Source organism: Mastigoproctus giganteus, chromosome 1 (genome assembly GCF_048544385.1).
Source record: "Mastigoproctus giganteus isolate SK-2022 chromosome 1, ASM4854438v1, whole genome shotgun sequence".
In the NCBI taxonomy this organism is placed as follows: domain Eukaryota; kingdom Metazoa; phylum Arthropoda; class Arachnida; order Uropygi; family Thelyphonidae; genus Mastigoproctus; species Mastigoproctus giganteus.
Genome location: NC_143575.1, coordinates 103,298,057 through 103,794,563, shown reverse-complemented (window position 1 = coordinate 103,794,563; position 496,507 = coordinate 103,298,057). Strand labels below are relative to the sequence as shown.

At 37.5% G+C, this 496,507-nt stretch overlaps 2 protein-coding genes across 7 annotated transcripts; both read right to left on the bottom strand.

The window, feature by feature from the left end:
- Positions 1–13,450: 13,450 nt before the first annotated feature.
- Idi (Isopentenyl-diphosphate delta isomerase) lies at positions 13,451–103,799 on the bottom strand. Of its 5 annotated transcripts, XM_090381605.1 has the most exons (7): positions 88,463–88,571; positions 72,585–72,715; positions 66,019–66,233; positions 48,937–49,029; positions 39,146–39,276; positions 27,162–27,345; positions 13,451–13,643 (listed from the first exon to the last, which is right to left on the bottom strand). In XM_090381605.1, the coding sequence occupies exons 3-7, from the start codon at positions 66,218–66,220 to the stop codon at positions 13,504–13,506; spliced, it is 750 nt and encodes a 249-aa protein (XP_090237731.1). In that variant the 5' UTR covers positions 66,221–66,233; positions 72,585–72,715; positions 88,463–88,571; the 3' UTR covers positions 13,451–13,503. The 5 variants fall into 5 exon arrangements, with proteins under 5 accessions (XP_090237731.1, XP_090237740.1, XP_090237744.1 ...); XM_090381614.1 differs by lacking the exons at positions 72,585–72,715; positions 88,463–88,571 and adding an exon at positions 103,689–103,799; XM_090381618.1 differs by lacking the exon at positions 72,585–72,715 and having other exon boundaries at positions 88,463–88,566.
- A 27,016-nt stretch (positions 103,800–130,815) lies between these two features.
- On the bottom strand, positions 130,816–451,789 carry LOC150091068 (polypeptide N-acetylgalactosaminyltransferase 13-like). Of its 2 annotated transcripts, XM_090381577.1 has the most exons (15): positions 451,606–451,789; positions 419,438–419,505; positions 305,344–305,497; positions 240,104–240,532; positions 205,005–205,173; positions 193,097–193,263; positions 175,211–175,266; positions 165,113–165,264; positions 164,251–164,421; positions 163,830–163,947; positions 158,441–158,621; positions 141,919–142,058; positions 135,464–135,562; positions 133,377–133,511; positions 130,816–131,999 (listed from the first exon to the last, which is right to left on the bottom strand). In XM_090381577.1, the coding sequence occupies exons 4-15, from the start codon at positions 240,330–240,332 to the stop codon at positions 131,853–131,855; spliced, it is 1,764 nt and encodes a 587-aa protein (XP_090237703.1). In that variant the 5' UTR covers positions 240,333–240,532; positions 305,344–305,497; positions 419,438–419,505; positions 451,606–451,789; the 3' UTR covers positions 130,816–131,852. The 2 variants fall into 2 exon arrangements, with proteins under 2 accessions (XP_090237703.1, XP_090237710.1); XM_090381584.1 differs by lacking the exons at positions 305,344–305,497; positions 419,438–419,505; positions 451,606–451,789 and adding an exon at positions 294,436–294,502.
- Positions 451,790–496,507: the final 44,718 nt, after the last annotated feature.

Below are 496,507 nucleotides of genomic sequence, written 5' to 3'. Positions count from 1 at the left end.
TATTACCTAGGTATTATACGCAAATGGGTACATAACTATAGTTTCTGCAACGATTTACAAGTTTTATACCTCTATATTCGTAATCAGAATCAGTAACCCGTAACTACACACACTGCAAGGTAGACGATCTCCCCACCCCGCTTTTCCGGCCCATCTGTGATTCCCAGAATTTTATTTTCCGAGTGGAGTCTGGGAGATTCCTGTGTGCAGTTACGGGTTAAACTTGTCTGAGCATGCACTCACTTGTTTGCAGTCCACTCAACCACACAGCTTATATAAGTGACGCATCCCTTATGCGGTCACAGTACTCCTGTAAAAACCGTTGTGTGTTAGTTTTCTTTTAGTATGGCAACTAGAAAGTGTATAAATAGTCCCGACATATGTGGTTGTTTTGTTCCTGTAAAGCAGAGGCGAAATATTACCGATTTTGTAAAAGAATCGTATTATGCATACTTTGACATAAAACTAGGCAATCAGGATAAATCGTGGGCACCGCATAAAGAATGCCGTACATGTGTCGAACATCTTAGAAAATGGAGTCAAGGAAAAAAAAAAGGTGTGCTTGCCATTTGCTATTCCTATGGTGTGGCGCGAGCCAGTAAGCCATGCCGAATGTTACTTTTGTGTATGTGACGTTAAAGGTTACAATTCAAAAAATAAAAAGGACATCAAATATCCAGATCTACAGTCAACCATAAGACCGGTTCCACATGGACCTGATCTGCCTGTAAAACCTCCACCAGAAACTTTGGAGTCCACATCTTCTTCCACCGAAGCAGAAGATAAAGAGGTTAGTGAAGAGGAATGTTATCAACCAGAAAATATTTTAACGCCACAGCAATTCACGCAAGTCAAATTGAACGATTTTATAAGGGACTTAGGTCTTCCAAAGTATGCTGCTGAAAATCTGGCGTCCAGACTTCAAGCGAAGAACTTACTTACTCCAGGTACAGAAATCGTGAAAGGGAGTTTATACAGTATTTTTCACAAGGTCCTCTCGTATATTGCAGTGATATCGCTAGTTTAATAAGTGCCTTAGGAGCTCCATCATATGTTCCTAGCGAATGGAGCCTATTTATAGACTCTTCTAAGATTAGTTTAAAAGGTGTTCTCTTGTATAATGGAGATAAGTACACATCTGTGCCAGTTGCTCATTCAGTCTACTTAAAAGAAGCTTATGACAATCTAAAGTTGCTTCTGGAGAAAATTAAATATCAAGATTACGAATGGCAACTATGTGGAGACTTATGTTTGTTGTTGGGGCAACAGGGTGGGTACACTAAAATGCCATGCTTTATTTGTGAATGGGATAGCAGAGCTAAAGCGCTGTATTGGACAAAGAAGCAGTGGCCTCGGAGGCACAATCTTACACCAGGGTCAAAAAATATTGTGCACGAAAGTTTGGTGAAGCCAGATAAAATACTTTTACTTCCACTGCATATCAAGTTATAGACCTGTCATATCATTATAGACCTGTGAGCTTAACTTCTGTTCCAGGAAAATTAATGGAGGCACTGGTTAAAGACGCACTGCAGGATCATTTAGACAAGACTTCAGTTATAGCTCAGACACAGCATGGTTTTGTTAAGGGGAAGTCTTGCCTGACCAACTTGATTGGATACTATGATGCAGTCACAAAAGAACTGGATGCAGGGAATAACTTTGATATTATATACTTGGATCTTAGAAAGGCTTTTGATACTGTTGCACATGGAAGACTGCTACACAAATTGGAGCAGTGTGACATTGGAGGCAAATTGCTGCTATGGATAAAGGGGTGGTTGAGGGGGAGAAGACAGAGAGTGGTAATCAATGGACACTGCTCATCGTGGACTGATGTTATTAGTGGAGTCCCTCAGGGCTCAGTGTTGGGTCCATTATTGTTTTCTGTATTTATTAATGATATTGATGATGGTATATCGGGATTAATGTCCAAGTTTGCAGACGATACAAAGGTTGGCAGGGTTGTCAAGGACACTACTGACACTATGCTGCTGCAACAGGATCTGGAAAGGTTGAGCAGATGGGCTGAGAGGTGGCAAATGAAGTTTAACATTGACAAATGTAAAGTACTACACATGGGAAACAGCAACCCCAGAGCAACGTATCAACTCTGTGGTACAACACTGACAGTGGTAGAGAATGAAAGGGACTTGGGGGTGGTTGTGCAGGCAGATATGAAGTTCTCTGAGCAGTGCAGACGGGCTGCAAGAGTAGCTCATGGAGTATTGTCAATGATATACAGGAATTTTTCTAGCAGGGATAAGGAGGTGATTATTCCATTGTATAAGGCGATGGTCAGGCCACACCTAGAGTACTGTATACAGGTCTGGAGGCCTCATTTCAAGAAGGATGTAGAGCTGCTGGAACGAGTACAGAGAAGGGCAACAAGATTAGTGAATGGAACAAAGGGGTGCTCTTACGAAGAAAGGCTTAAGTTTTGCAAATTACAGTGTCTGGAGACTAGGCACCAGCGAGGTGATCTGATAGAGGTGTATAAAGCCTTGAATGGTTTAAGCATGCTCAATGCTGATGGGATTCTTCCTCTAGCTCAGAATAATCACCTGAGAGGGCATAAATTCAAATTGAGGAAAGACAGATGTAGGATAGACGTGCGGAAATTTGTCTTTAGCCAGCGGGTGGTTGGTTGGTGGAACAGACTTCCATCCCTTGTGGTGGAGGTTGATAGCCTAAATAAGTTTAAGGCTCAGCTGGACAGGTATTTTGAACGAACAGAGGGGTGAAGTGGAAGTGGTTTTTTTTTTTTTTTTTTTTTTTGGCTGATGCTGCATAAGCTTGCTTTCTTGCATCAAATGCCTCTACTAATGCTAATGCTACTTCTGGAGAAAATTAAATATCAAGATTACGAATGGCAACTATGTGGAGACTTATGTTTGTTGTTGGGGCAACAGGGTGGGTACACTAAAATGCCATGCTTTATTTGTGAATGGGATAGCAGAGCTAAAGCGCTGTATTGGACAAAGAAGCAGTGGCCTCGGAGGCACAATCTTACACCAGGGTCAAAAAATATTGTGCACGAAAGTTTGGTGAAGCCAGATAAAATACTTTTACTTCCACTGCATATCAAGTTAAGCATAATGAATTTGTTAAAGCATTGAATAAGGATGGCAACTGCTTTAAGTACCTTTGCAGTAAATTTCCCGGTTTATCTGATGCAAAACTTAAGGAGGGTATCTTCATTGGTCCCCAAATTAGAAAATTGGTTTTAGACACACTTTGAAACTACTATGACTGATGTTGAAAGGGTAGCCTGGATTGCTTTTAAAAGTGTAATGGAAAACTTTCTAGGAAATCATAAATCACAGGATTATGAGAAAATTGTTCAAAATATGCTCGAAAAGCTTCGCAATTTAGGTTGCAATATGAGCATCAAAATTCACTTTATGCATGCCCATCGTGATTTTTTCCCCCAAAAAATCTTGCACAGATGAGCGAAGAACAAGGGGAGAGAGATTCCATCAGGACATAAAGGAAATGGAGCAGAGGTACCAGGGAAGGTGGAATACAAGCATGATGGCCAACTACTGCTGGTGTTTAAAAAGAGAGAAACCGAGCACTGTACATAAAAGAAAAACGATTAAACGTTCTTTTCAAACAAAGAGACAAAGGTCTGATTAATGAAAGTTTCAGAATTTTGATTTATACTTGTTAGTATTTACCGTATTTTTTGATATATGAAAATGTAATCCTATCAATTTTCATTACTAAATACAATAAAGTTATACTTTCGTAAAAAACAATACTTTTTTATTTCTTAAATTGTGATGTATCTGGATGTGATAGAAAAAAAATCTAAGTCTATTTGAAATCACAGCAACATATTTAGGCAGTAGGGCCTATTGAAATTCAAACCCCAAACTTAAATTTGCAAACTGGCGTTATTTCCAATTTTCTCTACCCTTCATGAATTTATTTCAGCTAAAAAAAAAAAATATAGTTTCATATTTGTAAGAGTGTACTCTTACAATTCCTTCCTCCCAGGTATTTCTGTTTTCATTTGTGCATTTAGTGCACAATTTCCATCAGCATTTTATTAGACGAACCTTATTTTTATCTTTTCTCTAAATTTAACGATGTAATTTGTGGTAAACTTTATGCTAACAAAAGCAAGGCACATGTACATTTTTTTAGTTTTTTCACTTCGGAAACCTCTAGTCATTTCCTTTTTTTGTGCTTCAATATTTCATACATAGGCAGAGATTTTATTTTAATTTCCTCCAATTTTGCATTGCTGTTTTAAAGTGCTTTTAAGTTATGCAAATTGCAGCGTCTGGAGACTAGGCACTTGCAAGATGTGATTGAGGTGTTAAGACTGAATGGTTGGGTAAGGTCAATGCCGATGGAACCTTTTGCTCAGATACACACATTAAGAGTATAAATTCATATTGAGAAAGTATGGTTGCAGGTTTCATTTTCTGTAATTAATAGAAGTGAAAAGTAAATAATTTATTAAACTGTTACAAGTTAATTCATTTAAAGTTAGTTTTAACTTGCCTAGTACAGTTAGTTCTGCTATAAATGCATGTTGCAGCAGAACTGACTGTACTGCACTAAGCAAACTGCACAATTATTGTCTACATGAACTGCACCTAACGATAGCTCAGAGTTGTGTTGATGGATAACACGCTCCTATGCCATTTTAGAGGTTATATCAGTTTGTATGCCTTTTGTGTTTTTCTCTTAATTCTAACCTGTCTTTGTTAAGGTTAAATTTTATTTAAAGTTGCAATTAAGCTATTTTTGTAAGTTTAGAAAGGCACTACTTCAGATCTGCTGTTGTCTTTGGTATTAGCTACTTGCTTCTAGTGGGTTTAACTTGCTAGGATATTTACTGTACTCAGTGCCATGACCTGCTCGCTAACTTAATGTTTTCACGATTGGCTCCTAAATGCCATTCTTATAACCACTGCAATTAGCATGGTAGATAAATCTAAAATGTTAAAATAAGTTACCTGTTCATGTCTTGCATATATAAAGTAAATTACCTCTAGTAGCATCTTTTTAGCTACCATTATCCATTAGTATAAGATACTGTGGTAGAAATGGCCCGAAGGAGGAAACACATGACTACCTGTGCTAGGACAGGGCAACCACTACTGATTCAGTCAAGGCAAACGGCAATTGGTAAGTGTGCTCTCAAAAACAGACTGTTCACCAATCTGCCATTGACAACATCTAGACTGCATAGTTGGATGAAAACAGGCTAGCTGCAGTAGTTTCGTGGTTGTTTTTATAGACATTACCGGCCCTCCTCACCCCGAGATCCTACCTTGGCATTGTTTTGAATGAACTTTTGCTGAAAATAGTGACTGTGTATCCAGATGGCACTGAACTCTTTCAAAAATACAGTGCTGTGTCACAAGGCCCACATTGTGCAGAGGTGTTTGAGGATTATGTCCAAGCATTATTTGTGCTCCCCTGATATCAGTCTCCTTGAACCTGTGTGGCATGCTATGGGTGCCAAACCCCCAGGAGGTCCATCTGGTCCAACAATTTCAGCAGTCTTGTCAATTTGATGCCATGAGAGGTGCAAGACAGACTACTAGGTGGGTTGTCATAATGTTATGGCTTGTTGTAAGTATATACCTGAATTTTTTGTAATGTACTTCATTCCCTTGTAATGAATGGGTCTGGTGTACTGGGGTCCATGGTTAAGAAAAATACATACATACAATGATAACCCAGTTTAATATAATATATATAATAAGTAGCAGTAGCTTTCGAGAGAGACTGTCTCGAAAGCTACAGCTACTTATTATATTATATTAAACTGGGTTATCATTGTATGTATATATTTTTCTTACTTTATTCCCTTTTGGATTTTAATATAAATTGAAATGAAACGTTATTTCAAGCTTTGTGATTTAATAAATTAAGCAAATATCAACACATTCCTCAGATATATAATAACATTAAAAAAAAAATAATAATAATTCCCAAAAAGCAACTACTTTTATATTCATCTGCCATATTTTCCATACATTCCTTCAATCAGTGCATGGAATTTTAATGAAATTTGCGACCACTCAACATACTTTCTAAAATTTCATGAAAAATCAGTCCATTGGGAATGGAGTTGAACTTGCTGTTCATAGTCATCTATTTCACAACAAATATCCTAGTTTGGTTCATCCACTGCAGTTTCCAGAGACAGAATTCTCAGTTAAATCTTAGCCAGCTGCTATTGGGAATTAGCTTCTTATTCCCAATATTAATATTAAGTTGTTTAATTTCACTATCCTTATTAAATATGAAAATAACATATCTCACTTAAATGTTAAGCATAATATTTAGTTTAATTTTGATCTAAAACAATATAATTGCAATCATTTGTCATCAATCTTAGTAGATTATTGGAAGGAAAGGTTACATGCAGTCTATAAGATTAACAATTTTTTTTTTAATATGGTGGCATGACTGACCTCACCCCCTTTACAGGAGATATTAAGGACATGCTTGGACCAAGCATACAAGTCTAGGATCACTGAACTGAGTTAATTAAACATGATCAATTTATTATAAATTTCTTTGGATCCATAACATGGTCTCAAGTTGCATTTAAATTCACTTGTGGTTGGTTGTGTTTATATCTGTGGTTATTTACATAATTTTTTTGTTTTGAATGAAAGCTAGGTGGCTGATCATTTCAATAGTCAAGTCTTACCAAAGAAGCATACTTCAAAAATGTTACAACCAGGCAACAATTAATAGACATGAAAGAAATTTTATCTAGAGAATTAAAACATGCAAATATCACCCAGCAGTTTAAGCTAGTGATAGAAAAACTCTGAAGTAAGAATCCAAACATAACCTCCACAGTAGAATAGACTAGAAAGTTTACAATTAAATGAAACTTGAAACCTTGTTATGGAGCATTTCATTAACCCAGTTCTATAGCCCAAGAACTTCCTCTATATCACTTGTATGGGGGATATGATTGACCAAACATCTGTCAGTAATAAGTGGCACCCAAGTCTTAGCTTCAGAGGTATAATTCATTAGTATTAGCAAATGATCCAAGGAAGCAAGCATAAACCTAATATTAATTTGTCTTATTAATTCTTCTTAAAGTTATTCAAACTATCCACTTTCACAACAGATGGAAGTTTTTCCCCAACAATCAGTTACCCTCTGGCTGAAAGTAAATGTTGTCTCGTGTTGACTGAGCAAGAGAAATGATATGGTCTTAGATCTTTCAAGTGCTTAGTCTCCATACTCTGCAATTTGCAGAACAGATATGCCTTGGTAAGAGCATCCCATTCCAAGAGATCTACATACTTCTTAAAATTAGGCTTTCTGACCATTGCCTTATACAATAGGATAAGGAGGTGATTGCTGTATATCATTTGACAAGACCCCCCCCCCTCCCCAATGGGCTGTCCTGGCAACTTGTCTGCACTTCATATCTGAGTGCAGCACTTGCATGTAAAAACCTGTCGCCAATCTGTCTAATTTACTCAGGTCTTGTTGGAATAAGAAACCTAGACATTTTAAGTCTTCATAAATAATGAAAACAGTAAAGTGGCCATTAAACCATCCTTTTATCCATAGCAGTAGCTAATAAAATTTTAGGGTAAAAATGCCTCAAACTATGAAATTGTTAGTGCAATTAAAAAATAACATAGCAAATGTTCACGCAGAAGAGTATCAAAAGATATATTGAATAAAATTATTTTCTGCATTTAGTTCATTTTTTACTACGTCATGAGTAGCTAATCAGATTGATTAGAAAGGATTATCCATGCTGTGCATCTCTGGTGCAGAAGTCATGCTTAAAGATATGTAATTACTCATTTCGGCATTTGTAAATAGGAGAGACGGTTTGCAGCTCTTCTGAATCCATGGTTGACAGTTTTTTTTTTTTTTTTTTTTATGTATTTTTATGTAAATATTTTTCAAAAATATTGAGGTTGCCAGACTAAATAAGTACAATGGCATTATATCATCTGCATCTAGTGTCTCACAACTTTCTTTCTAATGTCAATGTAAGCAAAGAAGACTGTTTTTCTTCATATTCTTGGCTAAATGCTTCTTTCAGCCTTGATTATACCGTGAAAATTTTCAATTTTAAATAATTCTTGTATAGAACCTAAATCCTGGCTATTGAAAGAATTTCCAGAAACATTACTTTTATTAAGATAAATCGAATCACATGGAAAAGTGTATTTTCTGTAAAAGTAACAGTGTGTGATGATTAATTAGTTTCATACCTTTAACCAAATTGTCACTCCCTGTTAAGTTTCTTGTACTTTCAAAATTCATGGCTTTGCATTCTAATAAAGGCAAACGGTGTTTATTTTAGACAGGAATATGCCCTTAAATAAGAAATTCAGTGGGATTACAAAGCATAATTTAATGAAACTAATAGAACAGAATTGTATGCTGTGTTTCCTGAAGTGAATGAATTTATTCAGTAGAACCAAGAAATATTTCTTGAAAGGGAACCAATAACAGCAATTTCACTATTGAAAACTCTTAGTAGTGCATCTAATAAGGCCAAGAAGTTGAATAACTTTAGGAACAGTGGTGCTTAGCTAAATGGAGAAGTAAACTCATATTTGAGCAGTCCATTCATTACTTTCACACTGTCATTTAGGAATGTTGTTCAGGTTAATAGCCACACTATATGTAGCTGTTCCCTTTGATCAATTACTTGTTGATGTCTATGTTATGCAGGATTTTTCATTACCAGGATAAGCAATTACTCTCCTGTGATGTCCAGTATTATTGTCACATACTGCAATTCTTGCATTTTCCTTCCCACAAGTTATTAAAGTTCTTGAGAAAGAATGAGGTGCTTTGTTCACAACACCCCCACCTCTTTATGTATAGAATATTTGGTTCTGATGTGTATATACTTATTTGCTAGCTGCTAAATTGTTACTAGTTTATTCCTGAAACAGGACACTAGCTCCCCTGATAATATGCTCTTTTAATAATTGGCCTTTTGTGTTGAACTTTTCTTATGAGGGTTTCTGTATATTGTTTTGACTTGGCTACTTAGCCAAGTCAAGAAGAATCCTATTAGTTACATGCAGTGTAATGCTCAATTGTTAGCATTATTCTTGTGTGTTACACTACTTTATATTATCTTCCATTATGCCTGTTATTAGTTTTACTTCTAAAATGACTAATTATTATATATGAGAGGAATGATGGTAACTCCAAGGCCTATGAACTGATCACAATCCCAATCTGAATTCAAGACTGGATTTGTCAAGTGAAATCAGCAAAAAGTTGTCATTTCATATGGAATTAAGCTGGAGTGCTACTACTTTATATGGTGTAACAGCCAAAAAAAAAAAAATCCCTAGTTACCCTGAGAGAGAGAAAAAAGTAGAAGGGAATTACCAAGAAAGAGAAGAATGATGATATCCAGCTCAGGACCTGGGGTATGCCAAGCCCATACTCACCAGATGTGAGCTCCTGGGGTTATCTAGTGCTTTTTGAACCTATCATGAATGAACATTTGTGTAGAGTCAAAGATCAAGAAACAATGGTTCACTACCTAGGAAGGATATCCAAAAGGAGCTTATGCAGCTTCTAGCCAGTGCTATAAAGCAGCAAATTTTAACACATACTATTCAATTATTCTGGACTACACACCTGATGTTAGTCATATTGAGCAAATGACAATTGTTGTATGTTTTGTTGATGTAATCAAACCATCAGATGTCTGAACCTGAAGTTATCATAAGAGAACATTTCTTGGGAATGTTCTCTTATGATGTAGGTGCCTTTATAGCAGAAACTCTTCTTGAACAGATTGAGCAAACGGGATTGTCAAGGTTATCATAATAGGAGTAACATGAAAGGCAAGGAAAGATGGTGTACAAAAAGAGTCCTGGACATAAACCCATGTGCCTTTTTTTTTTGTGTGTGTGTGTCCTGCAATGCACACTCTTTAAGCTTGGTAGTCAATGTTGTCTGGAAGCAACTAGTTTCTTCATTTTGGTTCAACAGATCTATAATTATTTCTCTGCATTGGCAAATTCTAACTAGCCAGATATCAGACATAACTGTTAAGCCATTGAGTGAAACAAGATGGCAGAGTCAGATTGAAGCATTATATATATGATGCTTTAATAGAGGTATTTGATGATACAAACTTAACAGGTTCATCTAGAAATACACCCCAAATTGAAGCTAAGTAATTTGGTCCAATTGGTGAGTTCAAGTTTGTGGTATCCCTTGTTACAACATCCTTTTTGAAGTCAATCTTACAAGCAAGCTACTTTCAAGACAGTTTCAAGTGACTATGAATTACCTTGTGGACTGCAGATATGATGAGGGTTTTCAACAAGTTTTGATAGATGCTACCAAACTCACTACTTTGAAGTCAGTATACCAACTTGTTTATGTTCTTAAATACATGAAATTAGTTCATAACCAGATCATACACAAAGGGGGGAATGTCTTATGACTATTTGTATCTTAACTGTCAAACTAAACTCATTCAAAAATATAAAAGCCAAAAGTGAATTTGAAAACAAATTCACTTTGGGTCACAGAACAGAAACACTGCTGTTCTGCTAGTGTACTTATGTAAGCTAAATGTCTGCTTAATACTTCACCCAACCTTCTGAACTGTAGATTGTTAATGTCCTACAACTCATTGCAATAGTTAATACATACCAGACATCTTTATATGACAGGATTAGTAACTAAAATATGAAGTGATCACCATTCCATAGCAAGTTTCTCTGATGTGAGTAAACTTTAGTGCTCAGATATTAAATTATACTAATGTGTTTGTTTCTTTCCTTTGCATTTAGAAGTGAAGCAACCTCCTCTCAAGCAGAAGTCACTATATGAAGGACCTGCAGACTGTTCTTTCTATCTGTATATTTTCACCATTAAACAAGCATTTGTGTTATTTGAACTTCCTTTGTTAACAACACTCCCATTCTTGTACCATCCTAGATTTTCTTAAGCTTGACAAGTCAACCAAAATATTACTCAATTGCAGTTAATACAGTAATTCATTAAAACCTTAATGTTGTTTTCAAGAATAATTTAAAAATACCTTCATACATTTGAAGAAATTGCTTTCATGTGGTTAATCACACTTATTGAATCCTTGCTGAAATAAACTGGTGACTTTGATATGTTACGCTAAGGAGAAAAACACTTGGCAATTCTAAATTATGCAGTACAGGAACGCGATCCAATTTCTTTCCCCCCTACTAAATTTTTAACAGCAAGGATTTGTATTATTTTTACAAAACAACCTTCAATTACTCACATTAAATAGACTTTCCCCACCCCTGATAATAGTAACTTTTGAATTTCTGCAGTGTCCTATATTTATTAGTTTTCAACTTTAAGCCCACCTTACTTAGTAATAAATATCCAAACTTTATCAACCTGTGGTAAAAAAAAAAATTACTCTTCCAGGACAAATAATGGACTGTAACTCAGATTTCATAAGAAATATTGGTAAAGCCAAATGATGCTAGGAGACAGCCTAGTGAACTTAGTAACAGGCATCTCACAGATACCAACCTATAAACAACATTCTAAATGGATCTAACCAACTGTTTACAGAGAATTTCTGTTGCACCATTCCTTAGATACTTTCATCAATATCATTTATGACAATTTAGAGATAGGAGGAAGCATACTATTTAATGCCATAGAGCAATTCAAGATAATCCTTTACCCATTCCAAGGGATCTTCCTGGAGTCTAAAGCCACTCTCACCCACATTGTTACCTTTATAATTGCATATGTCAATGAGAGCAGCTTTAGATTCTGCAAAAGTGCAAACAGAAACAATCTAATTCACTTCACTGGAGAACAAAAAAAAAAGCCTCTAGAGAGAGAGATTAGAATCCTGAACAAGATGAGATCTTCCAGGGAGTAAAAGGTGTCAAATCTATAAAAGCTGGATTCACAGTATGTCAGGAGCTCACCATATAGGATCTAAGATGGAACACTTTGTCCCAAAATAAAGTTAGAGAACCTCATAGTACAACTACCACCTTTTAGGAGACCAATTATAGAAAATTTCTAGATCAGAATGATTTTTTTTTTTTTACAAGAACATACCTGCATAGCAATCATTATCTCAGGATTCATATATAATAAGTAAATGAACCTCATGTTGCAAATATCTCAGTAGTACAAAATAACAGAAATTTCTAATGTTAGGTGAAATGAAACAGCTAAATAGCACTATGCTATAGTACTCACCTTTCTAAAACACACACAAAAGGATCTAATTAATCAACTACCTATGCAAGATAGTAAATAATAAGTTAATTTGGTTTCCAGGAAAACAATAACAATATTCTTTGATATTGAGAATGCCTGTGGGATGTTCCTCAGTTACTTCTAGAATAGATGAATATGAAGTTGGTAAATGGACTCAAAATAACAATTTACAATACGTATCCACTTCTCCAAAGAAAATCAATAACACTGGGATGCAGAACAATGCCTCCAAGTTTGACATTATGCACACTACAGTGGAAAACATCTGGCAAGCTAACAATAAATAAGATTGCTTTTTTTCAGAGTTACTATCATCAACCACCCTCTATTTCAGGAATGGAGAAGGTCATACTAGCATACTTATTATAGGAATTGTATTATCTATACTGACTTGCAAAATCAGTTTAATACCTCTAACCAAGTATCATATCAAATTCAGCAGAAATAAGGTTAGATAAAGTGCTCCAGACATACAGTAATCAGCAAACTAACAACCCACTCACTCTGCCAGTAGAGAAAACTTTAATTAGAGACTGCAACATCCCTCCTCAATCATTTAAGCACTTATTCTTAGAATACAGATTCTCACACATCAGGAGATAGGAAATACAAGTTAAGTCTATTTATACTTAAAAGTAACAAACCATTATAACAGCTCACAAATGTTGCTAATTATTTGAGAATTATGTTAAGTAAGTTAATTTTTCACACAACAAAATTAATGTTCATTATTAAGCTTTTTATTACCTAAATACAATAATATGCTGACCAGTACAAATTCTCACACATTCAGATCAGAAACTGTCATCTGAAAACAGCAAAATCTTTGGCCCATTTTGAACACACAGGGAAATTTACAAGAATAACAATTTTATAGCATGTACTGTCATGCACAATTTTTATAGTTACTTCTTTAACATACAACTTTCCTATAATAGCAGAAAAACTCTTATTTCATTAAATGCCAATAAAGGAAGTTCCATGAGTGAGTAAGCTTTTTTTGCACACAAAGACTGTTCACCCGGATCTACAAGTTTTTCTTTGTGGCAATTACAAAATTGTGAAAAATTTTATTACAAATATTTATTTTATAAAACAAAACTTTCTAGTCCATTCAAAAATTTACAGAAAATAGACATGATTATATTTAATAACTCTCTTTTATAATACAAGCTATTAAAACTGTAAATAATTTTTACAATTTCATATACAGCCATCTTAAAATATCTATCCTCAAAACAGAGCTAGAAAAATTAATTTTTTTCATTAACCTCCAAGGTGATGAATTATTTTATGGTCTTTTAAGGGTTCAACATTTTGCAAATTTTCCCACCATTTAAACAGGAAAGAGTCTACTATCAACTGAAACCAAGGTGTGATACAATGTCCTCTTCCTTGAAGATTTTCTGAAATAAATTTGTAACAACATTTAAGAGGTTTCATCAAGCTGTGCAAACTTAAACAGAAAGAAGGTTACACTAAAGATGCATTTAAATGGATAAGCTATTTATTCAGGCTATAGCTCATTGTGTAACATAAACTAAAAATAAATAAATTTTCTGTTTATACTCCGGGATGCCCAAACGGGCAGAGCAGTTCACACGATAGATTGAATACAAGAAACAGCAGTCACGGGCTTGAACACCGATCACTCAAGGCACGTGTACTTATGCACACACGCGCCTGACCACTAGGCTACGGCAGCCTCTGGGAACTACATGGGAATATTCAGTTGGAAAGCAATTGAGACTACAATAATAACAATTCATTATCCTAGTGTGGAACAGTCACACATCTAACAAGAAAAAATTAACACATGGAAGATTAGAACTCCTGCAGAGACCACTCTAAGGTAATAATTTGTAATAAAATTAATGGCTAGAATATCTCTGGAAGTTAATTAAAACAGAATTGGTAACAGCTCTAACTGCACGAGAACTTTTTATTATTATTATTATTTAAAATCAAGAAGTTTTCTAACACATAAAACCAATAAAGAATTCATTCAGTGACCAGTCAAAGAAAAATTTTGCAGTTTAAACAAAAATTTTCTACATTTTTATTTTATTTAACTGTTTTTTTTTGGTTTGGTAGTTGTTGGCGCATCGGCTTCTGTGGCCATAGTGCACCTCCCAAGGTTTTTGCAGTACTTTGATCCAAGCCCGAGGCGGGAATCGAACCCACGACCTTTGGGTTGCCAGGCAGGCACTTTACCCACCTGGCTAGCCCGGTCGGCCTTTATTTAACTAGTCTGATTGTAGTGGGCTATATTTATTAATATATTATTTAGCTCATATTTTGGAAGAAACAAATGCTGCACACAGTAGAGTCAAAAAGTTTGTGGACTGCATCCTTTCATGGTTATTTCAGAAGACTGAAACTTTTCTTCACTGCTGTAGTAAAGGTTGCCAAGTTATGTTTCAATTACTGCATTGAAATAGTTTGACAATAATATGTATATAATATGATACCCTGCAGTGAGAGGGCTATACATACCTGTGAGTTCTAATTCAAAAATAATGGACTAATATTAACTGTTGGTGAAAATATAAAAAACTAACTTTCTATTCATCATTTTGCCCAGAAACATAGTCTGAGCAACCATGTCTGTTTCAAGTTATTTTGCAATAGTGTAAGAATTGTACTCATTCACTACAAAAAATATTTGTTACTTTCCATCTAGCTTGAGAAATCTTAAATTCATTCATTCATTACTGTTTATGAAAACATGATTATTCTTGTTTCAATGATTTATATTCACTGAAACTAGATATTTCTGGATGAACTCTTCAATCACAAACTATGATAATGCAAGACATTAGTTTAAAATACTTTTCATGTACTATGAAAACAACAGGACCAGGTAGTTTTTATTGAACAGCCAAATAAACTCCATGAAAACATACCTAAGATAGCTTGAGTGTTTCATTTATTTTAATAATATGCCACTTGAGGATGTGAGAGTAGGACAAAAAAATATTTTGAAAACAGACTGTACTCAGTAACAAAAATTCATTCTAAAGAGGTTGTTTACATTAGTACAAAGGCCATGTACAACTGAGACCAAAAATAGAAAGCACTATTTTTGTTCTACACCAGACTATTCAAGAATAATATATATATTTATTTAATCTAATAAGTGGCTTGAAAGGATTAGAAACAAAAATCATGGGGGGGGGGGGGTGTGATTAATTTATTACATACATGATATTTTTTTAAATACTATGAAGTTAGGGATCAAGTGCTTCCTGCAGGTTGTCTTCATTTAAACAATATTAAAAATGACAACGTACTGCTGTGCAAGAATGTCTATCTAACACTGATACTAGAAAGAGATATCTGATGTAAGGGAGCAAAAGATTTGAACAAATCTTTTTTTAAATTTAAATGTGAATTTCTGCAATCATCCATTTTAAATTTTTGTGCCATCTGAGAAAGATTAAAGATGACAGATCTTTATTTAACTCTTTTAAACCCTAATACAATTCATAGTAAGAATATCATTTTGTGTCCCCACCAACTAATATGGTTACCCTTTCAAACAAAACTATTGTGTTGTTTAAGAATTTTTGGCATAAAACCTACTAACAAGTTCCTGTATATCACTGCTCAGAGAACTTCATATTAGACGACACAATTATCCCCAAGTCTTTTTCCTTATCAAACAGCGTAGATGTCTTCTTTAAAATGTACTGTTTGATACACACTAGTGTAGTACATCACACCTTCCTACTGAGTTTCCTTATTGTAATTACAGTATATGGAAAAGGAAGACTGAAAAGGCTCAATACAGATGTCTTTTTCTTTAGAAATTAGGTGCGGGGGAAAAAAAATTAATATAAACGAAGAATGATTTTATATGCTCCACTTTAAAGAAACCAAAATTAGAAATAATGCAAGAAAGACAAATGGAACTCCCATTAGCAGCATCACAGAAAGAGACTGATGGTTCAGAAAGTTTCATAACAAGTGACTTTCACGTTATAAAAAAACCTATTGAGTATTAACAGCAAGACATTACTGCTGCTCAAAAATTTACTGAAGATTTAAGGTCATGTATCAAAAAAGAAAAATCAATTGGAGAATAATATAGAGGAATTCAAAGAAGAGAACATAAATTCTATGTTTTTACCCCTTAATATAACAGCCCATGGATCAAAGGGTTCTAGAATGTCTGATAAGGCAACATAAAAAAAACACTAGTGAAGTTTTTAAATCAAAACAATAATATAGGGCTTAATAAAATCATTTACAATATAACACTTGGAATGAAATTCCATGCAAGTTCAACATTTACTAAAATTTTTGGTCTGAAGTTGGGAACACTAATAAAGTCCTGAAGGATATAGATTATAATTGATTTCAGGCAAATTGAAGGTTCCAAAGATTTAAACAAAATTTTTAACCAATCTGTTAGAAAATAAAATTATTGCTCTAAATATGAAGAAAAGATTGAATTATATCTCAAGTCCAAAAAATGCTTTACATTATGTTGAATCAGACCACCGTTCAATGTAATAGAAGTGAAGGGAGTTATTTTTATTTATTTTTTTTTGAAACAGATGAAAATTATTTTATGATTCACTGTTTTAGCTGACCAACTACTGGTCCTGATTACAGCAGATAAAAAGGCTTCTACTGTACTTTGGTGCTATCCAAATGCAGTACCTTTTGCACTAATAAATTTTAAACCTCAACTGATAATTTCCAATTATCAGTTGAGGTTTATTAACCACCTTTGATGACCGAAAGTTGAAATTCCTACATTTAAAAACAATAAGAGATCCAACCCCTGTGGTATCATTAGTAGTCCATGAAGAACAGTGGTCATTTATTAAAGACAGTAATGAGGTTTTCACAAGGTTGTTTCTAATCATGATTGCCTTTATAATTCACACTCCTACCAAGATAAACTTGATTTATTAATTTTCCCTTCTATAATTACCCTAAAATCTGAAACATTTGTTTAGTAAACTTCTAGCACTAGAATGCACAATGTGAGTAAACTATTACAATATTTCTAGTCTAAAGCTGAAGTTACTGATCTAAAGGACATTTTAATTATAGCAGAGCATATATAATGAAAAACCTCTGGAGGTCAAAGTACAACAGGTACTATAACCTTTAGCACACTGACAAATATAAAATCATGTTTTCTTGTAGTAAAATCTTAATGAAAACAGGATATGTAGAATAGCCATGCAATGTCTGGAAATGGTTCCCTATGCTGGTCACGTTGTTGCCCAAACTAGCCCTGAGATGTCTTGCCAATATAGCTAGCATCATGCACTGAACATTAAATTTTATATAATATCCATCACCAGAGTGGATGTTTTTTTTTAATCTGCATGTGAGCTATCTAAGGGATCATCTAGGCAACAGTGAATGTGTGACACCATACAGACACCTACCTACTCTGCACTATTATTGATTGTGAGAAATATCATCAGAGCACCATGTTACCCACATCAATGGCAAGCAAGCACAAGAAAAAGAGGGAGAATAAATAATATTTTGTATATGGAAATAATGATGTGACTCCCATGCATTTAAGATGCTGCCACTGCAAGAAAATATGGTTGGAAAAGACTATGCTCATTGTTAAAAGCTACTTATGTCACCACATGATCTTTAATTGTACAAGGATATTATTTTGAAAAAAATTAAAAGATTTAGAAGTATCAGTGCTCTAGAGGTTATACAGTAAAACTTCATTTATTTGAATTGACCAAAATTCTTAAGAAAGTGAATAGAAACATAAAATTTATAAAGATACTATATGTAATACACTAGCAATTATTTGTCTATAGGATTTCAGAAGTTGCCAGATCCAGATCGCATTTTAAATAATCTGTACTAAAATCCGATATCATTGGTTAGGGGAGTGGTAATGACTTGAAGGGGGCTTAGAGGGGAACAGGTATCCTGTGTGTTATCAGACACAGCCTAAAACACTGATGGATCCAATATCTCTCTATTACAGAAGATTTAGGAGAAGTCCAGTTGGCCTGCCTCCTTAAAATCCACTCATGCACATCTTCTCGATGGTAAGCCCTGTTACGTCACTTAGGTGGCAACGAACATGTAGAGTGGTTCTCTTCAAGATGCCTGGTCAGCGTGAAGAGGAAAAGATCAAACCCTCCAGCATATGAAAGCACGACGAAACAAATGGCCCTCAGCAGCTTTCACTCTCCCTCTTACGGCAGCGAGAGGATCAGAGTGGAAGCAGAGGGTGCTAAGAATCTCTGGGTATGACCAGGCTGCCATGCACGGAAACTGAACTTGGCCTGTTATAACGTAAGAACATTCATCGGTGAAGACAGGATATTAGAGCTGGAAAAGGAATTAGAAAATGTGAATTGGAATATCATCGGTTTGGCTGAAACAACAAGAAGAAATGAATCACTTATAAGTTTATCAAGTGGAAATCTGCTGTACACCAATGGAAACAGTGAAAGGAGTGAAGGTGCAGTTAGGTTTCTGGTCCATAAAGATTTTAAAAACAACATTTTGGAATTCAAAAGTACATCACCAAGAGTGTCAAGACTAATACTCAAGATTTCTAAGAGATACAAGCTAAAGATTATAATGATTTATGCACCAACATCGAGCCATGATGATGAAGAGGTTGAAGAAATGTACACTGAAATTGAGAGTCTTCTAGATGAGCAGAAAACCCACTACACTAATATTATGGGAGACTTCAATGCTAAGGTTGGAAAGAGACAAAACAGCGCAGAAAGGGGAACTATAGGAAATTTTGGAATTGGTGAAAGACTTGTGGAATTTGCAGAATCTCAACGACTGTCAGTAACTTTTTTCAAGAAAAGGGTGAACAGAAAGTGAACACGGAAGAGTCCAAATGGATTAACTACTAATGAAATCTACTTCATCCTCACCAACAGAAGTTATATTGTGAATGATGTTACCGTCCTGAATAAGGTAAATGTTGGAAGTGATCACAGAATGGTAAGATGTACACTTGATATAGATGTAGGAAAGGAAAAAACTGACTCGAGTAAATAATACAAAGGTCTTTTGAGATAACAAAAGAGGAGAAAAAGCAGTATGTACTGGAACTTAAGAACAAGTATGAACTTCTGCAGACTGCTGAGGACCAAGATATCGATGAGGAATATTACAACTTTTTGAAAGTGATAGAGCCCAAGAAACCTAGAGGGAAAAAGAAATCCAAAGAAGAAAAAATTAGTCAAGAAACACTTGTCATGATGAACCGAAGACGACAAATGAAAAGCAAGAAAAACACTGACAGGGAGAAAATTGAGTATACTGAGTTATGCAAAGCCATTAGAGAGAGACTCAGAGAGGACATAAGAAGATTTAGCACAAGAAAAGTAGAACAAGCATTAAGGGAAAACAAAGGATTTAAATCAGCAGCCATGAGCAGTAATACAGAAAAACAAATGATACTGAAACTGAAGAATAGCGATGGTGTACTTATAAACAGCATAAGACTACTACAGAGAATTATACAAGGAGCAGGGGAATGATGCCAGCAGTGGGGAAGATGGATTACAAAGTAGCAACACATACGACATACCCAATATTCTTCCTGATGAGGTAGAACATGCATTGAAGAATCAGAAAGCCCCGGGGGAAGATGAAGTTACTGTAGAGTTGTTAAAATTGGGAGGAAGAGACATAACACAAACTGGCAAGGCTCTTCACAAAGTGCATTCAAAAAGGTGTGACGCCTAAGCAGTGGAATAATGCAATCATAGTTTTGCTGCATAAGAAAGGAGATAAATTGGAAATTATAGACCAATTAGCTTGTTATCCCACATCGGTCATTACTAACAGATTAGAAAGAATACTTGATGAGAATCAACCGAAAGAGCAAGCTTGCTTTAGGACAGGATTCTCAACTATGGATCACCTTCATGTAATATCACAGCTAATGGAGAAAGCATATGAATAAAAACACCATTATGCCTGGCATTTGACCCCATACAGCATAAGGCAATGTTTCAGGCACTGGAAAGACAAGGCATTGATACCCCATATATTATGATTTTGAAGAAAATATATGAGAGTGCTACCTCCTTTATTAGACTAGACAAAGACAGTACGAAATTTAAAATTGAGAAAGGAGATCGACAAGGAGACAATATCTCCGAAGCTGTTTACTGCTGCCCTTGAGGAAGCTTTCAGAAGATTAGACTGGTCGCAGAAAGGAGTCAATGTGAACGGAGAGTACCTAAACCATTTACAATTTGCAGATGACATTGTGGTCATAAGCCATGATTCCAAAGAATTAGAGGAAAATCTTAATCAGTTATGCACAGCTAGTAAGGATTTTGGACTAAAGATAAATATGGCTAAAACAAAAGTAATGATGAACAAGTATGCCACAGAAAGGGAAATAATGATTGAAGGAGCAGTAATTGAAAAGGTGGAGTCATATACTTATCTGGAACAAGTTATTAGCTGTAATAATGATAAATGGCTGGAAGTCAAGAGAAGAATAAATTTTGGATGAAGAGCAATATCCCAGTTTGTCTGAAACGTAAAATAATGAACCAATGTATACTCCCCAACATGACTTATGGAAGAGAAGCTGAGAACTAGTATCGGTAACGGTATCAAATCCACGTGTTACAAATTGCAGCTCCGTTGAACGAGAGGTTTTTAACCGTATTTAGCCGATATATTAACCAATTGTTATATCAATTTATTATCTATAAGTAGCTATAGACCTAGTCAGGATACTTAGTTTATTCTAAACTGAGACAGTGAGATTTGGAAGTTAATCAATACTTAAGAGTCCATAGAAGTACCAGTCGTAATTACCGCCATTGTAACACGATAAAGCATATCCGGAATTCGATAGCATTAGCTTTGTATAGTATAGTGCATAATATAAATGTGGCGTTATAACTGTGTTAGGATACAAGTTTAAGGTTTTAATTCTGTTCTGAAATTGTAATTTTATTGACATTAAATCGAAATCATGACTCAAACCAGAGCAGCAAAGCAAAAGGCTCAAGCTAATGGGAGTGCTGTGGCTCAGGGGAGAACTGAGGGGGCAGTTGCCCTCTGAATCACAGCCTTTTAAGATGCACTGTTTGCTTGATGTTTGCGGAGCAATCAGGTACGGGACATGATACTGCCATGGGGGATGTCTTTGTGTGTGCACGATGCAAGGAAATTAGGCGACAAATCAGTGTTGTTATGGGCCTATAAGAGACCTTGAAGGACAGGGTGGATGCCCTCGAAGGAAATAAATTGAGGGGCCCATCAACGCCAGAGCTTGCACTTGGTCATCTTGCAACACAGAGGCAGCCCCCAAGGCAGAATGCGCTGGTCCCACAGGAACTAGTAGTTGTTGGTGACTCTATTGTCAGGGAAACGGGAAACATGCTTTGTAAAAAGGATAGGTGGAACAGGACCAGGGTATGTCTGCCAGGGGCGAAGGTTGATGACGTTGTAGAGCGGATATCATCTTTTACGGGCACAAAAGGTGATATAGTTGTACACGTTGGCACTAATGATATTAAGAGTAAGAGACCAGCGGAATTACTTAACAAGTACAGGTCACTGTTGAAAAAAAGCCGTGAAGTAGGGTTGAATTTGAAAGTGTCTGCAATTCTGCCCAGACACGATAGGAGGGAGTATATGATGAGAGCCTTGTCGATCAATTCGGCCCTGGAAAGATTGTGCAAGGCTCAAGGGGTAGAATTTTTTTCAGCCTGGACTGTACTTGTTAACAGGAGAGATTGCTTCTACAGGGATGGGATACACTTAAATAGAAAGGGTGCAAGAATATTTGCTGATGCTATCGAGGCAGTGTTAGGTGGGTCGGAAAACTGCTAGCTTGGGGGGAGACAAAGACAAATAGATTAACAGTAGCCACTGGCAGAGGTGAAAGAGATTCTTGCATTGCTTCTATTGGAATGAGCAGAAGCCTGAAAAACAATATGCGGGATATTTCAGAGACTGCTGGAAGTCATTGCGGTACAAGTAAACACATGGGTTGTGTTAGGGTAGCTAAGAATAGAAACAGGTGCATGTATTCTTGCGTGTACACCAATGCTAGGAGTTTAGTAAATAAATTTGATGAATTTGAGGTTTTGCTCAAAACATCAAAGGCAGATATTGTTGGGATATCAGAGACGTGGTGTCACACAGATATAAGGAATGCAGAACTGGAATTTGGGGAGTACAACGTCTACAGAAAGGATAGACAGGATAGGAAGGGAGGAGGGGTTATGCTATTAGTTAAAAAACACATAAAATCCAAGGAAGTGAAGCCAGTCGACATCGATGGACAGGGCAGTGTCGAGTCAGTTTGGTGTGACATAAGCATGGGTAAATCAAAATTGAGAGTAGGTGTAGGGAATCAAACACTCTTTTGTAATAGCATACTAAACACTGGCCTGTACAGGCCAAGTGTCATTCATGAGAATTTTTTTATTATTTTTTTACACTTTTCTTGAATATTTTCATGACTAGTGCATGGAAAATACTAAGTGAAAGAATCCTTAGAAAGTTATGAGGATGCACCTTAACTCCCAGAATTATTCATATATGGATGAAGATCAGGCCTTCACTGGTACTTTTCTAATACTGAAAAAGAAATACTCTTCTGAAAAGAATTTCCTACAGTGCAAGGGAGAACAGATGCAGAAAATTATGTACTGCAATCTATACACATGAATGAGAGACATTGGCTGGAGTTTCAAAATAGTGTTATTATTACTGATTAGCTGCAGCTCAATTGCCACATTATGCCATCTCTCTTAATGGCAATGGAGCCAACACCTATCCATGTTCTCTGGCTTAAACTGTTGACAGGTTTCATAAGTCATTAATAGTTGCCTATTAAGCTTTGGATGAATGATAATATTATCCTTTGTCTTTAAATAGTCAACTTGGATGTATATGCAATATAGCATCCCTGGAAGGAGTCCAAGTTTTTTTTTTTTTTTTTTCTGTCCCATTCTGCAGCTCTCTCACATACTCCATATAACCTGAGACAGAATTACTCTCTTTGAAACCTTTGTTCAAATAAAACTTGGATGATGATGATGTAAATAACATATCATAAACTTTTCAGAGGATAAGACGTGTGTTGATTTTTGGCACTGAGCTTGGAGAGGTGAACAGATGGCTGCTGAAAAGGGATAAGTAGTTTTGATGTTTTTAATGTACTACATTGTGTTCTACAAAGATATTAAATATGCTTAGTAGTGCTCATTAGCTTATTTTATTAAATTTAACTAGTGATTTTTGTAAGTTACGGTGTTGGTGCCAATATTGTTGCACCATTGTTGTAGTATACTAGATAGATACGAAATAGTGTAATACGTAGCACTGTATTAGGAATCTGTTAACTTAGTATAGTATTATTAAATTGTATTTAAATAGAAATAATGATCCAGAATAGTGGGAGTGCTGTGGCTCGGGGAGAGAAATGAAGGGATCAGTCTCAAAAAATGTGTGAAATATGAAATGTTTGCGGACATGATATAGCCAAGGAGGATGTCTTTGTGTGTAGGCATTCTGATGGGCCCATCAAGCTCTCAGCTGCCCAAATCAATGTCAGAGCTCACTCCTGTGCATTAGGCAACATGGTGGCAATTCCCAAGGCAGAATGCACTGGTCCCATTGGAACTAGTTATTGTTAGTGACTCTACTGTCAGGGAAACGGAGAATATATTATGCAAAAAAGGATAGGTGGAACACGACCAGGGTATGTTTGCCATGTGCAAAAGTTGATGACGTAGAGCTGATATCTTTTAAAGGCACAAAATGTGATATTATTATACATGTTGGCACATTAAGAGTAAGAGATCTGCAGATTTATTTAACAAGTACAGGTCAATGTTGAAAAAAAGTTGAGAGTTAAGGTTGAATTTGAAAGTGTCTGTAATTCTGCCCAGACACGATAGGAAGGAGTATATGATGACAGCCTTGACAATCAATTTGGCCTGAAGAGATTGTGCAAAGCTCATGGGGAAGAATTTTTCTCAGTACGGTCTGTGCTTGTTAACAGGAAAATTTGCTTCTACAGGGATAGGGTGCAAAAATATTTGCTGATGCTACCGAGAGTGTTAGAGGGTCGGAAAACTGCTAACTTGGGGGGATTAACAGTGGCCGTAGGGAGAAGTGAAAGTGATTCTTGCACTGCTTCTATTAGAATGAGCAGCAGCATGGAAAGCAAGGTGCTCGGAGTCATTATGGAACAAGTAAATACATGGGTTGTAGTAGCGTAACTAAGAGTAAGAACAGGTGCATGTAGACCAGTGCTAGAAGTATAGTAAATAAATTTGAAGTGCTGGTCCAAACATCAAAGGCAGATATTGTAGGGTTATCAGAGACATGGTGTCACACAGATATAAGCAGTGCAGAATTGGAATTTGGGGAGTACAATGTGTACAGAAAGGACAGGAAGGGAGGAGGGTTATGCTGTTAGTTAAGAAACTAACAATGAGAATAGGTGTGTATTATAGGCTTAATGACTCTGATGAGTATAAAGTGCAGAGAAATAGGGTGGGCCAGTAAATAAGAATGTCTTATAATGGGGGATTTTAACTTTCCAGATATTGACTGGAACTTATGGGTTGGTCACTTTGTGAATGGGGATACATTTGCACACCTCCAGTCCATGGAAGCTCTTATAATTCACTCGCACACTAGCAAGACTTTTGTGGATTTACTGGATGACTTTTCTACAGCAATATGTTCGAGAGGCAATCAGAGGGAGTAAGACTCTCAATCTGATTATCAGCAGTGATTATTCACGCATTAAGTGCCTCCGTAGCCAGGTGGGAAGGAGTAGCAGTGCATAGCATAAGCTTCTTGATTAGACTGGGGTTCGAGCCCATCACCACCAAATACGAAGGATGTGGAAAGGTCAGGGAATGACCACCGCATATCCCGGAGCAATATGGCCTTAGTTGCTAATGCTCCTAAAAACCAAATAACAACATATTCACCCATTAAGAATTTTCAGATAAATTAATGATGCTCGTGGCAGATAAGAAAAATGCATGGGATGCATATAAATTATCAGGTGACATAAGCCAGCCAGTAATCAAGTCACACAGGAGGTTAAGCTGGCAAAGGATGCAAAGAAAAACAGCAAAGAGTTCTTTACTTACGAATCGGATTGATCCACTTAACACAGATGATTCGACTATTGATGATCCTGCTCAGATAGCTGATAAACTGAATATGCATTTTGCATCTACATTCACAGATGAAGAGTTATTCAAGGAGGGAAATGCCAGAAGTTTATCAACCTCTAACTGAGAGCAAAGTGGAGGAGAAATGTTAAAGTTAAACATAAGGAAGGCACCTGGGGTGGATGGGATCTATCCAGTTATAGGAAGTAAGCAAACCCTTAGCCATAATTATAAGAGCTTCCATGGACTGGAGGTGTGCAAATGTATCCCCATTCACAAAGATGATCCAAACAGTGACAAGTAACTATAGAATGTTAATTTAACTTATGTTCTGGGAAAATAATGGAATCACCAGTTAAAGAAGCATCACAGAATCATCTACACAAGACTGTACTAATAGTTAGGACACAGCATGGGTTTGTTAAGGGGAGGTCTTGTCTGACCAATTTGATTGGATACTATGATGTGGTCACAAAGGAACTGGATGCAAAGAATAATTTTGATATCATATACTTGGATTTGAGGAAAGCTTTTGATACTGTTGTGCATGAAAGACTGCTGTATAAATTGGAGCAGTATGCCATTAAGGGCAAGTTGCTACAATGGATAAAGGGATGGTTGAGTGGGAGACAGCAGAGAGTGGTAATAAATGGACACTGCTCTTTGTGGAGTTCCCCAGGGTTTAGTGTTGTGCCCATTGTCGTTTTGTGTATTCATAAATGATATTGATGAAGGTATATCAGGCATAATGCCCAAGTTTGCAGATGATACAAATGTTGGTAGGGTTGTTAATGACAGTAAAGACAGTATGCTACTGCAACAGGATCTAGATAAGTTGGGCAAATAGGCTGATAAGTGGCAACTGAAATTTAACATTAACAAATGCAAAGTACTTTTACTGTACCCATACTGCATACGGGTAGCAGTAACCCAAGAGAAATGTACCAGCTATGGGATACTACACTCAGGGAAGTGGACAGTGAAAAAGACCTGGAGTTAATTGTGCAGTCAGATATAAAGTTTGCTGAGCAGTGCTCATGGGCTGCCAGAGCAGGTAATGGAGTCTTGCGAATGATATATAGGAATTTTGCTAGCAGGTGATTATCCAACTGTACAAGGCAATGACCAGGCCACACCTTGAGTACTGTACAGATCTGGAGGCCTCATTTTAGGAAGGATGTAGAGCTGCTAGAACAAGTACAAAGAAGGGCAACGAGATTGGTGAGGGAAACAAAGGGGTGCTTTTACCAAGAAAAGTTAAGTTCTGCAAATTGCAGTGCCTGGAGACTAGGCACCTGCGACATGATCTGATTGAGGTGTATAAGGCCTTGAACGGGTTGAAAAACCTCAATGCTAATGAGATTCTTCCTCTTGCTTAGATTAAGAACCTGAGGGGGTATAGATTCAAATTGAGGAAAGATGGTTGTAGAATAGATGTGCGGAAATTTGCCTTTAGCCAGCAGATAGCAGACTTCCATCTCTTGTTGTGAAACTGATAGCTTATAGGAATTTAAGGTTGAGCTAGAAGATCATTTGGAGTGAATAGATGGGTGAAGTGGGAGGTTTTTTTTTTTTTTTTTGGATGATGAAAACACTATAGACTATTTGCACCTCTGAACACAGGAATTTTAAGCACATTTTGCACAAAATGAAGTGCATCATATAGAATAAAAAGAATTCATAAATTTTGGATGTGAAAGCAGGCCAAATATATATATATCAAAAAGAACTAAAATTTTATTTATTGCTATAACATTAAATTTCACTCTTTCTTACCTAAAAATCCCTTTAAGTCTTTTTGAGCAATGTAACAATAATCTTTAACTTCATTTGGGTTGGGATTGAGAGTTACATCTTTTTGTATAATAAGAGCATAATCGATTTCTCGTTCACCCCATATTCCATTGGAAGGAGCTGTATATAATATTCTAGTCATGTAATGAAATTCTTCAAGAGGCAACTGTTAGCAAGAAAAACAATATACAGATAAAGTAGAAGTGGACAGAACAAATATTTATCATTACATCATTAAAATAATAATTTTTACAAAGGTGGCCCCTCCTCCACCCGAGGGACGTTCAATAAATTATCTACCTACATATGAAAGAAATAAGATGGAGGCAAAAATCTGTTTAATTTTTCAATATAACTCCCTTGAACTGCAATACACTTCATCCATTTTGTTGGCAATAAGAAAATAACAGACAAATAAAATTCTTGAAAATAAGATCCTGTCCATCAAAGAATGAAGAAACAGCAGACTTCAGTTCATTATCTTCAGCAAAACATGTCCAAGTACATTTTCTTGAGGTGTTGAAACAGGAAACAGTCAGTCACTGGGGGACAGATCCAGACTGTAAGGTGGAGGGGAAAGCAACAGCATGTGACCTGTGCACTGTCTTGAAGAGGCAGCACACATCTGGAAAGTTTTCCATTATGACATCCCTTAGGTTGTACAGTAGGGATGCATGACTCCCCAGTGATTGTTTGTGTTCCAAGTGGTGAATGTACAAAATTCCATCAGCATCCCAAAAAATGGTGGCCATAATCTAGCCAGTTGAAGGTTGTCTGAAATTTTTTGGGTGCTTCTATTACACTGATTCTTGCTTGGTCTCAGGATCCCAGTGATGAACCCATGTTTCATCACTGCAACAATTCTGGAGATAAAAGTTTCAGGATCCCTTCCATAAAGCTCACCATACTTGCAATTGCTTTTGCACAGGGGTCAGAAATCTGCAGATCCATCTTGTAATGACCTTAGTCATCGCCAAAAGTTCATGAAGGATAGTTATAACTGTTCCCTCAGATGTCATATTCCCTAGAGATTTGTCATTCAGCACAAGAGTTTCCACAGCTTGGCACATTTCTGGACTGGTCGCCGTCACAGAGCTTCCTAGATGCAGATCATCTTCGATGGAATCTCTACCCCACTTGAATTGTTTTAACCAGAATTTCACCTGGCAGTGAAGGTGCACTGCTGCCATAAACAGCCACCATTCTTTCATGAATGGCCTTTGACCTTCTTTGGCGAGAAATTTTATGACTGAACGATGCTCCAATTTCAGCAAATCCATACTTTGATACAGGTGTCTTCGTTCTTTATGTTACAACAGCACAACCTTAAAACACAGTGGGTTAAAAATTAGTGTGATTTAAGTTGAGGTATGTAGGAACATGATAAATCATGAATAATTGAAATATAACAATGGGAAATACCTTATGTAGATAATTTATTGAATGTCCCTCATACCACACAATTAATTATTTCATGTTTTTATTTCTAACAAGATGGCATCACAGAATGAAAAAATTCTCTGAGCACTGTACTGCAAACTATGGCTTAGCCTGTTTGAGATTGAAAAAAAAAAATGAAGTTTTTTTTTTTTTCAATCTCAAACTTCATTTACATGACTTTAGGTCATGTAAACACACTTGATAAAAGTGCAAATTACTCACAGTATCTTCTGTTAGATAAAAGTTATTTGTGTAGAATGCTTTAATTAATTGCCTAGAGAAATTTTTAAGAAATAAATAAGCAGCTTTTGTGAATTTTTTGCAAATGTATAAGGTACAAGCAATTTCCATTACGTTAGTCACATTGCAATTGTAGAAAATGGTGAGATTAACAAATTATAAATGACCTAAAGAAGAGTTAAGTCTCTGACTGTTTTATATACAAATCTCCAAAGCACTGTACTACAAACTATGATTGTATACAGCAATTTTTTTTTTTTTAAAGTAGAAACATTCTTGTGTACTTGGAACAAAAGATTTAAAAATTTTGTTGCCAGGATATTTATCTTGCATAAAATTTATGATTATCTCAGCTGTCATACATTTTGGAATACATGTTATTTGGTTTTTTTAGGAGCATTAGCAACTAAGACCATATTGCTCCGGGAATATGCAGTGGTCATTCCCTGACCTTTCCGCATCCTCCACAATTGGTGGCTCACGGACTCGAACCCCGGTCTAATCAAGAAGCATGCGCTATGCACTGCTGCTCCTGCCCACTTGGCTACGGAGGTGCCTTTGGAATACATCTTTTCATTATACCATATGCATGGGAAAATCACTCCTGATTAAAATCATCAACTTTCACTTCCCCAGTCTTTACTAGATGCAACAGATTGGAAATTAAATTAAATACTGATGAATTTCTTTAGAAACCTAAGCAGTAATAGATATGAATAAATATCATTCAATACAAAAAGAATTGGCATAGAGCCTCTATATATATATTTTTTGTGTTGTTGTTGTTATGGGAGTTTAATGGCACATAAGCTGCTATGGCTATAATGCACCATTTTTTTTTTTGTGTGTGTTAAGGAAAAGCATTTAATATATTACACACATTAGTTTTTAAAAAAATTGCTGATTTTTTATTATTATAAATAACCTTAGCACTCAAGTTATAACACAGCTAATTCTATATGGTTTCAAAGAAATTGTTAAATGTTTGTAGGGTTATCCTGTCCTTTCAGAAATGGACACGATATGGCTATTAGTTCAAAATATGAGAGACCGTTATGAAAGGCTATCATAACTTTTAAACTAAGAAAAGAGATATACAGACTATGAAACAAAACTAATAGAATAATATATTGCATTGAAGGTTTTCAATGGTCATAATATTCACAAAAGAACAAACATTGCACTATTTTGAAAAAGTTAAGCCATTAGTTTAAAAGATGAGAATTGTTATGACAGTGTCTTCAAAACTAATACAATAATATACTGCATCTGTTTGCATAGGCACCTTGTTTTTCCCTTAACAATTTATACTGCCATAGCTAAGATATCCTTTCTAAAAGACACTGATTTTAATTAAATATATTTATCAATACATAGAACTTTTTTTTTTAGTGTCACTGAACTCAACAGTCTTGAGATGGTGAAAGTCAAACATTTCAACATGCATGCCATCAGAGGCATCCAAAATATTCTGTATTCATCACTGGAATGTCCCATAACTTCAGCCAGAAAATTTCTTCACTGATGCTGTTAAAATTTCTTGCTTTAGCTTTTCAACTGTGTGGACTATTTCTATAAACAGTATTAATTGGATTGAGTCTAGAGAGTGCAGTGGCAAATACCATTCATGTGAATTGTGCAGGAAATCAAATAGGCACAATTCAATCATGAACAGGGACTGACAAATTTTTTTTCAGATATAGGTGCCAGGTTTGAAGAAAAAATTCCTTCCAAACACAGCTAGTATGCAAAAGTTTGAGCATGGAAACAGCATATGGCATCTCTTCCTTGTGTTGGGTAGACTATCATTCCATGATTGAGGATGTCTTAAAATAAAAAACTCTAACACTAAAGATATTAGACTTCAATTTCCCCAATATGGATTCTGACAGTCAATCCACTGGTGGTATACTGGCTTATGTTACCTAAATTCAATGGAAAAGTTTGATGAAACACAAGCAGCTCCTCTTTACATTTCTAAGGCTTTGATTATGCTAAACAAGCTCCCATCTCATGGACAGCTGACTGTTTTTTTTCGGTTGCATATACAATTTCTTTCTGACCACTCGTTGTGTATAATGGTTGTCTTCTAATTTTTAATGTACAACTTGTATACATCAAGTTGCATGACTATTATGGAGGCGAAATTGAAAAATATTTAATGCTGGTGTTCCACAGAGTTCAGTTCTTTCTTCCACTGTTTTCCTCTTCTATATTAATGACCTTCTTACACTGACTGAAAAACCTATTCATAGTTTTGCTGATGATATCACATTGCATTCCACCTTCCAGTTTGAGAAACCTTGCCCTGAACAAACAGCTTAAGCTTGAATAAAAAAAAAAAAAAAAGGTAAAGTGCAGCCATTATCAACCCACTGCAGGATGGAAGCCTCCTCAACAATTCATGCTGAGGGTTGTTGTTTGTTTGTTATTTGGTTTTTAGGAGCATTAGCAACTAAGGCCATATTGCTCCAGGAATATGCGGTAGTCATTCCCTTGACCTTTCCGCATCCTCCGTATTTGGTGGTGACGGGCTCGAACCCCGGTCTAATCAAGAAGCGTGTGCTACGCACTGCTGCTCCTTCCTACCTGGCTACGGAGGCGCCCTCATGCTGAGGGAAATGGACCATAACCTGCCACGCTGGTCCAGTGCGGGGGTTGGCAGATCGACCGCATTCAGCAGTCAAGGGCTTGAACCCGCTCTACTCAAAGAGCGTGTGCTACTACACTCCTGCTCCTGACCACTCGGCTATAATGGACAAAAACAACTAAGTTAATTTCAATTCTTCTAAAACTCCACCCTGACTTATATCTTGCAAAAAAGAAAAAGAATATTGTCCTTGTGCTTATCTTTGATGGCTCTCAGATCTCTTGACACTGACCTCTAATCTCTGTTGGCATAAGCATATCACAAATATTGCTTCCTCTGCATATATAAAAAAATCTGGGTTTTCTCTTTCACTCTCAGTTTTATGTTTCTTCTAAACAACTACTAAGTCAGTATAACTCTCAAATCCATCCTAACATGGAATATTTTTCCCGCATACGGAGTAGTGCACCCAAAACTTCTCTCAGGTTGGTTGGTTTGGGTTTTATCGGCACATTAGCAACTATGGCTATAATGAACAAAACCCAGGTCATATAAAAGATAACAGTTAAAATGTCAGTTACCTAACAAATTAGGTCACTAAGTCAAAATGCAAAAAAAAAAAGTACATAAGGATAAATTTTAAATAAGAGTGAAAATGTTTAATGATTTTAAATTACTAAAAACTGCTAACAGACGGTCACTGTTAGATAAAATCTGACTGAGTGTAAAAGGCTCTGATTACTTGGTAAAAATGACTAAAAGCAATAAAATACAAAACACTGTCATATCTATAATGTGGACACTTGGACAGAATATGTCACACATAGGGGAGTCATCTGTCCTCAAGAGGGATGACTGTTCTATGTGGGGGTGAGCAATAAAACTTCCACTCTTACAGTTCCTGTGCAGATTAGACTGCCAGTGTTTGATTATAGGCATTAACTGCTACAGCTTGTTCATGACCTGTCCATGCAAAAATTATTGCCACTGGGAGAGTAACCTATTGCATATTACTTTCCTGTAGTCTAGGTAGGGGACTAACAAGTTATAGTTGTTCTGGGGTTGCGGTGACAATGCAGTGTCAGCCAGTTCATTAGCCTTCATTCCAATGTGCCTTTGGGAACAAACAAAAATGTATATCAAAGGAATATAACATCTGCTGGATGGAGTCATGAATGGATGAGGATATCTCATCCCCAACAAAGCCGATAGTATACTTAGAGTCTCTATACAACATAACCTTTGATTACAGAGCAATAAAAAGTACTGAAGCCTATAACAGCTACAAGGTGATGTGTAATAGAGCCACAGAAAAGGTTCGACAGGCAAAGGCAGTTTATAAGAAATCACTAGCAAACAGAGCAAAGAGGGGGGGGGATAAAGAATTCTTCACATATATAAATGCCAAGAAGAGCAGGACAAACCAGATCGGACCTTTACGTAAGGGAAAGGGGATAGTATTAAATACACCAGCTGCCGTTGTAGATGAACTCAACAGTTATTTTGCATCGATATTTACAAATGAAAAGCCTTTTGTGGCAATGGGAAATTGTGGGAGCGAAGTTAAAAAATATGTAATTAATGATATTGAAATTTTGCAAGATTATTTAATGAAAAAACTTTCGAGCCTACAGACCAGTAAGGCTCCTGGAGTTGATGGAATATACCCTATAATCTTAAGAGAGGCGGCAAGCGAGTGCATTGAACCACTGAGGCTAATTATGCGAGCATCACTAGACTCTGGGGAGATTCCCTTGGATTGGAAAAGTGCAAATGTATCTCCCATACATAAGGGTGGCTCTAAAAGTCAAGTTGGAAATTATCGACCTGTCAGTCTGACTTCAGTAGTAGGGAAAATCATGGAGGCAATGATCAAGGGTGGAATTCAGGATCATTTGGATCGAACTGAAATTCTCAAGGATACTCAGCATGGTTTTGTAAAGGGAAAATCATGTTTAACAAATCTGGTTCGCTATTTCGAAAGGGTCACTCACAAGCTGGATTTAGGGAATAATTTCGACATTGTTTATTTAGATTTCAGCAAAGCTTTTGACTCAGTCCCACATGAGCGGTTGCTTTATGAGCTGGAACAGGTTGGAATCACTGGGAAAATCCTTAGATGGATAGAAGGATGGCTTCAGGGCAGGAGGCAGGCAGAGGGTTGTGATAAATGGCTATTCCTCAGATTGGGTTGATGTAAGAAGTGGGGTTCCCCAAGGATCAGTATTAGGGCCACTGTTGTTTTTAATTTTCATAAAGGACATTGATGAAGGGATACAGGGCATGATGTCTAAATTTGCAGATGATGTTAAAATTGGTAGAGTAGTTAATGATCACTGTCAAGCTGAGCTTCTTCAGAGAGACATAGATAGACTTCAGGAATGGTCAGAAAAATGGCAGCTGTGCTTTAATCCAACAAAGTGTAAGGTATTACACCTGGGAAACAGTAATCCCAAAATAACTTATTCACTTGGTGAAGTTCAACTAAACCCAGTACTGGAGGAAAGGGACTTGGGTGTTACTATACGGTCAGACATGAAATTCTCTGAGCATTGTAAACAGGTTGCAAGGAAAGCCCATGGTGTCCTATCGATGATCTATCGAACTTTTGCAAGTAGAGATAGGAACGTGATAATCCCATTATATAAGGCTTATGTTAGACCACACTTGGAATACTGTGTTCAAGTATGGAGACTGCACCTCAAGAAAGACATCGAGCTTCTTGAAAGGGTGCAAAGAAAGGTAACTCGCCTGGTGAGATCGGCAAAAGGGCGTCCTTATGAAGAAAGACTTCGAATATGTGGGTTGCAGAGTTTGGAAACTAGACACCTTAGAGGAGATTTGATTGAGGTGTTTAAGGCTCTGAGAGGCATCAGTAAAATGAATGAGGACAAAATTTTCAAGATTATAAATGATGCTAGAACTAGGGGACATAAATTCAAGTTACGGGGGGGGGGGGAATCTTTAGATTGGACTGCAGGAAGTTTTATTTTAGCCAGCGAGTTATAAATTACTGGAATAAGTTGCCTTCATGGGTGGTAGAGGCCGACAGTTTGGGGAAATTCAAAGGTCATCTGGATAGTACTTTCGGGTAAGGGAAGCGCATAGGATGATAGGTTTAATTTCCTTTTTATTTATTTTTTATTTTATTTATTAATTATTATTATTATTATTTTTTTTTTTGTGTTTATCATTGTTTTGTTCGGAATTTTTTTTTGGCTGGTGCAGCATAAGCCATAGGCTTTCTTGCACCATGCGGCCGTTACTAATACTAATACTAATTGTGGGGCTTAATCACATCCAAGGGTAATATTCTGTAGCATAAAGAGTTTATGTTGCATTCATCAGGAATCTTCTCAGATATAGTATTATCTACGAAGATGACATCAAACCACAAATGACTGACCTCAAGCCATCAGTGAGGACAGGTAAGAAGTCAGAGTATTCAGCTTGCTCAGCAGTATAGAACTGTTAGTAGACAGAATCTGGAGGAGTGGACTTTCACAGGTTTTAATAGAGAAGTTGTATAATAGCATTCAAGAATGCAAGGTAGATGAGACTGCTGTGATCACTGTCACATTATCATGGACAATGTTCAATTCTCTTGGTAAATTTTGGATATGAATACCAAAAGGGATGATTGGCAGTCTTGAGGCTGATATATAGAGGTTTTCCCAACATGGATCAAAAACAATGTCCATGTGGGGTGGTCTAGCAGGGATTTTAGTTTAAACGTGTACTGTAATGACAATTGCTTTTGTCAAAGAAAGGGCAATTCAGTTGCTTTAACATATACACTCTGGATAGGAGATGTTCAGGACACTCCAACAGCAATACAAATGACTTGATGGTGGACTGGGTCAAGCCACCAGATTATGCTATTTCTAGCCAATGCACGCACACACACAGTAGTGGTTCAGCAGTAGGAGGTACTGATATCAGAGTGGCAACTGACCATGTTTTTTTAATTGGTATTTGTGAGCTCAATAAATAGCTTGCAATGGGAGTGAATGATTCTCCTGGTGGAATAGTCACATCAGTTTGCATTCCAATATAATGCTTCCCTGCAACTTTTTTAGCATATGCTGACCTATTGCTGCTTATTGGCTTCATTGTTTTCCTGATAGGATATGTTCAGCTCTGCCTTGAGCCTTTGAATATTTTTCCTCCTTCCACTGCTGGCATGCCCTTGAGTACACAGGGTGTTCTACTTGGCAGTTAATGCATACAGGTTTTGTAGCTGATCATCCCATAATTTTACAGTCCTTAATATCATATCTAGAACACACACAAGGGTACGATGACAGGCCACTTGCGACAGTGTATTTTTGACAGTTGAAGCATCATAAGAGCTTCAGTATGTGTAGCTTTATCAGGCAGTGCAGGTACCATGCTGTGATGGAACTAGGAGTCAATAGAGAGTACAAAGTAACAATGAAGTTTCTAGTAGATACTGGATTCCCATTCATATGCACAAATATTCTCTTTACAGCTATCAACTCCTTAGGTTCAGAACAGATTTCTTCTACTGATACTTTTAGCATTAGTAGAGGCATATGATGCAAGAAAGCAAGCTTATAACAGCATCAGGCAAGAGGAATAATCCCATCAGCATTGAGCCTAGTCTCCAGATGCTGCAATTTGCAGAACTTTAAAAAAAAAAATTCTTGTTTATACTCCTGCACGACCACCAAGTCAGTGGAGTTTACAATAAATCAATCATTACAAATGTTAATTGTATTTAGCAGTCAGGGCTTGAACCTCGGTCCACTCAAAGAGCATGTGCTACCGCACTCGCACTCTTGACCACTCGGCTACGAGATTTTCTTCATAAGAGCACCCCTTTTTACCCTCAACAATCTTGCTGCCTTTCTCTGTACTCGTTCTAGCAACTCTACATCCTTCCTAAAATGAAGCTTCCAGACCTGTAGGCAGTACTCAAGGTGTAGCCTGACCATTGACTTATACAAGGGGATAATCACCTCCTTATCCCTGCTAGCAAAATTCCCGTATATCATTGACAAGCAGCATACTGTTATTAACAATCCTGCCAACCTTTGTATCATCTGCAAACTTTGACATTAGCTTGATATACCTTTGTCAATATCATTGATAAATATACAAAACAACGAGCCCAACACCGAACGCTGGGAAACACCACTAATAACATTAGTCGAAGAAGAGTAGTGTCCATTGATTACCACTCTGTCTTCTCCCACTCAACCATCCTTTTATCCATTGCAGGAATTTGCCCTTAATGCCATACTGCTCCAATTTGTACAGTAGTCTTCCATGTGCAACAGTATCAAAAGCTTTCCTAAAATCCAAGTATACGACATCAAAATTATTCTTTCCATCCAGTTCCTTTGTGACCACATCATAGTATCCAATCAAATTGGTCAGACAAGACTTCTTAACAAACCCATGCTGTGTCTGTCTGAATTATTACTGCAGTCTTGTCTAGATGATTCTGCAATGCTTTTTTATTTACCCTGGAACAGAAGTTACACTAGCAGGTCTGTAATTACTCATGTAACCCTTTGATCCCTTTTGTGAATTGGAGATATATTTACACATTTCCAGTCAGTGGGGACTTCCCCTGAGTCCACGGATGCCCTCATAATTATAGCTAAGGGTTTGCTTAGTTTCCTTGTCACCTCCTTTAATATAACTGGATAGATCCCATGAATTTCACAGTCCTTTATATCATATCATGAACACACAAGGGTTCTATGACAGGCCATTTGCAACAGTCTGTATTTTTGTCACTTGAAACATTGTATGGGCTTCAGTATGTATAGCTTTATCAGGCAGTGCAGGTACCATGTTGTGATGGAATTAGGAGACAATTGCAAGTTCAAAGTAACAATGAAGTTTCTAGTGGGTACTGGATTCCTATTCATATGCACGAATATTCTTTTTTTTTTTTTTTTGATTTGGTAGTTGTTGGCGCATCGGCTTCTGTGGCCATATTGCACCTCCCAAGGTTTTTGCAGTACTTTGATCCAAGCCCGAGGCGGGAATCGAACCCGCGACCTTTGGGTTGCCGGGTAGGTACTTTACCCACTCGGCTACGAATATTCTCTTTACAGCTATCAGCTCCTTAGGTTCAGAACAGATTTCTTCCTCTGATACTTCCAGAATATACCATTCAGAGATCATGCTACAATATGAATTTAGTGTTTTATGAAGGGACAACTGTAATCGATATTCCCCTGGAAATAGTGGCTTGAAACTGTTCTGAATACTTATGTTTGGTTTCAATGAAAAGGTCACCAAAATGTAGCCAATCTACCAATTTAGGAGCGCTTGCCAAAACTTTCTAACCCCCCTGTATAAAGAAGGTGACATTTCTGTTATGGACTTTTTGCTAGTGGAGTGGATTATCACGAAGCATGGTATAGGTCCTGATACCCCCTCTGCTCTGAGTCTTTTTGTTGCTGCTGTGGTAGCATCATTGTTCTCAGGTAGGGCCCATGTTGGGGTCCCAGAAGAAAAGTTAACATTATCAAGATTCACGACTTATTTTTATTTTGGTTCCCCACTCACCACAGAGTTTAAATGGGAAGACCACTACCTAGCAAGCCATTAATCACCTCGGGAGTGGGGTGGCATAGACTCCATACCTGCACCACCAGCAGCTTGAATTCAGGCTGGTGGTGGTGCAGGGCAGTGCCATGCCCCTACTCTCATAGGATATGGTCTGAGAGACTGTTGAACCAACTAGCCGAATGACCCTAGTCAAGCCACCCCAGGACTACCTATTTTGTCAAAGTAGTGTGCCGAAGCTGAACCTCTCAACCATGCAGGATTCCTATGGTGGAAGCTTGGAACTTCGACTGTGGGCACTGGATACCAGTGATGCTAATCTGAAGGACTAGAAACATCACTGGAAGGTCCCATCACCATGTACAGGTGCCCATATCAAGTGGCCTCTCTTAAGCTTCTATATCCATTCAGTATTATGGTTAATTAATAATCCATCTCTAACAAATTTTTTTTCATTCTGTCTCTACCGCACATCTTTTCTATATATATTTCCATGGGCACTGTTCTTCTGAATTAGCACCTACAATTCCTTCCCTCTCTTTCTTCCAAACCAGTAAGCAACCATTTACTGTTCAACTTCAAACTAACAGAACCAACATTTCTTCTCCCTCATTTATCCCTCCAACTTCTGTTTTTTGGAACAATCTTCCTTCACATGTTATTTACTGAAAATTACAATCTACAGAAATTCAAAGTCTACAAATTGTCAACAAATATCATTTGTCTTTTCAACCTTCAACCCATATACAGTACTAAGTAGTCTAGGTTCTATTAACTTTGTGTTTTGGGAGGAAAAAATAAAAATAAATAAATAAAATAAAAATTAATTTCCCCCTCAAGTGGCAATAACCAACCCAATACTTTCAAAAACTTTTTTTTTTTTTTTTTTAAGTAAATGTAAGGAGAACACTGCACTTAAAAAAGAAAATCAACATTTCACACAAAATTATAAATGTGTAGCATTATTAACTTTTAACTGTAAGCTCCTACAAACAGTGACTGCACTGCAATGTTTTGTCTATTCATCAAGAGTATACCTGTGTGCAAACATGCCTATATCCAAAAAAATAATGCTTTAATACATGTCACAGTAATAGCACATAGTCATAGAGGAGACTTCACATTCTTCATAAATGAAAAATTATACCTGAGATGCAGGAATTCCAAGTTCAATTCCTAGTCGTCTTTGAGCAGCTCTCCTTACACCAACAGCATCTTTTTCCTCTAATTCATTGGAAATATATAAAGGATGGCTACAGCATGTATTAGTATAATAACCTATAAAATTGAGGGGAAGAGGGAGGTAAAATGATTGTACTGATTAACTAAATACTAAAATTGTTCCATAACAAATTAGAAAACACATCTAAGTTTAAACAAATATTCAGAAAAGCAAAAATTATCCTGATTTAATTTTACAAGGTATGGTCCATTGTAAGGTGTCATAAACAAGTAAAAAATGTTTATAATGGTTCATCGGCTTTAATGCTTTTGTTTTTAAAGACCATCTCTTATGGCACATATAAATCCACATTTTCATTTTATCTAATATTTAGAGCTTTGCTAGAGTCCAAGTAAGTATATTTCATCTTTTCTGGTCTACTTTCCACATCAAATATACTCTGACAAAAGTTTTCCCCCATGTTTCATGGGAAGAAATTACAATAGCAAGCCTTCAGAATCTCCAATGTGATCATTGAAGAGCATGCTGGTATAAAATTAATGTAATCAGAAACATTACACTGTTGTAAAACTTTTTCAAATTAAATAGTCATATGTTTCAGGCAATTCATTTTGTCTTTTAGTGGTCAACAGTAATATACCACATACAAATTTACATAATGAAAAGAAAAAAAAAAACAAGTGCCATGTTTTTTTTTTATATATGCCTCCAGTCTGGGAGACTGATAACAAGAGAATAATGTCTGCACTATATCATTTCTCAAGGATCCAAGAAACTTGTCACAATATCCAACAGAAAAGTTTAATACAGGCAGTACTGCTATAACACCGTATGTGTTCCTAAATATTTCATGTTGTGGCATTTCGCACATTAAAAATAACAGAGCTTATGGGAAAAATAGGAATAGGGGCAGAGCACTCAAAAAAACATGCCGTAAGGAAAACACTTAAAGTTAGAAACCCAATAAAATTGCTAACACAGGTTTAAACATCTTAAATTTCTAATAAATAAATAAATATTACAGTAAATATAGCACTGTAATATATACATACTAATTAATATTTCTATTCACAGACTTTTTTTTTTTTTTGGGTAAAAAAGATAAGTAATCAATAACGAAGAACACGGCAAGCACATATTGCACAAGTGGGATAGATATGCAGTAATAATTTCAAGCATTAAAAATAGGAATGAAGAGAAGATTCTGAAAATTTATTTATGTTTTTTATATGATTGAAGATTTTGTGGAAGGGGAAACACGTTTCACCATAATAAAGTAAAAACCCACAGAATTCCAGATATCTGTATTATCACAAATGCAATAAGATCAAGTTTACTACCCGTTTATAATTAGGTTGCACTAACAGAAAAGTCCAATAAACCAGGGCCTGAAAATAGTTTTTATTGTTTTATGGTAGTGACCTCCAGAAATGTACTCCTCTGCTCATGAAAACATGAGTTGGCCTACTATATCTTGTGAATACAACGAATGACAACAGTGTGTCTCCAACCAATACAACTACAATAAATAGGAAATATAGCTCTCACACATTTTTTAAGCTTCATAAACTTGTATTTATGTATTGTTGCACAGGTCGCTATGCTCAGCTTGGTGCCGGGTTTTGTGTTCACCTGATGTTACTTGCAGACAAAATCGGGCACGAGCCAATGCGAAAATCATGTTATACCTGCATCGTCCCGTAATATATCAGTCGCATTGCCAAAATGCGCATTATAGCAGAACCGACTGTAGTGGCAAATGCAAAGAAGCTTTCTAAGATTCATCAAAAAAAAAAAAATCCCAAATCAACTGTCCATCCTGTCTCACAGTTTAGTCTAGTTCACCCTTTAATTTATTCAACAACTCCAAATGGCAGTTTGTTTCAACAAGCACCTACCTGCTGACAAGGCAAATTTCTGAACATTAATCCTGCAACCGTTTCTCAATTTGAATCTATCTATATATCTATTTATATATATATATATATCCCCGCAAGTGTGTAGTCTGAGCAAGAGGAAAGATTCCATTCAGAGTTTTACACACCTCAATCAGATCTCCTCACTGGTGCCTAGTCTCCAGATAGTGCAATTTGTCAACTGAAGCCTCTTCTGGTAAGAGCACCCTTTTGTCCCCTTTACTAATCTTGTTTTTCTCTTCTCTCACCCAATCCAACAGATCCACATCCATCCTAAAATGAGCCAATCGATACGTGGCTTAAGCACTGCCTTATATAAGGAAATGATCACTACCCTATTCCTGTATATCAGTGACAAAACCACATGAGCTATTCTGGCATAAGTTCTTCCTGCTGCGGAAAGGTGCAAATCGCAGGCACATCCAAATAAGTGTTCATATTCACTGCCTGCACTGCTCAGAGAACTTCACATCTCACTGTACGTATCTTTTTTATTCTCCACTACCCTGAGTGTGGTACCACAAAGTTGGTATGTTAGTTAACCTGGGATTACTGCTACCCACATACCTTGCATCTGTCAATGCTAAAAACTTCAATTGATTGCCACTTTTCATCCCATCTGCCTAATTTTTCTAGATTTCGTTGCAGTGGCATACCCTGATTACTATTATTAACCACTCTGCAAACTTAAACATTAAGACTGATATGCCTTCATCAATATCGTTAATAAATATAGAAAGCAACAATGGGCCCAGCAATGAACCCCAGGGAACTTCACTAACAATACTGGTTCAAAAAGAGAAGTGCCTATTGATAACCACTCAACTGTCCCTCCAATTTGTACAACAGTATTTTACATGTAACAGTATCAAAATATATGATGTCAAAGTTAATTTTTACATCTAGTTCCTTTGTTGCTGTATCAGGGTTTCCAATCAGATTGGTCAGACAAGATTTCCACTTAACAAATCTATGCTCTATCTGCAGTATAACTGCAATTCTAGATAGTCCTGAATTACTTCTTTTACCAGCAACTCCATTATTTTCCCTGGAACAGAAGTAAAGCTAATAGGTCTGTAAAGGGTGACATGACCCCATGTTACCCTTTGACTCCCCCTTTGCGAATTACGATATACTCACACACATGCAATCCTGCCATCTAATTATGAACTAATTATGGGGGCAGTCGGGACTGCCCTTGAATTGAAGAATTCAGGGGTAGTTTCTTCCAAGAAAGACTGAGGTGGGGTTTTTTTGGCATAAGCAAAGTAAATACTGACAGCATCTTTACTCTTTCTCAGATGGCACAACATAAAATTAAAAATTCTAAACAGTTCTGTGGAAATTTCATTCATGCCTTCTAGTGTGTGAAAGTGGGTAGCTTAAATAAATTTAAGCATTAGACATATTACTAGAAGGGCTGGGAAAAAAAAAAAAAAAAAAAAAACATGGCTTATGCTGTACAAGCTTTGCATCCTTGAATAATTTTCTTAATATTACTAGTTATTAAATGAAATTGAAGTCACATAGTAACAGGAAATCAAAGAAACATGGTCACGTTGTGGGAATTCCTGGCCTGGAAAGTGCTTATCAAGCAAATTGCACACAGCCAGAGTCGAATCCAGAGGCATGTCACCTTGCTGGAAAAAGACATTAGCTTGAAGTTTTTCCCGGTGTGGGAAGGTGCAAATCCCAGGCACCTTCGATTGTACATCCAAGTAGGTGTTCATATTCACAGTCTTTTCGTGAACAATGAAAGGGCCAATTACGTGATCATGTTGAAATTCACACAAAACATCTATCTTTTCGCTACTTTGTTCCAACTCCCGCATAACGGTTTTCTGAGCCCAAAATTCAAACATTATGCCTCTATTCACTATTCCCACAATGTGAACACATTGGAAAATACAATTAGGAAAATTTTTGTTGCTATCCGTATGGTGAAGCACATTCAAAACGCTTTGGTTTATCTTCAGGTTTCAAGGCCTGCACAGTTGCACTTTGTACATACAATGAACTTTAAAGATTTATGCAGGAATGTGCAGTTGACCTTGGTATCTGAAGTTCCCTGGAGGCAGTTCTGATTGATTTGGATGTGCTTCTAGCAAACATTCCCCATGCCTGTTCCACATTTTCAGTACTTGTGCCGGAATATTCATACCCTCTTTTGTGATCAACATTTCCCATTTCCATAAATTTTCGATGCTAGTATGAGATGGTGGCTGTTGTTCATACTTTGATTCTTCGAGTTTGTCTCAATGAGACCATGCTACAAACTGAGCCTTCTGTTGAAGAGGTGCCATTTACACTTACTCTACTCTTGCATGACTCAAGCGGCACTTATAACATGGTAAAAACTTTGAGTTCTGTTCAAGGCAGTAAAATTTTTTTTTTTTTTTTAATTTGCATTTCTTTTTGGGACACCCTGTATTGTTATTTAAACATAAATAATATGATGACAGATTTAATTACTGTCATTTATTACCAATAAAAAAGTGATTTCAAATTTCAGTAAGGGAATGGTCAGATCTCCCTGTTTGACTGAACTGCTCTGTTCACTGAGAGTATAACATTTTGAATTCAAAGACAAATGGAGAGAAATGGGGGGGGGGGCATATATCCAATTGTCTAGTTACATTATATATTTCATGCCACTTCAAACTGAAAAATAATACACACAGTACACAAAGCAAACATATCATTTCTGTATTTTATAACACACAGAAAATCTTGTGCATGTGCCTTCTTAAACACTGCATCATTTTTCTTTGGCACCTTACCAAAGGATACTGTGAAATCATATTTAGTTTCACACACACAAAAAAAAACCGAACTGTTTTAAAAACTGCAACCTGCCACTTTAATTTCTGCAAAATATTTTCAGTTTTTATTAATATTCTACAAGCAGAATTCAACATTCCATAATTTCTTAATGGACTGCAATGCTTATTGAATGTAATTTTATTATTTTTTGATAAAAAAATATAAGAAATTCTGCTTTTTACTTGTTTTCCATTTACAAGAAAAAAATATCAATTCTGATAATTAAAAAAAAATAAACAAAATTTGAGGGTCCAACTGTTAGTCTCTTCTATTTTCCAGTTAAAAAAAAAAAAAAGTGCATAAGCATTTATTTCTTATTACTGTATGTGTTAGCTTTCAAAAAATTAAAACAAATATATATATATATATATATATATATTAAATGGTCACATTCATACCATTTTTTGAATTTGATTACAGACTGCTTATATGATTCACATATTGTTCTTTTGCAAAAGCGTAAAAGGATAACCTTTTCTATGTAAAAATATTTGGCTAATACATATTAAAGGCCATTTTTACCCCAAGAGATATAAACAATGTTATTTTGAATGTTTAATACAATGCTTGGCATAGCTATCCTTTTATTGGGCCACCCAGTTCGGGCACTCACTTGTTAGAATTTACTTTTATATATCTAAAAAAGCTAGTTTGTGGTAGCTACAACATAAATGCACTCTGAAAAACATACAGTCAGTTTTTTTTGTCAGTTTCAATTGTTATACCAGGCACAAAGAGTCTTTTGTTATAATCTATTTTTTGTGTAAATTTTTAATGGATTCAAGCTGATGTCTTTTTGTAGTTTGTCTTTAAATTAATTTAAAGTTTAATATATAAACAAACTTCATCTAGCATTTACAAAGTGTAAATGGAGAGAATTAAGCTTTGAAAGTAAACTGAAAATTATGCAAGGGGTGTGACAGGGTAGAAAAAAGTAAAACAGGTATTACTGCACGACACTGGAACAGTAATAAAAAAACAGAAAATGGATTCACAGCGCAAAACATGAGGAACTTGCAACAGAACTCCAAGTGATACTAACAAAAATGTGCATCTAATTTACAAATATCAAGTCCAATTTTGCAAGAAAAGAATAATTATCTAGCTTAGCAACTTAAAATACAGCAGTGGCTGGCTCCAAAGATTTAAAGACAGGAATAACTTAATTTTTCAATGTTTACAGCAAGTCTAGATCAAATGAGTTTTGTCAGTTCACTCTTTAAAAATATGAGGCAGAGGATATTTGGCTGTTATTCTGGTATTTTATGTTGGATTACAGTTGGTATGTTATTCTGGATTGCTGCTACCCACATGCAGTACCTTGCAATTGTCAACGTTAAAGTTCAACTGCCACGTCTCAGCCCACTTGCCTAATTTTTCTAGATCTTGCTGTAATAACATACCCTGCCAAGATATTAAGCCTAATATGCTTTCAATACTGTTAATGTTATTAATAATGATAAAAATTACTGAATATGATTGATGGAACAAACTTCCATCTGTCGTTGTAGAAGTTGATAGCTTAAATAGATTCAAGGCAGAACTTGACAAACAGGCCGCCATAGCCTAGTGGTCAGGTGCACGGGTGCATAAGTACACGTGCCTTGAGTGACCGGGGTTCAAGCCCGTGACTGCTGAATACGGTGCCGTTTCTTGTATTCTGTGTATCTTGTAAACTCCTCTGACCTTTCGGTCGTCCCGGAGTATAAACAAAAAATTTTTATTTATTTGGAGCGAGGGGATAGGTGAAATAAGGGTTTTTTTTTTTTTTTTTTTTTTTTTTTGGCAGATGCTATATAAGCTTGCTTTCTTGCATCATGTGCCCTTGCTAATGCTAAAATGTACTAGCACTTTTTTACCACATGTATATCACCTTCTCTAATCCAAAGTATAAACATTTACAATAAACTTTTCCATTGACTTTGTGATGTACTACTGGGCATCACTGGCTTGGTGTTCATAACACACTGTCTCTGCACTCATTCGTCACTGGTCTTTTATAACGGTGACTGACAAGGAAAGAAGTAGCCTTTACTAAATTTTAAAAAGGGAAAGGCAAATGTTTTGGCTCATATTTTTAGACTATCAGTGAATGCAAATTAGTTTCTAACTCATACACTTATTTCTTTGAAATAAAAATAATAAATCTTTAATGATATTAGATTTTAATGAATTTTTAAGTTCTTTTATTAATCTTTATTGATTAATAAATTGAGGAAGGGTATCATCCCGAGGCCATATTATATAAATTGAATTGGAAATTAAAAAACCAAAAGAATAAAGTTTGCTCTCTTTTTTAATGGCTAACTGAACAATTATAATAAAACTACTCTCAGGTGTTTATTAGGGCTAGTATATGTAAATGAAAATAAAAAAAAATTCAAATGTAGGAACTCCATAGCGAGGCAGATAAGGGGGCAAATTGAGTCAGAAAGATCAATTCTGTCATAAAACACAAGGGTGGCAACTATATCTCTTGCAAAGGATAATATTTTTTCAGCATGAACAAAAAAAAACACTACCTTACTAAGCATTAGACTTAGTGGTGTTGTTCATACTTGATCCAGCATATTTCCTGCTAACACAACAATTAATGAATGTTTTAATAAAAAAACACCTCTCTTTGAAGGCAGGTTTAGTTCCAACTGAGCAGTAGGGCTAAAAACCACATGGGAACCAAGGATTAAAACAATACAGACATGTCAGATGGGGCAATATCCTATAAGAAGAACCACAAATGATCAAGCAATTCAAATTTATTTAGTTTGCTGGAATTAAAGTTAACCCTCAGAATTAAATGGAACAGACATAGACTTTTTTTCCATTGCTTCAGTCTTGATGTTTACAATCCTAATAGTAGTAGTAATCAAGACATGTGATGCAAGAAAGCAAGCTTATATAGCATCAGCCAACACACCCATTCCCTCTAAACATTTGTCCAGTTCCTCCTGGAATTTATTTAAGCAGTCAACTTCCACAATGACAGATGGAAGTTTGTTTGGCAATCAACTACCCACTGGCTAAAGGCAAATTTCTGCACAAATATTCTACAACTGTCTTTCCTTAATTTGAAATTATGCCCCTCAGGTTCGTAATCTGAGCAAGAGAAAGAATCCCATCAGAATTGAGACTGCTCAACCCATTCAAGGCCTTATGAACCTCATCAGATCACCTCACAGGTGCCTAGTCTCCATATGCTGCAATTTGCAGAACTTAAACCTTTCTTCATAAGACCACCATTTCGTTGCCCTTCTCTGTACTTTCTCAAGTAACTCTACATCCTTCCTAAAATGAGGCCTCCAGACCTGTATGTACTCAAGGCATGGCCTAACTATTGCCTTATACAAAGGAATAAACACCACCTTTTCCCTACTAGCAAAATTCCTCTATACTTTGTATATATCACTGACAATACCCCATGACCTGTTCTGGCAGCCTGTCTGCACTGATCAGAAAATTCTGTCTGACTGCACAATTACTCCCAAGTCTTTTTCATTTTCTACCATGCAGCTGGTACATTTCTTTGGGGTTACTTCAACCCAAATGCAGTACTTCGCATTTGTCAATGTTAAACTTCAGTTGCCACTTCTCAGCCCATCCACCCAAATGTTTTAGATTCTGATGCAGTGGCATACAGTCATTAATGACCCTGCAAACCTTTGTATCATCTGCAAACTTCGATGTTAAGCTTGATATACCTTCATCAATATCATTGATGAAGGTATATAGACCCAAAACAAAACCCTAGAGGATTCCACCAATAACATTAGTCCACTAAGAGCAGCATCCATTGAGTACCACTCTGTCTTCTCCCACTCAACCATCCTTTTATCCATTGTAGCAACTTACCTTTAATACGATACTGCTCCAATTTGTACGGTAGTCTTCCATGTGCAACAGTGTCAAAAACTTTCCTGAAACCCGAGTATATGATATCAAAATTATTTTTTGCATCCAGTTCCTTTGTAACCACATCATAATATCCAATCAAGTTTGTCAGACACGACTTTCCCTTAACAAACCCGTGCAGTGTCTGAATTATTATTGCAGTCTTGTCTAGATGATCCTGCAATGCATCTTTAACCAGTGACTCCATTATTTTTCCCGGAACAGAAGTTAAACTAACAGATCCATAATTACTCGTATCGCCCCTTGTGAACTGAGGATACATTTGCACATCTCTAGTCCATGGGGACATCCCCTGAGTCCAAGGATGCTCTCATAATTATGGCTAAGGGTTTGCTTACTTCCTTTACTGCCTCCTTTAATATAACTGGATAGATCCCATCCACCCCAAGTACCTTTCTTATGTTTAACTTCAACAGTTTCTTTTCCACTTTGCTCTCAGTTATTACGAAATCATTAAGCACCCTGTTACATTTTGATAAACTTCTGGCATTTCCCTCCCTTAATAATTCATTCAGATATCAGCTATCTGAGCAGAATAAAATTTTTCCTTTGCTACTAAATCACTCACTGAGCAAATTCTTACCTTCTTTAACCTGCTATTGGCTCACTAAGAATGAGCGAGGGATAAATCTTCACAACTGAGTAAATGGTAAGAGTCACAGTGTTGTTTTACTATGTATGTTGGTACATATTGTAATATTTAAAGCCTGTTTCACAAAATTATATTTCTGTCATAAATTTCAACATGAACTACTGTTTTAGATTTAATTTATGATAATTACAATATTTAGCCATATTGTACTGATAGGCACAAAGTCTTCAAAGCAGCCTTTGTGCTGTGAAACCTACAATACAATAATAACTGTGGGACGGCTGTTAGTTTTTGGTACCATATTAAGACTTTTTAATCTTTAAAACTGTAAACATTAGCCTGTTGTTCATTACTACTATAAAGAAGTTAAGAAAGTTTTAAGTTCAAATAGTGGTATAAGAGGCGAACAAATTCATCTGAAAAGCAATAAATAAGAGTTTAAAAGAAAAAAAACCTGAATTTTTTCTTAAGCTATCACAGAAAGCCTTAATCTAATATTTACAATTTATAATTACCTGGAAATGTAATCTTGCTATCTGATCTTTGCTGTAACAACAGTTCTCCTTTCATGTTGAATAAAAATACACTAAAGGCTCGATGCAGAAGACCTACAAGAGTATAAATATTAATAAAATGCAAAGCCTACTAATAATTTGTTGGGATGCAAATTAAATGAAATTATTTTCTTAGAGGTTTAAGAAACCAACTATTACTAAATAAAAATTATATTATGCTAAATATATAACCTTCACATCCAGGGCAATGACAGTAATATCATAATATGAGTTGTTTTTAAATTTGTTTGATGAAGAATTCAATTCTTTACCAGAAACACAGAACTAATGACCATATGAAGTTTCCATATATATGTTCAGTGTTCACCATGTATCATTTGAAATTTGATCTTAGTGAAGTTCATTTATAAATGAAATAATTTCCTTTTTCTGAAGTAAAGAAAAAAAATAATTATTTTATTTTTTATAAATTTTTATTTTATAAAAAATAAAAATAAAAAAAATAAAATAATAAATAAAAAAATAATAAAAAATAATTATATGTAAATATTTTTTATTCATATTTTACATCCAGAGCATCTAACAAAACTGTTTTGAGATGGAGCCTATATCACCAGAAAAAAATATTTGCATGAAACTATTTTCAAGTGCATTTTTTAACTGAACCAAATTCTAAAAGTCATATATAAAAAAAAAATTAAAATAAACAAACACTGGAAGGATGAGAAAATGATATATATTTACCCCAAAAAGGATTCAAAGATCATTATGTAATTAAATAACCTAATGCTGGTTTTTCTTGATTTATATATTCAGTACATAAAAAAAATCGTTATTATTCAGGTTGTAATAGCTTCCTATTATTATTCCCTCTTGTTAGTATAGTTTGCTTCATTTATTACTTCCATATGTTAGTATAATACACCACATGGTTCTCACATAACTGCATTTGTCTGTCATCATCTTCACCACATGTCATGCATTTTGAACAAAAAGGAGAGAGTAAAAACTTACAGAAACAAGCACATAGGATTACTCTCCTTATATAAGAAATTAATGATGAATTTGCTCTTTGCTCTAATGCATAATGACAAAATCTGAACGTAAAAACAGTAAATTTATCTCTACAACTCTTTTAGTGAAGACCTCAGAAAATCTCAGGTGCTAGTTAGCAATGAGATCAAAATCTAAAAAGATTCCTCCTAGCACCTAGTATTTTAAATAATTGCCTCCTCCAACTATAGTGCTATCTTGTGGCAGCAAGGCTGAACAATAGATTCTGTTTTATGATCATGGTAGTCTAAATTGTGGAAAGAACTGGAAAGGCTGAATGTATGTCTAGATCAGTGTTTCTCAACCTTTTTTTTTTTTAATTATCGCTCCCCCTAAAGGGCTTTTTTACACAATTTCTTTCCCTAATCACCCACCATGAAATTTTAAACAAGAAAATACTTTATATTCAATGGGTCTGATGCTTCTTAGCTAAAAGTTCTAATGTTCAGTATGTTAGTAAGTTTAATTCTAATGTCTCTTCCTAAACATATATCAATTCTGTATCTTTCCTTTGTAAATATATTATTTACTGAACTAAAACCACTTTCAACCATATAAAATGTTGGAAAACAAAGAAGTACTTTGGCCATTTCAGACCACATTGTTGGATAAAGAAGTTTAGTTGTTTTTTATCCCCACAACTCGGCCATTCCACCTTTTTCGAATTTATATTTGCATTCTTTGTTAGATTTTAATTCAATGAGTTCTTCTTGAGTTTCTTAACTAACAGACCTGGCATCGCATGCAATTGGATCTAACAACCATGACTTCATTAAATAGAAAATAAATCTGAAAATTTATTTTTCATTTCACCTTTTAAAGAACACAAATGATCTGAATAATTCTTAAGATCATTCTCGGTGAGAGATTCATTGATTTAAGCTAACTCTTGCATACCATGCAATTGTTTTCTCATTAAATTGCTTTCAAATATTTCCAGTTTTTCAGTTTAATATGCTTATGCAGTCTATCACTGTAATTAATTTCCCATTAAATTGAAGTAATACTTCATTAAGTTCTCGAAAAAGTCAAACCATATATATATATATATATATATATATGGTTTGACATATATCTGTGTCCCCTCTGCTTTCTAAAAAACTAATTGTCGTGTCAAAAAGGTTTACAAATCTTGTTAGACAGTTTCTAACAAGATTTGTAAACAGAAGTTAGATGGCTTTAGAAACCCATCTAATTTCTGTATGTAAAAGAAGCCTCACATAGTGTTCTTCATTACCAACACAAAATTTTCTGAAAAGGTGATCATATTTGCTATGTAACTTCATTTTATTGATGGTTTTAAATAACTATACCGAAAGACTGATAAAGAACTGAACTAATATTTTTTTGCAACCAGATGATGTTGGTGCACGATGCCATGTATTGCAAGAACTTTGGGACATGTTTCCTTTAGGTGGGTCATAACACTTTTATATCTTCCAACCACGGAAGTGGCATCATCAGTTTTACAGGATACCAAATGTTCCAATAATACTTCTTTTTCTTCAAACCATGTTTTTGCAACAGCAAAAATGGATGCTCCAGTACAGTCAGTTTCTAAAATTTTAAAAACATCTCTTCTTGCAATTTACAATCATCATCAAAATAACGAACATATGCCATTATAAGAAACTCATTGTCAGTAACTGCACATTCATCAATCTGAATTGAAAATTCTCATTTTTAGTTTATCAATTAGCTGCTCTTCATTGTTAATCGACATCTCATCGATTCATCTTTGAATTCAACCATTGCTCGATGGCAATGCTTTTAAAATACTGGAAGGATTTTGATGCATCACTGCTGTTAGTCTCTAATGTGGGTCGTATAACAGTTGCACTAACTATATAAGCACTACCAGTTTTTACAATGATTTCTGCAATTTTATAAGATGCAATCATTCCACTGTACTTTGTTTGTGTGTTTTTCTTAAATAAGGAAGTAACAGTGTTACACTGCTCAAAATTCTGTTTTAAATTTTTAAAAATCAGGGAGTACAATGTGTACAGAAAGGATATAAGGAGAGGAGGGGGTGATACTGTTAACTACGAAACAAAATCTAAGGAAGTGCATCCAGTTGACACAGATGGACACTGCAATGTTGAGTCAGTTTGGTGAACTGACTCAAACTGGGAAAACCTAGTTGAGAGAAGGAGCGTGTTATAGGCCTAATGACTTTGATGAGTATAATGAAAAACTGTACAGGTAAATAGAGCAGGCCAGTAAATAAGATTATATTAACTTGTGGGTTGGTCACTCACACACTAGTAAGACTTGTGGATTTATTGGATGATCGTTTTATACAGCAGCATGTTCCAGAGGCAACCACAGGGAGTAGTAATCTTGATCTGATTATCAGCAGCGATTCTTCATGCATTAAGAATCTGCAGATAAAGGAACCACTAGGTGGCAGTGATCACATTGTACTGATGTGGGATATACTTAAAGATGTAACTACCATCAGGGATAAAGGGAAGGGTTTTTGCTTTCGTAAAGATGATTAGTGGTCTCAGAGATTTTTTAAAATTTCATACAGTGGGACCGACTGATGATGTTCCAACAACAAATTCTAAATGGGAAACATTCAAGGAATTAACCTTGGAAGCTACTAGGCCATGGTGGGGAACCTTTTTACATCAGAAGGCCAAATTTTATTTAACCAAGATACTATTAGGCCACATGCTGAGAATTAAATATATACAAAATTTTTTTATTTTTATAGGCATATTTACAATTTTAATTACAGCCTTTTATTGTATGAGGAATTTAAAGAAAAAAAATAGTGAAGACACTTATTTGTTTAGCAAAAATGATAATAAAAGCTAAAAATGGACGAATTTAGACAACAAACCATTTAACGACTTTGTGACTGCTTAATGCCAGATAATAATCTGATATTTGGTTCCAACATCATTTGAGCGTAGTTTTAATTGGTCCTTCAAGTGAATATCCATCATCTGAGAACTCAAGCTTGTTTTAATTTGTGTCATATATGAAAATGTTGATTCACAACAGCAGGTTGTGCCAAAACACGATCGCATTCAATGAGCATGTTGACGTAGATGTGGGTATTCAACAGCATTTTTCCATATTTAAAATAGACTTCAAAATATTATCTTCTGAGATCTCAATTAATTACATCTGTAAGTCATCATGTCTCCAAAGCACCTGCTCTGGAGACATCAATCAGGTGTGGTTGAAAAGCTAGTTTCAGTGTGAGATCATGTTTCTCAAAACCAGCAAATGTTTCATTGTGATTAGCACTGGCAAAGGCACATGATGCAAGAAAGCAAGCTTATATAGTATCAGCCAAAAAACACCCTTATTTCACCCATCTGCTCACTCCAAATGTTTGTCAAGTTCTGCCTTGAATCTATTTAAGCTATCAACTTCTACAACGGCAGATGGCAGTTTGTTCCAGCAATTAACCACCCACTGGCTAAAGGCAAACTTCTGCACATCTATCCTACAACCGTCTTTCCTCAATTTGAATTTATGCCCTCTCAGGCAATTATTCTGAGCAAGAGGAAGAATCCCCGTTCCTTCAATCCGAGAGCCTAGAACAGCTGTGTATTCTCTCATGTTGCATTTCCTTAATGATTTGTTTGTATCCTGTTCATTAATTACTTTTACCAGTTCAGGAAAGTGTTCGGCTGAAAGTTCCGATCAGTTAAGCAAGGTTTTGAAAAAGGTCAGCTTTTTCCAAAATGCCTGTATTTTAAGCAACATATAATATTTAGGTTTGGTTTTAACTTGCAAAAAAATATTCAGTTCATTTTGCTTTGACATTATATCACACAAAAATGCAATATCTCTGCAGAATTCCACTTTTTACAATTCACACTGTTGATTAAGTTCCTCGAAAAAGCTTGTGATTTGTTTTCACAAAGATAAAAGTTTGACAAGTATTTGTCCTTGGGACAACCAGCACACTTCAGAATGATATGGCAGATCCACGCTGAATGTTTCATCATTAAGCTGAAGCATTTTGTGAAATTGGCGACGTCCTGATGTATTTGCTTGAATGTAGTTTACAATACCTGTTCAGGGAAGAATACCTGATGGGATTCTTCCTCTTGCTCAGAATAATCACCTGAGGGGGCATAAATTCAAATTGAAGAAAGACGGTTGTAGGATAGATGTGCGGAAGTTTGCCTTTAGCCAGAGGGTGGTTGATTGCTGGAACGAACTTCCATCTGTTGTTGTAGAAGTTGATAGCTTAAATAGATTCAAGGCAGAACTTGACAAACTTTTGGAGTGAGGGAATGGGTGAAATAAGGGTTTTTTTTTTTTTTTTTTTGGCTGATACTATATAAGCTTGCTTTCTTGCAACATGTGCCCTTGCTAATGCTATTACCTATAACTTTATTTAATGTGCCACTTAAAACAGTAGATTTGGCACACAGATTCTGCTAATGAAGAATACAGTGAAGGGAAATCAAAGTATCTGGATGTGGAAATTCTTTGTGTAGTAACACAACAAATCCTTCATGTTTTCCTCTCGTGGAAGGTGTGCCATCTGTACATACACTTACTAAATTACATAAATTCAGTTTTGCTTCATGGCATTTTTCTTTGAAGATGGTAAAGTTGTCAATTCCACTTGTCCTGGCAGTAAGGGTCCCCAAAGTCAGTAAGCCCTCGTGACAATGAAAATCCACAGTTATAAGTAATGCGAATAAAAAATAACACCTGCACTGAGTCAGTAATGTCAGTGGATTTATCCAAGGCGATCAAATAATAAATGGCTTTGCTTTGGCATATTGCATGAAGTTGTTCTGTTATATTATGGGATAATTCATGTTGCCGATCAGTTATGGTCCTCCTCAAAAGAGGCAGTTGTTGTAGTTGTTTGTACTTATTAACCTTAGCTGAATCTAAACATCCCACAACTTCAATAATGCATTCTTTTATGATTTCCACATTGCTAAATGGATTACCTCTTCTTTCAAGTATATATGCTACTTTATGTGTCAACTTCAGTGATGTTAGTCCCTTGTCCTAACGTAGTTTTGAATACTTGTTGCTGCTTTCCATCTTTCATTTTCTTAAGTACAGACTTTCGAGGTTCTCCTTCTAATTTAGCATATTTGTTGTTCTTATGAGTTGCATAATGCTGATATGCACTGCATTTCTTCACTGTTGCTAATATGGCATCGCAGAACAAATACAACATTTTATCATTCATTGAAATAACACAATACCGCATTTCCCATTTTTCATTGAATACTCTTTTCTTCCTTTAATGCTGTTTTCTTATTTTTTGACATAATCGGGTTAACAGTAAAAATTAAAAATGAAATACACAGATTGATTGAAGATTCAATTTTAAATGAAGCAAGCACTGAAAACCGATGGCACTGGGGAGAATGACCAGGAATGTCAACCGATAGTGATAGCAGTCAGTGAGATGAGTCATCACTGATAAGAAAGGCACCGTTCCCAAATGAAGTTCAATTTCAAGTGGAACTGATGCCATATCATCTATATGGAAAACAATAATACTCTGTAAAGTTTAGAGAATTAGAATAAATGCTTTATTTTGTATTTATTTTAATATATAATTCATTATTATTTTCCTTAACTAGAAATGGCAATGCCTACATTTTCTTTAACATGTTACAGTTCTTTCTTAAGAAGCTCTCAGGCCTGTGAACCAAATCACTGGGCGGTTGCCAGTTCACCAATTACTGAGTTTCCACTGACAGGCCTCTCGCTAACTACACAGTTATTGATACAAATAATTTTACCTCTTAACTTTGTTTTGTCCTCTCTTAATCTATCCAATATTTTTATGCCTTTTATGTTTCTGTTGCTAATGTAAGGCATAAATGTAAACTAATTTATATAAGGGAAATAACAATATACAGGCAGTTTTTGCTTTACGAGTTCCCAAGTTTATTTTTTCTTTCAAGTATCAACAAAATTGAAAATATGAACATTAATTGCAAAAAAATGAATGTCAAACATTCATAAATACTGCATTTCAAACCATGCACATAGCTATAAAAATACAGTGCACCCTGCTTTATGATATTAATCCATTCCAGAGGCACCATCCTATCGTGAAAATATCGTCATGTGAACCCAATAACACATTTTTTTTTTTTTTTTTCGGTAATTTGTTCCAAGACCTCGGAAGTTGAAATGGAAATTGTATTAGTTACCAATTCAAATCATTAAAACGCACTAAACTTTCATCATTATCCATTATAAGAATCAATTTTGAACGCCTTTGTGATATTTTCTAAAACACATTTCTGGAGTTCACTACCAGAAAACAATAAAAAGCAATTTGCACTTTCGGGTTTATTGGGCTTTTCTGTTAGCGCAATATATTATAAATGGGTAGTAAACGCGATCTTACTGCATTTGCGATAATCCCGATAACTGGAATTCTGTGGGTTTTTATGTTACAGTATTATGATGAAATGAGTTCCCCTTCACTGAAAGCATCAATCATATACAAAACAATATGATTAAAGAGGCCTGTGCACTCCGGATTCATTATTATCAAAACTAAAATTACTGTAACACAGAGTGAAAATGGATACAAAAATAGATTGTGACAAGTTTAATAATAGGAAATATACATATATTAGATTAGATACATACAAACAAAAAGCTTTCGGTTGTTTTGTCCACCTTCCGCAGTTAAACTGACAGTTAAGAATGGAGCATGAAGGCGTGTACTGCCAATCTTGTACGTGAAGTGCGTGATTAATTGTTGGAGCCTGTGGCTGTGATGCATGCGGATGTTGACAGCGTTTGTCAATAGGCAGGATTGCTGTTTCGATGATAGGGTGCACTTGACATCCAATGTTCCTGTTGACTGAGGTACTGGAGCATTTGATGTTCTATGACTCCAACCAGGCGCGTCATCGATAGTAGCAGGACTTATCCACAATCACGACATTGTGGTGTGGGTCAATGTTGTGGTGGATTGCCCAAACGTGTTCGGCAATAGCTGTGTGCTCCACATCCACTAAGCGGATTGCTCTTTTGTGTTCGAAAAGGCGTTTTTCAAGCCGTCTCCCAGTTTCCCCTATGTAGCAGCTAATGCAGTCACGGCAAGAGATGCAGTAGACCAATCCTCTTTGTGTTTTTACTTTAGAGATGAGGGATCGTAATTTTCTGTCTGGGAGTTGTAAGCATTTTATCCCATGTGATTTTAAGACTCTACAAATCTGTTGTGATAGGGTTGGGTAGTATAGGATAAAGGCGTTTGCGGCTGAGTCATTACCTTGGATGTTTCTGTTGGTCGCTACATGGCCATGTGTCTGTAGGTCACACCTGTCAAGGGTATTGATGGGATAGCAACACCTTGACTTTAGCAATTTCGGTGGGCCTCTCATTTACAGAGTTAGAGGGTGTCCAGGCACGAGTTAGCAAGGTTCGTGCAGTGGCAAGAAGGTGGCTACGTGTGTGTGCTGACCGGAAGTTGGCCAGCACATATTGGTTTATGATGGACAGTTGTCTTCAATGTGCCTTCGCGCCGGACAAGGGTGTCTAAGTATGGTATGGCGTTGTCCGACTCTAGCTCGATGGTGAATTTTAATCACGCACTTCACATACAAGACTGGCAGTACATGCCCTCATGCTCCATTCTTAACTGTCAGTTTAACTGAGGAAGGTTGACAAAACAACCGAAAGCTTTTTGTTTGTATGTATCTAATCTAATATATGTATATTTCCTATTATTAAACTTGTCACAATCTATTTTTGTATTCGTTTTCGCTCTGTGTTACAGTAATTTTAGTTTTGATATACAAAACAAATAAATTTTCAGAATCTTCTTCTTCGTAAACTTATTACTCCATGCGAATCGTGTTAGTTGCAAACTCCCTTGCGTGTATCATGTTAGTTGCAATTTGTGCATGCCATTAAAAAATGCTTATGCATGCTATCATGAAATTTATAAAGAAAAGAGAAGATCTCGGAGAAGAAAAATGTATGGGACGCATATAAATTGTCAGGAGACACAGAAGCCTATGGTAAGTATAAGATAGTCCGTAATCAAATCGCAAAGGGAAATTAGGGAAGCAAAGGCAGAATACAAGAAATCTTTGGCAAACAATGCAAAGAAAAACAGTAACATTGGTCCACTTAACTTCAACAAGTCGATTGTTCACAAACCTGTTCAGGTAGTTGACAAACTGAATGAGTATTCTGCATCTACATTTACACATGAAAAGGTCTGTAGGGAAGTGAAGACTAGAAGCTTATCAAACTCTAGCAGGAAGCAAAATGATTTGGAATAACTGAGAGTAAAGTGGAGGAGAAACTGTTCAAGTTAAACATAAGAAAGGTACCTGGGGTGGATGGATCTATCCAGTTATATTAAAGGAGGCAGTAAAGGAAGTAAGCAAACCTTTGGCCATAATTATGAGAGCATCCTTAGACTCAAGGAATGTCCCCATAGACTGGAGATGTGTAAATGCATCCTCAATTCACAAAGGGGAATAATCTAAGGGTGATACGAGTAATTATGGACTTGTTAGTTTAACTTCTGTTCCGGGAAAAATAATGGAGTCACTGGTTAAAGATGCATTGCAGGATCATCTAGACAAGACTGCAGTAATAATTCAGACACTGCATGGGCTTGTTAAGGGAAAGTCTTGTCTGACAAATTTGATTGGATACTATGATGTGGTTACAAAGGAACTGGATGCAAAAAATAATTTTGATACCATATATTTGGATTTCAGGAAAGCTTTTGACACTGTTGTGCATGGAAGACTACTGTACAAATTTGAGCAGCATTGTATTACCAGTAGTATAAGGATTAGTTGTTACAATGGATAAAAGGATGGTTGAGTGGGAGAAGACAGAGCAGTAATCAATGGATGCTGCTCTTAGTGGACTAATGTTATTGGTGGAGTCCCCTAGGGTTAAGTTTTGGGTCCAGTGTTGTTTTGTATGTTTATCAATGATACTGATGAAGGTATAGTGTTAATGTAAGTTTGCAGATTATATGAAGGTTGGCAGGGTTGTTAATGATAGTGCACTACTGCAACAGGATCTGTAAAATTTGAGCAGATGGGCTGAGAGGTGGCAAATGAAGTTTAACATTGACAAAAGGTTACCCATATGGAAATAATTCCATATGGGTAGCAGTTACCCCAGAGAAACGTATCAACTGGGTGGTACTGCACTCAGGGTAGTGGAGAATGAAAAGGACTTGGGGATAACTGTGCAGACAAGCTGCAAAAATAGCTCATGGTGTCTTGTCAATGATATACAAGAATTTTGCTAGCAGGGATAAGCAGGGTGATTATCCCCTTGTATAAGGCAATGGTCAAGCCCCACCTTGAGTACTGTATACAAGTCTGGAGGGCTCGTTTTAGTAAGGATGAGGAGCTACTGGATCAAGTACAGAGAAGGGCAATGGAGATTGGTGTTATCAAGAAAGGCAAAGTGGTTGTGCAAATCGAAGCTTCTGGAGACTAGGCACCTACCTGTGAGGTGTATAAGGCCTTGAACAGTTTGAGCAAGCTCAATGCTAATGGGATTCTACTTCTTGCTCAAATTACTCACCTGAGGAGACAAATTCAAATTGAGGAAAGACAATTATAGAATAGATGTTTAGAAATTCGTCTTTATCCAGTGGGTGGTTGATAATTGAACAAACTTCCATTTGTTGTAGTGGAGGTCAACAACTTAAACAGGTTCAAGGCAGAACTAGAATTTGAATTCAATGGATGGGTGAAATGGGAGAGGTTTTTTTTTTTTTTGGTTAATGCTATATAAGCTTGCTGTCTTGGATCATATGCTAATGCTAATATTCGACATGTTTACCAACTTTATCAGGATGTTTCATTTTTAAGTGATCTAAAAGTCTGGATGGTTTCATAGCCTGATCTGAAAAAGAACTATTACATATAAGACACATAGCCTGCCTTGAGTCAAATGGGCTTTCAATAAAACCACTAGTTAGATATTTATCCAGATACTGGCAACGTTTTTTTTCTTTTCAGCACTTGACATGATTGATGATGGGTTAAATAATAAAATATAAACTATTTTTATTTAATTCTCATAGCCCATGCAACTCACAAAAGCACTTGGGATCAAAAATAAACAACTTCCACAAGGAAACAATAAATCAATACTAACTGTTGCCTAGAAATTAGAAACAATAGAATGAAACATTTCCTCATCCCATCTATTGACCAATGAAAGAAAAGAATAAATAAACAAACCACGTCCACCATGCTGCCAAGGTCTCAGCTGTCGGAAAGGTGCAAACCCCCAAGGATTGTGGAGACATTACCTCTGAAAGCACTTAGGCATTTAATGCCTACGAAAAGCAAAGATGGTTAAATTAAATCATCCCCACTATCTTATTTTTATCAAAATTTCTCACTCACTCCTAATATAATATGTATGTATGTTAAAAATCAATTGTCTCAGGGGAAAAGAAAACTCAATGAGAGAAATTAAATTTTAAGGAATAAGATGTCATCAGGTAGGGTTGAACTTAGGAGGGCCACAAGCCATTGTAATACCCATGCTTTTTTTGCCCCATTGAGAATTACTGGTCCAGATAATTAAGAATTAAAGAACTGTCTTACATCCATAACAATGCCCAGCACTCTTTCTACTGCATTAATTAGTTGTATGTAAGCAGCTGCTTTGGACCAAAATGACTTTAAACTTAGCCACAAATTAGTGTTTCTGGTGTCATAATATTAGAAACCTCTCCCCATAGGCGCCTGTATAAAACTAACAAACAAATTTACAGGTCTGCCGAAGCATTGCTGAAAGTCTGCATTTCTTCGCTTCTGACTTTTTTCAAAAGTATCTTTACTGAATATTCATTCCAATATATTGGCAATCTCAAAATCAAGGAGAGATTACTTTCTTCTTCGCAACTGCAAATCTATTTCTCTTACCAGCTGCTTAAATCAAATCCCAGAAAAAATGAAACAGCATCAACCACCTTGGTATTTTGAGTCTCAAAATCTGATCATTGATAATCAACTTGGCTTACAAAAAATTGAGCCCTTGATCTCATGGTCAAAGCTGAATCAAACAACCGAAAAGGGATTATTCAAAATTAACAGCTTGACATCGTATGCCTTGACATAAAAGCTTTCTTGGATACCACATAGCATTGTGGTATCTTGAGAGATCTCAATTCCCTTGATCAGAGGGGCCACTTACATTTCACCCAAAACTTCCTCCAGCACTGCTCCTTTTAAGTGCACTATTAGCAAGCTCTCTCACAAATCTATATACAATGAAAGGACAGAATTCACGGGATACCTGATTCCTGGGCAACCAGGTATCCTGTGAAAATAATGGAGTCACTGGTTAAAGAAGCACTGCAGGATCATCTAGACATCTAGATCTAGTTCAGACACAGCTTGGGTTTATTAAGGGGAAGTCTTGTCTGATCAATCTGATTGGATACTATGATGTGGTCATGAAGGAACTGGATGCAAAAAATAATTCTGATATCATATACAGTCGAATTTGGTTATAACGATCACAACTGTAATGGGCAAAAAGCTATAATAATTTACATGTATTCCTATACAATTGCTCACTTTTATAATGAGCATACTACATGGATATAACATACAAATTTTGGTAACTAGGCAAACATTCTTAATTGCTCGGGTAGTCAAAAAAACCCAATTCTTGGAATACACAAAAATGAAAAGGGCGACTTAGCTTTTATGACCACTCACATCGCATCGGATTAGTGGTCAGTTTATGACCTTGTTCTTTCAGGGACAGGGGCTATACAATAGTGCACTGCCGCTTGTCGCATTAACCTATATACAGATCGTTTTGTATTCACTGAACCATAAATTTAATTCGGGACTTAAGTATTTTGTCAATAGGATGTAAGAACTTTGTATGCAGATCACTTTACTGTCATTTTAAATAAAATCAGTTAGAAACAAACTCATCCTTCAGAAACGTGTCTCTCGATTCACGAAAAAGTTGAAATTATTCGTGAGTTAGAACATGGTGCAAAAAATGTTGAAGTGTGTAAAAAGTTTCTTTGTCCTCTTCAACAGTAATGACATTGTGGAAGAATAAACATGTTTACATTATCAACACTGGAAAAGAACATAACCGATAAAAAAAAAAAAAAAAATTAGAAAATGCAAGGTTACAAATGCTGTGCAACATTGCACTACAAAAGAAATGCTGTATTTTCAAGAGGTTTGATCTTGAAGGCACAAGCGTAAAAATTTTCTAAACAACTTGGACGTGACGATTTTGTATGTAAAAATGGTTGGCTGGATCGATTAAAAAACAGAATACAAGCATATTAATAAAAATCTTTTTATTAATCTTTTTATTAAGTTACTGAGAATTAAAAAAAATATATAGGAGAGATTTAACTCATCACTGATACAGAAGTAACGGTTATAACAAGGAAATTTTGTCAGTCCCTTGATGCTCGTTATAACCAAGTTCAACTGTACTTAGATTTTAGAAAAGATTTTGGTACTGTTGCACATGGAAGACTACTGTACAAATTGGAGCAGTATGGCATTAAGGGCAAATTGCCACCGTGATTAAAGGGATGGTTTTGTGGGAGAAGACAGAGAGTGGTAATCAATGGACACTGCTCTTTGTGGAATAATGTATTAGTGGTGCTCTCCAGGAGTCCGTGTTGGGCCTATTGTTATTTTCTGTATTTACCAATGATATTATGAAGGTATATCCGGCTTAATGGCAAAGTTTTCAGATGATAAAAAGGTTGGTAGGGTTGTTCATGACAGTAAGGAGGGTACACTACTGTAAAAGTTGAGCAGAGGGGCTGAGAGGTGGCAACTGAAGTTCAACATTGCATTTATCAATGGGTAGCAGTAATAACATACAAACTGTGCAGTACTACACTCAGTGTAGTGGAGAAAGAAAAAGATCTGAGGGTAATTGTGCAGTCAGATATGAAGTTTTCTGAGCATTGTAAACATGCTGCAAGAGTAGCTCATGGGGTTTTGTCAATGATATATAGGAATTTTGCTAGCAGGGATAAGGTGATGATTATTCCCTTGCATGAGACAATGGTCAGGCCACACCTTGAGTACTGCATACATCTCTGTAGGACTCATTTTAGGAAAAATGAGAAGCTGCTGGAATGAGTACAGAGGAGGGCATGAGATTAGTGAGTGGAACAAAGGGTTGATGTTACCAAGAAAAGCTTAAACTTTGCAAATTGCGGTCTGGAGACTAGGCACCTGTGAGGTGATCTGATTGAGGTATAAGGCATCGAATGGTTTGAACAAGCTGAACATTGAAGGGATTCTTCCTCTTGCTCAGATTTCACACCTGAAGGGGCATAAATTCAAATTGAGAAAAGACAGTTGTAGAATGGATGTGCAGAAATTTGCCTTTAGCCAGCAAGTGGTTGATTGCTGGAACACACTTCCATCTGTCATTGTGAAAGTTGATAGCTCAAATAAATTCAAGGCCGAACTAAACAAAACTTTTGGAGTGAATGGATGGGTTAAACCGGACAGTTATTTTTTTTTCCCTGCCGATACTATATAAGCTTGCTTTCTTGCATCATATGCCTCTACTAATGCTAATCTTTGGAATACTTTCCAAAAAAAATTAACATCCTTCAAGTCATTTATAATGTGGAACAAAGATCATTATACCTTGCTTCACCTTTACAGAACTTTAATCATATCTTGCACTGACTACAGCAGCCCAATGTATGATTCTGCAGAAGAGCATGCTAATGAATCTTGTCCCTATCCAGCCTTCAATAATCCTACAAAAGTGCTTACAAAACATTTCCCATACAAAGTCTTTATATTGAGGCACAAGAACCTTTACTCAGTATCAAGAGAAAGATGTTACTACTAAACTATTCAGCTAAAATTCAAAGCCTGCCTACCACCTCATTTGGCTGATACTTAACCTAGCATATAACCTTGGCAAAGTTCTCTGTGGTCTTCTTCCAGCCTTCACGTGACAATTATTTCCTAAACTGGAGAAAATATTGTCCAATGGCAAAAAACAATAACTTCATATTGCTCACATATAAAAGCATCTGCATTTTGCAAAAAAAATTATATGACTGGATCAATGACTGATAAAGGAGCAGGTACAGCAATCATCTTTCCTCATACAACTGTCTCTGTATTACTTCCCATTTTATACAGCACTCATACTGCTGAATCATATGCCATCAAACTTGTGCTATAAAATATATATCATCTGTCTATCCAAAAGTATATAATACATATATGGACTCTCGAAATGCATCAGCATAATACCAACCCATTATTTAATGACAACATGAGTTAAGTTGATGCATATCCAGAAACACCAGCAAATATCAGATATGAATATGTGGATCACATTGGTAACGTAATATTGGCCTTCAGAAGAATATCTGCAACCTCCTTATTAGCATTAGCATGCGATGCAAGAAAGCAAGCTTATGCAGCATCAAAAAACCTCCCATTTCACCCCACCATTTGTTCCAAATGCCTATCCAGCTCAGCCTTAAATTTATTTAGACTATCAATTTCCAAAACAAAAGATGGAAGTCTGTTCCACCAATCAACTACCCACTGGCTAAAGGCAAATTTCCACACATCTATTCTACAACTGTCTTTCCTCAATTTGAATCTCTGCCCCCTCAGGTTCTTAATCTGAGCAAGAGGAAGAATCCCATCAGCATGCTCAACTCATTCAAGAAAGAATCCCATCAGCTTGCTCAACTCATTCAAGGCCTTATACACCTCAATCAGATCACCTCACAAGTGCCTACTCTCCAGGCACTGCAATTTTCAGAACTTAAGCTTTCTTCGTAAGAGCACCCCTTTGTTCCCCTCACCAATCTTGTTGCCCTTCTTTGTACTCGTTCTAGCAACTCTACATCCTTCCTAAAATGAGGCCTCCAGACCTGTACACAGTACTCTAGGTGTGGCCTGACCACTGCCTTGTATAATAGGATAATCACCTGCCTGTCCCTGCTAGCAAAATTCCTATATATCATTGACAAGACCCCATGACCAGTGTAATTAATTCTATTCTGTTAGTGTTGCTATAAATTTCACAGTAAATTTAAGAATTGTTATAATGCCTGTTATGTAGTTAACTTACCATCAATCATATGCAATTAACTTATCCATCCAGCCCAGTCTTGTCACATTATTGGGTACCATTTCCTGACTACAAATCCAATGTACAAATTCATATGGACACATCTATGGTAAGCTTAAAGACATAATAAACTCTTTCAAATTAAGTCTGGACCATAATTATGGGACCCAACTTCTGTGTGAACAGGCAGAAGGAACTAATCCCAGCCCAAATTAGTCACTCAACTCACTCATCTTTTTCTTCTTACAGGAAATGTTCCACCACGGTGTACAAACTGCTGCTCTCACCACTCACAATGAAGTATATACTTGTTGAATATAAATTGTACAACAATTCCTGACAAGTCTCATACAGTTTCCTCCCATATCTAAAGAAACCTCTGACACCACGATATCGTAGGTCAGCATTTTGCAAACTTTTTTTAGTGACAGAACATTTGCAGTATATTTATGGAAACATATTCTTTTGTGGCTTTTTGATTTTTGAAATAAAAAATGGTCATGTCAAAATTATGTTAACACTTATAGGGAAAAAACATTCATTGTAATCAACATTAACTGAAATCAACATTTATTATTAATAGGCAAGACCATGGGTTTGCCAAGCCCACACTCACCAGATGTGAGCCCCTAGCAGTTAACCCAAAATTCATTTCAATTGTGTAAGCTAACATATTATTTACTTGAAATGACGAGCAATGCATAGAAGGTTAATAAATTAACATGCATTTTGAAAATGGCTGTCACACAAAAATAACTGTATAGAATTTCAAAATTGGATTTTGATATTTTCATAGTAATTGCCATACAATGTAGATCTTCATCCAGCTTAGCATAATGGATTAAAATTTTTTAATCCATAATTACATAATGGATTAAAATTTTTTTTCTAAATAATCAAAGAAAAATTTAAGTATTTCTTCAGTACATAAAAGCAACATACCTTTGTTTATGTTTTCCATCAGATGACATTCTTTTTTAGTCCTGCCATCTAATGGACGATCCAGTTCATCAACAGTTATACACATTTCATCTAACAGCTTTACTTGTAGAGGATCCAACTCTGCAATATTTTCTTTAATACTAGTATTTTGTTCACTGCTGTTATGAAATGCTCTTCGACAAACTCTTGTATTTTGGGCCATACTATTTAAAATCCTAAAAGAGAACAAAGTATATAATAGATATCATAATACCCTTCTCACTTAGTTAAATTTTGTAAAAAAAAAAACACCCTTTTCAACAAATTTAAATTAGCTAAATGATTGTGATTTGTAAAATAACATGATTACTACTGAAAATAAATGAAGCCCAACATTCAGAAGATATAGAAGTAAGTTAATTACATAACAGGCATTATAACAATTCTTGAATTCACTGTGAATTTTATAGAAACACTAACAGAATAGAATAAATTACAGTATATAAGGAGGTTACAGATATTCTTCTGAAGGTCAATATTACATTACCATTCAGAAGCCTAAACAAACACTGCTGAAACTTATCCTTTGCTCCTACCAGTGTGCAAAACATATATCAGATTTAAATTTTGCATATACCTTCAATATTGATAGACCTGAGCATACCTCTCCAAGATAAAAGAAACATTGTTTCCAACCTACATGGATTGTTCAATAAAAAATTATTTTTTTTTTAACAACACACTTTATTAATCATCCATATTTTGATGGTCCTTTCCATTTGATGAAATGTACTTACTTTGTTTCTTCCATTTTTTGACATGTTAGAGAACAGCCTCCAATGTCTTCACAACTTCTACTGGAAACATTTTCCTCACAGCCCATCTTTAACTTCAGAAATAAAAAAATAATTACAGTGTGCATGTTCAAAGCTTGTAGGGTGGATGAGGAACACATTTGACAATTTTATAACGTATGAAAAATGTGAGGTCTCACACTGTAGTGACGTAGCATCTGCCCACCTGCATGCAGTTATGGTCATTTGCGATGAATGCAATCCTGCAAAAGTGTGCAGTACAGTTCTATACTAAGATCCTGTAACAGTTGTATGACATGGCACAGAACGCTGGTAAACCATTTCTTGAATGTCAAAAAATTAATAAATAAAGGTAACCATAACTTTCCTGCAGAAGCCACAACTTTTGCTATTTTGGCATTGGTGATTACATAGTCTTCTAAACAGCATTTGTTGCTTACTCTCTGAGTCAAAATGATGAGGCCATGTTTCATCTGCCATTATCACCTTGTGCAGAACCTCACCACCTTCAATAAACTTCAGTTGCAGCTCCTGACAAACCTCCATGCAAACTTGCTGTTGCTCAGGTGTGAGCAAGTTTGGAACTCAGCGTGCACAAACACTTTGTATGCATATGATCACGGAGAATACCATGCGTACTTCCTACTGATACTTTCAACATCACTGCCAATTGGCTTACTGTTTTATGACATCTTCTCTCAAGATTAGAGCAGCAGTGGTTGGAGCTCCAAGACCACCAATTTCTGTGATTGAACCACATCCATCTTTAAACATTTTAAACCACCTGCGAGCTATGCTATATGGAAGAGTAGATTCACCATAAGCATCTTTTAACAATTCACATACTTCAGCTGGTGTTTCCTTGAAATGAAAACAAAATTTGAGAGCAGCATACTGTTTCCTGACATGTAACATCTATTGTTACATGGACGAAAATGAACAGGCATGAACTTCACAAATATCCAAGGGCACACCATGCACACAAGTCAATAGTAGTAGTGGCATGTGTATGAGCTTATGCAGCATCAGCCAAAAAATAAAAAAAAAAAAAAAAATCACACCATTCCCTCCAAATGCCTTTCCAGTTCCTCCTTAAATTTATTTAACCTATCAATTTCCACAACGACAGATGGAAGTCTGTTCCAGCAATTAACTACCCGCTGGGGTGGTTAATTGCTGGAACAAACTTCTGGAACAAAATTGGAGTCCTGTTGCAGTAGCACACTGCCATTACTGTCATTAACAATCCTGCCAAGCTTTGTATCATCTGCAAACTTCAACACTAATCCTGATATATACCTTCATCAATATCATTGATAAATATACAAACCAACAGAGGACCCAACACCGAACCCTGTAGGACTAATAACATTAGTCTGCGAAGAGCAGCACCCATTAATTACCACCCTCTGTCTTCTCCCACTCAACTATCCTTTTATCCATTGTAGCAACTTACCTTTAATACCATTCTGCTCCAATTTGTACAATAGTCTTCCATGCGCAGTGTCAAAAGCTTTCCTGAAATCCAAATATATGATATCAAAATTATTTTTTGCATCCAGTTCCTTTGTAACCACATCATAATATCCTATCAAATTTGTCAGACAAGACTTTCCCTTAACAAACCCATGCTGTGTCTGAATTATTGCTGCAGTTTTGTCTAGATGATCCTGCAATGCATCTTTAACCGGTGACTCCATTATTTTACCCGGAACAGAAGTTAAACTAACTGGTCTGTAATTACTCGTGTCACCCTTCAATCCCCCTTTGTGAATTGGGGATATATTTGCACATCTCCAGTTCGTGGGGACCTCCCCTGAGTCCAAGGATGCTCTCATAATTATGGCTAAGGGTTTGCTTAGTTGCTTTGCCACCTCCTTTAATATAACTGGATAGATCCCATCCACCCCAGGTGCCTTTCTTATGTTTAACTTCAACAATTTCTCCTTCACTTTGCTCTCAGTTATTACAAAATCATTAAGCACCTTTCTACAATTTGATAACCTTCTGCCATTTTCAATTGCCTAGTTGCTATGTGATACAGCTTGGTTTGGTCTTAAATTCCGTGGCTCTGCTAGAAAGAGCAAGCAGTACAGTTGTTCACTAAAAATTGTTATCATTCTTTATTGAACAGCCCTCGTATAATATAATACAAACTGTTAACTAACATAATTATACAACTTAATTTATCAAGTCAACCCATTAGTAATATTTTTTCCTCCTCTTTTCCAATATTTTTTGAAAAATAAAGGAAACTATCTTGACTTTGGGGTACAAAACTTAAGGGAAAAAAAAGACCAAGGTTAATTTTACAGTCTGCCGTGAGTTCTCTCAGCAATGCAGTCTATTAGAACAGATTATAGGGTTCTTCTAATGATATAAATGAACTTTGCCATCATGGAAAAAGAAGTGATTATCCCACTGTATAAGGTAATGGTTAGGCTACATCTGAAATACTGCATACAGGTCTGGGAACCTCATTTTACAAAGGACATAGACCTGTTGAAAAAGGTGTAGATAAGATTAGTTGGAAGCATAAAACAATATTCTTAATAGGAAAGACTGGGATTCAGTAAATTATTGTCTCTGAAACTAGGCACTTCTGGGAGTCCAATTAAAGTGTATTAGGGACGGCATTGCCATAAATTGAAAAAAAAAAAAAAAAAAAAAAAAGATGATTGCAGAAGTTTGCATTCAGCCAAGTCAAACTGAACAGACATACTCTTGATCGATCACCAAGCATCACACTGTGCACCCAAGTCAGCACAATTACTATGTGATGTAGCTTGGTCTGGTTTTAAATTCCATAGCTCAGTTAGAAATATCAAGCAGTACAGTTGTTCATGAAAAATTAATGATCATTTTTTATTAAAGAAGCCCTCATATAATACAAAATCTCAATAAATTTTTTTAAAACCCTTCTATTGATCTCCACTACTGGCTTTGCAATTGTAAGCCATTTTACTAACTCCACCACTTCACGAGTAAAATTTATGCAAATATGTGCTCTGATATTCCACATCCTTTATTTTTCTTCTTGGAAACTTAAATAATTTTTTCTCAACTGAACATGAGGTAAACTCTTTATTAACCAGGGTCTCTACAGACTGAGAAAGTCAGATGACAAAGAAATATATGTAATCCATTACTGATGTTGTTTGTTCACATTGTAATATTCCTAAGGACATAAGACCTTTGAATTTCTCAGAAACCATAGCCTCTACCTTTACTACAGTATGATTTATTTAAACATTTTATAGTAGTTTTTATTTTTGCCCATCTGTTAAAATGGAAGGGCTGTTCTTTCAATTGGACAAAAACTTCACCTCCTCAATAAACATGAAAAAACGCTGAGGTGTCAACGTTGATGAACTTTTCGTCTACAGGGAACAACAAGGAGATGGCAATCTCACTGACACATTGACGCTTCAAAGTTTACATAATACCATTCACAAGAACAGAAAAAGTGAACTTTGTTCTTTTCCTGTTTTTCTTTTGTTTTGCAGATTATACAAGCAAATTTAATTCCAATCCACCCCAAATATTTATGAGGCTACTGAATAACATTTTCAAACTAAACATACACTACCAGCCACTTAAATACCAGATTCAGTGGGAATTAGTTAAATTAAATTTAGTCAGTGAAAATTTAATTTAGTCAGGGAATTAGTCAGTGAAAACAAATAGTTCCTGCCCTCCACAGATGGGGCTATACTCGTACTCGTTCTAAAAAGGATTTCGAGTTGCTAGAACGAGTACAGAGAAGAGGAACAAAGGGGTACACTCATGATGAAAGGCTTAAGTTATGCAAGCTGCAGCATCTGGAGACTAGGCACCTGTGAGGTGATCTGATTGAGGTGTATAAGGTCTTGAATGGTTTGAGCAGTCTCAATGCTGACAGGATACTTCCACTTGCTTAGACTAAGAGCCTGAGGGGGCATAGATTCAAATTGAGAAAAGACAGTTGTAGAATAGATGTACGGAAGTTTACCTTTAGCCAGCAGGTAGTTGATTGCTGGAACATACTTCCATCCGTTGTATGGAAGTTGATAGCTTAAATAAATTTAAGGCTGAACTAGATAAACATTAGGAGTGACCGGATGGGCAAAATGGGAAGGTTTTTTTTTTTTTTTTTTGGCTGATGTTGTATAAGCTTGCCTTGCATCATATGCTATACATATCAGCATTCAAGTATTATCAATAGTTCAAAGAAAAAAGTTTCATGTCTTACCAAAAAAGATGTACATATTGGCATTTAAGGGGCTGATTGTATATGAAATATGTGCAGCTGTGAAAGGAAATTTAAAGTCCCCACAGAAAATAACTTCGCATTAGGCAAGTCTGTTTTTGCAAATCTTAGGTATTCTTAAAATCAGGAGTATCATTTTCTGCTCAAATCTCAACACAAAATACTATACCCGTACCTAAAGTGATAACTTAATCTCATTTGAGCAGTTTACAATAACTATCAGCTCATCTCACATTGATTGCCTCCGTTCTATCACACAGACAGTTTCCACTACACGTTTTTTTTTTTTTTATATATATAGATATTTCCATGAGCAATAATCACTAAAAGTGGTATAGATTTTTTTTTTTTTTTTCCAAACTTATTTAGAAAGCGTGCCAAACACCATTCATTCATAGTTCAACTGCAAAATCACTACACTAATTTCTTTACTTTCATTCTTTGAAATAAATTTCCAAATCATCTTCACAATTTTGACCTGAAATTGCTTCGTCATGGATTTTACATCATGACAATGCTCCCACACATTATTATTATTAGCCATATGGTGCAAGGAAGACTAAGGCTTATGCTGCACCAGCCAAAAAAAAATTCCTGAATTACCCTGTGAGAGAGAGAAGTAGAAAGGAATCACCAAGAAAGAGAAGAATGATGATTTCCAGCTCAGGACCCTGGGTGTACCAAGCCCATATTCACCAGATGTGAGCCCCTGGGGTTCCGCCACTGTACTGAAAGAGTTTTTAACTTCAAAATCGATCACAATGTTGCAGTACCCTCTGTATTTTCCTGATTTGTCTCCTTGTGACGTCTTTTTATTTTCTTGAAAAAAAGGAGCCATGAAAGGAATGCATTTTCAGTCAGTTTCTGAAATTCAGGGTAATGTAATGCGGGTATTAAAACAGATACCGGAAATGTTATGATCAATGGAACCTATGCTGGAATGCGTGTGTACAGTCTGAAGGGGACTGCTTTGAAGGAAATGGCCTCACATCTGTATAATTTTCAAAATAAAATTTTTAATTGAATTATTCTTGAAACTTTATTGTCACAACTCGTGTGTGTATATATATATATAAAGATGAGATTTTTGCTCTTCACCTTTCAACATATCCGTTTCTTTCTAAAATTAGGCTTTTAGACCTGTATACAGTACTTTAAGTGCATTCTAAACCACTGTTTAATTGTAAAAATGCAATCATTTCCTACTGGCAAAATTCCTATACAACCCCAGGGTCCTGAGCTGGATAGCATGATTCCCTTCTACTTCTCTCTCTCTCAGGGTAACTCAAATTTTTTTTTTTTTTTTTTGGCTGGTGTAGCAAAAGCCTAGGGCTTCGTTGCACCATATGGCTAATGATAATAATAATATGAATTGACGGAATCATCTAAGCTGTTATAGTATCCTTCACACGTTAAAAATAACACCAAAAGAAATGAGGAAAAAAAGACTAAGAAAATATATATTTTTTTTACATTTTACCAAATATGACTGCACAATATTTCATAAATCTTGTTTAGTGTACCTTTAACTTCGTCTTTTGGCTGCAAATTCTAGCTCATAATGATGTTCTTCGAAAACTAGGATTTTTCCTGTATTCCGTTCCGTTTATTAGCTCGTCACCGATTCGAGAAAATCGGTCAAGGAACATTTACCCTACAAAATTAAACAATTAATAATGAGAATAAAATACACTCACTTGATATACTTCATTGCGTTACACATCTTGCGCACTCCTGTGCTAATAACACAATACTACCGAACAGCTTTCATGAGTTTGTCGTATGTCAAGAAGTAACATGCAGCGCCACCCCAGACAGCAAATCATTTTATTACAAGAAGTGGTTTCAGATAAGCTCCGCCTTAGTTGCCTTTTTTTTTTTAGGTTATTTACTGTAACACTGGTATAATTCTAAATACAGTACACATTCACATCACGAAGCAGTGTTTTTCAAATCATGTGCACGCCATGTTATATTCAACTGATTACATTTACTCACTATTTCCATTTAGAATGGAAATAGGGACAATCGTTCACAAAGAAAATAGTATGACGATAACATTCCGAGGAAAAATCTTTATCATTAATGAAACTAAGGGTCGACTACTGCAGCAAAACATGATGTTAGATAATCTATTCGAAAAATGAACAATGTTATTTCTGTTTGCAAGCAGTAGTATTGAAAGACGGCACCACGACAAATAACGGTTCCCACTCACCTTTAAATGAAAAAATTAACACCAGGGGCTCACATCTGGTGAGTATGGGCTTAGCAGACCCAGGATCCTGGACTGGATATCATCTTTCTTCTCTTTCTTGGTGACTCCTTTCTACTTCTGACACACACACACTCTCTCAGGGTAACTCCGAAATTTTTTTTTTGGCTAGTGCAGCATAAGCCTCAGGCTTCCTTGCACCATTATGACTACTAATAATAAAAATGTCGTTAGATTTTGGGAAGCGGCTGCTGACAGCATGGATTAACTAGGATGCACTGTGGCAGCTATTTTAGGCCGCTTTTGATCTGATATGAAGCAGCGGACTGGCCCGGGCCAATAACGTTTGTAGTGTAATACCGCTGAAAATAAGGAAACGAAAACTATAGCCACTCTGCACCTGATGTGCAATAACGAATCTTTAGCAAGTATTCACATCATACTCCAAATTCCGTTCAGTGTGTGCTGGGTTACAAAACAGCAAGTGATAATATAATCGCATGATACTGGTAGGTGCAAGGGTGAAGCATCTGTTAAACCAAACTAACACTTTGAAAACCGAAGAAAGTTATCAAAATCACTTTCGTTTTTTAAGATGAATTTTTTTATATATTAGAAAGTATATTAGTTAAAGTTATGGCAAACGACACAAGAAAGCAAGATTTTATAGCATCAGCCAAAAAATATTATACACTTCTCCCATCCATACCCTCCAAGAATTTGTCCAGTTCTTCCTTGAATATATTAGAATCAACCATCCGCTGGCTGAAGGCAAACTGCTGCACATCTCTACTGTAAACATTATTACTCAACTTAAATTTATGCACCCTCATGTGCACAATCTCAGCAAAAGGAAGAATGCCATAGGCATTCAGCTTAGTCAATCCATTAAAGGCCTTAATCGTTTCAATAAGATCACCCTGCAGGTGTCTAGTCTCCAAAGGCTGAAATTTACGGAACTGAAGCCTTTCTAGGCAAGAGTAGCCTTGATGAAGATAACACAAGGCTACTCTTTCTAGGTAAGAGTAGCCTTGTGTTATCTTCATCAATCTGATTGCTCTTCACTGCACCCGTTATAGCAGATCTACATCCTTCCTAAAGTGAGGTCTCCAAACCTATATACAATACTCAAGATGCATCCTTACCATGGCCTTGTACAAAGGAATAATCACTTCCCTATGCCTGCTAGCAAAGTTTCTCTATAATATTGACAAAACCCCATGTGCTGTTCTGGTGGCATGTCTGCACTGTTCAGAGAATTTTATATCTGAATGATTTGTTGTTGTTGTTCTTTGGTTTTTAGGAGCATTAGCAACTAAGGCCATATTGCTCCGGGGATATGTGGTGGTCATTCCCTGACCTTTCCGCATCCTCCATATTTGGTGGTCACGGGCTCGAATCCCGGTCTAATCAAGAAGCGTGTGCTACACACTGCTGCTCTGCCCACCTGGCTACGGAGAGGCCCATATCTGAATGAACAATTACTCTAGTTCTTTTTCATTTTCCACTGTCTGCGCGGTAGCACAGTGGTATCGTCACCGTCCTCCCCACACTGGTTGAAAAAGGCCCGGGTTTCGAATCCTGTCGATGACGCGAGGAACTTTAATGGGCTTTTTTCACTCCATGACTGAGTTAGTTGGTCTCAGGCGTAGATAGCAAGGTTTTTTCCCGGTTTTTTCGTCCAGCAAAACAGGCAAATCGACCATAGAACACACGCAATTTATAGACACAAATACGGGTTAATGTATTCAATTACCGGGAACCCTAAAATAATAATTTAATTTTTTTTGTACCCATCCACTCCGCAGCAAATGCAACTGTGTGAAGACAATAAAAGTTACACTACGCAACAGCAGGAGCCTTCATTCACAGTATCGCAGCATCAAAACTTTGAGACAGAAAGTCACCGGGACTAGACTTGCTAGAACTGGAAATTGTGAAAAAGGTGGCGGAGTACAATCCAGAGCTTCTCCTTAATCTCTTTAAACCATTGCCTCCAGGGTGGATGGTTCCCAACAGGCTAGAAAATGGCGAACATCAGGCTAATTTTGAAAAATTCCAGCAAACCCCATGATCAACCAGATTCCTATAGACCCATCACTCTCCTGTCAGTAATAAGCAAGTTGTTTGAGCATCTTCTAAGACAAAGAATAGAAACAGATTACAACAATGCCAACTTACTAACCTCAAATCAATATGGATTCAGAAAGGGTCGATCCATTGTTGATGCCCTGGAGAACATGATTGCAGCTGCAAAGAGCACGGACAGAAAATATTTCTTAGCCATCTCAGTAGACTTTGCTCAGGCGTTTGACGCACTCTTGTGGGCAAGCGTCTTCGGCAGACTGCGTACAGCAAATCTCCCTGGCAACCTGTACCAAAGCATAAAAAATTATCTATCACAGCAGAGCATAACCGTCAGGACACCAGTATAACAAAGTTATGCGCCAAATCTAGAGATGATGTCCCTAGGGCTCTGTCCTGGGCCCCCTACTATGGAACATCGTACTTGATGAGTTCATGAACACAGACCTGCAGAATGTCCAATCTCAAGCATATGCAGACGACTTAGTCCTTACCCTTGCCGCTGATACTAGATCCCAAATGGAAGCTGCAGCAAATAGGGCACTCGGCACTTTACAGGGCTGGGCCTGGCACAACCACCTGGAAATCTCACCAGTAAAGACAAATTCCATCCTGCTTAAAGGCTCTCTGAACGTAGTGAGGCCACCACAAATCAAAATCCAAAGGGGAAATATCTACATACCAAGATTCGAAAATATACTGCACTCGTGACAAGAATCGTACGTCGGGACTGGAGATTGAAGCGATGCGCGCTCACCATCTTCTATATGGCTATGTTCACCCCCATAATCACCTATGCATCCGGTATCTGGTTATCAAAGGCCACCACAGCAGTTAACAAGAGGAAGCTTGACTCGAATCAGTGCGACAACCTGCTCACCATCACCCGGACCTGCTGCATAGTCAGAACACATGCCTTTGAAGTGCTGGCCTGTGTGCTGCCTCTAGATTTAGAAATAGTCAAATGTGGTTTGCTTTATATGCTTTCCAAAGGTAAAGCCATCTCCTCTCTGGATTTTACCACTGACCCCTCAAATAACACCAAGGCCGAGAAGAAGCGCCTCAACTGCATACTTGCAGCAGGTCTGGCAGTCTAGATGGGCACAGTCTACAAAAGGAGAAGTCACCAGAAAATTCACTCCTACAACAGTATACCCGAAATCCCTCGCATTGTTTTCCCCTGGCCTATACGTCACCTTTTTGTTAACTGGCCATGAATCTATCAGAGGAAAGCTCACTGTACTCGGGATCAACGAAAACCCACAATGCCTCCGTGGTTCACTAGAAAGTTGGGACCACCTGATGTACGAGTGCGAAATATATGAAGATTTGAGATGCCTCCTCCTGAGTAGGATACATTACCTTCCTAAAAACCAAGAACAGCATATCCTCGAAAAAGAAGACTATATTGCCTTTACGTGCTACGCACAAGACTTATTCGCACGACGGAAGAACCTACCATGGATATAGTCACTATCCGGATCATAATCAAAACCAAGAGAAGACAACCACCTATATTTTGGGAATCAATGCAGTGGCCTACCAGCAAATGAGACTATACCAGCACTAAATCTGAGAAGATCCAGTATAGGACAACCACAGCTGCATTCCTATTTATATCCCTACTGATTTAGAAAAAGATCACCAGATAGGACTTTAACTACCAAACTGGACATCAAGACCGGAGCTGAATGGGAAGAGCAAGAAGATTGTGCCAAATGGCGATCACGCTTGTGCTCTTGCACGGCACCTTTTCTCCACTCCCATCCCCTATTTTCGCCTGAGGGATGTATTCCATTGTACCTGGGGGGATGCCTTCTTCTTCTTCTTAATCGCCCATATTTCTACCTGTCTCTCCCTTTTCTTGACTCTAAACCCCACCCGCTCTAACTCTCTCTTTTTTTTTTTATATTGGTCTCTGTCAGGAAGCTTAGGCGACCCTGCAGAGACTAGTCAGAGAATAATGGGTAGCCTGGCTACCTCCTAGCGGTGTGTGTGGGCAACGTGGGATTCCACTAAGGGTCCTGCGGCCAAATTCCAGGACACCCAATAGAACCCAACACAAATCTAAGTATTCAACACAACACTTTTCTGTCATTTCATGTTCTCTATTTCTTCACAGTGTATATATGGCGCAGATGTGGGAAACCACAAGCGGCACCTGGCCCTAATACATAGTTGATAAGTTACGCTGGGATTACTGCTACCCAAATGCGTTACCTTTCCTTTGTCAATGTTAAACTTCAACTGCAATTTCTCAGCTCATTCACACAATTATCCTATAGACCTTGTTGCAGTAGCTAACAATGATTACTATCGTTAACCATCCTGCAAACAGACATTAAGCCTGATATACCTTCACCAATATCATTAATAAATATTGAAAACAACAATGGGCCCAGCAATGAACCCTGGGGTAGTCCCCAAAGAGCAGTGCCAATGATAACCCCACTCTGTCTTCTTTCATTTAAACATCACTTGATCCATAGCAGTAACTTGCCCTCAATGTCACATTGCTCTAGTTTATACGGCGTTATTATGTGCAAGAATATCAAAAGCCTTACTGAATTCAAAGTTTCCATTTTTTGTAACTGGATATCAAGTATTCTTCTTGACTGCTCATTATGGGTGATAGTAGATGGCTCTCTGTCTTCTAACTTCTCTAATTCTGGTGTTCCCCAAGGTTCAGTTCCCTCTCATATATTTATTGAACTTCTTCCATTGAACGGAAATCCTATCCATAGTTTTGCTTATGATAGCATATTGTATTCCACATTACAATTTGAGAAATCTTGCCCTTCACAAACGGCTTCAACTTTTCGAATATCCACTACCAATTCCTTAAATGCTGATCTCCAGGTAATTCTCCAGTGGGGCAAAGATAACTTAGTTGTTTAAATCCTTCTGAAACCTGTGTTATATCTAACAAAAGAATGCTTATATATTGCTTCTTCTGCTCTAAAAAACGGCGTTTTCTCTTTCGCTCTCGGCGTTTCGTTTCTTTCAAACTGCTCTTCTCTCTGTAAATTGTAAATCCGCCCTACCATGGAATATTGTTCCCACATCTGGGGCGGTGCCCTAAACCCTCTCTCTCGGGCTTACAGATTCCATTAGAAAGATTTTAGTTAAGTTAATTAATGACTCATCCCTAACAGAGTCTCTCCACTTTCTGTCTCATAGATGTTCTGTTTCTGCTGCATCCCTTTTCTACAGATACTCCCATGAGCACTGTTCTTCTGAATTGGCTTCCATAATTCCCGCTTTTTTTTCCAAAGCAGTCCGAAACTTGCCCAACCATACAACATCCTTTTACATTTCAACTTCAAACTCACAGAACCAACGATGATTACTCTTCCTCATTTATTCATTCAAATTCCGTTCTCTGGAACAACCTTCCTTCATCCGTATTTCCTGATAAATAAAATCTACAGAATTTAAAGTTTAATGTAAACAATTATCTTCTTTCATCTTCTCACCCATCAAGCAATGCACGGAACTAAGTATTATAGGTACTAAATCGCTCATGTTTGGGGTTTTCATTAAAAAAAAAAAAAAGAATACCACAGATCTGTTTCTGCCCCTTTTCTTGGTAATCGGCTGTTGTATAAGGGAGAAAAAGAAATGGAATTATGGAGTGTAAAAAAAGTAACAAAACAACAGTTCTCAATCAGTTTTTAAAAGAGCTACGGTAGAATGATTGAGAAAAAGTTAAGTGATCTATTGCGACCAAGTGAACTAACTACTAATATCAAAATTTTCCTTGGTTATACTAGTGCTCTGTTGAAAAATAATGGAGTCATTTCGTGAACTGTATTTGGTCTGAGAGCACTAACTTTATGGAGGTCCTTAATGTAACAGCACAGATTTGTCTTTAGAAGAAAATGGCATGGTTTCAAAAGCAGGCAAAAGAGGTAGACGGAATGAAGAACAGAGTTTAGAAAGAGCTCCACTGGCAATTTATACAGAGATTAACTGATTTACTGCTGGACAATTCTGAAACAAAGAGGAATTTAATATGTGCATTTCCAGCCCATAAGCAATATAATTCAGAAATATAGCAGCAATACATATTAAAGAAATTTGATAACACGGATTCCACTGTTATTGTTTGGATTTATTTATAAATGAACCAAGTTGCGATGTGCTTTAATTTTGACCGAATAGTAACTGTGCACATGATAGATGTAATCGCACGAATAAGGCCTGGGCAGACGGGAATATGTTACTAACTAAATTATGCAAACACGGACCAATTGAACTAATTGATCGATGATTTATACAACAGAAGTCACCCGAAAATTATAAGTAGTTAAAATGAAAGCATTTAACAAAAGTGAAACTCTAGGAATCTATTTTTCTATTATACGGTCCCACCGTATAGAATTTAAATAATGTCTCAGACCACCATAGTCACCTTTACGAAAGCAAAAAACCTTTCACTTTACCCCTGATGGTAGTTACCTCTTTCAGTAAATCCCACTTCAGCACACTGTGATCACTGCCACCTAGTGGTTTATTTATCTGGAGAGTATTAATGTATGAAGAATCACTACTGATAATCAGATCAAGAGTTTTACTCCTTCTCGTCGCCTCCCGAACATGTTCCCAGAGAAAACAATCATCCAATAAATCCACAAAAGCCTTGCTATTATGCGAGTGACCAATCCACATATTCCAGTCAATATCTGGGAAATTAAAATCTCCCATTAAAAAACACTCTGATTTATTGGCCCACTATTTCTCCTCTGTACAGTTGTTTATTATACTCATCAGAGTCTGAGGGCCTATAACACACTCCTATTCTCAATTTTGCTTTTCCAGTGCTTATGTCACCAGACTGACTCGGCACTGCACCGTCCACCCATGTCGACCGGCTGTACTTCCTCGAATTTTATGTGTTTCTTAACTAATAGCATAACGCATCCTTCCTGTACACATTGTACTCCCCAAATTCAATTGCTGCATTCCTCATATCCGTGTGATACTACGTCTCTGATATCCCAACAGTATCTGCCTTTGATGTTTTGACCACCTCAAATTCATCAAATTTATTTACCAAACTACAAACATTGGTGTACACGCAATTATACATACACGTGTTCCTATTCTTAGCTACCCTAACACAGCCCATGTATTCCGCAATGTCTCTGAAATCCACTGCATCTTGCCTTGTTTTCCAGGCTGCTGCTCATTCCAATAGAGGTAGTGCAAGAATCGCTTTCGCCTCTGCCTGTGGCTACTGTTAATCTGTTAGTCCGTGTATTCTCCCAAGCTAGCAGTTTTTCGACCCACCTAACACTGCCTCGATAGCATCAGCAAATATTCTTGCACTCTTTCTATTTAAGTGTATCCCATCTCTGTAGAAGCAGTCTCTCCCGTTAACAAGCACAGACCAGGAAAGAAAAATTATATCCCTTGAGCCTTGCACAATCTCTCCAGGGCCGAATTGATCGACAAGGCTCTCATCATATACTCCCTCCTATCGTGTTTGGGCAGAATTGCAGACACTTTCAAATTCAACCCTAACTCACAGCTTTTTTTCAACATTGACCTGTACTTGTTAAGTAATTCCGCCGGTCTCCTACTCTTAATATATGATTAGTGCTAACGTATACAGCTTGCTATGTTTCCCAATGTTTCGATTGCAATATGAATATTTCTCACCACACCACTTAAGATCAACAATAACGCACGAAAGGTTAACAAATTTGAGTCTGATTAGTATTGAAAACGATGGTTCCAGTTTCAATATTTTAGCATTGGTAGAGGCATATGATACAAGAAAGCAAGCTTATATAGCATTAGAGAAAACAAAACTTCCCATTCCACCAATCTATTCACTACACATGTTTGGCTAGTTCTGCCTTAATTTCTCAAATTGTCAACGATTTTTCAATAAGAAAATCAAGAAGAATACACATTATTTAGTTATTTACTGATATTATTGTATTGTTCATTATATGATTTATATGTATAACTGTATTACATTTGTTATTAATTATCATTATAGGATAATGATATGTGCCACATTCCCTAGGAAGGCCCTTCTAATTCGTACAAACGCCAACAAATTGACACTGCTGCTGCTGTACCCCCCCAACCCTCACACACATAAAATATTCAACCAAAAAAGAATCGAGAGCCACAAATTTCTGGCTAGTAAAGCTTAAAGAACTCATCACTCCAATTCTTTGATTGTAAAGTGTGAACTACATTTGAATTTTGTGGATTAGTCTGCAACACTGCCCACATACACCTCAGTTTGGTGATTTGGCAAGAGATTAAAAACCACCACACTGAGGTGGTTTGGAATCTCTTACCACAACTGACGAATACTTTAATAGAAATATACATTCGGCAAACCGTATCAAATGTTATGTCAATATGTAACTAAAATCTATGCATAAAATATCTTGAAATCGAATTAACGTCTACCATCAAATATTTGCTGTCTACAACACGTATGCACTGAAATATTTTCGTTCATTTATGAAATAACACGGTGAAGGGCTGCTATCTTTATCATTTATTGCCAATTATAAATAGATAATATATCATCTAGGAATGACTAATAAATTGTAACTTTTTGTTTTCACAAAAGAAATACAAATTCCGTGGAAAAGTTTCTTTGATTATTGTGTAATTTAGTAATAATCGAGAAAAATAAACAGAATAAGAAATAAATGTTTGATTTTTCCTTTAAGTATGGATTGTCCAATAAATAACTTCCACGTAGATCTTCTGACTACATTTCTAGCCAAGCAACCCAAGCTCCGTTATCATCTGTAATGTACCTGAACGCCGTCTTCAAGTAAGCGAAGTTAGAGTCTATGGATGGGACTCGGTAGGTAGTGCCTTCAGCGGCAGCGCGCTTACTGATTGAAAACGACCTGGGTTCAAATCCCAATGGACGAGTTTCCAGAGGTTTTTTCTTTCAGTACCAAGTTAGTCGATCTTGGGCAGAGTCCTGTGAGGGGGGCGTTTCTTCCCCTCACCAAACAAAATTGACCGATGTACACACACACAAATACAGACCCGAACACCCTTCTCTCACCCTCCCTACAAAAATGTTAGATTTAACTCAGGAACATTTTTTACAGAAAACTACTTTTCAGGAAAATCGAAATATTTCGATCTCTGAAGAGTAGATTAGCCTCATTGTACACTTGTTTCTCATTCAGCAGAGAGTGAATAAGAAAGGTTTTGTTATTCACTCTCTACTGAATGTCAAGAAAATGCATTTAAAATTCATGCTTAATTGAAAAAGAATGAAATGATTTTTTGTAAGCAACGACTTAAAATTAGATTAGCAGAATTCAATTTAATGGGCAAAATAAAACGTCACAATCGACATAGTTTTAGTAGAAATATTATGCCGGCTATCAGTACTTTTCGGCATGATTTGTTTTCATTTGCTTTTATTTATGGGAGGTTTCGGTGAATGAGTTCATGTTCTCCTCAACGTTCTAAAATCACAAGGTTACATATTCTTGACTAATTCATTAGGACCAGTACTATACTAAAAAATTTGGAAATATGTACCGAATGAATTAAATTATAAGGAATACAAAAAAAAATTAGATTTCATAATTTCACCATTACCTTCAGATGGAGATCCCTCAAGACAGTTTTTTAGAGACACTTAAATTCAGCTGTGAGGAGTAAGTTGCTCCATCTGTTCCCAGATCGAATTTTTATCGAATATTCACACACAGCAAACTGATAATTAAATTTTCTACTTAGAGCTGTTTGAAGCGCATTCTAGTGGTCATATTGAGTCCTCAACGTGACAATGAGAAATGTAGAAAAAAAATCAGTTAAATATCATCCCTATCATGCAGAAAGGTCGCTGTTGTCTTGGGAAGAAAGGAAAAAGGTTTGGCTGAAGGACGGTGACTATCCGTACAAAACTTAATATGCGGATAATACCGAAGCACCTTGATATGTCTCATCGCTGTTCAAAGGAGCTACCCTACAACCCTTGCCGTGTTAAGCCTTTGGTAACAGCTTTCAGCTCTATTTTTAATCAAAAGATATCTGAGAAATCGAGAGATTTTTCAAATATCTTCGGATTATTATTCTGAGGTTGGTATTTTCGAAGCTAAATTGCTACCCTATACATAAAAGCAACCTCACAATTTATGTGAACAATGCAACACCCTCCTACGAGAGAGCTGTGTTTCTAGTCTCTCCTTTTTTCATTTAAAACAGCCTGCTCAATTCAACACGGAAAATACGTCAGTGACAGCACCATTTCTAGCCCCGGTAAGGGATATATGAATTATGTTTTCTGACATTAATGGGAACTATCGGAACACCAAATTTCACTTCAGTCTGGCTATTAGATGGCACTCCAGACAACTCTGAATAAGAATACAGTACTTTATAAACGTATACGTAGGAATATACTGTGTTTGTGTTATTATGCTACTATGTAAAAGATGTTTAGACTTTTGCTAAGTATTTTTCTAAGTATTTAAACGGCAAACTGTATATAACCACACTACTAGCGTTTTGGCTGCCAAGAGTTTTACCTAAATAATAAATGGGCTTTCCATTGCCAAACTTTCAGTAGCACAGAACGCAAAAATACCGTACTCTGTGCAGACAGAAACGCTGATAAAATGGGATAGTTTTCGGTGCTTTTTTAAATTCTGGTCGCGACGTGACACGATCAAAACTGTGCCTATACCGTGCTATAAGTCCTAGTACCTTTGGTGCTTGGGCTTGTCTTAAAGCAGCATAGTAAAATCCTTAAATAGGCTACAATCGACCCATTTATTTACCTCAATTTTCAACAAAACCCAAACTTATCACCTGGTTCAACATAATTACATTATCACACACTTCACAGTACAGGGTAGACTACCTCGGCATCATATCCAAGAGAAATCCTACTAGAATCCTGCTTTTATGAAAATATACATTTCAAGTACTTTACTTTAGATAACCCATAAACTATGCGCCTGGAAAGAATCTTGTGTATGTCCAATTTCAATTAAAAAAGATAAAAATATCAACTTTCAACACCATTACTAGCTACCTTCCACGAAAGTGAAATTCGAAAGTGAAGCGAGCTTCCACGAAAGTGAAATTCAGCATAATTACGATATGGAGAACTGAAAGGTGTCCTGATTTTCACGAAGCCAATATATATTAATAGCTCATTACTCAAGAAGTTGAATTCAAAATCTTTCGGTGATAATGCAGCTAAAAACACAAGGTCGGAATTTTCCTCATTGAGTACGGTTTTTTCACCAGTGCCGACCGTTAGTGACGTCATACCTAGAAGGCTATTTCACAGTACTGATCTCGCCTTTGTGTTGGTAACAACTGAGTAATAAACACAACTTCTACACGTCATGAAAATTCGTGACTCAAATCTGTAGATAGTCCAAAAGTAATGAACTTCCTTTAGTAATCGAAAAAAAGCTAACGAATCAGGGTACAATGGCAAAAATAATTATGAACGCATTAAGCAGAATTAAATATGACAAACAGGATGAATAATGAAAATTTTATGGACATCTGAAGAGGAACTCGACTGAATAATGAATGAAAGGTTTTTTTTTTTTTGCTTGATTTTATTAGAAGATTATGTGTGGAGTTTTTACTTTATAGCGGAATTCCGCTTTCTTGCACAACAAAGTACAGTCCTGACTTGAATATACTTTGGGATTTCTAGTTACAAAACAACAATTACCCAATTTAAATAAAATTTATTTTCACACTGAATTCGAACAGAATCAGTAAACTGCTAATATGTTGAGTTCTGGTTATAAGTCAGAAATGTGAAGTAGACTAAGCGAGGGATACTTGGTAATCATACAAGCTCTCTATACTATCAGTGTTTCCTATTTCACAAAAAAAAAATGAAAAAAAGTTCATTGAGTGCATGTTAAAAAATAATGAGGTAGTGGAATCAAAGTTGGGTTATGCTCGTTTAATTATCTCTCGTTGTTCCATAATCATGTTATGTTGTTTAACGGGAAAGAATAAGAATCCATTTTTAAAGAGCAACGAAAAGTAATCGATGTTTGGAATGAAAACGCTTTTTTAAATATTTTACAAAAATTAAATTTCGTTTCAGTGTGATTTATTCAAGATGTTTGATGACCAATCATCTAATCAAATTGCTTCTGTTAGTTAAACTTATAATCGAAAGAACAGACACAAACAGGTAAACACTGTCGAACACACTCCCATAAGGGAACGAACATTAAAATAACTTAAGTTGTAAGAAAACGGAAATTTATATACATGTGATACAAGCAGCTGTTGTTTTTTTGTTGTTTTGGTTTTTAGGAGCATTAGCAACTAAGGCCATATTGCTCAGGGAAATGCGGTGGTCATTCCTTGACCTTTCCGCATCCTCTGTATTTGATGGTGACGGGCTCGAACCCCGGTCTAATCAAGAAGCGTGTGCTACGCACTGCTGCTCCTTCCCACCTGGCTACGGAGGCGCCGTACAAGCAGCACATAGTGTGATATTTTCTAACCTTGAAATGTACCCAACGAGTTATAACACAGGGCTCCACACGCAGCAGAGATGCAATAGGTAGAGGAGTACTGCAAATTCGGGAAGCTTTAGATTAATTATGGCTAAATGATGCAAGACTCTTTTTCCGCATCACTCAAAAAATCCAATCTCCAGTTATTCACTGGAAAGACGTCATTATCCAATTCAGCTTTTAATTTTACCGCCTTGGCTACCTGGAAAGGTAATTTATCCAGTAATCTACTACATGTTGTCCAATAGCAAACCATGTAACTTCAGCCTTCTGTTCTTCCCTAAAGTTCAAGGCAGTTGTTAAGGAAACAAGGGGATCCATTAGAGAATCTTGCTGTGAGGGTGAGGACAGAATTATTAGTTTCGTTACTACCCTCAAGACAACCCAGAAAGGGTCATTTAAATATTGCGCCAATTCTAACCGATAACATTAACCCTTAAAAATCGAGAATTTTTCAAAAGCGAGCACACAACGAACTTCAAATGAGGTTAATGATTAATTAACTCCGGACTGAATTTTACACAGGTTGCAAGTAGATGATGAATTAATCACAAGTAAAATTCACTGACATGAACAGGAAAGTCTTATTTGTATAAAATGCTCTTGCTTCATTCTGAAAACATACTATCACGATACATTACAAGCTATTTCAAATTACAGCTCCACTGATTTTTTTTCTATCGGGATCTCATTATATTCTTATCGTATAATTAAATAAGCTCTAGTTAGAGCTGTTCGGAGCATCATTTAATGACCAGATTGAGCTGTAATTATTTCTCTTCGTCATGTTGTGGAATCTTTGTGCACAAAGGTTCCACAACATGACGAAGAGAAATGTAGAAAAATTCATTTCATATATTTCTCCACCCCCTATGGGAGGAAAGGGAAAAAAAGATATTGCAGAAACACGCTGCCTATCAATACAAAACATGAAAACAGAAGCTTCCGTAACACCATCCATATGTCTGATCGCTGTTCAAGGGAGCTGACACCAATGCTACTCTAATCTCAGTAGGTTCCTGACTGTGGAATAATGGATTCTGAGGTGGCTAAATCGTAACATGGGAAAGTCATTTACCACCTCTAGAAGTAACCTTCGAGGAAACCTGGGACTCTGCCTCCTGGCAATTAATATTGATCAAAATGAATATATCCGTTCTCTCAAAGTCATCACCAAAGACATTGTTTGTTTGTTTTTTTATGGCGCAAAAACGACAAGGTTTTATTGCGTCTTCACAAATATACGTAATTGGTGATAGGCGATCACCAATCAACAGACTCGACGCCATAGCTAAACTACAATATAGCCACCCAGGAACAGGATAACCTATCTAGACCGGATGTCCCTTTCTAAAACTATAGGAATATTCCTCACTCTTACTGTTACCGATTGTACAAGGAAAAAGACTACCAGACCGAGACTGTGCAACGTGTGTACACTCTCTTACCAAACAACTATCAGATTGATATTGGGCACAAGAAAGATTATAAGTATTAACTCATGTGACTCTTAGACTGTTTAATGTATTTTTAACATTCATTTATGTTATATTTTCTAATACTGTCCTGGTGTATTAGAAAGAAACCCTGTGGCTTCGCAGGCCAATTTAAAAAAAAAAAAAAACACTGTATTAATGTTTGGCAGCAGCTCTACCCATGCACTATGCAAAATCTCGAGATTTCTGAAATGTTTCCGGATTGCATGAAAACCTTTCGGAAAGTTTTTCAGAGATTGGTATTTTCGAAGCTACATTGCTACCATATGCGTAAAAATAATCTCACAATGTATCTCTCCTAAGATTAAAACGCTAATAAAACGGGGTAGTTTTCGATTCTTTCCTCAATCACAGTTACAATAAAATAAGGGGGGGGGGGAGAATTTAAACAGCTTCAACATGACCTCTTCTTTCTCTCAGCGAAGTCATAGTCTGTCAGAAAATTGAGCAATAGTTACATTTTGTAGCTGCAGTAGATATTCTCCCAGGTATCTCTTTTCAGACATAACTGGCACTCCTGTCCAAGTTACTAAAGACATCTTTTTACGCAGTCAAAGATGCCACTGCTGACTTACACCACTAATTAGACAATCAATGACCTCTCTCTCTTACGAACTCCCTCCACTGTGTCACAGATGCTAAGTTTCTGTTTGCCTTTTCTATAAATACTTGCGTTGACACTGTTCTTCTGAATTGGCATCTGTAATTCTCCCACTCTCTTCCCAACCTGTATGAAAACGTGACACAAGCAGTTAGCTTGTGGCATCTGCTTTGTACCTATAGCACGGTATAGAACCTGTGCCGTGCTATAGGTTCAAATACACTTTCGTGTTTGGGCTTTTCTAAAAACAACCTCGATAAACCAATAAATAGGCTTCAATTGACCCATTTATTTACACCAAATCTTTCACATAACCCACATCCGTTTTAACATAATTACATTATCACAAAGTTTATAGTACAATAGTCAACTATCTTGGCGTCATATAGATATTGGATATTTTGTGGCCGTAATTCTCATGTAATAACTAAATCCTACTAGAAAATATACACTTTAAGTACTTCAGATAACCAAATAAACTATGCGCTGTTACCTGGAAAGACTTGTTCAGGTCCTGTTTCAATTAAAGCAGGTAAAAATGTAAACATTCAACGCCATTACTCGCACCCTGCGGAGCTTCCACGAAAGTGAAATTCAGCCTAATCAGGATATGGAGAGCTCAAAGGTGTCCCTGATTTTTATGAAGCCAATATATCTCGTATTAATAGCTCATTAATGAGGAGGCTGGATTCAGAATATTTCGGCCATAATATAGCTAAAAAGACAAGGTCGAAATTATGTCTTGATATTTTCCTCATTGAGTACGTTTTCTGTTCATCACTGCCAACTGACATTGACGTCATATGTAAAAGGTACTGTATTTCACAATACTTATCTCGTATTTCTAACAGTAACACCCAGTGACAAACGTTACTCAAGTAAATACGTAACGAAAAAGATAGTCCAGAAGTAATGAATTATTTCCTTTAGTAATTGAAAGAAAGCAATGACGAAAATAATTATGAAAATTATGAATAATTATTAATGAGAAACTGTTTGGAGAATAACAATTTTTTGAACAATGAAAACTGACTAATTAAAGATTTCCTTTGCTTGATCCCAAATAATCCACGATTATTTTTGGGATCATTTTACATTTTGCATCCTCAACCAAGTACAGTCCTGACTTGAATAAACTTTGGGATTTCTTATCATTAAAGAACAATTTAAATAAAAAATATTTTCACATCGAATTCGAACAGAATCAGTAAACTGTTGATATGTTGACTTCTAGGTATTAATTGGAAATGTGAAGTAGACCAAGGGAGGGGCACCTTGGTCTACTTTGTACGAGCTGTCCGTTATGTTATCAATGTTTTTAGTTCATAAAAAAACTGGAAAAAAAGTTTGAGTGCATGTTGAAAAAATAATGAGGTCCTGAAATTCAAAGTTAGGCGCGTTTAATCACCTCTCATTATTCGATAATCACGATGAGTTTTATGGAAAAAAAGAAGCAATTTTTAAAGAGCAGCAACGACAGGTAATCGGAAAACACAAGGAAGGAAACGCTTTTTTAAATATTGTTCAAAAATTGAACTTCGTTTCAGTATGATTTATTTAGGATCTTTGGTGACCAATCATCCAATCAAACTGCTTCTGTCAGTTAAACTGATAAGCGAAAGAACATACAGGTAAGCACTGTCGAACACATCCCCATAAGTGAAAGTATATTTACCCAAGTTGTGTAGCACAATTTTAAACATGTGATACAAGAGGCATATAGTGTGATATTATCTAAGCTTGTAACTGTTACCCAACGAGTTATCGCTCAGAGTTCCACAGGCAGCAGAGATGCAATAGATAGTGTAGTAATTATCGTAGGGTACAAGGGTGTTGCATATTCGGGAAGTTGACCTTTGCTTTGTATTAATCATGGCTAAATGATGCAAAAAACACTTTTTCTCCATCCGTCAAAAAGTCCAATCTCCAATTACTCATCGGAAAGACGTTACTATCCAATTCCTCTTAATTTTACCACATTGGCTACCTCGTAATGAAATTCCAGTAATCTACTACATGTTACCCAAGGGTAAGACAATAGAATTAAGTTTCGTTGCTACCCATAAGCCACCTTTCCTCAGGACAACCCAGAAAGGTTTATTTGAATATTGCACCAATTCAGTTAAGGATTATTACTACATTTTACGTAGGTTGCAAGTAGATGATGAATTAATCAAGTAAAATTCACTGACACAAACGGGAAAGTCTTATTTGTATAAAATACTCTTGCTTCATTCTGAAAACTTACTATCACGATAAATTAGGAGCTGTTTTAATTAAATTGTAGCCAAGGGGTGTTTCCCAAAATAGCTCAATGTCATTGTACTCTTATTACAATTTGCAATGTTGTTTTTTATTGATAACGAAAACATTGACTGTTTCTTATAATTATATGCATTATGGATTTTCATAACGCAAAAGTTTGCTACTGGTTTAAGAAACTTCACAGTTATTACCCGTTTAATAACTCTTCAAATAATATTTTAAATTGTGAACAGTCCAGCAATATTTCTCTAAGAACCTCAGTTCGCAGTTCTCTAATAGAAGTGGCGAATATGTTAATAATAGTATCACTGAAGAAAAATTAATGGCGTATCTAAAAATCTAATAAGAGAGTGAGATCCAATAAATAAATTAATTAACAGCAATAAATGGAAGGTATACATACGAAAGAATACATACCCTGTTACCTAAGGGCTGCATCATAATCAGAAAGGGAAGGTACTGTAGTTCCAAAGCCTAACTTGACATTAAAACATTACATTGTGAACTTTGATGAACTAGTATCTAGTTCATCAAAAACAATGTCCATAGAAATATTGAGCAGAAACTGAACATCTTTGTGAAGGAAATGGATGAATCTGGAGAACTTGCTGATTAAGCTAGCTCTACTCTCTTTTGGACATGGAAGTTTTAACATGCGATTCAAAATAGCGAAAGAAAAAAAATCTAATTGTTTGATGCACAGGACGCAGCATTTGTTTTATGCTTTTTTGCGACGAAAGGGTTTTTTTGGGATGCGGAATACATCTCTTTTTGGGGCTGAGCCGATATATTTGAGTAATTTTAGTTTTTCAATTAAAGTAGGCTTGGCAAAGACCAAATAGAATGAAGGGTCTGTTATCTGCAAAATATCTGAGATTTCCAGTTGATGGACGGATATTGATATAAAAGATGAGTTATCAGATGAAAGAGGAGCATGATTTGTATATATTCCAGTATTAGTTGAAACCAGGGACAGGTAAGAACTGAGAATAGGTCAGTTTTTCAAAATTATTACTTCATTAAATGTATACTATATGTGCTTACTAAAGTGTAATGAAGTGCATAGGGCTATTTCGAAGATTACCGCAGTTCATCGCAAAGTAGGCGGCCGAGAAAAACTAATTATCAAAAAATTTGACATCAGCAATAGGAGGACCGCTTGCATTGGAACACATAACGCGAACTTTGAAATAGGAGACCATTTTCCCTCCAACTATTTTTTTACTGACTGCTCACTGAAAGAAATGAGCCAGTTCATATACCATTTTTGACAATTAGAGAGCTGAATGAGTTGCGATTCTTAATATTTCAATCAATTAAAATTAATGCGGGTCATGGTAGATGGCTCCGCTGTATTCTAACTTCTCGACTAATGCTGATGTCCACCAAGGTTCAATTGTTTCTCCTACTCTTTACCTCATATACTGATGACCTTCTTCTACTGATCGGAAATCCTATCCATAGTTTTATTCTGTTTCGCTGACACTCTGATTTGCAGGATTATACTATATATCTCTATTGGCGATTACCCTTACTCCTTTCCTTTCTCTTGGCGTAAGCACATTACAAATGTTGCTTCCTCTGCATCTAAAAAATTGGGTTTTCTCTTTCGCTCTCGGCGTTTAGTTTCTTCCAAATAGCTCTTCACTATGTACAAATTGCAAATCCGCCCTACCATGGAATATTGTTCTCACATCTGGGGAGGTGCTCCGAAACCTCTCTCAGGCTTCTAGATTTCGTTCAAAAGTTGGCAGTTAAGTTAATTAATGGTTCATCCCTAACAGTCTCTGTCTCATAGACGTTCTGTTTCTGCTGTATGCCTTTTCTACAGATACTTCCATGGGCACCCTTCTTCTGAATTGGCTTCTATAATCCCGCTTTCTCTTCCAAAGCAGTCCGAACACGTGCCCAACCATTCGACATCCTTTTACTCTCCAACTTCAAACTCACAGAACCAACTTTTTTCTATTCCTCGTTCATTCATTCGACTTCCGTTCCTTGGAACAACTTTCCTTCAGCCGTATTTCCTGAAAATTAAAATCAACAGAATTTCATGTTTAATTTTAATACAAAACAAAGATCTTTCATTTTCTCACCCTTCAAGCCAGTCACGGTACTAAGTACCAGAGGTTCTAATACTTCTCGTGTTCGGGGGTTCTCTTTTAAAAAAAAAGAAGAAAAAGATAAAATTTCGATACCACAGATCTGTTCCTACCCCTTTTCTTAAGAATCGTCTGTTGTAGAAGTGGGAAAAATGGAATTAGGAGTGTAAAAATAAATAGTTCTCAAGCAGTTTTTAAAAGCGCTACGGTAAAAAATAAGTGATGCTATTATGACAGTGAACTACTGATATCAAAAAAAATTTCCCCGATTCTACTAGCGTTCTGTTGAAAAACTAATGGAGGCAATGTGTTTGGTCTGAGAGGACTGTCTGCATAACGTTCCTTAAAACGCCAGCAGGCCAGATTTGTCTTTAGATGAACATGAAATAGTTTAAACAGCAGGTAAAAGAGGTGGACGGAATTATGAACAAAACTTCGAAAGAGCTCCACTAGCAATTTAGACCGAGATTAAATAATTTACTGCCTGGACGATTCTGAAACGAACTGGAATTTAATATATCCATTTCAAGCCCATAAGCAACAGAATTCAGAAAAATAACAGCAATATAAATTAAAGAAATTTGATACTGTTATTATTGTTTGGATTTATTTCTAAATGAAGCCAGTTGCGATGTACTTTATTTCTGACAGAACACTAACAGTGCACATGATACATATGAATAAGGCCTCTGCAGTACAGAATATGTTATTAAATTATGCAAACACAAACCAATTGAATTAACCAATCGATGAGTAATACAATAAAAGTCAACCGAAAATTACAAATAATTGAAATTGAGCATTTAACAAAAGTGAAACTCCAGGAATCTATTTTTATGCCTACAAATCATACGTTTCGCAGGTGTTTTGACCTGCTTATCTTCAGATTTTGTCCCCTCAAAAAATATCAAGCTAACAGAGTTTTGTCAAGCTACTAACTGAGGTCCAATTAACTAGTGTGTCTAGTTCAGTGTCACGTAAACTTTTTTCTGGTCCTCTTTTGAACCTCAGCTTTACTGTTGGAACCCCAAATAAAAATATCGTTTTGTTCTATCGTTGTCAATAATAAACACTGTGATCGATAAACAGTTTACCTTCTCGCGGACCACTCTTATAGTACGATATTGGAGTACTTAGTGGGACTCTTGATTGTTACAAATAGACGTATTCACCATTTGGACCAGGAATCCCAATTTCGTGTGAAAAGTCACTCATAAAGCCAAATGGAAAAAGAAGAACGAAACAGACTGCCAGGACATTGATTCTTGCACTGTCATCTAACATTTCGAAATATGAAATTTGTTGACAGACAGAAGAGGTCAAGTAGAAGCTGCTTGAATTCTATCCTGTTCTGTTGCTACTGCAAAACCACAGTATTGGAAGGAAATTTGTCCCAAAACTACCTGTCTCCTTTTGCGGAAGTGCTATTCTTTACATTTTAAGACTGCCAGAGAGCAGTGGCGCAACTCTCATACCGCCGAAGGTTCGGACGGTTGATTTGGTATGTTTATTGAAGAGCACGGGGAAGGTTCGTAAATCTCGCAGAGAAGTCCAGAATTTGTAGTTTTCCTACTATCAGAGGACCCTCTAAGACAACATGATCGGATTCTGAACGATCATGGCGGATCTAGAGTTAAGGCGGCTAGAATGGAGGAAAAATAAAACAGAAACCTAATTTGGTTCGTGTCTGCTTACTAAAAATTTTATTTTTTATTTATGGTAGAGGGCTACGAATTAAACTAACCCATACGCTATGTATATAAAGTGCTTAGCATCATAATACACAGCCATTTCTGAATAAACAGAAAATTTTTTAAGGTGGCATCGTTTTAGGTTATATCTCATATTGTGAATACCTTCACAACGAGTTGCCATGATATTGCACTACTTCGAATAAGTAACGCTTCACCTAAGGAGAAGACTAGTGTTACTTATTCTCAGATAGGTACCACCACCCACTGGGGTGGTGGTACCTATCTGAGAATAAGTAACACTAGTCTTCTCCTTAGGTGAAGCGTTACTTATTCGAAGTAGTGCAATATCATGGCAACTCGTTGTGAAGGTATTCACAATATGAGATATAACCTAAAACGATGCCACCTTAAAAAATTTTCTGTTTATTCAGAAATGGCTGTGTATTATGATGCTAAGCACTTTATATACATAGTCTAAATTTGTTCGCAGCTTGAGGCTCTAGCCCTAAATGCGCCTTAGACTAACCCATACGCTAATTTTTATTTATTTATATTTTGTCATACACAACTGCATAATCGTTATTTTAAAATTCGATCAGCCATTCCGGAGTTCACACTCGGAGACATGTTTATAAGACGTATTTTACTTATTTTAGACACAAGATTACCTCTGAGAAAAGGAAAATCCACCGATTAAACTCCTACTAATAAATAGATTTGTGAAAAAAAGGTTCAGAATAATTTCTCGCCTAAACATATACGGAATCGCTGACCTTACAATGTACGAAATAACAGCACAGGGGCAGGACGTCCCGAGGGTTACAGGGGTGCACTGCACCAGTGCGCCAAATTTCAAGGGGCATCTGAAACTTACATACACAATGAAGAAATTTTGAAAACATGTTACTGCACTTTTGTGGATGTGTGTATAGTGCTTGTGTACTCTAAATTTTACTATATAAATTAACCGTTCAATACTCGCGCGAGGTCCAGATGGCCAATAGCTTTTTTTTTTAAATGGCAGTATTTTCTTGGTAAAAAAAAATCCAGAAACACTGTTCTCGGTACCTTTCTAGAAAATTTTGCAGAATTTTTTTTAGCATTCCCCATAAAATTTACGTTTTCTTTTCTGCATCAACATATTTGGAGTATCTTGAAATGGGAACTTCAAACAATGACACTTAAAGCTATTTCTGAAATGCGACAGGAATGTAGAATTGATGTCGTTAAAGTTCCTAAATTGAATCTTGATAATATATATATATGATACTGTATATAATATCTATACATATATTTCAAGTGATAATGATTTTAAAAATGTAGCTAAATCATTAATAACAAAAATCAAATATTATACATTTATTTGTTCTCTTGTAAGATAGAAAAATAGTCATAAACTCTGTTCAGAGATGCATTTTTCCCATTCTGTGTTATGCCTCCGAAATCTGGTCTGGTGCTCCTCACAAGCTACCGTTAAGAAATTCCTTGCCCTAGAGTATCGGGTTCTTAGATGGCTGAACAGTAAACTTGGTTTTCCCCATACAATATCCAGGCAACAGCTTTATAAAAACTTAAAAACAAAGCCTCTGCAACAGATGATCAACGAGTCTGGAGTCATGCTTCTTGCAGAGTTAAGTACCTCTGCAACCGATTCGCCAAACTTAGCCAACATAATAGCTTCCACCAACAGAGAAAATTCAAGAAACCAACAACAATTCAAATCCAAACTCTCCAGACTAAAACAAATGGACAGGATGTTCCCCAATGCATCCCTTCGCCTCATAAATTATCACAACATTGATTGTAAGAGGTTGCTCAACTCTGAAGCCTACAGGAGTCTCATTTCCAATCAAATGATGAGAAATAAAAACAGCTGCCTGCACTCCCAGTAACTGCATCCGAGAGCCAAATGTGATGTTCTGCAATATATATTTTTGATCATTATAATTCATATTCGTTGTTAATGTATATATAGAATATGCTATGTATTTGTTTTTATATTTCTCTCCTTTTTACTGAATTTATGCTCCGCCTAGTGTTACGCGAATTAAGTGAGTGTTATGAAGAATATAGAACAGATGCTGGTTTTAAAAATATGTTAAATAAAGCAACAGCTATTGCTAATAAAATAGACTGCGAAACTCGTAGATTTACAGAGGTCTCAATTATACGACCATGTAAAAAGAAAATGTTTATGAAACTATAAATTAGCGTGAATCATCATACTAGATATAACAATATTACACAGATTCCAACATCTGAAGGTTTATAATATCTACTGTAACCTGCCTACAGTCCTTATTATAGAAAATATTTCACGCTTGGAATGACAACGAAGATCAATCAGACCATTTTTCTGGACATGGAATCTGCTTTCGATTCAGTCCAAATCATACTTCTTGCCTTACTTGAAAGATTCTATAGGATATTCAGAAATATAATCGATCTTCAATAATCTGCTATCCTAGGAGAAATGCCCCACTTCACAGGTAATGACATTTCAGTCTGTAAACGCGTGGAGCTAGGGATCCCACAAGGTGGTTCTGTCCGAGCCTTGCTATTTACAGCAATATTCGTTCCACTTACGAACCAAGTTCAGCGTTTCTATCATATGCGGATGATATTGTTCGCTACATGCCATGCCAACACCTTGTCAGTGATTCGGAAGCAAGACAAACCTCCTCTGAAACTGTAAACAGCTACCTGAATTCATTCTGTAAGTTATGTCAAATTTTTAGGCCTGTCAATTAATCTAGAGAAATCAATCTATCTTATCTTTACTACAGGTCGGATTACTTCTGCTGATATTGCATCTTCTCTACTTCCGGAATTGGCAGGAAATGTTCTGACTCCCACAGACAGTATTAAATTTCTAGGAGTAACCTTTGATGCGAAACTCACTTTTAAATAGCAAATCCAAGCTCAGTATTTCAAAGACCTGAGAGCCTTCTGGGGAATGAAAATAGATCTGTGCAAACGTCACAATAAACAAATAATCAGGGAATACCTCGCAACTTACTGCAGTAGCGTGCTCTCCTATGCCGTGGAAGTTGAGTCATGCTGCAGCATCCACTACCCTCAGGAAACTATGGGCCTCGAATTCTGGGTGCAGACGTAGGCCAACTTGTGATCTCACCAGATCTGAACTCGGCTGCAACCTACATCCCCATACGGCCCATGTGCTAAAAAGAAAGGCAGTCCTTCAGCTGTGCTCATCTAAGCATGATCACATGAACATCTGGGACACGGTTGGTTGGAGTTTGCCAGGAAGACACCTCCGCAGTACTCCCGCCTTGTGCTCAAGGCTCCAAAATTTCAAGAGATATTTCTCTGGACGCTCAACATCAACCTGTGGTCTACTGACAAGGCGTATCGGGATGACATTTTTTTCAAGGCTCCAAAATTTCAAGAGATATTTCCCAAATGTGACTCTGGACGCTCAACATCAACCTGTGGTCTACTGACAAGGCATATCGGGATGACATTTTTTTCCTTTATAAAATAAAGATGATATCTTTATTATCTTGTTGGTGAAACAAGATAATAAAGAACCACATATCAATACGCATGAATGGCAGTGTGGTCAATAAAGACCAGACATACTTTGATCTTGGTCTGAAACGGGACGAAAACATTAACTTCACACCACATTTCGGAAATGTAAAGAAGAAAACTTTGACAGGGGTTGGAAGGTATCAGGAATCCCGACCTTGTTAAGCAAAGATTTTAAGATGCGTCATCCCCATCTCTCTCTCCGTTTTAGTCTTTTTCCCCGGACGCAACCATCTATTATTTACTACTGTATTCTTCTTCGTTATACGATTTATATGTACAAACATAATACTTTTATATGTATAACCTTTGTTTCTTTTCTAATTTATACTTTTTATTAGTTGTGATTATGTAAATTTCGTTGTCAATAATTATAACTGTATTGCTTTTGTTATTAATTATCATTATATGAATAAAATTACAACAGCAAAAAAAAAAAATATATATATATATATATTGGGGGGGGTGCCAAATTGCGAATGACACTCGGGTGTCACATACCGTAGGAACAACCCAGCTAATTCGTAGAGACTTCAACAAATAGATACAGGACGGGGAGGGTACAGGAGCAGTCTGTACCTTCTCCCTAGATATTAAATAATTAAACAAAAGAGAATAGAGCCACAAATTTCGGGCTAGTAAAGCTTACAGAATTAAAAAAGCTGAGGAAATCATCACCCCAAGTCTTTGATTGTGAAGTGTGAACTAAATTTTAATTTCGCGGATTAGTCTGCAACACTGCCCAAATAAATCTATATCTGGTGATTTGGAATTCCTTGTCACAACTGTTGAATACTTTAATAGAAATATACATTCGGTAAACATATCAAATGTTATGTCAATATGAAACTAAAATTAATGTCCACCATTAAATATTTGCTATCTGCAACACGTACGCACTGAAATATTTTTGTCCATTTCTGTCATAAGGGCTGCTATCTTTATCATTTATTGGAAATTTATAGTAATAATAAATAAATGTTTGATTTTTTTCTTTTAAATAATTAACTTTCACTTAGCAAGCCTAACTACCTTCAGAGCCGAACAACGCAAACTCCGTTATCATCCATTATGTACAAGTAAGCGAAGTTAGAAACAACAAGCATGGGGCTCGGTAGCGTAGTGCCTTCGGCGGCAGCGCGCTTGCTGATTGAAAACAACCTGGGTTCAAATCCCACTGGACGAGTTTCCAAAAGTTTTTTCTTTCAGTACCAAGTTAGTCGATCTTGGGCCGAGTCCTGTGAGGGGGGGTTTTTCCCCCCTCACCAACCAAAATCGGCCGATGTACACACAAAAATACAGACCCGAACACCCCCACTTCCTTGCTGCCTGTAGAGGACAGTTATTTTCTCCACTAGCTTTTTGTATTTCTTTTAGCGAGGTCACTAAAATTCACCAAACAAAGTGGACAAGCTGGTTGCTTTTCGAAGAAAATCAAAATTGGTCGAAATATTTCGACCAATTTTGATTTTCAAAATCAAAAGAAAATCAAAATTGGTCGAAATATTTCGACCAATTTTGATTTTCTTCGGAAAGCAACCAGCTTGTCCACTTTGTTTGGTGAACACTGGATTCTCATTCAGTAGTGAGTGAATAACAAGGTTTCTTATCCACCCTATACTGAATACTAAACTTGAGTGCATTTAATTAATTTACACTTAAATAAATAAGAATGAAATAATTTTCTATAAGCAACCACTTAAAATTAGCAGAACTGAATTGAATGGTGGAAATAACAATTCTGAGGTCTACTAAAACTATGATGATTATCATTATAGTTTTAGTAGAAATATGTCTACTATCAGTACTTTCTTAAATCGTATGGTTGCACATTCATGACAGATTCCTTATGACCAGTACTATACCACAACAAAATCATGAATATATACTAAATGAATTAAATTATAGGGAATACAGAAAAGAAATGAGATGGTGGCTTAATGATATTAGCAGATCCCTCAAGACGGTTGTCTAGATTCACTAAAATTCTTCTGTGAGGAGCAGGTGGCTCCATCTATTGCCAGATCGAATTACTTGAGAAGTTTAAAAATAATTGTTGTAGGTGGCGTTGGATAGCAATTTGTATTAGATATTCACTTACAGAAAATGTACACCTAAATTATCTCACTTAGAGATGTTTGGAGCGCCATCTAGAATGGTCAGATTAATCAAGCGAAATTTGTTACACAAAGAGTCCACAAAATGACGAAGAAAAACGTAGGAAAAAGCAGTTCATATTCCCCCCCCATTATGGGGAGAATATGAACTGGAATATGATTCCCCCCATTATGGGGGGAATATGAACTGAAAAGGAGATTATCATGGGAAGAAAGATGCTGAAACATTGACTGTTAATACAAAACATTAATTTACGAATAGAGAAGCACCTTCCATAACAACATCCATACTGTGATATGTCTGATCGCTGTTCAAGAGTGCTGAGACCAACCCTACCCTATCTCAGTAGGTTCCTCACTGTGGAATAGTGAGTTGGCTAAACCGTTACCCGGGAAAGCCACTTGCCACCTCTAGAAGTAATGTGCTCGGTCTTCTGGCAATTGATATATTAGATCAAAATAAATATATCCATCCTCTCAAATTCATCACCAAAAAGATTGTTTGTTTGTTTTTCTTTTATAGCGCAAAAATGACATTATACTGCGTAAATCACAAATAGACACAATTGATGATACTCTATCACAAATTGCTAACACCAATAGTCTATCACCAATTAATTACCAACAAACCTGATTTTTTTTTTTTTTTTTTTGATTTGGTAGTTGTTGGCGCATAGGCTTCTGTGGCCATATTGCACCTCCCAAGGTTTTTGCAGTACTTTGATCCAAGCCCGAGGCGGGAATCGAACCCGCGACCTTTGGGTTGCCGGGCAGGTACTTTACCCACTCGGCTAGCCCGGTCGGCACCAACAAACCTCGACACCATAGCTAAACAACAATGCAGCCACCCCGGAATAGGATAAAATCTATAGACTGGATGTTCCCATCTTACACTGTACGAATATTCCTCACTCTGAATATTGACTGTGACGGATTAAATAAGGAAAAGGGCTACCAGACTGAGATTGTGCACCATGTATACACTATCTTGCGAAACAACTATTAGATTGATATTGGGCACAAGAAAGGTTCTACCTATTACCTTATGTATTTTTAAGATTCGTTTATGTAATATTGTCAATTACTATGTCTATAGAACTAAGAACATTTCTTTAATGTTACACTCCTGGTGTATCAGAAAGAAACCCTGTAGATGGCACTCAACACAATTCTGAATAGATATTCTTTATAACTAAAGACCCTGTAAACGTTTTGTGTATATGTTGTTAATGCCACTGAGTAAAGAAGTTTATACTTTTCTATGTATTAAATGCCAAACTGTATATAACCACACTACTAGCATTCTGGCTGCTAGGAATTTTACATAAATAATAAATGAGCTTTCCGTTGCCAAACTGTCAGCAGCACAGAAGCCCAAAAATACTCGTTGCTCCTGAAACGCTGATAAAATGGGATAGTTCTCGATGCTTTCCTCAAGTGTAGTTGCAACATAATAGGGAGAAATTTAAACAGCTTCAACACGATCTCTTCTGTTTCTCAGCGAAGTCACAGTGTCAGAAAATTGTGAAATAATTACCTTTTGTAGCTGCACTGGATATTCTCACGTATCTCTCATCACTTTCCAGACATAATTGGCACTCCTGTCCAAGTTACCTAAGACATCTCTTTGGATCCCAATGCTCATTTGAACCACTAATTAGACAATGACTTCTATCTTACGAACTCCCTACACTGTGTCACCGAAGCTCATTTTCTCAGTTGCGTAGCTTTCTATAAATACTTCAGTGGACACTTCTGAATTGCCATTTGTAATTCTTATACTCTCTTCCAAAACTGTATGAACACGTGATACAAGCAGTTAGCTTGTGGCACGTACTTTGTACCTACAGCACGGTATAGAACCTAGACCGTGCTATAGGTTCTAAGACTTTCGTGTTTGGGCTTTTCTAAAAACAACCTCGATAAACCAATAAATAGGCTTCAATTGACCCATTTATTTACACCAATTCTTCCACACAACCCACATCGGTTTCAACATAATTACATTATTACAAACTTTACAGTACAACAGTCGACTGCCTTGGCGTCATGTATCGATATTGGAGATTTGGTAGCCATAATTCTCATGCAATAACTAAATCCTACTGGACTATTGCTTTTATGAAAATATACGTTTTTAATTACTTTACATAACCAATAAAATATGGGCTGTTTATAAAAATATCAACTTTCAACACCATTACTAGCTACCTGCTGAGCTCCCACGAAAGCGAAATTCAGCATAATTACGGTAGGGAGAACTGAAAGGTGTCCCTGATTTTTATGAAGCCAATATATATTAATAGCTGATTACTCAAGAAGTTGGATTCAGAATCTTTCGGCCATAATATAGCTAAAATTACAAGGTCGTAATTATGACCTGAAATTTCCTTCATTGAGTACGTTTTATGTTCATCAGTGCCAATTGACTAACGTCATACCTAGAAGGCTATTTCATAATACTGATCTCGCTGTACTTTTTAACAGTAACAAACTCGATTTCAGTACAAACATTACTCCACAAAATTATTACTCACGCATGAAAATTCATGACGCAAAACTGAAGATAGTCCAGCAGTAACGCACTTCCTTTAGTAATCGAAACCTAACGAATAAGAGTGCAATGGTGAAAATAATTAAAAATGCATTAAGCAGAATTAAATGACAAAAAACAGTGTGGAGAATAATAAATTTTCGAACATCTGAAGAGGAATTTGACTGAACTATGAAAACTGACTAATGAAAGATTTCCTTTGCTTGATTTTATTTCGCGATTATGTTTGGGATTATCACTTTACAGTGGAATTCCACTTGCATCTTCAACCAAGTGCAGTTCTGACTTGAATAAATGTTGGGATTTCTTGTTATAAAAGACCAATTACCCAACTCAAAGTTAAGTAGGCGCGTTTAATTACCTCTCGTTATTCGATAATCACGTTGAGTTTTATTGAAAAGAGTAAGAAGCTGTTTTTAAAGAGCAGCAAGAAAAAGGTAATCGGAAAAAGCAAGGCGATGTTTGGAATGAAAACGCTTTTTTTAAATATCTTTCAAAAACGTAACTTCGTTTCTGTGTGATTTATTTGGGATGTTTGATGGCCAATCAAACTGCTTCTGTCAGTTAAACTTGTAAGCGAAAGAACAAACAGGCAAACACTATCGAACACCTCCCATAAACATGCGAAATCCCCCCCCCCATAAACTTTTAAACATGTGATACAAGAGGCATATTGTGTGATATTTTCTAACCTTGTAACTGAACCACACAGGACTCCACAGAGAGTAATTATCTTAGAGAAGGTTACAACATATTCGGGGAGTTGACCTCTGACTTTTATTAATCATGATGCAAGAAACACTGTTTCTGCATCCGTTAAAAAATTCAAATCTCGAATTACTCATCGGAAAGACGTGATTATCTAATTCTGCTTTTAATTTTACCGCCTTGACTACCATTTATTCCAGTAATCTACTACATGTTGCCCAATTGTAAACTTCATGTAATTTCGGCCTTCTATTCTTCCTTAAAGTTTGAGGCAGTTGTTATTATTAAGAAGATAGGGGGATCTGTTCGACAATCATGCTGTGAAGGGGTGGACAGGACAGTGCCACATTACATGCCGCATTATTTGAATATTGCGGCAACTGAGTCAGTTCTACCTGAAAACATTAACATTGGTCGTTAAAAATCAAGAATTTTTCAAAAGGGAGCACAATGAACAATAAGGATTATTACTGCATTTTATGTGGCTTGTAATTCGATCATGAAGTAATCACAAGTAAAATCCACTGACAAAATAGGCAAATATTTGTATAAACCCTCATACTATCAGGATACATAACGAGCTATTTCAAATTACAGCAAAGAGGTGGTTTCTGAAAATAACTCAACTGGTTTTCTCTATCGGGATGTCGCTTATAATTGATAAGCGAATTAATCGAAATTAATTGATAGTAATAAAGGGAAGGTACACATAACAAAGAATACATACCCTGTTACACGGGCAGCGTCGTAATCAGGAAACAGTCACTTGGTGAGGGCAGGCACTGAAGTTCCGAAGCCTAACTTCACATTAAACATTACATTGTGATCTTTGATGAACCATTATCTGGATTGAACACTCCATTAAACATAAGATATGAAACACGTTTAATCAACTGGTGCCTAAATTAGACAACTCAAAATGGAGACTTCTCGATATGCAATTAAATAAATATTCATCTTCAAATGATAATTAATTTTTCACGCACTTAAAATTCGTACTTACAGCCGCTTCTACACACTTAGATGGAAGACGAATTAACTCCCCCTATCGAAAGAAGTTTTCATTAAGAGAACACGAATTTAATATTTTAATTTAAATAAAATAAGTAAAACATAATGGGAAATGTAAAAAGCCAGTTAAGCAAGTTACCGATAAAACTGAGAATTTTTTGCCTAGTTCATGATGCGAGTGTTCGGACTGGTTTCGGTTCGGTTGGGTTGTTTTTAATTTCCACCGTCATTTAAAGTCACGTAGTATCTATCGATATATGAAGTCTGTAAATTGTGTGTACTCTGACTGCTTTGCAGAACATGAGTTTCCCGGATGAAAAAACAAAACAAAACAACCTTTTAACCTTCGCATGAGATCGAATAACTCCCGTCAAGGAACTGTAACTCAGTCCTACACATACGATGTGAGAGGAATCTTGTAGTTTGAGTTTGAGAGGACTGATGTGGGATTTACTTAAAGATGTAACTACCATCAGGGGTAAGGGGAAGGGTTTTGCTTTCGTAAGGTGACTACAGTGGTCTCAGAGACTTTTTATATTTTATACACTGGGATCAACTGATGATGTTACCAACGGTGAATTCTAAATGGGAAGCCTTCAGGGACTTAATCTTGAAGTGTACTAGGCTTAGGGACTTAAGGAATACTGTTCAAGGTTTAGGTCTAAATGGATGTCAGATGAATTAATGAGACTCGTGGCAGAAAAGAAAAATGCATGGGATGCATATAAATTATCAGGTGACACAGAAGCCTAAGGCAGATAGAAGCTAGTCTGTAATCAAGTCACGAAGGAGGTTAAGAAGGCGTAGGCAGATTACGAGAAATCTTTGGAAAAGGATGAAAGGAAATACAGCAAAGAATTCTTTACTTATGTAAACTCTAGAAGGATGAATCAGATTGGTCTACTTAACATGGATGGTTTGATTATTGATGGCCATGCTCAGGTAGTTGATAAACTGAATGAGCTTTTAGCATCTACATTCACACACGAGGAGTTATTCAAGGAGCAGAATGCCAAAAGTTTGTCAAACTCTAATAGAGATCTAAATGATTATGAAATAACTGAGAACAAAGTGGAGGAGGAATTGTTGAAGACGCCTTGGGTGGATGGGATCTATCCAGTTATACTGAAGGAGGCAGCGAGGGAAGTAGGCAAACCCTTAGCCATAATTATGAAAGCTTTCTTGGACACAGGAGGAGGTCTCCATGGACTGGAGATATGTAAATGTGTCCGCAGTTCACAAAGGGGGATCACGGGTAATTACAGACCTGTTAGTCTAAATTCTGTTCCAGGAAAAATAATGGAGTCACTGGTAAAGAAGCGATGCAGGATCATCAAGACGAGACTACAGTAAGTTCAGACATACCTTGGGTTTGTTAAGGGGAAGTCTTGTCTGTCAAATTTGACTGGATACTATGAGTTGGTCTAAAAGGAACTGGATGCAAAGAATAATTCTGATATTATATACTTGGATTTTAGGAAGGCTTTTGTACAAATTGGAGCAGTATGGCATTAAGGACAAGTTGCTACAATGGATAAAAGGATGGTTGAATGGGAGAAGACAGAGATTGGTTATCAATGGACACTGCTCTTCAAGGACTAATGTTATTAGTGAAGTCCCCCAGGATTCAGGGTTGGGCCGATCGCTGTTTTCGGTATTTATCAATGATATTGAAGAAGTTATATCAGGGATAATGTCTAAGTTTGCAGACGATACGAAGGTTGGCAGGATTGATAATGACCATAATGATAGTATGCTACTGTAACAGGATCTGTAAAAGTTGAGCAGATGGACTGGTAGTCCGACTGACCCGTGTTCAGGCGCGTGACTGCTAAATACGGTGGTGTTTCTAGTATTCTGTCTGTTTAGTGTACTCCTCTGACCGTTTGGTCGTCCCGGTGTATAAACAGAAAATTTATTTTATTTATTTATAAAGTTTAACATTGACAAATGCAAAGTACAGTACTGCATACTAGCAGCAGTAACCCCTGAGTAACGTATCAACTGGGTGGTACTACACTCAGGGTAGTGGAGAATGAAAAAGACCTGAGCTAATTGCGCAGTGAGATATGAAGTTTTCTGAGCATTGCAAAAAGGCTGCAAGAGTAGCTCATGGTGTCTTATCAATGATATACAAATATATATCAACTTAATTTGCGATGCGATGTACTTTTTTCTTCAAAATGTGCTGCGAGCTACCATCCCAAGAATTTCATTGCATATGGTTAAAAAAGGTAATCAACACATATTAAAATATGTTGTTTATAAATATTAAAATAAAACATAATTCAGTATTTTAAAATTCATACGTATTTAAATTTTTAACTAATGTGAAGTTTGTATCTTAATGTCATCTGCCAAGCTTTCAAAATCGGGGATATACTGTGATAATGCCAACCGTAAGAGTAGAGCGGTTCTTTGTTTGTTTCAAATACGAAAAGGCCGATTCACATAGATATGTGGAACCAAATGAGGAATTTAAAAGTTCAATTCATTTTTTTACATTTGGGTACTTTTCTCGGCAGACATATTTCCAAACGTCTTTTTCTGATGATCTGGCTTTTAGGAAGATATCGTTTCACAATGTTTCATTTTCAAGTAATATTTTCTTCCTGTGAAAAATATCAGAGATTTTTCTGCAAATTGTTTTATATTTAACCCGACATTAAATGGATTAGAAATATATTGAACAATGTCTTCAATTGTTTTAAAATCACTGACTCTGGTTTCAAAATCATCCATAACTCAATTTCAGAAACATTTCTCACTATTAAATTCAAAAACAGGATATTTTTGCAAAGGACCTTGCGTATTTGCATAATGATCAAATTCTTTTTCTTTGAGATCCTTAGCCATTGCTAAAAATTCATATTTATATGCAGAAATACTACTAATCATGTCACCTACATTTTTATTTTTTCCCTCTAACTCCAAATTCAGTCACTTAATTACTGGTAAAATCTGCCAAAATAACACAACCAACACATTTTTAAATTAATTCAGCAAATTTCGAAATCTCTTTAGAAACGTACTTCGACATCTGTGTGTAATGTCAGATCTGATTCATTTTCATCGAGTTGCATTTTAAAAAGCCTCCTTTGAAGAGATTGTCCTCTGATGGAATTCACGATTTTGAAAGCTATGTCCATAACACTTTTAGTATTTAATCTTTTGCTGGCTAACACTTGTTGGTGGATGATACAGTGGTAACTCAAAAAATCTGAGAATTTATCATCCTTTTGGCACAATGCGGTGAATCCGTTAAGATGCCCCGTCATTGCTTTAGCTCCACCTGTTGTTATTGATACGCGCTTAAATAGCGATATTTTAATTTTTTTCAATAAAACTTTGAATGCGTTAAATACAGGGTGTTTCAAAAATGTTGGTCAATAGTTTAAAGGTGAAAAGTACAAACTAAAATAAGTAAAAAAGTCCCGGTGAACATCCGGCAGCAAATGAACCGGTTTCAGGATAATGCACTTTTTCTATTAAGATCCGCCACTGACTATGAGAGCACTAGTTTAGAAAAAAAGCTGTGAATCCTTTGCTAAAGGTGTTTTTATTAACATAAGATAGCATATTTTTAAATTTCGGTTTCAAAAACACAGGATTTTACAGATGTTACATGTTACAGGATGCTCTTTCTAACACCCTTTCCTCAACATCAGGTGTTATGCTTCTGGGCCTACCTGCTCATACTCCATGTGTGAAGCACCCATGTTCTCTAAGGCGTTGATGTACCCTGATAAATGTGCGCCCGTTGGGCTGCCTTCGGCGGGGAAATGCTTCTTGGTACAAACGTGCAGCCTCGAAGTGCACTGCCGTTTGCTTTACCATACATGAAGTGCATGTCCGCATACTCTTCGTTGCTGTAACCTCTTTCCACGTTAACTATCCTTTGACAAGTACTATAATGATGTGCAAAACTTAAGGCCCAGTCAGGTTTTCACCTGTAGCTTCTCATAGGAGTGGTCTGGATATGGGAAAAGCATACCAAAGGAACCTCGTGAGGTACAGAAATGACGAAGGAAACAACAGAAACAAAACGGTATAGAGAGACTTTATTCAAAAACGGAAACATATCACTGGCTGCCATGATACAGATGCATCAGTGCCAAAGATGGAACAAAGGGAAGAGGTGGTCCTCAGTAGGAGATATGGTCACCCCTAATGTTGATACAAGCTTTGCACAGCTTGTCCATACTTAGAACAATGTTGTAGTAGTAGTAGTAGTGGCATGTGATGCAAGAAAGCAAGTGTATGATGCTTATGCAGCATCAGCCAAAAAAAAAAAAAAAAAAAATCACACCATTCCCTCCAAATGCCTGTCTAGTTCCTCCTTAAATTTATTCAACCTATCAACTTCCACGACGACAGATGGAAGTTTGTTTCAGCAATTAACCACCCGCTGGCTAAAGGGAAATTTCCGCAAATCTATTCTACATCTGTCCTTTCTTAATTTGAATTTATGCCCCCCTTAGGTTCGTAATCTGAACAAGTGGAAGGATCCCATCAGAATCCAGCGTGCTCAACCCATTCAAGGCCTTATATACCTCAAGTACACGCTCAAGCAAATCTACATCCTTCCTAAAATGAAGCCTCCAGACCTGTACGCAGTACTCAAGGCGTGGCCTGACCATTGCCTTATACAGAGGGACAATCGCCTCATTTTCCCTGCTAGCAAAATTCCTTTATATCATTGACAAAACCCCATGACCTGCCCTGGCAGCCTGTCTGCATTGCTCAGAAAACTTCATATCTGACTGCACAATTACTCCCAGTTCTTTTTCATTTTCTACCACCTTAAGTGTAGTACCACACAGTTGGTACGTTTCTCTGGGGTTACTTCTACCCATATGCAGCACTTTGCATTTGTCAAGGTTAAACTTCAGTTGCCACTTCTTAGCTCATCTGCCCAAATTATCTAGATCCTGTTGCAGTAGCACACTACCATTACTGTCATTAACAACCCTCCCAACCTTTGTATCATCTGCAAACTTCGACATACCTTCATCAATATCATTGATAAATATACAAAACAAACAGTGGACCCAACAACGAACCCTGTGGGACTCCACTAATAACATTAGTCCACAAAGAGCAGCACCCATTGATTACCACCCTCTGTCTTCTCCCACTTAACCATCCTTTTATCCATTGTAGCAACTTACCCTTAATACCATTCTGCTCCAATTTGTACAATAGTCTTCCATGCGCAACAGTGTCAAAAGCTTTCCTGAAATCCAAATATATGATATCAAAATTATTTTTTGCATCCAGTTCCTTTGAAACCACATCATAATAACCAATGAAATTTGTCAGACAAGACTTTCCCTTAACAAACCCATGCTGCGTCTGAATTATTGCTGCAGTCTTGTCTAGATGATCCTGCAATGCATCTTTAACCAGTGACTCCATTATTTTACCCGGAGCAGAAGTTAAACTAACTGGTCTGTAATTACTCGTGTAATTACAGACCAGTAATTACACGAGATTTGTGAATTGGGGATACATTTGCAAATCTCCAGTCCGTGGGAACCTCCCCTGAGTCCAAGGATGTTCTCATAATTATGGCTAAGGGTTTGCTTAGTTCCTTTGCTGCCTCCTTTAATATAACTGGATAGATCCCATCCACCCCAGGTGCTTTTCTTATGTTTAACTTCAACAATTTCTCCTCCACTTATCAAAGTTGTTGATAAGTTCTTTCCGTAGCATAGTCCATTCCTCTGTCAGTGCCATCTTCAGCTGGTGAACATTTTGTGGTGGGTGTGTACGTGCCGCTACGCGTCTCGCCAGAGCGTCCCACATGTGTTCAATGAGATTTAGATCGTTGAAACAGGCAGGCCAATCCATACGAACAATGTGCTCACTTTCCAAAAGCATATCACAGCTGCAGTGCGATGGGGTGTGGCGTTATCATCCATAAACTTGAACTCGGCGTCAATGGCACATGGGGAAGGATTACCTCAGTACAGTAGCGTGCAATCGTTACAGTACCGCCTTCCAGTATCTGAAGTTGTGTACGTCCATTCAAGATAACGCCTCCCTAGAGGAGAACGCCTCGACCGCCATATCGATCCCTTTCAGTGATGTTTGCGGAGTGATACGTGTGCCAACTTCTCGCCAGATTAACTGACGTCCAGAATCGCTGCTGAGACTGAATCTACTCTCATCAATAAAGAGTACCTTAAGTAAAAATTTTGTGGTTGTAACTTTTAGAAATAGTGTTGGTCCTTAAGTTTTGCCCACCAGTGTAGAAATGTGCAATATCTCGAAAACGATTCACTTAAGGACCCATGTTTACTAGGCTTTTTTTGAATATTGTAGTCTGTACAGTTTACCTTTAAATTATTGACCATCACTTTTGAAACACCCTGTACATTTAAAATTCGACGTGGTCGATTGAAATAAAAGCCGCGATCGACTTGTTGGTCACCCTTGATATACAGGAATTCTGCTAGAAGCGATAAGAGGATAATTTTCCTCGTTTATAAGGCAATGGTCAGGCCACTCCTTGAGTACTGTATACAGGTCTGGAGGCCTCATTTTAGGAAAGATATAGAGTTGCTGGAACGACTACAGAGAAGGGCCGTGGGATTGGTGAGTGGCACAAAGGTCCAAGAAAGGGTTAAGTTCTGCAAATTGCAGCTTCTGGAGACTAGGCACCTGCGAATTGATATAATTGAAGTGTATAAGACATTGAATGCTTTGAGCAAGCTCAATGTTGATGGGATTAGTATATTATTTGATTGATTACATTAGCCCTTATGTGTGTCTGTAAATTGCATGTGTTCTCTGATCGATTTTTCTGTTTTTCTGGACGAAAAAAAACCCCAGTATCTGGGGAAAAAAACCTTGCTATCTACGCCTGAGACCGACTAACTAGCCACGGAGTGAAAAGAAGCCCATTAAAGTTCCTCCCGTCATCGACGGGATTCGAAGCCGGGCCTTTTCCACTCTGTGTGGGGGAGGACGGACGATACCACTGTGCTACTCGCACAGACAATGTTGATGGGATTCTTCGTCGTGCTCAGATTACTCACATGAGGGGGCATAAATGCAAATTGAGGAAAGACAATTGTAGAATAAATGTGCGGAAATTCGCCTCCATGTTAACTATTCTGTTTCCTTTTGGAAACAGAATAGTTAACATGGAGGTGTAAACACTGGATTAAAAATAGCGAAAGAAAAAAATCTAATTGTTTGATGCACAGGAAGCAGCATTTGTTTTATGCTTGTGTGCGACGGAAGGGTAAAAGTTTAAGGTATTGGGTTGTTGTTTAGAAATCTGTGTTTTTTGAGGTGTGTAGCTGCAAACTCTTTGTTTGATTGTAGGATATTTGACATTTATCGGATACATCTTTTTTAGAGCGTAGCGGAGATATTTGAGCAATTTTATTTGTTCAAGGCACAGTAAGGCTTAACAAAGATTAAATAGAATGAAGGGACTGTTATTTGAAAATTATCTGAGTTTTCCAGTTGATGGAATGATATTGATATAAAAAATGAGCTATCAGATGAAGGAGCAGAACCTGTAGATATTCCAGTATTAATTGAAAACAGGGACGGATTAAGGTAATAAGAAGACTGAGAATGGGTTAGTTATTTCAAAGTTATTATTTAATTAAAATGTATACTATGTGCGTGTTAGCGTACTGTAAAGTGTGGAATGAAGTGCACAGGGCTGTTTCGAATTTATCCATCGTTCATCACAAAGTAGTAGGCTGCCGAGAAAAACTAATAAACTATTTCTCAAAAAAAACTGAGGTCCGCTTGCATTGGAACACGTAACGCGATCATATAACTTTGAAATACAAGACCACTTTCCCTCAAACTATTTTACTAACAGCTCACTGAAAGAAAGTAGCCAGTTTATATCCCCTATTGACAATTAGAGAACTGAACGAGTTGTGATTCTTGCTATCTTAAGTCGCTTTAATTAAAGTTGCTGTCTTAGAATGAGTGTCTCCAAACTTTTCGTATGGACAAAATAAAAAGTGGGTGACTTAAGTCAAGAGTTTTTTATGTAGACACGGTCCTACGAAAAGTCTGGAGAAGATAGCTATCTACGAAATTCGCAAATATTTTTGGCTTTCAGTCCTGGAATTCATTACAAATGTTCACACCTGCAGATCTAACACAGTTTCAGCATACTTTTCTCAAGAACTAGACATTCTCATGTCGATATTTGCAATATGATGAAACAGTGGAAGTCCACAGACGACAATGAGCCGAAACTACGTCCATCAGAACTTTAATGAATCTGCACGTGTTTCCACGACACTTAAGAGCTGCATGTTGCTAAAGTTCACGGAAGAGGTGTAGCCCACTAGCTTTCAAGATTCGCCACACGCTCACAGTCTCATGAACGTATTTGGGCACAGAGGATGCCTGGAAATCACTTAATTCCCGAGTGTATTGTCCCATCTGTGAAGTTAGAGGAGTTATCCTGGTCTGAAAGTGTTTTCGATGGTACGGATTGCCACTGGTCGCAATACGTGGAGCAACGGATGCGGTGTCCCACACTGATTATGTGGACAATTCTGTGTCCACAGCATCCTGGCAGTCTTATGCAGCGATCCTTACATCTTTCAACATGATAGCGTTCCTCATCACAGAGCAAAGACTATAAATGGCTGGTGGTTTTACGAGCATAATATTGAAACATTTCAGTGGTCCCGACCTCAACCCAAATGACCCCCTTTGGGATAAACTTGCAACTTGCACACAGAGTAAGGACAAGGTGAAAACGGCCGTCTGCGTTTATGGACTTGGAGTTCGTGAATCTTTAAATGAAAAGTGGAGCACAATCCACTGGATATGTACTAGTAATTAACATAAAGTTTTCTCGAAATTTTTTTAGACCTAGTTCACTATTTTCATGACATTTGACGGTCTTATCAAATTTAATACAATAAATCCAAATATGACGTAAGATTAAGCTTATAAACTCTAGAAAATGTACACCACTTGGGATATAAAATCTATTATTTATTTATACACTTAACAGGATAAGAAAACGTTTACAAAGTGAAATCGTTATACAAAAATAAAATTATTTAACATTTTTAAATTCACAATAACAGACAACTGCCCAACAAATTATTTAAAAGAATTTTAATCATTCAATATTTAAAAAAATTTAAAGCCAGAAGATACATCCTGGTCAAAAAAAGTATATTTAAACATTAAATTCGATACTGACTAAATGATTTCATTTAGTCAGTTCGAATCGGTTTGCCTTTGTTTCTAATAACAGTGAGGCGTGGCATAAGTTCTATAAAGTGTTTTTGTGCATTTTGTTCTAATTGTAACCATTCTTCGAGCAGAATATCGCGTAGCTGCGACAAAGTTGAAGGAGGTGGGCCTCGTTGCCAAATAGTTATTTTATTATTATTATAGTTGTTGTAGGGTTTTTTTTTTAGGAGCATCAACGACTAAGGCCTTATTACTCCGTGTACATTGTTTGTAAATTGTGTGTGTGTTCTGAAGTCGATTTTCTGTTTGCTGGACGCAAAACACAAGTTTCCAGGTGAAAAACCATTCTACTCTCGCCTGAGACCCACTAATTCAGCCACGCTGTGAAAAATGCCCATAAATTTTCCTCACGTCATCGACAGGACTCCAATCGGGTCTTTTCCACCCGGTGTGGGGTGGTAGACGGTGATCCTACCAACTGTGCTACCCACGAGGGCCGGAATAATTCTCTCCAGCATAGTCAACACATTCTAATCAGGTGAATGCAGGAGATAGGGTAGGGAAGATGAAAATCCATGTCATGTACTCGAACCATTCTTGCACGATTTTTGCCCGACGAGCTCATGCATCGATAAAGCGACCATAACCTTCGGGATAAAAGTGTAACATTGCATGATGCAGTAGATCTGATACAAAATTGAGGTACTCCCTCGATAACATTCAATTCGACTTTCACCGGTATCAACGGGCAACAAAATAAGCCATTCCCCATACCATGATACCATCTATAGATGCTTGTGTTGAATTAACAAAGCAAGGAGGGCGTGAGGTTCTTGCCACACTCTCTCCTACCATCAGCACAAAACAAAGTGTATCGTGATTCGCCTGACCACATGACTTTCTTCCATTATTTTTCTTTCCACAACGTTTTCGGGGCCACTGCAAGCGGAATTTTCTGTTTTTCTCTGAAACAAGTGGCTTCCGAATAGATAGGCAACTGCTAATAACAATTTTTTTTCAATTCCTTGCGCATGCTGCGGATTGAAATAGGGCACTGCTGGGCTACTCTGAATTCAGATGTTATTTGCTGCACACTGAATGTCCTATTTTTCTGTACAATCTTCCTTAGAGTACGACGGCTTCTCTCTTGAGTATTGTTTTACTGCGACATCAGATGTGGAAGAACCGCTTTCTTTCCAGTCATTAAAAACTTTTGAGACGGATGCTTTTGAGAAACCAGTTATGTCTTTCGTTTCTTCAGTCGACACTCCTGCTAAAAGTGAACTCAAGATAAGAACTTCTTCAGAGTCTGATAGATTACGTGTTTTCCCAATTCTGGCTTTAGATTACTTTAGTGAAACAGCCTTGTGCGGTCTTTATACTCAACGAGGTCAACGTCATCTTGCTACGTCAAGTTTTCTTTGCATTTCTTCTGTATGTGACCATCTTGATACAAAGGTTGCTATTTTTTTTTGGCCAGTATTTATGATTTTTTAATACAATTACAACTGAAATGCAATTCAAAATAAAAATAAAAGTCATTACCCGCCGCATTATCACCATTCATTTCTAAGTGGTAGAGAATGCATCTGATTAGGTTCTCTTTTTTGAGTAGAATGCAGTGAAAATGTTTGAAAGATTGGGACAGCTGGGATGGCCAGAAACCCAAACGTGTCAAAAATGTAATGTCCACATCAGCAGACAAGGGAGGTGTCTAACTGGTAAGTTCAATGTCTGCAAATGTTACAATATCTCAGGTGACCGCTAATCGAACATAACAATAAAATGGCACAGGGAATTTCTGGGCAGATATTTCGAGCTCTAGTTACTTTAGGCTTCAAGAAAAGGGTGCTATGCTAAAGGGACCGAAGTGTGTTCCCGCTTCCACAATAGACGTGGTGCACGCAAGAAATTTAGCATATCTGTGTAAAGTGTCTGTTGTTTTAACCCTGTCCGTCCTGCATACATTTTCATGAAATTTCATATTTGGCTCTTTTAGAACGATTTGTGGGTCCTGCTAAATCTCATTAAAATCAGACCAATATAATTCGGCAGTTATTATTTAGTTTTCCATACATATCACACAAGTTATCCATCGTATGTTGTAGCCGAAGCACTAGATATTGTGTTTGCTGTCATGCGCTGGCTAAAGGATTAATGGACAAAGTGGCGGGCACATAGAAACGAAATATTCTTGGTTCGCGCATAAAACTCGTTGCTTTTTGCTGGTTTTCTTTCTTTTTTTTGCTATAAATCATGAATTATACTTGCCAACGGGCCTGAAATGTAGGGCACTGCATACATTAACGAACTTTTTCTTTTATATAGGTGAGCTGATATTGTCTTGAAACTGATTCTCTACGTGTTCACATCTGGAATGTGGAACACGCTCCCAATTCTTAATTTTAGGGACAAAAACCGCTGTCATAGAGACCGAATGATAGTCTATGAGGAGGTACATTACACTTTCAGAATTAAACTCTCGATAGAAATATGTAAAAAAAAAAAAAAAAACAAGTTGAGGCAGTCGAACTAGTATAACCTAACTTCATCAGGAAGTCTTACTAAACTGAGTGGAACAAAATGGAGATGTTTATTATACTTTACCTTTTCCCTATTGCAAGAGATAGCAGCAGGAGTTGATTTACTAGTGAGTGACGTCATATACCCAGAAAACTATACTGATTAATAACAACGTAATCGTATTTTTCTTGTGTGCATTAGAATAAGGCAGAAGAGTACGTGTATGTATCTGTTTTATGAAACAAAAAACCTAAACGTATTCGTAGTATGATGTTTAGAAGAAAATCTTTGGTTATCTCCTCCCGATCCACTCTACAGAATTAACATTACAAATATTTCCTGGCCCAAGTGCAATATCGTTATCAATTAATAATCTTTTACCGCGCTGACAACAGAAGCTAATGATACTGTTATATTTTACAGCTGGTCATATTGTATGAATAAATAAATAAATAAATTAGTGACTGTATATTGAAAAGTTTTTCAGTCACTAAGGATATAGAATTTCCTCATTCATTTTAAATGGTCGTCATAAAATGTTATGAATTTGAAGGTACACGACATGTAAATAATTCTCCTAAGGCTGAACAACTTGCACTACAGGTTCATATTATCATTACTGCATTTCAGATATCTATACATCGATAAACTTTGGTGGGACAATGAACTCTCTTCTACTCGGAAAAAGACAGAAGAAATTTTTATCATATACGGTGTACTTGGCCTCAAGGAGAAATTAACAGATTACACGATAAATACAGAACCCTCAAAATAAAATATGCATAATTGATTTATCAAAGTAAATTGCAATCCTGGCATAATTTGGTACCTCTGGGAATCATAATCTGTACCTCTGGGAATCATAATCTGTACCTCTGGGAATCATAATTCTTGGGGTGTCATAATCTTAGGGGACATTTTTAACTCGATTACCTCCAACAGTTTGGAAACTCTTGCACTAACAGACTACATAAATACCATCTTGGATCAACTGCTGCTCAATAACGATTTTTCTCTTGACACTTCATACCATCTATTTAAAATATGTTCGGTTTTATAGATGGTACTTCATACCATCTATAAAACCGAAAAACCCTCCTTTGAAAGCAACAAGTCCATTCATCGCTGAGGAACTTCGATTCTAAATAAAATTCTATCAAAGAAATGTCCTGGCAATGACCTGACTGAAAATATATCTATCAATCATTTTTGTGACCTAAGATCTAAAGTCTTATATTGTTCAACAAATGTTTAACAAATGTATCGTTCCCCAAACCACGGAAACATACGATTCTTTAAGGTCTTTCAAAAACCTGGAAAACCTCTGCCAGATTCTACCACCCCACAGTTTTGCTCCCTCACCTTGGCAAAGTATTAGACTAATAGCTACTAAAATTACCACACTGCAGGGAGCTACGAACTCTACATCCTCTCTTTAATATGGTTTTGTGCATAGGCTTTGATGCAAATACGCTTTAATAGAATTTCACACTTTATTGATAGCCCCACTTCCAAGTACTGTCTGGCGATCTTTTTCGACCTAAAGAGCGCTTTTGACACCTTATCATGGGAGAGAACCCTCAGTCGACTCTGTTACAATTATTGACTTCTTTAGCTTTAATTGGATTTAACTATTCCTAACAAGAATGTTAGGAATTACTTTGCTTATCGCTCTGTCATTGTCATCACTAAAAGCCAGTTAATTCACAGATCTGCACCAAGGATCAATTTGGGGTCCTTGGTTAGGAACCTCGTTCCTGATATAGGCTGCTTAGGACGACTGATTTTCAAAATGTGCAAAACATCGCATATGCTGATGACCATTTCATTTCGGTTGATGAAAATTCAAGATCTCATTTAGAACTGTACACAACAAAGTACTTCTTGAACTATCGTCTCGATCCTCTAATAATAAACTGAATTTATCCCCAAGCAAATGCAGGATAATGTTTTTTAAACAGAAATTAGACTACGGCAGCCCACCGGTTGTAAATCTAGACTGAAGTACCAAATTTTCATGAGTCATTATCGACGGTCGCTTTCATTCACATCCACAAAATCTGTCAATTACAAATTACCAGACAAGACTGTGAATTGAATATCCAAACCCTACATTTATTTTATAAAGCTGTAGTAATCCCAATCCTAAAGCTGCAATGATCTGAGCTTTTGGTTAAGACGTACTGCATTTAAAACTACACGAACTATAATTTCCATTATTAAAGGCATATGATGCAATAAAGCAAGCTTATACAGAAACAGCCAAAATAACATTCCACATCATCTATCCATTCGCTTCAAAAATTGGTCAACTCCCACAACTACAGATGGAAGTTTGTTCCGGCAATCAACCACTCGTTGGATAAATAAATCAAAATTTCTTTTTTTGTACACCATTTGTAAACCATTTGTACACCTTGGAAACTGGATAGTGCATGCGTCGGACTGCCAACAAACGACACAATACAATGGGCCTGAGAGGTACCCCAGCCTTGTGCACTTTAGGCAGACCATAAAATCTAGGCAAATGACAGCCCGACGCACCCAACCTCTAGGAAATCTCCTCGGATATTTTTTCCGCCTTGCACCAACTCTGGACTAATCTATTAACTCGTTGTGCCAACCCACCCAAAGGGTTCCTACGAATGATCTTATACGTAGACCTATCATTTAATAAACTAAGGGCCTTTCCTGATAATCATCTTTGTTCAACACTACTGTGGATCTACCCTTGTCCGCACTTAGTACCACAATACTATCATCTTGTTTTAATTCCCCTAAAGCTCTTCTTTGTGCAGCTGTTAAATTGGAAGAGGCTTTGCGCGCTGAACCTAACACGCGCAACGTTCTAACCCGGATCTCATTAGCTGTGACCTCAGGTAGATTGGCTACAGCCCTCTCTATACCCATTGCTATATCCGCTTTGGGAAGCGTACAATTTATGGCAGCAACGAAATTAAGATTTTATTTGTAAGGGGACCAGAGAAACGATAGGAGCTTTAAGATTTTTTTTCGGGGTATGTCGTCGAGCAAAACAAGCAAATCGACCAGAGAAGATACGCAATTTACAGACACAATACACATGGGTATATGCAATGACTTACCAGGTGACCCTAATGTAATAGTTCGATTTTTTTGAACACCAATAAACGTTTGTACATTACTCCTTCACAATTTAAATTCCTGTAAGAAACAATGCGACAAGAGAGTTCTACTAAAAGTTAATTATGCGTCATCCCCTCCTTCCAACTTATCAGGATAGTCGGCTGTTTTGATGACGATCGTTTAAATTTCATATCTCGATACTAATATTCTTTCGCGATGATAAGATAACCTTATTTTTTTTTCTCTCCGGCTTTAAAACACATTTTTACAATCATTGTCTGGTAATTATTCATTGTTCAATATATTAAAATATGAACAGGCCAACAGCAATTTAGTTAGCAACCTCAGTCGAGTATTTTTCAACAGCAAAGTATCTAATATGAAAATCGTAAAGGCAACTGGGTGTCTAGCGGGAGTGTAGAAAACCATAATGTAATTAAAAAGAAACTCTGAATTAAGCAAATTCGAAATGACGAAGTAATAAATAAACAGTATACGTTAGGGAGAAGGAATATGTACTTGGGTCATCAGTATATTATTTGCTGATTGTGTTAACAACCATTAAGCAATAATTATTTAGGTAGAGGTAGAGGAAGAAGCCATAGTCTGAGTATGACATTAAAACTCACCAAATTATGATTGAAGAATTATGAATTATTTAAATTACGTACCAAAATAAGCTTAAAATAACTTACCTTCAAAATGGACATTGCTTCAAATGCAATTAAATTCTTAATTAATAATATTCTTCTTCCAACGAATTATTTTTTCAAGCACTCATAAATCGCACTGAAAACTGCTCTAACACACTGCAGATGCTAGAGGAATTACGCCCCCTGCCCAAAGAAGTTTTCATTAAGTGAACACGAGTTTAATATATTAATTTAAATGTCTCTAAAGATCTAAACGATCTTTTTAATTTTCGTCATGAGTTCATGTGGGCAATAAGAACTTTAGCAAGAGACTATAAGAAATGCTACAGGAAACACATGCGGCAGAAGGCTGGCCCAGAGAACAGAAATAAATGATAATGAAAAGTGTTAGCTGGGTGAATTTGAAATTTAACTATGGATTATGGTTAGTTGACGCACTTTATGGGATTTTTTTGGATTGGTTTTGATTTTGTGCTTAGCAACTAAGGCCACGAGGGATCAGCATATCCTGTCCGTAAATTATGTGCATTCTATGGTCAATATATACATCTATTGGTTTAAAAACTCCAATTTTCTTCAAGACCGATTAAGTCGGCCACATCTGGGACAAAAATCCTAATCAAAATTCCCGACGTCTAGATAGAATTAGAATGTAGTCTTTTTTCACACAATGTGAGAGTACACAGGTTGTCACTAGTGTAACTAACCGCCAGGGTTATGTTAGGTAAAGGTCTGTTGAACTAGAAAATGGAATAATTATACTGTCATCTACAGAATTATGGAGAGTTTCAGTGGACGGAAGGAGGTCGGTGTTTTGTGTTTGAGCCAAAGCAGCCATTTCCAAAATTGTCATATAGAATGGAATTTGCGAAATTATGCATCCAAATGCAACGGACATCGTGCTGTCCAAAAGTTGAGCAGGTTACGATTGGGAACGAGGAAGAAAGTAATAGTTTCCGTAATATATTCATGGCAATTCATGTCATGGTTATAAGCTTGGAAACGTCTCCCTCTGTGAATAATTGATAGATATATTTGAGTTGCTCTATTTGAATATCCTCAAATTATAAATGTAGTTGTCGGTAAAATTAAACTACATTGTTATTTACTAAGAGCTTCAAAGGGAGGTTTGTCTAAATAAAACAAAAATCCATTTGCTATTTCCGAAATACGAGAATTGGCAACATTACCGTGGAAATATATATGGGCAGGTGATTTCACAGGATCGCTGCTTATATTCGTTAAATGGTGAAGTGGTAGGAAACATTTTACTCTCAGCAGGATCAGTGTAGCCTCTCTCTTGATTTATTGGCGCTGTTCATATATTTCACAATTCCTCCGCGGGGCGTCAACTGGTAGATATACAGTTGCAGTACGTATCGGCAAAAAGAACATTAATTTATTTCCGAAATTTTCTTCATTTCATTAACCAAGTAGAAATGAGCTACAACATCAGCATTTCCCACGAGTGCAGCCAGCCAACTGCTTTTAGTATTTAAATGGAGTGGAGATGAAGTTGTGTATTCAAACGGGATCTTTACTGATCAAGAAAATTAAAGAGTTGAATAAAGCGCAAGGGAAACTGCAGTTTACTTACACAATCAAGTGAAATATTCCACCGGTCCAAGGAACTACTCTTAAACCACTAAACGATGGGAAATAAGGAAACAATTTAGCGGAATGCCAAACAAAAAAACGAATGGTAGCATTGATGGAAATTGTGGCCATTTCTTCGCTTCACCGCTTCCATTTCGTAGTGGTACAATACACATTATCAAGGGAATACAGTATAGTGATTCTAGTTGGATATTAAGGTAGCTCCCATAAGAAAAACACCAATACTTAGGTCACAAGCAGATCAATTACAAAACTCTCGAAATGCATTTTTGTTGGTAAGCTAGGTGTATATATTGGTCTAGATGTTGACGACAGGATTTTGAACCAAAGTTGTTGTTTTTTTACACATTATGGAAGCTTCCCTGGAGTAAACATCAAGCTTGCTTTCCACGAAGACGAAGTTAGTTTGGAAAGAAGGATGAAAGATTTTAATTTTAGTTATAAAGAGTTTACTAACGTAAAGAGTGAGTTTAATTCCAAACTTTTTGAAATAAATATTTGCATAGTGTGGTTTCCCATTATGAAAAAATTAACCCTGCTCTATAGGCATAAACTATTTATATTTGTACATAATTACATCAGTAATAACCAGAGAGCGGAACCATTCCCGGTTCCTGTGGATAAGGATGGATCCCGCTTCAAGAATTATAGGTCCTACATATACTTTTGCGTTGGAGTCCCCTTCTTCAAGCTTGTTGTCGGGTGCCTGTGAACCTTGTTGAGCTACTAATAATAACTGAACAAAATTGTGATTATGATTACTTAAGAAAAAACAAAATAAGAGTTGAAAGGAAAAACGCAACAGCCCATATACTCCATACCTCATATTAAAAGCTATGTGACAAAACAAATATAATAGGATTAAATCCAAAAATACAAATAAAAACACTACAAAAGAACATTTTTATTTTCTAATTGAGAACAACTTCAACATTTATTAGCATTATCTGATTTATAACTGGGTCTGCTTTGTTAGTGAGGTATTCTGGCAAGAGTCACATAACTTTTCCTCGATGAAGATTGTATGTTCGTTACTTGGCAATGCAATTATATGAATGCATTGCACTGATAGACTGTTCGGGAGGTTACATAAAATATTCGTGGGTAACACAGTTGGTAGGATGGGCGCCCACCCCCACATCGGGTGGAAAAGACCTGAGTTCTAGTCCTCAAGAAAAAAAATTATGGGTATTTTTCACAAAGCGGCAGAGTTAATCGGTCTCAGGCGAGAATTGCGTGATTTTTTCTCCCGAAACTTGGGTTTTTCGTCCAATAAACAGAAAGTCGACCTCAGAACACATGCAATTTACAGATAATAATATGGTCTTAGTCGCTGATGATCCTTAAACCTTACTATAACAACAACATAAAATATTGTATAGTAAATCGCTAAAAAATATCTATACTAAAAAGAGTTACAGTTACCTAAATTATCTTTTTTCTTTGCATTAACTTACTCCTAGGTCTTTGGATAAGACTTCATTCAATTCGGTTCATTTTGCTTTCCTAACTAAACTGAAATTATCTAATGCAAAGTTATGGACAAAATAAATATCTCAGACCAGAGAGCATGTATATTACTTGATACATGATTTACTCTCGCAAGTGAATTTTCGTTAACTGCCAACGAGAAGGGACGTGGTGTTATTAAGATGTGCAATTAAACGGCGAAAGTTTCCGAGACGTGTAAATTATTCAACGGTACCTGACGGACCAGTCGACGTTACGAATACGTCACTCCCGAAATAGCTATCGTAATTATTTATTCAGATGTTACGCCGGAAATAAGCGTGTTCGTTAACGCTACAGGGAAGACGATAAATTGGCTTTAATATCGTGCTGCAGTAACCACGAAGGCATTCATCTGTCACAAGGCATCCATCTTCAGCAGTGTTGTTGCTCAAGCTCCAAAAATTTATAATTCACGTCGATTGCTGTTGTGAAACTACGTTGCTTGGTTATCTCTCTCTGTAATGCACCTGTTGGTCTCATAAAATAAGTTCCCGGATCGGATTTCATGGCATGAGTCGGCCAAATAAGTCTGAACGGAATGCCACATTTCCCTGAGTGGAGAATGGCTCAGAAAGTGTGCGTCGAATTTTACTGCGCACCACTAGACTTTCGCGGTTTGTAATTATAGAAGTTTGATTTTTTTCCCCCTGCGGAATTTTTTCAAATAACAAAGATTTAAAAGAATGGCATCTGGAAAAACAAGATGTCGAACGTCAAGTTATGATGTTCATTTTTGGCAACGTAAGGAAGTACTACCAGGTTAAACGTTAGAGCGAATTCATATGAAAAAACTTCTACAGCCCTATTAATTTGGATTAGGAGAACATTCTGCAAAATAGCGAATTTTAAGAATCAGAAATTATTAAACAATATTGCCTCCTAACGAAACCATGAAAGTTCATTTTTAATTCCTTGAACCCCTTGAAACATTATGGCCTCTCCGGTTTTGCAACCTCTCAACCAAGATTGCCAGGCAGCTGAAGACTGTAGCTGTGGGCACAAATGTCTCCATTCGCGCATCTCTTAGAGCCGCTTTATCCCTCAGATGCACAATTTGGTCCACTGAGTGGTAGTTATCAATTTAAATTAAACGTTTTGCGAGCAGTGAGTAAAGTTGTTGTTGTAGTGGAGTTTTAGGAGCATTAGCGACTAAGGCCATATTGCTTCGTGTATACTGTCTGCAAATTGTATGTTCTGTGGTCGATTTTCTGTTTGCTGGATCCGAGTTTCCGAGAGAAAAACCATGCTAGCCTCGCTGAGACCGACTAACTCACCTAAGCTGTGCAAAAGGCCGATAAAAATTTCTCCCGTTATTAACGAAACTCGAAGTCGCGTCTTTTCCACCCGGTATGTGGAAGGCGGCGCTCCACCAACTGTGCTACCCAGGAGGGCAGTAGATAAAGAACCAGCTGGGATACGTTTCAACGGAAGATTCTAAGCAGCGAATAATGACCAAATAGTAAAGAGTGCAACTCATATCCAGATTTTACCAGCATAGAAGATGGCACGATGGATGAGTTTAAAGATCTACTTAAGTAAAGTGGATTTATAAAGCACATGAAACAGATTCTTCTTTTCTGTCCATCTTAAGCTGCAGAATATATCATGAACGCTGTGTAGGTAATTACCAAACATCAGGTTCCAGTCGAAGCATGCCTTTAGGTCAATGTGGGCTCCTACACTTGCATCAAGGGTTCAATCTGAAAGAGCTGGAGTTTTATGAAAAGTTATTAATACCTTAGTTTGCAGTGAATAAGGTGTGAGAGATAGAGATTTTGTAGAATTAGGAGTTGAAAATCGTCTGTAGGCCTGTGATGAAAATTTTCAAATCACTGTCACAGCAAAATTTAAAAACTCGCTAGCTATATTAACATTAGCATTAGTTGAGGCATATGATTCAAGAAAGCAAGCTTATACAGCATCAGCCAGAAAAAAAAAATCTTCCAATTTCACACATCCGGTCACTCCAAATGTTTTTCTAGTTCAGCCAGAAATTTATTTAAGCTATCAACTTTCACAACAACAGATGGAAGTTTGTTCCAGCATTCAACTACCGGCTGGCTAAAGACAAACATCCGCACATCTGTTCTACAACTGTCTTTCCTGAATTTGAATCTATGACCCTTCTCAAGTTCTTACTTTGAGCAAGCAGAAGAATCCCAAAAGCATTGAGCCTGCTCAAACCATTCAAGGCCTTACAATCGGATCAACTCGCAGGTAGCTAGTCTCCAGATGCTGCAACTTGCAGAATTTAAGCCTCTCTTTGTAAGAGCACCCTTTGTTCCACTCATCAATCTTGCTGCCCTTTTCTGTACTCGTTCTAGCAACTCTACATTCTTCCAAAAATGAGGATTTCAGACCTGTATGCAGTACTCAAGGTGTGGCCTTGAGTACAACTTGCGATTAATCCCATACCGCTTCAATTTGTCCAGCAGTCTTCCATGTGCAATAGTATCAAAAGATTTCCTGAAATTCAAGTATATGATATCAAAATTATTTTTGCATCCAGTTCCTTTGTGAACACATTGTAGTATCCAATTAAATCGGTCAGACAAGGTCTCCCCCTGGGCGCCTCCGTAGCCAGGTCGGCAGGAGCAGCAGTGTGTAGCACACGCTTCTTGATTAGACCGGGGTTCGAGCCCGTGATCACCAAATATGGAGGATGCGGAAAGGTCAGGGAATGGTCACTCCATATCCCCCGAGCAATATGGCGTTAGTTGCTAATGCTCCTAAAAAAAAAAAAATAAAAATAAAAACACCGGGGTTCGATTCCGTCACCACCAAATACGGGGATGCGGAAAGATCAGGGAATGATCACCGCATATTCCCGGAGCAATATGGCCTTAGTTGCTAATGCTCCTAAAAACCAAATAACAAACAACAAACAAACCAGACAAGAACACCTCGACCGCTATATCCATCCCTTTCAGTGATGTTTGCGGGGTGATACCGTGTGCCAACCTCTCGCCAGATTAGTTGACGTCCAGAATCGCTGCTGAGACTGAATCTACTCTCACCAGTAAAGAATACCTTAAGTAAAAATTTTGTGGTTGTAAGCTTTAGAAGTGTATTACTGCAGTCTTGTCTAGGTGATCCTGAAACGATTCTTTAACCAGTGACTCCATTATTTTCCCCGGTTAAACTAACAGTCACCTTTTGAACACCTTTTGTGAATTAGGGATACATTTGCATATATCCAGTCCGTGGGCACTTCGACTGTCCAAGGATGCTCTTATAATTATAGCTAAGGGTTTGCTTACTTCCTTTGCCCCCGCCTTTAATATAACTGGATAGATCAGATCCATTCCAGGTAACTTTTCATGTTTACAGAATTCCTCATGTGTGAATGTAGACGCAAAAATACTAATTCATTTTGTCAGCTATCTGACAAGATCATCAACAGTCGAACCACCAACATCAAGTGGACCAATCTGATTCATCCCCTTCCGTCTAGAATTTGCATAAGCAAAGAAGTCTTTGCTCTTTTTATTTGTATCCTTTGCCAAGGATTTCTCGTAATTAGCCTTCGCTTTCCTAACTCCCTTTGTAACTTGATTACTGACCAGCTTATATCTGCCATAGACTTCTCTGTCACCTGATAATTTATATGCATCCCATGCATTTTTCTATTCTGCCACGAGCCTCATTAGTTCATGTGACATCCATTTAGGTCTAAATCTTGAACAGCATTTCTCAGTTGGTATGAAAAGTCTGGTAGCTTCCAGAGTTATTTCCTAGAAAGCATCCCACTTAGTATTCGCTGTTTTTAACATCATCAATTGATCCCACTGTGCAGAATTTAAAAACTCTTCGAGACCACTATAGTCACCTTTACGAAAGCAAAAACTCTTGATGGTAGTTACATCTTTAGTTAAATCCCACATCTGTACACTGTGATCACTCGCATCTAGTGGTTCCTTTATCTGCAAATTCTTAATGTATCAATAATCACTGCTGATAATCAGATGAAGAGTATTACCCCTCTGGTTGCCCCTCGAACATGTGTAGAAAACAATCCTCCAATAAATCCAGAAAGGTCTTGCTAGCGTGCGAGTGACCAAACCACAAGTTCTAGTCAATATCTGGAAGTTAAAATCCCCGATTACAAGACATTCTAATTTCCCGGCCCACTCTATTTCTCTGCGCAGTTGTTCGTTCTACTCAAAGTCATTACACATTCCTACTCTCATTTTCCCTTTCCCAGTGTTTATGTCACAACAACAGCACTGGAGAAAATTTGTTAATTCCTAAAGAATTTGGGTGTGTTATTTTTCTTAGAGAAATATAAACTTGTATTAATATACCGCACTTTTAGAATAAGTCGCTGAGCGTGTCATGGTAATGTACGTGGCTGAAAAATACACACGCATACAAAATTCCAAGAAAAGATTACATCTCTTGTTGCCATAGAGCGATTGTACAGCAGTATAAACTGCAGTTTTATTTATTGATTATATTTTCCTTCATTACAACGACAAAGTTGCATATGCAGTACTTAAGACACAAATTATGGGCTGCCCGATACGCAAAGGTTGCAGTGAAGGTCATTAAATATTATCTTAATGCTGAATCGTGCATACATTTTCCTGGTTCTCATAAACAATATTCGTATAATTTCCTTAATAGCAGGATGAAAAGCGCAGTTTTACCAAGTTTTTCGCTATTAATTAAGAATGCTTTGATTGTTAACAATAAATTTATACAATTTCAACTGAAAGCAAACTTATTTTACGAAGGAAAAATATCATAATATTATAATGAAAATAATAACTGGGTAACGATTTTCATATCTTATTTTCCTTCCTCGTCATTGCTTTTGAACATACGTTATCATGCGTAAATGACACAGGGACGTCACAAACTTTTTTGAATTCGTGCTTCATATCTAAAGTGTTAAAATGAGTTTCCTGTTTCCCCTCCCCTTTAAGGGTTTAGAAATATAGTACATCAAATTATAATTCAGTACATACGAAATACAGTACACCAAATTATAAATTTAAGTGTCCATAAAGTCCTTGATACTTGATGGAAAAAAGTGACAATTTCTTAATTCATTTATTATTGAAATTTGGTACTATTAATATTCATACACGTGCGAATTCTTGTAAAAATGTTTATTTGATATACTGTGCATATTAATATAAATATTAGTTAAGAGAAAAAGGAAGAATTATCTGTATGATGTCCTGTAGAACACTTGTGCTGATACTCTCTGTTGTTGAATTAACTATGCAAATAATCTAATAATCGACATGAATTCCTCTCACTTGTAGATAAAATCAATGATCTAATGCACCAAGGAATCGGAGGCTCGCAGATCTCAAACTCGACCCCAAAATACATCAAATCACCAACTCAAATCTTTGAGTAAGAGAAGACAATAAGTCCACACTTTATGGATTTATTGTCTTCTCTCACTCAAAGATTTCGGTTGGTGATTCGATGTATTTTGGGGTCGGATTTGTGGTCCGCGGGCCACCGATTCCAGGTTACATTCGATCAATGATTTTGTCTACGAGTGTGCGGAATTCATGTAAATTAATTGCATGGTTAATTCAACAACGAAGAGTATCAAGTGTCCTACAGGACATCATAGAGGTAATTCCTCCTTTTCTTAGCTAATTGATATATAAAGTAGAACGTACTGAGCCATTGCAGCTCTGACATCTATTAATTACATATATAAATATTGTTTTTTTTTTAAGTAATTGCTAATAATACTTCATCACTGAAGATTGCATCAAATATTAATCGTGGTTGCTTATCAAATTGGCATAATCCACGTGAAAAGCATCAACAAAGGTTTAGTAACCTTGAAATCTTTACAAATGAAATACACCCTTTTAAAAAAAATCATGAAAGACATCATGTACAATGCGCCAATGATAGATATTGATTTCAAAACCCTAGTCATCTCAATGTTTAAAAGATTAAGCTTAATTAGAATTTTAAAAATGTGCACACGACTATATCGTATTTTCTAGTATATTCTAGTAACTGCAGACTTAGTTTCGATGAAACAAAACTACACTATTTACAGACACAGAGATCTGTTTTATCTAACACTCAGAAAGTACACGTTACGTGGAAAGAGACCTTGGCAGAGAACACTGAAAAATTCACGTCATCACCTACCCCTCCAGTAGCAAAATAAACTTCAACCCTTGCCGTTAGAATAAACTGGGAAGCGCTCACTTTTGTATTATTCACAGAAACAATACAAAACTATGCGCTTTTAAAGATCCCTGAAGTAACCGTGCTGTAAATACCAAAGAATTTTATCTTCATTAAGGATGTGTTGAAATTAATGAACGAAATGCAACAGAAACTATTTAGAAGTAAATCAACAGGAAAAATGCTGAAATGGGAAAGATCAAAGGTATCTAGTCAGCCAGGCATTGGAAATCGCTTTATGCGATTCTTTTCCATAACTATGGAGTAATAAAATCTTAAAAAACACGAACATTATCCTATTAAAAATCTAACAGAGCCCCAAGCTTACAGGAATCAAAGTTATGTTCGACGTAAGAGGATCATCAAGTTTCATAATGGAACAAAACAATAAGGAAGAAACCGGCATGTGAATGCACGAGGAAGAAGGAACTAAATAAAAATCCAGCTTAACAGCAGAAAATCTATAAATTGTTGTAGGCCAAGGACAGTCACGAATGCCTTTAGAAATACAGTAGGAAGAATAGATTGATAGCGTTTGTTTATTTAGTATTTATACCCAAGAGACTAAAGATATGGGGTGTCTATATTGGATCTGTAAATTGCGTGTAATCTATGGCTGATTTTCCTGTTTGCTGGATAAAAACCTAACTTTCCGAAGGTGGGGGGTGGGGTGAACCCTGGCTCGAAACCGATCAGATTCTTCACCAGTTACTCGGGTTCTTGGAACGAAATATGAAAGATAAATTCTTCACAATTTCCTGAGGTTCAAATTTTGGCCTCTTCCACAATGTGGTTAGCAGCAGTAACCACCATACTAGCACAGAAGAAAAAAATTGATATCATAGTATGAGGATTACATTCAGCCATTAAAAAAAGTAAATAAATAAAAATCGTATGGGAGACGAACACATAAGTCAGAATAGTTTGCAACTAGTAATTTGAAGAACTTTATCGTTATTCAGTATCATATTTAACAGGCACGTGAGCTCGACTGGCTGGCACTACTTTGCCAGCCAGTCTATTATCTTCCCGTCAGTGTAAGCTAAAAGTAATATTAAGTTAATTAAGCAGTGTATAGGTAGAATAGTGAAGTCATAATTACTGGCGGGAGGATATTTAAAAACTACCAAAATGTTTTAATAATAACCTTTATATAGAAATTTATTCCCCTTTCGAGGAATCGAGCAGCATCAACACCTTTCGATCGGAAATAAACCGACGAATTAATCGACGTCTGATGATACTGAAATAAATACTTTATTTACGAATGAGTTCTATTTAAGTATGGCAGTTCAATTTCTATTCTATACTAGGCTCTTTCAACTTTATTAAAAATATTGAAAGATATGGGCATTATTTAGGTCGAATTTCAGTCTTACTTTGCTCACTGGTGAAAGAGCAATCTTTCTAGCGTGTCTGGTTCTCTCCAGAAAGCTGAATATGGTTTGGGACAAAGACATGACACGATTGGGCGGATGGCTAGGCATTGACGGATTTTGATGGCTAGACATTGAGGGATTTTTCTACCGTTTACGCTTTCTTTTCTGAGTAGGTTAATGTAAATTTATAACTTCTGATAACAAAGTCATCATGGTTTTTTTTTAAATTAAAAGTCAAAACATTATGGACTATATATGAAGACCACCACTGTAAACGATTGAAAATAAAATACACAGAAACTACAAACGTTGCTGTAATAGAATTTTTTTTAATATTTTTTTTATTACTTCGGAGAAAGCTAATGATTGTACAAACACTTTTCATATAAAAGGTTGGCACAGTTTTATGCAAGATTTCTATCACCTTTTTCCCCTCTTTATAAAATGTAAGCAACGTGAAAGCACTATGATCCGAAAAAACAATAAATAATTTACTCTTCCATTGCAAATATCATAATTGAGAAAACGTATGGATAGTTTACAGAAAGAAAAAGTAAAAAAAAAAAAAAAAAGACAACAACAACAAAATCTGTTAATTGGAGTTTACAGCAATGCAAACATCTCGTAATAATATATTCGCCCAACGACTGTTATTAAATAATCAACGATGTCTTTGATAACAAAACATAATGTCAAATCTCTTAATATCAACCTCAGAGTTACATACGCCAAAACAGACAACAACGGAGCCAACAGTGGAATGTTACATATTTCGCGTGTGACATCGCGAAGGGAGTCACTTAATAACATCGCGAGAATTAAAATTTTGCCTTATTACACGGGCATGCCCCTGATGTACTAGGAATACATTGTTAGAGCTCCTGACAGTTTATAAAAGGCACTAGAAGCAGGAATGTTGTTCTAGAAGGACTCCAACTAGATGTCCATCTGTAATCAAAAATTTCCCTAAAATTCCGCTCAGGCATTGTCGTTTTATTCGGAGAATAGGAAGAACTGTTCAGCAATTCTTTTCTCCATTTTAATTCCAACATAACCAATAAATCTGAGTTTATTTCATACGTGTGTCACTAGATGGCGCTATCGTAGGACTTCTATGTTTAGGAATCTCGGCAATTGTTCGATTGACTTGCTGGTAAAGCGATTTTATTTTTTGTGATTTTTAAAATGTTTCTCCCTGGAACAAAAACGAATAACGACAGATAAAAACCTTGAAAACACCTTCCACACTGTGTTGACAAAGAGATTCTTCATCACTGTAGGGAATGGCTGAGGAAATAAAATAAAATATCTCTCGAAATGTAGAGTGGCGCAGCATTCTATCTTTGTTAGTGACAACAAGCTCCCATTTTATGGAAAAATAAACGGACGTTCACAATGTAAAAATCGACTTTCCACTCATCGTCAGAATGGACATTTAATAAAAACATTTCTTGGTTATTACTTGCAGTTTTACTTGCTAATAACTGTCGTGTTTATGTCTGAATCACGGCATAAATTACGATAAGGCTTAACAAGTGTGGAGCTCTTCGAGAAATCCTCGGTGGTTGGAGTAAATATCTCAAAGTTTTCGTGTTTATCACTTTCGTTTCGCATTTCTCCATCTCTCTTTCAACACTTTCGTGCTATACCAGCGCTGAACAGTCCTGAAATTAATTTCAGCTCCAAGTTGAAGTGGAAAAGTCATTTCGCCATTGTGATTTAAGAGACCTGCCACTTAAACTTTCCCTTCATAATCCATCTCTGAGATATCCTTCCATCGCAGTCCCGTAGCACAGGAAGAGTTTGATCTCGTTCATCCGGTTTGTCGAGGCACTTGCCGGTGCTTGCATGCTTGATGATTTTGTCCTATTAAAAATAGAAAAACAACAGAACTTTAAAAATTGATCTACCTGCTAGAAATAAATGATAACAAAATTAAAAATGCACTGATATTTATTTAATTTCAAGGGCTAACAGATATCAGTGTTTCGATAGCTCACTTAAAGCTGTTTTGTTGAAGGATTAACTCTGTCCGCCACTATGATCTTGAAAGAGTGGAATATCTTCACCCATGTAGTGATTTTCATAGATGTGGGTGACGAGTATCTTCTTGGAGTGGTCGGGGAGGGGGGGGAGCGATGATTCGTACAGAATTAAATTTAATCCTGAAGATTCTAGGCAACAGTGGAATAAAGATAAGCAATAAGCAAGAGAATATTTTCATAATAAACCATTAATGGAACAACTGTATAAAAGTAAAGGATTGGCTTTATTCCTTTTGAGACTTTCAGTTAAAACAAAACAGCATAAATCCTATTATGCGAAAATGTTTTGTTTGTAGAACTTTAATTTACTGTAGCTACTGCCTTGATAAACCACTATTTCTTACTGTTCGTATGAAGTTAGTGTTCGTTTTTTTTGCGAAAAATGGGTTTGGGTTTAGTCGGAGTTTCAATTGGAATTTATCCTTTTTTGTGAATTCCTTTTATGAGGCTGTCACAGATACCTGGGAGTCTAAAATGCTGATGGAACTGATATTCGGGTGACACTCAAGTCAAATCGACCTAATTTCGGGGAAGTCTAGTTGGCCCGTGAGAGCCAAATCCTCTGCTTGCACCTCCACGATGGTGGGACTGTTAGTAATCCTGAGTATAACCCATGTGCAAATTTGAAATACGGCCCCTAGCATACTGGAGATGACCACTCAGGAACCAATGTAAGCAGGGGTCGAGGAGCGGCGCCCACACCACACGGAGGAATGCCGCCCTTCTGTGTTACCAGGCAACGCTAGGCGGTAGATGATTCTCATAAACCGGTGCAATACTACCACTTTGCTTATTGGAGGCTTGAAGTGGTGGAATCCATGTTTAGTCTCTAGAGCAAAGCTCTATCAACCCCCCCCCCCCATCTTTTCCATCATGCAATATGATTAATGTCTTTTGAGGTTATGATGGATGTCATGGCAAGATCCAATCTTCCTGACATTTCAAGGATGCAGCTCTCGAAATGTAATGTAGAAATGGGTTGCATACATACAACATTATAATTTATGCTTATAAAACTAATACTGCACAAAGCATGATGTAGTAATTAAAAATCATAAATCAAAGTGTTTTTTAACTGGAAAAGTATAAGTATTCTCTAACACAGATTTTAATGCGTGTTTATTTTCTAAAGTTAACTTGTTTACCATTTAAATTAATGGTGACTGAATCAAAATATAGAAACAGAAGCAATTCTTACATCTGCGTTGTAGACCCATAGTTGATTCCCTCCCATGCCATGACACCTAACAAGCTTCACGGGTCCTCTGGGAGACGAGACATCCAGACAGTTGTCATCAGACATGATCTGACGCCTTTTGGTGTAAGCAAAAACCTAAAAGGAAAAACCATTTACGGCTGTGGCTACAGAATATCCATTAGAAATATGTAGAAAATTTTATAAAGCGTTACAGTAGAATCCTGGTTATCTGAATAACTTGGGCCCAAGCGTATTTCAGATAATAAATATTAAATGCACTCTACACGAGCATTTTATTTCAGTAAGCGGTACTTTTTTCACTTTTATTAGGCAGATATTGGTTAAGTTGACCACACAAAAGGAAATAATCGTTGACACTATTGAGATAGAAACACGTATAATCTGTTATACCTACAACATTCGGTTTTATAGGTAAAACATATCATATGGATAACGTTTCAGGTTAGAAATATAAAGTAATGTTTACTGATTCAACATTTGTTCGAAATAGAGAATACTTTATAACGCACAACGGTAAAGTATATCAAAGCAGGGCGTAATTGGTGACAAAATCTGTACGTTGATAAGTCTCTGGAGGGAAACGTTTAGCATTGGTAAGCTTCTTGGGGTGGAGAATTGCAATTCTTTCCCATGGCATCTCAGGCTTATTCTAAAAGTTTCCGTATTAAGGAACTGACGGTTCACGCACTTCTCTGGATATCTTTGGTTTTCCTAAATTCATTAACCAATTTATTTTTATGGACAATAACATTCTTCCCCATATGAGAAGTATGTTATTGTCCTTAAAAAATAAACTGAGGATCAACTGCACCCCAAAACAGCCACACAAAGACTATTTCATCCTCATATCGTAGAGCAGTCACAGTTCCTAAGAAGGGGCTGCAGCCATTAACAGTGCTGCCTTTCTACCACCAAAACTGTCCTTTCCTTTTATATTGGAGGATAGATGTCACACACAATAACATCACTCCAGAAGTAACACCGTCGAGAATCGCTATTCAGTTCACATTTTGACTAACCAGAGAACATCAAAATATAAATCCGTTGTTCACAGTCGCAGCTGCGCATTCAATACTTCATGAATAAACGAACTTTCCTTACGATTAGGTGAGAGGAAAGGAATCTGCAGATTTTCTTGCACAGAATTCCCTTGTTTAGGCTTGCTAGAAAACTTTCATACAGTAATATCTGGGACCGACGAGAACTCAAATGCAAGCTGGTCGTAAAGACATTTTTCTATTGCGTTTAGCTGTCGAGGGCAGATATTTGCCCTCGATGGAAGTTGTTGCCAGAGAACGACCTTCACTTATCCTGCTGTATCTGCAACTATTTCCAGAGCCCTGAGATGACACTTTCAGTAACTGAAAAACCTGACGATCTCCACATCCGATTGGCCATTTCCACTCTCCCAATGGCTCTCCAATACTGGTAGTCATCTACATGGTATCTGTTTGCCACTTTGTAGAGTCCTATAAACCTATCAGAGACATTCTTTTCGCCTAACAGGAATAAAAGTGAAAAATATAATTTAAGCCTACAATGGGGGAAATTTGCACGTTGCAGGCTTCTTATGCATTTCCATTAAATTTTGCCCCAAACAGTGATTATTGAAGCTACAAAAGGTGCAGCTTCCTTAACCCTTTTACGTAAGTAGAGTTCATTCTGTCGACAGAAAATAAAATAGTTATCAACAGTTCTTTGCAGAACGGGGTTGTTTTTCGACGTTTTCAGAAAACCACCATTAATTCGGTTCCAGTGGATTATTTGAATGCAGAAATTACTATCTTTCCTTACAGGATATCCAATATCAATGACGAAAGAGTATTTAGTGGTTCAATTCTCAACACCGACTTTTAATTATCAAATTTATTTACTAATGGGACCTCTTCTGCACTTGGAATGGTTTTATTCATGCTCTCCAACAAGGAACACCCCCTCATGTGACACAATTTTGAATACCTGAAGATTTTATTTCTTGGAAAATCAATTCTTACTTTATATTGTACGGTTTCACAAAAAAAAATTTAAATAAACGACGAAATGCAAGAATTATGAAAACCACTCACCTGGTTTCCACCCATTCCGTGACAATGATTTACGGCAACGTTTTCTCCGTTCTTGCGTCCATACGTGTCGAGACACTTAGAGGCCACCTCATTTTTTATCTGCAACGAAGAAAGGTTGGTCGAATCACTACTCAAACGCTAGCGTGTGAATATTAATGCGAATAATTTTATACGGAATATGAAACTTTGCTGGGGCACTTGAATCAATCTCTTTTGATAGAAAATTCATGCGACTGGATTCACGTTGCATGCTGTGGACAAGCACGACCATGGACAGTTTAATATATAAGCATAAATACAACGGAAAAGTTCACCATAATACTATCAACATCACGACTCACCTATTACTTTTTTCCCCTCTCTTCTTAAATAATAAGTACTTCAATGCTTATTATTTAAGAAAAGAGAGGAAAAAACCAACTCAAGTTGAAAGAACGATATATGCCATTGCTTCTTTTGAATCAAAAACTAACCTTTATATTTAATATGTATAAATTTTAATTAGATTTAATAGAAGGTAGCGTAGTGTAGAAGGTAGCGTCCAGGATTCCAAAACTGATTTAATTTTCTATGATATTATGAAACGACCCGAAGGTTCTCTCTCTTTAAGTACAGGCCTGCTCACAATGTGATCCTCCACTACGCTACTGAGGAGCACGAATGAACCGTGAAGTTAAAAAAAGGGAGGTTGAGGTTTACATCAGGTCATACCATGCAATGCGACCAGATATGACCCGAATTCTGAAATCCAGAAAGAAAAACCCCTTACACGTTATGCGGGGCATACCAAGCATATCAAACAGCGACTAAGTGAGGCCCTCAAGTGTTGCATCTTCTATAGGTTAAGGGTTATATGTTATAAGTTAAGAGTTATAACATAATAAATATTCAAATATATTCACTGATGATCATATCCACATACTTTAATATATTAGTAAACCGCACGGATTAAAATAAGGTGAATTTCCCTAAAAATTAAGAAAATTTTTAGATTACAAAAATACAACTGACTTGTCTTCATATTTATATTTCGCCAAGAGGCTGAAATGGCTTTGCTTAAGAGAATTAAGAAGGTAGTACACAGTTATGAAGCATGCTCGGATGCACTCAGTTAATGATCAGAAGAGCTGAACCATTAATACGCAGCAGTTGCCAGCTGTAACAAGCTTTCAAATGAACTTTAATGCACATTTTAATTCCACTTGTTTGGGGTTTAATTCGTGTAATCCAAGAATATTTTGGTAATGCAAAGTTATAATTCTAATTTCAAATGCACTGTCTGAATATGAATATTATCCTGCGTATTATTCAACATCATCCGATAACATCAGACTGTTTTTTCATAATTTATATAATATTAAAAACAAAGTCAGTTAATGGGAAGTCGCTTTTGCAGCTTAATTTATAACTACTGAATGCGCCTGTTGCTCTTGCTTCATAACTATTATTAATCAAACAAATGACTGCTAATTCGATTTTAGTTGTATTTTGTAATCTGTCGAGCTATAACCTGATTAACTGTAGTAATCTGCCACTGCTTGAACCAGTCTTATATTGCATTAGTTCCACTTTATTAGCTTTCATCAAACCGGCAACTTCTGTGAGGCCTAATTGTAAATGTTCCATTGTAACTGCACTTCCTAACCACCAGATCAATTACTTCACGTCATTAGCCTTATAGTGTCCGCTTCCGAAGATTTAGAGTATCTCAGGCTGCTAACTCGAGAGGAGGGTCATATGAAGGATGTGACGATGCCTCGCTTATGCGGCTTCTCCTAAACACATTTCTTTCCCCAGACGCTGCGTGTTACAGTATTACGGCATCGCATCTCTGTACCCATCTAATGACGACCTCGCTTCTCTAGTTGGCTTCGATCTCATCTCCCAGCCCGGTCCCACAGCAGCCCAAAGGAGGCTAATCATCTTGTTTATCCTGTAATCAGCGGCGAGTCCAAAATGTGCTATCAGCGGATCTGTTCTTTTTTGCCAGACATTTGTTTACTCAAGTATTGTAGTCATTGCCTAACTGACCAGATCCACTTTTAGGTTTCTATTCAAACTTTTTTATTATATCACCTGTAAACTCTACTGTAGTTTCTTTACTCAGATTGGATATTCTTCCTCTATTTAAATTAGATTACTGCATTGTTTGTTGATTAACTTCCAAAGGATACAAAACAATGAAGCCTCATCGACTTAGTTGCTGTGACACACACAAACTAAAATATCTAATGTACGAGTTAAATAAATAAATGGTTTTTGCCTTTCTTTTCAGAGCGCCAAATTTGGTGTAGAACTGGGGTTGTTGATTGGTGTCGTTATTAGCGTTGCTGAGTGCTTAAATTGATTCATATGAAGTCTCTGAAATGACAACGGTACATCTGCGAAGTTATCTGGCCCTCGATTTGAGTCGCAATTATTTTAGTAATATCACAAAGTGATTCGTGATGCTGGGTCCAAATTTACGTACTACGGTATTTGAAATGTCACCTAATGACATTTCAAATACTGAGTGTATCACTGAAATGCTAAATGGGTGTTATCCAAATAGTGTGCATTAACAATAAATCGTTTACAATGCATCAAAATTTAATAGGCCTAGTTTTCTAAATATTACTTTGTGTAAGCTAAAGGTCCAAAAGGAGGCTGGCAATACCTGTGCAGGGTAGTAGAGCGGTTGCAGTCAGCAAAAAAAAAAAAAAAAAAACTGTTACAGCTGTAGTTACCAAAGAAACACCTCTGAACGCACAACTCGTTGTAATTTGTCCAGAATTGGGTATCGAAGCCAACGCAACAACCAAACTGGTTTCACTCTTGTCAGGTAAAAAACAAAAAGAGAAGTTAAAATGTGCACAGAAACACCAACGCGATAGAGGAGGGCTGGAAACAGGTTATGTGGTCTGGGGAATTCTAGTTCCTGATGTTTCATGCTGATAGGGGACAGCAGGAGTCCATGAACCTATCTTATCACCAGCCTGCATTGTTGACCCAATAATCAAGAATGTAGGCTGCTGGTAGCGGTGTAATAGTGTGGGAAATGTTTTCGTGGTGTTCATTGGGCCTCTTGCTTGAGCAATACTTGGATGCGACAAGTTATCTGGAAATTGTTTCTGACCATGCGCATTTCCTATATGGGTGCAATGTATCCATCTGCAAATGGATTCTTTCAAAGGATAATGCACTATATCACAAGGAATGTGATGGAACGAGCTGTAAAGATCTGGGTTTGAATATTCCAATGACACGTAAAAACATCACACAAGGAGATACTGGTTTGGATTCCACAGACGTTCTGGGTGCAAGTGTGGCTGTGTACTGTATCTGTAGATTGCGTGACAGTTGATTGATTTGTGTGCTTGTTGGGTGAAAGAAAAGGTTGCAGTGTAGAGTGGTAGAGTTTCAGTGGTAGAGACGCATATTTGTGAGTGCACAGCAGCGTAAAAATCAGGTAATCAGGTCATGCGATGTGTATGCAAAGAACTGTGCAACATACGAAGGAAATGCCCGGATGTGCGCAGCCCTCTGGAGTGTAGATTCTGTAAGCAGGAGTATCTCTAGGTGAACATTTTTTTTCCCTCATGTAAGTTTTTTACAGGAATAAAATCCGGGAAAATCAACAATTTTAAAGCGGTGCAATCTATTCAAGGGCAATTGCTAGTCTACTGTGCTCCTGCCACCACCGGGTCAGAAATGCCACATCATTAACACAATGTAAAGAGTGAATGATCTTGTTCAGATAAATCGTGTTTTATGGAGCATGAGACACTGAAACTAGTGAATATTAGCGTTGCTACTGCGTACCATAATGCAAGACTGGAAGGTCTTGTGCAACGTGGATGTTCAAAACCTTACAGGCGACCAGAAAAATCTGCATTGGTCTCTGTTTGCAACATCATATGAAGGGTGAGAAGCTGCTTCTCGTCAATTTTTTTTTTTTTTCTAAAGACCAATTATGGTGCTATAGTTTCTAGCTGAAAACAAAGATTGGTTTTCATTAGAAACATTTCTTTGTTTCCGGAGTGCACTGATGTTGCGTAACTTTGCTTTATGCTTTCCTCCCACACACAACTAGGCTACACTCGGAGATTTCATTGCGTAAAGCCCAATCATCTTCACTACAGCTGAGATCATTCGCTGTGCGATTATCATACATTTTGCTTATTACATAAAGCTCTGAAGGGCACGCACTTTCAAACTGACGATAATAAAACTACAGTAACGAGATAGTTTAAGAGTTGCTTGGAAATTAATGAAAGGAAATTGGATGTATTTGAGCAAAGCTAGGACAATGTCTAAACATCTAAGGTGACATTTAGTCAAGTAGCATTTCAATAAGCTCACTACGTCCATCTGAGACCAAAGAACCCCACAATGGATGAGGTCCATTAAAATTTCCTAATAGAAAGATAGGAGACGTATTTGAAAATAAGATTTTCCAGTTCCTGAATTGTACATGGATGGTTCGGCGGACCATCAAGACCATTGTCAATGAGATACCAATTACTATACGTGTGGCAAGCTTCTAATGATGTTTGCAATGGAATGCGCCTGGAGGGACTCGTGAGTACAGCTACTCCTCCATGGGGGCTGTTAATATCAGATCGATCTTTTCTGAAGATAGTATAGTTTTTGACTGAAACGGAGATTTTTGATGTTAAATTCGTTTCTTGTAAGCATATGGCAGCAGGATTGTAACTGTGAATTAATTCATAGATATCATTAATATTGCTTTGAAAACCTCTGCAATTCCATTGTATAGTTTGTTCCATTATTTAGTTTTGTGAGCAGAAAATGAGTCTGTTTTTTGTGAGTGGCTTGTTTATATCTGTCTAATTTTGATTTTCATTTTCTTGAAAAAGTAGGGCGTCCTGAGTCATTGCTTTCTTCCATATCCTTATCGGCATGTACTTCAAGCATATCTTCTTGGTTGGTTGCATCTTCTTATCCATGTTTGATAGGTGAGATTGCTTCACCTCAATTTGATTTTTGTATATTCTCCGCTGGTTGACAATGGGGAAGTCTCTGGGATGGAATTGTCAGTGGTGTATTATTGCTTTGGTTCACTACGTTTGGTGGAGATGGATGCTAAACCGAGAGGACTGATCGAGCCCAGTCTGAGATCGATGTGTTTGGAGGGATGGACACTTCTGTCTGACATTATTGGTGACTATAAGTAGCAGAAGCATAAGTGCATCTTAGCATATTTAATTTTAACTGATTCCTTGCTTCTTGGTATGAAACTTTATTTTCAACTTTATATTTTTGAATTTTCTTCCCCAGCTTCCAGAGATCACAATCTTTGGAGTATGCCGGATGGTTGCTTTTACAATTAGAACCCTGCGGAGCTGGTACCTTCCATTCTGCTTGTGTATGAGTTTTACACCCACAGTTTGCACATGTTGCATCTCCACGGCATGCTGTCTGCGAATGGCAAAATTTCTGGCATTTAAAACATCTTAGAGGGTTCGGGATACATGACCTAACGCGGCAGTTTAAATAACCTGCTTTGACTGAAGCTGGTAGGTTTGGAGAACTGAATGTTAAAATTATACTGCATACCGACTTTTGGGATCATGATTCTTTTTTCTTGAGTAATTTTTTGATCTTTAAGTTTCTGAACTATTTCATCTTCAAGAACGTTCAATAAATCTCATTCAGTGGTCACTCCCTTGGAAGAACTGAGTGTGGTATGTGGTATGATTTGAACTGGGATTCCACTCAAGGATGTGAGCCGTAATAATAGTTCAGTGTCGTGAATTTCTGGTCTCTATTAGTAAATTTCCAGATTGGCGGCGTTTCACCATTTTTGGTGAACCTGGAGCAATTTCCAGGCATCTCTGAATGAAGGGTGAGGGCTTGCCCACAGGTTGTGTTGATAGAGAATGTATTATTCTCTATCAACACAACCCAGGTTATATTTTACCGCAGGTAACCTGGGGTAAAATATAACCTGGGATATATTCTTGTTGTTACTTGAAGGATATATTCTTGTTCCTTGAGGGATATATTCTTGTTGGAACTTTCTGTCCCAAGAAGAATATATCCCTCAAGGAACCATTTATGGGCTATTTTCACTAAGCGGCAAAATTAGTTGGTTTCAGGATAAAGGCAGCATGGTTTGCCCCTACGGAAACTCAAATTTTTCGTCCAACAATGGGCTCATGCATTCTGAGTGTAGGGGCAACCATCCTCCCCCTCCATATACTGAAAGCAGATCCATACATGTAAAACTGAAATTAATATTTAGTATGAAGAGAAGAACTCTCTTTCCGATTATATTAATTATTAGCATTTAAACTGCATTATTTGAGATTGGCAGTTCCGAAGTGCTGGAAAGAAGTGAATGTGGGATTCTGTCATTAGTGCTTAAATTTCGTGGAAGGGTGCATTGGCAAAGGGCTGATTATGTCGGGTTTAGTATAGAAAAATTAAAATATGTTAAGGGGTTGACTTACCTCACCGAGATGATAATAATCCAAAGGCATCTGGGACTCGGGGTAGATGGTTTCTAAATACCACCGGAAAGATTTACAGTTCAGATCGTGGCGTAGCTTTTTCCGTTCTGTTATGTCTCCTGGATCTACCTTTTTCGCAACTAGAAGGCACAAAAGTCTCAGTGTCTAAACAAGTTTCGATAAGACGACTGATTGTATTCACTTCTATGAAAAGCAAGGGTAAATTAATAACTAGGAAACATATATTAATTTTATTACTGCAGAATATACGTAATTAATATTATAAAACGAATAAACACTCAATTACCATTAAAATATTACTACACCTTTTCCCCATAATGGCGAAAAATTAACGGTACCAACATAAAGAAAGATGAGTTGACCCACCCATGATGGTATTCTACATGCTATCGTGTGCAATGTTTGTCAACTGTACTAGTCGTACTCTATTCATCACTGGTACAAAGCATGGAAAACCTCCTGATTTAATGGAGTTTAAAATGGATCACCACCGTTCTTGGCAGGAAGGCAGCTGCCCCCCTCCCCCTCTCTTTTGAAACAGTGGGCCTATTGAGCTGTTTTTTTTGAAACTGGTAACAAGACAGCAGTCAAGGGCCAATGAACATACTAACTTGGAAATACAACTCCGGACAGCTCAGACTTTATACTTAAAACCATTGCGTCATTTCCTATGTGGACAAGCATAAAAGGCAGGTATACAAGTATGACTACAAACTTGAAGACTTCCATTTCCAGAACTAACAGCGTTAAGTACTTTAGGGTTATCTTAGAATTTAATGGGTCATTCCATAAATATATAACTGCAACATTACTAACTCAGCATACTGAATGACAGAGTTTATCAAAAGACATAGGTCCAAATTTACGCACAAAACACTAGTCGTACTCTATTCATCACTGGTAAAACCCATTCTGTCAAAAATCCACATTTATTCACTCTTGTGGAAGATGTCATAAGACTGAAAGGAGACTCATCTAATATCCATCTTACAAGAATAAGATTAAATAGCACACCGATGATTATGCAAACATAAGCGATGCTTTCAAATTCAATTCCTTCTACAACAGAAGAAAATACAACGACTTATATTTTCTTTACAAACTTATTAAAGCCAAGCCGGATTGTCAGGGCCTTCTTGAAGCTACGAATTTTAATGCCTGTCATTCTGGTACCCGATTTTACTCAAAGTTTCGTCCAGTTATACAGAAAGCTAATTATGGACGACAGAGTCCCTTAAGTTTCATGATGTGGGGAACGAACTCCAGGCAGATTGCTTTAAATCCAGGATTTGCTCTCCTAACACCATGATAATCCGCGTCTAGCATTTGTTGAGGTAATAAATGGCTTGTGAACAGCTGCAAGACCATTATAATCCATATCATGGAGTGTCCTTCGTATTATACTAGTGCTGACATCAGTCCCAGTACTCTCACGGAAGGTTTGTATGACTTGAGACAATGGCAAATTACAATTTGGTGCACAGTTCTTCGCACAGTCCTTCAAAAGAACCCAAAAGTCATCGTGGGTAGCACAGTTGGTAGAATCGCTCTCCTCTCCACACCGAGTGGACACCGTGGACAAGACCAGAGTTCAAATCGATGCCGCGAGGAATTATTATGGGTCTTTTTGCAACGTGGCCGAGTTAGTCGGTCTCAGGCAAGGCAAGCATGGTTTTTCCTTCTCCTTCTAGAAACATTGATATCTTGCCCAGTAAACAGCAGATCGACACAAAACATACTCAGTTTGTACAGACATAATATACATTGTCTACCATTAACATCCGGATACCACCTCCATGGATGGGGAAACAGGTCCTATGCAGGCAACACGTCATAGAACCTGCTATAAAGAAGCACACTGGGTTTCGAACAGACAATTGCAAAAGTGGGCACGCAAGATGACACGTTCAACAGATTTAACAGACTTCCGATGTGGAACGATAGTAGGAAGTTCCGCTAGGTGGCGAAGGTCAGTGAGTTACTGAATTATGTGCTCCTAAAAATACTCAAATACCTAAGTTAACCTGAAAGGATCATAAATGAACTGCATATTAACAGAGAGCTTATGAGAAGTGGAATCTGGATATAGTGTCTACTAATGGAATCCTGAACAGGTAATATGTCTAATCTTGATTTTAAGCATTCATACTTCGGGTAATAGTTGAAAGGAACGGTTGGTTTATAGCTATTCAGTGCAGCGGAACATAGCAATATTCTGCTTAAGGCAATACGGCACTTAAGCTCTGAACAAGGTCAAGCGGTGACAAAGTTAGGGATTAAAACCTCCCCCATTTCCACCTGCATATTTCATAGGCTAGTCATCGAACGATAGAAGTGCCCTATCTTGTACTAAAGACTACCTGCCTCGAAATTACTGAAATTCCAGCCCCCATTTGCATTTCAGAATGACAGATTTCAGCGCATCAGCCGTGCCGCTTACTTGCTGCATATGTCTGACCAATGATGACTTCATAATTAAATGCGTTACTTGTCACAAAAACTATTGCAATAAGCCTGATTGTACTTCTGTAGATATTAAGAGATTAAACAAAACTAGAAAACGCAAGTTTGAATGTAACGCCTGTAGGCAACAAACAGGGAAAAATAATGAAGAATTACCCAATGAAGTCATTTGTGAAGATTCTTGCACAGAACAGATTAATGACCTTGAACAAGCAACAAGAGAAATCCTCTCGCAGACTGACCTTGGAAATGGCATCTTGGGCCATCCTGAAGGATCAATTTTTGAAACCTTGGGATGCGATATTTGCCCGGAAGACTGCGAGCACTCTGAAGGGGGTTTCGCTAGAAAGAGGAGCAATCATAGCCCGGATGAAAGGCAGGAAGAGAACCGTAAAGAATATGTCTCGCTTACGGAATTAAAGGATATCCTTGCAGACTGCATCAGCCCCTTTTCGATGCAGGCTGTGGAATACGCTGAAAACCTCGCGAGCAATTTCATCCCTGTACATAAAATGCTACAGGAACTGCAGGAAGAGAATTTTCTTCTCAAAGAACAAAACAGTAAAATATTGCACACCCTTAAACGACTGGAGGAAAAGCTAGGATGCTTTGAATCCGTCCTCGTTGCACAAGGTGGCTCAACGGCTCCCGTAACCGACGAAACTTGCTATGCGAGGCAGAGCTACCCAAAGAAAAGTAGAAGTGATATGCATGGATTGTACAGGAGGACAGAAAGCATTGAAAATCACAAACAGAAGACAAGAAAAGAATTGAATTCGGAGGAAAACAAATCAGAAAGAATTGCAAAACTACAAGACAGCCAAATAATATGTGAATCTCAAGCCCAGCCGCGAACTGTCTGTTTGCAGCAGGACCTCGCAAGCAATAGCACCAAACCCAGTGAAACTTTAGGGGCAGCACAAGGAAATGGCTCCACACATTCCACTAGGAAAAGTCGAAACCAAAATAAAGAAGCCTCAGAAATATTAGGACAACAGGAATCAACTGAAATGATTGGAGCATGCATGTATTCCAAGAGTACGAACTCCAGAGTTACATCTTCCCCCTCAAATCATGTTCCTGCAAACCCACTCACTTATGCGCACATCACTATGCTACCTAAAAAGCATAACACTTTTGAGGGTAGAAAAACCCGCCCATCCCAAAATTTCATGCCTACTCTCGCCGAGGACAGCCGACGACGTAATCCAGTTCACAGAGAAAGTATTAGCGTGTCTTCCTGTAACACACCTGAAACAAACAAACGGTTTTCTGAAATGTACAACATTACTTCCGTTGCAACCAGAGAGCAAATTTTTGTATCAAGGCTGGGACCCACAACACAGCCCAGAAACATTAAAGCCATGTGTGAGGGCGAACATGGGATAACTGTGGAAGTAAAGCAGGTGAAAACACGACACCCAGCTTACTCCTCCTTTATAATCTCTTGTCCACCAGATAAAGCAACTCGCCTACAAGACGTAAGCGCCTGGCCAGTAGGTACCTTAGTCAAGCCCTACAGAGACAGATGGGCCAGACCACTGGTTAAAAATGATGCAAGGAATCGGGCTCAATAGCAATCAAGAAAACTACCCCCAGCTGGGAATGCAGAACATCACATCCACCTGTTTGTACAAAACGTGAGGAGCATCTCAAATAAGCTCCACACCCTACAAACGATGATGATGTACGAGGACCTGGATTTCATTTGCCTAATCGAAACCTGGTTGGGAAATGGAAAACAGTTAGATCGGCTAACTGCGGCAGCAAACTGCAAATGTGTGGGAACCGGAAGAACAGATAGGCGAGGAGGGGGAGTTATAATTTGCTACCAAAATAAATACCAGCCTATAAGAGAACGAAAAACCAATTCAAATAATTTTGAAGGGATTTGCGTTACCTTTTCAAAGGAGCACGTGAAAATACAGTTATGCATCATATACCTCCCACCTGAGCACTCAAAGGAGACAAGAAACGAACTCTATGCTTGGCTTGCTGCAAATCTAAAGCCATCAGTCGACACAATAATAGCGGGAGATTTTAATTTGCCTTTTCCGAAACACAGGGAGGCCAAGAAAGAGCTGGATGCGACATTGGGTGCATTGCACTTAACGCAGCTTCCGACACCAGTGACAAGGGGAATGCAGCAACTTGACCTGTTGTATCATAGTTCCTTAGACATAAGGCTAGCGCAAAACTGCATAAAATTTAAGTCGGACCACAATCCCATTGAAATAGAAGCAGCACTGAAGATACACAAATACATGCAGGGTAACCACACGAACTGGGAAAAGCAAAGTAAGTATCTTTTCTCCGTGAAGTATATTAAATCAGAGGTCATTCTCAGTCACCTGACTAGTTACAACTGGAATGACATGCAAGAAAAGCCAGTAGACGAAGCTTTAGAAATGATCACTAAAAAGCTATACCAAACAGCATTGGAAGGAGCAGCAAAAGAAATCAAAATATCTGAGAGAACAAAAGAATGGTTTAACCCACAACTGAAAGCAAGTTTCCTCAGGAAGCAAAAACTGTATAGAAAATGGCAAAGAACGGGTCATCCTGCCGATCACATTCGTTATAAGAAAGAAAGAGCACATTTCATCAAAGCAAAAAAACAGGCACACTGCAGTGTTGTTCATAATAAACTAAAAAGAGCAAAAAGAATTACTAGCAATAGAAATAGCACAGAGAATATGACCGAATGCATTTTCAAGGAATGGGCTAATAACACTTTTAGTAACCTGCATGGACTGAATCAAATTGAGAACACTGATAATGGTAACAAAATTTTTGAATTCCTGAAAGATTTAAACAAGCGAAACCATTCGGCAATAGAGGAACCAACAAGACCTCCTTTGAGTGAAATACAAATCACCAAAGAGAGCGTAATGAAAGCAATCAACGATCTGCCCAATAAGGCCACTGTTGGACCAGACAAATTTCCAATGTTCATCCTTAAGATAAGTAGCCCATTTATAATAGATCTATTACTGCACATCTATCAGGAAATCATTAGGTCAGGAGCTTTCCCGCAAGCCTGGAAAAATTACATTGTAACCCCAATACCAAAGATTAAACACCCAAAATTGGCTAAGGATTACAGACCAATTTCTGTCAGCTGCACCCTACAGAAGGTATTCGAAAAAGCACTGCTTCCCACCATCAATCAACACTGCTTCAGCCATAGACCACCGCATTTGCACTCAGTTATTTCGGGTAGATCAACAATAACAAACTTACTGGAAACCCTTTTTCGCGTGCAGAGAGCACTAAATGAGAAGGAGCAAATTGATATTATTTTTTTGGATATCTCCGCAGCCTACGACAACGTCTCAATTCCAGCGCTCATTGCGATTTTAAAGAATTATTTTAATGTAAGAGGAAATTTGTTAACTATAATAACCAGCCTGCTAGAACATAGAAAACTTATTGTTAAGCACCAAAAGCTACAATCTTGCTTTACCATCTCGCGAGGAGTGCCACAAGGGGGAGTTCTTTCGGCTACTCTCTTCGCGGCCGCCCTGGAGCCGTTTCTTGCACGGTACTACAATTTTATAACATATGCTGACGATGTAAAATTCTTCATCACTTCCAAAGACCATGAATCAGCAGAAGGTATTTGTCAGATGGCAAATAGCACAATCAGAGAATTTGAGAGCTACCTGGATTGCATCGGGCTCCGTATTAATGCGCAGAAGTCTGCCCAAATGACCATAACTTGCAAGCAGAATAAAAATGACATCTCGATCTCTGTGAACGGGTCTAATGTGGTAAAAGTGCACTCTCACCTGGACCTGGGTCTTAAGTGGGATGACAGACTCACCTTTGCTCAACACTTCGCCCATATGAAGACAAAAATATTCGCCGCTTTATGGGCTACTAGACAGGAACTGGTAGGAATTAGGGATCCTCAGCTAGCGACCAAGTACATTTTAAGGTGTGTCCTGCCAATTGCAATGTATGCCTCGCAAATCTGGTCATCAGCTCCAGATTTACATTATAAGTCCGTCCTTGGGATCGAGTACTGGTTCTTGCGATGGCTTAACAGAATTGCTGGCCACCCTTTTACTATCTCAAGGGCCATTCTCTACTCAAACCTTAACATCACACCCTGGATGCAGCGGACAATTAACAGGAACATACACACTCTCGCACAAATGCTCACAGGCAGAGTGGATGCTCCAGTCCTGGATAATATTCTAGTCAAACCGCGTATCACTGCTAGACGTTGCGGGGAAGTAAATAATCCACTGCGTCCAGTCCTGAACAATCTTAGTAGCCTGCAAAGATTCTTCCCATCAAATGCAGCGAGAATATTTAACTCACTACACATAGATGCCGAAAAACTGTGTGAGGATGCAACATACCGGAAAGAGATCTTCCAGGATTCGTACAGACTTACCAAAATATGAATCGGCTGCAAAGTACCAAAGAATTTAGAGTAAAAGAGAAACTTTCTGCTTTAAGAACAATAATAATTTGTTGACTGTAAAAATATACCTTCTGTAACAGTTATGTTAATATGTAATTTATAGATGGAATTATTAGTGAATTGTAAATATATCAGTTGTATAATGTATGTACAGAATCATCAATGTGTAAATACTATATATATTAAACATAAAATGTGTATATAATATTTCGGGACGAGACTACGTGTTCAGTATATGTAACCCACTGCACGTAGTATCTCGTACCCTGATTTGTACTTAGCACCCTCCTGGCACTTTGCCGTCCCGGGGTGGTTTCCTTATGGAAATAAACGGATAATAATAATAATAATAATAATAATAAGCAAGCGTTCTGTACGAGACATCGCAGTCACTCTGGGGATCCCTAGGTCAACGGTTTGGGAGTCATATGTAAATGGCAGAGGAATAAGACTGAATCTGCCAAAAAAACGGCCTGGTGAACCCTGAAAACTAACAGAACGGGACAAGACAATTCTGTGAAGAACTGCGCACCAAATCGTAATTTGCCATTGTCTCAAGTCACACAAACCTTCTGTGAGAGTATTGGGACTGATGTCAGCACTAGTGCAATACGAAGGACACTCCATGATATAGGTTATAATGGTCGTGCAGCTGTTCACAAGCCATCGATCACCTCAAGAAATGCTAGACGCCGATTATCATGGTGTTAGAAGCGTGAATCTTGGATTGTAGAGCAGTGGAAAAGAGTTCTGTGGAACGACGAGTCGAGATTCTCACTCTACTAGTCTGATGGCCGTTCCTGGGTGTGGCGAATGCCATGGGAACAATTTCTTCCTGATTGTATCCTTCCACAATGCAGTTTGGTGTCGTGGTATGGGGCTACCTTCATGGTTTGGATTGGGCGCATTAGTCGTTATCGACAAAACCATAAATGCTGTGCAATACCAGGACAACCTGGACAATTATGCACTTCCAACATTATGGCAATACTTCGGAGAAGGCCATACGTGTATCAATAAGACAATGCGCCATACCATACCATACTGCTCGGGTCGTAACAGAGTAGTTTAAGGATATAGGTGTGGAAAAGTTGGATTGGACAGCCCAGTGTTCTGATCTGAACCCTATCGAGCATCTCTGAGATGTATTGGGTTGTCGGGTACGTGCCCGTCGAGATCACCCAAAGAACAAGGCCGAACTGGTGGCTGCGTTAAAGGCCGAGTGGCGGAACATATCACCTAACATTTATAAAAAGCTGGTTGAGAGTATGCCGTGAAGATTGAAGGCTTTCATAAAATCAAAAGGTTTCAGCACAAAATATTAAATGACACAATAAAAACTCTTTTTTTGTCTAAAGGCAGGTGTCCGGATATTAATGGTGGGGCAGTGTATATGGCCTAAGTCACTAATACACCTAAATATACAACAAACAAACAAAAAAAACGGAAACCTAAAGTGCATTACAAGTGACATGAATGCCTAAACATATTGTACTGTTACACTAAACATATTGTACATATTGTAAACATATACTGTTAATATTTTAATTATCATTATATTAAACTAGTTCTAAATTCCATATGCTGTTGTTGTCGTTGCATCAGGGGTTTTAGGAGCATTAGCGATTAATGCCATTTTTCTCCGTGTATATTGTCTCTAAACTCCGTTTATTTTATGGTCGATTTTTCTGTTTCCTGGATGAGAAAACCATGCTACTCTCGCCAGAGACAGACTAACTCAGTCACGTTGTGAAAAAGGCCCATAAACATTTCTGCACGTTACCGATGGGACTGAAACTCAGGTCTTTTCCACCCAGTGTGGGGAGGATGGAGATTATACCAAATGTACTACTCATGAGGGTCATATTTCAATAATTTAAGAGAGAGAGAGAGAGAGAGAGAGAGAGAGAGAGAGAGAGAGAGAGAGAGAGAGAGAGAGAAAGATTATTATCGCAACCTAAGAAAAGAAAAAGATGGTTAGAGAACTTAATGTTGCAACCGACCTGGCACGGCACGCACGAAGATCAGGGGTTAACACTGCCAAGACATTCAGAGCGAAGTAAACTTAAAAAAAAAAACAGTCCAACTAATAGTGACAAATGGGCCTGGAGTACTGGGGTCCATATTTTAACAAATAGATATTTATTTAAAGTATACCCAGTATAAAATAAAATAAAATAAAATATTTCAGTAGCTTTCGGAACTCGTGTCCCTTCGTCAACTGACAAATTTGAATACATTACAAGCAAAGTGTGGCACGTTACTCATTCGTCATTGTTGTAGCACGGACGTGTGCTGCCTTGCGCCAGTGATCATCCATCAATAAAACGGTTGTCTCCAGGATTGGATGTATACGCATGCCTTTCTGGCGATTTAATGCCTTAGGGTTGTTCATTATGTTTAGTGACTCTAGCCATAGGCGGTGGCGAAAGTGTCGCGCGTGGTCCACTATCTCAAAGTCGCGCTTGGGGTCAAGATCGTGGTTGGTAGCCCAAAAATGTTCTGCAAGCGCGGACTGGTCAGTTTCGGCAAGCCGGATTGCTCTGTCGTGTTCCGTGAGGCGATCCTGGAGACGTCTCGATGTCTCACCTACGTAGCAACTGTTACAGGCCCTACAGGTGATACGGTACACTACATTGCTGCGTAAGACAGGTGTGACAGGGGTCTTCACACTGGAGACAAGTGAACGTAGGTTCCTACCTGGTAATTGTACACATTTGATGTTGTAACTTCTCAGGATCTTCGAGATACGTCCTGACACTCCTGGATAGTACGGAATGTAGGCGGATGATATGCCGACTTGCTTCGGAGGTCTTGGGTTGGAAGTAAGTTCTTGTGCCTGTAACAAGCATCTGTTTAGTACATGGGATGGATAACCGCATCTGGTTAGGTCCGCCTTCACACGGGAGATCTCGTTACGTCTAATTGTGTCGGTGCTGGAATGGCTCCAGGCCCTGGAGAACAGGGTGCGGGCAGTGCTATTGAGATGGCTTGGAGCGTGGCCGGACCCGTAGTTGGTGAATTGACCGCACCACATGGGTTTGCGGTATACTGAGGTCTCTAGATGTGGGCCTACGCGATGCACTAGCACGTCCAGAAACGGGAGCGAACCGTCCACCTCTGATTCTACGGTAAACTTGATGAAATTGGATAGAGAGTTGAGGTATTCTAGTAGTACGGTTTCAGAACCACGTGGTATTATGGTAAAAATATCGTCGACATATCTACACCACGTTGTAATAGGTGTAGGTGGGTTCTGGTGTATCTGCTTCTCCAGATCTTCCATGGCGATGTTAGCTACTACGGAACTGACAGGGGCACCCATAGCAGTGCCATGTACTTGTTTGTAGAGTGAGTCTTCAAAGGTGAAGATGCTGCTAGAGAGGCATAGGTTGAGGGCGGTACAGATGTCATCAGTGGATAGTGACGTCCTGGATTGGAGGCTTAAGTCGCTCTCGAGGAGCCTTCTGGCGCAGTGCACGGCCTGTTGGACGGGAATCGAGGTGAATAAAGAAACCACGTCAAATGATGCCATGACAGAGTTATCAGGGATTGAAATGTCCTTAATGGTGTTAATGAATTCACTGCTGTTTTTAACTGTGTGAGACGTATTACCTATAAGAGGCGAGAGGAGGCTCGCGATGTGTTTGGACAGTTCATACGTTGGGGCACTGCAGCAAGACACTATAGGTCTGAGAGGAATACCCGGTTTATGGATCTTTGGTAATCCGTAGAATTGCGGTAGTTGGCAGCCAGTAGCACGCAGAAGATGGTGAGTCGCGGTCGGGATCTTCTTATCTTTAAGCCATGCGTGGACAAGTTTATTAACATTTGCTTCCAGACGTTTCAAGACTTTAACGGGAGGATCAGGTAGAGGTTCATATACGTTAGGATCGAGTAATAGGGCCAAGGCTTTCTCTCGGTAGGCTGATCGGTCCAGCACAACAGTCCGGCGCCCTTTATCCGCAGGAAGTACAACGATGGAGTTGTCTTTTCTTATAGATGACAGGGCGGCATGTTGGCGGTGGTTGAGGTTTGAGCACGTTTTTCGAGTGTTGCGGAGGACTGCGGCAGTCTTGAATCGGATCTCGTTGGCAGTTTCTTCGGGAAGGTTGGTAATACTGGCTTCTATACCCATAGCGAGCTGTGTGATGGGAGGTTTCGATGGTGGATTTATGGATATCCCATCTCCACCGTGAAATCAGGAACGCTGACTACAACAAGTCCAGACTGTTACAACATCTACAAGGTAAGGTCTCGCCTATTGTATTTACAAACCTTATACATACCATCTGCCATCGGGCTAGTCAGACCTCGGATACCTACCGTTTACGCCAACAGCGCAAGTTCATAAACTTGAGCATAGAAACTAACTCCTTAAAGACGGACACTCGTTCAGACGACACGACTTCTTTCGTCTTGAATCTAAGTAACAAACAACTGTCCAACGAGCAGCTGAGTGTTTTATCAAACGGTATGAAATTCGCCGTTATACCATCGAAACCTCCCATCACACAGCTCGCTATGGGTATAGAAGCCAGTATTACCAACCTTCCCGAAGAAACTGCCAACGAGATCCGATTCAAGACTGCCGCAGTCCTCCGCAACACTCGAAAAACGTGCTCAAACCTCAACCACCGCCAACATGCCGCCCTGTCATCTATAAGAAAAGACAACTCCATCGTTGTACTTCCTGCGGATAAAGGGCGCCGGACTGTTGTGCTGGACCGATCAGCCTACCGAGAGAAAGCCTTGGCCCTATTACTCGATCCTAACGTATATGAACCTCTACCTGATCCTCCCGTTAAAGTCTTGAAACGTCTGGAAGCAAATGTTAATAAACTTGTCCACGCATGGCTTAAAGATAAGAAGATCCCGACCGCGACTCACCATCTTCTGCGTGCTACTGGCTGCCAACTACCGCAATTCTACGGATTACCAAAGATCCATAAACCGGGTATTCCTCTCAGACCTATAGTGTCTTGCTGCAGTGCCCCAACGTATGAACTGTCCAAACACATCGCGAGCCTCCTCTCGCCTCTTATAGGTAATACGTCTCACACAGTTAAAAACAGCAGTGAATTCATTAACACCATTAAGGACATTTCAATCCCTGATAACTCTGTCATGGCATCATTTGACGTGGTTTCTTTATTCACCTCGATTCCCGTCCAACAGGCCGTGCACTGCGCCAGAAGGCTCCTCGAGAGCGACTTAAGCCTCCAATCCAGGACGTCACTATCCACTGATGACATCTGTACCGCCCTCAACCTATGCCTCTCTAGCAGCATCTTCACCTTTGAAGACTCACTCTACAAACAAGTACATGGCACTGCTATGGGTGCCCCTGTCAGTTCCGTAGTAGCTAACATCGCCATGGAAGATCTGGAGAAGCAGATACACCAGAACCCACCTACACCTATTACAACGTGGTGTAGATATGTCGACGATATTTTTACCATAATACCACGTGGTTCTGAAACCGTACTACTAGAATACCTCAACTCTCTATCCAATTTCATCAAGTTTACCGTAGAATCAGAGGTGGACGGTTCGCTCCCGTTTCTGGACGTGCTAGTGCATCGCGTAGGCCCACATCTAGAGACCTCAGTATACCGCAAACCCATGTGGTGCGGTCAATTCACCAACTACGGGTCCGGCCACGCTCCAAGCCATCTCAATAGCACTGCCCGCACCCTGTTCTCCAGGGCCTGGAGCCATTCCAGCACCGACACAATTAGACGTAACGAGATCTCCCGTGTGAAGGCGGACCTAACCAGATGCGGTTATCCATCCCATGTACTAAACAGATGCTTGTTACAGGCACAAGAACTTACTTCCAACCCAAGACCTCCGAAGCAAGTCGGCATATCATCCGCCTACATTCCGTACTATCCAGGAGTGTCAGGACGTATCTCGAAGATCCTGAGAAGTTACAACATCAAATGTGTACAATTACCAGGTAGGAACCTACGTCCACTTGTCTCCAGTGTGAAGACCCCTGTCACACCTGTCTTACGCAGCAATGTAGTGTACCGTATCACCTGTAGGGCCTGTAACAGTTGCTACGTAGGTGAGACATCGAGACGTCTCCAGGATCGCCTCACGGAACACGACAGAGAAATCCGGCTTGCCGAAACTGACCAGTCCGCGCTTGCAGAACATTTTTGGGCTACAAACCACGATCTTGACCCCAAGCGCGACTTTGAGATAGTGGACCACGCGCGACACTTTCGCCACCGCCTATGGCTAGAGTCACTAAACATAATGAACAACCCTAAGGCATTAAATCGCCAGAAAGGCATGCGTATACATCCAATCCTGGAGACAACCGTTTTATTGATGGATGATCACTGGCGCAAGGCAGCACACGTCCGTGCTACAACAATGACGAATGAGTAACGTGCCACACTTTGCTTGTAATGTATTCAAATTTGTCAGTTGACGAAGGGACACGAGTTCCGAAAGCTACTGAAATATTTTATTTTATTTTATTTTATACTGGGTATACTTTAAATAAATATCTAGTCCAACTAATGTCATTTCATGGAAAGCACCTTCTTTCTATAACTTTTATCACATGCGAATTTGTTAAGATTAGCATTACATTTGTAGACCTGGGAGAGCATCTGAAAAGGGAGCAATCGATCTGTCACGAAAAGTCTCGAATTCCAGGAGGCCAGTCTAGGAGTAGTCCGCAAGGCAGAGATAGGGATTCTCCAGCATATGGAATACTCGGAGATAAGTCCCGCAACCATTTCACTGTGATGATCACCCTCCAGGAATCAATATGCTTGGAGAGACGGAGAACCCCCCATTGCATTTGTTAATGCTGTTGCTCTAGCTTGTGGCTGCAGATTGGATTTCCAATTGGCCCGTTTCAGTAGCTAATATTCAGACGAAAAGCAATGAACGGCGTTTTGGTGGTTTGGGTGACTAAGGCCGGGAATTCCGATGAGTAAAGTAATGGTGGGTAGATAATCGTTCTGATTATTTTTTGGGTTCTTTAATGTGCAACAGATTTTGTTTTGTTATCCAACAAAGAATCGAAGCCCGTGAGGCGAGTTTATCCAGCTGCGTATTAAAACGGAGTTTAGGGTCAAGCATTAGACCTAAATCAGAATGTAAAGTAACAACAGGGATTTGGGTGCTACCAAAAGTGGGAGCAATCACAGAGGGATTGGTCTTCAGAGAAAATATCGTTATCTTGTTCTTTCCCGGATTGATCGTCAGGCCAAAGTGCTGCAGAAAGGATGCGATTTCCAAAAGACTATTATTAATCTGGTTAGTGGTCGTGATGAGATTGGGACTCGGCCCGATTCGGGTAAGAATCTTAAGGTCATCTGCGTAGGAGATGATTTTTTGGTTATTCCGCACCAGTGGGGCAATAATTGCTGTGAACAACAATTCAGACAGGATATCCCCCCCCCCTGTGGTACTCCAACGGTAACAGTCCTCCAATAGCCTCTTCCTCCAGTATCAAGTCGCAACCACCTCTTGCTAAGGAGAACAGATAGAAAGCACAGCATGTCTTACTTGATGCTATAGTATGTATGGTTGCAAAAGCCACAAAAGAGAAGAGACATTCACAGCATCAAACGCATTCTCAATATCTATGTAAGTTATGACAAGTTCGTAATTGCTCTCGAACGCTGCTAGTATGGCATTTGTAGTTGAATCCGAAGAGGCTTATCTGCAAGTATTTCTTTGGTGAGGACTGGTAGCAGGATTTTTTCCAATAGTTAATTTTTATAACTATTTCCAATAGTTAATTTTTTCCAATAGTTAATTTAGCAGAATTTTTTCTAATTAATTAGCGATGGGTTACGGATCTTGGGTATAGGCCTGACAGTATAGCTGTTCCACTCAATTGGAAAGGAGCGGGTCTTCAGGATGTCGTTATAATGAGGCACTTAACGATGAATTGGGGAACATTATTAGCTCGTGCAACAGCAGTAGGAGTCAATGAGTAATCTCGTAATGTGGTCCATCCATTAGTTAGGATTACCAAGGATTTGGTTGCTAAGGCATCTATGACGATAGGGAATTTTTCCCATATGAAACTGAGCATTGAAGAAATTAGCAATCGCTGATGATTTTTGCCTGTTGAAATGGGCCTGTGCTTTTGAGTGCGAAATTCGATCACCATTTAATATTCCTCATGTAGACTAATATTTATAAGCCTCAATTTCTGAATATTTGACAAATGCAGTTCTTTACTATTCCTGTATTTCATTTGCATGTTACATTGCGACAAACATATTGAATGTTTATCTAGATGATATAATTGCCCTGTATAAATAAACAAATTTTAAAAAAAGAAAGAAATGTGCTGCACATTATCAAAAGTACTCGGACACTAAAAAGAAATTACAAGACTTTGAAATTCATATTTTAAAACGATGTTAAATCTGTTTGTCTGTAACACATCAGGAATCTTCGTAGTACACTGCCATTTTACACTCATTGAAGGTAAAATTTCTTTATTCCTTCAACGAAATATTTTTAAATGTGTAAGTGATGCTCTCCTAAGTGAACGGCTCCTCACATGACTTTCCAAATTCATCCAAGGATAGTTCTAATATACTATGATCGGTGGTCTGAGAGGGCCAGTCCATCACTGTCAGATTATTCTTCAACCAAGCCGTCACACATTGAGCTTTCTCAGGAGTGGTATTGGGGGTACTGTCCTGTTGTAAAATATAAGGTCCTCCTCTATAAAACTGCATATGTAAATAAAGCGCCCGGGTTTCTACGAACGCCTATTGAATCTTCTGCCGGGAATCACTTTAGTTATCATTTGAATTTTGTATTAATAGCTGGTTTGTAGTTGTTGGAAGAACGGTTATCGATGATGTTATAATATCGCATTTTCTGAAAGGCACTATTCACAAATCCATCAGTTCAACTTCGCTGGGCGACGATGAGATTTGCACTATCAAGGCTGTTGTTGCTGTGGTTCACAATTGGGTACGTCATACATTAGCTGGTCATAATCTGCTTTAGGATCATTAGGATTTGCAGATTGTCTAGAACATTCTCGAACGGATTGTAAAGAGTTCTCCAAGTGGTACCACGTCCAAGTTCTTTTTCCCAATAAAAAAAAAATTCTTATATTAAAAGTGGTCATTGTAAAGTATAGTTCTTTACTCCTTCAAGCATGATCTCGTTATACCAATCGCTCTGATTAACTTTTGGGAAGAAAGGTTCAGGTTCGTGGGTGGTATTCTGTCCATGAAACTACCGTTAAGTTCTGCTTAATAGTGTTTACTATTAAGCATCTCTTGTATGTTCCCGGACTCAAACTATTGGAGATCTTTTGTAGATATTTAACTTCGGCGAGGACAAGCTGTGATATGTAATCTCGATATTTACTATGTTCAGCTTCACTGTGTTCATTTCTGTTTGTGTTATGTCAATTCTAATCGTTTCCTCGCTCGCCTTCTGAAGCTCCATTTACACCTCTGTTTCACGGCAAAGCCCTTTACAAAATTCATATTACCAAAGGTTTGCGTAAAATTATGCGCTTATTCGTTAGCATTCCGATACTTTTGATAACCTAGTGTATACACAGCGATTATTTTGGCATAAAAAGCTACTCACCTGGATTTATGGCATAGAAAAAGTCTTTCCATTCGTCCAACCAAACCTCCGCTAATCTGGCATTATTGTGATTCACAATTTTACTTGTTCCTCCTGGAAAAGTGTACGGGGTGGATTTTCGAAATACGTGGCCTACGTGGGAACAGGGGACAATTTCTAACGTTCCGCCGCACATCCATATCTGTAATAAGTAAATACCATCGTTGAATTCACATTTCACAGGTCTCCAAATAGATCATTATTCATTTAGGCTTAAAACCTAAATTTTTCATATTAAAATATATTCTTTGAATACTTAGTTTCATTATAAAGTGAACATCCATCATATTAACAAAAATGCAGAAATAACTGGACATCCATTTCTCATTAGACAACGATTTAATTTTCTTTTATTAATGAAGGAAATCACTTGAATTATTAGAAACAGCATTTGCATCTGGCACGTATAGAAATGGCTTAGGTTCGAATTTCGCCAAGATGATAAAAAAAATTATGGGCTGCTTTCACACCATAGCGACATTTAATTCTGTCTTATCATGTGACCAGACATCCCAGTTTTCTAAAATTTTAAAATTTAATGATTTATCTAGCACTTTTCTGTGCTCTCCATTCACACGAATTTATTTTCAATCTCACACTAGATGTTAGAAATGCGACCTCATAAAGGCATCCGTATTTCTGTGCATAATGTAATACAGTCGGCAGCTGAGAGATTGTGTTGTGATATACAGGGTGTCCGACAAGTCTGGAACCAAAGGGATTTATTAGATTCCTTTCATGATGTCTAGCATTAAACTTTTCCGCCACTTCCCTCTGGGTCCATCCCTGACTACCACCAAGAAGGATCCTTTCATCCAGTGTTAATGCCATTTTTGGCCTATGAAGAAAAACATATTTTTACCATTGGTTCCAGACTTTTCGGACACCCTGTAGAAGTGACAAGGGAAAATAATGTGATAATTTGGGAACAAGGCAGTAAGCCTAGTTCCCAAATTAGAAGATCTGACATAGACTGGGTGGCCACTTCATTAGGTACATCTATTCTTTTCACGAAATGGAGCGTTTCTTCGGCAACGCCAGCCATGACATTTTCGCACCATACGACATAAAGCAGGTGAGTAGATACGTAGGGATACTGTATGTGCACAATTCTTTGCGAGAATGGGCAAGAAGAAATAGCAGTCGGTATCTAACGTGCCGGTATGTATATTCCAGCAACTGAAACTCTGTTGGGATTTTGACATACGACTGTGTCTATTGTGTATCAAGACTGTACCAATAACCAAACAACAACCAACCAACCAACGGCGATCCTGTTGTCGGAAACAGCTCGCTCATGAAGGAGACCAACGGAGGTTGACAAGACTTATGCAGAGTAATACAGGGTGTTTCAGTTAAACGTTTCAGAACTTCTAAGAGGGGTAGGGTACATCCTGACAACTCGAAATCATATAGCAATGTGGGGTCGGAAATGCTTTCCTGAAGCGGTGTTGTACTTTTTCTTTATGGTGCTTCTTTTCAGAAGCACCATAAAGAAAAGAGACCGTAAGTGAGAAATCGTTTTAATAATACATGAAAAGAAGCAAAAGGTACATGGATTAAAGTAAGTGTTCGAAGTTTCTTCCACGGGCTACAATGCGCGCCTCACATCTCCGACGCATGGACATCCGAACATTCTGGAATACTCCAGGCGAATTTCGAATTTCTTCGGCAGCTACTGCGATTCTTGCAACCAGCTCCTCAGCATTGTCAACAGGGGTGTCATAAACTAGCGATTTCATATGACCCCAGAAATAAAAATCAAGACATGATAGGTCGGGTGACCGAGCAGGCCAACGCACGGGACCACCACGTCCGATCCACTGTTGACCAAATGTGACATCCAGGTAGTTACGAACATCTCCGCTATAATGGGCAGGGGCTCCATCGTGTTGGAACCACATTGTCTGTTGCGTCGATGCAGAAATCTGTTCATCTCTCAAAAGTTGTGGCAATACTTGCTGCAGAAAGATCAAGTAGATAGGTCCGGTTAGACGACACGGTAACAGGTAAGGTCCGATGAGGTGATCTCCCATAATACCGGCCCATACATTGACCGAAAATCGAATCTGTGCTGCACGACGTCGTATTGCATGCGGGGTTCTCGACCGCCCAGATATGGTCGTTATGCGTGTTGAAAATTCCTTCCCTTGTGAAGGAATTTTCACGGTCATATGAAATCGCTAGTTTATGACACCCCGTTGACAATGCTGAGGAGCTGGTTGCAAGAATCGCAGTAGCTGCCGAAGAAATTCGCCTGGAGTATTCCAGAATGTTCGGATGTCCATGCGTCGGAGATGTGAGGCATGCATTGTAGCCCGTGGAAGAAACTTCGAACACTTACTTTAATCCATGTACCTTTTGCTTCTTTTCATGTATTATTAAAACGATTTCTCACTTACGGTCTCTTTTCTTTATGGTGCTTCTGTGTACAACACCGCTTCAGGAAAGCATTTCCGACCCCACATTGCTATATAATTTCGAGTTGTCAGGATGTACCCTACCCTTCTTAGAAGTTCTGAAACGTTTAACTGAAACACCCTGTAGAAAGGCTAAATTAGGTCGAATCGCAACCAGTTAAACAGTCGTAACCAAAGAGGCATTTCAGAAAGCGCAACTCGTCGTACCTTGTCAAGGATGGCGGTATCGCAGCCGGCAACCGAACCGGATTCAACTCCTTCACAGGCGGCTCAGAATCACACCAACACTAACCACTGGAGGACTGAAAAAACGTTGATTGGTCTGATAGATCCTGGTTACTTTTGTTGTTGCTGTGGGATTTTTAGGCACATCAACAACTTAGGCCATATTGTCCCTATATCTTGATGCGATTCGAACTCAGGTCTCTCCCACCGGATGTGGGAAAGGTGGTGATTATACCAACTGTACTACTACCCACAAGAGCTGTTCCTGTTGTTTCACACTGATGGCAGAATCAGAATACAGCGAAAAGAGCATTATTCCATGAATCCATCCTTCCAGGTGTCAACAATGCAGGCTGCTGGTGGTAGTGGTGAAATAGTATGGGGTGTGTTTACACAGTGCACGTTGAACCTCTTGATATTTGTATGCCACAAATTATTTGTAAATCGTGAATTCAGCTTACTGTCCACAGTCATTAGATGTCAATTCAGATCCTATGGGATGAGGTGGAAATAGCCTATGGAATGAGGTGGAAATAGCTTTAACCTCACCTATGGAATGAGGTGGAAATATTTTTGGGATTAGAGATCCGCAACCATCCAATTTGTAAAAACTATGGGAAGCAACTGAGGGAATACAGACAAGCATTACTGTGGCACGCTTTCGTCATGTCGTTAAGATCATGTCGCCACGAAATCAGAATGTTCTGATTTCGTGGTATCACGTAGGTATACCTAAGAAAGTGGCCACTCAGTGTATAACAAGATGATGATGCATTCAAAAACTCGCTGGTTAAGTTTATACCAAGCGATCGACTGAGTATTAAAATTTTTCAAATTTTGTATTTTTTTTCTTGAAGAAAAAATTACAAAAGTTTTTGAATCACCATTAAATCAAGCGTTCTGCCATGCTATGTATAGTGTGGTTGGCATATTCTAAAAACAATTACAGCACTAAAATTCATTATTCTAAAATTTGCATAATAGAGGTAAAAATATTAACCGAACAAAGCCTTTTTCCACTCATTGTGGAAGAACGTAATCGCTGTGCTATTCGCGAGGGAATTATTGATGAAAATGAACAGAGTAGTAAAAGGATTCCTTTTCAGGGTCCCACTCAGCATTCGAGGTTGCACCTTCCGGAGCAACACTCCTAGCCTTGGTGTACACATTGAATGAAGCTTTTAAATAACTATGGGCAAAGAGACAAAACGGCTCATAATTTATTTCAGAACTCAATGCCTCTTTGAGTTACTCAATTCTAGTTAGATTCTCAAACTTTGATGCCGCTGCTGTAGCAATTTCATTTCGTGACTGTCATGAATGATGTAGTTCGGTTGACATCGAGTTTATTTACTAAATATATCTTTGCATGGCAGATTAACTAGTGGAGGTGGCAAAAGATTAATATTTATTCTGTGGAATTTACGCCAAAATACGTTCCTTTTTCATCCAAATGGTGGATGATATATGGGGTGAAAGAATTTATAGAGTGAAGAAGTGCCGCTCAATGAACACTACAATGATAAGAAAATGTTGCACCCCCATACATGTTTCTTGCAGAATTAACTTTACAAAGTAATTGAGAAGACACTCTTATTGTAATTTAAAGTTGTAGTACTTTTTCAAGAAATTTTCTAATGGACAATTTTAGCAGATGGTAATAAAAAAAATTCATTGGCCTAAACACTCGTACAAATGCTGCTAGCTCATTACTGCTCATGTGTATAAGTGTAGTAATGGCTGATGATGGATGATTTCTCTTTAGTACATACATTTCCTATGTTTAAAAGAAGTGAATTACCATAACAAAGTTATAATGCATTAGAATTAACATTAAAATAGCATAATGATGCGAGGGAAACTTATTCTGTATTTTACAAAATAAGAAATAATAAAAAATATATATAAACTCACATTATTTAAATCGCCAAAAGGTGCCCATCCAATTCCTCCTTGAATTTGGCAGACTCTCCACCTCATCCACCCATGTAAGCAACTTACTTCAACGTTCTATAATACGCTGCCCGAAGATAAACTTCATAAAGTCTAAGCTACTGTACGTATGCTTGAGGGGGCCTAATTTTTCAAGAAGAATCGTGTTAAATATTTTATGGAGTTTCCAAAAAGGCTAACTGTCTCATAAGCCAAGAAGTGTTCAAAGAACAAATGAGATGCAATAGCAATAACTCTTTTAGTTTTGGAGACAATCCTTCGGGAGGTAGTTAACATTCCACTGGAAATTTTGAAGGCAGATGTCGAGAACACACTGCCTCATCTTGATTGCTTATTTGATTCAATAAATGATTAAAAATTTACCACTGTGTTGTTTAACCAAATTAAAAACTTTGTGTGTCCCCGGTGGTAAAATTTCGAAGTAATTTTTATAGTTTAAAATCTTATATACCAGTATACTGATTAAATCTAAAAATTGCTTTTCGATATAATGTATAGTTTTGAAATTATTAATACTTAAAAGTGGGAAAGGATTTTATAAAGACTACATATTTTTTGGTTTAGAAATATGAACTTTTTTAAAAGCTAAAAGATAAACTGTACTCAACAAGTGAATTAAATTCCTCAAGCGGCATGGTACCATTTTAATTAAGTTATTAAATTCAGCTGAAGTAAATTGGATGTTAGATATACAAAGAAACGATGTTAATTAATCTACAATTGGACTTCAAAAGATAAATACTAAAACTTACCCTGAAAGACAGTTCTAAGTTTTCTCCTCCCCAGATGTCCATTCCTTCGTCATATTTACCGATCTTTTCAAAGTAATCTCGATGAATAGCAAACAACCCGCCAGCCATTGTCGGAGTTCTGCGAAATGATGAAAATCAAGATTACCACTGAAGCCCACTGAACAATAATTCTGCTCATGTGTGATCAGTGAAAACATTTTATTTTACTTATTTGGCTGACGATACATTACGGATACCGCTTATAGAAACAGTCAGCTAAAAATGATTCATTCACTATTTTTCATTCTTCAACAGTTAAAACAAAACGAATTACAGCTTTGAATGAACTAAGAAAATAAAAAAGAAAACGGACACATGGAAAACAGGGATCCCTTTATATAAAGAAATTTACGTTCAAAGCACAGTTCCTTAATTACTTTACCTGACAGGCAGAGTTCGATCTCCATTCCTTCTGTCGACTTCCCGCTGTGGTACACGGTACCAGCGAAAGTTCATCTTCCAGTTGAAGCCACCCCACGTCATATCCGATGCTGCCACATATTCAAAGTTATTGTCGCTAATCACATCAATGATGGGGCACACTACCCTAGTCCTATAAAATGAGAAAGGCAGGTTAAATTACATCTTTTAACGTTTTGTTTTCAAAATATGTTAATATATTTTTTGCAGGGGAAAAGGCAATCAAAGAATGATATCACTGTCTCTAGATTGAGTTTTTCTAACATCGTGTGAATGTGATACATACTTTTTGAACAACATCAAACAGACTGACCGTGTTAGTCAGTCAGTTTGATGGTTAGTATCAAAAATCGATATCAAAAAACCGACTCAGTCAGTCAGTTTGATGTTTAACAATTTCACACCGACTGAGTGGGCCATTGCTTGAAGACGACTTCAACACTGCTGTTTAGGTATGGTGGCCATAATTTTAAGCGAATATAGGATCTGAAGAACATTTCCAGCAGATTTATAAGTCAACAATACATTTGGCAGGTTGAGAGTTTATGAAGAGACTCAGGCCTTGCAGGGATGCATCAGAAGTCCATCTTTGTGTAGCAGCTGGAGGCAATGAAAGCAATCCCCTCTTCATTGCTTCGCGGCCTGATGTTTGACGGATTGGTAAGCGAACATCAATAACAGAATTTCAGAAGTGAGTGGAATTATTTTTAAATTCAAAGTTGGCAATTTTTTTTTCATTTTGTTATTGTAGTGTTTTCTGTTATTAATACGTGTACCCACGCAATATTCTTAACAATTTGAATATGACATATCAGTTTACTTGCCTATCTTCTGCTATCCGCGTTAACAAGGGTTCAAGCCATCCGATGGTGCATTCACAGTGGGCATCTAGAAAAGTTATCACACGGCCTGTGGACTGTGCTGCTCCCAGGAGCCGCGCCCTGATAAGACCGGATCGTATACCAGTCCTCAGCACCTGAAAATAAACATAAATTTCATTCGGCAGCTAGCCTCAGGAAGAATACTGGCATGGAATAAAATTATACAGGATACTATCTAATATTTGTATCTCTGTCGCTCTCCCTCCTCATTTAGGTGTTGAAACTTGCACTTGTTCCGTAAGTCAGATATTAGTATTAATTTTTGGAAACTCAAAGAAGCAAAGCTTATACAGTGCAAGTTAAAGCTAAAAATACCCACTCCATTTTTCCAAACCTTCTTTAAGCGCGAGAGCACAGGAATACACGCGTTTGAGCGATTCAAGCCCACGTGTCTACTAAGTACGGTGATGTTCTTGTGTTTCTTTATTTTATTTTGCCATCCAAGAGTATAAACAGTAAATTTAGTCATTCAAACCACTACTACAACACTAGGTGGAAATTATTCCAACAGTTACTCTCTGTATGGACTTCCAGACGTTGTCTGAAAAGTACTAAACTTGCCATTAGAATTTAGCTTAGCTTCCAGATACATTTTACACAACACCAGTCATTCTTGGTAAGAATATCCTTTTGTACTTCGAAATAATTTTGTTGCACTTGTCTTGGACTTTTAAAACAGCTCCTGTATGCAGTATTCCAGACGTGACCTACTATTGCCTAATACAACGGGATATTCACTTCTTTGCACCTACTGAAAAAATTCCTCCATGTCATTGAGCCCCCACAGCTTGTGTTGGCAGCTTGTTTACAAAGCCAAAAGACTTCCTAAAATTCGCAGTTAATTAAATTGACACTAATTTTCAATAAATGTCGATTGTCTGATTAAACAAATCTTTGAAAATATCAAAAAGAACCCCTAATAGATTTTGATTTCTCAGGTAGAAATACAGGATGGCCAGACTGAAATGTAATAACTTTGAATCATTATAACTCTTTGTATACGAAGATAAAAATCTTGAACTGTGCACATATCATATTAAGTTTCTCACCATAAGTTATTTTGTAACTCAGAGTAAATTTAGACCATTTCCCCTAAGAATAGGGGAAATATATGTTACGAATGGATCATTGTGTGGAAAAGGGAGGATATGTAGTTAGTTATATGTGTAGCTTAAATGACACTGAGTGTATTTTAACATGTATTTAATGAAGTGTTATCACATCGATCTACACTTAAAATATTGGTAACGTTTCAAGGTTCTACTGAACCCAGTATTCATACCTCTGAGTGAAAAAAAAAGAGGAATTACATAAACTTCGATACAGTAGTAGAAGTACTTTTATATAAGATATTGTTATAATAGCAGAGGCGAAAAAATAAGGAGGTAATTAAATTAAAATTGTTAATAACAAATTAGTGAAAGTCTAAGCGAGTTACGTTATATTATGAAGGGAGAAGAGAAAAACAAACAAACAAAACCCTTTATCTAAGACCACCTTTATCTTGATTAGTCTGGAAATCCAGGTAAAATATGGCAAGAAAAGAGCTCAAACATATCTAGAATGTATTAATGGAATAAAGGATTAAGACCAGAAAATTTGCAGAGTAGTATCATGAAGCAAGTAGAATAAAAAAGCCAATTAGTAATGCGAATGTCCAGAGGGAAATTCATGCGCATTTCGCAAGATCACAAACTTAACATTCTATATCTTTTTCTCTCTTCTTGTCGCGAGCAAATGGTAATGAAGGTCATGAAAACTTTACATGTCCCATTTCATGAAATTAGGAGAGGCTGGAAACAATTTTTGAATTTTACAAAGCATGCAATTACTCCACATCTGATGATCACTGGAAAGCAGATGTTTGGTCATGATTTAATTCTGATCTTTGTTTCTTTTTAAAGAGTAATTATCTTTAACACCTACAACAGGAAACTGCTAGGACGAACACATTTCAAAGACTGCTCTGAAGGAAGAAGTGGAGTAACTGTATTCCTCATCACCAGGTGAGATTATTCTTAAAAATAACTGATTAACAGGGCAATTAGGGTTTTTTCCCCTAATATGCCTAATTGTTCAACGGCGCAGAACTCAAGTTAACTTACGAGCACATATAAGTAGCAGTGCGACAGCTTTTGAGTTTTTATGTTCGGACAGTCCTTGAGGGTTTATTCGTGATACTAATCGCTTTCTCTTGTTTAATTGTATGACCAAAAAAGAACAGGTCAGCATTTGAAGACCATGCGTTGCAAAATATATATAATGCAATTATAATCTATAAAGGTCGCCCTCGTGAATATAATAAACGACCTCTCCACACCGGGTGGTAAAAACTGAGTTCGAAACCCGTCAGTGAGCAATTTTTGTGGGCCTTTTTCACAACGTGGCTGAGTTGGTTGTTCTCAGGCTGGGCGGCATGGTTTTTGATCCCGAAAACCCGGGAACAAAACGTCCACCAGACAGCAAATTGACCACAGACAGAATATACGCAATTTACAGACATTATACACAGCCCAATACAACTAATGTTAGTTGTAGTAATGGCAAATGATGAAAGAAAGCAAGCTTATATAGCATCGGCCAAAAAAAAAAAAAAAAAACCTACAGAGTCCACCCATCGTAACTCTAAAAGGATTTGACTAGTTCTTCCTTGAATTTATTCAACCCATCCACTTTCACAAAAACACAGATGGAAGCCTGTTCCAACAATCAACCACCCGACGGCTAAAGTCAAACTTCCGAACATCTATCCTGCAACTATTCTTCCTCAATTTGAGTTTATGCCCTCCGCATATGTGTAGTCTCAGCAAATGGAAGAATACCATTAACATTCCGTTTACCCAATTCATTCAAGGCTTTAAACACCTCATCGGATCCCCCTGCACGTGCCTTGTCTCGAGACGCTGCAATTTGCAGACCTAAATCTTTCAAGGTAAGAACACCCATTTCTTCCATTCACCAATCTGGTTGCCCTTCTCTGCACCCGCTTCAGCAGATCTACATCCTTCTTAAAGTCAGGCCTCCAGACCTGTATACAGTATTCAAGATGCGGCCTAACCATGGCCTTATACAAAGGAATAATCACTTCCTTATCCCTGCTAACAAAATTTCTGTATATCATTGACAAAACCCCATGAGCTGACCTGCATGTCTACACTGCTCAAAAGCTGCCATGCCTGACTGCAAAATTATCCCCAGATCTTTTTTCATTCTTTGCTAGCCTGAGTGTAGTACCACACAGCTGACCAGTTAATCTGGGGTTCCTACTACCCATATGCAGTACCTTGCATTTGTCAATGTTAAGGAACTTGTTGCAGATCTTTAACATTAGCTCACCTGATGACTGTCATTAACCACCTTGCCAACTTTTGTATCATCTGCAAAATTAGACGTTAAGCCTGATATACCTACATTAATTTCACTGATAAATACACTGGTGGGCAAAACTCAAGGACCAACACTGTTTCTAAAGGTTAGAACCACAAAATCTTTACTTAAGGTACTCTTTACTGATGACAGTAGATTCAGTCTCAGCAGCGATTCTGGGTGTCAGCTAATCTGGCAGCGCCTCCGTAGCCAGGTGGGCAGGAGCAGCAGTGCGTGGCACACACTTCTTGATTAGACCGGGGTTCGAGCCCGTGACCACCAAATACGGAGGATGCGGAAAAGTCAGGGAATGATGGCGAGAGGTTGGCACACGGTATTACCCCGCAAACATCAGTGAAAGGGATCGATATGGCGGTCGAGGTGTTCTCGTCTGGGGAGGCGTTACCTTGGATGTACGTACACAACTCCAGATACTGGAAGGCGGTACTATAACCGGTGCATGCCATTGTACTTAGGTAATCCTTTCCCATGTTCGTCTATTCCGAGGTGGCATTGGCCCCGAGTTTGTGTTTATGGATGATAATGCCACACCCCATCACACTGCAGCTGATATGCTTTTGGAAAGTGAGGGCATTGTTCGTATGGATTGGCCTGCCCGTTTCCCTGGATCTAAATTCCATTGAACACATATGGGACGGTCTGGGGAGACGGCTAGCGTCACTTCCACACCCACCAGAAAATGTTCACCAGTTGAAGATGGCGCTGACAGAGGAATGGACGATGTTACCGCAAGAATTTATCACCAACATTGTTCTAAGTATGGACAGGCGGTGCAAAGCCTGCATCGACATTAGGGGGTGGCCATATCGCCTACTGAGGACCACCTCTTCCCTTTGTTCTCTCTTTAGCAGTGATGCATCTGTATCATGGCAGCCAGTGCTATGTTGCCATTTTTGAATAAGGTCCTTCTGTACCGTTTTGTTTCCATTGTTCTCTGGGTGTTTTTTCCTTCATTATTTCTGCATACCATATAAAAGCATACCAAAGGAACCTCTCACGAGGTTCCTTTGGTATGCTTTTCCCATATCCAGGCCACTCCTATGAGAAGCTACAGGTGAAAACCTGACAAAAGTGGTCCTTAAATTTTGCACACCAGTGTGTTGAAAACAACAATGGACCCAGCACTCAACCCTGGTGAACTCCACTAATAACATTAATCCGGGAAGATCAGTGTCCATTGATAACCATTCTGTCTTTTTCCACTTAACCATTCCTTTATCCAAATCAGTAACTTACCCTAATTCCACACTGTTCTAGTCGTTGTGCGGACCTGACAAGAAAGCCTGAGAGAATTCCATTAGCCCTGGATGACAGGCCACTGATGATAGACGACCACTTCGAAGCCACAAGCCTTCACGCCCTATTGGCGATCTGGGTCAGCTCCCTTGTCTGGTCCACTATTACTCCCCTTCCCCGGTGGGGGAGGGAGACTGCTTGCCATCTCCTTAACCTCCATCACCCTTCTCTTCTTTGTGGTGGGGCATGGGCATGCCCCACTGCAAGCTGGAGCTACCTTCCCTATCGGCTCCTCCTCCGACTATATCCCCCCAATCTTCAGCCTCCCTTCCCCCACTCTAACTATACGCAAGCGACAGTCCCACACAATCCAAATTTAACCATCAAAATAAATTTCGCCCAAAACTCTCGGCTTCTCATTCTAGCGCCTTCACCACGCGAACTAAAATCTAACGAAATTAGGTGGCAGGACCTGCCAGAGTAAATAATTATAATACTGGTGTACCTGGTCTGCCTCCACGGGGCAAAAGTGGGGCAACGTTGGGCCTCAGTAGGGGTCCAGCGGCTAAATGACCAGATGAACAACGATACATGACACTACACATGTACAATATCCATACACTTTTAAATCTCTGGCATTTCCAGCAAACTGGCACACTCATCACAATGTAAACAACGCGGAGATGGGGGAAACCCCTGGTGCCGTATGACCCTAAATATTACTATTTATTTTTATTATTTTTCCTGTTTATAGTCCGGGACGACCAAACGGTCAGAGGAGTTCACAAGATATTCAGCAGTCACGGGCTTGAACCCCGGTCACTCACGGCACGTGTACTTATGCACCTGCGCGCCTGACCACTAGGCTACACTTTACTGTTCTAGTTTGTACAGCAGTCTTTTATGTACAACAGTATCAAAGGCCTTCCAGGTTTTCAAGTAAATGATCAAAATTATTTTTTGCATATAGTTCCTTGGTCACTGCATCTTAATAGCCTGTCAGATTGGTTAGACAAGATCGTCCATTGAGAAATCCATGCTGTGATGGCAGTATAACCGTATGCCTGTCCAAATGGTCCTGTATTACATCTTTACCCAGTGATTCCATTATTTTCCCTGGAAAAAACATGGGTAATTACAGACCTGAGCTGACAGGTCTGTAATTACCCATGTCACTTTTCGATCCTCCTTTATGAATTCGAGGTATATTTGCACGCATCTAGTCCGTGGGAACCCCACTGAATCTAAGGAGGTTCTATCAATTATATCTAAGAGTTTACTTGCCTCGTTTGCTGCCTCCTGTAATATAACTGGATAGATTCCATCCATTCCAGGCGCATTTCTAATGTTCATCTTCAACAATTTCTCCTCCAATTTTCCTTTCAGTTATTAAAAAAAAAGTCATTTAGTTCCTCGTTAGAGTTTGATAAACTTCTGGCATCCCCTTCCCTAAATAAATACTCGTGTGTAGATGCAAAATACCTATTCAACTTGTCCGCAACCTCAGTAGGATCATCAACAGTTAATCCATAGACATCAATTGGCCCAATGTGATTCAACCCCTTCCTTCTACTGTTAATTGTAGGCAAAATTAGACGTTAAGCTTTTACTATTTTTCTTTCCATTTTTTTCCAGAGAAGTCTCATAATCTGCCATAGCTTGCCTAATCGCCTTTATGACTTGATTACCGACTAATTTGTATCTAGCACAGGCTTCTCTATCACCTGCAAATTTATATGCATCCCATGCAATTTTCTTCTCTGCCTCAATAGTTCTTCTTCTCAGTAGTTCATGTGACATCCATTTAAGTCCGGGCTTTGAACAGTATTTCTTCTTTGGTACGAAAAGCCTAGTAGCTTCTTTGATTACTTCCCATTTAGAATTTGCTGTTCGTAACATCATCAGTTGGTCCCACTGCACAGTATTCAAAAACTGTCTGAGACCCCTGTAGCTACCCTTACGAAAGCAAAAGCATTTCCATTTACCCTTAGCGGTAATTATGTCTTTAATTAAATTCCACATTAGTACACCGTGATCGCTGACACCCAGCGGATCTTTTACCTGCAAATTCTTAATGCATGAAGGATCACTGCAGATAACCAAATCGAGAATATGTTTCCTCTTGTTGCCTCTCTAACATGCTGCTGTAGAAAACAGTCATCCAAGAATTTCACAAAAGTCTTGCTAGCAGGGGCTGGCCGCCCCGAGGGTGCAAAGGGTAGCAGAGTATGTTTTGTATCAAACGGCACCAGGGGTTCCCCCATCAAGGGGCACCCGAAAACCTGAAACTTACATACACATATGAAAAAAAAAAAAAATTAAATGGGGGGGGGGGGTGGGTCAAATTGCGAATAGCACACGAGCGCCACATACCCTAGAAACGTCCCTGCTTGCTAGTGTGTGAGTGACCAACCCACAAATTCCAGTCAACATCGCCAACGTTAGTTAACCCCCCTCTATTACGAGACATTGTGATTTTCTGGGCTACTCTATTTCCTTGTATAGCTCTTTGGTATAATCTTCACAGTCAATTAGACCTACAACACACTCCTACTCTCAATTCTGTTTTCCCAGTGCTTATATCACACCATACTGACTCAACATTGCACTTGTCATCTATGTCAACTCGATGAATTGCCTTAGATTTATTATGCTTCTTAACTAAGAGCATAACCCTCTCCATCTCTTCTATCCTGTCTATCCTTCTTGTATCATTTTACTCCCAATATTCAAATTCAGCATCACTTATGTCTTGGGTGACATCACGTCTCAGCTATTCCCACAATGATGACTTAATCAGTACAGTACTTCACATTTATTTGCAATGCTCTTAGCATTAGTGTAAATGCAGGTATTCAGGCACATGTTCGTACTCTCAGTTACCCTAACACAACCGATGTATTTACTTGTTCCAAGGTTACCAACTGCAGGGTCTGAAGTTCCAGACACCTTGCTTTCCAGGTTGCTGAATGTACAAATAGTATCAATGCAAGAATCATTTCCACCTCTGCCCCAAGCTAGCAGTTTTTCGATCCACCTATCACTGCCTCGATAGAATCGGCAATATTCTTGCACCCCTCTATTCAACTGTATTCCATACCTGTAAAAATAGTCTCTCACGTTAACAAGCGCAGATGAGATGCGTTAACGAGATGAGAAAAATCCTAGAATTCGACCTGTCAATGATGCAAGTTATTTGTTGATGGCCTTTTTTCAAAACTTGGCTGTATTAGTTGTTCTCAGGCTGGCCAGCTTGGTTTTTTCTCCCGGAAACTTGGGTTTTTCGTCCAGCAGACAGCAAACAGAATACACACAATTTACAGACATTAAATACGCGCAATATGGCTTAAATTGCTGATGCGCCCAAAACTACAACAACCAACCATGATAGAGACCCGTTCAAAACGGTAAATAAATAGCGTTGCCACAGCAACAATCATAAACGAATTCGAGTCTTCCACCACCTAAATACCCAAATAACAAGCACACGTAGGCACATTCTGTTGCACAAAGCATTTAAGTGGAGTGAAAATAAGAAAAAAAAACTGAAGAGATTTCATCAACTTTTCTCTTCTTATCTCCTTTGAGTGCGCGATTGCTATCATCCCTAGAAGTGCTGGTCCATTAATCAACGATGTAGCACGTTTAAAAAAAACAAGAACATCGCTAGGTAATCTAATGGTAACAAAACACACGCCCATTAATCATTATTATGTGGTTCGTATGGGACAAAAGTTTTGACGGTCTTGTTTGTCAACGCTTACCATAAATCGCCCTCTTCTGAAAAGTCTCGTTCTCGAGCAAAGTGGCTCGCGCTTTTTAAATGAATAAATTAATAAATAAATTTTCGTTTTTATACTTTGTAAGGCCGACCCTAGAAAGAGTTTACAAGTTCTTCGCGACTGTTTTATGAAACATAATAGAAAATTCGTATTGGAAGTAAAAGAATGTACGTACTAGTTAATTTTAATATTTTTGTTTTCTGATTTAACCCTCCTGAGCTGAAATGAAAATAGTCCAGCGAGCACCAAAGCTCGTACCACAATTGGAAAAACAAAAAAAACTGAAATTTTCTTCCTAAAGGTATTTTTTTTTTGCTTTTAAAGTATGCAAAAATTCCGGTAAATGCCCAATAAGATGTTCCACCAGCTATAGTAACTATTACTCAATTGCAGGACTTAATAAATCATACATTCTTTCGTTGTTCTTCCTTTCATGCTGACTTCATTATTAAATTTGGAGCGTAGGTTTCAAGTTCCAGCTGAAATAAGATTTCTATAGATTTTCTCCTGATAGAACCTGTTCAGATGAATCTTTACGTCCCTTAAAATTCTGAGTATTTTAATTGTTGTTTGTTGTTTCTGGGTTTTAGGAGAATCGGCAACTAAGGCAATATTTCTAAGGGGAAGAAAAACCCGAGTTTCCAGGAGAAAAAAAACATGCTATCCTCGCCTGAGACGGACTAACTTAGCCACGTTGTGAAAAAGTCCATAACAGCTCCACCCATCATCGATGGGACCTGAACTCGGGTCTTTCCACCCAGAGTGGAGGACAGCGATAGTAAAGCACTGTAGTATAAATAATGGCTCCAGGAGCTCAGAAATTCTCACGTGGATTACTGAGCATAATTTCCACCTGGGCTTCTTTGCAACATCATCAACAACGTGCACCACCGCTGTGTGCCCCGTATTTCAGTAGGAGGGCGGACCATACTCTGTACTAACCAAAATTTGACATTCCTTCTACGAGCTCACCAGTTTGTCATTTTCAAATGATCTATGCATGGGTGCTCCTTTATAAACCGGAGGAATTCTTAAAAGCCTCTTCAATCAGGATTATAGTCAGTCGATCTCAAACGGAACGACTAGAGTTTTATTCCTGGAATTATTCCGTGATAAAACTCTTTTTTAGCCCATAACATGTAAATCGGCCTGTGAAAGTACTTCTATAGATATAGCGCAACAAACCGCATGAATTGAGGTAATACAGGAATTGGTGGACCTGAGTAGCAGAGGCACCAAAGTTTCTCAAGAAGAAGAAGAATAGGTGTCATTTTACCATTGTCATTAATAAAATTAATGGTCATATTATGTTTACAGACCAATATCACTCATTAAACATAATATGCTTGTGAAAATGCAATCGAATATTTGGATTGAAGTACCACAAAGAGTTGTGAAGTAGAGGCATATATGTTTTCAAATAGATTTGTAAATTCTATGTCAAAATGCGAATTTTTGATGAAATTTCGAGTTACAGTAAGAAACTTAGTACAAGAGATATACGTTTTTTTTTAATATGTATATACATTCTTTGCGCTAATTTAAAATAACCTAACCATTTACTTATATGAGGTTCAGAGTTATTTGACTCTTTTAATGAGGATCGCCTCATTAAAATTAAATAAAATTGTATTACCTTTACTGGAACATCCAACCTAGCGATATACTGCTCCAACTGGCGACCGAGATATTCTAGAGAGAAAGAACAGGATAATTAGGTACATTCCTAGACGCGCGCTTTACACATTTCATAAATTATTAATGTTTAACTGTGTGTGTGTGAGAGAGAGAGAGAGAAAGTTGCTTTCTCTATCTACATAACTTACAAGTTACGTAGGTAGAGAAAGCAACTTAGAAACACGGAACATATTTGAGATTTTTAAGATTTTACTGGAGTTCATAAATCCTTACATTTAATTACAGAAGTTCCAATTGAGTTTCACGAGAAGTCTAGCCTAATAGAATAATTGGATACTGTGTGGAACACGAGATATGTTGAAAAATCGACAGCAGGGCAAAATCTTCAAACAGCATTGGAAAATTAGGTTATTAAGATACACAACTAGAATGCTGGTCTGAAGAATTATTATTAAAACAACATCTGTCCTCCAAAAAAGACTACTGGTTTTGAAATTTAGACCGGGGTATTTGTTTTAGAAGAAAACAAACATTTAATGAGCAGAAACATTTAAGCGCAAAAAGATTCATGGTATTTCATTTTGATTAAAGTTTCACAAACATTTAAAAGTCGTGTGTAAAAGTGAAGCTGTCAAGCATTATGTCTTAGCTATGTATTATGAACCCAGAACATGTCAACAACCTAGAACGTGTCAGGTTGTTGTTTTTTCGCCAAAGTGATTAAGGCTATGAGATGCCGGGATATTGTGACTGTAAACTGCGCATATTCTACTATCAGTTTTCTCGGTTCCGTGTGGTCTCCACTATGCTATAAAAAGCCCTTAAAATGTCTTCCTCAATGGGATTCAAACCTAGGACTTTTCCACACGAAACACAAGGTAAGAAGACAGCAGTCGAATGTTGCAGGGTTTTAGGTGCATCAGCAACGTATACTGTATTACACCGTATGCGTGCCTCTAAATTCCGTGTGATCGATTTGCTGTTTCCTGTACGAAAAACCCGAGTTTCCCGGAAGAAAACAACCATGCTACTACCCTCGCTTGAGATAGACTAACAGCCATGTTGTGAATACCCATTAAAATTCCTCGCCTCATCGAAGGGATTCACGCTCTGGTCTTTATATAATAATAATAATAATATTCTTTAATAAATTAATGGTATACATTTGTGATTCCATGCAGAGATAACCAGAGGAATCTTAGAAAAACATTAACTATAGCAATCTTAATTAAAACACACAAGACTACAAATTAAGCATAGCATAAAATGACATCAGCATACTAGGACCGGCACTTGCACACCTGTCCTTTACATACAGCAATATAGTCAAAGATGTCATCTCGATATGATTTATCAATACACCATGGGTCAATGTCTATGTTGAGCGAGGTGAGCCCAAAGTCGCATAGTGACATAGTGTTTTGTGAAAGGCGCCACTGGTGGTTTTCCACATCTGTGCCATAGTACTTTGTGAAGAAGTACAGAATTTCTGTAAAAGCCAGAAAAAGTGTAATGTCTGGTTTGTGTCAGGGCAGTGTTATGTTCTGTTGTTATGTCACTGGCTTCATCGCCGCAGTGCCATTAATGGGACCCCGCGCTGCCCGCCACCACCACTAGGAGTTGAGGCAGGCTGCCGATAATACTCTGGCTGCCCTCTGCCACGGTCGCCTGAGCTTCCTGACAGAGATCAAGTTAAAGAAAAAGAAAATGAAGGAGATAGCTAAAGACAGGAAAGTTAAAGTGGGAAGGAAGAAGAAAGACGTGGAAAATGACGTTCTCCAGATGAGGAAAGTGTCTCTTGAAACTTTGTAACCTCTGGAGCCTTGAACACAAAGGGGGAGTAATGCGAAGGTGTCTCGTCTTCCTGGCAAACGCCAACCAATCGTGTTCCAGATGCTCAAGTAATCATGCTTCGATGAACACAGATGAAGGAATTTTGTTATTTTCCTCACATGGGCTCCGTGGACTGTGAGCATGTATTGCAGGTTGGAGCATAGCGCAGATTTGGATGTCGTGTAGATCTCGTGAGACCACAAGTTGGCCCATTTCAGCACCTAGAATTCTAGAACCCATAGTTTCTTGAAGCTGGTGGGAGGTGGGGCAGACTAAATTTCACGGCATAGGAGAGCACGCTAGAGAAGCACGTTTCGAGGTATTTTCTGATTATTTGTTTATTGTGAGTTCTGCACAGATCTAATTTTATTGCCCATAAGGCTCGCAAGCCTTATGGGCAATAAATGAGGTTCGCATCAAGGATTACTCCTAGGAGTTTTACACTTCCAGTAGGAGCCAGAACCTTTCCTGCTAATTCCAGAAGTAATGTAATACAGTGGGACACTGTATGGCACCATAAATACTGTACATGTATACAACGTCATTTCTATCTAGTTTTGAAAAAACATTGCAAAAACACTCTAAACATGAGCAGAAAGGATTCTTACAGTCTATGGTTCTGTAAATCATAGGTTTTCAAACCAGTTCCGCGGAACACTAGGGTTTCTTCAGAGGTTTTACGAAACTTTTACTGAGAGGGAGATGTTTTTATTATCTGTAAATTTGTATTTTTTTTAATGTAACAGCGGTAGAAAATTCAGAAAGAATTTTGCGATGATGGTTTTTCAGATACATTAACAATATTTCAAAGTGGTTCTCGCGTTTCACCAAGGGGACCCAAGGTCTACACTGTATTCCCGAAGTGCACAGAAGAAGTGAACTAGTAGTATCTCCAGGAAAGAGTAAAACTATATCCTTACATATATATATATATATATATATATATACATATATATATATATATATATATATATATATATATATATATAGATATATATATATTGTATTAAATGAATACTTAGCATATGATAATAGCATTAACTTTCACATGGTCAAATCCACACGGTTAACTTTTAATTTTAGCTCAAATATATAAAATGGTGTTACCTAAAACGTAAATTAAATGGTGCAATCAAATAATGATTTACAAGCTTCAACACTATTCTACGACATGCCTCATTATTAGATTTCTGGTAAACTGAGCCGAAAAACAAAATAATTAATCTAGAGTCACCTAGATGGCGCCACTTTAGAAAGCATGCGCTGTATTGCGAAGTGAGTTTGGCCACAATGATCTATCGTAATTATGGAACTTAAAACTTTCCTAAACGCACAAACAAATATGTGTCGCTTAGTGTTATGTCTCTGACATTATTTCAACTTCTCTCATGTTTCATAAAATGGACTGAACCAAAAAAAAAAACAAAAAAAAAACACGATTCTGTTAAAGATTCGTAGTCTTCGCTAATGCATTGTGGGTGATTTACTTTTGTCATCGGTTAGTATAATCACCACCAATAGTTTTACTAATTCAGTATTAATTATTCCTAGTGTTAATTATTCTTGGTGTTATTTTTAATTATCCCTTCCTTTGTCATCGTAATCTGCTATATACGTGATTTAAATTACTCTCTTTCCCACGTCACACATTTCCCACTCTTACAATTAATTTAATTTATTTAAATATTAAATATCTTTAAATAACCAATTTTTCTATTTTCCTTGCTCAGAATGAAAGTACGAACAGAATAGAGAATTTAATTTTTAATCCATAAAATGACGGAAAAGTGATTCCTTTTGAGAATTATTTCCCAAACTCTTATTATTATCAGTTATTAACACTCAGTTAAACATAAAAAACTAAAAAACAGCTCAGTTATTAACAATGAAGTTAGAAGAACTAGTGACAATAAAATTCATATATTATAGGTAGTAAAAAAAAGAGAAAAAATCAACTGTCACTAAATAAGGCACTATACTCGCTTGAACGCCTTCTAATTTATAGATAAAAATCAAAACGTTTAATTATTTAACTTACTAGGGAAACTCTAGTAAATTTTTATAAATTATTGATAGTTCAAGTGTACCCTTTACTTCTCAGTTCCTCTAACAGATGGCGGCACAAATACCACCAAATTTAAATTGGGTAGCAATGCAATATTCGTTTCAAATAATAAGTATACAGTATACGAAATAAAAAATATATATTAGTACAAAAATTACAAGCAAAACTGAAAGTATTTCGCGCTTTAAAATTTGTTCAAAAAATAGACAATTATTCACAGGTCATTCCTTCAAATACTCGTATACATTGGGAAAATACACTGCCCTACCATTAATATCCGGACACCTGCCTTTAGACAAAGAAAGAGCTTTTATTGTGTCATTTAATATTTTGTGCTGAAACCTTTTGCTTTTATGACGACCTTCAATCATCGCGGCATACTCTCAACCAGCTTTTTATAAATGTCAGGTGAGATGTTCCTCCACTCGGCCTTTAATGCAGCCACCAGTTCGGGCTTGTTCTTTGGGCGATCTCGACGTGCACGTACCCGACGATCCAATGCATCCCAAAGAAGCGCGATAGGGTTCAGTTCAGCATTCTGGGCTGGTCAATCCAACTTTTCCACATCCATGTCCTTAAATCATTCTGGTAGTATCCGAGCATGGCGCGTTGTCTTGCTGGCGAAGTATTGTCATAATGTTGGAAGTGCATAATTGTCCAGGCTGCCCTGGTATTGCACAGCATTCATGGTTTTGTCAATAACGACTAATGGGCCCAAGCCAAACCATATAAAGGAACCCCATATCATGACACTGCCTCCACCAAACTTCATTGTTGGAAGGATACAATCAGGAAGGAACTGTTCCCCTGGCATTCGCCACACTCAGGAACGGCCATCGGAATGGTAGAGTGCGAACCTCAACTCGTCTGTCCATAGGACTTTTTTTCACTGCTCTACAGTCCAGGATTCGTCCTGCTTACACCATGTTAATCGGCGTATAGCATTTGTTGAGGTGATCAGTTCTATTGAACTGCTGAAATAATTCTGTTGAACGTGTTATCTTACATTCGCACTGTTACATTTGTCTGTTCGAAGCCCAGTGTGCATATTTATGGCAGGTTCTGTGACGTGTTGCATGCATAGGACCTGTTTCCCCATCCATGGAGGGGTGCCGGATATTAATGGTAGGGCAGTGTAGATTCGACCTTTTTGATCTAGACTAGTCACGTGGCATAGTGTTTTGTGGAAGGCGCCACCAGTCCCGTACCAAGGATGGTGCCAGCAGATAATCCTACCCATAATGGGTTAGCGTGAGCTTTGCGAATCCCGCACTCCGAGGGGTGCCAGCAATCCCACACCTGGGATAGTGCCAACAATCTCACACCTGGGATAGTGCCAACAATCCTACACCTGGGATGGTGCTAGCAGTATATTCTATCTCAAATGGGTTTGCTTGAGTTCAGTGTTATGTCAAAGGTTTTGGAATTTTTCTGCTCAAGTTTGATTTGGTCCCAAGGGCGTATTGTTCTGTGGGGGGGGTTTATAATGTGTATATATATATATTATTATTTATATTAATTTATTCCCCTATTTAAACAACTCCCCTTTATAATATCTCCCCACTTGCGCATCTGACTTTACTTCTCAGAAAATTCTAAGTTCATAGGGGAGAAACTCTTATATATGTTTAATTCCCATTGGTTAGGCTTGTGTCCAGTACAACAAATAACTACACAAATGTTATACAAAAAAAAACAAGTTTATTTTATGCATATTTACAGTTAAATCAAAACAAATCTCATTAAGAATAAAATTTCACTGTTTCAACACCAAGGTACTTACAACATATACAGTCTCTTCCTATCTAACAGGCTCCTTTACAGACTTGACTTTTTTTTTTTTTATCTCACCTTTCTGATTATGCATACACAGGTTAAATAGTTACACTCTTTATATGCTCACCTTATTTCTGCTCCTATTACAACACAATCAAATCATACCTCATAGGTGTCATTAACATTTTTTAATCATTAAAGTTAAACATATCATTGATCATATTATTTTTATGTATCATCATAACTACCAATTTATTCTTTAATTCCCTATTCCTCTTTCTTATATATTTCTTTAACCATTATCAGTTACAGAACTTGATTACCAAAATACAATATTACATTCAAACACACCTTTAAGGGTTGGCAATATACATAAATTTTATCTCCACACATTTAGTATTTCTATTTTTTTACTACAATTCCTTCCGTTAACTTTCTCATCTACATTACTATTCTCCTTATTCCAAATTACTGCGTAAACCAACCATAATTGCCTTAGAGTAGAATTTACTCCTATTTGGTTCACCCATATAATCTTATCTTTATCATTAAATTCCCCAATTATCGCACTACAGTCCTTTCTCTAGCTTTTAACTTACAGTATTCTCAAATTAACTTTCACTTACTTAATTTCTGTGATCAGGTGTCTTCATAAGGGCCTTCTATCCTATCCTTATCCAGAGCTGCTATCTTCTGCTATCCAGGGCAACATCTTACAGCTTCCAGGGCATCATCATATGCCATCACAACTGCTACTCCGCTTTCAGGATATTATCGCCTTCCTCGGTGGACTGGGTGTTCTAAGGGAATCTTCTTCTCTCATTCTCACTGTTTGCAGAACTTCCTTTTACTACCCCTTTCCAGTTCATCTCCTAATTTCTCACTCACTACATTACTGATAACCCCACTTCGACTTTTCTTTGTCGGCTATTTCTTCATCATCTTTCAAGCAACTCCTCACCGACTCACCCTTTCACTAGCACCGCTCAAAAAATTCTCCTCTCCCCTTCTCTTCCTTTTCCACTCTCTCTTCCCGTGTCCATATCCATCCACAATTTTCTCCCCGGAGTTTTCGATGCCTTCCCGGTGTTTTCTTCCAATCACTCTTTCTTTTCCATTTTCTTTTCTTTTCATTTGTTGGAAGGCCTAGTTCAGCCTACCCCATAGCACTAGCACGTGATTCTCTACCCCTTTCTTTACAACCTGTTGACATCCGTCGGCCGAATACTTCAAAACAACTCTTCCTGTCTCATAACAGCTTGTCTCTATAGCACTCAAAAAAAACCACAAATTGTGACACTGGAGACATAGCGTCTATTTTTAGAAACAAGTGTGTGTTGTACAGAATACGTTTCCGGTGTGTGTCCACTCATAAACCTTAAGTTGTTTTTGTAGCGCCGGACCCCCTGCTGGGTTTGTCATAGTATCCTCCATCTGTTCCCTGGTTTAACGGAAGTAAAGCTAATGGCTCTGTTTTCGTTCCCGCTACTCTTTTAATTTTTATACCTCTTACCAGAATAATTCTTATTTCTGAAACTGCATATATTACCCATTTATCCTATTAATGGCAAGAATCAAAAGAAAACTAACTTTCAAAGTCTTAATAAAAAATATTTTATTTTTGTAAGATTTTCAAATCTTACAGTTCGATGTCGTGCTGAGTTCTGCCATTCTGGCTCTTCTTAGGGCAAAAACTTCCTGTGCATAGATTACAAGCGCTTTGTACGAACTTTCCTCTAGTAGGAGAGAGGAGTCATTGTATCGTGGAATGCTCTGTATTTCTGTGAGGAACTTAACCCTGTTGTTTTCGTAGGCGGGACACTCATACATGAGGTGCCCCAGGACTCCTCTTTGCCTCAGTGGCATCGGGTGTCTCTCTATATGCCCATAGCTCTCAACTTTTGTCGAAAGGGGACCATGTCCCGTGATTAAGAAGGCTACCTGCAGCCCAGGCGAGTACCAGTGAGGAGGCTTTGGGTGGTTTACACTGATTGTTAGTATGAATCGTCAGGTGATTTCTCCTTTCAGTGAAGTTCCCCATGACTGTTGCCATAATTCCAGTAGGTGTTGGGTGATGCGCCTTTTCTCTTGTTTCACGTCGTTTGTTAGACCTAGCTGTAAATTTAGTAGGCTTGTTTGTATTCCTTTCTTTAACCAGTAGAAAAAGCCTCTTTTGACAACCTCAAGGTACAATGGTTGATATCCAGTGAGCACCTGCAGTGCAAGGGCGCTGCCAGTGCGTCACTCCCTGCAGATTGATAAGAGCATAAACCTTTGTGTTGCGTTTAGCTTTTGCATGTTTCTCTCCAGCGTGGCTTGTTTAACCCAAAATGGATGCTCCATAACAGACGACTGGGACATAGATGACTTTATAGATAAATCTCAATTAGCCCTGCTAACCCGTCTTATCATGGCAGCATACCTCTGTATCTTTGTTGATAAATACTTGAGATGGAATTGAAATGTGAGTCCCGAGTCAATACAGATGCCTAGGTACTTTACTTCTGTGTATAGATGGATGGGGTGAAATTTAGTTTAATCGTTGGTGGTCTTCGTATTTGCAGTCTCTTCTTTAGAAGGAATGATTTGGTTTTTTCTTCTGAAATCGTCAGGTTTACATGGGCTGCCCAGTTTTGTAGTTTTTCTAATGCTCTGTTAGCTATTGTTTCCAGCGCCACTCTGGTTTATCGCACGTATAAGCAACATCAAGTCGTCCGCTAAAGCCAGAGGTTCAGCCACTCCCAGGTCCATCCCCAGGAAATCATCAAATACTATGGACCAGAGAAGAGGGCCAAGAAAAGGGCAGTAGTCACACTGCAAATAGAATTGTTAAAAAATTCGCTGTTCGGGTAGAACACACCACACATACAATTAACATAAAAAAATGGAGGAATGTATGTTAAGCGCCAAAGAAACTAACGTTATGAGGCATCAGTATATTGTGTATTTTGTAAACTGAGTGTATTTTGTGATTGATTGAATTTGCATCCCAAGGTGCCTATTATATGAAACATTCGTCTTCGGCGACACTGTTCCCAATAAAATATTCGTGAAAAAGATTTTGTTCTGTTAATTTTGTGGAGCAGTGTAGATAATTCTCATTCTCTCAGTTGGTGCGAATAAGAATTAAAAATATTAATACACGGTCAATTCAGAACCATGTACGACTATACTCATGTGCTCACAACTCTGCTACATCAGACCTATCAAACGATTTAATTTCTTCAGATTTCTACAAATCAACAATCCACTTATGATTTTCATATTTTGCATTCGATGATTTTGAAAATTTCTTTTTTTGCTAAGGACTTTGTGTCAGGATCACACTAGAAACACTGCTTCATCTCTGGTTACTATTTTCTTCAGCGCTTTCCGAAGATGAGAACAAGTGTCAAGCTTTCTCTTTTGTGTTATTCTTCTAAATGTGTGACACAGCATTTGCAGACACTTTTTTCAATTTTTAAGTTTCTCTCATAATGAGTTCGTTTATTGATTCCAGAATACAAACAATTTACAGACAATATAATGACGCCTCGTGGCCTTTGGCGCTTAACACACACACACATGCTGTTCTTTTTTAACCCCTGAAGTTATTTAAGATATTAAACAGAATCCATATTGGTCCAAACGTTTGAAGTCAATTCATTGAGTACTACGACTGTAGAAGCAGCAAAGGGTGGTTTACAGAAAAAGAGTTTCCCTAATTCGTTAAAAATAACATATCGCACATGTAAAATAAGTTTGCAGACCAATAAAAAACAATCATTACCAAGACTAATCAAATTAGCGAGGGAATTCATTTCATTATTTTAAAAAAACAGATATTTCAGATCATTCCACTAAAATCATTTCGATTCTAATTTGACTAATATATTCTCCTTCTTACCAGAAATAGCCTATGCAAATAATAATGGTACTTTTTTGAGGTCTTTTCAATTTCTTCGTAAAAGACTTCTGATAATGAGGTTTAAATGGAGTTTTAATGCGTGGAAATTTCTTGAAGTGCACAAACACATAACAGTCGCAAAGAAAACAAACAAACAAACAAAAAAATAATCACCTACAGACACTGGATGATGGCAAAAAAAAAATTCAAACAGTAATGGATTGCTCTTTCCAGCAAAATTAGTTATTAGATAATGTACACCTAGTTATCTGAAAATGGCCACTTGCAGTAATGTTGTCTATATTTATTGAATGTATATCAGCTTAAAAATATTGCATTTTGAGCTGCTAGACACATTTGTTTCTCTATCGGGGTATGAATATCTGTCTTTGCTTTATATATTATATAAATACTCGCGTCCAAAGTATTTCTCCTCAAACACTTCACCTCCACTCACACCAACACAACTTCACTTTATCCTTACAGCAGTTTCATGGACCTCCATATATCAATTTCCAGTTTTCTCCGAAACACTTTTTTCTATATTAATTTTTATCAATCTACCTTTGTTCGCAAGTTTAAGAGAAAACGTGAAAACCTTTCTTATATTAACATACAGAAAAGAACCAGCATTTATATCTTTATTTTTGTAAAACGTCCTAGGACGATTTATTTTTATATACAAGAAAATAAGAATCATTGATAATCTAAAAACACCGCTGTAGAAAGTACTTTTATTGGATTTCTATTTAGAATTTCCATCTTCTTAAGATGGAAATTCTTAACTGGTAAGAAAAGTTTCTTCAACGGTTAGATGCCTAGGCTATCTTTCGCACCTACGAATCCAACCCAATTGTGTCTGTGTGTGGAAACGATAGTTTCCAACCATGCACAAATATCCACTTCGCACTTCATTGAGGGGGATATTGCTTCAAAGAGATGGACGATCATGCATTATGTCCAATAGTATGCGTCCATTTAAACTCAGTACAAATTACTGACATAATTATTTAAAATTTTGTGGAAAAAATTGGAATTACTGGTAAGATCCTTCCTTCCATCAGGGGTCAGATAAAAGATAGGAGACAGAGGGTAGTCATGAATAGACATTCTTTAGGGTGGTCTAACATATCAAGAGTCCCTCAGGGATTTCTGTTTGGGAGCTTCCTGTGCATAATCTTTCTTAATGACATGGAGTACTGGAGTTGCCAAAGTCTGCTAATGACTTATAGGTAGAAAGAGTGGTTAACCAGTATATACAGGCCATGCTGCTTCAGAATAACTTCGTTAGCTTTGTCAAAGGGACACATATATTAATTCTCAGGGAGTAACACAAGGTTGGATCTATAACGTTTATCTTCCAGCAGCGTATTGTACACCGCTGATTGTTGTTGTTGTTGTAAGGTTTTAGGCGCATCAACAACTTAGACCATACTGCGCCGTATAATATCTGTGGTCTGGACGATAAACCATGCTACCTTCTCCTGAGACCGACTGACTCAGCCACGTTATGAAAAAGGCCCATAAAAATTCCTCACATCATTGACGGGATTCGAACTCAAGGCTTTTTCATCCGGTGTGGGAGGACGGCTATTATATTAACTGTGCTACCTATGAGGGCGTACATCTCTGGAATAAATTACGTGCAAGAGTGTCCGAAGCGTTGGAGTCCAAAGTGGAATCTGATGGCAACGTTTTGTGGATAGTTAACATATGAATGCTTGCTTTTATTTGAAAGGATGTAGAGGAAGTAAAAAGATTTAAAAGGATGTAAAAAAAAGCTGATACTAAAATTGACTTCCCTACGTTGTAATCCGATTCTGCTGTTCTTATAAAGTTCCAAAATTATTTTGCTCTATGTTTAGATTACTAAACATAGAGCAAAGAAACTTAAGAAATTTAAGAAACTTACTTTGAAATTATATTTCAAAGTAAGTTTCTTAAATCACATCGAACATTCACCTGATTGAAAGAACTGCGCTAGCGTTCTCCGCTTCTTAAGAGATTGTTACCTTGCTGTTGCAAGATAACATCACCGAGGAAGTAGAGGAAGGAAAGAAACGTACGATGTTTAGACTCTGTTAAGAATAAACAGATTCTTAAAACTTTAGACAGTGAAGTGCTTTTTAATTGAAGTATTTGGATCACAGCAAATCTGTATAACATATTCAAATATTATGTTAAGAGTAACATATTTTTCTTTCTTTGGTAACTGTATCGTCAGCAAAAAATCGCATTTGCATTTCCCCTAGCCACTTTTTAAAACTGTAATGGTGAAAAGGATTGAGTTCAGTATATAGACATATCATTTTAACAAGCGCAGCAGCTAGTAAACTGTTTCCTGAAGGCGCCCTAATACTTTTAACTTGTACCATCTGAATCAGCCGAAATAAGATATCGATGAGGTAATAAAAACAAAATAATGATGCAGAGTTCTAAGCGATTATTCACAATACACAAGCCTGCACAATTGCAGGCTTATGTACTGTGAATGTGTAATGTTTTATCTTTCTCCAAAATAATATTTTGGAGAAAGATAAAAGGCGCATAACGTTAACATGTTATGTTCACTTTTCAGGTTTAATAAACTGATGTTTTATTCAATGTGCCTTCTTTTTTTTTTACTTTTATTTCGCGGAGTTATTTCTAAAGCTCATTACTGTAATGGGATATATGGTAATCTGAACACGAGTTCTGGAAATTGTATCAACAACTAAGACGAATCGGAACCTTAAAATATAGAGATTGTGTGATCTGTCAATAAATATTTTTATGGTTGCAATAACAGGTTGCGATAAAAAGCGCTATTGTTCAATTCTATAATTCAAGTATATGAACATGCTAATGTGGCTTGAGACGAACTATGCTTTGCGTTTATTTTAAAGCTGGGAGGGGCCATGATCAATCGATAAGGGGTTGAATATTACTGCTGAAATTGTGCTTTAAACAAGCAGACCCATTGCAAGATTCATTGAGAAACTTGTTTATCGGAATACAAAAAGATGACTGCAGGTAATTCTTTAAACAACTGCGGCATTCTTCACTCGCTACCATCTTTGTTTTTTTTTCCGGTTTGTAATTTAATCAGTAATGTGATGTTCCGAGGCAGACAGAGACGTAATTTTCGGGTTGTATGAATCTCTAGAGCATCACTCGAAGCCTCAGCAAACCGTGCTCAACAATACCTTCAGGACTGGGCGGATCTATGTATGCCCTTAATTTCCCAAAAAAAAGTCAAAATCCATACTTTTAAAAGGCATCCTGCAGACCACAAGAACCCCCCTCTCCAAATCAAATTGCCAGGAAAATTATCAAACTTCTCACAGAAATTAAGCATCCTGGCATTGTCCTGGACTCTAAATTTAATTTTCATCCCCATCTAGCCTCTTTGCATACTAAAGTAAGAAATTATATCTCTAATATCTCAGATTAGGAGTGATTCAGGCCTAAATCATTGTTCCCTGCTAGCAATAACTAGGGCCTGCCTCACAGTAAATACTCCAGCCCTCCAGATCCTTGCTGGAGTTCTTCCCCTGGACCTGGAGGTTATCCGTAGAGGAGATCAGTTACGTCTATCCCGCGGCATCTTCACACCACTATCAGCAGTGCAGATACTATTAAGCAAGAAAAGCAGATTATCTCTAACAAACTGAACTAAATCTGGCAAACACGATGGCCCGACTCCAACAACGCCCATCAAAAAAAAAAAAAAAAAAAAAAAAGAAAAAACGTTTATTCCAGAAATAACAATTATCTACCCCAAACTTCCAATACGGTTCTCCCCCGGACTATATACGACCTTCCTATTAACAGGGCATGATCTCATCAACCAAAAATTAATACCTCTGGGCATTATCGCAGATTCCTACTGCCATTGTGGTCATCTGACCACAATGGCAGTAGGGATTGTCTAGTCTACATTGAGGCAGATGTAGACTAGACTTGCATCGTCTAGTCTACATCTGCCTCCGCTAAGAGTCGTAACCGACTAATCACAGATATACTCGACTTTCCACAAGACAGAGAGCACCTTTTCATAACAGACCAACTGCACTACTAAGCTTTTAATATTTTACTAACTTCGTTCAGCAGCTTTTCACCCGCAGAAGAACAACAATGGCCATAGAAAACCACACTCCTGTTGACCGTAACTAATGTCTCCCTCTGCGCCTTTCCCTCAACCTGAGGATCAAACTGAGCATCCTCGCCTAAAGGTTTTGCTAACTGAACCTGGACATGTCTTAAACCCAAGATGACTCCACCGATTGTGACTCTGCTGTTATTCCTAACCGGAATTAACAGCATCCCTGCTAGGACATTATTCGGCACGCATCAGCGGGCAAAACAGGCTAGCCCAGTCACTCAACTGGACAAGATTCTTCAATGACATCTCCTAACCCTGGAATTTCTGTCCCCATTAGAAGCTGGTCCTACTGACTGTGGGCATTCTGGGGTGAGTGGGTACATGTTCGATCGCAAACTTGACATTGTCTTGGGACGATATGCATATCCTGCTAGTAAAGGATAGGCTAATGTGCTAACCTCTTTGTCCAACCTGCTAACCTAGTTGGTACAGTTCCCAAGACCAATGCTAAATTCCGTGTACGATCATCATTTTGTTTGTGTTGAAGTATTTCTCTGGACTGACCTTCATACCAGACTTGACTTTCTTCTACGTCCACCTACATGGAATGCTAACTCTGGAACATCCAGGGTAGAATTCCCTTGCTGTTCCAGTTACATGGCTGGATAGGATTTCACCTGACTACGCTACCCCAAGTCTCCCTTGAGTGGGACGCTGGTAACCCAGTCCTCGGATCGGGTAGGATCCATTGGTTTCAGAGCTAATAGGGGACCACACCCAGCATTTTCGCTAGGTGGCTTTTTTTCCCTTTCCCTGGGGTTACTCCCTTTTCTCCTGATGGAGCCAATGTTCCGCTGACAACTACGGGGGTGTTTTCATATACATCCCCTCCCTCACTATTACTTTCAATCTTACCCCCTTTTTTGCGTATATCCTGTACTCCCCAGCACACAACCTTTTTTTTTTTTTTTTTAATTTGGTCTCCTTTCAGGAAGCTTAGCCTATTATTCTCTGGCAGGCACCAGCCAGAAAATAATAGGCAGCCTGGCTTAACTCCTAGCGGTGTGTACGGACAACGTGGGGTCCCATTAGGGACCTGCGGCCAAAAGACGGAGCACAACAACAGAACCCAACATAAGAAAGTGTTTTCTGTGGCATTCACTAACCTATAAATGAACATTTTCTGTTCATTTATAGGTTAGATCTTTGGAATGCGTTTATTATCTTCTTTCTGCCAATTTATTCACACTGAATCGATTTTTTTCGAAAAGTTCCCCACTGCTTGCACATCTTTGCTTTAAGTAAATTATTTATAATCTCATTAACCTGCATATCTTTATGCTTTATTTCCCACTGTCTCTTCAAAACCGTACGACGGTGGAAAGGGGAGGGCTTTCTTGCGGTCTCTTCTTTATTCCTCCATCTTTCTTGTTCGTCTATCTCTACAAACGCAGTTGCCCATTTTTTATTTACCACGGGATAGTAAAAATTCCAGTTAGATTCGTAATGACGATATGAGGAACTTATCGATGATTTATTTTTTTCAATGGAATTAGCTTTTGGTTTGGGGGTGGGGAGATGATTTGCGCAGTTTTAGCATCTTATTTTTATTTTCTGGGTAATTCCTTCTGTTCTTCTGAACATCACCGCACTGAGTTCTCCGATTTAAGTTTAAACATGTATCATTAAAGCTTTTTAAAATCACTCACACTTCACCATGAAGTTTTGTACTTCAAATGATTTCATAATTTGTTGATTCTTAAACTGTATAAATTTGTAAATGATACGAGGGTCATTTTTGAATTATTATCGTTAAAATAAAAGAAATGCTGTATTTTTATATGACATTAAATTGTGAAGCGAACTTATTTAATGAGTTTTGGAAATGGGCTCAGACAAGCTGGGTTGAAAATTACTATTCTTAAAGCGTTTTACTGTCCCTCTGAAATATTCCATTACACTTCTCCTCAAATAAAATGGATTTTGGAAGCACGGAATTTTATTTTTCGGTGGGAGTTCTAGCATCTACTACCTCTGTCGTACACAGCGTCTCTCTCGTGCGGGCACAAACCCAAAAAATTTACACACAGCAGATTTTTATATTCAATATTCTACTCTCAAGTCCACCTACTTAAACATCTAAACTTCCACGTTTGCTCTCAAAAGGCGCTGTTTCTCGCTTTAATCCGGTACTTTCTTTTTTTTTTTGTAAGCGATTTTATAAATTCCTACTCTTAAATTTCTACAAGTCCACTTACAGTCCATATAGTGTTTTTACTGCAATGACGGGTCGTGGATTTCTTTCCAGTGATAGTTCTCACTCTTGTGTTTTCAGTCCAGCAAACAGAAAATCGACCTCAGAACACAGGCAATTTACAGACAATATACACGAACCACATGGCCTTAGTCGCTGATGCTCCTAAAATCCTACAACAACGATGATATACTGTAGAAACCCAGTGTTATCTGTGATATACTAGAGATTTTACCTCTGAGGCTTTACTAAAATAAAAAGAAATAAATATTAATATGTTATTATGTAAATATTAACAAGAATTCGAGAAGATATGGACCAAAGAAACGTGTGTTATAAAAGTACATTTTCACACTGTGAGTTTCCGATACGAAGCTAATACGCTTGCAGTAAGTCTATAAACTGAGTGTGTCCATTTGTTGGTTTGCTTGATGAAAAACCCCAGTTTCGGGAAAGAAAAGCCCCCTCTGTTTTCACCCAAGGCCATAATATGAAAAAGCCATTAAAATGATACATCCTCTGATGGGATTCGAACCCAGGCCTTTTTCACGAGGCATGGAAGGAAGGCATATCATCCTAAGAAGAAGCGTATCACCCCTTAAGAAGCGCATCAACCCGACTGTACTGTCTTGTAACAACCGACAAACATGGAGGAGGATCAACAATGGTTTGGGCAGCAATATCTAGGTATTATTTAGGTTCTATCATCACCCTGAACGGGTGAATTACTGCCACTGATTACCTTGATATTCTGAGTGGCCAGATTCATTCCATGGTGCAAACATTGTTTCCCACAAATGATGCCATGTTTCAAGAAGATAATGCTCCAACACACACAGCTAGGATGTGTCCAGTCTTGGTTTGAGGAATATGAAACTGAGGATAAGCATCTCCTATGGACTGGAAAATTACGAGACTTATAAGTTATTGAGCCACTATAGGTATATTTGGAGAGGTCAGTGAGAAGCGGATTTCCTCCACATTCATCACTCAAGAAGCTTGAAACGTTCCTCCATGAAGAATGTTCCAATATTCGTCGTAAGACTGTTCAAGATTTATTTGAATCCATTCCGTAGAATAATACAAAGAAAAGGGTTGCCCAACAGCATATTGCTGCAGACTTCTATCTCTAATCACTGGCGTTTTCATTATTTTGTCAACCCCTATATATTGAGTCCGTAATTAATATTAATAAGGCCAAATGATGCGAGGAAGCAAATTTTTTTTGCACCATCACATAAAAATAAATAATAATAATAATTAAAATAAATCATCAAACTCGGACGATGTGCAGTTTTCCGGGATAAAAAATTAGTTTCCGGCATTAAAAGAAACATGCGCCCCTCGCCTGAGACCGACTAACTCAGCCGTGTTATGTATATAACAATGAACCATAATTACATTGTTATGCATATAACAATGAATCATAATTACAGTCGTGTTATGTAAATAACAATGAATCATTATTACCAAATGGAGAAATTTGTTCGATTTGCTTGGAATAATGTCTTTTTCCATTTCCTCTAAACGTTGAACTCTACATTTTTACTGAATATATATGTATTCAGTAAAAATGTATTTCGATAAGTGAATAAGCTTGCTAGGTTATAGAGTTTGATTACATTGTATTCATACTCTCATCTACCATTTTGAACACATAATGGTCCCGTTAACAAATGGCGCTGTTCACAAGGAGAGAAAGTTCAGCGAACTTTCTCTGAAGAAATTCCACCATGAAGAAATTTTTTTATATGTCTGTTATCATCCTCTCTTATTTGGGAGAGAGGTGAGAAAATGAAAGTGATTTAAGAGAAGCGCAAAGCTAAGTAAAATTAAATCGAAGAAGACAAATTATTTATAATGAAAGTACAGTGGTAACTGAAAAAAAAAACCTGTGAAGAATGCCGTATTCTTTTATGTAAATTATGAGACAGAATTTTCTAACTTTGAACGGATGCTGCAAATGGATGAGGGGGTTTGTCTTACCTCTCTCGCTGGCGTCATCCACCAATATCACTTCCTCTAGCAGTTCCCGAGGGGACATTTTAATAACACTATGAACGGTCCTTAGGAGGGTCGACCAGGCTTCGTTGTGGAAAACGATAACAATACTGGTGGAAGGCAGGAATTCCGGATAAACCTTCCTCTTGCAGCTGAAAATAGAATAGAGAAAAGGGGGTTAGCGCTGGTGTACGCCGCTAAAAACCGTTTTCCGTGAATTTCGTTCTCCGACCTGACAGTGAAATTACCTAACGTAATACTGGAACTTTGGAGTTGAACGTGTTGTTGGGAAGGAAGGGAGAGACAGTGCACGTGGTTTATAACACCGGCAGGGTATTTATTTAGGAAAATCGATAGAGAACTGCGCCAGGAGATTTCCTATGAGGGCTGTACGAAGAACTACGTCTTTATTAGCCCTTGTGGTGGTTCCTCGCTTTATATTACCAACTCGTGCTCTGGAAACAGCCCGTGGTTAAATAATCGGGGAATAAAGACCTGTAAGTGTGCCTGGGGTGGATCCCAGGCGCGCTCGCCTTGCAAGCTTGGCTAGCAAATTCCGCTTGCCACTCTAAATATAGAGTTCTGCCAAGAAGATTTGAATTTTCTTCGGACTTATGCCGCAGTGGAAGACGTGGTCGTTTATCGAAAGCACAATTCAGGTGTCTTAAAAATCACAGTTAATGGGCGTTCCTTAAATGGGTTTAGGGGATTCGTTTTATTAAAGTACTAATATTCTCTTTAAGTCCTTTCCCGCAAATAAAACACACCTCCGTGTCTCATTGCTTATGTTTGAAAACATGAAACATCTCTCATCCCCCGCAATCTACACACAAAAAAATGTAAAGAACTTAAGACAACTTAATTTGTATGGATCCATCTAAAGACTCCATCAGGTCTATTTCTCAACCAATCTGATTCAAAAGACAATACTGTTGAAAATGCAGTGTTGCTGTTAGATAAATATCCACGTTACTGTGTTCTGCAGCAATTACTCGCCGATTGCTTCTATTGTACTGTACAAAATGCAAGCTGTTATTCTGAATATAATTCCACGTGTTCTGCCGTTGATATATTCACAGAGACTGTAATGAGTATTCTATTGTTTCATCATTCTCATTTGTGCTATCCCATTGTTTCTGCTCGCTGATGTTGACATTTCATTATTGTTACAGCATTTGTGCAGCTTCCTTTTGCTACCAGTGCCAGTGGTCCATTGTTGCGTGATCCATGTTACAGCGATCAATAGTGATGCTGAACTGTACCACGAAACTAATGTCACCAGTTCATCGCTAATTTACGAGTCTGTCTCCAAGAAACCACTTCTAAATATAATAAAAAAGTATTTAGGAGAGATAATGCATTCCACAATGTAGAAGGCTGTTTGAAAAGTAAGATAAGGAAACTTAAATTTCCCCAATAATGAAACATCGAATGAATAATGGTACATTTTCCTTTTGCTACAGGGTGTTTATCACCTTTCTTGAAGTTAAGTGACTAAACCAAAATATGGCTGCCATAACTGAAAGGTTGAAACATGAAGAAAAGCATGTGGTCCTCGCGGTTAGTACATTGATAATAATTACCGCCTTCCAAGGTGTGGAAAACGCCTGGATTCCAAACCCTCTAGATGTGAGGAACTTTTATTGGATTTTCATCATCAACTTCTGGCTGTGCAACCACTGAACAAGGCAGAACAACGTTGTTATTGTATTAGGAACATCAGCGACTAAGGCCATATTGCTCCGATTACATTGTCTGTAAATTACGCTGGACGAAAAACCCGAGTTTCCAGCAGGAAAAACCATGCAACATTGGCCTGAGACCGACTAACTCGGCCACGTTGTGAAAAAAGGCCCATAAAAATTCCTCCCGTCATCAATGGGATTCGAACTCAGGTCTTTTCCACTAGGTCTGGGGAGGACGGCGATTCTACCAACTGTGCTATCCACAAGGGCAAGGCATAACAAAATGACCCAACATTGCCGTTGTCGTACTAGAGTTTTAGGAGTATCAGTGACTAAGGCCATATTGCTCTGTGTACATTGTCTGTAAATTGCGTTTGTCTGAAGTCGATTTTCTGTTTGCTGGACAAAAAAACTGAGTTTCCGGGAGAAAAATCATGCTGCCCTCGCCTAAGACTGACTAACAGCCACATTGTTAAAAAGGCCCATACGAATTCCTCCCATCATCGACGGGACTCGAACTCAGGTGTTTTCCTTCAGGGGTGAGGAGGAAAGCGATCCTACCAACTGTGCTTGATACCCACAAGGGTGTAACGCTGCCATTTACATATGATAGTGAGTCCACCTTTACGGATGGAGCCGCTTGTCCATCCGCCACAGCCTGCGCGGGTAGCACAGTGGGATTCTCACTGTCCTCCCCAAACCAGGTGGAAACGGCCCTGGTTCGAATCCCGTCGATGACGCGAGAAACTTTAATGGGCTTGTTTTACTCTGTGGCTGAGTAAGTCGGTTTCAGGCAGACAGCAAGGTTTTTTCTCCTGAACCTCGGGGTTCTTCGTCCAGCAAAGCAGGCAAATCAACCAGAGAACACACGCAATCTACCTACACAATACACATGGGTAGATGAAGTAACTTTCCGGGTGACCCTAATATAACAGTTTGGTTTTGTCTATCGGTCACACAGTTTCTCATTTTGCTCCTTGGGCTCTCATCTGTTCGGCTATTTGGTAAAGTGTCTAGCACTGAACCGATTATTAAGATGAAATTTTGAGATCTTTTTGAATGGAAATGTCTGCAAATCTTACAAGAGCAGCAAGGCTTCACCCATGACACAATACAACAAATTCTTCGCGTCAATGAGGGGATTAGAAGTCTTGTCTTTTCCTCCCAGTATACAGAGGATGGTGATTATACCAACTGTGCTAGCCACCAGAGCCCAAATGCTTTTATTTAATTGGGACTCTTGTCTGCATACCATCTACAAACGCTTGCAATAAAACACATGCACGATATTCAAATCGTGCGTCTTCAATTTAGTAGAAAGAATCTTTCCGAAGGAAAGTTTCTCTCTGCTAAACTAAAGAATACTGAAACATAACGGTTAATATTTTAAATGGAAAAGGGTTACTGCAATTGCGACTATCTTCAGCAAATGAAACAGTTATATTTTTGCAAGAACTGGCTAGTTTTTGGCTTCTACTGCTAATAGTAATTCTAGATCAAAAACCAGCAGAATTGGGGTAGACCGTTCTTCCTAAGCGGAGACCTTGCTTCGTAGACTTTCATTTGTTCAGCCCACTCAAGAGCGCTCTACGGAAGTAACAGTTTGAATTTGTGATGGCTTGAAGAGAACAGTTCCTACTCGTTCCTACTTTCTCTCCCAATGTCCTAACTCAACTGCTGTTAAGAAATATAAGTTGAAAAGTAATGGAGGTTTGTAGAAAAATAAGTTCGCAGTAATTTTAAATATAGTTAATTATTACTGTGTTGCTGCTATGGGAAAATTTAGAATTGCAGTCATATGAAGTGAGTAAAGATAATATTATCAAAAAGGATTATATCAAATGGATAGAAAATCACACAACACAGAGGATACAGGAAAGTCTAAAGCTTTATGGCTAGCGACAGGACTGATTATAATTTGTATGCAGTTCATTAAGAATGTATATACCTGAAAGTAATATTTTATACGTAGCAATTAGTTAAATACTCATAGAAGATTTGATTGAACAAGCCAGTAGTATTATGCTGATTTCCATTAAGAAAAGAATGATCACCAGTAGTTGGAAATATTATTAGAATAGCGTTGTTAAATTCAAATCATCAGCTTAACTTGTGGACCAATAAATATGTCATCTTTCACTTTTGCGATTTGGAAACATGGACTGTATATACTTGAAGGTGCCACTTTGCGGATCCAATGAGTTATAAATTGCTTGACCAGTCCCAGCTTGATATACAGTGGCAAAACAAGAACTTGCTTCTTTAAACCAAAGGACTGTTTACAACACTGTGTGCACCAGGTTGCAACTCAATGGTAGACCAGTGAGTTGCAGACCATTCTCTTCTCCTGTAATGCTGTCACATATGTAGAGAGGGGAAAAAAAGAGAACTTAGCGAAAGGGCTTACAAATCCAGGAGCCCCAGCATCTTGAAGTCATTCCAAACGTCCTATGTACACTGGTTATACTTGATCTTCTTTAACTCACGATGCAAGCCCTCGTGGGTAGCACAGTTGATAAGATCGCCGTCCTCCCCTACACCGGGTGGAAAAGACGGAGTTCGAGTCCCGTCGATGATGGGAGATGTTTTTATAGGCCTTTTTCACAACGTGGCAGAGTTAGTCGGTCTCAGGCAAGGGTAGCATGGTTTTTTCTCCCGGAAACTCCTGTTTTTCGTCCCGCATGCAGAAAATCGACCTCAGAACACACGCAATTTACAGACAGTATACAGGGAGCAATATGACCTTAGTCGCTAATGCTCCTAAACTCTACTCCAACAACAACACATGCTGCATAATTCCTGTAGTCTTTTCTTTACATTTTCTGTGATGCTACCTCTTCTGGACTGCGACTAATACCGATTTCTTCGTAAAGACGAATCAGATAAAAAGAATAAGACACAAAAGGTCGTGCAGTAGTGTAAAAACTTGCACAAGTAGGACACTTTTTATACAGCCCTTTTCTTTTTATGTGGAAGTCTTTTAGCTGAGATACAGTAGATTTTTACTTTTAAACACAATGTCAGGAGATCTGCATTGGATTTGGTTAGACCGAAGTCCGTCACTAATTTATCCAATCCTACTAATTAAAGAAATATGCCGCTTTATTTGAATAGGCTTCTGAAGCGTAATCCCAATTATGCTGTTCACTAGATTCATTACCAAGTTCTGAAGACCCTTCTCTGGAAGGTGGATCGAAAATTGGGTTATTGCTATATAAAACCTGAAGTTAATTGAACTAGCGATCGATCAGGTGCCATCGACGTAAGATACAACGCAAAGGCTGCATCCTGTATCATTTTAAGAAAACGGTTCAAAGAATTTATACAAATGCACTGCCTCTTTGTAAAACTAATTCTTTTCTACTGGAATACATACATGATACTCGTAAAATAGCTGTTATTTTGTATGATTTACATTTTTACAAAGGCGCGAGGCTCCACGTGGCTGTTCCTTTGCACGTACACGAATCTGAATCTTCTGTGGCATAGAACTGTGATTATTATTTTATTTATTTTTTCTGTAGAGAATTGATTATTTTGCATTAAAATACGTGATCTGACTTCCGGGGTGGAGAGAGAGAGAGAGAGAGAGAGAGAGAGAGAATGTGCTTAAGGTTAGAGAGCCACGAATTAATACCAACATATTTACAATTTATTACATATACACCTAATTCTGTTTTTGCACGAACTTTTTTTACACGAATTTGATTTAACACGAATTCAAAATAAATATTTCATTCTCCTTTTACACGAGTCATTTTGATTTAACACGATTTCTATGAATTATTTTTTTTGCCTAAATTGTAAGAATTTTTTTTTTTTATTTGTGGCATATTAGTATCATTTCTATATTACACGCACCAATAGATTGGATAACAGCTAGTGTATGCGTTTTGAAACGCGTGCTTTTGCTTACCAATGTGTACGTCTAGGTATCTATGAATCATCAACGTTTTTATTGAATTTGGTGCACATCTACGGTATTCCTGCATTGTGAAAGAATCTTTAGTGAAATTTGTGCACATATAAATTTATTAATTTTGCCGATAGTCAATAAATTGTAAGTTTACAAATTTTTCATACCTTTTTTTATTAATTATAACTGAGATATTTTTCGGTAGCCCTTATATAATGTCGAATAATTCGCCTATTACCAAAATGAAAAGGAAAACGATTTCTTTGGAACTTAAAATTCAAATTTTAGATCGTCTTGCAACTGGACAAGTGGCTACGTCTGTAGGAAAGCATTTTGGTGTACATGAAGCTACCGTAAGAACTATTAAGAAAAATGAAGCTGCAATTAGGAAGTCGGTATGTTCTGGAACAAAAGTAAGTGTTAATTCATCATCATATACAAGAGATATTGTCAAGGAAAAAATGGAAAAGGCCCTGGTAATATGGATAGAAGATCAGTCACAAAAAAGAGTACCAGTAGATGGAAATGGCATCAAGCAAACAGCACTAAGAATTTACAGACAGATTAAAGAAAAGGAGCCAAGCACTTCATCTCAGTTAAACAGAAAGTATGAATTTTCTGCGAGTACAGGTTGGATGACAGGGTTTCTTAAAAGGAATGCTCTTCATAATATAAAAATTAAAGGTGAAACTGCATCTGCAGATGAATCGGCTGCTAAAGTATTCCCGCAGGAACTTGCAAAAATTATTGAAGATGGAGGATACACTCCTGATCAATGGTTTGATCAGGAGTGTATCCTCTTGATCAAACTGGTTTGATCAGGAGGATACACTCCTGTATCCTCCTGATCAAATGAAACTGGTTTCTTCTGGAAACGAATGCCGAATAGAACGTATGTAGCCAAATCGCAGAAAACTGCTGGTGGTTTTAAGGTAGCTAAGGATCGTGAGACCTTATTATTTTCCTCCAACGCTTCAGGAGATCGTATGTTGAAACCACTGCTGGTAAATCGAGCCCTAAACCCACGTTCAATGAAAGGTGTAGATATCAATAAACTGCCTGTTCACTGGATGGCAAACAAGAAGGCCTAGGTGACCACTACTATTTTTACAGAATGGTTCAACAAATGTTTCGTCCCAGAAGTCAGACGTTATATGAATTTGAAAGGTCTCGAATTTATAGTTCTTCTGATTCTTGACAATGCACCTGGCCATCCTGTCTTGGAACACCCAAACGTACAAATTTTATTTCTGCCACCTAATACTACATCTTTGATACAACCGCTAGACCAAGGTATAATTGCGACAATTAAAACATACTACGTAAAACGAACATTCCAACACGTTTTGGACAAACTGAATGATGAAACACTAACAGTCATTGATGTGTGGAAGAAATTCTCAATTATGGATTGTATCAATCAAGTTGGATTAGCGTTAAACTGAATTAAAACCAGCAACTTTAAATGCGTGTTGGAAAGCGGTTTGGCCACAATGTGTAAAAAGCAAAAATCCCATCATCCCTAATAAGACCGAATTTTCTAACATCATTACAATGGCACACAAAATTGGTGGAGAAGGATTCAATGATCTATCGTTTGAAGATATTGATGAATTGTTAACCGACAAAGCCCTAAGCGAAGATGAAATATTAGAGGTTGTCCTTGGGACTCCTTATCCCACAGAACCTAGTGATAATGAAGAAAATGATCCTGTTCTAAATGCAGATTTAATAAAAGAAGGTCTGGAACTGGCCAGAAAATTAGGTAATCATTTTGTCAAACATGACCCTAATGAGGAACGCGCTGGGAAGTTTCAACGTGAACTGAAGTTGTTGACAGCCTCTTACAGAGAATTATATAACGGCCTAACCAAAACACGAACACAACGATTAATAACTGAATTCGTTCATAAAACCGGTGAAACATCAGCACCAGAGGAGACTCGTGCTGATTTTGCTCAAGAGATCACAGAAAGAATTTCATTAATAGAGGAAGAAGACGATGTCCACAACATTTCTAGTGATGGCAGTGATATTCCAGTCATACGCAAACATATGCGCCGTTTATTATCAGAAAGTGAAAATGAATAAAATCTTGTTATGTGTAAAACAGATTTTTTTTGTTCATGAAGAATTTTTTTTCATTTCATATGCATACAAATTTATTTTAATACATTTTAATTACATATTATTACATGTGTATTTTGTTGAAATAAAATAATAAGCTTAAAACGAATATTTTTATGTGTTTTTTTTAAATTATTTTTACTGATTTTTTTAGATCCGGAACCAATCTTCTTTTCTTCCATAAATACAATGTCTTTTTTTACACGAATTTTTTTTACACGTATTTTTCAGGAACGTATCTATCGTGTAAAAACAGAATTAGGTGTATATGTTTATAAAGTATAGGGGGTGATCGAAAAATCTCTCAAATACTACTAGACATACAATATTCAATTTATTGGCAAACAATTTAAATAATATTTACAAATACTAAATGCATAATAGTTTCGTGGACTTAAGGAAGTAATTTATACGCTTACCGCCTTCTTTACACTTTTCTGTGCAGTGTAATAAAGTACCACTGTAAACTTTTACAAGAAGGAGAAAATGCCAGACTTTCATACGTCATACTAATATAAATGCAGATTATGGTTAGTTGTTAAGCCAGTTTTTTTAAATCTTTTATCATTTAAGAATTTCTTTAAGGACTCATCAATTAGTTATTGTTCTTTTGTTATCGCTTCTTAATAGTGCCTCACCATTTCTAAATCTCTGAGTGTAGCGATTATGAATTTATATTCGCATATTAATGTCATGTAATTATTTAAACGTTTTCAAAATGAAACTAAATTTAAAAAATTATTGATCGTAAAAAAAATATATTGTCGTTCGTTCAAGATGTTTGATAAGCCTTCAAAGTAATCAATTTTAATAATCAAAGAGATTTGTAATCAAAGAGATTCTCAACAAAAATTCGTCAGACCATGACACAGCCAACGTTGATGTTTTAACCCTTCCTGCACCAAGAATCCAATGATTCGTGTTATTTTCGCTGTACACAGGTCCTACTGTCAGCAGGGTACACAAGGCAGTGTTAGGGTAGGCAGAGGTAGAAAGATTACCCGCTTTCCGGTAATCAGCGCCAATGCGATGTTATTGGCTTAAACGAAACATGTAAGTTAATTCGAAACGCCATAGTAAAAACGTATCGGAATTTCTTACCACTGTTTGACATCGGCTTTGGTATCCAGTAAGCTTTTCCCAGTTTAAGCTTGATGGATACCGATGCCGATCGTTAATTTTTAACCATGGATATTGATGTCTTGATTTCAAAGATTTACATAAGACGCTCGGTATGGGATAAAGGGGGCAAATAGCACTGAAAGAGGAATACTGTACTGCAGAAAAATGTTGACAGGAAAAAAAATATATTTGTTATCTTAAAGTAACAGTCTTTCTTCCTCCAGTAGTGATGGCTGCTTATGCAAAAGGTAATTCATGTTTTATTGGTCGACGTTCAGCCTTTTTCAAAATAGAATTAAAAGTATCTAATTTCATTTAATATATAATTAAAACTCTCTCTTCATGTCTTTCTTCATTCACTTAAAAAATATCCACGAGGTTTAATTGCTCCTCTAAAGAATCGGAACTTGAAGACACGCATTCCTCTTAATTCACACACATAAACGCATTTTACAACTTTAGTCTCTTTCTAATAAATGCCAGTTCGGGTGCCGACAATACGTAGGGCTGGTCAACCTGCTGTTACGTTTGTATCCTTATTCATATAACCAAATAGGTAATTGGTTTGATGGTCTGCTGACAATGTTCCTGGAACTAAACGAATTGCTGTTTGTCTTTGAGGTTAGTCATTGTGTGCTTGTGCGCATATACCCCAACAGAAAACGGATTCGACCCATTTTGATGCTGGAATTAGAAACCGGCAACTCATGTTTCTCTGTGGCTAGAACCATCCTATTGGCCTAAATCATTATCACACTAAGGACATCACTACTTTTCTAGAATATTGACAATCATGCTACTTAGCAAAATAAAGTGTTCCAAGTTGTTTAGCCACCATGGTGAAAAACGTTTTTTGAGTGGCAAGTAAATTGAACTTTGGTTGTGCGTTTGAACAACTTCGATTAATGTTGTGTCCGTGCGTTTAATGACGCGTGAAGAGAACATTAACATTGATTGATTAAGTGCAGTGTAGCAATACCCTATAATAAATTAATGACATGTCATTTCAAAATTTCTTAAGGCTCTTGTGACCCTGAAAGCCTAGGGGCTCCTGTAACCCCCCATAAAATTAAATAAATAAATGGTAGAACTGCTGTAGCTCTATTGAACACAAGGACAATTTTCTGATTCTTTAAATCGCGGTATGGTGAGTGAATGAATGATGCGAGATCGAAATCTAGTTTCAGCCATAATGTTATCGTGGCACAATATGGCAACTTCCATATTAACTGTGGAAAGAAGATATATATCTGAAAACTGAGCAAAAACAAAGGAGAAAAAACTTATTTATTCTAGAAGGCATCTTTACCAATTGATATCATTCTGCTCTCTAAATATCTCCGTACTGCATAGAAAGCAGGGTCATCGTGCGTTTTATTTCTTCCAACTGGTTATCGATTCCTTCTACTTAAATTGAAATATTGCCATTTCTTTTGATGGCCCTCGACTTTTCGTTTGATATTCTCTCTCTCTCTCTCCCACTATGTTTCAAGTCTCCTAGTTATTTGATTCTGCCCGTGTTTTATTTACAGAAAAACACTCCCTTCCTTTTGGAATCCTGCCACTTGTCACGGATGACGTACCCAGGCACGTTCCATCGATTTTCGTTTATTCAGCTACAAAAAAAAAATCTATGTTTTGTATATCAAAGCATCTTCCATTTATTACTTCTTTCTACTTTAAAGCTAGAATCGTTTTCGATTGGAAGAATGGTTACTGATGCTTTTCAATCGAGCAAAATTAATTTCTTTCATTTTTATTTCGGTCAGCTGTTGTTTTTTTTTTTATGAAATCCATAATACATCTGGACCTTAGATCTAACTAAATTAGCCAGTATTTAATTCACTTAAAAAGAAATGGTTCAAAGAATGCTGCCATTTGTTAATATACTATGCTAGATATTCTATAAATAAGCCCCTGTGTCATGACCAGTGCATATAAATATACGAAACTGTTTTATAATTTGCACACGGACAAAGATTGCAATGAACTTCAGACAAGCAACACTAATACAGAATGAATTACTTTAAATTTGTATCACGTTAACTATTTACAAATAAGTGTTCTTCCAAAAAGTTCCACGTTGATTGCTGTCATGGCAACACTGTTTACAATTTGCTAAGGGCTTAAAGTGGCTATATATTGAAAAATAGTTCAGTCCTTGTAACTTTCATGACTTTGCCTTGGCGTATTATAGTCTTCGTCTCTGATGAGCCAATAAAAAGGAAACAACCAACCTCGTAGCTTTGATTAATGGGCTTTAATCAGGAACTAACCAATATATAATAGAAGACATTATTGTTCGGCTAGGTCATCAGCCTCCCTCTTGTTTTTGTACGGAACTCATACTGTGATGAAAGTCACTAAGAGTTGCCTCGGTATTGTAGCTGCACTTCGAATAAAAAGCACTACTTCATGAAAGAAGAGCATTTTTAATAAGTGATGGTGGAGCAATTTGGTCCCATTACCCATAAGACTCCGTAAAATATTTGAAAAGCAAGTGAAAAGATATATTATAGAATGCTTTTAAAATAAACAGTAATATACTTCTCCCATGGAGCATTCCTTTTATTGTTGGCGAAATACCGAGCACACTCGTGGTTGGTTGATTCACAAATGAGATCGATGAATTTCAGTGCAATCTTAGCTTGCTCACAGGTACATAAAAAATTGAGATTATTACCTTACTTGTACAATATTTTACAGACAACTCGTACAGCTGAGTCTCTTGTCCTAAAGAGGTATACCTCTTAAATTAAGTAAATTAATTTACTTATTTTATTAATTAAAATTAGTGAAGCAAATTAAAATTATCTTTTCATCAGAAACTCCTATTTCTGATTCAGAGATTATCAACACTGAGATTCTTCTTTCACGAGAACTGCAAGTATCAATTATCATAAAAGGAGAATTAAAATGGTACAAAAGCCTAATTAATAATATATACAGATTATATGTAAGAGAGGTATAAACAAGTGAAAACAAAGAGCGCACAACTCTTTGAACACACGTTAAATTATTCAGGATTTTAACTGAATCTTACCCTTCCGATCTGACATCTGGTAAGGTCCTATTTAAGGCTATTCGATCACTAGCTAAAAGATTAAATTGGTTTAACTTAAACTTTTCTTTCTTCAGCGGCTCTTCTTCTGGAAGTATAATTACAGGTCGTCCCATCTCACCAGGCCAATTAGGAGGATTACTGGAGATCACTAAAAGAACACATAAGTCGAAGAATATCATTATGATATACATGAAAGAGTTATACATTCTCAAGTGAAATATTTCATGAAAAGGTTGAGAAATAATAGGCGGCTCAAGGTTACTGCATACTCACTCCACATTGTGACTATGGAGTGGGTAGGCCTAGTGAAAGACCTTGAGATGCCTACTGCTTATCTTCTTACTATTACCAATCACAATAATATAATCATCACAACAATTATTCGAATTGATTCTTGAGATTTCTACTTCTACTTCTTCTGCTGTAAAGGAAAGATTAAAACTAAATTCAGGAGGATAACAAAAGGCGTCTCAAGGTCACACACTCCTTACTAAGGAGTGGGAAGACAAGTTTTTGGTAAATTAAGTAAAGTTACTTTTTTTCGGGTTTTCGAAAGCCTCGTGGTTTTCGTTTGATATTTATCAATTACAAAATACAAATGTTGTTCAAACTCATCTTTTAGTTTTGGATATTATAGTACAGTGTAGGGTCCATACGATTATGTGCATTGGATGGATTACGTGGTAGATTTGTCTCAATAATGAAATGCAACGTTTTATTTAGGGCGTTTACTAAATTACGTTAGGTGGAGCAGGTTAGAACGTGACAACGTTTTCCCCTTGAGCACACAGTTATGATATATAAAAGGAGAGGAGGCTGTGTCCATAAACGCAACAAACCCTCATTAATAGAGGTACCATTTAACATGAAGAAGCCGGTTAACGAGTGGCTTTCACGAAGTCGAACATTTCCATAACATTTAATTTACTTACCATGAAGTTTCTGCATTGAGTAATATTAAGTGCATTCTTTCTCCGTATTACAGAGTGATGGCCTATATCGATTTAATTCAAAGAAGCGTTCCTTCTGGAAGGATTTCTTTATTAACACCGCTCCGGTCCTCAAAAATATTAACTGGTCAATCTAACTTCCTAACAAACTTAGAGAAAGGCCGAAAATTCAGTTTTCTTCTCCTTTGTATCATTCTTGCAGTATTTTATTTTACTCAGTCGGGCATTCCTAACTCAATTTCAAAAAGATGAAATTTGCACAAGTTTTTCTAGGAGTACAGCATTAAGATGACTCACTTCTTAAGAAAAAAAGAAAGAAGATCGCCATAGTCAGAGGTACGAGTATAGTTCTGTTTCAAGAAAAAAACAGGCTTAACTTTTAAAAGTTAAGCCACGCAGAAATATAAGTTGTGATTTGCATATTATGAAGTCCCATTTGATCAATGCCAAGGCGCAAGTCATGAGACGCTAGTGTTTCGCTCTGGTAAATCCGCGTGTTCCAAGGCCAGTTAATCTGTATGTGGAAAATACAAACGTTGGACAACATATTATCACATTAGTCCTTTGGAAGAAACAGTTAACAGAATCAGATTCGCACAAACATATCCTTCAGGGGCTGTTTCAAAAGTCCACAAACTTTGACTCTACACCTCGAACAGTTATAATACATTCTTTCGTGTGTTTTGTGATATATCGTACGTCTCTGTGAATAAATATATAATAACAAATAATAAGACTAAATCATTTTTGGTGTTTCGTAAAATTTTCAGAAATTCTGCGAGAAATACTTCTCTATTGTAATTCTTCTCTCTATGTCTCTATCAATAAACAGGCTGTCACTTTTTTTTAATAAAAAGCTTGAAATATTTATTGAATTTGCACGAAGTTAGTCAGGGTGTTCAGTTAAACTCTCACGGTGGATTTGATCTCTTCTAAGAGTAGTATACGGTAAATATAAAGCCTGCCAAAATCTTTACTTCGCTTGTTACAGCTTTAGTTCATTTGTTTGGGCGTATTTAGGAATACAGGAGCCTGAAATTTAAGGTATTATTCAAAGGGCCGTAATTGGTAGATAAATTGCGGGGTGAAGTCTGAAAGCTGTTCAGGATCTCTAGCAACAATGAAGTATTTAATATCATCGGAATAAAATCTTGGAATATGTGATAAAGTTACTGGAGACAAAAAGTAAGATTTCTAAGTTCGCTGAAAAACGGATAGGATGCCATCCTGAAGCAATTAAATCCTCGCTCCAAGAAGAACATATCACATTGTCGATTACTGTTTGTAATGCAGAGACATTTGTAGTATTGAAAAATTGCTTTCAGTGGGTTTAAGAAGTTTCTTGAATTGTCAAAGTGGACGACCGCAATAGCGCTGAGGCTTATATGAATAAGTTGTAGTAGACAGCACGAATACCAAGAAAGATAACATCTGTATGTTTATTGCAGACACTGCTTCGTGGATCCTGATTAGTGTTTCAAGTAGGTTTTGTTGACTTAATGAATATAGCCAATGTGTATTTGAACGTAGAGTTTTCAACACGGCAAATAAAATCTACAAGGGCGTTCTTAGAAGACCGACCTGGAGAAAAACCATACTGGTTGGACGCAAGATCTTTTTCAAGGAAAAGAGAGTTCAACCTTAGGGCAACTAGGCGTTCCAATAATTTCCCCAAATTGGCCAGCAGTGCAATTGGCCGATAAGATCTAGACTCGTCCTGGTGATTGTTGGGCTTTTTAATCAAGCTCAGAAGAGCAGTTTTCCAGAGTTCCGGAAAGTGTCCTTCCTACAAGAATTTAACACATGATAAACTGCAGGGTGAACACTTTCAGAAGCCCTGGAAAACTGCTCTTCTGAGATTGATTAAAATCAGGGGGGGTCAGGCTCTCGAATTGAGACAGCGCGAGCACTATTGGGACTAGCCCACCTTCCTGTGGTGTGGACGAGTACCCAGAATCATCTTTTCAGGTGACTGATGCTTCTGGGTAGCCAACAGGCCAGAACATAACAGAATGCACACAAACCTACGTCATTCATATTCATATATCTGACCCATTTGTAGTGATACTCTTCTTCACAGAGATACGAGGCGGATGTGAACTGACGTTAAAGGAGCCGCACTTTACAAAAACACATGTCCACATGCCTCAATACTTTTCTTTCTGTTGAAGACGTCGCTTAGAATCTCGTCCTACACTGTAAGATGGGATTCTAACGGAAAGAATGGGACTGCCACTTCCCCTTTCAGCGGGGCTGAATTAGCCGATCTCAGGTAGAGGAAGTGCGGTTCTAGAGATAAGCATTCCGTGCCCCCCCCCCCCCCCACAACATGTGCGTCTGCCAGTGAACACACACTTCTACAGAAACAATATACTTATAGTCCCCAATCTAGGAAGCTTGTTGTCCTGCAGTGCACAAGAAAAGGCTGATGAAGAAAAAGAGGCAAACAGTTTTGTAACGATAAGGTACGTATTTTTGAGATTGTTCTAACAAAATTGTTATTTTATAACAAAGAAGATTCATAATGATTCGCACCGATTACAACAGTGTAAGTTTAAAGGTTTATGGAATTGCATTAAACTTTACTTTAACGTTAAAATCTAGTGTTTAAGCCCATTGTTAACTTTTGCAATTACTGCCTATAATAGCAATTGCAAATAAAATAATAATAACAAAAAGGGTAAAACAGCAATAGCAGAAATCAGAGATAGCTATGGAGTAATATCATTCTCGGAGCATGCTTTCATATGAGACAGAAAAATAAACAATATATAACACAACCAGTTTGAGGGATCGGCTTAATGGGCGGGTGCCCAAGGTATCATGATCCAAAAGGCTAATTGAGGCTATAATATTTGAAGTCCACCACTGAATTCAATTGGTTTTCGACTAGTTTTATTAAGTGATATCATAATATCTTGAAAAATGAATATTGCTGCTGTATTTTTATAAAATAAATCATGGTAAGTTGATTCCTAAAGTGTACGTGCATTTTTCAGTAATTTATTTTGCAACTAATAGTTGTTTACTTATTATATCAGAGAATGTTTGAGGCACAGGCGGCAGATACATGAAGTACTACAATGAGAGGGAGCCGAGAAAGTTTTCAGCTGAATGAAGAGATAACACCTAGAAAAGGGGGAACTGTAAAGATGTCCTTTCTTCGGGGGAAAAAGGAAGAAAAGTTGGACTGAACCAGTATATTGTGACAAGACTTGTGAAAAAAAAAATGACAGAAGGCTGATATACATTGAAGGAATCAAGAAAACGAAAGAGGTGCACAGTGACAAAACACAGGATTTGGAGTTGGAAAAGTCGCTGAGATCGGAGTTATTGTGAACAGAACTGAAAGCGAAAGAATAGAAGAGATGGCTGACGTGACAGCGAGTAGTAGAACTAAGATTCAGACACCGTTGATGGCTGCCGTGCCTGTCGATCACGAACACATGGGTTGGGAACGTCTGATCTGAATAGAAGGGATGGTATAGAAAGTGGACACTAGCAATGCGGAATAAAGAATCTTTTATGAGTTGGAAGTTAAATAAACGAGTCAGAAACGAAACTTTGTCATCATTTTAAAGAACTCGTGAAGTGAAACAGCGACGCTTACCTGAAGCATCAGTAAACTACAATTCCAGAATAATTTTACCACAAGTGCAGCAAATGAAAGCGTATATGAGTCGCTGTAAAGAAGAATAAGTCTATCCAGTCGTGATCATTTCGATAATGGAGAAGACAAAATAATTAAGTCATTTTAACATTTCAGATTCATTATAACGTTTGATAACATAATTTTTATTAATTAAAGTGATTTTAAGATGTAGAAATGTTGTTGCTCATATGCGGTATACTTTAAAAAAACTCCAAGGAGTATTACAGACATAAAAACAGGTTTAAAAAAATAGTATTAATAACTACCACACCACCACTAAATTTTATATCTAATTCCCTTTTTTGTGGTGGATATTGCATTCTTAAATTTATGGGAGAGAATTTCGCTGTGTGCATAAATAATTATAAGCAGGCGTTCTTTTATCGTTTTTATTACAAGGACTACAATCTGTTTATATTAAGGCAAAACGAAGTGTACAGAAAAAAGGTAGGAATTACAGAACACTTTATTACGCTGCATTCTTACATTACTACCCTCACGAAAACAATTTAAATAAGATGTTGCCATCCAAAGTTATTTTGAATTTCTATCATTTTACAGCAGAACAGAAGGAAGATAGCATTCATGTGACAAACTCGTGTAGGCAAGTCAGAGAAGGGGAAAGATCAATAAGGAGTGTCCTGTTTGGGGACGAACTGTGCACCGGACCACAGTAAGCTGCTTCTTAATGGTAAATCAATACAGGAAACAGCTGGAAAGAGAAGAAACTCGTCAGGAATCTAAAAAGGCTGCAAATAGTTTTAGAGTAATAAATAAGTGCCGTCCTTTCTATCTTCTATCAGCAGTTTTACAGTGAGGATAAAATTCAATGTAATCTCGCGAAATTTTCTTATATGACTCAGTCCTATTAAAATGATGTCCTAGAACGTACTTTGACTATTATAATGGTTGAAATATGGAGTCTTACTCACTGACGCAGAAATGAAGTCAGTAAGACTAGTTTAGGAACGTTTTCAATGTTATTTAAATTGAGTTTGTTATATTATATATAAAAATGGCTGTGGAGTTTTCTACAGTAAAAATAATAAAAAGGAAACAAGACCATTAAGATAATTTAATTGCATCATCGTATTTCAGTGGTGACATCAACGTTCTTTATGTTTAAATATCATTTTTTTACATTCTTATTGATCAAAAAATAAATCTAACAAGTTAATTTTTAAATTTATTTATTTTTTAATTAATATATGTTGATACATATTTTTAAATTTATATATATATATTTTATATTGACAAAAAAGAAAAAAGCTTAACACACTATCATGGGACATATTAATACATTATTCCATTTGTTGTGTGAGGAGATCCTTTATTTTTCTCAGCGCCAAGCTGACTGAACATTGCACTGTCCACCCATGTCAACTGGATGCACTGCCTTAGACTTTGTGATTCCTAACTAACAGCATAATCCCTCCTCCCTTCCTATCCTCTCTGTTCTTTCTGTGAACACTGTATTCCCCACATTCAAATCCTGCGTTAGTTACCCTAACACAGCCCATGTATTTAGTTGTTCCATGATGATTCCCACCAATCCCTGAAATCCCCAGCAACTTGCTTTCCAGGCTGCTGCATATTCCAATAGAGGAATCACTTCTATTGGAATGAACCATTTCAATGAACGTTTGTTTGATCTAAATGTCCACTGTTGTTGGACTCCTAGGCGCATCGGCGACCAGACTCCCTCCACCTGAGATCGGATAACTATAGCCTCGCTTGAAGAGGACTTTAGAAGTTCCTCCAGTGATCGACGGGAATCGAACCCAGACCTATCCAAACGAATGACAACTGTCGAAACCGTTATTCTGTTACGAGGACAAGGGCAATTTTGAATCGGACCAGTACGTTGCTCAGCGTCTTTATTACAAGTACAAAATGGGAAGTACGCATACTCTAGTTCTTTATAAAATCGGTGAACTGGTGCAGTCAATGTTTATATTATATATGCATTTGGTAATTTTGTTTATTTCATATTTGTCTGCTAACCAGTTATGGTGGAGTTATTCAATAGATATGTACAAGCGCCACAACAAATTGTTCCAGAGCATTTCAAACACAGCTAGTTTAAGATAACTAAAAGGTGAAGCTCTTTTACAGCTAAATACTAAGTTGCACAGTTAATTTAGCCAATAAGAGAATCGCCTCCTTAGTATTCAGCATGAAGAAATGAAAACAGCTAGCTGTACCCAATAAACTGTGGTTGGACTGTTGTAAAAGTAATTAAATCGAAGGTGTCACCACAAGTTTATTAATGGTTCAAGTGTCCCGAACCATGATAATATTAAAAGAATGTATTACCCTTTTTAACCATTGAAACATTTTATTCGCGTTGGCTTTATATACGAGGCATTTCACAGAGTGTACGTTTAATCACCTACGCATAATTTATTTGTATCAATTTTGTGCTCTAAATATTCCCATATTGATGTAAGTTGTATAAAAAGCTGATCTGCAATTTTAAAATACATTTTTTGAGACACTTCAGAAAGCCATTTATTATCTAAGTGAGATTTGATATCGCGGAAATTTCTTATATATTAAAAACTTTCCAATGGATCCGGCTTTGTTACAATGCTGACTGTGATAATCTATATTTTAGGAATCAATACCGTGCTTTTGTTGCACTCCTGATTGGTAACATTAACGTAGCAAAATAAGGATACAAAAGGAGATTATCGTCTGGAAATGTTGCTGGATATTTCAGTTAAAGTCAAGTGGTGATTCAAAATAAGTATAATGAATTGGGCAGTGCTACTCCCTAATAATTAGGTAGCTTGATTTCAAGAGATGGTCTTTGTAGAAATCCAGCAACTGAGCACGAATTTTGTTACGTGACTTCGTGTCGCTAGCTGAAAGCAGATGCAAGGAAGATGAAACGCTGGAAACACGTGGATGAATGAATACGAGGACCATCGTATTTCAACTGTAACTTATTACCTGGCACGTTCATCGATTGATTTTTCTTATGGTGTACTGGACATACATTTGTAGATGTTTGGCTAAGTATATAAAATTCCCAAGTTCACAGCATCTGTTCCATACATAAAATAACCTGAACGAGCACATAAAACACGCCATGTTGCTTTCTACTCTGATACATAAATAGCAGCGTTTGTTTCTTACTTTGCGGTACTAAGCTGGAAGCGATTACCCTCTGGTTGATGATTGCATTGGGAAGTTATTAGCTGTTATAGAGCAATAACATCGTTACTTTTATAAGCATGTGCTTTACCTGTTGCAGATTTACTGAAGTCCTGCTGAAATAAACGATTTCTGAATTTATAGGCATCGTTTCCATCATGCCTTCAATTATTTCAGAAAACTATTATGGAAAGAATCAACAAAGAATTATTGAGTTAATGGCACCCAGAAAGTTTACTTTTGTATATTGTGTTGTACAGTACATATATAAAATAGAAATATTCATATTATTCTTATTATAAAGTTAGACAATGATTTAGAAAAAAAGGGGAAAAAAACCGTAATGATTCAGCAGTCTTAAAATACGAGGCGCTACCATAAAGTAATGAGATTAATTTTACTTTGCGTCTTCCACAAGGACTGGGTGTGTCGCTTTATAGAGACATGTGACATGTTTCATCGTGCATTAATAATATGCAAAGCTGCTATAATTAAACTATGTCGCTCTGGGATCCTGTAAGCGGAAATACCGAATCGTACAGAGCTGAAATTTCAAGTGAACAACGTCCACTCAAAGAGGAAATGAAAGATAGGAAAAAATATAATAATAAATAAAATAAAATAGTTCCAAAAAGTGACACTAAGGTGATAATTGCGCTGTATGTTGTAAGAGCATAAATTAAAAACTGGCCGGTTACATGGCCATGAAACGACATAAAGTCAACGTGACTTTGTCTGCTAATAACTACATGGTGAGTTCTAACTAGGTTCTCCATGTGGAGGATATAGTTTCTGTTAAGTACGTAGCAGAAGTGTTTCTGTGTAGCTGTCCGTTTATAAGTTATTCTGCTTTAAATGGAAGCATGTTTCAACACGATCAAAAACGACAACTGTTGGAAGTTTGTCAACAATATTTGTTCTGTTTTGAATGCAAAAAGGATGCATTTCTAAATATTATCATGACTGGAGATGAATCCTGGATTCATTCGCTGTGATCCCGAAAACAAGAAACGGTTCAAAGCATTTCGTCATGAAATATCTACGTGTCCAAAAAAAAGTGCAAGCATCAGTCTGCCTGCAAAAATGACTTTGGCTTTTGTTCGGGTCTCTAGAGGTGTCTTCCACTCCCAATTTTTTAGAAATACGGATCGCGTTCAATTCAGTCCGGTTTACTAAGACAGTGGAGAAGATGGAAAGAGAGAGAGAGAAAAGCTTGGCACTACAGCAATGTTGTTTAAACACCGCAACACGCGACTTCACTGCAATACTGGCAAGTCGTTGGGAACTGAAGTTGTTTTACATCCTTCCTATGAATCACATTTCGTCCACAGTAGAGAGATGTCACCAATTAAAAATATTAAAGCAGCCGCGAGGAAATGGTTGGCTTCTCAGCCGAAGGAATTTTGCTTGGAGGAGGAAAGGGATCTGGGAGTTACAATACGGGCAGATATGAAGTTTTCTGAACAGTGTAAACAGGCAGCCAGAAAAGCCCATGGAGTTCTATCGATGATTCATCGCTGTAGAGATAGGCGGATGTATATCATAATGCCAATGCATATAAAACAATTCAGGCGATAGGCCCTTTGCCGGTATTTGGACATTTAAGCACTCTCAGTTTTGGGGGAGGAATGAGAGAGAATTTTTTTATTTTTGGGATTTATTAAGTAACATAATACATGGCATAATATATGTCCCTACAGGCTGTGCAGTGTAATATAGTGTACTCTCATACTGAAACAGAAAAGACCCCATCCATAAGTTTCTTGTGTAATAGCACCACGAAGTTTCTATTTGGTGATTATATCAGCCACTGTTGATCTAGGGTATTGCAGTTTACAGCAATGGCACGAACAGGTTGTTTGCTAATGTGGCATCCAACGAGACTCCCAGTCAGTCGGGCTCAAAGACTCAACTATTTTTTATATCTTGACGAAAATTTCAATACAACGAATTATTTAAAATCCACATAATCACATCTGTTTATACTGCGGCTCAACCATAAGGTCAAAGAAGTTTACAATTAATTATTTTGACAATGGATACAAATTCTTTAAAGCGTATTTAGTAGTCACGCGAGTTGAAACTATGGTCCATCCAAACGCTTGTGCATTACTGAAATCTTGCGCTTGATCACTCGGTAACGTCGAGCCTTGTATCTATATATTCAATTAATTTAAGTTACAAATCACACTAGGGGAGTGCTTTTAACTTGTCAACAACAATACTACAATAAAGAAAGGCCATACATTACGCGAGACGAGATTGAAGAGAGGCAGGTGGGTTTTCAGCTCTTCCGGTATAGAAATTGTGTAGGCGTCCCTGAATTGGATTCCGATCCCTATGGGGAAAGGCAGGCCTGGTAACTATATGCCTCAGGGCCAGTGCTGTCTCTGTACGTCCCTGTACACATTGAGATCAGGCAACACATTTAACATACAATCAACCATTCTGAAGAATTAAATTTTCGTTAAAGAAATAGACAGAATAATTTCGATTGTATATGACTTTTTACTAAAGGAGGCCCATGAATTGTAAGTCAATGCTCTACAAGTTAATTTTTTGACAGAAAAGCAGATAATATAATTCGATCGCATCTTATTCACAAGTGACATCTTTTCTTATTCATCTTGCGACATATTTCTCTTTCTACGTTGAAAAACTAAAGGAAAAACTCAACGAAAGGAAAAGATATTTCATCAGGGATGTTAAATTGAATGTGACGGACGTTCTGAGCGACGTTTCATAAGAAAAGTTCAAGAAATGTTTTGAACAGAGGCAGCATCATTAGTCAAAGTTCGTTAACTTCGTAAGGAAACTACTTGGAAGAAGATTCACCGACTCGTATGTAGGCCTATAATCAATATGAGAAGAATTTCTGTTCGTACTCCATTCTAATAGTTCAAATACAATTTTGTTTGAATTAAAATAGCTGTTGTACTTTCAAACCTGAATGTAACTGGGCTCTTCTAACATTCGTGTCCATCACTATTTCGCGAAAGAGATAAGAAAGGAAAACAGTGGTGACAGCGACACAATTCATAAAATAAACGGCTTATGATTAAATTGTTCTTCCTTTCTGAAAACTGCAAAGTTCTTTAGTATCTTCCGAACACCTTTGACCTTATGGTCGTCCAGAACCACAAACCGAAAATTTATACATTTATTTAATACCATAATAATTCACCAAACGTGTATCGGTGGAATTGAAATGATATTATTGGAACTGGATCAAGGAATCATTATAAATAAGTCTGTTTAATTTTTCTAGTCATCAGTTCGCGCACACTGTTAATAAATAAAAATAATTTTTTTGTTATTTAGTCTTGCGTTTTTCACTGGTGTTTTTCCAGCGGAAAGGACTTGGTGTAATCAGAAACCAAACGCATGATTGCTTTACTGCTATACATGTTTATCTGTAAAATTTCTGAGCGAGAGCTTTCAGGTAAGATGACGTATTCGTTCTGAAGAGCCCCTGATATAAGAGTTGAAGACATCGTTAAGTACGTGATGTAAACCGTGGCATATTACCTCAAAGTGAAGCAGCTAACAGAACGCTGTCACCACTTCCTCAATCTTGCGCTAACATTATTTCCAATACAAAACTGCTGAATTTTAAAGGAAGTAATCTCGAGATCGTACATCACGGTTGCATATTGGTTCTACCGAGATACTCGTGCTCCACTTTTAACGAAGGAAAACGATGAATAACCAAACTTTTCCTACTTGTAATGATGAGAGAGTCTAGTTGCGTGTGCAGCACTCCGATGATATATGATAATGGTTGACGAGATTAATGGAAGCATTCCCCTCCATCGATACACTTCACTTTAAGAAGATATATACCGCTAAGTTATCCTCCGTTGACATATCAAAACGTTTCAGTGGTTCGATGAATGCTCTCAAGAAATAAGATAAAAATAATAAAGAATATTTTCTGAACACACTAAGAGGGAAAATAATGATTCGTTAGTTAAGAAAGTTTTTGCAAAGAGTTTTAATTCTTCGCTGAAATACTTGTTATTGCAAAAAAGTCGGAAATTCGGAGTTTTACCAACGCGAATTTGGTAAGACTCCAATATACATATATATATATCTACACTGGCGTTCAGAGAAAGTGCATCACCCCTTAAAATTGTGATTGTCGTCCGAATAACGTACGTATGTGGCAATATTTCTTACAGATTGCATCAGATAAGATTGAAACGCGTAGGTGATGACGTAATATTGCATCAGCTTTACTTTCAGCTATATAACCACGCTCTGCAAGAGTTGCAGTCATTCCTTGCTTGTGTTAGCAATGCAAATCACGTGTAGTTGACTCCAAGAAGTAAGAGTGCTATTGTTGCTCTGGAAGGATGGACGGATTCGTGAGGAAGGACGTTCTCCCCGTCATACTGCTTATAGAGTGTCTTGTAATCAGTCGACAGTGAGTAGATTTCTTTCCAAACTCAAGAGTACTGGTTCTGCTGATAGGAAAAAATGAACCGGACGTCGCAAACGAGTCTTTACGCCAAAACAGGAGCGCGTTTTGAAGCGCTTATGCCTTAAAAACCGTAAACCTTCTTAGTCTGAGCTGAAAAGAGAATGGTAAGAACATACAGGAGTGGTAGCAAGTGCAGTAACAGTCAGAAGACCTCTTCAAAAATGGACTTGTAGCCCGTCATCCTAAGAAGGAGCCCCTTCTCACACAAAAAATGAAAAAGGCCCGATTAATTTGGTGTAAGGAGCATGTCAAATGGATCCCCGTAAAGATACGGTGGAAGTCAGTTATTTTCTCGGATGAGACCTGCATGGCTCTGATGGAAGACAAACGATTCGCCGTAGACGTGTGTAAAGTATACCATCCAGAGTGTACGAAATTCCCTACCAGCTAAATGATATGGGGGTGCATTTAGTATCGCAGAGTAGGTCACCTGCAGTTTATAAAAGGTTCCGTAAATGCCAATGGACACCTGGCTATATTGGAAGGCAAATTGCTGCCAACCGTTAGGGACCATTTTCAACCTGCCAAGTAACTGCATCTTTCAGGACGACTCTGCTCCTTGTCATCTGGCGAAAAGTGTAAGTAGGCACTTCTGTAGTTACTTTAGCTTCATTTCTGCATTAGTAACAGTAAAGTTCGACAATAAAGTGTTTACATTTGGTAGAGGTGAAAAAATGGTTGGAAGAACGGAGGTCCATTACAACTGTTAGCTGGCCAGGAAATAGCTCGGATCTGAATCCTATAGAGAACTGTTGGCATCGTGTGGAATCTGCAGTTGCCAGAAAGAAACCAAAGACCCTTCGTGAACTTCAGGAAGCCATAATTCGTGTTTGGGAACCACGAACTATCAGTTGATTATCTTCAGAAATTGATCTTGTCAATGCCTCGATGGAGTGCTGCTGTCATCAGGGCCGGAGGCAGTTCAATTAAATATTGGTTTGCACCTGGTAAACTTTTCATTTTGTTTTCCATTTAAAATGATAAAGTGAAGAAAATTGAGCGCTTTTGATAACATTTCAGCCACAGTTGTCGTGTTTACCAAAACTGTGTTTACAAAAGGTTGCAAATGCTCATTTTGGAATATTTTGAGAGCACCTGTCAAATATTACTTAGTTTTGCCTTAACTATTAATAAATATCTTTTGTTTATATTTCTGCTAGTCATTAATGTAACATACCATCGCGAAAAAAGGTTAGAAATGTGAAAATCCTAGGTGATGCACTTTCTTTGAACACCAGTGTATATACTGTATATATATTTTTTAAAAGTACAGTTAATTACTAGATTGTCAAGAATAACAAAGAGAGATAAAGGAAAATAAAATTAGGAAAGAAAAACATGCATTAGTGGCTGCATAACATAACCGACAACATGTTGTCTGAAACACTGAATTAAAATAAGTCAGCAGAATGGATAATTCCCGCAAGAAGCTAATATAACGAAAACAAGAACATGAGTAAAGCACCATTAAAGAAAACAGAAGGGGGCTCGGGCTTAATTGAGAGGAAGAGTGCTGTGGACGGAATTATGTTCGTAATAATTTGGAAATACTTTAAGTAGAAAGCGAATATAGTAAATTTACGTGCCAATTATAAACAAATTTCTAAAGTTCTACATCAATAGTTAATTCACTTTGCCCATTTTTAAACACGGACAGGGGTGGAAAGTATCTTCTGTCTCCTAAAGGTTGTGTGGGTAACATATTCACTATATTTGGAATAGAGTGAATATGGAATACAGATAACATTAGCATTAGTAGAGGCATACGATGCAAGAAAGCAAGCTTATGCAGCAACAGCCAAAAAAAAAAAGAAACCTCCCATTTCACCCCTCCATTCGTTCCAAATGCCTGTCCAGCTGAGTCTTAATTTTATTTAGGCTATCAACTTCCACAACAAAAGATGGAAGTCCGTTCCACCATTCAACTACCCGATGGCTAAAGACAAATTTTCACACATCTATTCTACAACTATCTTTCCTCAATTTGAAACTGTGCCCCCTCAGGTTCTTAGTCTGAGCAAGAGGAAGAATCCCATCAGCATTCAGCTTGCTCAATCCATTCAAGGCCTTATACATCTCAATCAGATCACCTCGCAGGTGCCTACTCTCCAGGCGCTGTAATTTGCAAAACTTAAGCCTTTCTTCGTAAGTGCACCCCTTTGTTCCCCTCACCAATCATGTTGCCCTTCTTTGTAATCGTTTTAGCAACTTTACATCCTTCCTAAAATGAGGCCTCCAGACCTGTACCAGTACTCAAGGTGTTGCCTGACCATTTCCTCGTATAACGGAATAATCACCTCCCTGTCCCTGCTAGCAAAATTCCTATATATCATTGACAAGACTCCATGACCTGCCCTGGCAGCCCATCTGCATCTGCACTGCTTAGCGAACTTCATATTTGACTGCACTATTACCCCCCAGGTCTTTTTCACTTTACACTTCCATGAATGTAGTACCACACAGTTGGTACATTTCTCTTCGGTTATTGCTACCCATGTGCAGTACTTTGCATTTGTCAATGTTAAACTTCAGTTGCCACGTCACAGCCCATTTTCCAAACTCTAGATCCAGTTGGAGTAGCATACTGTTTTTACTGTCATTAACAACCCTGCCAACCTTTGTATCATCTGCAAACTTGGACATTAAACCTGATATACATTCATCAATATCATTGATAAATATACAAAACAACGATGGGCCCAACACCGGACCCTGGGGAACTCCACTAATAATATTTGTCCACGAAGAGCAGTGTCCATTGATTACCACTCTCTGTCGTCTCCCACTCAACCATCCCTTTATCCATTGTAGCAACCTACCCTTAATGCCATACTTCTCCAATTTGTACAGCAGTCTTCCATGTGCAACAGTATCAAAAGCTTTCCTGAAATCCAAGATGCAATCCAAGATCCTGAAATCCAATGATATCAAAATTATTTTTGGCATCCAGTTCCTTAGTGACCACATCATAGTATCCAATCACATTGGTTGCGTTTCATTTCAGGCGCGTTTGATTTTTTTATTAAATTAATTAAAATTTCGTGTTCTGTTTTAATAGCAGTAAAAAGTAAATAATGAATTAATTTTCTGTCAGATTATTATTAATTAATTAACTTATAATGTATAAAAGTAACTGCTTTCACTTCACTGCACATACCTCAACATAAAATTTACTGAATATTTTGTAAAGTACTTTTAGTTATTTTCTTCTGGAATTTAATAAAAACTGGAACTCAATGTTTCGCGCTCTACGATTAAATAAATCAAACACACAGCAACCGTACCTCAGATCGTAGTATTCTGTTAACAATTTCTTAATGTATTTTTGCTTTGCATTTCTTTATTCATTCGGGCAGTCCAGTAGTCGAATTTTGTGTATTAATTCATGATTTACAAATTTAGTAAACTGATAACAAACTCCTCGACAAGCTCCATATGCGAGAATCGAACATCCGCCATATAGCCCAATCATTCCACCAGAACATGACATGGCAACAAACGATATTCTTCGGCTACAATATCTACTGAAAGATCACTGAATTATAACCACCTACCTAATACTTCGTAGGTCCTCCTTTTGCCCTCAGTACAGCAGCTATCCGACATGGCATTGATTCAACAAGATGTCGGAAGCGTTCGGGAGGTATGGTCAACCAAGCTGTATGTAATGCGGTCAGCAATGCAGGTATGGAGGTGATTGGTGTATCTAGACGCTTGATATGCCTTTCCATAGTGTCCCATAAGTGCGTGCTCTATGTGATCGATATCGGGGGAAGTTTGGAGGCCAATCGATATAATGGAAGTCAGAACTACGTTCCTCAAACCATTCCTGCACAAATGCCCGATGGCTCGGCGCACTGTCATCTTGGAAGACACCATCAATGTCACTCAGTGTATACTGTATAATATACGGAAAACTTATATGATATGTATGGAAAAAAATAATAAATAATAATTTCCAGTTATTCATTTGACCGATCTTAATGAAATTCGGTATAGCTACACGAATCTTTCTAAAAGAGCTAAATATAAAGTTTCACGAAATTCCGTCCATTGACAGTCGTTATTACTTGAGGACGCAGGGGGGGGGGGGGACATGATGAAGACAAGAGATGCTTAACTATACGAAAAAGCGCCGAAAACCTGGTAAACTTCGAATATATCAGGTTTGTCATTTAACTCTTAATTGTGATGAAAGAGCAAGTAGCAGTGGGTAACGTTTGCGTGTCCGACTCTTAACTTGTTCAGTATAAGTTTTTGTTCTCCTTATCTCATACTAGAGCTCTGTTGTTGTAAAGTTGGTTTTATCGGCATAAGTTCGTTACTCGCTTGTTGCTGTTATATTCGTTGCCATTATTTCATACCACTATTCAGAATTTGAATTTTGTTGTCTTGGTATGGTGATAGCTTCACAGCTGTATTAATTGGACCCATCGCCTCTTGCATTTTACCCTGCTTGTGCACTCCCATCGATTCTTGAATGTCTTGGTATCCCACAGAATCTTACTAGTTTTGCTAGAATGCTTTGTGTCTTCCATAGAGTTGGACGAATGTTCCTAGAACCATGTCTTAAAGGAAGCATTGCGTCTGTAAAGATTATGCTATTGGGTATGTTCGTAGTCATATATGATTCAGAGCTAGTTGTACTGCATCGAGTTCGGTAGTACAGATACGACCCACAGTTGAGTACTTGTGTTGTGACAGTATTCGGGAACTCGACTCTTATTTCAACTTTCGTTTCTGTTTTGGAATCGTTTGTGCATATTGGGGTGAAACTGCGATATTGCATCTCTTATTCTGGTAACTATGGTACAGGCTTCATAATCCTAAAATCCACTAAATAAATAAATAAATAAATTTTCATTTATTGCAACTACAGCAAGCCCATCACAGCACTAGGCTAGGGGCATAGAAGTACAAGAAGAAGAATTCTGGTAACTATTGCTAAGGAATACTTGTTCCCCTTATATAAGAGAAGGTCACACGTTGTTTGAAAAAATACTCCAAGGTGAACGTGAAACTTTAAGTGATGTTGCTAATCTTAATGATCGTATGATCAAATATATTAAGTGTGCTCATTGTTAGTTCAGTGATATCTGGATGTATCCTGTACAGTATATGTTTTCCAACCTTTGTTCATATAAAATTGTCCTTACTAGGTTGTTTGATATTGATCTTATTTTCGAAGACTAGCATAACATCAAGTTCTGTCTCCACAATTGCAATAGTTGGTTCGTATATAGACTTTGGACAGGTGATGTGAGATATGTTCCTAAAGCTATATGCAAATGCCTAATGCTAGAGTTTCGTTAACAGTTGGTTGAGAAAATTATATGGTGTTACTGCTGAAGAAAAGAAAATACAATAAATTGCTTGACAGTTTCATAATTATTGTGCGTATAATTTTCTCTACCGAAAACAAAGCTTTAATTTTATTACTGTTCGTATGAACATCAATTTGAACAATTTGAAAATAAGCCCATTTAACCGAGATCCCATAATCAGTTTTATGACGTATTTCATTTGCAAAGGTGGACTGCATCCACTTCTGCAATTCTTTATGTAGGACGAAATACAGAAGCATAAAGAATGCACATTGTGAACAAGGAAAACGTATTTATTTTACACTAGATAGTGTTATAAGTACGTTGGGCAAGCTAAGCCATACTACTGGTTTAAAAAATTCCCTCATTGCTAAGAAATATAAAAGAGCAAGACCTAAACGGCAATAATTAAAGAAAGAGACCAAAAAGTTTACGATGGCAGTCCTAAAACCGTGTGTTGCTTATAAAGTAGTTTTGCTAACCATCTGTTGTCACCAAGAACATTTCGAAAAAGAATTATGTTAGAAAAGGTAAAATCTAATAACAGTTTTTTGAAAGACCTTAATATAGTAAGAAACAGTTGTACTAACATGCAAGAAAACTTCGAGGAAGTTTGCTTTGTCGTATTTTACTTGATCGTTATAACTTTCTTTTATTCTACAAGACGTTGGTTCATGCTGTAAACCTTTGATATTTGATTCGGCTGTGAGAAACATTTTAAAATGTGTTGGTGAACAAGCAACTATATTTTGGAGTTTAAGATTATGGTGTGTTTAAGGAAAAAAGAGTAGTATTATCTCTTTGCTATTTCACCGAAACGAATTCGGCCAAGGATTATTTGTGTGTGCCCCATTCCCAGGTACCTTTGTTCTGTTATGGCTCGATTCAAATCATATTTAATGTGCTTTGTGTGGATCAGGGAGGGATCTTACGGTATCCTGAGCAGCGTCTGTATTTTGATCAGTTCTCTTGAAACAAATGGACTCTTAGATAAAAAGAATCTCCCTCTCTTTCCTTAAGAACTAGTGTTTAGTTCGATACGGACCAACTCATTTACAGTTAAATGTTTGGAGGCCTTTTGTGGGCAGCACAGTTGATATAATCACAACTATTAAAAGCTGGAGTGGAGTACGAAAATCTCGCACCACTCTTGAGTAATTTTAAAATGATCCCCGGTTTTGAGAATAATTCTCCGTTAATTTTATTTATTTATTTGTTTATTTTATAATATATCGGAACCTCTTGAGTTTTCACACACATCTGCATAATTACACATAAATTCAGACAAGTTCATCTATTTAAAACTGCATTGCGAAAAGGAATTGTACAGCGAATAATTAGGACAACTGAGATGAACAGTGGTTGAATCAACCGATAATTGGAATTCTGTAGAAGTATAAATAGTAGTTATAAACTTCTCAATTCATTTATCTAATTATTAGCATAATTATTGAGTGTTTGCAACAACACAATAACAAGACCATGATGATCAAAAAATGATTGGTCGCATTAAAGAATAACACACTCCAGTTATAAAACCTATACCTTCAAATTAATTGCTGCTTTATATTGTGTTTTTAGACTATGATATCCAACCTTCCTTCTGCATAGAAATTTGGATACATCCAGATTCTCATAAGGGAACTAATCCTTGTTGAAAAATCACTGTACAATGTACTACCTTTCTTTACTTTGATCATTTCTAAACTAAAGGAGAAATCCATTAACTGCTATCACTTATGATATATCTGATTAATGATCGCAATACATATTCCATTAAATTTCAATAGACAAGGAAATGGAAAAGTTTGGAGAAACTTGACAGTTGCCTAGGTCTATCTAGCATTACCAAGGCTTTCGATCGAGTTCGGGAAGAAAGCCTTCTATGCAAGTTTCCATATAGCTTTATCTTCTGGCAAAATAGAGTACCTTACTCAATCCCAATCAAGCAAAATCTCCACTAAACTCGTAGCATATGAGAAGTACTCTGTCACAGGAATGGAAATGCTATTAATAGCTTTGGTTGACGATAGTATATCACTACCTTTCACTCTGAAAAATCCTGCAATACAGAAACGACTGCAAATACCCGAGTAAATCTTCCGTGGGTTCGTTACTGTTCATCTTTAGGTTATTTTATAGGGGAGGATGAGAACAAATTGAGTTCTTTGAAACTAAATCATAAAACCAACACTCAAAAAAAGAAAAAAGAATCTGCTAAACCTATGTCCATTCTGACTAATATAGCCAAATTTCTAAACAAGAAATCCGAGTGTTGATTAACTAACTTTTAGTCATTTCTGGCTGGAATATATTAACATAAAATTTAGTTAACATTAACATAAACGTTTGAGCATGCTGACATCGAAAGTGATGTCAGCATGCTCAAAATTAGCTGCAGAAATTAATGTAAATCTCAGTAATCCAATTTCTAGCAAAATATTCAGTAAGAGTTACATAAAGCTGAAATTTTCGACAAAGCCACTGTTTCCAAATCACTCGTTACTGATGGTAATCTAGAAAAAGGATGCAATGATGTAAGGAACACAAAACCTGGATACTTGATAATGGAAAAATGCCATATTTTCAGACGAATCATCTTTCACAATTTTTCTAACATCAGGGAGGATTTACGTTTGGTGAATACAAAAGGAGGAGCATCATTGTGACTGTCTTGTGACATCTATCAAATATGCAGGAGATTCAACAATGGTTTGGGTATCAATAACTTAGTATTCTTTAGGTCCTATCATCACCCTGAACTGGCGAATTATTGCCGCGATTAACTTGATATTCTGAGTGACAGGTTCATCCCATGGCGCATTCATTGTTTTCCACAAACGATGCCATATTTCAAGATGATAATGCTCCAATAGTCACATCCAGATGTGTCGAATATGGGCGTGTGAGAAGCATGAAATTGAAGATAAGCATCTCTCATTGCCTGCAAAACCGCCAGACTTAAACGCCACTGAGCCACCGTGGGCATATTTGGAGAGGAGAGTGAGAAGCATATTTCTTCCACCTCAAGACGCATGAAACGTTCCTCCATGAAGAATGGTCCAATAATACCACTAATTTGTAACTCCTGTAATATTTTGTTGCAGAATATATTGTTTTTCACCAATTTCCTTATATTCCATCAACTGCTTATATGGCCTCCCTCAGAAATCACATCAGGTCTATGTGTGAATGTTTCTTCTGAGCAGCTGTCAACTGTGCCAGATTATATTCGTCTTACCTATGGTATGCTGTCTCCACATCTGTAGAGTTATACCTTTCTTCTTATAGACCATATACCTTTCTAAAACTCCTCTGATGTGTCCAGGAGAGGGTAGATTACGAAATGACTGCTCGATCCCTTCATAACTCAGTTCAAAAGTTAAAAGTTTAAATTTATCCAGTTATGATTTATGTCGCGTACGATTTACAAAGGTATTTTGCAAGCAATCTACACCTCAAATATACTGTCAGATCTGCAGTAAGATTTTAACAAACGATGGAATCAAAACCAATATGATTAATTTTTAAATTTTTCTAATGCAAAAACTTGATGAGGCGACAGTTTTATTGTGGTGCCAGGCTGGGGGACAGACAAACATTTTTAAGCACGGAATTGCAGGATAATCGTCGCTTTCTTCAGGCGCTTGTATGACAGAAGCAATTACCTTTCCAATGCATCTCTGTCCTCTCGGTTCTTAACAGAATAAAAGGAAACAAATTAAATATCGGAGATTTCTTTCTTTCTTCCTGTGGGAGACAAAAGAATTCCCTATTAGCTCCAGCAAACTCTTGGCGGCTCAGCATTATTTGCTTCCTGTCCGACACGCTAATTGGACGAAAAACAATCAGCTCTTGTCGTAACAATCGACTTTCTTACTCTCCCTTCTCTGCAACTTCTTGAGTTATTGGGAAAGTTCTGAAGTCTTCGAACTCAATTTATCTTAATACCAATTCAGAATTCCCTTCCTGTTTTCTACTGTCTTTTCTTCTTTTAGACAGAAGAATTTGAACTTTGATTTTCGACAAGAGCAGGGTAGAAAGTACAACAGAGGAGGGTTCCTACAATCATCGGATGGCTTTATTCCAATAATAAAAATTCCTGTTTCATACATTTTAATTTTATAATAGGTTATCATTATTGTTTAGAATAATGATAATCACATAATAATTTACGCTTTTTATAACTGTTATTAAGAATAAGCATTTATTCAAGTTAAATCTTGTTGAATCTTTTTCCCCATACTAACAATATACTTTTTTTTGTTTTTTATTACTGAATATGTTATAAATCAAACGATCACTGGCATGTTTATAAAAATAATTCAGTTTATTAGCACAATATAAAAGATATACCGGTGTCCAAAAATTGAATTTTTGGGAAGAAGTCGATGTGGGAGTGTAAAGAATGTACCTTGACACTCATGTTGCAGCGAAATTCTTGAAGTGTGCAACATATTTTCTACTATATTCTTGTAGTCGGGTTTCTTATTCTTCCCTAAGAAATTCTCAACAACAGATCTGAAGCTAATCCATTTTTTTGTTTACTTTTATTCATGGTATCCTCAAAAATCTGGGTCACTCATCGTTTTGCAAATTTGAGGTCCAACAAAACTATCTTGTGTTAGATCCTCTTCGGTGATCGATGGGAATTCAGTACAAAGTCAGTTGAAGCAGGGACCTTCCTGAGGTAAAATTTCACAAACTGTTTCATCAAACCCATTCGATCTGCAAGGGTGGGTCAAATGGCCAAGCTGTCTCCTTTCCCGACTGTCCTACTCACACAAAAAGCAAGGTATTTTTGTTTAGCTAAATTGTCCAAGTAACACACCTATCACTTTAAATTCAGCACAACCCAACCAGCGATGTTCACATTTAATATTTGCCAACAATTTCTTCAAGTTCTCATATGTTTCTTTCAAATGCACAGAGCGAGCTACAGAAGATGATAAATATTTATTTCTATTGTGGAACAACACACATTGAGACTCCTCTTTGATGATTCAATAAGAAGTCTCCATTGTGTAGGATTGTTACTAATTCATATATAGTTCATTAAGTCATTTATAATCGTAATACTGCAAAAAAAACATAGAATCACCCTGAGAACACAATGGTCCAGTGAGAAAAAAGCAGAAAAGTAAGATTTTCATATTTCCGATGTCACAAATAAATTCGACAATGCAGTTTATCTCGTGCTGCCTTGTTGCCGGAAACTTCTTCAAACTTTTCCCATAAACTTTTCGAAGTATTTCTAGAATATTCTATTTCGATATAAAAAGAAGTTTGCGAGCGAGGTCAGTGGGCATTCAAATTGAACAAGTGCAGGAGGAAGAGAAAAATAAATACTACACAATATTTTTTTGTTATCAGTACTGCATATCGAGAAGTACTCTGTATAAAAAATGTGATATGTATTTAATGCACTCTAAAAAATATTGGTTTCTTAAAAATTCGATCTCTGCTTCTCTTTCACCTCTTCATATACACTCGTGGATTGTTCTGCCCATTGCTTTGCACAAAAGAAATGGGCCCTCTGTTATGTAGTTATCTATCAATTTTTGAGGGATACCAAATTATAAGTAAACATTGCTTCTATTGGAACATGCAGCAGCTCGGTAAGCAAGGTGCTGGGAATTTCAAGGCCTGCTGTGAGTCATTATAGAACAAAGAAATACATAGGACGCATGAGGGAATATGGCTAGGTTTTAGATAGTCCGAATTTTGGGCGAGCAATAATTTGGAATGGTTAAAATTTTGACGTGTACGGCATACGCTTACGTACAGATAGAGTGGGGGGAACTGAAGAGTGGGGGAGAAGGGCAGAAGTATAGGGCCAATAGGGAAGGCGACCCCAGGTTTCAGTGGGCATCCCATGCCCCCACCAGAGGAGAAAATGGGGATGGCGAGGAGGGGAGGAGACAGGGAGTCCATCCTCTCCCCCCTGCCAGGGACAGTGGGTTTAAAGATGAAGGGTGCCCTCTTCAGATCGCCATATGGCGTTTAGTTTTTCACTCCAGTTTCACTCATATCAAGTTGGGTCGCTCATGGGGCAAGCCCCGTCCTTGTTTTCCATTTTTCTTGCTTCAGGAATTTTCACTGAGGTTATTCTGTCTTGTACGTAGTAGTTTATGGTGGTGCTCAGTCAGTCGCGATGTATGGCGATTAACAGTTTTCTCCTAGCGAAAGGTCCTGCGCATACTGGAAAAGTTCTTTGTATTCCTCCTCGGTGTCAATGAACTGGGATTCCAATCCTTTTGGGAGGTATTGTATCTTCGTTATGGGGATACATCTGAGGTCTTCGTATTGTGGGCAGTCATAAATCACATGATTTCAGTTTTCGACCTCCCCACATGTACAATTGGGGTCATCAGTCAGGCCGAAACCGGAAAGCTTTTCATTGAAGGGTCCGTGTCCTGTTAGTAGAAAAGGCAGATGCAACCTCGGGAGGTACCAGACCGGTTGCTTGAGGTATTTTGTTGAGGTCTGGGAAAAATTTGCGAGTGATCTCCCCTTTTGTCGTTTCTGTCCATCTTTGTTGCCACTCCCTAAGCAAGTAGGCCTGCAATCGGGCTTTTTCTGTTTTTAAACTACTCGCTGGGTCGATTGTGAATTCCTGGTGGGTGGCGGCTACCCCCTTGGTATGCAGAAAGTCTAGGCCTATTTGTTTGTTATTTGGTTTTTAGGAGCATTAGCAACTAAGGCCATATTGCTCCGGGAATATGCGGTGGTCATTCCCTGACCTTTCCGCATCCTCCGTATTTGGTGGGCACGGGCTCGAACCCCGGTCTAATCAAGAAAGTGTGCTACGCACTGCTGTTCCTGCCCACCTGGCTACGGAGGCGCCAATATGTAGGCCTGCTTTTACAGCTTCTAGGTACAGGGGGAGCGCACCAGCAAGCACCTGCAGCGCATGTGTGCTCACTGTACTGCATGCTCGTGTGTTTGTTAGTAGGATGATCCTTTGCGTCATATCCAGGATTCTTTTGTTGCCTACAAGTATCGTTTTGTTATATCATACTGCAGCTGCATAAGTTATTGCTGGGATGAAGGTAGACCTGTAATATAACATTAGATTTCGTTTTTCTAATCCCAAGTCTTTCCTTGTGGTCCTGGCCACCAGTTCTGACTATCGTCTTATTTTTGTCCTTATGTATTTTAGATGGGGTTGGATGGGTAAGTTATTGTCTATAATAAATCCTAAGGACTTCATTTGGTTGGTAAGTTTGATGGTCACTCCATCTATTTTGATTTGTGGTGGACGTCGTATGGAGGGTTCCTTTAAGTAGGATATATACGGTTTTAGTCGGTGAGATTTGTAGCTGGTTTCTTGTAGCCCAGTGCTGCAATTTCTGTAATGCTTGGTTGGCGATGCATTCCAGTTGGGCTCTGGAGTCCGCCTCAATAGTAAGGATGAGGTCGTCCGCAAAGCCCTGGGTCTCGACCAGCCCCAGGTCCAGCTTCAGGAACTCGTCGAGGACCATATTCCATAGGAGATTCCCCAAAACTGACCCCCACGGACAGCCCTTGTGTACAGTTCTTGTAATTTTCTGGTAGTTTGCGTTCATTTCCACTTTCTGGGATGATAAGTAGTCTTCCATTACCTTATATAGGTTGATGGGGACTGCAGCTTCCCTCAGTCTGCCCAGGACGCTCGGCCACCAAAGTGAGTCGATGCCCGGCAAAGTCAATCGAAATGACTAATAGGTATTTTTTCCTGCCTGCATTCTTGTGCTTTTCTAAGCAGGTTTCCAAGTGCGTCCACCGTGGAGAATCCCGGCTTAAAGCCAAACTGGTTCCTAGCCGCCAGGTCCGCCCTCTCATAGTGGCTTTGAATCCGCTTGTGCAGCAATCTCTCATATAATTTGCTGGCCACTGACAGCAGCGCGATGGGTCTATATGATTCCGGGCATTCTGTTTTTTCAGTAGGGTTTTTGAGTATCAGTTTTGTATTTGCGATTTTACACGCCGCGGAGAATTTTCCTGTTTCGCGTAGCTCTTATACTAACAAGAGATGCTGCAGGGTTGGAGTCTTATGGTCCGGCGAATACGGTAATTAATAACACTCACGCTTTAAAATTTGTTTACATGAAATTAGGAATTGCATTAATTTCTAATAAATTAATGTATTATTTAATTTAATTTTATGAACAAATTTAATTAACTATAAATTAATTTTATCATACTGTGGGAGGTTGGTTGGTTGGTTGTTTGGGTCCTAATGGAGCATCAACAACTAGGGCTATAATGCGCCAAAACCACATTCCATACAAGATAACAGTAAAAATTGTAGTGACGGAATTGTTTAGGTCACTATGTCAATATGTATAAAAATATAAATATGTACGAGGTAAACTGATATAAAGATACATTTAAATACAAGCAAAAAGGTTTACTGGTTTTAAAAACCTAAAAACAGCTAACACATTGTCGTTGTCAGATAAAATCTGGCTGAGTTTATAAGGCTCAGTCAGATGGCTAAAAGCGTTAAAATACGTAAAACGTTGTTGTCTATATCGTGGACATTCGGTTAAAATATGACGAATGGTTAAAAAGGTGTCACAATCCTCACATATAACTAACTAGAAGCTTCATACCAGACATTTGACGTGTTTACCCTATTTCCCCGACCTGGTACTCTCCTGGACTTCATACCACTTACCTGCTGACAGGGCATGGCTCCTTCAGGAAGAAGCTACACGATATTGGAATCTCGGACATAGCGCAGTGTAGATGCGGACAAGAAGAAACTTGGGAGCACCTGCTCTATGTGGCCTGCTGTTTACCAAACTACGCTCCATCCTTAGAAATCAGGAGGACATAGTGCTGCAGGAAGAAGAAAACTACAAGGCTTTCACGCTTTTCGCTCAAAATCTCTTCGCGAGGCAAAGAGCACTTCCACCACCCTGAAACAAATTTCAGACTTTGGACCACCGATGGACAGATTGTATTATTTTACAGCAACTGAAAGACACCTGAGTCCTAACTGGATGCGACCAAACACTGGGACCTAGATGTAGTTGGCATGTCACGTGCAGGTGACGCATCCTGGCCTCTGCCGAGACTAAGTCCACCACCTGGAGAGTCAAAGTGAACGACTTAGATTACAGCCTTGCTGCCAACTAGCCAAATGGCGACCCAGATCCGACACCTTTCCGGGCCTGCTTTATCTCCTTTTCCCGGCGGGGGGGACACCCCTGTCTCCTCCTCTCCCTCCAAAACCCACTTTCCCTCTGGTGTGGCATGGGCATGCCCACTGAACATTTGGGGGCTACCTTCTCTATCGGTCCCTTTCTTCTTTTTCTACCCTCCAGCCTTCCTTCTCCCCACCCAAATCTGTCTACCTTCACAGCGCACAGCCCCACATGTCAAAATTGTAACTACACCAAAATTGCTTGCCCGACCCTTTTCGGCCAAAAATAAAACTCATCCAGCGTACAATCCATTCTCGCTCTTAAGGCAAAGCTCTATGAACAAACAAAGCACCAACAGCGATTAAAGCAATGCCTTTTTTTTTTTTTTTTATAGGTCCTAGCCATTGAAATCTGAGGAAAGTAGGTGGCAGGACCTGCCAGAGTACTGATTCCTTACTGGTAACACCTGGCTAGCCTCCACGTGGCGCGGTATGAGCAACGTCGGGTCCCATCAGGGGCCCGATGGCCAATAAGCCAGATGAACAATGGGCACAACAGATCCACACACTTTAAATCTCTGGCTTGACAGGGTACTGTCACTCGATACAGAGAACACCGCGGAGATGGGAGAAATCCCAGGGGCCGCAAGATCCTCAACATATCAAATATCAAATCAAATCAAAATCCTCACATATAGGAGAGTCATCTGCCCTCAGCAAGAATGCAAGCGTAAGATGACTATGTCCTATGCGGAGGCGAGCTAGAACAACTTCCTCTCTACGGTTCCTGCGCAGGTTCGACTGCCAAGATTGCTGCCATTGGGAGAGTAATGTAGAGTGTATTAGCTGCCTGTAGTCTGTATAAGGGTCTAACAGGCTGGGGTGATCTGGCTGCAGCGTCAGCCGATTCATTACCCTTCATCCCAATGTGGCTTGGGATCCAGCAGAAATGGATGTCAAAGGAATGCTAAAAAAGAGAATGTCATACCGTGGGAGCATAAACAAGTCTGAACGTGTGCATCCAGAGAAATACTCCATACATACTCATTTAATTCCAAATGAAATTCAGCAAAATTGTATGATCGAGTTTGTCGATCGATTTAACTTCTGCCATCACTGCCCTTTACTTTCTCATTGACAACAACAAAAAAAAAGCGTGATTACATAAATACATTCCTAGGAACGGTTAGAGTTCATCTACTTTATCAAAGCTTTTCCTTTCCAATAGTGTCCAGATTCTTGGGAAAATTAATATCGATCAACAAAAGGGTTTGGAGGTGTGCAGAGGATTGCATTACCTCTACATGATGACCACAGACAGAAAAAAAAAATATATATAAATAAAATCGCTCCCTCTAAAGCCACCAGAAAAGGACGAGAGAATAAACTGCATCGTGGTTAATTCCTTGGAGGTACAAGCGCCGTCCCCTGCTGAAACCGACTGAAAGAAACCATGCAATATCTCGATTGGTTTCAGAACGCATGGTAAAAGGAAAAGGAAAGTGTAATAGTAGATGCTCACGATCAATACAGAAAGAATATTAAAGCAAAATGGAGGCGAAAAGTTTGCTAAGCTAAAGTCTGATGAAGCAGTAGATCTTGTTCCTTAAGTGTTGCACTAACTATGCATGAGTATTATACATACAGCAGCATGGAAAGGACAATATGTGATATATATCCTCCACTATGTTTGGAAAGCAACTTATTTTCGTATAGACACCTGATGGTATCAATATATTCCACGCACAATAAACACAGTGACAGCACCAACAGTATTAAGAAAAGATTCTGTTGGAATCTCCCGATAAAAATGAATAAAATAAAGTGCAGCCATTATCAACCCACTGCAGGATGGAAGCCTCCTCAACAATTCATGCTGCGATACCGATCGTTTAATGTACAAGACAGCGATACAGAAATATATGAAGTTCAACATGCAGTGTAAGTAGGAAGCCATGGTGTTATATAAAGATTATCCCAAAAGAATTGCGCAAAAGCGGTTAATTTAAAACGAATTTATTTTATAACGCAGTTTACATTAACCCCTTAGGATTCCTTCACGCCTTATGACTGTCTTCCAACGTTCAGGTAATTTTTGAATTTGTTGGCAAGAGAAGCCTCGGCACAAACATCCAATGCGGGAATTCTGTTTCAATCACAGTAATGTTGAGGTTAAACTTCAAATTGTTATCGTGATAAATGTCAGTCGCACAGGGGTACAGAGTGAGGAGCACGTGCACAGTGTGCATTTGGGATAATCCTCGTATCTAAGATTTATCAGAATTTTGCAATCCTTTACTTTGCAAAACGAGCTCCTTCTCTTTTACAAGGAACTCATTAAGACAGAACGTTTAAAGACGGAAATCTTTGTCCAATGCGTTCTAAAAACTCTTCACCTTCTTGTTGGTAACGTGCGAACAACTGCGTTGCAATTTCTTTACCTTCGCTTGTTCATCTGGGAGAAAATGTGGGACCCATCGGGTGGCAACCTTTCGTTTTTGGAACACCTCAGTGAACAGATAATTTTGGTATTCTAGATTCGTTGGCTATTTCTTTACTGATCATACCTGTCTTCGTTCAAAATAGTGGAAATAATGACTGTCGATGTGTTGTCCGTAGATTTTCTCGGTCTACCTCAGCGTTTCTTATCTTGAACACTGATCTAACCTTGGCGAAACCATTGAGACTATTGCTAAACCGTGCTGCGATCTTCTGTCCACTTGCCACACATTTCCGCAACGATTCATAAATTTGTGTCGGGGTTCGCGCACGTAAAGTTTCGATTTTGATAAATGACCTTTGATCTGATGAAACTGTAATCTGACCCGAAGCAGTATCAACATCCATTTTTAAAAATCTCGACACAAACATCCATTGCAGCAACTCTGTTTCAATCACAGTAATGTAAAAGTTAATTATTATCCCGATAAATGCCAGTCGCACAGGGTCGTATGGGGTGAGGAGCACGTGCGCGGTGTACATTATTTCTGGGATAACCCTCGTATCTATGATTTATTAGAATTTTGAAAGTCTCTACGTGAAGAATGAGCTGATTCTCTTTACAAGTAGCTCATTATCTCTTTCTATAAGATGATGATGCGACCACACTTAGAATACGATATCTGAGTCTAAAGTCTATCTAAAGAACTTCTGAAGAAAGTGCAAAGTAGGGCACATTGGTAAAGAGAACCAAGCATCATCCCTATGAAGAACAGTTTAAAAGATGTAATCTTATAAATAAAGTAATCTATGTAAAATTCGGAATTATTAAGAAAGCAATCGGCCACTCGTGTCAACGATTGCACTGTCTTTAAGAATTCATGCAATACAGGGTCGCATTTCTCTTTTTATATCCAAGATGATTCTACTTGCAGGGCAATCTTGTCCTTTAAAATTTGCCCTTTGCAACGAGTTGCCTGGCATTGCACTACTTTCAAACAGATGTCTTCTCCAAAAAAACATTTGTAATCTCATCTGTTTAAAAGTGGTGCAATACCGGGACAACTCGTTACAAAGGCATCTTTCTGTGTCTTTTTAGCGAGTTATTCAAGACATGAAAGAGTATTCACCTGTTTTTGCTGGCTGCAAGTAGCATAAACAGATGAAAGGACAAGATGATTCTACAAACAACTTAAATTTCTCTGAGGCCATGAAGCTTTACCTATACGAGTATTATAACTTTGAATTGCTCTGTTTTAGTGCTATATCTTATTCAGTAAACTTTGTAACTTAAAGCAAACTGCTCTTGCAAATTATAGATATACAGCTGGTCACATACAGCCCCTGCGTGAGCTGGTAACCTGTTTTATGTCACTTTACAAAAAAACACACAAAATAATAAAGGCTGCTTCATTGTAATAATTATTCCTCAACGAGAGCATTTAATGTTTCTTATTCTCTATTACGAAAGTATAATTTTTTTCTGCAGCACATCCATTAATATGTAGACAACATCGTTGTTAATCTGTTTACTATCATTTGTGCACATCTAACAAATTGAACTGTCATTTACACTTCAACCAATAGTACCATCTTTTAGTTCAATATGAATTTATAGATGTAAAGAAGTCCAGCTGTTAGTGCTCAATATTCATTTAAATGAACTTTCCAAAGTTGTTCTACAACTAGGCACAACTCTCTCAAAATCCAGCATCTCCCAGTTTACTGTAATGTTTCACTTGTTTTATCAACTTTCTAATTATTTCACACCTTTTAATAAATTAAGCATACTTCCCAAATTAGAACGAGGGCTAATGAGATGTGTGCGTTCTTATGACTTTTGTGTCTATAATTCAGACGAAATTTAGAGTTTATGTGAAGGGTTTCAGTTACTCTTCCAGAGGTGTTTTTCTTTCGATCCCCTAAATGGAAACAAAAGGATTGCGACTAATATTTTAAGCGCCACTTGTTTAGAACTCGCGAGTATTGCGATCTCGAAGTTATAAACTGAATTCTACCTCTTGAAAAATGTGGACAGTAAACAAACAAGCTCGCCTGACTGCATCTACAACAGGCCATGGAATTGTACAAAGCTACGAGGATCTTATTTCAGATGTGCATCTCATTCACGCCTTATAGTTATCGATGAACGTTGGAACGGATTATTTTATCAGAAAATTCCCATTTTCTCTGAAGGAGTTAGCTTAGCCAAGCAATTGCAAGGCTTGGTATTGAGCGAGTCTGTATGACATTTATTCAAAAATCACAAGAAGCCACGCAGTGGGGGTGAATTAACATATTAGCACCACTTACTCTACACAATTATTTACATTTATTATATGTACATATAACTGTTAAAGATCATCTTAAGAGTTTAACAAACTTATATCTTATGGTCCCACGTATTCATACCAGTAGGATCCAACATCAATAAGATCCAGTATCAATAACTTCGAAATCCCAACACATTTCTTTTAATAAATTCTTTTCTTTTTTCTTTCCCAGTTGTTAATAACAATCTACAATCGACCAGCAAATAATTGATACTCGTAGATTTTTTCCGTTCTATAAATTACCAAGATCATTATCCATCATTACTTGTTATAATCAAAAATGTCATTATAATAGGTAAATGAACTATCGGATATACTCGCTATAAATGAAATACAGATGTTGGACCTTTAACGGAAAACTCCTACACTTGGACCACAACTGGGCCCACTATGCAACCCTCAAGAGTATATTTATCCCTATGGGGTGTATACAGTCCATGATCGTTTTGCCTGTTGTAGAACAAAAAAAAAAAACCCAAGTTTCTGGGAGAAGCATGGAACTCCTTCCTGTGACTGGCTGACCCGAACAATGCAGATCGCATAAAGTTAACACACACAACTTCTTCTACATATTCCACTCTTCGATGGAAGTATCCCACAATTTTAACCAGCGACGGGAATAGAGTCCATGGTGTGCGAGAGCAGCAAAGCTACCCACTCTGTACACCTCCCTCCTGAGGGCTTAAACATCGATATATACAGAGCAAAGAAACTTAGAGATATGCGTTAATATTCAAGAATGTTAGATATTCAATGTGGACTCCTGTTCACTGCTAACTGCTTCATTTTCCATTCATTAATAAGGAAGAAACTTCCATTAAAAAATAACTAACAGCTATTGAAAACAATTATCTGTTATCAAATTATTTTCGTTTTCTAATAAAATAAATTAAACTGCACTACAAAACCAGTGACTAATAAAAAGAAACTACTCGTAGTTAACGCCTAATCCGACTAGGGCTGCCTGAAGAAATATTTATTTACATGAGGGTATAATTAACAAAAAAGTGAACTGATCATAAGAATCCAGCATCAGGATAACAAGGTTTCTGGCATCAGTATTGGTAAAATAAAGGTATATTTACATAAAATGGAAGGATAATATACACAGAAGAAAAAAATAATGTAGTGATATAGGTTTTCTGGAAAAGAAAATACTCTATATGGTAATAGCAGTGGCCTATGTAAATGTTTCAGTAGGCTGTGGTGCAGGCACTTCTTATCATGATTCAACCAATTTTAATCAGCAGAGAGAAAGAGAGAGAGAGATATGTTATGGTAGGGTTTTAGGAGCATCAGGAGAAGAATGTGGTGCTAAATGGTACAGCAGGCGTTGTAGCTGAGTCCAGGTCACAGACGGGTGCAAAGAAATTGAACAGATAGTTGGGCAGAAAGGAAAAATGCATCCATGTGACAACCGCTTGCAAACAACATATTAAAAGGGTAATTCATGAACACAGCCAACGTACTCGAAAGTGAATCGGACGATGGCTGTTTCTGTTTGGATATTACTTGTAAAATTGGTTAATCAGAGCAGCGAGGGTGCTCCATCACCAGGAAGGGAGCTTCGATTATTGTTGTTATTGTAAGGTTTTAGGCATATCAGAAACTTTAGCTTTATTGCGTCAAAATGCATCTGTAAATTGCGTGTGGTCTGTGATCGATTGCTATTTGTTAGACGAAAACCCGAGTTTCTGGGAGAAAAAACCATGCTACCTTCGCCTAACACCAACTAACTCAGCGACGTTGTTAAAAAGACTCATAAAAATTCTTCACGTCATTGACGGGATTTGACGATGATGATTATACCAACTGTGCTACTGTGGAGGATGGTGATTATACCAACTGTGCTACCCACGAGGGCCAAGGTAGCTTCGACTGATGAAAGCTTTGAGAAGTCCGCTAACAGTTTAAGGAAAATAATCCGAAATTTGAAGATATTTTCACAGCTGATGATATCTGAAACAGTCTGAATGAAAGTTGAGCGTCGAACTGAGAAGGCCTGTTATTATTTTCGATTCCTGGAATCTAATAATCATAAAATCACTATCATCATATATAAATCGCCTTCTGACATTAAAAATTCTGGGTAAACTATTTATTCGCATCCGCACCTTACCATTTATGATAATGGTTAAAGAAAAGGATGCGTCCCTTTGAGGCTGGTCTATTTTAGTTGCTTTCAATTTCAGACACGCTGCAAGCGTATGGTATTGACATTAGAAATTATTTAACGGCATTTTCGCTTCACCTCAGCGTATCGGAAATTCACGGAATCATCTCATCAGCTTCAAATCGGTTCCGTGCGCGTCAAAAGAAAGCGTCTTTGTGCAAGTCTGATGTTGTTAAAATTTAAATTTCTAATTCAGGATAGTGAAATATTATTTGTATGCCAGTTTCAGCTTCCACTTTATGTTCATTGATTTACAGTTTTAGTCTCCCTATTTAGATAACGGGGTGCTTTGTAATAATAAAAAAAAGATACGTTCTTTATTGTGTTGTCATACGGCACAGCAAATTTGGGTTTCTCCTTCTATAATGATCAGTTATAGAAGCTGTTTTTTTTTATTCTTGCGCCAAAACAATTAAGGTTATGGGAATACAGTGTATTGTAAACTGAACACATTCTATGGCCGGTTTGGCTTCAGGAGAAGAAACCGTAAAACCCTCGCCCTCGAGACCGACTAATATCAAAATGGTGATAAAAAAAAAAAAACCTTTAAAATATGCAAAAATAAAGTAAATATTTAAGAAATGAAAAGAAAGGTCTTTCTTATGTACATAGAATCAGAACAAGACCAAATATGATCCCCCATCTTGACATAATCGACCACTGAGATTATAAGACCTACCCACTCATTGAGAACTGTTGCATTTGGCCACTCTAAAGAATTTTTAATTCGTTTCTGCAATTTTAAGAGTGCAATAGTCGTCAGTATTTAATGTTCAAAGGAGCAGAAAGTAAGCTTAGTTTTATTTAGAACTTCCTGTTCTGATTACACCACTTTTCAACTGGTTATTTTCATTCTACAAATATTTGTTTCATTTTTTATTCTTAAAACACGTTTTTAAATTATATTTTTGCTTTTACAACATCAGGAAATGGGGCAATTTCTTCGATATAAACGACCGTGATTTGCATATCACATTATCTACGTTCCGTTACACGCAAATGGCGGTTATTAACATAATATTCTCTTTCAACTAAAATTAATCTTTATTTTCACATTAAACCCATACAATATAAAACATTAAATGATATTTTAGTGGTGTTCCCAACCATACCTTGTTTAATAGTATTATCACGTTCATCATAAACTATTGTGTGCGAGGAGAACCTTCTCTTCTAAATTTGAGAGTTATTTATCGTATAGTGCAATAACAACTCATGCTTAGATATAAAAACTTTGCAGAACAATTTAAAAATATAAATAAATAACAAAGCAATTTCTTAAACGAAGAGCTGTTGAATAATTCATGAATATATTGGGAAAATTAACTATCATTCTAATATCTACTGCTAAAATGAAATAGTTAATCTCTGTCACACTCATTCCCACCCTCCCATTAGAGAGTTTGTTAAAAAATACTGTATTAAATCTTACCTGGGGTTTTCCAACGTCTGAGGTCTCCTGCTGGTGACGCAGTGTATTTGGACGGGACTTCAGCTTCGGGTGTCACTTGGACAGTGTTCCTTAACCGTTGAACACCATGACAAGAGGATCCGTTGCTTATACAATCGGTATAATACATCAGTACCCCGACACCTGCCATAAACCAAACGAATGACGTAACAAGAACAATTTTACAGGTGTGCAGTCGTAATCTAAGCATGCCGGAAGGCGCTTTTAAGTCTGCTTATTCTACGAAGACCTCAGACTCATTGTATGTTCTAGTCCTGAATATCGGAACAGCTGCTGGAATGGAGAAGCGAATTAAATTCAGGAGTGTAGTCATCTTGAGTGCAAGCTTCTCTGACAGTGGATGAAGTGAAGCGAGATTGCAGTGAAGGGTCTTCTGAGACCGTACATCACCTACGATAAAGAAATAGCTGAGCATCAGTAAAATCAACTATTTTAACAAAGTGCGACAACAGGACAGTTGGAGTTTTACAGTCAACTGACCTCCTTAATATAATAAAAGTGCAATAGATCTTTTGATCACACAGATTTTAAGAAATTCTCCTCTTTCCCTGCCCCCTCACGCCACCACAGAAAAAAATGCAGGTTAAATGTAGCTCCCAGTAGTTGTACATTACCATCACAATTACCCCCAGACACTAACTAATTAATCTCTCTTGTAATTCACAGGCACGAGTCTCATTAATATACATTAACTTGTCACTGCCGTCAGTCTGGCCAGATTAGAAGATCCAGCTTTGTTCTGCTACTCAAAAATCAATCTGCTAAGTACGGTGCTGTATACAGTCACTGTAGTGTGTATAGCATAAAACATGTTCGGCAGGACGAGGACAAGTAATGTACCACGTATAACAGCTGCTTACAATTTCCAATCGGCTAGGCTTCGAGGACAGATGCAACGGGAGCACAGTGGGCGTTTCGCGAACTAGTGAGTAACATTTGATACAAGTCAAGGGGAGATCTGATGACATGCTTGAGGAAAAGAGCGAAGAAGAAACTATACTTTTTTTCCCTTCCAGTTTTTGAATATCTGAAAAGGAACTCGAAGTACACATTCTTCCAGCTGACATGCAGATTTATATAGAAACCTTCTGTTAGTCAGGAACAATTTCACATTTATAAAATACTCCGATGATGACCTATAAATATTAAGATTCTCATTGATAGCTGTGCGATATGGTCTTCCCTTTTCTTAAAAAGTTATGCTACTTCCTTCATCATATATGTCACTTTATTTATTTTTTAAATTTTATCTGCGATGACTTTCGCATCCCATCATTAAATGTGGATGAAAAAAAACTTGACCCATAGAAGCTTTAAAGTTTAGAATGATCATAATGACAGCCCTTCTTTCTTTCTCTTCGCTCTTGCATTTTCCATCGCTGTCGATGGTGGAATCTTGAAAAAATACCAGGAATATGAAAAATACCCTGGAAATAATACTGATCAACCGGTCAAAGATGCTTAAACATTAATAATATGACAATTATCTCAGACACTCATTAATCAGTCACTTGTAATTCTCAGGCATTGCTACTCGTATTTCCCAATGGCCAATTTTACATAGCTAGTACTACTGCCTGGATCAACAAATAATAAATTCTCTCTTTATACTCAGAGATGGCCACACAGAGCCAAAAGAGTTTAAGAGTCAGCGACTAAAGAATATTATATATTTCGTGGAATTCGGTGGATTCAAAAATGTGTAACGAACACTATACACTAGAGTCGTGCTATCTGCATTCTTTCCTGTAAAAGGAAAGAATGCAGATAGCACGACCTTTCATGTAATCCTGTAAAAAGCCTGTCCATGTTTTTAGACAAAAATAAGTGAAAAATTAAAGCATTATTTAACAGAAAACTCTGGTAAAAATTCATAGGCGTTACTACACTGATTAATGAAAGAAACAGCTAAAACATTTCGTTAAAATGCACCTAAATAGAAACTTTAAAACAGTGTCATAATGCCTTAGCTGCCTATATAGAGCAATAATCCAAATCACTGAATTATTTAGACATTCCTGCATTCCCGTAATATTTAGCTCTTATATATATATAAGACTCTATTTTTAAGAAAACGGTTTGCTCAAAGTGAGGTATATAAAAATATTGGCTAAATGGCAGTTATGCCAAAACTCTTTTTATCTGAATCCGATATATAAGTATATATCGACCAAAAAGAAGTAGTTAAAGCTTCACAGAAACGAAACTGCCGATACTGCGTACATCCATTTCATACTTTGTTCCTTTAGCTTTGTGAAAATGCTGACTCTCCTGGAAGGAAGCGAGTTCTATTACTCTCCTCCACCCACAGTCCCCAGCGAGCACTATATTACAGTAGGACTCTTCAACAGGCCACAGACCAATAAGCACCTCTCGATCAGTGGCCCCGAAGTCATGACAGCAGAATGACTTTGATACATGGAAGCAATATTTTGTTCCAGATTGACTGACGACTGCTAGAAGTTCATTTCATCCCCGGAAGTACAACTACATATACCCGGGGGCTCTCTTCTCCCACGTGTTCAGCATCGGTTACTGTAACCGTTTATCTTTCTTCAGAAATGTTTTGGAAGACGACCAAGAAGGTCATTATTTGTATGATTTGATTTATATAGTCCTTGATTTCTCGAAGGCGATCGATTTCTAGGAAATTTCCCGTTCTGTGTGGGTGCACGAACGGAGGGTGCATCAAGCAGTCGCTTGCCAAGGAAATAATATCAACGAATTTAAAAAATATATATTTTCTTCGCCAAGTATATACTTGTGAAGGTCTATTGCGCCAATTCAACACACTCGGCAATTTTAGAAAAGAAAGGTTGAATTATTTACATCAGCGTAAAGAAACCCAGGTCGTGATGCGTCCTTGTATTTCGTTTTTAAATTACATATGTTCTAATAGTCGATTTACCTGTTTTTTCGAAGAAAAAGGCAGGGTGCAAATCTCTAAGATGTCTTTCATAACGGTATAGTGGCTACACCGCTTGTCTCCATTTTGAAAGGACTATGTTTGATTGTAATCGCAAGACCTAAGTATTTCATTCCTGTCGATGACAGCAACAACCTCTAAAGGGCTTTTCAAGCAGCATGTTACAAGGAATTGGAATCAGTTGACACCAAGATGAATTAGCGATCAAAGAAGACGATTACCAAATCTTTAGATGGAGGAGAAGATAATAAAATAATTAATCATAAATAACAAACCAACTCACTTCATTAAATGTAAACTACTCTGATTAGTGGTCGCAATGCAGAATAAATAAAACATTTTAACATCTGACCATATGGCCGTGAAGGGCAATTTATGGAATCTTTGCACACCAAAATTGCAATAAAGATTATATCTCTCTCTCTTTCTCTCTAAAATTTAATAATTCGATTTCCAATTTAACTGTGAATAATTAAGTGAGAAATCAATGAAATTCGATGATACAGTCCCAATTAGAGGCAGGTCAAGCACTATTATTTTGACTTTGTAAAATGGCAAAAACCAGCAGGGCTCGAATTGGAAATATACTTTATTGAAATACAGTACAAGAATGGCGTGACTCTCCGTTCCAACCAAACCCAGTTTGTGCACTGGGAAAAGTTACATTTTCACGCTCTGTTCCAACCTAGTTCGTACACTGGGAAAGGTTAAATTTGCACCTCATTTTCGGTATTATGTGGATCGCCAGTGTCTCGATTACGCTTGATAGAGTGCAAATTCTGTTAGGGTGCGTGCATACGATGGATCTAAATTCAGAAATAAGGACTCCAAACCAATTTCACAATGGAAAAGCTCCAAATCAGAAAAAAAATCAACTATATACTGGCTAACCAAGTGAAAACAAGCGAAAGAAACAAAGCACTAAAGCAAGTCGCAAAGAAAACGAATTCAGAAAAAAAAAACAAAAACAAAAATCTTTGAAGAAGCAGTGCCGTTAAAAACACGCGGCAGCAGAGAGTGGAAGAATTTTGTTACATAATACTTTTTGAATAAATTCGAAGTATTATGTAACAAAAAAGCATTTCCTTGTACAGAGAATCAACTTGTTTCGAGAATTCTCAAGTATTTGTATAAAATCACTAGACAGGGTAGTTCGTTTTGAGTTTTAAAATGCATCTGTCCGCCGAAAACCAACAAAAAAAGAGAAAGAAACTTGAATATCGATGTTTCTTAGATGTAAGCATGTTAGAGTTGTTTCACTTGTGCAGTCTCCGGAGTATATGCAGGATTTTCTGAATGGTCTGGAACCAATAAGAATTTCTCAATCAGATGACTGCGAGCAGTGACAGCTGACTGACTCTGATGCATTTCGGCCAATTTTTTTACCTCCTTGATAGACGACTCTTCGCAGCTTAGTCTGATTCTCTGACACAGGCTTCTTGGAGTTTGTATATCACGGAAATAGACCGATTTTATTTTTTCCCTGGATAGCCCCATTTCTTTCCTCTTTACAGACAAGCAGATGTCGTTGAAGGAATCGACTTGGAACGAAGAATTATCCCGGTGTCTTCCTTTCTGGTTGTCCCGATATTTGTCAGGCTGCTACTGACAGTTCTTGTTATAAGGCGTGTTCATTTCTAAATGTGCGGGGTATCACTGAGGACCGAGGCAGCGAGAAGAGAAGGCTCAGTTTGAGAACTACTGGAGGAGACCAGAAGCACAGAATGAATGAATGAATGAATGAATGGAGACTTTTAAAGGTAAAAAAAAAAGATGTACCTCCTTGCCCACACACTAGAAGAGAAAAACAGAGAGAAATATGGTAGAAGTCGAGAAGTCAGACAGAAAAGAAAATGACAGCTAAGGTGAGCAGAGGACGAAACGAAGAATACCAGTTAAGTTTACTTACTGGTATTCTTGGTTTTGAAGAATTCTTCTTCGTTTCGAAAAAAAAAAAAAAATGGTTGCGCACAAAAAGAAAAAGATAGATGAATTATTTATATTGGTATAATTATCACAACAATTTGGAGAATGAAAATAAACAGTAGCCCAATTACAAAACTATAAGAAATATTGAAATCAGCATGTTTTTCAAAAATATTCGGATAATTATAATTTCTCTTGAACAGGAAATTCGTCTTTACCATCTTTTCCCAACCGTTTTTCCATTCTGTGCACTAATAATTTGAAACAGAAAGATAACACAAGCCAATAATTTTAACTAATAAAACAATTTACTTAGTAGCTTTCAAAATTGGACAACCACTACGTCAATGTGTGTTTTAAACTGTACCGTTCTGAAGTACAAGCACATTATTTCAGTGCGTGATGTTCAAAAGGAACCAAATTACGTAAGCGATGAAACCCATGAACAAGTTCCATCCACTCATTGAGATAACAAAATAGGCATTTTACATTGCTCTGACTATCATCTAGTTTCTGAGTTATAGAGAGGAATTGAGGTCTTAGTGATGAACTAAAATTGAAGCCTTTGGTTCATTCTTAGTTGGCAAGTCTTACCAGATTAACCCGTCACGGTGTTAAGAAAATCCCATAAGAATTCCTCCGGTCGAGAGGGAATTCAAACCTAGGCTTTTATTTACACGATGTGGGAAAAGGGCAATTATAATCACTGCGCTAACTGCAAAGACAGCACCTCTTATATTCGGTGAAAATTATGCGTTATAGATATAAAAGTACATGACGTTTCCAGAAATGAATGCAAACATATCGATGTAATTTTTATGTTACGATGTTATTGTATTTGCTTCGAGAATTCTTGGTTATTTCTTCAATATAATATTTATAAATGAAAAATAAATATATATCGAACAATAAACATAAACCACAGGTTCTTATATCACGGTTTCTTAATGTAGTTTGGCTACAAGAAGTTCTGGGATATAAAACGGTCAACCAACAACAACAACAAAGGCGCTGCACAAGAAATGAAGTAAATGCCAAGGAGGATACAAAAGCCACGCCTTCACTCCTGAAAGAAAGCAGTCTGAATAATTTGGATAGTCGCAAGATAAAAGAAACAGACTGTTATATATCAGATTGCAATTTTTACTCTTTCCAAAAGTGTTCTAATATTTAAATGATTTAAGTTTGATTCTTAAAAAATAACTCAGATACTTAAGAATGAACTCAGTTACTAGAATATAACAATTTTCTGATATTTAATCAGAAAACTGTTCTTTATAGTAGCTGAGTTCAATGTATATAGTGCTTTAAAGAGGATAACAAACACTACAGTCGATAAAATGTTTATTTAAGTGATAGATACTTTATTATTTATGTTTTTTCCAGTAGGCATTAACTGCAATGTTGCTTTTCGAATCACGTATCCGATCCGTCAAGAACCCTGGCGATTTAAACAGACCGTATGCACGAGATGAGAATAATACCATTAATAAGAGTAGAGAGTGCGATTAAAGTGTTAGTCAGTGAGAAAGGTTTTTTCAGATGAGTCAGTGGTCGGAAGAATCTGACAGTGCTTAAGTAAATGAACCCAGCTGTGTTGTCGTCTACGATAAATACTAGAGCTATGTGTTAAGTACATAAGTTTAAGTACTCTTTCCACATCGGTTGAACAACTATCAAGGATAATGTATTCTAGTCAGAAAGAGACCTTTTACTTTAATTAAGAAACGGAATTCGGAACTTTTTAGATGTGAGCGAAGGTAAGAAAAAGCTTCTGCTGTAAGAAAGAAACAGTAAAAAGTAATTAACGAAATTAAAGTAAGTTTAAAATGCATCCTTATTAAAACAAACTACCGACAGCTTCGATTATAAGAACGGCTGTAAGTTGAATAGTAATCCAAGTGTTCTTTGGCTTTAGTTAAAGCGAAAGCATTTACGATAATCATAACTCGTATGTCACTTTATAGCTGGGATGCTAGAAACTAGTTTCTAAAACTTTAGGATGGATCAGCATTCATAATGAAGACTAAAGAGCAAGCAGGGATTTTCGCTATGAGTGTCCAGAAATATTTAAAGGGCGTTTAGAACAAGACAGAAAATTACGCTATAAATTGCATGAATTTAGTCGATTTGTTTCAAAAAGGATCTACCCTCAAACTGTGGCGCTGTCACCACGAGTTGCACTATAAATAAATGACGTTTTTGTTTTGAGAAATTTCTTATAATATCCATCGAGAAAAAGGCCATAAGAAAATATATGCTGTCTATAAAGTGCGTGTATTCTATGTTCAGCAGACTTGCACAGTGGCCTCGTGGGGCAGCACAGTTGGTATAATCATAGTCCTTCCCCACACTCGGTGGAAAAGCCTCAGCTTGAATCTTGTCAATGAAGAGAGGAATTTTTATGGGTTTTTCACGTGTCTGAGTTGGTCATCTCAGGCGAGAACAGCATGAACGAAAAACCGGAAACTCGGTTTTTCGTTCATCAAACAGCAAATTTACCAAAGAACGCACGTAATTTACAAACATTATATATATGGTGCAATATGGCCTAAGTTGCTAATGTGCTTAAACCCAACAACAACAGTGCTCCACAATGAGATGAAAAACCTGAGTTTCTCGGAATTAAGCCTTGCAAACCTTAACGTATAACAACCAATTTGGACACGATGGGCTTCTTCTACGATGTGGAAAAAGAAAAGCATATAAAAGTTTGTCCCGTCCTGATCAAAGTTCAAAGTATTTTTTGTAGTTTACTGGCGGTTTCCAGGGTGTCCCCTATGTCCGCCGTTCGTTAAGCTTAATTGTGTGCCAGCAGAATCGTTTTTTTAGTTCATCTAATTAAAATTTAAGTTTAAAGTTAAGTTTAAAGTTGAAGTTTAGATCAAATCGTTTGAATGTGTTTTAGTTAATTTAAGTTAATGTTTAGTGTTTCTCAATTTTGGCCGTCGAAGGGACTCGAATCCAAGCCTTTTCAGCACAGTGTGAGGCAGCAGCTATACGAAGGCTGCCAAGCAGAAAATGCTTCATATTCGGGAATCCTCCATCATCAGAAGCTTTTCAGTCATTTCAATTTATACAACAGTTCTGCAGGTTTTGAACTTTGGACCTCAGCAACGACTTCTAACACGAAATGGGCCAATGTCAAATCCAATCTCAATTACAACGATTGAAATTGGCATCTGCTTTATCAATGAGAAGGAAGGCCCTCTTTTATTAATGAAAGAACAAAATTCCAATAGGATCTACTTCCAATCTGATATCTGGAAATCGTGGTCTTGGAGAACTGTAACTTTGGTTTAGATCCTTTCTAATGCTCGTCAGTAACACGAACAGACTTCCCTCTCTGACGGATTCCTTTCGAATAAAATGCTTGACATCCTCAGTAAAATAGATGCTGCCTTGCACAAGTTTGTGAAAGACAAAAGGTACAGAAAACAAGTCCTTCTATCCCTCACAAATAACCAACATTGGGTGTATTAGTGCACCAAGATTGGTCCAATAACCAAATAACATCCAGACGACGGTCAATGATTACGATTTCTTAGATTTTTTTAAAAGGGATTTCGCCTACCACTTTTCAAACACGTAACCAGAGCAGAAACTCGAAAAGGAAGCATCTCCGGCATCATTGACACTATTAGGATCCTACTTATTATATCAACATGACTGCGTTGCTGCTTAGAGAACTCATATTACTTGGGTTTTAACATAAATGTAAAACGGGTAGGAATATTGCGAGATCGAGCACGTACATTGCCACAAAATATACAAGGCACATTGCTAACTATCGCTTTGGTATAATGGCCACGGTATAAAATATATACATTGAAGTTTTCAACTTCTCTTTCTGGTAGTCGTATAGAGTATAAAAGGAAATTAATTATTGCTATTATTATTTAATCTCTCTCTCTGGAACAGCAGGAACACGCTAGGAAATTCAACAACATTGCAAACAGAAAAGAAACATTGTAAAACAAACATTGTAAACAGAAAAGAGAAAGAGAGGGAAAATACAAAAAAAGAAAAGAAAAACGACTTGATCTCATCTCACATCGTTTAACAGCTGAAAGGAATTTTTTAATGAAATATTACCTGACTGAGAAAAATAATAACTGCGAATTTCAATTTCACAACCTATAATTTACTAAACTAAAGATTTAGTCATATCAGATTAAATGAGTGGACACTTTAATAAATGCACCAACCCTTTTCATGAAATGGAAATCTCCTTCAGCAACATCATCGCGTGTTCAATTCCACCACGTACTTGATATACAATGGCTGACAAAAAAAACTGTGAATTTTGCGAATAATGTGTTTTGCGCTGCATTATGGGTTGCAGAAATGTTTGGTGTGCATTTGTTAGATGGAATACATATCCCTGTGAATGAAATCCAATAAAAAGCCTCCACCTGATATACCTAATTGCCATTAATATCTTCTCAAAGAGTAAATGCGTAATTAATGGAAATATGAGAAACCATACAAATTGCAATCATGACAACCAAACAAACATTTTATTGCAATTACGTGTACAAACTGAAATGACAAGTTAATGTGATAGTATTATGTACTGTAAATCACCAAAATAAGTCTCAATATTTTGTTGTTCCTCCTCGAGCTGCAATACACTCTTTCAAAGATCTGGCATAGAGTTAATCAACTTCTGGATATACGGTTGCCCAATTTCGTGGTACCACACCCTTACAATGCTCTCCTGTAGCTAAATCTTCCTTGTTCGTTTCTTCTGAGCAATTTTAGACGAAATTATGTACCAGCAATTTTCAGTAGGGTTCAAATTTAGACTGTTGCCGGGCCAGTCCAACACTGTAATGCCAGCATTTCTGAGGTATGACTGCACCTTAAGGGAGAAAACGTTGGTGTATGTTTTAAGCCTTGTGCGACAAGAAGACAAACTCATCATTAAATAGCATAAAACTTGCTGTGTGGCAAGGTGCTGAGTCCTGTTGAAAAAAGCAGTTTTGGAAGTCTGTGTGGTGATCCCTAATAACCGGTTTCAGGCGCCCCTCTAAGATAGCAGTGTAGGTGTCTGCATTCGCCGTTCCGTTAATAAACTTAATTCGCCCAACTCCTTTGCTTGTTATTCATCCCCAGACCATCTGACCGGCGGGTAACTTTGCAATCGGTGTTATGCAGTCAGGATGGTGTGCCTCCGATTTTCGATTCGTCAGAAAAGATGACGGTGTCCCATTGCTCTTTTGTCCACGAAACATGCGTTTTAGCCCAAGCAAGTCGCTTCTTCCTCATTTGTTGGGTCAACAAAGACTTTGCAATTACTGTCTGATGCAATACTTTGCAATTTCTGTCTGATGCAGTACCTTTACTTTGCTACAAACAAAATGACTGTAATCAAATAATACCTTATACGTTTCACTACAAACGTTACTTTTTTTTAAGATGATGCAGTTTTTTTGTCAGCCACTATAAATCAGGTATATATACTGTATGTGGGCAATTCAGTATGGGTGAGAAGAAAGAATTAAATGGCTTTGGACGTCGCATGGTAGTTTGTGAATTACGCACCGGTATGAGTATCTCGTAAATTGCAACTCTGCTGGGATTTCCACATACGACCGACTGTGTATCAGTGCATCAATATTGGCCCAATAACCAAATAAAGCTCAGGAAAGGCAAACCTGAGTTCGGAAACAGTTCGTTGTTGCAAGAGGCTGATGTTATTACCTATACCCTACTGCGCTTTGTGTACACGGGTAGATTTGCATGTTCTGCGTGTTGACAAACTCGAATCAAAACATGGGGGGGGGATTCCTACTCTCGCGAGAGATCAGCTAAATACAGCCCAGCTTGAAATATTTAGAAATTCTACCATTCTACTATAGGACTCGAACCCAGATCTCTCTAAACAAGTGACAACTGGGAAAATCACTATACTAATTTCCGAGGACTTTCGAGAGGACAAAGGAAGCTGATAAGACTTGTGTAATATTATACAGAGGTTAAAATCAGCGAAATAACCCAGTAATAAGTAAACAAAGGTATTTCAGAAGGCACAACTCGTCGAATCTTGTAGCGGCCAAGATATAGCAGCCAACAACCGAAATGGTTCCACTCCTTTCAGCAAAGAAAAAAAAAAAAAAAAAAAGAAGAGAAAATACGGTTACAGTGGGCCCGGAAAACGAACACTAGAAAGTGTCGGTTTGTAAAAATATTGTTTAATCTGACGAATCTCGATTCTTTCTTATAGAAGGACCGGAATATGGCGAAAAACAGCATGAATCCATGGATCCTTCCAGCTGTCAACAATGGAAGCTGGTAGTGGCGGTGTAATTCTGTGAAGAATGCTTTCGTGGTGGACATTGAGCCCTTTGATACCAGTGGCGCAACATTTAAATGCCACTGATTATTGGTAAATTGTTTCAGACTAGGCTGTAGTGTATCAATCTCCCAATTCCTTCTTCCAACAACATAATGCGCCATGTCGCAAGGCCAAAAAATTGCACTTTACTAGTTCTACAACCATGAGAGTGAAATCAGCCTATTACGGTTCCCCCTTCCCCGCCGGCCACCATATCTCAATCCAAATGGGTACCCGTGGGATGAAGTGGAATCAGTGCTTTAGAGAGATAGATCCAACACCCATTCAATTTACAGTTGTGGGAAAAAAATCTGAGACGACATGGACCAGTATATCAGTGGCACGCTTTCAACGCCTCATTGAGTCCATGCAACGACGAATCTAGAATGTTCTGAGAGTAAACCATTCACCGAATATTACTACGACCCATATTCCAACATCTGTAATTTAAATGTATAAATTTTCTGGTGTATAAAATGGAGTTTTATATGGGATAAAGAATATAAAAACTTCTCTGTATTTGGCTTTCACTAATGTGATACCTTAACTACCATTTTTCTGACCAAATGAATAATTTATTTGTCTTGGTGAAGTAGCATACTCCATAATTACGGTTGTTAACTCCGCATCACTAACAAACTTAGATATTACGTTTAAGTTTGAAATACCCTTCATTGATGTTGTTAATAAATATCAGAATTCTTCTATTAGAAACGGGAAAAAAATATATATATATATGAACAGTCAATGCATTATTTCTAATATCTGTTCAAGCAGAAAAGTGAAATGGGAATACATTTAATACGTTTTCTAATTGAATGGACTGGATTTCACCAGCTCTTCTTTCTTTCCATGTTTTTCGACATGCATAGTTAACATATTTTGAATTTCAGCGGGTTCCACATCTCATTATTATCCGCAATTTCCAATATAAAGTAAAAGGGCCACTACTAGTACTCAGAACAGAATAATCAGTACATTCACGTTATTACGAAAAAATTGTACCGTGGTGAAGAATCTTGTCGATAGTCAGCATTACCTTTAAAGAAAAACGTGGAAATCCTTTAAAAATAAAATGAGAAAAAAAAGAGAGTTTTTTTGTGTGTATGCATACCATAGTAACATTTCTTTTCATAGACAGTAGTTCAGTGATTCTTAGCTAGTGTTTGTCATTTTATCAACAAGGAAGTTAGTCATCTAATTTAAAATATTTTAGACTGAGTCATTTAGCAGTTCGTCAAGACGATTCCAGTTCCAAAGAGAACCATTGAGTTAAAGCTCTTTTAGTAAATCTAACGCCCACATCCAATTAGAGTCTATTGTCCACAAGAGGGCCATTCTAGTCATAAAAATGCCAATTTCTCTACGAAGTTCCAAAAATACTTTGTCAGACTACTTTTCCACGACTTAACTGCTTCTTATCAAGTTGATAGATCGGGCCTTAGAAGCCCTTCGATTTCAGCTAAAAACGTTTAATCTACGAATTATTTAACCGCTGGGACCATGCGAAGTTTGTACTTGCTATCAACCAACTGGTAACGTTCAAGATCAAAAGGTTTTCCTGTAGAAACATTAGCGGCGCCAGACTCTCTGTACAGACAGCCTTCCAGTATTTTCTGATCGACTGATTTGTTTGAGAGTACTTTTCTTGCCCTCATTGCAAACAATTTTGAGCCATTACAGTTTAACTACACTCGAAAACGAGCCATCGTTCTTACATCGGACTCTTCCAACTGGCTTTATAATAGCTCGTGTTTAGAGTACACTGAAGAATCGCTGTATTATTTGCTAACCTGAAAAATTCTCCATCATTAAAAGACGATAAATAAAGCCACCTAGGTGTAAAACAATCCATCTTATTATATTTGATAACTGCTTGCCAATCCTGCATTTATAAACTACCTTAACTCTTTCCACCAACTCTTTTGACCTGAGTAACAAAACAAAAATAACACAGAAACTGTCAAAGTATATATTCCACCAGTGAGTTATTTAAACGAAAAGTTCTGCCTGTATTTGTAGGTTTGTATTCACCATAGATTTCTTATTTCATAGAATGGTTTTTTTTTTGAACCAATCATTTAAGAGCGTGTGTCTGTTATACAAACTAATGGCCTTTATCCAACATGAGTGATGGGAAAGTTTACCGAAAGATTCCTTTCTTGTCAAGTTGGCACTTCGTTTATATTTTGAGAACTTATCGGTATTTATACATCACTTTTGTCAACAGCAGTACTGATAACGCGCAGACTCGCATCAAGCATTCATAAAAAGAAAAAAAAAATTCCTTTCATGAATATTTGATATGATAAATAGCCGACCGACAGATGCTTCCTTCCTAAAATAGTAACAAGAAATGAAAAAGAATTGGTTTTCAACGTATGAGTGGATTTCGCAGTAAACGTGTGGGGAACTAGACACTGTAAGATGTAACTGGGATTAAAAGTGGAACCTCTACAAATTCTTGTGAAGAAAATTAAGTGTAAGAAACTCGTTTAAGAACTATAGAGCAAAATTGGGTATGTATGTACGTGTTATATCGTACAAACGAAGTGTTGCTCGAACAGACCATGAAAAACCGAATTCAAGAGTTTATAAATGATAAGAATAAACTGACAGTTTATTTTAGCAGCTAAAAGAACAAAGTTTAGCTTTAGCTAGCATCCTCATCGTAAAGAACTCAGATTTCTGAGTTCTTTACGATGAGCATTTCTAGAGTAATCAGACTTTCCACACTTTTTTTTAATTTATCCACTTATTCTATTTAAATGCTTTATTGGATAAAAATTACGATAATGAATATTAAAAATCCTATTCGCGTTTTAGTAGCGGTGGCATCAGTGCTTCCATTACAATATGACCTTGGAGACAAAATTTGGTCTCTCTCTATCTCTATCTTAGTTAGTTGAATGATAATGGTACAAAAGGATTAGTAATGAGAAGCTGTATGCGCTAGAAATAAAGACTAGAATAGTTATCTTTTTTATACTTTGAATTTTCAGTTTTTGCTATGACGTCAAAACTTCTTACATCCCTGCACGTAATGAATATGCACGCACACAAAACCCGTCCACCATTCTGATAAAACATTTTATATCGCTTATGGAAAGCATCTTAAAATGTTATCTTTTACGGCTCAACGTTTGGGTGCACGCTGCCTACAAAGCTTTTCTCACAGACTTCAGAGAATTCAAATTAAATTCATTAAATTGTTAAGTTTTCGAAATCTCTTGGCCCTTCAATACTGTTTTGTATTGATTCTCTGTAATTCTCAGCGTTCTCGCCATTATCTAGGGTCTCCGTGCCCTGTGGGTGAGAAATCTGCAAATAAATAAATAAAGATGAGAGATTCTAATTAGGCTCGTTTGGGTTTCTTCTCCCCACCCTTTACAGATATACTACAGTTCATAGCATGCTGTCCTTCCAGTGATATCAAAATGTAACCTTATTTATGAACATCCACCTGTTTGAAAAACTCAGGGGGTTCAGTTCGTGTAAAGCTCGAACCCAATTAGGCGGCACTGGAAAATGTACCATTAAGAGTACATTTTCAAGTGCCTCCGAATGATGAGCTGGCGTACTATATGGCACACGAACAACCTAGAGAAAATTGTCTCGAGTTCTTTCTGGAACTCTTTAACATTATGTCACGAACAACACTTTCTATGTACGGCCCATGCTTACATCCGCTGGGCGTGACGAAAGGCCCTCGCGGGTACCACAGTGAATATAACCACCACCATACCCCCCCACAATGAATGGTAAGCGCCCGGGTTCGATTCCCGTTGAATTTTTATTTATTTTTTTTTTTCCATAGGTGGCATTTTATCGGTCTTAGGCAAGGGTGGTATGGCTTCCCCCCCCCCCTCTGGAAATGGGAGTTTCGTCCAACCAACAGGCAAATTGGCCACAGAATACACACAATACAAGCACCATGGTTTTAGTCGTTAAGAAGCGTTAGTATAATGTGTCTGCAAATCGCGCTTAACATGAACATACTTTAGTGACGCAGCTCGCTTCTCAAAAAGGGGAAGGCTTGTGTTTTTTGCAGTACCCCACAAATCCGCGTTGAGTACTCTGTGAAGTATGCACAATATTGCAAGGCCAGTCAGTGTGGGTTATGTGTGAGTAGTGTGGTGTTGTTTGACTGGCCTCTTAGTTACTGGGAGAGTCGATCACCATGGAAGGAGCCTTTCATCATCCGTCCACCAGCATGAGGAGCCGGGCCAGGAAAGTTTAAAGAACGCCTGATGGGCTCTCTCCCCACTTGCAAAGCGAGAGAGAACGGAGCGAGTTGGACATGAAAGATAAGAAAAGGGGAAGGAAGCGGTGTTATGCAGAGCGGAAAGCTACTTCCAACAGAGAGCCAAACGGCCAGGTGATCCCACGCCTGTCAGTTGGCCAGCATCAGCAGAACCCTTTGTAAGGACCCGTCCTTACATTAATTAATAAAAATGGTTAAATATTATGAGAATTTAACTGTAATACAAATAGTGGTTTTCTGGTAAAAACAACATGGATTAAGAAACACTGGAATTCAAAAATACCTTCCAGTCACTCTCTGTTTAGTAGTAGCTTGTTTGTATGGAAGTTCTTTGACGAGTCAGTGAAAGTAATATACCATGACAAATCCCCCATTAAGACAGAGGCAGATGCACCATAGTAAGGGCCAAGAGTGCTTAAGCTGACCCTCTTAAAGATTTCACGGTGAAACGCTATTAGAGGTAGGCGACGTCACCAGGTGTGCGCGCGTGAGGTCACGGGAGGAGCTGTGACGCTTCTCAGTTGACCTGAACTTCCGCTTCTCTTTCTGGATTGTTCTGGTATGTTCGAGGTTCACGGAAGTTGGGGCACACAGAGTAAAGAAGACCCGCCCACGGAAGAGGAGAGGAGACAAATGAGAACACAGGAAAAAGGATGTGCAGATCTCCTATTGGCCAGGAAGAAAGGAGAGGGAATTTTGAGAGGGAGATTCTGAAGAAGTTTGGAGCATTCTGGAAAAGTTTTCGTGAGATTCGGAAGAAGTTTTCGGGGGAGTCTGAAGAAGTTCACGGAGCGGTCTGGAGAATGAATTTGAAGAAGTTGGAGAACGATACTAAGCAGAGCAGTAGTCTAATTTGGGTGATAGCTGCAGACCTGAGGTAGATGGAAGCAGTGATAGAAATTCTGCATATCCCGACAGCCAGTAGGAATGTTCACCTGTAAACATGGAAGCCGTAGTGAGGAAGAAGGAAGAATCACACCCTGAGAATTATATAGGCGAAGCCAGTCGAATGAGTGGTCGAACCATTGACCTACTCGAAACCCCTCTATCCACGGAAGAAGAAATGCTGACCGGTAAAGAGTATGCGACACTGATTGATTCCAGCCGTGCAGTACCCGGTAGGGAAGCACCATAATCACCGAGTTCCCCAAAAGAGCGCCCCCGCATTCCAGTACCTGAATGACCGATATGAAAGGAAGCCGAGCAGCGAGGGAAGTTCCAGGCCTAACACGTAAGTGCTAGAGAGTTTACCAACATAGGTGTACTTAATTTATTAAGGAGAGGACTTTAAGATAACTAGACATATATGGTTAAGGAGGGAGGTTTAAGTAATGAATATATGAATAAAAGTGTTAGGTATTTAAGACGGACGTAGCCTATAATCTGAAGTGAAGCTCCTCATATTAATGCTTGCTGGAAGGAGAGGGTATAATAGATAACTAAGAATTGTTTAAAGTTGGGAAAGGTTTTTATAATATGTATGAAATTGAAGGTTGAAATTTCAATTTATTATGAGTTGATTTGTGGAGAGTATTTCTGATTTTGAGTAGGGGCTAATTAATAAGTGACATATATATAAAGGTATAGAGGGTTAACTGTTCAGAAGGGTAATGTTAAATTGAATTGATTAATAATTCCTGTTGACCTGATTGCAGAAAGGGTGTCTGATTGAATAAATGCAATTTTCTTACAAATTGAGACACGAACTCTGAAAGTTTTTGTGAGCCAGTTCATTGGCTGGTAGTTGGTTTATTATACAGACTGTTCAGAAGAAGAGTGGGAAGAATCTATGTAAAGTGTATGACACGACCTATTGAAGTCCCTGTAAAGAACATGAAGAGACATTATGTCATAATGAATAATAATGTGTATTAGAATAGGATATCAGATGATGAAACAATTGAGTTTGAACAAGATATTTACACATATAAAGGTTAATGAATTAACAAGTCACCAGCCAAATATAGTTTGACCAAATACTATTGCTAATTTCTGTATGATATGTTAATAAACATTGTTTTATTTTACATTCATGTGTTGGAGTCTGTCATTCCGAAACTCAGCCAATCCTGTGGAGAAATACTTAAAATAATTAAGGTCCCCTACGAGTCAGGTAATCTTCTGAGAACAAACAAGTCAGATGCTAAGTGGGAGGATTGGACTACGGGGATATACATATAAAAAAAGGGGATAAATTATAATCATTAAAATATAAAGAAAATTAGGGCAACCAAGAAGAACAGTAATACCACAACCCCCCACAATAAACAAGAGCCACCCCCACAATTGGCGAGCGTAAGCCAGGATAATTCTGCACAACGGAAGGCTGAGTTCAGAACGACAGGAAAATATATATACATGTATATATACATGCAATCCAGTTGCTGAAACTGATAGAAAAAATTCAGCTGGCGAGCCAGAAAGCGTAAGTTAGAATTATATATGTATTACTGAGTTGATTATTGTTGAATGAATTTTAGATGGAACAGGTAAATAACGGTGGATTTTAGAGACAAGTATTGATTTAGCGTTGAACTGGGAATTATTATTTATGTACAATTGAATTAATTCGTGAGACCGGACAGGGAAACTTCAAGGATAGATAAGTAAAACTTAATAAGTTTTATAATTATTGGGTGTTGAAATTTTACTAATTGATTATTGATCAAGCAGGTAAATGTTAATGGTAAATTGAATTAGATTATCTAATATAGTTAAAGAATTGTAGAAAGATTAATCGGCAGACATATTAATTAGTTAAAGTTGATAGCTAGAGATTAATAAGAAAAAAAAATAAATAAATAAAATAAAAATGCCAAGAAAGGGTAGGAAATGCGGCGAGGACTGCGAAAATTTTGGGGGCCACAGTGACGAACAGGAAGGCCAAGAAAAACCAGAGGTGAGAATGGTAAGCGGGGTAGCAAAGGGGTCAGGACAAATCAAATACAGCAAGTATTTGAAACCATTTAAGGGGGAATCAGGTGAAAGAGTGGAAAAATTTATTAATAAATTAAAGCTAATTAAGGATAAGGAAGAGTTAAGCGATATGGATGTCATAACTATAGGGGAATTTAAATTAGAAGGACAGGCATTAGAAAAATACAGGCAGGCTACAGTGGCAGAAGAAATAGTAACGCTGCACAGATTCACTGAGACATTAAGAAAATTATTTGGGAAAAAGAATGACTTGTTAACAAGCGTGGGAAAATTGGGAGGATACACGCAAACCACTCGCGAAACAGTAAGCGAATTCCACCAGCGCCTCCTAAATTTAAAACTAAACACAGAAACATCAGAATCGGAGAAACAGGCATTCGAAAAAATACTAACTGGGCAGTTCATCACAGGGCTCAGGCACAATTTTAAAAAAGAAGTACTAAGAAAAAACCCAGAAACATTAACAGACGCATACAACCTCTCATTAGAGGAGGAAAGACTTGAAAACTTTAGTAGAAATACGGGGGAAAAGGAGATAAACGCGATAACCGACAAAAAACTAGCAGAAACAGGGAAAGAATCGAGGGAGTGGGGAAGCGAAATAGAAGGGTTAGCTAAACATTTAAATAGCATCGAAAGAAAGATGGAGTGGATGATGGAAAGGCTCTCTTTAAGCAATGATGCTAGAGAAAATCAGCAACAAACGGAAGTGAAACAAAGATTGGGTACAGTTTCACGAACAAACGAGGGGGGAGACAAGGACGGCGGTCGAAAATGGTGTTATAAGTGCCAGAACTCAGACCATTGGACCCGCTACTGCAAAGTGAAACAGGGTGCTAAAGAAAGCTGGGAAAGGGAAGAGTATTGGGAACGAGACAGGTACCCACACGTAAAAAAACCCCAGAAACATGGACAAGCACAGGGAGGAAAGGCATTGCGCAAAACAAGGGGGGTATCGGAATGAACGAGAGCGCATTAACAATGCCGTAGTCAAGAGACATGGATCTTTTAGACATGCCCGCTGCGGGAGGCCATCATTACACTTAAACACCGCCAAAGGAAAGGCCATATCTTTAGGTGCGGTAAGTGCTAATGGCAGTAGAAACGACCTATTATATGTGAGAGGCAGCTTAGGAGGGGTACCAGGTAAGTTTCTGGTAGACACAGGAGCCTCGAGGTCTATTTTAATGTGGGACTACCTCATTAAATACTGCAAAAGGCCGAATAAGGGAGATATAAGATGTTGCCGCGATTTTCTTCTGGAGGAGGTAGGTGCTGAAGAAATTCACACTGATTATATTGTCAGAGACAAGGTAAGAATACAGGGATGTGATAACTTGGTGGCCCATTCATATTTTGTGGCAAACAGAATAAACAGTCGTCGACACGACGCAATACTAGGCACGGACCTCCTAAGGAAATTAAGAGCCAAGATAGATGTGAGAAATGGCCGCATTACCTTCGGCAGTAATACCCAGGCGAGTCCAAAGGTAGACAGGAGGCGAAAGGCAGGCGTCAGAGCCCAGTATGAGCCAGAGAAAGGGGAAACTCCAAAGGAAGCTAGTGGGGAAGAATTAGAAGGGTGTAAGGCAAGCACAGATAATAAAGTTCTGGTTACACAAAACAAATGGGAATTAAATAAGAACACCAAAACAAATAGGAATAATGAGGGAAGGTGCCAAGAGAAGGGGAGGGTGTTACACGTAGGAATTTTGGAAACGAGAGAAAGGGTCGGTTTACATTCGGGAGAGAAAACACATGAAGGGGGAGAGAATGGCTGTGATGAGAAGGATCGCAAATTAAATGGAGCAACAGAAATTAAAGGCATCGAAGGATTAGGGAATTACAGAACTGAAGCTTCCAGTGAGGAGAAGGCACACAAACTGAAGGAAATAAACAGGATGCAGCAAATGTATCTAGGAGCAGTATTCGACGAAAATATGGGATGGGAGTAGTTAATGAAGCTTAATATAAGTTTAAGTAATGTCTGGTATATAAGTGTAATTAGAAAATATAGAAAGGCAATTAGAGGAGATTGGCTGTCGATTAAGTGGATCTGGGATAAAGGTCATATCCGTCTGAGGACAGAAAAGAAAAAAATTTATATATGGAATATAAATTTTTTTAGGGGAAGAGGAATGCTATGTAAGGACCCGTCCTTACATTAATTAATAAAAATGGTTAAATATTATGAGAATTTAACTGTAATACAAATAGTGGTTTTCTGGTAAAAACAACATGGATTAAGAAACACTGGAATTCAAAAATACCTTCCAGTCACTCTCTGTTTAGTAGTAGCTTGTTTGTATGGAAGTTCTTTGACGAGTCAGTGAAAGTAATATACCATGACAAATCCCCCATTAAGACAGAGGCAGATGCACCATAGTAAGGGCCAAGAGTGCTTAAGCTGACCCTCTTAAAGATTTCACGGTGAAACGCTATTAGAGGTAGGCGACGTCACCAGGTGTGCGCGCGTGAGGTCACGGGAGGAGCTGTGACGCTTCTCAGTTGACCTGAACTTCCGCTTCTCTTTCTGGATTGTTCTGGTATGTTCGAGGTTCACGGAAGTTGGGGCACACAGAGTAAAGAAGACCCGCCCACGGAAGAGGAGAGGAGATAAATGAGAACACAGGAAAAAGGATGTGCAGATCTCCTATTGGCCAGGAAGAAAGGAGAGGGAATTTTGAGAGGGAGATTCTGAAGAAGTTTGGAGCATTCTGGAAAAGTTTTCGTGAGATTCGGAAGAAGTTTTCGGGGGAGTCTGAAGAAGTTCACGGAGTGGTCTGGAGAATGAATTGAAGAAGTTGGAGAACGATACTAAGCAGAGCAGTAGTCTAATTTGGGTGATAGCTGCAGACCTGAGGTAGATGGAAGCAGTGATAGAAATTCTGCATATCCCGACAGCCAGTAGGAATGTTCACCTGTAAACATGGAAGCCGTAGTGAGGAAGAAGGAAGAATCACACCCTGAGAATTATATAGGCGAAGCCAGTCGAATGAGTGGTCGAACCATTGACCTACTCGAAACCCCTCTATCCACGGAAGAAGAAATGCTGACCGGTAAAGAGTATGCGACACTGATTGATTCCAGCCGTGCAGTACCCGGTAGGGAAGCACCATAATCACCGAGTTCCTCAAAAGAGCGCCCCCGCATTCCAGTACCTGAATGACTGATATGAAAGGAAGCCGAGCAGAGAGGGAAGTTCCAGGCCTAACACGTAAGTGCTAGAGAGTTTACCAACATAGGTGTACTTAATTTATTAAGGAGAGGACTTTAAGATAACTAGACATATATGGTTAAGGAGGGAGGTTTAAGTGATGAATATATGAATAAAAGTGTTAGGTATTTAAGACGGACGTAGCCTATAATCTGAAGTGAAGCTCCTCATATTAATGCTTGCTGGAAGGAGAGGGTATAATAGATAACTAAGAATTGTTTAAAGTTGGGAAAGGTTTTTATAATATGTATGAAATTGAAGGTTGAAATTTCAATTTATTATGAGTTGATTTGTGGAGAGTATTTCTGATTTTGAGTAGGGGCTAATTAATAAGTGACATATATATAAAGGTATAGAGGGTTAACTGTTCAGAAGGGTAATGTTAAATTGAATTGATTAATAATTCCTGTTGACCTGATTGCAGAAAGGGTGTCTGATTGAATAAATGCAATTTTCTTACAAATTGAGACACGAACTCTGAAAGTTTTTGTGAGCCAGTTCATTGGCTGGTAGTTGGTTTATTATACAGACTGTTCAGAAGAAGAGTGGGAAGAATCTATGTAAAGTGTATGACACGACCTATTGAAGTCCCTGTAAAGAACATGAAGAGACATCATGTCATAATGAATAATAATGTGTATTAGAATAGGATATCAGATGATGAAACAATTGAGTTTGAACAAGATATTTACACATATAAAGGTTAATGAATTAACAAGTCACCAGCCAAATATAGTTTGACCAAATACTATTGCTAATTTCTGTATGATATGTTAATAAACATTGTTTTATTTTACATTCATGTGTTGGAGTCTGTCATTCCGAAACTCAGCCAATCCTGTGGAGAAATACTTAAAATAATTAAGGTCCCCTACGAGTCAGGTAATCTTCTGAGAACAAACAAGTCAGATGCTAAGTGGGAGGATTGGACTACGGGGATATACATATAAAAAAGGGGATAAATTATAATCATTAAAATATAAAGAAAATTAGGGCAACCAAGAAGAACAGTAATACCACAACCCCCCACAATAAACAAGAACCACCCCCACACTTTCAATGAGGACACATCGAGGGTGGTTAAAATCCAGCTTGGAGAGTGGCCAAGGCTAGCAAAAGAGCCCGAAAGCATCTAATCCCAAACCGATGGAGAGGCAGAGTCAGCAAAGCTTCTCAAAAGTGCAACACTGAATTATGGAGTTGCATTTGAGAGTATTTCAGCCATAATATATTTTGCCATTCCTCTTTGATTTCCCATGAATCGCCTACTACGCATTTGTAATATTATCACAAATAATATTATCACTAAAGCTTAGAAATGTTTTGTGATAATATCACGATGAACGCTTATTGTTCATCATAATATGCCACTTATTAATTTTGTTTTCGCAACGTTTAACTGTAATCCATATCCAGAAAGATTATTCTGTTTTCCAGATATACATTATCTGAGTACTGTAGAAGATTTCTTATTCAACGTAATCGAGACCGGTACTTGTCTGTCAATCGAAAAAGTGTTCAAGCTGGAAAATCATAAAAAAAAAAAGTATACACACGCGAGAATTTAAAATTTACTTAAGAATTTAATATTTATTTAAAACATATTTATTAATTTGCTTAAAATGGGTAATTTTCATCTTAAAAAAAAGACAATGTCACCATTTGCAGCATACTCCCCCTAGTTCACAGAAATCACATTGTTGATTGCTGAATCAGGCTGTTCTTCAATATAATGGACCCTCGTTGGTAGCACCGTTGGTAGAATCGCTGTCCTCCCCAAACCGTGAGGAAAAGACCCGAGTTCGAGTCCCAAACAATACGTGGGGAATTTTTATGGGACTTTTTCACAACAGGGCTCAGTTAGCCGGTATCAGAAGAAGATATCATGGTTTTTTATTCCGAAAATTCGGGTTTGAGTAGCAAATATGGAAAATCATATTTCGTACTCGTAAATCACATTCACAGAATAGAAGAGCAAAGCTGCCAGTATGGACATAGGCATGCTCATACTTTTGCATTAGGTTGTTTGGATTTTGAGCTGATGCAGGTAAGGCTATGTAGATCACTATACACATGTCTGTAAATTTCTTTATTCTACAATCGATTTGACTATTTCAGGGGAAACAAAATACAGACAGAAGTTAGGGAAGGGGAGTAGAGACGAAACCATTGCCCGAGACCTGCCAATTAGGCCACCGTTTGAACAAATCCCATAAAAGTGCCTGTCAGCCAGATCGGAAGTATTTTAACCGTCGTTCGGTGAATTTTACATAGGATTGGAAAAAGTAGTTACTCTATTCCCTGCGCTACCCACGAAGAAGATACGTCTGGAAGATCAGTAATAAACCTGAAGGTGGAATACGATATTAGTATTCAAACTCTTCAACCAGTGACCCTCTTACTGTTTTCCGAAAGAATAATGGAAGATATTTACGGCCTGTTTCCTGTATATCGTTATGGCCATAAAGCAATCTTTTCATGCATTTTATTTCATCTATTTCTAATCTGGACCAAACATCTGGAAATAATAAAAGAACAGAGAGGCATGAAACAGCTTCCCTCACAATCCTTATCGTGACCGCAAAAGGGCATCCGACCATGTCATCTTTGATTGCATTCTACCGAAGCAATAAAAACCACAAGAAGTAATATCGCCAATGGTACTGTACGTGAGAGCACAATAAGAAAGAGCTCTGTTTGGGAATAGTAAATTTCCATATCTCAATAATAAGAGTACCCTGGAAGGAAAAAAAAAAAGCCTCCCTGTCTTCTTCATTTCCCCAGAAGTCCACTGTCGTAATCTATTCTTTTACTCCCAGAACAGATGTTTTACTCCGTATATGTATTAAAGTGCAGCTCCTTTCCAATCAGCCCAAGGAGAAGCGTCACAATGTCCTTTAAGGGTTCTTGTTCCATTACAAATGAACATGCTATTGATTTATCGATTCCTGGAATGCGTTTCATTCAAACCGAAACACATAAGATTTAATATGTAATGCAAATAACACTCCCCAGCTGCATTGTGAAAAGAAACTTTTCTTAAAAGATAATAAGATACCTCTGTGAACTTATTCTTAGAGCGCGCAACTGACGAGATTGAATAATTTCCAGAACCCCGATTTCAATCAATTCCGTCAATTAACTTATAGGCCTAGCACTATTTTGCATACATACCAAAAAACAGTTATAGAAACCAAAACGGTAAGGATATCTGAACAAATGGAAAATGGTCCAGAGTAAAAATCGATTATTTAAACTATTTTAACAGTGCACACACTTTGATGACAGCTAATCGCCATCTTTATGGTCCAATCCGTTATTTCATTTTATCAAAAGCATTACATATAAACCGTTCATTCAACTAATAAAGAAAACGCTTAGACAATGACAAAGTGTAAAGCTTTTCGCCACAATTTATTAGTCTACAGTAGGCTTATCCAAAGCTACAAGAATAAGAAATATTAATAGTGAAAGAGTATTGTATATTCGGGTGTTCTTAAATAAGCAGAAAAGATCCACAGGAGATGATGAAAAATATGAACATTTTAGGCATAAATAAAACAATAATAAATAATTTTAAGAATACAGAAGCTGTTTATTTTTAAAATGATGCCCACTATAAACTGTTCGACAAAATTAACAGAACAAAATGTTTTCATGACTATTTTAATAATGTGAACAATGTCATCGAAGGTGAATATTTGACATAACAGGCATCCTGGCATGCAAATTCCGAGTATCCAATAAAATTGATCTGCCACCTTATAGAGCCACGCATCGTGCATATTATTCATGCCTATAAAAACAAGGGGCGCTACCACATCACTTCATTCCCAATTTTGCTTGCTCAGTGGGATAGCCACATCTCCAGTACTCAGGATGGCAAGTCATTGTCGTTTAGATGATTCTTTGAGATGGTAGGCCATTAGGCGACTTGAAGCTGGGCTGAGGTGATGCGTTGACCTAATATTAACAGTTTACAGTTATGTTCTCTGATGAGTCCCGTTTTAGCCTAACAACAGATACTAGACTTTATTTCATCTGGAAACAACGAGTAATGCGGTACCATGCCTTCAACATCAGAGAAAGGGACACTTACGGCGGAGGCGGTGTTCTCGTGTGGCACAGAATAATGATCAACGGCTGCACCCCTCCTCATGTTTTTGATAGGGGCACCGTAACTACGCGGTGGTACCTAGAACAGATCCTCGAACCAGACGTGCAAATTTTTAGGGGTGCGGATGGCCCAGATTTTCTTTTCATGCACGGCAATGCCACTGCATTATAGAGCTGAAGCGGTGGAGGAATATCTAGAAATTAAAGATATCCAACGACTAACGTGTCCAGCACGACCACAAGATTTAAATTCGATCGAACATGTGTGGGATGCCATTGGACGTTGATTTGTACGCCGACAGCCAACCCCTCGGTCACTTGATGAGCTAAAGTCTGCTCTGGTGGAAGAATGGGATTTGTTGCCGCAGAATCTTATTGACACCTTCATATTGAGCATGGTTCACCGCTGTCAGGCCTTTTTAGCCGTTGGAAGGGATCATATTCCCTATAATGTCTCTTATACCTGTCCGAAGTTTCTCGCTGTCTCCTAATCTCATCGTTATTCCGTTAAACCACCACCATACCAAATTTTGTCCCGCTTCATCGCAAGCTGCACGAGTTACACCACGTTTTCTACGCGTTCTGTTAATTTTGTCGAGCAGTTTATGATAAATTAAGTGATGCTGATTTTCATTTCCCTTAACTGCCCTCTTAACTAGACAAACAATTAGGTTATATACTAAATATTATATTATTTATACACACAAAAATGCAATGGGTAACCTATAAACAACTGCAGACGATCTTAAAAAGTTTTAATTTCCATAAACTGAATTTCCTAGGGAATTCCTGACGTTACAGGAAGTAAACTTCCCATTTTGCAAACCGACTGCACATGGAAGAGTGAGGATTTGGATAATCTCTTGTGGTTTAGAGATTCTCGAGCGGCCTTGATGATAAGGATAATTGGGATTAGGATTTTTATGCTTGGTTTTGCAATATAATGGTGTTGTGGAGATGGCAGCAAGTGAGAATTATGTGACAGGGAGATTGCCTTTTAGGGTTCATTTATTTAAATAGGGAATTGAAGCATGGCTAATTTCTTCAGATTATTGTTGGAGAGTTGGTTGATATGTGTTTCACAGATCCTTCTTCTGCATAGGTTACAATGAATTATTCTACATCAAGTCATAGGACAGCTTGTTATATTCAACTCGCAATGTGTGGGAATACATTCTTAGAATGTATTCCCACACATCTGAGAGGAGAGACAGTATTTTAGACGAAAGGAAAGTCATGTAGGCCGACCTTCATTAAGAAAGCCAGAGAGGGTTGATGAACCTCGGAAATCTTGCTGCGAAATCCAAGGAAGAGTATGTGCAAACTTTCAAAATAGATAAGGATGTCTTACAGCACCGTAAGAAAGATTTATCGAAGTGATTTCTCTGGAAATCCTTACAAAATTAGCTTCACCAGTCATTAACTCCAAATACGAAAGAAAGGAGTGTCCAGTTTTCCACGGAATTCAGTGCACTCTTAGAGCATGAACCTGACATCATAAACAAATTTGGTTTTCTAACGAAGCGCACTTTCATTTGTGTGAATAAGTAAAATGCAATATTTTGGGTTCTGGAGAATCCACACGTTATTATTATTGACAATCTATTACATGCACAAAGGATCACTTTTCGGGTGAACTCTCTACATTTGGAACTTTTGGGCCAGTGTTCGTCAATGGATACTTCACAAATGACTTCAACATCAACGTTATAGGGACAATTTTGTGTCTTTTCTGTATGGCTATGACATTGACGTGGATGCCAACCGGCTTCAACAGGTTGGTGCGAGGCCCCATACTGCAGGAGTTTTCCAGGAGTTCTTGGATGAAAGTTTTGACTAAATAATAGTTTCTAACCTCTACTTTTATACTGATGGTTTGTATGATGTAAGGCAAAGGAGTAGTGCGGACTACACCCAATCCTTTGGGGTTAACTCCTAGGGTTTATCTCAACAACAACATGTTTCAGAAGAATCCACGAATCATTTCTGCTCAGAAGAAAGCAATTGAAGATGAATTTTTGTACTGTGTCGGAGGAAACGTTGGGCCATGAATTTAAAAGCCCCGAAATAAAAAAATTTAAAAAACAAACAAACTATTTCATAATTGACTATTACTAATTCCCCAAAGGAACCAAATCTCATGCCAATATCCAAATATCGATGTTTTTTTTCGATACTGAACTAAACCATGGCAGCATAATAACAGTCCTTGTTATTTCATACTCTGAAAGGAATGAAAACTCGAAATTATTTAAGGATATCGAGCTTAACTGATTTCGTTAATGATTTTGAGGGACGTCCCAAAGCAAGTAATTTTTGAATAAAGAACAATTTTATTTTTTTCTATTGTCTGTCTGGAATTACAGCAGCTATGATAATGAGATTAATCCAAATTTATGAAAATTGAGAATAAAGTAAATTATATAAACCACCTCTTTAAAATAACAGAATTTAAACTTCTCAAAGAGCAGCTGTCATTCACCTCACTCAGGCAATAAAATGAGTAAGACTGATCTGCGTAATAACGATAAAAACTAATAATATAGTAATTGGACAGGCTGTCTCAAAGATTTGGAATGGCATCATAACACATTTTCTGCATTTCTTGACTTTAATGATTATTTTAATTAATGAAATTAAAGAATTGTTGATTTATTTAACACTCCACTGATATTAAAACGAATTCAATCCAAACATCCGGAAATCTATTCGCTATTTCAGATAAAATGGATAAAATTAGTGGATAAAAATATGCATGAAATTGGCCCGACAACATATTGTTAATTATGGCAATAAAAATATGACTGTTAATGATCGTAATAAAAATTATCGTAAATGATAATTGATTACGTAATGATTAAGTAATAATTACGGTAAATGATAGTAATAAATACAATTAATAGTCATTTTGGCCGGAACATAAAATACCATTAACTAAAATCTCTGATTTTAATGATACAGTAAAGATAAACATATAGAACACGAATTCCTCACAGAAACTTAAAGAAGCACAAAGCAATTCCAAAACAACACAACAGTGGACTGAGGAGAAATCTATAACAGACTCCAACCAGTAGCAATGGTAAAATGATGACAAAATAACTATCGTCAATCTTCTGGTTATTTTATCATCATTTATGACAAAATTATAACATCATTTTTGAAAAACGCAAAGAAACTCACTGGAATACATTATCATGGTTGACCAGCTTTGGAACACTTTTTAAATTTTTTGAAGGCAATGAAAAAGAAAATCATAACTGGCCACAGAAATTTTACACTCGCATGACATTTGGGTATCCCAAATGCTCTGAAAGTGTATTTAAAAGCAAAGATTCTTTCACTTTAACGAATTTTGCACAAATGTTCTCTTCAAAGTATTCTCGCTGGGACTTAATACTTCTATCACAGCGATTCCACCATCATTTAAAGCATGTCTCAAATTACGGGGGTTGATCATTTAATTCGCTGACTGATGTAAGATCTTATCTTAATTGCCATCATCTGAATCTTCTGTAGATTTCTCTTTTTCGAAATACTCTCCCTTGAACTTTACACACTTTCGCTACCATCGTATCCAAGCATTAGATGCTTCTTGCAAGCTACTTTTCGAAAGACTACGAAGTGCTTTCGTTGTGGCTCTGCGCATCGTTGTGTCGGACATTAAAAGCTTGCCTTTCAGAGCTTTCTTCAGACGTGGAAAGAGGAAGAAATCGCACAGGGCTAAGTTCGGAAAATAAGGGGATGTGGCAGGACCTCGGCCCATGGCACTGCCTGCACAATATTAACTGTAAGGGGCCTGGCATTTTCTTGATGGAGAAACCACTTCACATTGGAAAGTTTGATCACACGGGAATATGGCCGTCCTACCAAGACACTCATTACCATATGCTTCATTTATCTCTTTAATTGTTTCCGATGCATCATTTTGCCCCATCTGACACAATAACGAATCACATATCGCTGTTCAATCTGTATGTCTGACATGATACTTGCTTCAAAACGATCGTCAGCTCGAAAAGTACTGGCATGCACCACAGTGCCTGCTCAGTAGCGATCATGGAGAGCGCCTCTAGCGGCAGTTATAGAAAGTTGGAGCGGTAAACATAAAATCTTGCACCAGTACGCGAATTAAATGATCATCACCTATGGTATTTTTTTCGTAATACTGCCAAATATGTCCTGAGATTTTTGATGTCTCCAAGACATCTTCAGATCTCTTTTCTTGGAGCTTTAATGTGACCTTGGAAACAAGAAGTTGCAAGAAGTGAGGTTCTGAGGAGAGGGGTAAGAGACATTGGCATTTGGATCCGAACAGAAGCTATCGGACCGTTTCAGAATGTTGAAATTCACCTGAACGTGCTTTTCAGAAAGCATTTATTTCAAAAGTTGGGAGTAACATACTGTGTGTTTCTGAAGCTGTTTTACCAAAATCTAAATATAAATTCTTTGTTCTTTGATTCAGTCATTTAAAAAAAATGGTAAGCACATTTTAAGCAGCTTAACTGAACAGCTTCACATACATTACTAACACAATGTAAGAGGAGTGTACAACTAGCAAATCAACCAAAAATATTTTCAAATATCTAGTTGCAAAAATTCGTTTTATTATTGGAAGGATTGTTGATAATATATTTATCGGAGGTGATAACTATATTGTACTCATACATACACACACAGCAGGAAAATCATCAATTGACCATTATTAAGTTCCCCGAAATCACGACATTAATATGAAATAGCATAGATTATCTATTATGAAAGTCTTTCCACCTGAATGTGCGTTTAAATGGTCCTTGAGGTTGTCACAGACATTCTCTCAGATATGCCAGACAAGCTGTACTTGCTACCTGGGAGTCTAAAACGCTGATGGAACTGATATTCGGGTGACACCCAAGTCAAGTGAACCCAATTTCGGCGAAGTCCTGACAGTCTGTGACAGCCAAATCCTCTGCTTGCACCTTCACGATGGTGGGACTGTTAGTAATCCTGGGTATAACCTCCATGCACAAGTACATGGAGGTTGGTCTTTCAATACAAAGCAGATCTCTTCTTCGGAAACATGAAGAAGGTCCCACTCTGATATAACACCTCGTAAAGAATTCAGAGTTTTGTGGGGGGTTACGGTGATAGGTATTCCCCCTATGGATGTAGAGTTTATGATTTTTGCCGCTTGTTTTGTTGTAGAAGCTTCGACCAAAAGGTCGCCAGAACGCAGTCTTTTTACAGATTTAGGTGACCCTGCCAACCCTTCTAATCCTTTTTGGATAAAGAAGGGTGACAACTTCCCAATTTACTGTTCTCTGGTGGAATGGAGAATGAGGAAGAGCGGTGTCACTGATGGTGGTGTATTCTCAGTTCTGGCTCTTTTTACAGAGGTGTTTTCTGAGTTAGGTAGGGGCCTGGTTAGAGCCCCAGAAGAATTAGAATTTATAATACTTATAGGAGTAAAATAAAAATTTCCGATGCCCTAACTACCTCACCCACCACGGAGCCCTACAAGGGGACGTCCACTCGTGAACTAGCAGGTACTGCGTACACGAATGGGATGCCAAGTTCGCTTAGGAGCACCATACCCACGTTTCCAATAAGCCTTGATCCCGTCCCAGAACCAAAGGGAGGGAGACTTATTGGAACGCAGTTGGCCCAAACAGTAAAAACCACCCAACGATTGATCCCAGTCGGGCCAGTTCGGGACTATCCGTCTTGTCGAAGCAGGGGACAAAGTGGTGTATCGAGGCTGGGCCCCTCAACCACCAGGATCTCCCTTTCCGAGTTTCCACTGGTCGCGACGCACGGCTGCACACGCCGGATTCCAATTATGTAACCCTGGAACCAAGGTATGGGCGTTGGATCCCAGCGATGCTAATCTGGAAAGCCAGCAGCATCACTGGGAGTTCCCCTCAACACGTACAAGTGCCCACGTCGAGGGGTGAATTTCATTAGGATCTCAGCAGAGTCGACTGAGGAGCTGCTGCCAAAGGAATGTACCAGCAGGCACATTTAATAAAATTTTACTAAATATAAGCAAATGATAAATTTTATTAAATTTATCCTTTGATTTATCCTCCAGGAACAGAGGCCTCTTTTATTTTATCCATTGCCCAAGCTATACGTGCTAATTGGAGTAAGTGGTGCGCAATTGCATGTTAGCGACCTCACCAGCACGCATCCTTAAAACTTTTAGAGCTGCTTCTTTACAGGAAATGTAATAAATTAATTATTTAACCTTCCTTAATGTAGACGTCTGATATTACTCACTTCAGAATTTCGAAACGAAAATCATCACGTTAGAAGCGTCTCCGATCGTGCTGATGCTAATTTCCAAGAACAAACTCGCAGTCGTTAACTCAAGCAAAGTATTTGGAAAATGAGCTCCTCGTTCCGTTGAAAACAAGTTTCGAGCACCTTCTTCACAGCTCTTTGTCTGCATTCTTCCGCCTGACAGAGCACTGCGAAGTTCAATCGACACTTAAAGTGCTTTTGCTAAGCACACTCACAGCAATGATTACCCAGATCACTGAGTAATCATTGCTCTGAGAAAGATAAAAACATCACTAAGGCCAATTTCGCAAAAACAGCTTAAACCGTGGTAATTTTAGAAATATAATAATTCAATTTAGTTCTACGCATAATATTTTAATGTTGCATAGAATCAAACAGCCAGCGCGCCTCTCGATACAACTCATCTTACCAGCTCCCCTTTCATCTTTAATTCTTTGTTTGCCCTTCTTTATTTTTCATTTCAAAAAGATTACGGTCCCACGATCTCCACTGAAAACAACTGGCAGGGTGTACCTTGACGAGTACGTGTACTCGGAAACCACTCTAAATTAGCATTTTTGCCGACGAGGCAACAGAGTGGAAAATTAGACGGATCTCATTACTGTGATGAGGTACCTTCATCCGGTGCAATACTGGGAGGATTTCTCCCATTTCTATGTCGTTGGAATAATGGATGGACACCGCTCTTAGGTAATCTGAATGACATTTGGGAACATCTAGTGGATTTTTTTAATGCAGCTAACAGGCTGGAATGGGAAATGTTTAAGGAAAATTACACTGAAATACGTTAATGGCAACAGACGTTCTAATAATAACAGCAGAGATGTGCTGCGCGAGAGAAAAATGATTATTTAGCCAAAACAGATGCTGAAATAAAGATAATTATAATACTTCCAGTTTTACTGCCAACTTAATTCATTCAACACGTCAATAGCTTACGTTTAAAGACGTCTTTTCCAAAAAAGTAAAGACAACTCTATATCATGAACACCATAAGATTTCTAATTACGTAATTTTTCAACTTTATTACAATTCAAATAACTTTGAAACACAGTTACAGGAAATCTCTTCCAGTTAATTATAATAGTTAAAACTACTACAAATACTCGTCATATTTCAATTTTATTAAGATGTACATAATACTTCTCAATTATTCCCTCAACAGGAGCACAACAGGGCGTCGAATATAGTGGATTCACCGAGTATCTTTTAAATATTCGACAAGGCCTCCGGCACCTCAATTCCATTATGAATATCCTAAATCGGGTGAGATTAAAAAAAAAGGAGATAATTAATCAAACAACTTGTTCAATGCCAGCTATCAATACTCAGTCCTTCACTCTGCGCTGCCTGGCTTACCTCTTCTCGGTTCTCTTCAACACCTGAGCAGCTAGCTTCTCTAGGTTCATCATATTCCGATGTCATTCATTAGTTCCTCTGCTCTCGACTTGATATTGTTCTCGAGCGCTAACCTACGTTTTTAAGCAGTCCCAAGGATCCCTAAAGTTTTCTTTTTTATTAGATTCTCTCCAGAAACAAAGTGAGAAGACATCGATCGCATCTTTAGTATTACTCTAGGCAAATCTCAGTTCAAGCTAACTACAAGATTTAGAAGTCCTGCATCAGATTAAATCAAAATTGACTGTTCTCACTGGCCGATCTCTGTACTGATTCATCAGCATATTACTTAAACTGTCGCAGTGTAGACAACGACTTCAGCTCTCTCTGTCCTTCTTAGAGCAATTGTCTTATACTGCTGTACAAATTTCAGAATCATGGTAAATTTAGAATTGATAGACAGTTAACTTACACTTATATCATACAGTGCCTGTCGTCATGATCGAGATCATAGCGACGGCATCATTGTAGCATCATCATATGCACTCTTTGTTCATAAAAAGTTAGAGCAACTAATTGCAAATGATCTTCATTGCTCGATGGTTACAGTTGAAGACGATACCACTTTAAGGTTTTTTTTTTTTTTTTATCAATCACCATCTCGGTTTCTCCAGAAAACATTCAACTTTTGGACGATCTTATTAATTCTACTCTCTCTCTCTCTCTCTCTCTCTCTCTCTCTCTCTCTCTCAAAACCCACGAAAGAGGCCACAATCATAATTCATTAGTCCATTTGATCGACGTATATATCAAATCTGCACATTTCCAACCAGACTTTCTTCATTCCTGGTTCTTGTCTTTACTAATGACCCTAATTCTATTATGTTGTCAGCTATCTTTCCAGACACAAACCACCTTCTTATCATTGTTGAAAAAGCCGGTAATCCATCAATGCTTTTAGACTCCAAGGACTTCTAAAGACAAGATAATCTACTGTATCGACAATGATAAGAATGTGATTGGTCTGAAAGGTATCACCTGACGGCATAACAAAAACATTTGGTCATTAGGATCGAAGCTAGAATACCAACGGGATTCTAGCTCTGGACCCTATTAAAAAGGGCCTAATGATTTGCGTTAAAAATACGTCTATGTTGAATAGTATATGATATCCTATTCATCTTTTCACATGCAAGATTTTATCAAAATCGAAACTCCGCTTTTCTTTCTTTTTTATGACAGTTTCTCACTCAAAATATGAGAATTATTATTATTATTATTATTATTATTAATAGCCATATGGTGCAAGGAAGCCCGAGGCTTATACTGCACCAGCAAAAATATTCCCGAGTTACCCTGAAAGAGAGAGAGAGAAGTAGAAAGGAATCACCAAGAAAGAGAAGAATGATGATATCCAGCTCAGGACCCTGGGTGTGCCAAGCCCATACTCACCAGGTGTGAGCCCCTGAGGTAAAAATACTTATATCAAAAATGATGTCATTACTAAATCAAATATCAAATGCTTTTGCAATGCAAAAATTTGAGCCAAACTTAAATAACACTAACATTAGCATTAGTTGAGGCATATGATACAAGAAAGCAAGCTTATACAGCATCAGTCAAAAAAAAAAAAAAAAAAACCCTTCCCATTTCAACCATCCGGTCACTCGAAATGTTTGTCTAGCTATCAACTTCCACAACAACAGATGGAAGTCTGTTTCAGCAATCAACAACCCGCTGGCTAAAGGCAAACTTCCGCACATCTATTCTATAACTGTTTTTCCTCAGTTTGAATCTGTGTCCCCTCAGGTTCTTAATTTGAGCAAGCGGAAGTATCCCGTCAGCATTGAGCCTGCTCAAATCATTCAAGGCCTTATACACCTCAATCAGATCACCTCGCAGGTGCCAAGTCTCTAGATGCTGCAAGTTGCAGAACTTAAGCCTTTCTTCGTAAGCGCACCCCCTTGTTCCTCTCACCAATCTTGTTGCCCCTCTCTGTACTCGTTCTAGCAAATCTACATCCTTCCTAAAATGAGGCCTCCTGACCTGTACGCAGTACTCAAGATGTGACCTGACCATTGCCTTATACAAAGCGATAATCAGCTCCTCTCCTTGTTTTTGCTAGCAAAATTTTTATATATATCATTGACAAAACTCCATGACCTGCTCTGGCATCCTATCTGCACTGCTCAGAGAACTTCATATCTGCCTGCAAAATTACCCCAGGTCTTTTTCATTCTCCACCTCCTTGAGTGTAGTACCACACAGTTGGTAAGTTTCTTTTGGGTTACTGCTACCCATATGCAGTATTCTGGGTTTACTTTTCACATTACTAGATAACAGTTAAACTCCAGTTGACATTTTATCTAGAAACGCCAATCCACGAATCCGCCAATCATCAATCCGTTTTTAAAATTTATTGTACAATTTCTTCTGCCTCCTTGCTTTATCGATTTATAGTCAACCAAGAGGCACTCGTGGGTTGGTAGAATCGACGGCCTCCCAACACCGGGTAGAAGAGACCTGAGTTCGAATCCCATCACTGACAGGAGAAGTTATTATGGTTTTTTTTGTTTTTTTTTTTCACAATGTGGCTGAGTTAGTCAATCTGAAGCGAGGGTAGCATGTTTTCTTCTCCTGGAAACTAGGGTTTTTCGTCCAGCAAACAGAAAATAAATCTCAGAACACACGCAATTTACAGATAATATACACTGAGCAACATGGCTTTAGTAGTCGATGCTCGAAAACCCAACAACCAACCAACCAACCATTTATCAACCAAGAGATGATACTTTGAATCTATTTCTTACTTAGCTTGAACAGGTTATTTATGCCATCCAGCTGCACTGTTCAGAGCGGAAAACGCGCAACATTGTTGGGCCATCGTGGGAGCACAGTGCATTATAAGCACCGTCTTCCCCACACCTGGTGATAAAGGCATGGCTTCTATTCCTGTCAATGACGTGACGTGAGGTACTTTTATGGACTTTTTTCATACTAATGCTGAGTTAATCTGTTTCAGCCGTGGACAGCAAGGATACATCCACGGAAACTAGGGGATTTTCATCCTGCAAAACAGGCAAATCGACTAGAGAACACATGCAATGGACATATTATACATGGGCAGATGAGTTATTTCTCGGATAGCCGTATTTATGACACTTTTTTGTGTACAGCAAACAGACAATCATATTTCTATGAATATACAAGAATATACTCTCCGATCCTCATTGCCGTGGATTAATTTGGGCACTAGTCGGGTACGTAGCATTATAACGCCTTCCTGCACACGTCAGGCACCATGTGATCTCTTCAATTTCCATATTTATGCATAGATTGTGCAGGTATCTCAAACATCCATTGTCTTATAACAATGGTCAGTTCAGGCAGTGCTTTGTGCTTTTCGAATTATGAAGTGTTAATTACTGAATGGGTAAAAGTTTGAAGTCACTATATGTGTATAGTAATGGTTGATGGGAGGAATGGAAGGAGTGATTAAACACCAGAGAGAGAGAGAGAGAGAGAGAGAGAGAATGGAAACAGTGAAGCAATATACATGTATATATAAAGTACATATCAGGTGAAAAAAAAAAAAAAAATCTTGCAAATTCTTAAGATAAAATTAAAACATACGCGAAAAATAAACAAAAACTTTTTATTGTCCCCAGCAAAATTTGGGCCAGAGGGTTCCTAATAAACCATATCAGCTGTATGTAATACAGCAGACACACAGCTAATCTTCTGTTGGCGAAGTGGGAAGCTTTCTGCAAGTACCTCGCATGTTCGGCTTGAATCCCATTCAATCGCATCCTTCCGTTTGCCATCAGCAATGGGAGTTGGTAATCCTCATTCCTTGGAGATGAGGATTACCACTTGCATACTTGGAGAATTTGATGAGTCATCCCTTCTGGATTTGATGACTTTCCTCATGGGATGAGTCATCAAATGACTATAAAACCTGATTAAATTTTTTGAAGTATTTTTTGTCTCTGCGTTTATTCATTGTGTATTTGCTCCAAATGCATCGTGTATATCTTACAGGCTGCTACATAGTGTAAGTACTCAAAAAATAAACATGATCCAATTACTGTAACTGGAGTTTTTCGTCACTTTTTGCTGCTTTACTGAAAGAGCAGTTCACGCATGCTAGGCATTAATTGACTCAATGTCACTTGCACTTTCGATGTGCATCGAAGGATAATCGTCATCAACGATAGCGATTCCATATATTTTTTGTAAAAGTATTATCTTTAAAAAACTGCAAGAACTTTTTTGGTCACCTGATACTTGCTACAAATGACGTAAGATGGATAAGTCAGATATTTTAAGGGGGGGGGGAACATTTAAAATCCTTTGATTATACAGACTGAAAGATGGAACCTTCAAAATATCTTGTCTAGAAGCGACTAATCATTACAAGTGGAAGGAAGAGAATGAATGAATCAGAGTGTATTTAACAAGTGGTAGACAGAAAGTCTAAGGTGTAACAGTAGCGCGAAGCCTGATGTGCACCTTTCAGCATATTGCAAAATTGTTTCAGTCCAGTTGCCAGGAGATATGTTAGTGCAGCGCTAAAAAGATAATAAAGGTCATTGAGCGGAATTCATTACCCAAGTAATGAGGAAGCGACATACGATAATGGAAACGTTGCCTCTGAAGTAAATCTATTCTGTTTGACCATTTCTAAGAGAGAGAGAGAGAAAGAGAGAGGGGCGTTGCATTGCACCAATTGAATTAGCGTCGTGTAGTATTTCTAATGGTCAAAGTGTGTAGGGTAGTCGGTGGAAATGAGAATGCCATTTCGGTAAGGGAATGACGTTAGGCAACCGTAGACCAGCAGACAACAGTGTAAGGGCTATTAAACAGAAGCCACTGGGTACGCTATCTGGCTAGCTATAGAATATTATACATTCAAGAGTCAAAATATTCCCACCCATGGGAATATTTGATGCTCATCCATCAAATATTCGCTTATGTTCACAAGTAATGATATAATCAAAAGCATTTTAATTAGCTAATTCCACATGCTAACCTATTTTTAGTCTGCAACAGCTTGCGAAATTTTATGTCCAGTATTAGTATATGCAAAATGATGCATCGAAAGGTAGCCAGATTTCCTTTAAAAATATCTACGTTTTTTTTTAGTTTTAGATTAAAAAAAATTAACAAATGTGAAGAATATAAACACAAATAAATAGATAAATGTAATACATTGATAAAGAACAAATCCCCTTCCAAGACAGTAGGTGCAACAGGTTTGACGTATGCTGAAACAGATAATGAATAATAGCAATGGTAACATAAATTGGTTAATGGAAGTTATCTGGCTTGTATATCCCTGGCACAGAACTGAAATGCGTATAAACAAGTTACCGCTTGATAACGAGCCCTACTTAAAGTTGTTAACCACTGAAGAGTGTTCTTTTTTACAGCGATCACAAAATACCGAAAGTTGTTGTTGATGCTCCCGGATGGCCACACGATCAGAGGAATTCACAAGATTGAGAGAATACACGATACAACAACGTATTTGGCAGTCAGTTTGAACCCGGTCACTCAAAATACGTGTTTTTCTCGTTTTGCAGGATGAAAGATAAGTCAAAAATAAAAGTAAGTCTGTGTGAGCACTTCAATGGCTTTCGATCACAAGTGACATGATTTGGATGAAGTGAAAATAAATGAAACTTTTAGTAAAAATGTGATGCCCTGAAGTGGTTGAACAGAGAATTACTATTCCAGATTATTACTAAATTAGGTCGCAACAATTAACTGATAAAATAGTGAGCTTGACATTTTGCTCAGTACGTAGTTGAAATTTAGTATTAAGTTACTAACGCCATTAGCCAGAATCGCTGCTCCGATACACTAGGTGGCATGGAGTGAACATGGTGTTGAAAAACACATTAGGAACGTTGAAACATTCATGTAACAAAACTGAACTTGATTTTGAAGAGACATGGGCAGAGGATTTTGCTGACGAACATGCCTTCCCAGTTCATGGCATAAATTCTCAATGGGATTGACATTAAGGAATTGGACTGGCCAAGGCATACACTTGACATCCACCTAGCGTCTGTCCCTCAAATCCATTCACTGCGGAAAATGTTTTACCATTTGCTGTGTACAAAGTATATGGCTAGTATACATATTGTATACACACTGCGTGGTGTACCTTATCCCAAACGACATTCATTAAGCTGTAGCGTTCACAGTGCTTCCACTGAGATCAGAGGACCAAAGGTATGCCACAAAAATTTGCTCTACTATTACGCCTCCTCCAGCAGCCTGTACTGTACGCAAACAACAAGGATAATTGTAGTGCTGTCACGTGTAGCTTCCTCTTTTTTTTTTAACTTTTTCGTCTGCGAAGAAAGCATAAATTTGGACTGATCGGACCAAATGACTTGTTTCCAACCTTCCTGTCCTCCTCCATCCATCCTTTACGTTCCTGCCACCAACGCAGCAGTAATTCCAGGTTGGTGTCCAAGAATTTCGGATTGGTCACTTTCGCGAAGGTCTTCCACACCCGTAGTGCATTTTTTGTAGGTTCTTCGCGCGAGACGGATACTGATGCCTTGTGCAGTTCCCGCATTAAATACACAGGTTATCTGTTCTGTCTTGTGGCTATGATTACGCTTGATATTACGCTCCAGGCATTACATCTTGATTCGTCATCTCACATTTTATGCTTCAACTGCATCTGTTCATGATTATCTTCCGGCAGTTTTTCCTTTATTTAAATACTCGAACAGCGTCAGTCTTTGAACCTTCTACAAGTGTAACCGTCTTCTCTGCTAAACACGCACTGCCAATCATATACAAAAATACAGAAATACAACCTCTACATTCATTTATGAATTGAACCAGTTAAAAAGCAATTGAGTTCTGCTTACTTAATATAAGAAATATCGGGTAGATAAATTTAGAACAATCACGAAAAGAAAAAAAAAAACAACTGTAAAGTAATAAGGATGAAAACAAACAAAAGGAAATTAGAATTTACGTAGAGAAAGTTATACTTTTATGCAACAGAAAACTGGGTTTTTTTTGCGTATTTCTAAATAACAGTCGTAGAGTCTATTTTATCGAGAAAACACAAACGTACTTAAAATCCCGATGGATTCGGAGAGTTAGGACAACGAATAAACTTGAAAGTGCGTTTGTTTTTTATCCGCTTTCTGCAGTAACAGTTATCACATCATTATGATCCATCCTCTTGCAATCTTCTAAACCATGTTACCTGTCGTTCCAAAAGACAATGTCAACTAGTCGAGCGATGTTCTTGGTAGACTTGTAGCTAGTTCCATTCATTAAGCGTCGTCATGTGAGAGGCGGGAGGGGAAGCTTAATGATGCCTAGACTACTGTGATCGTTGATGTTGCTGATAGAACAGAGAGAGACGGGAGAGAGAGATATTTATCTGATGATACACACAGAACATGCCATTAAAAGAAGATGGGTATTGGGACAAATGGCACTCGACGATTACAATAATAAATTATGCCATGAAGAAAGGAATATCATGTAATATTCACGATATGACGCAATAAATGTACATTACTGAAATAAAGAAATACAAAGGGTTAGAGATGCTTAACAAAGGGACGAGAAGATGTAGGATAATTACAGGCAATCAAAATTACAAATAAAAAAAGAGATTATGGAAGCTTGGGGGAAAATGTTACAAGAGGAAGAATGATAGAGAGAATGGTCATTAGATGAAAAGAGTTTACACATTAAAACGTGTTTCAAAATGAGAGTAACATTCCAAAAAAAAAAAAAAAAACAGGCGCCAAAGAAAATAAAATCGAGATTTTTTTCTGAGAGTCAATTGTCTTAATTAAACACGGGTTCAAAACTAAAAGGTAGAAACCTACCAATGTGCAGACAATGGAATAAAAATGAAATAGTATATCCATTGTCAAAATATCTATTGTCAAAATCTTCATATGAAAAGAAAGCCTACTCAAAATAAGTTATATGTTAAAAACTGGAGGAGAACCACTGGTGAGTGACTGTAGCAGCCCTTTTACACGGTCCAGGCGAGTCCACCTGAGGTATATAGCAAACAATGGACCTTTTCAGATGGTTCACAGCGATGGCTCCACCGTCAGCCTTTATTTACTATTACTCCTCAAGTCCAATGGAGAGAAGTTGACTATATAGACGAGTCACTCTTGTCTTAGTATAATGACTCTGGCTGAATCTCTTCAATTTTAATGGAATATAATAATAAAATAAGAAAATGCTTTTTTATTTAGAGAGTCCGCCTTCAAAACCGCAATAATGTTGAAAGATGGGGCTGCTCATCAATAGCATTTTGAAGGTAAATTTTGTAAATATCTTCAAGCATTTGATAAATCTATTATTATGTGATTTTAATTCACTGGAACTAAAGGCAATCGTAATAAAATTACGTCACAGAATGTATTTGTTTTAACCAGCCTTTCTCTTCCTCCGAAGTAAGGTTAGATTGTATGGTATTTGCTATTGCAGAGTTGATGTAATTTCTTTATGTTCCTTATTAAATTTATTCACAGTCCTTTCGCTTTGACTACATACTGTGTCTATTGCTTATTGCATAATTAAGCGGCATCTTAATGGCCACACCAAAAATTACCAGGATTACGCAGAATGGCAACCACAATGAATTCCCAAAAAGAAAAAAAGCTTCTTATTGAAGCAAAATTACGTAACTGCCATTAGAATACCCAAGACATAAGAATGTCACCTAAGGCCATGAGAAAACGAGCATAAATCTTACAGAGGGGATTATTAGCTACTTTTGATCAGCCAATGGAAATCCTTATGGAAAGTATCATAATATATATTCTTTTTCATTTTATACTTTTCAGCTGTTGGTATTAAGCAGAAATATAAATGATGACGGCTTATCTCTTATCTCCAGTCAGTGAATATGATCAAATGTATCATTTTCCTGACATTGCATAATTTTTAGAATTCTTTTGAATTGTATATCAAAAAAAAGTTTCCATTGTCTGTTCTTGAGTGTTATGTTTAATGCAGGAAGAAAGGTCATCCTCTGCTGATAGTAGGGGGCAGTCATCGACGGCTTATGTATTATATATAGAAACAGCGTACCTGGTTTTTTTCCCGACAAAAAAAAAAAGCGCACTAAGATATGTTGTGAATCGAACGTGATTGTGATATAAAGAATTCTTCCTTGCCATGAGCAACTCCAGACACGTATACATCCCTCTCTTTTGGTTTTCTTTAAACACTTAGTTTCCGTCTTACAAAATGCAATAAAATTACTTTTTTTTCCCGAATTTCATATTAGCTGGAAAAGACGAACATGCCATTAAAAATGAGCGAAATCCAAAGTTCCCAATGGAAAATTATCCCCAGATTTTCGTGGTCTAATGTACGGTCCCAAATCACAATCTTCTAATAAAAACTGAACACGCAGTGCCATTTCGAGTCCTAGACTTTTGCTGCACCAGAAAAATAAAATAAAAATAATGTATAGTATTAAATGAATATTAGTATTAATATTAAATTAATAGTATTAAATTATTAGAATGAGATTTTTAGGATCGTGGTAGCCAGTTAGCACACGGTTTAGCAAGAGGTATGAGATTATTCAACCACGAATACAATTTTCTTTTCTTTTTTTAATGGACTTTAAGAGTGATTAGACATAAACCAAGCAAAGAGACAAACTAATATGCATTCATATGCATTCACAAAGCTAATCTACTCATATATGAATCAACCTTGGCTCCTTCTACAAAGATATATATATATATTTTACACTGGATCAAATCTTTCTTTTTATGTAAAAAGCATGGGCTTTGTAGTAGCTTAGACACGTTAACAGAATATGTTATTGCCGGATTAATTAACATAAGCAGTACTGTTGATAATAGCCCAATGAATATCTCTTACATCCCTAATGAATATTCAGAGAAATAAATGGTACTACTTTTTAAGTAGACTATAAAACTGGTTTACTTTTCTCTGTTTATCAAAATTTGTCCATGACATAACTTACCAAGTATATCAACTTATTAAATACCACTGAACCACAGGATTGGAAATCAAACACCGGAAATCTGCCCAAGTTACCTTCATTAAAACGAGATCATCAAAAGAAAACATAGACCTAAAACTATCCTGGAATTCTAAGTTAACATTTCGGAACCATTTTGATTAATCTAGACTCTAAAATTTACTCAGTGCTCTTGCATATTTGACAAAAACTCACAGGCGCAAATCACTCTTATCATATCGCTAAAAACTTTCAAATGTGTTTACGTAGTAACGTTACACTTCGACTATTTAATCATGCGCCCTTTTCTAACATCTCAGTAGGTCCCTGGGGCTAGAATTCTGCATCCTGCAATGGATAAACAGGATGGCAGAACACTGCCTCAACCTCAAAGGCGGCACTACTCTCCTCCCTCGGTCTAACTGTGGCCCGGCTTTTGAAAAGCTTGATACTCCGATGACAGATGTTCATACTATACGATATCAAGACAAAAGAAAAGACTACACCTTGACTCAAATTCCAAAATCTCGAGACAACTGCAATCTGAGCTGCCTTCAAAATGCTTCCTCTGAACACTAGACATTTGCAACAATTTAAAAATTAAACTTTATTTTTATTTAAAAACACAACTTTAAAAATAGCATTTGATATTCAATTTTGAACCGAACTCAATGAGATTTTTCATAGAGAGAACATATCATTTACAATATATGAAAGTGCACAGAAAATTTAATCGTATTCTGATTTTATCGTTAATATATTATAATCCGATATGTGAATAATTAGGGCGATCAAATGGTCATGAATTCTCGACGTGATGTATGATTTTGTAATGAAAAATTAGTGTACATTGTAATTAAAGTTCCATAAAATTTCACAAAATTCTTCAATAAAACTGATATTGTATAGCGGAAGGCAATACGCGGTTTATCATCTTAAAGATTAATTTATAGATTCAAGATTATATGTAATGTATAGATTATAGATTATTAATTAAAGGAATGCACCAGCAACAAGGATATGGTGATCACGGCACTAGTGCAGCCTGTATTATAAAATAACCTTGTTCATCATCATCAGCCATTTTCAATCCACTGCAGGATGAAGGCCTCTCCAGCAACTTTCCATTTCCTTCTGTTTTGTGCGATGGCCACCTACTTACTACCCACGAACTCGTGAATTTTATCTGTCCATCTCCCTCGTTGTGTTCCAGGTCTTCTTTCAGCTCCTCAGTACCATTCTTTTATTTTTTTTAGTCCATCTGTCATCATGTCTTCGAGCCGTGTGTCCTGCCCAAGACCATTTTAGTTCTTTAGTTTTGATAAGAATGTCCTTTACTTGAGTTTGCTGCCTAATCCATGTGTTTCTGTTCTTATCTAACAGTCTGATTCCTAATATAATTCGTCCCATTCTTCGCTGTGTAGTTCTCAGCTTCTCTTCCATTTTTTTGGTGAGTGCCCAAGTTTCACTTTTTTCCATAAGTCATGATGGGTATTATACATTGGTTCATTATTTTACGTTTTAGACAAATTGGGATATTGCTACTCAGTATGTGACTATACACTGGTGTGCAAAATTTAAGGACCAGTCAAGTATTCACCTGCAACTTCTCATAGGAGTGGCCTGGATACGGGAAAAGAATACCAAAGGAACCTCGCCTTCCAGTATCTGGAGTTGTGTACGCCCATCCAAGATAACGCCTCCTCAGACAAGAACACCTCGACCGCCATATCGATCCCTTTCAGTGATGTTTGTGGGGTGATACCGTCTGCCAACCTCTCGCCAGATTAGCTGACGTCCAGAATCGCTGCTGAGACTGAATCTACTCTCATCAGTAAAGAATACCTTAAGTAAAGATTTTGTGGTTGTAACCTTTAGAAATAGTGTTGGTCCTTAAGTTTTGCGCACCACTGTATTTCCTGAATGCTATCAATCCAAAATTTATTCTTCTCTTAACTTCCAGCCATTTATCATTATTACAGCTAATGACTTGTCCCGCAGATAAGTATATGAATCCACCTTTTCAATTACTGCTCCTTCAATGATTATATCTCTTTCTGTGGCATACTAGTTCCTCATTATTTTTGTTTTAGCATATTCATCTTTAGTCCGAAATCCTTACTAACTCCGCATAACTGATAAAGATTTTCCTCTAATTCTTTGGGATCATGGCTTATGATCACAATGTCATCTGCGAATCTTAAATGGTTTAGGTACAAGTCGTTCATATTGACTCCTTTCTGCGACCAGTTTAATCTTCTGAAAGCTTCCTCAAGGGCAGCAGTAAACAACTTCGGAGATATTGTGTCTCCTTGTCGAATTCCTTTCTCAATTTTAAATTTAATACTGTCTTTGTCTAGTCTAATAAAGGAGGTAGCGTTCTCATATATTTTCTTGAAAATCATTATTTTGCTCTTGGTTATTTAATTTCTAAAAAGGTTTTACAACTGAGCAAATGCACTTAGCCATTGCTCAACGAAAATAAATCAAAATATATTATAAAACGTGTCGAAAGTTTCAGTTGTTAAACAACGGTTACCTTAGGTCGGTTTCTTGCATGCACGAAAAAAGTTTGTATTTTTGAACGCAAGTAATCGTTTGCATAATCTGAGAGCAGTAGTTCTGAGCTACAACGGCTTCGCAGATCTTAATGGACACCAAATGGTAAAATCCTGAGTTCCAAAAGAATCGATTCGAGGACCTACTGCGTTTCTTTTATGTACAAAATGCTGTGGCGAACTCAGGAAAAGAAACCAACACTTGTGTTGACGACGTTTCAACTTTATCCAGATCATCTACAGAAGAAACAACAAAGATTTGTTCCTAGAAAGAACAAGAACAGCCTGATACAGAAAGAACAAAAGACATTAAAAACTATGCGTAATTTTCCAACTTAAAAAAAAAAGAAGGAAACAAAACACGCCAAAAATCCATGAAACTGGAGCCACAATAAGCAGATATACTATCAATCGCTGTGTTAAAACTTGGGAAAAGTGTTATACATCGCAAACTAAAAAGCACGCTAGGACGTACAAATTTGGCTAAGATAAGATGTCGAGGAAATAATGCTGATTTTCTCAAAAGTGGGAAACTGCTCGAAGCTACCACCCATATGACCTCTTTAAAGAATCTAAAATCTCTTCATGATAGATTCACTGCAGACATATCTTCAGGGCCAAACGGAGAATATCTCTGCAGAAAAGATAAAGAAGTAACTTTAAAAAAGATAAATATATAAATAAGGAATGCATGATAAAAAAGACTATACAGTTTCACTGAACGCATTTTGTACAAATCGGAGCAATACCAATTAGTACAAGACCGAAGGATAGACAGAGGGTAGCAGCCAAACAGTGATTATAAATAGCCAAGTGTTATGAGAGGGATCCAGCAATATTCAATATTAGGTACAGATATTAATGAGCATATTAAAATCCTGATGCCAGTTTTGTATCGATAACACCGTTACTAGTTGATAGTTAACGATAAACAGGGTAATGTTTCGATAAGATATATTTGATTTGTCATGCTATTTTGCTATAAATGGTAAACATTTAAATCTTCTTGCATGTAATTTATGGATTAAGGTTACGGTGGAAGCAATCAGACCTCACGACCATAATGAATATATAGTTGTAATTCATATAATAGGGTAAGTATATAGAGTTGACTAAATGTATCTTTGTATTTGAATTTAAGGAGTACACAAAAAATACACAGATAGTATACTGTTGTATATCGCTCAGTTTTAGTGAATCTTTCAAGGGTCATCCAGCAGAATATGAGAGGAAAGACACAGGTTATAAATATAAATTGTCTTTCCTATCATATTTTTATAAATATTTATATTCATTAAAATAAATTAAAAATTAATAGCAAACCACAGTCATTTAGGGAAGAAAGCCACAAGCTATGGAAATTATACATAACTATACTGGTGTGCAAAACTTAAGGACCAACGCTATTTCTAAAGGTTACAACCACAAAATCTTTACTTAAGGTACTCTTTAGCGATGAGAGTAGATTCAGTCTCAGCAGCGATTCTGGACGTCAGATAATCTGGCGAGAGGTTGGCACACGGTATCATCCCGCAAGCATCACTGAAAGGGATCGATATGGCGGTCGAGGTGTTCTCGTCTGGGGAGGCATTATCTTGGATGGACATCCACAACTCCAGATACTGGAAGGCGGTACTGTAACCGACGCACGCTACTGTACCGTGTCGTCGTTGTTTCCTTCATCATTTCTGTACCTCATGAGGTTCCTTTGGTATGCTTTCCCATATCCAGGCCACTCCTATGAGAAGCTACAGGTAAAAACCTGACTAGTCCTTAAATTTTGCACACCAGTATATGATGCTGTTAATGCACAGCACTATGTCGCACACAGCTATGCAGCTTCTAAATCAAAGTTTGAAAAAAGACAACGGTGTACTGCATCGCATATCGTGAATCACTTCACAATTCGATGCGAATTGATTCACAATACGAAGTGGAGATCCACAGCCATCCAATTTGTGACAACTTCTCAACATGAAGCAGCATCCCTGTATCACACTTTCTATATCTCGTTGAGTTTATGCTAAGACGAATCCAGACAGGCTGTGGCGAGGACTATAGGGAGACCAACTCTAATTTGCAATTTATTAGGGCGTGGATCATCGTTGATTGACTCTCTACCTCACTTGAATTGTTTGAACTGAATTTCATCTGGTACTCTGAACACAGCTACCATCATCTGGTACTCTACACAGCTACCATACTTTCAGCATGGCCTCGTAGTTGTACCTAATAAAGTACTGAGTAATAGCGGCCAATTTATTAGGTACATGTACTTAATAAAGTGTCCATCAGTGTTTGTCACGGTTGGTCAGTTGTTGTGTTTCAGGCGCATTAGGTCATATTAGGTCATATTGCGCCGTATATAAGTTTTGTATATTGCGATGTTCTGTGGTCGATTTGCTGTTTGCTTCAAGTAAAACCTAAGTTGCCTGGAGAAAAAAGCAGGCTGCTCTCGTCCGATACTGACTAACTTAGCCACGTTGTAAAAAAGGCCGATAAAAATTTATCGGGTCATTGGCAGGATTCAAACTCATATTTTTACCACCATTTTCAAACTGATCAAGTACAAAAGAAATGATAAGTACTGAATCAAATTTTACTATCAATATTGTTTATCGAAAAGTACTTAAGCTGTACTTCATAACGATAACATATGGTTTGTTTTAAAATGCGCCAAAGTAATTTAAGCCGATGTCTCTGCATCATGCCTGTAAATTACGTGTAATTTAAGGTCATTCATGTGTTTAAATGGATGGAAAACCCAGATTCATGAAAGGAAAAAAAAACAAAGAAATACTCGCCTGAAACCAATTAACTCGGTAATGGTGTTAAAATGTTCATAAATAGTCCATTCCTTCAAAACTTTATTTGAACCCAGACCTTTTGGAAGAAGGGTGATTATAATCATTATGCCAGCCACGAGGATTATCGTAAAGTATTTTGAATAACAAATTTGATTAAAAACTGAAAGTATTTAATAAAAACTAATATAAATTCTCAGCACCTAAAAAATAAACTAATGGTTTATTTTCATTAAGGATGTTTTCTCGGTCATTTTGACAGGTTACAGGATTGTCTACATACGTGTACTAAAAGCCAAGATCTGGTAACATTGAGAAAAAAGATCAGCCTTTTTGCCACTGCGCTACGTCAAGGCATTGCAATTTGAAAATATTCAAAGAACAGTATGAATTAAGCTACTGAATTGTCATTACTCAATATTCCTATCCATCAACTTCAATATTCCTATCAATTTTCTTAAAGATAAGTATTACCTACCTTAATTAATATTTCCAATTCGGAGCATAAGCTATTACTAAAGAATTTATTCTGCAATTCGTAATACAGTAGAAGAATATAGTGCGTCCAGGTTAAAACATTATGCAATATATCAGCATACAATTTCATTTATTTCGAAATGGTCAAACAAGAATGTCATCGAAATATTACCAGCAAGGGTTTCTTCTAATGACGTTGAAGAGATTACCGGTACAAGACAAAGTTATAATTGCATCCACCCAATAAATTTTGCACAGAAAGAGATATTGAAATAGGTTAAAAAGCCATCAGCAGTCATAAACCACAGTGAAAACGTCTTTAATCAATTGCATAGATCAGGGTTAAAAAAAAAAGAATACAATAGAAATTTAATTTGTATGTAGAGTAATATCAAGAGTACTGTAAATACATTAGAGTAATTTTAGCTTTTGATTAAGTTATCTAATATTCATATAGTAGGACTATCGTAGATAAGGTATCATCCAGACAGCAGATGAAGACTTTCATTATGGCGAGTACAGCATGTTCAGGAAAGAGAGGGAGGGACGCAGGAGAAAATGGTCATGCTTCTTATCAAAGGCTATCTTAAAGCAATCAGACTGTTCCCAGAATCAGATCATGTTTAGACGAACGTTGTATCTGTGCTGTGTGACATGACTTGCTGTACTAGTAGGTTTTTTTAGGAGTATCAGCGATGAAGGCCATATTGCTCTGTATACGCTGTCTGTAAATTGCGTGTCTTCTAAACCCCGAATTTCCAGGAGAAAAACAATGCTACCATCGCCTGAGACCGACTAACTCGGCCACGTTGTGAAAAAGTCCATAAAAATTCTTTACGTCATCGACAGGATTCGAGCTCAGACCTTTTCCACTTGTGTGAGGAGGTCAGCGATTCTACCAACTGTGCTATCCAAGAGAGCATGACTTTCGGTAAATAGAAGTTGAGAGTGAAGGTAGGTTAGAGGCCAACCGATTCACAGTAGAATAACAAAAATCACCTTAGATAACTTTAATTGAAGGTAAATGTGATTACTTCATTATGGATGATGTCAGTCTATCTTTCAGAGGTTGGAAATCGCAGACTAACAATAGTCCATGTGAAAGTGTTGAACTATCTGGATGATTGTTATTTATTCCAACAAGTCAGAGAAAGTACATGGAGTTCTGCTATACTCAACCTGGTTTTTTCCAAGGATATTCAAAGTGCATTAAAATATTTGACAGTGAGGGAAGCAATATCAAGTCGTGAGCGCAATGTCATTAAATGGGAAAGTGGTGCCCAGAGAAATTTCTGTGGTGAAGTGAGTTATTTCTTCGTCTCTAATGAACTGGGGAGACAGCTGACGTTACTGGCTACGTTTTCATTATGGGAATATTCAAGGGGGCCACAAGCACATTCGTTCCAGTAGAGAAGTTCCACAAAAGAAAGATGTCGAAATGGATGATAACAGATATCAAAGGTTGAACTGACCATAAATACAGAACATGAGACAGTTACTGACTATTGCCAAATACCAAATTTATGAGTATTAAAATAGATGGAATAAAATTACTGATATAGTAAGAGGACGAAAGCAGAGAACGAAAAACCATTATTAGAGCTATGAATGGAGACAGCTTGTAAGTTAATACGAAAAAGAGTGAATCAGATAAGCTCCTTACTTGATCGAGAGAAGAAATCATAGAAAGACCAGTAGAAGTGTTAGACGAGCTGAACAAGTGCTTTTCAGAGACATTTACAGTTGAAAGACCGATCGAACCACGAGGAAAAGTAACAAGGAATCAGACTGTACTAAAATAAACGGTACAGCGATCTGGGGAAGAGTATATCAGAAAAGCTACTGAAGCTGAAGGAAGGTAAAACTCCAGGAGAAGAAGATGGTATACATTATATTATACACTGAAAGGTCAGAATTCATGGGATACCTGGTTCCTGGGCAACGCGACGCTGTCATCCCTCTCGCTAGTGGACAAATCCATCGCTTGGCAGGTAAATAGGTGCACTGCCAATATAATCACGTAGACGGTAATTCGATGTCAGTATGGATAAACGTCGTGAGTTAACCGACTTTGAAAGAAGGATCATAGTGGGTGTCCGACGCATGGGCCACTCTATCGCGGAGACGGTACAGGATTTTGCACTATCCCCTTTCGACAGTATCAAGAGTGTATCGGGAATACACCATTTCCGGAATAACATCTCATCGTGGACAACGTTGTGAGAATTCATGTGTTGTTTTGGCGGACCCCAGGGTTTCCCTCATTAGCCAACGCTGTGAGCAGAGAAAGATGGTGGATGAACGTGGCCGTCGACGTTTGTGTCGCATTGTTTCAGCCAACTGGAGAGTGACAGTGGCACAAATCACCGCCGACTTCAACGAGGGAGGTGCCAGAAACGCCTCCACCAAGACCATCAAGTGATCATTAGCCGCAATAGATTATGGGAGCTGCCGACCCACCAGAATCCCATTGCTAACACCACGACATAGGACTCTACGCCTCAGCTGGGCAAAAGAACATCCGCACTGGACTTTAAATGATTGGAGAATGGTCTCCTGATCCGATGAGTCCCGTTTCCAGTTATTTCGAGCGGACGGTTGGGGGGGGGGTGCGTATCTGGCGGGAAACTACATGAAGCTGTACACCCGTCATGTCAACAAGTGTTCAGGCAGGTGGGCGGTCTGTAATGGTCTAGGGTATGTTCAACTGGCACACTTTGGAGCCTATGGTACGTCTAGATGCATCTTTGAACGGTCCAGGTTACGTCTCCATCCTTGCAGACCATCTGCATCCCTTCATGGTCATCGTGTACCCACAGGTCAGTGGACTCTTCCAGTAGGACAATGCCCTCCCCACAGAGCCGTGATAACTAGAACATGGTTCGAAGAGCATTTCATAGATTTTATCATCATGAAATGGCCTCTCCGGCCACCGGACATGAATCCTTTGGAGCATCTTTGGGATGCTGTGCAAAGGTCCGGTCGAGGTTTGCAACCTCCAGCCATAAATGCGACGGAATTATGGACAGCGGTGCAGCAAGCACGGATGGACATACCTGCGGAACGCTTTGGTGAACTAGTGGACTCAATGCCTCGCCGTGTGACTGCCTTTATTCCGGCGAAAGGTGGGCCTACCCGTTACTAGGTAGGTATTCCATGATTTCTGGCCACTCAGTGTACTAAAAATGATTATGCAGGTACATCAGCCCGTTGGAAATGTAAATAATATGCCATTAGAATCTGAGGTGGCTTCCCTGGAGTGGAGAACTGTTAACATCTTCCCAATCTACAAAACAGACACGAAATATGTGACGGACAACTATAAACTGGTGAGAAAATGTAGGGTTACTTAGGATCAGAGAGTCTGTGGTTAAGGATGGAATACACGACCATTTCGACAGGTATAGTATCCTTAAGGGATCACAGTGTGGAAAGTCTTGCTTGACCTATCTGGTTAACTCTTATGATGAAGCCATAAAACAGCAGATGATTCGGCATTGTTTACATTGATTTCATTACAGCTTTTGATACGATTTCACAGGATGGTACTAATATATGATATGGAATATGTAGCAACTGAAATTACTGGCGAGGTCCTTCGTTAAATCAGCGACTAGGTAAAAGATAGGAGACAGCGGGTCATTAGTGAGCATTCTTCAGGACGAACTAGTGTGCAGCAAGTGGAATGCCTCAGCGATCAGCGTTGGAACTCTTCCTTTTTACTAGTTTTTGAACATGGCCAAGGTAGAGAGTTCGGCAATATTCGAGGAGGAATTGAATTGACATTATTTAGCATTGGGAATAATATGTGATTGGAAACATGTTTAATTTTTTCTTGTCGATGCAAGACGTATTACATCAAATCATTATCCGAAAATTTAGACAAGTATTATTGTTTATAAAGGGGATAATAACGAATGTGACAAAGCCTCAAAAGAGAAGGGAAATAAGAGTAGTTTGGATTTTCAGGCAAAAAAATTATCTCACTTATCAACAAATTGATGAACAGCGTCATCAAAGAGCTATGCCAATAATACGTTGAGTGAACAAAGTGTCAAGTTTAACGTGATGATTTTTTGATACGTTGTCCATTCTGCTGAAAGTACGAGTAAACTTTTTCACCCCTGTCAAAACACTAACAGAAGCAATTCCAAATGAACAAAACAAAACAGTCAGTCATTACAAGACGTGAAGGACCACAAAAGTGGCATCATAGTATCTACAGTTATTAACGACCACCCCACTGATTTCAACTGGACGTTTATTTTGACCAGGTATCTTTAAATACCTACCAGATTTACTGATAGAAGGATTAGCAGTCGAGTTCAACAGTGACATCGTTTATCGATAATATTTGTACCAGGCAACGATTATCACTGATGACATCAGCTCTGACAACATAAGTCGCCATATGACAACGGCAGATGTACATAACCATCAACCAATTTTCCAAGTGAAATCATGGTATGATGATATCAACTTCCTCTGAGGCCCAGAGTATTCCTCAAATTGTTCTGTAATATTATGTCGAATCTTATGCTAAGATTTATTCTTTTTACAGTTTCTATAACATTTTCTCACTGAAACACTCGAGTTGGAAAGTGTGATAAATATTTAAGTACAAAGTTCAATATTTATTAATACAATACAAATATTATGCTCAAAATTACATAACAATAACAAAATAATAAATAAACTAGACAGCCAACACATAGTAAAGTGGATTAAATAAATTACTTTAATAAAACAAAAGTTAATATAATAAAACTAATAACTTTAAATAACTACAGTAATTAATCGTGAAAATGTATGATAATTTTAAGCGATCCAAGCTATTTTTAATTAAATTAACCACACATCTGTTCAATTTTAGCAACAGCTGGCGCAAATTGTAATAACAAAATTAATAATCAGATATAATATCAACATAATCAGATATCATTATAGAAATTAATACAAAAACATTCTAGAAAGAAATAAGTGACGATTAGAGAAATTCTTTCTGAGCAGCCAGTGAACTTATCTAACCTTCTGTCTCTTTTAACAAAATTACAACGCAAGAGTTGCACAATAAGATAGAAAATTTATATTACCCAAGGGAGAATAGAGATCCCGTCTGCTGCACATACACATTAGCTGCATTAATGTACTCGACCCAATGTAACAGATCGACTGAATAAATAAACAGGGAAACAGCAGCAATCGGAGTTTAAGGTATGCATCGTGTGTTTTGAAAGTCGTTTAGAGGACACGAAGATTCAAGGTAGGAGCAGACGAGAGAGAGAGAGAGAGAGAGACTGTAGAATAAAAAGTTCTTTAATTTAAATGATAATTGACCCAAAAGGTTATTAAAAGATTTTACTTAAAATTAAAAGAGTGGATTCTTTATATTTTTCTTTGCTTCGACATTGTACGAATAAAATGTAATTTAACAGATATTTATTTAAAGTATACCCAGTAAAATAAAATAAAATAAAATAAAATAAAATACTGTTACTTTTTATTTTACTGGGTATACTTTAAATAAATATCTGTTAAACTATGGACCCCAGTACTCCAGGCCCATTTGTCAAAATGTAATTTAGTATGACTTTGCTATTAAAATCACAAACAAATGCTTTCGACAGATGTTAATGCTTCATGCAAATTATGTAATCACATTTTAGATCTTCGTGAGTCTGCAGTTTGTAATTATTGTTGTCCAAAACTTAGAAATTGAACAGTTGAGTTTGTTATGTTGCTAGAGGGTTTTTTTTAATGGAATTTAATTTATTCTCGCACTCCTTTCACACTAAAGAGATAAATGAAAGTGAGGTACATGGTTTCAATAAAGTAAATGCTGCTTTGAAGAAAACCATGCAATTTTGGCCTCAGAAATGGAAACGGAATCTGCAGTTATACAGAAGATATACCAGAAAGTGTACAGAGTGGAATTAGCACTAGCTTTTAATTTAGAACAACTGAAAAACTGAGAACTCACTAAGTACCAAACTAGGTAACTGTTTCAGGCCAGACAAATAACATAAAAAAGTCATAACTAACTTGTGCAATTCCAATTAGACGAAAATAAAAATCCCAAACAGCTCATATCTGGTAAATTCAAAAATTTCTTCCCAGAATTCAGAATGGTCAAAAGACAGTGACACGTAATTCCCATCCAAACCAATTGAGGAAAAAAGTACTGTAACTCAATAATATCATAACGTTAAAATCGTTTTTCAGTGCAGTAATATCTTTAATGTAGGTTTATTGAGTCACCACAGTTGATCACGGTATCAGTTATCAGGTGATGTGTTTGAGAGCAGGCGTTCAGCCACGTGACTTGTAGGTCATAAATCACATCACATCGCAATAGATTCCAATATTATTCAAACCGAACCAGTGCGATGTTCTGACTTTGTCGGTGAAGACAGATGCCCGCTGTCAGCGTATGGCAATACGCTTGTGTCCCGAAGCAGCCGCTATTGACGACTGTAAGCAGTTACAGAATAAATATGGCGTTATCTGGACACTCATCTCGTATCCCGGGTCCTGAATTCAGAACCTGGGAATATTAAAATCCGTTTATTAAAAAAGCAAGTGTTTGCTTTCACCCCTTATACACAGCCGACCGGCTAGAAGGGTGTACAAAATGCAAGAATTGCAATTATATACAATATAAGAAGGGTGTACAAAAAGCAAAAATTACAATTATTTACAGTATTTACAATATAAGAAGAGTGTACAAAAATGCACGAATACAATTATTTACAATATTTACACAAGTGCGTATATTTACAATATTGTTTACAAGTTCACTCATTGTCAAGATTATAGTTGAAGTAAGCAGTGCGCTTCTGAGATGCTCTTCACTCTGTACTGCTTGCTTTCGGAGTATTTCACAGGGTCTATTGTCAATGAGTTGAAAAGGTTCACTGCGTTGTTTGGGAAGAAGTTCTTCAGACAGCACAGGTTGGATAGTTTAGAATGCAAAGGTAAGTAGGGACTGTCATTACTGCGTCCAGCACGTGGAGTAGAGATAAGTCCTCGAAGACTGGGGGCGTCAATCACACCGGTAAGCATCTGAGAAAGAAGAAGAATATTCCTGGATGCAATGTGAACTCTCCAGGGAGTCATATTTAAGTTGGTATATAACACAGCCCTGGAGATGGTGAAAGCATTGCCCGTGACCCTGTTCATCCATCGCATTACCCAGTACTCAACTGCGAGGAATCTATTTATGTACGATGTCGGGGCAGAAGACCAGATTGGTGATGCATACAATGCGATAGGTTGTAGGCATCGCTGAACGTATCCTCCGACTACATCTACGTTCAGTAACCCCGTCAGCTCTTGTCGAATTGCCCACATCGCCGAGAAAGTCTTAGTTTTCATGGTCGAGAAGTGGGTCTGAAAAGTGAGGCCCTCGTCCCAAGTCAAGCCGAGGTCGGTGTGAGACTTCACTTTCCTTATCTGCACTCCGTTGTGATAGGCTGTGATGTCATTTTTTATTCTCTTTTTTGTAAAGGTAAGTTGAGCTGACTTTGATGCATTTATTTCCAGACCTATGTGCAGTAGATATGCTACAAGGCTGTCGATCAGGACGGAGACTCGCTGATTGGTCAGGTGAGTTTGTTCAGCTTCTTTAGACGTTATGTATAATTTGAGGTCGTCTGCATACGATGAGAAATCAGTATACCTTGCGAGGAAGGGTTCAAGGGCAGCGGCGAACAGTACACAGGATAGGACACCTCCCTGTGGTACTCCTCTCGTTATACTGCACTCCTGTTGGAAGGATTTATAGCTGATGATGAGTTGTCTTGGTGTAAGGATGCGGTTGATGGTTTTTAGCAGGCTTCCAGTAATGCCAAAGTACTTTTCCAGAATGTTGATGAGAGCGGGAATTGAGAGCTTATCATAAGCAGATGAAATATCCAGGAAGATGACGTCTAGCTGAGATTTACTGTTGAGAGCAGTTTGAATTTTAAATAGGGTATCCAGTAGGTTTGTATGTGTAGATCTTTTGGGGATCACGGTGTGCAGATGTTTCGGTCTATGAGAGAAGCATTGGGCGATCAGTGCTGATAAGATAGCTTTCTCAAACACTTTTAATAGAGAGCAACCCACTGAGATCGGTCTCAAGTCCTTAGGTTCCTTTGGGTTTCTTCTTTTGGGTATGGGTTGTACCCTGTAGTGATTCCACATTGTCGGGATTGATCCGGATTTCAATATGCGGTTAAAGATTACAAGAAGGGGCTCCACAATGAAGGCACTACACACTTTAACCATGAAGAGAGGGAAGCCGTCAGGACCAATTGTAGATTTATTAGGAAGTCTATTGATGGTATTTATAAGTTGTTGTTTTGTTAGCGTTATAGTTGAAAGGGGCTGTCTGGAGTGCATGATGAAATCACTTAGGTTTGGGGTTTTTGGGTCTAATGGTAACTCGTTGAAAGTCGAAGATACCCATTCCTGAAATACCTTCTCATCGATATGGAAATCTTTGTTGCATTTGGATGTAATACGTTTCGAGCGGTTTATTCTGTTGAGTGCCAGCTGCCGGATTGCATTTCGTTTACATTTGAGGAAGGTTGCCCGCTCTTTCTTGTACATCTGGTAGTCAGCTGAGTTATGGTACTTTTTCCATATTCTGAATGCTTTTTGTTTCCTCTTGAATGCTATTTGGACTTCGGCATTGAACCATGTATTGGATCTATCAGAGAGTTTTAATTGTTTGGAAGCTCCTTGGGAGGCAATTTCAAGCAGCTGGTTAGCCAGGTTAGATGTAGCAGTGTCTATTGATTCCTGCTGTAGATCCTTCCAGTTTATTTCTATGAGACGCGCAAGGATGATCTCTGGGTTTAAATATTTGATGGAGAATACTGTTTTGGTAATCTTCTGGTTCTTGAGAGTTTCATCAGTGTTTGAGTTTACAGTGACGTTAAACTCAAACGTGATGGGAGAGTGATCGGAGGGGAAGCTGTGGTGTTCAGTGGTCAGACCTAGGTGTGGAAGATTGTGGAATAATAGATCCAGCATCTGGTTTCCCCTGGTAGGAGGTGTGGTTTGGTGAAATAAGCCAAACGTGCCAATGGCTGATATGAGATCCTCAGTGGCCTCATCATGTCTAGGCGTAGGCATGTTGAAATCGCCTATAATGAAGGTGGGGATGTTGGGGACTAAGTTGGCTGCTATCCATGCTATCAGTTCATTTCGTGAATCTTCTGTGTGGTCAGGGGGTAGATATACAAGACAAATTTGTAGTTGTATGGTATCCTTTCTTAATGTGGCACATAGGGCTTCGAATTTATCTGATTTGGTCACCTGAAATCTGGACTGCTTGAAACTGGATGAGTACAGTAACGCAACACCTCCACCGCGTCTGCTATCCCTGGAATTATGGAGGCTGAGGTAATCAAGAGGCTGACCTATGACATCCAGTTGCCTTCCGTGAGATAACCAGGTTTCTGTCAAGCAGATGAACTGATATTCAGCTAGTAACATGATGGTTTGTAGGGGGTGTAGTTTATTGCTGATACTGCGTACATTTTGGTAGAAGCATTTAAGGGGAGTTATTGAGACAGGTTGGCATGAGGCTGACATTGGTTGCTATCCCTGTATTATTGTCGATCTTGTGCGGTAGGATGCGGAAGATGTCCGTTCTTTGTACATTTTTACTAGAGTTCCTGGCGGCCAGGCGCTGGTATCTAGCACTTTTAGTTCATCCTGTTTTTCACAAGTAATTGTGAATGAAGAATAGGAGGGATATCTTGTTTTCACAGGTCTCACAGCCACCTTGATCCCTATTTGTTCCTCAAAGAATTTAGATATATTTGCATCGGTTGTGGACGGTCCAAGTCTCGAAATGAAGATTTTCGATTTTGTTTGGACGGATGTTATATTGTACATTTTCTCCAATACGTTGGATTGGTTGACTGGTGTGGTTTTGTTGGGGTATGCTGGTGATGTTTCTTGAGTGGGACCGGTCCCCTGGGCTACCAATCTATTTACAGACCTATCTTGGTGAGAAGTTGGATTATTGATCGTTAATGACACTTCCGAAGGGGAATTAGGTCGCGATCGTTCGACGGGTGACTGCTGGGAGACAATATGTGCATAAGTGGGTTTTTTATTGGTGACACCACTCAAGCTTGAGTGTAGGCATGGAGCATTTTGAGACGCTTCATTGTGAGAAACGGTTGCTTCAGATATATAATCGATATCACACCTAGGTTCACAAGGGTGCTCTAATACAGGTAATTGACTCAATTCGATGGGGGTAGGCAGGTTGCTGTGTTTCCTATTAGTTAAAGATTGTTTTTCTTTAGTACTGCTGGTTTGAGGTTTAGTGGGTTTCTTCATGCTTTGATGACTATCACTATAAGCTGGTATCATGTATTCATTTGATGTAGCTCCTTTGACATTTCGATGGTTTTGTTCTATGACAGAAGGCTGGTTCACAACGGTGATCTTATTTCTAATTACTTCTGCCTTTAGTAGTTGTACTTCTTCAAGTAGGCTTGAGTTTTGTGCTTTAATTTGCTTAATCTCATTAATGAGTGTATTCAGCTGACTGTTTATGAGAATCACATAATCATTACTTATCCGGGGGTAGTTTTCCACGTGTATCGAAGTTGTTGCCGTTTGGCAATATTTAGTGGCCGAGGTTGCTACGTCATGCATAACTTCTTCAGGGTGGCATTCAATTGCCCTGTAGTGCAACAGAGAAGTGGAGACAGCATCGTCATCTGTGGGGGAATGATTGTCGCCCTCGGCGATTTGTACCTGTTCATCGGTAGTTTCAGGTGTGGTGTTTGTTCTAAGGTATGGTAGGATAGTGTTTTTTTCCTGTGCAGATGATATAGTTTCAGTCGATGTGCAGGGTATCACATCATGTTGGGAAAGTGCCCTTAATCCCTCGTTGTCAGGTATTTCCTTGCATGAAACACAAGAAAAATTTCGTCTCCGTTGCTTATTCATCTTTTTTAGGTCGATTTTGAGGCATGACCCACAAAAGGTAGAACAGCATGTAACACAGATAATGCATAGCTCCGTGTTTAATTTGAATAATTTGCATTCGGCTATGGTAAAGACTTCATTCAATTCTGTCATGTTTGAATGTCTGTAGGAGAAAAAACAAATGCTCGTGTTTGAAGGTTTTTACAGGCTAAAACGACGGTATTTGGTTCGGCGAGTTGACACCGATCTTAGGAATGCAGTTAATCCGTTTGCGTGGGACGTGAATCTCCGGGGGTTAGTGATTGACGTGTATCACTAGGGCAACTGACCTTGATTTGTAGCTGGCAGCGATAATACAGCTTGTTAGTGTCCGCTTATGAGATTCTGCAATATGAGAAGGAAAAGAAAACTGCAAATAATAAATACCTGGGAGCCTTGATCGCCTTAAAGTTGATGTCTTCCTTTTCAGAGTCACTTGACGAGCATAACAACACTAAAATCACCGTATACACTTAGACATAACTACATTAATATTCATGATTATTGAGAGCAACGTACATGCGTGACCGTACCGTCCGATACTGCCGTGAGAATACCTAGAATGCAACAAGAGCTTTGGAGATCCCTTCTCCCAACTGAAAATTTGGCTCTCTTCTCCTACAATTTTCATAGATCTCTTTGCAAATGGTACTTCAGGAGGGATGCCAATTCCAGTCACATTCTCAAATGCACAAATCTGCCTACGATTTGTTTTTTCAACAGCTGAAGGATTTCTGAGATAGGCATCCGAGGTGTGGTGAAACAACTGAGTGCATGTCCTGATGTTTCCAATGAGTCGGATCATAAATGAAAAACATAATAATTGGGGTATTTAAAGTTTTGTATATGTGCTGTCTAATCACAGACATACATTGCAACAATGGGTATTATTATTAAAAGCTAATCAACAGTAAAATAGATTCATGCTCTTTTAAATTAACTTTTTATTTACTCACAGACATTTTAGAGAAGTGTATATCAACCAGTGTTCTGAGGATCACTGATTGTTCGCGACTACTTAGGAAATGGGGCGTGATTCAACAAAGATCAATGAAATGATTCGCTTAAAAAGGTTTATTTTTATAAGGGACATGTTTGCCAATCCATGCTGATAATGCTTTAGTAGTATTAAATTTAAGGCCATTCATGTCACTTTAATAAAACCAGTGGTTTAAAGCCTAACAGAAATTGACTGCCTGCATACTTTTTTTCAACTGAAAGATGCTCCGGCTCTGTGGAGCATCTTTCAGTTGAACGCATTTATCGTATGTGGCTTTGCACCATATTATTAGAAAAGTTTTTTCTTGTGTGTTTTGCAAGAAAAATTTCTCCTATGCGTATAATTTTGGAATAAAGTAGTCTGAAGGACTTATAGGGTAAGGGTCAATATTCACTCATTTGTCACGAAAGATTTTTCTGGCAATTCCAGCAGATGAAATAGGCATTGCACTATGTATTTATCTGGAGGAAAAGTTGTCTCTCTTCAAAAATTACCGAGCGAATCTTCGTTTATTTATCTAGGTTTTTTTTCTGTTAGTCATGTAGGCGGAAGTGTATTTTATCGTTAAAAACAAATCTGATGAATAGTCTTTGAAACGTATCCATGTTATAAATCGAGTCAACAATTTTTAATATGGATTAGGGATTGCCGTGTTTTAATTATGTAGAGAAACAATGTGCGAGTAATTTGGGAATGACCTGTAGTGATTATCTAAAGATTAATTAAGTAATGAAACACGCTTAATAATTCAAAGTTACTTTATTAAGAGCGCTGTGACTTAATTGAACTAAAATTGATACCAAGATGAGGTTCCAGACCTTTTCTGAATCCTATCATATTACACTATGAAGTGTTTGCAGATATTCTTATTGTAAAATAACATATTTTACACTGCTCGGTAGTGTAAGTCCTTCTGTTCACTTTCGCTGTTCCTTATGGAATTTTTCGTTAGAGGCCACCGCGAATTATAAATATTGCTCCAAAGTTTGATTTTTTTTTCTGGGACATCAAATTTATAACTGCAAGTTAAATATTAAGTATTTAACTTCCAGTTACTAATTTGCAGTAAAAGTAAAGAAATATATAGAGTCATCAAAAGGACCCTGCCATTTGAATTACCAATATTTACTTAAGTTAATCCAATATTTACCAATATTTACTTAAGTAATTAAGTATAAGCAGTTCAAACTACACTGAACATCGAGGTTTGTGTTGGAACAGCAACTCCGATCTTCAGAATGGAAAGGCAGCGGACTTAAGCGAGTTTGACAAAGGCCAAATTCTAATGGGCAGACGACTGGGTCAGAGCATATCCGAAACGGTACGGCTGATGGGATGCACACGTTCAGCCGTGGTTAGTACCTACCAAAAGTGGTCCGAGGAGGGGGAACCCATGAACCGCCGACGAGGTGTTGGACGACCACTACTCATCGATGCAGGAGGTAAGCGAAGGCTCTTCCCCGGATGGTGCGTGGCAACAGAAGGGAGACTGTGGCGCAACTCGCCGGTAATTTGAATGCTGGTGACGGGAATAATGTGTCACAACACACAGTATATCGAACCCTGCTGAAAATGGGGCTGCGTAGGCCGCTCCAAGTGCCCATGCTAACCACGGTTCGCCGGCGACAACGCCTACAATGGGCATGCGAGCATCGAAACTGGACCTTGAATGATTGGAAGAAAGTGGTCTGGTCCGATGTATCACGTTTCCTGTTGCACCATGTGGACGGCCGGGTACGTGTGCGTCGTTTACCTGGGGAAGTCATCGTGCCTGGATGCACTGTGGGACGAAAACAAGCCGGTGGCGGTGGTGTCATGCTTTGGGCGATGTTCTGCTGGGATACCCTGGGTCCAGTCAACCATGTGCCGGGCACTTGGATGTCTACCACCTACTTTTTTTATAGGTCCTAGCCACTGAAATCTAATGAAATTATGTGGCAAGACCTGCCAGAGTACTTATTTAAAAATACTGGTGAACCTGGTCTGCCTCCACGGGGCGAGAGTGGGGCAACGTCGGGCCTCAGCTGAGGTCTGGCGGCTAAATGGCCAGAAGAACAATGGTACATGACACTATATATCTCAAGATCCATACACTTTTAAATTTCTGGCCTTTTCAGTGAACTGTATCACCACACAATGTAAACTATGCGGAGATGGGGGAAACCGTTGGTGCCGTCTGACCCTAAATACACTTTACCTAAAGATCATTGCTGACCAAGTACACCCTTTCATGGCAACGGTCTTCCCTTCTGGTGGTGCCATCTTTCAGCAGGATAATGCGCCATGTCACACCACCCGGATTGTTCGAGACTGGTTCGCGGAACATGAGGAAGACTTCCAGGTATTGTCCTGGCCCCCAAATTCCCCAGACATCAATCCCATCGAGCATCTGTGGTTTGTGTTGGAACAGCAACTCCGATCTGCGGCGTCTCAACCACGGACCTTACAGGAGTTAAAAGATTTGCTGGTTACGTGTTGTTATCAGATACCACAAGACACATTTAGAAATCTTGTAGCGTCCATGCCTCGCCGGGTACGAGCTGTTTTGGTTGCAAGTGGAGAACCAACATTATATTAGGTAGGTGGTCATAATGATTTGGCTCATCGGTGTAGCTGTACGTGAAGATGGCAGCAAAAAGGAGAAAGTAAAGAAGTAATACTTATATTACTCGTACCTAAGGCCAGAATTTGCCTCAACACTCTTGCTAAATTTGCTTATTTTGATCAGAAATACGAAAACTATTTTTACTATAAGAGAAATGAAGAATGATTATGAAATGGCAATAACAATCTGATCTTTAATCAACAGGAAATTTTCAGATTTCTTCAAAAAAGACACTGGTGATTAAATGTATATTCACGTTTAATACACGGTGAACCTTAAACGAAGTTTTCACAAATTTTTCTTATTATTTTCGTCATATTTGTATTAAAATGCAGACATAACACTGGACTGTGAATAAATTTGCATATTTTTATGAATTATGACTAGAAAATATTTACGTGTAATTTATATTCTATAATTTGAACTTTTCAATATTTTGGATTATCCCATCCCTCTGAATTACTCAAGTTTACTGCATTTCTCTCCAAAACAAAATATACATCATTCACTGACATGGTGTGCTGACGCCTCATTTTCCTAGCTACCTCGCCGGTTATTATAAATAACCACATCCAATCAGACTCATATGCAGCGTAATTTCTAACCGGCCAATGAACATTAATTATAACTCAAAAGAAATAATTAGTTTGAAATCATTACGTATTGAAAGAGAATAAATAAATAAAAAAAAACTAGGAAAAGAAGCCAGACTAGAAAAGCGACTGGAGAAAGTTAATTATAAAGAACAAAAGCGTAGTTTTCTCCTGTTCGTTATAAGTGCAAAAGTGAGAGGCGCACATTGAAACTACACAGAATAGTCTATGTTATAATGAGATGGAAGTGGCAAGAAAAAAAGTAAGAGACGATAAAGAAGGAGAAAATTACTGATGGTAAAAAAAAAGAAAATTAAATGCATAAAGTAATGGAAAAAATAGAAAAAAGAAACTAAATGGCACGAAGAAGAAGATAAAAGGAACTTTGGGAGCACGGCGCAAAGGAGGGCGGTAGAAAGATAGGGGATGGGAGATATATAGGAGGGCGAGGATACAACCTATTTTACATTTTATTCCTTCCTCCCTAATAAGATTATCTCACGAGATCAGGGTGGTATGTTCTCATTTTTCAAAGCTGACTTATCTACCGGTCAGCTGTAACAGAAAAGCATACACTAGCTTTCTAAAGAACCCTTAGGAGAAAAAAAAAGGTTAAATTTTGTCGTTGGAACCATGTGTTATACTCTCTTCAACATCCCACTGCAAATGTTCGAAAAGGAACAAGAAAAACAGACAACACCATCAAAATTTATAACCTAAGCTTCTTTCGCTTTCACGGAAACACATTTTCTAGGTAGAAGAAAGTTTTCTCAAGAGTTAATAGACTTTCAAAGTAGCACTTGAGCACCATCAGTTTTGGACTTACCGTTGTTCTCCGGCCCTTGTTGTCAGCTCCAGATTTCCCTGTAGTACCCCGAGGAAATATATGATTCTAAGTCATTTGGGCTTTCTTACTTGCTCCCTTTCCTCTTGCTCATTCATTAAGCTTTCTGTTGCCTGGTTTTGTCAAGACAGCTCATCTGAAAAGAAAAAACGAAGTGAAATATTACTATAAATGCTAAACAAAAAATACAATACAGATTTACACAAAATTTTTCGTTTGTTTATTATTTTAAGGATTAAGAATCATTTTCTTTCATTTTATTCTGTGTGTTGTGCGATTTCAATATGAGTTCTGTCTATTGCAGGGTAGAAACGTTCGTTTTTATTTTGATCTATAACCGGAGCTTATTTTTCGCAGATAAACATCTTAACAAAACGGACACACACTTTTGTGACATCTGAATAGAATGAATAGAAAAGGCATTTCAATAACTCCTCCCCGGATGTTTAGGAATCTGTTATTGTTCCTCCTATAAACAATGTCTTAAAATCTTCATCGATATTAGTTTATTGCGATATTTTTAGAAGGAAAACATTCTCTGCCATACAAAGATAATCTTATTTGTTCATTCTCTTCATCTGGTAACGGCTTCGGTTTCGATCACAAATAAAATATTAGGCGCTGCATTATTCTAAACACAAAAGTACAGTACGATGGACCATTAGTGCGAATGATAAAAGTGCATAAGCTAAAGGTAAAAATATATAAAACTAAAAGTCTGCATCTTCGAGGACTGGCCCGAAAGACGTGCCAATTCTTGGAGATACACATCACAGCCATCATGAACCAAAGAACTGGCAGTTTGTCCTCCTTGCCACTAGACCAGCAATTTGAACTGGTTCTCCTCTAATATTTTGTCGCGCATTCCCCCTTTGTTGTACTCTCACAGGTCAACAAGTTAAATAATAAAAAAAGAAAAGATCAAATTTCAAATGAGATAATCTACTAATGTAAGGTTTAAATAAAATTTATGATTTATAAGAACCTTTATATATGCACGAAATCTCGAATTTTTGCTCATACATGAAAATATTTAGTTCATATTGAGTGGCCGCGTGATAGCGAATGTGGTCCCCACCTGTTAACATGGAATTCGTCGTGGAATGGACTCAGCGAGATGCCGAAAGCATGACACAGGGATGCTAGTCCGCGTCGACTTAACTGTTTTCCACATTTGTTGAAACTGGGTGGTTGGGGATATATAATCCTCTAAAAGAACCCTCTTATTATATTACAACGCAGTCTTCCTTCCAATCACCACTTTCGCATCTGGGGCGTGATTCCGTAGGGCTGTCCACTGCAAGATCAGGGACAAACTCCAATCAATACAACGGAACATCATCTTAGCAAGACATCGTTTCTGTAGAACTGCCTCCAAGGCAGCGATGCAAGTTATAGCAGGAACTCTTCCCCTAGACCCATTTCTAATCTTCAAAGGTTGAGGTTACGGGTTGAGAAGGCGCATCCCAACTAAAATCCTAGATATACAAATAAACTTAGGAATTTAAATCAAAAAAGAAAAAGCTCGCTGCTATAATGAGCTATTTAATCTCTGGCAAACCAGATGGGACACCACTGCGATGGGGGCCACCACTAGGTGCTTTGTCCCAGAGGTCACGTTCGTAACATTAAGACATGGTTCTCACTAAGAAACTTCTTTCCTGGTAACTGGGCACGGATCGTTAAACGAGAAACTGTACCAATTCCGGCTTATGAACTCCCTCCTCTGCTCCTGTGGGGGGGGGCGGAAAACTGGGGACATCTACTCTTCCATTGCGAACTGTACAGAGACTTAAGGCAGCAACTTACCAGAACTATAGAAGATTTTTCTCCGGATGCAGTTGACCAAATGATTAAAACGCCATTAAAACTGACAGCAGTCTAGACTTTCGCAAGGGAAATCTTCAATAGAAGGAAAGAGCTTATGGCAGCAGCCAACAATTAGACCAGAAAGTCAGGTTATTCTGAGACAATTCCCCGACACCAGCATCTAAAACACTATTCTGCAACAACTATAAGTTTTATTCTATTTTATTTCCTCCTCACGTTCTGCTCTTGGTCTGGGACTTCTTCCCAGTCTCGGAGTAGCAATGGCGCTCTACTGCTGCTCTTTCCCCAGTGTGGGATGAAAAACTTTCTCTCTCTCTCTCTCTCTCTCTCTCTCTCTCTCTCTCTCTCTCTCTCTCTCTCTATGCTAGCACCATGGCTGAGGCTCATCTCCTTTCTTTTTATTTATTTATTTATTTTATTTTATTTTATCGCGATCTGCTATGGACTGGGGCTCCTCAGTCCAGGGTATCCTATTTACTCCCTCTCTCTCAATTTTTTCCCCTTCTTTTGCATCTGTCCTGGATTGGGACTTCTCTGGGCCAAGGAAGTCCCACTCCTCACTCTCTCCCTTCCCTCCTTTCTTCGTTCGGTCGATTTCATATCCTCCCGGGGTAATTCTTCTTTCCTCTGGGAGGAGGGCGAGCAGACAGTAGGGAAGGCCTTGCCTTCCCGCGGCTAGGGACAAGTACCGGGAAGCGGTCCCCCAGTTAACTGCTGCTTCCGTGAAAGATGAAAAACTTTTTTTTTCTCTCTCCTTCCTTTTCATCGATCTTTACCCCGTGCAGAATCTTCTTGTGCGGGATGATATTTTTTTACAGTACATACATATGGCCTTACCGTGACAGAGTCTGTAAAAATTGAACAGAGCAACGAGCCACCCATAGATAAAATACATACATCTAATCCGAAGGTCTCATTCCGCTTCATCCCACAGGTGATCAATTCGATAGAGATCTGGCAAACTGGGGAGACCACCGCAGTAGGGTGAATTCACTCACATGTTCCTGTAACTAGTTCTGTATAACTCTAGTCTTTTAACATGGCACATTATTCTATTGTCAAAACCCATTCGTAAAGGGATTTACTGCAGCCAAGAAGGGATGAGCCAGGTTGGAAACAACTTCCAGATAACCAGTGGAAACTAAAGCCACCACCAGCCTGCATTATTGACACGTGGTAGGATGAGTTCATGGACCCATGCTGTTTTCGCCATATTTTGTTCCTCCCGTCACTGTGAAACAGCGACGGGATTCGTCAGACTAAGACCCGGGATTCGTAAGACCCGGGATTCGTCAGACTAAGCAACGTTTTTTGCCTCCACTGTCCATTGTTGGTGTTCTTGAGTCCATTATAACCGCACCTTCTCGTTTCGTGCTGCGAGAAGTGGAACCTGGTTCGGTTGTCAGATGCTAAATCCTACCTTCGACAAGTTATGATGAGGTTGTGCGTTCTGAAATGCCATTTTGGTTGCCACTTAAATTTGACTAAGTATACACCCTCCGAGGTCCTACGTTGCCCTCATGCATCAATGTGCTGTTTCCAACCACAGTATTGCAGTTGGCTGTATGTTATTTGATTATTGGATCAATCTCGATACTTCCTAAACACAGCCATACATGAAAACCCCAGAAGAGTTGCAGTTTCCGAGATGTACTGGCGCGCATAGCGACGACTACCATCTCACGTTAAAAGCCACTTAAATTTTTCGTCTTGTCCATTCTCTCATTCTCGCAACATTCCTACGTATCTGCTTACCTACTTTAATATTGCTCCGTTTGACCACTATCCACTCCCTCCCACTAACTACTCCAGATTTACTTGTAAAATATCAGTCTCCCACAGCGCCCACATTTGTTGAAGCCTAGTATAGGAAATTTTTGTTGAAATAACAGATACAGGGCAACACTGCTCTTCACTGCCAGAAGCCCAGGGGTTAACATGACATAAATTAAGTTAATTTTTATGGCAGGTGCGCATATAGATAATCACCGTCCTTCCCACACGAGGTGGAAAGGCCTGAGTTCGGATCCAGAGCATGACACAAGGAATTTTAATGGACATTTTTCATAATGTCGCTGAGTTAATCGGTCTCAGGCGAGGGTTGCGTGGTTGTTTCTTTCAGAAACTAGGGATTTTCGCCCAGCAAAAGGACAAATCGACCAGAGAATATACTGATGCCTCATAGCCTTAGTTTCTTTGATGCTTTAACACACATACTAATACCAAAAAGTTGTGTTGTAGGTGTGACAACATACAAGTTGGAGGGATCGATCAACAGCCGTCCTCCACTTACCATGCTTACTATACTATTCTATCTCTCTTCAGGATATAATAAGCTATAATTCATTAAAGTGCGTTTCTTTAAAATTCAAAAACTCTTCATGTAAGAGTCTCGTTTAACGTATCCTGTATTAAATTGAAATTGTGTGAGTCCATCAATAGTTGTTGAATGTGCTTTGTCGTTTTAGTTTAAAATGGCTGTGTAGTATTATTTTTGTGGTTCGGTAGTATTAATTATATATAAATAAAATCTCTATTGCCCTTCACGGCCCGAGATTATTATATTGGAAATTCCCTCTCATACCTTTCATATCTTTTCCTAAAGAGTTGCTATTATCTACATCAGATCATCACTGCTTAGATGGTGATGATGATGAAGAATATAACCTTTTTTCCTCGTTCTTCCCAAGTACATATACGAGAGGACATAAAGCAGGACGTCAGGCTGCGCTTGAAGCCAAGAAAAATATAAAGTCACCCCATTTATGACATTACAACCAATTGTTGTGAGTTACGTGAGGATTATTCCAACTGCAGAAAAGGAAAACGTGAAAATCCAGCGAGTGAACAGATAAATGGCTTATGTGATACCCTGTTTATGCTTCTCTGGCAATAACACTTAAACTATCGTGGAACGAGATGGATAAAAGGGGTGGGAGGAAACCATGGAGGCAAAGCAGAAGCTTAGAAGCATGCAGAGAGGAGGTAAGGGGCCATAAACACAATTGTAGACATTCTGCTTCCAGCAATGCATCATAAAGACATCACTCGTTGACATGCTGGTAAGCTACATAAGACACAGATGGGGAGTTAAAAAAAACAGAAACTGAGCTTCCTCCAGACATTCAAATGCGGCCATCAAAATATCACGGGACTTGCATACACCCCAGAGAAGCAGCGCGAATGGCAAAACTTTAATGAAAAAACATAAAAGTTGAATAAAGTTCATGACGTTTTATGTATGGACTGAAGTCGATGAAATAAAAATGATGAAAAAGGCGCTGATTGACTGCGGTATCTTTAAGAGAAAATGCATTATAAAGTGATTAACGAAACGCAATCAACGTTTCCATTATTAGGTGTAAAGTCATGTTGGCATTTATAGCCTAATCGATCGGTTTGTTAAGAATAATAGGACATTAGGAGATTATACAAAAAGAGATAACAGAGAACGGGTAGGACAATCGATTGGGAGAGAAAGTTGGAGCTTCGGGGCGCCACTTCGATTTAAGTAAATTGCAATATCACGCCTTTAAAATACACTGTCTTTCAACATGTATTGGGACACCACACCTCTGCATTCTTTTTATATCCTACATTTAACTGACTCTGCCATCTGCATGACACGCAGATGGCAGAGTCAGTTAAACGTAGGATATAAAAAGTGTGCGTATCCAATTATAGGTATATGAACAGAATGGAAGGAGACAGGAACGTCGATCCCTTTACTACAGGGACCAATGTGGTTTTTCATAAGAACAAGATTCCTTCCGAATAGGTGTGTAATAGTAGGGTGTAACACAGCGGGAAGATCCATTTGTCAGATAGAAAAATTAGAAAACAAAATTAAGGCTAAGAGCAGAAAGTTTGCTTCTTGCCCAAATCGTAGTCGAGCATTTTGCCTGGTCTCTTGCCTGGTCTATTGGCCGCAACTTTTTCCCATCTCTGTTCCCACCACCGTAAAGACCAGATGGTTGTATTGATACTTCAGCCGAAGACAAAGCTGACCTGCTAGCATTCTCTATTTTTTTCCAACTCGTGTATTGATGATCTTGCTAAACCACCTCCCACCAGTCCCAGAACACTCCATTCAATGCCTCCTGTGGTCTTCCGTAAAAAGAATGTCAAACGGATTTGGAACAATCTAAATGCTCAGATAGCTCCAAGTTCCGATGTTATTTCTCCAATTATTTTCAAAACTTGTGCTCCTGAACTTACTCCTGTTTTGTGTCATCTGATTATTTTATAATTATTATTTTTTTTTTTTGCCTTTCTTATTCCAAAGGTGTTTCTTTCCTTCTGCTTTTTAACCTTCTCTTTTTTATGACTTGGCTTTGGCGCATTATAGCCTTAGTCGCTGATGCGCCAATAAAACCAATTAACCCTTTTGCTTTGAAATTTGCTCATATCAGCCAGTTCCTAAAAATGGTGACAAATCCTTCCCATCAAATTATCGTCCCAGCCCACTTACTTCTACTCTTTCTAAAGTAATGGAGAAAGATAAATCAATTAAGTGCCAACTCTTAAACTATCTAGAAACCTCCCATCTGATCAACGATCGCCAGTATGGATTCCGTCAGTGGCGATCCAATTCTAGCTTATGTTACCCATCTATGGACACATTCAATGAAACATTTTCGTGAAACTGAAGCAGTTGCTCTTGATATTTCAAAAGCTGTTGATCGTGCTTGGCATAAAGTTCTGTTTTTTTTTTTTTGTTTTGTTTTGTAATTGGGTATCCCGTTTTCTCCTAGCTCCGAGTGATGGTAGAAGGCTCTCTCTCTTCTAACTTCTCCATAATGCTGGTTCAGATCTTTCTCCCACCCTTTTTCTCTTGTATATTAACGACCTTCTTCCATTGACCAGACTCCTACCCATAGTTTTGCTGATAATAGCTAATTGAATTTCACCTTCCAGTTTTAGAAACCTTTTCCTGTACAAACAGCTTCAACTTGTCGAACAGCCACGACCAATTCCTGGAACTGATCTCCAGGTAATTCTCCAGTGGGGCAATGATAACTTAGTTGATTTCAATCCTTCTAAGCCGTGTCTTATATCTCGAAAAAAAGAATTCTTCTGCTCCTATGCCTATTTTCAATGACACTCTGATTTCCAGCCAAGATCACATATCTTTATTGGGAATTACTCTGACTTCTAATCTCTTTTGACACAAGCACATTACAAATATTGCTTCCTCTGCATCTAAAAAACTTGGTTTTCTCTTTCGCTCTCGGCGTTACTTTTCTTCCAAACAGCTGCTCACTCTGTATAAATCGCAAATCCACCCTACCATGGAACATTGTTTCCACATTTGGGGTGGTGCCCCCAAAACCTCTCCCAGGCTTCTTCATTCCATTCAGAAGAGGGCAGTTAGGTTAATTAATAACTCCTCTCTAACAGAGTCTCTCCACTCGCTTTCTCATAGACGTACTGTTTCTGCTGCATGCCTTTTCTACAGATACTTCCACGGGCACTGTTCTTCTGAATTGGCTTCTATAATTCCCACTCTCTCTTTCAAAGCAGTCCGAACACGTGGCACAACCAGTCAGCATCCATTTACTGTCCAACTTCAAACTAACAGAACCAACTTTTGTTCTTCCTCATTTATTCCTCCAACTTCTATTTTCTGGAACAACCTTCCTTCATATGTATTTCCTTAAAATTACAATCTACAAAAGTTCAAGTCCACTGGCAACAAGTATATTCCTTCATCTTTTCAACTTCAGCCCATGCAAGGTACTAAGTACTATAGGTTCTAACACCCCTCGTGTTTGGTGTTTTTATTAAAAAAATATTAACAATATACAATTAGCAATGCACTTGTAATTAGGTTTTCTGTTTCCATAGGAATGAACAACATAATTTACAAAAGTCGTATTTAAAATATGGTAGTCTTAAAATAAAATTTCAACTTTAAATGAGAAGATAATTCAGTCTAAAAATTTTCTTCTTCATATTTGCATTTGCAGAACTGTCTAAAGACATTAAGAGTGCATTTTAAAATGCTCGGGAATTTGACATGATATTAATTTAGTAATTGTTTCTAACTTAATATACTTATGGCTGAATAAGTAAGCATGCACATTATTTAATAATGAACAATAGAAATACAGTAAACAAGAAGATTTCTTATGTCCTAGCTCGTGGTGGTGCATAATCTATCTTCATGTTTACTGTATTTATAATGGAGAAGGTGGTGCAATATGAATTCTTGAATTATGGTGCACAGCAGCAGAGAAAAAACTGCGTTCAGAGTCAGTAAGACATTTGATTTTCTCTGATAATGAGGTTGTATTTTTTGGTTTCTTCTAAAATAATAACAGTGGCAAAAATTTTAGGAAGACTAATGGATGAATTTTGATTAATCAGAAGAATTCTATGAGTCTACTAAACCAGTTGGCGACCAGTGAAACTTATAAATAGGTTCTTCGCAGTATATTATTGCCAGATGTATGCTAAGTATTATCAAAACATGTCACGTATTAAAGGAGAGTCGCATAGGGATGGCAGTTACATTCCCAATAACTTATATATGCACATATATTTAAACCGTACATATTATTTTATCAGTGAATTAATAAGGGGAGTTTACCTCAATATAGTACGTGGAACACTTCCGTATGATACCCTCCAGAAATTAAAACGGAAAAAAAGAAAAAATCGACAACTTACCGGTACATTAAAGTAAAATATAAATAATTAAAGTTGAAGGAATTGAAGTCCAGAACATACAATATTCCTGCACTTTTTGGTCAGGTAAAATTACACAAGCCTGGATTTCCGATTCGACCTATTGTTTCCTACAGGAACTCGGCATTTTCAGCCTTAGCCACACATGTATATAATATTATAAAACCTTTTAGACAGGTTATACAATTTGGGATTAAGAATTACGATACATTATTTAATAATCTTAAAGACTGTAGACTCGGCGACAATGACAATTTATTCTCATTAGATGTTACCTCATTATATACGAATGTAAACGTTGAATACACATTAGATATTATTTGGGATATGTTAAATAAAAACTCGACACCGATTAATTATACGAAGCTGCCCATTAAGGAAATTTTTCACTTAATTAAACTATTAGCTGAGGCTAACTACATCACCTTTCGAGACAAGGTGTACAAACAAATTTTTGGATTACCAATGGGTTTGAGCCTGAGTGTCTTAATGTCAGAGATCTATCTCTCAACGATTGAGCAGATACATTTGACACCTTTTCGTCCCCGTATCACATACTATGGGAGGTATTTAGACGATGTTCTAGTTATTACTGATAGTAGTACTATCCAAGACATTTTACATTCGTTTAATAATATTCATTCTAGACTCAAATTTACATTGGAAAGGGAAGATACGGATACTAAGTCATTAAACTTTCTAAATTTCACGCTTACCCGTGACTCGAACAAAATACAATTTAGCATCTATCGAAAACCCACAAACACCGGTATGCTTCTTCATTATAATAGCTACCACCCGTTCACCTACAAAAGATCGATTATCTTTAATCAATTTCTAAATGCCTATAAATATTCAACGACGGATTCTGCTTTGGACTCAGAAATACAAATATTAACTAGCAGATTCTTGAACAGGGGTTATCCCATTAATACAATAAATCGAATTAGGGTACAAGCTAAGGATAGGATAAAAAATACTACACCAATCAGCAATAGTAATATCAAAAAATACTTTATTTCTGTCCCATATGTTGAACAGTGGCACAAACAACTTAACAGATTCTTTAAAGATACCGAATTTAAAATTATAGCTAGGCCTATACGGAAGTTACACACTATACTGAACAATCGCTCGGTTCTTTCGGCGTTCGCAACACAAATTAATGATCTAGTATACAACATTTCTTGCGGTGATTGCGACTCGTCTTACCAGGGTTCGACGCGGTTTTCTCTTAATATTCGTGTAAATCAACACGAAGCCTCAGTTCGTGCTTCTCGTTCAGCAGCGTCAGAATTAGCCTTTCATGCCATTAACGAAAAACATACTTTTTTATTTAACGAGGCCAAAATACTTAACGTTCAACGTAATTATACGCGACTATTAATTGCAGAAACCGTTGAAATTAAATTACACGAGAATTCTGTTAATGTTCGGCGGCCATATTTGATCTCCGATGCGTGGACCTTTACGCGCATGCGCGAAGACATATAATCACTATTTAAGTTGCAGGTTTAGCCTGAGTCGGTAATTTTCATTCCTGTGATCACGACAGTCGGTCGAAAAGCATTGTCAGCTTCAGGAAGGAAAATCGTTTTGAATATTTTCGTTAGATTCTTTTAATTGCGTTAATTTGAATTTTAATTGTTTTGAATTGTGTTAAATTGATTATTTAATTATTTATATTTTACTTTAATTATTTAATTATTTATATTTTACTTTAATGTACCAGTAAGTTGTCGATTTTTTCTTTTTTTCCGTTTTAATTTCTGGAGGGTATCATACGGAAGTGTTCCACGTACTATATTGAGGTAAACTCCCCTTATTAATTCACTAATATTATTATCAACGTAGAACTTATTGAGTATTACAGCTCTGATTCATACTATATATTATTTTATCATATTCGTGGAACTTTCCTTTTAATATCTTATGTTTATAAACATATTTTGATTCTGAACTTGACGATAACTAAGTATGCAACTGAGACAGCAATCTAATGCGTTTTGTAAACCAGAGGGACGTGATTTTGTAAACCTGAAGGACCTGAGTTGAGGTTTGACTCTCGGTTAGACGCTAGGATTTTTTTACACTGTAGCTGTGATAGTTGATCTCGGGAGAGGTTTGAATGGGCTCTTCTTCTATTTAATTCAGCGCTTTCATCCAGCAGACAAACCAACCACAGAATCCATAAATATGCAGTTAAAATACAAGGATGCCTCTTAGTTGCTTTTGCACAAAATATAAAAAAAAATTATTAATTCCTTCTACTCCCACTAAGAGACTTCAAAACATCCCCAGTTTTGAAGTACCAATAAATAAATTCTGTTTATAAGAATTTATTTATTGGTACTTCAAATAAATCCATACCAATAAATAAATTCTGTTTATAAGCCGTGACAACCACATAACGTCAGGTGAATTCATACAATAGAAAGAATACAAGAACATTGCCATATTTAATAGTCACGTTCCTAGAACTATGGTCAGCTTAAACACGAGCACAACTAAGGCCGTGAGGAGTAGGCAGGTGGGTAGATCTGTATTATATCTGTTAACTGTATATATTATATAGACAGTAAGAAAAATAAGGTCTTTAATTTGGTCCGATTCATAAATCCAACCATTCTTATGTATTTAATAAACAATTTCTATAATAATATCACCGAGACGGAAAATAAAACAAGTCAAGTACAGCGCAAAGAACTATGAGTAATAACCGCGTTAGCTTTGAATCTTTTAGTTTATTTGACTTTTTCAAGTTTTTGATGTTTCTTTTAAGGAAATTTTTAAAAATTAAAATATCTTTGTAAACCGTCTTTGACTTTTTTCTGGAAAAAAAGCCTATTTTCGTGATTTGGTTGGGATGAAACATTTTAATTAAAAATCACATAATGTGACAACAAACTAGTATAAAATTTATTTGTTGTTTTTTTTTTTTTTTTTTTTTTTTCAATTAGAAGCGTATTATCTATTTCTTCCGTGAAGTGGTCTGTTAAATTAAACTAATTAAAGCCTAACTGAAACTGTCTAATCTCCAAATATTTCATTTTTGCAACAACAAAACATGAGACTAACTGGTCTTATAGTTAATTCTAGAGGATTTAGAACCAATACGTACCCCTTGATGAAGTCAAACGTAATCGTTTAATTATATATTGAAAGAAATCTAAAGCTAGTAACGGTCGCATGCTGAGTTATAAATTATTCCAAACAGCAAATATTTGTATCAGAATTTCATTTTAAGTCTACTTTGTTTAGTACAATGAAATTACACATTTGTGCAATTAACAGTGCAGGTCATTATGAAAGGAAATATTCGCAGTAACATTCCATACACAAGAGATACACTTCCCTTTCATAAACTTCCCTTATTGCTGCACAATGGTACAGGGCGCTATAATTAAAGTTTGCTTAGCATTCTCAGATAAAAACCTAATGAAAGTTCACGCAGCATACTGAAAATAAGAGAAGTAGAAAATCTAATTTTCTCCATGAAGGATGGTAGGAAAGGCGTAAAGTAGAATTTAAAAATATCTCAAAGGAACCAATCAATCGAGTTGTATATATTTGCATAAAAGGAAGCTCCAAATGAATATTTTTACAGTATGGGGCAATTTCACTCGATTAAAGAAAAACTTTAGTACATTGGTTAAAGATGTAATCATCTTTAAACTAATGAACGCTAGTGCCAAACATGAAAAAAAAAAATAATAAAATTTTTCATATGAATAAAAGGTTTTCAAAAAAAGGTGACAAAGCTTTTAATTTTTCCCCTTAGGTTCATTTTTATTTTCATTTAATGTCTCGTAATGAGGAGTGCCCAACTAGTGGCTAACGATCGACCAGTTATTCACATTACACATTTCTAAGAGTTTCTGAAAAGAGTTGTAGAAGGTGGCCAGAGAGAGAGAGAGAGAGAGAGAGAGAGAGAGAGAGAGAGAGAGAGAGAGAGAGAGAGAGAGACGATGATGTTCACTTCTGCCTTACGTTTTTCCTTTATGTCCTCAACATCCTAAAATCTATATCCTTTGAGGGCAGTTTTCAATTTGGGAAAGAGGAAGAGGGCTGGTAGTAGATCGGGAGAGTAGGGTAGATGGTTGATCTGTACAATGCCATGTTACGTTAGAAATGTCTTCACAACAAGTGCGGAATTGGCGGGGGCATTATCGTGCGAAAAGGACCAGCTGACTTTCTGACGAAATTGCAGCCTCACCTGAGAAATGTGTTTCAATAGTTTTGAAGTACCCGTACGTAGAACTTAGCAATGACTATTTGCCGTTCAGGTAGGAATTCCTTGTAAATCACACCTTGTTTGTCCAAAAACATTATCAGCATTGCCTTGATCCTGGACTCCTGTAAACGAAACTTTTATTTTTGGGGTCTTGGCGGTGATTTTGAAATCTACTACATGCTCTGATAAACGAGATGAGAGTTGGGTATTTCAGGTCGCCCAGTGTCTTTGGGTCATAGTGAAACACCCAACACTCATCTCCAGTGAAAATACAGTCGAGGAAATTAGAACTGTCTTGAGAAAGAAGTCTAGATGAAGTCTTTTCATGATTACATTCTCTCCTGGCTTCTACTCATCCGTGAAACTGTGCGGCACAATTTTTTCACAGACCCGCCTTTGTCCAAAATATTCGTGCAGAAGTTTTAGACGAATCGTCTTCTTAATCATATCCAACTCATCAGTTATCATTCTGAGGGTCAAGCGAAGATCTCTTGCCTAAATTTCTCGAACTTTTGCAACTCTGTACTCATTTCAATATGTTGACGGACGCCTACTTCTTAGATCATCGCGAATAACCCACGTCCGTCTTTGAACCACTATACTATTCAAACACTAGTACGACTTAACATTTCATTAGCATAAACAGTTTTTAACATTTCATACGTTTCTGTTGAAGATTTTCCCAGTTTAAAGCAAAATTTGATATGCTTCATTGTTCTATTGCAAAATTGCGACACGGAACTTTATCGCTACTAACGAAAGTGGTTATTATTTTCAACCTGTCAGCTTGGACAATATCTGTATCACGACCATCTGTTAGAAAGGAGTTTGAACTACAACATACCGCTTGCGTTTATTTTCAAATCATCGCGTGTATCTCAGTTTTGAGATATCTGGATAAATTTCTTTAAGTGAACACTTCAGTAAATATTAGCAATTCGGTCTTATTTATTTCAGTTTAATTAATGCTCTCTTCATGGGACAGGAAACGCTAAGAGAGTATACATCGAAGATTCCTGTTTTTAATTCGATAGAAACAAAATTCTAAATCAAATATTTCAAAATTTTAACCAAACATCTCGAGAAGTATAAATAAGAAGCGAGCAGGGTAAGTACATAATAAAATGGATGTATATCACAGTTCCAAAAATTTCAAGTATGTAACTTACCCACATTTATTAGTTATTCTGCTTCAGGAAATTACGAGAAATAATTCAAAGAAAAAGGAACTCACTGAAACTCCCCATCTACATTAGAAATGTGGATGGGGAGTTACAGACTGTTGCACACTTTGCTTGAATAGTGCAGCACTGACCTCTGAAGTTGGATAATTCCATGCTGAATTAATAAAATATATTTTTAAGGATATTTTTTGTTTGATACCTTGAAATCTCTATAGCAACCATACAAATTATGGTTTCGATCTCACTATTTAATTTTTTTTTTTGCACCACTAAATGAAGTGAACCATTGTTCCTACAAAATGGAACTTGTATTCCACTTTGTCTGTCACAATGGGCAAAGAGGAATATAAATCGGTGATTCGGTTCCACTTTCTGCAACGGGAAACACCCAAAACATTTCACGACGAAATGGTCGCTGTTTATAGAAAAGCCTGCCACGGTTACAGTGTTGTTGCACATTGGTATAAACAATTGAAATGTGGAAGAGTCTCAGTGCATGATGAAGAAATCCCAGGAGGCCCAGAAACTGCTGTAAAAGAAGACAGTTTTGGAAAAATTCAGACATTAATCCTGGAAGATCGCAGGATTAGCATTAAAGAACTGGCTGAAGAGTTCCAAATTACTGTAGGGTATATGGAGAACATCATCCATCAACAACTGCATAGCAGTAAAATGTCTGCAAGATGGGTTGTCAAACTTGTGATCAATTACCACAAGAAAGAAAGGGCACAACGTGCACATGAAAAGTTGTCGATGTGCCAGAAAAAGTAAGAGGAGTTTGTTCATGGATAGTCACCATGGGTGAAACTTGGATCTCGAAACTTAACAAATGTAAAAACGTTGGAAGCATGCAGAATCGCCACCGTCCAAAAACTGAAAGGTGCAAATAAGTGCTGGCAAGGCGATTCTGTCAGATTTTTTTTTGGGAGGGGGGTTAAGCATGGTGTAATACTAACAGATTGCTTTCAATAGGCTGACGAGAAAGTATTATCCCAACCTTCTCATAAAGCTACGTGCTGCTATAAAAGAAAAAAAAAAGACGGAGAAATCTGTCAAAAGGTCTGCTCCAAGATAATGCAGAGAGGTGTATTCACCAATGTGGATTTGAAATATTGCCACATCCTGCTTATTTTTCTGACCATGCTCCCTCGTATTTCGTCCTCTTTCCTGCCATAAAGTCCTTTCTTCGTAGAAAATACTTTGCTGCTGATGATGAGGTGACTTTGGCTGCAGAGTCGTAGTGTGAAGGACAGTCAGAAGACTTCTACGAAAATGGCCTGCGGAAGTGCATTGAGAGGTGGCAAAATGTGTCGTTTTGTCTGGTGGCTATGTTGAGAAAGTATAATGCATGGTGTTCGTTTCAACCTCTCAATACACTTATAGATAAATACAAATCTTTTTGAACCCCCAATCGTATACGACCTGACCCTTTGATACCCAAATACTGTATTGCGTTATAAATATTGACACTACAAACATTTTAAACGAATATTTTTTTAAAAATGTTTAGGTGTTGTGATATTTTGTATTCGCTTCTAGGGGCATTCAAGTTCACTGCAAATAACATCCACTACCAAATGCTGATCTCCAAGTAATTCTAAATTCGAGAGAGGGACAGTTACCTAGTTAAACTCAACCTTCTAAAACTCTGTCTTATTTATATCGAAAAAAAAACTGGTCTGTTGTTTTCATGCTCAACACTCAGATTTCTGATAAGATCGCATATCTCGACTGGAGGATAACAGTGACTTCTAACCTCTTTTGGCGTAAGACTGCCACAAATATTGCTTCCTCAGCATATAGAAAACCACTTTTTCTGTTTCACCTCCTGTATTACTCTCCTTGTAAACAGCTTTTGACTTTGTACAAATCTGAAATCAATTCAACCAATGATACTGTTCCCGCATCTCATATGGTGCCCTTAAATTCTCTCCTCTCTCTAGCTCTAGACTCTATACAAAAATTGGGCATTCGAGTTCATTAATAAAAAAAACCTGCGTATAATAAACTATTTCCATTCTGTATCACACAGGCATTCAGTTTCTGTTATATGCCTTTTCGATAGTTCTTTCCACGAACACTGTTTTTGTGAATTTTGCATCTGTAATTCCTTCTCTTTCTTCCAAACCAGTTGGAAGATGGGTCTCAACTAATCAACATCTATTTACTTTTCTATTATAAATTCCAACAAGTGAAACAGACCTGGATTCGAGTCTTATATATGACAGGAGGAATTTTTCTTGGCCTTTTCCACAGGTTAGCTAATCGAACTTAGTTAGGAGGTGTCACGCGAGGGTAGCATGGTTTTTTCTCCAGGATACTCGGGTTTTCGTCCAGGAAAACAGAAAATCTACCTCAGAATACACGAAATTTACACTAAGAAATATAGCCTTAGTTACTGATGCTCCTAAAATCCTATATCAACGACAACTATAAACTCGCTGAACTAATTTTTTCTCTTCTTCATTTATCCCTTCTACTTTTATTCTTTGAAACAACCTTCCCTCGTACGTATTTCCTGAAAATGGTCAGCTGCAGAATAATACCCATACACAATATTAAGTAGCGTAGATTCTAATATCTTTCGTGTTTGCAATTATCATAAAAAATTTAAAAAAAAATATTCACGCGAATTCAAAGACAGAATGGACAACTCCATCTTACAGACCACTGCAAGACTGACGTTCAGGAGTGATGTAAGGTATTTTGTTCAGAAACAACCCAACTCTGCTCTTTTATTTTCTTCCAGAATCCTTGAAAAACACAGTACACAATGAACAAGATATACAGTCCCTCAAATAAAGCATCCAATTTAAAACCATGCATGAAGTGGATTCAAATATATGTGCGATTCTGACCATGGTCAATATTCACGGTATCAGAAGATTAGAAAGCTGATGCCGACTTGCCAATATCAAATACCACATATTTTTATATTTTATATAGTAATATTCATTTTGGGTAAGCGAAGATAATTACAAACTGGTATAACTCTGGTTTAACGACCTCCGTATCCGAGTGATCAGGAGGGAGAGTGCAGTAGCACACGCTCTTTGAGTAAACCGGGGTTCAAGCCCCTGACTACTAAATACGGTCGATCTACCAACCAGTACTGGACCAGCGTGGCAGATTATGGTCCATTCCCTCAACATGAATTGTTGAGGAGGCTTCCATCCTGCAGTGGGTTGATAACGGCTGCAGTTTACCTTTTATAACTCTGGTTTAGTCTTTTTGAAAACACAGCCTTCATTCTTAGAGTGCAAAGGAATTCAATAATAAAATCAGACAAAACTACCTCGTGTATTCTTTGTAATATTTTACTGCAAAAAGCTTAGAGAGGAATTTTAAAATTGCGTTTTTATTTCAATATTGTTAGAAAGCTAAATTCTGCAGTAGTTCGGATTTGAATAGAGTAGGCATTTGGTGATCCACTCTTCAAGATACCTCCGAATGAAATCAAATGAATTGAATTGATTTCGGGCGCCATTATTTTAACATTATTTCTCTATCACGCTTTATCCCAATTAAAGATCTTCTTCCTCAAAAACCCCTTAGAATATCTTCTGAAATGAGACACTAGATGGCGCACGCATGTATCAGAGGCAAAATATTCATTTGCCAGAAATTAATATCCGCTGTACATGTGAAAGCAGTAAACCGAAGGTTACTTTTTGTGTGGTTCGCAGAACAAACAGCAATCTATGACAAATGAACAAAAGGAAATAAAAGAGAAAGAGGAAAAACTAGTGAATTCTCTAGAAATATTACAAAGACAAAAGAAAAACGTTCTAATATTTAATTAAAGAGAAGTTTGAGCAGGAAAGCAAATGCTTCTTTTCGTGCCAGATGTTGGTAGGATTCAGAATCAACCGTACGTAACATAAATCACAAGTTGACGCGGCCAGAGGCCACTGGAAGAAATCAATATTCACTCCTTGAGTTTTACGCTTGCTGCGCCTAGCTGCGGACAAGTCATTTTTCACGTATGCACCCATTCATCTTATGACATCTCGCGCCGGTAAAGTGCCAGTGTCGGGACTATTGTTGCATGTGGGCTAGAACGTGGTTTTAAAAAGCTTTTAGATGGGGACATAACGACAGACTCCATGCTCAGATATTACAACCACTGTTTTATTTACTTTCTGCTATTTGTTGGCGCCAGAGTTCATTGTTACTGGGCCATCATAAATACTTGGGACCACTCTCCAAGTGAAATGTTTCTTTGATGTGCCATTTTCAGTTTAGCGAAATTTAAACATTGTGCAAAAGTTAGTGTAAATGATTTGAGGAAGAATAAGTTCCAGTAAAGGACATAAATAAAATAAAAGCGTATTTCAGTCCGAAGCTAAGATGGGAATCAATATGCTCTTGTTTCTTTGAAATTTAGAAGACAAGAAGACAATCTAATCATGAGGTGCAATTTGAGCAGACAAGTATGGCAATCCATCTATTGTCTTTTAGATGTGGGCGTGCATACGTATATTCTAATTTATATTTTACACAAATAAGCTTTCATTAAGAAAGAGAACGAGGAATTGTTCGCCATTGATACCCTCGAGAATACACAAGAAAGCTAAAAAAACAGAAGAAGAGTATTAATATTTGAGTATAACTTAAATTGAATCATTGTCGTTCTTCTGATTTTGATCCTGTTCCAAAGAAACTGATGTCTTAAGTTTTCATAGGTTCACGATCACCAAAGAATTCAAACATCCATGAATGAAAAGTTTAAAGACTGCAAAGATCAAGTTTCCAGACCTTTAGACTCTATAAGTTGCATAGACTGCGTGGTGCTCTTCTAACAACTGCGTGATGTCATTAAACTGAATATGGAAAGTCTCATTTCTGTTCTGAATAATATTTCGAACAGTTAATTAGTTGCATACATTGCGCGACTATAAGAATACTTTGAAGCAGTGTTGAGTTCAGGTCTAATTCACCAAAGGAAAATTTACAAAATTTTATGTACGCACCTAAAAGTCGGATTTCTCGGAGCCAAACTTTGCTATCCTCGCTTGAGACTGATTAACAGAGCCATACCATGAAAAATCCCAAAAAGTTGCTTGCATCATTGATGGGATACAAACCCACATTTTCAATTCAGTGTGGAAAGGATTATAACCGCTATAAATATCATTATTAGCAGAATCCTTACAGGCCTGCAGTCAAATCTAACGCCACCTTAACAATTCGACCTCACTGATGGACAGTTGATCTTAAAAGCCAATAAAGGTGCCTCACAAAAGTGCCTGATTGAGGAGCGCATAGGAAAATGAGCAGATAACTACACAGTTTCCAGTTAGCCGATGCATATTAATAACAATCAATAAACTTTTACTAAATTTTACTAAGCCTCGTTCTACTTGTCTGTGATAGCTATGCTGTTACTTGTCACATATACTTCGTTTGCACGGTTGACTACATTTGGAAGGGGTGCTCAAATACTTTTGCTAGAGTAGTATATCATTAATATAAAAGTGCACTCTAATTTCACGAAGAACTCTTTAGCTCAGAAAACAATCATAATATTTTCCAAATTTCAATGAAACTCAGAATAATAATTAACAATTTTTTATTTCCATCCTTCAGTTCATTTACGCAGCTTTTAGAAATAAGAAGAAACGCGTAGTGTGAATACGTTGGTACTTAGTTCGAAGTAACGAAGCTTTTTTTATGTTAACTACTCGAAGTAATTGAAGAATTACACATCTGATTTCCCTTCCTTTAATAGTGGACGTATAATGAGAGCGGAGCCAGCGAAGGATACGATCTGAGATCATTAGGAGGGTGGAGATGGAAAATGAGACGTTAGAGGTACAACCTTTAAAGTTGCTATTTCTTATCTTTGTAGATAATGCACTGGGGAATATTTCTCCCATTCACTGCTGCTTACTTGAGAGGAAGGAAAACTGTTGATTAGAGTTCGTTTCAGACGTGCAATATGGAAGCGACATGCTATTAGGCAAGCAATTTCGGTCTTGGCTACTAAAAGCACGTAGCGCGCGGTAAAACATAGTTACCTACTAGTAACTGCATATTGCCATGGTCTCAATGATCATAAAGATACAAGTTAGAGACGAAATGTTAAAAGAAACTTTTTCTCCTCCACTTAACATACGCCCTAAAGTTTTAAGATGGCAATGTTATTTATATTAAGGACGCTAAAAGTTTATTGGTGCTAAGAAATACTTATTTTTAAATAAATTTCTTAAGAGGAAATGATCGCAAACAAACTCATACAGGAAGCGATAACAGTGAAGTGGTTTTATTAAGGGAGTTCTGCCCCATGGAATAGAGAGCATCCTTTGAGAGGATGTTCTTCAAATATCCTGGGATTTGGAAGCTTTTGTTTTTGTTGTGGGTATATTTCTGAGTAAAAACGTAAAGCAGCTGAACTGTTATTATGTTGTTTCTACACACACCAGTAACATATCAATTCATTGAAACAATAATCCTGCTTACTGGGCACCGATAACAAATGTTTCAACAGTATAGAACAGTAAACTAAACAACACTGACATATTAAACTAATTATTTTGCATTCACTCAGAGCATTATGTACTGCGTATTAGGTCAAAGGCATGTTGATGCCATATGCAGTGGCTCCATATTTTCTCGAAGTTTGGGTCCATGTTTATCAGAACCGTTTTGCTTGATTATAAACGTAGGACATCATCCTTACATTTAGTGTTTTCAATAAAGACCCATCTTATAAATAACTTCCTTACTTTCTTTCTTTCCCCGCTTATGCTCCAATACAGAAACTTCAGAAACGTAGGATTTACATAGTAAAATTAAAAATATATCAGAATTACACAAAGACTTCATACAGAAAAAGATAATTACACGCTGTCATGATAGTTAGCACCCTGACAAACTACAAATTTCTCAGATATCGACAATACATCTATCTGTAAACCATAGATTACAGTCCAACTTACATAAATTATAAAGATGATTATTTAAAAAATAATAATATCCGAACAGAGGCCAATATACATTTTTTTCGCATATTCTGCGGTCTTTGAATTCTTAATCCATGCTCAGATGCGTGCATAAATGCATAGAACTAGGGTGAATGCCCCAGTTTTATACATTCATGCAACACTGGAACAGAATGCAGGATATTAACGTACGGTAACTTTCTGCCACAACTCTCTTTTTGAGAAATAATGGTCGTCTTTGGTTTATTTGTATTTCCAACTTTAGTTCATAGGAACTAGGGAAAAAGGGCTGTTTATGCATTCTTCTCCACTGTATACGAACATTTATTTATTAAAACGCTGAGAGGACAGCTCCAGCGAATATATATGTATATATATAAAAAGGAATAAGTGCATCATGAGGAGGACAATATAAATTCTTAATCTGCGTTCCTGTTCATAGTAATATTAATAAAGGGAAAAGTCAGCCTAAAGTACCATAACTTTATACTTATCTAACATGTTTTCTTTTTAAGTTTCAAAATTACTCTTTTAATCTACGTTATTTTTCAAAAATATAAAGCAAAACATTTATCGAGGGCCAAGTAATTATACCTTTATCAAAAAACTAACTCTGCGAACAGCATTAATCTGCAGTGTTATATTACTACAACAGAAACATTCACTGAAAGCTAACACCTTAAAGCTACGCTGATACCATATCTTGTTCCTCGTTGATTTACCTGTTTAAAGCACGTTCTTGGATTAGAATAGCACTAATTAAAACCTTGACTGTAGTTTTGACACGCAAAACTTGTTCTGAATTTTCGTTCTATCAGAGTGTTCTGTTTTCAGCTGTGTCTGGCATAATTTATTACGCTCTAGTGCGCAAAGTCCACAACTCACAACCAACTGATGTCCGTACACTCCCAATGCAGTATAGCGTAACCATCAAATGAAAAGAAACTGTACTACTCGACACTTCTACCGATATAGCTGGCTGCTAATCAGCCAACGTCCACATGCTGGGTCCCATAAGTTGCGTGTTCGTATTTGCAACTCCACGAAACAGGAGATCCACTGAGAATTATGTGAAATAACAAGCGCCTGTCTGACAACAGTTGTAAATCATTGTAGTTGTACGGTTACATTTCTATTCGAATCATGTTTTATGTCTTCATGTAACATGTTTGTTTTGAATTGCACAAAAGCCATAAAGCGCTAGAATACCATGCTTCTGAAAACTGACTTTCCGCTGAATAAACCACGCGGCCTTCATTCGATATCAACTAATATGTAGAAGATTACATTCCTGAAAGTGAAGAATGTTCATAAAGGTTCTGTGGCCAAGAAGGAATTCGAACACAAAACTTTACTACAAGTTTTATTGCGCTGTTTATGATTTATACAACATTTAATAATGCGATTGCGCATAATTTGTGCAATGGAATCACTCTATCATTATTTTCCAAAGATGAAAAAGAAATAGGAATAGCATAACACAGGGAACATGAACCGCTCTTCTTCAACCTTTTAAAATTAATTCATGAATGGATTTCCGGACTGTAATTCTTTTTTATCCTTCACGATGTTTTCTTGTATCTTTATTCAGTGACTGTACCTTCACTTAGAAATTTCAATCAAATCAGAAAGTAGTGAAGTCGCCTATCTCTCAAAAAACCAGATCTACTTTTCCGAATCTAAGTGCCTACTGATTCCCTGAGGGAAATTTAGAAAGTAAGGATAATTTGCATAATACGCACTGATAACACGTCGAAGTCGACGGTTCGAACGGTTGCCGTCAATCACACTTGTTCTGCCAACTTTCCCTCGCCTGATTTGCATAATGTAGTTTTTCCTGCACTGAACTAACATTAGTCTGTGAATCTCAAAAGGTTTCAGTCCCAGGAATTAAAAAAAAATCGAATTACTACACGTTACTCAACAGTGGTGCGGTTCAACAGCGAAGTCGTCAAGTTCAAGCTGTAACAGCAAGAAACTAACTGCAGCTCTACGTCTAGTTTACATGTGTCTCAGCATATAGGGCTAGGAGAAAAAACAATTGGAAGCGCAAGGTCACTCAACGGGCTTCCCTCTGCTAACTCACTCCATAGCGTGAGTGTCGAGTGGGAAGACCTAGTAAATGACCTTGATCCGCTTATCCAGAGTGGTTTCAAGTAGTATTGGATTGGGTGTGAGTGCGAAAAATCATCTGGTCTGATTTTTGAGGGCTCATTTGCAGGCTGAGAGGTGCGAAGCAAAATGGTTTAGCTTATCATTAATGAGATCATCAGCATAACTAATGAAATATTGCCTGTTAGCGAAGAATGGCATAATCAGCAAAGTGAACAGCACCCCGATAGAACCTCGCCTTGTGGCATACCGGCTGTGATTTAAAGATTTCCTTCATCGAGTATAAGAGGTCTCTTCGAGAGCAGCGCCGTTGGAACCAGAGCAAATTGCTATAAATGTAGAACTGGAACAGCAGAAGTTTCATCAACTGGGACAGCAACAGCACCAAAAACTGCAGGAATGTCAAGATGCGTGATGCACAGCTCTTCTCTTTGTTCAAAGGCTGCTAGGATATGTTGGGTAGTGGATATCAGAGCAGTAATTGTAATTCAGCCTGGAATCGCATAGTGAATTTGGGGAAGGCTGTCAAGGAGAGCATGGCTCTTGATATTAGGTGGTTAATTTTTTTTCCAGGACTTTGAGACGACTAAGATGATAAATTACGTTTTGGTTGACAACAAGGCAAATTTCGACTCTCTCAATGAAGTGCTCTTCAAACAGATAACATCATCTCGTCTTTAATTTTTTAGCTTCTTTTTTTAATTTTTAATAAATATTTAAATATGCAGAATAGAGAGGTGAGTTTCTAAAGATGTTTTCAAATTACCACCAATGAATTAATAACTAGAAGCCTTTGAGCTTCTAATTATTAATTCATTTCATTTAATTCATACTTCAAACTGTTGTCCAGGAATAGTCAAATTACCTAGTTGTCTGCACACACGAAGTAATTTACCAGAAAGTACAATAAACGATCCATTCTGGTTCCTCGATCTAATTTACAAGTGCGACAGCTTATAAAAACTGCTTAAATATATATGAAAATTTGTTTCACCGGGCATTCTAATTATAATAATTATTATTAATAGAATGGCTAATCATATCACTGGGCGGAAAAGACCTTAGTTCGAATCCCGTCAATGGCGCGAGGAATTTTTATGAATCTTTTCTCACAACGTGGCTGAGTTAGTCGGTCTCAAGCGAGGGTAGAATGGTTTTAAATCACGGAAACTCGGGTTTTTCGTCCAGCAAACAACAAATGATGCGCCTAAAACCCTACACTGACCAACCAGCCAACTATATTAAAAACAGAACTATTTTTAAATGTTGTTATATTTCAAAGTAATACTGTTTTTAATACGATATACACTATAGGTTTTATTTGTTTAAAACGAAGCACAAACAGACACAGAAATAAAGCGCTTTTTGGGCTGTGCTATTTATTTCTGAAAGTTTGATGTTTCCACTACCAATTGCAGCAGTAAATCCAGATTTCATCATGGCAATAATTTTCTGGTACATCTGATAAAAAGTATAGCTTTCGATTTTCTAAGTTGTATATCATCGTGAAGCATTTCAATTAGGTAAGTGGCTCCACAAGGTTCAGGATGGTCATTCTGGATCTCTATGTACCTATAAATCTGTTGGAATACGTAAAATTACATAATAATATGATTATTACGTGATTTTAAGCTTGCTCATCTCATATAATATCACCACCAATAACCAAATTCTGGCTATAAATTGCATCAATTTCAGTCAGGACTATTATTATTATTATTATATTATTTTTCCGGAGCTTTTTTCTGGATACTAAATATGGGTTTCACCGCTTCAAGCTTCCAATAATCAAAGTGGTAGTATTGCACCTGTTGATGAGAGTCATCTAACACCGATTACTGCCTGTTAGTACACAGGGGTGGCATTCCTCTGTGCGGTGTGGACGCCACACATCGACCCCTGATTACGTTGATTCACACCTGGGTGGTCAGCCCAGTATACTAGCTGCAGTACTTCAGGACTTGCACACGGGGGTTATACCCAGGGTTATTTACAGTCCCACTATTGTGAAGGTGCAAACATAGGATTTGGTTGTCACAAAATGACCGGACTTCAGCGAAATTCGGTCCACTTGACTCAAGTGTTACTTGCATATATTAGACTCCCAGGTGGTAAGCCCTGGTTTGTCATATCTGAGAGAATATCTGTGCGCCTCAAAGACTTAGAGGAGGTTGATGAGTCAAGCATTAGCATTAGGAATGACGACTATTTCGATCCGTCGTGCAAGGTACAATTCTTTTGGAGAAAATTCTGTTGTAACCAAGCACTTCAGCAATACTAGAAATGATTTTATTGATTTTATTTCAGGTGAAGAAACGCTCAACTTAAAGCGACGTTCCAAGATGCGTTAATAGTTTAAAATTCGCAGAGATTAAGACGCAATAAAATGATGTGTTCCAGCACACAAATATTTTCAATGATTGAACAGCACCTTTGGCTAAAATTGATAACAATTAGCATCTTTTTACTAAGACTTTTTTCTTCTTAATTAAAACCCATTGTTTATTTAATCTTAGGACTCAGAACGACTCATCGTCAAAGCCTGCAGCATTGCTAATATAAGCATAGTAATGTTCTAGCAAGCTGGCGTAGTTACACTCACACTGTCAAAAGCAGTAGGTAAATAAAAATTGTCATGTCATTTACGCATGTGATTTCTTAAGAAAAAAGTAAGACAGAACAGAGATTTTATGACGTTCAAATCAATAAATTTATCATGCATAAACTTGGAAGTGATTCTATCGTCAGCTTTCCTGTTTCTGAGAGGAAAACCAGAGTATCTGAATAATAAACTTTATGGTTTCTTTTAAACTACTGAAGAGCTGGACTAACTTAGTATTGAGAGAAGGAAATTTGATAAAAGTTTCCTCGAACTTTGACTCCTGTCTTTTCATTGATAAGCATGCAAAACAGAGGGAGGGACATGGCAGACTCCTAACACTGAGTGCCTCGATGGCAGAATTTTATGATGCACAATTTTGTACGATTTGACTTAGGAAAATAAAAATGTTTTAGCTAAGTGGGCACGTGACATCCCATGTGGACTGAATAAACCACTGAACACAAAACACGAGTATTTTCGGTATGGCCCAAAAGAAGGCCCAAAATTCCGCATGAGAGAATGAATAACCATCAAGCTGAAAATAGCGTCGGATGGGCATCATCTCTGGGGAAATCAACACTAATCACTTTCTCGATATCGGGGAATTTTTGCACCACGAATTCTTTCCCGAAGGAGGAAGCTATCCTTATTTTCTGAGTTCTTCTGACTGCTGTAAGATGGTAGCATAACTACAAACACCAAATTCTTTTCAAAATATGCATTTGCTTCTGCATGGTAACTCTTCACAACACGGCTTTGTCCGTGCAGGAACACCCAATGCATGGTGGGAGTGATTGACCCCCTTCCCCTTCAATTGGCCCGGTGATCTCTACTTGCTATACCCTTTGATAAAGGGATATTAAAGAAATCTATTTTTATCAAACAAAAGCTCTTCGGAGTTAGAGAGAGAGATAACATTATCTGGAAGTTAAACGGAGGGAATGGACCGTTGGAGACAAGTTCTTTTCTTTTCTTTTAGACAAGCTTCAGTTTTATTTTGAAAAGTCAGGGGTTTTAAAGGCAGTGTTGGTATAGGAAAGCAGCAAGATTGGCTTGGTCTAATTATGCTTTATTATCTTCAAACAATAATTACCTGTTCTAACTACTAATCTCAAAAAAACTAAAACTTGTAATGTATTAATGTTAAATTTTACATTAATCGTATGTGGCTCTCTAATGTTTTGCAGAAGTGTTCATTGTGCTAAGTGTTATTACTTAAATGAGTTTTTTTTTTCTATTAACCTCTCTTGCCTGCAAAGTGTTGAGGGTGGGACTCGGTCTAAATTTACAGTATATGTATCAAAACGATTAAAATCTTTCATGGAAATGTTAGAACCTTGGACCAAGAAACTGGCATTTACTTATTTATAAGAAGTGCATTCAAATTATAAGGTCTCCAAATTTATTTCTCATAAAATATAAAATACAGAATTGACACAAAATTAATTTTTCGACATAATCTACTAGATGGAAAACCATTTTTGGCTCTTCTTGTTACAAGCTCTGAAGGCCGCTACGAAGATTTGTTTGGAGGTGTATTTAGCCCGCTGGTAAATGACCGAAATAGCTGGAAAATATTCTGTCACGAAGAGCAACATCTTCATCATTGTAAACAACCAAATGTCACTAAGTGCAAGGCCAGGCATGTGTGGAGGATGCGGAATTACCTCGATTTTGATTTTTGTAAAAGGTTTGCATCTTAGCAGCACGATGGGACGAAGAAACCCGGACCGAATCGGCGATTCAGTCCGAGTTGACGTTTTATGAAACGCGGGGAGAAACATTTTCTATTATACGAGAGCTTCCTGTGACTATACTGCCATTGGGAACACAATGGGTAAGGATATTGTTATCGATATCCCAGAAATCAACAGCTACCATTTTCGCTTCATTTGTAGGAACAAGGAACTTTATGGGTGTTGATTGCTCAATGTGCTTCTATTGGACGGAATAACTTGATTTCAGGGCTGAATAATGGAATCCATGCCTCATCCATCGTTACAGTCGAGGAAAAGAAGCACCCGTTCATTGAAGAATCTCGAGTAAATAGCTTTTTTCTTTCTTTTTTTTTTGTTACTGAAAGAGCTGTCGTAGAATCCGCTTGGCTGACACCTTGCTCAATCTGAAATGTTTATTAAAGAATGGTATGCTGGAAGCATACCATTCTTTAACGTTATTGTTGGTTTTGCTCCGCCTCTTACTGTGAACGCTATATTATCCCTGCAGCTGCGCATCGCCCTTCACACAGAATATAATAAACGGACCGTATTCTTCATTAGTACCAACCACTAAAATTAACATCCATGGCGGTGCGTAATTTAAATTAGGCAATAGAAATATCGTTTTCATTTGATTAACGCTATTATTATGAAACAGTGGCAACAGCTAAAGGAATCACAACACATCTGCCCAACTGATGGATACTCAGAATTCCTATCTACCTTCTGTTGCAAGAAAGGTCTTCTGATATTTTTTGCCTGACGCGAGGAACTTTGATGGGCTTTTTTCACTCCGTGGCTGAGTCAGTCTCGGGCGTAGATAGCAAGGTTCTTCCCTCCCGGCGACTCGGGGTTTTTTTTTTTTACAGCAAAACAGGCAACCCGATCATAGAACCGGTGGCCTAATATAATAGTTTATATATATATTATATATTTGTTGCCGTTGTTGCTTGGGACTTTTTGGCACATCAATTACTTTGAACAGAGTGCATTAGTTTGCATGATTTATTGTATACTAAGTCTGTACACAAGGCGATTTGCATATTGTACTAAAAAACGTGAAATGACTTTCAGATAAAAATATTACGCCCTGTGCCTACAACATAAATATAAAAGGAATTGAGGCCGAAAAGACCTGCAAAAATCGTCGTACTATGCGTTTATGTATTGCTAGAGTTTAAAACTTCACTGAAGTGAAGTTTTCAAAGCTTCAGTAATTACACAAACCTGTGAATTTTAAAAAAGTTTAAAGTTGTCATGATTCTAATAAGCCATTTTCCAATTCTAATTTAGCTATGATGATTTAGAAAATAGGTTTACTTTCACAAGTTTGGAAGAGAGAGAGAGAGAGAGAGAACAATAATACAAATTAAATTATTATATTTTATATATTTGCAGTATCTCGTATTATAATAATAATTATTACGCTTCTATTATGTTTGCACATTCCTCTTTTTTCCATAATATTGATGATCTCGTTCCCTTTGTTCGTGGGCAAATTACACAAGGTTTAGCTGAGTTAATCAGCATCCAGAGTAGCATGGTTTTATCTTCCGGAAACTCCGGTTTTTATGTGCCTAAGACATCTCATTAGTAAATTCCCAACTTCCTAACAATAGCATGAGGGCAAATATTTTCATGCTATAATTTTATAGCAATAAAAATAGCTCTACATAAATACTTAAATATAAATTTAAGAGGGAAACCATTTTTACTAAGCTTGTTAATAAATTCTGTCAGTGTAACTAAAATGTTAACGAGACTATTGCTACCAACCCAAGAATACATATAAACACAGCCACAATATACTGACATCGCATGGCCTTAATTGCCTTGGCTATAAATTATTTCTTAAACGTGCCCGCTACAATAACTGTCATACTCTAGCAAGCGCCAATTGAAGTATCTAATCACATATCCTCTTTGAACTTCCCAAGCTCTCAATCTCAGCAACTCTCGCAGGTAATTTATAAAAGTAGCCAATCTTTCGTTACTTAAATGGGTCTCTTTTTTTGTCTACAATATCATAAATTCTATTATCGATTCTCCATCACTTCTTGAACAAAATACCTTTCACCACACCCCGCTTGAGTTCTCGTTATAAAACTAATTTCTGACTCCGCGTCCCACGTACACTTATTTGGAAGTCCTCTGTTTCGTTTCCTTCAAGTATTGAATAATCGCAACACTGATTTTACACTTAATCTGTCATTTATAAGAATTTTCTCTTAACTCTGTTTTATTAATCCAAATTTTGTATATATTTTAATTCTAGGTTTTTATTTTTTCTTTGTAATTCTCAGCGTTCTCACCATTATCTAGGATCTGCGTGCCCTGTGGGTGAGAGTCTATAAATAAATGAATAAAATATAAACTATCTGAAATCTAGACCAATGGTACTCCTCTGTCATTATATTTTATGCCCCCTAGTTTTTGTGTCCCATACCAGCGAAAACAAATCGCCATCGTTCACTTTACTCATCCCTTGAAGGCTTTATGTACCTAATCAGATTTTCCCACCATCCACATCAGGTATCTCGTTTCAAATCACTACAAATCACACCATCACAGCTAGCAAGGACATCCTTTTCACTCTATACGGTTCTTCTCTGTACTCGTTCGGGTAACTATAGGTCTCGTATCCAGTGCGACTTGCAGAGCTGAATCCAATATTCAACATGAGGTCTTAATCTATTTATGCAACAAAATTATAACTTTTTTAACTATATGCAAAGATACAGCAATCCATTTACCATATTTAACTCCTTCCTCCATAAGTTTCCATTGAGTTATCACTCTCCGAAATGCAGGACCTTACATTTAGCATCGTTGAAGTAATAACAGTGTTAAACTAATAGATTAACAGTAGCTGCAGGCAGAGGTGGAAGTGATTCTTGCTCTGCTTCTATTGGAATGAGCAGCAGTCTGGAACCTCAAGTTGCTGTGGATTTCAAGAATTGCTGGGAGTCATCATGAAACAAGTAAATAAGGGGAAGTCTTGCCCGACCAATTTTATTGGATACTATGATGTTGTCACAAAGAAACTGGATGAAAAATATAATTATGATATCATGTACTTGGATTTCAGGAAATCTTTTGATACCGTTTCAAATGGAAGACTACTGTACGAATTGGAGCAGTATGGCATTAAGGGCAAGTTGATGGTAGAAGGCAAGGATGCCCTCTACCATCCCTATGGATAAAGGGATGGTAGAGGGGAATAAGATAGAGTGTTAATCAATGGGCACTTCTCTTCCTGGACTAATGTTATTAGTAGAATCCGCCAGGGTTCGTTGTTGGGCCCACTGTTGTTTTTTTAATATATTTATCCGTGATATTGATAGAGGTATATCAGGCTTAATGACGAAGTATGCAGATGATGTAAAGTTTGGTGGGATTGTTAATGACAGCAATGACAGTATGCTACTGCAACAGGATCTAGAAAAGTTGGGCAGATGGGCTGAGAAGTGGCACCTGAAGATTAACACTGACAAATGTGAAGTACTACATATGGGTAGCAGTAACCCCAGAAAATTGTACCAACAGTGTGGTACTACACTCAGGGTAGTGGAGAATGAAAAAGACCTGGGGGTAATTGTGCAGTGAGATATGAAGTTTTGTGAGCAGTGCAGACAGGCTGTCAGAGCAGGTGATGGGACCTTGTCAATGATATACAGGAATTTTTCCAGCATAAGAATGCGATTATCCCCTTGTATAAGGCAATGGTCAGATCACACCTTGCGTACTGCATACTGGTTTGGAGGTCTCATTTTAGGAAAGATGCAGAGTTGCTAGAACGAGTACAGATAAGGGCAATAAGATTGGTGAGGGGAACAAAGGGGTGCTCTTGCTGAGAAAGGGCAACAAAGTTCTACAAATTACAATCTGGAATTTGTAGAAGTTAAGCCTTAATTCTAAATTGTTCCATTTGACTGGAACAAATTAGGATTAAGAAACTGCTCATAAAGGACTGTGTAAAATATTTTAATATACTCTAGAAATTTACTGTAGAAGTAGTTTCTTGCATCCACTGTGTGGTAACATCATAGTAATTCATCAGGTTAGTCAGCCATTATTCCTATATACATAATACACTGACGCAATATAGCTTAAGAAAATGCATTCGAACCTTTCTCTCATGAGCAGTTAATTAAAAATAATGATCCAGTAATACATCCTTGTTCATAGATTCCATATTTTTTCCACCACTGAATTCAACTTGCAGGTCTTTAACTGGCCATTTCCTCTTCAGTTTCACTCTTGTGGATTGGAAAGATGCTAGCATTTCTTCGGCTCAGGGAGAGACGGAATTACCAGTCTATCCCTGAGCTGAAGAAGTGTTACATCTAATAATGTGATGTCCTCATTTAATCATTTTAATTGTACGCATGCACAAAATTAAACGTTCTAACACACTTAAAAAATTCTAATTACATTTGAACTTCTTATTTTCTTTTACGTACCGTAGATTCTTAATATAAAATTTTAATTACGAAAAGCGAAGTTTTCATTTGCAAAACCTGAAAAGTCTGGTATAGTAGAGAGAGAAATAGCTGGAGAAATAGTAGTTAAAGTTAAGAAACTTTTTGCAGAATTTTGACAGAGTTCGTCGGACGGTTAGTAATAAGCAAGTACTGTCGTTTTCGTTATTTTTAAAACAATTCATTCATTATTCTTTTGGGATTAAAGTAAATGAGTGGCTACCAAAACTTTATATAATTCTCCCTCTCCCACTCCTTCCTTGCGGATACCACAGCAGTTACGATCGTTTTCAGACATCGTATTAAAAAAAAGGTCTGAGTTCGAATCCCATAAATGCAACAAGAGGAATTAATACTCTTGATCTGATTATCAACAGTGATTATTCATGCATTAAGAATCTGCAGATAAAAGAACCACTAGGTTGGAATGATCACAGTGTATTGATCTGGGATTTACTTAAAGATGTAACTACCATCGAGGGAAAGGAAAAGAGTTTTTGCTTTCGTAAAGGTGACTACAGTGCTCTCAGAAGTTTTTAATTTCTACACAGTGGGACCAACTGAAGATGTTACCATCAGAAAATTCTAAATAGGAAGCATTCAAAGAATTAATCACAGAAGCTACTAGGCTTTCCATACTAATTAAGAAATACTCTTCAAAGGTATAGGCCTGAATGGATGTCAGATAAACTAATAAGACTCGCGGCAGAGAACAATAATGCATAGGATACACACAAATTATCAGGCGACACAAAAGCCTATGGTAGATATAAACTAGTCTGTAATCAAGTCACAAAGAGGTTAGGCAAGCGAAGGCTAATTACTAAAAATCTTTAGCGAAGGATGCAAAGAAAACCAGCAATGACTTCTTTACCTATGTAAAGGCTATTTGGATAAATCAAATTGGTCCACTTGATATTGGTGGTTCGTCTGTTGATGATCCTGCTCAGGTGGCGTTCCAGAGAAAATAATGAGTCAATAGAAAAAGTACTATTCAAGATCAGCCTACAATTATATTTCAGACACAGCATAGGTCATGACGTCAGCATGGCAAAGGAACTGGATGCAACATACTTGGATTTCGTGAAAACTTTTGATACTGTTGCACATGGAAAACTGCTGTAAAAATTGGAGCAGTGTGGCATTAAGAGAAAGCTGTTGCTATGGGTAAAGGGATGGTTCAGTAGGAAAAGACAGAGAGCAGTAATAAATGGACCCTGCTCTTTGTGGACTAATTTTATCAGTGGAGTACCGCAAGACAACAATGGGTGTTGAGCCCATTGTTGTTTTCTATATTTATCAATGATATTGATGAAGGCATGGCAGGCTTAATGTGCAAGTTTTCAGATGATACAAAGGTCAGCATGGTGATGAATGATGGTAACGACAGTACGGTACTGAAACAGGATCTAAAAAAGTTAGGCAGATGCGCTGAGAAATGGCAACCGAAGGTTAACATTAACAATTGCAAAGTACTGCATATGGGTAGAAGTAACTCCCCCAGAGTAACGTACTAACACTGTTGTACGTCACTCAGGATATAAGAAAATGAAAAGACCCCTAGGGATAATTGTGCAGTTATATATGATATTTTCTGAGCAGTATAGACAGGCAGCCAGGTTAGCTCATGATGTTGTATCAGTCAGGAATTTTACTAGCTCCCATAAAGACATGATTATCCGTTTGAATAAGGAATTGGTGAGGCCACATCATGATTACTGCATGAAGGTCTGGAGGTCTCATTTTACGTAACACTACTGGAACAATACAGCGAAGAGCAACGAAATTGGTGATAGAAACAAAGGGGCGCTCTTATCAAGAAAGGCTTCAGTTACGGAAATTGGGAGAATAGGCACGTGGAGAGGATGAGACAGAACCTTCTCATGTATGCAGAAACTGATACTAAATGAAGACTGCTCGTTAACCATTATAATGCCCTCTCCCATTTTGCACAGGAGCTCTTCGTGAGGCGCAGGACCCTTTCACCGCCTCCTCCGCCGCACCACATATGATGGAAGACACGACAATGGACTCCACCGGACGGACTCTGCTCCCATATGTGTAACCATGATCCACCTGAAGACACGACAGTATTATCAAATATAGTGCTTCGGACGGACTCAATCTCAAACTCTGATGCCACTTGTGATCTAGTCAACCTGACATCTATCTTTCAGCAAGGGGAAATGTGACATCACCGGATTAGACATACTTCAATAGACTGTACAACGCAGCCCTGCTGCCAATGCATTTGGCGATCCTAACCGGGTGCCCTAACCCGGTTCTCCTCTTTTATACCTCTTCCTGGGCGGGGAAAACGGTACTTCAGTCTTCCCTCCTTGCCCACCCCTTTTCCTCTGGTGGGGCTTATCTCAACTGATTTCTCTGGGGCCGTCTTCCCTAGTACCCCATATTTTCACCTGCCTCCCCCAGTCTTCAGTCTCCCCCACGTCAGCATCAGTCTCAACTAATCTAGTCAAATTCAAATATACTCAAAATTCCAAATTAACTACATCTGCTCTAAATCTTTTAGTCTGTTAAATCCTAACTTTCAGCGCGCTTACCCTTTTTTTTTTTTTTTTATAAATAAATAAATTTTCTGTTTATACTCCGGGGCGACCAAACAGTCAGAGGAGTTAACAAGATAGACAGAATACAAGAAACAGCACCGTATTCAGCAGTCACGGGCTTGAACCCCTGTCACTCAAGGCACGTGTACTTATGAACCCGCGCGCCTGACCACTAGGCTACGGGCCCTAGTCACTGAAATCTCCGGAAATTAGGTGGCAGTGCCTGCCAGAGTACTTAAAAATCTACTTGGTACCTGACCTGACCCCCGGTGGCAAAGTTTGGTAATGTAGGTCCCAACAGGGGCCCAACGGCTGAAAGGTCGGAAGAACAACGGTACACAACACTACACAGCATGGAAGACTATTGTACAAATTGGAGCAGAATGTTATTAAGGGTAAGTTGCTACAATGGATAAAAGGATGGTTAAGTGGGAGAAGACAGAGGGTGGTAATCAATGAGTGCTGCTCTTCTTGGACTAATGTTATTAGTGGAGTCCCACAGGGTTCGGTGTTAGGTCCACTGTTATTTTGTATATTTATCAATGATATTGATGAAGGTATATCAGGCTTAATGTCGAAGTTTGCAGATGATACAAAGGTTGGCAGGGTTGTTAATGACAGTAATGGCAGTGTGCTACTGCAACAGGATCTAGATAATTTGGGCAGATGGGCTAAGAAGTGGCAACTGAAGTTTAACCTTGACAAATGCAAAGTACTGCATATGGGTAGAAGTAACCCCAGAGAAACGTACCAACTGTGTGGTACTACACTTAAGGTGGTAGAAAATGAAAAAGACCTGGGAGTAATTGTGCAGGCAAATATGAAGTTTTCTGAGCAATGCAGACAGGCTGCCAGGGCAGGTCATGGGGTTTTGTCAATGATATATAGGAATTTTGCTAGCAGGGAAAAAGTAGGTGATTATCCCTCTGTATAAGGCAATGGTCAGGCCACGCCTTGAGTACTGCGTACAGGTCTGGAGGCCTCATTTTAGGAAGGATGTAGATTTATTTGAGCGTGTACAGAGAAGGGCAACAAGATTGGTGAGGGGAATGAAAGGATCCTCTTACCAAGAGAGGCTTAAGTTCTGCAAATTGCAGTGGCTGGAGACTAGGCACCTGCGCGGTGATCTGATTGAGGTGTATAAGGCCTTGAATGGATTGAGCACGCTGAATTCTGATGGGATCCTTCCACTTGTTCAGATTACGAACCTAAGGGGACATAAATTCAAATTAAGAAAAGACAGATGTAGACTAGATGTGCGGAAATTTGCCTTTAGCCAGCGGGTGGTTAATTGCTGGAAAAAACTTCCATTTGTCGTTGTGGAAGTTGATAGGTTGAATAAATTTAAGGAGGAACTGGACAGGCATTTGGAGGGAATGGTGTGATTTTTTTTTTTTTTTTTTTTTGGCTGATGCTGCATAAGCTCATACACTTGCTTTCTTGCATCAAATGCCACTGCTACTACTACACATCTACCACTTCCCCCCACAAACCTTTCAAAATCGCTGGCATTGGCAGTGTACTGTGACACACAAACAATGTATACAACGCGGAGATGGGAGAAACCACTGGTGCCATTTGACAGCAAATACACTGTACACTTAGGCACCGGCGAGGTGATCTGCTGATGTGATCCTTCCTCTTGCTCAGACTACGCACACGAGGGGACACAAATATAAATTGATGGGCAGTTGCAGAATAGATATGCAGATAATAGATACCCTGCCTTGAGCCAGCGGGTGGTTGATTGCTGGAACAAACTCCCATCTGTTGTTGTGGAAGGTGATAGCTTAAATAAATTCAATGAAGATTTAGACAAACTATAGGAGGGAATTAATAGGTGAAATGGGAAGAGTTGTTTTTTTTTTTTTTTTTGGCTGATGCTCTTTAAGCTTGCGGTCTTGCTTCATTTTCCACTACTCATTGCTGTTGTTGTAGTAGGGTTTTAGGAGCATCAGCTACTAAGGCCATATTACTCCGTGTATATTGTCTACGCTGAGTGGAGACAGAAATCATGAGATACGTACCTGGTAACGGACAGGCCAACCTTCCGCCAGGATAACGGCAATCACACAGCAAGGTATTGAGTCCACCAGTTCACAAAAGCATTCCACAGGTATTTCCATCCATGTTGCTGCATAATTCCGTCGCATTCCTGAATGCGACGGAAGGATCCAATGCAGAGGATCCAAAGCTCGAACTAACCTTTTCACAGAATCCTAAAGATACTCCAGAGGGTTCATGTCCAGTGAACAGGGAGGCCATACCATGGTGGTAAAATCTGTGGAATGCTCTTCGAACCATGGTCACCTTCTAGTCACCATGGCTCTGTGGGGAGGCGCATTGTCCTGACTCCAGTTTCCGGGAGGAAAAACCCTTCTACCCTAGCCTGAGACCGACCAACTCAGCCACGTTGTGAAAAAAGCACAAAAATTCCTCCTCCTGTCATTGATGGGACTCGAACTCAGGTCTTTTCCACCTGATGTGGGGAATAGGACGTTCTTACCAACTGTGCTACCCACGAGGGTGCTACTATTAATGCTAATTTTTCAAAGTATTATTAAAGTTTTGCGGGCTCCAGGGTTTCCCCTATCCGCCTCTATTGATGCTAATGCTGAAATAGACTGACTGTCGATTTGTTATATATACATATATATATTTTAGTTATAAAATACACGCAAAAAATTATGGAGTAAACTTAAACCAAATTAATTAACATAATGATTAGTGATTAACGAAATCTCATCATCTAATAGAAATATAATTTCTTTTTTATAATTGTATTTCTATGCATTGTGATTTATTGGCCTCTGATGTTGCCTGATTATTGTGTTATAGGCGCACCAGCAACTTAGGCTATTTTTCCCAGTATATACTTTTTCTCTAAATTTCGTGTGTCCTGTGGTCGATTTGCTCGACGAAAAAACCCGACTTTCCGGTAGAAAAGCCATGCAACCCTCGCCTGTAGAGGCACCCTTGACGCATCAGCGACAGGAAATTATAAATTAAAACAACATCTACAATATAATACCGATATTATTCAGCCCCCTTCACTGCTCTTAAAATGGACTTAGTATTACACAAAATGAAAGCAGGAAAGACACCAGGGCAGATCTGCTGGAAGTGGATGTGCTCAAATAAATTGCTGAGAATTATTCAATCACACTCCTAAGTGTCCTTAACAGATGCCTGGTGGCAGGCACATTCCCAGCTTCATGGAAAACTGCCACTCTAAGATTAATTTTAAAAAAAAGAAAAACAGACAGGCCGCCGAAGAATCTCTACTCATATCGCCCAACCTTCTGCTGCCCGTACGGCCAAACTTTTGGAGAGTCTCCTCTTATTCCGTCTAACTTCCAGCCACGAAGAGCACCGACTCTCCTCCGATATGCCACCATGATCAGGAGGGTGATCAGGGTCGACTGGGGTCTAAAACACAAGGCTTTCATCTTAATCTACAGAGCAGCTTATGTTCCCATAGTGTGCTATCGTGCTTCCATCTAGTTCAAACAAGTAACGCTAGTGAAAAATATTCGGAAATTGGACACTATCCAAAGGTTCATGCTTATATCAATTAGTAGGGCGTGCCGCACTGTTAATACCCGTATCTTGCAGGCGCTAACATTTTCATTTATTCATTACTTCATTTTATTCATTTATTCAATTTATTAATTCAAGATATATTTACATATAATTAGATGCTCTGTACATATCATTAAACACTTGTATATGTAAGTGTGTTCTTTAATCAGGGTAGCTCCCAGGCATAAGCCCAACTCCACCTTGAAAACTCGTGAATGTACAGTCTTTACAAAGCAGGCCTGGAAAAGTATGTTGAATTACCTGGGTCTGGTTTTGCTGTAGCGCAAATCGCGCATGAAATCCCTTACCCACCAGAGGTAGTGCAATACCAGTGGGTGCCAGCAATCCCGCTCCCTGGGTTGCCCATACCAGAGAGCCAGCAGGGAAAAAAATCAAACTAATAATCAGTAGTCTGGATGGTACAATTACAATGTCAACCGCTATATCTCGAAGTGATCAGACGAGGCCTACTCTACATCTCAGAAAAGGAATACCAACTGAAATTTTATACCGCCAGTTTGAACTTGAAATTGACCCCAAGATTAAGAAGAAGCGAATCACACAACACCTACAAGCGATATGGCAACAGAAATGGGAAACCACGCCGAAAGGAGAGATCACAAAGCGATTCCTATCAACCATCAGTGTAACCCATCCAAGACTTCCTCCTCCTGGTTCTCGCCTGGGCTGCATGTGACATTTATCTTTACCAGACACGGTCCCTTTCGCCAAAAACCGACAGTCACGGGGATTGAAAGAGTTAGATGATGCCATTGTGACGAAGAGGGGTCCAGGGGACATGTCATGTAAGAGTGCTCCGCCTACGACACCAGTGGGCTCGAATTCCTTACGTCAATCCAAAAAAAAAAAAAAAAAAAAAAACCCACGAAACCAAGACTCCTCGTTGCTTATGGACGAAACCACGTACAAGGCATTAACTACATAGGCGCAGAAGACCTTTGCGTTTAGACGAATAAAGATCGCTGAACAGAAAACAACGCTGGATCAGGTGTCTCAAGTTCTGAACCAAACGGAAGTGGGGTGGTCCTCCTGGCTGGATAACCATCTGAATGAACATTCTAACTCATTCTAGCTCTCCTCGATTCCTCTTGGAGAGCGGAATTTAGATGCTAACCCACAATGGGTAGGATATTGTTGGCCCTGAAATAGTGCGGGATTGCTAGCTCTTCTGGACCCCTCATTGGACATAATTACGAATATAAATGTATCTCTCAACTTGAGATCTATTCTTTAACAATATTTTATTTACATGGATAACATCGATTACATTATTAATTTATTTGTAATCCAACTCGCAAAATTTCTAGTAACGCGGTTATTATAAACGAAGTGTACTGAATGAATTGAGTTTAAACTAATACAACAATGAACCATGACTCTTTATAAGGATATTGCCACCACCAGTTGGTGAGAATTAACCAATACACGTTAACATGCAGTGTTTTATTCTTAGTGGGAATTATAATGTCGATATATTCCATAGTGTTTGTTTTTTAGTCTAGGTATTGGTTTGGAACATTGGGGTTATGTACCATGACGTGAAACACATGTCCGGGCCGCCTGCTGAAGTTCCGCTGTCGAATTAAACTGTTGACCCCAACTGGTATGTAAGGCATATCCAAATTGTGTCTATTATTGTAAAAGAAGGCAATCTGGATTACAGTGGCCTTCTGTCCCTATCCATTTTCTGTTATATTTCTCTCTTTCAAAAAAAAAAACAAAAAAAAAAAAAGAATTTCTTGTCTGGGAGCCTAAACGACAGCGATCAACCTTAGTTAATTGATATCAGCTTCCTGTAAATATACTACTTGAAGATGTCATCGAAGAATAATGTGAAAACCACCCAGAAATTCCAGCTTTGTTATCAGAGAATAAGCCAAAGATAAGATTATTAGCACTGCCAGTGAATTCTTCATGGAACATTCCCTCTGAAATTTTGTTGGAATCTTACTTCATAAGTCTGTACGTTGCCCCGAGGACTGCAATCTGTGATAATTTTCAGGTAATAACAGAACAGGAACTATTCTGGTGATCCAACCAGCAGAGTTACTCACACCCAAACAATTCACCGAGATACTTCCTTTGCAAAAGTATTATCTTCAACATATGACTAATTCAACAATGTGCCCTTCATTAAGTGTTCACTAGTTCCCAGTTAGCATTAGTATCAGCAAAATAATGCGACGAAGCAAATTTATGTATCACCAGTCAAAAAATAAATTTAAATTAAATAAAAAAAGGTCACCTTCCCTCCTTTCATTTTCCGTTTCTTTTAAGTATTTATCCAACACCCTCTAAAATTTAGATAAACCTCCGATTTTCGCAAGAGCTGTTGGGAGTTTGTCCCGACAATTAATCACTCTGAATAGAAATTTTCAGCCATCCAATGTACAATTAATCTCCTCTTATTTTAAATTATTATCGCTTTCCTAATATTTTTAACTGATCTATTTGTTTATAAGAGCAATATTAGTCTTCAAATATTATTCTTAATTCATTTAAGACGTGTACAATGGATAAATATATAAACAATGTCTGTGTGCAAGCCCTTGGAACAAAAAATCATTACTTTACTTTAGAAACACCGCTATTCAATTTAGATAATTACAACCCCTGCCCTCGCTTGCCAATTTCAGGGTGGGAGGACCTTAAAAAGACGAAAAAAAAATAAATAAAAAGAAAAAAAGAAAATGATAACAATAATAAATAGAAAACAAGAATACGCATACGTATAGATCACAATTCAAGGTCCCGGATGAAGTTTTCATACCTAAGTTATGGTGTCCAAGTCCAGTCCAAGGCCTGCCAAAGATAGAACTGCCAGCATAAGGAGCTTGAACTCTGTAGAACCACGAACTTGCATAAGGAGCTGGAGGAGTGTCTTATGTACAGTGGCACCTAATAGTTAGTTCAACTCCGCCATGGAGAAGACAATTCAAGGTCCAGGCTGAGATTTTCAAGTCTTCGTTATGGTGTCCAAGTCCAGTCCAAGGCCTGCCAAAGATAGAACTGCCAGCACAAGGAGCTTGGGCTCTATAGAACCACGAACTTGCATAAGGAGCTGGAGGAGTGCCTTATGTACAGTGATACCTAATAGTTAGTTCAACTCCACCATGGATCATCAACGATGGTAGGTTCTTTACTAAGTATGGTAAAAACACGAAAGTTCAGCAATACGTTCTGTTCGGGAGCAAGAAACTTAAGACTTACAACATAAGAATTACAACTGAGTTATAAGGGGGATATCCTGATAGTAGGGAAGCCTGTTAGAGCTGGCGAAGTCTGTTAAAGATTTCTTTTGCAAATTCTTGAAAGATTTCAAAAGTTTCCTTATTTACAATTAAATCGTGTTCATTTCCAGGAGAAAAATGAGGAAATGTAGTTGAGATTTTTTGCCGAAGGTCTTGGTAAATTGGGCAAAAATTTAATCACATGTTGCCAGTCTCTGATGCCACCGCATACGCAAGAATCTGTAGAGGTGAGATTAAACTGTACGAGCTTAGCATTCGGTGATCCGTGACCTGTTATTAAGTATGTGTGCAGAGACTGAGGAAGAACCATTTCTGTACAATGTTGGAACAGGTAAATGAAATGTCATCAGGTATAAATGACTTAGTAACAATGGCTTCAGTAGACAAAGGACCACCAGGATCACGAACAGTTGGTGAGAAGATTCCAGCATTTTTCTTTTTCTTTCTTTGGGTCAGCAGTTGGATCGACAGTCATGTTTAGGAAGGTAATATTTAAAAAATAAATTCAAATTATTATATTAAGGTCACGCGTAATTTCTTACATAAACCTGTATTTGTGTCTGTAAATTGCGTGTGTTCTCTGGTCTGTTTGCTTCTTTTGCTGGACGTAGATCTTGCGATCTACGCCTGAGACCGACTAACTCAGCCACGGAGTAAAAGAAGCCCATTAAAGTTCCTCGTTTCATCGACGGGATTCGAAACCGGGCCTTTTCCACCCGGTGTGGGAGGACAGTGTCGATAGCCTGCAGCGCCGGCGTGGAGACTAGTGCATGCTCCTAGCAATGCCAAGAGAAAAGACCTTTGTATAGTTTCCAGTTGAAATTTACAGTAAGAAGGCTGGCCCTTTGAAGCCAAATACAGGACGTATATATGATAGAACTGGGATAAAGACAGTACGATACAAGATATGGAGAGTATTGTTTTTAGTCCCCATTCTTTCCTAAAAATTCTGAAGAGAATTGATGTAAAGTTCTTAATCTTTTTAGAGAGATGCTGTAAGTGTGAAGAGAAGGCTAAACAGTTATCTAAAAGAACACCAAGGGTGTTTGTGTGTGGACACTAAAGAAAGCAAATTTCCTTGCTATTTTACCGCTCTAGGGCTAGCATAATTTAGTCTTCCCTTAAAGATCATCAATTTTGTTTTTATCACTGAAACTGTGAACTTGTTTTGAGTAGCCCAGTCAGATAGTCTGGAGAGAATATTATTTGCAGAAGTTCCTAGATCCCTTCTGGAATTTCCGTAGACAAGAATGGATAAGTCATCGACGTAAGCTATTGTATTTTTCAGGTCATCATTGAGGAGAAGCTAATAATTCAGGACTAAGTTCCACACCAGGGATATAAGAAGAGGCACTTGGGGGCAGCCTCAAGTAATATATCTGAATACAGATTAGTGTTTATTTTGTATTAAAGTAAAGCGATTACTAAAATAATCCTTTATGAGAAGGTATAATAACTGAGGGCAATTTGCAACTCTAAGACAACGAAGGACACTCCTCCACCATAGTGTATCGAAAGTACCTCCGAAGTCTATAAATAAAATGAAAAATATTTAAATGTAGATTCGTTTATGGGCCATTTGAAACAGTGCATCTTCACAGCGACGGCCTGTTGTAAAGCCATATTAAAGAGAGTGAATTGATACTGAGACTGATTAAGCGTTCAAGTAGTTTTCCTAAGTGGGAAATCAAGGCAATCGGCCTTTAAGATTTTGAATTGTGCTGAGATTTTCCTGGTTTTGGTAAAATTTTCAGTAAAGCTGGCTTCCAGATAACAGGAAAAGTACTAAATTCTAAGCATTTATTAAAGACGAAAAGCATTTGATTTGGTTGTAGCTCATATAAACGTTTAAGAAAAATACATTCCAACAGAATTAACTGCAGATTTAATTCTTCCAATGAGAAAGGCAACGTTGAAGCAGGGGTGAAATGCGATTCATTTAAATTTCGGATTTCAGCCTGCACAGGGGAGTTAAGAGTTGGATCGTCCTGCAGGAAGAGCCTATCTAGTATTTTATTCATAGGAGTAGAGAATTCCATGAAACTCTTGTAGAATCTTTGTCACTTAAAGAGAAATTCTGTTTACTCATCACGATGTGACCCAATCACTTCCGCCACCGGGAATTCGTTAGATAAATTAAAGACAAAATTGAATTTTGCATAAATACGTTAGAAAGCTGAACCAGTGACATGAGATGATAAGCTACACACAAACCATTCATATTCATCCATTTCTCCCATATCATCAGAGAGTTTGATAGAAAAAGCATACCGTTCAAACACAGATATGAAACACAAGGTGTGGTATGTTTTGGATCCATCGAACTTTGTCGCTATTTAATGGCAGATTCAATATTTGTAAATTGCAGTTGTATGTCAGGTTAATTCCCTTCAACAAGTCGATCGAGGCCATCATGGAGTCAACATTTTATACATTTTATTATGGGCCATGAAAGATAAGAGTATCGACCATCGTTTTATGTCAAAAGGCACCGAAAAAGCTGAGAGTCATTTCCACAAGAGGAATCAAGCAGTGAGACAAGTGTTAGCTTGTCTGGGCGATATGGACTGCTACTAAACCGAAAGGACTCTTGTAGTAATAAATACGTAGTATGAATATCGAGAGAGAGAGAGATTTATAGCGGTATGGAAAAATAATAATGATGAAGATACGAAGATTTCAAATTTTATATTTTAAGTAATTTCTAGAATAAAGAAATATATAAATAAAAATTATCAAAAGTAGTGGAACAGTTTAAACAGATAAGTAATCATAGTTTATCCATTTAATAAAAGTAAATCGGAAATTCTTTCAATAGCAGAAGGAAACCAATTACACAAAGGACAAAAAAGCAAAGATAAGAAACTATTTGGTCCAGTACATAGAAATAAAAAGCCATTCAATAGCACAGAGTTTGTGAAGGTAAAAAGTAACAGAGCGCGAAGTGAAAACCCAATTGAAAGTAATACATCAGACATAACAGAATGTAGGTCTATTATAGCAAACAAATACTGCAGTTTTCTATATAAAGATAGATGCTAAGAAATTTAATTTTCTTTCATCGTGATTGCAACCCACCCTATATAAAGGATAGGACAAAGACAAAATCGAACACGATACCACAAATCCATAACGGGCTGACCTGTCTTGAGCCGCAAGATAAATGGAAGCAAGAAAATGATAACAAAGACTCTATCTCACTGTCTCACTGTCTTGTATTTTATCTCAGGAAGTTGTGCATGGCTGAAAATGAGGTCACGCCTTCAAGTGACCTGGAAGAAAAGACCAAAATGAACATTCAGTGGAGGAATTTTTAGAGTTATGGAGAACTGTTTCTACCCACGTGTTTATACTATTAAACGTTGTACTTTTGCTTGTACCGATCATTCTAATCAAATTAAAATTAGGCAGGTCTGTGTAAAAGAGGAAGTCACATTAACAATTATTACAGCTGCAATGTCATTACTGCTTTATAGTTACCGCATTATATTTCATAACACAGCATATTACAGAATGTGATATGCAGAAGTTTCTTCGAGTTTCCATTTATAAGGCAGGAATTTTTACAAGACACGGGATAGGAAAAAATTCAAGATTTGTGAATTGCAGTTGCATGTCAGGTTAACTCCCTTCAACAAGTCGATTGAGTTACGTCATTGTGTCAACATTTTATATATTCTATTACGGGCCAAGAAAGTAATCCTAATACTTTATGGTATGACATGTTTTAGTTATTAATGTAGGGCTTTAGGCGCATCAGAAACTTAGGCCATATAGCGGGGTATGCAATATGTCTGTAAATTTGGCGTGTTCTGTGTTCGATTTGCTCTGCTGGAAGAAACACCCGAGTTTCGGGGAGAAAAAACCATGCTACCCGCGCCTGAGACCGACTAACTCAGCCGTGTCATGAAAAAGAACCATAAAACTTCCTCGTTTCATTGAAGAGATTCGAACTTAGGTTTTTCTAACTAGTGGAGGGAGGATGGTGATTATACCAACTGTGCTATTGATGATGGGATTGGTATGACACGGAATCGAACATACAGTGTGCGTAACTCTGTACTGGAACTTCGCCACTCGGCTTCGGCCATGTCCTAACAAATCCGATCTTTTAAGACAGAGCATAACAAATCTGAACTTTTATATGAATGCGGACAGGGTAGTCGCTCATGAAACACGTCTAAAATAAAACATCTGAAGAAAGAAGGCTAAAGCATATTACACATGCATAGCAGTTATAATACATGTTCTTGTACAACTTTTTAAAAATGCTTGGATTTGAATAACTATTTTTCAGACAGCGACCAAGTTCATCGGCCTCGGGCGTACGTTGCAGCTTTCCTTCCCCCAGAGAAACGCATGTTTTAATCTCCCGCAAGCCGGCTATTGAATGCTAGCAATTTACAGACGTCATATATCGATGCCTTATGGCTTCCGTTTCCTCGGCGTAACTTCTCAATAAAAAAGAACTTGCTTTTTAAGAAAATAAAAAACTGCCTCTCTTCAACACATATTAAACATAATTATATGGTGTAATAATGGTAAATATTAAAATAACCAGATGAAATTTGGTACAATAAGGCACAATTTATTTATTTATTAATTTATTCAAAAACAAGTCTGAATTTAAACAATTATATAAATGTAGCCGTTAACTATCATGGCGTTCAATGAAAAATAAATTAACACAGAAAGGATATTCAGGCAGACATAAAAGGAAACATATACACACTCTTTTGATAAACACAGTGATTTAATTCGCAAGGAAATTGTTTGAGACTTTCCGCTTAAGTCCAGTTCTCAAACGTATCTCAGAAAAGTGCTCCTAATTACAGTTAACGCAATTTTCTTGGACGGCAACTTCTGTGCATGAGCGAAATTAACAGGCATCGCATTATCACTGCTGAAGAGCAGAACTAGATTCACTGTCTTTTATGTCCTAAACTTTTATCTTAAGGAAAGCAACTTCTAGGATGATGGTCTCATATTTCTTGCCATTATATAGCATTAGCATTAATAGAGACATATCATATGATGCAAGAAAGCAAGCTTATACAGCAATAGCCAAAAAAAAACCAAAAAAGAACTTCCCATTTCACCCAACCATTCGCTCCAAAAGTCTGTCCAGTTCTTCCATGAATTTATTTAAGCTATCAACTTCCACAATGAGAGATGGAAGTTTGTTTCAGCAATCAAGCACCCGTTGGCTATAGGAAAAAATCCACACATCTATTCTACAACTGTCTTTCTTCAATTTGAATTTTTGCCCCTCCCCCCATTATACACCTCAATCAGATCAAGACCTGATACACCTCAATCAGATCACATTGCAGGTACCTAGTCTACAAACGCTGCAATTTGCAGAAATTAAGCCTTTCTTGATAGGAGCAATCCTTTGTTCCCCTCACTAATCTCGTTGCCCTTCTCTGTACTCGTTCTAGTAATTCTACATTCTTCCTAAAATGAGGCCTCCAGACCAGTATGCAGTACTCAAGGTGTGGCCTGACCATTGCCTTATTCAAAGGGATAATCAACTCCTTATCCCTGCTAGCAATATCATTGACAAGATCCTGCATGGGCTGTTCAGGCAGCCTGTCTGCACTGTCAGAAATCTTAATATCTGACTGCACAAAAAGACCCCCCCCCCAGGTCTTTTTCATTATCCACTAATCTGGGGATTGTACCGTACAGTTTGTATAATACCATAGGGTTGCTGCTACTCATATTCAGTACTTTGCATTTGTCAAAGTTAAACTTCAGTTACCACATCTCAGCCAATCTGCCAAACTTTTCTAGATCTTGTTGCAGTAGCGTACTGTCATTAACAACTCTGCCAAGCTTCGAGCTTCGTATCGTCTGCAAACTTGGACAATAAGATTGATATACCTTCATCAATATCATTGATAAATATAGAAAAAAAATATGGGCCCAACACCGAACCCTGGAGGACTACAGTAATAACATTAGTGTAAGAAAAGTAGTGTCCACTGATTACCACTCTGTCTTCTCCCGCTCAACCATCCCTTTATCCATAGCAGGAACTTTCCCTTAATGCTATACACTGCTCCAATTTGTACTTCCATGTGCAACAGTATCAAAAGCTTTCCTGAAATCCAAGTACTGTATATGATATCAAAGTTATTTTTTACATCCAGTTCCTTTGTGACTACATCATAGTAGTCAATCAAATTGGTCAGACGACACTTCTCCTTAATAAACCTATGCTGTGTCTGAACTATTACTGCAATTTTGTCTAGATGATCCTGCAATAGTTCTTTAACCATTGACTCCGTTATTTTCTCTGGAGTACAAGTTAAACTAATAGGTCTGTAATTACTCGTGTCACCATTTGATTCCGCCCCTTTGTGAATTGGGGATACATTTGCACATCTCCAGTGCGTGGGACCTCCCCTGAATCCAAAGATACTGCCTCTTTTAATATAAGTGGATAGATCCCATCCACTCCAGGTACCATTTTTATGTTTCTCCTCAACAATTTCTCCTCCAATTTGCTCTCAGTCATTATAAAATCATTTAGCTCTCTGTTAGAGTTTGATAAATTTCTGGCCTCCACTTCTACAGTCCTCGTAGGTAGCACAGTTGGTAGAATCGCCGTCATCCCTACACCCGATGTAAAAGACCTGAGTTCAAGTCCCTTCAATGACATGCAGAATTTTCATGGGTCTTTTTCACAAGTGGCTGAGTTAGTCGGTCTCAGGTGAGGATTGCATGGTTTTTAATCCCGGAAACTGGTTTTAGATCAGCAAACACAAATTCGACCTCAGAACACACGCAATATATATGGAGCAATATGGCCTTAGTCACTGATTCTCCTAAAACCCTACTATAACAGCAACTTCCCTACAGAATTCTTCATGTGTGAATGTAGATGCAGAATACTCATTCAGTTTATCAGCTATCTGAGCAGGATCATTAACAGTGGAACCACCGATATCACGTGAACCAATCCGATTCATCACCTTCCTTTTAGAGTTTATATAAGTAAAGAACTCTTTGCTGGTTTTCTCTGCATCCTTTGCCAAAGATTTCTCGTAATTTCCCTTCGCATGCCTAACCTCCTTTGTGACTTGATTACAGACTAGCTTATATCCATCATTGGCTTCTGAGTTGGCTGATAATTTATATGCATCCCTTGCATTTTTCTTCTCTGCCTCAAATCTCAGTTCATTGACATCCATTCAGGTCTAAACCTTGAATTGTATTTCTTAGTTGGTATGAAAAGTCCAGTAGTTTCCAAGATTAATTGCTGGATTGCTTCCCATTTAGAATTTGCTGTTGGTAGCACCATCAGTTGACCCACTGTATAAAATTTAATAACTGTCTGAGACCACTGTCATCACTTTACGAAAGCAAAAACCCTTGCCTTTACCCGTGATGGTAGTTACATCTTTAAGTAAATCCCACATCAGCACACTGTGATCACTGCCACCTAGTGGCTCCTTTATCTGCAGATTCTTAATGCAGGAATAATCACTGCTGTGCATAGTTTAAATGGATAAATTTCAAGGCAATGTCAACAAAGTTTTTAAGATATTTTATACAAGAGGTTTAAAGCTTAAGAATGCAATATCCTCCTCCTCTCCTAACATTCATATTCTACAAATAGTTTCAATAAGGTTAAATTATTCAAGGACTCCCTATCCCAATTCTTAGTTCTCAATAAGATTAGCTGAATATCAACTTTCACCGGTGTTACACCGTTAATAGTTTTGTTACATAGCATCTTATAATGCTCATAGAAATCAGAATAATGTGATTGTCTGTAACTTCCCCATGCTTGTTCTTTTGTCCAGTGTCTCTTTGCTCAATTAACCTCACCTGTCGTCCATTTTAGTATCTTCAGTTTATGAAACTTTTTAAACAACAGCATACAGTAGTTTCTGAAGTTAATCCTATGCCATCTGTCCCCTCTTATAAAATATAAAAAATGAAAATTACCTAACAACAGCTTAAAAATAAAATAAATTTATACTTAGGATCGATCACATAAAATCAGAGGAATTCACAAATTAGAGAGAATACAAGAACACATATTATTTAGCAATGAGACAAGTTTGAGCCACTGCCAGCTCAAACGTGCTTACCAATATACCCTCCCATTTGACCACTTGGCTACGGCAAGCGTTGTGTATGTATACATAATTTTATTTATCAGGTATTAATGAAATTATCGAATTTAACTAAGGAGCAAAAGCTAAGAATCAAATTTAACCAAGGATCATCTAAGAAGTAAAATTACAATGTGTGAACAACTTATGCAGTTTGACTTCATCTGAAATCGTGTATAAACAAAATCATAACGCATTAGTAGGTAAGCAATGATACGTTTCAGTTTTCTTTTCCAACTCATATTTTCCTAACTTAGTCTATCATCATCAGATGCGGTTTTAAATTTCGCGATAACCACAAGCAAGAAATACTAGACCTGTTTGGACTTTGAAGCATTCTAACAATATTCCATTATTATTACTATACATCATGTCCAATATACTGCACAGATACGTGGTGTGTATGTGCAGTATGCATAATTAATTTTCTTTATAGAAGATATAACGTAGAACCACAAAGATGTCTCACACACACACCCCCAATTTTGCTTCTTTTTCATGTGTCGCATTACCAGTAACCTTGTAAACGCTTAATCCTCATAAATCGCAGTGTAAGCATGTTCCGCGTTCCTGTTGCGCTTCGAGTACTCTCAATTCTAACTAATGAGTGAGATAAGCCTTCACCTATTCAGGGAATACACTGGCGTCAAAATGAAATTGAAAGAAGTTTCATTTGCATGAGATAGATATGCATTGCGCCTACGTTTGCTGTATGAAATACACTCGAAGTTAGCACGGTGGATTTGAGCTCCGTTTGCAAAGTTAATTTCCATTTAAACCTACGAGGTAAGACGTAACATCTTATAAGCAATTAGATTAGAGTACTGAGTTCGAACGCGACTGTTGCTTTATTTTCTGTGCCCTGGAGGCTCGCTTATGATTTTTTTTACAGGACAGTCGATTTATTCCCGGATTATATTGCTTGATTGATTTCTCACCCGGAAGATTGGTTATTCATTCAAAAGTATAAGTAAAGCGACCACACAACATACTAAGGTCTCAAAGCGTCAGCTACTGGACGCAGAATCTAAACACAACAATTTTTCAAGAACTATTTATTGTTGGGGTTTCCCAACTGCCAAAATTCGTGAAGTCTACTCACCGGAATAAAAATAAAAATGGATTTGGGGCCTTTATTTACATGCATATGAGGAGCTAGCTGGGGGCGAAGGAAACTGTTCGGAAAGCCCCTTAGAAAGGATGGGAGTTCTATCTATTGACTTTTTGCCCCTCGAACCTGATAGCTTAAATTCGTCCCTAATTAAATGATCTCTCTGGGTAGAACTTCCCCTTCAATCTTTCTGGAGAAACATGATCTTCACCGAATTAAATGGCGTACATTATTAAAAACAATGTAAATTCATAAAAACAACTCCTTGGACTAGTGGAAGGAGGAAGAAGCCAATCAGAACATATTACTAGATACAATTAATATTAATTTTTTTTACCGAAAAATCCAACCGTCGTTTATGAAAAGAAAATGGTTGAAATAATCTTCACTTAAAGAAACTAGATGGCACACTTTGTTTTAGGAAGCCAATTTCGTTCAGAAGGAACCAGTCACATTACTTGTATTCAATGTCATTTGAGTTTCTTTGTGTGTTGCATTATTCATATTTGCGATAAGCTGTTTCCATTATATGTGATCGTTTCTAGTCACCATTTTCATTTATTTTTTTTTGTTTGCTGTATACAAGCAAGCAGCGCTACTTTAGGAGAATGCTGAAAGAACCTGTTTCTTAACAACTATCACGTATCGCTTCAGCTTGTGATGTGACCTGATTTCCTATCAGAAGAGAATAGAACATGACAGCCATGGAAGAGAAGTTCCACAGAGATGTTTCTCAGAAGCCGTCCATTATAATTGTCTGGAAACTATTCCAGACAACACACTGCTGTTTTCTAGCTACGAATGTGTTTGTAACTGCACGCGAACTTTCTGAAAGTAAATGTCTTGAATCTGGATTACAAAATCCACTTAAATCAAAATAAAATATACATTAAAGGGATTGAACTGTAAGGTAATGCATATAGTTGTTTCACTGCAGATGGTGAATTTTCTTCCTGCAATAAATTCACTTTACTTTCGATATCTTTGATTTTGTTCCACACTACAGGAATGGTTATAATGGTACCAAAAAAATCAACCTTTAACATTAGCAACCATAAATTCCATGTACAGAAATTACGTGTCTTAAGCATTTCTTTCAGACCTTTTTTTGTAAGATATTTATCTTCTTATAATGTTTCCTGTTCCTTATATTTCATATGACAGATGTTAAGTTATTGAGTTGTCTCCGAACATTTCTTGTCAAGAGAGATGCATGTTAGTGAAAGATGATCAGTTTTCTTCAGTTCTTTTTCTTCGATAACTCAGCGTTGAGTAATCCGAGCAGCTAAAGAATCCAAGATATCCTCAGATATCTAGCAACGTCATTTGTCTTTGTGTCGACTTCTTCATTTAGCTTCATTCGTCAGCTTTTTTCATCTTTCACCCGTCCCGGTATCAGATTAGAATCCTATAAAGAAGATACGAAGTATACCCATTTAGCAACCCGAAATACATTGTAAAATGTTCCATTCATTCGGTCTTATATTTCCAAAATAACGCTTTAATTTAAGAGAACATATATTAAATGACACAATGTATATACCCTTCATACTCGTTAATTGCTTCTGTGGTCTTTCGGTTAAAAAAAACAAATCAAAATGTGAAGTCGTTAATGGACACTGCTGATGTACACGTTAACGTACTCAATCATCGGTTGAGATAAAGAGTCTACAGCTAATTTTTTCCTTTGAAAAGGACCAGACCTTAATAAAAGCCCAGACGCATTTTAAATAATCCAATTCTCGCTGTTTCACATATAAAGTGTGGATTTGGAATAATCTCCATGATTTATTGCTTGTCGATTATTTCAGGAGAAACGATTATGTTAAGTAGCAGCCAATCATTTATCAGACTATTGATTAGTTAAGAACTCGTGCTTAGAAACCTTTTATCAAAGAAGATTTAGGAGAGATAGAAACGTCACGTTTAAGATTTTCGGATGATGTATTAACCTATACATATAAAATAAAAGCCTTTTATGGTCCAGATTGTCATTTTTCGTATCGGGGAGGTTGAAATAATTGGTGTTGCTATTGAGAATAACTTTCCTTCCGGGCATTAAGAAATTTTGGAAGAAACATTTTAGCAGTTAAAATAAAGTGATTATTTTGTTGATTGAGATAAGTTAATGGCCATGGATTAATAGCGAAACAGTTCATATGCACCATCATGGAGAGCCCAGTTGGTAGAATCTCCGTCCTCTCCACATTGGAAAAGACTTGAATTCATATTCCTTCGATAACGCGAGGAATTTTTATGGGTCTTTTTCAAACGTGCCTGAGTCAGTCTTAGGCGAGGACAGCATGATGTTTGATCTCAGAAATTCAGGTTTTCCGTCCGGAAAGCAGACAAATTGGCCACAGAACACACCCAATTTACACACACATGTTAATATATACGGCGCAATGAGGATTAAGTTGCTGATGCGGCTAAAACCCTAAAACAACAAGTTCAGATGGGGTTTAATGGTATTTGTATAATACCAATCATACTGATTTCATTCATAGGAATTCACTGCGAAAAAGGACTATTATTGCGCATAAAAAATTACAGATATCGGATAGAAAAAAATTGTCAGTTGTGGTATTTAGGGCATATAACAGATTGAAGACGTTATCTTCTTCACTGGTTTGCTTACAGCTCTGAGATTAGAGATAAGGTTAATCCGTTTTCTCTGTTTTCAGGAATACCAGCTGCGACTGAAGGAGCAAGGGTTACCACCACGAAAGATGGGGCTCAATAAAGTTGAATAGCAAAAATGAATGATAGCATTTGGCCGGTCCAAGGGACATCCTGTTAGAGAAGTAGCTAAATTTGCTGGTGTTTCAGAAAGAATAATAATAAGGAATTTTTAAGGAATGGCTTGGACCGAAATCAATCAAATCACTGACAGAATTGTGATCGAAAGTGTCTGTGCTAAGTGAACGTAATCGGCGACGAATATCATCTGGTAAACGAGAGAAAGTAGGCAAGAACTACTCAAAAAGTTAACAAAGGACTCCATCAGTTGACTTCTGAGAAGAGAATTGCATAACATGGATATCTGAAGTAGCCCCCCTCCCCCAAAAAGACCAACTCTAAAAGGCATAAAACCTGGACTGTTAATGACCGGAAAGTCATGATGTGATCTCACGAGTAAAACATTTTCCTACTAAGTATGATGATGCCAGGCACGGAGTTCGTAAAGAGAGTCATTGAGGTAATTTTGTCCAAACAGTGCGCAAAGTGTCATACATGTTGGTGGTGGGTCTGTGATTGTTTGGAGATATTTTAACTATTATGAAGTGGCTCTTCTACTTGAAATACCATCCACAATGAATCAGGCAGGCTGGCTATACAAATATTTTGGATGAACAGGTTGTGCCGTTTGCTGAACATTTAAGGGATATTCATGGTTTCGATACCTCTGCATTCCACAATGACAACGCTCCTATTTATAGGGCCTCTATTTTTTAAACTATCGCAAGACACACGATAGGATGATAGGACATTTAAATTGGCCAGCACGTCACAAATTTAAATTCTATAGAGAACGTATGAAACAATGTTTTACAGAAGGCGAAAACGAGTCTGGAATTCGCAAAAGCTATATGAATTATGGGCTCCATTGTGTTTAGAATAACCCACTATTAATACAAACTATTTAAGCAAAATAGATGAATTTCTATTAACGAGATTTCATGACGTTATTCGTGCTAAAGGAGGGGCTACACGTTAGTAATTGGAAAATTTCACAGGTGACTAAATTTTTGCCAGGTATTTGTAACAGTAAACTTGAATGGCTAAACGAATATATCCGGACAAAGTTTCAGACAAACCGGATTATCACATTTTGATAGACGATGCAATAGTTACATCCTTAAATGCTTATCTGAATCACACAGAAATTGAAAAGGAAGGGGAGAGGCACTGTACAAACACCAAGCAAACCAACAGCTAGCGCAGCAAACAGGTAGGCTGAATCACAAAACAAAATTGAATGAGTGAGAACTACACTGGTGTGCAAAACTTAAGGACCAACAATATTTCTAAAGGTTACAACCGCAAAATCTTTACTTAAGGTACTCTTTAGTGATGAGAGTAGAATCAGTCTCAGCAGCGATTCTGGACGTCAGCTAATCTGGCGAGAGGTTGGCACACGGTATCATCCCGCAAACATCACTGAAAGGGATCGATATGGCGGTCTCGTCTGGGGAGGCGTTATCTTGAATGGACGTACACAACTCCAGATATTGGAAGGCGGTTCTGTAACCGGTGCACGTTACTGTACTGAGGTAATCCTTCCCCATGTGCGTCTGTTCCGAGGTGCCGTTGGCACTGAGTTCGTGTTTATGGATGATAACGCCACACCCCATCGCACTGTAGCTGTTGATATGCTTTTGGAAAGTGAGGACATTGTTCGTATGGATTGGCCTGCCCATTCCCCTCCGATCTAAATCCCATCGAACACATATGGGACGCTCTGGGCAGACGCCTAGCGGAACGTCCACACCCACCAGAAAATGTTCACCTGCTGAAGATGGCGCTGACAGAGGAATGGACGATGTTACCGCAAGAACTTATCAACAACATTGTTCTAAGTATGGACAAGCGGTGCAAAGCCTGCATCGACATTAGGGGTGGCCATATCTCCTACTGAGGACCACCTCTTCCCTTTGTTCCATCTTTGGCAGTGATGCATCTGTATCATGGCAGCCAATGCTATGTTGCTATTTTTGAATAAAGTCCCTCTGTACCGTTTTGTTTCCGTTGTTGTGCCGGTGTTGTTTCCTTCATCATTTCTGTACTCACGAGGTTCCTTTGGTATGCTTTTCCCATATCCAGGCCACTCCTATGTGAAGCTACAGGTGAAAACCTGACTGATCCTTAAATTTTGCACACCAGTGTAGTTAATATGTTTGAAGAAAATACAAAATTTTTCAGAAGCAAAAAGATAAGACTAACATCTTTTAAGCAGAAAACATTCGCATATATAATTTGAAACTGTATAGAGATGTATAGTAAATACATCTCTATATAGCTTCAAAATACTTGCGAATGTTTTCTGCTTAAAAGATGTCAGTTTTATATTTTTAAATAATAAATGTAACTTTCCTGTGATTATTGTTTTCCTGTTATTATTTAGACATATTTCATTTAAAATCAATTATCAGAAGGATTCTCAGTCCCATATGTTAACTACAACCGAGGTTCGACTGCAGTACATTTCAGAACCCTTTCCAGTTTCTTGCTCAAGCACAGAATGCATTAACTAAAAGATTAACCAACAGTAACAAACATTTAACAAAAAAAAAAAACAGTTTCACTTTTGTGTCAGGGTAAATAATGGAGTGAATGGCTAAAGAAGTAATGCAGGATCATCTTCTTAGCAATGCAGCCATATAGCAATCGCAGCAAGGATTTGTTAAATGGAGATTTGTCTAGCCAGTCTAATTAGTTAGTATGGTATAATCACAAAGGAACTGGATGCAATAAGTAATTTTGATATCATATATTTAGGTTTCAGTAAAGCTAAAGCTTTACTGAAATCTGAATTTTATCCACTGACGATCCACTGAACATCAATGGTTAAAATGTATGGTTGAATGGCAAGAAACAGAGAGTAGTTATTAATGGCTACACTCCTTCACAGATTAATTTTAACAGTGAAGTTCCTGCGGGCTCAGTGCGGGGCCGTTACCGTTTTCAGTATTTATTAGCGATATTGATGAGCCAAGTCAAGTTTTAATGTCTAAGTTTGTTGATGATACAAAAGTTGATATGGTGGCAAATGACAGTAATCAGAGAGTGCTACTGGATAAATTAGGAACATGGACTGAAAAGTGCCAATTGGTTTAACATTTAAAAATGCAGCAATCCTAGAATAACGTACCAATTGGGTGGTACAATACTTAAGGTAGTGGAGAACGAAAAGACCCGTGGTGAGCAACTGTATAATACAAATGGAGTTCTCTGAGCAGTGCAGACAGGCTGTTAGGACAGTTCATAGAGTTCATACAGTTAAGGACATACTGGAATATTTCTATCCGAGACAAGGAGGTAATTATCCCATTGAATAAGGCAAATCTAGAGTACTGTGTTCAGGTCTGGAAGTCTCATTTAAGGAAGCGCTTCGCTGTAACGGGCGCAGAGAAAAGCAACAAATTGGTGTGTCTGAGAGTTAAGCATCTGCGAGGAGACCTAATCGGAAGGATTTAAGGCTTAAAATGAACTGAGTAAGCTGAATGCTGTTGGTATACTTACTCTTTCTTGGACGACAAAGACTAGTGGATATAAATAAATTGTAAAACAATAGTTGCAGGATAGATGCGAAAGTTTTCTTTCAACCAGAAAGTGATTCATTGTTCGAATGAGCTTCTAATGTTGTGGAAGAGTACAGACTAAACAAATTTGAAGAACGAATGGACAAATAAGTACACTACTCGACAAAACTAACAGGAAACGTGGCATAACTCGTGCAACTTGCGATGAAGCGGGACAAAATTTGGTGCGGTGCTGTACCACAGAATAATGATGAAATGAGGAGACAGCGAGAAACTTCGGACATGTATAAGGTACATTTATAGGGGCTGTATAAGAATTCCCAAAAACGTCACATTAGAGAAGTCGATACAAAATGCTCGAAACTATGGTCACAAGAAATCTGTACGGGATATGATCATTCCAACGGCCAAAGAGGCCTGACAGCGGTGAACCATGCTCGATATAGGTGAAAAAAAAAAAAAAAAAAAACCAATAAATAAATACAAATTCAAAGAAATCCCATTCTTCCACCAGCGCAGCCCTTAGCTCACCAAGTGACCGAGGAGTTGGCTGTCGGCGTGCAATGCGATGCCCAAAGGCAACCCACACATGTTCGATTGGATTTAAGTCAAGTAATCATGCTGACCACAGCAGTTATGGGATATCTTCAGTTTCAAGATATTCCTCTACATCTTGAGCTCTATGTGCAATGGTGTTCTGCATGAGAAGAAAAATTTGCTCCAACCGCTATCTAAACCTCTGAGCAGTTACGGTATCGCTATCTAAAACGTTGAAGAAGGGTGCGGGCCTACATTATTATTATGCCCAACACGAGAACACCGCCTCCACCGTAAGTGTCCCTTTCTCTGATGGTGGACAGATGGTACCGCATTCCTCGCTGTCTCCACATGAAATAACTTCTAGAATCTGTTTGTAGGCAAAAACGGGATTCATCAGAGAACAGAACTGTACCCCCATTTGTCAGGGATCCGATTCAAATGTCCATGGCAAGTGTTTAGACGGACTCTGCGGTGGTTTGTGGTTAATGGGATACAAACTACTGGCTTCCTTGCGTACAGTCCATTTGAATTGAGCCATCCTAGCAAAGTCCGGTTGGAAAGGTTTTTATCAGTGGCCACAGAAACCTCAAGAGAGGGTTTATGCGAGCACATCGTAAGTTTCCGTCCTGCTGTTACAGTCACATGGCGGTAAGTTGTGATTGACTTAGCCTTCGAGCGACCTTGGCCAGCTCTTCTTGTAATAGTTCCTGTCTCCTGAAACTGCTTCCATATTGGGTATGTTGAGGGTCCAACGGCTCCTGGAATTTCTCCCATCTCCAAGTACGTTACCTGTATCGAGTGACAGTGCCATGTCAATGCCAGAGGTTTAATAGTATGCGGGTCATGTAGAATGTAGTATGTTGTGCCCATTGTTCATCCGGCCTGTCAGCCGCCGGGCCCCTAGTGGGGCCCGACGTTACCATACCCAGCGACGGGGACACCGGCCCGGTGTACCAATAAGACTAATTGTACTCTGGCAGGTCCTGCCACCTACTTGCCTGAGATTTCAGTGGCTAGGACCTAAAAAAATATATATATATATTCGCGGTTTGCTTAATAATACGATTTGTTTAAACATTGAGTGGGGTTTTCGCTGAATGAGTTTCTCAAAAGGTCTAATAGTTCGGGCAGTAATTTTGGTGTATTAGATTTGGACCTGTGGGGTAATACGCTGTGTAGGAAAAGTTTTTTTTAGGGGGGAGACAGAAGACTGGGGAGTAGAAGTAGAAGAAAGGGACTGATAGGGAAGGTAGCCCTCCCCCTTTTTCAGTGGGCATGCCCATGCCACACCAGAAGGAAAAGTGGGGTGGCGAGAGGGGGAGACAGCGAAGTCGTCGCTCCCCCTCGCCTGGGAAAGGGGGAAAAAAGCAGGCTGGAACAGATGTCCAGCCCCGTTTGCCAGATGACCTTCCTCAGCTTTCAAGCGAACCGTCCAAGGTTCAGAGGATATCCATTCCAGTCCTTGTATTTAGGTAGTCCTTTCAGGAGTCACTACACAATGGAGCATTCAGTGGTGCATGGGGAAAGAGACCGTTTGTCGTATCCATTTAGTCATTGCGGTTTTCTCGTTTTGTCTAGTCCGGTTTTCTGGTTGTTGTCTAGTTTCACCTTGGGAGGGTTGGTGAGTTGGTGCAATCCGTGGACCTTGCATTTGTCTAGACCAAATTCCATCCTGATATAATTGTTGAATTCTTCAGTGATCCGGAGGAGTTGTTGGAGTTGCTTCTCGGTTATTATTATTATAACATAAATAAATAAAAAAACACGTCTTTAATTTGTTTATACAGGATGAAGTTTACATTTTTTCAATAAATATGATTTTTTACGACTTGGAGAGAGAGAGAGAGAGAGACTAATTTTTTTTTTTTTTTTTTTGTTATTTGGTTTTTAGGAGCATTAGCAACTAAGGCCATATTGCTCCGGGATATGCGGTGGTCATTCCCTGAATGACCTTTCCGCATCCTCCGTATTTGGTGGTGACGGGCTCGAACCCCGGTCTAATCAAGAAGCGTGTGCTACGCACTGCTGCTCCTTCCCACCTGGCTACGGAGGCGCCAGAGAGACTAAACTCATGCAGTTAGTTATTTAGCCAATTTACGTGGATTAATTTTCCAGACTGTCCAAATTAAAATTCTAACTACGTTTGCAAATTGAGAGTAGAATGATTTACAAACTTCGAGAGTAGTTTACACGGAGTAATTGAATAGGGATTAGTTAAATCCTTATGAAACATCTGCTGTTAGATAGGCAGGATTTCTTAAATATTATAATTCTTCGCTTATGGTTGGAATTTTCGAACTGTAAATCGCAGTTTCTGCAGCCCTGACATTCGCAAAATAACGTCTTAAAATTTAAGTTTTCGATTTTCTACTCAGACCCCAGCAGTGTATTTAAATGAAAATTACAAGCTACTATTTTATTAATGCTCCTTGCTTTTCTCAGAAATATCCTCTGTTAATGCGAAATGACATCGCAGCAGATGAGCAACTTTTCAAGGAACGTGTACGTAATGTGTTGCGATGGTGGTGAAATTACTTATCTGCATAAAAGTCTCAAGAAAGATAAACATGGGACAGAAGCACAAGAGAAGCGTGAAGTTTGCTGTTTAGCAAGCAACAAGGGGATAATGGAATTTGTGCGAATGAAGATTAACAACCTTGGAGACCTAAATGTTCAGATTAAATCAGCTTCGAATGTGTGTTCCCCATTGTCAAATCCTGTGAGTAAACAGAACACACCATAAAACACTATTAAGGGTCAACAATAAGGAAGAATGCAAACTGATTGTGTTCTTCATACAAGAGTACGAAGAAGACAATCAGCAAGTTTTATTTTTTATACTTAAACTCTGTGATTTTGCGCAGCTGTTGTCATTGGTAATAATAAATAAATGTTCATAATTTAATGCGTGTTGATTGCTCTGTGGACAGTTTGCAAAATTTCGAAATAAAAACAGTTAACACGGTCATCCCATTAGGGTAAAATGTTTCAATGCCTATATCCTGTTTCACTTCTCCTCCCTGTTTCTCATTATCTTTTATTTTTTACTGTTGTTCATAGAGTTTTTATCTATAAAAATTCACTAGTGCGTCATTGGACGCATCATGATTCAGAAAAATAGTTTTATTCGTTTTTTCTCTTACTTTTTGTTTCTTGTTCTAGCCCAGCTGCACTGCTAATAACGAAGGCTTTATTCTATTTCCTGGAAACACTTAACAATGTGCAGTTTCGAGAGAGAGCTTTTCGCTTTTCAGGTGATTAAAATCCAGTTTTTGAAAATTGCCTTCTCTAATGAGCACCTTCGACATAATAGTTAAAGCGACTTACCAAGAATAAATTTACTCCCTGTATTAACCCAGTTTTCAAGCTTTTTTTGTTGCAATATAGTCCACTAAGATAGAAAAATCAGGTTGTAGTGGTCTTAAATAGTTCATAATGGTGAAGTAAAAATAGATTTGTATCGAGGAACTTCTATATTTTTCTCAGAGAAGGTATTTAGAGTAAATGATTGGCTGAGGGTGTAATTCTAGAAGACTGACCTCTGATTGCGTTTGATCATAGAGGACCACTCAATAGGGGTGATATTTATAGAGAGATTTTATCCATTCTGTAATCTGTCTTTCGATTATTATTAAATCTACAAAGTTAGTCCCTTAATTATATGATAATAAGTGGCATCAACTTTAAGAACGGAACAAATATTTTCTAAAAATATTTCAGTTAAAATATTAAAAGAATACTAGTTAAAGGGAATTATTATCATAATATATTTTGAAACTGAAAACACAGTATCGTTCAAAAATGAAATCTAAGTTCATATAATTGATATCGGTACTTTACAAAGGCCGGGTCTATGCGAATTTCTGTGAGAGAGTTCTGTAACATTTCGATGTATTCGATGGAAGGAGTAATCATCAGTCCATGACAGACTTATACACCAGCTTTAAATAATAATTAAAATAAAAATCTCAGAATTAATTTTTTCCCCTTTTTTTCGGACAAAATAATCTATTAATTGTAAAACCCAATTCTTCAACCGGATCGATTTTATTTAATCTTAGCATTTAACTGCAGGTTATATTCATCATTCGTTGCATTTAAATGTTTCCTTGTTATTTTATCTTCTAAAAATGAAGAGCAAACAGAACGAAGGAGATTAAATTCGCTTAAGGTTGTTACAAAAGTAGATGGAAAAATAACACTATGCAAACTTTCAAATTAAAGGTTAAGAGCATCGATCGTTACAGTTCATAATTAGCAAATAAATTCCCTCTAAATCAATTAAATAACTTGTATTTACATATTTATATACTTACTTATATATTTTTATTTATTCATGCCACAAATTATGACATGAACCGCTGCTCACTCTCAAATATTGTGTGTAAAAGGCCTGAATTATATTCCTTTTTCAGCTAAAACCAATTACGCATCAGTATCTTTTATTTACCCATCTCAGCCTATGCATACACTCAACCCTACAACGGGCAGCCATACATACTCACACCTTCATTATAGCGAGAGCGGGGTGTGGATGTAGCCGAGTGGTCGGAAGCAAGAGGCCAAAACATACGTGTAGGACCGGACCGGAGTTCAAAGTCGCGTGACTACTGAATACAGTTAATGTTTATATTCATTGTCAAAATGATTAATTGCAAACATAAACAGAACACTCTTTTGTTTTTGTCCTGGAGATTTCGTCATTGAAGTTAAGGTCTCCAAAATCCACATTCTAATTCGCATGAAATAATTATCTTAGCTGATAACAAAAAATCTTTGTATATGTATTTACCACCTAATAATATGAATGATATTGGGAATTGGATCGGTATTAAATTCCGTATTTTGAGTCTCATTCAACGGGATTCCGGCTGCAGATTAAGCAAACCACGTCCATGTTTTTCTTCGAATAAGTATCGAAGTGCGCTCACTGGACATGTATTCTTATCCTGAAGAAATATACAAAATCCAGATTCATATTTTACTCCAAAACACTGTTGGGCAGCACAGTGGGTTACAGTCACTGTCTTTCGACACTATGTGGAAAATATTAAAGTTGGAATCCCGTTTCGATAGGAGAAACTTTATCGACGTTTTTTCATATCGTTTTTAACATTCATCGTTCATTCCATCCCTTGCCCGAATAATTCGACCTTTAGCAAGGGATACATCCATTTTTCTCTAAAACTCTACGTAGAAATTATCAGAAATATTATTATTATTATTCAGAACAGTCCAGCTCCTTGCATCACATTAACTCGGTTTTTCATCCGTATAAACAGGCAAACTGTCCACACAAAATTTTATTGATTCGATATACTGACGCCTCATGGCTTTCGTTGCTCGGCACAAATTAGAAGCAAATTAACCCAAACTTCACAAAACGGTTAAACTAATGGTTGGTATAAATCCTCTCAATCAGACGGTCGTTCGAACCCTACTTACCGAAGATTGCACAATTTCGATTATTCTGCCAACCATATGACACCCCAGTAGTAATTGGACGAAGGCCAACCTCACGAAGTTTTCGTATGATAAACACTACGCAGGTTTTCCTGGTGCAGATCTTCTCCCCCACCATCATTTCCTGCCATCTGGCCTTTTCAGTCCATGCTTTCTGACCTCAAACATTGAAGTCATTACGTAATCTCGAATAGTGTGCTCGACCAAGCTTATCCTGCCATTCACAGCACCATATGTTCTGAGATTAGGCTTATTATAGTATCTCGGTTGATCCCTATGGGATCAACCGAGATAACTATAATAAGCCTCAACGAATACTTCCAAATGTAAATTAGCACGTGCCATAGCTTAACGTATAGGGTAATTAGTAATTTCTAGCCACAGACTATCAGTAATTTACTTTACACATTAAAAAAAAAAGAGCTTTATTCCTTACATGCGTAAAAGAAAAATGAGTAGTAGGATATAACGCATACAGCCACTACACGGTGAGTAATTATTTTCACATTTTAATTCTGTTTTCAAGCCTGGTAATATGTGGTAAAAAATAATTTCCTGGTGAAAAAGGCGTTTGAAAACTCACTCCGAAACATTTACTCCTTTTGTAGAATTTAAATAAAATTCTACAAAATAAAACTTCATCTAAATGTTTTATAAGCAACACATTTCCTCAGATGATCAGTAGTGACACATTGATCCAACTTCAACTTCCTTCCAGATGCGGACTGTCTATGACGTGCTACTAATTCTGCACCGATATGTTGACTAATGATTGAAAATTATTTCCTGTTTCATTGTTTTAATAACTGCTATGTTTAATTTTTAAATTAGCCCTAATTTAAAAATTGAACGTATTTAAATTCAATATTTAAATGTTTAATTTAACTTTAATTTCAGTTTATTAATTATTTATTCAATTCTAATCTCTCTCAATTTTCAAGCATTGACTCTAACATCTATATTGAACATAGCAGACCTCACGTTTCGAAGGACAGTTGACTCTGCAGCAAAATAGCCTTGGAATAAAATCAAAAGCATAGCAGTTTAGAACGGAAAAACTAACCTCAGGTCAACCACCTCGCCTATAAATCAAATATCTAACATTACAGCGCCATTCCAAAACCATTAAGTGTTAAGAACTACCTCTGATTAAACCAGGTTAGATTACTTTACCGACACTTAAAGTGGAGGAGGAAACAAAGCAGCAGTATAATTTTTAAGTGCCAGTCTGTTGGGAATATACTCGGTTTTTTTTTTATTTTTTTGATGGACTGTAAATTGATACTCCTCCTAAGATACAACTTATGGAAATGATTTCCTTTTAGAAAGGCATGAAAAACACGAATAAACTCTCGAATAATTCCGTTTGGGGGTTAGTCTATCATGTTTTCCTCCAAGAAATGTTGAAAGGCATTAAAAAAGTAGTTAGCAACTATGGAAATTAATCTCTGAAGATAAAATAATATGACTCGAATTTGCTTTGATAACGAAGTTCGGATACATAGAATTATAGCAAGTTCCATCCCATATTTATAAATTTATCGTAACCCCAGAAGCTGTTTTGTAAACTTAAACGAATTTTCTGCTGCTGAAGATAAATACAGCAATTTTATTACCTTATGCAATTATTAGAATAGCGACAAACTGATATATTCACCAATTATAATATTCTAAATATCGAGCCAGAGTACTCTTCAAATTTTAAATCATCGTCCATATTATCTGCTTGTCAGTTTTATGTAGAAGACTTACCTTACGTCGAGTGAATGATTTATTTGCGAAAGCGCAAGATATTGAAGAACAGCGAAACCGCTCATTTAAGTTAGTCTTTCAATAAGGAATTTCATCCGGAGGATGCGTAGTATTTGAAACCTGATGGTTTTTAATCATAGGTGTAAGGTATCAATTTCAGCAGCGGAGTTTAGACTTTCTCCTGAGTGCGCTGTAATCCTGTGTGTCATGTAATATGCATCAACTTCAAACTCTGACAAGGTACAGTCTTCTATATGATTTCATGTTGCATCTGCCCAAAACTGCCATTGCAGTCGATAACTGTTGTTAATACAAGGTCATTTGAGTATCCCTTTAACCTCTCCCAACAGAGGTAGAATTATCTTTTACTTCCGAACTAAAACACATATAAGATACGTAATGTTCGTAGTTAGTGCTTTACATTTCAGGAAGGTTTGCATACATGTGCATAAACGCCTATTGCCTTCATGTCTGTCCGAATATCCGATGTTATTAATAACTTTACTTCCAGTTGACAAATTTTATGAAATTTTAAAATTGGGTCTTTTAAAAAGATTTGACAGGCTATCCGAAATGTTAGTAACATTTCTTTATTTCATATATATCACACAGGCTATCCACATACCATATATTGCAGATGAAGTCCCTGAATATTATGTTTGTTGTCGTCTCCTGATGGAGGAGGATCAATGGAAAATAGGGCGAATGCACAGAAAAAAAATATTCTCGGTTTGGTTCTGTTCGCAAATAAAAGTAATTGCTGTACGTGGCCGTTTTTATTCTTTTTTTTTAAATCACTTTACTAAATGCATAAACCTTGAATTATAACTATTTGCATATTACATTAATCATAGAATTATATTTCGTGTTATATTTCAACTGCTTTTAAATATGCTAAAGCTATTTAAAAACAGTTGAAATTGGTTTCTGTTCGAATCTCCAGCTTATTTTTGGCTACACTAAAGCTAACAACAATTGTAAAACGGTTAATAACAGTGGTCGGCATCAATTTCTTCCATCAAATAATTTCGACAAATTCTCGCAGGAAATATATTTTCAAAACCAAAGATAATGTGATTAAAATGTTCTCATCGCCCTCAATTTTCAAATATCGACCAAATAATCGAAATGACCAAAAACCAAGATCTCCAGTTCGTTCAATCATCTTTTCCATGTATTTTATCTATTTACTTATTTTTTTTTTATTTCTTTCTAGACATTCGGGAGATTTCAACAACATTTGAGAATTTTCCGGAACATTCTAGAATATTGCTACGTGCAGAAGAAAGGTCGGGATGTGCCTGAAAGGTTCTAGAACTTCTGATGGAGTTCTCCAGAATATTGTGATCCTTTTAGAAACTTCTCTACTTGTGGGTTCCTCACCAAGCAAGCATTTTCGTATTTCAAAAAGTGTGTGTGTTTTAGAGAGCGAGTGATAAACAAAGTGAACAAGTGTTTTAGAGAATTAGTGTTCCTAAACAAGTGTTGTGCGCATTAGTGTAAATCGCGAACTGTGTTTAAATTAGAAATAAAAATATACAATTTCTTAATTGTATTCTTATATGCACGTTCCTCAACTGTACATGAAATATGTCGAGAAATCCAAGCATAAAGTAGAGTATTTGGGCCTCTTCAAAACCAAGGCTCAATTACGAGGATCACGACTTCAGCAGTGGAATCGTCTTGAAAAGGGTGTCAAGGTGTCTTTTTATAGGAATGGGAAATTTTAACATAACGACCTATTACTTCATGAATGGTGATTTGGTTTATTGTAACAATGTCCAGGAATTAATGAAAGAGCTGCATCTAGAGCACGTCCCCGAGCAGTGGAGGCTTTTCACTAATTCATCCAATGTCAGTTTGAAAGCAGTTTTGCTCCATAATGGAAATAAGTATCCATCTATATCATTGGCCTATGTAGTTATAAATGTTCTTGTTTATACTCCGGAACGACCACCAGATCAGTGGAGTTCACAATAAATCATCAATACAAATGTTAATCGTATTTAGCAGTCACGGGCTTTAATCCAGGTCCATTCAAAAAGCGCATGCTACTGCACTCAAGCTCCTGACCACTCGGGAAATGTACGGGAACCTACGGGTTCTCTTTTCAAAAAATATGCTATCAAGAATAAAAATGGAATATCTTTGTCAACCTACAAGTGGTAGCTTTGCCGACTGGGTTGCAAGATGGATACATTAAATATTGCTGCTTTTTTATGCGAGTGGGACAGCCAAGTGAAGGATTGCCACCACAGGATAAAAAAAAAAAAAATACCAGACCTTTCAGAAACTACATCAGGTCAGAAAAATGTAGCAAATCCTCCTCTGTGAATATCTCAAAAATCGGTTTACCTCCATTGCACATCAAGCTAGATTTGTTAAAGAATATTTGTGAAAGCGATGGACAAAAAAGGAGAAAGATTTTCCCGTTTTAACAAAGGTTTGGTGGAATTGGTGAGGCCAAGATAAAAGAGAGAAGTTTTGTGGGTTCTCAAATCAAACTGCTATTCCAAGATGAGGAATTCACTAAAAAAAAATTAAATGCTACAGAAATAAGAGAGGCGCAATATGGCCAAAGTAGCTCTTGCGCCAAAAAAACCCAACAACAACAACATCAGAAATAAGAGCCTGGTAAGCATTCGAAAACGTCTGCCGAAACTTTTTAGTCAATGAGAAATCACAAAATTACAGTGAAATTGTGTATGAGCTAATTTTAGCGTACAGACAGTTGGAATGCAGCATGTAGTTAAAGCTTTATTTTCTACATTCCCATTTAGACTTTTTTCCTGAAAACTTGGAAGCGGTCTGCGATAAACACGGTGAAAGGTTTCACCAAGATATTTCTCAAATAGAAAAAAATATACCACGGAAAATGGAGTACAAATATGTTGGCAAACCACTGTTGGATTCTCTTATGGAAGATCAATGGACGATTATAGGATGGAGGAAAACGACAAAATAAGTATTCTGTTATCAGATAAACATTTTAGCAAATAGAATAAAGTTATATAGATCCATTGTTCAATATTTAGAACTGTATGTAACATTTTCTTAAAATTTATGAAATATTTTTTTACTAGAAACTTAGTTTTTGAATTGTATTCCTTCTCCATTTAAAATGGTGGGTGTTACAGTAATATAGTTGCATATTTTAATTGAATTCAGCAACGTCAAATCTGCAAGGATCACCGTTTTTTTCTTGTTTATTTTTACCGACTAGTGATTTTACTACTCAATTTTAATTGCATGTATAATACTCAAAATGCGTACTGTATGTCACTTTAATAAACTGGGAAATGAGTTGGGTCTTGTGTCAAGGTGTGTGCCGAGGGTAAGGAGCAATTTAGTATGTTTGCAAATCTTGAAAAATTCTAAGGTCACTTTTTTCGAGATGAAAACTATAACACCTGGAGGAAAACTATGTAATCTTCGCTATAACTAAAATCCACCACTTTTTTTTTCAACGACAGGAATCGGACCAAGGGCTTTTCCACACGGTATGAGAGAGAAACGAAAGCACGGAATTGGGAAATGCCCAGCGAGATCCTCTCAAGAAGGAATAAGAAATACTTAAGGTTTTAAATTTTTCTTATTTTTCGTTCAGAAGAAATATAGAATTTACAAAGCAATAGCAAAAATACTGAGAAATAAAAACCAATGCCTAAGGAAAACCCCAAACGTAACAAAACCTCAGGTTTCTGGAAGGAAAAAAACATGCTATCCTCTCTTGAGACCAACTAAAAAGCCTATGAAAATTACCCATCTCACCAAGGGGCTCAAATGCAGGTCTTTCCCACCCCGTGTGGGGAGAACGACCACAATGCCACCTGTGAGAACACATTGATCGTCTTCAGAAGTCTGATTACATATAAAAGGAGTCGACAGTTAAATTACAAACAAGAGAATGGAATGATATATTCTTTAATAAAAATAATTTTGACTTTAAAAGAAGTTATATTTTGAATCTAAAGTTTTAAGATTTAAAATAAACATTAGTAACCAAACAGCTCATGAGCACCCCAATTATAATTGAAGAAAATAAAATCTGACAAATATTTAGCTAGATATATAGTAGAAACCAAATTCTAAACAAATTGTTTTTTTTCCAGTGTGAACAAATTTCTTCTTTTTTATTTTGTAATTTAATGTTCATGCTTCTCAGCCATTAAATGCATACTGTTTACTTTACTTTACATCATATGTATACTTTTCATCACGAAACTCTGCACACATATGACTGTTCCAATCTCGTCACTAGCAAACACCAGAGAATTGAAATCAACAACTAATCAAAACCAACTGAACAACTCATCACTCCAATCCAAATGAAATGCAACTAAATGTGAACTTAGCAGTGCCATTCAACGATATTACCAGCGCTTTTATTGTTTGTTTGTTTTAGGATTTTATGGCGCATTAGCATATTACCAACGCATTTCTGTCAGAAGATTCAGTAACTCCTTCTCAACCAAAGATGATCTATCTTCTTTCAATGGAAATCTGCAGTAAGTTGATGACTTGTATCAATATAGCTATTACTTTACTGTAAAAATGTTTATCTTAGGACACGCAGAAATATAAAGGAAGAGGGAGTTATTGTATTCGGGGTGTGCCCTGAAAAGAATCTTCAGAAAATATTTCTCATTCAAACGCCTTCATATCTGATTAGTTTTACATGCAGTCAATTAAAATTGTGTGACCTGGAAGCTGCTGCTTAACTTGATTACAAGTCGTCGGGGTAACGATGAAACCATCTGGAACTTTCTGTTGCTCCTTTGTCCTTGGTTGTTTCATTCTTCTTCTTATGTCAAAACCTTATTTATTTGTGCTACTGAACTGGGTGTTTCGTGCTTTGTATACTGGTAAACAATACCTTCCACAAATTGCTTGTAACTCACCTCCTCTTTGTTTCTGTTTCTAATTCTGTGATGCTACCACTTCAACATCTTGGGCTGTACTACGCCCAGTGTGATATCTGTACAAGCGTGTGTTCACAGGCCACTTTTATATGTTGTGTGGGCTGAGAAACCCCAAATAACTGACGGATTATTTGGGGTTTCTCAGCCTAAGATCGGCTAACTATAGCCATGATTATAGTAGTCTCCAACAAGTCCTCCAGTCACATACAGGAATCGAACCAAGATTGATTATACCATTCACATACCTATTCAGCCAATATTCATGAATATAATTACTTCTTATTTATTATTGCTGTTTATACATTCATATTTATGTACCTGTTTGAATATTTATATCCTTGTTATTTCATAATTTAATTATTGGATTATAAGTTGTTTCAGGCAAGATCTGGGATGATCCAGTGAATTATTGAATCCTATATATCACCATGCCTCGAAAGTGTAAAATCACTCCACCAAATTCTGCTAAGTGCAGCTCTTTCCTAATTAAATCACGACACCGAATCACGAAAGATAATCGAAAATTTTACCACTTTACTTTGGCTATCATCTAGGTGACCAGAATAAGACGTTAGGTACCACATGTTATTTGTACCGCTTGTTCGGATGTATTACGTGAGTGGTTGAACAAAGGGAAAAAGTTCGTGCTGTTTGCCCCACCGGTAATATTAAGAGTAGCTAAAGACCATGATGATGATTGTTACTTTTTTTACAGTGATTCAACCGCATTCTCAGTGAAGAATAAGCACAAGATTGTTTATCCGAATCTGGATTCAGCGATAAGAGCAATCCCTCACGATGACAGTATACCAATTCATATACCTCCACAGCCAGGACCAAAATCTTTAGAAGACAAAATGGAATGTGTTGAAAATGCAATTGGCGGATACATGAGAATTTGGCCTATTTTGAGTACACACATAATGAAGAGAATCTTAACCGGAGCTGTTTATCCAATGACGATTTTCCTTCCACCTATCCGCATTAAACTTGGTCTTAATGAAGAAATTTGTGCAAGTGATGGTAAAATTGTCATATTAGAGCTACTCATCAGGTATCTTATCTGTCTAAGTGTCTTATGTCCATTAATTGCTTGTGTTCTCTGGTCGATTTGAATGTTTTTCTGAACGATAAAAAAATACACCCCGAATTTCCGGGACATGGGAAAGCTTGTTATTCACGCCGGAGACCGACTAACTCAGCCAAAGAGTGAAAAAAAAAAAACAAGTCCATGAAAGCTGGCGCATTGACGGGGCTTTTTCACTCGGTGTGGGAAGGACAGTGATTATAACCACCGTACTATCTTCACAGACAATGTGATGTGTAAGATGAATCTAGAAGATTTCATCACTTAAGTGAGCAATTTCCGAGGCCACTGCCTTAGAAATTAGAGAACCTCTGTGAAACTCAAATCAGATAGGTTTGAAAAATGCTTCGATATATTACAACTAAAAGCAGGGCAGACTTTCAAATAGTGTTGAGGAAACTTCCTCCATGCATATAAAGAAGTGGGTTAGCATATGTTGTTGAAAGTTCATGTCTTGCATTTGAATTTAGAATTCTTTCCGGAAAACGTTAACACGATGAGTGACGAGCACGGAACGATTCCATCAAGGTAATGGCTACCAAGGTTTCTGGAAAGTACGCATGTTAGGTTACTACTGCTGGATGTTGTATCGCATCATTCCGGGCAAAGTGCACCAAAGGAAATCATCAGTACACCATTTTTAATTTGCGCATATCTTTCTTACAATAGTACTTTTATTATTTTAACTATGTTTATTGTATTTAAATTATTAAAACGTAATCGCAGCCAACTTCGTTTGTTTTATAATGAAATCGTCTTAATTAACTTACACTGATATTATCAGCAGTTGGCAGTTGTATTACAAAAAAAAAATAAAATAAATAAATATTTATTTTCTTTATATTTGAAATTAACGTGCAAAACTGGCGTAGAAAAGTGTATCCACATTTTGAAGAAAAAAGTCTGCATATCACCGATGGATCCTCATAAATACCCTTTTGTCTTATATACCAACTCTTGCGGTAGCACAATGGATAGCATCGCTCCTCTCTAGCAAAGTCATGAACAAGGCCTGGGTTTCAGTTCAGTTTCAGGTCGCCGAAGTTTGGCAATTTTTTCGACAGGACGGAAGGGATTTAATGGGAGTTCTTCACACCATGGCCTAGTTAATCATTTCGAAGGTCCCGGTTTTTTCTCTCGTTGTTGTTGGATTTTAGGTGAATCAGCGACTAAGACCATATTGAGCCGTTGTATATTATTTCTGAACAATTGTGTTCGCGAGCCTATTTGCATGTTGTGGGGACCAAAAGACCCCGAATAACTCATGCGATACACTCTAGTCCCATCGCCTGATCACTGCCCCGATCGAAGAAAACAAGAAATTCTTTCAGTCACAGACGGGAATCGAACTGAGACCTCTCTAAAAGAGTGACAAGTGGAGAAACCACTATACTGTTAAGGTGGACATCTCTCTCTGTTTTGTGTGCCTATTTCGTAAACTAGATTTTCGTAAAAACATCATGGATTATTTCGTAAACTAGTCAAACAGATTGTAGAACACGCACTTGATAGACACGACATATTGGCCTTAGCTTCTTCATAGAAAATTCCAAACAACCCAAATTTCTTATATCGTTTTAACCATCACTTTATTAACTGTTGTGGTAAGTTACCACTAACACCACCCTGCTGCCGTTCATGCAAAGGAGAAATTACTAAAGTTCCAACTTCTCAACAGTCCTTTCAACTTTTCAACGCTTTCTGAACTCTAAACCAAAAAAAACATTAAGAAAAAGACGCTGAATCTTGAATCTTTACAAGAACATATATCTGCTCGCTGCTTGGTTGGCCTGCATTTCCCGGAGTGGCGTTTACTGCTCCTTACATCTCCAGTAGCAAAGAACACTGAAAACTAATTGCTCGGCAGCAGTGAGAGTCTTTCAAGCAATTTTCCGCTACCAGGGTGCCTAACTATGTGGAGTCTCTTCCTTCACTATAATTATCTCTAGTTAATGAATCATAAGCTTCTTTTTTTTTTTTTTTTTTTGAAAATACCGTAACGCACTTTTACTGAACATTTGGCAGCTTCCTTCAGAGAGATACAGAAAAAAAATTACAACTGTTATAGAAGAAAATCGCATCTATTAAAGATAGAATTTCATCAGAAAGTACTTCTCAACTGAAAAGTCGAATTTCACTTCTGTCCGACGATTTGTGACATTTTTTTCTGTTATTCCATAATTTTCCCCTCTCACTCTTTTAGATACCACTCACACGACAAGTTTTTATGGTGTAAAATTTACACGAGGGAGAGAAGAATGAAATCGTTTAATTTTTGTACTCTAATCTAAAATATATAAATCGGATATTATTTCAATCTTCGCTTTATAAAGGAGATGATTTTCAGTATCCATCCCTTTTCTTAAAAGACTGAGTTAAAATAACTTTGAGAAAATTAACTGATAACGAAAAATCACAAGCTGGATAAATTTTTAAAACATTATCCGCAAGGATTTTTAGAAACAGTGCTCGAATCTTCATATTAAATCGGAATCTCTCAGAGAGGCAAAACCGCTCTGAAAGATTCCGATTTAGACAATCCGTTTGAACCGATAAACCGTTTTTAGACAATCCGTTTGAACCCCAAGCCGTTTGAACACCGACAATCCACCAAGTACTTCTAATAACAAGTTTCCGAAAAAAAAACATTAAAAAAATTTACCAAACAACCAATAAATGATCGTCTAATGTAGTTTAATCAATGTTTCACCAAAGAATGACATTTAATCCATTGTTTTGTCATAATCTGCAGGTTCATGATAAGTAAAATCCAATTTTAAATTTCATAAAACTTCACCACACACCACTGGACTATGAACATTCCCTTTGATGAACAATAACGTTGGCCAATGTTGCTCGTAAGAACCATTGAAACAACATTGTTGAGAACTGTCTTTCCTACAGTTCAACAGCGTCTAAATTTGTTGTGACAATTCCTGTATGAACTCAACACGGGTAAAGTCAAGGTTGCTAGCAGGCTGTTCACACTACTCAGTCCAATTCATTCTGATGTAAATTTGTCGTGGAATCATAATTGTACATCGTTAGAAAAAATTGCGATATGCTCCATATTGCTTGAAATGGAGATTATCAACATTATTGATTATGAAATTATTGGAAACACATGATTTCCCAACGTTTTAGATACATTTCGGCAATTATTATATACCGTATGGCAAGAAGCCCAAAAAACGGTTATGAATATCATGCCACACCACATCACAATGTGCCCGATTCTGGATTTTTTCACACTAACTCAGCGACATTGTGAAAAAAGCTCATAAAAACATTCCATGGTATTCATTAGCATTTGTTTAATATTTCTATAATACTCCTGCGCTGCAGAAGGTTTAATTTAAACAATAAAAGGCATGAGCTTAGTAATTCTTAATCCGAATTCAACTCTGTGGTGTTCTAATATACGCTTCCAGAAAAAATACAATCGATTCTTTTTATGCCTCTACTAGTAGCTCGCATTTTATGGCAACATTGAGGTATGATAAAATAGCGTGCAATAAAAAGGCCGTTTTATCATACTTTTGATATGATAAATAGTCATATTATTATAATACAGTACATATGCTTTGGACTCAAAAGTCATGGTGTAATCATTCCGCAGCGTTAACCTGACAGAGGGTGATATATTGGATCTGGCTGTGAGATGAAATATGACTACGTATATTAGAAAAGTTCGAAATACCTGTCTGCTTTCAGACAACATTAGGTGGAAGATATTTATTTTAGATCTACTCTTATAGTTTCAATTTGGGCGTGCTGTAGCTTTCAAGGATATGGCTGTTGTCTTCAGCAAAAGTAAACTTGTTCAGAACATTGTAGGAGCTCTTGTTTATCAGAGAAAATGCAGTCAGCCCAATTTGTGACGGATGAGCGACTTTCGCTATAGTGGTCCATCCATTTAAGAAGTCTACGAGTTATTTCCTACGCAACTTTTGCGAAGGAACAAAAGCTGCTCCAGCGAATGAAGTGAGGAATATCCTACGCTATTTAGGATGTCTTTATTAAGGATAAAACTAATTTTTTTCTAGAAGTAAAAGACGCAACAAACAAGAAAGGCCCAACCCAACATCCTTTTAGTTTTAGCTTTCCAATATCTATTTTAAATTGTGTTTTTCAAAGCCAATATGTTTCTCAAAAAATTTAAAGAGAGAAACAGAGAGAGAGAAAATAAAAAATATATATGTATCCGTATGTTTATCATTCGTATTTTTCGTTATTTTTGTAATGTTTTTTTTTATGCTCCAGCCGTGACTATATATTTCTTCTGCTTGTCTAAATAATGTATCCTGGAGACAACAAAAATAAAAGAACTGCATTAAGGGCTCGATGGAAAACAGCGGAAGTACTCTTATCGATCGTGGTCCAGCTATATCAACGGAAGTTGTGGATCAAACTTGGCGTGTTTTCCACGATATTGCTACAGAGACGTGACCTAGTTATTAAGTTAGTGGTAATAACTGCTTACTGCGTACCACAAGGGCTTTGCACCAGAGATCACGTTATTCAGAATTCCGTGATGGGAGAATCTAGAAAGGAATCTTTTGGTCAATGTCTGGATTGCGAATTTGACCACTGTATTAAAGAAATGAAAACATTAGTTTTCGCAACTGCAGCGCGGAACTGCTGGAACATAGGAGATAAATTTGTGGAATATTGGGAGAACTGTTTCTTCATCAGGGTGGAATGTGGACCCATGGGTAACATCATTATGCAACACCTAAATGAATCTACAAAAACAAATTGAGCAAAATTAAGAACTGGTTCCCGAAACGAAACAATTCACAGAGCAAAACCTAACGCTGCACTGGAGTTATCGTATTTTTAAGAAAGTATTTAAGCTTTTATAAAATATAAATTTTAGCATATATACATGCATTCATGAAACTGATTATTCGAAGGAAAAATTCTAATTTAATCGAATTTTAATATTCTGTACCAATTTCTGATACTTCTTATTTAGATATAGAAGTATCTTAATAAACCCAATTATCAAATTAAAATTAGAATTTTTTCACCCATTTTTAAATATCTGTCTATTATTTTAACTGTAACCTAAACTTGCATTGGATAAACCGTCCATTAAAAACTACTAAAAATAACTGTTGGTAGTGATTTTAACAATATCAAAAAAATTACATAAAAATTAAAAATGAAATTCCACAATCGATCATTAAAATTTAATTTCTAATAATATTAAATTAAATTCTAATAGTTACAACCATGCCCAGCAGATGAATTTCTGCTATTCATACGAATGACTGAAAAGAATTAAAGAACTTGTATATATTTTTTTTTCCAACAACAACAGTAATAAAAAGAATTGAAAATAAAAAAGAAAAACACGTAATTAAAAATTCATTTTGAGGAGTAAAAAATAAAAATTTTAATTTAAGTTGATCAGTAGGATCCGTTTTTCTTTTGTGGTAAATTAGGATCGATTTTAGAAAGGAAACAAGAACATTATCTATTTTGGCAGCGATTAATTTGTTAGAAATAGTCAAACATAATATCTGTGCTTTTCGTTAATTTTGATACATCTCCAAAACCTTCGATACATCTCCAAAACGTTCGATACACCTCCAAACATGGACACTGCTCTTCGTGGACTAATGTTATTATTAGTGGAGTCCCCCAGGATTCAGTGCTCTGCCTATTGTTATTTTCAATATTTATTAATGATATTGATGAAGATATATCAGGCTTAATTTCCAAATTTGCAGATGATATACAAAGGCTGGTAAGGTGGTTAACGACATCGGAGTGACCTACTGCAACAAGATCTAGGAAAATTGGGTCGATGGGCTGAAAAATGGCAACTGAAGTTTAACATTAACAAATGCAAGGTACTGCACATGGGTAGCAGCAAGCAACATGTGATAAGAATAACTTAACTGTGTGGTACAGGGTAGTGGAAAATGAAAAACACCTCAGGATAATTGTGCAGTCAGATATGCCATTCTCTGAGCAGTGCAGATATGCTGCCAGCAGAGCTCATGGCGTTTTGTCAGTGATATACAGAAACTTTGCTAGTAGGGATAAGAGGTGGTTATCCCTTTGTAAAAGGTCATGGTCAGGCTGCTTCTTGAATACTGTATACAGGTCTGGAGGCCTCACTTTAGGAAAGATGTAGATGTGCTGGAATAGGTGCAGAGAAGGGCAAACAGTGAGCCCTTACCTAGAAAGGCTCTAGGCTTACCTAGAAAGGCTCTAGGCTTACCTAGATAGGCTTCAGTTCTGCAAACTGCAGCGTCTGGAGATTAGGCATCTGCGGGCAGATCTGATTGACGTGTTTAAGGCCTTGACTGGATTTAATAAGTTAAATGTTAATGCCATTCTTCCTCTTGCAGAGACTACCAGATGAGGGAGGATCATAAATTCAAGCTGAGGAAGGATGGTTGTAGGAAAGACATGCGGAAGTTTGCCTTCAGCCAGCGCGTGGTTGATTATTGGAACAGGCTTCCATCTGTTGTTGTGGAAGTGGATGGGTTGAATTCTTGGAAGTTATGGATGGGTTAAGTGCGTCGTTTTTGTTTTTGACTAATGCTGTGAAGTAGTCAATTATTTTTCTCATTACAATAACATCATAGTTAACAACAGGTTGCGCATTTTTTTGTTTTCGATCGTTTAGGTTAGCATAATTCAGAATAAGGTCTGTTTTGAGAATAGAGAACGGATTGCTGGACACAACAACGCTAGGCACATGTAAAGTTAAACCAAGCCCCTTATTCCGCTGATCTATTTCTTCCATTTTGAACAAACAGCACACACGAAGTGCAATAACAACAGAACTTCGTGTGTGTGTGTGTGTTTTTTTCCCCTCAGCCACAAAATCTATCACACTACAAGACGAGTAAATAATAGTGAAGCTGCGAGTTATCCTCAAAGGACGAAAGAATTCTCCTATCTAATATCACGTATTGAAAGGCTTCGATACCTTTTTTCTTTGTGATGTAATGCTTTTAAAATTAATTTGATGTTTCAGGAAACTAAATAAAATTCATTTTCAAAAGAAGTCGCTTGTTTGGATGTTTTTGTTGTAGAGTTTAGGCGCATCAGCAACTTAGGCCACATTGCACCATATACAATGTCGATAAATTGCGTGTCTGCGTTCAGTGGTCGATTTGCCGTTTTCTGGACGATAAACCTGAGTTTCTAGGAGAAAAACGCATGCTACCTTCGCGTGAGACTGACTAACTCAGCTACGTTGTGAAAAGGGCCATAAAAAAAATTCTTCTCATAACTGATGGGATTCGAACTTAGGTCTTTTCCATGAGGTACAGGGGGGGGGGGAGGAGACGGGGTGATTATACCAACTATGCTATCCACGACGGCACTCGTTTGGACTCTTACAACATGTCGGTGGGAGGTTATAAGGAAGTAATATAGGAAGAGTCACATTCTGACTCTCCCTATGATGTTTTTATTCATTTGAAAGGTTTCGAGAGATTCAACTAGCACTTATTGTGCTTACGTACCGCCTATTTCGAAGAATCTTTTCTAACATTTTAAGCAGACATGCATACATATCTTGCAATATCACTGCATTACGTAATGGATATTTTATGCATGATGCGAAGACCGCTAGGGAAGAAGACATGAAATTTTTAACTGCACATATTGAAAGTAATAAATAAATCTTTATTTATTGGTTTCTTATTCATATCGCCCTTAGCGAGAGAGTCCTACTAGACTCTTTCTACGACACCTGCAAAAGAAATGCAATATTTATTCCCAGAACCTTATTTGCCTATTCTCTTGAAGCAAGAATTTGCCATAGCTCGATCTCTATGATTGTGTCCCATCTCCGCTCACCTGATTATTCTTTCTGCATTCATCACCATGCTGTTTCTTTCCGTCCATCTGTTTTCAATATAACGGATGAAGCCCCTTTTATTATTGCTTCTACGTTCGATTTATCCACGTTTGTACTTCTTCCAGACGTGGTAATATTGCGGAATATTTATATATTTGGATGATATTCATTTTTTCATTTCTATTGTAATCTTTTCTCTCTAGGATATATAGGTATATCGAGTATATTATTTTTATACATAATTTGAACACCGTATAGTGTTCAATCGTTAGGAAAAACCTATTCGGACGAAAACATTATCTTTGAGGCACACCTGGTATTTTGTTCACAGTTTACCCTTTTTCACACATTTTCTAGTATAAAAATAAAGAACATTGCAATGTCTTTTTACGCTTTTCTCCCCATACACCCTTAAAATTATCTTTGCATATCTAACTGTAATTCTTTTTTTCTGAATCTGACATCGCCTGAACTTCCTTCATCCACTGCAGGACATTGATAAGACTTTAATGAGGCTATCCCTTCTCACAATTTAGGCATTTCTGTTGTTTGTTGTAATTGCCCTTCCTGTAGTGGTTTGGCCATTCGTTTCTTAAGTGTTATGCTATTCTTCTTTTCTGTTGTATCTTGAAATATATCACCAAAGTAATTCTATGAAATGTTTTCCGATTCTCAAAACTCATATATTGGTTTATTGAATTCCAATTCTTTTGCCATTTGTAGCAGAATCTACATCTACACGTAAATCTACATATTCTAAATCAGAAAACCTGTAGAAACACAAGTAGAGGAAAAAAATTGAAACAAATTTTTAAATTTCTACATACTGCAAAGAATTTTAGGATAATACGCAACTGCTAAGGGTACAATAAATCACTTTGGATACGAACTGAGAATTTTCGTAGCGGGAGGGAATTTTTCAGTAGTTTCAATAAAAATGATTATTTTGAGCAAAGGAACGTTTGTATATTTATTACAGTACGTGTTAATAATAATCACAATAAGTATAATTAATGATAGCTATTCAAGTATCGAAATCCTTATAAAAGAAATTCGGTATAAAAAAAATTCCAAATACCAAGCTTTCTCGAATAAGGTAGGCACTCAATTTTTATAGATAACTTTAAAACAAATTAGGCAGTTTTCGATTTCAGAAAGATGTAGGATGGCAATACATAAATAAACTATCTATTTATATTACGCAGACTACAAGAATAATACCGCATTTTGGAATATCAGCACGTGGAGCCTGTTCTGCTGTTAAGGGTTATTTATAATGTTACTGAATTGCCCTGCTTCTCGTTACCAATTGGCATTTAAAAACACAGAGAAGTCTAATTTCGATTTCTAATCCGTGTAGGTCAAAAGAATATCGATTCTGTTGAATAATCAGCAGTAGAGTCAGACGAACGCTAATCCTACTACTCGTACTTTATCTTATCTCCTTCTTCAGAATATTATTCAGAATAACAGAATATTATCTCCTTCTTCCAATATTTTATACACCTTTTGCTTGAACTTTCTGCTGCATGATTCCAGATTTATTAATCGCCTACAACGATCTGAAATATTCTACTCAACAACAAGATCTCAATCCTCGTTTCATGTGATCCATTTTCAGAAACAAGTATATAATCAGTATATCCAATCTGGAAAAGGATATATGAATACTAATGAAATTGTTCACAATAAAACGTGAGAGTAAATCGGTTCTCACGTAGCTATAAGTGGTATTCTCCTCTAACTTAGTAACTGGCATGAGAACTGAAGCGAAGAAATTGTTGCCAAACCTTCTGCTGAAAAAGCAACTTGATTCCTCAACACGTGCTCATTCTCCGAAACACAAATACTCGAAAAAAGAAAACTGCGCACAGGAAATCCTCATAATACAATGTTAATGCAAAACGTGAGTGGTACTTGTATAAATTCAGTACGCTCGCGTGATCCTTAGACGCCTGGGACAAGCGTGCCTTGTTTCAAATCCGAAGTCAATTAAATTTACATAATTTGTTTTTAAGTGGATTTTGTACGCAGGTTTATCATCAATCATACAGTGGAATAAAATTTATCTCAGCTTCCTCTCTTTTAGTAGACACATTACTGTCGTAGTTTATTAATAATAACTACTAATAATTAATAATAACATCATCCACATATAACTATTTTAACCCTGAAGTGGTGATGCCCTCAGCTCTAAGATGGTGGCTCAAGAACTGACAAGGAACAACTTTGTTTTCAAAATCTGGAAAAAGTTTAGTTTTTTTTTCCCTTGACTTCTGCTGTTTCACTTTATATTAATAGATTTATAATCCATTAATAAATAGCTTAATTATGTGTATATAATTAAGCAAATCTCTGTCAAAGCGGGTGACTGCTTCACAAATTTGCTGTTTAATCTCATATTGGTTCTTATCATTGGTGGAACATACACCTAGTTTTTCAGGATCTCCAGAGATTAAAATTAAATCAGTTAGAAATAATTAAAAATAGTCTAAAAGCAGGTAAAACTTGAAATATGGACAGACACAATTCCAAGCTTCGTATTGTTAATGCAATTGCCTTTAGGCTGAAAGCAGAAAAACTTTGCCTTCACAACGAGTTGTATTCTTATTGCACAACTTTTAACGCATCATCAGAAAAATTCTGGATGTGTGAGCAATAACTCTGAGAAAACTATCAAATAATTTCAAGAACCGTAAAAGTAAAAATCTTTATAAATTGCAAATATATTTAGGAAGTTACAGAAACTTTGATTTTTATTTTCAGCCAATAATTAACGTGGACTCGTTCATTTGGAGAGGGACCTTGCAAGTCCACCGCGGACACCGCAGGGTTAATGTACGAAGATTCAAGTTATTTCTAAATGCTTGCCCACACTTGCTAAGTTTGCCATCCGAAAATTGGACATATTAAACACAATGGCAGTGATATCTTCTCCTAGAAATCCTCTGGGGAACCAAATGAACCATAGGTTACTCCCTAGGAATACCCTTACAAACATTTCGTCTCTAAACTCGATATTACATGCTAATCTCCTAAGCATCAACAACGGATTACGAGAGGATCTGGATTTTGTTGATAAAAAATCTTACAGAAGGAAAATGACCGACGCCTCAAACTTAATCATCCTGCTCCAGCACTCCTCAGGATGCGTGATGGTGGCTTTAAGGCTTGAAGTTTACCGTTTTTCTTTTTCCATTTAAAAGTCTTTGTACAAAATATTTATCGAATATTCAGCAGTGACTACCAGGATCGCACAGAGATATTATTTTCTTTTTGTGAATTTTAAAACCTACCAATCGAAAGCATTGAAAACTCTGGTGAATTACTTTACACTCAATAAGTGAATACATATTACATTACATTTATAATTATTTTTTTATTGAAAACAATTATATAAAAGTGTAATTTTATATTATGTATGTGTGAAGGGGGAACTGCACCAATAAATCAATCCCAATAAATTCAATTACTCAAATAACTCACCAATAATAAATATTATCCATTCCTACACATTCAAAAATTACAAAACTCTGACAATACAATGCTTGTTAGTGAATCTTTGCTGCAGACAACAATTCCGCAATACATATAAGATGATATATTGCAATGTCCTAACATGAATTAAAATTGTCTCTATATCTCCCAAAATATCATAATAATCTATCTACAAAAACTATTTAACACACTTAGAGGAAGTTCTTAAAAACCATTTAAGAACTTCCTCTAAAAATCCCAACAATGAACATATCACAATCCGAAACGTAACCAAGAAGAGGGCTTTGTGGAGTGTATCCCCTACATACTGAAGAGGTGGTTAAATCATCCTGGTATGGTAAATCAAAGTTGATTTACCACAATTAACGCATTATGGCCATATTGCCCTTGCTCTGAAAAGCCCATAGACAAACAAACCAAAGGAGAGAAGTTTATGGAGAGTTTCATGTCCATAAACTCGTCTCGTTGGCACGTTTCAGATCGTGAACTCCAGATATTTCGCTACAATGCATTTTTTTCGGAGTGAGCCCAATATTACTGTAACCCCCCCCCCCTCAGAAAATAACCCTTAACATTTTTTCTCTAATCAGGCCAAAGTTCTTTTTTGGCAGTTTAACAAACTGTCATATCTGGCTGCTCCACCATCATTCTCTACTTTAATTTTTTGTGCTTCAATTTTTTAGGTTGTAATTTATATTTACAGCAACTTTTAATAAAAAAAATATTTTATGTTTTTATAATAATTTCCCTAACCTTCATTCGAATTAATTATTGTTTTATATCTGTAAATTTTAATTTTGTTGATCACTACCAATCTTAGCCGAAGGTATCTTCTTTTATAAAACATCGCATTTTCTCTAGGATTTCCATTTTTTAATTTAAATTTATAGCGTTTTCTGTTCTGGAGTAAACAAGATGTTATTTATTCATAACTCACAGAAATGTAAAAGTGCATTCCATTACTATTTAATTCGAAATACTAGTCGTTCTCAAATATTTCTTAGAAGGTCACGACACAGGAATCAAAACATGAGATATGCAAGGAAACGCGCAATGCAGAATTTTTACTGCATTTCTTATAATTAGTCAAACTTTATCCTCTTGAAGCACCTTAGGAAGCAATACGCTTGTTACACTTCTCAAGAATGTATCACGCATGTATACTAAATAGGAATGCAATAAATTTGCTGGATGAATTAATTTAAATGGTAGGATTTTAATATCACGGTATTCCACTTTTCTGTTGAGGGTGAACAAGCAATTCCATTCAGCAAATGCAGAAGGCTATTTTAATTTCCTGAGTTCATCTTGGAAATACCACCTTACCCTCGTGGATAGGTTTCTACTTTAGTGGAAGACTATTTTTAACATTTAGCTTTGTTGGGATCTGTGCAGTTTAAAACTAGAGTTCCTTTCAAGGAAATAAACAGTTCCACGATATAACTTGCTCATACTGAAGCTAGTTATATATAAAAATCTTTTTTATACATAACTAGCTTCACTAATATCATTTCATCTGAACGTCCACCTATATAATTTACAAATATTCCTATATTTTTTTTCCGCCAATGTTGTTGGGTTTGCATCAATGACTTACCATGGTACGTCACTATGTATTATGTCAGTGCAAGTGTTAACATTCATAAAGATTATGAAGTGTATGGGTATTGTGTCCACTGCGTGCATTGTATTGTCGATTTTCTTACTTTGCTGTATGAAAAACTTCTGCAAACCTCGCCTAACTCAGCCATGATGTGGAAAATAAAGGGGGGGGTCCATGAACATCTTTACGAGATTCGAATCCAGGCCTTCTTCACAGAGCACGAAAGGACAGCCAGCGGTTGTTCCTGGTGTGCTACACGCGAGAATCTCCTGATCAGCACAGTATTTGTAAATGCACAGGGTCAAAAGAGAATACACGAGAATATTTCTCATATACCAACCTCCACGAGATTCACCATAAAGAGGACAGGAAATCATCGTTCATTATACATAATTTCCTTAAGCGGCTGGGCCCAACTACTCGACAACATTTTCCTAGTCGAATTTCAGTTTCCCACGGGTGCTCTACCAACTGGACTATTCCAGTTTTATTCGCAGTTCAATAATTTTTTTTATTTCTTTATCCTACACGTTTTCTTCTTTGTTTTTGATCTGTTTCCCTTGGGGATTTTTATCACTAAATTTCGTTACCTTATTTCTCATCGATAGACGGATAACACATTCTTTTTTTTTTTCCGCCTCCAGTGTAACAATTTCTTACGACTAAATCTCTTCTCAGTTCTCCAAGGAATTTCTTTGTCTTTAGAGAATTGTAATAAAATCGTTACAGCCTAGATAAAGACGCCAAAAGCGAAAACTGTTTCATCGATATAAACATAAAGAAATAACGCTCGAAGGACTGCTTCTCCTATTAATATAGGAAGTCCGAAAATCTCAGCAAAAACATAGCCTTTTACCACTTTGTATAAATGTTTAAGGATTATTTCTTGTCTGGTACGTAAAGAATGCCAAAAAGATTCTTTAATATGGACACCAGATGTTATCCTCTTGCCTTAACTAGATGACTTTTTCCACTTGCCCCATAACAAAACAAAAGCTTATTTTTAATAAAACTGAGTTCAGATGACAAGAACACTGAAGATATTACAGCTATATCTGCAATTTAGCAGAAAATTAATGTACGTTCATAACAAAAGTTTACGCGTAATGATCATTTGTTAAGTGTATGCCTGTCTTATGTTACAGTAAACGAATGTCCATTAAAGGAATTTCTAAGCCTCGCTTCGAGCTCTGACTCTCTCTCCAAACTGCAGGATACTCAATCATAACGTTCTCTTGCAGCTGTCACAGCTGATAAATGCTCCCAAGATGCGATGACCAGACGAGAAACTCCACTATTTCAGGACAGCATACATCTAATAATGAAAAGAGAATGGGATGACACTGCACAGAGCAGTGAGGAGGTGCTTATTAGGTGTCTGTAGCGCGAGGCAGATGAATTTCATAAAGACTAAACCACCGTTAATAATACATCTCTGTGGAGAGATAACTACGTTCCCTGTACAGTACGGTTTAATTTCTGCGCAATTACAGTAATGGTTATTATTGTGTCCTGTTCCATCAAAAGTCAAAAAACAGCCAGCAAAAATTTTAAAATAGTAAAATAGTTTAGATACAATTTAAACATTGCAATAGTGTCGATATTACGTTTAACTTGCTTGTACCCCTTCTTCTGTCATAAAGAAAATAATTCAATCATAGGATCTAGATAAATTTCAAATGTATGTACAATTTATTCCTAAGTAAGGCACGGCGATTGTCTTTTTAATTGTCACGATGAAATTCAGTAGGAATTGTCAGACTTTAGATATATCCAAATTATAATACGTGTCTTTCAATTCAAAGTACTGTTTTGATATAAAATGGAGCTGATATCGAAGATTCGAAGTTGTTTGTTAAAATACGATTAAAAACTGTTAATCAAGAACTAAATCATACTCTATGTCAAGCACCACCTATTTTAAAATTTCCATTATTCAGTTGTGAAAGTGGTATGGAAATCGCGGTTTATCTTTTAATGAAATTTCGCGGTTTATCTATTAATGAAATTACAGATTTTTATGCTAATTTAATACTACTTTTTATTTATAGTATATGCATAAACAACGCTTGAAAATAAAGCTGTTTTGAAAAACGAAAGCTAACATAGGTTGTCACTCTGGCAACTAATTAAGTCTTCATGGTGCTGGGCCTGTTGCTAGACCAGTATATTCTCATGACTGTAATCACTAGTGACAAAGAAGAAACCGAACTGAATCAACAAAAGAAGAGTGTCGTATTATGTCACCAACACTCTCATAGAGGAAATGGCAGAACTTCTGTACTACAGTAAATAAAAATACAAATATATTTCCTATTTTTATTCTACGAAGGCTATTAGGATCAGAGGAGTTTATAACTACACTGATGTGCAAAACTTAAGGACCAACACTATTTCTAAGGGTTACAACCACAAAATCTTTACTTAAGGTACTCTTTACTGATGAGAGCAGATTCAGTCTCAGCTGAATCTACTCTACAGTACTGGAAGGCGGTACTGTAACCGGTGGACATCAGCTAATCTGGCGAGAGGTTGGCACAAGCTATCACCCCGCAAACATCATTGAAAGGGATCCATATGGCGGTCGAGGTGTTTTCATCTGCAGAGGCGTTATCTTGGATGGACGTACACAACTCCAGATACTGGAAGGCGGCACTATAACCGGTTCACGCTACTATACTGAAGTAATCCTTCCCCATGTGCGTCTGTTCCGAGGTGCCATTGGCCCCAAGTTCGTGTTTATGGATGATAATGCCACACCCCATCGTACCGCAGCTGTTGATATTCTTTTGGAAAGTGAGGACATTGTTCATATGGATTGGCCTGCCCGTTCCGGCGATCTAAATCCCATCGAACACATATGGGACGCTCTGGGGGGAACGCCTAGCGGCACGTCCACACCCACCAAAAAATGTTCACACCAGCTGAACATGGCGCTGACAGAGGAATGGATGATGTTACTGCAAGAACGTATCAAGTTTTTACCTGCATCGTTCTAAGCCTACATCGACATTAGGGGTGGTCATATCTCCTACTGAGGACCACCCCTTCCCTTTGTTTCATTTTTGGCAGTGATGCATCTGTATCATGGCAGCCAGTGCTATGTTGCCATTTTTGAACAATTAAAGTCCTTCTGTACCATTTGTTTTGTTTCCGTTGTTGTTTCCTTCATCATTTCTGTACCTCACGAGGTTCCTTTGGTATGCTTTTCCCATATCCAGGCCACTCCTATGAGAAGCTACAGGTAAAAACCTGACTGGTCCTTAAATTTTGCACACCATTGTACCTCGGTTACTGTTACAAGGACTTCGAATATATTGGAGTCGTATTGAATCTATTGGGAAAAAAAATCCAAATAAATAAATAATCTCCTAATGCACACAATAGAGAGAAATAAATGCCCACCGCAACCTACAGGACAGAGGTTTGACAAGTTAAAAGTATATCAACATACACTCAGTGATTTAGCAATAAGGAAATTAGCGAGTTATAATAATTACGGTAATGGAGAGTTGGGTGTAATCTAAAATAGGTTAACGATTTCAAGGAAGGTGGAAATGAATGATAGCTAAAGTGCAAATTGTTAGATATTTACATTAGAATATATATAATTGCAATTGGATCTCGACAGATCCAATACATTCCTCTTACTTATGCGCAACCTCCGATCCTAGGATTAGAAGTTGCACACCACAACATAGCCGCCATTTTCCATCTGCAATGAAGACTAAATGGTGCAGTCCTTATTAGTCACGATAAGAACGTCACTATTCATGAGTTTTCCACACAGGCCTACACACCACTATTGACAGCAAATACTGTTTAGAAGTATTTCTCAAATTTTAGTAGACCATGGAGTATTCCAATGTATTTCTTAATTCAGAAGGAGCACCAGAACACATGTGTTATTTTGTTTTACATTTTGCTGCACATAAATATTACATTAGCGTAAACGCGATCTAGAAAATGAATTAAATAAGATTTCTGTCATATTTACGATACAATAATGCCTGTAAATAAATTATGTAAAAATTTATTCCTCAACACAGAATCCCAAGTAATGAATACCTCGCGGATCATCGGTTGATAAACCCTTGTTTAGAAAGTTCATTATTTAAACCTGAAAACCATGGGACATTCAGTTTTTAGAGACTGCATGGTGTCTCAAGGAACTACAGTCTGGTGAGCACTCTTTCAACATGCATTAGATATCATCACTAGGATAGGAGGTCCACAATGAGACTTCGGATACAGTAGTGGCAAATGATGCAAGGAAGCGTTTTCATCAAATGATCCGAGACGCTTATGTATTGATTGTGGCGTGGACCTGCTCTGCGATTCCTTATCTACAGTATAATAGAATTGAGTTGCAAATTTATCCATATCCACTTTTTTTATTCAAATATTTGAATGGCAGGAGTACCGGCGCAAGTACAAAACTATCGCTCAGTTTAAGCTTAAATAATTTTGACAGTAGTAGCACTGGGGTTGATCTTATGCATTGTATAGGGCTCCTGGAGGTACACAGATCCAAAAAATGTAGGGATGAAATGTCGCCAGTTAGCAGCGTGGTGGAGGTTATATCCCTCCTGATATTTATTGTGGTTATACAGATGGAGGCTAGGTAGTTCCATTTGTCCTGATATCTGTTTTGTCCATACTTGTAATATAAGCCCACCTGGGCATATATTTTTTCTTTACTATCGGAGCTGCTGACGTCCAAATTTCTGCTGCATAGAGCACCGCAGGGTAAATTACGGTCTGGATATACTTCGTTGTTCTTACATCATTTACGTACACAATTCTATTGGGACGCTGGGCTCCACGGAAAGGGATTAGAATTTTACCTAGTAACCGAACTTTTATGAACTTTTAAACGTGACTGAGTTAGTTGGCGTCAGACGCGAGTTGCGTGGTTTTTCTTTCCGGAAACTCCGGATTTTCGTGCAGCGGACTGGCAAATCGACCACAGAATACATACAACATACTAACGCTTCATAGCGTTAGCTGCTTTGACACTTAATAAACACACGCTGTTCAGATATGGTTTCAACCCCCCTTCCATTATGGTTGTGCCCATGTGCTTCTTTATAGCTGCCAATTTTTGTCTATTGAAGACAGCCCGGCTCTTGAATACGATACCCTGTACCCTGTCCTTTGTGAAGACTGATAAATAGTGCAAGATTTGGTTTTGTGCAATACTGGCTTTCGGTCGAGGGGTCCACAAATTCTGGACCTGAGTGCAATGGTAATGCTTCTTGATGTTGAAAACACTGCAAGATTAAAACTGGGGGAAGAGGATCAAACCCACTTTTGATTTTGAATGCGAAAAGGCTCAGCAGAGCAAAATTCTGGTCTTCCATTGATTTGTACATCTCTTCCACCACGCAGCGGGAATGGCTGATGCCTTGGAGATATGTTGAGAATCAAAGTGAAGTGAGATCCAACGTTCCGCGTGGACCGACCTCAATGGGAATATTTCAGTGGGATTTCAGATCAGCTAGTAAATAATGTCGCTGCTACTGCTATATTGTACGTAGGAGTAGAGTAATAATGGTGGAAGAAGGAACACTACCGACACTACGTTTCGTCAAGGGATTAAATACATTTTCTACATTGATACGGCATATCGAAAAATTTTATCGCTTTATACTTAATCTTTATGAATTTTTCTCAGACGAGAAAATATGTAAAATAAGTGTGTCTATCAGTCTTTTCAAACCCTCACTCATTTTACTTAGATTAATTATTCATTCTTCGAGTTTTCTTCCACTTCGAAAGTGACATTATTGGACATGTCCATCTGATTCAGATTTGTTAAATTGTAATCTCCCATTTGGCTCAAAATCGCTTTGTCTTTCTGTTAAATTCATTTGCTATCTTCATCGATTGGAAAACTGTACAAATCTCTCGAAAGTTGTTTACCTAATCTCCTTTAATTTTAAATTTCAGGTTCCAACCTTCGGTCCATACTCTTTCAAAGGTTTTAGAAGTTGTTCGTACTTTCTAGAGTACTAAAAACTTCTAAAACCTTTATTTATTTGTTTGGACTACTATTAAGAGGTATATAAAATATATAATATAATAAAGATTTCGTATCCCTTTTCATTCATTATTCGCGTACATATTCATTCCTCAGTTTACAAAAATTCGTGTAATGAACTTCTCGTATACACATGACTCCATGACTTTTAACTAAATATAGCAAATGACGGCTAGTCGACCAACAAGATATTCAGTGAATTATACGCACAGCATTGTATTCCAAAGAGCTAAATAACGAAAGCTTAATTTAGCTTGATAATGAAAGCTTCCCACTGAAGCAGCTCCAGATTAACCGTACCAAGAAGGAAAAGATATGGGCACAAAATCTCTATATTTAGTACCACATTTATTTCGATTACCATAAAATATTTGATAATCACAAACAAGCTGTATGATAATTGTAATTAATTGCTCCTATAGCACTAATTTGTTTTCATATGATGGCTTTTAAGGGCTGTGGAACACATGAGTTGTTCCACAGCCTTAAAGTTGCCCATTTTGAACGGGAAAATCCAATGTGGAAATCCACATTGGATTTTCAAAACCGGATTTTTGAAAGATATGCACATACCTAAGTATGCAATGGGTAGTTTGTTATTTTTATTAGATAATACAATAGTTCTTGTTCCTATAATCTCCACAGAATGATAGCTACCAGCATTGAGCCAAAATGTCAACGCATACTGCCGGATTGGTCTAGTGGGTTCTTGCCCAAGAAATAAAAGGTCACGAGTTTGAATGCTCCCTCCGGTATGGGTGCAGTGATTGTCCAATTTTTTATGAGGGATGAAAAAACGGCGTGTTTTTTTTTTTATAAAGTCCAGTTAGTTTATTTCCCCCTCTAATCTTGTATGGTCAGAGAAATATTCCAAAAAAGTGTGGCTGATTTTCGTATTTTTGAGGTTCTACTGAATTAAAAAAAAAGCAAAAATATGATAAGAATTTCATACAACGGTAATGGATTAAAATTTTATATACTTTGTGTCTATGAATTCATGGAAATATATATTTTTTTTTCTTACCAATTACAACAGAAAAGAGACTGCGAAAATTAAAAATTAATCTTCTTTTGAAATCAGCCTGAACAAAGGAAGGTGATTACGCATCGCCAAACAGTGAGCACTCTGCTGAAGAAATTGTAAAGCCTGAAACTTAAGCTAATACAAAGAAATGTTTTTTTCTGGTTTATTTTCTATAAAATGATATTACAAGTCACCAACAAAGGAGGTCACCACCGCTGACAGCACAAAAAACCTCCTTATCGTGAACAAAAAAAGATGAGATGAAGGGACAAGCCACTTTGACCTGAAAGTAAACTTTGCTCCAATTCTTGTGCCGTTTCTTAGAGCCTATTTCTTTCTTTACTTCCTGCCGTGCCTGTTACTAATAAAGGTATTCAGAACAAAAGAATCTTTTCCCCCACCTACGGCCAATTGTTCTGTCAAATATGATCCGACTGTTGCATGCCAAGCAAAAACAAAAGAAAATTCTCTGAAATAAAACTCCACCTCCTCTTCAATGTTACAATAACGATCGGTTTTCAATAATTGACAAACGAACAGAAAACAGAACAAAAGGGGCATTTATAATAGAAGTGGAAATCCAATAAAATTTCCTAAAACGTAAAGAAACGAAATTGATCTATGGTTAGGTATATGAGTCGGTGCAGTTTTTCGCAATATTTAACACTTAGTATTTTATTAAAGGAGGCCTCCGTAGCTGAGTGGTCAGAAGAGGGGACGCAGTAGCACACACTCTTTGAATGAAACCGGGCTTCAAGCCCCTGACTACTAAATGCGGTCGGTCGATCTGCCAATCCCCACTGGATCAGCATGTGAGACTATGGTCCAGTTCCCTCAACATAAATTGTTGAGGAAGCTTCCATCCTGCAGTTTACCGTTGTTTTTTATTTCGTTAAAATTAAGTATAAATTAATTTTAATTAAACTTCACTCTGTGAAACAGAGATGAGATGTTATTTTCGCAACCGGATAACTGCAAATTTTAGAGAACAAAATTAACTAATAAAAATAATAAATAGATAAATAAATAAAAGTAAAAATAATCACATATGTTCACTTCATAGCCCAAGAGAGGCGGCGTACTTACTGATGGAACTGATCAGAGATTGTCAAAAAAGAAAGAAAAACAAAAGAAAAATAGTCAATAAGAGAGTCATTCGCTAATCTGGTAATTCTGTTTAGTGGACTAAACTTAATAACATCTTCGTTGGCAGAGTCAAATCGAAACAGTGTAAGATTCCCAACTTATCTAGGAGAAGCATGAAAGTTGATTTTGCTTAGGATATCAACTGCTTTACAGGTTCCAGTGATTACTTTGGCAGGGAAGGTGATATTAGCAATAACCTTTCTAGTTCTTAAAGGCGTTGGATGAAAGTAATCGTTGAGCAATTCACGATAAATTGAGTGATAAAACAGGGACTGTAGAACATGAGATAAAATAACGGACAAAACATATTTTGGACTGCCTCTACTTTGTTGATTAAACCGATGGTATGAGGATTCCAGATGGGAGAGCTGAATTCAAGGATTGTTAGTACCGTGGTTTTATATAAGATGATAGCATATAGTACAAATTTTGTATATGTATGGTTTTAACCTTATATGTGATTATAAGTTTTAAACCTTTAAAAGTTTTGATGAATCCAAGTACTTGGATTAATCAAATTTCGCATTGATAGAAATCAAATTTTCGCTTTGTAGAAAAGAGTACTCCAAGGCCGTTGACTCGGACCTACCTTTCTATGATTACTTAATTGTGAACGTCTGATTTATGACTTGTGAGACGTTTAGAATGAGAAAGAAATTATTTGCCACTTAGAGGTGTTATCTGACTCACCATTCGGTGAGAACCACAGGAAGAGTTTATTGCGGGTGTATGAAGCAGCTGAGAATCAGTTATATACTTGACAGTTGATAGATTTGTTGGTCACCTAGAGCAACTTCAATATCCGAAGTGTTGATGAAAGGATTTTCACTAATAAAAGCTATGAAAAGCAGAAGGCCAAGGGGGGGGGGGATCTTGGGGTACTCCATGTAGGGAATAAAAGAGTTCATATTACGAGCTTTACATTAAATATATCTTTAGGTTTTCAATTAGTTGCTCATGAGGCACTTTATCCTTAAACTTAGAGATGTCTGTGTAAAAATTGTCTACCTGAATATGATTATCAAGAACTTCATATGAATACTTTGAGAAACGCAAAGGAATTAGTGATCACAGACTTTCCATGGCAAAAAAAACATCGATTCTGATCAATGAAAGGCTTAGCGAATTCGAAAAGTTGTTTATATGCTACAGTGTGAAAGAGATGAGAAACGCTGTTTTGTAAGGATATTACAGTACGCTCGTCACTTTTCTTGAAGACTGGAAGAATATTAACTTGCTTGCTTGAACTGCTTCAGATAAATTCACAGTCTAAGAGTGAAGAGCCGACCAGGCTAGCCGAGTGGGTAAAGTACCTGCCCGGCAACCCAAAGGTCGCGGGTTCGATTCTCGCCTCGGGCTTGGATCAAAGTACTGCAAAAACCTTGGGAGGTGCAATATGGCCACAGAAGCCGATGCGCCAACAACTACCAAATCAAAAAAAAAAGAGTGAAGAAATAAGAAAATATGATTGGTTTAAGAAGAGTGATAGTCTTTTTTCCAAAATAAGGTTGATTGACTTGAGAATCTTCGCTGTAGTCATCGTTTATATTTCTGAACACTGAATTCAAGAGGGTGTGTGATCAAAAGATTGTTGAAGATATCATCTTTGGCTGTTGTAAAATCAGAAAATGAAGCAGATCTGAATTATCCAAAAAAGGTTGGCAATCTCTTGAGCGATTTGGAATTCATCATAATTCCATCCGAAATATGAAATTGTACCTTACTAGTGGATTTATCCTTATGTTTCATTAAGTTCCAGAAAGATTTTATATTTCTGTCAGCTATTAGGCTATCCTGAACTAACTCAGTGTAATTATTGTAAGACTTTAGTATTATTGCTTTTACTTCCTTGCGGATTTCACTGAATATTTGATAGTACTGGCTCTCGCCAGATTGCTTGTACTTCTTCCTGTAGAAGTCATTGAGTTAATCTTCTGAATTTAGCTGGCTGGCTGGTTGGCCGCTGCTCAGAAAGAGCAGCGGCCAGTCAGCCAAACTGAAACTAAACTTTAGAGAACTAGAACTGTATTTGAAGCCACTGGAAGTAGCAATGAAATTAAAAGTGAGAGGAACATGATGAGAATAGAATATAAGTAGGTCTTTGCACACATCTAATTGTATAGAGAAAAATTATAAGATAAAAGTAGGCATCACCTGTGGTAGTAAATCTGAAAAATTGTTCAAGACCACAACTGTGAAGGATATCACAGAATTCTGCTCTGCGGTGATGCAGATCCCAAATTTTCGTATTGAGAATTGAAATCGCCCAAAACCAGTCAATTCAGCAGATTGTATAAGAGGATTAAAAGACTCCAATGAATTTTCTAAATTTTGAAGGTCGTTATTTGATAAAGGGGGAGGAATATGAATTAATTCTAGAACTTTTAAATTGCCGAGATGAAGAAGGCAGTACAGTCATTCAAAATTCGAAAAATCGGGTGCAATTTCATAGAATGTTCTGTCTGAGTGTATAACAGCTACTCCACCACCTCTGGTTCCTCTATCTTTCCTACCGATTGTGTACTGAAAATTTATAAAAACAATATCATAAACTGGTCAACAATATCATAAGCCATTAATATTCTCACTGATTTATAAAATCATCTATATTTAAAACACACCAGTTGGTTTCTCTGCATGAAATTCAACAAGCAGAACAATTCTGCTCTGCTGGGTTGTAATTTTGGATTACTGCCAAGGAACCTTAGAACATAAGTCGTACGTTCTTGTTTATATTTCGGCCCGACCACTAGGCCAGAACAGCTCATAATTAATTCTGCAAGGAATACAATCATTAACGATAACTGAAAGTCACGCGAACATGAATCGCTGCCGATTGGAAAGCGTGTGCATCACTGTATCCTTTGGCAAGACCACTCGAGTACTCCGGGCTTTGTGTTCTTGTCTGTAAAGTACGTGCCTTCTAAGATGCCAAGCTATCTCATAATGGGATGAAAAACTCGAGAAAAATTTTGCGGGGATGAAGGAAAAACCCTCATCGAGTCATCAACGGATTCAAACCCACTTTTTTTAAAAATAAAAAGGGTTTGAACTGAGGACTGAATCATTTCATAGCTACTACCCTGCAGCAGAAGCACATTCTAAGGAAATGATTTCATATACTCTCACTCTAAATGAAAGTCCTAACCCAGGTAATGTGGATTAGCATTTCAGCAAGATTTCAGTCAGAGAACTCGTAGAAAAATTATTACCATTGTCATACGCAAAGGTCCGCAGCAATTAGCTCAAATCTTTCGCAAATCTATTTAGTATGATTTAGAAAACTATACCGATCATATATAGAAAACTGAGTATTCTAGATGGGAAGGGCATGGTACGTGATCTGCTATAAATTATTGCCAATCCTCATCCATTTAGGAGAAACCCATAACAAAATTACTGCTTGCCCCAACGATAAATCATATATCAGATACAGAGGACACGCAACGCTAGGCATCGTTATGACCAACGAATGAAAATAAGCAGAATTATGCAGGCTGAATCGCGATGTATATTTAATATACAACACGGACATCGCGACAGCTCAGTCGCACCATGCCTAATACTAACGCCCAGCAATCAACAAGAGGAGTCATTCTATTATATATAGCAATCATGTCACAGGGTTTTGAATTTTGTATTTGATCTTACGGACTACAAATAGAAAGATCTGTATAAGATTATTTCTGTTTTATGCGGACAGTTACCCATTTTAAAATTATATTAATATGAACTATACGCTGAAAGTAGTAATATACAAGATATTTCATGAAACAGAACAATCTGTGTACAGGGATATTACAAAAAGAATTGAACACTTTGTAAACAATTTATTATGAGTAAACTAAACGAGGTTCAAAAACTAAAGTCACATTTCTTGAATGGATAACTAAAAACCTTTTCCTAATCTATAAGTGTGGGCTCCATGGGTAACCCGGACCACCACACCCAAACAATAATGTGAATTCGCCCTGTACCTTTCGTAAGGTATCTGTGTCAAACGGATTTCACTGTTTGACGAAGCCTGTTTTTGAGTTCTTGCAGAATGTTTGTCTCAAGAATAGACAACACAAATTGCATTTTTTTCAACAAAGAAAAGGAGAGCGAATCTTACCGTTGGATAATATTTTTTTATTGAAGTGTTCGATTCTTTTGTAATAACCCTGTATCGCTCTCTTTAAATGTTATTAACAAGACTTTATTAATTATTATTAACAAATTATTATTAAATTATTATTATTATTAAAAACAAATTATTATTATTATTAACAATTATTATTAAATGTTATTAACAAGACTTTATTAATTAATTATTAACTCTTTATTAATTATTATTATTTATTTATTTAATTTTTGTTTTTATCATTGTTTTGTTCGGATTTTTTTTTTTTTTTTTTTTTTTTTTTTGGCTGGTGCAGCATAAGCCATAGGCTTTCTTGCACCATACGGCCGTTACTAATACTAATACTAATACTAATACTAAGACCTTATGAAAGTCGTCAAGCGCCTTTCCTTTCCAGCAAATGCTCAGTTGATCCAAGTGACTTTCCTGCTTTTCAAGGTAAAAACATGCAATGTATATGTCATCAATCTACTCCTCAGCATTTTAACAAAATACTCATACTCACTCACTCACTACTGTTTCCCTAATAGGAGAAAATATCTCCATTAAAAAATCTAATATTAAAGAAACCGAGAATGAACTCATCTGTCCATGTATAACATGTCCATAAATTGTGTGTTCCTTGGTCAATGCCTGTATTTCTGGACAAAAATGCAACCTTCCGGAGAGACTTGCTGTCCACGCCTGAGACCAACTAACTCAACCACAAGATTCGAACCAAAGACTTTTGGAACAAGTATGGGGAGAACGATGTCTGTAGGTAGCATAAGGGTTAAAACCACTGTGCTACACTGCGCCATTTGGGGTGTTAATATCATCCTGCGAAAGTATTGCCTCATACGTGGATGACTTAGAAATGTTTATTTAATGTTAGATTGCAAAAGAAGTCGGACGCTCGCAATATTGATTGTAAAATAGGTCCCATAGTCTCCTACACAGCAAGATTACTAGTAGATTACTCTACTAGTAGAGTAAACTGCTAAAATGATATTCACCAAAAAAAAAAATGCATCGACTCGGGGTACCAATCATTAGTAACAAAGCAACACTATCTTAGAGTTATATGGGGTGAGCATCTCTTTAGCTCAGCATTTCGAAACAACGCAAAAAAGAACCCTAGCTTATTTTTTTAACAGGATGTAAGGAATTTGTAGGAGTGAAAATTTTAAAATTCATTACTGAATGTATTGCAAGGTGTGGCTCATCCTTTTGGTTGTTACTTTGGTTGAGCCAAGTACTCCGCAAACTGTTTACCATCTCAAGATGGATCCTATGTGCCAATAAGGACTGTGGAAGCACATACTGAGCAAAAACTATAGAATAACTCTAGTTATTATATTATTATACTATACTCGCCGGACGTGTCTTCGATCGCCATGCTCGCCCACAGAAAAAGGATGCTAGGACCTTATATAACGCTTAACAGCTAGCAGCGAAATCTACAGAGGACAATTCCCACCAATACAATCAGTTTTATTATTAGAATTAGCCATAGCGTGCAAGGAAGCTATAGGCTTTTGCTGCACCGGCGATCAAAAAAAAATTAAAAGGTAGATAAGAAAATAGACAAATTATGCTCTTCCCTCATCAAGTAAGTAATAACTATCCAGTTGATCTTTGAATTTCTTTATACTGCCAGCCTCAACTACCTGCGCAGGTAACTTGTTCCAGCAAAGAACAACTTACTGGCTAAAAGAAAACGTCTTACAATCTAGCCTAAACCTCTTTCCCTGCAATTTTAATTTATGGCACCTAATTCTGGAATTCTTTATAACAGTGAAAGCTTTTTTGAGACTTGGATAAACAGCGAGAATCTCTGCACTGATAAGAATATAAGACCAACCATCCTCCAAGAAATGTACCAACTAATTAACTGTTGACCTCTGATACATTGTCAAAAGATGTCAAAAGGGTCTCCTGAAAATACGTATAAGGAATCCTGTGCTTCATATATGTTTTCTTGCAACATAATTAGGGAAAGAGAGAGTTAATCTTTATTGTACTTCACGGCTATAAGGCCAAGGGTTTACAGCCTCCCGATAGAATACGTGAACAATTTAACATCGAGATAAGAGCACCAGCTCAATCAGACTGAAGCAGGTGCAAGGTACAGATGATTATAGTCCTGCTAGTCATATTTTTTTTTTCTGGTATGTCCGGTCAACGGCGAATTTGTTCAGGTCGGCGTCAAGTGCCTGACTTTACTTGAGCATCTGCTGAGGGAGGAACCTGTCCGAGAGATGGAGTCGTGCTGAACGCGGGTAGAGCTCGGGATTGGCCCTTAGGGCAGCAGGGGGGGGAAGCCTCCAGCCACAGTTATCTCAGAATGAAGGTTTTGCAATTATTTCTTTTATCATCTTGACTGTTGTTAGGAGGCGTTGGTAGTCGATTAAGGTGGGAGCCATGGAATCCCGAGAGAGTTGGCAAGCTGCGTGGTGCGAAGCAGAGCTGGAAGGTTGTGCTTCCTGTTGGCCCACTTTAGGAGCCAGAATTCTGCTGCAAAGAGTAGTTTCTTTATTGACGGTGCCGCCGAGGCCCAAATTTCAGCAGCATAGAGTGAAGTTGGAAAGATAACTGATCTTATGTACCTCACGGTTGTCTTTTTTATCGGTGATATGTAGATGTTGTTACTTTTTGATCTCTCTCTATTTGTACGCATTCCTATTTGATTTCCTGCTAAGACTAATTTCCAACCTCGAGCCAAAAAAGTACTAGTATCGCGTGCTATACAATGTATTGTATAGCACGCGATGTATTGTACAATGTATTGTATAGCACGCGATGTATTGTACAATGTATTGTATAGCACGCAATGTATTGTATAGCACGCAATGTATTTATTGTACATGTACTGTACAATGTATTGTACATGCCTGCAATAAAAAGTTCAACGATAATGATAGTAATAAAGTTCACAAGATTAAAGTATCTTATTCAGCCGATGCTGCACATACTTCATAAAATCTATCTCTTATTCGCTTAGTCTAATACAAGAAATTGTGAAAAGTTAAAAACTAAGAAACAAAAGATAACTCTCCTCAGTAAGGTGTACCTTTGAACGGTGAATTGTCATTTCATTAAAAATCAATTGAATTACTTAAGGAAAAATGTCAAGTCAGGAGCTCGAACTAATATGTAAATTTTAATAGAAATCCCGTTCTCAAGTATTATAAAGCATCCAAACTTAGGCGCATGGTATTTGCTAAAAAGTGGTAACATGAAAGCGAAATTAGAGGAATTCATAAATATTTCGAATTCTGTTTAAGAGTTTACAGTAGGCAAGAGTAATTCTGTTTACCACAACATAATTGGAGTAATTTTTGGTTTTGGATAACCAACGCCATGATGGTTATCCATTCAGACACATCAACGCTTGATGTGTCTGAATGGTCAAGCAGGGAACACAATAGCACTCGCGTTTGGACTAGTCATTCCTCGAATCCACACGACTGCTAATCTGTGTAATACGTGAAAGTATTCTTGTCAAAATGATTATTTGTAAATTCCGTGATCTGTGTTAGTTCCAGAGTACAAAGAGGACATTTATTTATTATTATTTCAGTTATGCTAGACACTGTTCTAAATGTCGTCAACCTTTCTGTACTCGGAGTCTTGAGCGTTCCCAAAGAAACTCGGTTTCGCCTTCCGAATACGTTCAGCATTTCTCCATATGCTACTGTGGTAGGATTTTACGCGTATCGGTGACCTAGAGCATATTACGCCATTGTGTATATGCCTGAACAAGTGTGTTCAAGACCATTTGCAATGGGGTAAACCGGGAATAGCTCACTGGTGGACCCTACTTCCTCCGCATGAGATTAGCTAACTACAGCCTCGACTGAAGAGGCATTTAGAAATTGCTCCAGGCTATGACAAGACTCGAATTAAGCCCCTCTTCAAATGAGTGTCAGAATAGCGAACCCACTCTACTATCATGGAGGATTTCTCCATATGTAATTGGCAACACATCGAGAAATGCATTTTTTTGCAGAATGCTTACGATTTCCATTTATCTGCATCTTAGCAGCAACCACGTGCATAACTTTAGATACTCATAGCTCTATAACTCTTGGAAATGGGATAAATACGCATGTACCACTTTCGACTCTAAATCACCTTGAGTCGAAAATGGTATAACGACCTCCCGAAGTTTAACTATCGTTTCGCTGTGCAGCTTATACATACTATATTCTACAGTATACATATGGTTGGTTCTAATGTATGCATTTCTCAAAGGAATATTTGTGAAAGTAGTCAAAAGCAAATAGAGAGTCCTGTTTTAACTGCGTATCAGATGTTGACCAACCAACAGAAAACAAGTTCTCGTGCTACGAATTGCATTTATCAATCTCATTCGCACACTTCATAAAACTGTTAATCAACTCTAGCTTTGCAACTTCAAATAAATGCTTTAACAGAGCTCCAATAACATTCTCAGTCTAGAGTTTCAAGCGAGATGACACAGCATATTTTACTACAGCAAGATCATGAGTTCAATGAGTAAATCATTTTTCAGGGTGTAAGCCACTTCGCAATAAGTTGACAACTAGAGCTCGCGAGATTATTAAATCTAAAGTCAAACGCTGACACGTATATTTGATAATTTATTGCCCCTCGCGAAAACATTACTTTGACAGCTAATAATTATAACCAGACTCCATTAATTAATGGTGAAGTGTTTCTTCGTGTGTACATTTCTATCCGATCATGGAAGTGCTCATTAATTTTATACGTTTTTCCATTGTAAACCAAAGCTTGAGTAAATGCTAGCATTCGGGACCTCATTTGAATAGCAGCAGTAGCTGAATAGATTAACTACAAGAATGCCTGAAACAGAATTAATGATTCCTTTTTAAAGAAAGGCTTTGTCGAAATCCAACATCACTAGGAATGCAACAGTCAAAGTACACGCATTAAAATGTAAGAACTTATAACCTGTTGGTAATTAGGAGCAATAATTGCATTATGGACAAAGAACTGCAGCTTAAGAAAATATATTACTTTTCTTCCTTACAATGCAACTGCGAATGGTGTGGTTAGTGTGGGCGTTTCAAATAATTTCCCTCTTATTGCAAAATGCATTGTTTATTGCCAGCAGTCAGATCAGATACGGGAACAGCCACTTCAAGCTTGTATTTAACATGGCAGCCCGCACACATCGACTGTTCCGGAAGAACCATTCATCACCTGTTTCCGCCACCTTTTAGTGATGAACTTAAATCACACGGTGTGATGTAAATTTTGTTTCGAATAGGAGCCACACAACGCGCTTGACATAACTGCGATAAGATGATCACGTGGTGTGCTAATCACCATGGAATCCTGCGAGAGGGAAATGATACTTCCTCCCCCTTTCGTTCCGTGCCTAGGTTAAATTTAAACCTGTGATAACAGCAGGGCTGGAAAACTTCTCATTCTAATGACTTTAATGATAGGAGCAGTTTTATACTGGGTGGAAGGTTTTATTTTACGAGCAGCGAGAACGAGGCGTTGTTACAACGATTTGCCACCGTTATCTTTCGTTAACTAGCTGCTCATCTGTGTTCTAAGAGAAAAAAAGATAAAGTCGTAGTTAAAGGGGAACCGCACGACAAGTAGTTAAGAAAGATGATGTTATCTTTAAAATCACCAGGCCTACTTGCACCCAGAAAGCAGCAATCTCAAAAGAAACACTAAAATGGCCCATTAAATAAAGTCGTCCATATTCTTTAAGGAATGCTTAATGTTAGGTGTGATTTCGTAATCGTCCTTCATTACTTGAGATACGATTACCATTATTTCCAACGCATTGATTAATCTTAAGTTTGAAGCAGCGAGCGAATTCTTTCTTTTATATACCTTGTTCATATCTGCTCTTCTATTGTTACTGTTTATGAAAGTCATATGATCTTCTTCTTCCATTCGCATTAAGGCGACATTCTTGTCAAATGTCCAAGCTTGTTATAATGCCCTGACCAATGGTTCGTGTTTAATTCTTTCTCCATTTGACCCGAAAAATATTCTTGGATATTAAACATCAGTTTCTTAACACACTAATAGACGCATATTTCGGATGAATTCGGTGAGATGTTTATGATAAGAGCTGAGGGAGCAATGTCCATGAGCATCAGTAATTGTGTTTGCATAAAAGCTAAAGAAGCTTCCGTAGCCGAGTGGTCAGGAGCGGGAGTGCAGTACCAAAAGCTCTTTGAGTACACTGGGGTTCAAGCCCCTGACTGCAAAATATGGTCGATTTGCCAATCCACACTGGATTTCCGTGGCAGATTATGGTCCATTTCTCTCAACATGAATTGTTGACGAGTCTTCCATTGTGCAGTGGATGGATAATGGCTTCAGTTTAAGAGCTAAAAAAAAAAAAAATTCAAAATCGAAATACCGGGAATAGAATCCATATGATTCCTCTTAGGTCTTCGCCTGAAACTAAGTAGTTAGAACCAATTTAAAAAAAAAGTCTTTTTGGAGAATTTCTTTATTCTGAGAGAGAGGAGAATCAAATCCCTGAACAGTGATCAGTAGCAATGCTACTATACTATCACGGCGAACTATTTTCGATGAGCTGTTAAAACTGAAAAGGACAAGTAGATCCTTTGAGTTGGGTTTGGGTTGTTACAGAAAATGGTCGAGGCAACCATGAGACGTCTATATATTGCATTTATTATCTGATCCGCTTGGCTGCATTGCGACATGATGAAAAACCAGAGTTTCCGGGTTGAGATCAACTAATTGGGTCTCGGTGTGGAAAAATGCTCAAATAATTTACTCCTGTCCCTGGGCATAATAAAAGCAACTTCAAGCAGTAACTTTTATTATTCAACTTCAGTCAGCAACGAAAATCGAACTAAGTTCCTTTCTATACGGTGCAAGAGAGCGGCGTTGCTATCTATTCCGTTATCTGTGAAGGCTTCAAGATGGAAATATAAATAATGGTGCTGAACGTTATCATTTTTGTGTCGGTGATAAGAGTTAAAAGAGTGCCAACAGTAACAAGACTGTAACTTAGTCCCTGTCAGTTTTCTGTACCAGTACCATTCAGAGTCGAAAGCTTCGTACTAAATCAAGGTTATGTGAGGTTCGCAGCGGATCATTCAGCGGAAATTGAATTCCTAGAGATTAAGTTGTATTTATCACTATTTACATTCAGCCTTACTAAGCGCCAAGTTAACTTGTTCCATACTAAAATTTTAAGAAGCATACTTTATGCTCTGAATAGAATGACACGTTTTTCTACATTCTTAGCAAAAATATTTTTATGTAACTTTTTGCTTTAAAAGTGTGCGCAAGTTGAATCAAGGGAAGTAGTAACTGTATCCCTCTGAAATGAATGCTTAATTTTCATTGGTGTATGACGTTCCTGAACTCTAAAGTGCAGTAAAAACATATCATCCTAACGTTAAGAAAGAGTTCACTGCTGGATTTTTTAGCACTTCCCGAAGTTACATGATCTTACAAGGATCGGGTAAACTGGTGTCAGAGAAGTTCCAAGGCCTGTTTGTTTTAGGATAAACCAAAAATAGGAAATAAATTTAAAAATAAACCTTTCACCAATGACAGATAGATTAACTCACTCTATGATTAAAAATCAGCATATACTAAGCGGCAAACCAACTAAGGCTATAAGGCGACAGTATATTGTCTGTAACTGCATGTAGTCTTGCAGTTACAGGTAATTTTCTCCAAAGCAATATCTGTTTCCATTCAGAAACAGATATTGCTTTGGAGAAAATTACGACACCAACCAGTGTCTGTGTGCGAGGCGCAGCGCACTCGCACACACACACACACACACACACACACACTGGCATATACAAATAGGTATAACAGGGAAACACAGTCATCAATAATAAGATTAATAATGCAGTGCGCGAATTAACAACAAAACTTTAAGCAGTACATGCAGATCAGAGTACATAAAACAGCGTGAGGTTAAATTTTTACTAAATTTTTTCTTAGGTAAGTTTCAGTAATGATTTGTAATTTATGACAGATTTCTACCAGATTTTTACAAGCAGTATTAATTAATTATATATATATATATAGCCTTTTTTACAGTAACGTATAACAAAGTGAAGCTAACAATACAAATGGACCAGTTGAAATATACTGGTGTGCAAAATTTAAGGACCAGTCAGGTTTTCACCTAACTAGGAGTGGCCTCGATATGGGAAAAGCATACCAAAGGAATCTCGTGAGGTACAGAAATTATGAAGGAAACAACACTGACACAACAACGGAAACAAAACGGTACAGAGGGACTTTATTCAAAAATGGCAACCTAGCACTGGCTGCCATGAAACAGATATATCACTGCCAAACAAAGGTAATAAGTGGTCCTCAGTAGGAGATATGGACACCCCTAATGTCGATGCACGCTTTGCACCGCCTGTCCATACTTAGAACAATGTTGTTGGTAAGTTCTTGCGGTAACATCGTCCATTCCTCTGTCAGCTCCATCTTCAGCTGGTAAACATTTTCTAGTGGGTGTGGGTGTGCCGCTAGGCGTCTCCCCAGAGCGTCCCATATCTGTTCGACCGGCGGAAAGGGCAGGCCAATCCATACGAACAATGTCCTCACTTTCCAAAAGCATATCAATAGCTGCAGTGCGTTGGGGTGTGGCGTTATCATCCATAAACAAGAACTCGGGGCCAATGGCACCTCGAAACAGACGCACATGGGGAAGCATTACCTCAGTACAGTAGCGTGCACCGGTTACAGTACCGCCATTTTGTGGTTGTAACCTTTAGAAATAGTGTTGGTCCTTAAGTTTTGCACACCAGTTTAGAATGTTTTCTCCCCATTTATACACCGGACGACATTTTGCATACAATGCATGTTTACAAGCATATATTAGCCAGACAGTGGTCGTATTTCTCTAAGCATATATTGCCTATAGTCCTTATGGGTCGAGTTTTTCTTAGCAGATTATGGACTCTTTTGATTCGGTTCACACCTGTCTTCCCCGTGAAACCTTGTTTCATTGTGCAAAGTGAGTGAAGGCTCTGAGGGGACAAAGGAGAATCGCCTAACCACATTTATCTCATGTACTGCATCTTGTTTGAAAGTCCTTCTAGCTCAATTGAGAATGCAAATTCCGACGTGCCACGGGGCGATGACCTCGATTTTGGATACCACCCACTTGAAGAGCCAATATTACCCCAGCATAGAGACGCTTCACGGTAGCGAGGGCTGCAAATACCGAGATTTCGACGCCATAAACTTGAAAAACTGAGGTCTGGGGATCGTTTTGCAGGTCTAATAGGCCTGTTAAAACTGCAAAATAGGTAAACTGATCACAGAATAATATGCAAACAATTTACAGACACAATATCATGGTCAGTTGCCTTCACTAAAATTCTAAACAACCCGATTATCTATATATAACATTTCCGATTTGTTATTTTTAACAAGTGTGTTTTGAGAGAGAAATCTTAGTTTCCAGGCTGATAATTCTTACTTCAGACCGACTAACTCAGCAGCACATGAAAACCCTAATCAATGACTTGGTTCGTACGCATTTCTATGTGGTATTCACGCACTGACCGACTAATCCAGCAAGTTCTGCTTTTCTCGTTGGACAGCTTGTAATCACTTTACTTAAAAAAATTGGAAAGTCCTAACATTGTCCAAAGGAATATTTACTTTTCTTTTGCTTGTTTATTGTTTACTTTTCATATAAGTAGTTTACATTTTGGCAAATAAAAATACTCTCTAAGGTTTTGTAACATTTTCTAACATTGATTATTGTAAAACATACTTACAATGAAATAACTACATCAAACTATAAATGTTTGCTGGTTTTCCAGAGTACTCTTTTGCCGCAGAAAGGGACAGGAATGTTTAATAACATCATTTTCTTAATAGGTATGCACGTATGTAATTCTTTCATTACAGTAAAGTTTGTAGAAAGTGAAAAACTTGCGTTAAAATTCCTCTAAGTTCATCTCATTACTTAATGGACCGTTGAGACGTACTTCATCTAAAGAGTCATCTATATCGATTGCAATTCTGAGATGTCTGCTACGATGTAAAGGATTTCGCGCAGATGCTGACATGAATTAAAAGGCTTTACGCTTTGAAACGGGTAGTTCAGGAGGATTAATCAATTTATTACAAGCATGTGAATTTAAGGCAGCTAAAGACCCATTAATGAAGATATCGAAATGGGTTTTCAAATGCTGTTTTTATCCCCAGAAGGAATATAAATTAATGTTTAAGATAATTGAAATCCAAAAAAAAAAACGTTTGAAAATTGCAATAATAATGGTGAAGCTTAAACTTTCAAACGCGATCTAACTGAGAACATTACTTGTGTTTAGTTTTGGTTATTTCATGGCTAGATATTCCTGAAGTACAGGAAAGTGGCAAACCCCCTCCCCCTCACCCCCTCCATAAAATTCAGATTCCAGGAGTGTGCGAAACATCTCAAAAGTACTTCATTTGTTCGATTATGATCGAATAAGATGATTCTTTTTCTCCCCTTTAAATCAACTGATATAAAAACCTGATACAATAATTTTTAGAACTTTATTTAATAAATAATTTCTATAAATACATATTTACAGGCACGTAAACATATATTAGACAGTCATATTACGCCATATTTCTTTAATCATATGTAGCCTATAATTCATATCGGTGGCGAATATTTCTTAGGGTGGAGAGCCTGGCGTGGATTTTTTTTCTTATCGCAATTTATGGCTAATCTAGATGAAAACAATAAATGAAACGTGTGCGTTTCTTCTGCAGTGAAAAAGTTCAAGGTCGGTGCCAAAGATGCAAATACACACAGGCGCTACAAATATAGCGGTACCCATTAAAAGTATCTCACTGACTGATATTATATAAAAAAAAAATGAAATGTTTATTTAGCTATGGAAAATGTTCGAACAGCTCGCGAGGACCATCTTTCATATTAAAGCTTAATTTCTAATATGAAGTTAAGTCCTATGAAGTTAACTCCAATATTTTGATATTATTAGTACCTGCCAGCGCATCAAACCTCCATTTCGCATAAAAGAAAATGAAACCTGAAGCTGCTACTGGATACACATTAAGCAGTCTGTACTTATCACACAACGTATCACTACAAGCCGCTTGAGGACTTCAACAAAATTATAAAATGGGCATCATTTATCATGTGATGCAAGCTGTTGAGTTCACGTAATCCTCAGAAGCACTCTTCCCACACAGCCTTCGTGCTGCTATCGAAATCATTTTTCTACAAAACAGCAAGCGATTATTTATTAAATACTACATAAGACGCTTGGTTTCGCACGAGTTGCAGTAATAAAAGCCTGACCCCTGAGATGTTCCAAACGGGAAAAGAACATCTAACCAATATTTCTTTCATTTATTTGTAAATTTGTGAAGTGACGTTTATGGCGTGCCAGTCTTTCATTTATGATATCACAAAAACTTGGTGTAAGTTAACTTAGAGCAATGCGAACTCCATGGGCGAAGGTAAAGAAGTCAGACACTGCGCTTGCTAATTTTGGCGAAAGATCATAACTTAATTACCCTAACGAAATCGAAAATCCTTCACTTTTTAACTTTGATATCTGCAGACAATAATGATGTCCTTTTATAGAACATATTACTACTAATTACAAATTAGAAATTTTAATAGCTTATGAATTATTTAATACTTTAGAAAATGACAACACGCAGAAACACAACCTCAGGATTTTCTTAGTACTAATGCAAAGTTTCTGGTGTCTAGGTCACGTGGTCTTAGAACCACAACACGCTATTATATTCAATGTGAAAATTACAGCTGGAGAAAGAGATAAGTTACCCATCGAGGGTCTCCACGAAAATAAAATAAAATAGCATCTTATTTGCAGTTAACATGATTAGATCAATTCTGATTTTTACCCAATTTACCATAAACACTTTCAATGTACAATATTCATTCCCTCTGATTATCTTGTGCCATACTCGCCCATAACCATCTCTGCAATCTGCAGAGATTGCAGAGATGGTTAAGAATTCCATTTTCCGATGGTTCGGGCATAGTAATCATTGATACACTCCTAAACATTAGTTTAGTTATTTGCATTATTTTGCTTTGCAGAGTAGTCTATCTTCAGCGAAGTAACTAACACAACAGTCGAGTTTTTCATTAATAGTACTACACAGACTTAGCAGAAATATTATGCACTTCAGAAAGCAGCTTCAAAGGCAACACTATATAACAATATTAGCCGCACAACTGCCTTTTTGTTCGTTTATTAATATTATATAATTTCGTAATTATAACTGCTTAACGGCTGAAAATTTCATTTATCTGTGGTGAATACAGCCGCTTTAGCGAAAAACCTTACTACGAAATTGTAAATCGTAATCATAAATCCTTGGGCAAGCGGCCATAAGAACCTTTAAGGCATCCTGTTGGTAGCCTGCAATGGCGTTTCGAAGCAGACACGGTGTTCATGCTGAGATAGTGTTCTTAATCTTAATAAAGTCGCTAATGGCTAGGTTTGCTCGCAAGGCTTTCGTAGTTGCCAGACTCCAGTGTTGATGGATTGGCTTCTGGCTATGGCTGATGTATTACGTTAAGTATCTGGCAATCTGCTGCTCACAATATACGTGATTGATTCGGTCTGTTACAGTTAGTTACGTGCCATTGACGTCACCCATCACCGTTATCTCAGTCCTGTATCTACACGCGATGACCCCAAAGGACATTCTATCACCTGTCGCGACGTTTTCTTCTTATTTTCTCCGCTAAATGAGTGTCTCGAGTCACTATTAAGAGTGACGTGAAGTCATGCAATGCCATTCCAGCACATTAAGCCTGGCCCAAGTTTCTTATATATTTATTACAGATCTTTCTAGGGACTCCACCCTCGATCCACGAATACTTCGCACAACGAGCAAAGAGCAACAATTTACTTGGTGTTCTCCGCATTCAGCAATATCTCAACTCTGTTTTATTATTCTGAAAGGAAATGGCATAGTCCCCTCATACAATTTCACAATATTTTTAATGCTGAACTATTTCAAATAGTTCAGAACTGGCACGCAACATTGCGTGCAACTCAATTTGAAAATATAGTGCGCATTCGTAGTGCCTTTATTACCCCTTGATAGGAAGTGTAAGAAATAAAGTATGGCAAAGAGACCGACCATCCACAAGTAATTAAAATTAATACATTTTAAAAAGAAAATACAGCGGATGTATCAATATTCAAGGGGATTCCCTCCCTACCTTTTTATACCGGTGGGCTCCACCGGCGATTATTTGAGGGTTCTTGATTTCATTTTAGGAGCTACTTATCACTGTGGCTATTACGTACAGCAGATATTATTATGACGTATTATTTTATATATAAAGTGAACACATAAACAAATAAACATTACACTGAACAGAAAAAATAAATGAAAAGAAAAAGAAGCATGGCTAAAATCACACAGATAAAGAAATTTATGTAAAATTTTGATACTTTTTTGGCACAAATTTAAACAAATTGGTTTGAAATTTCCACTGCTATAGAAACTCCTAATAACGAACAACTGAATGGTAACATCACTCAGGTGTTTGGCAGATAAATTACATCTGTATTCAGAATTTACACTGTTTCGTTTCCAGGAAAGCGAATGTTTCAAATTTCGAAGGTAAGTAAAATCGAGATCGGGATCTCTATGTTGGAGTCCCCCTTTATAGAAATGGCGACATTTAGCAGATGTTTACAACTAGAAAGAAAAAACTGGCAATAAGGACTATAACAAGAAATATGCTAGAAATTATCATACGAGGAGGGGTTCAAAAAAATAACTGTATTCACCAGGAAGTGGCTGTGATAGAAGGTTGAAACGAATACCATGTATTGCACTTTTTAAACTTAGCCACCAGACAAAATGATACATTACTGCCACCTCTCAATACACTTTCGCAGACCAATGTTGTAGAAGTTCTCTGACTATCCTTCAAACCACAACTCGGCAGCAGAAATCAAGCCACCATCAACAGAAAAATATTTTCCATGAAGAAAGCACTTCAGGACAGAAAAGAGAAAAAAATCTGAGGATGCAAGATCGCGGGAATAAGTAGGATGCGGCAATGCTTCAAACCCACATTGGTGAACACATTGCAGTATGCAAGGAATGAGCACGGGCATTATCATGGAGTAGGCACACACCTTTTGACAGCTTTCGCCGTTTTTTTTCTTTTAGAGCAGCATGTAGCTGATTATACTTCGCCACCACACTACAACCCTTTTGAAAGCAATCTATTAGTATTACACCACGCTAATCCCAAAAATACTGATAGCATCACCTTGCTAGCACTTTGGTTGCACCTTTGCCTTTTTGGGGGATGGTGATTCTGCATGCTTCCATTGTTTTCACATTTCTTTAGTTTACGGATCCTAATGATGGATCCAAGTTCCATCCATGATGATTAGCCGTGAAAAAATCTCCTCTTGCTTTTCTTGGCACATCGACAACATTTCTTATGCCCTTTCCTTCTTATGGCAAGGGATCACAAATCTGGGAACCCATTTAGCAGGCACTTTATTCGTATGAATCTGTTGATGGATGATATTCCCCACAGACCCTACGCTGTAATGGAGATCTGCAGCTAGTTCTTTGACGGTAATATTGCGATCTTCCAGGATTAATGCCTAAAGTTTTGCAACACTCTCTTCTGTTACAGCAGTTTCTGAGCGTTCTGGGATTTCTTCGTCATGCACTGAGGTTCTTCCACATACGAATTGTTTATATCAATGTGCAACAACACTGTAATCTGGGCAGTCTTTTCCATAAATAGCGACTATTTCTTCGTAGATAACTCTGGGTATTTTCCCTTGCAGAAAGAAGGACCGAATCATTGCTCTGTATTCCACTTTATCGATTGTGGCAATTCACTTCATTCAGCGCCAAAGAGGAAAAAATGACTTGACAAATCGAAACCAAAATTTGTGTGGTCGATATAGAGATTTCAAAGTATCAAACAAAAAAAAAAAACGCCTGTATTTCAGAAAAAAATATTAATGATGTTTGAATACAGCTGTAAGAGTTTATCTGTGTTAAGAGATAAGAAATATTCTACGTTAAAACTGGCTGGCTTTTAATCGCAGGTCATGCTCAAAGTTCAGTAATAAGTGGTTGGAAATAATAATTAGTTCAATCTCAGGTAATATGATCATAAAGTATGAGACTCGGAATGGGCATAAATGAGCATAAAGAGGTAGTCATTAGATCTATGACAAAAAAAGACCAGTTAAGTTTGAGGAAAACATTTTGATCTTAAAATCCTTTTCACGTTGGGCAATGATGAGGGTTTCGCGTTTCGCAGTTCAGTTGGATGCTAATACCAATGACTTTAGGCGCAACAGCAAAAGGAAAATGGAAACACCACACTATTTCGAAATGCTTCGATTGAACATGCTTTGAGTATGTCAATCGAAGCATGTACATTTTCTCTTTAAGATAAAACTGATAACTACAGAAAAAAAAATTCTCTAATCGATTATGGCAGACTTCAATTTAAAGCAGGGGTACGCAACCTGTCGATTACGGCAGCAATGCGAGAAAAAAAAAGCGACAACAACAAAATAAATGCAATTAAAATTTAAAATAAAAATCGACCAATTAAATTTTCAAATAAACATTCTGCAACGAATCTCTGATAACGAGTTTGGTAACTTCATAAATTTCAGCTTGAAATGGGAATAATAGGGTTCGTGAAACATTTCAACTGAAATGTCTGTTCTCAGCTGAGGAACGTTGGGGTCTCTTGGGCGATGTGCGAGTAGCTACCAGAGTAACAAGTGTTGCGACCAAAGCTCTTTTAGGGTAATGCACTTAAGTGAATGGACGTTTTAGCCGGATGCAGGAGGGTTTGCAGCTGCGAAAAAGCACGGCAGTTGGAAAATTGTCCGTGAATCTCGGGTTGTGGGCAGAATTTGCAATTTCGCAATTGGTTTTTGTGTGTGATATTCAATGTTCATAAAGGATTCCATCGAATAAGTATTTAACCAGCATGAAGGATGATAATTTGGAATAGTATTCAAAGTGGCTATTACCGATTATTCACCGGGCATTAAACAACTAGAAGAGAAAAAAATCTTGCAAATTAGTGCTATACATTCTCAAACCTAATGTATCTAGCCTTTACTAAAGCTTTTGATACCGTCCCTTATAGAGGGCTGCTATATAAACTGAAAGAAGATGGAGTTTCTCTCTGGTAAAATACTGCGCTGAATCGCAAGCTGGCTAAAAGATAAGAAGCTGTGGGTTGTCACAAATTGGTCACTTTATAGAGTGGATCAGAATAACAAGCGGATCCCCTCCCATTTCCTATTTCTAATTTTCATAAATGATATTGAGGAGGGTATCCAAGGGAAGCTGTCAAAATTTGCTGATGATGAAGACGGGAAGAGTGGTTAATAATTCCAGTCAGGCGATAATACTTCAAGAAGACTGGACTGATTGCATACTATCCGAAAAATGGCAACTAAAGTTTGATGCTTCTATATATAAGGTAATTCATTTGGGGAACAGAAATCCGGAAGTCAGGTTTAAGCTAAAGGGAGAAAAGATAAAAGTGGTTCTAGACGAAGAAGACCAACTTGTTATGATACAATATGACATGAAATTTTCAGTGCACCGTAAAAAAACTGTAAAAAACTCGGTAGGCACATGGTGTTTTGTGTATGAGTTACAAGACCTTGTTTAACTTAGGCTTTTGCATCCAGTGATAGGTGATATTTATTCTCTGCCTCAACCATTCCTTCGACCTTGGGGTAAGTAGTCCGTTGAAGCGATTTTTTCGGCTTTTTTTTTCCTTCGCGGCGGGATTCGAACTCGCGTCTATCACATTGGTAGTCCAGCGTCGTAACCACTGGGATAATCGCGCCCACTTCTTGTTCTTCTTCTGATTATTATGCACTCTGTACAAACATATCACTACACTCGTTTCTGGTCATTGTACAGAGTTTTGTATATCATCACAGAGAACCATGGCGGAGTTGAAGTAACGTTTAGGGACCTCCTTACATAAGACACAACATATGTCCACATATTATTAGGTATCCAATGGTCTAGCTCTATCACTTCCTTTAGTGGGTATAGGATTTTTTTCCTCTGTTGTTAGGATAATGAGGACTATAGAACAAAGTTTTCGGGGTCGGCTACGGTACATGCATAGTTATACCTCACCTACTCGTGGTGTAGATGGGCACTGAGCAGGCTTTCTAAGGGATCGCCTTCTATTACTCACACCTGGTCTTTTATAAAAATCTGTACTCATCACAGAGTACCAAGGCGGTGTTGAACTGACATTGGGCGCCGCCCTACAGATTTTTTCGGATTATGTACGATTTTTTTCGGCCCCGTGATGGGTGCTGCTACCAAGTGCATGAGGTGGTTGGTTGTGTTCGGTTACTATTATTATTAGTAGTAAGAGAATTTACTATCCTACATGTACTCAGAATCTCCGCTTTCTGGAGTTCATTTATCCTTACCAATATTAGTAATAACGCTAGATTAACTTGTAAAACAGGATTTGTCCACATAAATTTCTAAAAATGCATTTTAATAGAATGCTTTATTGAAGCACAGAATACATATTTGTAAACCTCAAAAAATAAAATAAAATAAAATCAAACAATAATGGAATTTGGCTGCAAACATACTTAATGTTTATTAGCAGTTATTGTAAATGAGAAAGTTGCTAATATTTGCTCTCTGCTGAAAAAAAAGCAAGTGATTAAGATGCAAATATAAAAGTTGCCAGTAAATTGAGATTTTATATTAACTGAATTTTAAAAAAAAATTCTTCGAAAGTACGTTTTTTTTTGTACGTGCCCAGAAAATTAAAATATTTGTCGTACAATGCTTGTAAGAATTTTTTATGTTATTTTCTTTCAGTTGAAAAATACCCGTTCATAATGACATCTTTTATTTTTTTATTTACTATTTCTTATCAATTCCTTTTGTTAACTTCCTTTCTTTCCTAATTGCTTTGGGTGAAACCACGCGTACATAGAATTATTATTCCCAGCAAAAAATGCTAAACTAAATTTCGAGTGAACAATTTTATACATTAATTAACTCCCCTGAATATATTACTGGTTAAAACAAGTTTCAGAGTTTTTTGTTTTGTTTTTTTTTTTTAATTTTATTTCCACTACCGCGAATACCGCACAATTATTAGTATGCTGATTAAAATCTGCCTTGTAAAATCTAAATGCGTAAGGCAGGCTTTTTAGATTTATTTTCCACATTTAAAAATATGAATTTGCTTGAAACTAAGCAAACTCTAATTTCAAAAGTCCATAGGAATTACTACTAAGTTCGTCCGTTAAGTATTTCAACTTACCTCTACACAACGTGGCTCATCGTATTTGAATACCGTATTCCTTCTGTTGCGTTGAATAGCACAAGTGCCTAAAGGATATAAAAACATTTAAGAATCAATACACCGTGAAGTAAATAATACATAGAACATTTAAACATTTAATATTAATATTCATATCTGCAGAGGAGTACATTTCTAGACTCTAATTGTCCATATTCTGTGTGAGCTCCAAATCGTTACCTAATCATGATGGTTGACAAGTTAAACGCATTAATAAAAAACCACAGTAACCTTTCTTGACAATGCAGCATAATCATCATGATCTGCATATTATTATTAAAATTATATGAATTCAAATGTAATGTAATTTCAAAATAATCCGTCGTTACTTATACCGCAAAGGTAATACTCACTTCATCTTCATCACTGTTCCAACCTAAGGTCACGTGAGTCAAAGCCTTCCATCTTTTTTTGTCTTCCCACATCTTGTCTACTATCATTCTCTCCAACTCAAGTTACCTTTGTTTCCACATATTCTCTAATCTGATCTCTCCGTCTGTTCTTGGATTTTTCTCTTGGCCTCTTCTTAAGAGTCCATTTTGATTTCAAACATTCTTCTTGGTAATCTGTCCACGTTCATTCTATTCATTTGTCCAAACCATCGCAAACGTGTAATCATCTCCTCCCTTAAACTGGCTATTCCCAAATTCATTCTTATATCAGTATTTCTTATTTTATCTCTTCTATTTTTAGCTAGAATAGTCCTTGGCGCCTCCATTGTTGGATTCTGCTAGAATCCTTATTCACCCTCCAAGTCTCGGCAGCATAGGTCAATATAGGGACCAAATAAAGGTAAAGTGCAGCCATTATCAATTCCACCACTGCAGGATGGAAGCCTCCTCAACAATTCATGCTGAGGGAAATAGACCATAATCTACCACGCTGGTCCAGTGCGGGTTGGCAGATCGACCGTATTCAGCAGTCAGGGGCGTGAACCCAGGTCTACTCAAAGAGCGTGTGTTACTGCACTCCCGCTCCTGACCACTCGGCTACGGAGGCCCCTTAGGGACCAAATATGCCCTATTTATTAGCTTTTTTACACTTGGTAAAAACTTGATAATACTCACTGTGTCTAAGAATTGTTTCCAGCAGGAATTTGAGATCAAATTACATTCAACCCCTAAATGCATAGTACACTAACAGCTGATCAACATACATAGTAAATTGAACATTATAGCAGCTTGTAGAGATGAAGAAATAATAGCATCCTAATAATTAACAGAGTGATTAGAATTAAGTTAATGTAAGTTGAAGGATATGGGTGTATAGAATGATCTAATTGTTATAAAGTGGATGTTTGTGCAAATGAAAGAAGGATTGGCAAAGCAAAAAAATAGTTCACAATGTTACCACCACTAGGTAGCATCTTTTCCACGCTTCATCATCATCATCATGGTTTTAACTTTTCCAAACAAATGGAAATAATGTCCATTAGTGTATGGCAATTTATCTGCGTTCCCACATTTAATAACATATGGAATGAACAACAGGAGTATACAGGCGATGACAAAAAAAAAAGATGAAAGAATGCAGTATATCAATTGGGACCTAACTATTTCAAATTGCTGCTTTTAACTCAACAAGCGAAGTATAATTGCAGAAGTGGTGTCCAGCTAAAGAAATCTTCCTGCACCAAAAATTACTGTTACATTAAAGCAGCAAAGTGACTATAATTAATGGGATCTTTGACTTAGTTGTCAGTAAATACATTTCTCTGGCGCTCCTGACAGTGAGGACTGGTGATTGTTCATTAAAGAGCTTACGTTTAGATAGAACTCTCTCTTTACTGCAGAGTCAAAATAATGCTATGCCTTGTTTAGGGATTCAGTGCACTACATCATTTAGCAGTCACAATACGTGTTTCGAATCCATGCAAGTCCACTGTCTTCAAAGGAAATTGTAAGGAAAATGAAGCCAGCCGTTTAAATTAAGCCACAACAAACGGTTACCGCTAATAACTGAGAAGTAATCTCAAGAACTTGATGTAGCTTTTTAGCCCCGAAATTCTTGAGTTATGAGTATTAAGCACACCATTCAGATGAAAGTACAATTCGACAGCCCATTCCATATCTCTGGGCTAATTATCACCATATCCAATCGAAAAACGAATCAGAAAAGTAGAATATGGCCGTGTTAAATAATCGTTAAGATGCAATTCTTGAATCAGTGAAACTTGAACGAAAGATGCTTTAGTATCTGAAACAGCTCTATTATGTTAGATAAGGTCCACTGTTGAGAAGCAGCACCGTCGCTAGAAACGTAATTAAAGCTGGATGCTATCCCTCGATATCGTGACATGCTGAATCTCAACAACAACAATCCTTTTGTGGAATTTTTCACGTTCATGTCCCCTTTACTACGGATAAGGAATCTGTTGCTTCGATTTTTCCCATCATCTTTCTTAACTCTGCAGAAGTTAATCGGTTTTCTTTTAGAGATTTATTTCTTCGATTGTTTCGTAATGCAGCCAAAGCAGTACAATCGAAGCTCTTAGTGTCGTAAATGAGTTTAACCAGCAATGCATATTCTCTTAATCAATAAGCACTTTGATTAACCTTTCACCATTCTAGTAGCGACTCCAAATTAATAAGGAAATTACAGTACTGAGGATTAGTTAGTGCATTTTCATCATTACTACGTAGTTGAATTTTTAGATAAACTGAACTTTGTATATTGGCATAATTATTGTAAAATCTCATTTTGTGAAATCTTCATAACGAGTTGCCTCCCTTATACTTCAAATAAGTAACGCTTCTCCGTTAGATAAGATTACACTATTGTTACTTATTTTCACTTGAGTTCCACCACTCAGTTTGAGGCTTTCTGCCTTAAAATATTATTAGTCTAAGAAAAATACCTTTTGGCTTCTCTCGTATTGAGTAAATAAGTCACAACTGGGTTTTCATCCCCATATGCCTTTGGGTACCTACCTGCTCACTGATGAGAAGAAGAATAGCTTCTAAACAGTTCTGTCTGAATGGTGGTACTCAACTGAAAATAAATAACAACAGTGTTCTCCAATAGATAGGGAAGTGTTACTTATTTGCAGTATAAAGAAAGCAACTCGTTGTGAAGGATTCATAATATTAGATGTAACAGTAATGATGCCAATGTACAAACTTCGAAGCTGCCTATCATCTTTTAGTGGTAATATGTTGAAGTATTATGCTTATATCACACTATTCTCTATGCTCTATGGAGGTAGCAAGGCAATAAGTCGTTCTGTATGCTGGTGAGGACCAGAAGTCTTTTACTACCTTAAATTTGAATTTCTCTTCTCTTAAAGGAGAATTCTATTTGGGTAACTGCTGAACAAATCTATCTGCCTAAATTGCCTAAATGAATTACGTTCTGCTTTCCTTTCAACGTCTGATGGCGTCTTGTCTTGCATGTTAATCGATGACGAATGTCACCACAGCAGTAATATCGACATCCTGTCACTTCGTGTTTATTACATCCAAATCTTACGAAATGAGAAATGTTTTCCAGTTTCACTCGACTGGTGCCGCTAAGGCACTCCTTGGAGGGAGAGCGAGAACACACTGAATATGCAATACCTAGTTAAGGATATTCCCTCAGTTTCTGTTAGATGTCTGCTGAAAATGAAATATTTACATCGCTTAAAGCAGAATTACACGTATGTAGCGCACTCACGTGAACACCAGATTGCCAGCAGCCAGAAAAATTTCCAGACAACACGATACCGACGCAAAATAATCACCAGACAACGCAACTTCACTAATCTTGGACGATTTATTATATTTTATAAAAAGTAAAAGTGCTGCGCGCGATATCGTCTGTCTGTAAAGGATAAACATGTTTCGTAAGAAGAAAAAATATATATATAATACGGAAAACCAATTTGCATTTAATGAGAAAAGTTTGATAACTAGAAATGTCTTAGAAATTAAATCTAACAGGTAAGAACATACACTATGTGGGTGCAGTGTTTGTTTCAAAGAAATAAAATTGCTCATTAATACTCTTAGATGCACGGGTGCACACGCACACACAAGAGATTATCAAAAAGATTGGGACTATTTTTACTACACAAAATGCTGAACGACTATTAATGAAACCAATAACATATATTTTTGTCACTGCAGGTCCGCCACAATTTATGAAAGGTAGCATCAAATTCTAACAAAGATAACATGCTTCCCAAGGAACAAACAGAAAGCCAACGTGAAATTCTATATCCCACTGAGGAAAACACCAAGATTAACATTAGAAATTTTGCAAAAAAAAAGTTATCAGGAAGCTGGTGCACCCAGATTCACTGTATTCAGATGACAAATGAGTTTAAAGAGGGAAGAACCAGCACAGAACACGACCCAATCCCAGGATGTCTATAAACACCAAAAACAGGTATTATTATTTGTACGGCACCTATTATTATCCTTGAAGAGAGATGAACTATGGTCATAAAACGTATATGGGTCTTGGGTAATAATTATGGTAACGCGCAAAGGATTTTAAATGAGAATTTAGGAATATCACGTGTTTGTTGACGTTCGGGACCCACCACCCATACTCCTTAACAAAGGACATACATTTTTACCTGCAAAACACTTACCGACATCCGACAAATGATTTTAAGTAGAATAATAGCTAGAGAATAACCTTGGATCAACCACGACAATCCAAAATCAAACCAAGAAAGTTCGCAATGGAACCATAACATAACCCCACCTCCAAAGAAGACACCGAGGTCCATGAAGCTTACTGGCAAGCGTATGAGCGCTACATTTTCCCATATGAAAGATATTATTTACACAGATTTTCTGGAAAGATATTGCACTGTGTCTGGACAATATTTCAGTGAAGTTCTCAAGAAACTAAAACGGAAAGCGGACCAGAAAATACCTGATTTTAAAATTCGGATGGTTACTACATCACGACAACAAGGGTGCACCCATCCCACAACTGTTCAGAAAAGTACAAGACATAAAAACAATTCTTCCGCCAGCTTTCAGTGTGGCATAGTATTTAAGGTCAGGTGGCGCTACCGTTGGTTTCCCACATCGGTTCAGACCTTGCCCTTTGTGCTTTTTTTTTTCTATTTCCTAAGCAGAATGGTTAACTAAAAGGTCGGACACAGTTAATAAACGAAACTCAGAGAAATGATATCATAAATCATTTCTCGAGCAATAACTTCTCTAAAATATTTAGAAAATGGATGAAGAGATCGGGCAGGTGCATTAAACTAGATGAGAAGCATGTGGAAAAGCAACCATCAGAAGTTCAAAAAACAACGCTATGTATTTTTAATTAAATTATCTAGATCTTTTTTAGTCACCCCTTCTTAGTTACAGATACCACAGATATTGCATAATATCCAAAAATAGCCATAATGCTATTGCCATTTTTGGATATTACACACTAAAATTTATTATTCCATAAAAGAAATCAGTTTGGTAATTGATTCTCTTGATATAGAGAATTCAGTGAACGATCAGCACTTTTAAACTCTATCGTGAAAACCTATTGTAAGATACCCTTCTTCAAGTTTCTAGCATGAGATGGTTTTTTTTTTAATTTCTGTACAAAAAAAAATTGCGCATACTACCTCAAACAAAAAAAGTCCTAAAATACACTGAGTGGACATAAATCTAGGATACCTACCTAGTAACGGGTAGGCCCACCTTTCGCCCGGATAAGGACAGTCACATGGCGAGGCATTGGGTCCACTAATTCAAGAAAGCATTCCACAGGCATTTCCTTCCATGCTTGCTGCATCGCTATCCATAATTCTGTCGCATTCCTGGGGATCCAAAGTTCGATGGAACCTTTCCACAGCATCTCAAAGATGCCCCACAGGGTTCGTGTCCGGTGAACGTGGAGGCCATTCCATAGTGATAAAATCTGCAGAATGCTCTTCGAACCATATTCTAATCACCACGGCTTTGTGGGGAGGCGCATTGTTCATCTGGAAGAGTCTATTGCCCTGTGGATGCATGATGACCATGAAGGGATGCAGATGGTCTACAAGAATGGATACGTAACCTTGCCCGTTCAGAGATGCGTCTAGACGTACTAGAGGTCCCAAAGTGCGCTAGTTGAACACCTCCCAGACCATTACCGAACCTCCTCCTGACTGAATAGTTCCTTGCTGGCATGACAAGTGCATAGCTGACAAGTGCAGTTTTCGCCAGAAACGCACCCTCCCCTCCCCTCGAAATAACTGGAAACGGGACTTATTGGACCAAGAGACCTGTCTCCAATAATCCAAGGTCCAGTGCCGATGTTCTTTCGCCCAGTTTAGGTGTAGAGTCCTGTGTCGCGGTGTTAGCAACGAGACTGGTGAGTCAGCGCTCCCATAACCTATTGCGGCTAATGATCGTCTGATGATCTTGGTGGAGACGTTTCTGGCACCTCCCTTGTTGAAGTCGGTGGTGATTTGTGCCATTGTCGCTCTCCAGTTGGCTGAAAAAATGCGAGACAGACGTCGACGGACGGCCACGTTCATCCACCACCATTCTCCGTCCACAACGCTGTCCACGATGAGATGTTATTCCGGAAATGTCGTATTCCCGATAGATTCTTGATACTGTCGAACGGTGAGAGAGCAATATTCTGTACCATCTCTCCGATAGAGTGACCCATGCGTCGAGTCACTATCATCCCTCTTCCAAAGTCAGTTAACTAACGACGTTTATCTATACTGACGTCGAATTACCGCCTATGTGAAAGCAGTGATGCAATGTACCTATATACCTGCAAGCGATGGGTGCATCCACTAGCGCTAGAGACCGCGTCGGGTTGCCCAGGAACCAGGTATCCCATGAATTCTGTCCTTGCAGTGTACTATCCTACGTTCTAAATTGGAGCGTACTTAAATTAAAAGTTAAAAAAATAAAATGCAAATAAATTAATATCGTCCTAGCACAGTTCTTATGCGAAACTTAGACTCCGAAGACAGCTGTTGTTGTTTGTTTGGTTTTTAGGAGCATTAGCAACTAAGGCCATATTGCTCCAGGATATGCGGTGGTCATTCCTTAACCTTTCCGCATCCTCCGTATTTGGTGGTGACGGGCTCGAACCCCGGTCTAATCAAGAAGCGTGTGCTACGCACTGCTGCTCCTTCCCACCTGGCTACGGAGGCGCCCGAAGACAGCAAAGTTAAGATTAATGCTTTTGATATGTGGTCTGCTCGAAGAATGCTTAAAATTAAATGGACTGATAAGAATGGGAATAAAGAAGATTGGAGAAGAATGGGAAGTGACTACAGATTATTGAATGAAAAGGAAGTGAATTTATACGAGGCATACCATGAGCGGGTCCTCTCGAAACAGACTAGTTGCAGCACTAGCAGGATGGAAGGGGAGGAGGGAGGGAAGGAGATAAGAGAGACAAGGAGGCTAAGAAGAGAATAGCTAGATGACTTAAAGGAATGGTTTAACAGGAAGAAATACTTTGATCTGAAAAGACTTGCCCAAGAAAGCTTGGCGAATCATGACTACGAACCTTCGACAGGGAGACTGCACCTGATGATGACTTTTTATTAAAAATCTCTTATGCAACTGTTTGTAAATAATTATGCCATAACCGAGCGCACATTTAACACTGTACACTCCATGTCAATGGGGCTATTCAGTCTGAAGTATGTAATCATATCCCCTAGTCAAAGGGAATACGGGGGCTGCTCCACCCACAATCATGCCCCCTTGTCAAAGGCTGCTTTAGGGCGTCTCAAATCAGATATAAAGTCCCATGAAAATAACCTAAACAACCCTTCTTACAAATACCGTTTGATCGAAATATAAATAAGAAATATTCTGGGACCAGATATAGTACGTCGAGGCCCCCCCCCCACATAGGTTTAAAAGTACATTCCACAAAAAAGGAATGCACTACAAATAGTGCAAATACGAACTATTACCACTTGTCAATAAATATCTACACTGTAGAAACAATTATAACGTAAGGAATTCCAATAACATCATTGCTTATTTTATACTGATATTACCAAATAAGACCAAGCATTTCATTATTTTCAAATATAAAGAATTTAATGTAAGGAAATATCAAACATCAAATGCATTAAACTACTATCACGTATGAAATATATTAAGCGCATTGAACTAAAACTTAATCGAAATCGGTTTTGTACATGACGCATTAAACATGGGCTGAAATCCCATTAAAGATATTTAACCGTTGTGGCGATATCTGTTTAAAAATTTGTGGTTGAAAATGAAGAATTCTATCGCTATAGTATTCGTCTCCTAAAATTTGTTGCGAACCCTTATTATAAAGCGATATGCCTTTTCATGGAATAATGAATAAACCCATGAAAAAAAATTAAACAAAGGATATAAAAAAGATTGATCAGATTCAATAAAAATCACCCTAATAGAAATTAAACCAGAAAACACTTAGATATATAAATAACCACGTAGGGGAACACATTAACTTTGTAAATGGTCGTTTTATTGAAAATGTGCTTCAAGGGCATTAATTTTATGCAAAACTCAATATTCTATTAACTTTAACGCCACTGCCTTAAACAGAGAATTGACATTAACTCAAAGGAGCTTTCTTTAAGAGTGCTTAAATTTTAACGTCTTCCAAACTCGATATAGAACTGGATTATAATTTAATTTTCCCTTGGAAGAATGCCTCTAGAAATGATTTTAGTTCCATAATAGATATAAATATAACATCGTTATTACTTTATTGTTATTTTATGACAGTTACTTGACGCGACTTGATGAAAATCTAAAATGAATTTAAGTGCTCTTCAACGTTGTAAAGATTATTAAATTACTGAGGAAGATGGTGTATATCAAGAAACAATATTTCAATTTGTAAATGTTCAACTTACAAATTGAAATATTCTGGATTAAAAGCTCCCTAAACAAGAGGAAATTATTATCATTTTGTTGTTTTGTCTTTAACGCCTCATGGTCGAATTACTCTAGAGCAAAAATATGCATGGTTCCAAAAGTATGGAACTTTCAAACCTAACTGGAACTTTTACAGAGGTATCCAGAATCTTAACTCTGCCCTGAGGCTCAGGTCAACCAATTTTGCCTGTCTCAATAGGAAGCACCATAAGATACCTTAATCAAATTGGCTCTGGCAAAACAACATAGATGACAAAAAAAAATAATTCCAGAGAATCTATATCGCTAATACACAACAACGCATCACTAAAAAGCACAAGTGGAAACCAAAGAACTGAATTGTGAATTATTTTAGCAATTATGAAGTCTCCTTTATCAATTCAAGGAAAATACACTCCAACAAAGTCATGTTAGAGCTGTTATGCTGTTAAAGGTGTCTTCATTGTGTTAAGCGATGGAACAAAACTGCAAAAATTAAATGTTGTTCAAGTTGGGAAAAAGTGCGAATGAAATCTACGAAATGGTAAAATAGGTGTTTATGATGCTCGAACACACCCACGTGGTTTTTTCTGTTCGGTAAGATTTCATGATGGCAGTGAGGAACTGGAAGAGATCGACGACTGTGAGCATCGTCCTCTTCACAAGTGAGGTGCAGTGAAGGGTTTTTTAAAGTCGTGGTACCTATGTGTACCAGTGAACCGTATTTATTTATTTTTTTTTTATTATTTTTTTTTTTTGGAACGTTGGACATCAAACACCATTTCGAATACCAAAAAACGGTCGAAAAACTTCGCACATTGATTGCACCTCATCGTCGAATAATTTCGCACATTGATTGCACCTCATCATCGAATAACTCTTCGAATGCAATTGCAACTCATCGTCGAATAACTCTTCGAATGCAATTGCAACTCATCGTCGAATAACTCTTCGAATGACAAAAGAACTTCACATTAATAGAGAAACAATCATTGCAATTCTGGAAGAAAATTTAGACGAATGGAAGATCTGCGCTGGGTTTGTTCCGCACTGTTTGATTGCTGAATAAAAGCTACTCAGACTCTATGCATGAAAAGAGCTTATCCAATCTATTACTGATAAGTTCTCCTTTGAGTGAGTCCATCGTAAACAGGTAATGCGTCGTGGTGTTTTAAATACGAAGTCAAAATGAGTCAAAACACAGATGGCGATCAAAACTGCCCACAAAAACATTTAATTTACTGAAATTAGTGTTGAAAATCACTTTCTTCAATAGCAAGGAACTCATTCGCAAGAAATTTGTTCCACCAGGTAATAAGGAGCGAACGAGGAGTGCTATGCACATATTTTGGATCGTTTGTTTAAAAGAATTCATCGAGTAAGGTCTTGGTTTTCAGGTAACTGATCCCTGTTTCAAAACAAGGCTAGGTCGCATTCTGTGCTGATCAATAAGGTGTTTTTGGCAAAGCGTGGGATTGTGCAGTTAAACACTCCCCTTCATTCCCTTGATTTATCTTCCCCGGACTACTTCTTGTTCCCCAAATTCAAATCCACCATAAGAGAGGCAGCAATTCCGACGGTATAGAAGACACGATTATTTTGTCACATTAAAATAAATGCGTTTCAAAGGAGTTTAAAAACTTTTTCAAGAGCTCTATGAGCGTTGTCACAAGACACAACTGAAGCCACCCAAGGCGATTACTTTTTTTTTTTAAATCTAGCATCTACATTTCTTTAAATAGACTGAATCCTGTAAATTTATTTCAATTTCAAACAATTCATTAAATGCAAATTTTATGTAGGAGAAGGTTTATAAATAAATCCTGGTAATATGTTTGATGAACAATGTGGCCTCTGTTGAAGAACCTATTATCATTTGTTATTGTAAAAATGGTTCTTTTGGCCTGGAACGCCTTAATTCTTATAGAAGATAAAAAAGACAGAAGAGGTCTAGTTCGTACAGACTACTAAAGCGTCCACTGCCCTGTGAGACTCCACCTAGGTAGCTCACTGGTTATAATCGCCCTCCTCCCACTCCATGTGGAAAAGGATCGGGTTCGATTCCCGTCGATGACGCAAGGAGGTGTTATAGGTTTTTTTTTTTTACTCAGTGGATGAGTTAGTCGGTCTTAGGCAATGATAGAAAAGTCTGCCCCCAGGAAACTCGGGTTTTTCGTCCAGCAAAACAGACAATTGACCAGATAACACACCCAATTATGAGCTCATTATATTATAAGTTCGGTCTACGGTAGCCTAATATAACAGCATTTTGTCCTCATGAAAAAAATCTGAACGGTCACAAGGTGTGAGTGATTTTCCACTCACACATTGTGACCAAAAGCCCCGTGATGAGGTAGTTGAAGAATATCCCAAACTGTTCAAGAAATTGTTACAAAATCAAGTCTGGCAAGGTATTTACAGTGCCAGAGATTTCGCTCAATGCCTATTCAACAGAGGACGAGTTTATGAACAAATATTAAGGTTTATATTCGAACATTTTTGAAATCCGTTCAAAACTTCCAATGGCCATATGGGTAGGACAGTTTTCTAGCATTTATTATTATGGTTTTGTTTGGGGCTTAATGGCACATGGGCTATTAAGGCCATATTGCACCAAAGATTATATGAAACCCAGTCTGACAAACTAGCATGCTGTGGGCTCGCGATTTCAACACCTGAAATCGCGTCATCTGAGCAAATCCAATATTTAAAACCTCTTCCCTTTAATGAAAAAGTTAGTATGTGGTGCGAATTTACACGAAGGTTTTCGATTGGTCCTTAATTATTTGAGGAAAGAGTTAATGCAGTACTCACACCACCATTTAAATAAGTGGGGAAAGGTGTATCAGGACGTTTTCAGACTTCATCCTGTACTGAATTAGATAAATAAGGCCTCCTTGACAAAATTATATTCCAGAAAGATGGAGCGCCACTTCGTTTCCTCTGAAGTGGAACAAGACTTCTGAATATTGCGTCTATCAGAATTCTCATTGGTACAAGTACTGATATTAAATGGCCTTAACAAAGCCCTCTTCTAAATATTTTTTATTAGAATTGAAATATTCAATCAGAAGAGAGGTGTTCAATGCTGATGAACACTACAATAACTTAGAGTAATCGCCTGTCTCGCTTAGCGTTAATAATTGAATACGAAGGTGGCTATTGAATTCAGGCTATGGATACTTTTATCAAAAGACAATTTGCAATATTTTGCATTTTCTTGAAGTAATAAATAAATATCAGTGGTTATAAAATTCAATTAATCATTGAAATTTATTTTATGCTCATCCAATGCATAAAAATAAGCACACTGTAGTAATTAATGTGGATGTTCCCGCGTGATGTCTATTCTCGTATATCAATCAACAGTTTCGGGAAATTGAGTATTTTTCGAAACTAGAGAGGTAAAACTGAGAGTTTTTAATTAGCACTCCTTGTTCACTGCAGCGTTCTCTGACATGAAGACACCCTGATCTGCTCACGCAATTAACCTGTGTTTTTCGTATAACCTTTTGGGGCAGCCAGGAGAAGAAACACGCATTGTTTCCTGATGGCATTTTTGTTTTGAAACCTGATAGCGTAATTGAAGTAGCGCCAAGCAGTTGGATCGCAGCGATTCCTGTTAGTCGTTCATCGTAGCTGACGAAAACTGAATTACAGGTGTTACGTTCCTGAGTTCGCACGGTTGAATGAACAGTAGTTAGTATTGGGCAGGCAGAACGGATAAACCACTACTGAAATACTAAGGTACATTAATAATATGTCTGAATTACAAGTCCATAAAATTAACTACAGATAAAAATCCATATCTGTGGTGATTCTCGCATAACGGCCAGTGAAGTAATTCGCTCAACAATTAAGATGAAATAAGATGTTAAAACGATCTTCAGAATATTTTTACAATGGTTAAAAAAATTATCAGGATGTATTTATAAGTTAGTTTCCAAAGTGTGACCCAGTGCTACAATGAGACAGTTTTTCATGTCTATAAACACGTGAATTATGTCAAAACAGTGCAAAAAAAATTAAAAGATAAGCACATATAGTGTTGAAGAAGGCCGTACAGGAACACTCCAAACGATGAAAGTAAATGTCGAATACCTGGTAGTATCAAACAGATCCGAAACTTGTACAGTTGCCTCATGTGATAAATAATTTTGCTGCATCCGCCACTGAAGTACTTTCCTCTGCGTTTTCGATGTTTTTTTTCTCGGTGCCTCTGTCGAAGCATGCTCCAGTTCATCCATAGACTTGAATTAGCATCCCTCAAGGAGCCGTTTCATTCTGGGAAATAGGGAGAAGTCATAGGAGGCTACATCTGACGGCCCTACAGGCCCTTTTTTGCAGATTGCCACTGTCTTCTGAAATGGCTGAACACCGAGCACCAATGTCAAATTTTTAGAGTAACCACAAACTTCAGTACATCATGACGTCGATCCTCATGGCCATTAGCCATGAGGATCGACGTCAAGGCCCTGCTTTGGGCGTATCTCTAAGGAATTCAGCAACGTTGATGACAAGGAGCTTGCCGGGATTGGCTCAGAAATTACTGAACTAACATGGAACTGCTGACATGCTGTAGTCTGACACTCTTCTTTATTTTATTTTATTTTATTTTATCATTATTATATATATGAGATATGAACGGTACTTTTCGGATGTACCACAACATACACCCATGGCTTGGTGGTCGTGAAGGGCAACATTGCAATGTATCGATTTGTATTATTATTATTGCAATAAAGATTTTACTTAACATCGTGTTCTTTATTTAATAAGGCTTTTATGTTAATTTTTAATTTTTATTTCTTTATGTGATATGTAAACCAGTATAACACCATAACTATCAATTTATAAACCTCTAAGCTATGATGAGACATAGCTTAGAGCAGGGGTCGGCAACCTGCGGCTCGCGAGCCGCATGCGGCTTTTTGAGCATGTAACTGCGGCTCTTTAACTTTATCCCACAACTAGCACAATTTTAAATGGAGTTAGAGGACTTAAAAATCAAGGACATGTGGAGTGCAAGATTAAAATGCCTTAAAACTGAAATTGAGGATTTGGAGAGGCAAAAGGCTGCCCTTGCAATTCTACACAAATGGACAGCGATAGACGAGTTGAAAGAGCAAGACGAAATTTTGTTCGATGTGTGGAATAGCTTACCGGACACGTATATAAATTTGAGAATATTGGCCTTTGGACTTCTCTCAGTTTTTGATTCGACGAATTTCTGCGGGCAAATATTTTCGAACATGAACTATATTAAAAATAAATCAAGAAACCGTCTGTACCATGAGAGTCTCTCAGCATGTTTAAAGATGAAAATTACGGCATATTTCCCTGATGTTGAGAAACTCACTCATGAAGTTCAGCAGCAAAAGTCACATTAATTCTTACCTAATTGGATGTTTATTACGTTTTTTCAGTATTAATAAATAATATTTCAAAATATATATTTTTAATAAAACACCTTCCAAAAAGAGAGTGGGAATTATTGAAGCCAATTCAGAAGAAAAGTACCCATGGAAGTATCTATAGAAAAGGCATGCAGCAGAGAAACAAAACATCTACGAGACAGAGAGTGGAGAGAGACTGTTAGAGATGAGTCATTAATTAATTAATCTAACCACCCTCTTTTGAATGGAATCTAGAAGCCTGAGAGAGGTTCGGGGGGCACTGATCCAGATGTGAGAACAATATTCCATGGTAGGACAGATTTGAGATTTGTACAGACTGAATAGCTGTTTGGAAGAAAAGTAACGCTGAGTATCGGAACTGCAGAGGAAGCAATATTTGTAATGTGCTTATGCCAAGATACATTAGAAGTCAGGGTAATTCCAATACAGATATTTGATCTTTCGTAGATATTGGAGTGTCATCAAAGACAAGCATAGGAGCAGAAGAATTCTTTATGCGAGATATAAGACAGGACTGAAGTTTTAGAAGGATTGAAATCAACTAAATTATCATTGCCCCACTGAAGATTTATTTTGAGATCAGCATTTAAGGAATTATTAGTGGATATTCGAGAAGTTGAAGCTGTGTGAGCAGGGCAAGGTTTCTCAAACTGGGAAGTGGAATGCAATGTGCTATAATCAGCAAAACTATAGATAGGATTTCCGGTCAATGGAAGAAGGTCATTAATATACAAGAGAAAAAGAGTGTGAGAAAGAATTGAACCTTGAGGAACACCAGCATTAGTGGAAAATTTAGAAGACACAGAGTCATCTACCATCACTCGGAGTGAGCGGTCAGAGAGAAAACTGGATACCCAATCACAAAAAAAAAACAGTTGACAAACCATAAGATGGAAGCTTATTTAGACCTTTATGCCAAACAAGATCAAAAACCTTTGAAATGTCAAGAGCAGCTGCTTGAATTTCACCAAACTTTTCCATTGAATTTGTCAATTTGTCCAAAGATGGGTAACATAAGCCACAATATCACCAGTGGATCGACATTGACGGAATGCATAGAGGTGATTGTTGATCAGATGGAAGGTTTCTGGATAGTTTAAGAGTTGGTGGTTAATTGTTTTCTCCATTACTCTGCAAAGAGTAGCACAGATTGCAATGGGATGATAATTGTATGGGAGGGATTTATCATCCTTTTTAGGAACTGCTTGGATTTGAGCAAATTTCCAAGCAGAAGGAAAAAGACCTTTGGTATGAGAAAGCGAAAAATGGCCTCACAGAACAGGAGTAAGTTCAGGAGCACAGGTTTTGAGAACAAGTGGAGAAGTACCAGCAGTACCTGGAGCTCTCTTAGCATCAAAATTGTTCAAAATCCTTCTCACATCCTTTTGGCGAAAGACCACGGGAGGCATTGAATGGAACGTACTGGGAATGAATGGTAGGAGGTGGTTTACCAAGATCATTAATACACGAGTTGGAAGAAAAATAGGATGCTAGCAGATCAACTTTATCCTTGGCTGAAGTGGCGGAACCATCTGGTTTAGACAAAGGTGGGAACAGAAATTTGACTGCACTGCGCATATTGCAAACTATGCGAGGTTCGTCGATTGAACTGCGCTTCGTTCATACCCGGACGCAGCCACGTACCCAAACAGTCGCATGCGTAGTAACAAATCTGTTCCCCATAAATAACCTTAAAAAGGCTCTTCTATCTGGTACCTATTCATTCCTAGTGCTATTATTTCGTAAATGTACTTGAAATCCTCAGGAATGTCTGCTGAATTTACGACTTAACAGCTGTGGGAATTGTATAAAGCATTGAAAAAAGTCCAGCTGGAAATTAACTCTGTGCTTCATAGCCATTTTTCACAGGTCGCCAACACGGTCTGACAATAAAGTACTACTATTAAATCAAAGTAAAATTTTAATGTATATTTATAAATTATATTTTATCGTCACCTGAAAAGTAATATTCATGAGAATTTAATACGCTCTCCAAAATCACTGTCATACATAACAGCATCCTTTAGATCGCACTCTAATGATCTTTGATATCGATGAATTTTCAATCTAAGAAAATGCTTGGTTCAGTTTCTCCTGAGGAAAAAATCTATTAGGATAGTCCCTCTAATATTGAAAACAAAGCATCGTTTTGATGGATATGGGAAATGTTTTCGGTCTTTGGATAAAGGGTGTTTTCTTTTGCTGATCTTGATGTTCCTTTTTTGAATGAAGACCAAGGTCTTCTTTCCTGTGATGATTTTGCGACTGCGGTCTTTTGCCTGTAGGCCTTCTAAAAGGTCAGACCAAACTAGAACATCCTTTTGTACTGTTGTTCGTCGCTCAGGAATGAATTCTGAAAGGCCTCTTCAATCGGAACTGCAGTTAACTGATTGCAATGAAAAGCAATGTTCCTCAAAGGGACCAGTTTGTACAATAACATGCACGATAAAGGCACGATATTGTCGATTACTCCTCTCATATAGTTAAAATATTTTCTTACAGTATCGGAATGTTGTTATTTAAAAGATATTCCTGAATGTTTTCTGGATACACTTTTTCTGCAGTTGTGGCCTGGTAGTAAGTGCGAGCTGTCAATCCTACACGTGACTTTAAAATCAATTTTCATCCCATTTCAATTATATAGTAATAATAATAGTTTCATTTAAAACTGACAGCATCATTCACGTATTCAAAACTAAAACTAGTGTAACTAACCAAACTTGATGCTTTTTGTTGTAGGACCATTTGGATATCATCTCCTTAAATACACTTAAAAGAAATAAAAGTGTCACGAAGAACATACTTTACTAATGAGGCAAATATCCACGCGTTTGTGGGAAAGTAAAGTTAAAACTCTGGTGATGACACTGAACATATGAGACGTTCGCTGAAGTAAATGCCTAACACTGCACGCTATACAACCACGCAATGTGTTATTTTTCAGTGAGCTCAGTCACAGGTGTCACTACCTAAGCACTTAAGAGATTTTTTTTTTTGTGTACAAGTTGACAGCATGAGGACAGTGCTCCCAGACACGGGGAACATTTTCAGCATGACTATACGCCTCCCCGCATCAGCAAGACAGCGCGTGAATCTCTAGACCAAAATTTTCCAGATCGATAAAATGGGCGTGAAATGGCATTCCGAATCCGTATTGCAATTGAAACAATCACACCAGACATGTTGAGCGCAGTGCGTTCGGAAGTGGAATATTCCCTAGACATCAGCTGTGCAATTGCCGGACTGCAAAGTCAAGCCACATTAAAACGTACAACACACCGGGAATAAATTTAACCTCTCTTGTTTAAAGGTAACCATTACGAAGTTACAGAATCTTTAACACTATTCATTAACTTAATACAATTCGGTTGAATTCTTATTAGGCAATGTAGGGGAAAAATATTATACAAAACAGATCCATTTTAAGATTTTAACTACACATACATGCAGGGGTTTTTTGAAAATTATGTTGTCGTGGTTATTTTGCTGGAAATGGCAAGCAGCAACAAGTTACAGATTTCTTGCAAAAGTTATCAATAGACATTTGAAAACAAACCTGATATTGCCTTATTATCATGTATCCTTTGGTAAAATATTAGCATCCTAATTGTTATATAGCATCTCTTATCCTTATGCGTTTTGGCACATAGGAGAATTGCATCCATAGACAGTTTTTGAATTAAGCAAAGCGTTTAGATTTAAGGCGAATATGTAATCGATTCGTTATCAGAGTATAGTTACACTAGCGCAAGAAATACTGTACGTAAATTAAACAGCCCTAAGAAGTCGAGAAATGATATACGCAGTAGGGCAGTCCGCATCTTCCATCTTCAGGCACCATATTAAAAACAGATTAAAAGTTAAATTGTTTTGCAATTTACTGTTTAGATTACTTTAGGGGAAATTTCAGAAATTAAAAGAATTGAAATAAAATGTGATGTAAAATCTGATGTCTTTATTTCTATAAAACAAAACTTTTCATTTTTTTTAAAATTTTTATGGCATATTTTTGGATTATCCGAATAATGCATTTCGAATAAACTAAATCAACTGTTTATAGAAGTTTAATAACACTTTTTGAATTTTTACTTTAAAAAATGAGAACAGAGACTCGTTAAAACAAAAGAAACTAAATTCCCTAAATACTCGAATTAGTTCGAGTATTTAGGGAATTTATCTTAAGTACGTGGCATCACTTGTCCACCAGTATATCTTATCGACAACTTGTCACTACGTAGTGATTTCGGTAGTATGTCCGCATTTTTACATTCAAGAAGATTGTTCCCAAAAAAGGTATACAGGAACATTGTGCCCAAAAAAGGTATACAAGAACATTATTCTCCAAAAGGTATACAAGAACACTGTTCCCAAAAAGGTATACAAGAACATTGTTCCCAAAAAAGGTATACAAGAACATTGTTCCCAAGAAGACTGTTCCCTCACTGTACCAAAACTGAATTTACTCAACGAAATTTATTAAGGATTTCCAATGGCAACTTTCAGGAAGATCATTTGAGTCAAAACGGCTCTTTATCAAGTAAAGACAAAAAAGATGAAAACAGGCGCTTCCGCACTATTTCCAGATTCATCAAAAACGAGACATTCGTGAATATTTTCTACGATCAAGATATCAAAAGTAAATTTATACTGCGATTTTTTTCTAACAAATAATTACGGGGATTTTTCCTCAAAGAAAAATTAATTAGCACTGTTGTACTTCCAAGCTGCTCGATATTTTTAGACAACTACTCTCCAACATCGTAACCAAGACAGTTTGTAACTCTCTGTAATGTAGACAATGTCCATGGTACGAGTATTATATTACACATTAAATGAAATGCACAACAGATGTAAAGATGTGAAAGGCATGCTTGTTTGGTTGGGGTAATTAAAACAGCATTAATCATTGTCAAAGGTGTATGCTAAGTGAATTCTGAAGGAACAGTAAATAACGTTTTTCCCCACAATTTTGGATCAGAACCCTATTAGCAACACGAACAATAGCAAAAAAAGGAGCTGTTAACAAGATTTATAGTCGTGCTAAATGGACGAAAAAAAAAGTACATGCAATAATAGAAAATACACACTATATACGGTTTCAGAACTGCAACAGTCAACACGAACAGAGATAGGAGCATATTCTACATCTTAAAATAAGATAAAAAAAGTTCAATAAACATATGTCTCAAAATATTTTATTTCCATTTTGGAAAACATTTAAAGTAGCTGTTCAAAATGACCTCCATCTGTTCAATGTAGTATTCTATACATGCAAGCGAATCGAGGATTCCCAGTCATGTCTCATCGTTTCAGGATTCTTCTTACTGATTTCAGCACTTTCCAAAATGCTATTTCTCAATTCCTCTTGAGTAAAAAAAAATAGAATAAAATCAGGAATTACAAGTGACCGCATGCAAAATAATCTATGGGAGTGAGGTCCGGTGATCGTAGTGGCCATTGTACAGGGTCGTTACGGCCGTCAGAAATATCAAGGATGATGTGGGTTGGTGTATCATTATGCATAAACCATATCCACTGCCAATTTTCAAGGTGTATGCCTTTCAATAGTTCATACAAATTGTTCCCGCATAAAATAAAGGTACGCTAATCCCGAAAGTCTTGTTGTTAAAAAAAAAAAACAACATAATAAAACAATAAGAACAAAGACCGTCCCTAAAAACACCACACCAAACAATAAAGGAAATCTATGATGATCAACAGTTACTGACAATAGTATATGGGTTTTCTTTGGCCCAGATATCAATTTTTCGAGAGCTGATAATTCCATGTCTTATAAAACATGATTCATCTGTAACAAGACATGGCTGAGAAATTCAGAATCCCGCATATACTGCAAAATGACAAAACTTTCTGCAATTATTCATATCTTCTGGCTACAATTCATATACAGTCATACTGTGAAATGGATATAATTACTGTTCGTGTATATATCCTCCATAAGCTTGCAGATGAAGTATTTGTGCTACCTGACAAGCCTTCTGATACTTGTCGAAGCAAATATCAGAAGATTTTTCGAATCCCGTCAATGACGCGAGGGACTTACTTTTATGGAACTTTTCAACAGCACGAAGTATTTGCTCTTCAACGTTTGCAATTCGTCGAAATCTTCCTCCACCAACGTTTACTCGTAATGGTTTCAGCGTATCTGTTTCTCTCCACAGCACCAATAGTATGCTACGGAATTCTTATGTAACCTAATCATATCAGTTAACTCGGTAAAAGTAAACAGATCTTCAGTGTCTCTGATAATATCAGTTTAATAAAAGTCGCACTGTAATCAAAGAAAAAGTCACCGTAGATCTTAAAACTCAAGTAAGGGAAATCTTGCCACTCTTAGTATTACTCTGTACACTGGACACTTACTACTGAGTAACTTATAGATTCATATAATAGAACAATACTGTTCATGGCGGTATTAATACAAATGTTTTGTATTGTTTAAAGCTCGTTTTAATCATGTTTTTAAGATAAAAATATGAACATAAAAACGTTTTGCCGTTTATACACGGTTTTGCAATTTCAGTCAAGCACGGCGGTCGTTCCATCATGAACTGGGAGTTGTATCTGTTTTTCTGGAGTGGGTGACATTGTTAGAATTGAAGGAATTTAAGAAAAGAAGGGGCTATAAAAACATTCTTGACCATAATGTAATATCCTCTGGACTTCGAATTTGTGGAAGAAATTTTATACAACAACAAGACAATGACTCCAAAGTTGTGCAGGGACTTTCTAGCAAGTAAACATTGGGGAGGGGGGTATTTGAAAGTATGGTGTAGCCACCCCAATCGTCTGACTTAAACCCAATTGAGTTTTTTTGGGGTCATCAAGTCCATGAAGTCTACCCATCTTCAAAAATTTATGGGAAACCTTGCAGATCGCTTGGAATAACGTTAGTCAAGGTGCTATTGTAAATTAATCCCCAGAACCACGTATGATGGAGGATATTTTATTGAAAAATCAGTACAGCTGCTGAGATTAATAATTTCAATATTTTTTCTGTATATTTTTCAATGCTTAATAAAAAAATTAAATATTGTACAGTGTGTTGATTGTGTATGTTAAACCTTACATTGTCATTAAAAGGCTCATTTCGAGAAAAAAAAAATAGCGAAAACTGTTCTTATACACTGTGATTCCAAACTTTTAGGCGGAATGTATGCATTTAGACCGGACTCTTAAAGACAGTAAGTATTAAGGTTCGATATTTAGTTTTTAATGTAAATAAGGTTAAAGTTTGAAGAAACACTGGATTCGGGGATGGGAAAGTTATAAACGTATATGTTAAATAGCGACTAAATGGAAACAAGTAATTTCGAGTAATATAGAGAGCAAACAGGGACAGCACTTGGGAAGGGATGCCATTTGAGAACAGGCCAGAAAGGGTTGCTGAGGGCATGAACAACAGGACTGTGAAACAGGATTATGAAGCGTCTGTTTTGATCTAAGCCACCGTTAGGGAGTAAACAGGAAATGAGTGGACGTCCAGTGTTCGTGTCAAAATAAAACGGCTTCTGGGTGGCTGATAATTTGATAAGTAGAGAAGCAGAGAAAGTGTGAACACGAAAATGAGTGTTTTGGAGGTGACCGGCAATCATGAAAAGGCCATACTGCTGTGTGAAAAAAAAAAATAAGAAATTTCTAGAGAAGGGTGGGTTGTGCGCTAGGGTGAGTTGTTTTAGCAAATAGGAAGGAATGAAAAAAATTAAACAGTATGGGGATTGGTTGATATCCTTGGGGGAGGTGTTCCAAACTTGAGGGGGGAAAAGAAATCTGAGGGGAAATCTTCCAAACTGAGAGGAAAAAGAAAACTGAGGGGGGGGGAGAAAAGGGCGCAAGTGTCCACTCTATATCTGACTTCTGTGTGGTCTAAGGAGAAAGTCGTGAGTTGCGAGTTGAAGTAGATTTTTTGGTGGTCAGAGTTCACATCTCGTGGTAGCAAGATGAAGAAGAACAAGAAAAAAAAAACATGCAAGAATATTGTTGTTGTTTGGTTTTTAGGAGCATTAGCAACTAAGGCCATATTGCTCCGGGTATGTGCGGTGGTCATTCTCTAACCTTTCCGCATCCTCCGTATTTGGTGGTTACGCAAGAAAGAAAGCCTTGTCCAGCATCGGAGGGCAGTGATAGGCCGTGAAGGCGGTGGTTAAGCTTAAAGATATGTGGGCCAAGAAGAGAAAGGAGGTCTGGTCCGCCACTAAGGAAAGCAGAGTGCCCAAGAAATGGCAGAAAGCAGAGTGCCCAAGAAATGGCAGAAAGCCTGTCTGCCGCGAAGGAAGCCTGAACGCAAGGAAATTGGAAGTAACGGCCATTTCGGAACGTAAGTCTGTTCCTGTAAGTCTGTTACTAAGGTTGAGATAATTTGTTATGAATGTTAATGATTATGAAATAATGTAAGAGTGGTACAGGGGCAATAAAAAGAAAGTAATAGTATAAAGGAATTAGTAAAGAAAGTATATTTATAGGGGTAGTACTGTAAGGATATGTTAACCTATATCATTAAATTAGGCCAGGTGCCAATACAAGATAACATACCAGATGAGCTGTAAAGAGAAAGAAATTTTATTAATAGAGAAACCTCATGAGTAAAGAGGAATGACTAAGATGATAACTAGAGAGTAATTAAGGTAGAATGAGGGATTTATAGTGAACATTATTGATGTAAAAGGATACCGGTTGTAACACACTTCATGTGTTAAAGGCTAGAAACAAATATACAAAAAGAGTAATAAGAATTGAAATGAGTTTTACTGATGTAGTGATAAAAATTAGTAATGTAAGAGAATGATTGAGTAATCATGGAGGATTCATATTAAGTAAGATACAACTGATACAAACTGATCTTAATAATTTGTAAATTGAGAATAGTTGATGACAGAGTGGTAGTGTATTGTACTGTAGTATGGTTCAAATATATGGAAATTGGTATGCTTGTGTGTAATTATTTGTTTCTTTTATGAAAATGGTGTCTTTAATGTTCTGCTAGCACCTGCCTTACACACCCTAGAATCTAGAATTTTCTGTGAATTGCAGTCAGATTTGCGTTTGTGGGGTGGGATTGTGACTTCAGTAGGGTGGAAGACAAAACAAAACAAAAAAAAGCAAGTAATAACGTTTTATTTTCTCCCCCTCCCACAACATGAATACTCTCTCTCCCTCCCTCCCTCCCTCCTCACCCACACAGACACTTTATACACAGAATGTAAAGAAATACAATGCAATGAGCCTAACATATTATGCGCAAGCTGCATTCGATTTTATGAGGGAAAGGCGTAGTCAGTTTATGATTTCACACGTTTATTTTGACCAACGGTGGACTTTAATAAAGCAAACAGCTGCACTCGACAGCTGAAGGCAAAATTCAATGATAGAAAAGCAAACATGACAAGTTTGAGCGACAGGTAGTTTGCGGTGTATTAAAATGCAAAGGTGTTTTTGTTTGGTGTGCATTGGAAAAAATAATAATAAAAATAAATAAATCTTCTGTTTACATTCCAGGATGTCACACAGAGTCAGAGGAGTTTAAAGATGGAGTACAAAAAAATCAACATATAATTTTGAAGTCAAACGGGTTACAGCCAAGGTCAACTCAAACGTTTGTACTATTGTGCCCTCGCGTTTGACCACTCGACTACGGCGGAGTTTAGAACTTAACGCTACATTTTTAAACAATATTTGTGTGAAAGTATTGAATGATATGTCTTTCTGCTTCAGAAACATTCCTCAGAATATCACCGAAGGGTTCCCTCCCCATCTACGTGACTGATCTCGTGCTGATAATACTATTTTCTTCAAATACACACATCACGCTAATTCTATTGTAATTAAAGTAATCTGGAAGCTATGACCGTGATAAAGCAGACTGTAAACACGAGATTTTATGAATTAAATGGATTTTGTAAGCATAAACTAAATAGAAAGTGATTAAAGAACTGAAGACACATTGCGCTAGTACCACATCAACAACTATTTTTTTTTTTTTGCTGCTGTACGGTCAAAATGGTTATGATCACTCTAATCACATATGCAGAGAGGCATTCACCGTTCAAAAATTTCCTTCGGGGAGAGCTCTTGCCTTAAATAATTTGGTAACTATTAATCACTCTACCGAAAAATATAATCTAATGAGTGGCAACGAAGTGATAAATATCGAATTTTTCATACTGTTTAATATGCAACACAGAGTCTTTCCCCAAATCGTGGAAGATTGCAGCAATCTTCGAAAAGGCTGCGAATGGGAAAAGTACTTTGGGGTAAGCCAATATATAGTACTTGTACAATGGGGTAATAGCGGATTAGGTTACAACACAATAAAAACTTTTAAGTATAAGATCTACAGGCTTAATTGAAAGGACTTAGTGATTTGCAAAAGAAAACGCGAGCGAGAGAGAAAGAGCATCATCATCAGACATTACTGCCACATTGCTAAAGGAAGAAGGACCTCTCACGTAGTCTTTCAAGTTGCCTTTAATTCAATTCGAAACATTCCAAGACTAAGTTGTTCAATGATTGCTCGAACCTTGAAATGGAGTCATTGAATCTGATAACCAAGATGGAAACAAACTATTTCAATGGAAATCATTTTGGAAAATTCCAACACTCGTGAACTGAAAGAAATATTCCAAATGTTGCATATCAGTTCCATGACTGCAAGTGTTAAAACAGCATTCTGCTCTTTGGTAAAGAGTAGAATGCTCTTATTCAATAAAACAAAGAGATTTCTGTTTTTTCGATACTGTGAAAAATTACACGTCTGTAGACTGTACCGGATACCAATGAGGCAATCAACTAGACAACAGACGTCCTCAACTCTCTGATGCTACCTGCTAGGTGTGCCTCTCCAAACATCGATCATCAAGGCTGGTGCCTCATTATGTTTCATGTGCATCTATAACGGCTAACACTGCGATGAAACACGATTGACTATAACGAAACTGATGCCACCTGCTATTGTAGCCAATATCATGACTCAATGAATACATTACCTCTGGTTTTGCCATGAGCAAAACCAGAAAAAAGCATCTTTTCTCATAATCAGTTCTACGTTGGCAGCTTCGAGTTGATAACAACAAAATCTCTTTAATCTTGGCCTCAAATAGCAAAATCGCAAACATTCTCTGCATGAAAGTTTCACATTAATAAAACATTGTTAAACATTTCAATAAATGTAGAGTAATAAATGAAGAGTAATAATGTTTATTTTAAGTGTTTTTAATGCATTTAAATGACTTTCACAATTTTTTGACGTAATAAACAGCATGTTAAATTTAACAGTTGTTAAATTTACCTGTGTGATTCAGAGTTGCTGATTACACAGATAAAATAAGAGAATAAAAGTAATCGCATGATTTTATTACTGCAACCTGTTGGAAGCCAAATATCTCAGCTAATTTTCTAGCAATTGAAGCGCAGAAATTGATCACTCCATTAACTAAAAGCCTAAGATCTGTCCTGATTTACCTAATCTATCATATAAAATCATTCTAATTGCTATAATTGCTGTGTTCCAAAGGCGTGTGGGGAATGCTTCCGTTCGAAACCAATCTCAATGAAAGAAAAGTTTTATTTATTTTCCTCCATACTGGGACTGAGTTTTTTTCCGGAGAGAATTGCATCTTTATTTATATTTTCAACTCGTATAAAGCCCGACGACAACATATACCTCATTTATTGACGCGATATAGTGATCTCCCATGGCCCTTTTTCCTATGTACTTATTCTAAACAACCCAACCATATAAAATCCACCAGTAACCCTAAACGCAGCGTGTGAAATAGGGCGGTATGACTCCCGCTTCTTTTCAGTAAGCCTATAAACCTCCCTTCTACATTTTAGTGGACATGAAACGGCTTGAACGTATTTCAGAAATTTATACTCTTCTGCCATTTGTTTTTAAAAACTTGAAAAAATTTCCCAAACCATATTGCTTTCTTCCCCCTTCCTCCCCACCACTGTCTACGTATGTACGTAAAGTTTCTTTCCAGGATCAAGAAACAGTATAAATATGCAAAAACCCCAAACCCTTATGTAAAGCAAAAGAATAAACTTAAAAGGTGAACTACCATAAAAATCACGCTAAAACTTTACATAAGATGTTATGCTTGACACCAAACAATTTATCATTTAGTGACCATGATAAATGACAAAGATATTTGCAGATAAATTAGATTCACTCAGAGAAAACGCAAGATCAGCCGAGCGAATACCTTCCAGGATAAACAAGAAATATGGAGGGCACAAAGCTCAAGGACTTCTTCCACGGGCGACGTGACCTATTAGTCAGTGAAAACTGCAACCACCGATAAACTGCAATCATTGCAAACAGTGAATAAGGAACCCGCAATTGGAGAGGACAAACTGTATTATATACTGACAATATTTAAGTCTTTATAACAGAATTCAATTTCTTTTTTAGGATTAATAATAATGAATACCATGAAGATAAACGAATCGGGCACTCACTTTCACAATATTAATCTCAGGTGCTGACCACTTATTTATTAGAACAATAAATTTGCTGCTCAGGCCAAAGCCAAACTGTCGGTTCTGAAATGGATATGGAGGCTACCACGATTGATCTTTACCCGATTCAATTTATTTTATGTAGGAAGAGGCGCCAGCTCTTTTTTCTTTTTCCTTTTTTTTTCTGAAAACCCCAAACACGAAAGAAAACCCCAAACAGAAAGAACTAGTAGTTGACGACACTTGAGAAGATACTTCTTCCGACTTCATGCACTTATTATTAAAACAACAGGTGAGATAATATAACACTGCGCTGAATTTCAGACTCGTTCGATTATCAAATAACGTACCTCGAGAGTTTAATGTTTATTAAACCTCAGTACGTGACGTTCATGTGATGGATAGCTGTGCGACGAGATGTGTGTAGCAGTTCTTTGTTTTTTAGGAGGGGCGCAACGGGTGTACAGACGATGTGGTTTAACTACTGACATAACACGAGGTGTGATTCTTAAATAACGAGACTGCTGCAATAAAATAATGAAATAATTCAATTTTTACAAGTTAACCCCTTGAAAATTGGGTTTGCACACATTGTTCCATGCGTTTCTTCTAAGCTCAGAAACATTTCTGGAAGCCATCTTCTGTAAGACCTCGGTAACACTTCGGTAGTTTTTTGTTTTTTTTTCATGAATGTCTTTAATGGACTAAAAATAGGTTCTCTTAAGTACACTTTAGGTTTTATTGTGTTTTAAGTGTTTTTTGGCCAGAAACTGGCAAAACGAGAGCGTGTTGTGTACTAGAGCATCCAACCTTCCTTTCACAATTCAGGTCTTTTCCTTCGAATTTTTTTCACGCAGCCTTGTCAGAATTTCAATGTAGTATGCTTGATTGACAGTCTGATTTAGTGGACGTATTTAGCCATAATAATTCCTTTAATATCGAAGAAAACAAGAAGCGTTACTTTTATTTTTGATTTGGAGTCTCTCGTTCTTTTTGGTCTGGGAATGTGTTTAGCCCTGCATTGCGTTGACCGTCTTTTAGTTTCTGTCTCGTACTGGAACAGCAAACTTTCATCGCAAGTAATTACAGTACTCAGAAAGTCTGGATGTTCTTCAGTATTTTTAAAAAGCATCTTCACAAACTTGGAGTCTTCTCATTCTTTAATTTTCATTCAAAATGTTTGGCATCATCGTGGCAAACATTTTTTTCATGACTAAATTTTCCGTTAAAATTTGTCTAACTGTTTCTTTATCCACGTTGTATTCTGATACAGCCATTATAATTCTTAAATGACGATCACTTGTAATTAGTGTCATTATCCGGTCCACATTTTTATCAGTTTTCATGGATTTACTTTTTATTGTCTTCCACATTGTCTCTTCCTCTTAAAAATCTTTTATCCCATTCAGACAAGCGAGCTCTTGGCATAGTATCTTCTCCATAAACTTGACATAACACTCATAACATTCAGTTGGTGTTTTTTTTTTAGTTTCAATAAAAATGTGAAGTTGATTTGTTGTGCGATTCTTTTGTCTCTCATTATTCCGGCAAACTACAAAAACACACAAAGAAAACCTGTCTAACTGCAAACCGAATGAGTGTGTTGGAACGTGACTTGGCAGACAACTAGGGAAAGGTTCAAGGTCGACTACTGAGCTTTTGCTTTACAGGAGGTGCTTGGTGTGTAGTGGTTACGCATGCAGTCTGGTTATTTCATAGCCAGACCTTGTATCTGCCACAAAGTTCCAGAAGAATGTTCAAATACAGTAAGTGCAAATATTTTGAAAAGTTGCAAAGCTGTTGTTCTAGATTTCTGTAGGGAAGGGATTCATGAAGTCCGAATTGCTCCTAAAACCTCTCCTGGGACCAATAAAACTCTAACTGAATGTTTTCAGTTAGAGTTATCGTTGTTTCTTCAACCACTTCAAACTAATAATGACACTCTTAACAGCATTCACAATTTTTGTTTGAAGTGCAACTTCAAACAAAATCAGTACATTTATCAGTACATTAACAAAGTGGCAGTAACCCGTACATCCGATTCAGAAAATTGGACTCTTATTTATAACAGAAAGCTTCTGGGAATGTTTTTGAAAAGTTAGTTTTAGTTTTTTTTTTATTTCTGAATGAAAAATTCCATAATTTCTTGCCATCTCTCATCCTACGTTTTAAATTGACACGGGGTGTTTAAAATGCTATATTAATTAGTGCTTATCCACACGCTAGTAAAGCAGCAAAACCGTTATACCCGTCATTATTAATGAAGAGCAATATATCAGCAGAAAAAGAAAAGTGTTTATTCGTAGCGCAACGCCAAAACAAATAGTTATGAAAGCATCGCAGTTTGAGTAGTCAGTGACAGAACTGCAAGTTCTTTCCTAAACAAATTTCCTATTAAGTTCTACTGCATCAAAATGGAAGCACGGTTTGCAATTTTTAAATAGAATTCTTTTCGGGGATTAAAATAGCTCATTTTAAGATTTAAAATGAGCTATTTTAATTTCTGAATCCATATACTATATATACATAAATGCAAATTGCAACTGAAAATTAAAATCGCTCCTTTTAAGATCGTTTCTGAATCCATAAACTATATACACACAAGTGCAAATTGCAATATGCAACTTAATAATATGTTAGCAGAATAGCAAGGCGAATATAAAGAAACCCAGTAACGTACTACAACAACAAAAAATAAAGGAGGGAGAATAAATGCAGAAGGACAACATTCCTCAAATCATTTAGAATAAAAAGCAATTAATAAAAATGTAGCGACTCCCACCCTTGATGGCGTCATGGCCGAATTGCATCAAATATCCCTAACAAAGGAAACGGAAAACCAACACAACACCAGTGTAATATGAAGCAGAATTAAATTAAAATAGACCGGCCGTTTGTCCCCAATCTCGTTGGAAGGTCATAAGGAATTTTCAATTTTCCACACTGGCCGTGGAATCACTGCATTTAAAAAGTTTAAATAAAGCAGCGCATTGCTGACCAAAGAGATAAAACTAACGAGTCCACCAATGCAATAGATGGGAGTAGCGGCCATTATATGGTGAGGAACAATATAAAAAAAAGGTTCTGTATACCTATACAGAACGAGTTTAGTTCCCATTAAATCACACAGTGTTCTCCATTGAAAATATGCATATTCTCATTCAAGGTCAAGAATAAAAACAAGAACAATATTCATTTGAAATCGCAAGTGATTTTATAATTTGTGTGAGAAAACTTTAAAAATGTTACGCATTAAATTATAGTAATAAATTCAAGAAAAAATAAGCATATCTGAATATGGGGATTAGTGTCACATTAAAACGCATTAAATATTAAAAATTATTTTAATCTCTTTGCAAAATTATCAACATTAATTGATATCATGATAATAATTTAAAAGAGATTTAATAATCGCCAAATCTACGAAGCAATTTTGTTACCGTGGCAAAAAGGCTACTTTGAAACCCTAAGAGTTTAGCGTAATGGTTACCCGGTTGCCAATCCAGAAATACGACTTTGACAGAAAGCAACACATTCTTAGATAACCGAAGACATTAATATGCATGGATACACATAAATTACACTTTCAGCTTTATTAGATCGATTTATATGCCAGATATAAAAAGAATAATCAGGAAAACCATATGCTTCACTTGAAAAGGAAGGTTTAATGAGCTTGCTCTGTAAAACACACGATTCAAAACTGGATCTATCCAAATTGGAAGGAAGAAGACATTAAAGTCTTAAATTCTCTAACCCTAAGCTGCTTGCGATTCATCACTGTTCTCGGTAACGGCTAAATCTTTTAATAATAATTTGAAAAGAACTGTCAGGATCACATCAAGGATATGGTTTGTGCCTACGATATATATTGCTTTTAAAGAAAGAACATAACTCAAAAGGTATCATCCTACGAAGTCATTAGTCTTCTTCGAGACAGTAATGAGAGTCTAAACTGCATCAGAAAATAAACAATTTTCCATCTGAGAGCTCCCTGAACAGCTATATTTCCCGTGTCCCTCCTTGGGGATTTTTGATGCAATAGCTACTGAAGCCATAGTGTACCGATTATGGTACACCAGTTCGAATCGATTTGTCACGTACTGTCTGTATAAGTATGTTTTCATGAGACGATCTGCATTTTGTGTGGATTAAAAAATCCCAAATAACTCACGAGAGAAATGAGATTCTGTCTGCCTAAGAATGTCACACTGTACCCCAATTTAGAAGCATTTTAAGAATTCCAATTCAAATCTTTCCAAACGAGTTGGAGATTCCGAACCAATATACTGATACGCAGAAACAGCCATTTTTCTGAACGTTGAAACCTGTTAATCCAATACCGATGTTTACAACTTCATTTAAAACTAAATGTACGATAACATAACACACGCATATCAAAATAACTCATAAATATAAGTATAAACAAAATTGATTCCTACGAACGTTTCAAATTCAGTACTCAGTAAACTTATTGAGCAACTAATAGTTGCATAATCTGCAATTTTTTTGATGAATATCACAAAAGTTATAAAATAAAAATTGCAGCAGAAAATGTTTCATAAAATTACTCAGTATAGAAATTGTGGCTGTTTGTGGACAAAAGAAACCACACAATTGCATTTTTAATGCATGGATTCATGAACTAAAAAGATAGAATAATAAAAAGGTGGATAGAAAAGAAAGAGCAACTAAAAGGAAGTGCAAACAAATAACTAAAGAATATTTTTAAATGTTTTGTTAGAAACATGATGCAGAAGAATTCTGTACGGTATCAACTAACTGCCAAAAAAAGATCATAATTTAGGTAATGAGGGGAAAGAGAAAAATGCTTTAAAAGGTATTCACGAACTAAAATGGGAGGATATGAAAAACTAGAAGAAAAATAAATGGTCATTAAGGAAAGAAAATTACGTAGATTAAACTGAATGATGTAGAAAGAATAAGAAGAAAGTCTAAAAAGTAAATATGTGAGGACAACTAACACTGAAAAAGAGTGAAAATTATAAACAGTAAGAAAATGGTAGAAAGAGAAAATTCCTTAGATTTCAACTCCTTTTATAATTAACGCTTAATCTTATGATATTCTTCCAGGAACTAATACGCCATCGAACATATTTATAGATGCTTCATTTATGTTGTCCTGTCAGTGGCCTAGTGTGAACAACATCCAGCTAACTTCAAAACTCATCCTAGTTATGATGAGCGTCAATTTGTTTGTATTCTTAGCGAAGTCCATTATGTCGAAATCAAAACATCTTTTTAGTTGGTTCACTAACACGAAGTGCCACCAATCAGCGCTGCAGCTCTTTAGGAAGAAGCTGAGAATGAATATTTGATAACTCCGAAGAAAAAGGAGGATAAGAGAGTTAAATCTGTCAGGAAGGACGCCAGCATCACTTACCGACTCCACTACGCTAGTACAGTCCCCGAGTCAGCACGTGGTCTCACATCCGATACGTTAATTGACGATGTTCCAGTGCACACACAAACACCCGCTCTACCTCTTTTTATTATTTTTTTAAATTTCTTTTTAAGACTAGGAAGATCACGGAGTAGCAACTATAACGAACACATCCATCAGTTTCGACCACTGCAGTCGGAAACGTGAGTGCACACTGTCAAAGCCGAATGAGAAAGTGATGTGGAATGCACGGAGGAAACTTCACGGCGCATGACGATGAAACGGTAGGCGGCGTTGTGGACGTTTAGGTCTTGCTCACTTGGTCGTGGGTGTAGCGAATGACCTATATACGCCCGCACGGCTAGAGAAGAAGAATACGGAAAGAACAGCTTTAATGGTCCAGCCAGAGCATATGAGATGAATAGTGATGGCTGTTTCTCACGAACAAACCGTCAGGAAGCGGTTTGTTTCCTTAACCTAATGTGAGAGATAAACATTACTGAGGAAGTACGCAGCAGCGCCTTGATTTCCTCATGTTTGCTGTGCATAGGGAAAATGTAATCCCGTAATAGCCCGTCGATTTCTTCTGCAACTTCTACGTGATTAAAAAGAGTACATCTCCAGAAGAATGTTCGTGGAACTGAACGTAGTTTCATCAACTCATTGTTCTCAGTTTATCTCTTCTTAACAAATGAATTGTCTGCGTTTATTCTTTAACTATGAACTGGAATTTAATCCTCTAACTATCTGTTGGACTATGAGCATAAAATTGAGTACATCACGACTGGTTTCATGATGCAATTATCACTTTTAGTTGTTGAGTTCGTTGCTTGCTTTTAAGATAGAATTACAAGCTGAATTCGCACGGTTTTAATGACATCACAGAAATTTCTCGAATTTACTGTACAAAGAACAGTACTGAATTTTGAATTGCCGAAGGAATGCAGAAAAATTCAACAGGGATTGTCCATAGAATACCAAATTTGTGAGAACAAATTTATCACTACTTTTATCCATGGTCTGTCGAGAGTGATAGGAATTTTCTCATTTATTTAATATGATGGCGTCTTGTAATTTTAACAATAAAAGGGAATGATTGAAAATGTTATTTTAATTGGTTTTAGGTGGTTACTGGTGGACAGTTTATTTAAAATCAGCAGAGTTTTCTTGGGCCAAACTGGTTTTCTTGAACAGTTTTCCCTAGAATTTGACAAGAAACAGACGGGTAGTAAATGTAAGTTAATGCCACCATCACAAAATGCAATAGCGGAATATAGTGGTCGGGTTTCTTGCCCCCACCATCCGTTGATATATTCTTGTTGATCGTTATATCGACTCACCCAGATCGAATGGCCCCTGACAAAGAGAGCTAACAGGTTATTAAGGGTGGAGCCAGCAGTTTCATCATTCTGGTGTGTATGAAAAACAAAAACACCAGCTTACTGCTCCCTTGATGAAGGTTGCTCCAGATAGACAACACGCCCAATGGCAATACAAGACTGAGTCAGGGTGAGGGAGGGAGAGAAACAGGGAAGGAAGAGGACAGGTTCATCAATAGTTTCTTCACTTAGTTTCCTCCTGTAGGTGAACCGTTGCCTTGGCATTCCGGGATTAGGAATGCCAAGTGCCCGGACGAATTAGGAACACTGCAGTTACACAGTTGATTATCTCATAAAACGTAGACTTTTAAATAAACATTAAAAGCTGTGTATATACAATCTTTCCAGAAGTGGTATGCGTTTGTTAAGTCCGGCTTTCTAAAAAGAAAGCCAGATTTAACAAAAGTTTTGATTAAAATTCACTTCAATAAAATTCGTGTACAATGGCGTATCATAGGGAATGTGCGAAGAAGACAATATTCCCGGATAAATTTGTTGCACATCCTACTAAAGAAAGAAAAGCTCTCACTGCACCCAGACTTTTACATTTTTCCGACAGACTCCGCCATTTGTTGAAGATTCATCAGAAACATGTTATAAGAACATCTTCATCTCTGAAATCTTGACAAGTGCAACCAATCAATAACCTTCAAGAGCGTCATGCTTTTATCAGTCCTCTATTTTAGCAAATGTCTATTTATCGCTATATACGTTACAGCAGTGATCCTGAACTTTCCCCTTGAGGCGACCTCATCTTGAAAGAAACAAGATCTGTGGTCACCGCTTTACTGGTCAAAACAAGCTTAATTGCCAACTACTTTGTGTACATCATGACCACACAGGATATCTTTCGGTACTCATTAGAGGGATCGCAACCTTATGTTTAAGAAACACTACCTTACAGAAACCGCTAACAGCTGAAGTTAGGGCTGGGGTGGTTTAGATTACCGCTTGTAAGATATAAATCTTACAAATATGGAGAGTTCGAGTTTATGGGAAATTTTTGTGATTTGGGAATATATTATTCTTTGAAATGGTAAATCGTTGATATGGAAAGGGAAATTTTGACATAAGTGATACATATATGGGAAGAATACTGGATTTAGAAATAAGAGTTATAGATGTGTAAATTGAATAGCAGTCGAATGGAAGAGAAAGTAAATGCAATTTACAGGTACTGTAATTGCAGATGTGTGGAAAAGGGGTGAATTGTGAGTAAACAAAGGCAGTAAACACGGGGAAAAAGGTTATGGTAATTTTTTTAACAAATAGAAAAGAAGGAAAGCTAGGAGAATTCTCGGGATTGGTATAGTTCCGTGGGAGGAGGTTCTAACAAGGAAGAAAAAGTTGAAAGTCGCGAGTTGCAGGTTGAAGTGGAAGTAGGTTTTTTGGCAGTCGGAGTTCACATCTCGTGGTAGCAAGATGAAGAAGAAAAAGAAGAAAAAAAATGTATGGATGAGAGAAAGGAGTAGTGAGGCGTAGAGGACGGGAGTAACTGCGGACTGAAAGTGATGATGTTTTTTTGGAAGAGTGGGAACATGTGCGTCGAAGGTTTAAGGTTAAGGTAAACGTGCAGGAAAGAAAGCCTGTCCGGCACGGAAGGCAGTGATCGGGTGATCGGCATTCCTAGCAACGAAATCGCAAGTTGTACCTCCAAAGTTATGTCGTGTAAGAGCCTACACTTGTGCCTAGGGTCCAGCCCGTTGAGACATTGCCAGTTATGCAGATATGTGAGCAGAGTGTTCCGGAATATTATCTGAAACAGATTCAGGAGAAAGCAGATGAAGGAAGCCAAAAAGATGAGAGCCTGGAGAACCTAAGATGAAAACCTGAAACCTCCCTGGAGAAGAAGGTAGAAGTAGATGAGCGATATATTAAGTATATTCTAAGTTAACAAGAAGAACTGTTAGTAAAATAGTAGGGTAATTAATGAAAGGAGTAGCACTAGAAAGTAAAGTGAAAGATAAATTATCTTTGAGGTAGATATACTAACAGAGTTTATTATGTTAAAAAGGGAAATATTGTATAATGCAAGGGAAACGAAGGAATGAGTAATAGATGAAATTGATGTACAAATAGCTGTAATGCGTTAGAAAGGGAAAATGATAGAAATAATGTGTATAAGGGAACATTAAGAGAGTTATGAGCGTATAATGTGTTAGAAGGTTAATAAAGAGTTTAAGAAAGGTTCTGAATATGCTTTAAATGATAGATAATTAAATTATATGAACAAATCTGAATACAGTATTTTAAGTGGTGAAATTTTATGTACAATTAGTTTATCCGAATGATTAATAATAAGGAGGGAAATTAGGATACTGAAGATTTGTCTACAAGTATATTGTAACAGTGTAGTGAGAACAAAGAGTTGGATGATAAATGTAGAATTTTGATTATTACTACATGAAACAGTATTGTATCCAGAAGTAAAGAAAGTAGGTATAGTGAATGTATAAGTGTTAGGAGTTAATTAGGAAATAAGACAAGAAGAACGAATCGTGTTTTTTTATGTAATTGTCAAATCAGATTAACTAGTGAAAGGAAGCTGTAATAAAAAATAATATATGCAAGGTATCTCTGAGTCAACTTTGTATATTACGATCATATGTTATCTAGTTCAGTTGTATATTAAGTTGCATACATGTACGTAATAAATTTCATGTTTTTTTTTTTCACTTTGAGTCCTGTTATTTTAAATAAAACAATAAACTAAATAAAATAGAATGAAACGTCAAATAATGAACCAATGTATACTCCCCACCATGACTTATGGAAGTAAAACTTGGGCACTCACCAAAAGAATGGAAGAGAAGCTGAGAACTACTCAGCGAAGAATGGAACGAATTATATTGGGAACCAGACTGTTAGATAAGAAGAGAAATACATGGATTAGGCAGCAAACTCAAGTAAAGGACATTCTTATCAAAACTAAAGAACTAAAATGGTCTTGGGCAGGACACATAGCTCGAAGATGATGACAGATGGACTAAGAAAATATAAGAATGGTACCCAAGAGGAGCTAGAAGAAAACCTGGAAGACAACAACGGAGATGGACAGATGAAATTCGTGAGTTTGTGGGTAGTAAATGGATGGCCAGTGCTCAAAACAGAAGAACTGGAAAGTTGCTAGAGAGGCCTTCATCCTGCAGTGGATTGAAAATGGCTGATAATGATTCTAAATAACACACGCCTTGCTTGCCTAGTTAAGAAATTGCTCTCCCACAATTTGGCGAGAGAATTCTGGAAACTGATTAAGGGGAAACAAAGCAAATTACCATCATGATCCTGAGAATCTTCTGTGAGATATACAGTGTATCAGGTGAAAAAAAGTGGGGCCTTGGAAGGTGTGAGGACATCTAAGAAAATCTAAATAAGATTTCCAAGGAATGGTAAAATATATAACAGTAAGAAATAATAAAATATAAATATAAATTAAAAGCATAATTCTCTCCCCCCCCCCACACGCTAAACAACTCGAGCCAAAAGGAATTGACGTATCGTGCATGTGAACTATGTATGTGTATGGGAAGGAAGTAGGGGGGGGGATAAAACACCGAGAAAATATTGAAAGTCAAAAACTATATCGCAATCCGAAACTGACTAACTCAGCCCTGTTGGAAAAGAACTCAAATTTTCTAGCATTTAATGTGATTACAACCAGAATATAGTTATTAAAGGATCCTACCATTGGGATCCTTTAATAATAGAGTTATTTTTGATATTTACTGCCTGTCATGTTTAATCAATATTATAGCAAATCTTAGCATGGAACTCCTTGTAACTCACTTTTAGTAAACTCATGTAATTGCAAATACATTTTGTTAAAATAATTAATTTTCGCTCTACGCTATTTCCAACTTGCTTTGATTACTTTTCGGTTACCAGAAAATACTTTGAGTTACATTATTTGTATTTTAACTAGCCACGCAAATCCTGCAGGAACAATTTTTCCTATTCATAGTCGCTTCTGTTCTAGAAGTTAAATAGACCTTATCAATTCTTACACTACACAATAGTACTGAAGCACTCATGGAAATTATTTTCAGTTTGTGAAATCACAGAGAAATTTCCTAAGATAGCAAATTCCATTCTCCCCATTTCATTCGATTTAGAGGTTAATAAAAACTCGAAAGTTTATTGTTCGTATTATTTATTACACACAAGCTCTTATTCATGTCTGGTTATGGAATAGATCTTCCTTCATGGATCATTAACATTCACTACGGAAATGAACGCTGCTGGTTCAGTGTTCCATGCAAGCAGTCCCCATTGCCACTGTGGTCAATGGAGGGCTCAACAGAAATTACCGATGCGAATTTTGTCATATGATAAACAGTAAGAATGGAGAATGTTTCTTCATTCAAGGAAACAAAGAAGAAAAAAATAAAATCGGCTTTGCTCTGCAAGAATTCTATAGCCGAGCTTTGTTGTAGTTATTTTAATCGGCCCATCTAATTCGCAATTTATAATCTGAGGAACATTAAACATTTGCGAGTGTACTGCACAGATACTTTTTCGTTTATTTATGCACCTATACGGTTATCGCCTTCTTTGAAGCATTTTAATTCAATAAACTTTCGCGGAGTATCCCTATGATGAGTGGCATTCTAGTCCCAAAACGCTGAACTGCTTAAACAGTGCGTAAAATAAACGTATTTATATTAATATCTTTTTATTGCATCTATTTCTAGGATCAAAACTTAGAATGATGATTAATGCAACGCTCAGAGTCCCAAGTTACCCTGAGAGAGAGAGAAAGTGTGAGAGAGAGAGAGAGAGAGAGAGAGAGAGAGAGAGAGAGAGAGAGAGAGAGAGAGAAGTAGAAAGGAATCACCAAGAAAGAGAAGAATGATGATATCCAGCTCAGGACCCTGGGTGTGCCAAGCCCATACTCACCAGATGTAAGCGCCTGTTGAATATATGTTTGTCCACGATCACACCCTTCAGTTTTGCATCAATAAATACATATATCATTCGAAAAGTCTTGATGAATAATCGATGATATTAACTTGAATAAAATACATCATTTTTGATAGTGAACTTAGGTAATTGACTTACTGTATTCGTCGTCAATTTGACCATGCACCATTTGTGGCATAGAAGTTCAACTATAAGAAGTTTAGCAAGAATTTGCAGTGTGACAAGCATGGTGGATGAACGAGTTTGTGCAATACAGTTGTTTCTTAAAATTATTGAAGTCGTCCAACTAGGGATACTGAGCTTTTTCTCCTTTTTTGAGAAAAAATAAATAAGAGAAGTAACATAACTGGTAGAGAAATACAAACCTTTATTCAGTGTCGAATCGGGCCGCTTTTGGTTTAAATAACAGCAATTGCGCGGCGCGGTATGAATTCTATAAGGTGTTTTAGAGTAGTACGTTTTGGTCTAATTGTAACAATTCTTCCAACAAAATATCGCGTAGCTGCGATAAAGTTGAACGAAGACGGCATCATTGCCGAATAGCTGTCTCTTGCATATTCCACACATTCTCAATAGGACTGAGATCAGATGATCGAATGTGGGGGGGAATGGTTGAAATCCGTGTCATGTTCTCTGAACCATTCTTCCACGATTCTGGCGTGATCGCTGTTGCATTGTCATCCATAAAGTCGTCATCACCTCCGGATAAAAGTGTAACATTGCAGGGTTCAGTAGATCTGATACAAAATTCAGGTACTTCCTGAATGGTCGCGGGTTCGAACCCCGCCTCGGGCTTAAAAAAAACTTACTGGATGACATTCAACCAGTCCGTACCAAAAAGCATTCCCTATACCATGATACCACCTCCAGATGCTTGGGTTGTCTTAACAAGGTAAGCAGGGTCCATCACTTCGTGAGGTTCTCATCACACTCTATGTCTACCCTCAATGCAAAACAAAATGTATCGTGATTCGTTTGAACACATGACGTTCTTCCTTTGTTCCGTTGTCCAGTCACGGCGTTCTCGGCACAACGGCAAGCGGATTTTTCTCTGAAACAAGTGGGCTCCGAATAAGCAGGCGATGGTCAATACCCGATTTATTCAATTCGTTACGCATGGTACGGTTGAAATAGAACAGTTCTGGGTTTGGTTGAATTCAGATGTTATTTGCTTTATACTGTATGTCCTATTTTTCCGTACAGTCCTTCTTAGAATACGACGGCTTCGCTCTTGAAGTACTATTTTTTCTGCCACATCTACACCTTTCAGATGTGGAAGAACCGCTTGCTTTCCAGGAATTAAAAACCTTTGAGATGGATGCTTTGGAGAAATCAGTTTTGTCTTTCGTTACCTGAAACGTGGCTCCTCCTAAAAGGGCACCACGAGAAGACCTTTTTTTACAAAGTCTGATAGATCACGCGTTTTTGCCATTCTGGCTTCAAATTACTTCAGTCGAACAGCCTATGCAGGCTTTATACTCAACGAGGCAACACGTCATCAACCCACATCACAATTTTCTTTGCATTTCAGTCTGTGATTGTCTTAATGCAAAGGTTCATTTTTTGGATAGCGTGTGTAAATGAAACGAAAAGACAGCTCCGAAACGAAATAGCTCCAAAATGAAACAGCTCCCAAATCCACTAACAATGTTGAACTTGGGGAAATTGAAAACTGAACGTTCTGAAATGAAAAACAATTCCTACATTACCTAATTTGTTTTAAATTATACCAGTATTAATAAAGCAAGGTTTCTCAAATGTAAGTTATTGTTACCCGTTCCCCAAGGGATCGCAAACAAGTCAGAGGAAGTATAATTTTTTTTAAAATTTTGCCTCAGGTTTTAAATGTAACGTATTTTTTATTTTCATTTCCAATGAAGCGGTTTTATTTATAAAGTCACATTCCATCATTGTTATATTTGATACCTAGATTAAAATTTAATTATTAAAATATTCCTTACCCAACTTGTCCAACTCTAACCCAAACGAAATTATTAGTTTTATATGCGGGTGGCACACAAATTCATTAATCATTTAGGAAGTCGCAGTATCATCAAGTTCGAGAACTGCTGATTTAAGGGACAATTTATAGTACGTTGAAACTCTTATAATTGAATTCTGAAAGTTAAACTTTGGCTGTCAAAATAATGTCGTACACAACACAGCAAAGAGTATTTACTTATTGTTTGGTTTTGTTTTTAAAATTCGAAACATTATTGAGGCACAGTTTCAGACTTCATTTGGAGAAGAGAAATGCCTGTCATGAGTATGAGCAATGGTCAGATCTTAAAAAATCCACAATTTTGTTTGTTGTGCATTTATTTCAAGACTAAAGAAATACTCGTAAACTATCTCTTGAGTCCCGAAATAACAACTGAGGTGGCGTGCCATTGAGAGCTCGAACAATAAGCTGGGATTAAAGTGCAGACTACTGAACTTAAAACTACCACCCAAAGCCATCTATCAGCTCTTATTTGCCAATAATCTATCCTGACAGTGAAAGCATCAGTTTGAATTGACTGAGCGCTGAGTCACATAGCCATGTTAGACAGAAATGAGACGGAATCTAATGTTTCTGAGAGCCAGTAACAGACCAAGATGTTAAAGCTATCATACCGACCTCACTGGGAAAGAGTCAGTCAACCGTACAGATGAAGGACGAGATTGAGGATACAAAGAACTTCTGTGGAACAAACAAAAATAATCTTTTGCAATTTTATATAATTTATGAGACTAGTTAACAGATAAACACTTCCAAGAAACTGAGGAATGCTCGCAGTTTGAAGAGAAGATATCCTAGCTTGGAACACGTCTGTAATGATCGTTCTGCAGCAAGGTATTTTGGTGTAACCCTTTCTTTCTTGATGAAATAAAATAATGTATTATTGTTATCATTTAATTCATAATTAATATTTTGTAATCTAAATTCGATTTAAAAAAATTAGGATGAATATTCCTATGTCTGAAACAAAAACTTTAATGAGAAAATCAGTTATTTACAATGATATAACTGAATGATTATATTTTTGATATGATTTGTAGAATATGATACTTATGTCTCGTCTCTTTCCCTTCCCATATTTCTCTTTTTTGTTGAGGGGTATTGAAGGGGGAATTAATTTTTTAATTAATAGCATGTATACTGAATTACGTAATTTTTAAATTATTGATAAGGAACAGTACTTCCCTTAACAAGCTTTTACAATTTCTGATTTGATATTTAATAATCTGCATAGTATCATATTGTATTACTATTAATCGGACAGCTTTTCAATTGAACACGTAAGATGAGTGACAGCTGCCAGCAGAACAACAGAAACGAACACAAGTATGCTTAAGCCAACGGAGCGACAAGCTAGTTGACAACAAGGCATGGATTTTACGCGCATCAGCGACTTAGACCATATTGAGCCTAATATATTATATCTATAAATTTCGTGTATTCTATGGTCGATTTGCCTGTTTGCTGGACGAGTAACCCGAGTTTTCTGGAGAAAAAATCCATGCTACTCTAGCCTGAGGCCAACTAACTCAGTCAATGTTGGAAAAAAGACCCGTTTTGTTTGTTCTTTTTTACAGACTCTTGTGTGTGTGTGTGATTTAGAACAGATGGTGCGTCCAAAAGAGATCTGCGTGCAGTGATCCAAATTTTAATTCCAAATTTCTTTGTGCTATTTGGCAGAAGGCAAAGAACCACAAGAAATTCATAACTGAACGTTGGCTGCGTATTCTATGCTACATTGAAGATTACTCCAAAGCTGCTGTGGTAGAGTATTTAATAAAGGTTAGAGAAGGAAGGACACGAAGTACCACGTTTTGGAAAAAGCAGCAGGACAAATATACTAACAATGTGAAATTTTTGGAAACTGAGCTACACTGTAGCAGTAGCCTCCTTAAAGCAATTTCCTTATTTGTGTATGTAACAGGATTGGGAAATTACCCTAACGGCCAGCATGGTGGGTACGATCTTCTGTCCACACTAGGAAGCAAATGACCGTTCGCATTCCGTCAAGAGCAGAGGAATATTCACTCGCACTGTGGCTGAGTTAATCTGTCTCGGGTGAAGGTTTAAAGCCCCTCCCCGGAAAGTCTGGCGTTTCACAGAGCAAAAAAAAAAAACAAAAAACAAAATAGAAGTTAGAAAGCATGGATAGGGTGTGCCCTTTATAATTAACCATTTTTAAAGCCAATGTAATATAACATTTAAAGGGGAAAAATACATGATAATCCTTGGTTTAAAACGATAACATCATGTGGCGCTAGCATCTACGTAATAATAATCTGGACATAATTTAATAGGATTTAAAACAGTGTGTAGTAATTAGACGATTAGGAAGGTATTAAGAATTTTACTGAGAACATAAGAGGGCCTAAATAAAGGCGATAAACCTTAAAGCTTGTCAGTACGCTTGAACTTGACGCAAACATACACAGTTTTAATTAAAGAAATCTGTTCTTGCAAGTTACCATGGTGAACTTAAGTTGAATTAGAGAATAACAACAAGACTAAGTAGAAAACGAATATCTTATAACTGTGTTTAAAGTCAAGATCATTATATGCTAATCTCTTAAAGTTTCGACCAGTCTTCTATATCCTAAATGGCTACTTATGACATTTTCATTCTCGTTAGGTGTAATTTGTGTTCTTCGCTAATTAATCCTGCAGCGATAAATCAGCTCTTGAGTAATCGAATAGTTGTCCGGATCTACGTTGCGTGTAAATTCATACTCGAACTGCCGAGAATTGCGCTACAGATGATGGTAATAAAGGGTGTTTTAAAGAACTCATTAAATACATCTGTTTAGAAATGATTGATTGTTACTGATTTGGGCAATGAATGCCTTGTAGTCAGAAACATAATTGACAAACCTCAAAACTCTGAAGGAATTATATATTTCCCATTCTGTTCAAAACAGCAGATGCTCTAGGTCTGCCATTTCACACTGTGGCAATGACTTCATTAACGATCAGGCAGCCTGTCTCTAATAATCTCAAAATGGCGAAGAATGCAGTATTTATAAGAAATAGTAGAAGCAGCTGTAGATCTATTAATGTAATCCCTTCGTCTAGGAGGAAAGAAAAATCACATTTTTTGGAATGAAAAATCATCGTACTTTGGCTATATTTAGTTACAAACAAAGAGCTGTACCTAAAAAGCAATTTTCTAGATAATCTGCTTAAGCCCTACAATTGGACGATCACCAGACTTGACTTCGCATTACTTCTTCATGTGAGGATACTTGAACGAGCACGTTTAAACAATCCCCACACCGTGCAGGATTATAGGAGAACCTTGCCAAGCCTTTTAATGACGTTACCGAAGACACAAAGAATTTTTTTTAAGGGTAACCTATAAATCAAATTTCATGTTCTTGCGAAATCTCACTTACATTGAAAGGGCAGAATTCATAGGATACCTGGTTCCTAGGCAACACTAGGCTGTCATCCCTCTCGCTAGTGTACGAACCCACCGCCTTGGCGGGCATATAGGTACACTGCATTCACGTAGACGGTAATTCGATGTGAGTATGGATAAACATCGTGAGTTAACCGAATTTGGAAGAAGGAATAATGAAGATAGTGGGGGTCCGACGCTCTATCGGAGAGTTGGTACAGAAGTTGCACTATCCCCGTTAGACAGTATCAAGAGTGTATAGGGAATACACCATTTCCGGAATAACATCTAATCGTAGAGAACACTATTGGCGGAGAAAAGTGGTGGATGAACTTGCCGTCGACGTTTGTCTCGCATTGTTTCAGCCAACCGGAGAGCGACAGTGGTACAAATTACCAGAAACATCTCCACCAAGACCATCAGGCAATCATTATCCGCAATAGGTTATGGGAGCCGCCGACACATAACACCACGTATTTATGGGTCGGCGCTGTTAACACCACGACACTCTACACCACCTCAACTGGGCAAAAGAACATCGGCACTGGTCATTGGATGATTGGAGACGGGTTTCCTGGTCCGATGTGTCCCGTTTCCAGTTATTTCAAGCGGACAGGAGGGTGCCTATCTGGCGGAAACCGCACGAAGCTATGTACCCGTCATGTCAAGAAGGAACTTTTCAGGCAGGTGGACGGTCGGTAATGGTCTAGGACGTGTTCAACTGGCACACATTGGGAATTTTGGTACGTCTAGACGCATCTCTGAACAGAGGTTACGTGTCCATCCTTGCAGACCATCTGCATCCCTTCATGGTCATGCTGTACTGACTGGTAATGGACTCTTACAGCGTGACAATGGCTCCACACAGAGCGGTGATAACTAGCACATGGTTTGAAGAGCATTCCGAAGATTTTACCACCATAAAATGGCATCCCCGTTCACTGGACATGAACGCTGTGGAGCATCTTTGGGATGCTGTGGAAAGGTCCGTTCGAGCTTTGCATCCTCCACTCAGGAATGCGATGGAATTATGGACAACGGTGTGGCAAGAATGGATGCAAATACCTGTGGAACGCTTTCATGAACTAGTGGACTCAATGCCTCGCCGTGTGATTGCCCTTATCCGCGCGGAAGGTGGGCCTACCCGTTACTAAGTAGGTATTCCATGATTTCTGTCCACTCAGTATACATTAGATGTATTTCTACTTTATAGCAAAAAAATTGTTGTCCTAGATAAAGATTCATACTTAATAAATTGTTATTATGAGTACTTTGGCATATAAAAAAATGAAATTAGAAACTGTGCCCATCAGTAAACCACTTTTGGAAGATCAACAAAAAAGTATTTGAAATAATTTACTTGTAAATTCAGTTAGATGAATGTACACAAAGCTATAATACGATAACGCTTCATTAGTCAAAGGATAAAAGATAAAAGAGACCACTTGAAATAAAAAGACTTATACAGGTAATATAAAATTTAGTACATATGTTACGATATGCTTAAGTTGTTTATTAATTGTCATATGCATGCTTTTAAAAAACACTGGGCCTTTTCTTCCAGTTACATCGAAAGAACTAATACCATGAGGGTCACAACATACCGTGTGTAAATGAGTATATTCTACAGTCAAGGTACCTATTTCAGGAATAAAAACATATGTAACTCTTGCCCGATAACGACTAAGTCGAGCATGGTATGGGGGGAGGCGTTTAAGTTCTACCATCCTGACGATAACTGAGATCCCAGAAACAACACTATCCACATACTACCAACGAGTTCACTAAGGCGGATGTGTTAATGCGTGCACAGAGTATAAAGCTGGTGGCAGAATAATAAACGAACCATATCTCACAAGTCATAAAGATTTTCACTAATGATGTAGCTAGAAGAACTCCAATAATTCTTCTTTGGTGATTACCTGAGCGTATATTGATTATGCAGTATATTTATGTATAACTATCAAATTAACACGTTTCACATATTTCTTAAAAAATTACCTGTTTATGAACTTCGTTATAGCCGAATTCAAATATGCATATCGAGAGAATTAGGGGAAATTTTGTGTGTGCGTGCCTAACCAAGTTGAGAGAACTTCATATAATAGCGTTCTATACAAGGCGTATCACTAAAGAGAATCTGAACTTCCCGAGAGAACAGCGGCATTGGTGTGACGCCCAAAACACATTCAGATACTACCCATTTCGCCTGCCTTTCATCGATACAGCTGATAGATATGTGTAGTATAATCCCAGGAGCTTTTCAAACCACAGCTGGCTATCTCCGAATGCTGACACATGCCTCCTGTCTTCAACCGCTCACTGGGGGATTCAGTCCACGTATCTCCACCCAACCGACGACTATAGTCAGCTGAATTAGGAAATTGCATTAATGAGCCGCAATAATTTTAGCTACGTTCCGTTAAAAGATCCCACACTAGGCGTTGTCATCACATTTAATGCAGGCTTGTTTCTGTTCAAAATGACAGAAACAAGCCCGCGTTAAGCGTATCAATGCTGCTAATTTCACTGACTCCAACTTATGGCGAATAACAGATTTATATAAATCACGCGATGTGTTGGTACCTTAATTACTCGAACACCACATCTGCTATTCCAATATGCGTTTTATTTAGTGATTTACATTTAAACTGATTTTATATCTCCGCTTGTAAATTAAAGTCACGTAAATAGGCCTGCCAACAACCCTCGATAAACGTTCATACTCATTAGCAAACTGTGAATAATACATTACCTGAGGATCGCGTTACAAAGTTAAACAACAGTAGCTTCCAGCTCTCACACATTTCCACGAAAGGGATGCATTGCTGCTTTGGTTACCCTAGCAAGACTCGCTAACTAGTTTGCCAGACGTTACGGATTAGATACATAAGGGCTTTGATAATGATATTCTGTAGGTTGCTATGAAACGATCCCAAACTAAACCCTGCACGCTCCTGAATTAAACCTCAGAATTTCGTGGTTTATAGATGAATTTAAAACTTCCAGCACACCTTTAATTCCTTTATTAAATTGCATCGGTGATTTTAGAGCCGCGTTGTAAACGTTAATTAATTTTTTGATATCTTGTATGCGATGAATATCCAAGACAAATTATACACCTGTTGGTTTTTCAGGAAAAGCAGGCGGCATACTTTTATAAATCAATTACATTTTCCCCTGGGAGGACGATATAAGTAATTCTAGTTGGATTAGATATCTTTAGAGTGTGTCGAAGGGCGTTACCTTCTGTTACTTGAGCAGGTGTGTGGACGATTTATACTTACACTTTCTGAACCCGTTTCGTTTAAAAGGGTAATGAATATTAGGAATGAAACTGTAGTTGGGAATTCTCCCTCGCAATTACTAATAAACTTAATGGTTATAAAATGGTTGTTATTTAATTTCGTTATTAAGGATATTGAATTCAAAAAGTCTGATATAAAAACATTATCCACTGCAATTATAAATTATATAGTAGGGTTGGTGATGATTAAGGTTTACAGGTTTCCTTGATCAGAGTAGCCATTAGAGTTCCATTTCTGGTACTAAATATTTTTTCTCTTCACTGCCTAGTGTGCCAATTGTGGGTGTAGCACGTCTTCTAGTTTGTTCCATAATAAACATTCACAGGCATAATGCAATACGTGGACAAAGATGAAAGAGGGATAGTCAGAGTTCAGTTATCTGTGGCTGACTGCAGGAAGGACATCCGGCAAGTTTCAATTATCATCATCAGACGTACAAGGGCTAAGCTACCGGAAATAAGACGATAATTCAGTATCATAAACACTCAGTTGGGTTTAAAATCCGTAGTATTTAGCCATGCAACAGCCTATTATATTTTTGAAGAGCTACTGAAGAGCTATTGGATTTAGGCGCATCAGCGACTAAGAACACACTACACCATTGCATATTATGTCTGTATAAGTGCTACGTCAGGCCAAGTAGTCAGACGAAGTCAATTCTAGTGATCGTGGCGGTCAAAGTCCTACTAAAATTACTCTGTGAAAACAGAATCCACGCTGTGGCCTTCGAGCTCTGTACATGTGGGAAGCAGAACCCTTCCGTTGGGATACAAAAATGATAATAAAAAAATAAACCCGATTATGCATCCGCGTGACTTATTAAAAAAAAACAAGAGAGAGAATACCTTCGCTATATTGATTATCAGCTACGTTCTCTTTTACTGAAAGAATAAGAACATTTTAAACTAATTTCCATGTAATGTCTGCACCATCTTTTCTGATCACAGCGCAGCAAAAAATGCAAAAGTAAGAAAAGCAAAACTCCTTGCGGTATTTGAATACTAAATTTAAATGTAATGCCACGTACTCTGAAAGCAAAATTGTTCGTTAAGTAGAAATGCTCTTTCTAATGATAATTTCTGCATTCATTCCCTCTAGAAAAACGTTTTGTCCTTCATTATTTTGTAAGCGAATTCACTTAATCATTTAATTAAAAATGATTTTTAGTACAAACAGCATTAGTATAATGGCTAAATGATCCAAGGAAGCGGGGTTTGAAGACACTGCCAAAAAATCACTTATACCTTCCCCGGTGCCAAAAAGTACTTATCCAGAAGTTGCTTTGCATTTTACCAAACTATCAACCTCAACTACTAGGGCAGGTAATTCATTCCAATAATGTACAACACACTCCATAAAAAATAAATAAAATAAAATTTGTGAGGTAACAGAAAGCTGGATTCAGCTTTCTGTTACCTCTTTCTGTTGAATTTAAATTTAATTAGAGTTAGTTTGTGAACATCTCAAATCATTGCTGAAGAAGGGATGGCTTTTACTGATGGCGAGTTTGTGAAAAGAGTGTGCCTATCAATTGCAGAAGAAATATGCCCTGATCAAGTTAAGCAATTCGCTGCTATAAGTTTATCAGCGTCAACTTTAGCAAGAAGCATCGAAGACTTGTCTGCTAACGTTAAAGATCAGCTGAAACAAAAAGTTACAGATTTTATAAATTTTTCGATTGCAATTGATGAAAGTGAAGATATTACCAACACGGCCCAGTTACTCATTTACATACGCGGTATAAATCAAAATTTTGAAGTCACAGAAGAACTGGCTGCATTTGAAAGCTTGAAGAATAGAACCTCTGGTGAAAACATATTTTATAGCGTATCAAAAGTGTTTGAAGACCTGCAGCTTGATTGGGAATTGTTGACAGTAATTACGACCGATGGTGCAAAGAATATGGTTGGAAAAAATATTGGTTTCATCGGCCATGTTAATAAATATTTTTATTCCAAAAACATCGAAAGACCTATACAATTTCATTGTGTTATTCACCAGCAATCAATCTTCGAACTCAATCGTGTCGACTATAATTAGCATTGAATTTTATATGCAAAAATGGCCTGAACCATCGTCAGTTTAAAATTTTGGAGGAAATCGAAAGCGAATATGGTGATTTGTTGTATCATATGGGTGCGATGGTTGAGTCGCGGTAATGTGTTTAAAAGATTTTTTCAACTCAGAACAAATAGACATATTCATGAACGAAAAATTAAAACCAGTCCCAGAATTAACAGACTCTAAATGGTTATGGGAACTCGCATTTTTAACAGATATTTGTGAACATTTGAATACATTGAATAAAAAACTTCAAAGTCGCGATCTACTTGTAAATGACTTGTTCTACAATATTAAAGAATTTCAGACAAAATTAGAATTATTTAAAAATCAAATCGAACAAATAATTTTTCCCATTTTTTGTGCTGTGAAAGTTTATATAATAATATGTCCAATTATGATTTTTCTACCGACAATTTTGTCCGAAATCTTGAATTATTGATGGAAGCATTTGTTGATCGATTTGTTGATTTCGAAAACAATAGAAATTTATTTACATTATTCCAGAATCCATTTGATGTAAATGTTTCACAAATAGATAAAGATCTACAATTAGAAATCATAGATCTTCAAAGTAACGATAACCTGAAAACATTATTGAAAAATGAAACATTAATTAACTTTTATAAAACTTTGACAGAAAATGAATTTCCAGAATTAAAAAAATTAGCGAGAAGAATAGTTTCTATTTTTGATAGCACTTACCTATGTGAACAAACATATTCAAAAATGAAATAATATATAAATAAATTTTCTGTTTATACTCCGGGACGGAGTATAAACAGAAAATTTATAAAAAACAGCACCGTATTCAGTAGTCACGGGCTTGGACCCCAGTCACTCAAGGCACGTGTACTTAGGCACCCGCGCGCCTGACCACTAGGATCCAAACATCGATCAAGAATGATAGATGAACATTTGCAAGACTTTCTAAGATTGGGAATTTCTACTATTAAACCTAACATTTCAATTATTGCTAAATGAAAACAACTACGAACATCTCATTGATTTGCTATTTCTGTAAAATCAAATGTGATTATAATATCACATCAGTGATATGGAGTCACGCTCCACATCAAGCGTGATTCGACTAGTCTTTAAACTCTAAAGATCGTTGCAAAATACCTATTCGATTTGTCTTCAATTTCTAGTGGACTTTGTATGACTTTTACAGTTCGATCAAGTAAGGGACCATCCACTCTCTTTCTTTTCGTATTCACTTACGAAAATAACTTTTATTTTCCATTTTAGCTCCTAGTGAATTCTGGTACACAGCTTTCACCCGTATTAGCTTATCAGTGGCTTTGTAATATATATATACTTGTAATACTAATTTAAATCAGTATCTCGCGATAGCCGTAATAATTATCCCTTAATAATTTTTCGTTCAATTAAACTTGGGCATTTATTTTGCGAAAAGTCTTAATTGCAACAAATGCATTGGTAGCTTCCAGGATTAATCCATTGAATAATACTCATAATGAGCTCATATCCAGCAGCTTATAATTGTCTCTTCGATTAGTAACGCCTAAGAAATACCTCAGTCCATCACAGTCCCCCTCTCTTGAAATTGAAGCCCTCTAGCAACAAATATACTTATACCTACCCCAATACGGAGTATAAGAAATATAAAATTGCAAAAATAAAACAATATAATGATACTGTTTAAAAAAATGATCTGCGGCACAATGTTTATAATATCAAATTTCGCAATAATTTAAAGGATATCAAAGAAGTAAACACAGTTAAGCACACGTTCTCTCAAAAACCAGTTTGTGGTAAGCACGTGAAGAGCCGTCCTGATCCTCCAGAAGCCAAGACAAGAATTATTATTTAATGATTTCTTTCCTTGCACCCATTCCTTCTATAAATGCGTTTGGCTGTCATTATTTTGTATGACTTTTACAGTTCGAATTCACTCAGCCATTTAATACTACAACGATTTGAGTACAAATACTCAAAGTATAGTTGGTTTATTTCCCAAGCTTTTAGCTTACTGTGACGATCTTGTCCTTGTACGTCTACACAAATGTATTTTCAAAGATCGATTTGCGTATTGGTTGAAAATCCGAAATTAACTCACGGAGAAAAATCCTGTTCCCTCTGCCAGAACAATTAGCAAATTATGTTTCCGTACGACAAAAAAAATATGATTTTGTCCTCACAAATTTCCTTTCGCTCTCCTTTCTTGGTAAGTCCCCTATATTTTATGTATTTTTCTTTTCTTCTTAAAAATCAATACTTTTCCTCACTCGCGAAGACAGGAAAAACTCCACTCTTGTTGAAATGTCGTGCACAGGACACTAGCAGCATTTCTAAACACCCTTAAGAAAATGAACACAATAAGCCATGTGTTTACAGCAGCCAATGATATGTAAATCATTGCATTTAAGGCGCGCTTTCATTATACAAGAAAACATCGCCGAAATTGTAAAAGATGGCTGATTACGTAAATGATTTTTTTTCTTCTTTTTGCTTGCAGCTTCTCCTGATTTACATCAAATTGCGACAAGTGCCCGGCACGCAGGACGAAAGGAAATACATACAGAAAATATTCAGTGGGAATTTGACCACGGAAGTCACAACGAAGAATCGAATTATGTTTAGTCAGTCCAGAAGGAACCGACTACGGCAGCAAATATTGATCTTGGATTTGCGTACAAGTCGACTACACTCAGTAAATATTGATCCTACTCGTCTGTGTATAGCGCAATCGAAATAACTTCGTGTTGTAAATATTGACCTTTGTAATTTACGTCTAATTCACATGTAGTAGCTGACGACAGCATTTTTACTCAGCAATGCTCAGCGAGCTTAAAAGTGCAATTCTGTAGGCAGCTTTCCAAAGACAAGGTTTAATTACTCGCTGATTATTCCACCTCACGGCTTTTAAGAATTGTCGAGTGCTAAGATTTGTAAGGACTGACAACAGAATTAATGAAAGCTCCAGATTTCCTTTTCTGTGTTTATCATTGAAGAAAATAATTAATAAAACAATAATACTTTATAGATTATGGAGTATAACTCTGGGTTTGAAGATGGCTCGAACTCTTGAGTTATTCTAGTTACTTATTTCAAGATGGCGTAGTTAACTTGATGAAATTTTTGGAATTTTATACAATTCAACCAAAAAGTGAACTGCTGTTTTGCGTTATCAACTTTTAACTGTAATGAAACATAACTGAAACGTTAATGAAGGATACTGGATAATCTCTGAAAGTATTAATTTATTTCTAAAAAACTTTCTATTGATTCCAAAGCTTTTTACAACTTCTCCTTATATCGTAGTCACACCGAAAAGAATACTGACATATACTCGAAAATCCTTCTTTTCGTATCGATTGATAAAGTTGGATTCGGTTAGGAGTACAGCAAAATTCCATTTACACCATCGACCCAAGCAACACTTCTTTAGGGAAATGTATAAGTTGAAAGGTAATATGTTTTCTTAGCTCTCTGTTCAGTTTTTGTCATTAAAAAAAAAACCCTCCCCTTTTTAACTTATTGCCAGGAGCTTTCCTAAATATTCTTATTTTGCATTCCGAAAATCTAATAACAAACCATCAGAGGAGGAAATAATAATCTTAATTATCCTCTCCTTTTAAATTATAATTTTCATATCAAATGCCGCAGAAATCAAGTACATTATTACAACAATAATATGAAATATTGTTTAAAATATTTTCTTCATTACTGAACATTGAATAAACTGAAAATTTCACATATCAACTGGAGCCTGTAATGGAACTTACGAGACCGAATCAAACGAAAATAAGATTTACATGGTCTAAATTTAAATTACTCGCTACCATGGGAACAAATTTATAGATTATTACCAATGCTTCTAATGAACAATATTGCTGTTTGGTTGTCCTATATGCGTGAGGAGTAATGCACTCAGTTGGTATAATCACCGTCTTCCCAACGCCTGGTGGAAAAGACCTGAGTTCGAATTCCCTCTATAATCCAAGGATTGTATGTGTCTTTTTTACAACGTGGTTGAGTTAGTCTGTCTCAGACAAGGGTAGCAAGATTTTTTCTTCCGGAAACTCGGGTTTTTCGTCCAGCAAACAGAAAATTGACCACAGAACACACGCAATTTACAGACATTATATACGGTGCAATATTGCCTAAGTTGCTAATGCCCTAAAACCTCCACACTAAAGGACCAATGCACTGCGATGCTTCTGACAAAATGGAGTTTACAGTGAGGGTTGTATCAAAGCCAGTGCCACATAGTGTTATTTAAATTTTTACAGTGGAGAACTCCATTGCAGCAGAAATTCACCTGTGCGGAAAAAGTTTAAGTCGACAACTTTATGTCACTCTTACAAGTGTACAAATGGGAAAATTTTTCCCTGGCAGAAGAGAAATTCTAATATCCCTCGCCCATGACAAGTTTGCACAGTTTTCAAAGAAATATATGTTGTCTTGGCAATTAATATCACCAGTGGGTATCGATGCACAACAGTTAACGTAACATATCCAGAGAGCTTAATATCAAACATGGGTTTGTTTTGTTATTTAGGGTTTAATAGCTCAAGAGTATTGGGCTACGCTGTGTCAATCGAATGGTTGAAATAGGTCTGCCTACATCATTATCCACGACGACTGCTATCAATATAAATAGCTCTAAATGAAATGAGTTACCAAGCGCCTCAACGATGAACAGAAACGTTTACAAATCACATGCATCTGCAGCGGTTTACGAGATATGAAAAGGAAGAAAATGATTTTATGGTGGCTGTGCATGAGGTATGGTACAGGCACATTGAATCGAAAGCAAGCAACGCAGCATGAGATAACAACTCCCCCCTCGCCTCGAAATTCTCCACGCCTGGAGCCAAAAAATGTTTTCGTGAACTACGTAAAGGAACTATTTGCTAAGCGCTTGTCATAAAATTCTAAAACAATTTTATTTTCATAACATGAATTTAATGGGGTAATAAATAAATGTTCATACTTAAAGAATGATTCCTAGGAGTAATTCTTGATGCCAACTTCACCTATAAAAAAACAAATCCAAGCTCAGTATTCCAAAGCCCTGAGAGCGTTCTGGGGAATGAAAACTGATCTGTGCAAAACGCACAATAAGCAAATAATCAAGAAATACCTTGCAACTTACTTCTACAGTGTGCTCTCCTATGCCGTGGAAGTTTGGTTGGCGGCACCACCCACCAGCTTCAGGAAACTATGGGGCCTCGAATTCTGGGTGCTGAAGTGGGACAACGTGAGGTCGCACCAGACCTACACAACATCTAAATCTCCATTCTGCTGCAACCTGCAATATACGCCCATAGTCCACAGAGCCCATGTGCTAAAAATAAAGTCATTCCTTCATCTGTGCTCAGCTAAGCAGGATCACATCAACATCTGGAACACGGTTGGTTGGCGTTTGCCAGGCAGACATCTCCGTAGTACTCCCTCCTTGTGCTCAAGGCTCCAGCGGTTACAGAATTTCAAGAGACACTTCCCAAATGTGACTCTGGACACTCTCAAATCGCTCAACATCTACATCGATCTTGGCCTATCTTGCTGTTCGTAAAGGACATTTATGTAAGTGCCGATCGTAGTTGGCCGATGTCATTGCATGTTCTGCTCAACTTGTAGTCATTTTCCGTTGTAATTACTACTTCACTTTTACATTTTTATTATTATCTCTATTTTAATCTATTAATTATTATTCTTTTATTTATTTTTATTTTGTTTTCTATTATGAAACAAAATCACTTGTATAAACAACGAATTGTAAGATTCCTCCAGCTTTTTGTGTAAGGAATCACTATTGACTAAAATTTATGTTAATAGAGAATCTTATTATTATTATTATTATTTCATGAGGAGCTCACTGACGTCTCTAATTACCTGCGTTAAATTAACAATAAAATGAGGTAAATATAAACCGTAGGTTCAAGTCAGTTTTGCACTGGGGTCATAACTTCTGGCAATAAAAGTGGAATTTGAACGAAATGCGTCCAACTTCACTTCCGAGTATTTCAAATTGGTTGTATAATTTTTACATTAGTTTTTCACATTGGGAAGCGTGCCACTAATAAAAGTCGCACGTGCTACGCAGGGCATGCGTTACTCGTTGGTCATTTGAACTAAACCATATTGATCAGTCCAGCTTTTTATTCTGAATTTGAACCTTGCAATCCGAGGTATAACGCGTACGCTTTCTTAATCAATGGAATAAGCACATTTTTGAGAATTCAAATTCAATTCCCCGCACGTATAACAAAATGAATCAGGGTTACTAACAAACTTTCGAGACATCATGTGTGACATTAAATTTCTGTCTCTGACGGACACCGGAAAGGAAATAAACAAAGATCAAATTACGTAAAGCGGACATTAAGAAAGCAGTAAGGTAATTGAGTGGACATGAAATATAGATTTTTTTGACAAGCTGGTACACGACGATTCAGTCATTTGTCCAATGACTGAATGGGTCATTGCATCTTTCATCAAAAAAAAAAAAAGTTTCATTTCGTTGATCAGCATTATTTTCAAAGCTGGGTATATCTAGATTTACCAATCAGATCACTTTCAAAGTTTTGAGTATATCGAGATTAGTCCAATAATTAAATAGAACAGCCAAAGTCCATCCTGTGGTCTGAAACAGTCCGTTGATGCTAAAACAGAAAGTCTGCAGTCAGTTGCCCTCGTGGGTAGCATAGTTGGTAGAATCGCCGTCCTCCCACACCAGGTGGAAAAGACCCGAGTTCGAGTCTCGTCAATGACGTGAGAAATTTTTATGGACATTTTTCACAACCTGGCTGAGTTAGTTGGTTCAGATGAGGGTAGAATGGTTTTTTTTCTCCCAGAAAATCGGATTTTACGTCCAGAAAACAGAAAATCGATCTCAGAATACACGCAATTTACAGACAATAAGTACATAGCGCTGCGGCCTAAGTTGCTGATCTCCTACAACCCAACTACAACAACTGAGAATCTTGACTTCCTCTAAAAGTAGTTTACATAATCGACAACTTTTTTTTTCAACTTAGCCACAACTGTCATGTAATCCCTAAAATATACAATTTTACAGGTTAAAACTGTCAAGTTTTAATTCAATTTAGTTACCTCATACGAGAAAATATTCAAATATACGCGATGTTCAAATAAGTTATTGCCTCCCTTTTATTCTAACTGTGGAATGAATTAAAATACGCGTGTCTGAAATAGAACTTTCTCTAGCAGTGGCATTTCTTAGTATTTTAACCAAATTACAGCCGCACCGTCAACAAACTACAGAGAACACGCAACGCTTCAGAATAATCTAAAAACTTTCGTTTTAATTCCACAGACTAAAGCAGGAATTACTTTTGTGTCAGGTTATATTATTCACTTAATGAGTTCCAACAAACAGACATACGACAACATAAAGCAAACAGATATTTCATGCAACTTACTCTTAGTGTAAATATTGTTTTCCTTCATTTATACTGGGACTTTTTCTTGAGCAAAAACTTCAAAAAAGTTAATGCCAAAGAGGAACATTATGTCGTTGTTGTTGTAGTAAGGTTTAGGCGCATCAGCGACTTAGATCATATTGCGCGATATATATTATTTCTGTAAATTGCGTGTTTTCTGAGCGAAAGACCATGCAACCCTAGCCTGAGACCACTAATTCAAACGCTGTAAAAATGCCAATAAAAATCCTCGATCCATTGACGGGATTCCAAATAACGCCCTTTGCAACCAGTGTGGAGAGAATGGTTATTGCATCAACTGTGCTATCACCAAGGGTTGGAATATTAGGTATCCGAATAATATTGGGGATTTATCCTAAGTATCTGCAAAAAAAAATCTGAAACGTATTTTAGGGTCAAAAACAATAATAAAAATTTTAAAAATCACATACACGCTGTCCAAAGATGCGTTATTTCGGAATTATTACATTAAACTTTCAAAATAGCCTAAGTATAAACTTAACAACCATTCATTTTTAAGGATAACGCCGATTTTACAATAATTGTCTGAAGTGCAGTCCTTGTCCACAAACCCGAACGAATTTATCGGTACAGAATACTGCTTTCTGTCTTACAGCGTTTAACATGGTTAAGGATTAATAAACTCTTCGCACATTGTTACACCCAACTAATTATGCAGTTAGTGGAACGGGAAAAACTGCAGAAGTGGGGGCGGCTTTGCAATTCTTTTCATCACCGCATGCGTACACATCGCAGTGGAATGCATAATTTTTGAGAAACATAGTTGTTCAAATATGATGCATATATCTTCTTCCTGATCACTGGCCGGAGATTAAAGATGAATTCTATGCATGGATTATGGCGAATGTCAAGCCTACTTTGAATGTAGGCTTCAACGTGCCAACCCCTAAGTATTGAGTAGACATAAGGAACTGGAAAAGCTTTTTAAAGAATTACGATGACTAAACTATCAAATCCTCTAATCAGAGGTGAGCAAGACCTCGATTTGGTGTACTACAATGCAAATCAAGTGATATTCATCAAATTTTGATCAGATCATTCGCCAATTAGCGTTGAGTTCAATTTTCACAATAATGTCAAAATACTGAGTAATGAAGTACAGAAAGCGAAAATAAAAATTCGGAAATCTTGGAATTTCCCTCATCGCATGACTGCCAGAGTATTAGTAGGTTGGCCATTGAGGAAGCACACTAACGTATATTGAAACAGAAGGTACATCGAAATAGTAAAGATGACGAACAGGCCCAACAAACAGTTTCATAAGATAGTCAAAATAACCTTCAGAGAGAAACGACCGGCTTTTAGACTATAAAACAGGAAGAGCTGAAAATTACATCGATTAAAATAAAAAAAATAATAATAATAAAAAAAGACAGCCCAATTACTAAAGATGAAAAAAAAACATATAATATTGGAAGAAAAACTATGCAGATCAAAACGGATAGTAAATAAGAACCTGAAGTTCGAAACTGGTGAGCTACTCTTCTATAAGAGTTCAGATTGAACATATATTAAAAACAATTGCCAGCGAATACAAGAGCAACTGTGGTGGAAAGGGATGCCCCTCCCACTCAAAAGCAAAGAATAGCAGACTAGCAATTAGCAGAGAATAAGTAATAATTTAAATAAATATCATGCCAAATAAGGAACATAATTATTTATTGAATATAATTATTTGACCAAAATTCAATCAGCTGTGCTCTTCTCAAATTATTTGAGAAGACTTTCCTCTCAATTTTCATTCAAAACTGTTTTAGGCATAGTCCATATTTAGACACAGCCATCAAGAAAACATCAACCAATACCAACGTCCTTGACCTGCTACTTAGAATTCAGAAACTACTGGACAACGAGGCTCAACTGGATGTGGTATTCCTTGACTTGACTTGACTTGATAGCGGAATATGATAAGGTTTCGAATTGGGCTCTCATTCATATTTTGAACAGTTACTTCAAGATTAATTGAAGTTGCCTGAGCTTTAGACAAAATCATGCAAAGTCTACAGAGCGATGTGAGGAATTGTGTATCAGATAAGTTAACCCATCTCTGCTCTAACAGAGTCATTAACTAATGTGGAGTGCCTCAACAGGATGTTTCCGATCAACACAATTCACATGTTCAGACCTATATAACTAATACTTGTATATTTAATCTTTTTATACAGCTTATTTCAAAAGTTAACTATGTGATTGAGGAGTTGACTATAAAAGTGCACTGTTCACCAAATTTTATCCATGTTATTTCATATTTGTTCAAATACAACTACAGAGAATGTTCGACATTCTCGTTAAGTTCTGATAGCTTGCAGTAACAACTGCATGAGCAAATGTAATTAAGATATTATAGAAAACGGATCATTAAGATAGTATAATACTTGAAAATAATAATTTACAGGTGCAATACTACGCTATGAATGAAGGAGTGTAAGCTTTTCTTTATCAATACAATTCTTGTAATGAAATTCTCATTATTTCCTTCAGCAATTAGAAATCATTATTATGAAATATGAATCATTTCAGAACTCTAAGGATCTATCCCGTAGCTAGAAACAATTAACACAACGTTCAAGAGTCATTTGCGATTGCTGCTTGTCTCTATTACCAACAGCAGGCCAGAATGCGTTCTCTGTGAAAGTTGTTCTAAATTTTCAAAGTAATCTTCAAAGACTATATATATCGCTCTTACCTCCACTCATTAACAGTGAATGAAAGAAGGCTACCAGTTTATCTTCTAGTATTACGATCATAATTTATTCCTTAATGTTGCCTTCGGGGAAAGTTCATTTGTGAAAAATATTAAAGAAACATATTACTGCCTTACAGATCAGTTAGTTGCTTGATAAGGAAGCCAGAGAATTGAGAGGGACGAAAATGATACTGGTATATGCCGGCATTATTCACAACTGCTTGAAGGCAAACTTCGACAAGATAGTGATTTAAATATGCATTACAGTACTTTACCAAACTATTGCAGAAGGAGTCAACGGGTAATGATTGAATAGTATGGAAGCAGCAGACAATAATGCTTATATAAGCAGATGTTTTAGCCTGATCGCTTAGAAAAGAGATTTGAGGGTGTGGCATACACGAAAGGAATCTCCCAAGTAGGTGCGTTACGAATAAGTAGAGGGATAATGTTTTCTTACTTTCGGTTTGGCTCTTGCGCTACTCCAGAACACCCCTAAAATTCCAGTGCTGCATTTCCGCTTGCACCACTTTCGAATTGCGCTAGTTCCTTTCTAAGGGGGCATGCTATATTGATCTCTTTCAAATTAATTAAAGGACTCGAAAATGTGCCCAAGCCATCATCTTAAAGTCCCAACTTTTAATTGTTTTAGTTGGCCCAAGCTAACTTTTAGAGTCGGTATTAGTCGACTCTTAAAAATTAGATTCTCGTTTTATCTTCATGACACGGCGTTTGCCTGTTCGTAGTCTACTACACTAATATAGTGGCCCCTCACACTAGTCGTGGCTGGCGAAAAACAACCACTGTCCTAAAAGATTCGGAAATCCTCAAGGATCTGTCCTGTTTCCGTATTGTTGTTTCAAATATGGAAGAGTCTCCTACATACTTCAAGCCTCCATTTAATTTTTTTTCAACAAAAGAGTGTATTTTCAAATATTTGAAAATTTCAAATATGGAAGAGTCTCATTCAATTTTCATATTGAATAATTATTTACTCCAATCTTAACATTTTCAGGCCTCCGGCTGTTTTGGTCATTCTCTCTCGTTGACTCATAAATTTTTGGGTATTATTCTAGATCGTAAGTTAAACTTCCAGAAACATATCTTGCACCTTCATGATAAAATAGCCAAGTATACATCTATGCTTGTCCGTCTTTCGCATCAATCCTGGGGTATTAACCATCATACCCTTCGTCTTTTGTACAAAGTGGTGTTTGTTCCGATTTGTACCTATGACGCTGGCGCCTGGTTTTGGTATAACAAGAAGATTGCCATCCAAGAGAAACTCTCCTCTATCCAAAGACGTATGCTCTTAATGATGAGTCGTACCTGTCGCACTGTCTCGACAGCTGCCCTCCAGGTTTTAAACGGTTGCCTACCTCTGGATCTCCAAATTGCTTATCGAGGTTTTTGCTATTACCTTAAACATGTCATTCCAGTTGACTTTTTAGACTTCACTGTGATCCTAAAACCGAAAAAACTATTTGCTGGAACCACCTGGTTCAACTCTGGCAAGATCGGTGGTCTTCTTCTTTAAAAGGTATAGTCACAAGAAAGTTTATTCCATCTGTGTCCTTTGACTTACAAAATTCTATTCTAAAATGGTTCAGTCCGAGTCTCCGCACTCTTTTTCTTCACTGGTCATGGTTCCCTTCGTGCTAAACTTGCTATGTTTAACCTGTCAAATTCTCCCCTCTGTAACTGTGTCAGCCCAAAAGACTGGCATCATGTTATTTTCACCTGTCCATATTACTTGGATCTTCCTCAGCCTCTGTCTGCTCTGTGTCAACCATTCTCCCCAGGCAATAAGTCTTCTCTCTTGGACTCCAAAGAAAAATTTCATCTTTTGCAAGATTTTGCACATAAAGCCTTTGCCAGGCGTGTCAAATCATCAGTAGTTCCCCAATTTCAGGAACTACTCCTATTCCAGCTCTACCTCCTGTCCAGACCAGCATCTCTATCATCGCCATCTCGTGATACCACCACCATCGTCACTACCACCATTTTTTTTTTAGCTCAAGTACCATATTCACCACCATCTTCGACTTGGATAGTTGGTTAACAAACTTGTATGACGCCGAGTGACATCACTGTATCTTCTTGACTTCTATTTCCTGCTAACCTCAGGCTAGTCGTGAGGCCGGGTCATCTGCTGGCACACCTTACACTGGTGCGGGATGATTTTGTATTTATTTTTTTTTATTTTTTAATTATTTTATTTATTTATTTATTTAATTATTATTTTTATTATTATTTTTATTATTTTTATTATTTTTTTTTCCATTTCATTAACTTATTTTTTTTCCATTTTATTAACTTATTTTTATCTTTATTTTATTTACTTATCTTGTAATCTTTTATCTTTAATTTTTCTGATTTTTATTAATTTACTATTAAATTTAATTTAATTTGCTCATATTTTGAATTATTTCGATATTCAGTACCTGAATCTCGAGGTTTGCTGTGGTTCGCGCTCAGTTGTGGCCCGCCTCCTCGCGGCGTAGACGGATATCAGGACGCACCACTCTGCTGCTTGTTCCTTCCTAATAGCAAAGCGGCCAGAAACAACTAAACAACATAACAAACACAAACATAGCATTACACACATTTCTGGCCTTTCTGCAGAGGTTTTGTAACATCAGTGTACCACGGCGGAGTTGAACTAGCGTTTGGGAGCCACCTTACATAAGATACTATACATCTACATGTCATACCCTGTTCCACACGAAGTTCACTATGTAAATGAGACCGGCGGCTAACAGGCCGGACGAACAATGGGCACAACAAACTACATAGTACATATCCCACACACTTTTAAATCTCTGGCTTGTCCGATACGGAGAACATACGCGGAGATGGGAGAAATCCCAGGTGCCGTCAGACCCCGAACATACCTAATACCTATGTAAATGAGACTGAAATGAAGTACCTTGGTGTCGTTTTTGACACAAAGCTATCATTCCAGCCCCACCTCAAACAAGTCAGGAACAAAATAAGGAAATACTCTGCCATGGTTGCAAGGATCACGCGCCGCGCCTGGGGCCTCAAAAAAAAACGCGTCCTGACGTTGTATTACAAGACCACTTTTATTCCAATGATCACCTACGCAGCCGCTCTTTGGTATCACAAGACCACTATGGTCGTCAATAGAAGAACACTAGAATCAACCCATCGGTCAATCTTACTCACAGTGACTCGAGCCTGCAACACAGTCAGCACGGAGGCCCTCCAGGTGCTGGTCGGTGTCCTCCCATTGGACCTGGAGGCAGTCCGATGCGGCCTAATCTACTACTACTCCAAAGGGATCCCTATCACATTCCAAGGATATACAATCGAACCGACAAACGGAAAAAGCATGGAAAAACTGCGACTACAAAAACACCTCCAACAAGAATGGCAGAACAGGTGGACGGCCTCCACCAAGGGAGGAGGTTACAAGGAAATTTTACCATACGTTGACAAGGTCTACCAAAAATCACCGGCTTGGCTTCAGCCGGGACGGGCACTCACCTTTCTACTAACGGGCCATGGGCCCTTGAATGACAAGCTCACCACGCTAGGGCTCCTTGATGAGCCACGCTGCACCTGTGGAGATGTTGAGACGGAATTCCTAACAAACCTACAACTCGGAATGTACCCTGGACTCCTAAAAAGGAAAACTTTACTGAACTTGACCCAACTACTGGATTCCTACAGCAGACTCTGACTCAGATATCAGCAATGCTGCACATGCATCATTGGACATCCATCATAGCGACCATCTGGGACTGACCTGTGGAAAGGGATCAGACTGATCTTCTGGACAGGACATTGTTCTACCTTTGGCCAGGCCATGATACTGATGTCACCGGACTTAAAGGAAATGCATCGGATTCGACCAATTGCAGCCTTGCTGCCTATGCGCTATTTGGCGATCAGTACCCTGCTCCCTTGCTGGATACCTTTATTCCTCTTTCCTGGCAGGGGTGGATGAGCAGACTCCTGCCCCCTTCCTCTTGCCGCCCTCTTTTTTTTCTGGTGGAGCATGGGCCTGCCTCACTGTCACTAACTGGGAGCATCTTCTCTATCGCACCCCCCATTCTTCTGACTTTCCTCCCCCAGCCTACAGTCTCCCTCTCCCACTCTGCCTATACAGTAGCGTATGCCCTACACGTCAAAATTTAACCGTGCAAATTGAATCTCGCCCATTGACTTTCGGCCTCCAACCTAGCGGACTTTTTTTTTTTTTTTTTTAGATCCTAGCCACTGAAATCTCAGGAAATTAGGTGGCAGGACCTGCCAGAGTATATATAAGCTACTGGGTTCCTGGTCTGCCTCCACGGAACGTAAGTGGGGCAACGTTGGACCCCAACAGGGGTCCAGCGGCTAAATGACCAGAAGAACAACGGTACATGACACTAAACGATCCAAGACCCACACACTTTTAAATCTCTGGCATTTACAGCGTACTGTAACACACCACAACGTAAACAACGCGGAGATTGGAGAAACCCCTGATGCCGCTTGACCCTAAATACACTTACACTTATGTAAATGAGAATTGCATTGGTTATTCAGGTACAGTTTAGCAATGTCACTACAACATGTCATGAATTTTGCCACAGACGTTACAGTTTGCTGAAGGCTTGTCCTTCGAGAAGCAGAATTCGAAGTACACCTAAACCTTCGGGGCCAACATACGTATGATATTGTAAAGAGACTATCGGTGCTAGCTACAGTTTTCTGTAAGTTTTAGGTAAGGGAAAGTACGCTTATGGGCAAACCGTAGCTTTTATGTGTAAAACTTTACCTGAAAGATATCTGCTTGCACTGACTTTAATGTTTGTCTGAGGATACTAAACATGCTAATTGCAAACGCGGAAGGAGAAGGGAGCGAAAAGAGATGACGATAACCTACAATTGGCCGCTAGGAGGCGAAGGTCAATGAGTTACTGAATTATGTGCTCCTAAAAATACTCAAATACCTAAGTTAACCTGAAAGGATCATAAATGAACTTCATATTGACAGAGAGCTTATGAGAAGTGGAATCTGGATATAGTGTCTACTAATGGAATCCTGAACAGGTAATATGTCTAATCTTGATTTTAAGCATTCATACTTCGCGTAATAGTTGAAAGGAACGGTTGGTTTATAGCGATTCAGTGCAGCGGAACATAGCAATATTCTGCTTAAGGCAATACGGCACTTAAGCTCTGGACAAGGTCAAACGGTGACAAAGTTAGGGATTAAAACCTCCCCCATTTCCACCTGCATATTTCATAGGCTAGTCATCGAAGGATAGAAGTGCCCTATCTTGTTGTACTAAAGACTACCTGCCTCGAAATTACTGAAATTCGCTCCCATTTGCATTTCAGAATGACAGATTTCAGCGCATCAGCCGTGCCGCTTACTTGCTGTATATGTCTGACCAATGATGACTTCATAATTAAATGCGTTACTTGTCACAAAAACTATTGCAATAAGCCTGATTGTACTTCTGTAGATATTAAGAGATTAAACAAAACTAGAAAACGCAAGTTTGAATGTAACGCTTGTAGGCAACAAACAGGGAAAAATAATGAAGAATTACCTAATGAAGTCATTTGTGAAGATTCATGCACAGAACAGATTAATGACCTTGAACAAGCAACAAGAGAAATCCTCTCGCAGACTGACCTTGGAAATGGCATCTTGGGCCATCCTGAAGGATCAATTTTTGAAACCTTGGGATGCGATATTTGCCCGGAAGACTGCGAGCACTCTGAAGGGGCTATCGCTAGACAGAGGAGCAATCATAGCCCGAATGAAAGGCAGGAGGAGAACCGTAAAGAATATGTCTCGCTTACGGAATTAAAGGATATCCTTGCAGACTGCATCAGCCCCTTTTCGATGCAGGCTGTTGAATACGCTGAAAACCTCGCGAGCAATTTCATCCCTGTACATAAAATGCTACAGGAACTGCAGGAAGAGAATTTTCTTCTCAAAGAACAAAACAGTAAAATATTGCACACCCTTAAACGACTGGAGGAAAAGCTAGGATGCTTTGAATCAGTCCTCGTTGCACAAGGTGGCTCAGCGGCCCCCGTAACCGACGAAACTTGCTATGCGAGGCAGAGCTACCCAAAGAAAAGTAGAAGTGATATGCATGGATTGTACAGGAGGACAGAAAGCATTCAAAATCAGAAACAGAAGACAAGAAAAGAATTGAATTCGGGGGAAAACATATCAGAACGAATTTCAAAACTACAAGACAGCCAAATAATATGTGAATTTCAAGACCAGCCGGGAACTGTCTGTTTGCAGCAGGACCTCGCAAGCAATAGCACCAAATCCAGTGAAACTTTAGGGGCAGCACAAGGAAATGGTTCCACACATTCCACTAGGAAAATTCGAAACCAAAATAAAGAAGTCTCAGAAATATTAGGACAACAGGAATCAACTGAAATGATTGGGGCATCCATGTATTCCAAGAGTACGATCGCGAGAGTTACATCTTCCCCCTCAAATCATGTTCCTGCAAACCCACTCACTTATGCGCACATCACTATGCTACCTAAAAAGCATAACACTTTTGAGGGTAGAAAAACCCGCCCATCCCAAAATTTCATGCCTAGTCTTGCCGAGGACAGCCGACGACATAATCCAGTTCACAGAGAAAGTATTAATGTGTCTTCCTGTAACACACCTGAAACAAACAAACGGTTTTCTGAAATGTACAACATTACTTCCGTTGCAACCAGAGAGCAAATTTTTGTATCAAGGCTGGGACCCACAACACAGCCCAAAAATATTAAAGCCATGTGTGAGGGCGAACATGGGATAACTGTGGAAGTAAAGCAAGTGAAAACACGACACCCAGCTTACTCCTCCTTTATAATCTCTTGTCCACCAGATAAGGCAACTCGCCTACAAGACGTAAGCGCCTGGCCAGTAGGTACCTTAGTCAAGCCCTACAGAGACAGATGGGCCAGACCACTGGTTAAAAATGATGCAAGGAATCGGGCTCAATAGCAATCAAGAAAACTACCCCCAGCTGGGGATGCAGAACATCACATCCACCTGTTTGCACAAAACGTGAGGAGCATCTCAAATAAGCTCCACACCCTACAAACGATGATGATGTACGGGGACCTGGATTTCATTTGCCTAATCGAAACCTGGTTGGGAAATGGAAAGCAGTTAGATCAGCTAACTGCGGCAGCAAACTGCAAATGTGTGGGAACCGGAAGAACAGATAGGCGAGGAGGGGGAGTTATAATTTGCTATCAAAATAAATACCAGTCTATAAGAGAACGAAAAACCAATTCAAATAATTTTGAAGGGATTTGCGTTACCTTTTCAAAAGAGCACGTGAAAATACAGATATGCATCATATACCTCCCACCTGAGCACACAAAGGAGACAAGAAACGAACTCTATGCTTGGCTTGCTGCAAATCTAAAGCCATCAGTCGACACAATAATAGCGGGAGATTTTAATTTGCCCCTTCCGAAACACAGGGAGGCCAAGAAAGAGCTGGATGCTACATTGGGTGCATTGCACTTAACGCAGCTTCCGACACCAGTGACAAGGGGAATACAGCAACTTGACCTGTTGTATCATAGTTCCTTAGACATAAGGCTAGCGCAAAACTGCATAAAATTTAAGTCAGACCACAATCCCATTGAAATAGAAGCAGCACTGAAGATACACAAATACGTGCAGGGTAACCACACGAACTGGGAAAAGCAAAGTAAGTATCTTTTCTCCGTGAAGTATATTAATGCAGAGGTCATTCTCAGTCACTTGACTAGTTACAACTGGAATGACCTGCAAGAAAAGCCAGTAGACGAAGCTTTAGAAATGATCACTAAAAAGCTATACCAAACAGCATTGGAAGGAGCAGCAAAAGAAATCAAAATATCTGAGAGAACAAAAGAATGGTTTAACCCACAACTGAAAGCAAGTTTCCTCAGGAAGCAAAAACTGTATAGAAAATGGCAAAGAACGGGTCATCCTGCCGATCACATTCGTTATAAGAAAGAAAGAGCACATTTCATCAAAGCAAAACGACAGGCACACTGCAGTGTTATTCATAACAAACTAAAACGAGCAAAAAGAATTACTAGCAATAGAAATAGCACAGAGAATATGACAGAATGCATTTTCAAGGAATGGGCTAATAACACTTTTAGTAACCTGCATGGACCGAATCAAATTGAGAACACTGATAATAGTAACAAAATTTTGGAATTCCTGAAAGATTTAAACAAGCGAAACTATTCGGCAAGAGAGGAACCAACAAGACCTCCATTGAGTGAAATACAAATCACCAAAGAGAGCGTAATGAAAGCAATCAACGATCTGCCCAATAAGGCCACTGTTGGACCAGACAAATTTCCAATGTTCATCCTTAAGATAAGTAGCCCATTTATAATAGATCTATTACTGCACATCTATCAGGAAATCATTAGGTCAGGAGCTTTCCCGCAAGCCTGGAAAAATTACATTGTAACCCCAATACCAAAGATTAAACACCCAAAATTGGCTAAGGATTACAGACCAATTTCTGTTAGTTGCACCCTACAGAAGGTATTCGAAAAAGCGCTTCTTCCCACCATCAATCAACACTGCTTCAGCCACAGACCACCACATTTGCACTCAGTTATTTCGGGTAGATCAACAATAACAAACTTACTGGAAACCCTTTTTCGCGTGCAGAAAGCACTAAATGAGAAAAAGCAAATTGATATTATTTTTTTGGATATCTCCGCAGCCTACGACAACGTCTCAATTCCAGCGCTCATTGCGATTTTAAAGAATTATTTTAATGTAAGAGGAAATCTGTTAACTATAATAAGCAGCCTGCTAGAACATAGGAAACTTATTGTTAAGCACCAAAAGCTACAATCTTGCTTTACCATCTCGCAAGGAGTGCCTCAAGGGGGAGTTCTTTCGGCTACTCTCTTCGCGGCCGCCCTGGAGCCGTTTCTTGCACGGTACTACAATTTTATAACATATGCTGACGATGTAAAATTCTTCATCACTTCCAAAGACCATGAATCAGCAGAAGGTATTTGTCAGATGGCAAATAGCACAATCCGAGAATTTGAGAGCTACCTGGATTGCATCGGGCTCCGTATTAATGCACAGAAGTCTGCCCAAATGACCATAACTTACAAGCAGAATAAAAATGACATCTCGATCTCTGTGAACGGGGCTAGTGTGGAAAAAGTGCATTCTCACCTGGACCTGGGTCTTAAATGGGATGACAGACTCACCTTTGCTCAACACTTCGCCCATATGAAGACAAAAATATTCGCCGCTTTATGGGCTACTAGACAGGAACTGGTAGGAATTAGGGATCCTCAGCTAGCGACCAAATACATTTTAATGTGTGTCCTGCCAATTGCAATGTACGCCTCGCAAATCTGGTCTTCAGCTCCAGATTCACATTATAAGTCCGTCCTTGGGATCGAGTACTGGTTCTTGCGATGGCTTAACAGAGTTGCTGGCCACCCTTTTACTATCTCAAGGGCCATTCTCTACTCAAACCTTAACATCACACCCTGGATGCAGCGGACAATTAACAAGAACATACACACTCTCGCACAAATGCTCACAGGCAGAGTTGATGCTCCAGTCCTGGATAATATTCTAGTTAAACCGCGTGCCACTGCTAGACGTTGCGGAGAACTAAATAATCCACTGCGTTCAGTCCTGAACAATCTTAGTAGCCTGCAAAGATTCTTCCCATCAAATGCAGCGAAAATATTTAACTCACTACACATAGATGCCGAAAAACTGTGTGAGGATGCAGCATACCGGAAAGAGATCTTCCAGGATTCGTACAGACTTACTGAAATATGAATCGGCTGCAAAGTACCAAAGAATTGAGAGTAAAAGAGAAACTTTCTGCTTTAAGAACAATAATAATCTGTTGACTGTAAAAATATACCTTCTGTAACAGTTATGTTAATATGTAAGTTATAGATGGAATTATTAGTGAATTGTAAATATGAGTTGTATAATGTATGTACAGAATCATTAATGTGTAAATACTGTATATATTAAACATAAAATGTGTATATAATATTTCGGGACGAGACTACGTGTTCAGTATATGTAACCCACTGCACGTAGTATCTCGTACCCTGATATGTACTTAGCACCCTCCTGGCACTTTGCCGTCCCGGGGTGGTTTCCTTATGGAAATAAACAGATAATAATAATAATAATAATAATAATAATAATAATTTCAGCAGCCTATATAATTTTTTACAAAAATAAGTCAAAATTAAAGAAGCAGACGTTACCATTTTTAATTGGTAACGTCAGGATTCAGGCCAAATACCACTTTAAGTTACGCCTCACAACTTTAGTTATTTTGGCGCTTAACATACATCTAACTAGTTATTATAATGGTCTTAATACTCGCAGAAGATTAAGTTTTCTTGCATAAAGAGCTGCTTTGGTAGGACAGTACCACAGCAACTCGTTATTTTGAAGAAAAAGTTTCTTTTGCTATGGAATCGATACCACTGAACTAACTAAACAGTTAAAACCCTGCTGACCGCATAAAACCATAGGAGACGACAGAATTATCTTCTTAATTTCATATAATTTCAGTAAGGTCAAACAGCATCAGCTTTTTTATAATTTTGAAGATCTAAATTCTTCTGGGTTTGAGTAAAAGAAGCTAGGGAGTTTGGTTTACTGCCACGAAGACAAACTATCAAAATAGCCGCAGGTTTCCCCAAGAAAATAATGTTGTAAACTTGGGAATAAATGGAAGATTTCCAACGGCACCGGAGCTTATTGCTCATGTCCATACCGTGTTAAGAGGTATGTATTAAGTTTGCATCTTGTGCGAGCTGAAAACTGAAATAACTCACTGGAAGAAACTCTGCTCTGTCCGTCTAAGATCAGCATCCTCGATTGGAATGGCAGAAATTTCTCCAGTTATCAACAGGAATCAATCAAGACCTCTCCGATCTCTAGTCCCATGGTGCAAAGCGAAAAATGGTACAGCCGCTATGAGAATAAGGCAGCTGTAGCATTTTTCGCTATCCAAGCTTCTTTGCTAATTTTGGAAACAGCGAGGATTATTGGTAGAATTCAGGTTTCAAAAGTTCCAGTTGCTTCCAGTTCCATCTTTTGTTTAACTCCAAGGGGAGGTGCTCTGAAGAATATGCTATAAATGTAATGTATTCTTACACCTATTATAGAAAAGTGCCCCTCTCTGCATATGAAATAACTTCAACTTAGTTTGGAAGTTTTCGTGTTACCAAAAATGAAACGTTTTTCCTGCAGTTCCGAAATGAGCGATTTCTATTCTGAAGTTTCAGATTTAGGTCGGTCAATTGTGTTGAAATTCCCCTGAGAAAATTAAGTCACAGCCATTCGACACCTTCAGGTAGATCTTTTTTTTTATTTGAACTTATTATGTAAAGCATTAAATGAGGCACAAGTATCTTTGTAAATTTCTGTTGTTTTAAGTATTGAAACAACACCATGCCAATATACTACTCACAGTCTGCAACCAAAGAAAAGCAAGTCACTGAAAATTTGACTAAGGATTTCCAATACCTAGCAGTTCGTGCCCAAAGCTTTATTGCGATGCGCTCATTAAATATTTTTAATAAAGTTATTAAAGAGACTCGACGACGTCACTGTTAACTGCACTACTTCCAAGCTTGCCTCAGCGACTTGTGTTGAATGCAGCTCTCAAAAACACTTCGTGAGAAGATTGGTGGCCGAATTAATGATGTAATTTTTTTTCCGCGGATCTGCTTAGAAGTTACTTTCAAATTCCATAAGTTTATTTTCACAACAGCTTCAAGTTGTATAAGGTTCTTTAGTTCCGCACATCAAGAGAGTAATTTTTACTTTGCGCTTGGTGAAGTAATATTTGAGCAAATTTTTCTAATTCGTTCTATTTTATTTTTCTAATTTCCGCTTTTTCTTTCGTTTCTGAATAAACTTTATAAGGAAATCCATTGGCCTTAGCTGCCATTGTTGGCTTGTACAACCACTTTGGTCAAGTAAAACTGAACATTGAAAACCTCATGAGATAAGCATAAAACATCTCGCAGAATGATAGATTAAAAACAAATTCTGATTGGTAGAAAGTTCAGTATCAGTTAGTAGGCCAGAAATTCTACTACAGCTATAAATACCAAAACACTAGCCAAACGTATAATCGGAGGCATTGAAACCCCAGATATTGTCAGAATACCCAAGAAAGCAAAAACAAATTGTAACCAAGCAAGTTGTAACCAAGCAAGTTATAACCAAGAAGTAACCAAGCAAGTTGTAACCAAGATGTAACCAAGCAAGTTGTAACCAAGATGTAACCAAGCAAGTTGTAACCAAGATTTCCTCTTCAAGGTGATCTATGAAGCATATATCCAGGAAACACAATCGAACTTATCAACAGACTAGCTAGCGCTCTTGTCGATAGCACATTTGGTAGAATCGCCGTCCTCCCTACACCGGGTGGAAAATACCTGAGTTCGAATTCCTTTTTCACAATGTGGCGAAGTTAGTCTGTCTCAGGCGTGGGTAGCATAGTTTTCTCTCGGGAAACTCGGATATTTCGTCAAGAAAACAACAAATAGACCACAGAACATACAAAATCTATAGACATTATTAACATACGGCGTAATATGGCTTAAGTTGCTGATGCGACTAAAATCTTAGACACACCTGAACAAATTTGTGTGAATCAGAATTACATATACAGTGTACTCCGCTTATTAGGCCATATTGCGCTGTATATAATGTCTGTTCATTGCATGCGTTCAGGCGCCTCCGTAGCCAGGTGGGCAGGAGCAGCAGTGAGTAGCACTCGCTTCTTGATTAGATCGGAGTTCGAGCCCGTGACTACCAAATACGGAGGATGCGGAAAGGTCAGGGAATGACCACCGCGTATCCCTGGAGCAATATGGCCTTAGTTGCTAATGTTCCTGAAAACCAAATAACAACAACAACAGCATGTGTTCTGTGGCTGATTTGCTGTTTGCTGGACCGAAAACCGGAGTTTCCGGGAGAAAAAACCATGCTATCCTCACCTGAGACCGATCAACTCAGCCACGTCGGGGAAAAAACCCTAAAAGTTCCTCACGTCATTGACGGGATTCAAATTCAGGTCTTTTACATCCAGTGTGGAGAGAACGGTGATTATATTAACTGTACTACACACGAGGGCCCGATGACTTTTGGGATTCCACTAAAGTGATACAAATAGCCAAGAGATAGCAAGAATCGATGGAACAAAAATGCAGCTGTTCAATTGTTTACTGATTTACAGCGGAAAATGTGTACACAAAAAGTTGGAAGGAGACAGTAAAAAAAGATTAATAATTTTACTGTCTCCTACTCTCGATATACACTGTGCTGTCACTTTATTAGGTACACTTACCTAGTGTACCTAATAAAGCGACAGCACAGTGTATATCATTCCTATTGAACCTCCTTTAGCCTTCAGAGGAGCCCTAATTCGTCTAGGCATGGAGTGAAGAAGATGATGCTGAAAATGTTGTGCAGGAATGGAGTACCATGCAGACATGAGTGTGTCACGCATTTCCTTGAGATTCGACGGAGGTGTAGGCCTGCAGCGAACAGCCCTTTACAGCTCATCCCAAAGATGTTCAATAGGAATGAGATACGCGGACTGAGAGGGCCACTGCAGCAAAGAAAAGTAAAAATTTTTTTTAATTATTATTATTATTATTTATTTAATTTTTTATTTTTTTTTCTCCATAAGCTGCTCCACGGGTGGTTTTTATTTATTTATTTATTTTTATTATTTTTTTTTCTCTATTTTGTCTGTCCATCTGGAATGGGCCCCCCCCCAAGGGATACTGATCCACCTGCTGGCAACATCAGGTGGGTCAGAGTCTCTTTTGAGAAAATGTGTGCATTACTGGGACTGGCCCACCTTCCCGTGGTGTGAACGAGTACCCAGAATCATCTCTCCAGGTGAATGATCTCTCCATAGCCAAGCGGCCAGACACAACAACAGAACACACACATAATATACACAAACCTACGTCACACACATATCTGGCCCATCTGTAGTGATACTGTTCTTCACAGAAATACGAGGCGGAGTTGAACAGACGTTCTACGTGCCGTCCTTTACAAAAACACACACATCTCCACACATTGTCATGTTCCTGGAATTATTCCATAGTGATTCGGGCTTTGTGCACCGGCGCATTATCCTGCTGGAAGTAACCATCTGACTGAGGATAAATTGTCAACATGAATGGATGCACTTGGTCAGCAATGATGTTTAGGTAAGATGTGGCATTCAGACGTGAATCTATGGGTATCAATGGACCCAACGTGTGCCAAGAAAACATTCTCCACACCACAGCGCTCACTACCTTGCACAGTAGTCGTCAGACATGACGGGTCCATGGATTCATGTTGTTTTCGCCAAATTCTAACCCTTCCATCAACATGATGCACCAGGAATTTCGATTTGTCAGACCAAGCAACTGTTTTCAAATCCTCGATAGTCCAGTGATGGTGCTGCTGTGCCCACAGGAGGCGTGCTCTCTTGTTCTTCATTGATAACAAAGGTACGCGATGTGGCCCGGCTGTTGTAGCCCATTCGCGACAAAGTGCGACTAGTGGTCCGTTGAGATATTTTTTTTCTGCGCACCAAGGTTGTATTCTGACGTGATGTGCGATCTTGTGGCCCGTCTGTTTGCTTGCACAATTCTAGTCATCCTCCTCTGACCTCTCTCATCAACAAGCGATTTTCTTCCACATGAGTGCCGTTGAGAGGATGTTTTCTGTTCGTTGCACCATTCTCGATACACCCTTGAAACTGTGGTGCGTGATAAGTTCAGGAGAACTGCCGTTTCAGAGATACTTTGTCCAGCACGTCTTGCACCAACTACCATGCCACGTTCGAAGTCCGTTAGATCACTCCATTTCCCCAATCTTGCTATGGTTTGTACTCTTAACTGATACTAGAAAGGTTGTTCTGCTGCATCATCTACAACTGTGGTCATGTGACTTGCAACGTTGTGGGAGAAACCTTTTATGTGCACAGCAGGGGTGTACCTAATAAAGTGGCAGCACAGTGTATAATCTCGCTGCCTCTATTGTTCCAGATAGTGATCGAAGAGAGTCCGGTAGTGTGAATGCGGGGAATATTGTTGAGGCCACGTTACGTCACGGAGCTGGGTTATTCTTGCCATGTGTACACCATATCCAAAAATTTCATTGCTTCATGGAATATTCCCCCCACCTTTTGTTTACTACGATTACATCGTGAATAGCAAAACTAATAGAACAAAATTATCTGCAAACGGATCTAAATCTCACAAACACTTGCTCATTCATTTTACATATATATACATTGTCCCCGTTCCAGTCTCAATGTCGTTCATTTCCACTTAGAGTCTGCAAAGCCCCGCTTACTTTTCTGACAGAATCCCAATTATTAGTTACCTCAACCACTGTTCATCGCAGTTGTCCTAATAATTTTCTGTATGGTTACTTTCGTTTCAAAAGTGATCTACTTGTGAATATGTCCGCTGTGATATTCCCCGTTAGACTTAGCAGCTTTTCAACGTTTGGACTTCAACGAAATTCCCTCTACCAGCTTTTATTCATAATAATTTCGCCGTACTACCTTCTTTCTCCACAGTAGCAAATATATCAGTCTGGTACTCGTTGAGTTGGAAACTTTTCTCTAAATTTGAGAACCGCAGCTACGGATTCTTGTGTCTAAAGTAAAAATATCAGGTAACTCGGCAAAAGTAAACAGATTTGTAATGTTTCCGACAATACCAGTTTAACAAAATGTCGTCCTGTAAACAACGAAACTGTCGTCTTAGAGCCTGAAACTGAACAGGCACGTTGACACCATTAGTACGTACCCTGTACACTGGTTACTTACAACCGAGTAGCTGGCATGATTCATGCAACAGAAACTATTCAAGATGGTGTTGGGGAATGTATGTTTTATATTGTTTATAATAAATTTGAATATACATTTTTTTTTTCCATTTTATAAATTTTTGTAATTTTTGATGACTGTTTAATAAAGACTTTTACAGCATCCTTTCATTATTATTATTTCTTTTAGCACTAGAACATGCTCCCGCGTTTGTTCCGCGCAGTATTGAAGCGCACTGCAATCTGTACATAAATCAATTTGAAATTCAATTTACTAAGTTTTAAGACAAATAATTTGCAGGTTGTTCAACTTCAGTATACCCACCTTCTATCACATATATAATTCAGTCATTCTCCATATCCATTATCCATATCCTACGACCAGCAATGTCCTTTTCTGTTCGTAAAAGAAATGAGCCAATGTTTTCTGCCACGCGGTAGAAAACGGTTCAGCAGAAGAAATTCCAATGGATTCCGATATAAAGAACGTTCAATTTGAAAATTCTTTACTACAGCCCACCTTCTTTTAATTAAAATGAAAATAGCGACTTCGAAGTGATTATTTAAAATTAAGAAAAACATCTTTAATTTAATACCGCGCTAAGGACCTATTACAATTATGAGAAATTGATGTAATCTTCGATGTACAGTTTCCTTCCTGATTCCACTTTATTCGATTGTACATATTAACAACAAACAAAATGAATGTTACTACAGGAACGAATAAAAGAGAGAGATGAAGTAAATTCTGTTTCCTCATACGCGAGGTTTGACTTAAGTGAATAGTTGTGGAAATTTCCACAGGTGTTTGAGAAGATTTTTTGTTATTGTGAACAACGACAGGAACTACTAGTAATATCACGCACATTTTCACTTAACCTTTACGCCAACGAAGCACAAGCACTAAATTCCATTATGGCAAAACACATTTGCGTGCTTAAAAGCAAACATTTTATGATTTTCTCAAAATGAAAATGTTACTAACTACATCCATAATTAAGTTTGGATTAAGACAAGTTTTAAAAAACTTGAATGAAGTCGAAAGTTTTTTATTAATATGGAAGACACTTAGCATAGTTTTTTAGCTTATCCAAAGGTCAATGAAATTTCGAAGAAATTATAAAAGATTAAAAAAAGCAACTCTATTAAAAGATATATCTTATACTGTGTGATTTTAAGACAACTGATGCATTGCTTTGAAGGACAATTTTACTTAATTTATGATGCAAAACAGTCCATAATTATCAGAAAGGATATACTCAGAACCGTTATGGACATGGATAAATTTCAATATTTAAGAACATTCCTGCTTCGTGGGAGGGAGATCAACTTTTTTACAATGAATAGGCAAAAATTCAAATTCTTTACAATTTAGCTGGAATGTGTTATCGAAATGATGAAAACGTACATGCAAATAATTAGTAAATAGACATGAACAATGTTCATTAGTATTTTGAAATTTACTGAACTTGACATTTTGAGTTACCATAATAACTAAAGCACTTCATAGCTGACAGGCTGTTGGCTCACAGAAAGCATCAATATACAGTGTTATCAATAAAAGACGCAACAGTTTTACATGTTTATATTTGTTTATACTATTGAGCTGGCACTGGAATTCTTCAGCAGTATGCAGATTATTCCAGTAGACATTGTCATTCACGAAACCTCCCTCCCCGCAGGAAAAGATCAGTGATTCAGATCCTAAGAGTACAATGATCAAGGTCATTCAGTCTTATGTCCAGAATATTAATTGGAAGTGGCCCTATCTAAAATGTTCGAAATGAACGAAATAGACTCCGAAAACTTCTTTAC

Bases quoted from the DNA above. Each gene is read 5' to 3' on its own strand.
- LOC150091068 (XM_090381577.1), bottom strand. From the start codon at position 240,332: ATGCTTAGATTACGACTGCACACCTGTAAAATTGTTCTTGTTACGTCA. The intron at 175,267-193,096 runs GTAAGACAAACC...CTTTCTCTCTAG, and splicing joins GGATGACGCCAGCGAGAGAG to AATATCTCGGTCGCCAGTTG. The intron at 163,948-164,250 runs GTAAAGTAATTA...ATCATTTCGCAG, and splicing joins GATCGAACTCTGCCTGTCAG to AACTCCGACAATGGCTGGCG.
- Idi (XM_090381598.1), bottom strand. From the start codon at position 72,784: ATGTGTAACGCAATGAAGTATATCAA. The intron at 39,277-48,936 runs GTAATTATAAAT...TCAATTTTATAG, and splicing joins TAGCAAGATTACATTTCCAG to GTTATTATACTAATACATGC. The intron at 27,346-39,145 runs GTATAATTTTTC...TCTTGCTAACAG, and splicing joins TTGGAATTCCTGCATCTCAG to TTGCCTCTTGAAGAATTTCA.